The sequence below is a fragment of the Diceros bicornis genome, chromosome 4 (genome assembly GCF_020826845.1).
Source record: "Diceros bicornis minor isolate mBicDic1 chromosome 4, mDicBic1.mat.cur, whole genome shotgun sequence".
In the NCBI taxonomy this organism is placed as follows: Eukaryota; Metazoa; Chordata; class Mammalia; order Perissodactyla; family Rhinocerotidae; genus Diceros; species Diceros bicornis.
In genome coordinates, this window is record NC_080743.1 from 90,428,752 (window position 1) to 91,005,467 (window position 576,716).

A 576,716-nucleotide genomic window follows, 5' to 3' on the forward strand; every position below is an offset into this window, starting at 1 on the left:
TCTTTCTAGTTGTTTTATGTTGGAGGGTAAATTTGGTCCATGCTACTCCATATTGGTCAGGAGTGGAAGTCCTTTGGGTTCCTTTTGTTCGGTTGTAAGCTGGAGTTTACTCTCAAGCAATCTTCTTTTCAGAATTTGTAGAGTATTAAATTGTGTTCCCTAGAAGCAGAGCCTGAGGTGGGAGTTCTTAGGAAAGTGATTTAATGAGTGTTGCTCTTAGGAGAAGGGGAGTGAAGGAAGCAGGATAGGGCAGGGGAAGAAAACTAGGCAAGGATGAGGTCTCGACTGGAGACTAATCTCAGTTTAGTCCTTTGGGGAGCCCAGCAGCGCCAACTACACTGTAATCCTCCAGAGAAGAAGACAGCTGTGAGCCATTAGCAGCCAACACTCAGCAGCTGGGTGCCCTGGCTGGGTAAAAGGAATCGGGGTTAGGCACCATCAGTATCTACTACAGGAGGTAAGCATTTCAAGTACTTTTGTGTATAAAAATATCTTTGTTTTGCCCTCACACTTGACTGATAATTTGACTGGTTTTAAAATTTTAGGCTCAAAATAGTTTTCCCCAAGAACTTTGAAGGCATTTTTTCTATTAGCATTTAGTATTGCTCGTAATATATCTGTCTTAGCTTGGGCTGCCATAACAAATTTCTGTAGACTGGGTGGCTTAAACAGCAAACGTTTATTTCTTGCAGTCCTGAAGGCTGGGAAGTCCAAGATCAAGACACTGGCAGATTTGGTGTCTGGTAAGAGCCTGCTTCCTGGTTTGTAGAGAGCTGCCTTGTTATTGCACCAGGTCCATTTTTGCCCACCACCCAGAAAGCCAAACAGCAAGATGACGAGATTGCAGCAGAGAGAGAGGGTTTAATAATCACAAGGCAGCCAAGTGAGGAAACGAGAGAATGAATCTCAAATCCGCTTCCTTGAAAACAGGGACTCAGGGATATTTATGGGGTATGGGCAAGGTGGTCTGAAATGATTGGAGGTGAGGAAAGATGAGGTAATTGATGATCCATGCAATCGTAGTCAGGCTTCATGCCCCTTCCTAGGACGCCTGTTCACAGAATGGCGGTGTTAGAATGCCAAGGGTGGAGTTTTAACCTCTTGACGTCAAAAGGTCTCTTATTGGACATATGTCTGCGTGGGCCCAGTTGATGGGTTGGTGGTCTCAACCAGCCTTAAGTGGACAAGGGGTTCCAATTCCTGAAAAAAATAGCTTGAACACCTATTATCATGGTGACCAGGCTCCAGGGAGATGTTATCCATAGGAACCTAGGGGGAGTCAGATAGCATATTGCCTAAACAGCACAGTTAACAATGGGTAAGTTTATCACGCAAATTTAAGTTCTTGTCTTCTGTTCCGATAGGTTTCTAACTAAGGCCATTCCCCTCTTCTTCTTGGTACAGGGAAGAAGATACCTTTACGAATGGAGATTTCCTTTACAAATGTAAATGTCTCTTACAAACGGTAACCAGAACTAAAAATGAGCTTAGCAAGGACTCTCCCAGATATCCGGAGATGTCTGTGGTAATGGCCTGTTCTGGGACAGGCCTCCCATCCCAAACTCTTTTGGTCAGTTAGTGAGGGTGGGGGTCAAAGTGTCTTTCAGGCAGAGACATATTTTGAGATGGCCAATTCTGATCCCCCATAGTTCCTAGCTGCTTAATCATCAATGGCTGTTTGCTAGTTTCAGTCTTCTCCTTGCATCCTCATATGGCAGAGAGCAGAGAAAGAGAGGCAGCAAGCTCTTGTGTCTCTTCTTATAAGAATACTAATCCCATTTTTATGAGGGCTCCACCCTCATGACCTAATTGCCTCCCAAAGGTCCACCTCCTAATACCATCACATGAGGGGTTAGGATTTCAACATATAAATCTGGCAAGGGGGAGCACAGAAGCATTCAGTCTATAACAACATCCAATGCTAATCTGATTCTCATTATTTTTAAGTAGTAGTTATCTTCCTCTATATTGGGAATAATTTAGTATTTTCTTTTTTATCCCTGATGATTTGAAATTTCACTGGCAAAATATTTTTTCATATTTTTGCTTGGAACTTGTTGGGTAGTCTGATTTTACCATCAAGTTTTTACTCTGGTCTGGAAATTTTTCTTCTAACATTTCTTTCTCTATTGTTTCCCTTCAATCATCCTGAATCTATTCCTCAAACCTTTGAAAATGTGTTTCATTTCCATGCATTTTTTAAAATTAATAGACTTCATTATTTAGAGCAGTTTTAGGTTTACAGAACTATTGAGCAGAGAGTACATAGAACTTCTGTTTCCCTTTCCCACCAAGTTTCCCCTATTATTAACACAATGCATTAGTGTGGTACATTTGTTAAAATTGATGAATGGAATATTGATACATTATTATTAACTAAAGCCTATAGTTTACATTAGGGCTCAATCTTAGGGTTGTACATTTTTATGAGCTTCGATATAGGTATAATGTCATGTATCTACCATTACAGTATCATTCAGAATAGTTTCACTGCTCTAAAGATCCCCTGTGCTTCATCTATTTATCCCTCCTTCCCTCTTCCCTGAATCCCTGGCAATCACTGATATGTTTACTGTCCCCGTATTTTGCCTTTTCCAAAATTTCATATAGTTGGAATGATACAGTATATAAACTTTTCATACTGGCTTCTTTCACTTAGCTGTTATGCTATCCTTTTAGGGTGCATGAATGTGGGAGCAAGCATATAAGCTGGGCACTCCCATAAATGCCAAAGGAAGGAGAGTTTCATTCGAGTAGTAATATTCTTTACAATATTTCGGTACTGGGTGAAGGTTGAATTTCCATCTTCCTTGCGCTCTCCATTACTCCCAAGTCCATTATGCAAGTGCAGTGTTATCTCAGGCTTTGTCCAGCTTTTCTCTCTTCATATTCTCTACCCACATTAGGAGCCCTACTTATCTAGATTATTCACTTTCTTCAGAGAGGTCTTCCGTCTTTAGCCTAGGGCAAATACTATTACTGCAAGTCTTCTTAGGCATAGCTGAATGTGGAAGGGCTTAATCACAGAGGCCTTAGTTTTCATCTGATAAATGCATCCTTTCCCTACTGGAGGTGGGTCAGCATGCATCACCGTTGGCATGTATATACTATTATATATATACTAGCATACTAATATATATACTATTATATATATCTAGCATACCAATACATTATATATATACACTTTATATTGTTATTATTAAATAGTACATATATTAGTCTATGACTATCTTCTATATGCAGTATACACATACATGTTTATATAGATACAAATATACATATATGTGTATATTTGAGAAACTCCCACACTTTTCTTGTTCACTGCTGGTCTTCTATTATGTTTGGATTTATTCTTTTAAAGATATTATTTATTTACTTTTCAAGGTATTTTCAGAAAGAGAAGAGGTAAATATGTGATCTCAGTCTGCCATCTTGAACCAGAAATCACAAGGAGTTTTTCATTTCTGTCATGAGTTCTAGTTCTGGATTCATGTACAGAGTAGAATAGGAGGGATAAATGACATGCTGGCTCAACAAACCAGAATTTCAAAGTTCCCCAGATATTTTTGTCTCATTACTCAGGTGAAAGAACTTCTTGCAATATAAAAATACATTAAGTGTAAAAAAAAAATAATGGGAAGAAAATTTCCACCAAGGAAGGAGGACCATTGTTTTCCCATAATATACAAAGAAATGCTCAGTAATGATGTCCAGAGATGGGTACCTAAATTTAGCTGTCAATATAAATCTATACTGATGTTATTAAATTACTCAACATTTAATAAGTGTACTGAATGAAGGGCAACTGGTCCACCTTAATGTCAGAGGATGAGATGATTCATACAAGAAAAGGAACACATTTTCTCAGTATTTTGTTTCTCTAAAAAGACCATCCAAAGGCATCAATTTATTAAGTGGTTCTTTGGAAGAAGCAAACTCTTATCTGTGTGGATAGGCCAGGAAGTATTTCATATCACCTAATAACCAACTAGTATTCATTGAGCAATATGTACTCTATAACTGCACAGGTAGGCAGATAAAGTCCCGTCAAAGATTTCCATGCCCTAATCCCTGGAACCTGTCAATATGTTAATGTTACAAGGCAAAAGCGATTTTGCAGATGGAATTTGCTGACTTTATTTTATTTTATTGTGAGGAAAATCAGCCCTCAGCTAACATCTGCCAATCCTCCTCTTTTTGATGAGGAAGACTGGCTCTGGGCTAACATCTGTGCCCATCTTCCTGTACTTTATATGGGACGCCGCCACAGCATGGCTTGACAAGTGGTGCGTCGGTGCACGCCTGGGATCCGAACCTGGCCGCCAGCAGCGGAGTGTGCACACTTAACTGCTACGCCACTGGGTCGGCCCCAGCTGACTTTAAAATGGGGAGATTACCCTGGATTATTTGAGTGGGTCTCATGTAATCATATAGGCCCTTAAAAAGTAGAGGAGGAAGGTAGAAGAGTCAGTCAGAGAGATGCAGTGTGGAGTTGACCACTGTTGCTGGTGATGGATGGAAGGGGCCTTGAGCCAAGGAATGTAAGTGGCATCTAGAAGCTGAGAATAGCCCTGAGCTGACAGCCAGTAAGGAAATAGGAATATCGGTCCTATGACCACATGGAATTCAATTCTGCCAACAAGCTGAGTGAGCCTGGGGGCAGATTATCCTCCAGAGCCTCCAGAAAGTAAAGCAGCCCTGCTGACACCTTGATTTCAGTCGTGTGAGACTCAGGCAGAGAAACCAGTGAGCCTAAGTTCTGTTGTTTTAAGCTGCTAAATTTGTGTTTATTTGTTATGGCAACAGTAGAAGAGTAATACACTGCAATGGAAACTGCAGTGGATACCAATTCTGAATTAGATTTTCGGCATGGAATTCAGCTTGTAATTTCTTCAGAGGTATTATCAACATCGGTTATATCTTGGTACAAACCAAGCGTTTGAGAGTGATGTGGTATCGTCCAGCTTTATTTGTGACTTTGGTTTAACTGACTCAATATTTGCTCTTGTCAGCTGAACTAGTGTCAAACAGAGATCACCCAGATCAGCAGCCCTCATTTGTTGAATGTAGGGTGGCGTGCCAGGATTTCAGCCAGCAACCTCACTGCTTTGACCTAATTTTTCCAATCTGTAGATGAAATAATACCAGTTTCTACTATCTCACAATAAATTAATAAGTGCAAATGCAGTTGATGAACAGGTTTAATGGTAGATGCCCAGGGCTCTGTGTGGGAGGACTCAATGGGGTGAGAAAAGAAATACCTGCTGTATCTGAGTAAAACAAATTAAGAATATAAGAATTACCATACGTCTCAGAGAATAAGAGGAAACGTATTGTCAGAAGGAATACTTATTTTACTTGACATCATCTTCAAAGGTTAAGAATAGGTTCCCAAACTAACTTCTCTTCCAACCTGATAAATATCTAAATATAATGATTATATCCAAATACTATTCATCTTTCATTCTAGGTGGTTTACTAAAGTTCACAATTTAGTGCTGCTTTAGCATTCCCAGTTTCTTATAGAATTCAGTGGGTGACACGAGTGGGTATTAGAGGAGATATCATAGTATGATTTGCCAGCAATTACATCTGAATACCCAGGGTACTAGGCAGAAAGGACTATCACTCACAACCTAAGAAGGAGTCTTGATGCAAATTACAGTGTACTGTGTTGGGGCCCACGACGGGCCGCCCCAAAATATCCCACAATGGCATGTTGATTATTTTGAATTAAAGTTGCTTCAGAAGCAAAAAGGGCATACTGAACCTCCTGTCTCTGTTCCCCCTGAAAGCAGGAAATACATCTCCCATGTGAAAGGTGCCCTCCCTGCATCCTTATCACCAGATTAAGGGAATTCAGGGCCAAGAAGCCTGCATAAACAAACCTTGCTAATTTACTACCTCAAGCCTAAACTCTGCTTAAATTCCTCACAAATTACGTACTCCAAACCTGTTTCTTTGTGCTGTCATTCCTCGTAAATTTGTTTTTTTGTGTAAAAGACATATATACACGCCTGCTTTGTTCACTCGCTGAGAATCATTTCCATAATTCTCCCACGCACATGTAACTAAATTGGGTTTTTCTCCTGTTAATCTGGTCTTGTGTCAATTTTATTTTTAATCTAGCCATAACACAAGAAGAGTATAAAGGGGATTTCCCCCTGTCTGACAACTGTTTTAAACATTTCTTGATTCTAGTTATAAACACTTTCCCAGATCACTTAATTATGCCACATTACATGTATGCGTGGTCAAATCCACGGAAAAAAGACTTGCAATATTATCTGCTTCAGTTTCCATGTGAGGTGTGTTTTTTTCTTCTTTTGCTCTTTAATATTACCTGGTCTCCACCTCATGATGACATCAATTGTTCTGTTTTTGCAGAATTCATTACACCTCATTTTGTTTTGGTTTATGATCTTCAACTGGATCTAAATCTATTCATATATTCATAAAATATGTACACATTCACCATATATAAAACAAGTAAATGTTGGTTTTTCCCAATCTTGGGCTTTTTTTTTCCTTTAAGCTGACTAACCCTATTCAGTAACTTGCATTCACATTCATATAGCTCCACCTATAATCTTTCATTGTTATAATACTTCTGATTGGCCTAGGCCATATTTTACAACTACCTAGACTAAAATTGCCAGCAGTAGCTTGCAAAAATGCTTTAATACAGGAAATTAACTTCTTTTATTTATTTTTATATGCATTTTTTTTTTTTGCTGAGGAAGATTCTCCCTGAGCTAACATCTGTTGCCAATCTTCCTCTTTTTCTACATGAGCCGCTGGCACAGCATGGCCACTGACAGACTAGTAGAATAGGTCTGTGCCCAGGAACCGAACCTGGGCTGCTGAAGCAGAGCATGCTGAACTTAACCACTAGGTCACTGGGGCCGGCCCTAACTTATTTTAATACGATGACTGACTTACCATGGTATTAGTGCTATTAGTTTACCTTCTCTAAAAAATGGTTGTAATTTCATACAGGAAGACTTGGAGTGGAATAAAAGCTAATGATGCAATTCTAGCAATGACAACAGTGTGACAGACCTTGGCCTTTTCAGAAAAGAGATTGTCCTCAAATGATAACTCTAAGAAAACGTAGTTCTCCATAGGTAACTGTCTGCCTCTGGTTTTAATGTATAACTTGGAGCTTTTCATTTTCCCGGTAGACTATGGATTATTTTCTGCTAGATGCATTATGATGCTACTGGGTTACAGAAACTTTTCTATTTCTTTTCTGTCCCTTCACATTGACAATTTTTTTTTACTTTTTTCTTCTCAATTTAGCTTGTTAATACCATGTTTATTTCACATCTCTTTTTTTTTTAACAGGGCAACCACATTAAATTCAAAGAAAATTGAACAGGAAGCTATTATTCACTCAGAGATTTGGTTAGACAGCAAACAGGGCTAACAGGTAGCAAACCTTTCAGGTGAGTCAGGCAGATAAAGCTTTTTTGGCAGGATCTTTTTGGGAGATGGGTTACCAAAGTGCAAGGCTAGTTGGAGATGAAAGCCAGCAGCCTTATTTCCCTAAAATATTATATTTGGACAAGGCAACTTAGAAATATGTCTGGGAAATCCAATCCTCTTGCTAATTCCATTCTATCTTAACTCCATTAGATTTTACTTCAGTAGCAGTGTTTTGTAGGACTTTGGATTTTTTCTTGTCATTTTTGTCATTCACAGGATTAATATATTTAACAACATGATGAATTCTTTTAATTATTAGGGCTTAGTTTTTATTTTACATTTACTTTCATTTTCATTAATGTTTTCTTCTCTTCTATTTGCTACTTCTCCTGAGTTGTCTGACTTCCTTTGTGCGTATTTTGCCATGCTTCCTCTTTTCTCTTCTGCTTTCCCAGAAAATCTTGCCAGTAGAAACTAATAAGTCTAGTTGTCATCTATCATCGTTCACAAGTGCCCCTTTACCCCTTTTGCCCCACCCCCACCACTCTGGTTACCACCAATCCCTTCTCTGTATCTATGTGTTTCTAAGCTCAGGGTTCCTCTCCTCTAGGGCAATCTATGCCTCTGGTCCACATGGCCCTGTGGGAATTGGGGCTCAGTGAACTGGCCCATGAAAATGCTGATACTCTACCCACTGCTATTGCTATGAATAATCAAGTCCTTTGTTTCTGGGGGAAAAAAAAAAAGAGATAAAAATTATGTACTTTCAGAGTAGTCTTTACACATTTATCTGGTATAAAAGGGAAATTCCATCATTATCACATACCCTTAGCTTCCTTTTGTGAGTTTAGATTTCACTGAAGACAGGTTCCAAAGAGGTAATACCAGGCACTGATTTTTGATTAGGAGACTTAGCTGGGGTCCTATCACTTTCTGTCTCCTGAATAAGCTACCTGGAAGGAAGAGACTATTTTACACATTTCTCTTACACGCCCTACAATATCAATCACAGGGTTTCTCAAGGGTTCGTCACCTGCATCAGATTTGCCTGGGTGCTGGTAAGAATGCATATTCATAGGCCCTACCCCAGGCCTATAGAGTCAGAATCTCTGAAGGAAGAGCTCAGGAGCCTGCAGTTTTATTTCTCTCATGTGTTGAACCTTCTCCTGTGCCATAGCCTGAATTTTCAATCACCGCCGGGATATACTTACTTGAATGTATTTTCACCCCACACTCGCTCGACACATCCAAAACTAAACATCTGCTGGCCATCTCCAATTCTGTCATCACGCTATTATTCCTGGAGGTATCTTTGCAGTCATTCTTCTTTGTGTTCATCATTTTTACTTAACTTATTAGCCTTTCTGCTAAGCATGTGGAAAGACAGTGATGAACAAGACAGATATGGGTCATGCCCTCAAGGATTGTAAAGATTCTTTTACCAAGAGTAGTTTAATCCTCCTATTTCAAATACCAGCACGGTCACCCATGGTGGACAGGTTTCAGTGGAGTTTCCAGACTAGACAGAATAGTAAGGAGGACGTGGCCATCCACTTCCGAAAAAATTGGCTATGAAAACTCTGTGAATAGCAGTGGAGCGTTGTCTGATATAGCACTGGAAAGTGAGAGGATGGCGCAAAAAGACCAGGCAGGGTTCTGCTCTGCTAGGCACAGGGTCACTAGGAGTTGGAATCCACTTGACAGTAACACCAACAAAACTTAATCCTATAGATTCTTTTGCATTTTTCTCAGAATACTCCCTTACTTTCCTTGTCAGCACCCTAATCTAGAATCTCATCACTTATGCTTGGACTGCTATAATTTTTTCCTAATTAGTCTCTTTGCTTCTAATCTCCCACCTCTTCTGAAAGATTAATCTGCTGAAAACTTAATCTTCAAAACAACACTTTGAATATATTTTACCTCCTTATAATGCCTTCATTGTTTCCAATTGCTTATAGGCTATTTTCTAAAGTGGATTCAAGGCGCTTTACAATCTGGCCCCCAAATGAGTTTTTACTGAATAAACTCTTTTACCTTATCAATTATAGAAATCTGAACCTCATGTAAGCATTTTTTCTTACTTATTTTCTGGGCTCATGACTTTAATTACACTTTCTGTTTGACCAAGCTATACTTTTCAGTTAAGGCCTTCCTTTTTCCCCCACCAACATGGCTGGCCCTTAGCACTTGTTCTTGCTTCAGTTCCTATGGTGAGTCTCTGCTCTCATTGAGCATTTAGCATGTGCTCTAACATTACTTATCTTTTTATGTACTTTTCTAATTCTTCAATTATTTCATAAGCTTCTTGAAGTAAGAGCAACGTTTTTTATACTTCTTCATCTCTTCCTTGCCTAGTCCAGGCCTACGTGTAGCAAATGTTCAATAAATATTCATTTATTTACGCATTTTTTCATCAAAAAATTATTGAATGCCCACTGAGAACTAATATTGTTCTTTCTTTCACGGAGCTTACAGTTTAGTTGGAAAGACAGACATTAAGCAAATAATTAAAATAAAAATGAGATCAACTGCTTTATTCAGTTATTAGTCAAGAAATATTCAATAAGGACCTATCATAGGTCAGGTATTGTGTTACATGCTGGGAATACAAAGCTGAAGCTGACAGGCTAGTGGAGGAGAATCATATATACATCACTAAAACACAATGTTTTAAGTGCAAACAAAATATCCTAGGAGCACAAATGAGAGTGCAACTATCTCTGCCAAGGACTCAGTAGGGCTTCACATTTCAGTATGGCCTTGAAAGTGAATTTAAACAAGGAGTTGGATAATGTAATATTTATACAAAGAGGGTGGTTCTTGGAAATCTGATAAGCCCATTTCTATATCATTATTTTGAGCAGAAACCTGAGCTGGAAATATGAGGGTGAGCAGTTACGGCAGAGTTGAGGATGATGGCAGCCATGACAGTTCACTGCTCAGGTGAATGGCTAGGTCTTGTTGCTGGGTCTTCATCTAGGTCCTTCCCCAGCCCTGGCCCCTCAGCATGGATGGACCTTCCTAGGGAAAGGCCCTAATTGCCCCTGTAGTCTTCAATACCCGGGACAGAATTAAATCTGGCATCTCTCCCTCTAAGAATCATGGAAATGATAGAGTTGGAAAGGATACTGAAAATCACCCAATTCAGTTGTTTCTAATTTACATCCCCCAGAATCTCAAAATGGTAAATGAAAATCTGTAATCAACTTTCAATATTCCGAAAAGCCTACCAGAAATTGCACATTTTCTGGTGGTATTTACTGCCAAGTTTCCTTGTTTTGTGGTAGTATTATATCAGATCCAAATTAAACCGAGGTTCTGACGGAGCTGTGTTCTGATTAAGCATAACTTGTTTTCCCATTATTGTTATACTTAATTTGGTACAATGTCTGCAATTAACAAAGAACAACACTGACTTCATCTTAATTTACTCCTCACAATAACATGGAATGTCTTAAAAACACCAGAGCCTGAGTCCTTGACTCTCAGCCCAGCGCTCTTTTCAACTTCTGGGAGTTCCTGGGTTCTTTCCGAGTGTCCCAGTTTACAGAGCCTTCAATTCCGGATTCGGAAGCACCTGTCCTGCCGTCTCCACTGGGACACGCTGCCCATCTGTGTCGACACCGACCGCTCCCTCCTCACGTTCCGGAATGCGGCTCGCCCTCACGCATGCGTAGTACGACGACTCCGCGCCGGCGCCGCTCCTCTCCGCCTGGAGGGGGACACTGGGTAACCCGCGAGGGTAGGCGCCCAGGGCGCGCGTGCGCAGTCGCTTTTTGAGCGCTCCCCGTCTCCGCTCCCTCCCCCAAACCACTCCGCCACCTCTGCCATTCATTCCATCCTCCGCAGCCCTTTCACCCATTACGACGGCCTGCCCTCCGGTACGTCACGAACGAAAACAGGTCTCGACGAGGGCGGCTGTCGTTGCCAGGCCGCCGCGGCCGCTGAGGGCGCGCCGTTCGCGTCCGAGCGCCGCCCGGGCCGCGTCTAAAGTTGTATCCCCCGCCGCTCCCGCCCCTTCCGCCGCTCGCGCGCGCGCGCGCGCGGCCGGCCCACGGCGCGCCCGGGTTGGCTGCGGCAGCGGCCGCGGGGCCTCGAGAGCGGTAGTGGTTTCTACTCCGCTTTATTAGTTTCCTCCGCCCCCTCCCGTCGGACGCTGTTGTGTGGTTGCCTTAAAAAAATCAACTTTATTGTTCCTCAGCCCCACCTCCCGGCGCGGCGCGCGTCCTCAGGATGCACTGAGGCTGTGGGAGGGGAGGCGGCGGCGGGTCGCGGTCGCGGTCCCTCTCCTCCGAGCGCCCGGCCGGAGGGGAGGGAGTCACGATGTCCGGGAGCCGCCAGGCCGGGTCGGGCTCCGCCGGGACCAGCCCTGGCTCTTCGGCGGCCTCCTCAGTGACTTCCGCCTCCTCGTCCTTATCCTCTTCGCCGTCGCCCCCGTCCGTGGCGGCTTCGGCGGCGGCGCTGGGGTCCGGCGGGGCTGCCCAGGCCGCGGGCTCCGGCGGCCTCGGGGGCCCGGCGCGGCCTGTGTTGGTGGCGGCCGCCGTGTCGGGCAGCGGCGGCGGGAGCGGCGGCGGGGCGGTGTCCGCCGGCCTGTCCCGGCTCAGCTGCGCGGCCAGGCCCAGCGCCGGAGTCGGAGGGAGCAGCTCCAGCCTGGGCAGCGGCAGCAGGAAGCGACCTCTGCTCGCCCCCCTCTGCAACGGGCTCATCAACTCCTACGAGGACAAAAGCAACGACTTCGTCTGGTGGGTTGGAGGCCCCGCCCTCTCTCTTGCTAAATTCTGAGTTTCTGCTGGTTGGGCTGGTGGGGTCCGGCGTGAGGGGGGTCTGTTGGGTGCCTTGGCGGCGTCTGCAGAGGGATTCGAGCGTTTGCAGAGACATTCAGACGGGTGGTTGGTGGAGTGGGATGGGGGCATGTTAGAGTCCCGAGGCAGGGTCGGAGTACCAAAGAGGTAAGTGCTAGTGAGGAGGGAGTGAAGGGACTTTAGGAAATAATAAATAAGGGAGGCGAGATGGAAGGTCAAATAAATGTGCGTACAAGAAGAAAGTTGGGCAAGGAGATTGGGCCTTGAATTTCCTGGCTGTCTGGAAATTAGGCACCTGTCAGTCCGGATTGTTGAAGTGAATTAAACTTGTAAAGGGAGAGGATTAAGCTTCCTGGGATGCTGAGGGATGGAGTTGTTGGTCAGAATTTGCTTATTTAACGTATGGTAGCTGGGGCTCTAAACGGGTATGAATGTTCTAAGGAGTAGTAGTATTTAATGTAAGTATCCATCGTGTTTGTATATAAATATCTCCTCCCACTTCAAAGGGTGGGCCACTTTTAAATCTGCTGTTGAGGCTACTGTAGTCAAGAAAATCTGTTCACAAAATTTCCACTTCTCAAGTGAATGTCTTGAAAGAGGGAACCACGTTTGTTAAATATCATCCATGTGTCAGATGTAACTACTACGTTTGTGTAACGCATTGGAGTATACTGGAACCTCTGATTTGAGAAAATAGGTGTTAGACATTTTGTCATCATAGTTGGCATCTTGGATGATGCACACTAGTATTCAGTTATGATGTTTGGCATAGAGGGGTTATCCATATTAAGTGAAAGATGCAGTTGATTGTCTTGCTGAGAGTGTTTTGGGATTTTCATTGTGTTTTGTATCCAAAATCCAATCCAAGTGGTAGGCTTATGAGAAATGAATTGCTTTTAGCTGAGTGAGAACTGGTAGGGTTTTGTGCTTTTCCTCTGGAGGAAATTGTTGATAGTCTTAGAATATTAGTGATGTAGGAAGTTGGCTTGCACTGTCATTATAGGGGAAGTTGATTCACTTCAGGGTTGAAGATGATCTGAGTTGGTGTCCTTAAATATGATAGGGCTGGAAGTTGGAGCTATAGGAAAGTTATTGATTAGACAAGAGTTTATAGTTCTTGCAGTAAAAATGTCTTTATTCATATTTTTGTTTTTGTCTTAAATTATTTTGGATTCAAAATTAATTCATTTTTTTACTGAAACTGGGTTGTAATTGTAATTAGATTGTTGTTTATAAATAATTTGAGCAGCTTATGGTTGGGTCTGAGAGGGTTTGTGCCCATATTCAGGAGAGAGTACCTTATGACAAAGTAGAAGCTAATGGAACAAAGTGAGGGTTTGCAGAATTTGTCTTTTTAGCCACCATTGCATTTCAATTTTCAGTAGGCTAAAAGAAAATAAACATGCTGATATCCATATATGTACACTAAAATAATGTAAAGGATGTGAGACATAAGGGAATCAGTCATTCATTCAACAGATATTTATTTGGTGCTCAGTTTGCCGGGCACCATATGAGTTTCATTGTGCTTACTATAGGCCATTTTATAGGGAATTGGAGAGGGATGTGGAAGTGTAAGCAGCTGGCACTGATTTTTTTTTTCCTTTGGGGATGAGATTATTAAAATTTTTATTAGTTTGTCACCTAATTTTTAAAAATTTCAATCTTGTTTATGAGTCCTAATCATGTTGTTTAGATTATTCTGTTTTCTTTTGTATTCTAATGTGGAAGTGTCCAGTGAGAGTCTTTTGTTAAAAATTCTGAATATTTCACTTTTCTAAGAATCTCCTTAGTCCATTGTTTCTTTCTCTGGCGAGGTTGAATATTCAGAAGAATTCATTAATAGAAATCAATTTTCCTGATTCTCAAGCTAGATTTGATTTGGCCAAGCTTTGGAGGTAGGAAGATATGGATTAGGCAAGGCCCAAGGAATCCTTTTCATTTCTAGTTGGCTCTAGGTTGTTGATCTGGTCTTGTATGCTTCAAGGTCAAAAGATGAACCCATCCAGATTACTCTGCTTTTACATGTAAATGAGGCTAAAGTTTGAATAATGCTGATAATGTCTTATTCATCACATTTTAAAGGTATGTTTATACTTCACATTTCATTTTATCCTTAGAGCAATTCTGTGAAGTATATAGAACTTCCAAATTTTTTGTGTGTGTGTGTGAGGATGATCAGCCCTGAGCTAACATCTGCCAATCCTCCTCTTTTTGCTGAGGAAGACTGGCCCTGAGCTAACATCCACGCCCATCTTCCTTCACTTTATATGGGACACTGCCACAGCATGGCCTGACAAGGGGAGCACTGGTGCATGCCCGGGACCCGAACCCAGGCCACCAGCTGCGGAGCGCGCGCACTTAACTGCTACACCATGGGGCCGGCCCCAGAACTTCCAATTTTAATATAATAATAATATAATTGTATTTCCATTGAGGTACAAAGAAGTTAAGTAATTTTCAGATTGGATGGCTAAGGGGCAAAGTGAGCACTCAGATCTCCAATTCTCAACTTCGTGCTTTCTTTGTATGTAATTAGGAAATTTCAGATCTGTAAGTTTGAGTACATATATTTAGCCTAGTGGTTCTTAAATGTGGTAGATTTGAGGGGAACAGCTGTTTCTAAATTATATGAGATATGTTTTTATTCCTAACCGCTCCCTCCTCCTGCCTGCCTGCCCGCCCGCCCGTATTCCCAAGAGGACATATCCGAATTGGAGACTGGAATGGGCAGTGTAGTTTGGCAGAGCTCTCCTGGTAATAATGACATGTCCTCTTCCCCTCTTTGAGAACAGTTGATTTCAAGTCACATGCCTAATTTTCAGTAACACACTTTAGCCTCTCTTGACTTATATCATATTTGAAAGTAAGTTTATATTTAATTGCAGAATTAACATTTTAGGGATTTGTAGTTTTCACTTTAATATTTCTTTCATACAAAGGGTTGAAAGTATTATCAAGTTGCAGATAATGCTAATGGTTTTATAGATGGAGAGTCTGTAGATCAGGAGAGAGTAGTATTTAGCTTAAAGTTGGATAAATCTTTGACATTCAAAGGATGTCTTTGTTACTTTGATTTTTCAGATTTTTCTGACATGATCCATTTAACTAAACTATGAATCTGGCCTGTATTTGGAAGATGACTTCTTTCTTTTATTCTACCACGTTACTGCTGCCTCTGCATTAACTTTTCCAAGTGCCTGAAATGACCTTTTCTACCTCTGCAAGTCCCAGTTATCCTCCAAGTTGCAGCAGAAATAAGTATTTTCAAGTAGATGGTAAATCCCGTGTGGGAAGGTTAACTCTAATCATCTGCCTGATAAAAAGTAGGTAGGATCTACATTACACAGATCTACCATTTAATAAATATGTGACTGCCTCTCTTGTGTCTAACTATTAATAATAGATTCTCTATCCTGAAAGAGTTCATGATTTAATGTGAAGAAGAACTTTTAATCACATAATTGTAGTATCATATCCCAGCATCATTGCTTCTCTTAGTACCGTGGCAGATGTTAAATACTCTTCTGAATTCAGATGTTGTCTCCCAGTCCTCAGCATAGCACTCTAGGCAGCCATTACCTGTTAATCACATTTAGCACTAAAGATGAAACCTGTTGACCATTCTTGCTACTATAACTGTTTTTCAAACTATTAAAAAGTGAAATAAAATAGGAGATATCATAGAACCTGTCGTGATAAAGATAAGTTTGTTTGATGAAACTTTTGGTTACATTTTTATGTACAATGTATGTGCAATGTGTGTCTTACTAGGTCTCAGGGTGAAAAATTTTTGAAAGTCACTGAATTATGGGATGTATTTTCTCCTGTGATAGGAAAGTAAGTGGAAAATTTGTGGCCTTTTTATTTACACCATTTTGAGCTTGTAAATAGGACTAAATGTAATTTAAAGAGCTGTTACAACATATTCAGCTACTGAAATAAACTTTAGAGTTCGTTAACATTATTATTATTATAGTCTTATCAATCAAGAACTTCCCTGAATCTGCAAAACTGAAACTTGATGATTCTTTTGTTTTATAATACATGTGCCATTTGTATGACAATGATGATGAAAGGTTCTCTGCAGAAGATGCTGTCAAATCATAGTGGTTCGTTACGGTCCTTCTGACTGTCATGTGGTGGGTCATCAGCATCATCATCAGCAGAAGACTTAGGTCTTCTGCTTGAGAAAAACCATTTCTCAAATGGTTGAGAAATGAAAGAGATGATTACGAAGCAGGCTATGAAAGACTGCTTGAATTCCGAACTATAAATTGACAGGGAGGTACTTGTGCAGTAGTAGTTCATTACTAAAGAATGTGTGGATTAGTGGCCACCTTTTCCTTTTACAAACCTTTTCTAATAATAAGCCAGCATTATTTAGTTGATCATATTCCATCTAAGAATTGTTATTGATTGAAGTAACTTACAGCCTTTAACTTTGTTGCTCACTTTTCCTGCTTGCATACATGTGTTGTTCTTGATGGTGATTTCTGTTTTAAATAATTATTTTGGCCTTCAACCCTTTTCCTCAAAGCTTCTGTAGCTTGGGAGGAAAGGCTTTGACAGTGGAATTAGTCGGTCTTCTCCTTCCTGTTAAAATTTGTATTAAACAAAATAAAATGCTTCTTAAATTGTTGATTTGTTTTACATGTGGTGTCTTGTCATCTTTGCCCTCCACCTGGTTTGTTCTTTGCTCTCTGTCGGTCTTCATGTATGTATGTATCATGTTCTATTTGTATAGGTTTCTACCATCTCAAATAATATTTTCATTGAGAGTAACATGTTTTCTCTTCGTATCCTTATATATGTTAATTGTCCTTTTATTTTTCATAATTAAGTTTCATGAGCTGATTTTGTCTTTTTCTATATAGGTGGTCTGGTTTCTGTTCATTATATTTCTGGTATTACCTTTAGAAATCCACCCTTCTCTCTTGCTAGTCTGTGTGGTTGGGGGTGGATATTCTGCTTCCCTACATTCAGAGTTGGAGCACATGACACTAGGCCCAGGTAATCTAGTGCATTGGAATTCTCTGGCCTCAATATTAGTTGAAAGATCAGCATTTGGCTCAAATAGAGATAATGAGACAAAGTGGGTTTAGTAAAAATTTTGTTGTTGGTGCTGTTGAGTCGATTCCGACTCCTAGTGACCCTGCGTACAGCAGAGTGGAACCCTGTCCCATCTCACCTTCTGGTGCTGTATTAGACAGTGCTTTGCTGATATTCATAGGGTTTTCATGGCCAATTTTTTCAGAAGTGGGTGGCCAGGTCCTTCTTGCTAGTCTTTCTTAGTCTGGATGCTCCACTGAAACCTGCCCACCATAGGTGACACTACTGGTATTTGAAATACCGATGGCATAGCTTTCAGCATCACAGCAACGCCACCACAGGGTGACAATCAACAGACTGGGGAGTGTGGTTCCCTGATTGGGAAACGAACCCCTGCTGCAGCGGTGAGAGCGCCGAATCTTAACCGCTAGACCACCAGGGCTAGCTTTAGTAAAAATTATAGATAATTACTTGGGGGGCTTTTTTAGATACTTGAAACTCAAAGTTCATAAATGCCAAGTTCACTCTAATGTGAAGATTGAATATGGTGTATTAACAGTTGGTTCGACACACATACTCATAATAATAATACGTGCTCCAATATAAGCTGTTATTTTTGCCAGGCATTATTCTAAGGGTTTAGCATTACTTATTCAATTTTTACAACAACTTTGTTTGATACAGATACTTTTATAATTACCATTTTATAGATGAGGAAATGAGGGTCAAAGAGGTCATCTAACTTGTCTCAGCTCATACACTTTATAATGGTACTATTGGTATTTATATCCAGAGATTTTGAATCAGAGTTCAAGTTCTTAACCATTGTATTACCTTGCCTTTATTCAGAGGCTGGAGGTTTTATTTAAAATCAGCTTTATTAAGAAATACTTTGTATACAATAGAAGTTACCAGTTTTTTTTTTTTTTTTTTTTGTGAGGAAGATCAGCCCTGAGTTAACATCCATGCCAATCCTCCTCTTTTTTTGCTGAGGAAGATTGGCCCTGGGCTAACATCCGTGCCCATCTTCCTCTACTTTATATGGGACGCCGCCACAGCATGGTTTGACAAGTGGTGCATCAGTCCTCACCTGGGATCCGGACCTGCGAACTGTGTGCTGCCAAAGCGGAGCATGCGAACTTCATCGCTGTGCCACCGGGCCGGCCTCCAGAAGTTATCAGTTTTAAGTGTATAGTTGAGTGAGTTTTGACAAATGAATACAGCTGTAATCATCACCCTAATCAAGATATAGAATATTTCCATCACCTTAGAAAGTTCACTTGGGGCAACACTGCACTCTATCTTCTACCCTCACCTCTGACACCTGGCAACCTGTAATCTGTTTTCTGTGACTATAGTTTTGCCTTTTCTAGGATATTGTATTAATAGAGTCATTCAGTATGTAGTCTTTTGTGTCTGACTTCTTTCACTTGGCATAATGTTTTTGAGATTCAATAATGTTGAACGTTGAATGTATCACTAACTTTTTCTTTTAATCACTGAGTAGTATTCCGTTATGGATATAACGTGATTTGTTTATATATTCGTTGGTTAAAGATACTTGAGTTTCTTTGTTTCTAGTTTTTGGCAGTTGTGAAGAAAGCTGTTATAAACATTCACATTCAGGTTTCTGTGTGGACAGGTCTTCACATCTTCGGTAAATATCTAGGATTGTATTGCTGGATTATTGTATGCCAAGTATATGTTTAACTTTATAAGAAACTGCAAAACTGTCTTTGAAAAGTGGCTTAATCATTTTGTATTTCTACCAGTGATGTATAAGAGTTCCAGTTCCACATCCTTGACAGCACTGGGTGTTTTTAGTCTTTCAAATTTTAGTCATTGTAGTGGATGTGTAGTAGTATCTCATTGTCATAATTTGCATTACCGTAATGACTGCTGATATTGGGCATATTTTTGTGTGTTTATTTTCCATTTGCATATCTTTTTTTTTTTTTGGGAGGAAGATTAGCCCTGAGATAACATCCAATGCCAGTCCTCCTGTTTTTGCTGAGGAAGATAGGCCCTGGGCTGACATCTGTGCCCATCTTCCTCTACTTTGTGTGTGGGACGCCTGCCATAGTGTGGCTTGACAAGCATTGCGTTGTTGCATGCCCGAGATCTGAACCTGGGAACCCCTGGGCCACTGAAGCGGAGCTTGCGCGCTTAACTGCTACGCCACTGGGCCAGCCCCTTGCATATCTTTTATTAAGTGTCTCTTCTGTCTGTTTGCCCATCTTTCTCTTAAGCTTTTTGTCTTGAGTTGTAAGGATTTTTTATATATTCTAGATACAAGTCTTCGGTCAGTTCTATGTATTGTGATATTTTCTCCAAATCTGTTGCTTACATTTTTATTTTCTTAACAGTGTCTTTTGAAGTGCAAAATTTTAATGTTAGGTTGAGTGTATAGATTGTTTCTTTTTTATTTTTTTTTGGTGAGGAAGGGTAGCCCTGAGCTAACTTCTGTTGCCAGTCTTCCTCTTTTTGCTGAGGAAGATTGTCCCTGAGCTAACATCTGTGCCCATCTTCCTCTATTTTTGTATGTGGGACAGTGCCACAGCATGGCTTGAGGAGCAGTATGTAGATCCACGCCCAGGATCCGAACCCGTGAACCCTGGACCACCGAAGTGGAGTGTGTGAACTCAACCACTACGCCACCCGGCTGGCCCCTCAATTGTTTTTTTTTATGGTTTATGACTTTTATGTTCTTTCTAAGAAATTGTTGTCTAACGTGAAGTCACAAAAGGTTTTCTTGTGTATTTTCTTCTAGAAGCTTTATAGTTTTCTTGTGGTTAGGTATATGATCATTTCATGTTAGTTTTTATGTACTGCATGTGGTAAGGGTTAGAGATTTTCCCTTCCACTACAGATGTCCGGTTATTGTAGCACCCATTTGTTGAAAGACCATCTTTGTTCATTGAATTTTCTTGGACCTTTCTCAAAAATTAGTTAACCATTTATATATGGGTTTATTTCTGGAGTCTTTGTTCTGTTCCATTGATCTGTATGTTTATCCTTATGCCAATACCACACTGTCTTGATTACTGTATCATTATAGTAAGTCTTGAAATGAGATAGTGTAATTCTGTTTCTCTATTTCAAAGTCGTTTTGGTTATTTAGGTCCTTTGCATTTCCACATAGATTTTAGAATTAGCTTAGCAGTTTCTTCTAAAAAGCATACTGAGGTTGTAATTTGGGTTACTTTGAATCTATGATTCAATTTGGGAAGATTTGACATCTTAACAATATTGACTGAACCATGAACATAGTCTATTTCTCCAATTATTTAGGTCTTTAATTTCTCTTAGCAGTGTTTTATAGTTTTCAGTGCTTGGATCTTGCACATATTTTGTTAAACTTACCTCTAAGTATTTCATGTTTTTGATGCTGTTGTAAATGTTATTTTAATTTCAAATTGTTGCTAATATATAGAAATGAAATTTATTTTTATATATTAACCTTTGTATTCTGTGAATTGTTAAATTCACTTTTTGGTTCTGTTAGTTTTTTGGTAGAACCTATGGGACTTTCTGAGAAGATAATCATGTCATCTGCAAATCAAGACAGTTTTACTTCTTTCTTTCCAATTTGTATGCCCTATTTACTAATATTTTTAAAGTGATTTTTTGTATTTTTGTTCATGAGTGATACTGGTCTATGGTTTTCTTGTAATGTATATATATTTGGTTTTGGTATCAGGGTGTCTTAGTTTGCTAGAGCTGCCATAACATAATAACAGACGGGGTGGCTTAAACAACAAAATTTATTTTCTCACAGTTGTAGAGGCTAGAAGTCCAAGATAAAGGTGTTACCAGGTTTGGAATCTTCTGAGGCCTCTCTCCTTGGCTTGAGATGGCCACCTTCTTAATTTGTCTTCACATGGTCATCCCTTGGTCTGTGTGTGTCTGTGTCCTAATCTTTTCTTATAAGGACACCAGTCATGTTGGATTAGGGCCCACGTGTATGACCTCATTTTACCTTAATTACCTCTTTAAGGCCCAATCTGTAAAGACAGTTACATTCTGAGGTACTGGGTGTTAGGATTTCAACATATGAATTTGAGGGAGGACACAATTCAACCAGTCACACTGGATAATGCTGGACTTCTAAAAGGAGATGAGAAATGTTACCTCTTCTGTTTTCTGATAGTTTGTACAGAATTGGTATGTTTCTTAAGTGTTGGGTTGAATTTACCAGTGAAGCCATAGTTTTTGTGGGAAGGTTTTTATTTACTACTTCAGTTTCTTTAATAGATAAAGGGGGCCGGCCTTGTGGCCTAGTGGTTAAGTTTGGTGTGCTCCACTTCAGTGGCCCAGGTTTGGTTCCCGGGCATGGACCTACACCACTGATCAGCAGCTATGCTGTGGTGGCGACCCACATACAAAATAGAGAAAGATTGGCACAGATGTTAGCTCAGGGCGAATCTTCCTCAGGGGGAAAAGAAAAAGATAGAGGGCTATTCGGGTTCTTTGTTTCTTGAATGAACTTTGGTGGTTTGTCTGCTAAGGGATTTATCCATTTCACCCAAGTTATTGAACTTACTGGCATAAAGTTCATAATATTTCCTTATGCTTTTAATGTTTATAGGATTTGAAGGGATGTCCCTTCTTTCATTCCTGGTCCTGGTAATTTGTTTTCTTTTTCTTTGAACAGTTTAAAGGATTATCAGTTTTATTAATCTTTTAAAATAACTGGCTTTGGTATTAGTGATTTTCTATATAGATTGTTTTTTATTTCACTGTTTTCTGGTTTTATTTTTATTGTTTCTTCTACTTTGAGTTTCATCTTTCTTTGGTTTCCGAATATGGAAGCTTAGATTATTGATTTTTGGCCTTCTTTTCTAAGAAAAACATTTAATCCTGTCATTTTCCCATTCTAATCCCTGCATTAGTTGTATCCTTAATTTTCATCCAGTTCAAAATACTTTGTCATTTTCGTTGTGATTTCTTTTTTTTTTTTTTTTGTGAGGAGGACCAGCCCTGAGCTAACATCTGATGCCAATCCTCCTCTTTTTTGCTGAGGGAAGACTGGCCCTGGGCTAACATCTGTGCCCATCTTCCTCTACTTTATATGGGACGCTGCCGCAGCATGGCTTAACAAGCGGTGCGTCAGTGCGCGCCCGAGATCCGACCGGTGAACGCGGGCAGCCGCAGGGGAGCACGCGTGCACCTAACCGCTTGCGCCGCCGGGCCGGCCCGTCATTGTGATTTCTTTATTCGAACCATGTGTCATTTAGAAATACTTTGTTTAATTTCTAAATGAGACTTTTCTGGGTATCATTCTGTTAATTGATTTCTAATGTAATTCAGCTTTGTTCAGAGAATATGATTTGTATGAATTTAATTCATTTAAATTTATTGAGACTGGTTTCATGGTCCACTGTAAGCTTTATCATGGTTAATGTTCCATATGTGCTTGAAAAAAATGAGTATTCTGCTGTGTGTAGGCTGGTCTATTCTGTAAATCTCAAATAGTCAAGTTGGTTGATGTGTTAAGTTCTCTATACCCCTGTTGATTTTCTGTATACTTGTTCTATCAATTATGGAAAGAGGAGTGTTAAAATCTTTAACCATTCCAACTGTAATTGTGGATTTGGCTATGTCTCCTTTTAATTCTGTCAGCCTTTGCTTCATGTATTTTGAACCTATGTTAGTAGGCCACACACATTTAGAGTTGGTGAATTGATCCCCTTATCATTTTGAAACGTCCCTCTTCATTCCTGGTAGTATTTGTTGTTCTGAAATCTATTTAGTCTGATGTTAATATAGCCTCTCCAGCTTTCTTTTCGTAGTGTTTCCATGGCATTTTTTTTGTCCTTCACTACTTCCATGTTCGTTTTAATATTTAAAGTAGGTTTCTTGTAGATAGCATATGGTTGAGTCTTCCTTTTTTTTTTTTAAAGATTTTATTTATTTGTTTATTTTCCCCCCAAAGCCCCAGTAGATAGTTGTGTGTCATAGCTGCACATCCTTCTAGTTGCTGTATGTGGGTTGCGGCCTCAGCATGGCCGGAGAAGCGGTGCGTTGGTGCGCGCCCAGGATCCGAACCCGGGCCGCCAGCAGCGGAGCGCGCTCACTTAACCGCTAAGCCACGAGGCTGGCCCCCAAGTCTTCCTTTTTTATTTAATGTGACAATTTGCCTTTTAGTTGGATTGGTCAGACTGTTTATGTTTTAACATAATTATGATGTGCTTGGTTTTATGTGTGTATCTTGCTGTTTGTTTTCTATTTGTCCCCTCAATTCCTTTTTTCTCTTTTTTCCTGCCTTCTTTTGGATTAGTTGGGTATTTTTAAGATTTTCATTTTATTTCCACTGTTGACCTAGTAGTGATAGTTGCGTGTAGGGGGTGTGTGTGTGTGTTTAGGGGGGGCGTGGGGTGCTTGCTCTAGAGTTTACAATACTCATTTTTAACTTTTCACTCTCTACCTTCAAATAATATTACACCATTTCATAAACAATGTAAGATTTTTCAGTAGTATGTTTCCATTCTGTAGGATTCATTCTGTTATTCCCTCATGGCCTGAAATGTAAGTTCTCTATTCCTTTTTTTTTTTAAAAAAAGAGGTAAAATTCACCATTGTAACCATGTAAAGTGTACAATTCACTGGTTTTTACTACATTCACGGTGCTGTGCAATTATCACAACTAATTCCAGAACGTTTTCATCACACCAAAATGAAACCCTATACCTGTTAAGCAGTCGCTCTCCTTTTCTTCTTCCTTTGGCAACCGCTAATTTGCTTTCTGTCTCTATGAATTTGCCTGTTCTGGACATTTCATGTAAATGGAATCATACAATATGTGATCTTTTGTGTCTAGCTTTTTTCACTTAGCATAATGTTTCTGAGGTTCATCCATGTTGTAGTGTGTATCACTTTTTATGGCTGAATAATATTCCATTATAGCTCTAGACCACATTTCTTTTATCCATTTATCAGTTGATGGACATTTGGGTTTGTTTCCACTTTTTATTTATCGTGAATAATGTTTCTGTGGACATTAGTGTAGAACTTTTCTTGGAACGTAATATTTTCCAGGCTCTGTGCTATTTACCTAGGGGTGTAATTGTTAAAATCATTTGGTAATTCTGTGTTAAACATTTCAAGGAACTGCCAAACTGTTTTCCACAGAGGCTGCATCATTTTCCATTCCCACCAGCAATGTGCAAGGATTTCAGTTTCTCCAGATCCTCACCAATACGTATTATTTTTCTTTTCTTTCTTTCTTTTTTTGATTATAGCCAGTAGTGGGGTAAAGTGGTATCTCATTGTGGTTTTGATTATAGCCAGTAGTGGGGTAAAGTGGTATCTCATTGTGGTTTTGATTTGTATTCCCCTGTTGACTAGTGATGTTGAGCATCTTTTTTATGGGCTTATTGGTCATTCTTTTATTACTTTTTAAGGTCGTGTTTAGATCTTCAATAATTAACTTGGGTCAGTCAACAGTATATTTCTTGGTATCCAAAGTAAAGTGCAGAGAAAAGTTGTCCAGATTTTCACCGTTTGGTTGAATGCATTTTTTGTAGAGGTATATGTTAGATATTGTATTTGGATTTTCAGTTCAAGAATAGAAGACTAATTTAATTGGATTATATTTTAAATTCAGTACTGTCTTTATAGAATAAGTCTTAACTACTAAAACAACTTTTTAAAAAGTTACTTTAAAAAATCCAAATAGGGATACAAGGGACACATTTTCCATGCAGTTTGGGGATTTCTTTCACCACTGGATAGTGGGATGGGGATATTGTCTAATGGAACATATTGGATATGGTACCTACCCTGCCCATATTTCCTTACAATAGAAATTTCTGTTTATGTAGCCCCTCCTATGTAGGCACCTATGTTTTTCTTCTGTGCAAACTTGATACTTTCCACAAATGATTGGCCTGTGATGGGTGCCCTTCCGACATGTGACTAAAATGTAGCAATTACATCTTGTTTGAATTGACTTGAAAGGATATTTGGGCCAATCATATTTTCTGTCTTAGGCATTTGAAATAAGAAAAAGAAATACCTGCATTGGCCTATTGTAATTAAAGTTCTTGATGTAGTGATGGTGCTGGAAGGGCTGTATATTGCAAGCTGATATCCTTGAAAAGCAGAAAAAGAAGGTGTTAAGTCACATTAATGGTAGAGCACTAGTGAAGATCTGTGTTCCATATTCCTGTGCTGAGATCTCTAGATCCACCTTGAATCCAACACTCTAGATCCTATGAGGCCTGGTCCTGGTGTTTGCTATGATGTAATTCTCCTGAGTGCTCTACCTGTCTTACAACTACACAAGCCCAGTTAAAGTTCTTCTCCAACTTGAAGCCTTTGGTGGTGTTTAGAACTGATGCTCTATTTGAGTAGGAGCCTTGGGAATGTGTGAATGGAATAAGGTGCAGGAAGAGCTTGAGAGTGTATTGGGGTGATTTTCATGCTTAGAGGAATCAGTAGTGGTGACACTTCTTGGCTATATTTGGTCCCCTGATCCAATCTATCTTTTTTCTGTGGATACCAGAGATTGGCTTCCCTGCTTATCTTTTCATGCATGTTAGTTGTTGTATTAATAATCACGGTGCCCTTTCTTTTCTAGCCCATTGTCGTCTCATCCTTTTTAAAGCTCTGCCCCTAAAGCTAGCACATAGCTACTTTGAATCCCCAGCTTTTTGAAAGATTTCATTATTAAGTTATAGAGTCTAAAAAGTTTGCCTTTTCTTCCTTTTCTTCCTTATCTTTCCTGTCCTTACTCATAGAACCTGTGACATAAGATAGTGTTAAACGTGGGTGCTAATGGAGATAGGTTAGGTTTTATTCTTTATAAAATACCAAATAAATTTAATCTCTACTTTTGAAAAAAGGGAGATTTAAGATTTTTTAGGGCTTTTTATCATATCAAATGAAACTAGGAAGGAGTAAGATGATGGGACAGAGGCTGGAACCTAACTGCTGCCTGTGAGGATGGGTTCTGGGGATCTAGTGTTATCAGCGTAGGTGTGGAAAAGGATTTGAGGTTTATTTTTTCCTTTTTACTCATATCCTTGTCTTTCAGTCCTGAGTGTACTTGGGGCCAGTTGAGAATGGAGGATGGCTTGAGAGGGTCATATTGCAACTGGTGTAAGGGGAAGGAGGAAGCTAGAGAAATGTCAAGTTTTAGACGTTTTGAGAGGAAGGAAGAAACGTTTCTGTACTGTCTTTTGCTGGGTGTCTTTCATTCTTGAAAGATGTATATAAATTTCAGCATATTCAAAATAATTTTTTCCACAGTTTTCTTATATGTTGATAGTGATTTTAATTTTCATAGTCACAGTGATGCATATTATTTGTTTCCTTTATCTTCTGAGATGTTAGCCTGAGGCAAAGGGCACTGGACTTGGAATTAAAAGCCCTGAGATTTAACTTTGGGCAAATAAATGATTGACTCGGAGTCTGTTTCTTCATTTGTAAATTGAGATATAGCAATAGTCCGTTAGTAGGATTGTTAGGTTTAGATTATATAATACATGTACAAAGGCATTGTAAATTATAAAATTACTGAAAAGAATCAGGTGGTATTTGCTAGGGTTTGGCATTTGGTACCAAAAAAGAAAGTGGTTCTTTCGTCCTGTTTAGGTAAGATGTAACCACTGCTTGTTTTCCTAAATGACTCTAGATTGTGCCTGGCTCTGATTATCTTGGTAATGTTACGTTTTTTAGTATTTAACCTCTGAAGGATTGAATGCTTGGTTAGTTAGAACCAGTACTGCTATGAGACAGTTGACACGTTTTGTGGAAGCAGAATGGAGTTAGTGTCAGTACCAAAATATACATGTGGGTCCGGCCCCGTGGCGTAGCGATTAAATGCACACGCTCCGCTGCTGGTGGCCCAGGTTCGGATCCTGGGCGCGCACCGAGGCACCCCTTGTCAGGCCATGCTGTGGCGGTGTCCCACATAAAGTGGAGGAAGATGGGCGCGGATGTTAGCCCAGGGCCAGTCTTCCTCAGCAAAAAGAGGAGGATTGGCTTGGATGTTAGCTTAGGGCTGATCTTCCTTACAAAAACCAAAACCAAAGCCAAAACCAAAATATACATGGATTGAACAATGTATTTATTGTTTTATTAGATCTGAGATTATACTTTGTATCATTTAATAAGTTTGGATGCTGCTTTTGAAGCAGGTAATGCATACAGAAGTTAGGGAGATTACAAATAGAGGTCTGATTAAAAATGTAACCTGAGAGTCAAACTGATTGTGATGTGACCTTTACTTAACTGCGATGATGTGCCTTATAAAGACAAAATAATAAAATTTTAAAAATAATTTTCTGTGTCTGTTTTGCAGTCTTGGTTTTTAAATGCAGTTAAATGACATAGATAACCTTTTGGCAAGCTTAAGGTTGTGCAGTATAATATCTGCCCTTAGTTTTGGCAGTTGGTATGGAAATGTCTTCTTTACAAGATTCAGTTAAAGAACATTATTTTAATAAAACAATGACAAGAGGCAGAAGTTCAAAATAATCACTACTAATAATGTTTTGAATAGTACTGGTGTGGTCAGCTTTGTAATATATTTAAAGTTCTTTGGTGGGGGTTGCAAAATCAGATGCCTACAATGGCCATCTTATTTTCTCTTAAATCATCATCCTTTATGTTTATTCACTCTTGTGTTTTCTTTTTCTTTTATTTCAAATTCTTTCCTGAGTTCTTTCACCTCTCTTTTAAAATAATTCTTTCTTCCTAAAACCTGCTTTCTGAGGTTTTCTAATTGAGAATTTTCTTTTTTCAGTGCTTTTGTTGTTTTATTTTTTCAGTCCATCTTAAAATATTATATTATGATTTCTATTTGTTTTGTTGCTCTTTTCCTGTCCTCATTGTTTCCAGGGACAATATTGTGCTTCTTATTCAAACATGAACTTTTTCTGCTGCTAATGTTTTAGAATGGTTAAATATATATTTTATATTTATGTTCATTGTTACCCTTTGTAGAGCTCTTTTTTTCTTTGTGTAGAGTTTCTGTCTGGCTTCATATTCCTTCTGCTAGCAGAACTTACATTAATACAGCTTGTAGTGAAGTTCAATGTGCAATGAACTCTCTGTTTATGTTTGTTTGAAAATGACATTATTTTGCCTTCGTTTTTGAAAGATATTTTACTGGGTATAAAATTCTGAGTTTAGGAGCCAGCCCGGTGGCACAGCAGTTAGGTTCATGGGTTCTGCTTCTGTGGCCTGGGGTTTGCCGATTCTGATACTGGACGTGGACCTACTCATCGTTCATCAAGCCATGCTGGGGCGGTGTCCCACACAGAAGGACTAGAAGGACCTACAACTAGGATATACAACTGTGTACTGGGACTTTGGGAAGAAAAAAGAAAAAAAGAGGAAGATTGGCAAAGTTTTTCCTTTCAGTATTTTAAAGATGTCACTCCATTGGCCTTTAGCTGTCATAGTTTCTGATGAAAAGTCTGATAATTCTTATGTTTGTTCCTCCATATGTCATGTGTCTGTTTTCTATGACTGCCTGCAAGATTTTATCTTTGGTTTTAGCAGTTTAAATGCAATGTATGTGTCAGGGTGTTTTTTAAAATTCTGCTTAGGGTTTTCTGAGCTTCTTGGATCTGTAGTATTCTGTCTTTTGTTTAAAAAACTTCAGCCACTATCTCTTCACATATTTCTTTTGATCCATTCTCTCTGTCTTCTTCTATGACTTCAATTACACATGTGTTAGACCATTTGATATTGTCCCACAGCCCTTGGGTGCTCTGTTTTCTTTTTCTCTTTGTGTTTTAATTTGGATAGTGTCTGTTGACCTATCTTCAAATTTGCTGCTTCTTTTCTTAATTTGTGTTTCATGTATTGATGAGCTCATGGAAATAGTCCTTTGTTGCTGATGTTGTGTTTTTTAAATTTCTAGCAATTACATTTTGCTTTCTCTAGAGTTCCAATTGATTCTTTGTATATCTTGCATTTTCCTCCTTATATTCATGTTTTCCTTAAAATCGTTGAGCATATTTGTGATACATGTTTTGAAGTCCTTTTCTTTTAATTCCATTATCTGTCTCTTTGTTTCCGTTGACTGATTTTTCTCCTATTTATGGGTTACATTTTTCTGCTATTTTATTTGTTTAGTAATTTTTTTATTGGATAGTAGGCATTGTAAACTTTCCGTTTTTGAGTGCTGGATTTTGTTTTTTTGTTTGTAGTGTGTTGGAATTTGTTCTGGCAGGAAGTTAAGTTACTTGCAAATCAGTTTGATCCTTTTGAGGATTTAAAAAAAAAATTTAACTTAAAATTTATTTTGAGGGTGGGTTATGCGGAGCCATTTTCCTGGAACTGGTTTAGGTTGACTATTAATGACTCTTCTGGGGTCTCTATTGAATGCCCTGCATATAGCTCCCTCACCATTTTTTAACTGATCTTATGGAATTTTACCCTGAATAAGTATGACTACTATTCAGCAACAGACTTGAAGAGAACCCTGTGTAGATTTCTAGAATTATTTCTCCTTGTAGCTCTTTCTTCTCTGGTGTCCTTCCCTGTAAATTATTTCCCCTTTATCCTTCCTGAACTCAGTGACATTGTGGTGCTATGCTTGTATTCTCCCTCCTTGGGCCTGTGAAGCTTTCTCTGAAGGCAGAAACCTGGGTCTGTGATAGTGTTCACCTCATTTGTTTCACTTCCCTCGAAGGTCTCAGTACTGTGCTGCCTAGTTTCCAGTGTCTGAAAGCAATTGTTTATTGTATTTTCCCCCCCAGTTTTCTAAGTGTATATAGTAAGAGGGTGTAAGTCTGTTTGCAGTTAAATTTTGACCTCAAGTGCAGAGTCAGCTAATCATGTTTCACATTGTCCATTGGCCTATCCAAGGCTCCTCTCTTGCTATGTTTACTTTGTCATATTTCTTTGATTCTAAGTTGAACTTTTTTTTCTTCCTTTTTCTTTGACATATCTGAAAATTGGGTTATGTATTATAGATGATAGAATTTTTAAAAATTCCTTTTGGCTAGATGGCAGTTGGATGTAGCTGTTCATACAGATGTTTGAACATAGAAAACGCCTGCCTCAAAACTGAATATAAAGCCAGCCCTGATGGCCTAGTGGTTAAAGTTCAGTGCACTCCGCTTTGGTGCCCCGGGTTCGATTCCCAGGTGCGGAACCACACCACTCATCTGTCAGTAGTCATGCTGTAGTGATGGCTCACATAGAAGAACTAGAAGGACTTACAACTGGGATATACAACTATATACTGGGGCTTTGAGGAGGAAAAAAAAAAAAAGAGGATGATTGGCAACAGATGTTAGCTCAGGGCGAATCTTTCCCAGCAAAAAAAACCCTCCAAAACTTGAATATAGGCTTCAGCAGATTGGAAGAAGTTCTCTGAGACAGTTGGGAATTACTGTTTTATTTCCTATGAGCTAAATTGTTTGTATGAGAGAGTTAGGAGTGGAGGAGATTCTGGGATGTGGTGAATTAGACATGTTGAGCAACATTCCTAAAGCTAGAGTCGCATGTAGGTTAGCTGGCTAAATGTAAACCTGGCTTAAGATTCCAGTACCAATAGCTTTTAGTTCTATTATTGATTCTTTTAGTAAATGCTACCTCACCAAAGTAATGGACAATATTGTGTGGAAAAATCTGGATGTTAGTGACATAGTCAAAAAGTGATTCAGAAAAGTTAGACACTGAAGAATGAGAATTTGTAGGAAAACTCTAATTTTATTTATTTATATGTATATGTTTATTTTTTTTCACAAGAGTCATATATGATAAAACTTGTTTAAATCTAAAAGAGCTTTTTAGAGAAGCATAAAATAAAATTCCTAACTCATAAGAAAGTATTATCATAGTTTAATTAGCAGAATTGTTTCCTTTTTAGGAAACAATAATACCAAAATACCAAAATTTACCAAAATAATAGTAAATCTTCTTATTGATGACGTTTTTCAGATGTTATTTAATAAGGGATTGTATTCCTCCTCCAACTTTATTTCTTATTCTCCTGACTTCTTCTCATGGTTTTCTATTCTCTTGTGATTTATATGTCTTTGAATGTATGTATCCTTGTGAAATATATATTTTTTGCATGTTTTAAATTTATATAAATTGCATTGTGCCATAGATCTCATTTTCATTTCTGTTTTCACTTGATAAAACATCTAGTCACGTTGCTCCATATACCTTTCGTTCATTCCTTCTGACTGTTACATGACGTTTTATAGTATATATCCAAGGACAGTTTACTTCTTCATTCTTGTGATTATGAGCATTAAGGCTGCCTCTGGTTCCCTGCTGTCACAAAAGGGATCTGGCTTGTTGCAAGTATCCTCATACATATTCCCTGTTGACATATGTGGATGTTTTTCTTGGCTATACACACACACAAACACTCATATGCATGTACACAGCCACATATGTATACATAAATACATAAGTATATGTACATTTACGTATATATACACACATATGTATACTTAGGAATATGTCGATGTATCTAGCTATACCTGTTTACGTAGAATCTCAAGAGCAAGATTACTGGGTCATAAGTATATGAATACTCAGTGTACGTTGTTTGCTAGAATATCCCTGCATGAATATCCTTGTTTCTCCATATCCTCCCTAACATACTTGGTATTCCAATTTTCTAATAATTTAATGGGGATAAAGTGTTATTTTATTATTTTAATGTGCATTTTTTCATTACTCATGATTTGGAACATGCATGTACTTGAAAGGCAGTGTGTTTTCTCCTTCTGTGAATTAAAATTCACATTCTTTTCCATTTTTTCCTATTTGATTTTCTATCTTGCATGTTGATTTACAAGAATTGATTGTGTTATGGTGGTGCAGGAGGCATGAACAGTCCTGGGGGGCTTTAATCCATATGTAATTTCTTCCCCCTTTTTGATGATGCCACTATGTCAGGGGTCCATAAAAAGTTTTGGGGATTTGTAAACATTTTTGGGGGTTGTATAAAATTTCAGATATCTATATAATGTTTGACCTGGCTGCCAATTTGTATACTTGCTATGCCTGTACTCGTGGTTAGCTCTTCTAGCTCATCTTCGTTGAATGCTATTGATTGGCAGAATGGAAGGGGTTTTAAATGAATTGTTTACAGTTTTTCCCAAAACTTGGTCTGGGTATGTTCTTGTCCTTAAAAATTAGGAAGAGTTAGTGGTGTTTTCTTAGGATCTCCTCTATATTTCTATATTTCCTTTGATAATTCATCCCTTTTTTGGGAAGGATAGTGGTCATGAGTCCTTATCTTCCTTTTTCTATTCTACCTTTTTCTAATAGGAATTCCTTGAAGTTTTTAGCCTGGGTGGATACCACTCTTCCCAAGTTTCAGTCACTGATACAGTTTTTTTCATATTCTCTTTTTGTGTGTTCTGCCATTTATTGATTATTGTATTCCAGGAATTGTAGTGAGTATTTCATACATATTTTGTTAATCAGTACAGTGATTCTATGATATTTATATCATCTCAATTATACAAATGAGGAAACAGGATTAGAGAGATTAAACTACTTGCCCAAAGTCAGAAAGTTGTAGGTGGCATGGCGAGGATTAATTTCAGTTGAATTCTGTTTTTGCTGAAACTCTTGACTTTTACTGTGGTTAAAAAGCTAGGTTTTGGTGAAAACAAGGGAGATTTTCTTCTCTTTAACTTGTGTGTTACTCAGAAGCCATTCCTTAAAAGCTGGTGGTTTAAACTGATCTAATGGTAATTGTTAGGTATTGCATGCAACTTTTAGTATTAGCGAAACATATTGTATGACATATATTGTAGTCCTGCTCTTTTTTTTCCCTTTTTAAAAAGTAAACTAATGGGTGATAGAGCTCTATGTGAAATAAATTTATTGTCAGTTTGTCCAGTTTTCGGACCAAAATCCTTGATTCATTTTTCTCTCATATGCAACATCTAATCCATAGCAAACCAAAGCTCTACCTTCAAATTATATCTACAATCCGATCCGTTATCCCCAACCCCACTGCTACCACCCTAGTTTAATCCAGCACCATTTCTCACCTGGATTATTATAATAGCTTCTATTTTTACATTTTTTTGTTCCCTTTTAGTTGCTTCATTTAGTCTCCTTTCAACATATAGGATAGAATGACCTGGTTCATTATTTTGTCAAATCATGTCACTCCTTTGTTGCAAATTCTCCAATGAATGCCTGTTTTATTCACTGTAAAAGCCAAAGTCCTTAACATGATTTAAGAGAATTCTTTGATTATCTCTCTGGCCTTATCTTCTACTGTTTTCCCACTTGCTTATTCTACTCTATATTGACCACCTTGCTAATCTTTGAACATGGCAGGTATACTCCTACCTCAGGACATTTGCACTTGCTCTTACTGTTGAGTTGCTGTTCCCCCAGATTTCCATGTAGATCATTCCCCTGCTAGCTTGAAATAGTTACTCAAATGTCGACTTCTCATTGAGGCTTCTCTGATTACCCTGTCTAACCCAACCCAACACTTCCTATCCCCGTTCCCTGCTTAATTTTTTTCCTTATCGTTTATCACTATCTAACCTTACTATATAAGGTCTTTCTTATTTATCTTGTGTTGTCTATCTTTTTCACTAGATTGTAGAAGCATGAAGGGATTTTTGTTTGTTTTATTCACTTCTGTGTCCTTAGTATTTAGAACAGTGTCTGATATGTAGTCAGTACCTAATATATAATTTGTTGAATGTATGAATGTTTAAAAAATTTTAAAATTTTCTGAGAGAGTATTGATACATATTCACGGTTGATTCATTCTGGGTGCTAGAGCCAGTCCTAAAGTGTCCATTGGTGGCACTGTTGGAAGTCTGGACTGAGAGATCAGTGTTTAGACATTTTGCATCTTCTAAGCTTCATTTAATGCAGCATAAAACAGAGGTGTGATGGTGTTGGTACTAAACTTATAAACATATTTACTTTGGAAACAGAAAAATATTTTTCCCAAATCTTAAAAATGCTTTATTAGAGGTACTGTTTAAAAGGTTGGTGTGTTAATAAAGGACCTTCTGAGAAAGAAAATTGTGATATTTGCTGTTGTTCATTTAACAATTGAGTTTTAGAAATTAATCAGTATTGGGACTACAGAGTTTCATCCAAGGAGAAGTTTTTGTAAATGGAAATAATGTATGAAGTAATTAAGATAGTGTGGTATCGGCGAAAGAATAGACAGGTTAATATTGCGGAGAGAGCCCAGAAATAGACCCACATAAATATAGTCAACTGATCTTTGACAAAGGAGCAAAGGCAATACAATGGAGAAAAGATAATCTTTTCAACAAATTGTGCTGGAACAAGTGGGCACTCACGTGCAAAAAAATGAATCTAGACACAGACCTTATACCATTCACCAAAATTAACTCAAAATGTATCAAAGACCTAAATGTAAAAGGCAAAACTATGAAACTCCTGGAAGATAACATAGATGAGTTTGGTAATGACTTTTTAGAAATTTACTCAATATATATCATTTAGAAATTTACTCAATATGTATCACAGACCTAAATGTAAAATGTGAAACTCCTGGAAGATAATAACATAGGGGAAATCTAGGTAACCTTGAGTTTGGTGATGACTTTTTAGGTATAACACCAAAGGCACGATCTATGAAAGGATCAATAAACAACTTCTTTAAAATTAAAAATTTCTGCTCTTCAAGAGACACTGTGAAGAGAATAAGATAAGCCACAGACTGGGAGAAAATATTTGCAAAAGACATATCTCATAAAGGACTTTTATCTAAAATATGCAAAGAACTCTTAAAACTCAACAATAAGAAAACAACCCAATTAAAAAAATGGACCAAAGACCTCAACAGATACCTTACCAGAGGAGGTATACAGATAGCAAATAAGCATATGAAAAAGATGCTCCATATCATATGTCATCAGGGAAATGCACATCAAAACAATGAGACATCACTATACACCTATTAGAATGGCTAAAATCCAGAGCACTGGCGACACCAGATTCCGAGGAGGATGTGGAGCAACAAGAACTCTCATTCTTTGTTGGTGAGAATGAAAAATGGTACAGCCACTTTGGAAGACAGTTTGGTGGTTTCTATCAAAATTAAACATACTCTTACCATATCAAATTGCACTCCTTGGTATTTACACAAAGGAGTTGAAAACTTATGTCCACACAAAAACCTGCACGTAGATGTTTGTAGCAGCTTTATTCATACTTGCCAAATCTTGGGAGCAACCAAGATGTGCTTCAGTAGGTGAATGGGTAAATAAATTGTGGTACATCTAGACAATGGAATATAATTCAGCACTAAAAAGAAATGAGCTGTCAAGCCGTGAAAAGACATGGAGGAACCTTAAATGCATATTACTAAGTGGAAGAAGCCAATATGAAAAGGTTATATACTCTATGATCCCAACTGTATGACATTCTGGAAAAGACAAGAACTATGGAGACCAAAAAAGATCAGTGGTTGTGGATAAAGGGAGAGAGGTGAATAGGCAGAGCACAGAGGATTTTTAGGGCAGTGAAAATAATCTGTGATATTATAATGGCAGATATATGTCATTATACTTTTGTCTAAACCCATAGAATGTACAACACGAACAGTGAACCCTAGGGTAAACTACGGACTTTGAGTGATCATGATGTGTCAATATAGGTTCTTCCTTGGTTAAAAAAAGTGCACCATTCTGGTGAGTGATGTTGATAATGGAGGAAGCTGTGCATGTTTGGGGGCAGGGGATATATGGGAAATCTCTGTACCTTCCTCTCGATTTTGTTGTAAACCTAAAACTGCTCTAAGAAAATAAAGTCTTTAAAAAGGGAGGTGGGGGCTTGATAAATGTTGCTCTGCTCTGGGTTTTGAGCCTTAAGATATCTGCCTGAGCACCCAGTGACCAACTGTGCCTGTGAAATAAAATCTGTCCATCCCAGATTTGCTCTTCAGCATCCTTCAGCCACAAACTGGGATCACCGAGCAGCCTGCACAGCTCATCCACGTGCTCTCAGGAGGGACCCCGAGCCCTGCTTCCTTAACTCCATCAAGCAGGAGCAAGATGGACTTGGTGTCAAAAGAAAAGTTACTGAATCCCCACATTTAGGAGACTTTTTGTTCTTCTCAGTGTAGCAAAGGGAAAGGTGACAAAACCCACGCAGTCTAAGCCAACACACTATATGTGGTGAAACTCTGAGCTTGTGTGACTTTGAGATTTTATAACTTTTTTATAACCTCACATTGTTTTTTTTTTTTTTTTTTTTTTTTTGACTGAGGAAGATTCGCCCTAACATCTGTGCCAGTCTTCCTCTGTTTTGTATATTGGTCACCACCACAGCATGGCTGCCAGCAAGTGGTATATAACCTTATATTCTAAGATAGTATTTATGCCCAGGAAATTTTTCTTGAAGGAGTGGGTGAATTTTCATTTACAGTTTAAGTGTCATGTATCACCAGTAAGGATTCAATTTGTATGCCAGTAACAGAAAACTTGGTAAGTACTGGCTTAAGCAAGTGAGGATTTACTTTTCTCATGTAATGTGAAGTCCAAGATAGGCAGTCCATGGCTGATGCAGCCGTTCAAGGATGTCATCAAGGAACCAGTGTCCTGTTTTCCTAGCGTATGGTTTTTGTTTTCATGGTCACAAGATGGCTGTTATACCTCTGGAGACTTCATCAGAGTTTTTGGAAGGAAAAAGAGGGAAAGATAAAAGGAAATCTCTTTTTACAAAGCTTTGCCTTTTCCTGGTAGAGAGTGCCCTTTTCGTTGTCCAGAACTCTTGTCATAGTTGGTATGACTTGGTATTTAACTTACAGTATCTGGAAGTAGTATAGAGTTGTGGTTAAGAACATGGACCTGAGTTTGAAAATTGGCTGTGTTACTTCCTAGCTGTGTGACTTTAACATCTCTGTGCTTCAATTTCCTCAACTATAGAATGGGTCTAGTAATCGGTACTACCAACACTGTGTTGTTGAAGAGGTTGAGTGAGTTAATATATGTCATTGTTTTAATGGATATAGTTTGTGCTATTTTAAGTATTAGCTGTTATTACCGTCTTCATTACCTAAAAGAGTTATTGAAATTGGAATTGAAAGTTTATCACACGGGAATTAATTTTCTTTGAGATAGGAAATAAAAGAGATCATTTAGATTAGCAGATCTGGGTAGGTGCTTTTGAGTACAGGGATGGTTGAAGAAGATGGTAGAACTTTCTTAGGGTCTCTCCAGATTGCCTTGCACTATTAAAAATTATGGGTGTGTTAAAGTATTGGGGCCATTTTAATTTACCCATTTAGTTCATCTTAGAGCTTGATGGCCCTTAGGGCTATCTCGAACAGATTGTTGTTTTACCAGCAATCCTTTAAAGTTCATTCAATTCAATATAAATTTCATCTCTTATTGATAGACTGTTTGAAGACTTAGCTATATATTGAAATATAATTTCGTTGGTATTGTTACTGGCCTTTTCCAATTTGTAATCTCTCAAAAAAAAGTATCAATTTTTTTCTATTTTCTTTTTAGCCCTATCTGCTTTGATATGATTGAGGAAGCGTACATGACGAAATGTGGCCACAGCTTTTGGTAAGATGATTTTATTTAGTGAAATTGTCTTTTGGTGATTTTTAACTTGTGTGTAAATGTAGCTAGTAGGAAGTTATGTTTTTTAAACTAATTTTGGTCATCTTGTAATCATATTATTTCTTTGACTGATATATCTTTACAGGTTCGACAGCTCAAGGCAGTAAGCATATAGTCGGTGCTTATTTCTGTGAAATACTTAGATTTACCATAGGCCTTACAGATGGATTTTAAAATTTCCTGGTTTATTAATTGTTAAAGAGCTTTGACTGCTATTTTAGAAAATTGGGGGGTGGGGGCTGGGTAATCAGGACCAAGCATGAAGCACCTGTGAAGCACCATTAACTCACTTTTGGGGATAGGTGTGAGGCCCAGTAAAGCAGGCTAGAAAGTCAGTGGAAAAGGATATAGAGGATTTAAAAGTGCTGTGTTCTCTTCTTCAACGCTTTGCTCGGTGTTATCTTTAGGTTATATGTCATGTTAATCTGTGTATTTTAAAAAGTTTTTAGTTGTGGTAAAATACACATAGCGTAAAGTTAACCATCTTAACCATTTTTAATTTGGGTAATGTTAAGTATGTTCACATTGTTGTGCAGTCAATCTCCAGAACTTTTTCATTTTACAAAACTGAAAGTCTTATATCCGTTAAACGACAGCTCCGTATTTCCTCCACCCCGAAGTCAGCCATCGTTCTACTTGCTGTTTCTGTGAATTTGACTGTTCTAGATAACCTCAAATAAGTGGGATCAAACAGTATTTGTCTTTTTGTGACTGGCTTATTTCACTTAGCATAATGTCCTCCCGATTCATCCACATTGTAGCATGTGTCAAAATTTCCTTCCTTTTTAAGGCTGAATAATATTCCATTGCATGTATATATTTTATCCATTCATCTGTTGATAGACACTTGTGTTGCTTTTACCTCTTAACTGTTGTTAATAATGCTGCTTTGAACATTGGTGTGTAAATATCTGCTTGAGACCCTGCTTTCAGTTCGTTTGGCTATATACCCGGAAGTGGAATTGCTGGATCAAATGGTAATTCTATGTTTAATTTTTTGAGGAGTTGAGAAATCGCCATGCTGTTTTCCACAGTGGCTATACCATTTTACATTCCCACCAACAGTGCACAAGAGTTCCAATTTTTCCACACCCTCGCCAACACTTATTTTCTGTTTTATTTTTAATGGTAGCCACTCTAATGGGTATGTAATCTGTGTACATTTAATTCCTTTTGTTTGTTCATTTATTTATTTTTTGATTGGGGATAGTATATTCTACTTGCAATCAGTCATCTCCGTAAATTATTTACACTGTTGGTATATTATTTTAGCCTTAGTATTTCTGTTGTGTTCTAATAGTCCTTATATTCTAATTCATGTTGAAGTAATACCCATAATTTTATACTGAAGTTGAATAGTTGAAAATGACATCTGGTAGGTTGATATCCATTAGTTAGGAAGAGTACTGGGTGTTATCACCAGTCTGTAAATCCTTTAGTTTGATCTGGAGTGTGATGCTTCATTGATAGGTGTACCCAATCTGCCAGTCATTTGAAAAGAAGTTTAGAATAAAAATAGCTTTCTTAGCTTGCATTGTTTATGTTCTTGATTAAAATAAAAGTTATTAAAGTCATAAGAGCAATGTATATACTCTTGGCCTCAAAAACGACTTTTCTTGTACAGAAAGATGTAGTGTGAAATGTAAATGTCTTCCTTCCCCTAGCCCTTCTTGTCCACCTCCTCAAAGGTTATGACTGGTAAGGAATGATAGGGTAACCTATCCTTCCTACTCCTTCATCTCCTTTTCTTTCACAGATTTGAAGGTGTTGGAATGTGAAACATAAAGTGAGGTTTTAATTTTTCCTCACTGCCTCCAATTTATATATTCTAACTTCTCTATTCACTGTGGCATTTAAAAAAAAGGTGCTGAAGAATCTGCTGAATCAGTTGAATAATCTTGCTTCACTATATTATGAAGTGTCATAAATTACTGATTGACTTTATAACTAGACAGGCCTGGCCTTTTCAATGAGTCCTATAATCTTAATGGTATGTCTTTAGGTCATTGTTGGAAAGCTCCATTGATTTCTTAAATACTTTTTTTTTCTTCAAATAAAAATAGTTTAAGCTTAGATCCTTGTTACAATTCCAGTTATTCTGTTACACCCTGATGTGAATGTGTTTTAAAATCCATACCAGAGAGCAGGTTTTGGTAGGATAGGGACTATAACGTTGGCAGGAGCTAATAAACCTGGAGGCTGGCAGTCCCATTGTCAGGCTTGCTAGTTGTTTAAAGCGAAAGCTCATAATTATTTACTCTATCCTACCGTGAGGACTGTGGAATTTCAGTCGTTAACAAAATAGCCTATTGAATCAACTCTTTGCTAACTTGCATCCTGGCTGATAATCTGGAGCCAAGCAATATACCACTTCAAGGCTCTATCCAAATTATTAACACTAAATCAAATTGGATCACATCAACTATTTATCCCTTGTCCCACTTATAAATGGTAAGTCTTTTCTAGTAACAAGTTGGAGACAATATAGCAGGAACTACTTTCAATTTATTTGTTCCCATTTGACAGTGAACCTACTATTAGCTGTAGTCTAACTGAAACTCAATGATGTAATAAAAAATCTAGCTTCTATATGATATAGAGATAAGGTTTGCTCTTTTCTTTTTGCCCCTTGGCTGCCTCCAGCTTGTCCCCTGCATCTTGCTTCTCAGACCTCATGTTTACCAAGCCCTGATTTATTATCTTGCTTTATTACAAATTAATTAGCATTAACAGAGTCCCTCAGCGTTGTTGTCTCCCAGCATATCTGTGATCAGCCTGGGTGTCAGCTTGCCTTTTGGGACTTTTGACTAAATCCATCATCATGCACCTTGCTATTAGTCTTTATACCTGCTTATTATAGATGACCACTGGTACTGATTTATCTTGCTATTCTTACTATAGTCCCTTCTTTTTTGAGAATTTTCTGATTATTTAAGTTTTCTATATGTATACACTCATCCTTGTTTACACAGACATAAGAAGATATTTATATTTTGTAGGTATACTTAGAAGAAACAGAGCAACCATATACATCTATAGAGAAATATTCATTTTTTCTTATCAGATATACACTTAATAGAGGACACAGGCACCCATTTATGTCAGCACACTGTGGTACTCAGTAATTTTTTACAAAGTTGCAGTGTGATTAGCTATTGAAAACTTCTGAGGCAGATGCAAGATATATATCCCTCTTATCTCTTTATGCCCGTCTATTTTGATCACTAGTATAAGCGCATATCCTTCTTTTGGAATCCAAAGCATTGTGTCTGGGCAGGTGATGGTCAAGTAGGTTAGATGAATGAGAATGAATTAGAGTTAATGTGGTAAGAAATGTTGGGATTTTCTAGCAGCATTTTATATGACCCAGAGGGCAGCAAAAGTATGTTTCTCTTTTGGTTGTATATATTTTTTCATGCATTCAACATTTATTGAGTTCTAACTTTTTAACAAAATATTGTGCTAGACATTGAGGGTACAGAGATGAGTTAAACAAATCCCTGCTTTTAATGAGCAAACAGAAGAGGGGCTGACAGACAAGATAGTTACTGTTTTTCAAACTAGGGCAGGTCCACCTTGGGGTGGTAGTGAGATAGTAGATGCTGTAAGATAAACTTGATGCATCTTGTTGTCACTTTAATTTTACACAGTGGTGTGTAATTTGATGCATTTTAATTTTATAGTATAGATGGATATTATCTAGTGCATTGCAGAAAGTCACTTGAACTTTTGTTCCTGAGGACAGTTCCTTCTGGCTGTGTCCCAGACTTTTTTTTTCTTCTGGGTATTGAGGTAGTAAGCCTGCTGACAAAGGATATGATTAGGATGCTGAAGAAAGGAGAGGAGGATGTTCTACTGGATTCTGGGATAATTTCTTATATATTGACCGACTTTTTCTCTGGCTGAACAACTTAGCTTGTTCTTATTTTCATATTATTTGCTCATTTTCTAATTACTGTTTCTTTACAAAAGTCATTTGCTAAAATCCAGAATGTCCTTCTGCTTGTCTGTCAGCTTCTGTCTCCCATCTTTAATAACCTTTCCAGGTTCTCTCCTTCATCACTTGCTTTATTTGAACTTGCAGATTTTTTCAATGGTTAAATCTTGTCGTGTGGAAATATTTTCTGGTAATAAGTCATTTCCTTTTTTCCTAAGCAGACTATAAATGTTTCCATGTTGGGGCACTTTATCTATTGTATTTGTATATCTACTTTATGCTTCTCCCTTGCAATAAAAATGAAAACAAAAATATTTATTATGTTATTTCCTACATTGAAATTTTCATGTAGGAAATTTCCTGTTAGGTATGGAGCCTATCTTGTGGTAATATGGTGGTCCTAGCCTTGTCATAGTTGTAGGAGGTGATGATATGGTTTCTGGAACACTGTGCAAGTCATTTGCTCAGTATATATTTGAGTACCTATTATGTGCCAGGCATTTATTCTCATCTTTAGGCTGCTGTGCTGTGCCAAAGACCACTGCTACATTGGTTCACTGTAATGTCCTCTTTTTTTTTTTTTGGTGAGGGGTTGAGGAAGATTAGCCCTGAGCTAACATCTGTTGCCAGTCCTCCTCTTTTTGCTGAAGAAGATTGGCCCTGGGCTCACATCCATGCCCATCTTCCTCTACTTTATATGTGGGATGCCTGCCACAGCATGGCTTGATAAGCAGTCTATAGGTCTGTGCCTGGGGTCCGAACCTGTGAATCCTGGGCCGCCGAAGTGGAGCACGTGAACTTAACCACTGTGCCACTGGGCCTGCCCTAATAATGTCCTCCTTTTTGCTTATCTTGAATAGTAACAAATGTGAGATGAGAAAGTAGTTGATAACCATAACAGAGAAACTTGATGGATGTAGGTTTTGTTTTGATAAAGTGGAGGGAAGTAGGTAGATATAAAAATCAGCTTTAGTTTATAAAGATAAAGTAAATTTGTTATAATTTGGAGACAGAATGAAAGAGGCGCTGTCTTTTTAGAAATCATCTTTATAAATCACCCTTGTAGTTTCTTAGAAATATTTTTTTTTTCTGATTGTTAGGAGCAATACACGTGTACTATAGAAACTTATAGGCGTGTACAAAGAAAAAGTTTCCCATGATTATACGGCTCAGAGACATATACTGTTAACATTATGGTAAATGTCTTTTTTGGTTTATTTTAAATGTACACATACGTGACTTTTTAAAGCAGAAATGGTATTATACTGTATCCACTGTGTTAGAGATTGTCATTTTTATTCAGTAATATTGTAGTGATTTTTTTTGTAATGCCAATTTGATATTTCTCTGTTTTAGTTGAACAATGTTTTAAAAGTTTTTTATTATAATACATAATTGTAAAAAATCAGAGATTACAGAAATATATAATATAAGAAAGGAAAAATTTCTTGTAATCATATTTCTCCAGCTATAGCTATTAATAGTTACTAGATTATTTTTCATGGCATATTACAATATGATTTTTATTGGCTGTATACATTGCATTGGATTGATGTTTATTTAGTCAATTTCCTAGTGTTTTGGTTGCTTCTCATTTATTTTGTTATTTACAGATAACCTTGAATTGAACACCTCTCTACATATATGTCTCTGCTTATTTCCTTAGGATAAATTCCCAGAAGTGACTACATAAAAGGGGATGCACAGTCTTAAGTTTTTCTGTACCACTTGCCTTCTAGAAAAGTTGTGGCAGTTACATTTCCTGTAGCAGCACATGAGATTGTTCATATTCACATGTACTCCTTGACTTGGAGAGTATTTTCTTTATTTTTCCATTCTGATTGGTAAAAACTAGTATATAATTTTAAATCAGTTTTTCCTCTTAGTGAAAGTGATGATTTTCTGATGCTTTATTGACTAATTTTTGTCTTGTTGATTTTTCTCTTTTTCTCTTATTTTCTTTTTTTATTTGAGTGAACTCTTTGTATTAAGGATATCAGCACTCCAAGAACATGAATAGTCTGTTTGCTTAACTAAATCATAGGCGTTTGCTTTTCTTGGTGGTATTATGTACTATTTAAATTGCATAAACTTAGTACATTTTTAAAAATTTTATGTTGAGTAGACTTGCTATTCTAGTTTAAAATGCCGTATGTATCTTCTTTATGATGTAAAAATATTAAGCTGAAATAAATTTGATAACTGTTAGATTACTTATGTTGAAAGTGAGAAATAGAAGACTGATAGGTGTTATTTTTTGACCAGCTTATTGATTTATCACGGATTTAATCAAACCTATTTTATTTTTTCTCTGCTAATAGCTACAAGTGTATTCATCAGAGTTTGGAGGATAATAATAGATGTCCCAAGTGTAACTATGTTGTGGATAATATTGACCATCTGTATCCTAATTTCTTGGGTGAGTCTTTGGAATGATTTTTTATTTTTTTTAAATATTCTGTCCCCAAAAGTGTGTGCTATCACTAATTTTTTCAGAAAACACAGGTTAGAGGTAAGCAGATCTCTTTCTCCTCCTCACCAGGGTGCTTTCCTTAATCTTCCCTGGGTTGTGACATAGATCCCATACCTTATGTTGTTAGTATCATATCATTATTTTTAAGGTGCATAAAAAAAAGTTGACTGACACAACTCGTAGATTCTTACGTAGATGGCTGGATAGAATGTGAGGTTGAAGGAGAATGCCAGAGGTCCAGAATACCTGTCTCTTTATACAGTGTTGTACATTCCTGCTATTTCTGCTTCTGGGCAGAAGTGAGAAACAACGGAGGAAAGGGTTAATGGAGAGGAAGAAGGGGGACAAAAGCCTTGGGTATGAGGATTCTTGGATAGGGGAGGAGAGTCTGTGACCTGGGGATACTATCGAAACAGGAACTAAGGAAGGAAGACATGGATATAGAACTACTGAGAGAGGAATGGTAACTGGAGAAGAGAGACACAAATAGGGAAATTTTAAGGTAAATGGTAAATGGTTGGAAAGAATATGTAGTCAGAGACCAATTGTGAATATCTAAAATTCTACCTGTTAAAAAGCCTCAGATATGGTGGGAAATCTTTAGTCTGATTTTTCAGGAATGAAGATTAATTTTCCAAAGATTAATTTTCAGATATGGGTAGGTATGAAGTAGGACACTGTTGGGTATGTATATCAAAAAAGTTAATTCTTCCTTCTGAAGAGTAACATACTCAGAGTTAGGGTGTGATGTCTAATTGTATATTAGATTCTGACCTGCCAGTGCTTTGGTTGCAGTTTGATTTTGCTTAGCTGTAGCTCATATGGTGGTTTATAATAAATCCTGAATTGGAACCTTTTGAGCTTTCCTTTTTACCTCTGCTCTAAAATTACATTGGCTGCAATCCTTGTTTTCTCTTTCACTCTTCACTACAATCCAGTATCTTTTCATGAAGGGAAATTACTGGATGATTACAAGGCAGAAAGGGACCCTGAAGGAAACATTTTGAAGATTTTCTGTTGGAATACTAAGTTCTTCTAGGTAGATAAAATCTTACAGCAAACTTGGAGAAGGAACTTAGGAAAAGAAGAAATACTGAGTGATATAATAGTCTGCAGAACTGGACTTCATGGGCTAAGTTAGGTAAAAGGGAAACCAAAGTCCTGCAAAGAAGAATCCTTTGTCAGTAATTGTCTGTGAACTTGCAAACATGGATTGATTGATGCTGCTTTATGGCCTCTGGAATCACTTTTCTATCAGTTGTTGTAACGTTGGGAAACTGCTTCTTCTTTTGGAATAAATACAGAAAGAAATCTAATGTTCTGAAGATTTTGGTATTTCAAAATTTTCAGGCAATATTCCTTAATGAGTCCATAAGTTAGAAATTCCATTATATGAATTTCTAAATAGTGAGAGAGAGAGCACTATATACTAGTATGGAAGGAATGTAAGAATGTAGTACTGTTTAAGTTGGAAAGTGATTTCATATATTGTATATTCTCAAATATATGTATGCAGTGAATAGTGAAATCACAATTTACTGATTTTCTGAGCTAGAAGTTATCTTGGCGATGATCTTGTCTTTAACCTTCTCTTTTCATGGATAAAAAATTTAGGTTTTGGGTAATTGGAATGTAAGTATTTTATGCTAATATTTGAAGTCTTTTAATTATAATGCAGCTTCCAATGTGATTATATATGTCAGCCATGGAAATAACATTTCCTCCTGATGTATCTGTTTTCTGTTTTTCTGCCCGTCACACCTTCCAGTCTTTGCCTTTGTACAGTGATGGTCAAATCCTTAGGTTCCTACACTAGGAAGATAGAGATTATGTCTCCAGTGCACTCAGGATGCCACTGAGATCTCTTGCCGAAAGTGGAGCACCACTTGTTTTTTCCTATGCTGAAAAAAACTCTTCAAAGTTGTTTCCATTGCTTTGGCTTGAGATTACATGATTTGTATAGTGCCTGCAGTTCTTGGTTGGGTTAAGAAGACCTTGAGCCTTTTAATGTAATTTCAGATTTCCTCTTGAGCATGGGAAAGTGAGTATATGCTATATGATTCTGAAGTATTCTAGGTAAACTTGCACCTTTTTTATTGATAGGTTAGGACTCTTCACTTTTAATGCTGTACATTTATCTGAGTCATGGATAGAGGACTGGGCTACACATTTTCTATAGCAGTGGTCTTCAAACCTTTTTGCTTGGGTGACCCATATAAAAATTCTGAAAAATGATGTACTTCCTCACACATTGATGCCACATTTTAAATTAGCATCCAGAATTTTTCCTTGTAAGTTTAAGTGGTTGTAAAGGATGTAATTTTAGGAGTATTGTAAATATGGTTATTTAAAAATAAAACTTTTGGGCCGGCCCCGTGGCTTAGCGGTTAAGTGTGTGTGCTCCACTACTGGCAGCCCAGGTTCGGATCCCGGGCACACACCGACACACCGCTTCTTGAGGCCGTGTCCCACATACAGCAACTAGATGGATGTGCAACTATGAGATACAACTATCTACTGGGGCTTTGGGGAAAAAAAAAGGAGGAGGATTGGCAATAGATGTTAGCTCAGAGCCAGTCTTCCTCAGCAAAAAGAGGAGGATTAGCATGGATGTTAGCTCAGGGCTGATCTTCCTCAAAAAAAATAAAATAAAATAAAAAAAAATAAAACTTTTATCTCTTTAAAATGAATTCATTGGAATCTAAATATCATAGTGATTTGATACTTATTGATTTGAAAATGGACATTTTTCATTAAGGAGAAATTTCATTCATCCCTTTTCTCTTTGAACTTCTAAATAAATTACGTCACCCACATAATTTTATCCTTATATGATTTATTTACATGCTTCAAATTCTTTTTGATCTATCTGTAATACTTTTCTGTAACAGAAATGTATGTAATGACAGACTTAGAAGTTTCTTTTGAGTGTAATTTTCTGTTAAGTATTTAAAAATTGTTAAATATTTTTTCTGGGTTCTTGCAATTATTGGTAGTATGCAATTGATCAAACAAATATTTATAAACTTTATAAAGTATTAGACATAAAAATTTAGAAAATGTGCTGCTTAATATTGGATGATGCCCTTCTCAATTAGTTCCATTGCCATTGATTGTTATTACTAGGATAAGGATTCAGTTTCATTTGTCTTCTTTTTATTTATTTATTTACTTAGGATCATTACAGATTTTTAAATTGAGATATAGTTGACTTATAACCTTGTGTAAGTTTGATTTTATCTTTTTCTTTTTAAAAGTGTAAGTCTTGAGAAACTTTGCTTACATAAATAAGTTGATTGGGATTTAAGGAATTTTGCAACTGAGTCACTCAGTTCTTCGACCTCCTTCTGAATTATGTGCTTAAAAAAAAAGCACTTACTGATTTGTTGTTAAAAAAAAAAAAAAAAAAAAATCTGGGGCCGGCCCGGTGGCGCAAGCGGTTAAGTGCGCGCGCTCCGCTGCGGCGGCCCGGGGTTCGCTGGTTCGGATCCCGGGCGCGCACCGACGCACTGCTTGGTAAGCCATGCTGTGGCGGCGTCCCATATAAAGTGGAGGAGGATGGGCACAGATGTTAGCCCAGGGCCGTCTTCCTCAGCAAAAAAAAAAAAAAAAAAAAGGAGGAGGATTGGCGGATGTTAGCTCAGGGCTGATCTCCTCACAAAAAAAAAAAAAAAAAAAAAAAAAAAATAATGCCCTATTAGTTAACAAGTCAAATATTTTCTTCAGTTTTAATGAAAGCAAAGAGTTGGAAGCCATGCACTCAAAAAGGATTTGGTTTTACAGTCATTAGAGTTATACACTGTTTTGTCAAGACAGATATTTTGATTTTTCCTTTTCTGCCCAAGAACTACACTACATTCCCTTCTTCTGACTGCCCTTTCCTCATCTCTTCCTCTACCTTCTATGGCATTCTTTTTCATTCCACCCTCCCCCACCAGTGGCACACACTCACTCTTCTCCTTTCCATTCTCCTTGGTCTTGAGAGCTGTCTTTCTCTTGCTCCTGATCCCGGAAGGCTCAGATAGGGTGAGGGGGTGTGTCCCCCGCCCCTGCCTTCTGCAGTTGCTCTCCTCCACTCCTGCCAAGCCTTGCTCTCTGGCTCTCCCTGTCCCTTTATGTTGTGAGATCTCTCTCTAGCTGCCTCTGTTTCTCTCTAGCAGTCTCTTTTCTAGGTTTCTTTGTCTATTTATAAAATTTGTAAATTGAATTTTCTTATCTCCCTAGTGAATGATGCTCTTACTCTTTAATGTAAAGGACAACATGCATGCAGAGTTTAAAATCTCTGTTTAAAAAAATAGTAGCTAATGCACATAACATCCTTACTACCCCCAGGCACTGTTGTGTTTGATGTATGTTAACTCGTTTAATTTTCAGCCCTATGAAATAGGTGCTCTTGTTGTCATCCTCATTCCTCAGGTGAGGATACTAAGGCACAGAGAAGTTGAGTAATTTGCGTAACGTTATATAGCCAGTAAGTGACGGAATTGGGATTAGGTCCTAAGTAGTCTAGCTCAAGATCATGTGCTTTTACTCTACTGTCCTGCCTCTGAAAAGACAGTTACTAGAATGGAATCTTTAGCGGTAGAAATGCATTGTTTATTCTTAGCACTATGGCTGTTATCAGGATCTAGAGAAGTATAATTATGGATATGGAATGTCTTTCAGGTTCAGTGGTATATGAGACTTCTCAGTAAAATGCAATGTGGTATACATATATAAGATATTACAATTATTTGTCACAATTTTTCTGTAGGTGGTTAATTCTGTAACTGAAACATTAGACTCTTATTCACATACTCCTCTTTATTCCCTCTACATTATTTCAAGCTCTTTTCCTTTATCTTCTGGATTATAATAACTTTGCTTGTGAGATACGTACCAGGCTTTTCAGAATCAGGCTCCATTTCCAGCCTTAGTTCTTAGCCCCTGTTAATCATTAACAAAATCACTGACCTTGTATTTCAGCCATATTGATTTTAAATCATCTTATCTCTTGCTGTTTCATGCCTTTACCCCCCAACCCCCACACACACCCTTATCTGAATTCTTTTCCACTTCTCTTTCTGTTTAGTGAATCTGTGTGCCTGTTATGGCAATTCTCATGTCACCTTCTATGTGAAGCCTGCTCCTTAACATTTTGATTGCTCTTTGTCTTATCTTTTTTGTAAATCTATTTCAATGATATTATCGTCACATCATATTATTACTACATCATATATATTTGTCTTCCTGCTCTGAGTTGCTTGAGTCTTTCTTAGACTGAGTCTTATCTTTGAAGCTTGGATCCCTAGTGTGGGCTTGGTACGTCTCTGGTTTGTTTGAAAATGTTTATAGTTGGATTGTGATATATAGTGGAAAATATTAAATAGTTGGGTTTGTATCCTAAGTCTGTCTTGTATTATATGTCACCGTAACTTCCTTATGCTCTAATATTCCTTCATCTCTAAAGTGGGGAGAATAATCCATAGGATAATGTCTATAAATTAAAGTGCCTACCTAGCCTACTGCTAGTTTCCCTTTTCTTTATCAGTTGTTTTTTTTGGTATCATTTGGCTGTTAAAGACAGAGAAATCCAGTTAAAAATGGCTTCAGTAGGGGCCGGCCCAGTGGGGTAGTGGTTAAGTTTGCATGCTCCGCTTCTGGTGGCCCGGGGTTCACAGGTCCAGATCCCAGGTGTGGACCTTCGTGCTGTTTATCAAACCGTGATGTGGCAGGCGTCCCACATAAAGTAGAGGAAGATGGGCACAGGTGTTAGCCCAGGGCCAATCTTCCTCAGCAAAAAAGAGGAGGATTGGCAACAGGTGTAAGCTCAGGGCTAATCTTCCTCACACACAAAAAATGGCTTAAACATTAAGGAAAATGTATTGATTCACACAAAAAGAATTTCTAGAACTAGTTAATTCAATGGTTCAGTGATAGTATTAAGTTCTTTCCATCTTTCTGGTCCTCCATCCTCAGCATATGCTTTGGTCCTTTGGCTAGCTCCCCTCAAGATTGCAAAATGGCTCTAATCAGTTCCAGATATCATCCCTTAATGAAGGCATGGAAAGAATTTGTTTTCCTCCTGTCCTTCTCTTTCTGAAAGACAGTATACCCTCATTGGTCAAAACTAGGTCACATACTTAACCCCACGTCAATCACTGGCAAGGGTATGAATGACTAGATTGGCTTTGGTTAGTTAAGAATCGTACTGTGGGGCTGCAGAGGGATCTAGCCTCTCTGAAAGTATGTGGCAAAATGACACTTGGAAAAAAAATCATGTTACCATTAAAAATAGAAAAAGAGTAGGATGGTTTTTGGATAGGTAACTGACGGTGTCTGCCATGATATTTATAGAAAAGTCACAAAAAAAAAAGAACAACAAATAAAAATCTTTAGTGCCTACTTCATAGAATCTACTAGTTACCATGTAAAGCATGGGACAGGCTTACACAGTGAAGAATTGTCTCTCTCCAGGTGCCAATAGTGTCCTCATTGAGACATGTAAGAGAAAGTACAGACTCTGAAGAATTCTCCTCCTGTAGTAATAGTAGTAGTAATAATAGCAGTCGTAGTAGTAATAACTGTGGCATAATTGTTTCTAATTTGAAATAAAATAAAAACCTAGCATTTTCTGCTTAGCATCTTTTAATTTGGGGGCTTTTTAAAGTTAAAGTAGTATCCATCTAAACAGAACAGTTAAATGATACATTTAACCAAAATACGAATTATATGTGCTTGTTGTTTTGTTTCTGTTTTCAGTGAATGAGCTCATTCTCAAACAGAAGCAAAGATTTGAGGAAAAGAGGTTCAAATTGGACCACTCAGTGAGTAGCACCGTATGTTTCAACTCTTATTACTTTTTTTAATAAATTTCAATTTGTTGTTTTTATTGGTTTAATGTTAGATATTAAAGGTTAGTATATTATTCATTTTTTAAAGGAGATTTGTTTACAATTGTTCTATTCAATAAAGAACTTTCTTAACTGCGTTGTCTAAAATTTACTCTAGTGATCATCTTTTGAAAGGTCTGGTGGGATCATATTGAGTCAGAGTTGGCTTGTAATACATGACATTTGAAGGATTATATGGCAGGATGAAACTATGGGTGGTAATTTGGAGAAACTATTGCAAGATTCTCAGTTTCTAAGAGGATTAGCCCCAAATTATTGATGCAAATGAGCTTAAATTAATACCTTAATTTATAATAATAAATAAGTTAATAAATAATAATAAATAATAAATTAATAAATCCAGGCATTTATTTTGTAGGGAATTATACCTTCTGAGATGCTGACTTAACATTTTTCTTTCATATCTGTTATCTAAATTCATTTAAGGGAGAAATAGTGTTTAAATTATAATTACAAGGCAGTGGGGAGCTACTAGCTGGGAAGGAGCAGATTAGAACATTGTAGTATATTTTTGATATCTATGTAATAAACATATTGGAAAATAGCAGTTAAACGTTTGTTTTAGACACTCTAAAACAATCTTTTTAGGAAGTTGTATTTCTTTTCTTCATTTTTAGAATGGCCACAGGTGGCAAATATTTCAGGATTTGTTGGGAACTGACCAAGATAACCTTGATTTGGCCAACGTCAACCTCATGTTGGAGTTACTAGTGCAGAAGAAGAAACAACTGGAAGCAGTAAGTGGCAGCTGCACTTTAAAAAATTTTGTTTTAAATGTTGCTGTTTGTTGCATTGAAAAAGATCTAGAAATGTTTAAAAATAATAGGGTAGTGTCACTCAATCCATCCAGTTTTATTCAGCAAGAAACATCTGCAAGGTATCACTTCTAACAGATTCCCCTTTTCCAAGTAAAAGAAAGGATAAATTCCTTATAATATAACTTAGTTGCAATGGCCAGTTTGTATTAACAAAAGCTGAGTCTTAAGAAAGATCATGAGAGGGGCCGGCCCAGTGGCACAAGTGGTTAAGTGCACGTGCTCCGCTGCAGCGGCCTGGGGTTCGCCGGTTTGGATCCCGGGCGTGCACCGACACACCGCTTGTCAAGCCATGCTGTGGCGGCGTCCCATATAAAGGAGAGGAAGGTGGGCATGGATGTTAGCCCAGGGCCAGTCTTCCTCAGCAAAAAAAAAAAAAAGGAGGATTGGCAGATGTTAGCTTAGGGCCGATCTTCCTCGCAAAAAAAAAAAACATGAGAAAGTACAGTTTCATTTTAATAGGGAACAATTATATTGGTCATTTTTCTTCTAATGAATATTTTCCTTGCCAAATCTTCCCTCTTCACATATGAAATCTGGAGGAGAAAATAGAGATTATTTTTATCTACATAAAATCTTTCCAGCAGGTGTCCGTTGGCAGCAGCAGTAGTCTGTGTCTTAACTAAGGGCATTTAGAAAGATGGGAACTGGAACTAAATATATCCTTTTTCATGTAATGAAATTATAATTAAATGTAAATAAATGTAAAATTGCATTTATTTCATGTAAATAAATGTAAAAAATGTAAAATGTGAATTTGTATTAATCAAGAATATGAATTCATTATAAGCAATACACACCTAGTGTAAGCAAATACGCACTCTGACCTAGCTTAACAAAAGGAGTATTTATTGACAGGATAAGGGAGTGAGTGGCTCACATATATAAAAAGAAAGAGCTTAACAACCAAATATTGGGAAGATTGGAACCATGGCTTCCCTGGAGACGATAAGGAAATAAGATCAGGCACTTGAATGTTGTTGGGAATCTTTCTTTTGTGCTTCTTGTGTCAGTTTCTTTGGGACCAGTCTGATTTTCTTTTTGCAGATTTTTATCACTTGGTGGATAATGTGCTCACTTGCACTTCCTCATTTATGTTTATGTCTTTTGATAAAAGAAGAAAAGGAGCTTTGTTTTCCAACTTTAGTTTATAAAATTCTGTCGCTGGATTCTGATTAACATAGCTTAGACCTGGATCTCATCTAATAAAATGGGAATCTTTTAGTAGGAGAGAGGAGTAGCTGAGGGTGAGCTGACCAGAATGAGTCTCTCATGCTATATCTTTTTGTGAGGCAGAGTTTGTGGGAAATTCTCCTTTGTTTTTTTGGGGAAGGGCTTTATTCTTTTATTTATTATTTTCTTTCAGTTTTATGGAGATGTAATTGACATACAGCACTGTACACATTTAAGGTGTACAGCATAATGACTTGACATACATATATTGTGAAATAATTACTGCAGCAAGTTTAGTTAACATCTATTATCTCATATAGATGAAAGAAAAAAAATGTTTTTTCCTTGTGATGAGAACTTTTAGGATTTATCCTTTTAGCAACTTGTAAATATATCATCCATAGTGTTAACTATAGTCATCATATTGTACATTACGTCCTCAGTACTTATTTATATTATAACTGGAAGTTTGTACCCTTTGACCACCTTCATCCAGTTCCCCCACCCTCTGCTTCTAGTATCCACAAATCTGATCTCTTTTTCTGTGAGTTTGGTGTGTGTTATTTATTTTTTTTAAGATTTCGTATGTTAAGTGAGATCATACAGCACTTGTCTTTCTTTGACTTATTTCACTTAGCATAATGCCCTCAAGGTCCATCCGTGTTGTCACAAATGGCAGGATTTCCTTCCTTTTTATGGCTGAATAGTATTCCATTGTGTATATATACCACATCTTTATCCATTTATTCATTGAGAGACACTTAGATTGCTTCTTTGTTTTGAATGTTGTAAATAGTGCTGCATTGAACAGGGGAGTCCAGCTGTCTCTTCAGCATAGTGGTTTAGTTTCCTTTGGATATGGATATATACCCAGAAATGAGATTGCTGGATCATATGGTAGTTCTATTTTTAATTTTTTGAGGAGCCTTCATATTGTTTTCCACAGTGGCTGTACCAATTTACATTCCTACCAAGAGTACACAAAGGTTCCCTTTTCTCCACATCCCCACCAGCATTTATTATCTCTTGTCTTTTTGATAATAGCCATTCTAACAGGTGTGAGGTGCTATCTCATTGTAGTTTTGATTTGCATTTCCTTAATGATTTGTGATGTTGAGCACCTTTTCATGTACCTTTTGGCCATCTGAATGTCTTCTATGGAAAAATGTCTATACAGGTCCTTTGCCCATTTTTTAATTGGATTTTTTTTTTTTTTTTTTTTTTTGCTATTGAGTTATATGAGTTCTTTATATTTTTGGATATTAACCCCTTATCAGATATATGATCTGCACATGTTTTCTCCCATTCTCTAGGTTGCCTTTTCATTTTGTTGATGGTTGCCTTTGTTGTGCAGAGCTTTTTAGTTTGATGTAATCCCACTTGTTTATTTTTGATTTTGTTCCTTATGCTTTAGGTGTCATATCCCAAAAATCGTTGCCAAAACTCTCCTATGGTTTTAAACACAGTTTTTTATTAGCATCTACTATGTGCTAGGTGTTATGTTAAGGGCTGTGTAAAAGACAGACAGGATTCTGCTTTGTGTGTGTGTTGGGGATGGAGTGGGGAGATAAACTAAAGCAATTAAGTAAATATTTTCACACAGTGATAAATGATATAAAGAGACTTCTCTCTGATAGATTGAACATATGCAGTTACCTTGCTCCCTTAAAGCTATGAAAGTGAGAGTAAAGGGATTTTAAGAAGGCAAAAGAATGGGACAAGAGACAATGGCAGCAATATTTTGTAAGCTATAAAGCAGATGGATGAAAAGTAATAGATTAGGAGATCTGAGAAAGCTGAATACTGAACCAGTAGTGGGGGAATAGCCAAGAACCAACCCTGTTTATATTGTGGAACAAAGGCCTTGGAATTGAGAACGTTAGGTACCTCATATAATAAAGGCTGAAAACAGGATGACTGATTGAGAGTCAGGTTAAGAAGCGATTGGAATCCCTGATCCTTTCCTATACAACGCACAGCAAATGAGTCTCCTTTTTCTACCTTAGGACACTAGAATCTTTTCCCCGCATGTTGGTGGTAAAAGAGGTTCTTTGGACTATTGCACAACAGGCACACTTCAACATGGGGGTACCATACTGAAGATAGATAAGCTTACATATTGAAGGTGAGAGCTGTTAACTTTCTTCCCACCTTTGGATGTGCCAACATTAATTTCTGCTTGCTTTTTGTCTTAGAATTAAAGAAATATAGGTCTCTTAGTTTTAGACCACAGATCCTTTTCTATTTTTTGAAGAGGGAGCCAGTTCAGAACCAAAGTTCCTGTCATAGGTTTTATAGCTTTCTTTCATTATCGTTTTCCTGTTTTACTTTGCATTATTATTTAAGTTGAATATTTCTGACATACAGAAAAGTACAGAAAATGAGACTCTTGACATACCACATCTCAGTTTTAATAAATATTAAGTTTTCCATATATGTCTTAGACCTGAATTTTGAGAATTAAATTTTTTTTTTATACTTAAAGCCCTCTCATCTCATTCTGTTCTCCCAGAGTGACCGCTATATGAAATTGGCAAGGATCCTTCTCGAGTCTGTTTATGCTTTTCTTCATATATTTGTATCTACAACTGTGTAAAGTATTGTTTGTATAATGTAGTTTACATAAAGAGTTTCATACTGTAGTTATCCTTTTGACATACACCCCTTTGTTTACTTTTTGAGGTTCATGTTGATAAATGTATATCTGGTTTATTTATTTTAACTTCTCTATATTAATCCATTGCATAAATATATCTAATTCCTCTATTGATGGACGTTTGGGTTCTTCTCAGTTCTTAGCTGTTAGTGTCAATACTGCATTTAATATTGTTATACATGTCTCCTTGTGCTCATATTTAGACACTTAGTAATTTAAGGAGTGGAATTGCTGTTCATAGGGTGTGTATGCACATTTAACCTTATTAAATATTGCCAAATTGCTCTTCTGTGGGTTTGTACCATGTCAGTACTTGCTATTTTCTCTTTTTTAGTTTCTGCCAATCTGGTAGTTGTCAGATGCTTGTGTGTGTTTGTGTGTGTGTGTGTGTGTATGTTTTTTGCATTTCTGTATTTATTAGTGAAGTTGAGAATTTCATTTGTTTGGCTGTCTTGGTTTCTTATTTGGTAAATTATGTATCCATATCCTAAACCCGTTTTCCTACTGGATTTATTTATTTATTTATTTTTGTGAGGAAGATCAGCCCTGAGCTAACATCCATGCTAATCCTCCTCTTTTTGCTGAGGAAGACCGGCTCTGAGCTAACATCTATTGCCAATCCTCCTCCTTTTTTTTCTTTTTCCCCAAAGCCCCAGTAGATAGTTGTATGTCATAGTTGCACATCCTTCTAGTTGCTGTATGTGGGACACGGCCTCAGCATGGCTGGAGAAGCGGTGTGTCGGTGCGCACCCGGGATCCGAACCCAGGCCGCCAGCAGCGGAGCGCGTGCACTTAACCGCTATGCCACGGGGCCGGCCCTCCTACTGGATTATTTGTCTTTTTTCTTACTGATTGGTAAGAAGTTTGTGTGTATCTGTGGATGTTTATTTTGGATATTGCTACTTTGCCAAATATATACTTTGGTATTTGAATTCTAGTTGAATCGCATTGTGGTTAGACAACATGATTTATATGATTTTGGATTGAATATTTTTCATGATTCCATTTTATTTGCCTTATTTAGGGCTTACCACATAACGTTTTGTTTTGTTCTTTAGTGGTTTCTTTTGGATTTTTAATATGATTGTTATTACATTGTACCTCCAAGTAATATTATCCTACTTCATCTATATTATAAGAACCTTACAACAATATACTTCCATTTCCTGTCTCCCAGCCTTTGTACTGTTTTTTGTCACATATTTTACTTCTAAATATCTTATTAATCCCATAATAAATGGTTACTAATTTTGGTTTAAACAGTACGTTATGTTTTATGGAGATTTTTAAAAAGTCTTATATTTACCATTTCTGGTGCACTTCATTGTTTTGTTTTCCATTTATTCTTCCATTCATTCTTTTGAATTCCATCTGTAATTTTCCTTCTGCCTGAAGTACAAACTTTGTCATTTCTTTAGTGCAGATCTGTTGGTGATGAATTTTCAGCTTCTATGCCTGATAAAGTCTTTTTTTTGCCCTCGTGTTTGAAAGGTACTTCTAAAATTACTTTTTGCCCCCAGTATTTTTTTTTTTTTAAAGATTTTATTTATTTATTTATTTTCCCCCAAAGCCCCAGTAGATAGTTGTGTGTCATAGTTGCACATCCTTCTAGTTGCTGTATGTGGGAGGTGGCCTCAGCATGGTCGGAGAAGCGGTGCGTTGGTGCGCGCCCGGGATCCGAACCCAGGCCGCCAGTAGCGGAGCGCGCGCACTTAACCACTAAGCCACGGGGCCGGCCCTGCCCCCAGTATTTTAAAGATGTTGCTCCATTGTCTCCTGTCTTGCATTGTTTCAGATGAGAAGTCTGTTGTCATTCTTATCTCTTGTCCTTGGGATGAAATGTATTTCTCCCAGCTTAAAATGTTCTTTTTATATTTTTAAGGATTTTGATTTTGATGTGCCTTGCTATAGTCCTTCCCCTCCCCCACCTTATTTCTTGTTCTTAGGGTTCTTTGAGATTCTTTGATCTGTGGATTTGTAGTTTCCATCAGATTTGGAAATTTTTTAGTTATTAATTCTTCAAATATTTTTCTGTCCGCTCTTTCACTTTGGGAACTCCAGTTACACATTTGTTAGGCTGGTTGAAGTTATTCCACAGCTCACTGATAAACATCTTTATTCATTTATGTTTTATCTTTTTTCCCTGTTGACTTCATTTTGGATAGTTTCTGTTTCTGTTTTCATGTTCACTAATCTTTTCTATCTTCCATGTCTCTCCTTAACATGCTTATACTTTCCTCTAACTTCTAGAACATGTATGTAGTTATAATAACTCTTCATTGTTTTTGTTTACTAATTGTATTATTTGTGTCATTTCTCTATATATTTTTATTGATTGATTTTTTTCCCACTTATTATGGGATATATTTTCTTTCTTATTTGCGTGCTTATTAATTTTTTGATTGGATGCCAGAGATTGTAAATTTTCCCTTATTTAGTGCTCGGTATGTTTGTATTCTTTTACACATTCTTGAGCTTTGTTCTGGAGAATTAAGTTACTTGGAAATAGTTTGGTTCTTTTGAGGCTTGTCTAAGCTTTTTTAGGTGGAACTAGAGCAGGTTTTTGGAACTAGAGGAGGTGAAACTAGAGCAGGTTTTTGGAACTAGAGCTAATTTTGCCCCACTGCTGAGGCAATACCTTTTTGAGTATTCTACCTGAAGCCTGTGTATTTCAAAGTTTTTCTACTCTGGCTCCTGGGAAAATGTAATACTTCTGGTCTTTTGTCTAAAAGCCATTGTTTCGCATAACTGGCCTGTTATTTTGTTGTTTAAGGTAGGAGTGTGGATTCTTTCTTTCTCACTGCATTTTAGCGAGACATAAGTTCAATTTTTATGCTTTTGGTCCTTTGAAATTTATTGTAATTTTCATTATGGTTCCGTATATGGTCTATATTGTTGAATGCTTGCTTGCATTTGAAAACTGTGTGTTTTTTGTTGTGGTGCTTTATAAATGTTGATTATTGTAGAGTTTGTTGTTATTATTCACATCTTTTTTTTCCTGCTTGCTCTACCAGTTACTGATGGGGGTATGTTAAAAATATGGTTTTGAGTGTCTATTTTTCATTGTTTTCTGTGATGTTTGCTTCATGTATTTTGAAGCTCATTATTAGGTGCATACATGTTTAGGATTGTTATGTCTTCTGGATGAATCATCCCCTTTATCATAATGAATTATATATGTTTATCACTAGAAAGATTCCTTGCTCTGAAGTCTGCTTTTATATTTTCTGTTGTTAATATAGCCTCAGTAGCTTACTTATGATTAGGGTTTCTATTGTATATCTTCCTTCATCCTTTTACTTTCGTTCTTTCGTTGTCCTTATGTTTTAAAAATGTGTCTGTTAACAGTATGTAGTTGGGTTTTTTTAAAAACACAATCTAATAAGCTCATTTAATTCAAATGCCTAAGTGCATTTAAGTGTAATATAATTGTTGATATAGTCAGATTTGAGATCTACCACCTTGGTATTTGTTTCCTATTTTTCCATGTGTTCTTTCTTCCTTTTTCCTCATTTCTTGCCTTTTTTAGAAATCATTGAGTTTTCAGGATTCCATTTTAGTATTCCATTTTGTCATCTCTATTTTTTACATAATTCTTCTTATTGTATTTCTAGTGGTTTCTCTAAAGATTACAAACTGCCTCTTTTACTTTTCATAGTCAACCTTGAGTTTGTAGTATGCCATTTAAAGGGATCTGAACCTGGGCCGCCAGCAGCGGAGCACATGCCCTTAACCACTACGCCATGGAGCCGGCCCAGTTAATAGTGTTTTGAAGATATGATGCGAAAATAAAAAAACATTTTTATACTCAAATATTTACCCTTTCAGATATCTTCATTTTTTCTTGGAGATCTGCGTTTCCATCTAGCTCATTTCTCTTTTGTCTGTATAACTGTTTTTACTATTTCTTGTAGCACTGATAGTTTTGTTCTATGTAGAAGTCTAGTTTTTTTTCTTTTAACAGTTTAAATATATATTTTCACTGTCTTTTTGCTTCTTTATTTCTGATGAAATTAGCAGTCATTCTTACTGTTCTTCCCCTAAAGATAGTATATCTCTCTTCTCTTTAGCAGCTTTTAAGGTATTCTTTTTGACATTGGTTTTCAGTAGTTTGACTCTGATATTCTTTGGTTTCATTTTTAAAATATTTATCCTGCTTGAGTTTCACAGAACAAAATGATCTAGGCTTTGAACATTGGGAACTATTAATTCAGCGCTGTGCTCTCTCTCCTAGTCGTGTTATAATGTTTCATATTATCCCACATATTTCTGATGCTCTGTTCTTATTTTTCACTTTTTTCTCTGTGTGAATCAGTTTAAACAATTTATAATGAACTGTCTTTGAGTTCATTATTCCTTCTTTTGCTCTGTCCCGTCTGCTTCTCATACCATCCAATGTTTTTTATTTTTTTACTTTAGACTTTGTACTTCATTTCTAGGATTTACATTTTGTTCTTTCAGTTTCTTTTCTGTAATTCTCCATTTTTTTCACTTGTTTTATCCACTTTTCCTCCTCTATGTAACACTTTATAGTAATGTTTTAAAGTTCTTTTTACTCATTCCAGCATGTGAATCATCTGTGAATTTCATTCTTTTGCTTGTTTTTTCTCTTCATTTTTCTACTCCTTTGCATGTCTTTAATTTTTTTAATTGCATCTTAGACATTCTGTATTCAAGAGTGGTATAGAGACTAAAGTAGTTAATTCTTTCTGAAAGGTCTTGCCTTTTCCTTTGTCATGAGCAAGGATAAGAGACTGATCTCTTTTGTCTAGTCAGGAATTTTGCTGAGTTGGAGCTCAATTGTTGCTTGAGTTAGTTTCAGTTCATTGACTTTAAAGAATAGTATTTTTTTTTAGTTTATCTGTATTTTTATTGTTACTGTGGGGGCAGCCTTTTACATTTTAATATGAAGAGGATTGGTCACTAATTTTTTTTAACTTAAATATTGTACTATGAAAGTGTTGTCTCTATGATACCAGTTCTTCCAAATTTTAGTTACTCATTCTATGAACTATAATGTCACTTTTTGTAAATATTCCTCATGTGCTTTGAAGCACATGTTTTCTGAAATTGTTTCAGGGGTTCACTTATGTTCTTTTCATTTAATTTGTTAATTAGATGTTTACATCTTCCATTTAAAAATTTTCTATTAAAAAATTTCAAAATAAAAACTTATCCAGTGTAGAGAGAGGTATATTAATTTACTAATATGATCATGAATTTTAAAATCTTCTTTCTAGTACTGTCAATTTTCTGGTTCATAGCCTACATCATGTTCAATGCAAAGAATTGGCAACTACCTGACTTATAAAAAAGATTTGTTATCTAGTCTTTATTTAGAGTAATTCCCTTTTAAACCAGCAGTACAGTCTTGCATTGCTTAATGATGGGAAGATGTTCTGCGAAATGTGTTGTTAGGCCATTTTGTTGTTGTGTGAACATCCTAGAGTGTACTTGTACAAACCTAGATGATATAGCCTACTACACACCTAGGCTATATGATACTAATCTTAGGGGCCCCCCATCATATGTGTGATCTCTCATTGACTGAAATGTTGTTATGTGGCACATGATTGTATTTTATATTGCCTTATTTTGTTGTTCCAGAGACTTGCATACCCCAGGGCCATTTATTAAGGTAAATTTCTAGATGGGTCAAAGATATGCCCCTTCTTCCCCTCCTTTTTAAACCTCTTTAAAGAATGAAAAGAGAAATTTTGAAAGAAGATGTTGGAATTGAGAACTGGAGTGATGTCTGGTGAGCAGATCAATTTTAGAAAAGATAAATATTGAAGATGGAGGATTTGGGAATTCCCTTAAAACTCTGTGTCCATATATTCTTTGGAAGATCTACATGCATTCTCAGGTGTATTGGTACCCTAGTTTGAAGGCTTTGGTAGTCGGTCATACTACCAGAAGTACATATCCTTTAGAATTATTTTGACAGTAGATTTAAGGAAAAGAATATAGAGAAAAATTATCACCTAAATGACATTTTCTTAAGATCTAGCAAAATGACTCTTGTTTGTGAAATGTTACCTGCTTATTTTATAGATAGGGAATCTGAAGCCAAGTCGGGGAAGCACTCATAGAGTTCTACACGGTTTTTAGGTTAGAAAATCTGGGTTAGAATGTAGAATCCTAGAACTCCTTCACTTCCTGTCACACCTGGAAAGTCTTCCCTCCCCTCCCCTCTCCCTCTCTTGCTTTTCCTTCTCCTTTTTCTCCTTAAAAAAAAAATCCAAGTAATGAATACTCCTAATTTACAAAATCAAACAATATTACAAGGTTTCTAGCAAAAATCAGTAGTCCTCAGTTCCATTACTCCCTACCCCTTATATCAGCTCCTTAGGAGCAATCTTTTCAACTTTTAATTGTTTTTATTTACTTCTATATTTCTAGATAACATGCCTATTTTGTTCTCTTTGGAAAGTCTTATGGAAGGAAATACTTATTTCCTCAAAATGCCAGTTGCCGTCCTGTTGAGAAACTACTATAGAGTTAACTGTACTTGGGAAGATGAACTCATGGCAACTAAACTCCTAAGGGCCAGGTTATTCATTTTTAGTGAAGTATATAAAGCTCAGCTAGACCAGCTGTTTTTGTAGGTCTGACCAGTGCATTTTCACCCTGTTGGAAAGTTATCTAGAATGCCAAATATCAGAAGGATACTAAACCATGGAATTGAACAAGAAGACTTAATTATACAGTTCATGTGTTTAGTTCTATTGGACTCAGATCAAGCAGTTGATTGATGATTTTCATAATAGGAGCAATCTTATCTTTAGTATAAAAAATTAATTGCACAAAAGAATAGGAAAATATAGAAAACCAATGTTTTGTAAATATTTGGAGCATATTCCATTTTAGATGACCGACATGCTCTCTTTTGAGATAATTGACTGAACCAGATGGGGCAGATGTGACAAAACTTGCAATATTGCAAAAAGCACTGAGAGTGGAGAATAAGATTCTAAATATGTTTCTTTTTTTTCCCCCTAAATATGTTTCTTTTCTCTCTTTTTCTTACTCCAGTTTCCTCATCTAGAAATGAGATAATTGGGATAAATGATCTTATACCTTTTATGGATGCTTTGACAATTGTAAGAAATGTTTAGAGAATTAACTTCTTGGACTTCTATTTTTAGTAGTGGGTTAAATGACTTTAGGGGATTACTTTCATGTCCAATTTCTGAGACTGTTGTAACAGAACTTTATATGGCTAGACATTATTTTGATATAATTGGCTGTACTCTTCCCATTTTTAACCATTCTCTTTTTTACTCCTCCACTTTTTATTTTATATAATTTTCTTTCATATTTACATATGAAATTATAGTTTCATAAATTTGCCGTTTCTCTCCTTTCTTGAAGTTATTCCTTTAAAGAATATTAAATTGCAAAAGAAGGTGCTATTTGCTGAATTCCTCGTGTACTTAGTTGGTCCCAGTTTTGCTTTGAACTTGTGGCTTTGGGAGGCTTTTCCTCTTCCTTTCTATAAATCAGTTGCATTCTCACCCTATTTACATGTCCTAGTTAATAGACTGAAATGAAGTATTCAGACTTACTGTTTTGAAGATAGCTTGCACAATTCCTTTGCAAATGAACTATGTTATTTATTAACAGTCTTGGCTGTGTATATTCCTTTTTATATAAATATGTGGTCTTTGCTCTCTAGCCAAATAATCTGTAGACAGTTATAGATAATTAATGTGAAGAAGTCCCAAGAAAGATGCAGACGATCCTGGGATACTTTGTCATCATTGTTGGGATTCAGAGCCCCTGTGAATTTGTTCTGTGTGATAGTTTAACTTAAGTGTGTCTAAGGTCCAATCCAGTTTGTTATGCAATAAACAATTTCACTTTTAAATGTTTGTGATACTGTGTTTTACAAATTTATTCAGTTGTGAAACATTAATTCAATTGTGTTTGTTAATTGGAATATCCTGCTGTGATTGTCAGTTCATATTTGTCTTCCCTTGTCTTTATTTGTCTTGACTTAAACATTTCTTTGATCTGTTTTGCCTCTTATCCTTTAAAATGCGAAGATTCCCTTCTTCTCCCCAAAGGGGAGACTCCAGGAGTGGGTGTGAGGTGGCCATACTTTTTGGAGTATGTGTAATATCTTAGTGATTCCTCAGATGTTGGCAGGCTTATTCTTGCCGTCTGGGGACTTGTTAAACATATAGATTCCTGGAATCTTTTCTAGAGTAACAGAATCAGATAAAATCTGTCTGAGTGTCATTTTAACAAATGCCTCAGATAATTCTGTTGCATAGCCAGGTAAATGAAAATTTTATTAATCTTTCTTGTTTATTTATTTTTGTTTGCTTTGGAAGTGCTCCACTGGGCTTTTTTAATTCTTCTTTTCAAATATATATTAAAAAAATAGAATTATATTTATTCATAAGCTATCTCTTATTCCATTTTTAGCTTTTGGTATTTTTTTTACATATATTTATCAGATTCATCTGGAATTTCTTGGTTCTTTTTGTAAATTTTAACAGTAAAAGATATATATTTATAATTTTATTTTTTGATACCCAGAAAATGTCAAGCTTACATTATCATTTATCTCTTACATCATTGTTTCAGTTACAAATTTGGGTTATTTACCTCTTCCTGCACTTGATTATATTAAAATTTTGGTTTTTGAATGTTTGATTTGACTGAAATCTTCTATAGAAATACATTAATTCTCACATCTGTGTGAGTAAGTAATAACTAGAAATAGTAAATCTGACTTCTGAAAAGTATGGATTTCTTCCCATTTATTATGCTTCTTACTCCCCTGCAAATGAAATTCTTATAGGGAAAGTGATTTTAGTGTCTAGAAACTATATTGGTTTCACTGTGATTTTTGTCTTGATGTCTTATTAGTTTGACTGAAGAAGAAAAGTCTAGGACAGGTAACAGAATTGCCATTTCCCATAAATAGTTTTTTCCAGCATGGTAGATGAGGAATGTAATTTAAAACACCTGTTTCTTAAAATTTGTTTTATTTTGTTAATTTTGGGGAAAATGCCTTTTAAAAATGCCAATTAGTGAACGGGAAAACTGATTAAATAGAAGTATAGACTAACTTAAATGGATGCATAAAGTTGCTTCAAACTGGTTATACTGTGGTATTAAAGAAAACTTTGAACTCATAGTTATATTTTTAAAAGAACAATTATAATTTTCTATTATAGGAATCACATGCAGCCCAACTACAGATCCTTATGGAATTCCTCAAGGTTGCAAGAAGAAATAAGAGAGAGGTATATTATTTTGTGTGTTTTACGTAATGTTTCATTTACTATTGTTGACTATTCCCGTTTTCCCTCCATTTTTGTAAAGGCATTTCAGTCTAAAAAATTTATTTAAACATTTAAAAAGCATTTGAGTTTTCAGGAGTTTTTCTTAAGCTTTGTTATTTTAACTTCTTTTACCTTTACAACTGTATACTTTAAAGATCCCTTTTTGGAGATGTGCTGAAAAGTTTTGTATAAGATTGAATACAATGACTTACCTCAAAGCTATAAAGAATAGAAAATAGGATTATCAAATGACAGCCTACCCTTTGCCCTAAATTTTAGGAAAATTTACGTAATAAAGCCTTAACTATAGAGGGTTACAACTTTTCTTATGATAAAAATGCATGCTGGGGAAAAACAAGTGAAAACATAGCTACCTCTTTAGAATTTGGAAAGTGTAAGTCATGCAGGATAGCTAAAAGATAATTTTTTGGTAATATTTTATTACCAGAGTGTTCTAATTTAACATTTATAAAATTCATCCGTCATTTCACACTTGTACAAAATATGGGAAAATCAAAGGCAAAATTCTGTGCTCTGGGTAGCATGCTAAAATAACTTTGAAAACTGTTTTATATTTAAATTCCTAACTGTCTCAAATCTCTTATATTTTTACTTTGAGTTGTCTAATTAGGATATTTTTCACTTATCAAAAAAATACATATAACCATCTATTATGTGCTAGGTTCTATCTTTATTATTTTTAAAAAAAAAAGATGAGAGTTTTTATTTGATGAAGTACTTTAAGTGCATTGCCAGAACCTTACATTATCTTAGTTTTATATTTCCCCTTTTTCTTATTGTTCATGATATCTATTTTTAACTTTTTCTTGCTTCATTCAGGTTAGATTTTTCTGTATTATGCTAGTGTTGATAGTTAAGTATTCTTTTTTTTATTAGTAGTATTTTTTTTTTTGTGAGGAAGATCAGCCCTGAGCTAACATCTGCCAGTCCTTCTCTTTTTGCTGAGGAAGGTTGGCTCTGGGCTAGCATCCATGCCCATCTTCCTCTACTTTATACGGGACGCTGCCACAGCATGGCTTGACAAGCGGTATGTCGGTGCGTGCCCAGGATCCAAACCCTGGGCTGCCGCAGCGGAGCGCACGCACTTAACTGCTGTGCCACTGGGCTGGCCCCAGATAGTTAAATATTCTTTACGTGGTTTAATGACTGTATTTTTCTTATCCTTAACTTTTGCTGAGTTAGCAGTTTTGATTTTAATGTCTATTAAAAACATTATCTTCATCATAAATTTAAGACTTATTTGTTCATTTTTGGGGGTGGGTACTTCTTAAGCATCAATATGCATGGGAATCACCTGAGGGTCTTGTTAGACTCCGAGTCTGACTAAGGGGGTATGTGTTGGAGCCTGATAATCTACATTTCTAGCAAGCTCCAGGTGATGTTGCTCTTGGTCCTTGGAGCACGCTTTGAGTAGCAAAGTTGAAAATTTTATAATGTATGGAAATAAAATTATTAATTCAGTATGTACACTCAACATTTTTTGCTATAGAAAATTCTTTGGAAAAGTGATAATTTTTCATATTCCATATATACCCTCCCACCTTTTAAAGCAGAATGTGTAATTGTTTCTCAGTAGTTTTACATGTTTCTTTCTGCTTTAGACTTTGAACTCATTGAGAGTGAGATTCAAGACATAGGAAATTACTTAATAATGAACGAATAAAGGCATCAACTGAGTGAACAGTCTGAACATGAGGATATCTGGGGGTTAAATGTAATGGCTGGTCATTATCTGTGTCCTGAATTATTTAAGGTTTTCATTAGCACCTGAGGTTTTTTGGTGCTTCTCTAGGGGTCTGTTAATGCCTGCAACAAATTGTTAGATTTGAAATTGTCTCAGGTAATAAGGATGCAGCATATAACTGTAAAAAACAAAACAAAACAAAACACCAAACTGTGAAGGTTCTGAGATTTTTACCCTATTAGCAAGCTAACAAGTTAGCCTGCTATAGTTTCGTAGATGCTGGCAGAAGACATGAGACTCCTGGGTTGGAGATAAAGGACTTTTATTACTCACAGCACATCTAGCAGCATCATCTTCATATTTGCATCACTTCTGACGCCCCTGACGCCCAGGGGCTGTGTAGAGATGGGCCCATGTGGATTCTGCACGTGCCATAGATGTATGTTACAACTATGGAACCCTGAGCTTAGGAAACCCCAGTCTTTTAAAGGGGTCTGCTAGCAAGCCTGTCCAGTCTTTGCCCTGCAGGGAGACACTATTATATTGATCAGAAAACAAATCTGTCCTTTGTCCTGGAGGAAGTCAATATTTCTGTCTTGCCAGGATGTTCGCTATACAAACATCCTTGAAAAGATAATTTGAAACAAAAACTATCACAAGATGTGCAGAAATGAGAGTGATCAGTGGAGAACTGTTTCCCAACGATAGCCCTTTCTTGTGATCCTAATTTGTCCTTTCTCTGATGTGGTGGCGCGTCGCCTTCAGTAATACCTTCTATGTTGTTGCCTTTGATCTCATAGCTCTTAGGATCAGTATTTCTATATTTTTGTTATTAAACATAGGGGTTCATTGTGCTGTAGAATTTTTCAGCTTGACTTTAGTGGGAATCTAATATGATTCTTGTCAATGATTGATTTTTTTTTTCCCCATTAGACCATATTTTTTTTATGGTGGACAGTTTATCCAAGAAACCTGCTAGTTCCAAGTACTTGGATATTGGTGCCTCTTCTGTGTGCTAATTATATTGTTATTAATACATTTTGGTTTTCTTGTTTTTAGTGTATCCTTGATTGAGTGATTTTGAGTATTTCAGGTTTAATTACATAAGGGACTTGGAGGAGCTAGGTTAATAAAGTTTTGAAAATTTGGAGCTAAGTTAACAGATTTTTAAAAATTTACTTATTGCTTTGATTAAATTTCGTAAATTTCTCCATGATTAGAGTTGGGTATGGTAGTGATTTGTAATCATAATAAACTTTAGTCTAGAAAATATGATTGACTAATATCTCATGATTTAGTGCAGACAGAATGGAGTGGTTATATTTCCTTCTTGCATATGTTATAAAGTATATTTGCATATTTAATCCTCAAAATGAATATAATTGTTAAAGGTGCTTATCTCCTGTAGTCTAATTTATACTTGAACTTATCCAAGCAAAATACAGACTGGCCAGGAGGCAAACTATTACTTTTGAATTTATTTTCCTACGGTTAACAGTCAGACTTTGAAAATTAACTTTGTGATTTCATACTTAACTTTTAATTGGGGTTATGATGAGTCTTGGTTTAGACATTGATATATACCAATCCAAGAAGTTAAATCTGCTTTTCAGATTTAATATACTACTTATTTACTCCAGTGTCACATCTCACTAGTAATTTGGGGCTATTAGAATCCTACATTTAATTTTCATTTTTGACTTGTTTTTCCTTCTGACTCTCTTTTGAATATTAAGGACAGGAGTGTGCAAGGCACACAGTAAATATTTGCAGTAGTCATTTATTTCTGTGTAACAAGTTTCCTCAAATTTAATGGCTTAAAACATCAAGCATTTAATATTTTGGGCTAGGAATAGTGGTGCAGCACAACTGAGTGCCTTGGCTCAGGGTGTCTCACCTAGCTACAATCGAGGTGTTAGGGCAGCAGTTATCTCCAGGTTTGACTTGGATAGGAACCCTTCCAAGTTCACATGCTGGCTGTTGGAAAGGGATACCAATTTCTTGCCTCATGGGCTTCTCTATAGGATAGCTTACTACAGTGCAGCTGGCTTCCTCAGAGGGAGCAAGTGAGAAAGTAAGAGAGGGTTTTTTTTTTTTTATTTTTGTTTGTTGCAGTAACATTGATTTACAACATTGTAAAAATTTCAGGTGTACATCACTACACCTCCACTTCTGCACAGATTACATCATGTTCACCACCAAAACACCAACTAAAACCCATCACCACACACATGTACCGAACCATTCCCTTCACACACACCCCCCCCCCCCCCCCCCCCCGGCAACCACCAATCCAATCTCTGTCCCTATGTGTTTGTTTATTGTTGTTATTATCTACTACTTAATGAAGGAAATCATACGGTATTTGACCTTGTCCCTCTGACTTATTTCACTTTGCATTATACCCTCAATGTCCATCCATGTTGTCACAAATGGCTGGATTTCATCGTTTCTTATGGCTGAGTAGTATTGCATTGTGTATATATACCACAGCTTCTTTATCCATTCGTCCCTTGATGGGCACTTAGGTTGCTTCCAAGTCTTGGCTATTGTGAATAACGCTGCAATGAACACAGGGGTGCATGTACCTTTACAAATTGGTGTTTTCAAGTTCTTTGGATAAATACCCAACAGTGGAATAGCTGGATCATATGGTAGTTCTAACCTTGATTTTTTGAGGAATCTCCATACAGTTTTCCATAGTGGCTGCACCAGTTTGCACTCCCACCAGCAGTGTATGAGAGTACCCTTCTCTTCACATCCTCTAAGAGAGAGTTTTGAAGACAGCAGTGACATACCTTTTATAACTTAATTTTGGAAGTGACATCCCAACACGTGTGCTGCTTTTGTTTGTTAGAAGCAAATCGTTAGGTCCAGCCTACACAAAGAGAGGGAATCACACAAGGGTGTGGATACTAAGAGATGAGGACCTTTGGATGCTATCTTAAAGCCTGCCTACCACAGCACTTAATAAATATATGTATTTAATAAACATGTTATTTTTTCTTCATGGTCAGATTGAACAAAAGGGCTTTGGATTCCATGTAAAAGCCAGTCTTATCTGTGGAAATTTGTCCTGGCATTTGAACAATTACTTTGTGTTTCATTTGGTTTAATTTTAAAATATACTTCTGGACATTTGTAGTACCTGTTTAATTTACTCTAATAGGACAGTTTTGATGAGTCTTGGTTTCCTTTGGGATTTTAATGAATTGAATTTTGTAATGTTTTTATATGAAATAAAAGACAGAAAACTCCATTAAACAAATTTACAGTTTAAAGAATCATAGTAGAGTGGCCATCCATGTAACTAGCATCCTGATTCAATTGCTAGGACCTGCGCAGCTTCCTGCTGACCCTTTCCAGATTATAGCCTTCTCTCTTGCCTTTTAGGTAGTCAGTATTCTGATATTATGGTAATCACCTCCTTATTTTTCTTTATTGTTTTAATGCCTAAGTATTTATAAGTCTCTCTTTTTTTGAACTTATATAAATGCACTTACTTATATAAATGTGGTGTTTTGTTCTTGTCTTCTTTGGCTGTGGTAAGATTCATCCATATTGTTGTATATGGCTGTAGTGGATTCATTATTGTCGTTGTATAGTATTCTATTAAATGAATATACCCCATTTTTGTTGTTGATGGACTTTAGAGTTGTTTTCAGTTTTGGGCTGTTTCCGAAGAATGCTACTAGCTTATATATGTATCCAGATGTATATTTGCATATATTTATGTTTAGTATGTATGTAGAAGTGGAATTGATGAGTCATAGGATATATATATCTTCAAATTTAATAGATAATGCCAAACTGTTTTCCTAAGCAGTTGTATTAGTTACTCTTCCTACAGGCATTCTGTGAGTGAGTGTTTTTATTGCACTGAATTCTTGCTGGTACTTGGTATCAATAGACTTTTTCCCATTTAGCTAATCTTGGGGTATGTATTGCTCTTTCTTTGTGGTTTTAATTTACACTTCTGTGATGACTAATGAGGTTGAGCACCTGGTACTGTGTTAATTGGTCATTTGGATTTTTTTATGTATGTGTGAAGTACTTGCTTAAGGGTTTTTGCACTTTTTCTGGTTAGTTGATTTTCTTAATGGTTTGTTGTTTATGTAATATAGATAAAAATTCTTTGTTCAGTCCCTCTCTCTCTCTCTCTCAAAAATATTTTTGCCTTCTAATTGGGTGGCTGCTTTCATTATCTTGATATTATCTGATGAACAGAAGTTCCTATCTTTAATAGAATCAAATTTATTAGTTTTTCATGTTATAATTAGCACCTTTTGTGTCAAGTAAAGAATTCCCCACCAGACGTCATGAAGACATTTTGCTGTATTATCTACCTCAAGCTTTATTCTTTTATCTTTCACATTTAGGTGTATAATCTACTTAGTAATTCATTATTGTGTATAATGTGAGGGATAGGGAACTTTTCATATAGATATCCAGTTGTCCAAGCATCCTTAATTTAAATGTCCGTCCTTTCCCCATTGCTCTGAAGTACCACCATTGTCATCTATCATGTGAGCATATGTGTGTGGGTTTGTTTCTTAGGCTCTCTTTTCTGTTCTACTGGTCTATTTGTCTGTCTTTTTGGCAATACCACATTGTATTAAATACTCGAACTTTAAAGTACGTTACTGTTCTTCTTTAGGAAAGTCTCAGCTATTCATGGCTTTTTGTATTTCTATATAAATTTTAGAACCGGCTGGTACATTTCTATGGTAACCCTGCTGTGATTTTTATTGGGATTACTTTGACTCTATAGATCAATTTGGGAGACTATCTTTACAATATTGAGTCTTCTAACCCATGAACATGGTATTTCTCTCTCTATATATTTAGGTTCTTAAGGATGTTCTTCAAAATTTTGATATTTTTTAGGGTATTATTCTTATACATCTTTTTTTTAGATTTGTTCTTAAGTCTTCAATCATTTTTTATGCTATTGTAAATGATGTCTATGTCTTTAATTTCAGTTTCTTACTGTTTGTTGCTGGTATAGAGAAATAAAGTTGATTTTTACATATACATTTCTTTTGTATCCAGCAACCTTGTTAAACTCTCATTAATTCTAATAATTTGTTTGTAGATTTTTTTCTGTGTACACATCATCATCTGCAAATAATAACAGTTTAGTTTCTTTCTTTATGATCCTTATATCTTGTATTTATTTTTCTTGTCTTACTCTGCTGGCTAGGACATCCGGTACAATGATGAATAGAAGTGGTGATAGCGGGGCATCCTAGTCTTGGTGCTGATCTCAAAGTGAAAGCTTTCGACGTGTCACCATTAGGTATGATGTTTTTTGTAGGTTCTTTGTAGGTACTTTTTATCATTCAAGGAAGTAAATTTCTATTCTCAGATTTTCCTAAGAGGATTTCTTTTTCTTTAATCATGAGTGGGGGTTGAGTAGTCTCCAAAATTTTTGTGTATCTGAGGTGATATGAATTTTTTCATTGTGTTAATGTGAATAATTACATTTGTTTAACAATAGTCAATCAACTTTGCACTTAGGGTGACCAGCTGTCCTGATTTGCCCAGGAATATCCTAGTCTTTTCACCGGATGTTCTGCATTCTAGGAAACTCCACCAGGACGGTTGTCTGCCCTACTTGCATCCCTTATGTAAACCAAACTTGGTCATGATGTATATCCTCTTCTATATTGTTTGCTTTGCTGATATTTTGTTCAGGTTTTTTGCATCTATATTCATTAGTGAGACTGTCCTATAATTTTTTTCCTTATCCTAATCTTGTTCAGTTTTGCTATAAAGATTGTTTTATCAAATGAGTTGGGGAATGTACCCTCTTTTTCACTTTTCTAGAAGCATTTGTGTAGTCTAGGAAGGATATCTTTGCTGAATGTTTAAAGATCTTGCTGGAGAAGCTACCTGTACCTGTTGTTTGTTTGCAGAACGTTTTAAACTCTTGATTCAGTCACTTCAACAGTTATATGCTTATTCAGGTTTTTGTTTTAGATACCACTTTTGATATGTTATACTTTTTCTAGGCATTGTCTGTTTCATCTAAATTTTCAAATTTAATTGTGTGTAAGATTGTCTTGAATATTAAATTTTTAATGCCCCAAGAGTTTTTAGTGCTATCTTTTTATTCCTGACTCTACTTATTGGTGCTGTGCCTTTTTCTCTTTTTTTTCTTGATCAGATCAATTCTTGCCAGGGATGTATCAATTTTATGAGTCTTAACTAAGAACCAACTTGTGGCTTTGTTTATGTTCTCTATTTTATTTTTTTTTCTATTTTAATATTTTATGCTCTTTATAATTTCTGTCCTTCAACTTTCTTTGGTTTTATTTTGTTCCTTTTGTAATTTGTTAACTTGGATGTACATATTATTATGCAGACTGTTTTTTCTAATATAGGCATTTAAGGCCATAATTTTTCCTTTAGGTACATCTACTGATTTTGGTACAGTATTTTGTTTGTTATTCCTTAGTTCCAAATAGTTTCTAATTTTCATTATAGTTTTTCTGAGGCCTGTGGGTTATTTAGAAGTAACGGTTGGACATGGGAATTTTCTTGTTGTCTTTTTGTTATGGATTTCTGTTATAGTTGCATTATTATCAGAAAATACTTTGTGTCTTATTCTTTTGAATGTGATATTGGCACTATCACCTGGTAGTTGGTTAAATTTTGAAGTACTCGTGCTTGAAAAAAATGTGTTTTCTGTAATTGCATGGTTCAGTGTAAAGTTTGTTAAATGTATGGTGAGAATTTTCTGCATCTTTAGTGAGTCTTTGTTTTCTTGTTATATCAATTATTGAATCATTATATTTGAAGTGAATTTCTTATAGACAGAGGTTTTTTAGTCACTCTGCCAGACTCAGTCTAATAATTGTGTATTTAGACCATTTACATTTGATGCCAATGTTATGGCTTAAGTTTGACATTTATTATTTGTTTTATGTTGTTATACATGTATAACTTATCACAGTCTACTGGTGTTGCTATCTATTTACATTTGCTTTTAAATAAGCCATCTTGATATGCCCTCTGTAGTCTCATTTTTATTTTTGGACTTACTTGTTCTGTGTTTTCTTCTCAACTTAAAAAACGTTACTGTGGGAAGGCTGAATGAAGCCTTATAATCAAGCCTGCCATTACAGGAACTAGGTATCAAGTATGTGTATGTTTGTGGGGTGGTGCTATGGATGGTAAGACCTTAGTTTGCACTTCATATGGCTAAATTTGCTTTGCTTTTGGTATTAAGTCTCTTAGAGTTTGTGTGTGTGTATATATTATGTGTGTGTATTGTATATATATGAGGCTTTGTTTTTTTAGAGCAGTTTTAGGTTCACATCAAAATTGAGAGGAAGGTACAGAGGTTTCCCTTATGCCCCCTGCCCTCACTTGTGCAAAGCCTCCGCCATTATCAACATCCCTCACCAGAGGGTACACTTGTTACAGTTCATGAATCTACAGTGATGCATCATAATCACCCAAAGTCCATAGTTTACTTTAGGATTCACTCTTGGTTTTGTACATTCTATGGATTTGGAGAAATGTATAATGACGTGTATCCATCATTATAGTATCATACAGAGTATTTTCACTCCCCTAAAATTCCTCTGTGCTCCACCTATTCATCCCTTACCCTACTCCTAACCCCTGGCAACCACTGATTTTTACTGTCTCCATGGTTTTGCCTTTTCCAAAATGTCATAGAGTTGGAATCATACAGTATATATAGCCTTTCGGCTTGGCTTTTTTCAGTTAGTAATATGCATTTAAGCTTTCTCTATGTCTTTTCATGGCTTGAAAGCTCATTTCTCTTAGCACTGAATAATATTCCATTGTCTGGATTTACCACTGTTTATTTATCCATTCACCTACCAAAGGACATCTTGGTTGCTTCCAAGTGTTAGCAGTTATGAATAAAGCTGCTATAAACATGTTTTTGTGTGGCCATAAGTTTTCAGCTCCTTTGGGTAAAGACCAAGGAGTGTGATTAGTGGATCGTATGGTAAGAATGTGTTTGATTTTTCAAGAAACTGCCAAACTGTTTTCCAAAGTGGCAGTACCATTTTTCACTCCCACCAGCAATGAATGAGAGTTCCTGTTGCTCTACATCCGGGTCAGTATTTGGCGTTGTCGGTGTTCTGGATTTTGGACACTCTAATAGATGTACACTGGTGTATCTCATTGTTGTTCTTTTATATATTAAATTTTGCTACTCTTTTTTAGCCAGCTTTTTTCTGAAAGTATACTAGTATTCTTTTGTTCAGTTTTGAATATGTCAGATGATTGAAGTAGTCTTGGCAGCTATAATTTATTCTAATTATATTAACTTCTAAAAAACAAAATTCAAATACTGAGTTTAAGACTTGAGCATATTTTTATCAAATCATCAGTGAAGGTTAAATAAATGAGTACTGGTGATGCCTACCTGCACCAAAGGTAATGTCAATAAGATGGGACTCTATTTTTGAATTCTTTTACATTTTAGTCTTAAGGGATTCTGAGACTTTTCTTCACTTTTTGAATTTAAATGTTTCTTTAAATTTTCTTTGAGTTTTGGCACAGTGTGCTGTGTTAAGAGAGTGCTTGCTATTGATGGCTTAGGACTGTGCTCTCAAGTAGCATTTCTCCATCTTATATATTTATTATTATTTTTAGTAGTCCCCAAACTCATGATGGTGTTAAGACAGATTTGATCCAGGGGTTTGTCTGTTATCATTACCAATTTGTGATCAATTCTCCTTTAGATAATGGCAGTTCATCTTTGTGGACTTTCTTCGTATATCTCCAAAACATTCTTGAACTCTGATTCCTGCTTATATTCTAGATTCTGCCTCTCTGGGTTATGAAACATGTTTGCAGAGTGAATTTAGCCCAATTCTTCTTTCCACTTCTTTTAAATGGTTGTCTTTTGTGTTCTATCTCCTAGTGCTATAATGTCTTACATTGATGCCTGAAGGGAAAATACTTGTTTCCTTTATTCCTCACTCTAATTTCCATACTTCTGGCCACCAAATGTGTGTGATTTTCCCATACCAAACAATTCTCCAGTTCTCTGTGGACACCAACTGAATGTCCTACAATTCAATTCTGACACTGTCTACCTGGAGTTAACCCCAGATCCCACCAGTTAAGAGCTTGGTACCACAAGACTGAGATGCCACTTCAGATGCTAATTGCAAGTCTAGATTGTCACCTGTGTTCTGACCTACTGGCTATAAATCAGAGGTTCCCATGACTCCCTTCTCGATAATTGGCTAGAATGGCTCACAGAACTCAGGAAAGCAGTTTACTTACTAGATTACCAGTTTATTATAGAAACATACAACTCAGAAACAGCCAGATGGAAGAGATACATAGGGAAAGGTATGTGGGAAGGGGCTGAGAGCTTCCATGTCCTCTCTAGGCATGCCACCCTATCAGCATCTCCACATATTCACTAACCCAGAAGCCATTCAAACCCCTTAATTTAGGGTTTTTTATGGAGGCTTCATTACATAGGTGTGATTGATTGGCCATTGATGATTGAATTCAATCTCCAGCCGTTCGACCTTCCCTGGACATTGGAGATGAGGCTGGAAGTTCCAACCCTCTAATCACGTGGTTGGTTTCTTTGGCAACCAGCCCTCATCTGGAGGCTCTACAGGAACCACCGGTCATGTCGTTAACATGCAGAAAGGAATTTTGTATGTTATCATACAGAGAGGAAGATTGTCCCTGAACTAACATCTGTGCCAATTTTCCTCTATTTTGTTTGTGGGACACTGCCACAGCATAGCTTGATGAGTGGTGTATAGGTCCACGCCTGGGATCTGAATCTGCAAACCCTGGGCCACCGAAGCAGAGTGTGCAAATTTAACCACTACACCACTGGGCCGGCCCCTTTAAATATATTTCTTTAATGTAGTCATACTAAAGATCCCTCAGCATTTGCTTAAATAAAGATTTCAAGAGTGGAGCATTTTAAGTAATTAAATGAAAAAGATTAAGGGAGACCATGGTATGCTTTGCTGAATTAGGGGTTAAGATCACTGGAGTTGAAAATGTCTCTGAACCAGAAGACAAACGGTTTCAGTGATGGTGGGAAATAATTGGGATGTTTATCAATGGCTAAGATCAGTACAGTGATTTGGCTGCTTGGATTGAGCCAGACCAGAGTGGTTTTTGTATGAGAGCGGAAGACTAATTATTAGAAATGGCCATGGAATGCAGTAGACATGGTGAGTTCCTACCTAGTACTGAGAAACATGGGGCCTGAGAGAATTCTGACCAGATTTTATTTGAAAGAGTTCCAAGATAGACTGTATCTTTGAGGGAGAGCAAGGTTTCGGTTAAAGTTAGGAGTATTGTGAAAAATGTTAGGGTGGAGGAAAGTACCCGCACTCCCGGTTTCTATGATAGAATGCTGTCCCCTTCTTGATAGTTAATGCAGGGCTGCTGCATCTTCCTTTGCCCATCTCTTAAACATTGGTGTTCCCTACCATCCAGGTTTTGTTCTCATCTCTTCTGACTATACTGGTTAACATTGGGTGATTTCATTCATTGTCATAGTTTCAGATTTGTTATTTCCCTTTCTCATAGCTTTTATGGATTTGTATGTATTATTATTTACCCTGCTTATTCCATCTTTCTCCCCTGTCTTCCGCCTGGCAAAATTCTATTAGTCCTTCAAGGCTCAGCCTTTCATTTGATTTCAGATCTAATTTCAGTTATCCAGCTGCCTCTACCCTCCTGCCAAGTTTTCCATCTAGGTTAGGAGCAATCTGTGTTCCCTAAATTCTGTGTGCATACCATCACCATAATGCTTACTATTTTAACTATTGGTTTTCTTGTTTGCCATCTCCCCTAAACTGAGTTCCTTGAGGGCAAAGGCTGTAGTTTTCTAAATCCTGTTCTTCTCAGTATTTAGCAAAATACTTAGGATTGATAAATATTTGAATTAATAAGTTATTAATTATATTATCTACTTTGTATATATTCCCAGAGAAGAGAAGGTGCTAATGTTAATAAACCTTAAAAGTCTGTTTACTCTTACCAGTCATTAAAGAAATGACAGTTAAATAATAAGGTAGTGCTTTCAAGAAGTAGTATAGCATAGTGGTTAACAGCATGAATTCTAGAGCAAGAAGGCTGCTTTGATTTGAACTCCACTTCCGCCACTCACATGATGAATGATCTTTGGCAAGTCCTTTGATCTTTCTGTGTTTCATTTTCCTAATATGTAATTGTACCTATTTCATGTCTGACAATAAGTATTACATAAGTATTCATTATTATTGTTTTACATTTTAAAAATTGGTTCAATATATCTGGGTTAGAGTAAGACAGCATCATATATATACTGGTGATAGAAATTTAACTTTGTATAGTGTTTCTGGAAAGCAGTTTTATTTTATATAATGAACATTTTCTACTCTTTGTGTCTTTTGATCAAATAATTTCATTTTTAATAATCTCTTAATAAAATTTGAAATGCAGACTCATATGTTCCAGAATTATTTCTAATAGTTTACAAACAACTGAAGTCTCTAGTGAGAGGGGAATGGTTAAATATATTCAATAATATATTCAATAATATATTTAACCATTCTAATTTAACCATTTTAATTAACAATTAAAATATTCGCGTTTTAATGGCACGGAAAAAGGTTATGATGCAATAGGTATCAAAGACAAAACATTCTCTTAAATATGTTTTAAAAAATGCTTAAGAAGGAAATGTTAAGATACTAACTTGTGATTGCTGTTGGGTGGTGGGATTTACCCTCTTGGTGATTAATTTTTATTTTTAAAATGGGATCAACAACTGACATGCTGGTATTAATTGCTGACAATTAAATGAGATAATTTGAAAGACAAGTTCTTTGGATGTCTTGTATTTTTATTGTCACATTGTAATTCATTGTGCATCTTTCATATTTTTATTATGAAGTCATCCTTGTTGTATTAAAGAAGTAAAACGTTGTGTTTTCTTAAATATTGTCTCTACATTATATTTTAACATAGGCTCTTCCAGCTCTTTTTGCGTGTGGGTTTTGCTATTAGTGCCCAGTTTCCTAGAAGTCATTTTCCAAATATAAAGTTATTTTATGATTGTAGTGATGCCAGTGTGGTTTGGTTTAGGCTTTCTTTTTTCTCTTTTATCTACAGCAACTGGAACAGATCCAGAAGGAGCTAAGTGTTTTGGAAGAGGATATTAAAAGAGTGGAAGTAAGATATCAAGAATTTCTCACATCTCTAGCAATTTTTCAATTTCGTTAAATTGTCACTTTTCCTTTAAATTGCTGCATTAAATTTATGAGATTGATCTTTGTTATTTAGAAAGTGACAGATGTTACTTTGATTTTAATTGAGAGTACATTTTTGTAGACAAAACTTCCTGAACACTTTCTTAACGATAAAGTGTATTCTAAATTTGTTTTCACAGTGTTTTATTGCCATAATTATTCTTGGGTAGCTTGAAAAAAAATCATTCAGTTTTCTTGGTTTGCCATCATATTAGCTTAAATCAACTCCCACAAAACCCTCAATTATTACTATTAAAGTAATATGTCACAATTTTGTTCTTTTATTAAGTAATTTTTTACATATCTACTGTGCATTCCTAGGTGCTAAGGTTAATTTAAAAAGAGATATGAGAATACATTACCAATTATCTAGGAATTTATAATATAGTATAGTCTACTTACAGAAATCTATTGGAGGATCTTTGAGAGGCTCATAGGCTGTTATGATGTGAGGTTATTGTCTTCAGGTATATTTAAATTTAGTGTTTGTTTTTAGTTATTCACATGTTATAATTTTCTTTTGCTGGTAACATAGAACATATTAAATGATCCTGAGTTTAACATTTAGTGGAAGTTCAGTATCCCATGTGGCATTCCTAACTCATTACTACTATATTTATGTCCCTTGCTTGGCTGTATGATTCAACTAAGCTTGGATTAGTCAAATTAATTCTGCTTGATTATGTATCTTTAGTGGCAGTTTAAAATTTGCTGTTTTTTCATTAATTAAAATGTAGAACATAAAAAAGAGGCCAGGTTGTTAGTATGATTCAGAGGCGTAATTTATGCAGTAAAAGTTGATTAGGAGGCCTTTTTCTCTAGGTTAATGATCAAAAGTTAGAATTTAAGTCATTATTAAATAAAGCTAATATTTGAATCAAGAGGAATGTTACCTTTCTTAATATTTGCAGAGGATATTTTTTTTTTTTTTTTTTTTTTTTTTTTTTGTGAGGAGATCAGCCCTGAGCTAACATCCGCCAATCCTCCTCTTTTTTTGCTGAGGAAGACGGCCCTGGGCTAACATCGGTGCCTATCTTCCTCCACTTTATATGGGACGCCGCCACAGCATGGCTTACCAAGCAGTGCGTCGGTGCGCGCCCGGGATCCGAACCAGCGAACCCCGGGCCGCCGCAGCGGAGCGCGCGCACTTAACCGCTTGCGCCACCGGGCCGGCCCCTGCAGAGGATATTTTTAAAGCAGAGACTGACATCTTCTGTTCTTCTGTGCTTTAGAGAATTGAACCTAATGATTCAGTTACCATACTGTCATATTTATCTTATTTATTCACAGGTTCTTACCTGGATTAATGATGAGCTAGTTTACTGTTCTCATAGTGTACTATACATATTATTTAAAATATTTACATTTGTCTTTTTCTGTGTTGGTGGCTTCATTAGAGATGAATAATATTTATTAAAGAGTTTCTAGTTCTTTAAGATTGTGTTCCATAGAAAAGCCTTATCTCTTAACTTTTTAGATATCCTTGCTTTTATACTCTGGTGAGGAAGCCTTGAGAAATTTGGATATTGAGACAAAAAGGGTTTGATAAAAATCTGGGAATGGAAAGGAATATAATATCATAGCTCTTCTTGACTTACACATCTTCTGTTTGGAGTATCTCCTATAACTCAAATAATTGTGTTTTCAGGAAATGAGTGGCTTATACTCTCCTGTCAGTGAGGATAGCACAGTGCCTCAATTTGAAGCTCCTTCTCCATCACACAGGTACAAAGCTCCAAACTTGTAATTGCTTAGGATTTATATTAGAAAGTACACATATGGTACTCGTCCTTGGGAGCCTCTTCCATGTAATGTACAAAACCTCTGAGAAATTACTTTTGGTCATGATCTAGAAATGAGATTCAGATGGCCCATCTGTTTTCTTAGTGCTTTGAATTTTCATGCCAGGAACAGTCACTGAGTAGAATATTGTAATATTATGAATTCACTGTTGGATTAAAAGTTTGGTGGATTTCTTGAAATAATGATAGCTTAAATGTCTTGTGAATTAAAATCAGATGACATTAAAAATCTATAATTTGAGAATATGAAATGATAATATTGGGGAAAAATTTGATCAAGTAAAACCTTGGGCTTTTCCCATAATTTGTTAAGTTTTTTTGGGCAGATTACTTTCCACAGATTTAAAATGAAGGCATTAGATAGATCTGTTAGTTTAGATCTCCCTGGTGTCTTCTGATGACTCCCTGTTATTAGTTTAGTTGTCTTCCCTTCTAAATGCTGTTAGAGCAAGGATTATATTGTCTTGCTCATGACTGTTTCCTTAGGTTTTGGAGTAGTAGTAGTGGTGACTGGCCTCATTCAGTATTTGTGAAATAGAGTGAATGTCTGTGGTTTCTTCTAAAGTTCTATTTGATGAACTATGTACTACCTAAAATTTGAATTTGAACTTTTTTGCTTGAATTCATCAAAGTAAGAGCAGTTTTACATGTTTTAATTTGCTAATCCATTTAGGATAATGGTCCAGTGGAAACTTTTCAGACAAATAGTTTTAGGATAACATGGATTAACAGGCAGTCTAATGCCGGTACTAAAGATTACAGTATCTTTCAGTGTCAGTTCAGGAAAGCAACTGTGGGTCTAGTTTGGTACGATATGTGGGGAAAGGAGCACAGGGGATGTTCTAGTTAAAAAGCATTCTTGAGATGTTTCATATTTTTCCCATTAACCATTTTATGGAGAATTCTTATGAGTTCTAGTTGATTCTGGGGTCACTTTAGCTGTGTAATTCAGCTTGTTTTCCTCCATATTTTCGTTAACACACTTGGGAGTGACTCAGTCTGTGGGTTATTGTTATCTCTAAGCTAGTTTTACTTCTGATATACATGGGATCTTTGTCACCGGAATATTATGTGAGTGCATGCAGGCAAGCAAAAGTTGTCATATCACAAGATATTTACTAATAAACTGACAATTCCCCTTGTCATATCCCTCTCTGTTTAATAGTAACATTTCTTTCTCTCTATTGTGTCCAAGTCTTTGTTATTCATTCTCTCACTGATGGCTGTTATTAACATGTGACAATATAGTCATTATATTCATTTAACTGGCTCTATTTGTTGAATGCCTCTGATGTTCTAGGCACTGTTCTAGGTGTTGAATCTAGCTGGCAAAGTCCCTGCCCTTGTGGAGCTTACCTTTTGGGGGGGTGTATATGTGGAGGTTGAGGGAGATACTAAATAAGCAAATATATAATGTAGTAGTAGTACATAACATGTAAGTAGTACCTTAGGAAGAAAAATTAGGCATACTAGGGGTTTGCAAGAAGATTCTATTTTAGTTTGGATAGGCAGGCTTCTCCAAGGAGGTGACATTTAAGCTGACATATGAATGAAGTGAAGTGTAAATATGACAGAAAGTCATGGGAGAGTTTTGAGCATGGTCTGATTGAGATTTTAAAATGTTTTCTGGGGTTCCCATGTGGAGGACAGAGAAGAGACTGTCTGTGTTCTTCCAAACCCCCTGCTGTTGAAGCTGGGAGGAAAATTGGGAAGCATTGCAACAGTCCAGAAGAGAGGAGATGATGGCTTGGGTTAGGATTTTATTGGTGGAAGAGACGAGAAGTGGTTGTATTGTAAAATAAAGTAGCAGATCTTGTAAAAGATATAGGATTTCATGAAGTCTATGAAAATGTTGTTGGAAAATTACTAAAATCATTTGTAAAGCTGTCGTCAAATGAGTTTCTGGCAGTTAGATTGGTTAACAGTTGAAGGGAAAATAGGCAAACTTGATATTTTCTTCAAAAGAGTGTTTTGATATTTTCTTAAAAGAAGTAATTTGAATATCACTCAAGGTTTGAGAGATACACTTGGGAAAAATGATGTAGCCCTTAAATACTCTTGGAAAATGACCCTTAAGATTAAGATGTGAAATTAAAGATGCTGGGAAGAATGTTATGTTATACTACCAGTGTTTGATTTTTCTTTGTTTTTAAGAAATAGCATGTGGTTACGATTATAATAACTTTTCCTCCCCATAATTATTAGCTTTGTTATTTAAATGCGAGACAGGTTTTTTTTTTTTTTGGTGAAGAAGATCAGTCCTGTGCTAACATCTGCCACGCTCCTCTTTTTTTTGCTGAGGAACACTGGTCCTGGGCTAACATCCGTGCCCCTCTTCCTCCACTTTATATGGGATGCTGCCACAGCATGGCTTGCCAAGTGGTGCGCGCCCGGGATCCGAACTGGCGAACCCAGGGCCGCTGCAGTGGAACCCACGCACTTAACCGCTTGCACCCTGGGCCAGCCCCATGCGAGACAGTTTTTATTTTTATTCCTTACTGTAACATTTTGATCTCTCTTTTAAACAAGTTTACTTCACAAAGGCTTTTTGTAGACTCATGCATTTTTTTCCTATAATGAGGACCTTCTTTATATGTCAGGTCATAGAATCTGTTACATAGGTTCTGGGTTTATGATTAGATTATGTATTTAAATAAAAAGAAAAACAAAAGACAAATGATGATATTCTTGCCCCTCCCCCCCCATTCTGTCTTCCATCTACTATGCTAAGCTGTAATTATCATATCTTGTCTGTTCTCTTCCTGCTGCCTTGTTTAGACCCGTCAGTATCACATGGAGTCTGGCAGTGGTCTTTTAACTATCCTCCTATACTGTGTTGCCAGAAATCTGATTGTGTTTCTTTCCTGCTTAAAATCTTTCTGTTGGCTTTTCATTGCTTGTAAATTGGTTTAGATCTCCCTTTTTTGCATGGCCTTCCATAATCACCTGTACCCTGTCTACTATTTTTGTGCTTTAGAATTGAATTTGACTCCCAAAACAGGATGTTAGGGTACCTTTGCTTAAACTGTTCCTTTTGCCTGGGAACTTCTTCTGGATTCATCTCTTAAGTAGCTGCTCTCCAAGGTTAGATGATTACAAACATATCTTAAGAAACTCTGCTACGCCTGCATCGAGGACTTTTGAACATAAATTATGTTTTGCTGTATTTTAATGAAGCTTATCTGTGGGAGAAGTAGTTACACCAGTTGATTGTTTTATTGTTGGGAGTACAAGGGTTACTTGCCTTAACTCTGGCTCTGTACCTTGCACAGGAGTTGATCCCATAGGTGATGGAGGATGTTAAAGAATCTTACGGAATTTTAAACATAAACTAAAACAAAAAGAAACACAAACACAGAAAACGAACTTCCTTGGCAATAATATAGAGGGTACTTGCATATGTCTGTAATTTGTCATTGAATTGATAGGTAATAGAAATGTAGCAAGTTATGAAAACCTTTTTTGAAATAATACAATTTCCTTTATTTAGAATATTTGAAGGATTTATTCTTCAGTCAGTCAGTTTTTGGAGTGTATCGGACATGTAGAAAACACTATTTTAGGCGCTGGGGATACAGTTGTGAATATGACAGACCCTAGAGTCCTGCTGTCATGGCTACATAGCCTTAGAATGGAAAATAAGTTATGCTGGTGAATTAATTATTCTGCTTAAAATATGGTGTAAATAGACTTTTTGCTTCTGAGAATTAAAATCATGAAAATACGTTTAACTCTAAAATTTTAGTAATTATATTTGATTAGTAGGCATTTCAGGATTTTTAAAAAACACCTTTGGATTCTTGTTACAAACTGTAATTGTCTCTGCTTGATGAAGATGTTAACAGTCTATTCCAATTCTGAAGTCTGAGATGTGGATAGGCCAGATTTCAGTGTGCTTGAGTATCAACCAAGACTTTTGTTTGAAACGCAAATTTTTGAACCCTATCACCAAATCCGATCGTGAGGGTCTGAGGTGGTCTAGAGATTCAGATGCATACCTGGGGGATCATACTTGAAAAATATGTAAACACTGGTTTGGTAGATAGTGAATATGTTTGTGATAGTGAATATGTCTGTATTACTGACATGTCTTGAAATAAATCTCTACATCAGATATGCTTATTTTCTTTTTCATAAAAGAAAGCTCAAATATTCAGCACTAGAGTTTTATAACTGTCTTTAGCTTATTTCATGTTTTGGTGAGAATGGGGTAAAATTTCTGTTTATTTTACTCTCTACTCTGTAAAGTTACATATCTTTCTGTAATGTCTTAAAAACACCTCAAATCAAGTTCCTGGGCTGGGGAGAGCCAGAAAAGTTAAAAATAAAATTAAGTCTCTAGGAAGAAAGCAAATTATTGGTATTTAGCAGCCATTCCCTATTGATTCCATTCATATTCTGTGATTAGATTCTCTTGCTTGTGGCTTTTTGCTCTTTCAGGTTAGAGTCATACGGAAACTTTTCAGCCCTTTGATTATTATAGGTGTACCTTGATTCCGGGAAGTCAGGGATGGGAGAGACTGGGAAAACCAAAGCTATGTACACATGGTAGCCCTGGCCGGGATATGAGGGTAACTGAGTATGAGCGTAAAACTTCATGTGCTGTTAACCATTTTCCATTTCTGCTACTTACTGTCTCTCCTCTACCTAAGTCCCAGCATATTTTCCCCATTCTCCAGACCCTCTACCTTTGAATCTCTTGTTGTTGTTTTTGGAATGCTTCCTCTACTTTCTTTGCTTTTAAAGCCTTTTTCTGAGGTTATTTCAGATAACTGGGTTTTTATAACACTAAGATTTGTAGCAGCTATATCATCTGATAATTAAAAACTTCTTCTCTGTGAATTATAACTGAATTGTAATCTATTCCCAGTTATTGGAAAGTGGTAGTAGAATATAAAATAGTAAGAAAGAAACACCTAATGAACTGGGACTTGCGCTAGTTTTGTTGGAAGCAGATGAGTCTTGTCAGTCTTATTCTTCTCAGCTTATTCTTTTCTGTTTTTGAAATTCTGCCAAGCAAGTTATTTACTTCCAAAGGCAGTAAAGCACTAGATTCAGACCTGTTCCATCTTTCAGAAATTTTCCATCATATTGGCTTTATACATCTGCCAACAGTAAGTTTCTCCCTGAGGAAACTTGTGTTACAAAGAAAACTTTAAAATGAGTTGCCCTTTTGCTTTTTTTTTTTTTAACTTTACTAATATTATGGAATTACAGACATTTTAAAAGGCAGTATATATATTAGGTTCATACAGTCCCCTTATGCACTTTATAGCTACAACCCTTTCTAACCATGTACAATAAAAAGGGGACGAAAGGGTGTTGGTGAACGTTTTCTCTGGAGTTATGAAATACTCTGATATCTTCTGTTCTTTGAAGAATAAATTGAATCTCTGTCTTTTTTTAGATACCATAGATACATTCTCTGGAGCCTAATATTTTTATTATTGGACTAACCCTGCATTCCTCAAGTACGTTCAAGCTTGTGTGATGTATAGGTTCCCATAACTTTTTTGGAAATCTTTGGAGTCAGAAGTGTTTTAGAATGTGGTGTTGTATCTGCCCCCCACCTAACCCCTCCCCCATTTTAGAAAGGTAATACAGTATGTATGCCTTGTGTTATGTAATACTGATGGAGGAGTAACAGTTCCACATAATCAAGCACATTAATATTTCAGCATTGAAACATGAATGCTCACAGATAGTGAGATAAATGGTATCAAATTTGTTCAGATCAGGTTTTTCCTTCAAATAAGTTATAAGGCATTTGATTTTCAGAGTTTTGGATTTTAGGAATTGAGGTCTTACGTAATCTTTTTGAGCCCACTATTTTTAAAAGCAAACTATATATTGCTAAAAAGGTCATTGTAATCACCAATGTTTGTTTATACAAATTTTGTTGTATAAAATTTGTTGTGAAATATCTCATTGAAATTCTTTCAAATATAAGACGAGTAGTAGCACTGCTTATTTCTAAAGAGTCCTAAACAGACAGTGTATAAGAAAAGATGCCATGTTAATTTTCAATTGGATCTTGCATCAAAATCAGGAAATTATTATTGTTCTAGAAGAGAACTGTATTTATTTACAAAAGTTGTAACTGTCAGAGTAACACAGCATCTGTACATTAGGTACTATTTTGTAATTTACACATATTATCTCATGTAATCCTCAGGACAAATGCTATGTACTAGGTTTTTTTATCCTCTTCACTTTACAGATGAGGAAATTGAGTCAGAGAGATGCAGTAATTTGCCCAGCATCACACAGTTAGTGGTGTAACCAGGCATCCTTATCTAACACAGGCATCCTTACTCTAGAGCCTGTTAGGAGGTGAAAGGGTTTTGGAAATCATCACAGAGTTGAGAATAAAACATTGAAAAGAAGATAAATAGAAGCTTTCAGTTCAAAAATGACAGGGCAGTAATTCTTGAAGAAGAGAAAACATATGTTGCTTTGGCAGTCTTACGTGAGGATTCTGGAATTATACTTCCTGGGTTTAAATTTCAACTCCACAACTTACTAGCACTTTGACCTTAGGCAAGTTTATTAACTTCTGTACATCTCAGTTTTCTCATTTATAAAATAAGGATAATAATTCCTGTCTTGACTGGTAAAATGTGATAATACTTTTAAAGAAATGAGAATAATGCCTGGCACATAGTAAGCACTTAATAGACGTTGGCTTCTGCTGTTATTGTTAGTAGATAGATGGTCACGTTGATTTTGGATGATTTGTGTGAATAGTTGTGTCAAGTGTTAAAGGTTATGTGGAAGTAGAAAAGAAAAAATGAACACGAAGACTGATTTCTAGTATCTCTTGAGGTGTTGGCAAATTGGGACCACAAGAATTTTGGTTCCTTAGTAAATGGGATTTACTGTTAATTTGATATTCAATGCTTCAGTTTTTGTATAAAGGAAACAATAATACAATACACTCTGATGTAGCAGAGAAAAAGCTCTATGTTAAGTAATGGATAGAAAAGCATTATTTTGAGAGAAGCAGGCAATTTAGCTCTGATCTGTTTGTAATACTAGGGATTATTGCCTTGGTGGAAAGGCAATATAATAGTGACAAACTTTGCTGTTTTAAAAAGGTAAAACCGTGTTTGGTTTTAATCATTATTAAAATTTATGTCAGATTATTTTCAGGTTACATGTTGCTTAGGGTGTTTTGTTTTGGGGAACTGGTTCGATAATTTTATGTAGAATTCTGAAGAGAGGAACAGGGTTTGGCTGCTGTAGCCCCATATAGTTGATTAAATGTAGAAGTTTATTTCTTCTGTCTTAAGTTTATACTAGTAAAAAAACAAATCAGTGATAGCAGTTAGTATAATTTCATGTGTGTATACAGAGCATTTTTTTTTTTTTGGTCCATTCAATTCCCTTATTTATTTAAAAAAACCTCATATTTATTTTATGTTAAGCCTTAAATGATCTCAATATACTTTATTTTGCTCATAGCTTAAAAAATTCTCTGTAATTTAACTAGCTAATGTTGTATCTATTTATAATTTAAATATGAATAATCCTTTTTCAAATAAAAGCCCAATCTAAAACTAGTCACCTATTATTTTTACCAAGAATGAACCACTGTTTTCTCTTAGCTACCTGTTTATTATAGATACAGCTTATATGCACAATTGACTTAACTCTGTCTGTTAATTACAACGTATATCTTTGCTTATGAAAGCAAATAATTTAAGTGAGAGTAGTTGTATGACATCTAGTTGCTTAACTGTGAATTTCCTTTGTAACTCGAGTTAACAGCTGCATAGTTGATTTATGTTTTGAGCTAAGCTTCTCATTGTCACCAGCAAGAACATTAGGAATTTTTTTTTATCATCTTATTTTCCCTATCTTGATTAAAGTGTATTTTTCCTAACTCAGTTTTAGTTACTACCCTGAAATTTTCTTCTTGCCCTGGCTATTCTTTGATGTCTTTATTAAATTTTTATAACTTTATTGACATTTATTTGAAATACTCGATGATTCTCTTTCATATTTATAGGTTGCTGTTTTTTCACTTTTCTCCTTAAATTATGTCTATGGAATGGGTTGGACTAATCTAGGATTTCCCCAGTCTTCAATTAGAGAACATGATGTGCTTAGCATGGTAGTTCAGTGTAGACTCTGGAACCTGACTGCATGGGTTTGAATCCTAACTCTGCTATTTGCTAACTTTGTTACCTTGGGCTGGATATATAATCTCTCAGTGTCTGAGTTTCCTCACTTGAGAAATGGGAATGATAATAGTATCTACCTTAGAGTTATGAAGTTTAAATTATTTAAGCCAGTGCCTAGTGCATAGTAAATGCTCAGTAAGTGGTATTACTATTGTTGTTGTTACCATGTGGTGATTGTGGCTAAGTCAGAGTTAAGAAGTAGTAAAGCACCGGAATCAAGAGGACCCAGCCCAGCCAGTGCTTCGTAATATTCTCTTCTAATCATGTTACTTTACACACACACCTAAAAAACAGAATTAAAGGAGTTTATTTTTCCAGTTTCTTTTGTTGCAGTCCTGTTGCATTAACAAATTTTTCTTAGTAAGATTAAGATCTGATATAAAATAAATTTCAGACTTTGCAGTAATTATTAATAAAATACCATTTAAAACCTGTAATTTCAATATCTTTGACAAATTGATGAGTTTCTTTTTTTTTTTTTTTGTGAGGAAGATTAGCCCTGAGCTAACATCAGTTGCCAATCCTCCTCTTTTTGCTGAGCAAGATTGGCCCTGGGCTGACATCCGTGCCCATCTTCCTCTGCTTTATATGTGGGACACCTGCCACAGCACAGCTTAGATAAGTGGTGCATAGGTCTGTGCCTGGGGTCCGAACCTGTGGACCCCGGGCCACTGAAGCTGGACACGTGCACTTAACCAGTATGCCACAGGGCCACCTCCCATGGGCATTTTTTTTTAAGATATATTTGAAATGTAGTGTTATCTCACTATACATACTGATATATATATCAATATAATTCTTCAGGCTTACAGTCAAATCTGAATTCTAACACCATGAAAAATCATGTCTAGAAATTGCTCTGTTCTGTTGACCTCTACATGTGCAGCTATGTAATTTTATTAATATTGATACAAATGCCAGGGGATTGGATTTCATTAGTAAAAGGAACAGAGATTTTGAATACATGGCATCTTCTCCTTTTTAGCCCTCTTAGTCCCTGGGTAGAGTATACTGAAAATAGCGTGTGATCTTGTCGTCCCGGGCATGACTTTGTGCAGGGAAGTGAGCATTGGTTATATTTCATCAAAAGAAACCCATTACGAGATTGTGTTAATTCTTTAATTTGTAGTGTAAATGCTTTGAAGGCTCTTTTTTGTATAATTGAGTCTTAGTATAGGAACAGTTAAGAACACAATGAATTGAGATCTGATAATATGTGCTGCTTTTTTCTTTTAAGACTACTATGAGAACAGTTCCATCTGATTTATTGTATTTTTGAAAACGTGAGGTTGTATGTTATTGGCTAATTTTATTCATAGAGGGTAAAATTTATTGAATGTTTACCATGTTTTGGCATTGCACTGAGAGCTTAACACATTGATTTAAATCTCATACCTCCCTGAAGTGTCTTTCTCATTTAATGGATGGAAAAACTAGATTAATAAGATTAATAACTTGCCCAGGGTCATTTAGCTGCTAAGGGATGAAATTTAAATCCACTCTATGCTCTTAAGAGTGCCTCTCATGTTATAACCTTTGAGGTTATTTGAGTACTAAAATAAAGAATGATTTTGTATATTTATGTAGAGAGAACCATTTTAATCTGTACCCTCTCTTGCTTAAATTTCATTAGGGTAGACAAGAATATAAACATTTTTATAGTAGAAATAGAGAAGAAGAATTAGAAAATGTAAATAATTGTCAGTTTTTCATGGTTGATGTATATGTTATGCCGTTTTCAGGTGTTAATAGTCTTCATAGGCTAATTTATTTTGTCTAAAGATGGGAAGGAGATAGGGATGATGAAGTAATAAGATAGAAATGGTAAGATAGAACTAATAGGAAGGAAAAGATAGCCTGGACTTCTAGAGGTTTTTCTGGGGTTAGATGGGAGAATGCACAGAGGATTTAACCAAATAAAACAAACCAATGCAGAATGCAGATTATGTTTGACCAGGGCAGAGAAAACTAGTATATAGGTTTTGGATTGTGAAAGAAAGATTATTGGTATTTTGTCATTTGTTCCATTCCTTTGACAGTTTTCTTTCATATGAGATGATTATCATAACATTTTGGAGCTGGAAGGAACTCTAAATAATCTGGAAATAGCTAGTCCTCACTCATCTCACTTTCCAGAGAAGGAAAATGAGTGATTATAAGGCACTTGTCCAAGGGCACATAGCTCTTTAGTGGCAGAGCAGGATGTGTTAATCATAGCTTTTGAATGCCTGCTTGTGTTCTTTTCCCAATACTCTAAGTTCTCTTTTCCTTAAATAGATTTTCAAACAACTTATTAAACTATCTGAAAATGAAATTGAAGCAGATCCATCTATATGTACAACTGTCTTGTGATTATTCTCTCTTGACATTCTTTCATGGTGTGAATGTTTAAAGTGGTGGGGTGAAGGGGTAAATTGTTTAAATATTTGACGATTTGTTTATGAGTTATGCATTTATTTGATGTCTGATGAAATGTAGACACTGAAATCACATTTTTCTCTGTTCATTTTGCAGTAGTATTATTGATTCCACAGAATACAGCCAACCTCCAGGTTTCAGTGGCAGTTCTCAGGTAAATGATATATTTAACAGTATGTTTTATTGGTACCATGAATATAATCACCAGAGCTGTAAAGTCATAGATTAGTTTACTGGAATGTCTTGTTGTAATGACAGCTCTTTTGAATGCTGTGGCGTTGATTAGGGCTTCAATAGCTCTGATGATCAGCTATTTATTTGCTCATTAATGATGAGTTAAAATTTTTTGTTTAATATACTGGTAACATCAGACTTTAAGAGGAATGTAAGAGGAAATTATGAAAAATCAGGGAATTGTTTCTGTCAGGGATAAAAAAGTTATAAGCTATTGATGAATTACCCATCATTATGTTGAAATGCTAAGCTTTTTTTGTGGAAAGTAAACTATAGGCTTGCGTAAAATAGACTCTGGCTTCACATCTCTTCTAATTAATTTTATGATTATTTTGACTTTTACTCTCTTTATCTGTGACTTGGAGATGCTGATATTTGTCAAATCTAATTTTGATGCTGGACATTTTTTTTAACTTTTTATGTTGAAATAATTTCAAACTTAGAGAAAACTTACAAGAATGATAAAAAGAATCCTTTGTATCCTTTATCCAGATTGTCAGATGTTAACATTTGATTACATTTGCTTTATCATTCTCATTCTGTCTCTCTTTTACGTATATACACATAAAATTTTTTCTCTGGATTGTTTGAGTAAGGTATAGACATAATGTTCCTTTACCTCTAAATAGTTCAGTGTATATTTCCTTAAAAACAAGGTTATTGTCTTATGTAATAATATAATTTTAAAATTCAAAAAGTTAACATTGATACAGTGCTGTTATCTAATCCCTATATCTTATTCAGATTTTACAAATTGTCCTAATATTTTATAATAAAAGAAAAAAAATGAGGCATTTTTAGTTCATGTTCATTTGTATATTCACTTTATGTGATAGTGCAGTTATTTTTATCAAAGTGAAAAGAAAATTCTTTTGGATCATACAGCTTTTGTTTGTGTTTTTCTTTTCCTGCTACTTAGATGACTGCCTCTATTACTTTTATGGTTAGTTTGAGTAACTACTCTGCACTTCCTCTGTTATCTTCATATGCGTGCATGTATTTGGCCTATTCTTTTTTTATAGTAAGTTCATAGATTGGTTTGTGACTATTTCTGAACAGCCATGAAAACTTCAGATTCGGGTGTTTTTATAAGACATAATGGGATGTATCAGGAGAAATTTTAAAGCATTAAATTAAAACATACCTTAAGAACTTGAGAGGGAAAAGCAGTCTCTGAATCTGGAAACAGGCCTGGCATTCACAACTAGGCCTTGATGTTCTCCTTTTGAACATAATCTCACAGAATGTAAACATCAGACATGGCCACTCTGTGACTGTGATGAAGTGAAGCAGTAAACAAGATCACTTCATAGACTTGTCTAAGTGCATACAAAAATAAAGTCACTGTGCAAGCCACAAAAAATACCAAACCCACCTCTTTGCTGGCTAGTACGAACAATTGCTGCTTCTTTACTAATTACAACTTTAGTTTTACTATGATCTCTGTCCTTGTAGGTGAGATTTTTTAAGATACTCAGTCACAGAATTATCTCTGATTCTTGACAGTATCCAATCCAGAGCAAAGCCTTATTTCGTTGAACCCTCTCCCAAATCACTTAACCTGAGCCTAAATCCTGTAAATTGTTTCTAACTTCTCTTACTGAGACACCTCTTTCTTACCCATAGTGTGCTATATTCTTCCTTGCAATGAGCAATAAATAAAACGTGTTCAACTACAGGTGTGTTTCTATTGGTCTTTGGCTGGAGGGCATTGGCAAACTCTACATAGAGGAACAAGAAAAGGTTTTCTGTTATTGCCATTTATATAACATTGATTTGGAATTTCTAGCAAATTCCATGAGCTAGAAAGAATAGACGTTGAATCTAGTTGAAAAAGAAAAGCAATCAGAATAGTGTTTTTTTTTTTTAAATTTTTAGAGCAGCACATACTATTATCATATAATAAAGGAGACTTTGGGTTTGAGATAGTACTCTGAGCCAGTGTGTTAATATCTCTTCAACCTCCACCCACAAGAAATCCCATTGACATATTGCTATCCTCACACTGAAAACCTAAAAGAATTTATAGAAGATAAAAAAATACTTAGAAGGCTGCCTAACATGTGAGTCACTGTATGCAGAATAAAAGCATGCCTAAGGGTTAAATAGTCTGTGGTCTTCCAGAAGACTCTAGCCTTAGCATCTGCTGAAGGGCAGGGAGGTTGTCGAGGAGGAAATCCTATTAGTGTTTATTGGATAGAGCTGATATGACAGATTGCACTGAAGGCCTTACCCTTCATTTCTAGCTGTACTCTTTAGAAGAGAGAGACCTAAAACAAATTGACACAAAAAGGATTGAAAATAGAGGAATAGTTGAGGATAAGCCCAGCAAATATATGAATCCTAAAGAATATAGCAAAAACTAAAACTGCAACAAACACAAACAGCAACAACAAGAAAAGTGCAAGCAAAAATAGAACTCAAAGAAAAAAGCATAAAAGACAGATACAGTTTTTTATATAAACAAAAGGTATAGTCCCCTCAAAGAAGTAATAATTTGTGTGACATTATATAAAGCATTGGAATTTATATAAAGCAGTAACTGTTAGAAGTTTTAGAAAATTGATTAAAACTTAAACGTGGTGGGAGATTTTAAAGTATAGCTCAAGTAATTAAAGCAGTGTTAATAGTGGTAACATAACATTTATTTTGTACTTACTATTCATGGACACTGCTCAAAGTATTTTACATATATTAACTACTTTAATTCTCAGAACTCGTCTCACTTTATACTTTGCGTCAAAGGATACACATTATTGATAGTAGTCTTGGAGCATTTAGAAAAATGGATTGATTCTAAAACAGGATAAATTGTACCATCTACATTCTCTGCATCAGAACCCTGAATAAATAAATATTTAGACAGAGACAGATGAACAGATGGTAATGTGGAAGAGTCAAGACTCCTCAGAATACCTTTGTATCAGAGTAGTTCCAGATGCTGCTCTAGACAATTCAAAAAGTAATGCTAGTGAAAATATTACATATCAAAATTTATGAAATGTCAGAATTGTCCTTAAAAATTTATATCATTAAATGGATTTATTTTTAGATAAGAATGAAAATAAATGAACTAGGCATTCAGCTCAAGAAGCTGGGAAAAACTTAAGATGGTAAATGTAGAGAGACAAAATAAGAGCCCATATAAAATGTTTCAGTATACAGTTGAAATTGGCTATCATAATATGGAGTAGATTAACATAATTTAGACATGCCGATGCATACTAATAAAAATGACAGTCTTAATGAAATGTATAATTTTCAAGAAAAATAAAATATATTAAAATAGGTTAAAGCAGTTGTAGAACAATTTGAATAGACCAATAATCGTAACTTAATTTAATGTGATTCCAAGAAAAAATCTCAAGAATATTTTTTAAGGGTGTGCAGAGAAGTGTGACCAACTGACTTTAAAGCTCATTGGTAGAGGGAATGATTCAGAGGAATAAAAATATGACAAAATTTTAAACCCAAACTGAGAAAGGTATAGTAAGTGTAATAGGTAAACAGTTTAATTGCCTCAAAATAAAAAATTTTTATATCAATTTCATCTTTTTGATTAAAGCTCCAAATGGGGTAAAATGAAATGAATGAAGAACATTTAAAAAAAGGTGAGGGCCGGCCCTGGGGCTTAGCGGTTAAGTGCTCGCGCTCTGCTGCTGGCAGCCCGGGTTCAATCCCGGGCGCGCACTGACGCACCGCTTGTCCGGCCATGCTGAGGCCGCGTCCCACATACAGCAACTAGAAGGATGTGCATCTATGACATACAACTATCTACTGGGGCTTTGGGGGAAAATAAATAAATAAATAAATAAAATTATTAAAAAAAAAAAAAAAGTGAAAATTCAAATGGCCAGCTCACATATGCAATAATACTCAACTTCCCAAATAGTAAAAGCAAAATATGAAGTACTATAAGATACGTCACCAAATAGATACGGCTAAAGAGGTTTCAAAATGGGAAATACTCTTACTTGTGTGAGTGTGCCTTTGCCTGTACGTGTTGAGAGCGGTTGGAGGAGTGAGCAGGAGGGAAATGGAGGAGGAGAGAGAGAGTTGGTAGTCTTCCAGGAAGATATTTGGTAATATATACATATGACAATTGCTAAAAATGTGTGGTTTTGTTGTTAAACACATAGGAATTTATTATAAGAAATGATTCGAAGTAATATGTGAAGATTATATACCAGTGTTATTTATATAAGCAAAAATTCTGGAAAAATAAATATGCCCAATCAGAATAGCTATAGAAACTACAGTATACAGCTATAGGTTGTATTATTTCACTACTCTTAAAAAATAATGTTTATAGTTGAAATTGAATTGAAAAAATGTTAACAATATACTGTAAGTGAAGCCAGAAACAATTATTTTATACCTCTGAATTTTTATAATTGCCTATTGATTTTGCTTTAGAATTTTTGTATAACCTTAGTACAAGTAGCAAAATCAGAAAATTAATACTAATGTAATATTATTATCTGAGATAACTCATTTAAATTTTAGCAGTTTTGCCGCTAATATTCTTTTATAGCAAAATAAAAAAAAATTCCTTTTTGGGTACTAAGCCAAAATCACTTGTTGCATTTAGTTGTCATGTTTCTTTAATCTCCTCTAAACTGTTATGTGTCCTCAGTCTTGCATAACATTGACATTTTTGAAGAGTATAAACTATTTATTTTGTAGAATGTCCCTCAGTTTGAGTTTGTGTGATGTTTCCTTCTGACTAGATTCAGATTATCCTTTTTTTCAGGAATACTACAGAAGTGATGTTATGTCCTTCTTTGTTAGTTACATCTGGACTCATATGGTATCTGTTTGCTCAATACTGGTGATATTAACTCTGATCACTTAAGATGATGCCTGCCAGATTTCTCCATTGTCAAGTTACTATTTTCTCCCTTTTGAGCATCTGTTAATAAATCTTACTTGAAATAATTATTAAGATGGTCGTTGCTCAGATGGTAATTTTTTAATTTCTTATTTGTTCCACATTTATTAGTTAGCATTTCTACTGTAAGGAAGATCTTTCCCTCCTCTTTGTTTGTTTATATTGTTAGGGAATCATGGATTCTTAATTTATTCTGTCAATCATTTTGAAAGTCAAATCGTTTCATATTTGACTAGTTGGAACTCCTTCAAGCTGATTTCCTTGTTCTTTTGATATGTGCTATCATTCTTTAAGGACCTTCTTACATTCTTAGACAACAAGATATTCAAGCATCACCTTGTACTTACCTTGCCTCAGTCCTGGAATCAGCCATTTACCCAAGAAGCCCTGTTTTCTTTTGATGGAGAATAGTATTTAAAAACCAAGATTTGGGTTTTAAGTATGTGCTCATTGTTCCTAGAGGATCATTGCTTGTAGGCCTTTTTAGTGGACAGAGCTAGGAAATATCTGTATGTGTATATATATAATATTATAATACATATACACAGACATATATATGCATTAATTATATATCAGTCACCTTAAGTGTTTGATTAATGCAAGGACTCACAGGAATCAAGCAGTTGATACTTCTGGAACAGCTTGATTATAGGAATGGATACAGTACAGCCAAGCAGAAGAAAGATACTCATTGAAAGGGGTATGGAGATTTCAGGAACAGTTTTCTTTGTCCTTCCACCACCAAATCACACAGGAATTGCTTTGTCCTCAGGTTTAGAACCACTACTGGCTTGCATCTCAAACACCTCAGTAATAGGAAATCCGAAGTTGACTTGTGGTCGGGATCTCTTATTTTAAGCTAGTCACATATGCAGTGCATTCCAGTTATGTGACCAGCCTTTACAGGCTCCACTGTAACCAGGTACAAATTATAAATTCAATTATTATTACTAAACAATACAGACACACTGATACATTCTGCTTCAAAATAACTTGCTGACCCGTGGTTACAGAATATCATTTATCTTTAGTTAATACATTCCATAATGTAGGCAGGAGTCAGTAGCTCTGGGGATAACCCTGTGGGCAATCTAGACTAGCCAAGATTAGTCGATGCTGTTCAGTATATAATACATAATATTTATATAATCATGTATATATAACATGTCTATATATATTTCTGTATCTATCATAAAAGCTGTGAGTTCATACTGATGATCTCCAATTATAGCTCACCATTTCAGAGTTCATTCTAGCTTTTCACTTTTCCGTATTTGTAATTTTCTTTTCTGACAGAAACCTAGCTCTCATTATCAAAATACATTTTACTTACTGTCCTAGTCTTAGAATATATATATGTCAAGTAGTATGGGAATTGCTAACAGAACAAATCTACTAAGTAGAGGTGAGTGTTTATTTAAAATTCTTTTTATATTTAGCCTGAGAGAATATGTAGTGAAAATATAATGTGTTCAAAGGTTGCTTGGATTTGATTGATAATTTTCCATTAGTATTAGTTGTGATATATCTTTGAAATACAGTTAAGTTCATTTGCTTCTGTTTGTGTTCCACCACCCATCCCCATCCTTATTACATGCATCCTTTTTTTTGAATATATGAAATATTAACCTGATTCTAAAGGTCAGAGCTATACAAAAAGTCATATTCAATAAATACCACCCCACCAGCCCTTCAACCAACTCCTATACCCCCATCATTTTCCACCATATTCCTACTTACCCCTGGAGGTAACCAGTTTCATTGGTTCAGGTTTATAGATATACATGCATATTAGCTTATTTTTCCTTTCTTATATAAAGGGTGGCTTTTTAGTGATTCTCTTCTGCACTTTGCTTTTTTTTTTAATTTAACAATTTATCATGAAAACAAATCCATAGAGAAGTTCATAGAAATCCTCCTCATTATTTTTTACAGCTGCCTAGAAGTCTTTTATGTGGCTGTGCCACAATTTATTTAATCAATTGGTTATATAAAGGCAGTTAGGTAGTTTCTTTTATTTTGAAATTACAAACAGTGCTCCAGTGATTAACTTTTACATATGTATTTTCATTGTAAATTCCTAACAGTGGTATTGGTGAGTCAAAGGTATAGATGAACGATGGATGGATGGATGGATGGACGGACACACAGACAGACAGACGTCGATATTGCCAATTCCTCTCCCTTTCCCAAGGGTTGTACCAGTTGGGGTTTTCATCAGCAATGTATGAATGTGCCTGTTTTCCTAGAGCCTTTCTCATAGTCTCTCTAACAGAATGAGTTGCACTTAAAAATTTTTTGCCAATCTGTTAGGTGAGAAAAGTATCTCAGAATGGTTTTGTGTTTCTGTAATTATGAGTGAGGTTGAACATCTTTTCATATGATTACTGGTATTTAGTATACTTATTAGTGAGAGTTATATATGCATGTTTCTGGCCTTTTTTTTTTTGTGAGGAAGATCAGCCCTGAGCTAACATCCGTGCCAATCCTCCTCTTTTTGCTGAGGAAAACTGGCCCTGGGCTAACATCTGTGCCCATCTTCCTCCACTTTATATGGGATGCCGCCACAGCATGGCTTGACAGGCAGTGCATCGTGCACGCCTGGGATCCGAACCCGAGCTGCCAGCAGCGGAGCAGCGGAGCGTGTGCACTTAACCACTACACCACGGGGTCGGCCCCCTGGCTTATTTTTTGCTATGAGGTTTTTGATCTGTTTTGTTCAATTTTTAAAACTTTTCTGTATGTTAGGAATATTAGCCCTTTGTCTATGATCCATGTTGCCTATATTTTTTCCAGTTTTTTTTTAATTGTTCAAAAGTTATTTATTTTTATTTTAAGTTATCAGTCTTTTATTACATCTGGGTTTTAAGTCTCAGTTCAAATGTCTGCCTATAACAAGGATGTACAGAAATTTACCCATGCTTTCTTAAAACACTTGTCTTACTTCATTTTTTACCTTTACATTTATATTCTCTTTGAAGTTTGTTGTTGTGTATGTTTTGAAGTGTGGATCTGATTTTATCTTTATCCAAATGGCTAGTCAGTTGTCCCAGTCCTCCTTTAAAAAGTCTATCTTTGTGTATTTTGAGATGTCGCCTTTCTCATATCAAAAATTCTGTATATATGTGAATTTATTTCTGGGCTTTCTCTTCTGTCTGCTGATGTGTTTCTCTCTTCTCTATCACTTTTTATTTATAGAGGCTGTATGGTATGTTTTAATGTCTGATAAGGCTCATTCCCCCCACCCCCCAATTTTTCTTTTTCAGTGTTTTGCAGAATATCCCTTCTTGTCCGTTTTTTCACATGAACTTTAGTATCAACTTATCTAGCTCTGTAAAAAAGCTTCTTGGTGTTTTTATTGGAACTGCCTTTAACTTATAAATTCCTGTGGGGGAATTGATATATTTACAATATTGAGTTGAGTCTAGGTTTTGCTCATTTCTTCATAAGTTTAATCCTCAATATCTTTTAGAGTTGTAAAATTAATAAACTTTTTTATTCTGAGACAATTGTAGATTCACATACAGTTGTAAGAAATAATACAGAGAGCGCCCATGTACCTTTTACCCAGTTACCCCAAATGGTAACATTAACGATATTGAGCTTTCCAGTCTGTGAATATGGTATATCTTTCCATTTATTTTGCTCTTTTAAAAACTTTTCTTGGCAGTATTTATAGTTTTTAATATAAAGGTCTTACATGCCTTTTATTAAATTAATTTCTAATTCTTTTTTGATGCTATGATTGATACAGTTTTTGTTTCATTTTCTATTTGTTTGTTACAAATAGATAAACAATTGATTTTTGTATATTAGCCTTGTTTCTTGTTAGCTTGCTAAATTTACTTACTAATTCTAGTAGTTTTGTAGATTTCTCAGGAATTTCAATGTAAAAATCATGTGATCTGCAAATAAACATTTTAACCTATTTTTTTCTAATCTTTATGTGTCCTCTTCTCCTTGCCACCCCTTTTCTCCTCTTCTCCACCTTACTCCCCTTCTTCTCCTCCCCTCTCCTCCTCTCCTTGCTTCCTCTCCCCTTTCCTGCTTAGCCTTCAGCTAATAAGATGTTAGCCCTACGTTTTGGTAGATGCCCTTTATCAGGTTGAGGAAGTTTCCTTCTATTCCTAATTTGTTGAGAATTTTTAACATGAATAGGTGTTGAATTGTGTCAGATGCTTTTTCTACGTCTCTTGAAATTATTATATAGCTATTCTCCTTTATTCTGCCCATTTGGTGAATTGCGTTGATTAATTTTCTAATAAGAAAACAACCTTACGTTCTTGGACTAAACTCCATTTGATCATGATGAGTTGTTCTTTTTATATATTGTTGGATTTGATTTGCTAATATTTTGTTGTGGGTGTTAGTGTACATGAAGGCTCTTGTTCCTGCCTCCTCCTACCCCTTCCCCCAATGTGTTTGTTGGGTTTGGGTATTAGGGTTAGGCTGGCCTCATAAGACAAGTTGGGAAGTGTTTTCTATTTTCTGAGTTTCTGTAAGATTGATGTTATTTTTTCCTTGAATATTTGGTAGAATTCCCAAGTAAGACTAGCTGGGCCTGGAGTTTTCTTTGTGGGAAAGCATTATAGAATGAATTCATTTTCTTTATTAGATAGACAGATATTCACATTCTCAATTTCAACTATTGGCAAATTTGGTAAGTTTTCTTTTTCAAGGAATTTGTGTCATTTTTGTTATGAAATTAGTTATATAAAGTTTGTTCATAATGTTTTCTTATTTTCCTTTTAATGTCTGTAGGATCTGTAGTACATTTCCTCTTCCACTCCTGATATTGATTGATTTATTTCTCTTTTTCTTCCTCATTCCAAGGGTTTATCAATTTTTTTCTCTTTTTAATAAATTTGCTTTGAATTTTTTTTGTTTATTTTACATTTTGTTTTCCCTTTTTTATTATTTCTTTTTACTTAGGTATATGTAGCATATATTTTTCTTTCTTTAGCTAGAACCTTAGGTTATTTATTTCAGATCTTTTCTAATATAAGCACTTAAAGCTATAATGTTCCCCTCTAAGCACTCCTTTAGTTGCAGCCGGTGAATTTTGGAGATTGTTTTTTCATCCTCCTTGAATTAAAAATATTATCTAAGTTTTCATATTATTTATTTCTTCTTTGACTCATGGATTCTTTATAAATGTGTTTTATGATTTCCAAATATTTGGGTTTATCCCAGATATCTTACTGATTTCTAATTAAGTTGAGCTGTGGTCAGAAAACATACATTTCAATCTTGGTAAATTGATTGAAGTTTTAATTGCATATGGTTTGTCTTTGTGAACATACTATATACATTGAAAAATAATGTTTAATTTTCAATTGGTTTATTGTTACATATATATATATGAATTAGGTCAGAGTGGTAGGTAGTTTGTTCATCATCTATATACTCTAGTGCTATTAATTTCTGACAGGACATTAAAATTTATAATTGCTGAAGTATCTTTTTCTTTAATTTTATTACCTTTACTTCATGCATTTTAAAGCTCTGTTCTTAAACTTATATACATTTATAGTTGTTTTGTGTTGTTGATAAGAGAAACTTTTATCAAGTGACCATCTTTATCTTTGAGAATATTCTTTGTCTTAAAGTCTATTCTAATATTAATATAGCCACTCTAGCCTTCTTACTTTATTTGTATAGTATATCTTTTTTCATCCTTTTAACTTTTAGTTTAATTGTGGTTTACACTTAAAGTGTATTTCTTATAGTCATTGTATATTATTTTTAAAAATCCAATCTGATAATCTCTGCCTTTTAATTGTAATGTTTAGTTCATGGACACTTAGTGTAATTATTGACATATTTGTACTTGTCTGTCACTTGATTATTTCTTTCCTGGTCTGTCTCTTTTGTTTCTTTGTTCCCATGATCTTATTTGCCTTCTTTTGTATTATTTGAATGTTTTTTTCCCCCAAAGGTCTTTGTTTTGCTCAAAGATCTTTAATAATTAATGTGCTCAAATTCCTTTGCATATACATCTCTGTACTTTAGTGTCTTTTTTTTTTCTTTCAAGTGGGAAGATTTTTTAATTTATTTATTTTATTGATGTTTTAATAGTTTTTAACATTGTGAAATTTTGGGTTGTACATTTTAGTTTGTCCATCACCATATATAAGTCTCCCTTCACCCCTTGTGCCCACCCCCCACCCCCATTGCCCCTGGTAACCACAATACAATTTTCTCTGTCCATGTGTTGGTTTATATTCCACATATGAGTGAGATCATACAGTGTTTGTCTTTCTCTTTCTGGCTTACTTCACTTAACATAATACCCTCCAGGCCCACCCATGTTGTTGCAAATGGGACGATTTTGTCTTTTTTATGGCTGAGTAGTATTCCATTGTATATATATATACCACATTTTCTTGATCCACTCGTCAGTCGAGGGACGTTTGGGTTGCTTCGACTTCTTGCCTACAGTGAATAATGCTGCAATGAGCAGAGGGGTGCATAAGCCTCTTTGGATTGTTGATATCGGTTCATTGGATAGATTCCCAGTAGTGGGATAGCTGGATCATAGGGCATCTCTATTTTTAATTCTTTGAGGAATCTCCATACCGTTTTCCATAGAGGCTGCACCAGTTTGCATTCCTACCAGCTGTGTATGAGGGTTCCTGTTTCTCCACATCCTCTCCAACATGTGTTGTTTTTTGTCTTGGTCATTATAGCCATTCTGACTGGCGTGAGGTGATATCTTAGTGTTGTTTTGATTTGCATATCCCTGATGATTAGTGATGTTGAACATCTTTTCATGTGCCTATTGGCCATCTGTATATCTTCTTTGGAGAAGTGTCTGTTCATTTCCTCTGCCCATTTTTTGATCGGTTTGTTTGTTTTTTTGTTGTTCAGTTGTGTGAGTTCTTTATATATTATGGAGATCAACCCCTTGTCAGATGTATGTTTTGCAAATATTCTCTCCCAGCTGGTGGGTTGTCTGTTCATGTTGGTTCTGGTTTCCCTTGTCTTGTAGAAGCTCTTTAATCTGATAAAGTCCCACTTGTTTATTTTTTCTTTAGTTTCCCTAGTCTGGGTAGGCATGTCATCTGAAAAGATTCCTTTATGACCAATGTCAAATAGTGTGTTGCCTATATTTTCTTCTATGAGTTTTATAGTTTCAGGTCTCACCTTCAGGTCTTTGATCCATTTTGAGTTAATTTTTGTGAATGGCGATAGCAGATGGTCCACTTTCATTCTTTTGCATGTGGCTGTCTAGTTTTCCCAACACCATTTATTGAAGAGACTTTCCTTTCTCCGTTGTATGTTCTTAGCTCCTTTGTCGAAAATTAGCTGTCCGTATATATGTGGTTTTATTTCTGAGCTTTCAATTCTGTTCCATTGATCTGTGTGTCTGTTTTTGTACCAGTACCATGCTGTTTTGATTACTATTGCTTTGTAGTATGTTGTGAAGTCAGGGGTTGTGATGCCTCCTGCTTTGTTCTTTTTTCTTAGCATTGCTTTAGCTATTTGGGGTCTTTTGTTGCCCCATATGAATTTTAGTATTCTTTTTTCTATTTCCGTGAAGAATGTCATTGGGATTCTGATTGGGATTGCATTGAATCTGTAGATTGCTTTAGGTAATATAGACATTTTAACTATGTTTATTCTTCCAATCCATGTGCATGGGATGTCTTTCCATTTCTTTATGTCATCATTGATTTCACTCAATAATGTCTTGTAGTTTTCATTGTATAAGTCTTTCACCTCCTTGGTAAGATTTATTCCTATATTCTTTTTGATGCAGTTGTAAATGGTATTATCTTTTTGAGCTGTCTTTCTTTTAGTTCGTTATTAACATACAGAAATGCAACTGATTTTTGTAGATTGATTTTGTACCCTGTGACTTTGCTGTAGTTGATTTTTTCTAATAGTTTTCCAACGGATTCTTTAGGGTTTTCTATATATAAAATCATGTCATCTGCAAATAGAGAGAGTTTCACTTCTTCATTACCTATTTGGATTCCTTTTATTCCTTTTTCTTGCCTAATTGCTCTGGCCAAAACCTCCAGTACTATGTTGAATAGGAGTGGTGAGAGTGGGCAGCCCTGCCATGTTCCTGTTCTCAGAGGAATGGCTTTCAGTCTTTCCCCGTTGAGTATGATGTTGGCGGTGGGTTTGTCATAAATAGCCTTTATTATGTTGAGGTACTTTCCTTCTATTCCCATTTGTTGAGAGTTTTTATCATAAATTGATGTTGTATCTTGTCGAATGCCTTTTTTGCGTTTATTGAGATGACCACGTGGTTTTTATTCTTTGTTTTGTTGATGTGGTGTATCACATTGATTGATTTACGGATGTTGAACCATCCCTGTGTCCCTGGTGTAAATCCCACTTGATCATGGTGTATGATCTTTTTAATGCATGGCTGTATTCGGTTTGCCAATATTTTGTTGAGGATTTTTGCATCTATGTTCATCAGCGATATTGGCCTGTAATTTTCCTTCTTTGTGTTGTCTTTGTCTGGCTTTGGTATCAGGGTGATGTTGGCCTCGTAGAATGAGTTAGGAAGTTTTCCATCTTCCCCTATTTTCTGGAATAGTTTGAGAAGGATGGGTATTAAATCTTCTTTGAATGTTTGAGAAAATTCACTGGAGAAGCCATCTGGTCTTGGACTTTTATTTTTTGGGAGGTTTTTGATTACTGTTTCAATCTCTTTACTTGTGGTTGGTCTATTCAGATTCTCCATTTCTTCTTGCTTCAGTTTTCGGAGGTTGTATGAGTCTAAGAATTCATCCATTTCTTCTAGATTGTCCAATTTGTTGGCATATAATTTCTCATAGTATTCTCTTATAATCCTCTGTATTTCCGTGGTATCCATTGTAATTTCTCCTCTTTCATTTCTAATTTTATTTACTTGAGACTTTTCTCTTTTTTTCTTAGTAAGTCTGGCTAAGGGTTTGTCAATTTTGTTTATCTTCTCAAAGAACCAACTCTTTGTTTCATTAATCCTTTCCACTGTTTTTTGGTCTCAATTTCATTTATTTCTGCTCTGATTTTTAGTATTTCTCTCCTTCTTCTGACTTGGCGCTTTGTTTGTTCTTCTTTTTCTAGTTCTGTTAGGTGTAATTTGAGGTTGCTTATTTGGGCTTTTTCTCGTTTGTTAAGGTGGGCTTGTATCGCTATGAGTTTCCCTCTCAAGACTGCTTTTGCTGCATCCCATATGGTTTGGTATAGCATATTTTCATTTTCGTTTGTTTCCAGATAGTTTTTGATTTCTCCTTTAATTTCATCAATGATCCATTGGTTGTTTAGTAGCATGTTGTTTAATCTCCACATTTTTGTCACTCTCCCAGTTTTTTTTCATGGTTGATTTCCAGTTTCATAGCATTATGGTCTGAAAAGATGCTTGTTATGATTTCAGTCTTCTTAAATTTATTGAGGCTTGCTTTGTTTCCCAACATATGGTCTATCCTTGAGAATGTTCCATGCACGCTTGAGAAGAATGTGTAGTCAGCTGGTTTTGGATGGAGTGCTCTGTGTATGTCTACTAGGTCCATCTCGTCCAGTTTTTCATTTAAGTCTACTATTTCTTTATTGACTTGTTGTCTAGATGATCTATCCATTGATGTAAGTAGGGTATTAAGATCCCCTACTATTACTGTGTTGTTGTTAATGTCTCCTTTTAGGTTTGTTAATAGTTGCTTTAGGTACATTGGTGCTCCTATGTTGGGTGCATATATATTTATAAGTGATATGTCTTCTTGGTGGAGTGTCCCTTTTATCATTATATATTTCCCTTCTTTGTCTCTCTTATCCTGTTTTATCTTGAATTCTACTTTGTCTAATATGAGTGTGGCAACACCTGCTTTCTTTTATTTGCCATTAGCTTGGAGTATTGTCTTCCATCCTTTCGCTCTGAGCCTGTGCTTGTCTTTAGAGCTGAGATGTGTTTCCTGGAGGCAGCATATTGTTGGGTCTTACTTTTTAATCCATCCTGCCACTCTGTATCTTTTGATTGTAGTGTTCAATCCATTTACATTTAGGGTAATTATATGAGGGCTTAATGTTGCTGTTTTGTCACTTATTTTCCGGTTCTTTTGCATTTCTTTTGTTTCTTGTCCCATTTGTTTCAGACTGCCAATTCAGTTTGGTTGTTCTGTCTTATGACTCTTCTAGTTTTCTCTTTGTTTATCATATGTGATTTTGTTTTGATTATTTGTTTAGTGGTTACCTTGAGGTTTGTGTAAAAAGTCTTGTGTATGAGATATTCCATTATCTGATGGCCTCCTATTTCCTTATACTAAGTCAATTCAATCACTTTCCTCTTCCCCTTCTAAGTTGTTCTTGTTATACCTTATTCTATCTTGTGTTGTAGGTGTGTGTTTACAGTGATGAGGTTAAATTGATTTTTGGTGAATTCCCTCCTTTGATCTTTGATTTTGGTATTTAAGTGGTTGCTGACCTATTCCGGTAAAGATCTACTATTTTTCTGAGTTTGTCTACCTGTTTTTCTCCTTGCTCCAAGCTTTGTATTCCCTTTCTCTTTTTCTGAGGCCTGAGGGCCTTCTTGAGTATTTCTTGTGGTGGGGGTCTCGTGGCCATGAACTCCCTTAGCTTTTGTTTATCTGGGAAAGTTACTATTTCTCCATCATATTTGAAGGATATTTTTGCTGGATAGAGTATTCTTTGCTGAAAGTTTTTGTCTTTCAGTATTTTGAATATATCATTCCAGTCTCTCCCAGCCTGTAAAGTTTCTGTTGAGAAATCCGCTGAGAGCCTGATGGGAGTTCCTTTGTACGTTATTTTTTGTTTTTGTCTCGCTGCCCTTAATATTGTTGCTTTGTCATTGACTTTGGCCAGCCTTACCACTAGATGTCGTGGGGTGGGCCTTTGCCTGTTGATGTATTAGGTGATCTATTGGCTTCGCTTCCTGGTGTTTCCTGCTCCTTTCCCAGATTTGGGAAGTTCTCAGCTATTATTTCCTTGAATAGGCTCTCTGTTCCTCTTTCCTTCTCTTCTCCCTCAGGAATACCTATAATTATTATATTACATTTCCTAATAGAGTCAGGTATTTCTGAGACTTTCTTCATTTCTTTTTAGTCTTAGTTCTCTCTCCTCTTCCATCTGAAGCATATCTGCATTCCTATCCTCTATAATGCTAATTCTTTCCTCCATATTGTCAGCTCTGTTCTTTAAAGGTTCCAGATTCTCCTTTATCTCCTCTATTGTGTTCTTCATCTCCATTAGAACTGATTGGTTTTTCTTTATGATTTCAATCTCTTTTGTGAAGAAACTCCTAATCTCATTGAATTGTTTGTCTGTGTTGTCTCATATTTCGTTGTTTTTTTTTGATAGCTACTTTGAAATCTCTGTCATTTAGGTTATGGATTTCTCTGTCTTCAGGGTTGGTTTCTGGGTGCTTGTCATTTTCCTTCTGGTCTGGTGATTTCATGTACCTTTGCATTGTGGTTCCTGTATTGGCTTTGTTTTTCCTCATCCTGGAAATATCTGGTTGCAATTTCCACCCACTGCCACTGTGTGGGGGTAAAGGGCTGTGTAATCTGAGGCCCCTGTGCTGTGCCCCGGCTGTTCACTGCAATCCGCCGGTCCCTTGGTCTGGTCTAGTTGGCTGAGCTGCAGGGTCTGGCTTGCGGGGGGGTGTGGCGGGGGCTCTCTCTTTTGCCTGCTGGGTCCCTGGAGTGGGGGGCTTCTCGTTAGCCCCTTGTTATCCGCTCTCCTGGGGTGCTCAGATGTTGATGGTAGCCGGTAGCAGTTCTGAGTCCTCTGTGTGGGAGTTTCCCACTGGCTGAGAGAGCTGGAAGAGCTACGGTTTCCCCGCAGAGGACCACCCCTCCCCCCTCTCTGGGAGCCACATGGACCGGGATTGCTGATCTGATGGGGAGGGTGAGGAGTTCTCCTTACCTCTCCTCACTTCCTCCAGGGGCCCAGCACGTTCCACTCTCAGGTGTGCGGCAGCGTGGATCTTTCTGATCTTGCTTTTCGCTGTCTATGATTCTGTTGTTGGTCTGTGACTGTTCCTTTTGTTGTATCTTATTGGGGGTGAGTGTGTGGGAAAGCTCACTCTGCCATGACGCTGACATCACTCCTATTTGAATATGTTTTATGATTAAATTTTAATTTATCTATTGGCTTTTTAGCTCTACTCTTTGCAGTATTTTTTAAGCTATTCTGTTGGTTACAATTTATATCCTTAACTTGTCCTAGCCTACTTAGAGTTAATTTGCATCACTTCATGTAAAATGTGGAATCCCTGTGGTTTATAGGTCCCCTTATCTTCCTACCCCTTGCATCCTTTATGCTTCAATTGTTATATGTATTATATCTGCATAAAATATAAACCCTAGAAGGTAATATAATATTTAATTTAATCAATCACATGTGTTTCATTTGTTTCTTCTTGAACATTCATATTTTCCTGTAGTGTCCTATGAGGGAGTCAGCTAATTTAGCTTATCAGTTAAACAATCACACAAGTACTTTTCCTTGAGACTACATTCTACTTTGGTATGCAAGTAAATTGCTTTATGCATACTTCCCATTTCATAACAGAATAGTTAAAAGGTGTGTACACAGGGGTCATTTCATAACAAAATTGTAAAAAGGTGTATATACAAGTGTCAATATTTAATAAAACTGATGATTTTAATGGCTTTATTGAGTATCTTTAATCATGAGAAATAGAAAATTTGTACAGACTGATTACTAGTAAGGAGATTGAATCAGTAATCCAAAACCTCCCAAAAAACAGAAGTTCAGGACCAGGAGGTTCACTGGTGAATTCTACCAAACATTTAAAGAACAATTAGTACTAATCCTTCTCAAACCAAGAGTACCAACTGTTCCAAAAAATAAAAGAGGAGGGAGCACCATTCTAAACTCATTTTATGAGGCCATTATTACCCTGATACCGAAACCAGACAAGGACACCAGAAGAAAAAAAAATTATAGGCCCATATCTCTGATGAACATAGATGCAAAACTCCTCGACAAAATTTTATCAAACTGAATTCAACAGTACATTAAAAGGGTCATGCACCATGATCAAGTGGGATTTATTCCAGAGAATCAAGAATGATTCAACATTTGCAAATCAATCAATGTGATATATACCATATTAACAAAATGAAGGATAAGAATCATATGATCATCTCAATAGATGCAGAAAAAGCATTTGACAAAATTCAACATCCATTATGATAAAAATTTTCAATGAAGTATGTATAGAGGGAATGTACCTCAACATAATAAAGGCCATATGTGACAAGCCCACAGCTAACATTATAGTCAATGGTGAAAAGCTGAAAGCTTTTCCTCTAAGATAAGGAACAAGACAAGGATGCCTACTCTCTCCACTTTTATTCAACATATTGTTGGAAGTCCTAGCCAGAGCAGATAGGCAAGAAAAAGAAATAAAAGGCATCCAGATTGGAAAGGAAGAAGTAAAATGACTATTTGCAAACCACATGATGTTATATACAGAAAGCCCTAATGAGTCCACCAAAAAACCATTAGAACTAATAAATTCAGTAAATTTGCAGGATACAAAATAAAACATACAAAAATCTGTTACATTTCTATACACCAATAATAAGTATCAGAGAAATTAAGAAAACAATCTCATTTACAGTTGGAACAAAAAGAATAAAATACCTAGGAATAAATTTAATCAAGAAGGTGAAAGATGTACACTGAAAACTATGACATTGTTGAAAGAAATTGAAGAAGACACAAATAAATGGAAAGATCTTCTGTGCTCCTGCATTTGAAGAATTAATATTGTTAAAATGTCCATGCTGCTCAAGGCAATCTACAGATTCAGTGCAATCTTACCAAAATTCCAATGGTATTTCTCACAGAAATAGAACAAACAATCCTAAAATTTGTATGGAACCACAAAAGACCCCAAATAGCCAAAGGAGCAATCTTGAGAAAGTAGAACAAAGCTGGAGGCATCATGCTTCCTGATTTCAACTATATGACAAAGTGATAGTAATCAAAACAGTATGGTATTGGCATAAAAACAGACACATAGATCAGTGGAACAGAATAGATAGTCCAGATATAAACCCACACATGTATATTGTCAGTTAAAGAAGAGCCAAGAATGTACGGTGGGGAAAGGATAGTCTGTTCAATAAGTAGTGTTGAGAAAACTGGACAGCCACATGCAAAAACATGAAAATGGACCACTATCTTATACCATACAGAAAAATTAACTCTAGATGGGTTAGAGACTTGAACTGAAGACCTGAAACCTTAAAACTCCTAGAAGGAAATAGAGGTAGTAAGCTCCTTGTCATCTGTCTTGGCGGTGACTTTTTGAATTTGACACTGAAAGCAAAGGCAACAAAAGCAAAAATAAACAAGTGGGACTACATCAAACTAAAAAGCTTCTGCATAGCAAAGAATACCATCAACAAAATGAAAAGGCAACCTACCAAATGGGAGAAAATTTTTGCAAATCATGTATCTGATAAGGGGTTGATATCCAAACTGTATAAAGAACTCATGTAACTCAATAACAAAACAAAAAAAAAAGTTCAATTAAAAAATGAGCAGAGGATCTGAATAGACATTTTTACAAAGAAGACATACAGGTGGCCTACAGGTACATGAATAGATGCTCAACATTACTAACTAATCATCAGGGAAATACAAATCAAAACCACAGTGAGATATCACCTCACACCTGTTAGAATGGCTATTATCAAAAAAACAAGAGATAACAAGTGTTCACAAGGATGTGGAGGAAAGGGAACCCTTGTGCACTGTTGGTGGGAATGTAAATTGGTATGGCCACTATGGAAAATAGTATGTAGGTTCCTCAGAAAATTTAAAATAGAACTATATGATCCAGCACTTCCACTTCTGAGTATTTATCCAAAGCAAACGAAAACACTAACTCAAAAAGATGTATGCACCCAGCATTATTTACAATAGCCAAGATAGGGAAGCAACCTAAGTGTCCATCAGTGGAAGACTGGATAAAAAAACTGTGAGATACACACACACACACACACACACACACACACACACAGACACACACACACGAATCTTAGTAAGCCATAAAAAAAGGGAAATCCTGGCATTTGCGACAACGTGGATGGACCTTGAAGTCATTATGCTAAATGAAATAAGTTGGAGAGAGAGAGACAAATACCATAAGATCTCACTTATGTGGAATTAAAAAAATAAACCAACTCATAGATACAGAGAACAGATTGGTGGTTGCCAGAGGTATGGTGAGGTGGGCAAAATGGATGCAGGGGTCACAAGGTACTGTCATAAAATAAGTCATGGAGATGTAATGTACAGCATGGTGCCTGTAGTTAATAATACTTTATTGCACATATGAAAATTACTAAGAGAGTAGATCTTAAAGGTCTCATCACAAGAAAAATTTATAACTATGTATGGTGACAGATGTTAACTTGGGTTATTTTGGTCCTCATTTAGCAGTATATACAAAGATTGAACCATTATGTTGTATATCTGAAACTAATGTTATATGTCAATTACACTTTAATTTAAAAAAAAGTAAAAAAAAAAAAGTGAACAAAAGAGTTATCCTTGAGGGAAACTGACATAAAATGTATGTTATGTATTTTTTTATTGATGTTATGAGTAATGGTGAAGAAGATAATGTTTACCAATGGTGTTGGTGCCATTGCCTTGATTTGTGATGAGGCCAGCAATTTTATACTGATGTTTGCTTTTGCATCACAAGTACATACATAAACACATTGAAAACAGCATATAATGTCTTACTGTACTTATGAATATAGGTTTGACCTTGCAGATATCCTGAGGGGGTCTCTGAGGGCCCCCTCAAGGGGCCTCAGGGGGCCTCAAGACCACACTTTGAGGACTATGCTTTGAGAACCACTGTTCTAAATTATGTAGCTTTCTCCTTTTAAGCCATTCTTTAAATCTGTTGGTTTGAAAGTATATGTGTGTGTGTTTAGCAGTTAATTTGTTTTATTATTTTCCACTTGGTCCTTGATCTTATATACCTACTGTGTAAATAATAATTAGGTTTTCATTCTGCATTGTTTCACTTATAAAATCAGTTTGTGAGGAAGTGGTATTTTATTTATATGTTGAAAAATTTGCAAATTTCGGTTAACCATTCAGAACACTTTCAGCTTCGTTTACGGTAGGGATCTCTTAGTGGAATTGATGAGGAACTTTGCTATGGTAACAATTATTTCTTTCATTGTGCAAACATTGATTTCATTCATCTTTTAAAGATCTCACTGCTTTTGTATTCTTGCCTATTAGTTTATATTAAGTATGTGAAATGGAATATTCAGTTTTGAGTGCTTCTTTTCTATTTTCAATTTAATTCCATTCATTGGGAATCAGATTTTTGTTAAATTTATAAAGATTTTTCGTAATTTACAGGCTGACACTAAGTCATCTTTCTGTATAATCATCAAGTTTAATTTGCTCACTTATAGTTGTGCCTATGAACTTTTTAGTGTTATGTGAGAAGTGTTTAACTTTCTCAATGACCAAATAAGATATTTATGTGCTTCTGTTTTTGCTGTGGTGAAATTTAATTATCTTTGAGTTTGGTAAATGTAGCCATTTTTCTTTAGAACTTATCTAGATAAACACAATGGATGAACATCTCCTTTTGATTTCTAACCATATTTATATCCTACTTCCAGGTTATAGAGCTTATCCTGAGTTTATGTTCAATTTGATGATTGGCCTTGTGTATTATCTGCAACTAGTTTGTATTCTCAAAAAATTTATCCCCTCAGTGTTAACATATTTCTATTCATTTATATTAATGTTATTTGTGAATTTAATAGACATATATGACAATGAGCCAAATGATGCATATTTACAAACAGTTATGAAGCAACCTATTTTTGGATGAATTAAAAAGGAATTGCACTGGAATCCAAAGCTATAAAAACTGGAATCCAAATCAAATGGTGTTTTTGACTACTTCTCATTTGTTTTATATGTCATATTCCTGATTTTTGTTATTGTAATCATTCTCATGTTTCAGACTATGAAGTCTTTTATGTTTTTCCATTGAGCAGATCACCTTTTTAAAAATCTAGATTCTTCCCCTTAGAATTTATAAAAAAATATGTTGGTACATAAAAAGGAACATTGTATGAATATGTAAGTTAGAAGCATAATTATAATAAAAGAAACTTATGAACCCAACTCCTATGTTAATTACTAGAACATTAACCATACTGTTCAAGTTACCCACGTGCTCCTAACAAATTCCATCACCCTGCCTCATGTCCAGAGGTAATCACTTTTCTGATATTTGTGTTTATCAGTGTATTGACTTTTTAAAATATTTTTACTGTACATATATGTACCCCTATATTATTTGGTTTGGCTATATTTGGACTTGATAAAAATGGTATCATAGTATATAGTTTTCTGAGACTTGTTTTTTCAAAGATTCATTCCTGATGTTTATGGCTGTAGTTGATTCATCCTCACTAATGTTTAAAATATTTTGTTTTGTTAGTATACCTCAAGTTATCAATTGTCCAGTCTGTATACATTTGATGTATTTCTAGGGTTTTTGTTTTTGCTATTAAGGGCATCTTGGTACGTGTCTCCTGATGCACAGGTGCAAGAGTTTCCCTAGATTGTGTGCCTGGGAGAGGAAGTGAAGGTCCTTTGGTATACATATCAATGCTTTTTGTATTTTGAGATAATATCAAATTGTTTTCTAAAGTCTTTTTATTAATTTAAAACTCCCACCATAGGAGTATATGCATTCTAGTTTCTCCACATCCTTGTCAATAATTATTACTGTTGAACTTCTAAATAGTTGCCACTTTAGTGGGTAGTAAAAAGAATTTAGTTGTGGTTTTAATTTACATCTTCCTATCACTATAAGGCCAGCATCTTTTCTTATGTTTATTGGCCATTCATATTTTATCTTTCCTGAAATGGCATTCCGTGTCTTTTCCCATTTTTTGTATGAATTGTTTTTCTTATTTTACTAATAGGAGCTTTTTTTAAAAAAAGTATACTCAGGATACTAATGATTTATTCATTATATGTTACAAAAATATCTCACAGTTTGTGTCTTCTTACCTTTTTAATGATGGATTTTGGGCAACAGAAGTTCTTAACTTCTGTGTCATGGAGTTTATAACTTATAATTAGTGCTTTTTGTGTTTCATTTAAGAAATCCTACCCTATTGAGATCATAAACATATTCAGTGATATAGTACATGGCCAATTTTTGTAAATGTTCTGTGTATGCTTAAGAAGAATGTATGTTTCTAATTGGTTGTAGTATTCCATATGTATTTATTAAATTAAGCTTTTGCATTTGGCTATATCTATAGTAGTATTACTGGCATAGTCTCTCAGTTGAATTGAGGAGGTTAATCTCCAGCTATGTTGGTGAATTCGTTAATTTCTCTAGGAATTGTTGCTTTATATATTTTTGAGGCTGTTATTTTGTACATACTGGATATGCAATTATTGAATTGAAATTTTTCTGTTATGCAGTGGCTATTTGCATCCCCATTAATGTTTTTCTTTTTTTTTTTTTTTTTTTTTTGTGAGGAGATCAGCCCTGTGCTAACATCCGCCAATCCTCCTCTTTTTTTGCTGAGGAAGACGGCCCTGGGCTAACATCTGTGCCCATCTTCCTCCACTTTATATGGGACGCCGCCACAGCATGGCTTGCCAAGCAGTGCGTTGGTGCGCGCCCGGGATCCGAACCAGCGAACCCCGGGCTGCCGCAGCGGAGCGCGCTCACTTAACCGCTTGCGCCACCGGGCCGGCCCCAGCCCATTAATGTTTTTCATATTGAGTCTGTTTTTGCCTCCTTTGGTTATATTTGCCTAATTTAAATAATATATTTAAATTAAATTATTAAATAATAATTTAAAAAATTAAATTATTAAATAATATATTTAAAAATATATTATTTTTCACGTTATTACCTCAGCAGATTTTCGGTTTCTTTATGTTTTAGGCGTTTCTTTGGTGGATAGCATATAGTTATATTCTTACAAATCCATTGTATCACTAATTAAATTAGTGAATGTTTCCATTTACATTTGTTATGATTACTGGTATAGTTTCACTTTTTTTTTACTCCTTAATATGCTTGCTATTTGCCTCATGTTTTGAATTTTTTTTTATATTTTTACCCCCTCCTCTCACCCCTCTACTAGATTAAATGTTACCTATTCTATTACTGTTCTTTCAGTGGTTATCCTTGAAATTTATCCATACTTAACATTTAAACAGAGACTAAACTCAATCACTATCTCAGTTACCTTCCTGAACAACATGAGGACTCCAGAATTACACTTTCTTCACTCTCTTCTGACTTATATGCTATTATCTGGTGTGTTTATTCTATGTTCATGTCTGTTTTCTGTTCTGGAAAATGGTCAACATCAACTCTTCAAATATTTCTTCTTTGGTCTGTTACTCTTTTCTGGGTATCTGAGTGGCCGTATTTTAAATGTTACTATTATTTCTTTTATGATCTCTCATATTCTCTTTCAAATTTTCTGTCGTCTTGACTTTTATCCTTCATTCTTAGTAATCTCTTCAGATTTATCTTCCAGTTTGCAAATTCTCTTTTCAGTCTCCAAATCTCAGTGGTACTTCTTTTGTAGGTATTTGTCCCCAAATAACTATTGTCCTCTTTCTCTTTCCCCTCCTTTGCACTGTTATATTTTCTTCAACGTCAGCTCTCTGAGTTCAGTTTCCTCTTTGGTTGTTAATCTGTTATGACTTTGGAAATTGTCTTACTTTCTTGTGATCCAAGCACTGCTTTAAAATACTGTTATCTACCATCTGGTTTTAGCAGGGGTTCACTTTAGAGTGTTTTGTTCATGGTAGTACTTTAATACATTTGTAATTGTGGTATAGTTATTGGTGAACCTGTGTCATTGAAGATCTCACTGTGTCTTATCTCTGTATCTGTTTTTGTGCCTCAAGCATAATAGATAACCATTTGTGGGAGAATTGTCTTATCTTTTCAGTTAACATAGTGTAGGTAATATTATATATTTAGGATCACAGACTTGTTTTTTATAGGATTTATATACCAGTATATTTCAGGTTTGCTGTCTTAGTCTGTATATATCTGATTTAGTTATTCTAATCTAATGTATATATCAAACAATTTAACATATATATTACTGCTCCTTAATCTAATGTTAACTTAAATACCTATTCTGTACAATCAAGCACTATTCCTGTTATTCAAAGGGTACAAGGCTGCAATATAGTGATGATGAAAAAGCAATTAAATTTTCTCTTTTTTTTGTTAAATTGAAGCTTTTATTTTCCTTTTTGAGGAAGACTAGCCTGCCAATCTTCCTCTTTTTTTTCTTTTTACTCCCCAGAGCCCCCAGTACATAGTTGTATGTCCTAGTTGTAGGTCCTTCTAGTTCTTCTATGTGGGGTGCCACCTCAATATGGCTTGATGAGCGGTGAGTAGGTTGGCGCCCAGGATCCGAACTGGTGAACCCCGGGCGGCCGAAGTGTTCCGCTGCGCCACTGGGCCAGCCCCACATTTAGTTTTCTTTTGATAATTGTTTTCTAACAATGTCTGCATATTAAAATTCTCAAAATTCCAAATTTTAGAATGGCAGTTATAATGGATTCTATCTTCATTTAATTTGGAGAGTTGAAAGAAACTTTTCATTTTATTCTTGTAAAATTGACCTGTTTTCACTTTAAAATAGAAATTGGAAAATATGATCTAAGAACTAAGGGTTTTTGCCATTTGTAATTATTTTAATGTGATGAACTTTTGAAATTAAATATGCAAGCTTTTGGATATTCTGTGCAGAAAAAGAGTATGGTTTATTCTGAGTTATGAGTGTCTTTTCTTTTTATCACCTTAGGCGAAGAAACAGCCTTGGTATAACAGCACATTAGCATCAAGACGAAAACGACTCACTGCTCATTTTGAAGACTTAGAGCAATGTTACTTTTCTACAAGGATGTCTCGTATCTCAGGTATATATTCAGGACTTCTTAAAATATCTGAAATTCATCTTTCAGATCCATTTCTAGCTTCTTAGGCTGGATTTATGGAAAGTGCTATTCATAAAGCAAAAGCATGTATTTTCGACATAGTCTACCAGAACATTGTGGAGGTTTTTAGAGATCTTGGAGGACATTACTTTCCCAAAGCTATTTTTGTTCTTGTTCTGTATTTGGAAATTTTTAATCTTTATATAGTGAGCTATATAAAGTTAAAAAAAAATGAGCCATGAATATGTAGCTAGCAAAGATAAGTTCCATTCAGTTGCCTCCAATTACTCAACATTTATTAAGTTCTAAGCACTGTTCTTTTTGCTACGAATAAAAAGGTGAAAGAACCAGTTCTTATTGCCAAGGAGTATTGTAAATTTAGTGGGGAAAAGCAACAGATAAATAATTCTGTGTGATATTATATGTTATATAAATATGCAAAGTTATGGGAATAGAGAAGAATATGCACTAAGAAAGCTGGGAGTGAAAAAGTCAGGCCAAGTTGAAAATGGGGAAATGTAAGGGAATGATCACTGTAGAGATTTCAGAGGAGTTGTATTTAATCAAGGGTAGTATTAATTAACTAAAAAAGGTAAGTAGAAACATGTTCAAAGTAGAGAAAATAACTTATGCAAAGACATCAACGTGATAGCATAGAATATTGTTAATTGCGGTAGAAAAGTAACATAGTTCTGCTGCTCTTTGTTAGCTCTCTGATCTTTAGCCTTTCTTACTGTCTTGGCTCACCAATGAAGTGGGGACGTTAATACCAACCCTGCAGGGTTTTTTTAAGGTATATAGGTGATGGATATAAAATACAATGCTTGGTATAAGTTGGGTGCTCAATTAATGGATGTCATTATTAGTATACCTCCTCAAAATGAGGACCACCAAGGAAAACAATGTCTGATATTTTATTAGTTGTTAAAAATTTGGCCTTGGTTTTCACTTTAATAGGCATGTTTGTATTATAGTCTACACATTGCTTAGATCCTCTGGACAAATTTGCCTCAGGAATGGTGGTAGAGGAAAAAAATATATATTAGATTTACATAGCATTTTTCCTATGAAGACTAGGAGGAAACCAAGCTTTGTTTATAAGTGTGTTTGAAATTAACAGTCAACAGTTTTTACACAGGTAGAAGGCTTTCATTTTATTGTCTGGGAATGGAATCTTTTTTTTTTTAATGGTTTTATTTATTTATGTTTTTCCCCCCAAAGCCCCAGTAGATAGTTGTATGTCATAGCTGCACGTCCTTCTAGTTGCTGTATGTGGTGGGACGCGTCCTCAGCATGGCCAGAGAAGCGGTGCGTTGGTGCGCGCCCGGGATCCGAACCCCGGGCCGCCAGCAGCGGAGTGCGCGCACTTAACCGCTAAACCATGGGGCCGGCCCCTGGGAATGGAATCTTTTATTGAGCCTGTGTAATACTCTGTAAACTGCCATAGGAAGCTGTTAAATTGAAAGTGTCTGAGGCCTACATTCTGACTGACAGAGGGTTCATGTTAACTCTTTCAGATGTTGTTTGTTGGTATGATGTTGAAATACAACCACAGGCAAGTGGCAGACATTAAAAAAAACGAGATGAGAAAGAGAGATTGGAGAAGGCTATTGTTATTAATAATTTTTAAGTAACTAGTAGTGTAGGCATGCTGTGGGATAGTAAAGGTAATCACAAACCAATTTAATTTATTTTTGGGCTATAGCTTTACAGGAAGGTAGAATAATAAGTTAAAACCAGGAGGAAGATTAGATTTTAATTTTTGTGGGCATGGCTGTATTGTGCTTAATACATGTTGTTCTTAGTTGTTAGGAATCTCAAGTTTATCTTATCAAATTTGCCCATTGTCTACACATCATGTTGCTGAATGTGAAGTTCCTCCCAGTATTCTTGATTGTAAAGAGGAAATTTTACCTTCTCTGTAATGGGGTACCTAAGAGTTTGGTTGTCCTTTTGTAAATTTTCAAATGAGAATCCACCCCCATCCTCACCTCTTATTTTCAACTATGAAAATGAGAGATGAAGATTAAGAAATTAATGCCTTGGACTCTCAATTGTAATTGAAAGAGAAGGTAAATTGTAAAACATTAGAAGAGAGAAGAAACATTGAATACCAGCCAAGCAGACAAAATCCTACTTTTTCATAACCAGATCAGTGAAATCTAATTCCTATACTTTCAGATACTAAAATAACTCTTTTTAGTGTTTTCTTTATAACTTCTGTTGCAAGTAGGTGTTAATGAGTATGAAGGCCAGAAGTTCAGCTACCCTAGAAAAGGATTATGATCTTCAACAGAATACACATTCTTGAATGCTTGTGAATTTTATGTGCTTAGGAATTGATGTCAAAATGTGGAAAAATAGATTAACATTAAAATAATTTTTAAATGAATATCTAAAGTTACTGTCTTTCCAGTATTTATTGCATTAAATAGCTCATAGTAATAAGATTATGTATAAAAAGAATCAACTAACTGTTACATTCAAATCACTTTGTAGTACAGTTGTTGTTTTTGCAATAACCCATGTTTTATTTATAATTTGTTGAATTTCCTGAGAATAATTTTTGTGGAGCAGGAGCTTTATCTCAATAACATTATGATATTGCATGCTAATTAGGTTTGTTCCTTTTGCTGGTTTTGGAATGAAAATACTACAAAATTAGACCCTTTTATAATATAGGTTGTTAGATGAATTTGCTAAGTTAGTATTTAAATCTTAAAAATGTAAAATATAAGGGACAGAAACTTACTTAGTTTCCTTAAATAATTGTTTGTTTTTCTTTGTAATATTTGTTAGAGGAATTTCTTCATGTCACCACTTATCTTTAAGGTAACCTAATATCTCCAGATAAAATAAATTCTTTACTATGCATTATATAGTATAGTAACTCTTTTGACTTAATGATTCTTATATCTTGATTTCATTATGCCTGCTGTTATTTTCAGAGGACATTTAAGAAGAGAAATTATGAAAATTTACCTTGAAAAAGTTGTGTGTGTCTATGGGTATGAGCTTAGAATAAGGAAGAAGGTATGATAACACTAGAACAGGCTTATTTCAAATTTCAGTCTCGGAAGCTAACTAAAGTAATTGTGTGATTTAATTCTTTGGAAGGGAAAATACAAGTCCAAACTTTAAGCAGTTTTGAAAAAAGAATTATTTTTTAATTTATTTTTTCACTGTAGGCCTGTTTCTAGTTTGGAGAATAGATTAACTGTATTCTCAGGTACTTCATAAACTTATTTTGTGATTTAAATTCTACATAATTTAGTTATGAATAGTTTACTGAAATAGCCTTTTCTTTGAATATTTGTACAGTATTCTTTTTTTTAAATAATTTTTTATTTATTTATTTTTCCCCCCAAAGCCCCAGTAGATAGTTCTATGTTATAGCTGCACATCCTTCTAGTTGCTGTATGTGGGACACAGCCTCAGCATGGCCGGAGAAGTGGTGCCTCGGTGCGTGCCCGGGGTCCGAACCCGGGCCGCCAGCAGTGGAGTGCGCGCACTTAACTGCTAAGCTATGGGGCCGGCCCCGTACAGTATTCTGTTGGATGGAATTATTGTTTTCCATATTCCACCAAGACATCTGAGTGAAATTATTTTGTTTGTTTTTGAGAATTAATAATTCATACATTGCAATTTTCTATTCCCTTCCCGTAATTGGATTTGAAACACTTCAAAGTATTATGTGAACAAATGTTTCACTTTCTTCTTACTTAAAAACCAATTTTTTAAAATGTAAATTATGTTATTATAGATTGTGTTTTCACAGTAAAGAAACATGGGCATGACAACGTATCAAACATGGGCATGACAATGTATCCCGATAAACATGTACCTTCAAACTAATAGATAACTCTGTCCAGTATATATACTCCTCTCTCCACCCTTTCTCCATTGAGAAGGGATTCTTGTTTTAATAAATGATTTAACTTCTCCTGATCAGAGGTACTTTTTTTCTTTTTCCAAAGAATTATTCCTTAAAAAAGAGAGTTCAGTGTGTTCTTATTGGTGTTGAAAGAGACAGTATCTTTCAAAGAACCACTAAGAAATTTTCATTAAAGCTAAAAGATCAGCTAATTAATTTGTGTATACTAGTCTTCTCTAAATACTTTTTAAGAATTGTTGTTTGTATTTAGAATATAATTTTTAATCTGTGGATATTGCTCTTTGGCTTTTGTTGTAGTTCAATTTGTTTATTTTGTTTTCTTCATGTAGATGACAGTCGAACTGCAAGCCAATTGGATGAATTTCAGGAATGCTTGTCTAAGTTTACTCGATATAATTCAGTACGACCTTTGGCTACATTGTCATATGCTAGTGATCTCTATAATGGTTCCAGCATAGTCTCTAGGTAAGTATTGAGCAGCACTCTTTATTATTTTCTTTTGCAAGAGTATCTAGAGTTTAATTGAATTTGAGAAGCTGTTATAGTGTTAAACTTAAGAGCCTGTGTTCTGAAGTCAGTTTACTTGCCAATTTTTAGTTCTGTGCTCTAGGCAAGTTTCTCAATCTCTTCAGTCCTCAATTTCTTCATCTCTAAAATGGAATGATTAATAGTATCCACCTCATAGAGTACAGTTTGTTTTCTTGTAACATCTTTGTCTGGTTTTGATGACAGGATTTCATATGTGACATGCCTCATAAGTGCTCCCTCCTCTTCAGTTTTCTGGAAGAGTTTGTAAAGAATTGGTATTATTTCTTCCTTACGTATTTTGTAGAATTCTCCAGTTAAGCAATCTTGGCCTTGAGTTTTCTTTGAGGGAAGATTTTTCAAGATAAATTCAATTTTTAAAAGAGAAGTAGGGCTGATCACATTATCCATTTCTTCTTGATTGAACATTATTTTTAGTTTGTGTCTTTCAAGAAATTTGTCCATTTTTATCTAGGTTGTTGAATTTTTTGGCATACAAGTGTTCATAATATTCCTTTCTTATCCTATTAATATCTTTAGATTCTATAATGATGTTTCCTTTCTCATCCTTGATATTAGAGATTTGTTTTCCTTTATTTTTTTTCCTTAATAGTGTGCTTAGAAGTTTATCAACAATATTTATCTTCTCAAAGAGTCAGGTCTTAGTTTATTGATACTGTATATCTTTTTGTTCTTTGTTTCATTGATTTCTACTCTTAACTTTATTATTTCCTTTTGTTAGGTTTAATTTGCTCTTATCTCTGTAGTTTCTTAAGATAGAAACTGAAGTGATTGAGTTGAAACCTTTCTTCTTCTCTTTCAATTAATATAGAAAATTTGTGCTATAAATTTCCCTCCAAGCACTGCGTTAGCTGCATCCCACAATTTTGATGTGGTATCTTTTCTTTTTTCCAAATGTTTTTTATTGTGGTAAAATATATATAACATAAAATTTACCATCTTAATAAGTGTGCTGTTCAGTAATATTAAATACATTCATAGTATTGTGCAGTTGTCACCACTATCCATCTCCTTAATACTTGACATCTTGTAAAACTGAAGCTCAGTGCCCCTTAAACAACTCCTCATTTCCGCCTCCCTCCAGTCCTGGCAACCACCATTCTACTTTCTGTCTCTATGATTTAGACTACTCTAAGTATCTCATATAAGTGGAACTATACATTATTTGCCTTTTTGAACTGGCTTATTTCACTTAGCTTAATGTTGTCAGTGTTCATCCATGTGTTATAGCATATATCAGAATTTCCTTTCTTTTTTTTTTTTTTTTTTTTTTTTTTTTTTTTTTTTTGTGAGGAGATCAGCCCTGAGCTAACATCCGCCAATCCTCCTCTTTTTTTGCTGAGGAAGACGGCCCTGGGCTAACATCCGTGCCCATCTTCCTCCACTTTATATGGGACGCCGCCACAGCATGGCTTACCAAGCAGTGCGTCGGTGCGCGCCCGGGATCCGAACCAGCAAACCCCGGGCCGCCGCAGCGGAGCGCGCGCACTTAACCGCTTGCGCCACCGGGCCGGCCCCCAGAATTTCCTTTCTTTTTAAGGCTGAATAACATTCCGTTGTATGTACATACCACATTTTGCTTGTCTGTTTGTCCCTTGATGGATGCTTGGGTTGCTTCCATGTTTTGTTTTGTTTTTTAATTAGTTTTTTTATTGAGGTGACATTGGTTTATAACATTATAAAAATTTCAGGTGTACATCATTGTCTTTTGACTTGTGTATAGACTGCATCACATTTACCACCAAAAGTCTAGTTGCCATCAATCACCATACAAATGTGCCCTGGTACTTCTATGGCCCTCTCCCCTTCCCCTTCCCCTCTGCTAACCACTAGTCTGTTCTCTGTATCTATGTGTTGTTTGTTTATCTTCCACATATGAGTGAAATCAAATGGTATTTGGCTTTCTCCATCTGACTTATTTTGCTTAGCAGATACCCTCAGGGTCCATCCGTGTTGTCGCAAATGGCAAGATTTCATCTTTTTTTATGGCTGAGTAGTATTCGATTGCGTATATATACCACATCTTCTTTATCCATTTATGTGTTGATGGGCCCTTAGGGTGTTTCCAAGTCTTGGCTATTATGAACAGTGCTGCAATGAACATAGGGGTGCATATGTCTTTTTGAGTTAGTATTTTCGTGCTTTTTGGATAAATAGCCAAAAGTAGAATAGCTGGATCATATGGTAGTTCTATTTTTAGTTTTTTGAGAACTCTTCATACTGTTTTCCATAGTGACTGCACCAGTTTACATTCCCACCAGCAGTGTATGAGGGTTGCCTTTTCTCCACATCCTCTCTAACACTTATTATTTCTTGTCATTCTAATAATAGCCATTCTGACAGGTGTGAGGTGATATCTCATTGTGATTTTGATTTGCATTTCTCTAATAATAGTGATGTTGAACATCTTGTGCCTGTTGGTCATCTATATATCTTCTTTGGAAAAATGTCTGTTCAGATGTTTGTTTTTTTTGTTGTTGAGTTGTATGAGTTCTTTATATATCTTGGATATTAACCTCTTGTTGGATATGTGATTTGCAAGTATATTCTCTCAATTGGTAGGGTTTTTTTGTTTTGTTTTGTTGATGGTTTCCTTTGCTATGCAGGAGATTTTTAGTTTGATGTAGTCCCATTTGTTTATTTTTTATTTGTTTGTTTCCCTTGCCTGGGGAGACATGGAATTCAAAAAGATACTGCTCAGACCCATGTCAAAAAGTGTATTGCCTGTGTTTTCTTCTAGGAATTTTATGGTTTTAGGTGTTACATTCAAGGCTTTAATCCATTTTGAGTTAATTTTTGTATATGGCTTAAGATAATGGTCTAGTTTCCTTCTTTTGTGTGTGGCTGGCCAGTTTTTCCAACACCACTTATTGAAGAGACTTTCCTTTCTCCATTGTATGTTTTTGGCTCCTTTGTCGAAAATTAGCTGTGCATAGAGGTGTGGTTTTACTTCTGGGCTCTCAATTCTGTTCCATTGATCTTTTGTTCATTTATGTCTTCTTTAATTTCTTTCAGCAATGTTTTGTCTGTTTTTCTGCCAATACCATGCTGTTTTGATTACTATAGCTTTGTAGTATATTTTGAAATCAGGGAGTGTGATACCTCCAGCTTTGTTTTTTTCCCTCAGGATTGCTTTGGCTATTTGGGGTCTTTTGTTGTTCCATGTTTTAGCTATTGTGAATAACGCTGCTATGAGCAAGGATGTAAAAATATCTCTTCGAGACCTTGCTTTCAATTCTTTTGAGTATATACCTGGAAATGGAGTTGCTCAATCATATAGTAATTGTTTTTTAAATTTTTTGAGGAGTCGCCATACTGTTTTCCACATTGGCTATACCATTTTACATTCCCGCTAACAGTGCACAAGGGTTCTGGTTTCTCCACATCCTTTCAAGCAATTGTTATTTTCCGGGTTTTTTTGATAGTAGCCATCCTAATGGGTGTGAGGTGTTATCTCTTAGATTTGATTTACATTTCCCTAATGATTAGTGATGTTGGGCATGTTTTCATGTGCTTATTGGCCATTTGTACATCTTCTTTGGAGAAAGGTCTATTTAAGTTCTTGCCCATTTTTGAATTGAGTTTTTTTGTCGTTGAGTTCCAGGAGTTCTCTGTATGTTCTGGATATTAATCCCTTATCAGATTTGTAAATATTTTCTCATTCTGTGGGTTGCCTTTTTACTCTGTTGATATTGTCTATTGATGCACAAAATTAAAAATTTTCATGAAGTCTAATTTGTCTATTTTTTCTTTTGTTTGGTATCATATCCAAGAAATAAATGCCAAATCCAAAGTCATGAAAAGAATTTTATAGTTTTAGGTTTTATATTTAGATTTTGATCCATTTTGAATTAATTTTTGGGGTATATGGTTTTAGGTAAGAGTCTACCTTCATTCTTTTGTATGTGGATATCCAGTTTTCCCAGCATCACTTTGTTGAATAAACTGTCCTATCACCATTGAATGGTCTTGACAGTCTTGTCAAAAATCATTTGACCATATATACAAGGGTTTATTTCTGGGATCTGTCTTTTATTCTCTTGGTCTGTATGTCTGTTTTTATGCCACTACCGCACTATTTTGACTACTGCAGCTTTATAGTTAGTTTTGAAATCAGGAAGTGTGAGTCCTTGATCTCTGTTCTTCTTTTTCAAGGTTGTTTTAGCTATTTCAGGTCCCTTGAAATTCTATGTGAATTTTAGGATAGGTTTTTCTATTTCTACAAAAAATATCATTGGGATTTTGATAGGAATTGCATTGAATCTGTAGGTCACTTTGAGTGGTATTGACATTTTAACAATATTCAGTCTTCTAGTCCATGAACATGGGATATGTTTCATTTATTTATGTTGTCGTTAATTTCTTTCAGCAATGTTTTGTAATTTTCATTGTGCAAGTCTCTCACCTCTTTGGTTAAGTTAATTTCTAAATATTTCTTTGATGCTGCTGTAAATGGAATTGTTTTCATAATTTTCTTTTCAGATAGTTTGTTGTTATTGTATGGAAAATATGGTATCTTTTCTTATTCATTCAGCTCAAGAACTTTTTTGTGTGTGTGTGAGGAAGATTGGCCTTGAGCTAACATCTGTTGCCAGTCTTCCTCTATTTTGTATATGGGATGCTGCCACAGCATGGCTTGATGAGTGGTGGGTATGTCAACACCTGGGATCCAAACCCATGAACCCTGGGCTGCCAAAGCTGAGCGCTCGAACTTAACCGCTCTGCGACCGGGCTGGCCCCTTAAGAACTTTTTAATTTCAATTTTTTTTTTTTTTGACCTGTGGATTACTGAGACACATCTTATTAGTTTTCAAATATTGGGGTTTTCTAGTTGTCTTTCTATTATTAATTTATATTATTTTTATCTTTATTGTTTTTCGTTTGTTTTTGGTGAGGAAGATTGGCCCTGAGCTGAAATCCACTGCCAAACTTCCTCTTTTTGCTTGAGGATGATTGGCCCTCAGCTAACATCTGTGCCAGTCTTCCTCTATTTTGTATGTGAGGCACTGCCACAGCATGGCTTGATGAGTGGTGTGTAGGTCCACTCCCAGGATTCGAACCCGCAAACCCCAGGCCGCCAAAGCAGAGCACGCGAACTTAATTAACCATTATGCCACCGGGCCAGCCCCTCTTTATCGTTTTGATGACCATTCTTTAAAATTTTTTAATAAAAATTTCTAATATACATAAAAATAGAGAGAATGGAATAATAATCCCTCATACAACCACCAGATTTTGCTATACTTGGTTCATTTATACTTTTCATTCTTACTTCCTTTGTTTAAGTATTTTGAAGCAAATCCCAGATGCTCTGTCCTTTTACCCCTACAGCCTTAAGAATCTCCATGTCTTAAAATACGGACATCGTAAAACCACGGGTCGATGTCACATCTAACACAATTAGCGGTAATCCCTTGGTATCATCAAATTACTCGTCCATGTTCAAATTTCTTAGATAGAATAAAGAAACCTTAAAAGGATGTTTTTGATGCAGATCAGAAATTTGGCAAGTTTTAACTCGTCCAATATTACTAAAACTACGTATGCTTTTCTGTTTGCGTGACTAAGATTTTCGTTTGTGTATATGAATATTGATCTTGAAATTTAAGCAATTAGCTAAAGAGGCTATTGCGGTAAACCTTTTATTGTGTTCTAGCTGGTTGTTTAACTCAGTAACAAATAAGACAAAAACCATACGTTATTTTTTTATATGTTGGCAATGTGAGCTTTCCTTTTCATGCACTGGAGTGATTAAAATTTGAAAATGTAGAAGATTGTGGGGTTCATTTAACTAATTAATTAAATGAGTAATTTATTTAACAAAAATTCATTAACCACCTACTGTGGGCTAGGCTAAGAGTATAACCATGAACAGGCCAAATATGATGCTTAGATTCAGGAAAACTCCCAGGCTTATTTCAATGCCTTTATAGAAGAAATATAAGAAAATTTTTTGAAACAATTTAGTCTGGAGCAACAGTGTAACACTGTTACTTAAGAAAGCTCTTAAATTAGTTAAGAATTTAAGAATTGTAGCTTGAATGAAGTGGCAAAAATAACTCCGGAAGTTTATTTATAATATCGACGTGATATATATACATTTACCTATAATTATGTGGCTCTACCCAACTAAAATATAATGCAGATTAGAACTTGCTTGTAATATTGATTAATGTCCCTGAGCTTTGTGAATTCATCCTGTATTGTATTTCCTTCTCCATTAAAAAATGAACGAAAAACAAAATAAAAATTTCCTTCTTAACATCATATTACAAAAGCAGCATATCTAGTTAGAAAATGTGGGAGTGGTTATACATTTCTAGGCATTCAAAGAAGAGTAAGAACAATTCATTTTCATTATTTCTGAAAGCCACTTGAGCTTGATTTAATATAATCCTGTTTTTTTTAAAATGCTAATAAACTTTGATCATAGAAAGACATTTATCTCAAAGTGCTGTGCATCCTGAGGGAGAAGTTTACTGTCATAGGAAGACTTAAACGAGATTCCAATTTGGGAATAATCAGTATTATTGAAAGTGAGATTAGTTATATTAAAATATTTCAATTAAAGTAAAAATTTTAAAAGTTACCTTGAGTTGTTTCATCTTGGCTGTTGTCATCCATTCTTTTTTCTTATTTACATTGAATTAACATTTCTGAAAGAAAAACTTCCAATTTGCAAAGTTTATTAGGCAGGACCAATGAAGACTAGTAGGTAACAACAAAGGAAAATGGTATCCAAAGAATTGAAGGGACTTGGAAACTTTCACAGCCCTGGTGAGTTTTTGCTTTTCTTAGTTTCTCACATTCTAACACATCATTGATAATAATTCATTTTAAAGCCTTTTAATTCTTCTCAAAATCGGAAATTTAATGAATTTCTTTTGGGAAGAGAGATAGAGATTTAGAGATGACAAATAATGTTGAATTTGATGTATCATTTCATTATATTGTAGAAGAAATTATTCTTATTGTAAAATTGCATGAAATACATCCAGTGTTCGTCAGTTATTGCAATGAGAATCTCACTGAGAGAAAAAGGTGAACTAGAAACTTTGCTTTAAAAATTTTTCTTCCCTTGCTTATGGATCATTTTTGGTTATTTAATACCATACTCATAAGTCCACAAGGTGGCAGCGTTTGTTTACTTTGACAATATCTATTAGGCAGTAGACAAGATATGGAAATGAGTGAGTTATAGTGAAGTTCATTCTGATGAATACGACGAGATCCTAAGTTAACAGTGGCAAGATAGAGAGCTCTTCTTACACATAGCAATAATGTCACATTTTGCATTTTTTCTTAAATGTGGTATTCAGTGGCCACCAGAGAGGAATAGTTTGAAACTGCATGGTTTAAACTTATTAAATATGTTTCTTTTCTTGAATTCTTGGTTTGATTTTTACATACCTAGATTGTTATTGTTAAAATTGTTATACACTCCATCTGTAGTTTAGAGATTATTTTAACATTTTTGCTTATGTTTTCTCAAATTTTTGAAATAGAATTACATCAGGCATTAGTAAATTCATAAGAAGAAAATGGTTATGTATTGTGGCATTCATTGCTGCTAGATTAGTCACTACACCGGTATGTAGTGTTTGATCACTTTATTCAGACACCATGGTAAGTATTTTACATGACGTTGTATTTCACTAACTCATTTAATCTTGATATCAATCCTATGGAGTAAGGCATAACTAAGGCGTTAATCCCATTCTACAGATGAGGAATTGAGGTAGAGAGAAATTTTCTAACTTGTCCGAGATCAACACAATGCCAGTAAATGACAGAACTAAGATGTGAACTAAGACGTTTTGGCTCCTGAGTTCTGCTGATCTGTTGTCTCTTCAGTATCTGTTAAAACCTTGGGAAAAGTTTCAGAAAATACTTGACTTTTGAGACACCGAAAATAATAAAAAGGATGAATTCTTTTGAGTTTCTAATACTTTGTATCTCTGTTACTATCTTGTTTAACTTGGCCTTAATAATGAACATTTTTTGAGTTTTAATTTAATATAGATATTATGTTCAGATGCCACTTCTTGCCATAGTTGAAACTATTCAAATTAAACATCTTTTTTTTTTGTAGTAGCCACTTATGAGGATTATTTTTACTAAACTTCAATTTATAATGACAGTGCTGATCCAGATTTAGAGTAATTTTTGATACATTTTTTATTAATGTTCAGAATGCTGTGAGTTTTTAATTTATACTTAAAAACAGACCCCCAGGAGGGGCCGGCCCCGTGGCGCGCTCCGCTGCGGCGGCCCGGGGTACGCCGGATCAGATCCCAGGCGCGCACCGACGCACCGCTTGGCAAGCCATGCTGTGGCGGCGTCCCATATAAAGTGGAGGAAGATGGGCACGGATGTTAGCCCATGGCCGGTCTTCCTTGGCAAAAAGAGGAGGATTGGCAGATGTTAGCTCAGGGCCGATCTTCCTCACAAACACACACAAAAAACAAACAGATCTCCAGGAAATTATTGACTTGTGTTCTAAGGAATAAGTATGATTTTTAGGATTGCTAACGTATTTTCTCTGTTTGTCAGAAGATGTCTCTGTTATTGGCTTAACTGTTATTGGGCCATCTGTGGTTGGTGGGAAATGTGAGCAGTGAGAGTGCAGAGGAAAGGCTTTCCTTTCAGAATTTTGCCCTGGACTAATCTTTTAAAGCAGTAAATTTAAAAACTGTGTTCTAGGTTTGAATTTTCATCAAAAAAGGGGTCTTATCTGTCTAATTTCCTGCTGCATCCCCATGTCTGGCACATGGTAGTTGCTCAGTAGTAGATATTTGTTGAATGAATGCATGAATGAATGGAAAACTCTTTTGCCTGCTCTGGGAGAGTCTCCAGCAATTAGGGCTCTAGCAGTTGTCCATCTTAACCAGCTTTTACATATTTGCTTACTGATAAGTATTCCTTTGAAGATAGTATCCCTAGGCTAAAAAAGAAGTTTGTAAATCACCAATGGCACGAGACAGAAAAATAAATTAATGCTAACAACTTAAAATAGAGAAGTCCGAGATTGTCAGCATGTGTTGATGAGTTTCCTACTTCTGTGACAATTCAAGATACAGGTTAAAGATGAAATAACAGTCTAAGCTTAAGCTTCAGAAGTTTCTATATCCTCCCCATCCCCCATAGCCTCTACCCTAAAATTTTCCTGTTCTCATCTCAATTCCTCCTGTTTTTCCTCTTTATTTTTCTTTGCCCGTGCTTAGGCTGAGGCTTGTCAGTATTACAGAGTGAAACCATAAACTCAAATCATTTTATGCTTATTACTACAAAGAAAGCAATAATTAGGTTTAGGATTTGAGATTTTAGTAGACTTATAGAGCTTTGTCAGAACATAAAATAGATGCCTACAACAAAAGTTTAGAATTAGAATGTTGCCTTTTATTTATGGTAAAATTATTTGTCTGGAAAAGAGTAGAGTTTGTTAACCTAATGACTCTCTTCAAATAATCAAAGCAGAAGAGGAATTAGAATGGTTCTGTTTGCTATCCAAGAGATAAAAGTAGAACTCATGGCTGGAACCCACATTTTAAGGTTAATATAAGGAAGATCTTTGTAGCCATCAATGTGCAGAAGTGGAATAGGCTTCATCAGAGGCAGTTGCCATATGCTCTTATGACTTTTTAAAAGTAAGCTTTAGTTTTTTTACCTGGAAGATCTTTCTGCAATTCTGAGATCACTTTATATTCACCGGTGTTTGTCTAGAATATTTATTTTTGTTTTAATTTTTTTAATTGTACCTATTTGTACCAAATACTATAAATGCTGAGAGTACAAATAAGAGTGATATACAGATTAGTAGAGAGACAAACCTGTAAGCCAATAGATAGAATAAAGTATTGTAAGTGCCATAAAAGTATCTACTGGGTACAGTATAGAGAATGGATTTGAGAGAAGCCAGAGTGGAAGTAGGGAGAGCCAATATATAGGTGGTTCGTGACATTGTCCTGGAAGTACATGATGATGGCCTGTGATCTGTACTTGGGTGAGGTCAGTGGGGCTTGAGCGAAGGAGTATTTAAGAAATATTTAGGGACTAGGGTAGACAAAACTTGATGATTGATGGATGTTGTCTTTAAGGGAGAGGAAGATAACTTGCAGGTTTTTGGCTTGAGTAGCTGGGCAGAAAAATATGGGTGTCATTTACAGAGATAGGGATACTGGAAGAAGAGCAGGTTTAAAGGCAAGGAGGCACATGGGAGATAACCAATTAGAGATATTGCATAGGCTCTCTGGATGTACAGAGAAGAGGTCTGTGAATTTGGAAATTTGTACAGTTGATAATTGACACCATGGTTTTAGATTCATACAGCTTTAGCATTTAAAGGTCAGGTAGATGAGGGGGACCCAATAAAGCAGACTGAGAAGGTTCTTAGATGAGAATGAAAACTAGGAGAGTATATTGCCATGCAAACCAATGAGGAAAGGGGAGATAATCTGCAGGGTTAGATCGTGGGCAGGATTGGATCAAAGCAAAGTGAGACTTTTTGTCTTGATTAGAAGGGAGGATACTTCCTCTTGGGTAATAGGAGAGAAAGAGAAGAGAACGGGTTCAAAGGCAGGCACGTTTGTAGATTCAGTGACAGAGAGATAAAGGAGTTTTTCTCTAAGAGCTTATGCTTTTTCCATGTCATCTCAGAGTGATGGGGAGAAAGCATGGGTGGCGTTTATGTCTGACTTTAAAAGAAAGAGATATTAGGGGCTGGCCCGGTGGCGTACTGGTTAAGTGCGCACTCTCTTCTTCGGGGCCTGGGGTTCTCAGGTTCAGATCCCAGGCGTGGACCTTCGCACCACTCATCAAGCCGTGCTGTGGCAGATGTCCCACATATAAAGTAGAGGAAGATGGGCACGGCTGTTAGCCCAGGGCTAATCTTCCTCAGCAAAAAAAGAGGAGGATGGGCAACAGATGTTAGCCCAGGGCTAATCTTCCTCACCAAAAAAAAAAAGAAAATGAACAAGAAAGCGATTCTAGATGATTGATCAGATTTATAGACCATGAGATTTAAATTGAATACTGAAGGAAATAGGAGAGGGCTGAGAAAGAGGCAAAAAGTGATAGACTCAGCTGTATGGAAGTCAAGAATGAAGGGTTGTGGGAGTAGTGGGCAAGCAAGGGAGAGTGCTTTGGAGATTGTCAGAGAGGCATTTGCATCTTTGGCAGAGAATACTTTTTCATCTTTGTACTTGTAGCACTGGGTAGTTTACCTGATACCTGATGGTTACTCCTGTTTGTTGACTCATTTAGAGAATAAAATGCAAGGTAGAAAATAAATAAATGCTTGTGGGGATCCGATAAAATGCTGAGGGAGTTGAGTAAAGAGGGAGTTCACTTTAGGCTATGACTTTCAGGATCCTGGAGGTATTTGAAATGGTTAAGTTTTTTCTTCTGAATTTCTATAGATTATTCTTTCTGTACTTGATTTTTAAGATAGGAAATGGCATTAATATACTTTCTTCGTTATGTCCAAAACCATGTCTTTTGTAATTTCTTGCAGAAGTTTGTGGTGGAAGTAGTAATTGTTGTTAAAGGCTGGGCTGTCATTGTACTTGCTTAAGTTTAAGCAGAAGATAGAGCTTATTTTGCACCTTTTTGGGATAAAATATGTGGGGGTACACAAATATTTGACAAAGAGAACTTCAGTGTACCCTCATTTGCCCTATGTGTGATAATTTGCCTATATATTGCTTCCATCAGACGTTTTCAGACATTTAAAACTTCTTAGGTAAGACAGGACGTTATTCTAAGAGCAGCTGTTCACATGTACCGTTTCCTTTTTTCCCCTTTATCTGACCTCATTTCTCTATCTACTGTTCACAGTAGAGAGTTTCATATTATGCTAACACTTCACATGTACAGAATTTAACCTGTGGCAATCTCATCTGACTGAAACATAGTCAGTAACCAAGGCTTAAATGGAAAATAAAAAGGCTTTAGAACAAAATAAATGCCATTAAATTAATGTCTAAAGTTCCTATATTAGCAGATTGCCAGCTTCTTGGATTGTATCAGGCCTTATTGACTTATTTCTTACATAACTCCTATAATCTTAGTTATCTGATTTGTGTCTCTTCAGATTATAAAGGAAAGAGTCTACAATAGATAGGTTCAGTGACAGCAGCCAGAAATGATAGCTTCTAGCTTGACGAAGGGGAAGAAATGATGAAACTGAACTGCAAATAGGAGCTAAAGAGTAAAGCAGTTTGGATCCATTTAGTATGAGGTCAAGTGGTTTGACATATCTTAGTAGACCCTGAGATCATTGAGACGTAATAAGAATGTGGTAACTAATGTACTTAGGGCTGTTCATGTTACTATGCTCATTGTGTTCCTATAAAGGTAGTGAAGAATGTGTTACATTTGACAGATTACTCTCAGAGGGATCAAAAGTTGGTTCCAAAATTAACTTAACTAATATTTATTGAGTACTTACTGTGGCTTAGAGCAATAGACAGGTATGTCCGGAAGATGCTATTGTATCTATTATCCTTCAAAAATAATTTTAAAATATACATAGTGTCATTGGTGTAAATGTAATATGAAAAATATACATATTTCTTTATAGTTACTTTAAAATTTTTGGAAATTGTAAGTTTCACACTTTGCATTGGTTTTATTTATATAAAAGGAAATGTTGTAAATGAGAACAATACTGGCTTTTTGCTTAGTACAGGAGTCAGCAAACTATGGCTCATGGGGGTCGTGTTTGGCCCATCACCTGTTTCTGAATGGCTCATGAGGTAAGAATGGTTTCTGTATTTTTAATGGATTGAAAAAATTGAAAGCAGAATTATAACATATGATGTATAATAACATGACTTATAATAATGACCTGAAAATTATATGAAATTCAAATTTCAGTGTCCATAAATAAAGTTGCATTGGAATGCAGTCATGCTCATTCCTTGACATTTTGTCCATGGTTGGTTTTATGCTACAATAGCAGAGTTGAGTAGTATTTCAGTAGAGAACTGCACAGCTTCTCTGGCCCTTTTATAGAACAAATTTGCTGATTCCTGACCTAGTAGATTTGTTTAGGCTTTAAGGGTATACTACTATACTTGATTAAAGTTCTATCATAGTTTTGGACATCAGTGTATCTATGAAAGAAAATAGCTTGTGTTGAATTTTCTGATCTCCTTGTGATGATTGGCTATTTTACATGCTTCATCATTACTTAACACAAATAACCTATCACTTGGCCTATCATATGGTAAGCACTCCATCATTGGTTGAATGATAAAAGATTTAGTCCTTACATAACAAAGTCTGGTTTGTTCACCACAAAGTCTCCTATTTGCGTGTTTTTAAAAATTCTCGAGTGGAGCTGAAAAATGCCTTGAAATAAGACAAAAGCTTGCACTGTGATTAGGAGATTTCACTGTATCATACTAATCTTGAAAGAGGGATGCTTTTCTACCACCAATGATGTTTAATTCTTTAATTTTAATTCTCTTCCCTTTTCCTCTCCCATATTAATAGGTGATTTTGTTGACAGCATCTAAAGTTATAAAACTTTATTCTTTGATCTGTGCTTGAGAGATTTTGATTTGTGGGTATGTTATTTACATAATTTAAGTTTAATAAATGTAGGCTCACAAACTGGATAGTTTTAAATCACCTTTTTGAGGTACAATTTACATAAAATAAAGCGTAAAGTTTTGATTTTGGCAATTGTATAAACCACAATCAAAATAGAGAATATTTCCAAAAATTTTATTTCCTGCCATTTTGCAGTTAATTCCACCTCTTCCTCCAAACTTCTATCCCAGGCCACTAGTTATCTGCTTTCTGTCACATAGAATAGTTTCGTCATTCTGGGTTTTCTTATAGGTGGAACCATACAGTGTGTACTCTTTTTGTGTCTAGCTTCTTTAGCTCAGCATGTTTCTGAGATTCATTCATGTTGTCACTTGGATCAGTAGTTAATTATTTAGTAGTATTCCATTTTGTGACTGTTCCACAATTTGTTTATCTATTCATGTGTTAATGGACATTTCAGTTGTTTCCAGTTTTTTACTATTATGAATAATGCTGCTATGAATATTCACACACAAGTCATTTTATATATTCATCTTCATATTTATTTCTCTTGGCTAAATACCTGGGACTGAAATTGCTGGGTTGTAGGATTAGTTTGTGCTTAACATTTTAAGCAACTGCCCAACTGTTTTCCAAAGTGATTGGGTTGTTTTAACATTCCAGTCAGCAGTGTAAGAGAGTTCCAATTGTCACAAATCCTCAATAACTCTTGGTGTTGTCAGTCTCTTTATTATGGGTATGTGGTGATATTTCCTTGTTGTTTTACTATGCATTTCCGTTATAACTAATGGTGTTTGATGTGCTTATTGGCTATTTGTATGTCTTTTATGAAGCATCTATTCAAAACTTTTGCCTATTATGAAAAAATCAGGTCTTACTATCATTGAATAGTGAGAATTTTTTTTATGTATTCTGGATACAAGTCCTTTGTCAAATATATGTATTGATAGTATTTTCTCCCTGTGTGTGCCTTTTTATTAAAAGTGTCTTTCAAATAACACAAGTACTTAATTTTGATGAATTCTAATTTGCCAATTTTTTTTAAATTATTTAAGCTGTTTCTGTCTATAGAAATATTTGCCTGGTCCAAGTTGTGAAGATTTTCCTTCTTTGTTTTCTTCTATAATTTTAATAGTTTTAGCTTTTACATTTAAGTCTATAATCCATTTCAAGTTAATTTTTGTCTAGATTGTGAAGTGAAGGTTGGGTTCACTTTTTCCCCCCAGTATGGATATCCACTTGTTCCAAGTTATCATTTGTTTAAAAAGATGAACTTTTCCCATTGACTTTTTTGTTTAATTCAATTGAGCTTATACGTATGAATCTACTTCTTGAATCTGCTTCTTTACTATAAGTCCTCCAACTTCATTGTTCTTTTTCAATGTTGTTTCAGCTATTGTAAGTCATTTGCATTTCTGTAAAAATTTTAGAACAAGAGCTCTTTTTTCTTTTCCCGCTGTGATGGTTTGAAAGGATTTATCTAGTTCAAGTCACATTTTCTCTTATAGATTTTTTTTTTAGTGGTTTTGTCTGCTTGTTCCTATAGCAAACATGAGATGGATTTCTGATTTGTTAAGTCTATGTGACTGATATTTTGGGGACACGCTTTTATATATTTATGATGAAATTTTTCCTAGACTATAAATTTTCACTCCAGGTTAGTCCTCTGCAGCATGGAATAGTTTCATTATATGAGAGTACTGTTGTTTTCGGATGAAGCCTCACAGCAGTGACATTAATGATTTAATATTGTAATTTAATTGGTTGTTTTGTAAATACTACCAGAGGATACAGAACTAAAAAATTAGATGTATTTTCTACTTCAATTTCAAAAGTAAAGAATTGAAACTTTTGCCAGCCTGTGGATCTCCCACTTTTACTAAATACTAACACATTCCAAAGAGCACAAAATGTCATTGCAGTCTGGGGACAAAATATATTTTGTTTTTCAACTCTTGTTTTTTTCTCTAGTGGATGTTTTCATTCAACCTTTTTATTAATCTTTTACTTCAAAAGTTATTTTCAGTTGGCCAAAGTTCTCTAATAAACACCATCTATCCATAAGATACCATTATACTGTGCATAGAATAGGTGTTTTAGGACAGATGAAGACTCTACAACTAAATTAATTTAAATAAGTATAAATTATAACTTACCTTGCTATAAACTTAAATGAGACATATTTGATAATCAATATGTTGATCTTAAAGGGCCTCGAGACACATCTTTAATTTTAAATGCTTTGAGGAGAAAGACATTTTATCACAGTGGTAAACACTTGACATATACAAAAGTGTTTCAGAATATAGTTTGTCAGTAGTTTATTTGTTCTAGCTATTCAGTAATAGCCAGAGGGAACAGAAAAATAAAATCTTTCTAAATAGTTGTTTTAAAGCAAGATCTTGTGGCTTTATGGAATTAAAAACAAAACAAACCAGCTAATAAAAATAATCAAGCAAAAATATACATAGACTTTAAATGTGGCTTTATTTTAGTGCCTGTGGAATAAAAGCAAGTGTATCCATTAATTCAAGACAGTCAGTAAATTAAGACATGCAAGTCAATTCTAACCCATTGCCTAATTTTGTACAGCCCACAAGATAAGGATAGTTTTTACATTTTTAAAATGTTGAAAAAATATAAAGAATAATTTTTGTGACGTGAAAATTATATGAAATTCAAATTTCAAGGTCCATAAATAAAATTTTATTGGAACATTGACAGTGTTCTGAAACAAAATTAATAGATATTGCAACTTCCCTATGCACACATTAAAAAAAATTATAGTGCCCTAACTCTAATATAAAGGAGAAATAAAAGGAAAATAATTTAAAATAAGATACACATTTTAATATGTAAATACTTTGGATATGACTGCATTAGACAGTATAATGGAGGAGTCAGATGCTTGAACCTACTTATAATTAATAAGTTTGGAATGTTCAGTAAATGTTAGAAATGCAAAGCTAGTTTGTCTTTATATGTATAATGGAATTCATTTCTATGCTCAGATAATTATTTATAGTTTTTTCATTTGCACAAAGATGAGAGGTATAAATATCTTTGAAATAAATTCTAAGACAATCAATATAATCAATAGGATTGGAAGAGGGAAGAGGGAGGGCAAAATAACTTTGTCCTTTGTTCAGAGAAGAGACTTAAGAGAGACATTGAATCTTTTATTTCTTTCTATAGTAATTCATAAAGTCATAAAAATAGCCACTAGACTGAAATACTACAATTCTGATTTATGAGAATAACGTACAGAAAACAGAAAGAAATCAGATGGTCAAAAGACATTTTTTTAATTAAAAATGCAGTTAAAACAATACGTACCCAAAATAAAAAGATATAAAAGCAAACATATGATTGATAAATGTCAATAGACTAAACCTCCCATCAAAAGGGAAATATTGTCATATTAGATCACAATATAAAGCATAAATCTGTACTGTATATAAGAGTTCCTAAAATTTGGATGTGAATGGTGAAAGGTTTAATTCAGACTAGAAATCATTAAATCTAAATCTCTTTTCTCTCTCTCTCTTTTACACACACACACACACACGTGCACGCACACACGACACTTCATAATGATCAAGATTCAGTCCATGATGAAGTTTAAGTAATTGAGGAAAGAGTTATGTTCAATTATCGTTAGGGTTTTGCCAAGGAGGTTAAGAAATAAGAGAATTAAAAATGATAAAGGAGTGCAGAGTTGTCCATGAGGGAGCCCTAATTATTGACAATGTAATTTATGATGAGTAAAGAAGAAAGTGAATACATAAGGGGGTAGAGGGACAGTGGTGATAAGATCAGTGAATTTGTAGGTCCCCGTGGGCTTGAAGACTTGAAGGACTTTTGGAGACAGCGTGTCAGCTGGCAAAAAATAGAGGTGGTTGAGAGAAAGCAATATGTCAGAAAGTGAAATTGAGATTATGGAGAGAATGAAGTCATTGGTAATGAAAAAGTCTAGGGTATGATCGTGGTTGTGTGAAGTGGAAGTGAGCAGAATAAAAGATCTTTGGAGAAGAGAAAGTCAAGAAACTGATAGACCAGGGTATTAGAATAATCATCTATGTGATTATTGAAATAATCACAGATTTGGAGAGAGTGATAGCTGAAAGTTGAAATTTCCAAGAACTCATGGGTTGCTAGAAGGAGTAACAAGGAGCAGTATTGAGTGGTGTAAGTTACAGGAGATTGATTTTGAGCTGGGAAGTTTTAGGGAGGGGTTGAGTTGGAGTGGAAGTGGCTGAAAGAAGCTATGTATAGGAAGGAAGACACTGACTTCATCTCCAGGCCTACTTGAACATGGAATATGAGAGGACTTCAGGGGAAACAACATTTTCAGGGAAAAGCTGGATTTCAGTTAGATTAAGAAGGTAAACAGGCTGTTTAGAGAAGAAACTTAGAGATTATTAGTGGCGTTATCTGGATGGAGAGAGGTTTAGCTTTACTTAACTATGTTAAAATGCACATGATTTTTGACCTAGCACTTCATATTCTAGGTAAATTTAAGGATATCTTTGCGTATGTGGAAAATGATACCCATAGAAAGGTATTTATTGTATTGCAGCATTGTTTAACAGTGAAAGACTAGACAGTGAATGTTCTTCATTAGTAGACTGGTTAAATAATTTATGATACATCCATATGTTGAAATTCTGTACAACCTCTGGGAAAAAATAAGGTAGTCCTAATATGTATTAATAAGAAATGCTTGTCAAGATACTGTTAGGTGGGGACGAGGGGAACCAAGGTGCAAATCATTATGTATGATATGATCTCATGTGTTTAATTAAAAAAAAAGAATATGAATACATATATGCTTGTTTATGCATAGGGTAACTCTAATAGGATGCAAAAACTGAAATTATTTGTTGCTTCTAGGGAGGGCAGTTGGGTGCTTATTTGGCAAGTCTGGGAGAGAGACTTGCTTTTCTCTGTACACTTTTTGAACCATTGCCTATATACATATTTTTAAAAATAAAATAAGTTGTTTTTTGTTTTTTTTTGTGTGTGAGGAAGATTAGCCCTGAGCTAACATCCAATGCCAATCCTTCTCTCTCTTTTTCTTTTGCTGAGGAAGATTGTCCCTGGGGTAACGTCCGTGCCTATCTTCTTCTGCTTTATATGGGACACCGCCACAGCATGGCTTGACAAGTGGTGCGTCGGTGTGTGCCTGGGGTCTGAACCTGTGAACCCTGGGCCGCGAAAGTGGAGTGTGCAAACTTAACCACTACACCACCGGGCTGGTCCCTAAAATAAATTTTAAGCATAAGATTCAAGCCAGGTTGTGAAGGGTCTTTGGTAATAGTTGGAATTTGGATTTTACGTGGTAGTAAATGAGGAGAATGATGTGAACAGAGCTGTGGTTTTGGAAATTTGCCCTCATTTAGTCCTTCAGATGGATTAGAAAAGAGGAAAGTCGGGAGTGGCAGACTTGGTAAGGACGCTATTGCAGTAGCCCAGATTAGCATTAATACAGGCCTAATTCATAGTTCTGTGAATTTCTCAAATGTTGTGTTCTGGTTTTTTAACATCCTGGTTTTCCATCAGCTAGGTCCTTGTTTGGCCAATAACAGGATATTTGATGACTGAGAAATTATCTATTTTCTTCCAGTAGGCCTCAGTAGTCATTGAATCCTGAATTTCTGTAGCATATTTTGTTCTTATTATTTGGCGTTTGCTTATATTGTGTATAATCTTTCCCACTAATTATAAACCCTGTGAGGCTACCTTACTCTCTTCCTGTCTCCCTATGTTTAACTTATTGCACAGGTTAAATTATTATATGTTATTACTACCATGTATATAATATAGTATGTATCATTATTCTATGTTATTGTTCTTATTTGCCTTTCTATGTGTTCTTTGCAGACCAGATCTTTTGTTCTCTTTAAAATGGGAGTTTTTTCTGTTTTGTTTTTTGTGTGTGTGTGTGTGTGTGTGTGTGTGTGTGAGGAAGACTGGCCCTGAGCTAACCTCTGTCAATCTTCCTCTTTTTGCTTGGGAAGATCAGCTGTGAGCTAACATCTGTGCCCATCTTCCTCCACTTTGCATATGGGACGGCGCCATAGCAGGGCTTGATGAGTGGTGCTTTGGTCCGCACCCGGGATCTGAACGTGTGAACCCTGGGCGGAAGAAGTGGTGCGTGCGAACTTACTCACTACGCCACCGGGCTGGCGCAAAATGGGAGTTTTGCGTAGTGATTGAGAGCATAGACTCTGGAACCAGACTGCTTGAATTTGAATTACGTAGTAAACCTTGGGTAAATTACTTAACATCAGTATACCTCAGTTTCCTTATCTATACAATGGAGATTTGAAGATTAAATATATTTTATGTAAAGTCCTTAAAACAGTACTGGATACATAGTAAGTATGTATGTTATGGAAATTTTAGCGGTTATTATTGACTGATTTGGGAGAAAGTCAGTTGAATAATGTAGGGGAAGAGGGAGAATTCTTCCTCCCTTTCCCTTAAGGTTCTTATGGCTGGTCAAATAATTAGAAAGGCAGGTTAGCAGGAGAAAATAAAACAAAGTTTAATAACGTGTATACATGGGAGAAACCCAAGAAAACTCGCCACAAGGCCAAAATTACCCCCTTAAATATCATCTCAACTAAAGATAAAGGAGGATGTTGTGGGTAGTGGTTTGGGACTTCAGAGGGGGGGAGGGCAATTCACATGGAGATGGGAAAGCAAATGTTTGTTAGACAGCTGTTTACTGCGCCACCTATAGAGAATGTGGCCCCGGAGACAGAATTTTGATAAGATGGGCTTGTTGGTGCCTTTCTTATCACACCTATTTTACACTATACTATAGTTATCTCATGGTATTAGCTCCTTCCTAGATCAAACCTTCTATCTTAAATTCTTTTAGGCAATTTAGGGGAGGGCCAAATGTTCTTCCTGAGTCTTCTGAGCCCTTGTTGTCTTCAGCTCGAACTAATCCGCATAGAGTGGCGCATCTTGGGGCGGCCTGCCCTGAACCCCGTCAATAAGATCAATTCTTATTTACTTTACCTGAGTTTGTATTCTTTAAAGATCTGCCCATTTCTTTTCATTAAAATGGCCGATTTCTGAACTCTTGAAATTATAGTAGCCTCTGTCTCTTGAGGCACACTGTCATCGTAATGAATTAGACCTTTAACAACTGTGTTCACGTTACATTTTCTCTTGATAAATTGGATTCTAGTGTTCAGGGATATTAATCCACCATGTTTGTTAATACCTGCTTTATAATTGCAAAAAATATTACAGACAGTGGGAACACTGACAGAATTCCCTTCTTGGGATATTGATGTCTTTGCAATGCTTTGTGCCACATTGTACTAGAGGTATGCATTAATCAGCTGTCCTGTGTGGTCTGTTGCCTTGAAGCTTAATCACTTGACTGATGGCCCTTTTGACAAAGAATACAGCCAGTTTCCTACAGCTGAATTATGTTTTACAACTGTTTAAATCACTTTTTTAAAACAACTGAAACATTCCAAGTATGAAATAAAAATGCAGTTTATTTCCATGTTTAAAATAATTTGATTAATATTATTTTTCAAAGAAAATATTTTTGTGTACTTTGAAATTTAAAAAGTTCTATGAAACTGAATTTATCATTGAAATGAACTTTCATAACCACTTGTTTTAAGAATTACTGGTGACAGTGGATAGCAGAAATGAATTTTGTAGAAGAAGCAAGACTTATTACAGTTCTTTTTTGAATTTAATTGCATAAGTAGGTGTGTTTCAATTAATTTATTTACCTTTTATTTTTGTTCCAACCTAACTAGTCACTGTTTATCATTTTTGATTATGCTATCAGATTTTGTAATTAAAGCAGCTGAAATATTGTATTGTGAAAGAAGAGGCCATCCATTTTGGATTAGCTCTGAAAAGCTCTCTGTACTGGAAACTACCTTGTTCATTTGGGTTATTCCATGATCTGTTTCTAGAGTCTAATTATGTTTATGTCTGGGAACAGATATTAACTCTGTCAGAGATTGGGAACAAATGATTCATTGTTTGAAAGTACCTACATCCTGAGTCTTAGTGATGTAGAAGTTGCGTTTTTACAAAAAAGACAGCTGGGGGCCAGCTGGGTGGCACAAGCGGTTAAGTGCACAGGCTCCACTGCGGCGGCCCGGGGTTCACCGGTTCGGATCCCGGGTGCGCACCGACGCACCGCTTGTCAGCCCATGCTGTGGCGGCGTCCCATATAAAGTAGAGGAAGATGGGCATGGATGTTAGCCCAGGGCCAGTTTTCCTCAGCAAAAAAAAAAAGGAGGATTGGCAGATGTTAGCTCAGGGCTGATCTTCCTCACAAAAAAAAAAAAAGGCAGCTGTTTATCTTCCTTTCCCTTTTAACCAAAATTTACTAGAAATAATATTATTTTTTATGCTTTTTGGTCAGTATTTCTATTATTACTTCTTCTTGTTAAACTATAAAGAACCTCAATATTCTAGAATATTAAAAAAAGAATATTGTACAAGTGCTTGATATCTCATTATATTAAGAACAAAACATAACCAGGATGTAAGAAAATAATAGTAGTGAAGTCAAAACAAAAAGTTAATCTTTTAGTATGAGAGTTCAGAATGAGCTAATGTAGCTAAATAATTACTTTTGTTGAAAAAAGAGAGCTATCTTGAATAACAGGGTAGCAACAGAAGAAATAATAGACGTATTTGCTTATCATCAAATCATTCTTTTGACAGATAGCATTTTTATTTATATGTCAGTTTTCTCCCTGCAGTGTCTTTGGACTATTATTTTAATAAGTTAGTGTTTAAACTTCTTTTTTTATATTAAAAACTAATAGTTTGGAAATGATATATTAACTTTTACTAGTACAACATTGGAAGGCTGTTGATTTATTGGCCGTGAATGTTTGTAGGTGGAGGAGGGGTATTTAGGGATAATATAACTGGTTGTCCCTTGAAGTCACAGACCAAAACCTCCTAAGGATAGGATTTCAGTTCTGATAACTCTGTCCTTTGCCAGACACAGTAATATTTCTCCTTCAATGGCAAGAGGCTGTGGGTATAAATTGAGTCAAGATAGATGAACAGTTGCTATTGATATAGTTATGCTGTATTAGAATCTACATGGCAGATGAGAGTAGCTGAGACAGCAGTTCAAGTGAAGTTGTTGTACAAATGATCTGTTGCATACATAGTGATATTTTATTGGAGGGAACATTTGCTGAATTGTGCTATAGTCAATGACATTTAATGAAATTCCTTTAAAAATTTTATGAAATTAATAAAGAATTTAAAGCTATAATGAAAAGTGAGCATCTCGACGTGTGTTTTTATGGGAAATATTCCTATTGTGTACTTATTTTCTTTATTCATCATCATCAGCTCAGCAGGCTTCTTACTAAATTATTAACTAATCATTAACTGTTCTGTATAAGGATATCACAGGTAATCTGTGAAGAAAAGTATGTGATGCAGTATTTGTATGCATTTAATGAATGCTTAAAATATGCAGTGTACTATCATATCATTTTAGCCACTTACAATCTAGCTAACTTTGGGCAAATTACTTCACCTCTAATCCTTGATTTTCTCATGTGTAAAATATGATAAAAATAATACCTATTTTAGAGAATTATTATGAGAATTAAATGGGTTAATACATGCAGGGGTTATAGTTAGTGAGTGGTCAGTGAATGTTAACTGTTACTATTACTGTGTAATTAATTGTAGATCATTGAGAATTCTTATGTTTTCTCTAGCCTTATGGCTAAGCTTCTACAAAGGATGCTTAATGGATTAAGAAATAATGTATGTGATGATTCATTTCAGTCTTAATTCCATTAGGTCACTTTATCTCTTGCTGATTATATAACAACTTTGTTGAGGCTCCAGGTTAGCTTTTATAAAGGTGAATAAGGTGTTGTGCTTTGCTTTGAAGTAGCTTGTTTTGAACATCTATAAAAAGTCAGTAAGAGGGATGGATTCCCTAAGTAACTCTAAAAAAAGGGAAATTTTTAGTTTTTCTCTTATTTGTGGTATAAGGAGTCTGTATTGGGGGTTCTTAAGTCAGAACATATTTGATTGGGAGATTAGAAATGGATTTGGGAAAACATGATGGTAATTTAATGATTCCATTTTTATGTTATTTTATCTCTTTGTCATCACCCCTTCCTTAATTGCTTCAGTAATTCAGCTTGTATTCTAATTTATTTATTAAAATAACATTAAATACTGTGAAATTCTATCATCCTCACAAAATGGTAGGAAGGGAAATCATTAGAATTTTTGAAAAGATAATTGGTAATTCTCTTTTGACGTATTTTTAATATACCAAACCATTAAATCTTTCTTCCCTACTTTTACAGTATAACTTATTAGCCTTCACAATTGGGTAAGTTGTAATACGGTACTAAAGCTGAGTTGAAAAACATGTCACGTTTCTAGGAACAAAAGAACCATCTATAAGCAGAATTGTGTAGCTAGGCGCATTTCACTACCACTTGTAATTTGATGTGTGTTGATAATGACTTAATCTGAGCATAGATAGGGCCTAGTACAATTTGAAGCATTTCAGGTAGCTCTCTTACCCTCATAGACAGAATCATTTTAGAAACAGAAAAAATAAAATTCTGAAATGTTATCATTGTAAACATCACAAGGATAGGTTAATAGTCTTACTGACCAAGTATATACTTTTTTCCTTAGTATTGAATTTGACCGGGATTGTGATTATTTTGCAATTGCTGGGGTTACAAAGAAGATTAAAGTCTATGAATATGGCACAGTCATTCAAGATGCGGTGGATATTCATTACCCTGAAAATGAAATGACCTGCAATTCCAAAATCAGGTACTTAACATTATTTTCTTGGCATAATGCAGTGTAGTATATAACAATTAGTATCTATAATTTGTATGAGTTTGTTATTTTACATTTCCATGAGACTCCTTACTCATTCATGGTGAACACTATAATTGCTAAATGTATCCTATAAGAGAGGATACATCAGAATATCTTTCTTATAGATACTGATTGCTTTTCCCCTATGTGGGTTAGTAGTTATTGTTTTTCTATTTGCCAAATGAAAATCTTCTTTCTTTCACTTAATCAGATAAAGATCTTTGTTGTAGATAGCCTTTCATGGGCTGTTGAATAAAGGATTACTGTAGCCTATGAGAAGTGTCTGAAAGTCAAGAAGTTTTCCCCTAGCATGCACATGTCTCTAAATATTATAATTGTTTATAGTTTTAAGAATTTTTTTCACAAGAATGTTCTGCTTTTCATTGAGAGCATAATATTTAAGTTCATGTATTAGGGGTTAGAGTTCATAATGAGTGCTTTTCAAACCTGGAATAATGTTAAAAATGCAGGCCTGGACCCTACTTCTAATCTGCCCCCCCAAAATCTCAGAGGAATCCTTGAATCTACATCATTTAAATAAGTTCCTAAGCTATTCTCATGGGTACTGACCTAAAAGGGAATGGTATAAGGAAATCATCTAATAATAAATTTATTTAGAACTTGGAACATTCTCCAAGCAGTCATCCTTGTACCTTTTTTATCTAGATGAATGACATATATAGTATGTGTGTGCATATGCTCATTTTAATAATGTTAATAATATAGCAAGTATTACGGTCTTTATATAATGTTATAGCCTTCCTTTGTTTCCTAATTCATCCATAAAAATGGTAGATTGATAATGTGTAACCCTGCTCGTTCATCAGTGACACTCATCGTTGAGAATCTGTTACAGTTTTTGTCATAAGTGGAAAGAATGCAACATTAGTATGACATAAGTTGATGGAATTCTTATGTGGCAGAGATTGTCCTAAGAGCTTTGCCTTTAGCAGACCTGTGAGATAGTTACTGTTATGGCCTCATTTTATACACAAGGAAGCTGACACACAGAAAGGTTAATTAACTTGCTTAGTATTACACAGTTAGTCTCTGGAGGAGCCAGGACTCAAACAGAGGTAGTTTGGTTCCAGAGTCTGTGATCTTAACCTTTTCATGCTGCTCATTTATAAAATGGAGACCATAATAGTAATACCTGTTTCATGGGATTGTACTTTAAATAAATACGTGTAGGGGCCGGCCCCATGGTGTAGCGGTTAAGTGCGTGTGCTCCGCTGCTGGCAGCCCTGGTTCAGATCCTGGGTGCGTACCGACTCACTGCTTGTCAGGCCATGCTGTGGCGGTGTCCCGTATAAAAAGTGAGGAAGATGGCCACGAATGTTAGCTCAGGGCCAGTCTTCCTCAGCAAAAGGAGGAGGATTGGCATGGATGTTAGCTCAGGGCTGATCTTCCTCACTAAATAAATAAATAAATAAACAAACAAACAAACTCAACACAACACTCCACACAATACTTGGCCCATATCAAGAATTCAGAGTAAACATTACTGTAAGGAAAATGTGGATTAGAGAGTTTACCTTTTCTGTCTTGATATATGTAAAAATATGGCAATACTTGATGGTACTTTGGAATAAACAGAGGAAGCTATTCAAGGCTGGAAGCTATGGGCTTGGGAGTGAAACCAATTTGGAGCATACCAATTGTGAAAGTCAACTAAATTACCCAAAGCCACAGCTAGTAGGTGGCACATCTGGAATTTGAACTCAGGTTTGTCTAAATCCAAAATTTAGCTCTTAACTGTCCTATATAATTTCTCCCAGAAAGTCTATTAAGTATATTTAAACGTGCAAATGAACTCTTCCAATCCCTGAAATTTAGTATGAATGCAACTAGTAGAGAGCAAAAGACTTTATTGTGTTCATAAGCTTGTAAGTCATCTAGGTTAATTGCTTTCTAAGGGGGTTCTTCCTTAATATTCATTAGCTTTACTTATATGATGATTCGAATATGTGTCGCACCACAAGCACACAGTTTTAGATGTTGCATTCTCAATTTTGGAGCACTTGAGAATAGCTGAAACCATAAATGTTAAATCTTTAATTCTAACTGTTAAATGCTTTTAATTGAAATTTCAGTCATAAGCTTATATTAGTTAAGATTTTTTTTAATGTAAATACAGAAACCTAATTCAGATTAGTTTGTTGGCTTATATGATTTGACATAACTGGATCCAGGGGCCTAAACAATCTGATGAGGTCTCTGTCGTTCTGCCCTGGCATGCTTTGTGCCCCCTTGGCCTCTATTATTCTTCACTCATGGACATGCTCTCTTCATGTATCAAAGATGGCCAGTGGCAGCTTTAGGTTCATATCTATTTTCCAGCTAGTGATCAGAGTGTAAAGTGGTAAGGGTTGTTACTTGGTAGTTTCAATAGAAAAATCTGGGAATTATTTGGTACGTTTCTTCCCAGATGTGTTGTGGGCAGAATAATGATTGTGAACTCATTAGACCATTTAAAAAGGGTTCTAATCTTTCTGAACACATCCAAATTCTTTGTAGTTATTGTTATTTATTTTTACGTAAAGTAAGTCTTAACTATATTTTTGTCTTTCAGCTGTATCAGTTGGAGTAGTTACCATAAGAACCTGTTAGCCAGCAGTGATTATGAAGGCACCGTCATCCTATGGGATGGATTCACAGGACAGAGGTCAAAGGTCTATCAGGTAAATAGGGATACTAGTTATTTGTTTTAAGAATCACATTTTTACTTTTTTTTCTTAGTAATTGTAGAGCTTCATGTGCTTTATAATTACAAATTTAAAGTCACTAGCGTTTATTTATACCTACGTAATACCAAATAATGCTTTTCTGAAGCATCTCCTCAGACTTTTGCATTTGTAGCATGTATCAAATGAATTTCCAAAAGCCATAATTTTAGTAAATGTATATATTAAAAGTTTGGGAAATACTTTGCATCTCATTTGCTTTCATAGCCTGTTCTCTCTCCCTTCCACCATAGCAATAAATTGGTATCAAGTTGGTTTTTTTTTTTTTGCTTTATTTATTTTAAGATCTATGTTCTGTCTGAGAATACTTTGTCTTTCTTCTACATCCAGGAGCATGAGAAGAGGTGTTGGAGTGTTGACTTTAATCTCATGGATCCTAAACTCTTGGCTTCGGGTTCTGATGATGCAAAAGGTACTATTTGAACCCCCCCCCGCCCACAACCTTAATTACTTTTACTGGCAGAGATGCAGATATTTATTGAAATTCATAGCAATCTTTTGTGATTATTGATTATTCCAAATATAATCTAAGCACAAAAATCTATGTCTCTTTTGGAGTGAAAGAAAAATGAATGTAGTGCATCTTCATTATAATACTGTTTTCTGGATTCATGCCACATGGTGACATTTTTATAACCAATTCTATTATATGTACCATCAAGTGAACTTTTTTTTTTTGCTGGAATATTTAGACATCTCAGTATTCTGAATTATGTTAAATTTCCAGTGTATACTAAAAATTTTAAAGTTTATCCTATTTCAGGGAAAAAAATTCTACATCTCTTTCTGCCAATTTAATTCACCTCTCCTTTTTTTTGTTGTATATCCATCTTTATTATTCATTCTTTTCTGTTGTTCTTACTGTCCTGTTTTAGCCTTGGTTCTTCTCACTGTTAGATTTATAAAAAAAAGAAAGTGAAAATGTGGTTCTTAAAACAAATAACTAATATCCTTATTTGCCTGATAGACCTTTGTCCTCTGTCCTGTGAATCCATCCCATAGGATGGAGGTGCCTTCATAATTGCTGCTGGCTAACAGGTTCTTATGGTAACTACTCCAACTGATACAGCTGAAAAAAGGATTTCTTTTATCTTAGAGTTAGCCTTAATTTCTTTGCCCTTTCCTTCTTTTCTACGTGTAACTTCCAGACTAGTGGTTAGATAGGCAAGGATAGCTCTGTTGTTGAAAACTTTATTTCACAATGATAGAGCATGCCCTATTCTGTAAAGGGAAATGAACATGACTGGACTGCCCACCAGAAAGTTTTGGATCAAAAATAAGCAAGTTTTTTACCCACAGTATATATAGATTAGAATACCTACCTTCTCAATTATTTTAAGAAATTATCCTTAAATTTCTAAATTATTTAGAGCATCATGTTACAATTGATATTTTTATGTTTGAATACAGAGTTTTACTAATTAATGTTAAACATCCTTTTTCATAATAATATACTGGGGATATCCTTTACTGAGTTGAATACTTGTGTTTTTGTACTGAAGATTAACATTTGTTAAAAGGTGTTAACTGGTCAGAGTCTTCATCAGGAAAATAGAAGACATTCTAAGCCATTTAAGTAGAAGAGATTTTTAAAAAATTATTTATTCATTTTAAATTGTATTAAAATACACATAACATAAAATTAACCATTTTTAAATGTACTTTTCAGTGACATTAAGTACATTCACATTGTTGTGCAACCATCGCCACCATCAATCCATAGAACGTTTTTCATATGGAAAAACTGAAACTCTGTACCCAATAAACAATAACTCTCCAATTCCCTTCCACCCAGCCCCTGGCAGTCGCCTTTCTACTTGTGTCTCTTTGAAATTGACTACTCTTAACTACCTCATGAGTGGAATCATGCAGTATTTGTCCTTTTGTGACTGGCTTATTTCACTTAGCATTATGTCTTCAAGGTTTATCCATATTATAGCATGTGTCAGAATTGCCTTCTTTTATAAGGCTGAATAATAATCTGTTGTATGACTATATCACATTTTGTTTATCTATTTATTTGTTGGTAGACAGACACTTGTGTTGCTTCCACATTTTGGCTATTGTGAGTAATGCTGCTATGAACGTGAGTGAACAATATCTCTTTATATCGCTGATTTCATTTCTTCTGGGTATATGATCAGAAACAGAATTGCTGGATCATATGGTACTTACGTGTTTAATTTTTTTTGAGGAACCAACATTTTGTTTCCCATAGCAGCTGCACCATTTACATTCCTACCAGCAGTGAACAACTATTCCTATTTCTCTATATCCTTGACAACACCCTTCTTTTCTTTTCTTTATTTATTAAATAATAACAATCTTAGTGTGTGTGAAGTGGTATCTTATTGTGGCTTTGCTTTGCATTTCCCTAATGATAGTACTGTTGAGCATCTTTTTGTGTGCTTATTGACCATTTGTATATCTTCTTTGGAGAAATGTTTATTCAAGTCCTATGCCGTTTTTTTAATTGTATTGTTTGGTTTTTTGTTTTTGAATTGTAGGAGTTCTCTATATATTCTGGATATTAAGCCCTTATTGGATATTTGATTTGTGGATAGTGTGCTTTGATGCGTAAAATTTTTTCATGTTGAGTCCAAATTGTCTATTTTTTCTTTTGTTTTCTGTTCCTTTGGTGTCATATCTGAGAAGTCATTGCCAAATCCAGTGTAATGAAGCTTTTGCTCTGTGTTTTCTTCTAAGAGTTTTACAGTTTTAGCTCCTGCAATTGTGTGTTTGATCCATTTTGAGTTAACAGTGTAAAGGGAAGGGTCTGATTTCATTCTTTTACACATGGATACCCAGTTTTCTAATACTATGTGTTGCAAAGATCATCCTTTCCCCATGAAAGGTCTTGGCACCTTTGTCAAAAATCATTTGATCATATATGTGAGGGTTTATTCTGGACTCTGTTCTCCTCTGTTGCTCTGTATGTCTGTCTTTATGCCATTACCATGCTGTTTTGATTATTGTAGCTTTTTTTTGAAATCAGGAAATGTGAGTCCTCCATCTTTTTTCTTCTTCTTCCAAGATTGTTTTGTCTGTTTGAGATCTCTTGAGCTTCCATATGAATTTTAGGATGAATTTTACTCTGTTTCTGTGAAAAACTTCATTGGGATTTTGATAGGGACTGCATTGAGGCTCATCAATTTAATTGATCTTCTGGAAGAACCACCTTTTGATTTCATTGATTTCTCTATTGATTTCCTGATTTTAGTTTATTGATTTTTTTGCTCTAATTTGTACTATTTCTTTTCTTTTGGTTACTTTGGATTTAATTTGCTCTTCTTTTTCTAGTTTCCTAAATTGGAAGGTTAGATTATTGATTTTACATCTTTTTACTTTGCTAATATATGCATTCAGTGCTATAAATTTTCCTCTAAGTGCTGCATCTCACAAATATTTTAAGTTGTATTTTCATTTTCATTTAGTTCAAAATATTTTTAAATTTCTCTTGAAATTTCTTATTTGAATAGAAATAAGAGTTTTTAAAGGTATTATTTAGAAGTGTGTTGTTTAATCTCCAAATATTTTGGAATTTTCCAGCTATCTGTTTGTTATTGATTTCTAGTTTAACTCCGTTGTGGTCTGTGAGATACGTTGTATGATTTCTATTCTTTTGTACTTGTTAAGGTATGTTTTAGGGCCAAGACTGTGGTCTGCCTTGATAAATGTTCCATGTGAGTTTGAGAAGAATGTGTATTCACCTGTTGTTGGATAAAGTAGTCTGTAGATATCAATTACATCGAGTTGATTGATGGTTCTTTGAATTCAACTATGTTCTGACTGATTTTCTGCCTGCTGAATCTGTCCATTTCTGTAGAGGGGTGTGTATTTTTTAGACTCCACTTTGATCTATGTGTGTCTTCTATTACTATACCAAATTGTCTTGATTTGTAGCTTTATAGTAAGTCTTGAAATCAAGTAGTATGAGTTCTTCATCTTGTTCTTGAAAATGGTTTTAGCTCTTTACTTCCTCTGCTTTTTCATATACATTTTAGAATCAAGTTGCCGGTACCTACAGAAAATCCTGCTGGAATTTTGGTTGAGATAGTATTAAATCTATAGATCAATTTGGGGAGAATTGATATCTTAATATATTGAGACTTCCATTTCATAAACATGGTTTATCCATATTTAGGCCTTTTTTGATTTCTTTTATCATAGTTTTAAGCATAGAGATCTTGCACATTTTTACAACTAAATCGTTTATATTTTTGGTGCTATTGAAAATGGTACTTAAAACATATTAGTATCCCTTCATTTTTTTTACTAGTTTATATAAAAAATTTATTTTTAAATATAAATCTTGTTTCAGCAAGCTTGCTAAAGCCACTCTTTACTTTTAAGAGATTATATTTGGAAATTCCTTTGGGCCAATCGTGTCAGCAAACAGAGACATTAATACTTTTTTGTTTCTAATGTATGTGCCTTTCATTTCTTTTTCTTGCTTTATTGCACTTGCAAGAACTTCCAGAACGATGGTGTATGGGAGTGGTGACATGAACATCTTGCCTTGTTCCTCATCTTAATGAGGAAAGCTCGTAGACTTTCACCATTAATATGATGTTAGATTTAGGTTTTTATTGAGTGTGTTTTATCAAGTTAAGGAAATTTTCTTCTACCTATTTTGTTGAGAATTTTTATCATGAATGGATGTTAAATTTTGTAATGTTTTTTCTGTATCTATTGAGATGATCACATTGTTTTTCTTCTTTTGTTTGTTAATATCATGAACTATAATGATCTATTTTCAAATCTTGAAGTAACCTTACATTCCCCGAATAAACCTCATCTTGGTCATGATGTATTATCTCTTTTTGGTATTGGTAGATTTAATTTGCTGATTTTTTTTTGAGGATTGTGTTCATGAGGGGTATTGGCCTTTGTTTTTCTATTCTTGAAATGTCTTCTTGTGTCTTTCATATCAGGATAATGCTGGCTTCATAAAATGATTTTCCTCTTCTATGTTTTTTTTTTTTTCAGGGGGTGTGGAGGTGGAGGGAAGTGATTGTTTAGAATTGTTATTATTTTGTTCTTAAGTGTGTTGTAGAATTTGTCATTGAAACTTTCTGGGCCTGGAGTTTTTTTTTGTTTGAAGTTTTTAACTAAGAATTTAATTATTTTAGTAGATTTAAAACTATTCAATACATCTATTTCTTCTTGAGTGAGCTTTGGTAGTTTGTGTCTTTCAGGAATTGATATTTTGTGTGTTCTCATTTATTATTTATTTAGGTCAGTGTGACATTAGGGTTATCAGTCTTATTGGTTTTTTTAAATATGTAACTTAATGAAATAAGTTTTCTATTTTTAGTTTATTGATGTTTGTTCATTAATTTTTTCTTCTTATTTTGGGTTTAATTTCCTCCTTTTTTTCTAGTTTGTTAAGGTTGAAGTTTATGTCATTGATTTGAGCCTTTTATCTTTTCTAGTATAAATATTTTCTGTTATATGTTTCCTTTAGCATTATTTTACTTGATACCACAAATTTTAATATAATGTATTTCATTTTTTATTCAATTTAAAACTACATCTAATTTCTCTTGTGATTTTCTTGTTCAGCTAAGAATTATTTAAAGATGTGTTTCAACATTTCCCAACTTTCCTTAAAATTTTCAGAAATCTTTCTGTTATTGATTTATAGCTTAATCCTTTTATAGAGAACATGTTTTATATAATATTAATTCTTTTAAATTTGTTATGATTTATTTTATGGTCCAGAATATGATGTCTACCTTGGTAAATATTCCAAGTGCATTGAAAAGAATCTGTATTCTATTGTTTGGTTGAGTGTTCTAAACAAGTGTCAATTAGATCAAGCTTGTTGATAGTCCTTTTCTTGTTTTCTGTGTCTATGCTGATTTTTTTTTGGTCTCCTTGTTGAGTGTTGAAAGAGTGTTGAAATGTGATTTTATTTCTCCTTTCAGTTTTTGGGGGGAAGGTTGTGTTGCTCGTTTATTTTGAAGCTCTATTGTTAGGGTCATAAACATTTAGAATTGGTATGTTTTCTTGGTGAATTGACCCTTTTATCAATACATAATGTCACTCTTCATCCATATTAATATTCTTTCTTATGAACTGCTTTGTTAGATATCTTCAAAGCAATAATCTCTTTGTCGTCTTCCCTGGGATTCCAATTACATGAATGTTAGACCTTTTCATTTGTCTCCTAGGTCCCTGAGACTCTCTGTCCTTTTCTTGTCAATATTTTTTCTCTTCTTCAGATTAAGTAATTTGTATTGTTCTGTCTTCTAGTTCACTGACTCTTTTATCTGTCCATTAGGTTTGCTGTTGCTTCAATCCAGTGAATCTTTTATGTAAATTACTATATTTTTTTTCCTAAAATTTCCATTTGGTCCTTTTTTTATAGTTTTTATATCTCTGCTGAGTACTTCTGTCCTTCCATTAGTTTCTAATGTGTTTACAGGTACCCCATGGAGCATAGTTACAATAGTTGCTTTAAAATCTGTTTCATAATTCCAGTATCTAGATTTTAGGATTGGTCTCTGTTGATTGTGTCTTTCTTTGAAAATTCTTCACATTGTCCTGGATTTTATGTTGACTAATTTTGAGGCTGTATCTTAGGCATTCTGGATATTTTTTGTAAGACTCAGAGTCCTTTTCACATTTTCTGGAGAATGTTTTCCGTTTTGTTTTTTTAAGCAGGCGATCAATTGGTTTAGATTTCGACTGTAAGTTCTATCTTGCCTTCTGTGGGTGATAGTTCCATTGTCAGGTCAATTTTCAAAGCCTTTGCTGTGCTATATCGATTTTTTCAGTGCATATGCCAGTCAGAGGTTAATCAGGAAATTGGGTGATCTTTTCAAATGTAGTACAAAGCACAAAGCCTTTGCTATGCTACTTTGTGTCCACATTATACACACCAGAGCTCAGAACTGACTGCAAGGCTTATGCCTGTTCATACACAGACTTATGGGATCTCCTTCTCCAGTGCTTTCTTTTCCAGGTTTCTCCCACACTTTTTGTCTCCTAGAGTCCTTTTTTTACCAAGGCTGGGGTTTCTCTACAGATGAGTTACTCCTTTTTATGATTATAGAGATGGAGTTTCTCTCGGAGTATTAGCTTCCCATACTGCTGTAGCTCTGTGACTGAGGCCGACCCATGGGAAAAAGTTGAGGGAGAAAAAGGATAAAACGAAAAAAGTGAAGATTACTCCCAACCCTCTGGCTTACAGGGACCCTTTTTATCAGTCTTACGTCCGGAAACACAAGAGATTTTTCTGTTTTGGCTGGTCAAGATGCTGACTTTAGCTTACCATGGGAGGAACTAAATGGTATTCTTACCCTCATATTTGTCACTTCTTTTAAGTTTTGAATTTCTCTCCAAAATGACTGTTTTTTCTTACTTTTCAGGTTTCTTAGAGAGTTGCTTTTTGTTTTTTTCATATTGTCTAGAGTAAACTCGTGGTGAGAGAGGTTGGCTGTAGTGGGCTTACTCTGTTTTGGTTGGTACTAAAGTCTCAAACGCATTTAAGGCCCTCTCAAAAGTGTTATTTAGTGTTACTTAAATGTATTTGTCACTCCTTGACTGATGATTTTATTTATAAAATATTGCCTTTGTGATAATTGTATAGTAAGAATATTTTAAATTGCTTTTAATGTATTTTACACAAATATATTAAACATTTTATGTATTTTGTATTTAATACATTTTTAATGGAGTCATTTATTAATGGAAGTTATTTCTTCATTGCAAAGTTAAAAACTTGAGTTCTTATAAATGATATTTTTCCTAATCATGCTGTGTATTTTAAAAATAGTTTACTTCCAAATATATATGCACATATTTGCATGTTAAAAAACCATTGATATGTAGCAAGATAATTAGAAAAGAATTTCATGAGGTATTGTATAAGTTCTTTTGGAGAAAAACATTTTCCTTTTTAAATACATAACCTAAGAATTGTTTGCAATAAATAATCTTGCTTTTGAATTAGAATAAGCATATTCTTTAAAGGTTTTTTCCTCCAAATATGAGTAGGCTTTAAGACAGCAGAAATTACAGGTTCTTTCTTATTCATTCCAACTTTTCGTAGTTGCATAAGTTAATGTAAGAGTGAAGAATTTGAAATCTTGGTAAATTTTAAAATTAATTTTAGTTAACTCATACTGAATGAAATGCTTCCACTTCTTTTTCTTCAGAGGACTTAAAAATGAACTGCAACATGGTAAAGAAATAGCGTTATGATAGCAGTTATTTTTCCTATAATTTATAATTTTAGGCAGTTACTTTTTTATAAGTTATAACTTTACTAAGTGTAATATCTCCTGGATCTAAGTGAAATTAAAAGGCTTATGTTGGCCAGCATCCCAGATGGCACCCCGTGATCTTTGTCTCCTGGTATTCCCACTCTTGTGTAGTTCCTCTTCCTTCCCATTGCTCTAGTCTGCATGACTGGTAGAATACTACAGAAATGAAGGTATGTCACTGCTGAAATTAGGTTATACAAAACACCACAGCCTCAATCTTCATCATTCTCTTTCCAATCACTTGGTTTGGGAGATACTAGCTGTATTGTCACAAGCCCAGATAGTGGAGAACTGAATCCTCATGCCAAGAATGGTGTGGAGTGGGCTTTGACGTGGATCATCCAGCTCAGCTTAACTGAGTGAGACCTCTGAGCTTTCAGACTCTGAGCCAGAAGCACCCAGCTAATCTGCTTGGAGATTTCTGACCCTCAGAGACGATGTGACATAGTAAATTTTCTTGTTTTAAGTTGTTAAGCTTTGGGACAATTTGCTGTGCAACAATAACTAACTAATACAACAAGGCCTGTTTTCTCTATTTAATCAAGTTGAAAAGGAAACTTATGTTTGGTAATCAGTATTGTCAAAGTGCGCATCTTTGTGTTTAATCTTTTATACTTCTTATAGATTTATAAAATAGTGCAGATGTCCCTCAGGTTTATGGTGGTTTTTGGTGAAACAGTGCTATCCCTTTTTACTCATTCTGTTTTCGGTAAGATCTAGACAGTAGTTCCGAAGTGGGTGCAGCAGTATGAGATATCAATCCTACTCATACTTGCACGTCCTCACTAAAGACCGGTTTTTTCTTACTGTGTCAAACTCCTGTGCCTGTTTCCTTTTTCTTTTACAGTGAATTCTTTCTTAGGAAGCTTTGGTGCAAATAGACATGTGGGCCCTGTCTGAAAAGCTCAGAAACATATAAATCCTGCACATTGGATTTGATGCTGTTGTTATTATAGATATGCAATGTGTTCTGTTTTTGGAAAAATGCTTTTGAACAAAAGGACTTAGGGACTGTTTAAGCCAAATTCTATAGGTTAGTAGATGATAAACTTCACCCATCCTCTAGGGTAGTTGGATTGTTAAAAATCTAGTATTTTTTAATGGCTCTTAAGATTCAGGTGATATTTCAAAAAAATCTTTTCTTTAGCTGTTAACATTAAAGAAATCAAACTTGTAATAAAATACTTAGTTTTAGGTAACATTCATTTCCTAAAGCCAGCTAGATAGTATTCAGAACAAGTTTGTTTTTATTTTTAGCCTCATACGTTGCGACCTGATTTTCTTAGCAGTCACTATTTTTTTTGATTTTTTTACTGAGTGTCAAAAGAGACTATATATAAATAAGTGCAATGTATTTTGTTTGATTTAATTGTTTTAGCTCTTCACCTTGAGGATTGTATTTTCTTTTAAATTCATTTTTACTTTTTCTTATAAAAGAGAAATTTCAACAATAAATGTTGAAATTATAATTTTTGAAGTTAAATGAATTTCTTACCCTTTTAAGGAGAAAGTAAACAGTAGGCGTGTTCTTATTGATTTATGTACCATCTCCTTATTTTGAGGACTGTCCCCTTTATTTTTCTTCCAACACTTTTATTGATTTCTTCTACACTTTCTCCAAAAGATTGTACTATTTTACCTTTTTTTTGGTGAGGAAGATTGTCCCTGAGCTAACATCTGTGCCAGTTTTCCTCCACCTTGTATATGGGACGCCTCCACAGCATGGCTTGTTGAGCGGTGCGTAGGTCTGTGCCCGAGATCTGAACCTGCGAGCCCTGGGCCGCCGAAGCAGAGTGCACGAACCCAACCGCTATGCCACTGGGCTTGCCCCTATACTATTTCACCTTTAGATCGATGATGCCATCTTAAGATATTGAGTTGATTTTTATTGATTTTAATGTTATCACATCTGTTGTATTAGTTTCCTAGGGCTGCCCTAGCAGTGTACCCCAAACTGGTTGGCTTTCACAATAGAAATTTATTCTCTCACAGTACTGGAGGCTAGAAGCCCAGAGTCAAGGTGTTGGCAGGGCCATGAACCCTCTCAAGGCCCTGGAGAAGAATCCTTCCTAGCTTCTGGTGGTTACTAGCAGTTCTTGCTATGCCTTGACTTCTAACCACATCCAATTTCTGCCTCTCTTGACACATGGCCTTCTTCACTCTGTGCCTCTATATTCAAGTCTCCCTCTGCCTATATCAGTCATTGGATTTAAGGCCTATCCTAGTCCAGTATGACCTCATCTTAACTTGATTACATCTGCAAAGACCCTATTTCCAAATAAGGTGACATTCACTTACCTGGTGTTAGGATTTCAACATATCTTTTTGGAGAAGACTGTTTAATAAACAGTACCTTAATAAAGTATATTATATTCTTTATGCATTTTCTTTTTCTATGCTGTATATATTCACTGTATCTTCATAGTATTTTAAACCTTATTCTTACAGCTCATACAGTTATATTGAATTCTAATATCTTATGTATTGAAAATTACAATCGTGGTTACTGTTGTGGTTTTTAAAAAAATGTTAACAATTACTTCATTGAGAAAATTACTGTGAAATAGAAAAAGACCTGACTCACTTCTAATTTAACTGTCATTATGTTAGTTTGGTTCATTTTTATGCTTACTGATACTGAATTGTCATAAAACACTGATATATAACCCTTGTTTGTAAAGGTTCTTAGGACTAGTAGTAGGGTTATGGGAATAGTAGGTGCTCCATAAATATTTATCGTAGATTAACTTTGGCTTGCTAGGCTGCTAGAGTACAGTTCTACCACTTGATATTCAAATCTATAAAGGCTCTGTTTGACATGCAGACTTTAATTACAGCTAGTCATCTCATCTCAGAATTGTATATGTTAATTGCCTGAACAATTGTATATTGATTTAAACAACACATGACTTTTATTGGAAAAGAACATGAAACAAATCAAATATTGCTATTTAAAACTCTTATTCTTTTATTTTAATAATGAGTGTCTTATTTTTCTCTGGGAAGGCTAATAGATTCATCAGATTGTAAATAACAACTTTGTTTAATGATTAACTTTTATTCAGAGATTCCACATATTTAAAGAAATTCTCTATTCTTATGAAATCCCATTCATAGAAGGTGAATTATCCCCTTCACACAGAGAAAGTCTGTATTCTTATGAAATAGCGTTTCGTGGAAGTGGTAGTTGTTTGAACCATTTTCATTCCCTGTTTACAGATTGCTGTTTTAATATTCCTAAAAAGATTCTAAAATTTTTGAATCTATACCTCCATCCCTGATGTTGGGTTTCAACCCCAAATGCACATTAGAATCACCCAGAGAGCTTTTAGAAAACAACAGTACCTGGACCCCATCTGAGTATTGTCCTGCGTGGCACATTGGGACTGATGGAAAGATGGATAGGAAGATTTTTGTTGTTATTATTGTTAATGTTCATTATTAATTCTAACGTGCAACCAGAATTGTAGCGTATATCCTGCAAGTCCATTTTGTGTGTATATTCTAGTGTCCACTGAAACATTTTTGTTTAAATATGATATGGTTGCTCTGGTACCTTACAAGAGAACAGCTCACCCTTCTACTTCTGTTTTCAGATCTGACCTGCTCTGATCACTCAGCTTTCCACTCCCTAATCATTACAGATCTCAGTATATACCACTAGAACAGACTGAATAGCAAATATTAAAACAAATTTTTAAAGTTTAGCTAAACAATTCTGTAATCTATTACTTCAGCCATACTTAAATCATATAACTAAGTTCCTACATAAAGTTTTAATATCATAGCATTCTTAATTGAAAGATAAAATAAGAACTGCTCCTAGGTATTTTAAATATTTATATTCTGATCTATATCATACAAATGAAAGTGTGTGTGTGTTTCTCAAAAGTGTCATGCGTTAGAAGATAAATCATATAGTCACCCTACTCCTACACACACACACACACACACACAGACACACACACAATTTAAGGAGTACTAAAACAAATACACATGTATCTCCAGGTTGCTTTTTTTACCCGTTTTTTTATGCCTTAGTTATAGGATCATGTTACCTCTCAGTATACATTGATTGTCTGTGTTGTTTTCTAACTTTGAAACTAAACTCTCTTGGTTTCAATACACTGTTCTATTCTTCACTTGTTCAGTTTAAACATTTTTGATCCTAGTAAAACAAAATGCTGTAGCAGCTGTAGCAATAAGCAAACTTTCTAGTTTACAGAAACATTTGCTAATGTATTGTTTATTTCTTTTCGTTTTTATTGTCCTTTACTCTTAGTGAAGCTGTGGTCTACCAACTTAGACAACTCAGTGGCAAGCATTGAGGCGAAGGCTAATGTGTGCTGTGTTAAATTCAGCCCCTCTTCCAGATACCATTTGGCTTTCGGCTGTGCAGGTAAGAAATGAAAGCGGATTTATCTTTTGATGTTGGTTAAGTATCATGGTTAGGATAGAAGAGCGTTTTAAAATGAGTAACTTTCTTTGTAGGTTTAAATTTTGTTTTCATTGTTAGACTCTAAATTAGAGTTACGCAGTACACCATCATTATTCATTTATTGCTGTGCCTTAATTTCAGTATTCTTAACCCGTGTTTAATACATAGAGATGAGTTTGTTGTGTTTTTTTGTTGTTGTTCCTCTAAGTATTTGCATGCACAAACTAATGTTTACTTACTCACAAACTTAGGTCATAATGACATTTAAACAATTAAACTGTAGTGTATAGACACTACAAGTGTAGTATAGACACAGGAATCCTTTTTTTTTTTTTTAAAGGAAACCTAATAATTTCTTCAGCAATTATTTATTGAGTGCCTGCTATTCACAAAGCATCCATCTAGGGGCAGTGAATAAGACAGATAAAGTCTTGTATCATGGAGTGTATTTCTAGAGTGACCAAATGTCTGGGTTTGCCTAGGTGGTCCTAGTTTATACTTGTTGTGGTGTTATAATTACTATTAGTGCCTTCTTCATTTCTCAGAAGTGCTATGGGTTGAAAGATAAATCATAGGATTGCCTTACTCTTAGTTCCTTTGTCTTCTGTATCTGTTTTCCCCCCTTGAATATTTACTAAAACAGTAAACACCTGTAATTTAACTTCTGCATTATAAAATCTCTTTGATTCTTTTTTTATTGATAATCTCAGATTTTTTTTAAAAAAAGATAAGCTAGCACTGTATCATGAGGACAATATCACCTTTTAAATAGGAAAAGCACAATTTATTTATTTATTTTGTGAGGAAGCTCGGCCCTGAGCTAACATCTGCCAATCCTCCTCTTTTTGCTGAGGAATACTGGCCCTGGGCTAACATCCATGCCCATCTTCCTCCACTTTATATGGGACGCCGCCACAGCATGGCTTGCCAAGCAGTGCATTGGTGCGTGCCCGGCTAACATCCATGCCCATCTTCCTCCACTTTATATGGGACGCCGCCACAGCATGGCTTGCCAAGCAGTGCATTGGTGCGTGCCCGGGATCCGAACCGGCGAACCCTGGACTGCCGCAGCGGAGCACACGCACTTAACCACTTGCGCCACCGGGCCAGCCCGGAAAAGCACAATTTAAATCTTAATTTGTCATTACAGCTTTTCCTTATTTCAACTTATTATTTATTTCACTTAGATACTGACATAATTTCATAGTTAAATTTGAGGAGAGTATAGACTAACATGTATATGTGGGTAGAATTCTCTTTTTATTAGCATATAGAATTTTTTTTTCATGATTAAGTGCTATTCTTTTCCATTTGAACTGCCTACTCCCTTATTTAAATCCCTATTTTGTCACTGACTAGAAATGTGACCTCGTGCAAGTTGAATAACTTCTCAAGTTTCTTATCTTTAAAATAGAGATAGACCTTTGGGACTCTTATGAGGATTATGAAAGAAAGATGCTATGTGTAAAACTCTTATAATATTGTATTCAATATTGTTTAGTTATTTTCATTATTAATATTTTATCATGTATTTAATTATAATAGTTTATTTAGTTTTAATGTTCTATTTTATAAACACACTCACTAACCATTGGCCATCATTTATGAATAGGACTTATTATCAATATTTAATATGTACAAATGTCAGATATAAGCATCTTCAAAATTCCTCCTTCCTGGAAAAGGGAAACCTACTTAAAAAATGTGTCAGCTCTCTGGCAGATAGTTTTGCCCCCACTGTTTTAAATTTTCATATATTTTTTAGTTAATTTTTGCACTTACTTTTCCATGTAACCTTTAATATTTATAGTTTTCCAATTCTAGAAAAATTCTTTCGGGATTCTCATCTGAATTCCATTATAGGTATTTGTTAATTTTGGAGCCAATGACATTATTAAGGTAGTATGTCTTCCCACACAGTTACATGGTTTATCGTTCTTTTTGTTTGGATTATTTTCTATCTTTTAGTGAGATTTTATAGTTTACTTCATTTGGGTTCTAGGCCTTTCTGGTTAAGTTTTTTCTATATATAATTTTTGTTACTATCTTAAAGAAGTTTTTTCCTTCCTTATTTTAGGTACTATTTGCTAAGAGTAGATAAAAACTGTTGATATTTGGATATTTGTATTATATCTAGGCACGTTATACATTTTTCTTATTAAATCTAGTAGCTTTTTAGTAGAGTCCTTTGGGTTATTTATTTATACTTGATAATAGCCAAAAGTGATGGTTGTATTTTTTCTTTTCCAGTGATTTATTTCATTCTCTTCTTACAAGGCAGTTACTTCCCCCATCTATTTCATTTAGTTGAATGAGCTTTAGAGTTTTGCTGTTTAGGATATCTACTTTTGGAAAGTAGTCTTTATTAAATTCACATCATTTATTTTGCTATTTCTTAGGAGCAACTTCCGTGTTTTATCAAGTGCCTTTTCAGCATCAATTGATATATGGTGTAATTTGTTGACATAATGAATTATGCTTATACAACTTCTGATATTGACTTATATTTGTGTTTCTAGAATAAACCTTGCTTGAGTATAATGTAGAATTCTTTTGATAAATTGCTACATTTCATTGCTGGTATTTTTACATCTGTATTCATAAATTGGTCTGTAATTTTCTCTGTCTCTTTTTAACCATTTTTAACATCAGTTTTATAATTTTCAGTATATGAGTCTTAAACTTCTCTAGTTAAATTTATTCCTAAGTATTTTATTACTTTTAGTTCTATTGTGAATGGAATTTTCTTAATTTTATTTTTGCATGGTTTCTTCCTAGTGTACAGAAATACAATCAATTTTTGTATATTGATCCTTTCATCCTTCAATCTTGCTACTCGTATATTTTTTTCTCACAGTTTTATTGTGGATTTCTTGAGATTTTCTACTTTTTTGGGGATCATATCATCTGTGAATTAAAACAATTTTGTTTCTTCCTTTATGACATTAATGCGTTTTTGCTTTATTGCGTGAGCTAAAAGGTCATGTACAATGTTGAATGGAAGTGGCAGAAGGGACTTCCTTATTTTAGACGGAAAGCATTCAGTCCTGCACAGTTAAGTGTCATGTTACCTGTGAGTTTTTTGTAGATATCCTTTATCAGGTTAAGTTTTATTCTGTTCCTAGTTTGCTAAAAGTATGTATTATGAGTGAGTGTTGGATTTTGCCACATCCTTTTTCTGCCTCTATTGAGATGATCTTCTGGTTTATGTCCTTTATTGTAATAAAATGGGATATGTCATTGGTTGTTTTGTTTTGTTTTTAATGTTAAACTAACCTTCCATTCCTGGGAAAAATATCTCTTGACCATTGTATAAAATCCTTTTTATATGTTGCTAGATTCAGTTTGCTAATATTTTAAGGGTTTTTGTGGATATTTGTCTGTATCTTTCTTTTCTTAATTGTGTTTTTGTGTGTGTGTGTGAGGAATATTTGCCCTGAGCTAACATCTGTTGCCAATCTTCCTCTTTTTGGTGAGGAAGATTGTCACTGAGCTAACATCTGTGCCCATCTTCCTCTATTTTTTATGTGGGATGCCGCCACAGCGTGGCTTGATGAACAGTGCATAGGTCTGCGTCCAGGATCTGAACCTGCGAACCCTGGGCTGCCGAAGTGGAGCGCACAAACTTAACTGCTACGGCACTGCTCTGGCCCCTTAATGGTGTTGTTTTTTGGCTTTGATAGCAAAACTATTGGCGCAGAATGAATTGGGAAGTGTTTCTTCCTTTGTTTACTGAATGAGTTTCTAAAGGATTATTATTTCTTCTTTAATTATTTGATAGAATTTATCAGTGAAACCATCTGGACTTGGACTTTTCTTTGTGGGAAGATTTTAGATTCCTAATTCAATTTCTTCTTATATGTCTATTAGGATTTTCTATGTCTGCTTGAAGTCTGTTTTGGTAGTTAATTGTTTTCTAGGAATTTGTCAACTTAATTTGCTTATTTGTTGGCAAAAAGTTGCTCATAACATTCTCTTACAATCTTTTTAATTTCTTCAGTGTCCGTAGTAACGTCCTTCTTTCATTCCTGACTGGTCATTTGTGTTTGTCTTCTTGGTCAATCTACTTAAATATTTGTCAGTTTTGTCAAGGTATGGGTGGGTGGGTGGGTGTGTGTGTATGTGTGTAGGGGGTATGTGTGGGTGGGAGGTGCTTCAGGCCAGAACACCACATATTCCCACTGTTCTTACCCAAACTTATTTGTTGGAAGGATTGGAGATCTGTAGACTGGGCTTCCTGGAATGACTGTTAGTTCACCATAAATGTATTTATAGGCCAAGACAGTTGTTATTTCTTTCTCATCCATTGGAACCATTGAAATCATGAACTGTTGAGATTACGAACATGGTGCCAACGAACTGGCCTGGTGGCATAGTGGTTAAGTTTGCGTGTTCGGCTTCGGCGGCCCGAGGTTCGCAGGTTCAGATCCTGGGTGCGGACCTATGCACCGCTCATCAAGCCATCCTGAGGTGGGCGTCCCACGTGTAACGTAGAGGAAGATGGGCACAGATGTTAGCCCAGGGCCAATCTTCCTCAGCAAAAAGAGGAGGATTGGCAACAGACGTTAGCTCAGGGCTAATCTTCCTCACACACACACAGAACACACACACACAAAAAAACAAAAAAGAACATACCATTGCTGTAATCAAGGGATCAGAAATCTTTGACCATAACTGCCACAAACTAGAGACTGGAGACTGGAACACAACCACAGAGAACCTCCCCATCTTTACAATGGTGCTTGCAACAGATATATCCAAAGAAGAATGACCACAAAATCTGTACCTTTCAAGTCTTACATAAGTGCATCCCATTGGTGGAGTCTAATTCACATCTAGAAGCATAACTGCAAGGGGATTTGGGCAATATAGTTTTTAACTTTCCATCTTCCGTAGGCTGTAAATACTTGAAGGTAGTGGAAATGGATGCTGAGTATCATTGGCCCTATCCAGCACAATGCAGTTTGATATGAGTTAAGAACTTACTTTTCCTGGCTTTGAAATAGGGGTTGGTATTAGGGCAAGACATTAATCAAGCCAGTAGTCCATGCTTTATTCACTACTTTTAATTGTACCTTTTACTGACTGAAACATGCCTTTAATCATAAGAAAAAGTTTTAGTACTAGAAAACAATGACTGATGTTGAATCGTCTTAATTTAGAATTGAAACATTTCTTAGAATGTAGATGATTATCTAAATGTTTCTCTTTAAACTGTAAAACATCACTCTCTGTTTAGCTGTAATGTTTATTTTACCACTGAGAGCAGTAGAGTCATATTCATGAGGTTGCTTATTAAATATCATTTGTGATGATGAATTTGACATTAGGAATGGGCTATACGTTTTTAAACATTGCTTTTGGAGTTATTAGAAATAGATCATTACTATGTGAGCTATCCACCAATTACAGTTTGACTCCCTGTTGGAAGAGCACTGTGGATCCTATGTAGGTAGTGATGCATCATGCTCATTCCAAGCTTCCCTGCCTACCCTCATTTCGATTTTATGTCTCCATTTGGTACAATGAATTCATTGCTCTCTTGGTGCTTTTACTTCGTTATTTTGCTCTTTCACCTTTCACCATAGTATAAAAAGATGTCTAGTTTTTGTTACTGCAGTTTATAGCATAAAAAGTTTCTTGAGGTGGACCAAAAATTTACAAGCATTTCTTTTAAAATATCAAATCCTAAGTCATGGTCCCCCTGAAAATAGCAGACTAGGAATTTAAAAATACCTTTTTGAGGTTAATATTGAGAAAAAGGCTTTACATTTTATTTTAAACTATTTAAAATCTATTCTTAAGCCCTGAGATTACCTGAAGCATGCTTTTACCAGAAGAGAGGATGATATTTTTAACATACGAGTAAAGGTGTTGTTTATTAATTGTCTGTTACTTGATTACTACATACATTTTCTTATTGAGTAGAAAAATAGTTTTTCTCTAGTATGTCTTCTTTAAAGCCAATTTGAGAGAGCATTGTAAGACTGAAATAAATAGAACTCCAGCAATCTGTGGCTTTAATAGAATATTAGAGTTGCTTGCATGCTAACTTGAAGCATCTTGCAGTTTTTAAAACTGTAATTATAACAACAGATATGAAATATAGGAAGTCTTAAGGTATTCTCTTTAAAATAATAATAGTTTTTTTCCCAGAAATTAGTGATATAAATCAAAGGTAAAATTAGTATTATTCTGATTCAGAAATAGCATTTATGCTAATAACATAGTCAGTGGGAAGGAATGCTGTTCCTAGAACAAACAAACAGGAATTGTGGAATATTCTATTTAACCATGTTATCCATAAACATTTTTAGTTTTGGTTACTGTAAACCCTTTGCTCCTCTCAGTAAACTAAACAGTTCACACACATAAACACACACCATTTGTTTTCCCATTTTCAATACTTTCCAGTTTTGTGATTTGGCATTATGATAACTTTTAGTCTTCACAAGGAAAAAAATAAGCTTTTTTGGTTGTTTTGGTTGATTAATTTATTTTTAAATATCAATGTTACTTCTCTTACTCTAAAATTTTCAGTGACTTCTCATTGCTTAGAGAATAAATATAGATTGCTTTGCTTTCTGTTCTAGGCCCTCCATGATCAGCTTCAGTATTCCTTATGCTTGACTCATTTTGTTTACTCTCTGAAAATTTTCACTCAGAAGAGTTTTTGTAAAGCTTCTTCTTGCATAAAGATTTCTTGATTCTCAGTAAAGTTGTCGGAGGCTACCTTATGTTGGCATCTTCCATCTTCAAAAATTTGTTTAATTATTTAAACATTGTTTATATTTAATTATACAAATATTCAAGATTATCCTCATTCTCAACTTTGATATGTTATACAGATAAAGCTTAAGTTCCCCTTGATCAAACATTATTAAACTACCTCCTCAGAGGTACTACTGTTAATAGTTTTACTGGTATCTTTCCATAGATAGCATTTCTTGAGGAAGAGGCCAACAAGTATTTTTCTTTATTTAGAACAATACTTTTTCTTTTCTTTATTCAGGATGGATTCTAAAAGATGAACATCTATACTATATAAAACACACAATTTTAGAATACCTTTAGATTTCTGACGTCAGTTTATAGAGTGCCTGCTACTCCCCTCTGCCTCTCTCACATCACAATAACCAAAATATAATTAATTTCTTTCAACGTAAGAACCTGGTGTTTAGTTTAGGCGCTATGAAACCTAATTTAATTCATTTTATAGAGTTAACATGGAGAAACTTGAGTATGGTAGATATGTAAGTGCTCAGGGTATCTTATTATATTTTCGCATCTTATTTAAGTATTGGGAAGTATTTTAGGTGTGTTAGGTTCATAAACCTGCCTTGTCTTTTATTTTGTACAGCAGTTGCCAGTGGGGATGATCTTTTCCTTCACATTTAAATTAAATGTGTGAATATTTATTTAATAAATCTTGATTAATGTCATAGCATTCATGAACATGTGTTTTACTTATCTATACTACATAGATAACAGGGGAAAAAATGAATATTAAAGACATTACATTTTCAAGTTTCCAAGTAATTTGAGTGAACTCAAATGGAAGTGGCATGCATAAAGCCAGTATTCAAGAAACAAATTATTGTATTACTTTGTCATAAATAAAATCTACTTTTGAGAGTGCTAGAATCTAAAAAGAACTTTGAAGCACCTACTAAATCTTTTGGCTATTTATGTCTGACTTGTCTTCCAGCCTGTAAGTAGCACTTGAGGTAGATCTTTTAAAAATGGACTTCACAGGAAATTTTATATTTACATTAAATGCAGAGGTATTTTAAAGTCAGACATCTATTATTCAGCCGTTACTAATATAATAGACATGATCATCATTCAGTTTTTGAAACTAATATTGAATCATCACTGTGAACACTTGGGAAGTATGAAATACATGATACGATTTCTAGAGAAACCGTTAAAATAACAGAACCAAAGTACAAAATCCAAACTATTATTGGAGTGGGAGGGAAGGAGTAGAATATTTGGCTAACCCAAAAGAAAGCAAGAAAGGAAAGGGGAAAAAAGCATAGAAAATTTGGGATAATTAAAAAATAGAAAATAAGGGGCCGGCCCGGTGGCGCAAGCGGTTAAGTGCGCGCGCTCCGCTGCGGCGGCCCGGGGATCGCTGGTTCGGATCCCGGGCGCGCACCGACGCACTGCTTGGTAAGCCATGCTGTGGCGGCGTCCCATATAAAGTGGAGGAAGATGGGCACCGATGTTAGCCCAGGGCCGTCTTCCTCAGCAAAAAAAAGAGGAGGATTGGCGGATGTTAGCTCAGGGCTGATCTCCTCACAAAAAAAAAAAAAAAAAAAAAAAAAAAATAGAAAATAAGCCCATAGAAATTCAAATAAGCCGATAGAAATTCAAATATTATCTAAAGTGGAAATGGCTTAATTTCTCTAGGTAAAAGATTAGGGTTAACAGACTAGTTAAAATGTTCAAAATGCAATAATATACTCTGCAAGAGACACATTTAAAACAAGAATAAGGAAATGTAAATGAAAACAGTTTTATTTTGGCACAAGAGTAGATAGACTGGTGGAACAGAACCAGAAACAGACTCACAAATGTATAGATATTTGATACCTGACAACGATTATATTGCATAGGAGTTTGGAAAATATGGAATTTTCCTATTCGGACAATTGGTATGGGAAAATGACCTTGTAACTTTACCTCACGCAATACGCAAAATCAATTCCAAGTGACCAAACCACCTAAATGCAAACAGCAAAACTATAAAGTATTTAGAAGATAGTGTAAGAGAGAGTATCTTCATGATCTTGTGGTAGGGAAGGCTTTAAGATACAAAAAGTATAAACCATAAATGAAAGGTGGATATATTTGGCTACAATAAAATTAAAAACTTTTGTTCATCAAATAATACCTGAAGAAGTAATTTTTTTTAAAAGTTGTTAATTGGAGGAAGATATTTAGAACATATATAAGTGACAAAATTAAATTAGTATCCAGATTACATGGAGAACTCTTTCAGACAAATAAGAAAATGATAAATGTATCTTACAGTCTTGCTACTCAAAGTGTAGTCTGCACAGCAGTAATATCACCTAGGAGCTTATGAGAAATGCAAATTCTAAAACCCTGATGAAGACCTACTGCATCAGAATTTCTGAAGGTGGACTCCAGGAACCTGTTTTTTAACAGGCTCCCCAGGTGATTCTTATGTACTCTAAAGTTTGAGAAGCCTTGCCCTAGAGAAACACATATTTAAATAATGTATATAGTGGCATTGTTTACACATTCATACTGTGGAACGTATTCAGCAGTGAAAGTGAATGAACTACAGCTCCATGAATCCCTGTTGGATGAGTAACAGGTATAAATGTTGAATGAAAGAAAGTCACAGAAGAATGGTACAGTACAATTCTATTTATATGCATGCAGAACAAACTATTGTTTAGGAATATATACATTGACTGTGGGAATGTATGGTCAAACCATAAAGAAAAGAAAGGGAATAATTATTATAACTTCAAGTGTAGTGGTTACCTCTCAGATGGAGAAAAAGAAAATACAATATACAGGAGGCTCTTTAGGTATAAGCTTATTGTGTTTGTAAGCAGCATAGTAGTTACAAGGAGGCTGAAACTATTCACATACATTTTATAGACTCTTCTGTATGCAGGCTGTTTTTCCAAGTCTGAAAGAAAGTTTTTTTAAAAGATGGAAAAAATGTAAACTAATTTAAACGCTAAAAACTTAGCATATAGACGTGCACAGAGAATATCATTAAACAAACTTTCATTTTCTTCGTAGCTTTTGAGATATTACCATGGAAACTTTTTAAAGTTGACTGATGTTTTGGCAGTTATAAGGGGAAATGGTTTAAGTGAACAGACATGGTAGTCTCGAGACTTTCTTTATAAAGATTGAGACTTCATCAAAACTATTTATTTTTGTTGTTTCCATTTTCAGTAGGTCGCTGAAGTTTCAAGTCAGCTGTGTCATTTATGTTCCTTTTCCTAAGCACCTATGGCTGGGATGAGTTATGTTTAAAGGCTTTATTAGAATAAGCCCAATGCCAGAGTAAAGCAAGATTGTCATTGTTTATTCAAATATGCACTCAGTAGGAGAAGGTTTTTACCTCCTGATATATGTGATTTACTGAAAGCATTCCAGAAAATGTTTTTTTCCTCGGGGAGGTTTTAAAAAATTGAGTTCTAAGTGTGGCTTACTGTTGTAGATTATTGTAAATCTGTCAAATGAAATACTTTAAATATTTTTGAAAAACCCATGTTAGAAAATTGAAGTCATTTTTCTGAATTTAAACATTTATTTGGTGTTTTCACATTCTGTTTACGAGGTTAGATTTTTTTTTTTAGTATGCTAAACACAGTAGAGTGATGAAGCATGTAACTTGTAGATTATTTCTTTAGTGAGAAAATTAAAATGAAGATATTGAGAAGAGGCTACATTTAAAAGGATTGCTGCAGAAAATATAAAATTTAGCCACTAGTGTCTGAGTTACAGATATCCATAAGACAGAGACTGTAGTTAAAATATTATCTTAAAGGGCTTAATAGAATTAAATCAAATGTGACTATATTTTTTTCCTCAGAGATCCTAGTTTAAGATAGAATATATGTAGATTGCCATGTCAGTATTACAAAGTAAGAGCTTGAAAGCCTATCTAAGCCAGCTTTCTTTCCTTTTAGTGATTATCTGTCTTTTTGTGACCTTCTAATGTATAAATGCAATGTTTACGCCTGTTAATATTTTGAGTCACTTTTTCCTCTGTTAGTGGTTCTGAATGAATCTTAAGCTGTATAAACCACATTTTAGACTCTACTAATTTTACTTTAACAGCAGAGCCAATTTAATTGGTTTCTATGAATCAATATTAAGCTATTGTAAGATGCTGAAAGATTTGTTTTAGATTTTAATATTTATAGTAAATTGCGTTAATGGTCTCAGTTCTTTACCCTTCCCTATATCTGTGCGCTTGACCATGAAACAGTGCATTCCTGTTGTGGGAAACAGCCACACCCTTTGACTCTGGGCTTGGCAATATGATTTGCTTTGGCCCGAGTGCTGTTAGGTGTGACATTGACCAGAAGTTTGAAATGTGCTTGCACACTTGGGCTTGCTTGCCCTTGCCCCTCTGCCATCACCATGAGGAGAACATGCTCAAGCTAGCTGCTGGTCCCAGGGGGAGGAAGAAAGACACTTGGAGCAGCACCTACTTGCCCCAGCCAAATCATTCAACTCCCAGACACAGAAACAAGCTCTATTAAAATCAGTCAACCCTAAGCTGTTCCTCAGATCAGTGAGAATAAATGAAGGGGTTAAGCCACTAAATTTTGGAATAGTTTGTTACATAGCAGTTTTGTGGCAATGGCTGATTAATTCACTGTTCTGTGAAATTTTATGATATTGAATGAATAAAGGCCATTTTTCTATGTTATTATCAAGGCTCTGATTAATTATCTTCTGTTTATAAAAAATCATCCCATATAGAATAACAGTGTACTTACAGCCAATATATCACCTTCACTGATTTCCACTTGTTTGAAAGCACAGAAAAAAATCTACATAAAATTACTCTACTACCTTTATGCACATGCCTTAAAAAATCTTCACATGTAGAAAGACAAACTTAAATACTTGATGTATAATCTAAAGCAAAGGTCTTCAAACTAGAGTAGGAAAACCTTGATGGAAAACTAGAAGTATTCAAAGTGTGTGTAGAAACTTATACATTTAAGAAAATCCATTGTTAGGGGCTGGCCTAAGCCACAAAAAAAAAAAAAAATAAAGAAAATCAATTGTTAGATCCTCAGATTTCATATGTAAGTTGATATGCCTGACAGTGAAACTTGAGGTGTCACGCCAGTTCTCCTTTTCCACTTCAGTTTTTTTTTTTCTTGGTTAAGGGGAGTAGCCCTAAGGTAGCATCTGTTGCCAGTCGTCCTCTTTTTGCTGAGGAAGATTTGGCCTTAAGCTAACATCTGTGCCCATCTTCCTCTGTTTTTTTTAATACGTGGGATGCCACCACAGCGTGGCTTGATGAGTGGTGTGTAGGTCCGCGCCCGCAATACAAACCTGCGAACCCTGGGCTGCCGAAATGGAGTGCACGAACTTAACCACTACGCCAACGGGCCAGCCCCTCCACTTCAACTTTTACAATAACTTTTCTCCTGTTTTACAAAAGAAAACTTCTTTCTCATCATCATAAATCTTAGTATGCCACGTTATTCCAGGTTGTGCAAACCTTAGGATTATCAAACAAAGGGATGATGCTGAAAGTTGTTACTAGAGTAACTTCTTATCGTTCTTTGTCCTGTAGATATTTCTATTGAGTGAAACATGGCATTAGAAAAAGTATATTTTTTACCATGTTATAGTGCTTTTACTTTAGATATTTGCTGAGTGAAACAGTGGAAGTGGGTGAAGTTTTTTCTTTAAAGGACTTCTTCCTTCTTCTGAGTATTATCAAAAAATGTATGCATTGTTCCTTTTTTTCAAGTCCCACGGGAGCAAAGCAAAGAGCCCATTAGCACCAAATATTAAACGTGGATCTTCTTAACGCAGTTGGGGAATAAACCTTACACCCTATTCATTTATCTATCATAGAATCAGAATTGAGAAATGAGGTGTTTAGAAAGGATGCATATTAACACTTATATTTGAATTGAAAAAGATAATCTGACATTAAATCTAGTCCTTTGTATATAAATTGATGAGCTAACTCTGCATTGTGAAGGTTTTGATAAAAATATATCTAAAACATGAAATAATAGAAAAGCAAAAAGTAAAATAGTTCCTCCAAAATACTTTGTTCACTAAATTATATTAAAATTACAATATTTCTGTTTTTTGCAATCTTTTTGAGAATATGTTAATACGAGTATAATTAATACTGGTCCGTCGTCCTTTATCTACAATTTGAAAATCCAGAAAGCCCTGAAAACCAGAAATTCATTGCTCATTTGATGACATGATCAGATCTAGAGCAGAGCTACTTATCTGTATATATCCCATTTAGTATAATTGTTCATACGTTTTCCAACAGAAATGTTAATATTTTTGATTACAGGGTGCTGACACAAACTTTATTGGGAATGTTGCATAATATGAAGCATATTTCCTTTCAAAATCTGAAAAATTCAGAATTATGAAACACATCTGTCCCCAAGTGCTTGGGATAAGGAATTGTGGTCCTGTGATTTGATTTGATGTTGGCAAAACCATTTTAGTGCTTTGCAAAAATTGTGACTTTAAATTACTTTTAATTACTAGGTAACAAGGTAGATTGGTTCCACTTCTTTGCATTCAGTAAAACTGAAGGATGGTCTAATCAAGATGTCAGATCATTGAAAATATTTTTTGATAATAGCTTACTATGTGATTTTTGGCATAAACTTGGGATTTAAAAAAATTGAGTGACATTACTACGAGAAAATTTTCCATTTCTATGACTATATTTATATAAATATAGAAATGAACAATAGGAATAGAATTAATGCTGACCAATAAGAATGGAATTCTAAGAGTGTGTAATAATTCATTTGTAGTTACCAGAATGAAGTTGGGACAAAGGGCAGAGGGAGAGGGGATGCTACAACCATCTTATGAAGACAGACATTTTCAGTAAAATATTACTTTTGTTAAATAATTATCAAAATTTGTTGTATTTTTTACTCAGTTGTATACTACTAATAATTTTAATGGTAACACAAATAGAAAAAATGTCTTAGAATTAGAATGTTTTGGTCACAGAAAATGAAATTATTGTTTGTATGTATATTTTTTTTTCAGAAAAGAGAGAATGCTAAATAAGACAGTATAAAAAGACAGCATGAAATCAGTTGGATAAATTTTATTTGTGAGAGTAATGAAGATACAAATTTAAGGAAAACGTTATGTAAAGCTTTCCATTATTGAAGAACAGCTTGTTCGTATATATATTTTTTAATGGATGATGTTGAACATCAGATCACTATGGTGTTTAGGTTTCATTAGATACACTTAATTCATATTTTAAAATGTCACTATTTAAATATGTTACGAATGACAGATCTTGCAATATATTATGAAAATTTTAGGGCATTGATTTAAAATTTATAGAGTTTTTCAGTATTCTTTTAGGCAAAAAATTAGAAGCCTATGAATCTACCTGGTCAGTTAATTTGGGGGCAGATGAAGGTGAATAGTTGTAGGTGGTGGAGAGTCAATGAGTGGCTATTACTAGTCGAAAAGTAGGTGCTAAATGCTTTAATTGATGGATTAGTCTCTAAATGAATTATTGAGTATGTTAAATGAAAAAATACTTCTAATTGTAAAGAAATATGTATTTTTATGACATAAATGAAGTAGTTTCAGTAAGATGTGAAATTTTTTCATAAATTCATACATGAATCTGAAAACCTGGACTCTACTATTATAGAGCCATTTGTGGTTATAGAGAGAAGTTCAGAATCTCAGAAACTTCTTTCTTTCATGGGCACGTGCTCACTCACGTTCTCTCTCTTTCTCTCTCTCTCTATCAACTCCCCTTCCTTCCTTCCTTTCCTTTCTCTTCTCTGCCTCCCTTTCATTTTCTTTCCTTCTTCTTCTTCCTTTTCCTCCTCCATCTTTCCTTTTTCCCTTCTACCCTTTCTCCTTTCTCTTTCTCACTCCTGCACTCTTCCTTCCCTCCCTCCTTCCTTACCTCTCTCCTTCCTTTCTTCTCTCAGTCTCCCTCTTCTTCCTTCTCCCTCCCCTTCTTCCTCTTCCTTTTTCTCTAGTCCTACCTGCCACTCTGCCCTTATCAGTGGTTCTCAAACCCGTGTTTGGACCTCTTCCCCACAGTCCTACACATACATTTCCTGATTTCTTTTCCTTACCACCAGTTCAGTCTTCAGTTCTTATCAACTCTCCCTGGACAGTTCTTCCGTCATACCAGAAAAATTGAGTAAACCCCTTTTTCTGATTATTAATCAAATAAAGATACATGAGATTTTGCTGACAAAATATTAAGTTATTCTATCAGCTTAGAATTGACTATCTTGTATTTGTTCTTTTCCCCCATCATTTTATCAGACTTTTATTTCTAACTGGGTATGTAGTGATACTGATATCAAAGAGACAGCCAACTGATTGTGAGACTAAGGTTGCCTATATATATTAAAACTTTCTGGCTAGAATACTTAAAAGATGCTGCTACAAAGTGAACAACGAAAGATTGAGCTGTTACTATTATAGACTGGTGTGGATGAGAAGGAGCAGTGCACCGGGCAGAATCAATGTAGTTTTCTTGTAAGTATGCAAGAATTTAGAATGTGTGCTCTGTAGATGTGATAAGAAAATATTGTCAGAAGATCTGCACATTGGGAGTTCTACTTCTGCTCAGTATATAGAAAGCCACCAGAAAATGTTACTCCCATCTTAAAAACAGAAAAAGCTGTATGAGCTACAAAATTATAACTTTTCTTGACCCGCCAGAGAGCTGAGGTCACAAGGCATGGGAACTGAATTCCAAGGAAAGACAAGCCCTTACAAGGAAAGATGAGACACGTGAACTATTTCACCATTTGCAGACCACAAGAAGAAGTAGCCATCACAGAAGCTGGTAAGAAGAAATGAGTTAAAATTTAAATGCATTCTTAAAGGCCAAGTGTGGGCTGGCATATCAGTGTAGAATAACTGGAAACCTGAAACACAAGGGGAGTGCACACGTACTCATAAACTCTTCTCCATGGCCCTCTGCTGGCTGCTCACAAGAATGAATGGGGCAGGGCAATAGAGTAGCCTGCGTCAATAGCATGCAGGAGCTCACAGAGTGATCAGTTCCTGCTGAAAGACCAGCACAAAACATCACCCTTTTCTCTGGACCTCCTCTCTTACGGAGCAGAGCTTTAAGCTATTGGGAGAGGGGTGAGAAAACTTCTTGGGCCCAGGATCCTGCATCAGTACAAAGCAGAGATCTACTACGACTGACAGAGTGGCCTGGAACTCTCTCTTGCCTGAGACCTGCCCCAGAGGCTATATAGAGTTTGGCTGCCATGATAGTGAAGGATTGAAATGCTAAAAAGGCCCCATACTGGAAGCTCAGGCATATGGGGCCTGCCTAAGACTTATGATGGACCAGAAGAACTGAGAACCCATGCTCCAAGCAGAATCCTAGCACCAAAAGGAAAGTAAGCGAGGGCCCTCTACCTCTGTGGGAAGAACAGTAGCATGGAGAAAAACCCTCTCTCAGGCTCAGACATGCAAGAATTGCTAAAAGGTAAGGGTAGAACAGGAATACTGAGAAAAATTTCTCTGCCCTATAACACTAAGCGTGAGGCGCTGACAGCTCATTGCTGGAAAAATTTGAAGCCTGTGGTGTTTTTAATGGTGAACTTAACAACCAAAACCAAAATGCAGCTTGACGACTGACTAGATTGATTGATCCCCTCACACTAATGGCCTGACAGAAAAAGAGGTATGGGCATTTCCAGGCAAGAATACCATGTACCTCAATGTCTACTATTCTATTCATGATCTCTTACATTTAATAAAAAAGTATGTGACATACAAATAAGAGTAAGAATCCCATTGCCAAGACTCAAAGGGATCGGTATATTTGTAGATGACCCAGATGTTGTTTTTAAAAAACTGAATATGTGTTAGAGGATCTAGTGAGAAAGATAGACAACATGCTTGAAAAGATGAAGAATTTCAGCTGAGAGATGGAAAATATTTTGAAAAAGTAAAATGGAAATACTAGAAATACACATCTTGATATCAAAAATGAAGAATTCTTGATGTACCCATCAGCAGATTAAATACAAACTAAGAAAAAACTAAGTGAACTTGAAGGTTGGTCAATAGAAATTATCCAAAATGAAACACAAAGAAGAGAGTGGGAGGGAGAAAAAGAACACAGTAGCCAAGAGTTATTGCACAGTATCAAACAATTAAACACACTTGGAATTGGAGTTGTAGAAGGAGAGAAAAAGACAGAAGAAATATTTGAAGAGATAAAGACCAAGAATGTTCCAAAAATGATGAAAGACAATAAACCACAGATACCAGAAGCTCATAGAATTTCACACAGGATAAAAACAAAAACAGGCCAGAAATACCTAGCTATATCATTGTCAAAATACTGAAAACAAAGGTAAATCTTGAAGGCAGTCAGAGTGAAAGAAACATTATGTACAGTGAAAGATAAAATTTATAACAGGCTTCTCGTCATAAACTATACAAGCCAAAAATCAAGAGAGCCACCATATAGTTAAAGTGGGGAAAAAAAAAATTTAACCCAAAATTCTATATCCAGCCAAAAAACCTTTTATGAAAGAAGACAAAGATTTTTTTCAGACAACCAAAAGCTGGATTTTTGTTAACTCAGAAACTGTGATGCATATAAAATGTTAACCCTACTTGCATGGATAGGTGGCCAGAGGGGTGGACAGATGGTTGGGTAGATGATGGATAAATGGATACAGAAAGATGGATCTATACTAGATCTAAATTGCAGAAAATAAAAACTAAACCACCCTCTTGATTTTATGTAACTCTAGAATACTGGATTCTGAATAAAAGCATGTTAGAAGATACATGAAAGGGGAGTGTCAGTATTAGGAACCCCTCTCTCTTCCCCCAGGACAAGAATAACTATGCTAAAAATATTTATAGGTTCCTGTTCTAGGTGGAACATGAATTTGGAAATGTAGGTACAGGCTAAATAATGAAGGGCTTTTATATGTCATAGTAAGAAAAGTTGGTTTGTCTAATGAATATAATTGCATTAAAATATTAAGTCTTTGTTCTAGTAGCTTTTAGCAAAATGTAAGGACCAAATCTGTCCAGTAAAAGAAAAAAAAATTATTTTTTCTTACGAACTATTATTGAGATAATAGAATTCATTATGGCTTTTTAAAAAATAGCATAAAAGAAGGTCATTAAATAGACCAAGCCCCAAATCTGCGTTATCTTTTGCGTGTAAATTCCCCATTTTAGATTAGTTTTTCAGTCATATTCTTGTGTGGAGTCTACCTAATATATTACTACTGAATACTCTTAATATTTCTGGAACACTGGTTAAAATATAGATCTGTACCCTGGGTTGGATGAAAGTGCCCCTGGAAATGGAGGGACAGTTGTGAAATAACCAGAAAATTAGTTACTTGACATGAGTTGGGGGTTAATCAGTCTTTTATTTTGAAACTTGCTTCAAATGGTTACACCAATAAAAGTAATTAGATACTCAAAAGGACGTTCTGGTTCTGACAGTATGATCAACTAGATAAACTGAAAATCCTCTGTCAGCAAACATTTTATTTTAGATAAACATTGTTTTATTTTATTTATTTTTTTGCTGAGTAAGATTTGCCCTGAGCTAACATCTGTGCCAATCTTCCTCCATTTTGTATGTGGGTTGCCCCCACAGCAAGGCCACCGATGAGTGGTGTAGGTCCGCGCCCGGGATCTGAACCCGGGTGCCGAAGTGGAGAGCGCCAAACTTAACCGCTAGGCTATGGGGCTGGCCCCAGCTAAACATTATTTTAGACAAAATATATAACATTATTATTATTTTAAGTTTTATTTATTTATTTTTTCCCCCAAAGCCCCAGTAGATAGTTGCATGCCGTACTGCACATCCTTCTAGTTGCTGTATGTGGGACGCGGCCTCAGCATGGCCAGACAAGCGGTGCGTCGGTGTGCGCTGGGGATCCAAACCCTGGGCTGCCAGCAGTGGAGCACCTGCGCCTAACCACTAAGCCATAGGGCCGGCCCAACATATTATTTTAGATGCATATCTTATAAAGCATTGAAATTACAAAGGATCAGAAACAAGTGGAATATAGAAACCAGAGAAGTAAACATGTGAGCTGAAGTTGTGTTGCCTCATTAATGGTGGTGATAGAAAGTTGCTGGCCTCAGTAATCCAGGGACCTAGATATTGAGTTGTTAGTGGGAAGGGGGAAAGGTGGTGTGGACTAGAAAACGTCTACCTAGGGTGCTGTAATTGTCTGCCTGTCTGCCCATCTACATGGGGAGATTTCCAGAAACTCTCTTAACCTGGGCTCTGAGTGGTGGATAGGAATTGTCCTCCTGAGAATTCTAACCACTGCCTGCTTCTTCCCACCATAGGATGCTTCTTCCCACCTCCCCCACCACAGAGAAATAAACAAAAGAAGAAAATTAAATCAAGAATTGAATAAAATATGAGGAAAGAAATCTTGTGAGCAAAGAAATTCTTAAATGTAGGTAAATCTTAGCTGGCATTGACTGTATAAAGCAACAACAATAAAATGGAAAAATAAGACTAATTTGGAGGTTTTAAAAAAGATAGAAATAAAAATCTGGACAATAAAAATGTAACCCAGGTTTTGGAGGAGTATTGATGAAATGGGAAGCAATCTAGGTTTTTATGTTGCCTGTATAACAATATTAATTAACTTAGTCCTAAAAGTCATATGTGCATTCTAAAATTTTAAGCATAATCATTAAAGAATAGAAATAGAATCTCTACTGTACTTCCAAATCTGCAGTAGGAAGGAAAACTCAATCTATAGAAGGCAAGAAAGGAGGAAATGAAGAGCCATAGAAAAAGCAGAGTAAATAGCAAAAAATAAGATGATGAGAATAAACCCAAATATCTCACTGATCTGAGTATAGTAAATTGAAACAGATTAAATTTGCTGGTTCAAAGACAAAATCTCTCTGACTGGATTATTTTATCAAAAATTTAAAAATTATCAGCGAAATGCTATATAAAAGACCTAAATTTGAAGGGCACAATAAGATTGAATAAAGGGATGAAAGAAAATATATTATGAAATAAGAGAACTGATGAAGCTATATTTAATGAGAACAATTAGACTTTTAAGGTTAAAAAAAATAGGGTTAAGAAAGGTCCCAATGAAGGGATAAAAAGAATAACTTAGAATGAAGACATATGTTCCAAACTACATGTATGTAATAATATAGCCTCAAAATAAATAAAGGTGATGGATTCTAGGAGGAATTCAAATTTCACAGTCCAAGGAGATTTTATACACCTTTCTTTGATAGGAAAGCCGAAATTACAGGGTACTGGAAATTTGAACAACACAGTTAACAAGTACACATATAGAAGACAAAATCTGTCAACTAGAAACATTCATATTCTTTTCAATCACACATAGGTTATGTAAAATTATTTTTTTATGCTGTTCTTTTTTCAAGAAAGTCAAGCATCGATTTTTATCCTTGTTTATCAGACTTGATTCCAAATGTTTTGCCAGTTTCCCAAAATAAATTTGTCTTTGAAGCTGTTTGAAGAAAGCATCACTGCTGTGAAAAGGTTCCTTTTAGGCTTTTTTGGTTCTTTCCTACCACCGTTAATTTAGACAACCATTTTCCAGGTTTTTGAAATAAATCAGTAGATTTATTTACAACCTTTACATGCCTTACATGGGTTTTTAAAATTTCATTTAATGCCTTTCTAGTAATGAAAAATAAATTTTAAGTATCTCTAATGTTCATTAGTCATTACTTAGCATTATTGGCATTGACTCCTTCAAGCAGCAGTGTGTGAAGAGAGATTGAAGTAAAGCAGGTCAGTAAGGTTTGAAGCAAATTAATTCTCACAAAATACATGTTTGCTTTGTTCGCATACTTTTACAGCTGCTTAGTTTGACTTTGTAAACTTAGCAACTAGGCTATGGTGATGAAATAATTTTGTACTACGTTTTGAGTGTGTATTTCAGTGCTTTTATTTCTATCTAGTCTGGGAATGCTAATTTTTATATTTCTAAAAGCCACTAAGATTTGGATGACATTGCCTCTAGACTTTGATTTATGATGTTTGAACAATTTTATAAAATGACAATTCTAGGGCCGGTCTGGTGGCGCAAGTGGTTAAGTGCGCGTGCTCCGCTGCGGCAGCCTGGGGTTCACAGGTTTGGATCCCAGGCGCGCACGGACACACTACTCGTCAAGCGATGCTGTGGCGGTGTCCCATATAAAGTAGAGGAATGGGCCCGGATGTTAGCCCCGGGCCAGTCTTCCTCAGCAAAATAAAAAAGGAGGATTGGCATCGGATGTTAGCTCAAGGCTAATCTTCCTCAAAATCAAAAAAAGACAGTTCTAGTTTGTTTTAATATCACCTACTAAGTAGAAGAGGAAAATAGACCTTTAAATTTCCCTGGTAATCAGCACACATTTTATTATGTAGAAACTGACTCCTGAGTAGGCCAACTGTGAGATCAGGAATTTTTGCCCACAGCTTGTGCTTATTTAATATTTTATAAGCCACTGTGAATATTTTAGATAGTGTGGTTTATGTTTGTCTCTAATCTTTTTTATAGTAATATGATAATAACTATATTTATTCCACAAGTAATTTGTTGTGTATACTTTCAGATAAATTCAAACAACAAACACAAATTTTAAAACCTTTTTTCTACATTTGATACATATTTTTCTGCATTTCCCAGTGATAAAGTTTACAGTGACATCGTTGTTTAGCCACTAATGTCTATGTATAGAACATTGTACTGGGTCCTATTAGTGAGCATGAAGATTTAAACAATATTTTCCCTGTTACCAGTCTAGTTTGAAAGATAGCACTAGAGAAACTCTTTTAGGGCAACAGATTTTCTTCTGTCAGAGGTAATTGTCAAGAAATCATGAATGTATATATACAGATAGATGTTATTGGAAACAAATAGGTGTTATCGATATTTTGAATTGGAATTTTTTTCATATTTGGTGGTAGTAGTGATTTGTAAAAGTTTTTATTTGCCCATGAGCTTTGGAATTCAGCATCAAAACTTCATTAATATACTTTCTCTGCAAAAAAAGATAAATATGGAAAAAATAAAAATTTTTCATAGTGATCGGTACAGTTAAGTCTTTTGAAATTCTATTTCTTTAGACTCCTCAAGCAATGCCAGGTGGAAAGAAAGGCCAGGTGGATAGGGAAGCAAGAGGCTTAGTAAAAAGGGCTCCTGCTGCTCTTGGGCTGTAACTGGAGCAGCGCTACTTGAATGTGTTTTATATTGTGGGGTCCCAAATAAGTTAGGCGAGGGAGGACTTTGTTACACATTCTTCTGGATTTTCTTAACTGAGATTTTCTTTTTAATTTTGGGAAAATATATATAACTGAGATTTTTATCTTTTTTTTAAGACTTTATGTTTTGAGAGCAGTTTTAGGTTCACAGCAATATTGAGAGGAAAATGCAGACATTTCCCATATGCCTCCTGCCCCTACGCATGTATAGCCTCCCTTATTATCAACATCCCCCTCCAGAATGGTACTTTTGTTAAAATTGATGAACCTGCATTGACACGTCATAATCACCTGAAGTCCATAATTTGCCCTAAGGTTCACTCTTGGTGTTGTCTATTTGATGGATTTGAACAAATGTATAAAGACATGTATCCATCATTATAGTATCATAGAGTATTTTCACTGCCCTAAAAATCTTCTGTGCTCTACCTTTGAGAACCTGATAAAGCTCCTGGAAATAAATCTGACAAAATTGTAGAGGACTCTTATGACTGGGTCCCCCTGGAGTTTTTAACTCTCAGAGTTGTCCACATTGAGCCTCCAGCAATTCATCAGTTACAGTTCAGATTTTTCTGTCTGGATACTACTTCCCATGACAATTTCCCCTCATGAGTCTCTGCTCTGATAAGCTCTGACTCCCTGTATTTGCCTGTCAGTCTCTCCAATCTTTGGGACAGAGGTTTGACCTGGGCCCTTACCTCTCATATGGATCCCAGAAGAGTTGTTGACTTTTTAGTCTGTTCACCTTTTAGTTGTTGTTAGGATGGAGTGTTGCCTTCGAGGCTCCTTACATGTAGAACTGGAAACTGTTTTCATTTATTTCTAACTGCTGCTGATTTGATGATTGCTGCTTAATCTCATGTACAGATAAGTAATTGCAACATCTCTGACACTAGAGGAGTATCACAATTGCTTTTATGTCTTTTGCAGATTGGTAAGGATTAGAGGAGTGATTCATAAAGTAAAAAGTATCTTATAGTAAGCTAAAGTTAATAAGACTTTCTAAGGTTTTGTTTAGGCTGGAACCCAGGGCTGATTGTATACAGACAGTAAAAATAAGCAATGGTAATTTCTGATTCTTTTTTAAATGATGATCGAAGATCTAACAACCAAATTTAGAGCAGGTGTTAAAAGGAAATACAAAGTATTTTATAGGCATTTGTGTTATGTAACTTATACTTGCTTAATCTTTCTGTTTCCAAAGGTAAGCTTTCTTTCAGATCTCTAAGATGGTGTATTAGGATATCATCAAAGGCTTAAAGGAAGTAAAAAAAATGATACAATTATTGTTTTTAAAATTAATAATGATAGCTATATGAGGTAAATATCAGTAACCAGTGGATTTGTGTGTTTTTAAATACTCAGAAGTTATTTGCCCTGCCTAAGGAAAACTTTCTAAGGATTTCTCCAACTTCCTTTCTCACCTCAACCCCGTCATAGTGATATCCAAAAGCTAGGACGTTAAGAAATTTTATAAGCTCTCAAGCATCTTGGAAGCCTGAAAATAGAATTCAGAATTTCTGAGATTCAGTTTGATCTCTGATTGGCCATATTGTATATGGATTGAGACTGCTTCTTTGTCTTCTCGTTTTTTAGAACGCAGAATCGCTGTGTCACAAACTGTATTTAAAAACTTTGACTTATCAGTTATAGTTGTTTTATTCTACTTTAATAAAGGTAACAAACTCTTCATTAAACATTAAGTTCAATAAGATATTCCTACATCTGTTTCAAACAAATTATTTTCACCCTATCATTTTAGCATATCAACAATGATTACCTTATTAATGGTGAAACTGTGTTTGTTTGTTTGTTTGTTTGTTTTTTTAGTATCCCTACAGGAAGATTATTCATTGTACTGGAAATGTTTCTGTATTGCCATTCCTCTTAATGGTTGTGTTAAGTAGCATAGTTTGGCTAACAGGATGAAAGAAACGGATTCTCTTTACATTGACGAGGCTGTGAGGGCATTTAACTAAGCAGTCAAATTTTGCTTCATCCTTAGAACAAACATTATATGCCTCCTGATGTGATGCAGGAGGAAGGACCATCAACTTTATAGTATCCTTGTCAAAAATATTTAATATGAATATAATAACGAGAAAATATTCAGACATATTCAGACGTGCAGAACATTCTGCAAAACAACTATTCTACATGCTTCAAAAATAACTGTATTATGAAAGTTATATATAAAACAATAAGGAGACATGGAAACAAAATACAGTGAGTGACCCTCGAGCAAAACTAAATAAATAAATAGCTACTCAGGATATTTTTTAAATAATTGGGATATTTGAATATAGAATGCATATTAAATTATATTATTGTGCCAATATTAATTTCTGGAGTATGACATAATGGTATTGTGGAGAGTCTTGTGTTTAGAAGGTAGTTGCTGACATTTTTATGGGTAAACTATACTGATGTTTGAAACTTACTTACAAATGGTTCAGGGGGAAAAAAGAGTGAGTATATTTGTTCATAAATGGTAAAATGTTTACAGTTAGTCTAGATTGAAAGGTACAAAGGTGTTCATTGTTACTGTTCTTTCAACTTTTCTGCAGATTTGAAATTTTTCAAAGTAGAAGGGGAAAAGAGAAGAAATGGAAATGGTATCATGTACTAAATCCTCAAATTATTAAGAATATTAAAAAAAATTATGGTGACACTTCAGAAAGAGTTTCCATTTATTTATTTATTTATTTATTTTGGAGGAGATCAGCCCTGAGCTAACATCCACGCCAATTCTTCTCTTTTTGCTGAGGAAGACTGGCCCTGGGCTAACATCTGTGCCTATCTTCTTCCACTTTATATGGGACGCCGCCACAGCATGGCCTGAAAAGCGGTGCATCGGTGCGTGCCCAGGATGGAACCCAGGCTGCCCGCAGCGGAATGCGCACCGTTAACCGCTACGCCATGGGGCCGGCCCCAGACTTTCCATTTATAGTGGAAAATTATTGGTTAGGGTCCTGCAAACCCTGGGCCGCCGAAGCAGAGTGCATACACTTAACGGCTGTGCCACCGGGCCGGCTCCTGTAAAATATTTTTGTAGTGCACAATGACATAATTTAACCTTTACTTATATCCCTACATCTTTTACATATTACATTCCCCCTCCCCCTTTTTTTTGGTGAGGAATATTAGCCCTGAGCTAACATCTGTGGCCAATCCTCCTCTCTTTTTGCTGAGGAAGATTGGCCCTGGGCTAACATCCATGCCCATCTTCCTCTACTTTTTATGTGGGATGCCTGTCACAGCATGGCTTGATAAGCAGTGCGTAGGTCTGTGCCTGGGATCCGTACCTGTGAACCCTAGGCCATCAAAGCGGAATGTGCCAACTTTACTACTACACCACAGAGCCGGCCCCCACTTTTGTTTTTTTATTAGCCTGAGAATAAGGTAGTATGTTATTATACTGTACTATACTATTTTTATACTATCAAATTATTTTCAGCTTATAAAATAACTTGGGAAGAGTTATTTTATGCAAATGTTTTTCAATTGTGAATTATTACTACAAAAAAGAAGTTTAATCTTTGTAACTGATAAATTTAACATGACCACAGCAGTTGAAGCAGGATAATTTTTTTTTTTTTTTTGGTGAGGAAGATCGGCCCTGAGCTAACATCTGCCAGTCTCCTCTTTTTGCTGAGGAAGACTGGCCCTGGGCTAACATCCATGCCCATCTTCCTCCACTTTATATGAGACGCCTGCCACAGCATGGCCTGACAAGTGGTGCATCAGTGCGCGCCTGGGATCCCAACCAGTGAACCCCGGGCTGCCGCAGTGTAGCACGTGCGCTTAACCGCTTGCACCGCCAGGCCGGCCCCAGGATAATTTTTTTCCATTTATACCTCTGCGATATAGGCTGAATGCTGTCATTTGAGCTGATCACTTAATGCAATTATAATAATAAAAATGAAATATGGGAATACTTTTTCATATAAGCAACAAAAATGCTAACACGTTTATAAAAATGAACCAACTCTGTGATATGGCAGCCTTGCAAACCAGCTGCCTTGTAGTCACCACTGTGAAAAAACCGGTTTTGGGGTTTCTCAGAAAGTCCCATTTCCAGATCATTGTCGCTATTCGACCTGACTTACAGCTCACTGGAGAAAGCTCCATTCACAGGATGTTGTTTCTGTGTGATCTGACTCAGAGTCTCCGTGGGAAAATACGTGTACCGAGGATATTGTTGAAAACAATCAGATGCAGTATCACAACTGTCTAAGGTTATGATACCAGTTGGGGCAAACAAGAGCCCCAAAAATTTGAAAGGAAGATCTTGGCAACAAAACAACCACAGGGGCTATCAAAAAGCTCTCAGGTGTTCCTGGGATGTAGAATGCTTTGTGGATGTCCAGGCCAGTGTGCCTATCCAGGAAAAACTGGAGAGGGCTCCAGTTGCTTACCTCTAGCTGACCTTGAGCCTCCATTAGCGAGAAGTGAAGGCAAAGGCAGACTTATAAGTTGTGTGTAATAAGTTAATAATTATATAATATATAATAAGTCTACCTTATAAATAAGGCAGATTTATAAGAGTGTGCCCTAACACACACAGATCCCTTGGCAATGGGTAGAAGACATACTGGCTCAAAGCATTTAACGAAATCTTGTGACTACTAAGTGATACTAACCCAGGAGCAACCTTCACTCAGCTAGGTTAAAAAATAAAAACAAAAATTAAAAAACACTGATCAGGGGCCAGCCCCATGGCTTAGCGGTTAAGTGTGCACGCTCCGCTACTGGCGGCCCGGGGTCAGATCCTGGGCGCACACCGACGCACCACTTGTCCGGCCATGCTGAAGCGGCATCCCACTACAGCAACTAGAAGGATGTGCAACTATGACATACAACTATCTACTTGGGCCTTGTGGAGAAAAAGGGAAAAAAAGGGGGAGGATTGGCAATAGATGTTAGCTCAGGGCCGGTCATTCTCAGCAAAAAGAGGAGGATTGACATGGATGTTAGGTCAGGGCTGATCTTCCTCACACACACACACACACACACACACACACAAAAAAAAATAAAACACTGATCAGACACTTCAGTAGTTTCATACAGCAAGGATTACAGACTCGACAGAATTAGTTCTGGAAAAGTCACTAAACAAATAAATAGCAACACCACCGCCAACAACCAAAAGCCCAGCCACAACAAACCAGGGAGAGGGAGACAGGAACTGATTCTGGAGTTACTACATTATATTATCTAAAATATCTAGTTTTTCACAAAAAAATTATGAGATACACAAAGAAGCAGGAAAAATTCAGTCAGTAGAAACTATCACTGATGTTGGGCTTATTAGAGACTTCAGTGATGTTTTCATTTCAGTCATACTTTCTAACTCCAGAATTTCTATTTTTTTTCCTTATGTCTTTTTTTTTAATACTCTCTATTTGGTGAGGCATATTTGTCATATTTTTCTTTAATTCCTTAATTGTGGTTTCATTCATTGAATATAATAGCTCATGCACAAATTTTAGCTGGCAGAAGAATCAGTGAACTTGGAGATAGGTCAGTAATGATTATCCAGTCTAAGTAATAGAAAGAAAAATGAATAGAGCCTCAAAAACCCTGTGAGACTCCATGAAGCATACCAACATATACAGACACCCAGAAGATAAAGGGGAGAGAGAAAGGGATAGAAAAATATTTGAAGAAATATATGGCCAAAGTCTTCCCAAATTGGATGAAAAACATCAATTTACACATCTAAGAAGCTTAATGAATTCAAAGTAGGATAAACTCAGAGATGCATGCCTAAACACATCATGTTTATACTATTTAAAGTCAAAGGCAGGGAGAGAATCTTGGAAAACAGCAAGAGAAAAGCAACTCGGTACATAAAAGGGATCCTCAATAAAATCAGCAACTTCTCATTAGAAACCATGAAAACTAGAAGGCGGTGAGGTGTGTTTAAAGTGCTGAAAGGAAGATTGTCAAGAAAGATTTTTATATCTAGCAAAATTATCCATCAAAAATGAAGAGGAAATTAAGACATTCTCTAATAAACATAAACTGAGCAAGTTCTTTTCTAGCAGACCTGCCCTACAAGAAATACTAAAGGCAGTCCTTCAGGCTAAAAAGAAAGGATACTAGGATAGTAATGCAAATCCACACAAAGTAATAAAGAACACTGGGTAAAGATAATAATATTGGTATAATAAAAGATAGTTTAAATATATTTTTTTCTAATAACTCTAAGTGATTTAAAAGACAACTGAGTAAAAAAGGAATTATAAAAATGTGTTTGTGGGCTTATAATATAAAAAGATGTACAAGGGATAGAGTGAGAAGAGGAGGAAAAGAGCTATATTAGAGCAAAATTTCTGTATAGTATTAAAATTAATTTAGTGATAGTCTGAAGTAGATTATTTTAAATTCCCATGCTAATTATAATCCCCAGGAAAAATACTATGGAAATAACTTGTAAAAATATATAGTAAAAAAACAGCAAGAAAGGAACTAAAGTATTACCCTAGAGAATATCTACTTAATACAAAAAAGGCAGAGAGGAGTATAAAAACAAAAAAGATGTAACAAAAGCAAATAGCACTGTTGCAGGTGTAAATCCTATCATATAAATAAATATATTAAATGTATTTAATTAAATGTAATTAAATATTAAAGATGCACTTTAGATTCAAAGACACAGGTTGAAAGTAAAAGGATGGAAAGAGATATACCACGTGAATATTAACCAAGAAAAAGCTGGAATGACTATATTTAAATCAAACAAAATAGACTTTAAGTAAAAATTGGTACTACAAACAAAGAAAGGCATTGTATAATTATAAAAAGGTCAATTCAGCAGCAAGATAGAATGATTATAACAAATAGTGTGAAATGTATTGTGAAATACATGAAACTATTATAGAATTGAAGGGGGAAATAGACAATTTAAAAAAGTAGTTGGAGACTTCAGAACTCTACTCTCAATAGATAGAACAACTAGAAAGAAAATCAACAAGGATATAGAAGACTTGGATAACATTATCAACTTGACCTAACAGACATTTATAGCTCACTCTACCCAACAATAGCAAAAACACATTCAAGCACACATGGAACATTCTCTAGGATGGACCATATATTAGGTCATGTAACAAGTCTTAACAAATTTAAAAGACTAGAAATTATAAAAATAATTTTCTGCGGTCCAGCCTGGTGGCGTAGTAGTTAAGTTCATGCGCTCTGCTTCAGCGGCCCATGGTTTGCAGGATCAGATCCCAGGCACAGACCTACGCACTGCTTACCAAGCCGTGCTGTGGCAGACGTCCCACATATTAAAAAAGAGTAGAGGAAGATGGGCACTGAGGTTAGCCCAGGGCCAATCTTCCTCAACAAAAAGAGGAGGATTGGCAATGGATGTTAGCTCAGGGCTAATCTTCCTCACACACACACACAAGTCATTTTCTCTGACTAAAATGGAATTAAATTAGAAAGCAGCAACAATACTTAATTTGGGAAATCCACAAATATTTGGAAATACAGCACATTTCTAAAGAACCCTTCCATCAAAGAAGAAATTACAAGAGAAATTAGTATTTTGAAGTGAGTGAAAATGAAAACACATATTGAAATCTGTGCTAGCAGCTGAAACAATGCTTCTAAGAAATGTATAGTTTTAAGTACTTATATTAAAAAAGAAGAAAGATCTCAATAATCTAAGCTTTCAACATAAAAATCTAGAAAAAGAATAACAAACTAAAGATAAGCAGAAGGAAGGAAATAATAGTGATTAGAGTGGAAATAGCAAACAGAAAAATGATAGAGAAAATCAGTAAAACCAAAAGTTGTTTCTTTGAAAAGATCAACAAAATTGGCAAATCTTTACTTAGACTAACCAAGAAAAAAGAAGACACAGATCACTAAAATTAACAATTAAAGAGGGCACATTACCACTGACCTTTCAGATATTAAAAGAGTAATAGGGGAACACTGTGAGCAACTGTATGCCAACTTATTCAGTAATGTAGATGAAGTGAAAAATGCCTAGAAAATACAAATTACCAAAACTGACTCAGAAGAAATAGAAAATTTGAATAGACCTATGAAAAGTAAAGAAATTGAGTTAGTAACTAATAATCTTCCTACAAAGAAAAGCTGAGACCCAGATGGCTTCACGGGTGAATTTTATCAAGTGTTGAAAGAAAAAATAATATGCTTCACACATTCTTCCCTGAAGGATTTCTAAAACCAAAGCCAAAGATAGCTCATAAATAGAAAAACACAGACCAGTATTCCTCAAGAATATAGATGCAAGTGTTCTCAACAAAATATTAGGAAACCAAATCCAATGGCATATTTAAAAGATTATACACTGTGACAGTGTGGGATTTATCCCAGGAGTGCCAGATTTGTTTAACATCCAAAAATCAATTAATGTAATGTACCACATTAATAGAATAAAGGACTAAACCCCCACAGTTGTCTCAATAAATATAGAAAAGGCATTTGATAAAATTCTACACCCATTGATGATAAAAACTCTTAAACAAAGAGCAGGAAACTTCCTCAACCTGACAAAGCGTTTATATGAAAAACTAGCAGTGAGCATCCTGCTTAATAGTGAAAGAGTGAAGGCTTTTACCTTGCAATTAGGAACAAGACAAGGATGTTCCCTTTGCTCCTTCAATTCAGCATGGTACTGGAGATTCTAGCCAATGTAGCTAGGGAAGAGACGGAAATAAAAGATATCCAGATTTGAAAGGAAACATTAAACTATTTGCAGATAACATCATCCCATATGTATAAAAGTTTAAGGAATCTTAAAAGATAAAAGTATTAGAACTAATAAAATGTTCAGCAGGGCCACAGAATAAAACATCAATATAAAAAAATCAATTGCCTTTCTATACATGAACAATCCCAAAATAAAAATTCTGTTCAGAGTAGCATCAAAAAGAATAAAATACTTAAAGGAATAAATTTAATAAAATAAGTACAAGACTGGTACACTGAACATTACAAAAGTTTGCTGAGGGAAATTAAAGAAGATGTAAATAAATGAAGAGACATTTTGTGTTCATAGATTGGCCGACTCAATATTGTTAAGATGGTAATTCTCCTGAAATTGATCTAGAGATTCAACTCCATTCCTGTAAAAATTCCAGCAGGCTTTTTTGCGGGAAATGATAAGCTGATCCTAAAATCTATGTGGAAATGCAAAAAAACAGGATTTTTCAAAACAATTTTGAAAAAGAAAAAAGTTGGAGGACTTCCTCTTCCCAATTTCAAAATTATAAAGCCACAGTTATCAAGACATTGTTGTACTGGCAGAAGGGTAGACATATGTAGATCAATTGATTAGAATTAATAATCTAGAAGTAAATTCTTATTTTTAGTCTATTCATTTTCGACAAAGTTGCCAAAGCAGCTTTTTTCCTTTCATTAAGAAAAAAGTAGTCTGTTCTCAAATGATGCTGGGACAACTGGATGCATATCCATCTAAATGCAAAAAGATGAACTAGACTTTTTCCTTCACACCATACACGAAAGTTAACTTAAAATTTATCTCAGACTTAAATGTAAGAAATCAAACTTTTAGGAAAAAAAGTAGGAGAAAAATCTTGGATTAAGATTAAAAGATGTTGCATTAGTCAAAGTTTTCTTATTTACAATGCGAAAAGTGTGGTGTGTGAAAGAAAAAGAAGATAAATTGGACCTTATCAAAATTCAGAACTTTTCTGCTTCAAAATACACTGTTAAGAAAATAAAAAGACAAGCAACAGAATGGTTGAAGATATTTGTAAAACACACATCTTTATCAGATCTGTATCCAAAATTTTCAAAGAACTCAGTAAAGGAACTGGAACCATCATGTATTGCTGGTGGGAATGTAAAATGGTGCAGTCAACAGTTGTCAGTTACTTTAAAAGTTAAGCGTGAAATTACTACATGACATAATAATTACACTTCTCAAGTATAAGGTAAGGTATCTACCTGAGACCTGAATACATGTCCACACAGACTTGAATGTGATTGTTCATAGCAACATTACTCATCATAATCAAAAAGTAGAAACAAATATCCATCAACTGATGAGTGGTTAGACAAAATGGGATATATCCATACAATGGGTACTATTCAGTGATAAAAAGGAGTGTACTGCTGACACATGTTAAAACATGGATGAACTTCAAAAACATGCAAAGCATAAGAAGCCATACGTAGAAGCCATGTATTGTCTGATTCCGTTTATATTAAGTGTTCAGAAAAGGCAAATTTATAGAGATAGATATAGTGGTTGCCTAGGACATTGGGTGTAAATGGGCATGAGATATCTTTTTAGGATGAGGAAAATATTCTAAAATTGATTTATGGTGATGGTTGCACCACTGGGTAGATTTAGTAAAACTCATTGAATTGTATACTTACGGTGAATTGCTTTTATTATATGTAGGATGTGTCTCAAGAAACTGTTTTTTAAAAAGCAAATGTGGGAAATAAAATTATATAGGATCATGTTTAGCCAGAAGCCCAAAGTGTTTGTATTACCTTTTTTATAAAGCTATCAGAATGTAAGGATACATTTTTAAAATTTCCAGTTAACTCTGAACCCGGAATACTCTGTTTCTAGAGCCAGGATCACAGGGAATATCAGTGGAGGTCCTTTTCAGACTCACATTGGCATATGTGTATACTTTCTTATGCAATTTTGTTTTCCTGGATTGAAAACAGAACACCCATTGTATCTTCCTTATCTTTGAAAATGAGTCATAGCCCTTAGTTTTCTGGCTGTTATAGGTTTGACATTGTGAAACATTTGATGAAAAACACCAGAACCAGTTAAAATTAACTTTGCTTTTCATTTCTTCATTTACCACATTTTTCTCTGTTTGTTTGTTTTGTTTTATTTTAGATCACTGTGTCCACTACTATGATCTTCGTAACACTAAACAGCCAATCATGGTATTCAAAGGACACCGAAAAGCAGTCTCTTATGCAAAGTTTGTGAGTGGTGAGGAAATTGTCTCTGCGTGAGTATTACTCTCTTCAGAGGTTGAGCTTAACACAGATCTCTGTTATCATCATTTACCAGTTTGTAACGTCACCATGGATATATATAAAGAGTAATTCTGTGGTGTATGCGCTGTTTCTTAAATAGTAAATTTTTTTTTGCTCAGGAAGATTTGCTCTGAGCTAACATCTGTTGCCAATCTTCCACTTTTTGTACCTGAGCCACCACCACAGCCTGGCCACTGACAGATGAGTGGTGTAGGTCCGCACCCAGGAACCAAACCCAGGCCACCAAAGTGCAGCACGCCAAACTTAAACACTAGGCCACTGGGGCTGGCCCAAATAGTAGATTTTTATAACTTGTCTAATTAAAATACATGTATATTCTGGTCAGTATTGCTCACTTTTGTATGTTGTTTATGAATAAAATCCTGATGATACTAGTTTTTAATGTAGCTCCCTTAAATATTTGAACTTCAGATTGGATTTCAGCCACTGCTTCTCCTTAAGAAGAGAGAAACAACATAGTTGATGCAATATAAGAGTAGTGTTTTATTTATTAAAGTCTACTAATATGTTATTGTGTATTTATCTGCATTGCAGTATAGTAGTAGTATTTTTGACTTTAAGTAATATTTGGTTGACTTTTTATGATTCCATGTTACTTGATCTCCCTGTGATTTCATGGTGAATTTTTAAATATGTTTTGAAGAGAACGTTCTAAGTGTGGCTGCTTATACCCAACAAATGTCCTTTGAGAAGCCTTCTGAACTAGAGAATCATAATATAGGCTTTTAGTTTTTTATTTTGTTTGAAGGTAACACGATGTCAACAAGGTAATAAGATGTCAACCAGGTAATAAGTCTCAATTGCCAAAATATTGTTGACAAAGCTCTTCTACTAACAGAGGCAGTCCCTTCTTTCTGTTACCCATGTCGTGGTTCTCTTTATTTTATATTACCCTAGTAAATACTCATTCTTAATTTTTCTCTTTTTCATATCTATTATTTCTTCTCAAGTTTAATGATACATTATTTTCTTCTTTTCACTTAGTTTCTAATCTCTCTTAGGAGTTTATTAATGCCAGTGCCTTGAACTTGGTATCTCTCACCACATCCATACTTGTTGCTCTAGATAAGAATTTGGTAATTTGCATTGGTTTAGCAAGGTAATTTGAAGTGAGTTACAAAAAAAGGAAATAAAGAAGGTGGGAACTGAGCTTTCCAGGGGAAGGTAGTATAGGTAATTAATTCACAAATCTAAATTAAGTGGTAACCAGTCAAAAAGTATTCTATCTTTAGGAGTTAAAATGACCAGTAAATAATTAAAATTTTATTCAGATTCAAATATGGATGATGGATTATATGGCAAAAATATTTTCTTCAATTTCAGATTTATAAATGTTGAATCAATTACTTTGATTTCAACTAGTTGTAGTATACTTAATTGTATAAATTGGAAATCTTAGTTGACCTGATTAATGTGGATATGCTGTTTGTATTCTCACCAGTCTTTTTTCCTTCTTAGTTTTTATAAATCAAGATGATTTTTCTCTTGGACATATTTGGAGTTTTGAAGTATTTAGAATCCACAAGTATTTTTGGAAATACTAACAAGTAATATTAAAATGTACACATATTGCTACAACCTCTGAATTCTTGACCAATAAAAAATATATATACATATGAAAGGATAGTCAATGCATCATTGTTGAGCAAGAAACAAATTTAAAACAACCTAAAAGTCTAAGAGTAGATGTTATGTTGAAAAAATGATGAGAAGCAATAGAGAAGTATTTAAAGAGTTTAGAGTTTGACCTCTGAAATAAGACAGTTTCACTCTTAGCTCTGCTATTTACTAGCTGTGGTACCTTGAAAATGTCCTTAACCTTCTAAATTTCAATTTCCTCATCTCTAAAATGGAGCTGATAATAGTATTTATCTTATGTTGTGAATCTTTAAATAACATAATGTATGTAAACATTTAGCATAGTGCCCTATTCTGTGAATGTTACAGTAAGAGAAAGGATGATTTATTGTGTAGTCATTAATAAAGATATGTAGAAACATCTTTATTTTACAGAAAAAAGGTAAAACAAATTGTTGAATGAGGGAGAAGCAATTTACAAAATAATATGTATGGTATGATTCGATTTTTTGTAATAAAATGTCAGAAAAAAACAAAACATGGTGTTTTATTCAAGTCCTAAGACTGTCTGTATGATAGGATTACCAGTGATTTTTATATTCAGTTATTTTTTTGGTAAATAACTGCAGTTGCATATTATTTCAGTAAGATAAACTACTTTATATAGACCATTTAATCATTCATAGTACTCCACCCCTTTAGGTACCACTAAGCTATGAAAATAGTTTATATTCGTTATACTAATACAGTTCACCAGTTGAAAAGTAAATCAAATCAAGTGGAACACTTGTATCCCTGAAATTAAGCACCACTCCCAATAGAGCTCTTTTGTTGTTTGATGGTAGTGATATTAATGTTTATTAAGCACTTCCTACATGCCCAGGTACTGTTGAAAGCATTTTAAAAGAATTAATTTAATTTTCACAATATCTTATAGGATTCATCTAATTCTATAAGGTAGGAATCATTATTTTTCACATTTAACAGATGAAAAAACTGAGACTAGAGAGGTTGTATAACTTTCCCAAGGTCAAAAGTAAATTAATGGCATGTTGAGCATTCTAACCCACACAATCTGGCTCCAGAGTCTGCATTCTTAACCTGCAAACTGGATTACCTCTAATTAGTAGTGATAAGTTTCATGCCACAAAATCTTAACTGCATTCTAACTTTTTGTGTTTGCCTCAGCTCAACAGACAGCCAGCTAAAGCTGTGGAATGTAGGGAAACCATACTGTCTACGGTCCTTCAAGGGTCATATCAATGAAAAAAACTTTGTAGGCCTCGCTTCCAATGGGGATTATATAGCTTGTGGTAAGTGAAACCATCGTTTCCTGGAACTTTTTAGCAGGTATCTGTCACTGAAATTGCTTTCAATGGAAGTAGAGTACATACCAAGTCAGGAAATGGTTTGTACACTCGGAAGGTAGCATATAGACTCAATGCCTCAGCACTTTGAATTTTGCTTGGGTTGTACTGGAAGAAGCATTAGTCTTTCCCTCCTTTACTGGGTACAAGCCCTGACAACATGGAATAACATGATTTTTAAATATGTTTTGTAGTTTTTCTCCCTTTTAACGTAATTTCTATAGATATTATGTAGAAGACAAAATATTAATTTCTGCTAATATCCTAATTTTTGGGACATTTGTCTTCTTAAGCTTGATATTCATTTTCCCCTATATAGTGTTCTCTTCATTAAGCAGTCTGTTTGGGTAGTCTTGATCTATTATTCTAGGACTTTTATTGTTGATAATTTATACAAATTTAAATCAGAAGTAGAAAGATCAAATTTGGTAGTGTTCAAATGCTCTAATATATCTAATGCCTGAATATATGAACTTTCATCAGTACTTTGAAATGACTTGGTCTTTAGTCAGTAAAGTTGACTCTCTACACCTGTACATGAACCTAAACCCTGCCAAAGCGAATCTCTCTCGTAATTATCCTGCTTTGATAGACTGCTCAAAAATATAGGTTTTTAGACCACTCATCTACTAGAGTAATGCCTTTATTGGGGAATGGGAAATAAGTTTTGTAGGTTATTAAAATTTTCCCTTGTACGTGCTATAACTTTCTTTTTCCTCTTTAGATAGAAATCTTTCTAAATATAAGATTCATGATATAATAACAAATTTCTGGTTCTTCTCTAGACATCTGCTATAAATGATTTTTATATAATAATTTCAGCCTTAGAATTATCAATACTATTATATCATTTAACAATGATTATTTCTTTAGATAAGTAATGTATAGCTTTTTTCTGTGAATCCTTTTCTCATATGATTCCCAAAAATTCTGTGCTTTGGTCTTTCAAATTTAACCATAAAAGATGATTGCTTTTTCAGCTTGAACATTGGATGATAATTACCTTATGAATGTGATTTCAATTCTGAGTTATCTCATTCTAAAAAACTTGTTTTTTCTTTACTTTTTTTTTTCAGGAAGTGAGAACAACTCTCTTTACCTGTACTATAAAGGACTTTCTAAGACTTTGCTAACTTTTAAGTTTGATACGGTCAAAAGCGTTCTGGATAAAGACCGAAAAGAAGATGATACAAATGAATTTGTTAGTGCTGTGTGCTGGAGGGCACTGCCAGATGGGGTAAGTTTTCATATCAGCTTTTTCACTTTGGTGTCTCATATAATGCTTTATGTTTATATATACAGGTGAGTTTTTTTAAGTTTAAAATATAAATTGATATGTGTTTTCTTTTTTTCTTAGTATTGCATCACCAAAGGAAACAGGCATTTTAGGTAGTAATTGAAATGTCATGAATGAAACTGTTGTGCTGACATGATGTCCCTGCTGTATACCTAAAGCATCTTATGCATACCTCTGTTACACCATTATCACATTGTATCTTTATATTTTTCCTTTAAGATTAGAAATTTCTCCAGAATACCCACTGTGTCTCATTTTCCTTAATGATCACATTTATGCTCAATAAACGTTCAGCTGAACCTGGTATTGTATTAAGAAGAAAAAAATTTGATGTAGGTAAAAGAGAGTGGCCTATATGGACACCTAATTAAATACTATTTCAGGGCAGAATTGGTCTCTACAAAATATATTTATACAAGAATATTTAAACATTTAATTTTTTAAAAAGAAAGTTGCACTTCTAGGTTGCAAAAGAAGTTTCCTCAAAATTGTCACTTATTCATACATTTTAAAGTACAATATTTCTCATAAGTTATGAAGAAATAATTGTTTTATTATCTTGATTTTTGTAAACATTAGTCATTCATTAATGTCATTTTTTAAAAAAATAGTTTTTTAGGTGCTAACTTTCAGTTAGTTTAATTTTTGATACAAAAATGTCTTACTTGATGGCTACTTTAAGATATCTGAGTTCTGGGTACAGTTTCACTTTAATTAGATATATTCCACTGCTATCTTGTTTAAAGTTCTGTTACCCAACTTCTGGTTTGGGGAATGAGAGACTAGGTGATTTGGACCAACCCTTCCTCTAAGTAGAACTAGAAAAATTGAACCAAGGGTATATATTTGAAAAAATAAAACCAAAAACCTGTTTGAAGGCATTGGAAAGTAAACAAGATAGAAAAGAATTACCAGCCTAGGAATGTGAGGCTGGCTTTTGAGTATACTTTTCCCCTGGGAGCATTTGCCAGTTTTGGTGGAATGGCTAAGAGCACTTGTGATAGCCTCACAGGGGCATGGGAATTGGAACCTAGTGCTCGCCACTGTGGGGGTGAACTCACTGTGGTTTAGGTTCCCAAAGTGCTATAGTCTAGAGTACACCAGTAGAAGATAAGCCCTCATGCAACTCAACTTCAAATCATATCAGCCCTGAAATTAAATTGAGGTAATCCTGGATTGCTGGTGTCCACAGGATGCAAAATTAAATCCTCTCTGAAAGAAAATATTTTTTAAAAGATCATCTAAGGACTTCATTTATTTTTTCAAAATTGTAAATACAATAACTAGGGCACAATAAAAAATACAAGGAAAAACAATATATAGGAAAAGGCAAGTCAGCATGAATAAATCTAGCATAAGCAATGGACAATAGAAACAAATTCACAGCAGCTCTAGATATTGGAGTTATCAGACCTAGCTTGAAAATAACCATGCTGGCAAATGAAAGACAAGATCAGAAGTTTCAACTGTGAACTAAAAACTATTTTAAAGATGAAAATCCTAGAACTGAAAAAATATAATTACCAAAATTAAGAACTCAGTGGATTCATTGAATGGAAGATAAGACACAGTTGAAAAGAGAATTATTGAACTTGTAGGTATGTTAGAAGAAAATATACAGAAGGAAGCATGGAGAGACAAAAATGATGGAAAAAATATGGAAAAGAGATAGAAGATGAATTAAGAAAGTTAAACATATTCAATAGGAGACCTAAAAGGAGAGAAGAGAAATAATGCAGCTGAAGCAAATATTAGAAATGATTATTGTTGAGAATTTTACCAAATTGATGAAAGACATCAAGGCAGAGATTCAATAAGCCACTGTACCCCAGAGAATAAATGACTTGAAATCTACAATGTGAGTAAAGATTTAATATCAGACCTGGACCCTGAACAGACCTAGACCTGCCTGAAAATCTGACCTTGTGTCTCCCTTCTCGTAGTACCATTTTGTGGAAATATACTAAGTTAAGACAAATACAGAATATTATGTGCTAGGAGCTAGTTATCTCTTAAATTTACTATGAAACCACATCTGTGGTATTGCATCTGGACTGAGAGAACTGTGAGTTGGCATGGTGGCCTTAAATTAATGCAAAGTGAGCAATATATGACTGGCAGAAAACCAAGGCATATCTCTGTATTGAGGTGAACCACATGCACCTTAACTGTCCTTGGCAGCTGTGCATACTCTTTGTGTAGGCTGGGGAAAGATCCAAGAAACTATGTGTGTGAATAGTTGCTTGGCCTCTTGGTGAGTTTGAAGATGCTGTGCATGCTGAATTTCCTATCCTATATTCTTCTATAAAGCTAACAGTGCTAGATTAAAGCTAATTGTGTCTGATCCTGTGACCCCTGCTGATGGTGGGACAGTCTCACCTTGACACATCATAGTAAAACTGCTGAAAATAAAATACAAAGAGGTATTCTTAAAAGAAGACAGAGAAAAAGTATTGTCTTCAGAGGACCAGCAATTAGACTGACAGCCAACTTCTCAGTGAAGCAACGGAAACCAGAAGATAGTGGGACCACATCTTCAGTGTGTGAAGGAAAATACCTGCCAATCTAAAATTCTATAACAGTGAAAATCTCTCAAGACAAAGGTAAAATAAAGACATTTTTAGATAAATAAATCTGGATAATTTGCCACCAGCAGAACTACATTAAAGAAAACCTTAAAGTATATTCTTAAGGCAGAAGGAAGAGATGCACAAGATGAAGATGAAGATCAGAGATGCAGAAAGGAATGGAAAGCAATAGACATGGTAAATATGCAGTAAATCTAAATGCTTATTGATTATATAAAGTAATGATGCCGTGTTGGATTTAATAAACACATAGAATTAAGTACTTGACAATAATAGTGTAAGTCAGAATGATAAATGTAATTAAAATGTCCTTAAGTCCTTGCCTTGTCAAGGAAGGAGGTAAAAGAACTAATTAATACTAGACCGAAAAGGATGCATATTGTAGTTGATAGGATAACCTCTATAGTAGGTTCTTATAGTGTGCTACCTAGACCAGCAACATCAGCATTACCTGGGAACTTGCTTTATTTCATAATAATAAGATTAAAATAAAAGTTCTATAACTTACTTCATTACCATTCCAGATTTATTTTAAATATGACTCTTATAAAACTGTCACTTTGATTAGCCATGAAAAATAACTTTATTTCCTTACTTTAGATGATGCATAAGGTGTGAGACTCCTTTGTTCATTTATTCAACAAATATTTATTATGTGCAGTCACAGTTCTAGATACTGGAGATAGACTGTGAACCAACTGTAAAAAAAAAATCCTGACCCTCTTAGGAGTCTTAAATTTTATGTGCCAGAGAAGACAAAAAACAAAATAAATAAATTAGTTATTAGAAGGTGACGAGTGCTTTGGAGAAAAAGCAGTAAAGTGGGATAGGGAATGTTGGAGTAGGGAGTTATCGTTTTCAATTGGTAGTGACAAGATACCTACCTGAGTAGCTAAATTAGAGCACAGACTAGAAGGAGATGAAGAGTAGTTTTAATCTAATCCATGTTTAAATGTAGGAGAAGAGTAGTCCGGGTGGAGTAAACAGTTCAGAGGCCTAGAAGTAAGAATGTGATTAGTGTTCAAGGAATAGAAAGAAGGCCAGTGCTGCTGCACTACAGTGAGCTGAGTGGAGAGTAGTAAATGATTTCAGAGCAGTGAAGAAGAGCCACGTCTGTAGAGCATTGTTTACCATTGTTAGGACTTCGGCTTTTATTGGGAGTGAGTTGGGAGCCATTGTAAGATTTTGAGCAAAGTAGTGATATAATCTGACTTAAATTTTGAAAAAATCAGTTTGGCTGTTTTATAGAGAACAGACTATAATGTGTCAGGAGTGAAAGCAGTGAAGCTGTTGCAATAATCCAGGTAAGATAAAATAGTGGTATACCAGGGAGAAGTAGTCAGATCCTGTTCACATTTTGAAAGTAGAACCAATAGAATTGCCAATAGATTGCATGCGGAGAGTGAAAGACAAAAGTCTAGGATGACACCAAGGTCTTTTCCCCAAGCAACTTGAAGAGTGGAGTTGCCATTAATTAAGATGAAGACTACCAGAGAAACTGTCTTAGGGGAGAAGACCAAGAGTCGACTTTTAGACTGGCTAAATTTGAGAGTTACTACAATTGCTAAGTGGATATGTCATTTGGAATTCACAGGAGACTTATGAACTGGTAAAGTTTGAGATGTTATTTGCCATCTATGTGGACATGCTGAGTGTGGCGTTCACAGCAGATTGTGGGACCAGAGATACAAATTTGGTAGCTGTTGGCATATGATATTTAAGCCAAGAAGCTGGATAGAATCTCTCCAAGGGAGTGTAATTAGAGGTTAGAAGTAATATGAGTACTTGACTTGAGGGCACTTCATTGTTCAGTGATTGAGGCAGTGAGGAGGAATCAACAAAAAGACTGAGAAGGACTGGTTATCAATAGTAGGAAAACTGGTGCCCGGGAAGCCAAGTGAAGAAAGTTTTTCAAGGGGGAGGAATTGATCAGCTTTGTCAAATGCTATTAATACAAGTAAGATGAGCAAAAAAATGAAAGGAGTGGTAGAGGAAAGCTTGATGGGAGTGGTTTTAAGAAAGAAAGGGAAGGGAGAAGTTGGAGATAGTGAAGTACAGAGAACTGTTTTGGGGAGTAATAAAATAGTACCATGTTTAATCTCATCAAGATTACTTTGGTAAGATATGAAATCAGTAGCTTTCTCTAGAAAGGCCAAATATTTCATTGTTTTTCTATGCTTTATTTCTATCCCATCTAATTTTAGTCACAAGAAAGAGATCAGTTTAAGGACACTTACAAAATAGTTGAACTTTGAAAGTTTTTTAGTTTTTGGACTAATGTAAGTGGTATATCAATCTAGTCTATGAATTAATGGAAAACAAAACTATTCAATTAATAATATTAATTATTAGAATTATCAAAAATTGCATATGCTTTTATGTTATTTATGGCAGTGATTTAGTCATCAAGGGAATGAGAAATTAGGAATGCGTGTTAGAGGGAGAGACACAAATACAAATGGATATATTCTATTAGGACAGCATCTCAATCTTATAAAAATTTAGGGTATTTTCATGCAGATTAAATTTTTGTCTAGCCTTGTTTTTTCTTACGACCTAGATACATATATTTCCTTTTGGCCACTTCTGGCTCAAAATGAACCAGTAATCTCAAGCCCTGTTTTGAACAATCAGCCAAGATCTTATATAATTTCTACCTTTTTATTTCTACCATCCTATATGTAAACTGGAAAGAATGTTATACACCGCCCTTTTTTAAGATGTTGGTCAATTTCATTGTAGCACTTAATGCATCCATCCTCCTACTTTATGTCACAGTGCTGTGGAAGCTCACAGCGTGCTGCTCTCCCACCTTCACATTTGCCATGTGGTCTACTTTTGCGTTAAGGCTTACAATTTTTACTTTAATTTACTCCTGTTCAAGACAGAATATTTCTAACATTGTTTCTTTTAATCTGAGAGATAGTACTTTGTCCTTTGTCTGTTTCTTCCAAATAATTTCCCTGTGTCTGAAAGCACTTTTATTCGGTCACCTTAGAGTTTCCTGACAGATTCTTCTGTCCATTGTTCCTCAGCTTTGTCTTGCAAAGGTAGTCACTCTAGCATTTCTACCACTACAATGCCACAACCTCTTGTACTGGTATTTAATTTTCAAAGGAGTTTTAAGATGTTTCATTTGAACTCTAGTGAAAATACCTTTTTTTTTAGAAGAATTTTTTTATTGCAACTTAGGTTCTTTCTAGAATATTTAGAAATAGTAATGGCTATTCTATACTAATGAAGAATGCAGAATTCTTCATTTTATATTTTGGTTTTAGTTTATTATTTTAATTCATTCGAAGACATTTTAATTAAAGAAGCTTCAGTAGTTTAGAGTTATGGGCATAAGAGTGTTGTAGTATTGCCAGATTGTTAGAACTGTTCCCCCCGAGACTAAATCTTATCCCCCCGAGACTAAATCTTATTTTTTGCATTGCCTGTTTCAGTATTAACTTTCATGACTTTTTTTTTTTGTGAGGAGATCAGCCCTGTGCTAACATCTGTGAATCTTCTTCTTCTTTTTTTTTTTTTTTGCTGAGGAAGATGGACCCTGGGCTAACATCCGTGCCCATCTTCCTCCACTTTATATGGGATGCCGCCACAGCGTGCCTTGCCAAGCAGTGTGTCGGTGCACGCCTGGGATCCGAACCAGCGAACCCCGGGCCGCCGCAGCAGAGCATGCGCGCTTAATCCCTTGCACTACCGGGCCGGCCCCCATGATTTTTAAAAAATATAAATTTGTGAGAAATAACTACTTGGAATACCACATATCACTTTACTTTTATTTAGGCTTTGGAATTTAATGTCCGTGTTGGTTATTTTTTAAATATAAACGAAGACAACTTGATCATATGTTTAACTTGCTGTCATGAGAGAAATTTACTATCCATTTATTTGAAGAAGCAGTTGTAAATTCTAAAACTGTGTACTTGAATGTATTGTGTTGATATGGAATTGCACATCCAGATACATTCCATTTGAACGATTTTACAGTCTTTGAAATGAATGTGGTTTGCTTTATTTCCATACATAGCACTCAACTCTATACTTTTGAATATAGAGAATGGTGTGCTAGTAGGCTGCAATTTCAATTCATTTTCTGACTCTACTTCTTTGAAAAATACCCCATAATTTATTTGGCCTCTTGTGTCCAGATGTGGTCAACTTTTGCTATCTGATACTTATTAGAAACAGCCACTGTCTGGATCAATAAAGTCCATACGTAATCAACAATCCATGTCAGTTCTAGTTTCAACCTTTCTAAAATATTGTATTTACTCACACCATTTCCAGCAGGTTTGAAATAGCAGGTATACCTAAAAGGCAGTAGTGATATGGTCTGGATAATTCATTAACTAAATAATTATCCTTCAACTAGTTTAGAGTTGATTCAAAGAAGATTTTTTGCAGCTTTATATTAAGAGAATGTGGACTCAGTGAATCTCCTTGGCAACACTTCATTAGAGAATAATGTCATTTTGGAACATTATCTCTTAGTTGTTTTTCAGTGTTTTTCTTTTTTAGTAATTGTCAAAGAAACAATTAGGAATGAATGCATGTATATTTTAGAGAATTTAGAGAAAAAAATACAAAGAAGAAAATGTCTGTTATCATTTTTCCCAGAAACAACCAATATTAATATTCAATGTAATTAATCTTCATGTAATTTTTCTACTCATAGGTACTTTTTTTTCAATAAAATTGAATATTTTATATATTACTATGTATTCTTTACCTTTTGCCTTTATCATGAACAGTTTCCAGGTCTAAATTTATTTTGAAAAGAATTTCAATGTCTTTTTCAATCCCTAATCTAAGGACTTACCATAACTAGTGTACCATTGATTGTTTTGTTGAGAATATTTATGTTTACTTTTTACTACTATGTAACTTTTTACTACTATGAATAGTGCTTCTTGAATATTTTTGTAGTAAATCTTTGAATTTCTAATTAGTTCTTTAGAAGAGAACCTTAGAGATTTATCCATTTAAAGAAAATGAATAGCTTTAAGGCTTTTGATTAAAACTGATAGATTGCCTTACAGAAAAGTTTATTTTCATTTGCTCTTGCACCAGGCAAGTCCAGGGCTTTCAGTTTCACCATGCCCTCAAACTATGGAATATCATGCCAATATCTTTGTCGATTTGAAAATATCATATTAGTAAAATAAAAGTGATCATTTTTTATCAGTTGTTTCCATAAACAATTTTCTAAAATGTTAACGTTTGATAATCTTAGAAATTGTATACTTATATACTGAGAATTATATTTTTTAAAAGGAATTCTTGCTTGAAAGAGAAATACCATGCAACTGAGATACTGTCTGATAATCATAGTTCTCTGGCAATTTGGTGTTAGTAATTCAAATCTATTCCGCTATCTCCCACACTTCACATCCACCTTGAAAGTAATGCTACAAACCTAAGGTAAATTTTGGACAATATTCTTTATTTCTGTCATATCTTCTTTTATTATCACTGCTTTATTCAGAGACTGGAGTCAGGTGAAGGAGATTATATATGTTCTGTATCTGTGGATCCTTCTGTGGCATGACTCTTATCTGAAACTATTGGAATGAAATATGAACTGATTAAAGAATGCAGATAACTATTTCTGTTCTTAAGTGATCAAGTCTGTGTAAAGAGATATCATATTTTTGTTGGAGACAGATCCTGAGTCCATAGTAACTCCCACTGAGGCTTCAGGTACCCTCATCATTGTTTTGTCGTCTCTCAACTACATCATACATAGTTATCTAGTCTTGAGTCACCAATTCAAATGTATATCTTATGGTAAAAGGCAATACTTGTAAAGGACACTTAAGACTCCCTTAGCTCTTCAAAAGTGACCAAAAGAATATATACTCTATCCTCAGAAAAAGCATTGGTTATTAAGGGTGGATATTTTCTCCTGTGGCTTGAAACTCCAGGAAGCATATTAAAAGTTTCTGTAGCTTTAGAGTGAAGAATGTCAAGATAATGATTTCCTGATTTCCCTCCCTTAAAACCAAGTCCAGCAAAACTTGGCTTGGGAACCCATCAACTATGTTATCACTCTTAATATAAAAAGTTATAACCATCTTAGGTGAGAGTGTCTTTTTCAGTCATATAATGAAATATGTTCTTTCTATTCTTATTTCTAATGAATAAAACTTTATATAATGAATTGCTTATTCTAAAATGTTTAACAAAATCTTTGTGGTCTTAAGCAGATCTTCTTTTCTTTACCCAAATCGATTCTTATCTGTTAAAAATATTTGCTGAATGAATTAATATACTGCCTTGTACTGCTATTTGTGTTTATGTCTCATATCTCTTTCTGACCTGCAAACTCCTTGAAAAAAGGAGGGAAAAAAGTACCTATATGATCTTCATATATTGAGTAAGAGCACAGACTATGTGGCCAGGCTACCTAGGTTCAAGTCAGATTTCCCACTTACCAGCTCTGTGAGCTTGCTCAAGTTCCTTAACTTTACTGTGCTTCCGTTTCCTCATCTGTGAAGTGCTGATGATAATAGTAACCTACCTCTTAGGGTTATTATAAAGTTAAAATAAGTGACTATATATAAAGGGTTAAGAATAGTTTTTGGCAAATAGAGCTATATAAATGTTTTCTATTAGCATCATTCGTTTTTTAATTACCCTTAGCACTAAGCAAAATGTTTTCACATAATGTGTATTTAATATATAATTTTTTAATGAATGATACAACCTTTCAAACTTGGGTGTTATCTTGTTTTTTGCATAATTAATTAAATAGTAATTTTTGAAACCAAAGGAATGCTGGAGTAGAGGTGAGAGATACTTCTAATATCTAATAGATGTACTTAAAACTCAGTGGTACTATCAAGACTACATTAATTTAAGAAAACTAGTTTTCCTGACATGAGCATTCATGGGTACCTATATGATTATTTCATAATTACCATTTGCTCCTTGGGATATAACCCCCATGCTTTTGCCTATTTTCAAAAGCAACAAAAATGTTAAAATACATGCAGCTGTAGGGAAATTGGTATTTATTATTTGCTTAATATTGTTGTTGGAAGAGATTTATAGCCTGTTCCTCCTTCCCTTTCTCCATTGCATTAGCACTATCTCACAATTCAGTCTTCTCAAAAAGACTTATCTATTTTTCCAGTTTATATATGTTTTTATCTAAGAAATAGACATCTTTCTCAGACTTAGTAAACACTGGGTATAAAGCATCAGATTGTACTAAACTAGGGAAGTTAAAGCACATATGAAAACCCCGTCTGCTTCTGTGAAAGTGCAGAAAACATCCGTAATAAAATGTCTTTATACCAATGATTGTCAAACCGGACTGATCATCAAAATCACCTTGGGATCTTTCCAAAAAAAATAACAAACAGTTCTATTCTTAGACTCATTAATCCATATTTTGGGGGAAGAAGGGAGAAAGGTAGAGAGTTGTATTTTGAAAAGTTTCCCAGGTCTCCTTGGAAAATTCTGTGAACAATCAAGTTTGGGAACAGATGATTCAGTTACCACTGGAAAGAGATTTGTTACACATAGTAACCAAGAGGCATAAATGTTTCTCGAGCATCTGCTAAAAGGGAATAATTGTAATTATGAATACCTACCATCTGTTAGATTTTGCTACTCCCTTACCCACCTCAGGAAGAAACACAAACAAAAAATAATAATATGTTGTCTTTTTTCTTTAATTATAAAAAGTTATCTTTGATATATGTTAACTTTCCACACTTACAAGCTATTTCTCATCCTCAATTCTTCAGTGAACACTGAGAGGACGACATAGGACCTTCTTTTTCTTTTCTTCTCTCCTTCCTTCATTTCTGTTTCTCTTTTTCCTTTTATCTTTCCTTTCCTTTCTTCTTTCCTCTAGCTGGATGGTTTATAACACTTTAGAAAATTTTCCTGACTGGAAGAGGGCCAGTCTGAATGAACTCTTGTCTGTCTTGTATGTGGAAGGAAAGAAGACTCTGAGCGTGAACCCTGACTTCCAGGAAGACTGTGGCTCCCATCTCCTCCTAAGTGCCCCACTCTTCCCTTAGTATCCAGACTAGAGTGGGGTGGGGAAGTAGAAAAGAGAGGAGACAAGAAGGTGGTGCAATACTGAAGCAAACCTGTGATTTATTCTCTAAGTAAATTGCATTAAGTATAAATATTCCTTAACCTTAATGTCCACTACTGTATGGACAGCCTCTGTGAAAACATTTGTTGCATTAGATATTTTATGGTGAGTATTGTAATGATATCAACAAAATATGATTCAGTGGGTCTGCTAATGGACATTTAAAGTATTTTATTATTGTCATTTTTATATGTACTGTAATGGAATTTGGCCTATATTAGAATGGCTTTTATAATTTTTTCTCATTAAATACTTTTTTAAAAATAGTGTCTGTCCTTCTGAAGTTGCTAATTTTGAAGCGTAGAATTGACACAAATCTTTAAGCTACTTGGTTGTTTTTTCGTTTTGCCTTTTTTAAGGGAAAAAAATAATATGAGGATGCATTCTGAATTATGCCATTAACTTCTAAATAATTTTAATTATTACCTTACCATGCTTCAATTTGTCTAAAATATTTTGAGATGGGAAAGGATTTCACTTTGGTTTCTAAATGTTTATCTTTTGATAGTTCCTACCAAATTTCCATAATAGTAGTAGAAAGAGACTGAATATTGAATATCATTTCCTTAACTTAAAGTTTATAACTTAAAAGTTTATTTCCTTAACTTAAAGTTTCCTTAACTTCAAGTTACTTGAATTGGTTTCATAGGCTGAAGTGTATGGAAAAACATGTTTGGAAAAACATGATTATTCTTTTCTAATTGAATAAAAATATATTTAAAAATTACTTAAAGCAGAATTAACCAAGAACAACAGCTGTTTAAGAGAAAAGTGTTTCCTCCTAATTCAGACTTGCCTCCTATCTGGGGAAAAGAAATATATTTTTGTGTTTTACTTCCAGAGTCCCACATTAATCCCCGTTGTTCTCATGACACTTGCCTATATTGATGTGATCGTATGGGGGTTTGTGTCTTTCATATCTCTTCCTCCATTGTTTCTTAAATCCCGTTATATGCAGCATTTTTCTGAATAAAGCTATCAGAAATTGGCATTGACTATTCTCAGGATGTAGAAAAGTTATTGCTGCTGAACATAGGAATAATTAGATTAAAGAAAAGTCAATCTATTGTAATTGCTGTAAAGAAGCTATTTAATTTTGAACCTGTTTAGTCTTTTTTTTTTACTGTAGATAAGATTAACTTGGATGAAAATATGGATTCTTTGTTTGAACTGTGATAGCCAACCAAAAGATGAAGATGAAGGCAGAAAAATCTAAATCATTTGGTTTAAATGACTAAGTGTTTACATATTGGTGAGAATTAAATAGGCAGTCTTGCTTGTATTTGTCTTCAAGATCTTTGACTCAAATGAAATTCGGAAACTTTGGGGATAGATTGTAAATCTGCCTTCAAGATTCAATTCCTTTTTGTTAATTTGCTGTTTTAAATCTAATTATCTCGAGTTGAGGCTTGGTGAATCACCAAGCATAATTTTTTGTGAGGTGCTTTTCAGAGAATGGGAGAGAAAAATAGTTAGTAATTGGCTTTGTTTTTAGTGTGTTTTTATTTCTTACAACATTCCAAACATTGGTTTATTTTAAGAAACCCAAGAGTTTATCTTTGTATTTTAAAAAATTGCTAAGAATTATTATGTATCTCAAAAAAAGTCATAATGGATCCCACAGTAGAGTTATCAACTAACGTATAAGAAATGAAATATTTCATTTCATGCCGGACTATCTAAATACCTTTGTCTAGTTTGAAATACATAACTGAATAGATTTAATCCTTATTTTTAGCAGCCAAGGATAATTTAAGTTTCCCAAGTCATACTCACATGCTCTTTCTTATTGTTTTTTACTAACTAACCAAATCTGTAATTCACATGATAATCCTTTATGTTTGTACTAATGGAAGACTGTAGTGGTTCAGATTAATCCAAGGTGTGCACTAACAAGAATGGATAATTGGTGTAGAGACTTATTTGGGTATTTACTTTTAAAAACAAGTTTTATCTTATATTCTGAGAAGAATAAAAGGAGGTTTCTGCCTCTCCCAATTAGTAAGTTAGCCTTGCAACTTCAAAGTTCAGTAGGAGTCCCTGTCTATAAGGTATATTTTCATTTCCTTGAAGTTTTCTGTTTTGTAAAGGGTTAAAGATCTTTTCATTCTAAACCTTTTACATTTTGCAAGATTTTTAAGATCTGACAACGTGTTTCCCTTTACTAATGGAAAGGATGAATTGATAGCAAAACAAATTCTAGGATCCCTTGTGGGGAACTCACTGGTCTTATTGGTAGGGAAAGCCTGGTAACCCAGTAGGAAAAAAATTCTCCGTCAGAGTATTCACCATTTTTTAAAAAAAGTTTTCAGTCATCCAATAATTAAAGAGAATAAAGAAAACCACTTAATTTTGACCAGTGTGTGATTGTTCTCTATACATTAAGTGCATGCTTTTACTTACTTCTCTTTTTCCCTTTCATTCTGTCCTTTCCAAATCATTATTTTAGGGCTGTGGAGAAAAAGATCACTTCTTGAGGGTAAAAACTGGGGTCTTTTTTTGTTTGTTTGGTTTTTGACTTCTGGTTTTTTGTTAGTCTTTGTTTAAATGTCCTATTAACTCGAAACTCACCCATTTGATGTAACTAATGTGGGGGAAAAGTTTTGTTTTATTTTTTGGTAATATTAGTAAAATGTTTGAAGGTATATTTTTTCTATCGAATAAGATTTATCAAAAACATGTTACTTTTAAGCTTTTGTATATCTGTGTTTTTTAAGTATAGGGATTTGCATCAACCTGAGTTATTAAGGGTGAAACGATTGGCTCTGAATAGGTGGGAATAAACCCTGAGGAAGAGATTTTCCCACCAGGTCTAGGTGCCATGTTTCTTACTAAGTGATAAGTGGCAGTTACTTTCTTAAATGAGCATGAGGTTTTGGGTCTTTGCATGAACATTTGCATTTGAATTATTAGGCAGGTTCCTCTTATTATGCTTGCTAAAATATACAGCTTGCATATCAGAAGAGTCAAAGCAAATTAAAATAACTACACGCTTCCTGCTCAGTCTGTCCTAACGTATAAAGTAATGCCTGACCAAGTAGAAACTTACGATCTTAGCATTTGGATCCTCTAAATCCAGTTATATCTTATTCAGGAGACCTAATGACCTTTTTTATCCCTTTGTCATCTGTGCTTCAGAGAGTTATATTTTTCTCCCCTAATAAAGAACTTTTAGAAAATAGAGAACAGGGAAAATTGACCTGTAATTCTACCACCTGAACAGAACTACAGTTAATGTTTTGGTGTTTTCCCTTCCAGTCTTCAGCTGATATTTTTAAAATAGTTTTACAGTATAGATATATTTTGTATCTAGCTTTTTACATCCAGCACTACATGTAAGCATTTTCTCACCTTACATCATAGTAGTAGTGGAAAGCATTTATATATAATCAATTACTATTTGTCTGTTATTATTAAACATTTAGGCTGCCTCTAATTTTTTCTCCCTTCTAAGTTTGTAATATTTTGGGGCCTATTGTTTTTTCCCTTTTATCTTGCAATATTATATTTGTAATACAAAAATCCCATAACTGGGGGTAAAAACTGGATTAAAACATTCAGATTTTTAGCTTTTGATATCTATTATTATTTTGATTTCCAAAAAAAGACAAATTTTTTTTTTTTTTTTGTGAGGAAGATCAGCCCTGAGCTAACATCCGTGCTAATCCTCCTCCTTTTTGCTGAGGAAGACTGGCTCTGAGCTAACATCTATTGCCAATCCTCCTCCTTTTTTCCCCCAAAGCCCCAGTAGATAGTTGTGTCTCATAGTTGCACATCCTAGTTGCTGTATGTGGGACGCGGCATCAGCATGACTGGAGAAGCGGTGCGTTGGTGCACGTCCAGGATCTGAACCCGGGCCGCCAGCAGTGGAGTGCGTGCACTTAACCGCTAAGCCATGGGGCCGGCCCAAAAGACAAATTTTTTTTTTTTTTTTAAACTTTGTTTGTTTATTTTTCCCCCCAAAGCCCCAGTAGATAGTTGTATGTCATAGCTGCACATCCTTCCAGTTGCTGTATGTGGGACTCGGCCTCAGCATGGCTGGAGAAGCGGTGCATCAGTGCGCGCCCGGGATCCGAACTCAGGCCGCCAGCAGTGGAGCGTGTGCACTTAACCGCTAAGTCACGGGGCCGGCCCAAAAGACAAATTTTTAAACTTCAGTTTCTCTTAACCATACCAGCACTGGTTGTTGGGGAGGGGGAGATGAGGGTGAGATAAAGAGAGAGATATATATATATGGGTATATATTTATATTTTTATGTAGCTCAGACTTTGAGATCTGATCTCTGGGTATAAACCTTGGTTCTGTCACTTTCTGTGACACCTTGGGAAAATTCCTTATCCTCTCTGTGTCTGCTTACTCATTTTTGAAGTGGATTAATACTAGTATTTAAATACCTCAAAGTGTTGTTTTGAAATAGATGAGATTAGGTATATGAAACAATTGCACATAGTAAGTTTTCAATAAATAGTAGTTACTACTAGTAATAAATTAATGTGTAAAATCAGGAAATTAACATTTGAGCATCAATTCTTTCTTCGTATCTTACTTAGTATTTTGTGTAAGCTATCCAAATCTATTCCATGTATTTCTAGGCAGAAGGAACAGCATGTGCAAAAGCTTGTTTGGAGGCTGCTAGGATATGACAAGACTAGTGGGAGATGAAGCGGGGAATGGTAGATTAGGAAGAGTGATTTTTAAGGATCATTCTAGACTATGTTAAGAAACTTGAACCTTATCTGTGCAAAAAGAAAAGACTTTAAGAAGAGTGATTTACCTCAACTTTTAATTCATGGTTTTAGTTTAATTTTAAAAAAGAAAAAAACAAAGATACTGCTAGCAGAAGGGCATACAATTGGCTAGAGTAGAAAGATACTAGTGACAGGGTTTTACTTTGGTCCAAGAATTTAGGAGATATGTTTGAGGTTAAATTGGCAGGATCCATTGTTTCATTAGAGGGATGATGACTCTAGGTTTATAGCAATTAATTAGCTTTTTTCATTTTAGGTATGTCACTTAACATGTCTGAGTTTCATTTCCCTCTTTAATTTGAAGGAATTTTATCCTAGATTTCTGTTGCCCAGTGGCCATTTGTAAGACCAACTATGCTTATAGTAAGACCATATTGTTTATATGTAGGTCAACTAACAAATCAAACCTTGTTTTGCCCCATGCATAACAAACTCGCCAAAACATGGACTGTCTGAGAAACTCTTTGCTTTGCATTATTTCTCTCTTGATTGAGCTCCTAAACTCACTTAAAAATGGAATAACTGCCCCCAATTCTAGTATGTCCCTCAACCCCAAGGAAAGAACTCCTCTGCCAGTTGGGCGTAACCCACCTCAGAATAGAAACTTGCTTCATGTTGAGAAGATAGGGCAAAAAGTTTCCTAAAGACAACTTTCTAAGAAAAATTGAATTTTCTTTGACTATTTTTAGAAATCCTTATTGAGCAAATTGCAACACCTTCCAAGGACTATAGCTCTAACATGAATATTTTACAAATAACAGTGGTAAGAAAATAATTTGTTTTTAAAAATCTCTTTAAAATGTTTTGAACTTCTTTTGTTCACATATTCTTTACTGATTCACTCTTAATGTAATGTTTCTGTTACTGTAATTACTGCATTATTTTTTACATTAACTTTGGCAACTTCACATTGTCAGTTAATGTTTGGATAGATTCTTACTGCCACAGGTCAGTAGAAAGTTATTGTATTTGAGTTTATATTGCATCTTAGTAACATCTGCTTCTGTCCTGTTCCTCTAATGAAGAGCTTCTATTCTAATCACTTAATATTTTAAAGGATTATTATGAGATGAAAAAATAATAGAATGATCCTTTTTTCCTTTCTAACATTGTTCTGAAGTTTTGATTGTACAGTTTAACCTAAGTGTAAAATGAAAGCATTGATGCAGAAACATTCACATTTTCTAACTATATAACTGTAGTCTTTAAGTATTTGCATGAGTTAGCACCCTTCTCACTGCTCTGTTAATACTGAAATACTAAGGGATGGTATAGAATAGAATGCGTGGTAATTCTAACACTTCAGACTAGTGCTGAGTTAGTTGATGTGATTGACTAGTTTTCCAGAACTAAGCCCTTTTTTAAAAGCTCCTTATTAAATCAAGTGTGTATATTAGTTAGAATAGCAGTTACCACATCTTTATGATCCTTTGGGGCGCTTTAATTCCTCTAGTACAAAATTCTTAACTTAGGATTCATGAAACTTGCCCCCCAAGGGTCTCCAGGGCATTCTTTCACCCACTAAAAGCATACGAAAAAGTTGTTCATGTCCACATGATTATTTTTGTAGAAAGGCAGTTTATTGCTTTTGTTAGGTTCTTACAAGGGATCAAAACATTAATGATTAAAAATCAGTGCTAAAAAATGTGATCTTGCAAGTTGACTTGATACAGCTATGAATTAAATTGTGCTAGCAATACCAGTTACTAAAAATTATAATTTAGTTTTCTGCCCTCACTTTGAAGTTTGCATTAATTTTTATATAGCTTGGCAGACTGAAAATGAAACAAAGAAAAGGTCACAGAATAATTGTATAGAAGCTCTTTATTTTAATCCTTTCATTCTTTTCCTCTACCTCTTCCAGTCTAGATTTGTGTTATCTGTTATGTTATGAGAGAGAGAGAATGTGTGTATGGATGTGTGTGTGTGTCTGTGTAACCTTAAACAAATCACTTTGCCTCTGTTTATTTGTTTCCTCATCTTTTATAAAAGGAATTAACACCAGATTTACTGCCTCACAAGGTTGTTGTAAAACTCAAATGAGATTTTTGGCTGTGAACAAACATTAGATCCCATATAACATCACGTTAAGGCAGGATACATCTGTCACATATAGAACAGACCAGTTCTAGTGAAGAATTTCACATGAATTTGTTAATACATAGTTAAGAAAAAAGTGACTCCATAAAAATTGCTAATAATCTACACGTAGTCTCACAAATAAAAAGCAAGAACAGGTAAATAAGGTCATAAAACATCTTTTTCCTTGTCTAAGAATATTAAATCTGTTTATGAAAAGAAGTTTCATTTGGGCTTACATATCTCAGCTATATTTAAAGGTATATTTTATGGGGTTATGCCAAGAGTTATTAATATAACTTTGAATAAATATAAAAACATGTCTAAATCTTAACATGAGCTTTATAGAGAGAATTATTTAGAGTAAAATATCCCTAATTTGAAGTAAAAGGAGTGCATCCATAATTTGTGTGCTGTTTCACAGTTTGTTGATAATCAGTATGCCTCGTGATAGATTCTGAGAATACTTATAGGGAATGTAAAAAAGAACGTGAATAAAATTTCCATGTTATATAGGTAAAGAGTAACCAAAAAGGATGTTGAACTATTTAATTATATATTTGCTACTCTTATTTTTATATTTGCTATTTTTATAAATAGAAAATTATTGTAGTGCAAATAATTGTCTTACTAACTGCTCTGCATTGTCACATGAGTTTTTTTGCTGTAATAATCTTGAAAACAAACGATCTTTACTTGGGAAACTTAACAACTTGAGTTGTTAAGAAAATACAGTAATGATACATTTTGCATGAGCAGTTATATAATACATGTTATTTTTCAGTAAGATTCTTTTTTCTGTTTTAGTGTGTAAGATTCCATTTTTGTCCCTCTCAAAACAAGTAGGAAAACATAGTTTTACTTCACTGTTTGTTAATTGGGTATTTTTACCTCATTGGAAAAGCTACATATAAAAATAAAAAAATCTTCATTCTAAAGTTTTTAAAAATTCCAAATTTTAAAATTTGGAAGACATATTTAATATGTAGACTGTAAGTTAATAACTGGCACAATATTTTCTAGTATCTAGTGTTTTCTACCTCCTGTATTCCTAAAGTGATTCAGATGTAGTATTTCAGATGATGCTTTTTTCTCGTTTATTTGTGTAAGTATACCTTAGTTCGGACCTGAGACTTCAAGATTTTTTCCAGCAAAGATATCGCCTGAATAAATTATTCCATCTGACAGGAATTCTAGGCAATAAGTTTTGTGTTTTTCTTTTTAAATATTACCGGTGGCAATTTACTTGAATAAACGGATTACAGTTTGAATTTGAGGTCCTGGAAGTAAGAGATTATTCATTTGACCTGCTAGTTCTTCTTCCCCACTCTATCACTGTTGCATTTATGTATGATATTTTTGTTTGAAGTTTCATTTCGAACAATAGTCATACTTTATAAAGTAGCCATGATTAACCAGTATAAATTTAAACTCACATTTTTAAGGAAGTAGAACTGTTTCTGTTTTTCCCTCTAAACATGCATATATCTATGTATATATGTATGTACAGATTCATAGTTTTTTCAAAAATCATATGAATCCATTCATTGAAAGCAGGGGTATTCAAATTATGTCACCAAAGCACATAATTTCTTACCACATAACTATTTCCTCCTCCATTCTTTTTCTTTTTGAAAACATTTTGAGATATTCTGGAGTATCAACATGTCAGGAAAAAGAGTGATAGATAATTCCTATTCGCTCTAGCTTTGTTTGTTGTGACTTCGAGAGGAAAATCAACATCAGCAACTGTGCAGGAGGAGCTTTTAATGGTCATTAGTCCAGCATTTGAAATGGAATGTTAACGAACAAAGAGTATGTGACAAACTTTGTGTTTTTTATGCATTCCCCTGCCTATTGCCACCACTCCTAAAAAGTATATTTAAAAGGAACATATACTTAAAACTTAAACTGGCTCTGTAATTTTTAATTTTCATCCACTTCATAATATTTTTAAAATTTCCCTTGACATTTTCTTTTTTTTTTTTTTTGTGAGGAAGATCAGCCCTGAGCGAACATCCATGCTAATCCTCCTCTTTTTGCTGAGGAAGACTGGCCCTGAGCTAACATCCATTGCCAATCCTCCTCCTTTTTCTTTTCCCCAAAGCCTCAGTAGATAGTTGTATGTCATAGTTGCACATACTTCTAGTTGCTGTATGTGTGGCGCAGCCTCAGCATGGCCAGAGAAGCGGTGTGTTGGTGCGCGCCCGGGATCTGAACCCGAGCCACCGGTAGCGGAGCGCACGCACTTAACTGCCAAGCTACGGGGCCGGCCCTCTCTTGACATTTTCTGTTTGACCTTTGGATTATTTAGAAGTGTGTTGTTTAATATCCAAATTTGGGGATTCTTCAGATATCTTCATTTTATTGATTTCTAATTTAATTTTTTTGTGGTCTGAGAAATATATTGTATGGTGTCTATTCTTTTAAGTTTAAAGTTAGTTTCATGGCTCTAGGTATGGTCTGTCTTGGTGAATGTTCCATGTGCACTTGAGAAGCATCTGTATTATGCTCTTGTTCCATAGACTGTTATGTAAATGTCAATTAGGTCAATTTAGTTGATAGTGTTTTGCACTTTTTGTGTGTTCTTGCTAATTTTCTGTCTAGTTCTATCAAGTTTTGAGTGGGGATATTGAAATCTCCAACATTAATTGTTTGGTTCTCTATTTCTCCTTTCAATCCTGTCAGTTTTTGCTTTATGTGTTTTTGTGCTCTGTTGCATATATAATTTTTATAGCTTCCTGATGTCTGTTGACTCTTTCATCATTGTGAAATGTTCCTTTTTGTCTATTATAATATTTTTGGTCATAAGGTCTATTTTGTCAGATGTGTGGCCATTCCAGCTTTCTTATGGTTACTGTTTGTATGGTATATTGTCTTTGTGCCTTTCAATTTCAACCTCTTTATGTTTTTGAATGCAAGGTGTATCTCTAATAATGGGCATATGTTTGAATGTTTTTTTATTGATTTTTACAATCTTTGCCTTTTGATTGGAGTGTTTAGACCATTTGCTTTTAATGTAAATATTGATCTGGTTTTATTAACATTTGCCATTTTTACCTTTGTTTTCTAAATGTTTCCTGTCTTTTTGTTTCTCTGTTCATATTTGAGTGCTTTGTTGTATACTTTTCAATGTGCCTTTTTTATGTCATTGTTGATATTTTTTTTTTTTACTATTTGTTTTTAATTTTTTTAGCGGTTGCTCTAGGAATTACAGTTTGCATCTTAACTTATCATAGTTTACTTCAGATTAATACTAATACAATCCCAGTAAAATATAGAAACTCTGATCCAATATAGCTACCTTTCCTTCTGCCATTTTTGTGCTGTAATTGTCGTATATATGACATCTATTAACCACCCTTTCTGATTTTCTCCCTGCTTCTTCCATCAGTTATTGAGAGGACTATTGAAGTCTCTACCTCTAATTGTGAATTTTCTATTTCTCCTCTTAGATCTATCAGTTTTTGCAAAAATGTTTCAGTGTACTATCATTAGGTGCATACATTTAGGATTGCCTTGTCTTCTTGGAGGGAAATAACCCCTTTATCATAAGGTAAAGTCCCTCTTTATCTCTGAAAATATTCCTTGTTCTTAAGTCTACTTTCTCTGAAATTAATATAGCTAGCAGCTTTCTTTTGGTTAGTATTTGCATGATACAACTTTCTCCATCCTTTTACTTTTAATTATCTATATGTTTATCTTAGAAGTGGATTTCTTTTAGATAGGTGTAGTTTCGGTCTTGCTCTATTACCCAATTGTGGATCTCTGCCTTTTAACTAATGTATGATTATTGTGTCTTTTTGTTTTTGTTTTTTGAGGAAGATCGGCCCTGAGCTAACATCTGCCAATCCTCCTCATTTTTTGCTGAGGAAGACTGGCCTTGAGCTAACATCCGTGCCCATCTTCCTCCACTTTATATGGGACGCCGGCACAGCATGGCTTGCCAAGCACTGCGTCAGTGTGCACCCGGGATCCAAACCAGTGAACCGTGGGCCGCCGCAGTGGAGTGCATGCACTTAACTGCTTGTGCCACCAGGCCAGCTCTGATTATTGGTATGTTTTGATTAAAATCTATCATTTTCCTGCCTCCTACTTATTTTTTTCATTTCTTTCTTTTTTTCCACCTTTTCTTCCTTCTCTGGATTTAATTGAACATTCTTTTTGATTCCTTTTTATAACCTCTATGGATTTATTAATTATACCTTTCTTTAAAATTTCTTTTGGGGGCCGGCCCGGTGGCGCAAGCGGTTAAGTGCGCGCGCTCCGCTGCGGTGGCCCGGGGTTCGCTGGTTCGGATCCCGGGCGCGCACCGACGCACTGCTTGGCAAGCCATGCTGTGGCGGCGTCCCATATAAAGTGGAGGAAGATGGGCACAGATGTTAGCCCAGGGCCGTCTTCCTCAGCAAAAAAAAAAAAAAAAAGAGGAGGATTGGCGGATGTTAGCACAGGGCTGATCTCCTCACAAAAAAAAAAAAAAAAAAAATTTCTTTTGGTGGTTGTCCTGAAGTTTACAATATACCTTTTAAAATAACCTCAGTCTATCTTCAAATAATATTATACTACTTCAAACGTATAAGAACCTTATAACACTATATTTCCAGTTACTTCATGTTATCCTTTGTGCTATTGTTTTCATGTATTTGACTTTTACACATGCTGTAAACACAATACAATGTTACTATTTTTTGATAGTATCGTTTAATACAATTAAAAATAAGAAAACGTGAATGTTATTTTACCTTAATTTATTTCCGATGCTCATCATTTATTTGTATAAGTCCAGATTTCTGACCTGCATCATATTCCTTCTACATAAAGAACTTTATTTCTTGCAGAGTAAATCTTGTGACAGTGAATTCCCCTCAGTTTTTGTTTGTCTGAGAAAATCTTTATTTATCTTTCAATTTTGAAAGATATTTTCATTGAGTAGTGAACTCTGGATTGACAGCTTTTTTTTTTCTTTCTGCTTTTTAAAGATGTTGCACTATTGTCTTCTTGCTTACATGGTTTCTCATGAGAAATCTGCTGTAATTCCTATCTTTATTCCTCTGTAGGTAATGTGTCCTTTTTTTCCTCTGGCTCCCTTCAAAATTTTCTCTTTGTCTTTGATTTTCAAGTTTGTTTATGATATGTTGAAGTATAGGTTTTAATGGTGCTTGTGCTTGGATATGGGTTTGATCTCTGTCATTAATTTTAGAAAATTCTTGGTCATTATTTCTTCAAATATTTCATCTGCCTCATTCTCACTTCTAGAATTCTGATTATTATGTATATGTTAGCCTACTTGATATTGTCCCATGGCTCTTGGTTAATCTATCTTGTTCTGTTTTGTTTTCCTTTTTTCACTCTTACTTCTCTTTGGATAATTTCTGTTGTCCTGTCTTCAGGTTCACTTATTCTTCCCTCAGCTCTGTCAAGTCTGCTGATCATATTGTTAAAGGCGTTGTTTACTCTGTTAATATGGTTGTGATTTCTAGCATTTCTATTAGATTCCTTCTCATAGTTTAAATCGTTTTGCTAAAATTACTTATCTGGTAGTATATTTTTTCTGCCTTTTTCATTAGACTCTTAACGCATTAATCATAGTTATTTTATTTCAAATAGTTGCAACATCTGTGTCATACCTGAGCCTGGTTTGGTGATAGCTTTGACTTCTCAGACTGTTTTTTTCCTTGAGTGCCTGTAATTTTTGGTTGAAAGCCAAACATATTGTATGGAACAGTTGATACTGAGGTAAATATTTTTTATGTTTCAAGATGAGCATGCTTTTCATTCTTCCAGACTTTCACTGTGGGGGTTGTGTTAATTTAGTCATGATTTATGTTGTTTTGAATTTTGTTGTTGCTATGATTATCTTCAGTATGCCACTAGTTTCCATTTTTTTCTAGTAATACTTTGTGTTTAGAGTGTTGGCTAAGAACATTGAGAAAATTCCTCTGACAAAGGAATTTTCACAATGTGTTCTCTCTGTTGGGTTTTCAGTATTCCCTTTGCACTGTTTCCCAGAAGGAATCTGTATCTTGCAGCAATCCTTCCTATATTGCTTTGGGTTTTTTTCTCAGTGCTTGTTTATGTGGTAGGGGTAGTTATGGGAGGGGGAATGTTCTCTGATGTTCTGATTAATCCTCAGTCTGAGTCAGGTACTGTGAACCTAGGTCTTGGGGGTGTGTACTTCACAGTTATTTCTGCCCTTCTTCCAAATGTAATGCTGGGCCCAGCCTGTGGTGCTTCTGCTCCACCAACAGTAAAGCTTTTTTATTTCCTGTTCCTCTCCCCCAGCTGTAGTAGGTTTGCACCAGTGCCCTCAGGCTATAATATTTCTGCCCCTCCCTTTCCTCTACAGACTAATCCTTTTGTTCTGTAGGAGACATAGTGGATGTGCATCTGGGTGATGTTTAGGGAGTGGTTGCTGTTTCCTTCCTCCAGCTAGCACCACATGAGAAGTTTTCTCAAGATTCTCTCCAATTTTTCTTGATGGGGTTTATGGAGGAAAAGTTTGCAAAAGGCTGCTCCTTCCATACCCTCAGTGTTTACGGCTGTCGGGACCTCACACTCTTGTGCTGGCCTTCCTGTAGCATTTTGTTAAACTTCAGCTTAATCTTTCTACTGGCTTATCCAGCTGTTTCTGTGTCAGGTAAGCAAATACTCTGGTGTTGTTTCTCACTGCAGGCGCCAGTTTCTCCTGATTTTAAGTTGTTTTACTGGTGACTCAGTTCTTTAATAGGCTCAAGAAATGTCATCAATTTACAGTTGTCCAGCTTTTTTCTTATTGTAAGCATAGGAGCATTGCTCTTTCCAGCTTTTTCCTTCTATAAGCTCAGCTTTCTAGTTCTTAACACTCATATTACTTCTACAGATATGAATATAAGGGGTTTTTAATAATCACTTTTAATTATCTTAGACTTATTTTTTGCTGTTTAAATTTGTGTATTGTCAGCATATTTCAGAACTGTATTAATAGTAAATAATATTTTATTTCTTATAATATTTTCGGGATGATTACCTTTTTCAAAATATGGCTTATAATATGTATCCATCTGTAACCACCCCCCCATACGACTAGATTGAGAGTGTAATCGTTCAATCTAGTGACAAAAGTAATCTCAATTGCAAAAGATAATCCAGTCTCTGAATTGGTAGTAACAATGAAATCGTCTACTTGAAATTTGTTTTCTAATGAAAGTCTTAATACAAATTTAGCCAGGGGCAAGAATTTTAAAAATGTGGGGCAAATATTTAGGCTATCCAGAAGTTTTGATGTGACATGATCTTAACCATTAAGAAATGTTTAATTATTTAGGCTCAAATAAGGAATGTTTCTATAAAAATTTGCCAGACTATCTTACATGCAGTTGACAGGTGTCAAGATACATTTATGCCAATTCGGTATTCTACTTATGAACTAAGGGGACTACTATAGAAATTCAAACAATATACACTATTGCTATGATTTTTTATAATATTTATTATAACATGGAAAATGTTAATTTTTTTAAATTTTATTAAACACAGTCCTATTCTTTGGCATTCTGTAAATTTAAAATCAAATTTATTTAAGTACAAAGTTTTGACTATTAAAGCCTGTAAAGACTCCATTAAAGGATGCTTACAAATGTAAAATCAAGTTTGGTATGTATCTAAGCATAAATCCGATCATTTTCTTTTTAATATATCTTGAATCCATCATTTATTTCTACCCCTGCTACTCTGCCACTCACTGCTAATTCAGGTTTTCATCATTCCCTGCCATTACTTCTTAATAGTCCTAGGCTCATTTACCAGCACTGTTAAAATCCTTCAGGAGTGTCTCAGTGGTTACAGAATAAAATCTAAGCTTCTTTATGTGATATTTAACCTCCCTCCCCCTTTGTTAGACTACCACCTACCTCTGCAGCCTGATCACCTCCCACTTGCATAGGCACATTTTACACTCTAGCAACATTGAACTACTTATAGATCCTCAAACACCCCATGATGGTTTTTGTTGTTGTTTTACCTTTGTGCCTTTGACCTTGCTGCATGCTGTGCCCAGATATCCTTTCATGCACTTCTGTTTGTTACATATTGTAATGCCATTAGACTCGAGGCCCTTTAAGTACAATGCTGAGTTTTGTAGCTACAAAAATAGCAGAGTATTCATTGACTAGATTACTACCCTTAGATTGTTCTAGGCTTACGTTTTGCCCTTCATAGAAATGATGTATATATCTGATGGGGGTATCCTTCATACATTTGAATACGTCTGGTGACAGGGAGCTCCTGCTTCACAAGGAAGCCCATTATATTTTTCCATAACTCTAAATCTTACAAAGGTGTCCTGTAAGAACAGCTCTCATTTCTTCTTCCTGTCACCTCATAAACAGTAAATATTAAAAAATATGTAATGTTCACAAACTTATGGCTCCACATACTGTAAAAGTCAACATTTTCTGAATTAATTTTCATTGTGTTAACCCACTCTTTACCTCAGTTTTATTTTATCCTTTGGGGGTATAATGTGACTTGAAAATGTAGGCAAAGAGTTCAAAACTGCATTCTTTGAAGTTGTGCTGATTTCATGTATTTTACTTTGTTATGTACTAGTTTAAAATATGAGAATGGGAGGATGAAAGTAAAGAGAAGAATAGGACATTTACTAGTAAATGTAAACTACACTAGTACAGTAACAACCCAGTTCTCAGCTTCCCATTCTATTTTACTTATTTTAAATTCTCATACATTTCCATTTGTGAAGTTAACTTTTGTACTAAATTTCTGTGAGTCACTTGTATAATTCAGATTCCAGCACTAAATTTAATATCTTTTTTAACTAAGTAAATTTATATAGATTTGTAAAAGCATTACAAATAAGCTTTACATGTATAATCATTCTCACTAAACTCAAAAGCTTTCTTAGGTTAAAAACTCTTATTTATCTTGGTATTGTCTTGGCCTTGCATGGGATCTGGTAAATAGGCACACAGTAATTTTTTTAAAAAAATAAACAAATCTTTCCTCTCCACTTCCCTCTCACCAGCCCCCTGACCAAAAGCAGGAAAATGCAGATTTCTCGTTTCTCCGAGTTCAACATTTATAGACAGTTTCCAATAACTATACTAGTGTTTTTCAAAGTATGGTCTACTGATCACCTACTTCGGAATTACTAATTCCTTGGGATATGTATTAAAAATGCAAATTTCTAAACCCCAGACTTATTAAGTTAGAGTTCTGAAGGTGGGACCCAGGAACCAACATTTGTTGTTGTTGTTGTTTCTTTATGGTATGCAGAGTTCTTTTTTTTCATTTTATTAAATAGCCTAGGATTACATGAGAGAAGCAAAGATCCTCTCCCTGTTGTATCCAGTCTTGATCCCACCTGTGAAAATTTGTAGAGATCCGATAGTGTTTCCATCTAGGAAGGAAAAAAAAGTGTTTCCAGCGATAGCCACTACAGACCTGTTCTTCCTTGCATAGGAGTAGTTAGGTACTATCTCAAGCCCTTCCAAGAGCCACATAAGGAGGCTCTCCAAGGTCCTTTTGAAAGTTGGTCACTTTGGAAGATGTTGTGAAGACCAACTCCAAGGGAAACATTGGGTAATAGGCTGGAGTTCTTGTTGATCTCCTCAATGGCAAAAATAAAGGCTAGAACATTCTTGTAGTGCTTATAGTAAATCAGGATCTTAAAGCTGGAGTCAAAGATCTGTCTCCCAAAAGGCGTCCTGATGTTTAATCAGCCAAATTTGACCAAATGTTTACCAATTTATTATAAAGGATACAACTCAGGAACAACCAAATGGAAAAGATGCATAGGGAAAGATGCTGGTGGGGATGGTGGAGTGTGGGGCTTCCACGCCCTCTCTGGGCAAGCCACCTTCCCATCACTTTGATGTGTTCACCAACCCGGAAGCTCCAGAACCTCCATTTTTAACACAATGCCCGTGGGATTCATATGTAATAAAGTACTATAAAATATCAGTTTTTGAGCTTTTTTTCCTATTTGTTTTACAAGTATTTGTTGAATTAACAGAATAAATTTTATCTAATTAAAGTTTCAAAGACCCTAAATGACCACAGAAAGAAGTGAGGTTAATTTAAATCAGACAGTGAGCTCTTTGGGAATTTATTCTGTACCACCAAAAGAAATTTATTATGAAATGCTATTCCTTTGATTTTTCCTTTCAATCTTTGACATATTAACATCCTTTTTTACTTTTGGTTTTATCGTTCTTCTAAGTCATTTAAGCCTAAAACTCCCAAATCGTTATTGTTGCATGTCTTTTTTATGTTCCTTCTAATTATTCATCAAACAATAATAATAGTTTTTTTGTAATATCTCCTATATTTGTCTCTTTTCATTCATTCGTGCTTTTCATCTCCTCATTCTTGTTCCTCCTCCCACCCCCACCTCCCCATAGATTACTTCCAACACCTTTATATCCCCTTCAGTCTACCTTTGTACACTGCTACCAAATGTCCTTAATCTTTACACCGAGGAATTCAGATAGGGTCTAACATTGCTTATTACCTTTAATTGACCCTAGGTCATTCAGAAAAGTTTCTTTCAAACTCAATATTTACGTCACTCCAACTTGTATATTTGGCCATCATTAAAAATTAGGGGAAAATTTGATAAATATATTACCTGAACTTGTCAATTATTTTATCTATTTCACTTCAAATAACTTTATCTAATTTAAAAATTGTATTTTATTTTCACTAGTAAATATGATCCTTAAGAAAATCCAATTCCAATTATAGAAAAAAATACAATAGGAGAAATGATTCAAAAGTAGCTCAGATTTCAAATTTTGTAGTAGTTAATTAGGAAATCAGCCTTTAGAATAAGTAGAGTAATCATAGATGTGATTTTTAAAGGTCACTCTTCTCTCTCACTCCTTTGATTATTCCTCTTTCCTCATGTGTTGATCTTAGGTGATAGTTGCCTACGTTCAAGATTTTCAAGAATCTGGCATAATGCTACTCGTCCAACCTTATTTCTATTTTCTGACACAAAACATCTGCTAAGAAAGTTTCTTCATTGTCCTGTACTATTCCTATTCTTAACTCTGAACTTGTCCTCATGTTTGTTCCTCTGTATCTTATCCTCTCTCTCCAACTTGTCTGAATCCTCTCATCCTTTCCCAGCCCAATCCCTACTTTTCTATTCCGCTCTTAACCATTTTATCTCCTTGGTTTCTGGTTTCTCACAGCTACTGATGCACCTGTAGAAAGCACTCTACCAGCTGCCATTCAAGTATATTGTTCTCTATTTGTACTTCATTAGTGTTGTCCCAGTTATATTCCTTGCTTTACTTTGAGAGCAGAAAATATCAACAGCAGCTGCCGTAATAAGAGCTACCTAGTATTCTAGGAAAGAGTTAGAGATAAGATAAAATTTAAGTCTACTTAACCTCCAGAGCCTACTTTATGTTTTTAATCTACTTTATAAGATCATAACTATGGTGACTAGAATGATATAATAGTACAGTCATACTTGAGAACTACCTTTTACTTGTAAAGAAATTTAGGTTATAGTATTTTGATAAGAATAACTGCCACTTATTTGGTGCCTATGACATGCCAATTCCTTTTGGTTAGATACTTTACTGTGTTTTCTTTGAGTCTTCATAAAAATTCTGTGAAGTACCTAAGATTATCTGTTTTATAGTTGAAGAAATTGAATCTCTGAGAGGGTTAAGCAGTACTATGGCAGAACCAAAATGCAGGTCCAGGTCTTCATGTCATAAATTCAGTGTTGTTTCTGCTGTGTTTCATGGTATCCCTAAAATGGTGCATAACTCCTGAAACAGCTTTGCCAGAATATTCTGGAGGAATTTTGCAAATAGTACCTTTAGAAACGCACAGTTCCATGCTCAGAAGTTCTCCTCAGTATTAATCAGCAATACAGAATCATTTTTCCTTGTCAGAGATGTCATTGCAAGCACACTGTTCTCAAGCTTTCTTCAGGCAAGTATCGATGGTCTAGAGGTGTTGACATGTGATGGAAGTTGTAGGTGTCTGGAGATAATATTTGAGTGCTGTGTAGCAAGGATAATTAAGTTGATTATGGCTGCTTGGTAAGAAGGGAGAAAGCTTTGGAAAGCATTGGGAATGTATGTGATATTTTTGAGCATCTCAATCCTCCTTCCCTTGTACATGTACATAACACCTTTTCTCTCTAAGATCACTTTGACTTTGTATGCTAAATGTGCCTTTTTAATGGTTCTTTTTCTATTATCTGAATCTTTTGTTTTTTTTTCCTACAGCTTATTTGAATGCATTAAAGTGTATTTAAGTGAGAATTTGATGCAGTCAGGAAGTTGGTATAGAAAAGACTGGATAAGAAAAGGCTTCTTAATAATGAGGCACACCAAAAATGGAACCTGCAGGAACCAACCATGTGGACAAATGAAAAAAATGTCTTTTGTCTACAAATTGCAGTGATCCTACATAAAGATGGAGGTCTCTGTCTGGCTTAGGACAGCTGGCTAAGTCTGATCGTTCCCCTCCATACAACCTGTAAAACCAGCACTCCAAGTATTGCTTCCCTTGCCATTTTGTTTAATATCTCTGCTGATTAAGTGTACTGGATTATTAATAGACAAGCAAGTGAAGTTACTTCTGCTTCCATCTTAACTGGTTTTTGAGGTTTCTCATGGTTTTTGAAAATAGGTTATTGTTTGTTTGATTAAGAGACCTACAGCCAGGAATTGAAATGAATACAGAAATATTATTTTTGTGACGGGCTACATTAACTTAACTAATCCAGGGCTGTTAGTAAAGGTCGATCCATATATTCAGATTCACATCTGGGCGAGGCATGTGATAAGCTTACTAGATCAGTATGCTGCAAACCAGCAATTGGTGTATTGTGTCAGTCTTCACAAGTTGGTTCGTGGCTTTGCTATTCCATAGCTGTGGCTTTGAACAAGTTAAGTCTCTTTAAGACCATGTTTTTTATTTGTAAACTGAGGATAAAAATAGTATTTTCCTCAATAGATTCCTGTGTGGATTAAGTGGAATAATTTGTATAAAGTCCTTACCACAGAAACTGGCCTATAGTGCTCAACAAATGGTTATGTGATAATGATAGAAGTTTGTTTTTTTTTACTATCTATGTAAGATAGTAAAATGAGACAGGGAGACAATAGTAAAATGAGAATCTTAGATCACAAAGTTCGTTCATTGTCTGTCTTGCAAACACAGTTCAAATAACAAATTCATTCAGCCTTTGATCCGATATAGAATGCAGGGAAAGCTAATCATAACATTTTAGTTTAAAGAGTAGGACCTCTTATTGATAGGTTGTGGTTTTGTATTCATTCTTTCTTAGACATATTTACATATGTTTTTACCAAGTCAGTTCTGAAAAACCACACGCTAAAAGAAAGATCAGGGACAAAAGCTGTTGGGCTTACAAATGGCATTTATTTAAAACCTTTAAAGATCATCTGGGACGGTGGGGGCTGGCCCGGTGGTGCAAGCGGTTAAGTGCGTGTGCTCTGCTGCAGCGACCCAGGGTTCGCCAGTTCGGATCCCGGGTGTGCACCAACGCACCACTTGTCAAGCCATGCTGTGGCGGCATCCCATATGAAGTGGAGGAAGATGGGCACGGATGTTAGCCCAGGGCCAGTCTTCCTCAGCAAAAAGAGGAGGATTGGCAGATGTTAGCTCAGGGCCCATCTTCCTCACAAAAAAATAAAATAAAATAAGATCATCTTGGGACCAGTGTTTGAATATCTTTATATGGGCTTTCACATACTGCTCATGTACAGCAAAGCTTTATGTGTATATTCAAGTAAATGAAAACTCTGGTCAGATTGGGGGACTCTCCTGATGAATCAAATCCAGACAAAAATGAAATGCTTGTTACTCCGAGATCCAAAAACAATAGAAACTTGATCAAAGAGAAGATCTGCTATAAAGTAGTTTTAATAAAAGAAGGAGTCTGCATGTCAGGAAAGCCACTATGGCTGAATAAGATGAAGCAACGAAATGTCAGCACTTCAATTGAGTATTTTCTCTCTTTTGTATTTAAATCAGAGGATACCATGGGGAAGTATAAAAAGGCTTTGGGATGGTTTGAAGGAAATAAAAAGGAGTGAAGAAATTGGACAATTGAATAGTATCACTTAAGAGAGCATTGATGGAAGAAGAACTGTTAAGAATCGCTGCATATTGTTTGCATCTCGTCTCAAGGGAGTGGAAGAGGATGTTCATAAGGCAGCTGTAGATCATGCATAAACAGAAAAGCTGAAAGGGCAAATGCACTTGAAAGTGTTCTGAGGCTGCAGCATCCTGGGTGAAAATCAGATTTGACTGTTCACAGAGTCTGTGAACTCCTACATAAGGAGAAAAGCCATTGTGATTTTCAGGATGCATTTTGAATACAAATATTACCACCCTTCCACCTTACCCCCAAAGAGAGAAAAAATGAGGCAAAAGCCCTACTTTTATGTTTATAATCTTGGTATGAAAAAAGCTTACTTGTGGTCTTTTATTTGCAGTGACACTGCAGTCCTCCCTCCAAATTAACACTCTTTTCTGGCAATGAGAAAACAAGATACCTTTGTTCATAAAAAAGAGAATGCCGAATAAGACAAGAGGCTCTATGGAGAGAATATTAAGGAATAACAGCTATAATGTAGATTGTGAGTTGTTCTTGTTTGAAGCCTGGTTACCTAAAATTTTTATATAGTTCTTCCTTTATATTTATTTAAGGAAGAATATTAAATTCAGCCATCTTCCTCACTGTTCTATGTCCTCTAGGGGGTTGTATTTGCAAATACTGTGTGTTGTACATAGTGACTTACCATTTTCATTGTATCAAGTGCTTGTCTAAAGAGGTTAAATGGATGTATAGTTTTAACTTAGTGGACACTTTAAGAAGAAAAGTAAGTGCTTGTAGGACAAACTGATGAAGACAGAGCACTTAGATTAATTTTTACTAGCCATCTCAGCTGCAGCTCTTGCTTTTAAAAGGCAAATGTGAATACTATTTCAGTGTGCTTTACATTTGCCATATCACTAATAGTGTTGTACTACTTGAAAGGGAGACTCAATCTTAAAGATCATATGTCTAGGCCTCCCCCTCCCCTCCCCCCCCGCCCCCAATAAAATTTTCAAGGAATTTAGTGCTTTGAAACATCTAAGGGGTGGGAGGAGGCATGTCATTTATAGCTTCTGTCTTGGGTAGTATTCTGATTAAGAGTACGAGAGTCAGGTTGCCAGGTTTGCTTCTTGTTGCCACTAAATATTAGCTCTGAGGCTTTGGGCAAATTACTAACTTTTCTGTGCCTCAATTTCTTCTTCTATGAAATCGGAATAATAATATCTTCCCCATAATGTGGAATAAAATTAGAAAATATATGGAAAGTATTGAGATAGGTGGGAAACTCAAGGTAAATGATCAATCAATAAATAATAAATGTCGCTGTCATTGTCTTCTATGTTTTATACACTAATCCACATAGCTGGACAACTGTACTTGTTTTTAATTCATCAGATGTTAATTTTGCAATATACAAAATAGATTCTCTGCATTTAGGTGGTTTACAACCTAGAAAACATGAGCATTCATGAACATATAGCTATGGTCTAAGCCTGAATGAAAGCAATCCTTATAAGAGAATTACCCCTGAAAGTATTGACCCTAGAGGGAAGAGATTACTACTAATTGGGAGAATTATGGAAGGCTTTATAAAGATATTGGCTTTTGTGCTGGGCTTCATAAAGAGTTTCAGAAGGCTTAAGACAGAGGGAAAGGAGATGCCTGGATAGAAGACCATAAACCAGCATCTGTTTGGTACCAACCAGGCATTATATACTAAGTGCTATCTTAATTCAAACTCACCACCATAAATCTTTTAAAGTATGTGCTCTTGACCTCTGTTTACAAGTGAAATTGAGGCTCAGAGAGGTTAACTGATTTACCCAAGATTACACAAGTAAATACGGAGTAGTAGAGATGGAATTTGAATCCAGGTCTGTCTAGCTCTAAAACCCACACTCTTTTGCTACACTGCCTTCAGGCTGGAGAACAGTGTAAACAAAGTTGTAGATGCCGGAGAACAGTGTAAACAAAGCTGTAGATGCGGGAAACTGCAATAGATGTTTAGGAAACTTCTAAGAGAATAGTGTAAATAAGAAGGTGGGGTAGGAACTCTCTTGGGGAATGAGGCTGGAGAGGTACCGCATTATATAGTCTTGAATGCCATGCCAAAAAAAGAAGTGTGGGCTTTCTTCTGTAGGCATTAGTAAGCTCCTAAAGCCTTCTGTACGGAGGGATGAGACTATCACATGAGAATATTTTCACAGCAGTGTGGAGAGTACATTGTAATGAGAGGCCATTGGAAGGAGAGTCCAGTTAGGTAGGTTATTAAATAATCAGTATTTTTTCTGTGTTCAGTTTCCTTTTAAAAATGTTAAAGTTGGCCTCACATATTACAAATATGTTTAAAGGTGTTTCAATAGAATCATTCCAAAAAAAACAACTTTTGAACTATGTTTGAGGATACAATTATCGCCCACCTACTAGCATACAACTTAAATTTTTTTTTGCTTTTTTCAGGAATTTCACTTGCTTAACTTAATACATGTCAATTGAAGAGTTTTGTTAGGGCATAGGATTAAAGAAGATGACTCACGGTGCTTGAGGGGTGGGGATGAGGGGGTGAGACATCACTGAGGGAATAGAACACCAGTAGAAAAATTAATCCTATCTTTTCCTTGCCACTGACTCCTTGTTATCCATAAATAAAATCCTTACTTTGGTATGGAAGAATTAGTTTACATGTTTGCCCCAACCTGTTCTCCTCTCATCAACTAATATACAAGCTGATTCACAATTTCTCATCATCCCAAAACACCATTTTTTTCCAAACTCATTGCATTTGCATGATGTGTCCCTTTGCCTAAAATATCCTCCATCTTTTCTCTTGAAGAATTTCAACTGTTACTCTTCCATGTTCCATTTGTGGCCTTGTCTAGGAAACCTTTCTTATCTCTCCCAGGTAGAGGATCACCTCCCTTCTTGCTTCCTCAGTTGCCCCTTTGAACTCTATAATATGTTTCTTATAATAATATAGTAGTTTTCTAATTAAAAGTCTATTTCCCCTGCTAGTCTATAATCTCAAGATCAGACATCATATCTTATTCATCTTCAGAACTCCAGTACCCAACACAGTGTCTGGCATGTAATATCTACCCTAATGATGATAAATGGATGGATAATGATAAATGAATAAAATGGCATGAAATTAATAAACTTTATGCTGAATCCACTGTTGTATCATGAAAGTGCTATGATAATAGATATTTATTCTCTCTGTGGAAGTAATTTGGAGAGCTCTCTGTCACCTTGGAGATCAGGGAAAGATTTTTCCAGAATCTTCTGTCGAAGCCAAGTTCTAAAGGCTGAGTTAGCTCCAGGGATTTGTGCAAAGCCCTTTATGCTACAGATTTGACTGTTAGGTAGAGTTGCTTTTGATGTCACCAATACCATTTAATTCCCAAATCTAGTAACCTGTTATTACTAAACAATTTTTTCATCTTGTCATGATTTTTGACAGGTTTGGCTACTTCCTCTTTCTTAAACTCTTCTTTTAGCCTCAGCTAGAATTGACTTTCCCTCCCTTAAAACCGATCACTTATAAGATGCATATTATATGCCACATACCTATGTATGTGTCTTGTTTGATCATAACAACAACTCTATTAGCTCAGTTTTCTTCCCTTTGTTTCCCACCTCCCTTCCCTTCCCATTAGCTCTATTAGTTCAGTTTTATGTTACAGTTGAGGAGACTGAGATTCAGAGAGGTTAAGTAACTTGTCCATGATGACATAGTTTGGAAGTTTTAGAGCTTTGAACTCAAGTGTCTCTGACTCCAGTGACTGTGTTTATTCCACTCTGCCACTCTATCTATATAGCATATTTTGTTAATTTGATTTTAGGGATACAGGTTGTCTTATATAGTCAGGCCCATTTTATCCTGAAGGCCAATTACTCACATGTCCAGGAAAACAGAAGTGAACTCTCTGGAGTTGCTTTTTCTGTAAGACAAGCCTAGAGCATCTCTTAGGTGATCAAGGGGCTTAGAATTGAAAATAAAAATATGGCTTGTCACTGTAACAAGGATGAGATCACAGTTGGAAGTAGGGTTGTTTGTTACTTGAAACTCAAGATAAGGAGAAAATAGAATCAGCAGCTAGAAAACTCATGATTCTTGACATCTTGGGAAAGCCCAGAAGGTGTACTTGGTCTACCATACAACTGACGTTCACAGTAATGAAGCTAGTTTACCTGGAAAGATTTCACATGTGATCATAGTCATTGCTTCAGGGACTCAGAACAGTGGGGTGAGAGATACTCACTTTTCCCGTATTCTTTTGTACTGTTTAAATTTTTACGTGTGGATATTATGTATTCATAAGCCAGTAATTTTTTTTATTGAGATCATAATAGTTTATAACATTGTGAAATTTCAGTTGTACATTATTATTTGTCAGTCACCATATACATGTGCCCCTTTGCCCCTTATGCCCACCCTCCAGCCCCCTTCCCCTCTGGTAACCCCTAATCTGTTTTTTTTGTCCGTGTGTTTGTTTATCTTCCATATATGAATGAAATCATGCAGTGTTTGTTTTTCTCTGTCTGGCGTACTTCGCTTAACATAATACCCTCAGGGTCCATCCATGTTGTTGCAAATGGGACAATTTTGTCTTTTTTTGTGGCTGAGTAGTATTCCATTCTGTATATACACCACATCTTCTTTGTCCATTCATCAGTTGTTGGGAAATTGGGTTGCTTCCACATCTTGGCTGTTGTGAATAATGCTGCAGTGAACATAGGGATGCATAAGTCTCTTTGAATTGTCAATTTCAGGTTTTTTTGGATAAATTCCCAGTGGTGGGATAGCTGGGTCATATGGTATTTCTATTTTTAATTTTTTGAGAAATCTCCATACTGTTTTCCATAGTAGCCACACCAGTTTGCATTCCCACCAGCAGTTTATGAGGGTTCCCTTTTCTCCACATGCTTCCCAACATTTGTTTTTCGTCTTGGTAATTATAGCCATTCTAACAGGTGTAAGGTGATATCTCATTGTAGTTTTGATTTGCATTTCCCTAATGATTAGTGATGTTGAACATCTTTCCAGGTGCCTGTTGGCCATCTGTGTATCTTTGGAAAAATGTCTGTTCATATCCTCTGCCTAGTTTTTAACTGGGTTTTTTTGTTGTTGAGTTGCATGAGTTCTTTATATATTTTGGAGATTAACCCCTTGTCGGTTATATGATTTGCAGATATTTTCTCCCAGTTGGTGGGTTGTCTTTTTGTTTTGTTCATAGTTTCCTTTTCCTTACAGAAGCTTTTTAGTCTGATGTAGTCCCATTTGTTTATTTTTTCTTTTGTTTCCCTTGTCTGAGTATACGTGTATTTGAAAAGATGCTGCTAAGACTGATGTCAAACAGTGTACTGCCTATATTTTCTTCTAGAAATTTTATGGGTTCACATCTTACCTTCAAGTCTTTAATCCATTTTGAGTTAATTTTTGTGTATGGCGAAAGATAAGTGTTTGCTTTCATTCTTTTGCATTTGGCTGCCCAGTTTTCCCAACACAATTTATTGAAGAGACTTTCCTTTCTCCATTGTATGTTCTTAGCCCCTTTGTCTAATATTAGCTGTCCATAGATGTGTGGTTTTATTTCTGGACTTTCAGTTCTGTTCCATTGATCTGTGTGCCTGTTTTTATACCAGCACCCATGCTGTTTTGATTACTATAGCTTTATAGTATATTTTGAAGCCAGGAATTGTGATACCTGCAGCTTTGTTCTTTTTTCTCAGGATTGCTTTAGCTATACGGGGTCTTTTATTTCCCCATATGAATTTTAGGATTCTTTGTTCTATTTCCAAGAAGAAAGTCATTGGGATTCTGATTGGAATTTCATTGAATCTGTAGATTGCTTTAGGTAGTATGGACATTTTAACTATGTTTATGCTTCCAATCCATGTGCGTGGATTATCATTCCATTTCTTTATGTCATCATCAATTTCTTTCAGTAATGTCTTATAGTTTTCAGTGTTAGGTCTTTCACCTCCTTGGTTAAATTTATTCCTAGATATTTTATTCTTTTTGTTGTGATTGTAAATGGAATTGTATTCTTGAGTTCTCTTCCTGTTAGTTTGTTATTAGAGTATAGAAATGCAACTGATTTTTGTAAGCTGATTTTGTACCCTGCAACTTTGCCATAGTTATTATTTCTAATAGTTTTCTGATGGATTCCTTAGGGTTTTCTATATATAAAATCATGTCGTCTGCAAACAGCAAGAATTTCACTTGTTCCTTGCCAAATCCGATACTTTTTATTTCTTTTTCTTGCCTAATTGATCTGGCTGAAACCTCCAGTAATATGTTGAATAAGAATGGTGAGAATGGACACCTTTGTCTTGTTCCTGTTCTCAGAGAGATGACTTTCAGTTTTTCCCTGTTGAGTATGATATTGGCTGTGGATTTGTCATATATGGCCTTTATTATGTTGAGGTACTTATATACCCATTTTATTGAGAGTTTTTCTCATAAATGGATGTGGGACCTTGTCAGATGCTTTCTCTGCATCTATTATTGAGATGATCATGTGGTTTCTTTTCCTCATTTTGTTATGTGATGTATCACATTGATTGATTTGTGGATGTTGAACAACCATCCTTGAGTCCCTAGTATAAATCCCACTTGATCATGGTGTATGATCCTTTCAATATATTGCTGTATTTGGTTTGCCAATATTTTGTTGAGGATTTTTGCATCTATGTTCATCAGCAATATTGGCCTGTAATTTTCCCTTCTTGTGTTGTCCTTTTCTGGCTTTGGGATCAGGGTGATGTTGGCCTCATAGAATGTGTGAGGAAGTGTTCCATCTTCTTCAATTTTTTGGAATAGTTTGAGAAGGATAGGTATTAAATCTTCTTTGAATGTTTGGTAGAATTCTCCACAGAAGGCATCTGGTCCTGGACTTTTATTTTTTGGGAGATTTTTGATTATTGTTTCAATCTCTTTACTCGCGATTGGTCTATTCAGATTCTGTGTTTCTCATTGATTCAGTTTTCGGAGGTTGCGTGAGTCTAAGAATTTATCCTTTTCCTCTAGATTGTCCAATTTGTTGGCGTCTAGTTTTTCATAGTATTCTCTTATAATCCTTTGTATGTCTGTGGTATCTGTTGTAATTTTTCCTCTTTCATTTCTAATTTTATTTATTTGAGACTTCTTTTTTTTTTCCTAGTGAGTCTGGCTAAGGGTTTATCAATGTTGTTTATCTTCTCAAAGAATCAGCTCTTAGTTTCACTGAACCTTTCTATTGTTTTTCTGGTTTAAATTTCATTTATTTCTGCTCTAATTTTTGTTATTTCCCTCCTTCTACTGACTTTGGGCTTTGTTCTTTTTCTAGTTCTTTTAGGTGTAGTTTAAGATGGCTTATTTGACGTTTTCTTGTTTGTTAATGTAGGCCTGTATTGCTATGAATTTCTCTCTTTTGCTGCATCTCATGAGTTGATATGGTGTATTTTCATTTTCATTTGTCTCCAGATTTTTTTTGATTTCTCCTTTAATTTCTTCAGTGATCCATTGGTTGTTTGGTAGCATGTTGTTTAGTCTCCACATATTTGTCACCTTCCCAGGTTTTTTCTTGTGGTTGATTTCTAGTTTCATAGCATTATGGTCAGAAAAGATACTTGATATGATTTCAGTCATCTTGAATTTATTGAGGCTTGCCTTGTTTCCCCAACATATGGTCTATCTGGTAAGTCTGTCTGGTCTAGTTTTTCATTTAATTCCACTATTTCCTTGTTGACTTTCTGTGTGGATGATCTATCCATTGATGTAAGTGGGGTGTTGAGTTCCCCTACTACTATTGTGTTGCTGTTAATTTCTCCCTTTAGATCTGTTAATAGTTGCTTTATGTACTTTGGTGCTCCTGTATTGGGTGCATATATAAGTGTTATGTACTCTTCGCAGAGTGTCCCTTTTATCATTACATGCTGTCCCTCTTTATCTCTCATTGCTCTCTTTGTCTTGGAGTCTACTTTGTCTGATATAAATGTGGCAACACCTGCTTTCTTTTGTTTGCCATTAGCTTGGAGTATCATCTTCCATTCCTTCACTCTGAGCCTGTGTTTCTCTTTAGAGCTGAGATGTGTTTCCTGGATGCAGCATATTGTTGGATCTTGTTTTTTAAATCCATTCAGCCATTCTTTGTCTTTTAACTGGAGAATTCAATCCATTTACATTTAGAGTGATTATTGATAGATGAGGACTTAATACTGCCATTTTATCAGTTGTTTTCCAGTTGTTCTGTATTTCTGTTGGTTCTTTTCCCGTGTATTTTTGACTGCCAGTTCAGTTTAGTGGCTCTCTGTGGTGTTTTTCTTGGTTTTCTCTTTATTTGTCATTTGTGTCTCTGTTCTGATTTTTTGTTTAGTGCTTACTGCGAGGTTTGTATAAAAGATCTCGTAGATGAAATAGTTCATTTTCTGATAGCCTCTTATTTCCTTAGTCAAAGTAGGTTCCATCCCTTTCCTCTTCCCTGTCTAAGTTATTGTTGTCACAACTTATTCCGTTTTGTATTGTGAGTTTGTGGTTAACATGAAGTGATTATAGTTATTTTTGATGTTTTCTTTCCTTTTATCTTTAATGTTATAATAAAGTGTTTGCTAACTTGTTCTGATAGAGAGCTGCAATTTTCTAATTTTGTCTGCCTGTTTATCTCCTTGCTTAAAGCTTTTGTAAACTCTTTCTCTTTTTTTTCAGGTATGAGGACCTTCTTGATCATTTCTTGTAGCAGGGGTCTTGTGGCAGTGAACTCCCTCAGCTTTTATTTATCTGGGAAAGTTTTTATTTCTCCATCATATCTGAAGGATGTTTTCAGTGGATAGAGTATTCTTGGCTGAAAGTTTTTGTCTTTCAAATTTTGAGTATTTCATTCCATTCTCTCCTAGCCTGTAAGGTTTCTGCTGAGAGATCTGCTGAAAGCCTGATAGGGCTTCCTTTGTAAATTATTTTCTTCTGCCTTGCTGCCCTTAACATTTTTTTCTTTGTCATTGACTTTTGCCAGTTTTACTAATATATGTCTTGGAGAAGGTCTTGTTACATTGATGTAATTAGGAGTTCTGTTAGTTTCGTTTACTTGTATTTCCAGTTCCTTCCCCAGGTTTGGGAAGTTCTCAGCTATTATTTGTTTGAACAAGCTCTCTGCTCCTTTCTCCCTCTCTTCTCCCTGTGGAATACCTATAATCCTTATGTTGCATTTCCTAATTGAGTTGGATATTTCTCGGAGGATTTCTTCATTTCTTTTTAGTCTTCATTGTCTCACCTCCATCATTTGAAGCGTTTCTATATTTCTGTCCTCTAAATTGCTAATTCTGCCCTCCAGAATTCAGCTCTGTTATTTAAGGACTCCAGACTTTTCTCTATCTCATTCATTGTGTTTTTCATCTCCAACATTTTTGATTGGTTTTTTTTTTTATAGTTTCAATCTCTTTTGTGAAGAATTCCCTCTGTTTATTAATTTTGTTCTTGATTTCATTGGACTTTTCTTTCTGAGTTTTTCTTGTAATGTGTTTAGTTTTTTTATGATAGCTATTTTGAATTCTCTGTCATTAGATTGTAAATTTCTGTGCCTTCAGGATTGATTTCTGGGTACTTGTCACTTTCCTTCCGCTCTGGAGTGTTAATACACCTCTTCATTGTACTTGCTGGGGTAGGCTTGTGCCGTTGCATGATGGCAGTATCTGGTCGTAGATTCCACCTGCTGCCACTGGGGGAGGAGGGCAGGAGCTGTGTATTCTGAGCCTGCTGCAATCCCTTGAAGCTGTGCCTGTCCTTTGGAAGCTATACTGACCAGGGCCCATCTGCGTTTGCCTGCTGGCTGCTGCTGCTTTACACATGTATGCATACAGGTGGTCTGGTGAGGGTCCCGTGCTCTGGCAGACTGGCCGAGCTAGTGTGCCAGGTCAGGAGGCTGGAGGGGGGGCTTTCTTTTGCATACATGTTCCTGGGCACTCCCACTCCGCATTCACTGTCTGCACTCCTGGGCTGCTCAGCTTCGTGAAGATGCCCCCCTGATTGCTTAGCCTCCTTAGTGTGGAACGTTACCATGGGCTGGGAGGCAACTCTGAGAGCCAAGGTGTTCCCGTGGAGGGCTGCCCTTTCCCCCGTCTCCTCTCAGAGTCATTTGCCATCCACCACACGTGGTTGAATGCCCTAGATTGCTGCCATTTGGGGAGAGAGAGGAGATTTCCCCTTACCTCCTTTCACTGCCTCCCAGGGGGTACAATACCTCCACCTTCAGACATATGGCTGCATGGAGCTCTCAGACGTCTGTTGTGGTGAGTGAATGTCCTCTATTGGTTTATGAAAGTCCTTTTCATTGTATCTGAGGAGGGAGAGACTAAGGGAAGAGCTCACTCCACCATGATGCTAATAATTTTTTTTAAGAGAGAAAGAAAAGTGTCACAACAATCCCTAAGGAATGGTGCATTATTGTTCCCATTTTTTAATCCAACAATCTTGCTACACTCTGTTATTAATTTTTATTATCAGTTTCTACGTTCTTTGGATTTTATGTACACAATAATATGATCCACAAACAATGAAAGTTTAATCTCTACCTTTCCAATTTTTATATCTTTATATCTTTTATTTATTTTGCCTTATTCAGATGGCCAGGACCTCTAGTATAATGTTGAATAGAAGTGATAATCTGTCATCTTTATCTTGTTACCTCTAAAGGGAAAACTTTCGATTGTCACCATTATGTATGATGTCTGCTGTAGGACTTTTATAGATACCCTTATGAGGAAGTTTCTTTCAATTTTCAGCTTGCTAAAAGTTCTTATGATAAATGAATGCTGAAGTATGTTCTTGCTTTTGTATCTATTGAAGATAATGTAATATTTCTCTTTTAAATATTGATGTTATAACATTTTTTTTCTAATGTTAAATCAACCTTACATCATTCGAATAAGTCCAACTTGGTCAAGATGTATTATCATTATATATTGTTATAATTGACTCTTTTTTTTTTTTTTTAGGATTTTTTAATCTAGTTTTCCAAAGAACATTGGCCTTTAATCTTCCTTTCTTGCATTGTCCTTGTCATGTTTTGATTTCATAATTATAATAGCTTCATAAAACAAGTTAAGGCATGCTCCTTTCTTTTCTTTTCTGTGGAAAAATTTGTATGAGATTGGAATTACTCCTTTCTTGAATGTTTGATTGAACTTGTAGGTAAAGACATGTAAGCCTAAGGTAGAAAAAATTTTTGACAGTTGATTCATTTTTTTTAATGCCTATAGGATGATTCATGTTTTCTATGTCTTCTTGATCAATTTTGCTAAGTTTTTTATACGAATTTTTCCACTTGGTTTAAATATTCAAATTTATTAACATAAAATCTTTATTTCCTTTTTTTTCCATAAAATTATTCATTATTCTTATTCTGAGAGAAGAAGTCAGTTGAACACAAGCTTAACATTTGGAATAAGAAACTAAATAAGGAAAGGGATATATTCTGATTTTGTTTAATAGCTATATATTACTTGTGGTTAAAAAAATGTTTATCATCATGAGTACCAAGGCTTACACATAAAACCATCCTTATTTTATGGGAGTCTCTGGTCTATGAGCATGGTATGTCTGTCAGTTTATTTAGGTATTCTTTAATATCCATCAGTGTTGTTTTATAATGTTCAGTGTGCAGATATTACATACATTTTAGGTTTATCTCTAAGTGGTTCATGTTTTTGATGCTATTATTATTGATATTTTCACAAAATTCCATTTGCTAATTATTCCTTGCTAGTTTATAGAAATATATTGATTTTGGTATAATGACTTTATATCTGACAACCTGCTAGGTCAGTTTATTATGTTCTAGCAACTTTTTTTAAGATTTGTTAAGATTTTCTGTGTAGGCAATCATGTCATTTACAAATAAAGACAATTCTGCTTTTCATTTCTGATCTGTATGCTTTTTCTTTCTTTTCCTTGACTATTGCACTCGGTAGGACTTCTAATAACAGTCTGAAATAGAAGTGATGAAAGCAAGTAGCCTCCCCTTGCTCCTATTCTGAGAGAGAAAGAGTTCAACATTTCACCATTAAGTATCATGTTGGCTGGAAGTTTTTCATAGGTATTCCTTATCACCTTGAGGAAATTTCTTTCTGTTCTTAGTTTGCTGAGAGTTTTTATTAAGAATAGGTATTGAATTTTGTCAGTTGCATGATTTTTCTCTTCTGTTAACATGGTGAATTATATTCATTAATTTTTTTTTTCTAGTGTTAAACCAACTAGGATATCTGGATAAATTCCATTTGGGAATGATGCATTATTGTTTTTATGTATGGCTGAATTCTGTTTACTAGTATTTTGTTGAGTTTTGACGTCTGTTTATGAAGGCAATTGGTCTGTACTTTTTTTAATAATGTCTTTCTCTGGCTTTGTTTGACTCATAAACTGCATTTGGAAGTGTTCTTTCTCTATTTCCTGACTTTTTCTTCTGTCATATTTGGAAATTTGCATCTTTCATAGAATTTATTCATTACCTGTCAATTTTATTGGCATAAAGTTGTTTATATTTATTCTCTGACTATCCTCTTAATATCTGTAGGATGTCTAGTGATACCCCTTCACTCATTCCTGATATTGTTAATTTACATTTTCTTTCTGTTTTTGTGGAGATATACCAACTTTATTTCAAGAACTAGTTTCGTTTTAATAATTTTTATCTGTTTTTTTATTTTATTGATTTCTGCTCTTTGTTACTACGATGTTTATACTTATGTTGTGTGTAATTTGCTTTTTCCTAGCTTCTTAAGCTGCAAGTTATTACATATTGATGTTACACCTTTTTGCTTTGCTAATATAAACAGAGATATAATTTTCTATCTAAACACTGTTATAGCTGCATTACACAAATTTTTTTTTTTTAATTTTATGTATTTATGTTTTGCCCAAAGCCCCAGTAGATAGTTGTATGTCATAGCTGCACATCCTTCTAGTTGCTGTATGTGGGACGCGCCCTCAGCATGGCCGGAGAAGCGGTGCATCGGTCCGCTCCCGGGATCCGAACCCGGGCCGCTGGCAGCGGAGCGCGTCGCACTTAACCGCTAAGCCACGGGGTGGGCCCCTGCATTACATAAATTTTAATATGTTGTTTTTTCAATATCTTTTAGTTCAATATAGTTTCTCATTTCCCTGTGAGTTCTTATTTGAGCCCTGGGTTATTTAAGAGTGTGTTTTTCAATTTCCAAATATTTGGGGATTTTTCCAGATTTCTTTTTGTTATTGTTTTCTACTTTATTTCTATTTGGTCAGAAAACGTACTTGTATAATTTCAGTGTTTTAAATTTATTGAGATTTGTTTACTGGTTTGGCACATGCTCTGTCTTGGTGAATAGTTCACACGCACTTGAAAAGAATGCATATTTTTGCCCTTTAAGTAAGATGTTACATAAATATTAATTTGCTCAATTTGTTTTTGATAGTATTATTCAAGTATTTTATATCTTTATTGATTTTCTGTCTACTTATTCTTTGAATTATTGCCAGAAGAATGTTGAAATCTCCAAACACATATGTGGACTTATCTGTTCCATTCAGTTCTGTCAGGTTTTGCTTTGTATATTTTGAAGCTCTGTTTTAGATATATATGCATTTAGGATTTTTTAAAAAATAAATTGACCCTTTTTATAAAATGTCCCTCTTTATCCCTGGTCATATTCCTTGTCCTGAAGTCTACTTTTTCTATATTAGTAGAGCCATCCCAGCTTTCTTAAGATTAATGTTTGCATGATATATTTTCTCCTACTGTTACTTTATATCTTTATTATTATTTTTTTTAATTTAAAGTGTGTTTCTTATGGACAGCATAGAGTTGGTCTTGCTCTTTTATGAAGTCTTTTAATCTCTGCCTTTTAATTATAGTATTTAGACCATTTACATTTACTCATCAATATAGTTGGGTATTTGCCTGTCATCTTGCTGTTTGTCCTATCTGTTCCCATGTTCCTCATTCTCTTCCTTTTTTTTTATTATTTTTAGAATTCATTTTAATCTCCTTTACTAGCTTATTAGCTGTACTATTTCTTTTACTTTTTTAGTGTTTTCTCTAAAGTTTGTAGTGTTCATGTTTAACTTACCACAGTCTGTCTTCAGATTACACTACTTTGTGTATTGTGGAAGAACCTTACAACAATAGACTTCTGTTTTCCCCTTTTATCCTGTGTACTTTTGCTATCATATATGTTACTTCTATGTTATAATAACCATAATGCATCATTATTAATTTTTGCTTTAAATAGACAGTTATTAAGAAAATTGAAAAACAAGAAAGCAAATATCTTTTATATTTACGCACATATCAATCATTTCCAGCACTCTTCATCCTTTTGTTTAGATCTCAGTTTTCATGTGGTATAAGAACTTCCTTTAACAATTTCTTACAGCACAGATCTGCTGCTGTTTATCTGAAAATATCTTTATTTTTGAATATTTCTAGATTGAGTTTTCTTCTTTCATCATCTTAAAGATATTGTCTTATTTGCTTGCATTGCTTCTGATGCCAAATGGTAGTCTTGTTCCTCTATACGTAATGTGTCTTTTTTTGTCTGGCAGGTTCAAGATTTTCTCTTTCTTACTCATTTTTTGCAGTTTATAATGTGTCTTGATGTGGTGGTGTGTTTTTTTCTGCTTGGATATTAAGCTTCTTAGATTTGTGGTTTTATAGTTTTCACATTTGGAAAAATTTTAGCCTTATATCTTCATATAATTTTTCTGCCGCTTCTCCATTTGGGATTCCAATTACAAATTTATTAAATTGCATGTTGTCTTGTTGGTCACTAACATGCTCATCTTTTTTTTTTTTGTTTCTTCCCAGCTTTTTTCCCCTCTGCTCCAATTTGAATTCTTTTTTCCTGTATTGGCAAATTTGTTGATGTTTAATTTATTGGTGTCTCATCTCTTGTTATGCCCATCCAGTGAATTTTTCACTTCAGATACTGTACTTTTCATGTGGAAAAATTCCATATAATTACGTTTTCCATTTCTTTTCTTATTAAGTTTGTTGTTTCCTGTAAATACTTGAATATAATTATACCTACTTTGAAAGTCCTCATTTGCTACTTCCATTGTCTCTGGCATTTCTGGATCTGTTTCTATTCATTAATTTTTTTTTTCTTTGTTCTAAGTCATGCTTTTTGCCTCTTGAATGCTGTACAGTGTAAATGTTTCGTTGTTGAATGTCTGGATTTTGTTGGATTTTTTTGAGTATTGAAGGTTGTTTTGGCAAAAAGTTAAGTTTTTGGAGATAAACTTGATTCTTTTGACTCTTGTTTTTAAACTTTATCAAGGTGACTCCAAAGTAGCAGTCAGCATTTTCTTAAAGGACCATATTGCAAATATTTTAGGCTTTGTAGGCCATATTGTCTCTGTTGCAGCTCTTCAACTCTGCTACTGTAGTGCAAGAGCAGCCATAGACAACATGTAAACAAATGCCTGTGGCTACGTTCCAGTAAAACTGAAATATAAAATATAAGCAGTGGGCTGGGTTTGGTCCCTAGGCTGTAGTTTGCCCATCCCTGGTCTAGAGAAGCATTTACTTAAGGCTAGTTTAGCTCTACTAATAAAGCATGACCCTTCTGGGGACTCTGCTGAATGCCTTGAATGTTCAGTGGGGTCCCTTGACTCTGGCTGGTCAAAATTCAAACATTTCCTAACACTGCGTGACCTCTGGCATTTGATAATGTTATAGATTCTCAATAGTTGTACTTTCCCTGTTTATTGTTATTTTCCTGGCCTGTATAGTTTCACCTTATGCATGTGCAGTTTATCATTCTGACATACAATCAAGAGGGACCCCTATGCAGATTCCTGGAGCTCCACTTATGTAGCTTTCTCCTCTGTGGTGCTTTGCCCTACAAATTCCAGCTGCCCTACAGATACCCTGAACTTACATCTCTGTCTCCTCAACTTAGTGAGTCTGCTATGGTCTGCTTAGATTCTTCTGTGCTCTATTTAGATTCTCCTTCTTGCTGTGGGGTCCAGAAATTGCCTCCAAGCAGAAAGCCAGGGTGATTATAGGACTCACTTCATTTGTTTCCCTTCGCCTAGGGATCACAGTTCTGCACTGCCTGTTGTCCAATGTTGTCTTATATATTTTGTTTGGTTTTCTAGTTGTTTATAGTAGGAGAGCAAATCCATCCCATTTATTTATTTATTTATTTTAATTTCAATAATATTTTATTTCATCCAATGTGTCCAAAATATTATCATTTCAACATGTAATACATATAAAAAATTACTAATGAGATATTTTACTTTTATTTATACAAAGTCTTTGGCCATTCCATTTATTATGTCATAGCTAGAACTGGAAGTTTGTTTTTTTAAGTATTTGTATCTATAGTAAAATTAATTCTCAATTGAAATTAATTATGTCTATCTCTAGGAATAAATCCTCCAATTGCAAACTAAGTGAATAATTGTTATTTCTCAACTTGCTCAGGATTTTAATGTATTAGCTATACTGGCACTTTTACAGGAAAGCTGGCAAAGAGAAAACTGTTCCAGTGGGTGCTAATTTTGTTTCAGTATAAGTTAGTATCATCACTGGCTTTATAAGCAAGTTGGTGTATGTTTGTGTATGTATCATCTATTTTTATAAAAGACTTTCTCCATTGTGTTTTCTTAATCTCTTTATATTAAGAAGAAAATAATAGATACATTATTATCTAAACCTTGAGGAGAATTTTGCAGCAAAACTGCCAGTTTCCAAGAAAGAGGGAGAAAATAATGGGAATTACTGGCTGGCATTTTTATTTTATTTATACTGGCTGGCACTTTTATTTTATTTAGCAAGTGAAAACAACCCACTGAGCCAGAACTTATTTACGTTAGGGCTCTGGCAGACTACAGCTACAGCTAAGAATTACCAGTCATTCAAAATGCAAACAAGAATCACTCAAAACCTGTAGTAATAATCTTATACTTATCACTTCCATACGTCTATGCTGAAGTAAAATACCTGGTTTTTCTGCTGCATGCAGAAATTAATTTATCTTAAGCCAATATCTGGCTATCTGAATGACAATTTAATCCTAAATCTCTTTTTTATAAGTTCATGGTCTTTGGAGGGAGGAGTATACTGAGATGTGAGGGTATTATTTTTATTTCATTGTTTGTTAGTTTGAATAGTTTTTGAGTGTTTCTAAGAATTCTTAGGACATTCTATCATCTGTGTGTTAGTCCCAAAAGACAATTCCAGCTGAACAGTCATTTCCTGTGTTGGCTTATTTGTAAATAAGATTTTTGTGTGTCTCCACAGGAAAAGATGTATAGAGTTAACCTTCCGGTAACATCTAATATGGCGTCATCTGTTAATGCCACAATAGTCCTGAGGTTATAAAATGACATTGGATATGTATCAGGTGTCTTCCTTCTTGGGTTTTGGATAGTTATCAGGTGTCTTCCTTCTTAGGTTTAGTGTAGTAACTACACAGACTTCAAAACCCTCTTATGTAGTGATCTAACTAGATTAGATTCTCTTATTTATATTGGGCCTAATCTTTGTTACTATATGATAATATACCACACTTTCTCAAGCTTTCCTTCTACCAAACGTTACAATTTTCAATTATGTAATACCTGATCTCTCTAACAGGCAGAAGTGGATTCCCCCTGCTCCAGTGTGAGTCCTCATCTCTACCATGTTTCTCTGCCTTCCTCCTTTGTATTAAAAGGTGACTAGAACCAAAATGGCAGAAAGAGAGAGGTTTGGGCTCTACATTTTTCATCATCCTGACATTGTGTTCTTGTAGCAGAGGGAGCAGTTCTTGGTGATTGCAGCATCTAGATGGCAGTAGCTTTCTTAGAGTCTGGAGTCTTTCCTCAAACAGAAACTAGATTGATCATTGCTATTTGTAGCTTCATTTCTGGATGGTGTTCACAGAAGAATCATTTCTGGGTTCTCTGGTGGCAATTATGATATCATACAGGTTGTTTAAAGTTCTTGCTAGAAAGACATCCATATTATGCCACGCAGTGCCTCTTTCTGTTGTTTTCTGAAGGAGGCATAGAGATTCTGCCTCTTGACCAGCTGAGTGAGTTATTATCCTAAGGATACCCAAAACTCACTCCGTCCGCCTTCTGAACTCAGGTCACTAAAAGAGTAGATAAATCTCTAAGTTATCTTCCTGCTTTGTCATCCCAACCACCCCTCCCAATGTGGAAGCATTAATTTTATGCACATTCAGTCCCAGAAGTAGCCCATAATTCCTCAAAGTGGATATTGAAACTAATTGTACTAGTGAATACTATATTAGCTGTGTTAGTATTTTCAAGAATACATGTGCTGATTTAAAGGAAAATCTCAGCTAGGAAAAGATCAGTGTAGGGGAGGAAAAAGTTTCCTTAACCCTCTTGGGGTCCCTGGCTAAGTCTGAAAATTAAACTGACAGAGACAAATTAACAGGAGAAAAGCATACAAATTTATTTAATAAAAGTTTTATGTGACATGGGAGCCTTTAAGGAAATGAAGACCCAAAGAAACAGACCTGTGTATTTTTTTTTTTTTTTTTTTTTTGTGAGGAGATCAGCCCTGTGCTAACATCTGCCAATCCTCCTGTTTTTGCTGAGGAAGACTGGCCCTGGGCTAACATCCGTGCCCATCTCCCTCCACTTTATATGGGATGCCACCACAGCATGGCTTGCCAAGCGGTGCGTCGGTGCCCGCCCGGGATCCGAACCGGCGAACCCCAGGCCGCCGCAGTGGAGCGTGGGCACTTAACTGCTTGCGCCACTGGGCCGGCCCCAGACCTGTGTATTTTATGCTAGGTTTGATGAAGGGTGGACAGTCATGTAGAAATGTGGTAGGTTAAGGAGTATGAGGTACTTGTAAACTGGGGGAGACTTAGCAAGGCCTGTTTGTTCAGATTCTTCTTGGCGTCCCTTTGTCTTTGGCGATGAGGATCCTCCTTTACTCTGGGTATAGGGAGGGGCACCTCTCACACGAGGGTTTTATAACCTGATTCAGGGGAGAACGGCAAGAAGGATGGGAGGTCACAGTGACCTTCCTGCTTCTGCCGTTTTCTCAAACTCCTTCAGCTTAAAATACTCAGTATGCCAAGGTGCCATATTTTGGGATTGTGTCCTGAACCCCATCATCAGCCATTCTTGTGCACACCCCCAGAAAAAACATTTATTCCTTTATTCCTTCTTGATAAAATTATGTCCGTTGATGCTTTATCACCACTGACTACATCCAAGGAATATTCTGATCCAAAAAATTGGGGGGATAATAGAAAAAATTATTTATTTCCTCTTAGACAAGTAGCAACAAAATGAGTGTTTTCCAGAAGTAACTTGACCAGGAATCAAAGGGAAAGCTAAAAAATAGAAATGTATAAGTTTGCAGAGCACAGATTTTTTTATATCAAAGAAACAAGTTTAACTCACTTTGGCTGAAGTCCCTTTCCAAGCATACAGATTAAGAGTTTTCTTCATCGCTTTGTCATGAAGCCTGTAGGATGGATATTTGGGCAGATCCTGTTCTTCATTAATGTTGACTGCTTCATCTGTTTCTCATAGCTATTATTTGGTCTTGGTCTTTCCATTAGCCGTGTGGCCCTATGGCAGTTTTGAGTCTGTTTACCTCCTTTTAGCTGCCTACTCGGAAAAGCAAAAAGACTTCTAGTATACTTCCAAGTTCCATAGCCCTATTGGACTCTCTGTTTCCAACAGGAGGCATGTCCCAACTCTTCCTACCTAATGAGATTCTCTCTGGGAAACTCAGTCTTGTCCTTTCCTTTTCCCACCCTTCCTACTTTCCAGAAAAATAGTTTTTTCCTAAGGCTTAGAATATAAAAAAATACATTACCATGTACATACTATTTCAAGTAATCATGAAGTTTATTAAAAATGCATATATGGAGTAATAGAATAATTAAAAAGAAAGATAGCTTCCTTGTGCAAGATGAATATTCACATTTTTTTGTTTTCTTAATACCAAGTAGCTATCCATAGAGATTTATGCCAAAGATGTTGGCAGCATTTACATCAATTACTCGTGTTTTATGGGAGAAAGTGAATGAAGGGGGAGTTTTCTGTGGAAAGAATTATGCACTTTGCTTTTCTCAAGTTATTTTTATTTATATTTTATTTCAGTCTTTATTTCTCTTGGCTTTCCTTCTAGTGGCAATCTATTCTCTTTTATTTTTCTTTACATTTAAAAGTTTTCTACTCCGCTTCCAACTTTATTGTTTTGTTAAAACTTAATCCTCAAAATATGGAATTTTCTGTTTAAAATTAATAGTTAAAAACATGTTAAAGTTGGTTCTTCACTTTATATTCTATTGGTCTCTTAGAGTAAAGTGAAAAAAGAAGGACAAAAGGAAATAATTCTCTTGTACTGCCCTCCAGGAAATCCTTCTCTATACTTTAAAAGTTCTTGTTCTTTTCTAGGAGTCCAATGTGCTGATTGCTGCTAACAGTCAGGGTACAATTAAGGTAAGCTATTTTATACATCTCCATTTTAAACTCAGATCCATTTTTAGACTATAACCGACTCTAACTATAACATAGAAATATAGAGTTGTACTGAGCCTTAGAGATCATTCTGAATCATGGGTGTCTGTCTGCTTGGAAATGGCTTTGATTGAAGGGGAAAAGAATAGGTAGCTTGCAACTATGGAGAAAATGGTAGTGGTTGTTAGAGGTTATGTGAATGCTGAATGGATTGATAGGTGGCCAGAGTGAAAATCAGATGAAGACTATTAAGCATTCACTGTGGGCCAAGCATTGTTTAGCTTCTCTTATGCCAGTGCAGCTACCCCACAGGGCATTCAGTGGACAAGGTCCAAGATGTGGCAGGAGATGCTGAGACTTCAACAGATTTAAAAATATCTCACTCTTCTTTTACTCTTCTCTTCCTCATTTCTCTCTTCCTTCTCTTCCCTGACGAGTAGGTTTTTCCACAGTTGCCAAGGGTAGAAAAGGTATTTTAGTGATCAGTTGAAAATTATTGATCATGTGCTCGTGCCATTAGTGTAATTTGAAAACTTAAATGTCTGTTGGCACACGGTCTCAGTCACAAATTCATACGTAGTTTTCCATATACTTTTTTTTGTGGTTAGGAGCTCCCAAGAGAGTAGAAATTTTATTTAATTTGTAACGTTGGATATTTATCACTTGGGCACGATATGTATTGGATAAATAAATCCAGAGCTAAGCAGTGAACTTTTTAAACGAAACACCACTTTGGAGGAGGTTTTTAGTACATGGGTTTGATTAGCACTTATTCTGTGGGTATGAGTTCTTTCCACACATTCTCTGCTGATATAGAAATATCAGGAGGTTTTTGTTGTTGGTTTTTTTATATGTATCTTTTTTCCCCTGCCGCTTAGCATCAATTTTGCCATGGCTTCCGGCCGCTCATCCTGAGTGGAGAATGACCCAGCAACCAAGGGAGCAAATCAAAGCCTAATACATTGTCCTGCGGAGATGAAATAAGCAAACTCAAAGCAGAACTGCATTGTTAGCTGGTCAAACTCATTTACATGGTGTACTCTTTTATATGCAGCTAGTTTCTCTATTTGGAAAGCCTCATTAGAGAGCCATGGACAACTTAAATGAAAACCAGGCTTTTGAACTGATCAATATCTGGAAGACTCAAGCAATATCGTAGAAGGTCTTGGAATCTCTGTTTTAAGTGGCTCTCTACAGTCTCTAAAGTCTCTATCTTATTCTGATGGCAAGGCATATATTGAGAAAGCTGCATCTTATTCTTCAACAAGTTTGGCCTTTGTGGCAATTGGAATTGCTAACATATTTGCAGAAGCTCAAAGCTACATATGTACTTATAGAATCTCATTGACAAATCAAAGATTTTTCTCAACAGCATTGACCTCTTACGTTAAGTATCCTTTTTGCCAAATATAAAGACAAAAAGCATTATGGAAACACAGGTATAAGTCATGCCTTAGCAGAGCAGGAGGGGAGAAGTTGCTCCTTTAATTCTTTGCCACCTACAATTGCAGTTTCCATGTAACATAATCCTTTTTGACAGTGTCTCATAATTGTCCGCATGTTCTATGTCCTTTCTTAGCCATTTCTTCTACTCTTTTATAACTGATCGTTGCTTCTTATTTATAGCTTTAGCAATATCACAACTTTCTTGTGGGACAAGATACTGCTTTAATAACTAACAAAATATCTTGACACCAGATGATTGACTAGAAAATGAATCAATCAATAGGAAAAGGCAAGATTTCAGGTCCTGTATACCTTGATCACTATAAACTATTTACAAATGGAAGAAATAAATAGATTAAAATCCTAAATAGTGATACTTAAAATTTTCTTAAGAATGTGGAAAGATAACATATAACTAAAAAATGTTATATCCATGCTATGCATCAGCCAGTTCATTTATCCATATGTTTTATGTAGTTGACCTTGAAGGCTCCCTAGTTAACTGTGGAAATAACTAATCTGAAAGAGTTGGTGCAACTGTTGAATTGAAAGTAAGAAAGGATTAACGTCTAATCCCTTCAAATTCTTTGGCATTTTAGCAGTTGAGAAAAGTTTTCTTGATTTGGTTCTCCATTTACAATATACTAAAGATTCATTAAACGCTTTCTATGTTTTACAACTATTTTATTGAACTGACCCTTTTTTTCCCCCCCATTAGGTGCTGGAGTTGGTATAAAGAGTTTACTCAAGTTAAATTGTACTTGATCCTGCTGAAATACATCTGCAGTTGACAATGAGAGAAGACAGAAACTGTCATGTGCTGTTTCTCCCCAAAGTCATCATGGGTTTTGGATTTGTTTTGAGTATTTTTTTCTTTTCCTTTTTTTCTCCTTTATGACCTTTGGGACATTGGGAATGCCCAGTGAACTCTCCACCATCAATGTAACTCTATGGACTTTGCTGCTGTTGGTGGTGTGGTTATCTAATTTTTGTGATAGGGAAACAAATTCTTTTGAATAAAAATAAATAACAAAAAATAATAAAAGTTTATTGAGCCGCAGTTGATCTGGGAAAGTTTTGTCAAATGTGGTGAGAGATAATTTTTTTAAGAAGTGGCACACATGAAGTATAGAATAATGTACCAACGAATAATTTGTAAGGTTCATACTTCTCGATGCCTTTGAATTGTGTATCAACATAAAAAAATATAAATTATATGGATTTCTGCCAGCGAATTTAGTGTTTACCAAGTTAATAACTTTACCTTATGAATCCATTTCTTCATTCTCTGACCAGATTTATATCATCAGCAAGTGCCATACTCCTCAATCCCTCTGGATCTGGCCAAGAATCTAAAATTTTGACCTGTTGAGACCAGTTCAAACAAAAAGGCCATGTCAGTCTGTGATGGCTATCTCTGTCTTTGCCTTTGAAATGTCATATATGTGTATCATAAGCCCTAAATGCAAACAAACCAACTTATTTTGTAAAATCATAGCTATCAGATAGTCATATTCATTGGTATCATCCTGGGCTGAACAGTGAGTTAGAGCAGGAGTCAGCAAACTTTTCTGTAGAAGGCCAGATAGTAAATATTTTAGGCTTTGCAGGTCATATGGTCTCTGCCACAACCACTCAACTCTGCCATTGTAGCAGGAGAGCAGCCAGAGGCGATGTGTCAACAAATGTGCGTACCTGTGAAACAGGCGGAGGGTTGGCTTGACCCACAGATCATGGTTTGCCAGCCCCTGACTTAGAGGAAAAGAATTTGAAGCTCTATTACATGAATTTCCAAGCCATGTAATCTCGTAGACTGCCTAGTTAATTTTATAAGTTGTTTTCAATTTGTAAAAGGAGAGAAGTTAGTAGTTAGAGTAGCAGGTAAAGCAAAAGTAATGTGAAACTTTCTGTTTGAGCTGCTTTAAAAGTCTGGACACTTTTTACAAAAAGATATAAACAGAATTATACTCCACACATATTTTATAAAAACAGACACTTGGAGAAACTTGGTATGAATAAGTAGGTGAATGATAAGGGTAATCAGAATATCTCACTGTATCCTTCTACTCAAAATTATTGAAACCTACTACAGGTCCACATTTCATTATCTGAAACCCTTGGGCCAAATGCATTTTGGAATTTACAACTTCTTGAATTTTCGATTAGTAATAGAGTACATAGTATACTATATATTATGTAACACTCTCCAACAGAGTGTGGAACAATATTATCAGACACATTAATATTTCTGTAGCAAAATGTATGAAGGTTCATACTATATGGGATTAATAAAGGCTAAAAATAGTATTGTATCAGTTCAGGTCAGTTTTTACCACCAAATGAGTTTGCCTCAAACTTATGTGAAATTTTTCAGTTTTCAGAGCTTCAAGATAATTATATCTTACTAACCTCTGGGAGTTAAGATCCTGATAAACTTTTGGACTCAATTCTGAGAGGAAGGGTCACAATCATTCAAAAGTTACATCTGTCATCAACCAGAACAATATTGGCCTTCATTTCTGAGATTAATTTATGACCTTTTGCAAAATGTAGCAAGATTATTCAAATGCAGATTCTTCACTTAAAAAACTTCACTTAGGCAGATGTGTACAGAAAATCATCAAAATAGGAAGCAGAGAGTTGATGCCTCTTTGAATGAATTTAAACAGAAGTGGATTATTATGGTTTTTAATTTGGTGTGACTTGTTTTATTTCAAGGTGTCAATATTGTTAGGGTCATGTTTGGAAGGATGCAATAAAGTACCTTTAGTTGTCAAAGGGACACGATTTTTTAATAAATTTTTATTTTAAGAAGGCAGTACTTTATTTAAATTTGTATTTTAACTCTTTTTCTTATAAATAGTGAAACCATTTTTAAATTTGAGTTAATCTTTGTGGGATGTCAGCATCAAACTAATAGTACTATTTTTTGGAAAAATAATAATTAAATAAAACTTAAAGATAATGTACTTCTAACTCAAGAAGAATATGGGTTTTTATGTTTCAATCTAATCTTTATTTTAGTGGATTTGTAGGGGTTTCTTAGACAAAGTTGACTTTGTTCTCAGGCACACAACTCATGCATAAGAAACATTAAGGATTAAAGAACTTTGTAAAGTTCTTGTAAGAAGATTGAGCTACTAGACATCAAAAAACTTATGGGACCGAGCCACACTCAGAAAGATGAGCATGGCTGGACCATTGGTATGCAAGGAAGAGACGAGTATGGGATGAGTTTGAAGAGAGAGAGGAGTCCACTAGATATGTGGAGCCTTCTAGGGCATGGTTGAGAATTTGAATTTTGCTATAAAAGCAGTTAAAAGGAAGGGTTAAATGCAATGGGATGATCTCATTTATGGTGAATGGATAGATGAGGGCAAGAGTGCAATTAGGAAGCTGATAGTCAAGAGTTAATGGTGCCTTGGACTAGGGTGGTAGCATGATCCAACCTAAAAGCCTGTTTCAGCTTTAATAGAGTTTACTACATTCTTAATTCCAAATCTTAGAAGATTCTTGATTAATTTTTAAAGTCATTTGACAACAAAGAATACAACTCAGCAGAGGTATTTCTTCAGTGGTTATGCAAGTCTCCACCAGCAGTAAGTCACTAGGGAACCTCATGGCCAAAATGTCCGTGTGCTATTTTGGGGACACCACTTCTCTAAGCTAAAGTGAACTAGAAGCTACTTGCCTTGGTTCTAATATAAAGGCAACTGGTCATTGCCCTTAATGTAATTATGCAAATATAACTGGGATTAATAATCAGGAGAAGTCTATTTACTTCATAATGAGACATTAGGAAGTGTTAACTTGGATCCTGAGTCTGTTGTGTTACATGACTGACATTAACACTTAAAATAGTAGCACCTTGTAGTTCCTCCCAGAGCAGTTAGTTACCAACTCTTATGTGGCTTCTGGTTGATGTGTTAAGTACTCCTGGAATCTTGGACTGAAGAGAAAACCATAGTGATCATTCTAGAAATATTTGTTGAGCTCCTCCTTTGTGCAAGGGAGGCACTATATGCTACATACTAGGGATATAAAATAAATAAGATATGATCCCTACTCTCAGCTTATTGTCTAGTGGGAGAGACAGATAAGAATACAGTGTATAAGTACCGTAGTAGATGTAAATTTTAGATATGCATAGAAAAAACATACAACCTAGAGTGGTAGGAGAGTGAGTGTGAGGGCTGCGAGTAGAGGCAGTTAAGAGGAATTTTTGTCCTGGAGGAGGTAACATCTCAGCTGAATCCTGAAAAGCAGGTAGGAGTTAAGCTATAAGAGGCAAAGGAACGCTCCAGACGAAGGGAAGCAAAGAAAAAAACATGAGTAGCTCCTAGTGGCCAAAGTTGAAACAATTTGAGCAACAAAATAAACTAGTATTGGATTATAGATTATAACCCAAAATATAAAATAAATATCTGTGAGTCCATACTGATATAAATAAATGGAGAGAAGAGATAAGTTTCCCATGCAGAATTCCAAATTATGTAGGTACTCCACCCTCAAGGAGATGGACCATAATTCCCCACTTCTCAAGTATGAGCTATGCATAGTGACTTCCTTCCAAAGAGTACAGTATGGAAAGAGAAAAAAAGAGTAACTTTACAGTGGAGAAAACTGACAAACTCTACCTTAGCCAAGCATCAGGGTCAACATCAAAAGTTACAACTCATGTTGATAGTATGTATTCGTTTTTTTTAATCTTGTTTTGTGAGGAAGATTAGCCCTGAGCTAACATCTGTTGCCAATCCTCCTCTTTTTCCTGAGGAAGATTGGCCCTGAGCTAACAGCTGTGCCCATCTCTGTGTATTTTTTTTTTTAAAGATTTTATTTATTTATTTATTTTCCCCCCAAAGCCCCAGTAGATTGTTGTATGTCATAGTTGCACATCCTTCTAGTTGCTGTATGTGGGACGCGGCCTCAGCATGGCCGGAGAAGCAGTGCGTCGGTGCGCGCCCAGGATCTGAACCCGGGCTGCCAGCAGCGGAGCGCGCACACTTAACCACTAAGCCACGGGGCCGGCCCTCTGTGTATTTTATACGTGGGACACCTGCCACAGCATGGCTTGATGAGTGGTGCATAGGTCCGTGCCCAGGATCTGAACCTGCGAACCCCTGGCCACCGAAGCGGAACGTGCAAACTTAACCACTACGCCACTGATAGTATGTACTCTTGATATGATGTAGTGAAAATGGCACTTTAACTGTGGTCTTCCTCCCAAAAATTCATAACCCCAGACTAAATGAGAAAAATGTCAGATAAATCCCTATTGAGGGACATCCTACTGAAGACCTGACCAGCACTCATAACTGTCAGGGACATCAAAACAGGGAAAGTGAGAAACTGTCACAGGCATGAGGAGGCTAAAGAGACATGACTAAATGTGATGTGATATCCTAGATGGGATCCTGAAACAGAAAAGGACGTGACATAAAAACTCAGGAAATCTGAATAAAGTATGGACTTCAGTTGATATTAACGTATCAGTGTTGATTCATCAATTGTAACAAATGTACCATACTATGTAAGACATTAATAATAGAGGAAACTGAGTGTAGGATATATAGGAAATCTTGCATTCTTTGCAGCTTTTCGGTAAATCAAAAAAAATCTCTTCTAAAATTAGAAGTTTATCAAAAATAAAAAGGTACAGGGATAAATCCAGTATATACAAAACAAAGTGCAAGACAGTAGTGTGAGTGGAAGCTGGAGAAGTACAGACAATAAAAAACAATAACCTGTTCCCGCTATTGCTTTTAAAAAAGTAGAGAGAAACATATGGAGTTAAGAGGAGATGTAAGTTACAGTCTCAACTTGGTCACTAAGAAATTGTATAGTTTTGCAAAAAATAGTAAACCTCTGTACTCCATATTTATCTCCACGTTTTACCTACTGAGAATGATAGTCTCATCTCTGTTAATAAATAAGATTATACTCTACAAAGGCCATAGTCGTTACTGTGATTCAGTCACTCAGTTATCTGAGTGCCTGCAGTTATTGGTTTCTTCTTTTTACCTGAGATCCTTACAGCTTCTCAATATGAGAATCAGGAAATCTTTCCATTTGTATATGGCTTCAGTTTGTTCTCACTTCTCTAGGAGTCATTTGTCCTTGATCGGTTTTAGTTGCAAACTCTCTGGTGCCTAAGTTCTGAAGGAGATCGGTTCGAACTGGGTAGGGATGCTCATGAATTCTCAGTTAAAGTTCCAAAGATGGTAACAGTCCAGGTTAACCAATTATTGTGTAAAGTGTTTGCAATCTCTCTGAAGATGATTTTATGGGTTTTCCTATATGCCCTGTTTTTACCCTACTGTCGGTGCTAATCTGTGACCAGAGGTTTAGGAGCCTTTTGGAAGAACCACATAAAAAAATAATCAGGGATTTTAGGAGAAAGAACCTAAGCAAACAGAAGTAATTGTATACTCAAAATGTGAAGATTCACCTTTAGTTTTATACACCTGAAAGAATGTTTTATCCCAGAAACTTTTTTGTGAGTGATCTTCAGTGGAATAGCAGCCTAATAATAACTGAGTTCACTCCCATGGTTGGTATCCTCAGCTAGTGGTCTGTAACGGATATGGGCTGTTGCTCAAAAGGGATGAATAAGGTCATATAGCCACTTGCATATGGTGACTCTGTTCATTCAACAAAAATTTGAATGCCTATTATGAGGTAGTCTTTTCTAGGCGAGGGGTCAGCAGACTTTCTGTAAAGGGCCGGAGAGTAAATATTTGAGACATTTTGAGCCATACGGTCTCTGTCTCAACCACTTAACTCTGCCATTGTAGCGTGTGAAAGCAGCCCTAGACAAAATGTAAACAAATGAGTGTGGCTAGGTGCCAGTGAAACCTTATGAGGACACTGAAATTTGTCGTGTGTCACAATATTTTTTTAAATTATTTTTGAAGCATTTAAAAATGCAAAAACCATTCGTTGCTCACAGCCATACAAAAAAAAATCCACGAGCTGGATTTGGCTTGCTGACCTCTGTTCTAGGTGTTCACCGTACAGCCGTGACAGGAAAAAAAGGAAAACCGTGACAAATCCAGTCTCTCCTGAGCTTGCATTACAGTGGATAAAAGTCTTGGTGCAGCGATCGTGTTCTCTGTCCGTCGTGGTGTGTCTCTAGCCCAGGAACCTGAGAGGCAGTTTTGGAGGGCACACCTCATGACTAAAAGCTTTTTTTTGTTGAGTTGCGTAGGAGTGCACACAAGCAGTGTTGATGTACCTTGGTATGTGCATTTTCAGAGAGCCAGGGGACACTCTTTTCTGTTAAAGCTCAGTAAACAGTAAGACATTTTACACATTTTACTGTTTGAATAGAATGAATGAAGATCTCAGAAAGACCTGAGAGGATTGGGGTTGAGATTATTTTCACTGAATACTCTGAAAAGTTTGTGCTTAAGGTAGCCTGTTGAGTGTGGGAGAGCAGAGGATATTCTGCTGGGCTGGTTCCCCTTTCTTTCCTTTCTGGTTTTTTCATCCTGAGCTATTGAAATTTCCTTTCTGAGTATGAAAGAAGCTTCTCAAGCTCGTAGCACTTACATGGAGACTTGGAGCCCAACTGATGTTTTCTTGGAATGATTGAATCTCTTATAAGTATTTATACATATTTTATGGCTCATGTTTGAACTGTGGCTAATTTTGAGGGGTTAAAATTTTTTTTTTTTTTTTTTTTTTTACTTTTTATTTGCCAAGAATTTATTGGAGTCCATAAAACAAATTTCTGTGGCTGGGGAAATTGTACCCTTTCTGTTTGTTGTTGTTGTTGTTGTTGTTGTTTTTAATATTTTATTGTGTAGAAATTTTTATTATTTCTATTTTTTTTAATTGATGTTTTAATGGTTTTTAACATTGTGAAATTTTGGGTTGTGCATTTTTGTTTGTCCATCACCATATATATGACTCCCTTCACAAGGGGTTAAATTTTGAAAGACGCAACAAAATTGCTTTTTTTCCAAATTAACCACTGTTAAAAGCCGGCCCAGTTAATAAGCATGTTATATATTTTCAATATTCTTCATGTTTAAAGACCAAACTCTGGTCAGTGTTTTATTTATACTATAAGAACGACTCCTCACTCCCACTTCCCAAATTCTGTTTGGCCAATCCCAAGAGAGACTTCTTATGAGCTCTGTGGTTCCCTTGGGAAAGGCAGCCTTCTATTCTGAGAACTGGGGTGTGGTGTTCCTGAGTTATTGAATTGCACAGCTTTGTGGTACAGTTTCAGTAATATGTCTTCTCTGGAAAGGCCTCCAGCACTCTTGGAAATTAAAAAGCACTCCATGAATACAGGGCAGTATTAGCATATGCATATTAAAATTTCAGTCACTCTTCAGTTTTTTCCATTACGACATGGAATGAAGTATAAAGTATAAAAGTTGCAAACAATACCAGCAAAAGGATGGAAGGTTGAAAGGTTAGATTAGCTGTTCTGGGAGTTTCAGTGGGTCCATAAAATGGCTTTATTCCTTGTGCTCTCTGAACATGACATCTGCCTGTGAGCTGACCTGCCAAGGCCACCATCACAGCTGTCATGAAAAGCTAGCTTATGAAAATGCCCGAAGTGAAATCTCTGAAATGTCCATCTTCAAAGCCCGTGCACCATGCGTTGTCTCCCTAGGGAATGGTCAGTGTAGGATTTAGGTGGCTGTGGGCTGAAAACCTGCATCACCTCCACTGGGTCTTCTCAGTCTTATTCCTCTACAGGCAATAAGAGTGGAGAAGGGAGGGGGAATTGTGACTGCAGGCAAGAGAAAAGATTGGTAATCAGGGAAAACAATCATCCCTAGAGCCATAAGCGGGGGCCAAAGATGTTTTCCCAGGGTTTCATTCCCCAGAAAGTGTCTTCATCGCTTGGCATCTACCCACCCTCTGGTTGTCTGATTGCGTTGTAACAAATCTTCATGCCAGAAGAGGAATGTCTCTTTCTCCCCTTCCCCACCTCTCCTTGGATGTGAGGGTCAGCAGTCTGGTGAAGCCATTTAACTGTGCATTCTTGTTTCTCCATTATCTGAGACTCTGCAGGGAGCCTTGACATTAGTTCACCTCTCCTCTGGGTGGAGGGATGGGGAAGTACAGCCATTTTGGACAGAAATCTAGCCCTCATGCCCTCAGTCTCAGTACGTTTCAGTAAGGAATCCCCTTCTTTTTTCCTCTCAGAGTCAAAAGACCAGTCCCTAACTCTCCAAAGCTACTAGTGAATTAAATACCCTACTCAATGTGGTAATTCCTCATATAGCACCATGAGAGGCAGTCTTATAGCTTCTGCTTAAATACTTTTAGAATTTAAGAGAGTTCACTGGTTCCTGAGACATTCCTGGCTGGATGGTTCTAATTGTTAGGCAGTTTTTTCCTGGTTTCAGATAGTTTTTGAGCTGAATTCTATCCCAATGGAATACTCTTTCCCCACCACCACTAGGCCTAGTTCTTACTGCTAGGCATTATGGAAGATACAAATAGTACAGGGCATGATCCCTTCATGGAGCTTTAGGCAGATAAGATAAACACATGAAAACAATTTGTATATAATATAGTAATCCTGTGAATAAGCAATATGTTTTTTTAAATGAAAACATTCAGAAAGGTTAAATTAATTACTGCATATGTTATAATGAAAAGATTGTTAAAAGGGCAGATTAGAGTGTTAAGTGGGTTTTCTAGAGGATGTAGGATTTAAGTGGCATTTTAGAATACTGAATCATATGTCTAGTTCACTTCCACTAACCAAAGAGATGCTAAATGACACAGCTGAGAGTTAGCTTCAAGGAAGACAATGTTTGCATATCTTGACTCTGTTAAGACAGGAAGGAATCTTCTAGGTCTGAGGATAAATTAATTATTATATTATTTATCTGCTAATTTATAGCAGGAAGGACTTCAAATAGGCAAAAGAAAACTCTGAACCTATCAGGTTGCTAAAACACTGAAAGATGCTTCCATTAGAAATGGGTGACGTCTCTATCCTGGGAGACCATCAGAGGCTATCAGACAACTGTTGGTCCTGAGTGATTTAGACACTCAGCTGCCGGAAGGCAGGGCCTAGGAGGACTCATCCCTACAGATCCCTTTCAGATCTGAGAATCTGATCTTAATTTATTGATTCAGAGGGAGAGAAAAAGAGATGGAATATTTTCCTGCCTACTGTAAGGGCAAACACAAATTAAAAATAAGAGGCTTAATTCTTCTGTTGAAAATAAGGCAAAAGACTTCTTTCTCTGTCTGCCTTTTCTTGCAGAATTTCTTTTGTCTTTTTCAAATATGTATAAATCTTCGTAACGGTAAATAAGCCTCTTGCCAGCCTCACAACTCAGTAATGCAAGAATTAAAGGTAACTTCTCTTTCCCAGAAACCTCCACCTTTCTCTGCTGTCCCAATCCCTCTGCTCCTCTTGCCTCACTTTACCCTGCCTGCCTCAGACTGTCTCCTGGGGAGGCGTAAAGGATGATCTTTTAGATGGTGGTTCCTTTCCTTGGGGGGTTTCCCTGAGAAAGACGTAACTTCCTAGCTGACAGTGTGTTGCCTGCCCTGTTTGAGGATGCAGAATTGTGTGCCTGCTGGCCCAGCCCTGAGTCCCCTTCAGGTCCTAGACCAGATTCCACCTCCAAGAGTTCCTTTTTGTGCACATACCACATAGCTGGGAAGGCAGAAACGGTCAAAATAAATGATCAAGATCACGGGACGATGAGAACTGTGTCCCCATATGAAGGCAGCAGGATGGAGGGCAGTTGCACTAGTTACTTGGAAAAAGACAAAAAAAGAGTTAGGCTGATAAATAGGAATATGGGAAAAGAAACCAGGGGGCCATATAATCTTACCTTTTTCCTATCACAATGCGAAGAAAACCAGACCTTCCTACTTGGATCTCTAGCAAAGCTGATGCTGCTCAGAAGCTACCCAGACCCCTTGAGCACAAAGGAAATATTAAGAGCTTATGTGCCCTTCTCCCCTGCTGATATCATTAATTTAAAGGCCTTTTCTTGGTACCCCAAGAAGGAGATCCACGAAAGTTTGCAGAAATGCTCCACAGCGTGTTTTCAGTTTGCAGCTCCACACATGGGGATGTGCACTGGATGCTGCAGGGAACTCTGCAACCAGCAGATTTCGCTTGTTTGATGGAGCAAGTTCATCGTGGACCGGGAGATGGGGCACCGTGGCCAAGAGAAGTTGGCTATCCACCACTCCCTACAACCACGAAGAATTAAATGCATTAGAGACCCATCAAGAGGGGCTGCTAAGGGCAGGACTTGAAGCCTTTCCGATAAAGGTGAGCTGGGAGAAGTTGCGGCAGTGTATGCAGAAGACAGGTGAGTCCTCCATTGATTTCCATCAGCAGTTCGTTGAGGCTTTCTTAACTTTTACTGCCATGGACCCGGGGACAGATCTAAGTCACACTCTAGTCTCAACAACCTTTGTCTCGACTCTCTTGCTGACTCTCCAAACCCAAGCAGGATGGCAAGGACAGACTATTGCTCAAACCCTAGCAGCAGCTACTCAGTTTGGGGATAATCTAGAAAAAGACAAAAAGAAAAGAAGAGATTGAAGACTGCTATGTTGGCTGCTTACTTAGAACCCTTACTAAAGGGAATAATCCCTACTCTGGCCAATCTATGAAGATAGCAAAGGAAGAGGATTGAAAACTATGTCGTTGCAAAATGCCAGGGAATTGGTAGGAGACTGTAGAGGGACACTGGAGCACATGGAGATCACAGAGAGAGGCGAGTCAGGAAGGCCTAGCAGGACAAAACTCCTAGCTAGAAATGCGTGGCAAATGGCTCAAACGAGCAGAATGAGGGAACTTCACAGAGGGGAGGGTAAACCATACATGTCAATAACTTTCACTCAGGTTCATCTGTCCTTGCCTTTTCTGGTGGATATTGGTGCCACTTTCTCTGCAGTTTCCTCGGAAATTTCCTGCTTTCTACCTGACAACAATAGTACAAGTTGTTGGTGTTTCCAGTCGGCCCTCTTGTTCCGTTTCCTCTGGTGCCATACACATCGGTGCTCTTACTGAGGAGCACGCGTGCTTACTTTCTCCTAGTTTTCTGTAAACCTATAGGGGCAGAGACCTGCTGTGCAAACTAAAGGCTACGATATTCTGTACTCTGGATGGCGTGTTCATGGAGCTCCCTGAAAAAAGGCACCTGAATTGGTTATTTTGTGCCTTCTGGAAGAAAAGGGGATGACAGAGAGCAGTGGTCTTGCACCATGCTGGAAAAGCACCCAAACTGAAATGAATCGATGCATTGCTGTGAGCCCTAGGGGTTAACGGGATTGGTTTAATTCGAGATCTAGAACCAATAAAAATAGCTTAAAAGAAAGATAAGCCATGGCCATGTGTAAACGATATCCTTTGTTGAGAGCTCAATGAAAAGGAATAAAGCCAGTTATAAAAGAATTAGAAAATGAGGGATAATTAAAAAGGGACATTCACTCTGTAATATTTCTAAACGTCCAGTAAAAAAGGAATGTAAATTTGATGATGTTGGTCAACCACTATATAGATTTGTAAAAGATCTTAGAGAAATAGCTACATTTGTTGTCCCATTGACCCCTGTAGTCTCTAACCCTGCAACTATTCTGACTTTGATACCGTCATCTGCAAAGTGTTTCTCTGTGGTAGGTCTATGTTCTGCTTTTGTTTTTCTGACCTTCTAGTGGACAAGTCTAAATTTTTGTTTTGTTTGTTTTTACTTATGAAGGAGCTCAATATTTGTGGCAAAAAATTCCTCAAGGGTTTCAATACTCCCCTACTATCTTCTCTAGTCATTTATAAGAAAACTTAGAAAAATTTGTCCCACAGAGGGATCTGTGATCATACAACATGTAGATGATTTGCTGGTAGCCTCAGAAACTAAAGAGCAATGCAAGACGGATAACTTTGGCTTCATTGCAGGTCCTTGTTTCACAGGGTTGTGAGTCCTCATTAGACAATTGCAACACTGCCAAGCTGAAGTAAATATTTAGGGCATCTGTTGTCAGCTGAAGGCCATAAAGTATTACAATCTGGGAGTCCGCCAAATTTGCATGTAAAACAGCCTACTTAAAAAAAAACAACTTAGACAATTTGGGGGACTAGTAGAGTATTGTAGACGACGGATCCCAGATTTTGCCAAGCGTACACAACCTCTGACAGAGCAATTGCATGGTAACTCTCCAGACCTTCTAGTCTGGTCCTTAGAATCTGAAGAGGCTTCTGAACAACTGAAACTGACTATATCCTCTCTCCCAGCTTTGGGGATTCCAGATTTTGAAAAACATTTCTACTTGTTTGGTCATGAAAATAAAGATGCTGCTAGTGGAGTATTAACTCAAAAATTGGGACCAGACGGTAGACCCATCGCCTATTTCTCGGTTCTTGTAGATGCTCTAGTGCTGTGAACGCCTGGATGCCTCTGAGCAGTGGCAGCAGCAGCCGCAGCAGCCACCATTCTTTGAAAAGACCCAAGCTCTTACCTTGGGTCACCTGGCTTGTTTGCATGTCCCATCTGCCATGACAGCAATCTTACATGTGCATAAAACCCAGCATTTGTCAGTGTGCCGTCAAACTAACTATGAAGAAGCATTATTCAGTCCTAATATTGTGCTTGGAAGGTGCAGTCTCCTAGACCCTGCTACCCTCTTACAAGATTCTGATCAAATAGGTGATCTTGATTGTACAATAGTAATAGAAGAAGATACTAGGCCTCGACCTGGTTTATGAGACATCCCAGTTCAAAATGCAGATTTGATCACAACTGCTGATGAGTCGTGTAACCGGAATACAAATTGCCAGCTTAAGGCTTCCTATGCTGTAGTGACTTCTCAGGAAATTTTGGAGACTTACGTTCTGTCTGGAGTTAAATTGGCACAAGCAGCTGAGTTCATAGTTACTAGCGCTGCAATTCTTGATTCTGGACTTAAAGTGAATATATATACTGATAGTAAATATGTGTTTGGTGTCTGTCATGCAACAGATCAAAATTTTTAAAAATTAGAGGACTTCTGACATCAATGAGAGTTAAAAGAAAAAAATCTCATGTCAAATTGATAGCTGGTTTGTTAGGGGCTTTACAACTGCCTGCTCAGATGTCAGTAGTTCATTTTGCTGACAGAGCGGCAAACGCTGCTGTTAAAACATGGCAGAGTCCAAACTGAAAAGCTCCACTTTTAATACAACAAGAAATGTTTGTTCATTTTCAAAACCATGCTTTGTAGAAGAAAACGAACAAAAGGATTATAAAAGGGATTAAGAGAAATTTGACTGGACTATGGGAATTACCTACCAATCCTAGTTCCTATACCACAGTCCCTCTTTGCTCAGTTGGTGGTGGTGCGTCATCAGAAAAACCGCCAGAATAAAAGAGGGGGTTTTTTTGAGGAGGATTGGCCCTGAACTAACATCTATTGCCAATCTTCCTCCTTTTTTTTGTTTTCCTTTTTTCTCCCTAAAGCCCCAGTAGATAGTTGTATGTCACAGTTGTACATCCTTCTGGTTGCTCTATATGGGACGCCGCCTCAGAGTGGCTTGATGAGCAGTGAGTAGGTCCGCACCCAGGATCCGAACTAGTGAACCCGTGGCTGCCGAAGCAGAACGCGCCAACTTAACCACTACGCCACTGGGCCGGCCCCTAAAAGAGGGGTTTTAAATGCTCTAAACTCTTACTACACCTACCAAAAAGGTTAAATTATTCAAAACATATTAAAAAGAGATGTGCTGTTTGTCAACAGAATTCTTTACAGGCCACTCCCAAGGTAAGCGCAGAAATTCTCCCTTACCTGCTTTGCCAGGAACCTGGTGGCAGTTGGATTTCATAGAATTAATGCCTGTGGAAGGTAAGAGATTTGTCGATTTACGGTGTGCGTGATGTCTGGATGAGCTGCAGCCTTTCCCTCTTCAAAAGCTGATGGCCAGGGCTCTCTTACTATGCTGAACCAGAGGAAGTTACTTTGTTTCTACTGCTGTCCAGGAATTATGCACATGTTTGCAGATTCCTGTGAGCCCCCGTCCTCTGGACAAGGAGAACGAATGAATCAAACTCTAAAGCAAAACAAACAGAAGCTCCTTGAATAAGATTCAGCATCTACTGGTTAAAATTGGCCTAGAGTGTTATCACTAGCCTTGTTAAAAATCAGAGTGGCCCCTGCAAGCAAGTATGGAACATCTCCTTTTGAACTTACATTTGTCAGGCCCATGAATTTGGGTCTGAGGCCATGTCCTGTGTCCAATTTAACGGAATCCTCTCGTAATTATGTTCAGTACTTAAAAGGACTTGTGTCTTCCCCAGAAACCCTGAGGCCTAAAGTCATAAAGATCTGGAAGGAACTGCCAGAGGAAGTCAGCCACCTCATCAACCTGGAGACTTTATCTACATAAAGGTGTTCCGGAAGAAAGACAGCTGTCACTGAGTCGGAGGGACCCTTTCTGCTACTCACCAGCCATAAGGCTCTCAAAGTGAAAGACAACTCAGCTGGATTCCTGCTTCCTGTGTGAAGCCAGCACTACAGGAGGACTGGACTGAGGTTCCCCCAAAGGACCTAAAACTTAACTTTTCCAGAGTATCCAACTGGTATTGACCTCAACTGAAAAGAAATATTCTAGAAAATGTATTACTATTCTCATAGGATGCCTGGTTGTCCTACTCACAGCCGTGGTTATTACACATGTACTTCGAAAGTAAAGTTTACTAGAAAACAAACAATGTTGTTTGTTACACTGATCTTTCTTTCTGCACCCCAGTAATGGTCCCCACAACCACATATTTCTGGTGAACTCTAAATTGGGTTCTCAGTATGGACGTGCTCTGGACTTGAGTCCACTAGTCTGATTAGTAACAGAGTACACATGGTGTGTAGTGATCTTTGATAATAACAAAGTAAAAGTAATTAATATGCGGGGCCGGCCCAGTGGCGTAGTGGTTAAGTTTGCGAGCTTTGTTTTGGTGGCCCAGGGTTCGCCGGTTCGGATCCCAGGCGCAGACAGACGCACTGCTGATCAAGCCGTGCTGTGGCAGGAGTCACACATATAAAATAGAGGGAGACGGGCACAGCTGTTAGCTCAGGGCCAATTTTCCTCAGCAAAAAGAGGAGGATTGGCAACAGATGTTAGCTCAGGGCTGATCTTCCTCACCAAAAAAAAAAAAGGTAATTAATATGCACCCACATGCTCAAGCTCTAAATTTGGCATAAAAAAATGTTAACTGATTGGAAAGATGATGTAGAAAAGAAAAACATCTAATTAATAGACAGACAAATAGAAGCTGCAAAAGACTGATCTAATGTCACTAGGTTAACACTGGGATTCAGGTTCTTTCTAGTCCCAGTGTGGATGGATAAACAAAGGCGAATGCCTGTCCTATTTAAAGATGAGTCCCCCAAAGCACATACTATACTGAATTTTTAAATTCATGTTATGTGAAATTGTAATTCTGGTAACTGCTTTATTTACATTTTACCATAGACTTGCTGGATATTTAGGTGGCTGCAAGTTGCCCAGAGAAAGGTAGAAACCACAATGGAAATAATTAGGAGATTGTGATGTCATTATTTTATTAGTAACACAGGGAGGAAATTGTAAGGACAAATACAAATTAAAAATGAGGCTTAATTCTCCATGTTGAGAATAAGGGGAAAAATACCTCCCCTTTTCTTCCAGAATTTCTTTCTCTGTCCTTCTCAAATTTGTATAAATCTTTATCATGGCTAAATAAGCCTCTTGCCGGTCTCTTAATTCAGGAATGTTTCCTCTAGGACCTGGGAGCCATTTTTTTAAAACTCCAACATCCAAGGAGTGAGCTCCCCCGTCTCCACTTCCTGTGGAGGGTAAGGGCCTACCTTCCGTGGGGATCTTGCTCCAAGTAACACTTCCGCCAACACAAGTGGCCTCCCCAGTTACCAGATAAAGTTAGGAGGAACGCTGTGTGACACGGGTGTTGTCAAGTCCTCTTACTTGAGGGCTAGTGACTGACCGTCTTGGGCACACGGATGTAGCGGGCTGTGTCTGCTTGGCTGGATGAGGGGACAGTCCTCTCTGTCTCTGCAGTCTGTTGCTGGGTTGCCTGTGATGCACATCACGTTCTGGTTTAAAGCTTATTCGGTAATAGAAGTGTTTTCTTTCTTCACTACCTCTGTGGAGAGGATTTCTGGGTTGGGAGAAGATCTTTTTAATTATATAATATTATTATATTAATTATAATTATATTTCCCCAACATTCCCTAAAAGCATCAGCAAATATGCCTCCTGTGGTATCACTGTATTCTTACGTATTCTTATAGAAAAAGTATGAATTACACTGCAAACAGCCCTATGATGGTGTGGCCAAAGGTGATTACTCCAACCTCTCTGTGCTTTAATAGCCAGTCACCCCCACGCACCCCCCACCACCACCCAGCCAACAGATGACTTCAAGTTCCTCACCCAGCTTTAAGGAGAGTCCTGGGTGGTTGTTTTCTCTCTCTCTTTTTGTATACAGTCATGCTTTGCTTAACAATGGGGATACATTTTGAAAATTGTGTCATTGTGTGAACATCACAGAATGTCCTTACACAAACCTAGATGATATAGCCTACTACACGCCTAGGCTGTATGGTACTAATCTGATGGGACCACAGTCGTATATGCGGTCATCGTTGACCTTAACGTCATCATGTGGCACATGACTGTACTCAGATTGTGTTAGCGTTCAGCAGAAGAGACGGGTCCAGCTCCTTCTGCCAACCTTAGGTGTGAGGCACTTTATCTTTCCTGTGGCAAGACTGGGTCCCCCAAAGTCCCTGGAGTCCAAAGTCTTGATTGATAGCCGTCTCCCTCCGCCTCCTCTGAGAGAGACTGAGCCCCAATTTCCTTTGCCTTTTGCCAAGTTGAGTTTCCACAGAACGGTGATGGCTCCCCCTGAAATACAACTCTGTGGTATTTCCCCTTCCTTCTCTCTTTTAGGGACTTTTCTTCAGAGGATCAGGCTAAGGACTTTCGGAGGAAAGGGACATGCCTTTTTGTCATCCCCTCCCTGATGGATCTTTGCCCCATCCCTCCCAGCTTGTTCAAAGATACTTGCTTTCTTAGCTTGATTTTCAAAGTCCTCCTATAAAGGGCAAGCCCTACCTTTCTGCCCGATTCCACTCCTGCCCCTCGCCCTGACATCTGAGCTTCTAGCACCCAGCAGTGGCAGGTAACGGGCACCCAGATATTTGTTGAAGAAATAAACAGATTCTAGCCTCTGTATTTCCCACCCTAGAACATCCCTGAGTCTCCCACTGCAAAGCGTCTCACAAGCTAAGCCCTCTGCCAGGAATGCCCTTTCACCGTGGAAAACTTCCACGATTGCAGAGCACACTCTCTGTGCCCCTGCCTCTACCCCTGCCGCCCTGGCCCCACCTCCGCCATGGAAATCAGCCTCTGCCACCTACATCCACAGCTCTCTGTGGTGTGCGCCTGCCTGGATCTGTCTGTGGTTTATGTATGCACACGGATCCCCAGCACACTGGAAGCGTCACCAAGGCTCCATCTGCAGCTGATTCGTGTTTAAATCTCTGGCCGCCTGTGCTTAGCAGGTGAGGGGTAAATGTTTGAATTGAGGTAGCGTATCCTTTCCTTTCTGCAACAGAGCATTCGAGCCCCACCACTCCCAGCCCTCACCATCTCCCCACACAGCTCTCTCCTCTGACCCTGCAGCAGCCTGTGCAGGAGCTGCCCTTCAGAGGGAAAATGAGAGATTATGACAGTGTCAGAGTGCCGAGGCACATAAATATTTACAGACTGCGTTTATTTATAGACCAGAGGAGTGTGGCAGCTCTACTTCGGTCCCTTGGCTTCAGCCACGTGGTAGAGGCAGCCAAGGCAGCCCTCCCTCTTCCCGGCTCCCAAGAGGACCAGGGGGCTCTCGACAAGCCGCGGCCTGCGTGCTGACGGTTCTGGGCCCTGAGTCTCGGGCACCTGAGATGCTTGTGAGGCTGTCGGGTGTCTCTGGAGCCTGGGGTTCACCTGGAGGGAGGAGGCTGGTGCGTGTTACCTTACCCAGCCCGTCACCAAGTCCTAGCCACGACTACATTGAAATCCACTCCATCCGTGAGAATGGACTGTTCTGCCCACGGGCTCCTTATTAGAGGTGGGGTCTTGCAGCTTAAAGAACAGACAACTGCTTTGCAAAGCCGCTTCTTTTCCTCCTTTTCATGCATTCTGGAACCCAGAGGGGTTGACAGGAAGTGGGCGGTAAAGGACAGATGGGCCCCACACTTACGCTTCAGACAGAGAAGCAGGCCTTGCGTTTGCATAATGATACTTCTTGAGCTTTCCAATGTGGCAAGCACCGTGCTGAGTACTTTACATGCATTATTTAACTCTCAAAAAAGAAAAACCCCTGATAAAATGGGTGTGTTCCATGCGTGAGGCCCAACCGAGTGTCACAGTGTGCGATGGGGTTGTGTGCAATTGTCCATACACATGTTGCGCTACAATTTAAAAAGCCCTGTGAAGTACATGCTGGCATCTCTATGTTAAAGAAACCAAGTCAGTTTGAACCCTGAGTCCAGATTCTTAACCATTACGCACTAGGAAGCCTCCTTCTATTTCCCGTGGGTTTTGACTCTCAGACGCCCCTGGACGGTTGTTAGTCCAGTCTCACGGATGTAGAAACTGGAGCTCAGTGAGGTTCGTGTAATCTTACCTCAAGCAGAGACACCAGGACGTGGTGAAGCCAGGACGCAGATTCTGATGGAAGGCCAGACTCTTGTCGAAGTCAGGGCGTCTTCGCGGCGGGGAGCCTGGGGCCGCCTGTGGCCCACAGTCAGATTTTCCTGGCAGTGTTTGAACATGTGTTGAATTTGAGTGTCTTGAGTGGGCTGGTTTTCACTGAGTCCTCCAGCTACTGCCTGTAGTGTGACCCCGGCTCCCCCTCGTTCCTCTTCGTAACCTCCCTGCTCCCCGCAAGGTGTATTTGGGCTGCCTTCTCACTGTTAATAATTCTTTCACTTTGGGAGTGTCATCAAAGTTGTTAAGCAACTGCCGAAGTGGCTCGTCAGAGCTCTTTCTCTGTGAACCTCACGTATCATCGGCCGCGGGGCCTCCATCAGCCTGGGTACCTGCCGGTGGCACCCGCCCGCCCCGGGGGCCTGGAGGGTCTCTGTGGCCTGGAGGCGTGGCTCAGCAGCTGCCTCCTGGGAAATCAGCCTCCCTGGGCTGGAGCCCAGCTGCCCGCTCCAGGAAGTTTAAGGCCAGACCCGATAGGAATGGGCCTGGAAGACCAAGCCAGTTGAGCACATTGTAGAAAGAACAAAGCCCAGCCTCGGAAAGACAAGCGCTGGCTAAACTTGAGTGGTTCTTGACGGCCCATGTCTGTCATTCTGGGCGCTTTATTGGTGGATAGAATTCCTGGGCCACTGACGACTTGATCTGTGCAGAAGGGATGTCAGCGTCCCCCAAGTCACCCCTCTACTCAAGTCTAGCTCAGTGAGCTCAAGTCTGTTGGACCGGCAGCTCCCGTGCCTACCTGCCTGAGTAATTTGAAGACAGAGACCTGTGTGAATCCCTCACTCTAGCAAACACAGCAGGACCCTCCAGCTTCCTCTTTCGAGAGCCCACGTTCAGAAACTCCCAGGCTGCACTAGGGATGAACCAGGGATTATGAGTCACTTTATGGCTAGACACCTATTTTTTTTAACAAAGGAGTTCATTCTTTGGTTTCTCTGAACTGCAAACTTCCCTAGGAATACCCTGAAACTTCACATAATTAGCTCCCTATCAGAGGTACTGAGGAGGTAAAGTGAGAGGCGATGACCTTGCCCTTTATCTGGGAGTCACTGACACTTGAAAACTAAACAAAAAGAAGGCAAAGCATCTCTGGAACTTCAGTGTAGTTCAATGGGGAAAAATGTGTTTCACAATAATGTAGTGTGCATAACAAGCTTTAAGGGCAGTGCCTGTTGTGCAAGATGAGGGACCAGGCAGAACACACAGGTATTTAATCAACCTTGTTGGTGGATTGCCTGTTCCTGCCACAGGGCCTTTGCACTGGCTGCTCCTGCTGCCTAGAAATTCTACCAGATACCTACGTGGGTACTGCCTCACTGCCTTCAGGTCATTGCTCCCACTTTTCCTTCTCAGAGAGGCCTGCCCTGACCATCATATATAAGAGCCCCTGACACACTCTCTCCCCTCTACCTTGCTTCATCTTCCTCCAGGGTTAGTGTCCCTGCATGGTTAGTGCACTCATGCACACACACACACACACACACACACACTCAACACTTTTTCTTGTCAATGTGTTGTCTGACTCCCAACATTGGAACGTAAGCTTCGCAAGGGCAGGGACTGTGTCTCCTTTGCTCACTGCTGTATCCTCAGGACCTAGAACAGGACCACGTCTTTAGTAGGTGTTCTGTAAAATGTGTTCAATAAACAGTCGCTTCCAAGGTCGGTTTTTCCTATCGGAGCCCTATGTGTCCTTCCTCACAGGTTCCTGCGTGCTCCAGCGAAGGTTTGCTCTGTCCCCATCTGGTTTGCCAGCATTATCCTCTTTATCTCACATCCTCCTGGGAAGGCAGAGTTGCTGCCAGTTTCCGCAAAGAGAAAGATGGAAGGTGTGGGTTTCTGATTCCACCCCAGGCTGGAAGGGACCGGAACTGATAACCCCAGCCCTCCAGCCTTCTTTTCCACTAAACCTCACACTTGCAGGGGAGCGCTGCCTGTGGGCAGGCAGCCTCTTTATCATTCTGTTTTGTTTTCCTCCCCAGCACCTACTGTTGTACTTGGCACATAGCCGGTGCTCAAAACGGCTTTGTGAGTGAGAACATGGTCCTCTCATACCACACACCAAGAGGGTGTTCCAGCCAGACCTGGACGCTGCAGCCACACCACTCCCCCTCCTCCACGACACTGCCGGCTCCTCCCTCCTGTGGTGCACGTCAGCAGCTTCAGGAGGTTTCCTTCGCCATTCCCCCAGAGGAACTGCTTGCCCCCCAACACATGCACAGAAACACGCACACACACGCGCGCTCTCTTTTCTGAGTTTCTTCCAGGGCATCTTTCACCAACTGAAATGATGGAATAAGATCTTCACGATCAGCTAGTCCATTTTACAGATGGAACCTGGGCGGGTTAATGTGCGTGTGCCCCCAGATAACAGCTAGTTACCTGCGGGCGAGCACAAGGAGAAAACCTGCCTGCCAGGAGGGTCTCCTTCCTCCACACCCTGAGACCCCCTCGCTGGCCCCTCTTGGCTTCCTGGAAGGGGAGAAGCTCCTGGGTGGGGCCGGGGCAGCGTGAGGCGCAGTCTCCTCTCTCCGCAGCCTCCTTCCAGCTCAAAGGCTCAGGACTCCTGTGGCTGCAGGGAAAGGAGGGCCAGTCAGCACTCAGGACCTGTCCGGGCTCACGCTCTCGCATGCGGTCAGTCCTTTTGGCTGCAGCTTCCCCGCTCATTAGCTTTTTTTGTTTTTGTTTTTTTTCAGTGGGAGGAGGATTTCTGAGTCTGAGTTGGAAGAGGGAGAGTCCGACTGGCCTCTCTGTCCACGTTAGGGCCGCCAAACAAACAGTGATTTGGTTACCCTCGGGCCCACGGCCCAGCCCTGGTTCAGCACCTGTCGCGGGGGTGAGGATGAGGATAAAGATGGGCAGTCAGCGGCACGGGACTGCCCAGCAGCCCTTCCACAGGGACTCGTTGTGTCTTCTTCTCCTTCTTCCTATAGAAATGGCAGGGAAGGATTCCAGCTCAGATCTGCCCACTCCCTCCGGGTCGTGGGCCCACACACTTTCTCCTGCCCCCACGCCCGCCCTCCTCCCTCCACTCCCTGCCCTAGATTTCAGGGGAAGGGGCTCTGAGAGCATGTCCACCAACTCCCAGGGTAGGGCCTGTTTTAGGGACTTCAAAACAGAGAAAGAGACATCTAAAAGCAACCCAAAGCACTTCCAGCTCAGATGATTAATATCCACTTAGGCCTGCCTAAATTTGCAACCCCCAGAGTGTCAGGGAGCAGCATAGTTTAAAAGCACTGGACTCAGGCTCATCATTAGGGCCATCACATCCAGGAATGCACGACCGCCTTAGAGAACCATCAGTGTCTTGTGAGTCTGGTTAGGAGCGGAGAAGCAAAGCCGGGAGAGCCCTACCCTGCTCCGGATTCCCTCGCGAGGCTCCAGGCTGCCCCCCCCCCGGCCCTCTCTCCCGGGCCCCGCGCAGGCCCGTGAGAGGGCACCTGGAGCCCCCTGGCTTGTCCTCCCAACAGTTCCTGAGCTCGGCTCTTTTGATCTCCACCCCCACCCCAGATTGCCCACGGCCTCACATTGAAGGGCACTGGGCCTTCTCCCTGGACAAAGCCCGGGACACGCAACTGCAACTGTTCCGTCACACACACACACACACACACACCCCACTAAGGAAACGGCAACGCACCAGAGTAAGAGTGTCGCAGGTGACCTTACTATGCAGACTGGCCAGAGTGGGCTCTAACTTCTCTGAAAGCAAGTGTGTGTATGTCTGGAATAGTTCATAATTTTAAAAACATCATTGCTAACTTGGGTTCTTAAACTGCTTTTAGTAGCTGCTCATTTGTGACACATCTCACAAACCTGACACCTCACGATTTGGTTGAGAACGATGCCGTCAAGGATGTCTGTGCCCCGAGGACAGGCAAGCTACAGCAGGGCTGCATGAGACTGCTGAGCCCTGACGCTCACACGCCAGGTGCTGGCGACAAAGACAGTGAACGCAGCGCCTGCCCTGGGGGAGGCTCCGCGCAAGGTGGGGTTCAGTGGGCGTGTCTCCCACCCCCACCATATGTAATTCAAGTTAAGTGACCCTACACCATGCAATAATGAGGAGCAAAAACATACTTCTCTGCTGAAAATCAAGTCGCCTCTTGGCGCTCTGGCTTTCCTGGATGCACGTCTTATCTTTTTGTTGGGTAATCCAGGGCTGGTCTAGACTGTGGGTTCCCTGAGGGCAAGACTGGGGTTGCAACGTTCCGTGCGTCTTCCATCTCCTCTCTGCCGGGACCTGACGGGTACTGTGTGCTCCCTGCATCTCTGTGGAACAGAGGTCCTGGGTGGTTGGAATTGATGCTGGAAGGGAAATGAGCTGAGAAACTCCCTTCCCATCAGAAGTCAATTTGTTCTCATCTCTGGAAGTGCTGGGAGTACCTGAGGAAGCGGGCAGTTACAGGCTTGCTCCCGGCCGTAATGCACTGCTCAGTGGCACGTGTGCTGGACACCTCGTCTAGGGGTGACATGGCTGGGCTCACCGCTGGGCACGGCTACAGTTCAGTTTGAGGTGGGACCAGGTTCAATGTCTTTGCCCACACACCTGTTTTCCTACTATTTGTGGCTTCCTATCTTTGTGTCTTGAAGGCTTTTGGCCCCTTTATGTCTCCTCCTAAGGGGGCAGCCCCTTAAGTTCTTGTTAACTTACACTTTAGATACCAATAACCGCAGCCAGGGTTAGCAGAAATAAAAGTAAGCACAGAATAGTATGATAAATAATGTGAGTTGGCTGACCCAAACCCCATTCCCAACCTGTTTCCTACAAACGCCCTTTCCAGTAGGGTGGCCGTGAAACTCAGTTCTAGCTAATGAGACACAGGTGGAACTCTGCTGTGAGGTTCCTGATCCTTTCTCCATTCTTCCTGTTGTGAGTAAGAATTTGATGGTTGGTGCTTCAGCAGCCATCTTGCAATCATGAGGGAATGATCAAAAGAACCTCAGGGACATTAGCCCTGACTACACAGAGCCACCAAATTAGTACCAGCAGCAATTATCCACCTCCAGACTTATTGTTAAGTGAGAAAATTAAATCCTTATTTTGCTTCTATAATATGTTTTTCATTATTTTCAGCCAAAAGCACTATTGACAAATATACAACTGGAAAGTAGGAGGAGAAGGACTCCCATAGCCATGCCTGCCTACAGGGACCAATAATAGCTGTGCCAAAGTAGTTTCTGGGTTCAGATCTGCTGAAGAAAGGGCAGGGTCATGAGTGACTCAGATCCCTACTGTGATACATGGTTTCCAGACCATCTTGGTGACCTGGGTGCCTGGGACCCAGTTGGTGCCCAAGACGTCCTGCTCGTGAAGCACTGCTGGGGGCTCACGGTCCGGTCCTGAGCAGTGCTGGATCTCACAAGAATGTGTCATTACTTTGTCTTCTTGAGCTTCTTGAAGGGAGAGATGTAGACCACAGCAAAAATTCTTAAAAATCTTCTTTTTCTCTCATAACAGCTTCCCTCACACACTGTGGTTTTTTTTCTCATGCCCAGATCTCTCGGAGGGGCTGAGGGAGGTGGGTGGAGAGTCTACATTTACCCCTAAATGTGACTGTCATCTCTGCCCCCGTAGATCCTCCTTCTCTGTGCCCCCTGGGGCCAGGCAGGGCCAGCCTTTCTCAGTGGGCGGGGGAGGAATCCGCCGCGTGGCAAAGCCAGAGATCCCTCTGTGGTGTCAGGAGATGGGGCAGCCCGGAACACGCCTCCACTAATGACGCATGAGAAGGCAGGGGAGAGAAGAGGGGGAGGCAGGCGTGGACTCTGCTCCCCACCGACCGTCGTGCTCCCTTGAGCGGGTCGCCTCCACCCTGCGGCCTGTTTCCTCATCCCTAAGACCAGGCGTTGGGCCTGGCTCATGTCTAAGGGCCCTTCCGGATTTTTCAGGGTCTGGATTTGTCTCCGGAGCGGGGGGGGGGGGGTGTCCCTCCAACTTGATCTCTTTTTTCTTTTTAATTCTCCAAGGAATTCCAAAGTCCTAAGCGGAATGTGTCTTTGAGAAGCGTGAGGCCGTCAGTTCTGGAAACAGCGTTGAGAAGAAGGCAGAGCTGGGCTTTGACCCCAGGTTGTCGGGTCCCAAGAGCTGGGCTGGCTCCCCTGCGCTCTGCCCACGGCCAGTGCCGGGGACCGAGGGCCCAGGTGCCAGCTCCTCTCCCGCCTCGTTCTGGGCCCTTCCCCGTGTGTTGGTATGTGAGGGGAGGGAGGGAAGTTGGGGGAAGCATCCACAGTCACTTTTCGTCCTGTGCACAGCTCTCGGGGCAGGTTGGGAAAGTGGAGGAGACAGTGCAGCGCTGGCTTTGCTGTTGGCCTGCGCGGAGCCAAGTCCTGGCCCCTCCATTCACTGTGTGCCTTAGGGCAAGTTCCTTAAGTTCTCTGTGCCGCCTCGGTCCTCATCTATAAAATGAGGGCATGCCTATCTCATGGCATTCTTGAGGAATATGACATGGAGAACCACGTGGAGCTGCCGGGCACACAGTAAGCCTCTCTCAGTGCGAGCTGCAAAGGGTTGGATTGTCAGGGGATTGCAATTCTCCATGTTTTCCAAGGTCCTGGCTTCACTTTTCCAGCAGCTCCTCTGGAGAGAAGGAGAAGGCTGTATTTGCCGCAGGCTCCGCGGGCCGGCAGGGGTGGGAAGTGGTGTAGCAAACACGGGTGAGGTGGGCTGTGTATCTGACAGGCCAGAGATAAGAAATCTCTTTTGAAAAACAAAGCAGCCACATTTTTAAGGCCTGCCACACAAGCCCTTTTCCTCTAAAAAGAAAATACCCCCTAAAAAAGCGTTTTAGAAATGCCATGGGGGGGCCAGCCCCGTGGCTTAGCGGTTAAGTGCGCGCGCTCCACTACTGACAGCCGGGGTTCGGATCCCGGGCCCGCACCAACGCACCGCTTCTCCGGCCATGCTGGGGCCGCGTCCCACATACAGCAACTAGAAGGATGTGCAGCTATGACATACAACTATCTACTGGGGCTTTGGGGAGAGAAAAAAAAAAAAAGGAGGAGTATTGGCAATAGATGTTAGCTCAGAGCCGGTCTTCCTGAGCAAAAAGAGGAGGGTTAGCATGGATATTAGCTCAGGGCTGATCTTCCTCACAAAAAAAATAATAATAATAAGAAGAAATGCCATGGGGGGGCCCTGGGGGCCTTGTTTAAATAACCAGTTTATGTGGTTACAGTATCTACTCCAACTTGTCAGAATTCCCATAAGACAATTTAGGAGGGAAATAGTAGGCGGGAGGATGGTGGAGGGGGTCCTGGGAAGCCCAGCTGTTCTCTCTGTGACAGCTGGGAGGGAGGCGACCTCTGGCCTGGCCCCGAGGTCAGCAGTGCCTGGGGCAGGGTGGGGTCTGTTAGTTCATTCACTCATTTATTCATTCATTCATTTGTTCCATAGTCATTAGGTGCTTACTAGGTGCCAGCCGGGGGACAAGACAGACCAGATCTGACCCTCAAAGAACTCACACTCTCCTGAGAGGAAACGCTAAATAAATGAACAGATGCCGCAACCCTCCTTCATAGATGCTCTAGGGACTAATACGGTGATGTGGGGGTAAATAGCGGGGGAGCTCGAGCCACTTAAGATGGCTGAGGAGGCGTTTCTCTGAGGTGGCGCCTGGAGGAACAGAGCTGAAAGAGAGAAGCGGCCAGCCCTGGGGAGATCCGGGGAAGAGCTTTCCAGGCAGAGGGAATGGCAGGTGCCGAGGCCGGGAGGCGGGGGGAGCCCTGGGGGGCTGCTGCAGAGACCACGGCAGACAGAGGTGAACGGCCCCCAGAGCGGGACACGGCAGCTTGCAGAGGACAGAGAGAAGGCAGGGCCTGGGGGTCGGGGGAGAGCCTGCAGAGTAAACAGGGGACAAGGCGGGGGGGAACCCCCTGAGTCACTTCAGTCAAGTTCAGCAAACATTTTGGGGCATTGACCACGGGCCGTGTTCTGAGCTAGATGAGCATAACATGACTGTGTTCAGTCTCTCCTGTTCCACACAATGACTATTCAAGCCCTCACCTCTGTCCACAAGCTTCTGCCTGAGTCACCCCAGCTCACCCCATTGTCACCCACTGGGGGATTATTCTATCACAAAGGGGACAGAAGTCGGAGGTTGGGACTCATAACCGCATCTGCTCACATTCCCCCTCCACCGTCCTCCCTTTAGGGTGGGGAGGGTGGAGTGTCCCCTCCTCCAGACCACAGCACATCCCTCACCCATGCCGGGAGCACCCTCTGCCCCTCAGGGACCCGGCTCCATGCTGTTGGTCACTCTCCCTCCTCCCTCCTGCGTCCTCAGCCTCTCCCTCTGTGGGGGTCCTTGCCCTCTGTATCTAATGATCCTCAAACGTCCCTCACCCAGAAAAGCAAAGACAATAACCCAATCACCTCACTTTCATCTCTGCTCTATTTCTCTTCTCCGTTTTGAAAATGTTGCCTCCTTCCTCCCTCCAGCTGGGAAGCCCCGAGCAGCAGTGGACAGCGTGACCACATCCAGCAGGTCCCTTACAGGCTGGCCTGCCCAGCCTCTCAGCTTCTGGAAAGCTCTTCCTGACCCTGACACCCCTGCCCGCCCCCGCCTGCCTCCTCTCTGTATCCAGCCCTCCTATTAGAATGCATCGTAGTGGATGAAACTAGTTTCTTTCATTGTCTCTGCCACCCGGCCCTGCCACCACTCGCTGGTCAGTTCCACGATGGGGACACGTATCTTAGTCCCTAGCACTGTTCCTGGCCCATAGTAAGCGCTCAAAAAACATTGTTAGATGAATTGATGGAAGACATGCTCTCTGCTTTAGGGGCCTGCCTTTTATTGGAGAGACAAACTTTAAACACGTCGTTACAAACACGACGTGTCAAGTGTCAGACGTGGTGCGGATGTCACACAGGAGCCCACGCGGAGCGCAGAGAGGGAGTCCCGGTGCAGGCGCTGATGTATCAGGGGGGGACAGCCCCGTGTCCGTGTGAAGCCGCCTGCTGGTGGCAGCGCACCAGGCTTTCCGGGGACAGACAGTGCCGGCAGCTGGTTGATGCTGTGTCAGTACTTTGAATGCAAATGCGTCTGCGTTTGTGAGAATAAATACACAATTCAGCAGCTCTATATGACACGAGAGAGGGAGCCGGCCTGATGGCACAGCCCGTCTGGCGCCTCCAGCACTAACAAGTGCGCTGTGCTGTCTTCCCTTCAGTGGACGTCCAAGACCCATTTTCATCAAAAATAAAGCCCGTGTCACAGGCTGGAGTTGCCCTCACGCCCCCGATCTCCCTGGCTTTGCCCTTCTCAGCTGTGTGGTCTTAATTCTCGGGCCCTCATCTGTAGAGTGAGGGTAGTCACAGCCTTTCTGTTCAGGGGTTGTTGTGAGCAATACATGAATTAATACGGGTAACAGTTCACCACTAAGGACAGTGCCCAGCCCATAGAAAGACCTGGAAAGCACCAGGTGTTGGCTGTGCTTGTGCTCTCACTGTCTCTGCGATCTGGAGCATTTGCTGTCCTCTCTGAGCAGTGCCCACCTGCGTACATGTGCAAACACTCTCGATGGGATTTGGAGAACGCAGGCTGGTGGCTCCCCGGGGGCCGTGGATGAGGGCTGGGGGCCCCCGGGAGCTGAGGCTGCCAGATGTAGCAAATGAGAATACAGGGCACTCAGTGAAATTTTATTTTCAGATAAATGGCAACTAATTTTTTAGTATACGTATGTCCTGTGCAATATTTAGGACATATTGACACTAAAAAAAAATTGTAATATTTGGGACATATTTATGCTAAAAAGTGTATGACACCGAAAAAGCAACAGGAGCCGTGATGTAAAACCCAAGGCCCCCCGCCAGAGTCTCTGAGTCTGGCCTCTCTGGCCTCAGGCCTCGGCCAGGACTCCTCACTGCGTCTCCTCTGTGCCCAGCCGTCCCTGGCACAGAGCGGACGCTCAGAAGAAAATATTGACTGGCTGACTGACTGACTGAGGTTACAGTGGGCCTGAGGCCTGGGGGGTGTGACTTGAGGGGCCTTGGGGGGCTCCACTCCTCATCATCTCTAGCTCACGTTTCCCTGGAGGTCTGCAGACTTTCCCACCAGAGAGCCAGACCCCCGAGGCTACCTGTCCCCAGGAGACTCCTTCAAAGTGGAGTGGCCCTGGAGAGCACCCTGTACTCGGACACGGAGCCACCCTCGGCCGTCACACGTCTGCAGGTCCGAGAGCCTCGCAGGGTGTGGTTAGGCAGGGTGCCACAGGGGCCCCGGCTCCTGGATGTGAATCCCAGCTTCACTCCCTGAAATAGACGTTCTTCTCCCTGTATTTTTCCTATCTCCCTTTTCAGCCTGGCAGCCTCAGAAGTTGCTCAAAGCAACTGTTCTGCGTGCCTTGGCGCAGACTAGACACGTGACCAGCCCGTGCCATATGCCACTGAGGGTGCCAAGAGAAGGGAGAGCCAGGGGTTCCCTCAGAATGGACTGGGGCAGAAGGAGGAGCTGGGAACTATTTGGTGAAAGCAAATGGGGAAGATGGCAAGAGCTTAGAGGAGCTTTCTGGCTTCTTCCTGAAGGTTCCTGGGCCCTAAGAGCGATGTGGGCATGGAGGAAGCATGGGGGCAGGAAAATGGGTGTCTCAGTAGTAAACAGTGTAGACAGATCAACAATGACTATGTCTGTTGAGTGCTCTGTGCCTGTCACCATTCTTTTACCCGGGCCGCCAGCAGTGGAGCGCACGCACTTAACCGCTAAGCCACGGGGCCGCCCCCGTCACCGTCCTACATGCCTCACAAGTATTGATTCATTGCGTCCTGGCAGCAGCTTCTTCTGTTTCCCCCCAGGAAGCTGAGGGGTGGGCCATTTAACTTAGGAGGCCTAGAAGGTCTTTGAAGCCTCAGCTTGTGTAAGATCCTGGGTGAGAAGAGAGGCTGCTATAGTGACCGAGGGTAACTTTATTCAAGCTGCAGGAGATGGAGACTCAAACTTGAATTTGAGTCAATTTAAGAAAAAGAAAATGTGACATTCTGTTCGTCAACTGAAATTCACACTCCATGTCACATTCATCACGGATACCCGTTCTTCTGCCTCCACTTTGCCCGGCCTGACCTGGCCCGGCAGGTGCGAGGAGGGAGAATTCTCCAGCATCAGGACTGCTTCTTCCACCCTCCCAGGGGAGTGGCTGGGAGGGGTTTCTTCCTGACTCAACCCTCATCGTCCATCAGAGCATCTCTGGGGGGTGGGGGGCTGAGGTTGGGAGAGGGGGTCAGCTCCTTTATATGCCATCACCAAGTTCAAGCCCGCCCCAAAGCTGCGCCTCCCCAGCAGGGCTCTGAGCACAGCGTCTCCAAGGCCACTAGGGGCAACGTCAGCCCGCGGTTCCCACAGCCAGCCTCTGCTGCCACCGAGAATCCCCGAGGAGCTTCTCAAAACATACAGACTCCCTATAAATGCTGGAGCTTCTCGCTCAGTGGGTCTGGGGCCGAGTTCCCCCAAATGACTCTGATGACAAGTAGTTTTGGGAGCCACTGATCCGGGGCCACTTTCCACCAGTTCAGGCTTCCTCCCTGGCCCTCCGCAGTCCCAGCACCCTGACCACGGGTCATCCAGCCTCGGCTTGGACACTCCCCACATCAGGGAGCTCACTGCTTCGCAGGCTTGTGCTGTCGGGCGTTCTGAGTCCTCAGAAGTTCTTTCCTACCCAGAGCCAAAGGTTGGCCTTGCACGGCCACCTCTGACCCGCAGCCCCCTCCAGGGCCGGGCTGCACTCGCCTTCCCAGCACCTCTTCTGCCAGCCTTCACCTTCAAGGACCATTGTGGGTCACCACCTCCCGCACAGACTCCCAGACTCCCCCAGGTGCCTGCTCACTGCACCCATTTGTCGACAGCCCCGTAAAATACACACGCAGCCGAACCTGAGCCTCGCCCTCAGGAAGGTCTGGTTAGGAGAAGAGCCCACCCTCTCCCATGCGAACGCTTCCTTCCAGTGAGGCATATTTAGGTCTAAAAGCTAATAAAACAAAAGAACAAGTCAACGCAGAATAGCCCTAGCCACACTCTCACACTAGCCCAATTCTACAATTGCTTGGCTTTTTAAAAAATTTTATTGCCTTAAGGTTTTCATTCAGTTGCAACTAGAGGATGGGTATTACCATTTCCATAAAGCAGCATCTTCCTGCATCTCTGCACAGTCTTCCTAATCATCTTCGTAATGACCACACAGCGTGGTGTCCTGTGGCTGGGTTCAAATCCCCCTCTTCCACCAGCGCATGGGGCGCCCCTGGCAGGCCACTGCCCCTCCCCGTTAGCTGATCACGTTCCCGTGTGCAGGGCCCTATGTCTGTTCTCGTTTCATCCTCCAGCTCCAGTGCTCTTGGCCACACTGAGTCCCTGTCTCTTGGGGCAGCGATAGGATGTCCCCCTTTGTGACACTGTCCATGGGGGCCCCAAGAACAGCTATTTTAGATGTTACCTCTGTGATCGCCCTTTGCCAATAGCCACCACCATTCATGGAGATGGGCTACCACGGGCCAGCCCTCGGCTGGGCATCTGGCAAACACTATCCCGGGCAATGGTCAAGGCAATCCATGAGATAGCCAAACGCAGCTCCACGTTACAGACGAGAAAAGTGAGGTTCGGAGGGGTTCAGCAAGTTATCCAAGATCACACAGCCATTACAAGACAGAGCAGGGATTGAATCTCAGGTCTGCATAACTTCTAAGCCTGTGCTTATGCCACTATCCTACATTTCAGGCAACGTGATCTGGCTCACTGTGTATTTGAGCCCTTGGGAAAACGAGCTTCAATACAAGCAAGTTGCAGCAAACCTTGCTGATTTTGTCCTTCTCCACTGCAGGCTTAGAGACATGCTTTTTCTCTCTTGTGATGGGTGAAAGACATGTCTTCTCAACCCACTGTGCAGATTGGGCAACTGAGGCACAGACAAAGGAGGACTGGAACTCAGATGGCACAGTGCCAGAGAGCAATGGAAGGCCACCGTGAGAATGGGGTCATCAGAGGGGGATGCCCATGGGGGGGGTGCCCGTCTGCAGTTCAGCTCCTCTGAGCGCCTGGCTCCACGGTCAAACCATCCCACCCCTGCACCTTCCTCAGGAATGCCCTTTGGCAGGCTGTGTGCCTCCCTCCCTGCAGGCCCAGCTCACACGGCCCTCCTGCCCGGCCTCTCCTGACCATGCCTGCCTGAGGCAATCACGCGCTCCTCTGAACTCCTCTGCAATTATAATTTCAATAATTCATTTGGCAATTAATCATATCTTGCCTTGTGACATCTCTTCTATTCTGCATTGAGCTGTTATTTAGAAGTGCAATTGTTTAACTTCCCATGAGCGGCATATGCTGCCTCGCTAATCTAGTGGGGGTTTTGTTGTTTATTTCCTGGCAGTCAATCAAACCAGGAGAAGCTTGAGGCCCACAGTGCGGGGTGGGGGCAGGGTGGAGGGTGAGCCGGGATCCTCGCTGAGGAGGCAGTGGGAGCAGAGTCAGGGGTCCTTCTGACAGCAGCTTCTCGGAGAGTTAGACAGCCCGTCACACTCCTCAGCCTCCTTCCCTCCCGATTCCCCAGTTACGAAACAGCTCTGGATACAAACAGTCTCAGGAATTTTCCATGCATTTGTACAGTCTCTCTGACTGCATCACACTTCCTCTGGGCAGGACCATTCATTCTATTTCACTGAGGCTGCTTAACGTGATGTGGCAAACTCTGAAACTGGAGAGAGAAGTCCCGCATTGGTCTTGGCTCTGCCACGTCCTGGCTGTAAGCCTGGGGAAGTCATTTTACTTCTCAACCTCAGTCTCTTCATCTCTAAAATGGGATAAAAATGCCCATCTCATGAAATTATTAGGAGAATCATGAAACAGACGCAGTAGCACTCTGTGTATTCTGAGCACCTTACAGACATCAACCCGTTTAATCTTCACAATCACTCTTAGGAAGTAGATTCTTTTATTATTTCCATTTTACACAAGGAGATTTGGGGGTGAAGAGTGGAAGAAGCGTGGAGGGGGTGCTCTGGGGAACACAGGGAAAGCCCACCAAGAATAACGGTGAAGGAGTTGTCATGTGTGGGGGTGTCTGGGTGCGGGTGAGGCAGAGAAGGCTGGAAGGAGAGGTGGAGGGGAGCAGGGACTGGGTGGGGGGTGGTGTCTGAGTGCCCCCGGGAGTTCCCAGGCTCCAGGTCTGATAGGGGAGTGTGGTAGCGGGGAATGTTGCAGGCTTAAATGAACTCCAAGATCAATGAATTTCTTCAGATGATCTTGCCCAGCAGAGGAAGAACCTGAGTTAGGTCACATGGTTTTGGGGAGAGTGGAAATGAAGAAAAGGGGGCCAGGGAGGGTTTTTTCCATGCCCGTCCCTGTCTGAATCCAGGATCCTCCTGAAGCCAGGGACTAGAGGGGCCACTGTAATATAACTCAAGCCCAGGGAGGAGGCCTCACCCTTTCAGCATAATCAGGGTGGGAGTTGCAGGAGGAAGAAGGTAATCTTTTGCCTGCAAAAGCTCTCATTGTTCTTAGATGCTCTGCCGCACCAGGACCAGCTTGCCATCCACTTTCCCCTCTCAGCTCTTCCCTTGGGATTGGAGCAGCCCCGTTTTCCCTTCCTCAATGCAGCAACCGAGTCAGAGAGACAGGGACCATGTGCCAGGTGCTGGACAGAAGCAGACGGGCTCTTAGAAGAGGAAAAGAAGGGGTTAAAAGGAGGGCCAGGGCCTGGGGGAGGCTCTCTCCTGACAAGGGAAATGGCCAGTGGGATGCCAAGGATTCAGGACCAACTAGAACTCGGAACAACTGAGGGACCAGGAAAGCTATTTCTGACCCCAACACCATCAGGGGCCAGTATGGCAGCCACTAGCTGCACTATGGCTATTGAGCACTGAAGTGCAACTTTTCCTAACTGAGAGGTGCTGTAAGTGTAAAATACACAAATTTCAAAGACTCGGTAAAAAAAAAAAAAGAGGATGAAAAATATCTCACTGCTAATTTTTTATATTATATGTTGAGATAATATTTAGGATATCTTGAACTAAATAAAATATATTATTAAAATGACTTTCACTTGTTTCTTTTAATTATATTCCTTTTTACTAGAAAATCCATATGTGGCTCAGGTGATATTTTTGTTGGGCAGCGCTGCTCAGACCCTGTGGCCCTGGAGGGTTGACTGGCTGAGGGGAGTGTCCTTGACCTGCGGGGAGAGAGCAGCGGCAGGGAGGGGGAGGCGGGAAGCAGGGCAGAAACAAAGGAAATGGGTCTGAGAAAGACAATTCTGGTTCTCCAGTCCATCTGGACGGCCATCTACAGAACCCCAAGCACTATTCTAGAAGCTACGGGGTTAAAGAGATGGGAAAACACAGCCACTCATCTTCTTGGGGCTTACAGTCCAAGAAGTGGGTGGTGGGGGCTGAGGCCGAGGCATCTTAAGTGAGCATCTGCCAGAAAGTCAAAAACAACATCCAGCCTGGGGGCCCTCGCTGATTCAGAAGCGTTTTAGCTGAAAGGCAGCATCTGGAGAAAGCCAGGACGCTGGAGTCAGGAGAGAAGAGAAGGGACCAGCATTTAGAGCCTCTTGTCTCGTTCAATCCTCAGAAGAAAACAAGGTTTGATACTATTGTCCCCAATCCTGGATGAGGAAAACTGAGGCTTAGACAGCTAAAGTAAGCTGCCCAAGGTGAGGAGTCACCACCTCCCGGGAGATGAGTTCTTCTGCTACCGGCTGTGTGATCTGAGGAAACTTGCTGAACTCTCCTGGGCCTGTCTCCACCTAACACAAAGGCTACTGTGAAGACTAGAGGAGAGGACGAGGGGGAAATGCTTTATAAGCAGAAACTGCAATGCCTCCGTGTCCAGCTCATAGTGGGTGCTCGACCTCTACCATGTGTGTCCATTCCCGGTGTGTGTCCTGGCCCGGACCTCTCCCTCCGTGCCATCTCCACGTGGGTGTCTAACAGGCGTCTTAAACTTAATATATCATCTTAAACTTGATGCGCTCAGAGTTAAACTCCTAATGTTCCACTCCAAACCTGTTCCACCTTCTAGTTGCTAGGGCCGAATCCATAGAAATATCGTTGACTCTTCTTTTTTTTTTTTGCACCGCCGTATCCCAGCCACCAGCAAATCCTATTGGCTCTTACCTTCAAAATACGTCCAGAATCCCAATGCCGGCAGCTCTTCTGGAGGTTCCTGGTGTAGCTTCTGGACTAGTCTCCCTGCTCCCACCCTTGCCTCCTTACATCAACACCCCACTCAGCAGATGTGTTTCAATCTCAAACACACGTCAGATCATGTGCCTCCTTGAAAACTTCAGTGGCCCCACTGCACTCAGAGTGACAGCCAGGCATTTAGAGCCCGTAGGCCCACGGGGTCTGGCCGCTCGTCACCTGGTCACCTCGTCAACCTCATCTCCCACAGCTCACTCTCTCACTCAGCTTCAGGCACTCTGGCCTCCCTCCATTCCCCAAACACAGCAGGCACAGCCTGCCTCGGGCCTTTGCACTCGCCGGTCTCTTTCTGGATCGTTCTCTCCCCGATTCCTACATGGCCTGAGCTTTCTCCTCCTTCAAGCCATATTTGAACTTCCACCATCCCCCCGCCCCAGGATTCCCTATCCTCTCCTTTCAGTTTCTTCAGATCGCGTAACGCTTCTAATATATTATGTAACTTATTTATTCCTCCTTTTCCAACTCCTCCCCACCCCATAGTGCTTAAGAATTATGCCTGGGTTCTTCCTGTCACATCCCTGATTTTTAGAACAGTATCTGGCATGTAGCAGGCTTTTGGGAAGCGCATGATGAATGAATGAGAGTGAGTGGTTGACTGATCCACAGCAAACACGCTGGGAGGTGGGTGAGGGCACTGCAGACCGCAATGCAAACCCAGCTCGCTGCTACTAAAACCCGGAGGCCTTTCCAGCTCATTCTTTATCATAAAGACACATGTCTCCTTTCCAGCACAATCAGTCCAAAGTCAGTAAAACCGAGGCCCTCTCTTGCTCTCTGTAAAGGCCGCATTGCTTTGGGCAAATGCCTCAAGGCCAGGTCCCCCTCGGGGCAGGATGGGTTTGCTCCCTGGGTTGAGGCTGAAGAGTTGGGAGACCAGGGATGTTTTCCTGTTTCAGTTGGAGCACAGAACAGAGATGGCGGCCCCTCTGGCAGGGGCAGCTGAGCTGCGAGGTCTGAATGGCAGGGCTCCGGAGACGGTGGCTCGGGGGGGGAAGCCAAGGGCAGTTGCAAAGCAGGCCTCACAGGACAGCTCACGGGGGCAGGTGTGGGAAGGTGGGACAGAAGGACATGGAGATGTCTCCCCTAGACAGGTAAGGCAGCAATACACTGGGACCATCTGTGCTATTGTTAGCCATTCTAAGTAGAGCCAGAATCCCAGAGCAAAGAAAACAGCCCTTCAAAGAGAGAGAGAGAGGGAAAGAGAAGAAAACACAAACACAGCAGCCAGCAACCTGCTCTCACACACACACACACACACACACATACACACATACCATCTAATCATACCAACATATTCCAAACAGGTTCCAGAGCTGTCCTTGGGAGAGAGGTTTGAAATGTATACACATCCCTGAAATGTTAACTGTCAGATCTCCCAGGAAATGGCTCCGCTTGAACAGACTTTCCTGGACCTTCATTTCACGAATGTTGAAAACAGAATTTTTATAAGACAAAGCCAAACAGAACTGGTGACGATGGTCTTGAGGGCCCTTTCCTATTTCTTCTTCCTCGGGGCCCGCCCGCAGCCTCATCCCCACACCGGCTGCAGTTCTCTCCCTCCGCAGACATCATGGCTATTCTGGAAACTCAGAGGGCGTTCTTTTCATTACATGATGTCAGGAGTCTGAGGAGGGGAAGACGATGGTGGGAACAGGCCCGACCTCAGGTGCAGTGGAGAATACACAAGCACAGAGCTGAAGAGCGGCAGTGGGGAGTCCTGGTTCCTCCAGGGCTGTGAGCTTGTCCTGTAACCATTGGGGGCCTCAGTCTACTTGTCTGTGTTATGGGAGCAACAGCACTCACTGCACAGGGCTATGGTGAGGACCTGAGGACATGATGGATGCAAACAGGTGGTGAGTCGTCAGGGCCCAGAGAAAGGCTTTGCTTTGAGGACTCTGCTTCCTGAGCTTGGGAGCGACCCCAGAAGGCTTTCCTGCCAGCATCTTGTGCCTGGGCCATAGTCCCATAGGATCACTGCTAGTCTCTTCTTTAAAATTTCTGTTTCCTTCAACTTCTTGATTGAAAAAACAAAGAGGTGGGCTGGACACAGGTAAAGAAAAGGAGCGGAGAGGAATGAGATGAAGGAGTTTGAGGCAGTTGGCAGGGAGGGAAGGGACCAGAACAAACGTGTGTTATGAGGTTCCTCTGGGTCAGACTCTGAGGGCGATGCTTTACGAAATCTCACCCAACCCTCCCAACCTCCCTGCCAGGAGGTGGATACCCTCACCCCATACTCCAGTGAGGAAAGCCGAGGCTCAGAGTTGAAACAATTTGCCCAGAATCACGGAGCTTGGATTCAATTCAGATCTGTGTCTTCTTGGCCCTGCTCCCACATCCTGAACTGGAAGGTCGTCCACACACTTGGACTCTAGCCCCTCCTCTCCGCTGATTGCTGTGTGACCTCAGGCATGTCACCTCATGTCTCTGAGCTTTCTTCCCTGCACCTGTAAAACGGGAGGTGTGGACGAAAGGACCCCAATTGTAAGGCTTTATTATGGGGTTGATTGTGGCCATCCCTGAAGGAAGGTTATGACTCCCGCCCCACTGAGGCAGGCTTGCCTGTGTGACTTGCCTTCGCCAGTGACGTGTGAGGGGAAGTGATGTGTGCCAGGTCTGAGCAGAAGCCTGAAGAGCCATTTCACGTCCCACCACTGCATCCTCCTCAGCCAGATGGGCTGCTCTCTGTCAGCCCTGGTCCTGGAGGAAGAGGGCGTGGAGCAGACCCGCCGTGGACATGAGTGTGAGCAAGACGGAAGCCCTGGCCGTTGGAAGTTACCTGAACTCCTGTTGATCTTCCAGAACAGGGTGTCCAAAGGATGTGGGGCAGACAGAGAGCACTGGGGGTGGTGAGGGGCGCTACCATCCCAGGAACAACGGAGCAACGTGGCCGGGGGAACAAAGTCAGCACATCACCTAAGAGTAAGGAAAGAGACGAGAGATGGTACTTATGAGGATGTTGCAGGATGTTTCTTTTGTTTCAACAGGAAACAATATTTTTAGGGCAGGAGAGACTCTTTCAGCCTGTTTAGGACAGTCCTCTCATTTGACAGTGAGGCAGCCAGGGATCTGAGAGGTTAGTGACTGGTCCGAGGCCACACTGTAGGCAAGTGGCAGTGGGGGGCCTGGGGCCCAGGCCTGATGGACGCGCTTGCTGGTTGCACCTTTTCATTTCCCGTTAGCCATGAACAGTAAAATATTTTCCAGAGAAAAGGGCAAGTTATTTGACTTGAAGGATAGCAAGGAAGGTGGGAGCTGGGGGTTGGGTGCCCCCAGCCCACTGGGAAAGGAAGTCGTGGGAGACAGTTTAGGGAGAAAGGTAACCAGCTCCGGCCTGCACAGGAGCCTAAGGAGTTAATGGCAGTGCAGGCTCCCTGGGAGGAGAAAGGAGAGGATGGATGAATGCAGCTCAGCTACCTGGAGTTGAGGGCCTGAGATTACCCACTTACCATATTTTACCTCACACAGATCCTATGACACAATGGGAAGATTCCCGCTTGTTCTGTGAGTCATTTGAGGCTCAGGAATTTAAACAATTTGCCAAGATCTCACAGCTCATAAGTGGCAGAGCTGGGATTGGAACCCCTGTCAGTAAGATTCTGACGATCTTGCTAACTGAAGACGGTCAAGAGAGGGTGCGAGCTGAGAGAGCAGGAGGAAATGGTTACTCACGCCCACGCCACGTAGGCCCTTACAGCCCGACTCAGAATGGCTGTCAGAGCTTCAGCCAGCGGCTTCCGGCAGGGGCCCCTGGAGATCACTGGAAGGGCTCAAGCCCACGCCCAGACCAGCCTGGCTTCCCTTTGTCACGTTACTTGTGTGGCGTGGCCAGTCTCCCCAGCAGTGCCCCCGCCTCCCTTGCAGCAGCCAAGGAATGAGTCAAGGTTGCCAGCGTGTTCTTGGCTGTGTGGAAACATCCATAAGGATCCCTGCAGCCCCTGGGCCCACTGCTCGTGACAGCCCCAGCCTACAGATCCACAGCACAGGAGATTTAGGGGGAGGTCCCAGGGAGGGCTGACAGAACCTGGCTTTGGCCCAAATGCACGTTTGCGGCTGGACATTTCCTTCCAACTAATAAACAAACAATCATTATTTTTCTCCGGCTAAATGGAAGCCGGCCTCGGAGTGCTCAGCAAGAGAACAATAATAGCGAGTTATCGACAGACAGGGAGCGCTTAATAGGCCACAGACCGATGAGGATCAGAGATGGATGAGGGCTGCGCTATCGATTCTCGGAGCCCCATCTGGCCTTCCCGGAGGGTCTCCCCCTCTCTATTTTCTCTCCCAGGCAACGCTCCAACAGCTCCCCAAGCGATTAGCTGGACTGTGGGGAGGGCTGTGCCCATCCCCCCAAATCCCTAGGGGAGAAGCATATTTGTAATTGTGAGAAACAGGAGAGACTCTCAGAGGTACATGACTTCAGGTGCAAATCCTGGATACACAAGTCCTGCTTCTACTTTCCTTCTACAGCAGTGCAGAAATAGCACATTTTTCAAGATAGAAATCTACAACCACAGACATAGTGTCTCCCACCGTTTCATCCCTTAGTAGCCAGAGCCAAATAGTCTGAAGGAAATGCCCTCTTGTCTGGCTGAGCCCAGGGTCCTTGGAGGGCCCTGTTACTGGGAGTTGGGGCAGAAAGAGGGAGGTGACAACTGCCCACCCCAGTCTGCGCTGCGTGGTCAGAGCACGGAATGACAAAGCAAGAGGGAACCGGGGAGGGCCAGCCAGCGGGTCTAGGTCCACAGGGCCCTGGAAGTTCAGCCACACCCCTAAAATTGTGGGCAAAATCTGGGATGTGTGGTCCACAGTGTTAATGAGATTGTCAAAGGGGTCAATGCAAGCTAAGTGCCAGGATCTTGGCCACCGCGCTTGGCTTTACTGATGTGGGGCGGCAGCCGCTGTTGGTGCTTATCCACACAGCCGAGAGAAGAGGCCTTCGAGCTTCGCCTGCCCCCACCCTTCTTGGGCCTCCAGTGCCCAGTGAGCAGCTGCACACTGTTTCCTGAACACAGGAGCACCTCGTGCTCAGCCAAGGAAGCCAGCAGGGACCCCGTTCCACTGGCCTGCCAGGCCACGACCTCCCAGCCCTCCTTGGGGGCTGATTGGCCCTGCAAGAGTAACTCTTGTGTGCCCACAGGACTCTCATCTAGAGAGCCACCAGGACCCCACTGTGGGTGGTCTAGGCCCCACTCCCGCTGTGGACAGGCAGGGCCTCTGCAGGGTGAGCCTGTGACCTGCAGGCAGTGCTCCTGGATGATGAAAAGTCCAGTGGCTCTGATGAGGCTGAGGAGCAATTAGCTTCCACTCAGGCCTCCTTAAAGGAATCACCAGCCAGATTTCATTATGGCCTTCTGGAGTCTTCGGAAGTGAATCACCAGGATGATTAGGGTGCTGGAAATGGTCCTGGTTGGGGGGAGATGGAGGAGATGGAATTAACTTGAAGAGCTTTTAGCACCACAGTCAAAGGAAAAGTCCCGGAGCCCATGTGATGAGCTGGCGCAGCAGCCCCATCAGGAGCGGGTCTCCAGTGGAGACGGGGATGCTGGCAAAGGACCAAGGGGCTGTCCCGCTACCCCGCAGGAGGGGAAGGGAGAAGACCATGCGGTGGTCTCGCAAGCCCTGTGGCCCTGGCTCAGCCCCGCACCTAAGGTGATAGAAAGGAGTCTGCAGCTGCAGCAGAAGTTGCTGTTTCCCAAGGACCCCTGTAAGGAGGGTCAAAGCCTCCTCAAGACTCAGGACATCTCACCGGCAGCAGTGCCCCATATGGCAGCAGCCTCCGGTGGCTTCACTTCACCCAAGTTTGAGGGAGATCGGGAGGACGTGAGTGGGCATCGCACAAGCTCTGGGAGACTTCCCAGGGCCTCCAGGATACGCCTAGGGAAGACTCTTCGAGAGCAAGGCTCTGGAGATGCTGCAGTCACAGGAGGAGCCCCAGCCAGCAAACCCTAGACCAACGCAGGGAATGTGGCTCCAGGCTTGAGGGGCCTGGGAACCCCAGGAAGCATGTCACATCAGGGTCCTCCCTCTGTGTCACACCTGAAAAGCAAAGGAGACCCAACGGCTCTTCCAGGGACGCAGAAATTAATGAAGTGCTCTCAAGTCTCGTGCTAGACAAGTCCATTGACTGATCACTTGCTCTCTTCAGGCTGTGCTTCAGTCCCAGCCACTGATGGTTGTTAATAAGTTATAAATGTGGCTGAATTCCCAACTCTGAGGGTCCGCGCCTGGGAACCCAGCCACAGACAACACTTACATTCGTAGACTCTTGTGAACTAGCCCAGCAGGTCTTCCTGCCCCACCCAGTGTCCTTCCTTGTGGTTCTTTGCCCGAATCCTTGCCCCATCTCCTTGTCTTGTCCAAGTTGCACATGGAGTATGCTCTACTCCCAAGGGGTGTTCTCGCCAGACTCCCGCCTACCAACCTCTTACCCAGACCTGAGATCTGGTATATGGTTCCAGAAACTGACAAAGAGGCCCAGTGTCCGGTCACGGCTTCACAGTCCTTCTCAATGGCCAGTGCCTGCCCCAGACTCTTGCCCTGATTCCTAGACTCCACCTGGACGCTCGGCCATGACCTGATCTGATATGCACCTGGCCTTCCCGGCACGGGAGCTGTAGACAGCACTGGCACCCCGGGGACAGCTACAGCTGCACCAGGCACCAAGAGAAATGCAAACGGAACATTTAAGCTTTGGGGACCAAAGTACAAATAAAAGGACAATTAGCACATGTCTAATTGCTCTTTCCTGCTGTGAACAACACACGAAAACACAAAGTGCCCGTGTCACCCACACAAGCCACACTCCGCACTAGAAACAGGAACCGCGAGTGAGCAGAGCTCCCAGACCTTCGTCAGTCACGTCGGGAAAACTGGAAAGAGCTGTGCCCAGCTCTCACCCATGCAGCACGCCCGGGCAGGGCTCTGTCTGCGGTTATTGTCGTAGCTAAGATTTATATCTATCTTGTAAGTATCTTTAAATCCTTGGTCTCCTGTGAGGCCTAAAGCCAAGAATTGACATTTCTTCAGTGTAAATAGGAAATATTACAGAATGAGTTGAGGTCGGTTTTTTAAAAAATTGCTTTCTTGACTTTTAACCCTGCGTCTTGCTGACTATTTAATTCTACTCGCAGTTGCGCAGGAACAAGCCTATGATTTCTTCAATGTGACACCGAGGTTTCAAAACAAGCCATCCACCTCTCCAAATAGTGGCTCCGGTCTGCTGGTGCCAAGTCACAAAATGAACCAAAGTGACTAGAGGGAGGGAGGATGGGTCTCAAGGGCGGATCACGTGGCTGTGGGCTCGTGCAGTGGCCCCAACCTGTAAACGAATCCCCTCTGTAACTCTCCAGTCAGCGGGTGCTGGGCACTCGGAAGGCCTTTCCCAGGAAACTGAGTTAGAGAGGGGACCTGGGTCCCGGGATAGGTCCCAGGCACACACTAAACCCCTGATGTCTTCAAGAGTTCTGTGCAACTGCTTATCACCCTTTAGTGGACAGTTGTTCTGTGCCATTTTATTGATTGATTGATTGATTTTTTTGTGAGGAAGATCAGCCCTGAGCTAACATCCATGCCAATCTTCCTCTTTCTGCGGAGGAAGACTGGCCCTGAGCTAACATCCGTGCCCATCTTCCTCTACTTTATGTGGGACTCCCCCACAGCATGGCCAGAGAAGTGGCGTGTTGGTGCACACCTAGGATCCGAACCCGGGCCGCCAGCAGCAGAGCGCACACACTTAACCGCTAAGCCACGGGGCCGGCCCCTCTGTACCATTTTAGAAACATCGTCTCTTCTGATGCTCCCAGCTATGTGGGCTGGTCTCACAGCCCCCAGTAGCAAGGTGACACTGAGGCATCGGGAGGCTCGGTGTTTTGCTGAGGCCACATAGCTCTACAGCCACCTGTGACTATAGTCCTGGAAGTTTTACCTGGAGAACAAGGCCCAAGTACTCCATCACACGCTGGTTTTCACGTCTGTGGTGCGGAGCTTGGATCCGAGGGTGTGGGGATTGAGGATAGGGAGGGTGTGTGTGCGTGTGCGTGTGTGTGTGTGTGTGTGTGTGTGTGTGTAGCAGGGTTGGGGGCTCTATGGTGAGGAGCGGGATGAGAGGAGAAGGAAACAAGGGAATGGGGTGGAGAGGAAGAGAAGGGAGGACGTTTACCTTGCTCTTCTCCTTCTATCTCCCTTCAGTCCCAATTTTCCTCTCCTGGTCCCAATCCTTCCTCTTGCCTCTTCTCTCCCTTTCCCCCTCACCTCCTCTCCATCTGTCAGCTGCTGTCCCTGCCTTGGGCCAACTCCAGGGTGATGGGGAGGAGCAGGGAGAGGAGGGCCCCCCAGGAATAGCCTGACGGCAGCTGGAATAGCACAAAGACACATCCTCCTTTGCCGGCTCACGGGGGAGGAAACCACCCAGAATGTGCTGGGAACAGGGGCTCCCTTCTTCAAAGAGGGCCACTCCTGGGGTGGCCGGCTTCTAGAAACTCACAGTGAACCTTTTAGGCTGATGAATCGGATAAAGTGTGCTGCGCGTGCGTGCACGTGTGTGTGTGCATAGGGGGCACAATTAGCTTCATCACAGACAAGCTCACGGAGCTTACCTTATGTGTAGAGCCGCCCTGGGGCATTTGCAACATCATTCAAAGGGTAGACGTGCCATTTCTGCACCGATGTGCAGAGATACTGCACCAGGGGAGAGGCACTGGTGGACAAGAGCTGAGGAACCACATCAACTTCTTTGCTTTCCTGAGGATTATCCCCTTTGCTCTTCAGGCTCCCTTTCCCCAGTCACTAAGGTGTTGGAGTTTCTGTTCCTCCCTGAAGGAGATAAGACTGCCCCGGATTGCCTGCTTCCTTCTGTGCCAGTTTGGTCGACTCTGAGCTGCCCCAAGGCAGGCCTGGGTCTGTCTCCAGCATTGTGCACCGCCCGGCGTGGAGCAGGAGCTCAGGAAACAGTGAAGGAGGAAGGAACCTCCACCCCTCCCAGCACGGCTTTGCCTTGCACCCCCCTTATTCCCTGCCCCCGCCTTCTCTCCCCCAGGCTCGGGGACGGTGGTTTCATTCTCTGTCCTAGGCTTCCTCCTCCCTGCTCCCGGGCTCCACGGTGGACTTGTGAAGTGTAGTGCGTGTGGCCTGTGGGGACGCAGCGGGAGATGGACGCCTCGTGGCCCTCCTCCACGCTGGTGCTGCTTAGGGCTAGGGGCCTGTGTGCTTCCAGGGCTCTGAGAGGAGGGGCTGTTTCTGGATCAGAGGAGAGAGCTGCTGAGGCCGGCTGGGAGGGTATTTATAGAGCCAAACTTGGAGAGCAGGGATGCTCATGTCCCTGGAACCTTCCCTCATTTCAGAGTTTCTAAAGATAGAGCAGTGTGGCATCTGGTAGTAGACGAGGTACACTAATTCCTTATATATCCACCAAGAATTTTCTCCCAATAAATGCTGACCAGTTTTCTCAGTGCTGCTTCTCCCCTCCCTCCCCCCGCCCCCGCCCCCACTCTGTCCTGCTGCCAATCTCGTCATTGGTGGGTGAGAGTCCACTGCCAGGGAAACTGAGGCAGCGAGCAGTTGAGCAACTGGCAGGGTGACGCTTGTCATTTGCGAGCACTGTGGCATTGAATCCCTGCACCATCTCTGTGAAGTAGATGTTCTGACGCCCATTTTACAGACGAAGATACTAAGGCTCTACGAGTTGCCTACAATTACTCTAAATTGGTAGAGTTATGATGCTACTCACCCAGCTCAGTCTAGGACACTGGGCAGGAAGGTAAGAGAACAGGGGCACTTGTCTCCCAATTTCAGACGTGCCTTTAGCATCATCATCCCCGCAGCTAGTGGGCACTAGGCTGGATGTGGTGACTGCTCTTCTCTCTCATCTCTTGCTCTGAAATGAGAACAGTTTCTGCAAACCAGGCCTGGTTGGGCACAGCTTCTAGGGGGTGAGAGATCCTCCTCCTACCCCAAAGGTGGGACCCCTCCCCGGTACCTTATGACGTGCCCCCATCCCACTACCTGTCCAGCGTCCTTGACAAAATGAGGACATGAAATGAATGGAGGGATACTTGTCAAGCACCTACTGTGTGTTAGACACCATCTTTGTCTCATGAGAAGACACGCTGTTCTATCTGCTCCCACCCTCCTGGTAACCCCGTGATGTAAGTGTTTTGTCTCCTGTTCGTAGACAAGGAAATTAGGGCTCGGGGAGGTCAGGTAACCCGCTCAGTGTCCCACAGATGGTCAGAGGCCCAGCCGAGACGCCCACCTCTGAACGTCTGCCCCGGGGAGCGCCTATTGACTTCCTGGCTCCCGCAGCATCTGGGTGCAGCGATCAAATCCAGCAGCCGCCTGCTCAGTCTGGTGTTTTGCCGCTTCTCCATCGACTGCTCCACATCTGTCAGCGTGGCCTGTGCAGTGGGTAATGGGATTTGATGGCTAAGGTGACCCCTGCTCAGCCAGGCCACAGCCCACGCATCCCTATCCTGAGCACGTGCTGCCTTCCAGCTCAGGCTTGGGGGACATCAAACTCCTCAGTGTTTGAACGTGGAGCTGAGTGGCCAGGGCTGCTGAGTGGGCCTGGGGAGCTCCTTTCGAGGCCTTGACCACCCGACCTCCGCGTGCCGTCTCGACACTTCTCCCGGGAAGGCAGGAGCAAGAGGCCAGAGCGGCAGGACCACCCACGCGAAAGGGACTTGTAGTCTGCAGCCACCTGGCAGAGAACGTTCCAATCTGTCCTTTTTGATGGCTTAAATGCCACTCATCCTTAAGGGCCTGTCTGAGGCCCCGTCCTTATGGAAAACTCCTCATTTCTCTTTCTCTACCTACCAGAGCACGTGTTATGTGCTCTACATATTCTGGAATTAAAAAGTCAATGAACTTCAGAGAACATAGTCCAATCTCCTGGCCAACCCTGGGATTCCTTCCCGTCGTCCCTACGGGGTCCGTCCTCTGCTTGGCTCTCTTCCTTTCAGGGCAGCCCGTTCCTTCATGTGACAGTGCTAACATTCGAACATCGTTCCTCTCTGTGAGCAGAAATATGCTTCTGGTGGCCGGGGCTGAGACCTGAGACTTGGCCCATGGGCAGCCTCCAGGTGTTTGGCGAGAACTCTCAGGGCCCCTCCAGGTCTTGTCTTCCCCAAACAAGACCGGGATAACCTCAACAAAACCCAAGAAGTGTGTTTCCTGGAGGCTGTGCCTTTAGAGGACAGTACCAAATGGGGCCATTTGCCGTTGCATTGGGGCGCATCTATTCAAAATATTTATTTGTTTTTTTTGTGAGGAAGATCAGCCCTGAGCTAACATCCATGCTAATCCTCCTCTTTTTTTTTGCTAAGGAAGACCGGCTCTGAGCTAACATCTATTGCCAATCCCTCTCCTTTTTTTTCCCCAAAGCCCCACTAGATAGTCGTATGTCATAGTTGCACAACCTTCTAGTTGCTGTATGTGGGATGCGGAGAAGCGGTGCGTCGGTGCGCGCCTGGGATCCGAACCCGGGCCGCCAGTAGTGGAGCGCACGCGCTTAACTGCTAAGCCACGTGGCCGGCCCTATTCAAAATATTTAAATGACATCATTTTAGCAGCAACTCAGAGAACACTAGGATGGTCTCCATTAGCACTGAAAAAATTACCAAGTCTCATTAAAAGCAAAATCAAGCTTAGGAATATACCAATTAACCAACCATAGTTTTAAAAACCCTTTTCTTGCTAACATTACATCTGCCAGGCTGGAGGCTTGGTACCAGAGGGCAGGGCCTGCGCAGGTTTGCATGGACCTGTTCCCCAGCTCAGACCACAATCTAAATGAAGACCCCACAAAGCCACTCAAAGGTCAGGCAGGATCGGTGGGAGACATGCACCTTAGCCTTCCCGGGGGAAGGTGGTGGGAGAGAAATGAGACAGGGGCACGTGGGAGTGGAGGAGAGAAGGACCATGGAGGCCCGCTGCGGGCTGCCCGCTTCCATGTGAGTACTACAGTGAGTTCTCACCGCCACACGGAGAGGGGTCATCACCACCCCACGTTGTGAATGGGGGCCTGAGGCACAAGATACAGTGGGTCTGATTACTCCAAATTCACGCTCCTTCCTTCCACTAGGACACTCGCTTCTTCATTCTCTTTTTGTGTCATGTGTGGACATCTCAGGTCCCCAGGAGATGGTGTGGTGCCCAAGGCCCAGACCATGCTTTTTACCCCGCACACCCTCGCCCCCACCCACAGCAGGGGGGGTGGAGCAGAGGCACTCAGGAAAATGTGCTGAAGTGAACAGACCTCATCTGTCCCAGCACTGTGTGATCCCCTGGGAGATCGAGGGAAAAGCAAGGAGAAAGCAAGGATCGAGGTCTTTAGCCACCCTGCTGCTCTGTGGCTACAGAAACCCGCCACTCCCCCAGCTGCCCAGTGCCTCCAGAGCTGGAGAAAATGTCCCTGTCCCCCTCCCCTCCCTGGTCTGTCTTTTCAATTTAACAAAGGAAGGGTAACACCCGCCCCCACCCACTCCTCAAGGATGTTGAGAGGAGGCCTTTTAAAGAAAGGTGCTGGGTCTGGTGGCATCACTCCTCTTCTTGTTAAGAGTCATAATAATAGTCTTAGAAGCCACAGATTTTCCTGGGGCCCCACTGTCGCTCAGAAGGAGTCCTTCACCTCGCCCTGCCCTGGGGCCTCCACTCTCTACACAAGCCTGCGCTCTCTGCCTGCGGACAGGAGTCGAAATGTTCAGGAGCTCTCGCTGGAGCATTGCAGGATCGTGATCAAACTTCACGTTAGGAAGCAGACTCGACAGTCGGCTCCACCGTCCTGCGTGTGGAGTTTCTTTTCTTGTCGCCTTTCTCAACTGTCCCCCCCGGCCCACCTTGGTCATGTGTTTGCTGTGATTCAGAGAACGAGCAGGTGGCGGCAGAGAGCCCAGCGATTTTGTACCTGTCCCAGTGCATGGAGCAGCCAGGGGAAGATCCTGTCACTCTGCTGTCCCCATAGTCCCAATGAAGCAAGAGCCAGGGGTTGCCAGAGAAGCGGGGCCCCGACTCTGGCAAGTTAGAACTGAAGGAGGACAGAGGAGGGCCGGAGGGCAGGAGCTGTGAGAACCTACGAGTTTGGGGCGGTGGGGCCCAAGCTTGAGTATAAGCCACAGTGGATTGGGCTGCTTGATACAAATACAGATTTCTTGGCCTCATGCTGGAGATGCTGCCAACACAGAAGCTAACACTGCACTGCTCACCGCGCCAAGAATGTTCTAAGAGCTGCAGAGATGCTAACCCACTTACAGTCCCTGGAGCAAGTACTCCTCTCTCCCTTGTCCAGACGAAGAGGCTGAGGGATACAGAGGTACCGTGACCTTCAAGGGGCAGAGCCAGGATTTGCAGAGTCCCAGCCCTTTCCTGTTACTGGTTCGGGAGGTCTGTGAAGGGCCCTGGAAACTGCCTTTTTTAACAAGGGCGGCAATCTGGAGAGCACACTTGGAAAGTCTGAGCTCCGAGGCCAGGTTGCCCACCACAGCCCTCCTGACGGACCAGTGAGGCGTCTGTTTAGTGATTTCACGGCCTCTGGAAAATTCCCCCAGGGCCCATCCCCCCAGGATCCTATCTGCCCAGTGACACAGCAGAGGGTGCAGAGAGGGGCCGGTACAGGAGGGCTAAATTGTGTCAGTCTGATGAGCATCTCCCACACCCCACACCACGGAGGACCATCCTCTTTGTCCTCGTCAGCAGACTTCTGCTGAACCACTGAGAGCCTGAATCTGCTAGGCCCTGGGGACAGAGGAAGGAAGAAGACTGGGTCCTGGCATTTACATGGGGGTGTCAGGGAATGATCTGTAAATTACACCAACTCAAGGCCTTCGTCAGCATAAACTCTTGGTTCTTTTTACCTTTCTCGCCTCATAGCCTCAGATTCCTGGATTCCTGCTCTCTATGTTAATCTAGGTTTCCCCAGATGTCAGTCATTTGCATACCCTCTTCGAGGAATTTTATCAGAGCTGAGCACCACTGCACAATTATTTACTTAATATTTTTTAAATTGACTCACACTCTTTTACTTAAAATTACTTTTTCAAAAGGAGATCTTTTGTGCTAATTATATATATTTCCTAGTACCCAGTACAGTGATTCCCAAGCTCAGGATCCAGCCAGGGTGAAATCTCGTCACTCAACTGTCCCCACAGCCCCAGTGGAACAAGGACAGGGATCACTAAGGGCGGGGTTCCAACTGCAGGAGGTTAGAACTGAAGGAGGAGAGAGAGAGGAAGGTCCTTATACCAGCGAGATTCTGCTCAGTATATGCTCCATGCTTTGGGAAACACTGTGTGGGCCACACTCTCCAGCCATGGTTTGTGGAACAATCTATGCTGTTCTACTCCTTTGAGTCTGCACACGCTGCGTTCCTTGGAGACCTTTGCCCTTGTCTGCCTGAAGAACTTCCACTCTTCCTCAGAATTTTGCTCACTTGTGGCCTCCTGGAAATACCATCCTGGCCCCCAGACAGAGCTGTTCTGTCCTTCTGCCCCAGAGCACTTTGTACATGTGTTCATGTTCCTTTAGGAAAGCAGGAACTGGACAGAGAGAGTGGTGGTCATCTCTGCATCCTCGTGCCTAGCAGAATTGTTTTGTTTTTTTTTCTTTTTAATTTCAGAATGGTTACTATGTGCCAGGGTCCCTGCTAAGAGCTTTATGCATATGACTTCACTTAATCCTTGCAACAATCTTTATTCTCATTTTACAAATGAGGAAACTGAGGCCTACAGAGTTTAAAGTTGCCCAACATTGTACAGAAAGTACAGAGTGAGGATTCAAGCCCAGGTCTGTAGGGTTTCAGGGCCTACGCAGCTAAATGCTACCCCATCCAGCAATGATCACTGGAGGAGTGGTCAAATGTTTGGTGAATGAGTAAATGGTTCAGAAGAATGAACGAGTGAGTGAGTGACAGACACAGAATGGTGTTCTCTGGCGCTGTGCGTGCCCAACCCGAAGGCCCGGCCACAGGCTGGCGCTGATCTGCTGGGTGGGAGCTAATCATAGGGACATGTTAAGAATGGAGAAAAGCACGGTCTGGTTTTAGGACACTAAGAAAAGGCCCCGAGTTTGTGATCCAGTGGAAACGAGAGGGAGGTAACCCCGGAAGGTGGTATTGCTCATGGACATTCCAGCCTTGGCTCTGGAGGGTGAGCTTCCTGAGAGCAGGGCCTGTGACCTCGCTTTCTAACTCACTCCTGGAAAAAAGTGGTGCTTAGTCCATTCATTAAATCTCAGGTCGTTCATTTTATTCATTTATTTGTTCATTCCTGGTCTGCCAGTCCTTGGCTTCAATCTGCTGCCGGCACTCAGCCAGCCTCCTCTCAGTGAGAAACTCGGGAAACACGTGGGGCCCTGGCAGCAAGGGGTAGGGGGTGGGGATGACAACGACAATGACGACTTCTCTCCTCTGGGCCTCGGTTCCCTCTCTATAAAACCCCGCCGTTAGACCCCGTTCTTGGAGGGCCTTCCAGCTATGACATTCTCAAGCCTAAGATCCAGCGAGGGGTGGGGTGTGCCAACCTAGCTCTCTGGGACACCATGGCTGGCCTTCCGGAACAGGGCTGGGGCCATTAAAACCCTGTCTTCGTGCCACTGCCTCCGGCAGGTGACTCCTACCACAGCTGGGGGAGCGAGCCGCTTCTTCTGCACAGACAGCAGCCATTGGAAATTATTCAGGAATAACAAACAGGCCAGAAACATTTGCATAAGGAATCACGCAGAACAATACATGTTATTTAAACTATCTCTGGTTGGTAACAGAAGCAAAAAAGCAGCGAGATAAATCTGCAATGCAAATCAGCCTCATTTGGAGCCGAGCCTGGGCTTGTTTTGGGGGCGGGGGCGCTGCAAGAGATGGGGAGAAGAGAAAGCATCATTGTCTCCATCCCCCCAACTCCACGCTCTCCGCCTGCCTTTCTCTTGCTCGTGTACATTTTCTCATTTCTCTCCTTCCCTCCCTTCTTTAGAGATTAATGGAAACAATTTGTCTTCTAATGTGACTACAGCTTATGAATTCTTTGTCTCACTCTAATCCTTTAAATTATCCACATAATAAAATATGTATCCAGTGATTTCAGGTCATAATTTGATCTTCTAGGCAAAGTGGGGAGGGGTAGGTGAGCTGAAGCGAGCCCTTCTCCTAGTTTGTTACTCTCCCTTTGTCTTCATTTGTCATCCTTTTTTTGGCTTAATGATCTTCCTCTTGCTTCCTCTCCGCTCTCTGCCCCCCGCACCTCCTTAAGATGCCTGGGGTCCCGGCACGAGAAGGGGCATTGCAGACCCGGGGGACAGCCCCCAGGCCTGCGAGAGACGGGCGCTCTCCTCCTGGCTTCCTGACCTCGGCAGAAGGTGGCCTCCCTCTGAAGAGCAGTGGGCAGATTCCCAACTCCCCACGACAGCCAGTCTTAGAGAACTGGGCTTTGACTGCCTAAGGTCCAAAGGGGCCTCTAAACCCCAGGGCTCCCCAGTCCATGGGTCTTAAGGGGGTGACAATTCAACATTCACTGGTCTGGGTTTTGCCCCTCATCTACATAACATCAAGTGACAGGTCCCTGAGAAACATATGGCCAGTTCTTCTGGGGAGCGCCTGGCAAACTCACCATCAGTTCGCCGGGATGCTGGTGTTGGCCACCCTCAAAGCCATTTAAGGGGGCCCTCCCCACTGTCCATCCTGAGACAGGTGCCCCTGGAACTGCAAACCCCAGTGGGCCATGCACACAGCCCACCCTCCTCAAAGCCCCACAGTGTTCCGAGTGGAAGTTGGGAAGGCGCCTCCTAGGGCCATGAATCTCGTGGCCTGTCCATGGGTGATGAGCCAAGGGATGGGCTGACCACGGGCCTGGAGGGGGGAGCCTTTTATGATTTGCACTAAAGCATCGTAAGGACAGGTTTAGCCCTGCCCCCATCACCATTCTAGTTTGCACATTGAGTCCTAGCCCCCAGAGTGGCCTTGCCTGTGGCCCAGTGATTCAAGGCATCCAGTGGATGCTCGCTTAGGCTTCACACTCAGGGCACATACCCTTGTCCACCAAGCAGGCAGTGTTAGGGATGAAGACGGGCCCCAGCGTGCGAGCCTCTTCCTCAGCCTCCTTTAGAAAGCATCTCAACCAACACCCCTGTCTACACCCATCCCACCATTAACGTAAACCCCTCATGTCACAGTAAAAATAATCGCCCGGCTTCATGCTCGGTGGAGCCTGTGAAATGAGAGGCTGGCTGCTCCACCCGGTCTGGGAGGCCCAGGGAGCCTGGCGCCTCCCTGGGGAAGATTGTCTGAGGGAAGTGGGGGAGACAGACCTGGTGTTCTCAAGGGCAGTCTGGGAGGCGTCTGAGCGGAGGAGTGGCGGGCTGAGAGAAGCGGGCTGCAGGAGACCCCTGGGGCGGCAACAGGGAGTCTGTGGACAGACCAGGCAGGGGACACCTGGGAGGTGACTGGGTAACAGCCAGGTGTCAGGTGAGACCGGGGCTAACCGAGTCGGGCCCTCACTGTCTTATCCACAGAAGCCAGAAAACAGGGAGTCTTGATGGGACTCATTTGGAGGCAAAGCCTGCCCTGAACTGAGGCTGTTTGTAGTCTTTTATTTATCTCCACTTGGCGTGAACATTCATGGCTCTCCCTGCAGAAGTCTTCATGTGCCTGATTGCAGGGCGTCGGCCCAGACCTTGCTGGGCTGGGGGAGGAGGGTGATTCTGAAACTTTCCGAATTCCGAAACACATCAGGCCCCGGGGGTTTGGGATGAGGGTGTGGGCCGATGGTGTATGTGTGCACGAGGGGTGGCGCTGGGCACAGAAGCGGGAGGACAGATGCGCCAGACATCTGAAGGAGGCCCGACTGGGTCAGCGAATGAAGGAGAGGCTGGAGCGGATGAGGGGGCATGAGGGTGCGGGGTGGTGGGGGGGGAGGCGGAGGGAGCTCAGTTGAATGACCCGAGAGTGGGACGGGAGCTCCTTTTCCTGTTTCCAGGAATGGTGGTGAGTTTCAAGTTAGACACTGTCTATCAGAATGTGTCTTCAGAAGGGGCTGCCCGAGTGCAGTGTCTCCCCTGAGACAAGAGGCTCAGACTGTAGAAGAAGAGGTTCAGGTCAGGCACGCCAGGAAGCTCTGCTGGGGTCCCGATTGGTGAACCACAAACGGCTCAGAGGGGCAGGTTCGTGTCTGGGGCGCCTGGTCGCTGCAGGCTTCTTCTTGCCTTCCCTAGTGTGACAGGGCTGCTCCTGCAAGGGGCTGCGAGGAATACACCTCAGTAGGGCAGGGCAGATGAGGCCCCAGTCCCTTTGCTTAGGATTCTCTGCACGACGTCTGGGTGGGCCCAGGGCCTGAGGTTCAGTGGACCCCACTTCGGAAAACAGGGCTTCAGGCAATGCTCTCTCCAGAACCAGGATTAAATCCTCCCCAGGAGCCCTCTCTGCCCCCCATCCTACCCTCTTGCTCTCTAGGCGGAGTTTTCTCATCTTGTGGTCCCGGGAAACACCTAGCTAAAGTGGACTCTGAGGCAGGGAAGCCAGAAGCGACAAGAAGCCAGGTCCCATGGTTGTGACACCCCAGGGCCCGGCACCCTCACCGGTGATGGGAACTCCTCAGGGGACTGTTCTTGCCTCCGCTTCCCCGAGGCATAGACAGCGCCTTGCCGTGTGGTGTAAATGCTTTTTTTTCCAAAGAACAACAGAGCTGGGCTGATCCTAGAGAACATTCAGTCCACCCCCTTCACTTTACAGGGGGAGAAACCGAGGCAGAGTGAGGGAAAGCGGCTCTGGGCCCGTCGTCCGGGTTCCTTCTCCCTCCTGAACCCTGTACCACGGCTGCTCACCAGCCCCCGCCCCAGACCCTGCCCCCCTCATTCCAGGCTAAGATAACTCTCCTTCCTGAGGACTTATACGTTTACAATATTTGGAGACTGTTGTCATGTCACTCTGTGGTTGTTGCTTAGCCCAGCAATCCAGTGATGGATACTTCAAGACTTTGTTTTGGTCTGAGACAGCCTTCCCTGCCTCCCCTCGCCTGGCCTCCCATCCTGCGGTTGCCCTGGTGGTCTCAGTCCTCCTCGATTCAGGAGCCTAGGGGTGCTGGGGGGCCTCTGGAGATGTGGGGGAGAGGTTCTCGGGGGAGCTGGGCACAGGAAGAGCCTCTTGCCCCCTCTGAGCAGGACTGGAGCCCACGCTCTCCACACCCCCAGCCTGGACACTGAATGCGGGCAGCCAGGTGTTCCCGGAGGCCCTTCACGTCAGAGAGGAAGCTGGCCTCTGGATCCAGACTAAAGGCAGTGGAGTCCAGCTCCTGAGTGATCCTGGGCCAGTCAGTCAATGTCTGAGCCTCAGTTTCCTCATCTGTAAAATGGGATAACAATCACCACCTTAAAGGAAGGTCAAGACCAGGACCTCTGTGGTTACCCCGACCTTGTTTGCTGATGGTACTTCTGACCCCCAAAGCAGGACAGGCCTGACAAGGCAATTTAGGGGGACAATGGGGTAATTATTTGAAATTGGATATTCCATGAAAAATCCAGAATGCACAGTTTAGTTGTTATTTCCATTGGTGACAATAGATATTTAATCATAATTATTAACTAATAAATGTAATTGCCATTTATTCAGCATGTTTTAGTTTATTTTAGTTTACATACTACATTTTCACTTAATTCCCACAATTATTAAGGGAGGTTTTATTATTATTATTGAAATTCTCATTTTATAGATGAGAAAGCTGAGCTCAGAAAGGTTGTGACTTTACCAAGGTAATCTAGTAAACAGAACCAAGACTAAACCACCAAGACTTGTCTTCTAGACTAGTTAAGGCTTGTCCATATTCTAAAACCAGGAGGATAAATTATTTCCTTAACTACCAAACCCACTCCCTTGTAAAGACTGTATGCCTTCTGGAATTAGAATTAGAATAAATAAATAAATTGTAGTATATTCATACAATGGAATACTATATATCAGTACAAATAAGCCAGAGCTACGTATATCAACATGAAGAAGATTGAGGGAACATATGTTGAGAGAGAAGGGAGTTGCAGAAGAACATACACAGTGTTTAAAAGAAGTGAACAGTACCATATTTTTAAAATAACAGTATGTACTTACCATACAACTCAGCAAGTGCAATCTTAGCCATTCACATTGGAAGAATGAAAATTTATGTTCACACAAAAGCTTCTACATAAATGTTCACAGCAGGTTTATTTTAAATAGCCCCAAAGTGGAAATAACCCAAATGTCCTTCAGCGGGTGAGTGGTCAAACACACGCTGGTACGTCCATACAACGGACTACTGCTCGCAACAACAGGAACAAACTATTGACAGATGCAACAACTTGGATGGATTTCAACAGCAATCTGTTTAGTGAAAAAAAGCCAATCTTAAATGGTTACATATTATATAATTCCATTTATATAACTAGAAATGGCAAAATAATAGAAACAGAGAACAGATTAGTGTTGCCAGGGGCTCTGGGGGGGAAGGGAGAGGAAGGTGGCTTTGGCTATAAAAGGGTCCTGTGATAGAACTGTTCTGTACGTGACTGTGGTGGTGGTCCCACCATCTTCACATCAGGTAAACCTGCATGGAACTAAATGCACACACATATGCACACACGCATGCGTGCATGAACACACACGAATGCGTGGAAGATGGGTGAAAGTGGAATAAAGTCAGTCGGTCGTATCAATGTCAGTTTTCAGGTTGTGACATTGCACTATGGTTTTGCAAGATGTTACCACTGGAGGAAGTAAGCACTGGAGGAAACCAGGTGAAGAGTATACAGATGCTCTCTCTATTGTTTCTTGCCATGCATGTGAAGTTACAAGTATCTCAAGATAAAAAGTTTAAAAAAATAGTGTGAATTATAGAGACACGGAGGAATAGTAAAGACCCAGTTCAGAATGAGGTAACAACTGGGAAGCGAGGGGTAGGAGGAGAGAGAATGGGATTGGCTTCACTGGTAGTTTTCACCACATTCAATATTTCCTTTTTTAAATTGGGTGGTGGATACGTGGTTGCTTATAATATTATTTGGTATTTCTTTTGGTAAGTCTGAATTATTCCATAATTAAAGTAATAATCAAAAAACCTGCCCTCTGTTTTAAGAAGGAGAACTGAAGCAGAGGAAAAAGGATTCACATCCGGTTGGGGGTCTGTATCATCTTGTGTCCCGTGTAAAGCCTTTTTGAGTGAAAAGCTGCCATCTTTTGCTATTTGGCAGACCATATTTGAAGCAGCCCTGGAGTTCTGTGACATTAAGACGGTGGATCTGCACATCCCAGCCCTGTCGACCGCTGGCATCGTCGCAGCAACTGGATAAGCCTCTTACAACCAGGTGATGTTATTTTAAGCAGCATGAAGCAAGGCCGCCTGCGCTATCTGGCCAGTTTAGGGCTCTAGGAACCTCCCTCGGTCTCCCCAGGGGAAGCAGGGACGAGGGGCGGCAAAGAAGGGTTAAGACAGGAGGAGGGGCTGGAGGGCAGGGTGCTGGCTCGGCCGGGCTTGTTGGCAATCGGTGAGGACCAGCCGAGCAGAGCCCAGGGGGCAGTGGAGTGTTTCCTGGGAGCCCTGGGATTGGAGCATCAAGGTTTTGTTTGGAAATTGCAAGGATTTGGTGTCTGTCAAGTGTCCTTAGTGCACTGAGAACTGGGCTGGCCTTGAGAGCAGGCTGTGTCCTTGCCTGCAGGCTCTCCCGAGAAATGACCGGGATTGAGACTCAACACTTGAATCAGAATAGCCGCCGCAGCAGCCTCTGAGGGTCTGGCTTCCAGCTCTGCTGAGAGTGAAATGCCCCATCAGCCCCCAGCCTCCTTCTTCCACCTGGCAGCCTCTGTAGCCCCACCAGTCCCCCGAGAACCAGGCCGGAGAGCCCAGGCTCAGGGCCAGGGCTGGCAGCACACTTTGTCTCAAAAATCAGCCACTGGCCCTAAAAAATGATAAGAGACTTCAGATTTAGCTAAACCTTGAGAGTGGGTGGGAAGGAAACAGACTATCCTCAGTTTTGCCCACACTGCCTTCCTGGCTGGTGACACCTCTTAGGCTCTTCACCAATGGGGTGATTTAAGGCTGGGGAAAGAGCAAGTGAAAGGAAGGTCAGCTGAGAGTCAAAGTCAGAAGGGATGTCCTGAGTGGTTTGTGTCTGCTCTGAGTAAGGGGCAGGCCCTCAGCAGACCTACCATGTCTGGTGGTGCAGGACGTGCACTGCCCAAATCCAGGAAGCGCCATGCACAGCATGTCTATGGGAATGGTGTCTCCCGGAGTGGGGCAGTGCACAAGCTGCATGGCTGTCTGTGAGGGGACCTGGGTGGGGCCCAGTGCAGTACTATGTCACTAACATCTATTTAGCAGCTGCCCTGCATCAGGCATCGTGTGAAGGGTTTTACGTCTGTGATTTGACCCTCACAGCAATTGGGCAAGTGGGGGTTTTGCCCACTGCTGTAGACGCACCAAGGACGATGCCAGTGTTCGCTTCCCACGTAAAGGGCTCTGTTTTCCATCGACTTCAAGTGCAAGTATCTGACAGCTTTAGAAGTGCGTGTGCAGCCTGTCTTAGGTGGTGTCTTGTAGGCGTCCATGTGCGCACGTGTATCAGGGAGATTCATCCTGAGTGTTGGTTATGAGAGGCCTGAGTCCTCACTCTTTCTAGGCCCACAATTCCCTCCCAGCCTATCTTTCTCTGGACCTGAGTTTCCTGTCCCCTTCCCCTGCCCCAAAGGGCTGTGAAGTGGGGAGGCCACGTCTGAGATGACCCCAGTGTTTCTGGACTCGGGTGAGAAGCGCACAGCAGGCGCTGTCTTGGCGGCTTTCCGCACGCTCGTCCACACCCAGGGAGGGAAATCCTTCAGCTGCCCTCGCGTTGGCCCGTCTCCGGCAGAGGCTCCGTGAGCTAACCCGTGGGGTCCACGGGCCGTGTCTGCTGGCCCAGCCCCTGCCTGCCCGCACTGTCAGGTCCGCCGGGGGGCTCTCCTCAGAGACCCCGGCGCAGAGGGAGGCAGGATGAATCTCTAGCCACAGGTGAGGCGACTAGGGCTCAGAGAGGTTGAGCAACTTGCCCAAGAACATCTAACTAGTACAAGGCAGAGACCAGGCCAAAACTGGGTCTGACTCAATCTAAACCCTTTAGGACATGTTGCTTCCCTCCGAAGCCTGCTGGTGGCTCTTATCCCCGAGCTGCAAAGACAGAGGAGCCGGCCCTCGCTGTGTGTGATAACCCCTGGTCCTGGAGCCACCATCTTAGGACATAGGACCCCTCCTTGGGCCGTTACCTGCCTCCACCCGCCCTCCCCCCGTGCTCTGCTTCAGGGAGGGGCCCCTGCAGGAATGTGTGGCCGACATCTGTTAAGCTGCTGTCCTGCAGCAGGCGCTGTGTGAGGGGATCTGCATGTGAGATTTAATCCTCACGGTGTTTCTGCAGGTAGGGATTTTGCCCACTGGACAGACGAGCAGGAAGATGCTGAGTGTTTGCTTCCCCCACGAAGAGCCCACCGAGACCCGTGCTGACCCAGCGTGTCTGAGCACTGGAAAGATGGCTGAGACAGGGAGCGGGTGCGTCTATCATCTGTCAGCTGCAGCTCAAGAAAGTCACAGCACCTTCAAAGTCTACTGCAGCAGCCCTGCCTCTATGGTCCTGGAAAATCATAAAAGCCCACGAGAAACCTTCTAGATGCCCTCAAACCAGCGGATCCTGCACTAGTTAGAGGTGCCAGGCAGTGGGGGAGCCACAGAGGAAAGAGGAGGTCCCTTCTGCAGAGCAGGGCCCTGGGCTGCCACTGTATTCTCACGCTGTGGATCGAGGTACCCCAAGTGCTGTGCTCTGAGGCGCCATTTGGGAAGCAGGAAGTGATCACAGCGTCCAGGGTGTCTTGGCGAGCAGGCCATAGCACAGGTATGCAGCCTACATGACTCCCAATTGGTCCAGCTGATGGCCCTCTGGAGACCTCGGGGTCTATTCTCTAGAGCAGCGGGGCTCCCTCTCAGGTTCTCAAGGACCTCCCTCCCAGGTCCTTCCTGCCTACACTCAGAATGCTCACATTCTCCTTCCTGGAGGCTCTCAGCTTCCTCTGGTTCTAGCAGCAGCTCTTCTTTAGCACCTCTGTCCCCACAAACTGACACCTGTCCCCTCTCTTCCCATCTCCTCGGTGAGCCATATCCAAGCTTGAGGCTGGTTCCTCTCGGTCCCACGCCCACCTTGTCTTGGATTCCGGACATCCAGGATGTCTGTTTCCATCGCTCTGTTTCCAGTGGGTTGACTCCTCTCTCATGTGCACGGTGCTTCCCACACCCACAGGGCAGCGGCCGCTCCCCGTCACAGGTGGTTCTCCCAAAGAGGTCAAACCAGTTAGCTGTCTGATCCCCTGTCTGCTCCCTGTGAGCTGGGAGGGGCAGGGAGGAAGCGAACAGGAAAGATTTCTATTTCATAGCGTTGCTTGCCGAAGCATTAGTCAGTTGTTTGACTCCAGATAACACGGTAATTAATAATGTAATAAGATGCAATTTATAGGCACTCATGCCTGAAGGCTCTGGTCCCAAGGCCCTTGGTAAAAGGCAAAATTAAAAGCATCTATAATCTCAAAGAGAACAGCATGACCACAGAGCACCAAGGCTGAGGATAACTGGGGGCCAACAGTGCTCCACCCTCAGGGGCAGCAGCTCAGGCTCTCAGCTCCCAGGAGAATCTCCACCCCCTCCGCCACCCCAGCAGGGTGGGAAGTGGGGCATCTCCACTTGCCGGGCAGCCTCTCCTGGATGCATGACAGACCTCCTAAGAAAAGCCTTGCATTCTTTCTCTCTCCATTGGAAGGGGCAGCACAGGAAAGGCACAGATGGGCATCGGTTGGAATCTTAGCTCTATCGTTTAATGACTACTGACCTTGAGTGCCTCCCTGTGCCTCAGTTTCCACTTTACAGGATTGCTGGGAGGGTGAGTGAGAACAGCTGCAGAGCCCTTTGGAGTTGACCAAGTGCGTATTTGCATGCAATTTTTCCTGTAATTCTTTAACAACTTGCTGAGGTTTTAGGGCAGAGACTACCTGCCCGGTATCTATTCTCATCTGCCTCCTTTCTAACAGACTCCTCCTTTTACTCCAGGTAGCAATGTGCAAAGCTAAAAGACATTTCTCAGCCTTCCTTACAGCTAGGGATGGTCAATGAGATGTAAGCAAATGTTAGGGGGTGGGAGGGAGTCCCAGGAAAATTCTTTAAGGGGGATGCCCTTTTGCCCATCTCTTCTTCCTCCTAATTTCTGCCTAGAATTCAAATGTGATGGTTGGTGCTCTGACAGCCATCTTGGACTATGAGGTGAACTTGAAGTTGGAAGCCATATGCCAAGAATTGTGAAATAGTAAGCTAGAAAGAGCCTGGAGTCTCCAATGACTATGGAACTGCCGTAGCAGCTTGGAACAGCCCACCTCGAGAGTTTCTTTGCATGAGAGGATGATAAACCTCTATCTTGTTTAAGCCAGTGCAATCCAACTTATACTGGAATGTATGATTATCCTGTCTTTCAAAGGGGGAAACTGCAGCTAAGCAGTTAGTGTAACTTGCCCAAAGCCACCCTTTTGGTCAAAGGGGCTGTAGTCACATCCCTGAGAGAGAGAGCACCGCCTTCCCACATTCCCAAACTGCTCTTCGGTTTGCACACATCTGTAGCCATTCAGAATCCTAAGATGTTCTTTTGCCCGAAGATCAAAGCTTCTTGTTGCAGGTTGAAGCTGCCTTTTCCTGAGCGCTCTTTTCATCTCTCTGCCTTTCCTTTCTGTTTCTCTCTCCTCTTCACCCTTGGTCTTCTGCTGTTCCGTGCCTCCCAGAGCCATTTCACCCCAGCGGGAGAATACTGTCTGGCAACCCTGAGCCTTGCACTAAGCGTGTGAGGGAGAGGACAGTGGCGGCCCCTGCTTTCACATGTCCCTGGGAGAACCGACGCAAAGCCATGCCGTCCCTGGAGCTCCCTCTTGGATCTCACGCCCTCGCTCCCCAGCGTCGCCAGGCGGGGGAGGACCTGTCCCAGCTCCTGTCCCTCAACTCCTGTCCAGTCATCCACTGGAATGAATAAGAGTGGACAGGTCTGCGTGAACTTCTTGGAAGTCCGTGAGAGGTCGGCCGTGGGATGGCAGGTGTGGCCTGTCACAGGAGGGTGAGCTGGGGTCAGTCAGGCCCCTGGCCCTTCGTGGTGGACAGAGGAGTAGACTTCTCATGTCCTGGGAAGATGCATGATTTAAGAAGCAAACACTGTTTCCATAATGCCTCTCAAAGGGAAGCTTGAAATGGTGTGGCTTTTGCCATCCTCTGATCCATCCACTGGATTAAAAAAACTAGAATGTGGATCTTTGGTTTGGCGTGTGAATTCAAGAGAGTTAAGCCAGACAGGGGCAACTTAAGAGTGGAGTTGGCCATCTACACCATGTGAGGGGCAATTCCCATTCCTGGACCTGGCTGGTGATTTAACTCCCATGTGGGCAGGGAGCAGGTGGTGGAGGTGTCCTTAAGAACTGGGGACTCAGAATGTAATAAAGATTTTTTCCATGTATACAAAGTATTCTGAAGGGAGGAAAGAGGTCTATATTGAGCTTTTCACTCCTCACTCAACCCAAAAGCAGAGGAACCTGGGAAAATGCTTTTCTGTCCCAGACAATCAAGGCAGAGAATAATAATAGGCAACACTTAACACACCACCTTCTGTGCCAGGGACTGGCGTGTTTCACCTTTATTAACACATTTAATCTTTACGATGACTGTCTGTAGGAGGTACTAGTATTATACCCCTTTTACAAAAGAGAACACTGAGAAACAGAGTAGTTAGTAAGTTGTTCAAGGTCACAGAGCTGGAGAGCAGTGGAGACCCTCGCCTGGGCAGTCTGTGTTCTCAGTCACCTCAGGTTCTGCTTCTCAAAAGACGCTGGACTTGGGGCTTTCTGGGAAAGCATGGAGGCAGAATCAGTTGGGTTCAGTCCCCAGCTCTGCCACTTAACAGACTGGTTTCATCATTAAGATAATTAGGACCTTAAAATCTGCTTCATATGAGGAATATATGTGAAATGCCCAGCCCCACTTAGGCCAAGATAATTCATTACTTTTGAATATGGTCTCATTTTTTTTCCAAATGTGTTCATTGCCCCTTCTCTGTGTTCATTTGAACCTCATAATCTGCAGTGGAAGAGCCATGTCAGGTACAATTATACTCAGTTTACATATGAGAAAAAGGAGGCCTAGCAATATTTCCTGAACTCCTCCCAGAACATTCTACCATGTCTCCTTGTTGCCTTTTAAATATCAAATCTTTTAAAAGATTCAAAGAGTACAGAAGAATCTAGAGCAGCTTTCCCACACTCTTTCTTGGCTGTTATATTTTAGTACGTATCCTTCCAGTCTTTCTTCTAAGCACAGAGCACACTCATGTATGATTTTTAAGGCGCATACCTGTGACGATGCCGTATTCGTGGCGTGCCCTGTGTGCTTCCCAATGTCACTCTCTAGAGGACTGCTCTACTTTGTTTCAACGGCTCCAAGACATTCTACAGTATAGACGTATCATTATTTGTCTCCTCTCCTATTGTTAGGCATTCAGGTTAGTCTCAATTTTTTTATGATTATAGTGAACCCTGCAATGATTATTCTTGTTCATATACTTCAGTGCACCTGTTCAATGGTTTTCATAGAATGGATTTCTAGAAGTGTGGCCATGGGTCTCATAGTATATATATTCAAAAATTTTAAGTACTACCAAGTTGTAATCCAAACAAGTTTTGGAAACAAGTTCACCAACAGGGTGCAAGAGTAGCCATTCTCTACTCTCTGGCCAATGCTGGGTATTTTCAATTTTCTAAATTTTTATTTCTCTAGTGGGTGAAAAATAACATGCTATTGTTTTGAATTCAATTTGCCTGATGACAAGCTTGAGTATCTTTTAAATATATTTACTAGCCATTTGTATTTCTCCTACAAAATCTCATTTGTATCCTTTCCCTCTTCTTCCATTGGGTTTTAGTGTTTCTCTATTGATGTACAGTAACTCTTTCTATTCTAGATATTGATTTTTTTCCTATTGCATATATTGCAAGCATTTTCCCTCTGGTCTTTATCTCTTTTCTTTTAACTTTGTGATGTCTTTTGATGTATAGATGTTTTAAATTTCTATGTAAGTATCGCCTCTCTTAATTTTTCAAATTATGAAATGTCTCAAACTCATAGACAAATATACAGAATAATATAAAATCTATATACTCACCACCAGCTTCTATAAAACCTTAACATTTTGCCACACACATATTCCCATCATCTTGTAACTTTTATTCACTGTTTTTGTTTTACCCTTTTAAAAAACAAAAAATAATATTTATTTTTTCCAGCAAACTGCAATTACATTTACTGACATGTCTGGTATATTTCTGTGCTCACAGAAGAGCCCTCTGGCTCTACTTTATTTCTAAATGAAGTACATCCTTGATAGGGCTTTTAGTGAGAGGCTGTGAATATTAAATTCTTTCAGTATTTTTTATAGCTAAAATCTCTGTATTTCACTCGCACTCTTGAATAATAGCTGTGGCAGTGACTCTAGCTGCCCGGCCCACATCCCTGTCCTCCTCCTCCCTTAGAAACAGAACTGCAGCACTGATTTTATTTAGGGCAGCTGTGTGCTCAGCAGAACGACCACATTTTCCAGACTCGCATAGCCGTGAGTGGCCAGGGAGATGTAAGCAGAAGACGCTGAGTTGGGGGGGAATCTCCCTAAAGGGGGCTGACTTAGCTGAGAGGAGCACGCTTCACCCTTGTCCTTCCCTGTGGGACACAGGAGCCTTCAGGAGACAATGAGGAGAGAAGCCACAAGTGAAGAAAGCAGAGTGGAAGCAAGGGGAGGGGGACTCGGGTTTTGTGATTTCCCATCCCGCTCCTGGGCTGCCACTTCCTTACCCCTTTGCTGTGAGACAACGACACTTTACGGTCATGTGCCGCGTGATGACGTTCCGGTCAGTGACGGACCCCCTATACCACGGTGGTCCCAGAAGATGAGTACCATACAGCCTAGGTGTGTAGGAGGCTATATGTCGGGGTTTGTGTACGGACACTCTATGTTCCCACAACGACGAGATCGTCCAACTATGCATCTCTCAGAATGTGTCCCCATTGTTAAGCGATGCACGACTATATTTGATTTGTTTATGCCTTTGTTGTTAGATCTTTGATGCTAACTGCAAAATTAAATTCTAGGTTGATATTTATTTTTCTTTCACCCTTTGAGAGTGATGTTTTATTGTCGTTGGCATCTGTTATTGTGGATTAGAGGTCTGCCGTGAGTCTAACTGTTCTGTCTTCTTATCTGGTAATTTTCAAGATTTCGCTGTAATCGTTGTTATTCCTTAATGTGTCTGTGAGTGGTTTTATTTTTATTTATCTTGCTAGATACTTAGAATGCATTTTACACTTAGTGACTCATGTCTTTATTAAATTTTGGAAAGATTTCAGCAATTATCTCTTCAAATATTGATTTTCTGCCATTCCTTTCGTTCTCTCTTTTTCTGGAGTTAGATGAATGTTAAATCCTCTCTCTCTCATTTGTTCCTTCTTGTGTCTTAAGTGCATTACATATATCGCATATGGGTTTGCTTGTGTGTGTGAGGGGTTCTGGGTGAATTCCTCGGTCCCATCTTCCAGGTTATGAAACCTTTCTTTAACAGAGTCCTGAGTTTTATTTTCCTTTACTTTCTAGGATTTCTAATAGGTTCTCTTCCTTATCTTACTATCCTTATTTTATTGCTATCTAGTTTTGTTTAATAATTTCTATTTTTTTCAATATGAAAGTTATGGCTTGACTGTTGTCTAAGAACATACTAAAGATACTATACTTAAAAGTCTTTGTCTAACTGTTGTATAAAGTTAATTTCATCTAAAAAGTTCTCATCACAAGAGAAAAAAATTTGTAACTATATGTGGTAATGGATGTTAACTAGACTTATTGTAGTAATCATTTATATATATACATATTGAATCATTATATGGCACACCTGAAACTAATATAATGTTATATATCAATTATAGCTCAATTAAAAACAATTTTCTACAAAAGAAAAATAAAAGCCCACAGCTAATTATCAAAATACTATTGGAAAAATATGGATAGAAGGATAGTTGCTAAATATATACATCCACTTCTGCTTAAAACCATTTACAGCTCTTTACTGCACATAGAATAAAATTATAAAGCTAAGGAAGGGTTGCATGAACTGGCCACTGGTTACTGCACAACCTCATATTTCACTGATATCTTCTTCATTCCAGCCATACCGGTCCATATTTAGTTTCTTAAACACAACAAGACCTTTCCTACCTCAGGGCCTTTGCACATACTGCCCTCTTTTTTGTAATGCTCTTTGCCCAGTGTTTGATAAGACTGCTTTTGTTTTGTCCTTCATGTCTCAACTAAAAAGACACCAAAATGTGAGCATAGTAGAATTTCATATAATTTATTTATATTTCCTTCTTTTTTTTTTTTTTGGTTTGAATTCTTAAAATCTTTAAATCTTTAAATTTTTGAGATATTTACTTCATATACATTATGTTTTCAAGAGGAAGCAAGACACAATAAGTTATTTTACTCTTTAGTATGCTTGAAATGCGTTTGGTGAGAAATAAAATATTGATATTACATTGCCCCCAAAATAATTAGACAGCTGTCTCAATGTCATTTATTGAAAAAAATAGAATTAGTTTCATCTAGAGTAAATTTGTGTTGCAACTGCTTTGCTGGCCTGTCTGTATTAGCTTTCAATTTCTTTATGTATGTGGGAATTTTGGTAAGGCTTATTTTGCATGGGAAGTTTTTGTGTGTTGTTTTTTCTCTCCCTCTTCCTTGCCCTGACCCCTCTCTGTCCAGCTGTCTGGTGGTTGCCATTACCTGACCAGCATTGCCAGAAGACATAGAGGATACCCCAATGTGAATTTCAGCTAAACAACAAATAATTTTTTAGTGTATGTCTCAAACATTGAATGAAATGTAATTATACTATAAAATTATTTATTATTTAGCTGAAATTCAAATCTAAATGGGAATTCTTCATTTTTATTTGCTAAATCTGGCAACCTTATACCTGACCCTCTACACTCCCACTCAGAACCAGACCTTATTATGGGGATGTGGGTTACCACTCCATACGATATTTAGGTTATCAACAAAAACAAAACAAAATAAAACAAATCAAAAATAAAGCAAAACAAAAATCTGCCTTTTTAGGTCACAGAGAAAAAGCTTGCTATCTGAAAAATGAGAATTTCCTTATCTGGGACTGGATCTTCTGTACTGCTTGCAAAGGGTGAAAGACCAATGCTCGAAGCTTAGCCCTTCCTCAGCTCTCCTGCAGCCTCAGAACAGCACCTTCTCTCTGATGTGGACGTGCTCATCATTTGTAAGGCCACCCAGGCAATAGAGCATTGATGTGTCTTGTACACAGGTCAAGATGGTCAGATGTTGTGCAATTGTGATTTACAAAAGAAAGAGGCAGTTCCTGTCCCCAAAGAGTTTATAATCTATTTTGAAGTCAGAACAAGTGCAAGAAAAAAGATGAAAGGAAATTTTCAAAGTAGAACCAAGAGTCAGTGCCAGCCAATTAGACTGAGGCTGATCCTGAGGAAAGCAGTGAATTGAGGTGGTGTTCCAGAAAAGGAAACCAGCATTTACTGAGCATCTACTATAAGCCCCTTAGATGATCTCACTTAATTCTCATTACAGTTTTACGAGGCAGGATTGATCATCCCGATTTTATAGAGGAGGAAACTGAGGCTCAGAATGATTAAATGTCTTTCCCTATGTCACAAACAGGTCTTCTACCCCCTCACTTTTTTCACAAAACTGTGGGTCAGTGTGGGTTAATTAGCACTGCACAATGTTGGGATGGGAGGTCAAATAATAGTGGTTACATTTTAAGACCTTAAGATGCAAAGTTAGAAAAACGCCATGGCCGTCTTATTCAACAAGGATTACCCTGCACCGTTTCCCACGTTTTTCCTGTTCTTTCCTAGGGACAGACCTTGGATGGATCAAAAGATATTGACCAAGGTCTTAGCAGAAAAGGAAAGGAGTTCAGAACTATGGCTATTGAGTTTCTGTTAGTCTGTTTAGGCGTTGATACCCTGACTTCTTTGAGCCCCAGACTAACTCTGGAGGGCTTAGGGTGATTTGAATCACCACGCTAAATGCTGTTAGGAAATAAACTGTGGCTGGGTTTTGATGAATTCCCTTGGAAAGTGAGTTAGTATGCTCTGAGAGAGCTGGGTGCTATCAAGTTTTATATCCCAAGTTGGGAATGACTGTGTTTCCTCAGAGTGGCAAAGACACCAGGAACTTATTTCTGTCTTCTCGAATATGTGGCAATGATGTTTATGGCATCACGTGCCATCAACCTGTATGTAGTCACAGTCCTTTTCCAGTGCCTTCTCAGCGTCTTCCATAAATTTGTGGGGCACAAGACAGGGGGAATATTTGCCACAAGTTATGCTTGCAGGCTGCCTGCAAGCACGATGGAAATATCACTTGTGCTGCCAGTGTAGAAAATGACAATATTTATGTGATGTTACCTGAGCACTGAATTGGGGGAAATGGTTAATTGCATTGGAAGCAAGTTGGGAAACCTAACAACGGAGTTTGTGGGCCTGAACTAAAAGTATAAGAGAAATTGGAGAGGCGGAAGAATGTGCTCCCAAGAGCCTGCCCCTCCTTCCAAAAAGCCTTGAGAAAAGCAATAGAGAGAAGTGAGCAAGGAGCGCAGACTTTAAATTACCCACCCCACTGCTTCCCAGTGTGAGCAAGTCTGATCAGGAGATGTGGCTGAATCTAATCATCCCTTCAAAGCAGAACGTTATGTCTGTGTTTACTTTATAATTTCCCATTTCCACGTATTCATTCTCCTGTGCATGCATTTATTCAGTAAGTATTTATTAAGTGCCTACTGTGTACCAGGCAGGGTACGGAGGCCTGGGATACAAAGATGGGTGAACACTAATACGGTTCCCATCCTGATGGAGCTGATAGTTCAGAGGGAGAGGCAGATATTAATCAGTCAAAACCACAGTGATAGTCCTACCAACGAGAGTTCACAGTACTCTGAAGATCTATTCTATGTGGCAGATGCCATTCTAGGAGCTGAGGATATGGCAGTAAATAGGGTAAAGTCCTGCCCTCATGAAGCTCCTGTCCCAGCACAAGAGACAAAACACAAATAAACATATAACTTCAAAATAAACGCATAATGTAATTTTGGGTATTAATAAGTGCTATGATAAAAATAAAGCAGGATAAGTGGTTAGTGTGCAACTTGGTGGCCACTTTAGGTAGGAATGTGCAGAAGGGCCCTTCTGGAGGGATGACTCTTGAGCAGGGAACTGGAAGAACTGAGAGAGGATCCTGCAGAGATCTGGGGAAGATCGGTCCAGGCTGAGAGAACAGCATGCGCAAAGGTCCTGAGGCTGGAAGGACCTTGGCTGTGTGTGGAAACAGACCGTAGGTGGGCAACAGTGGCAGGAGTGAGGTCAGCAGGAGGTTATCGCAGGAGCTCAGTGGGGAGATGAGGGGGCTTGGACCAGGTTGTTGGGGATGGAGGAGGTGAGATGCTGTGGGCTTTGAAATTTCCTCCATCATAGAGGATGATTCCACCTGGACAGGGAGGTCAGGGCAGACCTTCCTGGGGAAGTAACACTTGCACTGAGGTCTGAAGGCTGAGTAGATGTAACTAGGTGAAGAGGGAAGGACAGAATATTCCAGCATATAAATGAGCTGGCCCTGTGGGGAAGCAAGTCAAGTTTGAGGCACTGAAAGGAGATCTGTGGGCCTAGGCAAAAATGAGGAGGGAGGTGAAGCTGGGGAGTACAAACTCTGAGGGGCCCTGTGAGCCATGTGGAGGACCTCGGGCTGCTTTCTAAGTGCTGTGAGGGGTCATGAGGAGTTTTTAGCAGGAGTGACCCAGTCAGACATGCGTCTTGGGAGAGCTTCCAAATGCAGAGTGGAGGAGGCTCCGTTTTCCTATCGACATTCGCCCTTCGAGGGAGGGTCTCCTCTCCCCATTCTACAGACAAGGAAACTGAGTCTCAGGCAGTTGACGTCACTTGGCCAGTACACAGCGACAGCTGACTCTGAGTCTGGAGCCAGAGCCCCTTGTCCCTGTCACTCTGACTGCACTCTCCCCTTCTCTCCCCCATACACCCACACCCTTGACTAGAGCACTCAGTAGTGACCAACGCAATCATGGTTGTTTCGACCTGTTCCTTCTCAGACAGGGGGTGGGGGTGGGGGTGGGGTGGGGGTCACCATGTCTCCCTTTCCATCTTTCCAGGATTTTGACTTCTTTCTCCGGGTTGGAAAATTCCAAGGATGCAGGTGTGATCCTCATTTTCCTACTCCAATTAACATTTTTGAATTAAGCATTGTCTTTTCATGGAGTGCTGGAGGGGCAACACGTTGCTACTAACATTCGTGTATTCCCGCCAACACCTTCCGTCCCTCCTTCCCTCCCTCTCTCCCTCAGGCTTCTACTGGACTCCATCTATGCACCAGGCACACCCAGTGGACAGGAATGATCCTTGACCATCCGGAGAAGAAGATATGCAAACCAGCTGTCACAGATGCAATTGATGATGGTGTGTGAAGAAGTCGGCCAGAGCTTTCCCCTTGCTGGAGACCCAGGGGCAGTAAGGAGTGTGGAGGGAGGCAGGGATCGGGCCGTGGAAGGACCAAAGGATGCAGAAAGAGCTTCCCGAAGACACTTGCAGCTTCGCCGCAATCCAATCCGGCAGGAGACAGAGTGGAAAAGTCCTCTGTTAACAAACATTCTTGGTCCTTCCAGTCCTCACGGATCCTGATAAGGAAGATGTGGGTTGATGGAGTATGAAATTTTCAGCAGCTGTGGAGGGAGAGGCCCAGAAATGGGGGCTAGTGCTGTCTGGGCCCACCAAGGGAGAGAGACCCCGCGACCAGCAGACGCTCGGGGGGCTCCCAGTCTTTCCCGCGCCTCCTCTGCTCCCCCGCCCTGCCCGGCGCGAAGGTCAGTTGATGCTATGGGGCCGGGGGCTGCTTGGGTGTTACTGTTTCGGGTGGCTGCGCGTTGTGCTTATTTATTGCCTGATTTATTTTGCTAGTTAAACTCAGGTTTATTGACAGGACTCAGCCTGCCCCTGGGCTCTTACACCCGCCGACCGCAGTGCATGGAGAAATAATTAGTTGCTGAGATGTCGGGAACAGATGTCGAACCGACATCTTCCCCTTACTAGTGTCAAATTCAGCACTTTTCTGGCCTCCCAATAAATTCCCAGCCGCTTGTTGCCTTCCCCCCGCCGCCGCCTACCTGGTGGGGCTTTCCTCTCTCATCAGAGCAGAGCCAACCCCTCCGCGTTGTCCTCGGCCGGAATGTGCCCCCTTTCAGTTCTTTGCTTATTTCTTCCTTTTTGATGGACATGGGAGGAGGGGAGTGGCTTGGGTAGGCTCTGCTTGGTCCCTCCTAAGAAAAGCTCTGGCCCCCACTGGTTCTCAGAGACCTGGGGCCCCCAGCCTCAGGCAGGGGCAGGCCATTAACTGCTTTATATCAGGGCAATGACCTTTGTCTCCTTGGGGAGTCCTGAGGCTTTTTTGTGGAAGCCATCAAAGTAGCGTGCACTTTCAAAAGCCATGCTCAGTTCTGGACAGTAGACAACTTCTGTGTTCGGAACCTACTGGAAAAGGCGGGGTGGGTGTTGGGGGTATGTGGGTTATGACACTAGGTGGGGCTGGGGAGGTTACGGAGAACACTTCAGAATACAGAGTGTGCTGGCATTGTGCTTTAGGGAAGCTGTCAGGCCGGGCTGACATAGGGGACACCATCAGGGCTGGCAGGAAAGTCGTTTATTCATTCACTCAGCTAATGCTCTTTTATGTGCCAGGCGTGGTGCTAGGTCCCGGGGATGCTGGGATGAGCTGCACCTGGTCCCTGCTCCCGAAGAGTCTACAGCTGGCTGGCTGGGGAGTCTGGCAGGTCATCCTAAGGAGGCTGGCCTCTATCACGAAGGTGCTGGGGAGCCTCTGAACCATTTTAAGCAGGCGAGTGACGTGATCCAATTCGAGTTCTAGAAAGATCACTCTGGAGGCTGAGTGGAAGACGGATTGGGAATGGGACACTGAAGACACCAGGGACCTCATTAAAAAACTCTTGTTAGGGGCCGGCCCGGTGGCGCAAGCGGTTAAGTGCGCGCGCTCCGCTGCGGCGGCCCGGGGTTCGCTGGTCCGGATCCCGGGCGCGCACCGACGCACTGCTTGGTAAGCCATGCTGTGGCGGCGTCCCATATAAAGTGGAGGAAGATAGGCACCGATGTTAGCCCAGGGCCGTCTTCCTCAGCAAAAAAAAGAGGAGGATTGGCGGATGTTAGCTCAGGGCTGATCTCCTCACAAAAAAAAAAAACAAAACAAAACAAAAAAACTCTTGTTATCATCTGGCTGAGAAATGACTAGAGTCCAGCAGAGGCTGAGGCAGTAGGTATGGAGGGAAAAGGTGTTTTGGAGATACAGTCAGTAGGATTTAGGGATTGGGGTTTAAATGGGTTTAAACTGATTGTCTTACAGCCTAGAGAAAGTTAGAGGATCTATTTCAGGTCATGCAGCCTGTAAGAGGTGGCAGAACCAAGAGGTGACTTCAACTCCCAGACTTCCTCCAGAGGATTCTGTTCCTCACTTACAAGTGGCTGCCTCTCCCTCCAGATGAAGACCCTGAAGTTGCCCCACGTTACCTAATCTCTGAGAACCTCAGGACTGGAAGGTGGTCTCATCAACGATTTACATAATTACCAACCCTGTCTATAGTCTTGCCACCAAAGATGTGTCCAGGCACTGGACACAGAGAACTCACCACCTCCTGGGGCTGCCCACCCCGTCCTTGGGGGACTCCTTCCCAGAACTATACCCAAATCAGTTTCAATAGATTCTGCCCATTGTTAGTTCTTCTCTGGGAGGTCACAAAAACACAACACAACACAACACACATCAGATTGGAAAGCTCCTGGTGGAGAGTGACTTCTCATCCCAGGAGGAAAATCTCCTTGGGAGAGGGATATGAGCTCAGATGTCTGTCAAGCATCAAACACCGGGGCTTGGGCAGGGTGGGTGGGTCCTGCTTCTCACAGCAGTCAGCTGGCTGAGCCTCTCGCATCACTAGGTGAGGGCACTATAAATCTGGGCTGTGCAGGCAGCACACTGATAATGTTTCACTCTCCAAACCCTGGATTTCTGGATGCTACACCCAGTGTCTCCCACCTCCTGCTCCCTGTGATGTGCAAAAGATCCACCAGGACCTTGTCTGTTCCATTAAGCACCTGCTCATCCCGCCTACACGTGGATGGGGAGTGAGTCCGGGTGAGATCTGAGAGCTGCAACGTGGTCCTATTCACTAAAACTCTGCAACCAACCTAATTACTTGATTTATTGGCTCAGATACAAATGGCAGCTAGGCTCCATTTCTAACTTTTAATTGGCTGTAAAGTCGTGTGAGATCGTGACCTCTTACTAAACTCTTCCCATTAAGCTTTCGTGTTTACATAGCACGGTAAATTTGGCTCATCAGTCCTCCAGAAACATCCCCAATTTCTGCCTCTTTCTGTGAAGCCAATTATCTTCCTGTTTGTCTTGCAGGTTTATTTGAAGCCTGAGACTTCCTGAACTGCAGACCCAGGGTGTGTGAATCTGCTCTTTCTTCCTCCCCCTGCCCAACCTGGAGATGCTCCGGGCTCCCCTGCGCCCCATCTCCTCACTGTTGGAACCATCCTCTGGTTTCCTCTTTTTCAAGCATCTCTCTTGGTTAATTAACCCTTCTCCTGGGGTTACCTAAAACTTACCGCTTGAACCTCTCCTTGGCCAGGCACATTTTAACATTGTTCAAAGGACCCTGGCCCTCCCCACCTAAAGTAACTCAAATTTATTAATACAAGTTTTGCAGCAGAAACAAATAAGTAAAGCTATAAAAGCCCAAGAAAAACATGAATAGTGACAGAAATGAAAAAAACATGCACCCAAGCCAGGGTTCAGGAAATAGAGAAAATAGGCCTGGAAAAAAGTGAAAGAAAATTTAAGGGTTAATAATAATAATAATAATAAACACAAATAGGTTGAGACTATAGTTGCATAATAGATATCATGTAAAAAATTGAATATTGTTACAAATGAAAAAAAAATACTAGAATCGACTCAGGAACAACAAATGAGAGAGATGTAAGATGAGTTGGAAAGTTAAACAAAAACATAGAAGGATTAAGTAAATAGATAATTGTAATGCGTAAAAATAACTAGACTAACCAAGTAGGAAAGTTACTCTATGGAAAATAGCAGGAAAGCTTAACAAATACAAAAATAGTAAATAAAGACATAATAGTAGAGAGTTTCTCAGAGCTTTTTTATAAAAAGCTAAAAGACAAAGAATTTAATCTCTGTAGAGTCCCTTTCAGGATTAATTACCAGAGAAAGATAGTCAGAAAATACCACAGTAAAGCTTTAAAGACAAAGAAAGGCTATAGCAAGTAAATAGAAGAGAAATAAATACAAAGTAGCTGGGATCTTGCAACCTAAACAATAGAAGCAGGGGGGATGAGGGTAAAGTGTAGAAGATTCTTAAATACAATGTTGCATATCTGTTCTCCTAGACTCCAATAAGGAGGAGGAAAAACTACCCCTGAGAGACAGGGAGAGTACAGTCAATAACAGTATTCTCCAAGTTATCCTACAGACTTGATCCTATTGACAGTGAAAATACTCCATAGAATCAAAGTTATTGTAAATTACGATACAAAAGAATGAAAATAATTTGGAAAGCTTGGTCTGTTCCTTCCTCCCGTAAACATTTTACGAGCCTTCACTGTGTGCCAGGTACGGGGCTGGTTGCTAGAAATGCTCTCTCTGGTGTCTTTTGTTTCATAGTGACAATGATTAAGATGCTATAGTATTGGCTTAAAAACAGAATATAGGTCATTGGGAGATAATGGAGATTCCAGAAATAGACTCTAAAGAAGAAATAGTTAAAAAAAAAATGTGACAAGTAAGGTAAAAGGAACCACAGGGAAACAAATAATTGTATGTTCTGCTGGGATCACTAGAAGCATGGCAGAGAAAAATCCAGATCCATAACTTACACAGATAGCATCGTATGTGTAGGTGGAGTAAGGATACAAATTAAAACAAATTATAAGAAGAAGATAGAATCTTGTCCTTACTCAACTGTGGAGGAGAGCTGATTACTTCCTTCTTGAATCATAACATTTTCAGTAATAAGGGTGACAGGTTAAGATCCACATAGATTCAAAACTTCATGAAAAACAACAAGACTCAGATATAAACAAAATTAATGGGAAATACGTATCATGGATATGATGGAGAAAAGTTTTAATTGAAAATATACAAAGAGGGGCCAGCCCCGTGGCATAGCGGTTAAGTGTGTGCGCTCTGTTGCTGGTGGCCTGGGGTTCGGATCCCAGATGTGCACTGAGGCACCGCTTGTCAGGTCATGCTGTGGTGGCGTCCCATATAAAGTGGAGGAAGATGGGCACAGATATTAGCCCAAGGCCAGTCTTCCTTGGCAAAAAGAGGAGGATTAGCATGGACGTTATCTCAGTGCTGATCTTCCTCACACACACAGAAAAAAGAAAATATACAAAGAGCCTACACACATCTGCAAGGGATGAAACCATGTGTCTATTGAACCTGTGGCTGGAGAATGTAAACAAATATCAATGCAATAGTAAAGTTAGCAAGGAAGATAATCCATCTCATATGTAATTAACTAAAAAAAAAGAAAAGAAAGATAAAGTAACTATGAGCTCCCACTTCATATGTATTAGCAAAAACAAGCTAAAATAATAAAACCCAATGCTGGTGCAGCTGTCTGCAGACAGTTCTCTCCCATCACCACTGTCAATGTTAATATTCTGGAGGACAGACCGTGAATAAATAACCCATACATGAGTACATACTTTGAGCCAGTGTTACTCCTTCTGGGAGAGTCAAGAAAAGTATTGCCTATAGATTAAAATCTATTTTTATACAGGTGTTTATGGAGCATTGCTTATAGTAGTGAAGATCAAAATACTCACAAATTGGAGAGAGGTTAAGTAACCAGAACCTTATCAGTTCAAAGGAATATTATAAAACCGTTGGCCACAAATTAAAAGTTTTTCAGATACATGGAAAAAGTATATACAAAAATTTTAAGAGAAAAGCACAAAATGTAAGCTCCACATTAGAAATTACATATATTTATGGAAAATTATAGAAGACACTCTATGAAGTGGTGATGGCTGTGATGATAAAAAAAAAAGTGAGCTTTCGTTGACCCTTTACTATTTCGCCATGCTCTGGGCCATGTCTTTTACGAAGATTGTTTCATTTAATCTCCCCAACAACATATGCAGTAGGTGTGATCACCAGAGACAACTGATGCTTGCAAAGGTAAGTAACTTGTCCAAGGCCACAGAGCTAGTAAACTGTGAAGGTGGGATTCGAACTCCAGAGTTCAAGCTAACACACTGCCTAATCAACCCATTAGTTCTTGAGACCCGCATTCTACATGTTCTGCAAATATTTTCTTACAGCAGCCCCCCGTTGACTTGTTTTGGGGAGCTGTGGGGAGGCCCCTGCAGAAGGTGCTGGCCGTGGCCCCACCTGGCGTGAGGGGTTGGGGGAATGTCTCAGCTAAAGGCACAGAGGGTCTTCATCATGGGGCAGCTGGCTCTCCTAACTCCCCCTCACCGGCCTGCCCTCCCCCCCTCCATATTACCGCCAAGACCCCCAGCCCATGACCCTGGAGTGTTACGTGGTGTTGACCTTCCTGTGACCGCCTTTTCCAGCCAGGCCACTTCTGGAAGATCGGGCTCCACGTCACGCCCTCCTAACTCCCTTCTCTCTCACATGCCTCCTCTTTCCTGATGAATATTTAGCACCGACCTTCCTTAAAATGATTGTAAAGCATTATTCTATAATCAAGCTCTCTGTCTGAGCCAGACGTCTCCTGGGAGGGCCTTTGCCCCCTGCCTCGCCTCCCGCACACTTGCATCACATTCCAACAGGCAGAGCAGAAGCAGTTTTGAGCACTCACGTGTGGTTTCCCCGCTGGAAAGTTGCGTGTGAGGTCGGGCGGCAAAGGAGGCCTGAGCTGAGCCGGAGACCTCCGGGAGGCCCGGCAGCAGCCCCGGTGGCTGGGAGGCCGCCACGCGAGGCGGGGAAGACTGGATCATTAAGCGGTTCAGGCTAAAGCAGAGGTTGGGAAGCTAAGGCCCGACCCCTGTTTTTATACAACCTGCTAGCTAAGAATGTTTTTTACATTTTTAAATGGTTGAAAAAAAAGCAAAAAGAATATTTTTCCTGTGACGTGAAAATTATATGAAATTCAAATTTCAGTATCCATAAATAAAGCTGAATTGGAACACGGCCACACCCGTTTTGTGCCGGTTTGAATAGTTACGACAGAGACCGTATGGCCATCAGAGCCTAGAATGTTTGCTATCTGGCCCTTCACAGAAAATGTGCCAATCCCTTGTCGAAAGGAATGTCTGTTTTCCTTGAAGGCTGCCCCTGCGCCCCGACCAGCCAGCTCAGTGCCCGCCTTTCAGAGCAGAAGGAGCCCGAGGCTACTGGGAATTAATTGTGCCCCAGTTCTAAGCTCTCGGGTCTGGGGCTCAATCGAAATTACTCCTGCTCTCTCTCTCTTTGACCTTCCACAAAAGACGTCCCATGCCCGTAACCATGGAGTTATACATGGTGTTTATTTTCCTGTGACCTCCTTTTCCATTCTCGGACCATGGCAGGAGTCCCTGCAGAGGAAAAATAATATTTGTGACCACAGAGCCACATACTTACCCATGGCTCAGAGAGGGGGCTAAGGGTAGATGGAGAGGTGAAAGCTGTCTTCGAAGGGCTTAGATGTTGTGCCCCCTGTAGAAGCAGAAAGATTCTAGCATGTTCCCAGCACTAGAGATATGTACTTGGCCCAATGGGAGTTGAGTCCTAACCATGAGGACACAGCAAGCCCGCTTTCTTCATCAGGAATGTTTCTAGGTCCACCCATTGGCCTCAACACACTAGAGGTTCATTTTCTTTTTCTTTTAATCTTCTGTCTCCCAACCTTTTCCTTAGAACTCTCAAGAAGGGGTTTTCACTTAAAAAAAAAAAAAGAAAGAAAGAAAGAAAAGAAATTAGTCCCTGTTCTCAGCCCAGAGAGTTTATTTTGCAAAGTTGTCTCAGCAAGAGAATAGAGAAGTACTATGACTCATTGTAATAAGGTAGATATTGTGACAAGAAAGATGTTAACATCTTAATGAAAACCCTGAGGGGAAATTTGCATAAAGCAATCTCTTTGTTGCTTAAAAAGAGCCACTGATGCCTTATTAAAAAAAAATCAAAACCCAATTTTCTTAAATATTCAGTCTGGGAATGATTTGGAGCATTTTCCTTATCTCCTGGGTGTTTTTTTTCCTTGACAGAATCACAGATAGTTAGAGTGAAGAGGCTCCAGTGTTCTGTCAGCCCACCTTCCTTGAAGACCCTGTGGTGGGCGCACTGGCTTATTCCTTCTGGAGCCCCACGCTGTCCGATGTCCGGGAAGAACCGGAGTTGAGAAACATGGAACTCTGAAAAGACAGCAGGAAATCCCTTTGCTGAAGTCTCCCTCTATTCCTAACTCGTCCATTCCTTCAACTCCATTAAAAACAAACAAACAAACTCAACTGGATGTTGAGTCTCCTGAAATTTATTTTGAATTTTGAAATTTCTGACACATTGTTGCTTGAACACCCCCAGTGACAGGGAGCTCACCGCCTCTTGAGGCAGAATATGCTACATTGGGCTGGAATCTAGCTCGCACTAACCTCCCCCCTCGTCCTGGCCCTTCCTTAGGGATTAATTTACAACCTAATTCCTCTTCTTTGTGGCAGCTCTTCACATGGTTGTAGACAATCATTGTATATCTTTTTAGGGTCCTACAATAGCTGAGTTTTCTTTTTCCCCCAACCACATAGTAACATTAAAAAGTTCCACTGAGCCACATCCCTCCGACTGGTTTCTGGTGGCATCACAACGTCAGTAGATCTTCCACAGGGGAATATGTCCTTCCCTGGAAGCCAAGTGGTTCTCTCTTTTTATACAGATGCTCCTTCAAAAGGAAAGACTGAGGGAAAAGCAGAAGGCAGATCTGTATCCTTCCTAGGGTTTGAGGCAAGTCGCCCCAGGGCAAAAGGCTTCAGCTGCAATGGCATTGGTTGCTCTTTAAAAGAAGAGCTGAATTTACGTTGTGCACCCCACCAGGAGGTATGGCAAGTTCTTGGGGGGCTGGACTCTACAGCTCCAGCTGGTGTCAGGCACAATGGGAAGTTGGGGAAGATGCTTGTATGCTCCTGGGTATAGGATACCCAGGAAGGGGACTTTGCTGAATGCCAGGTGATGAGGAGAGTAGAGCATCCTTGTTAGGGGACAGGGACATTTGATCAGTGGGAGCTCACTGGATAGAAGGAGGAGGAGGAAGAGGGTCCTAAACAAACCAAGTCAAGGTTACTGGCCTTGCTCAAGGTCAGGAGGTAGCTCAGAAGGGAGTGGGTGAGCAGAGGTTTCCTCCCTCATTCATTCACCTGGCCACATCCTCCCTCCCCAGTCCAAGGAAGTCTATTTGCCAGTTCCACAGATCCAGAACGTGTTCTTTAGCAGAGCGCCAGCAGCACCGATGGCAGCCTGACCGCGCGCGGGCACCAGAATCATCGCTGCATTGCCTGCCTCTCCACACTGCTCCAGCTCTGTGTCCTGGCCCACGGCTGCAATCACTACTCTGCAGAGATTCTAGCGGGGACAAGAAACAAACAAAAACAAACAACCAGCCCTTCAGTGGCCCAGTTTCCAAGGTAGGACATCTATATATAGCCCTTCCAGAGCAGGTCAGCTCCAGGGCGAGAGCCCTGCTCTGGGGCAGTTGGACGCCCATGCTGAGCTGGACCACAGAGGAGAGGTGATCTCTCAGTGGAATAGTCTGGGCTCCATTTTATTTCAAACCAACAGCCAGTCTCAATGTGACTTTATAGATGAGGAAAAAAAATCCTGCAAAAATGATCTCTGTTTTTCTCCTATTTCATGGCCCCACTTGGTTCACTATCTCGTGAGGAGAGTACGAGTGTGGCGGGCAGAACTGGACCTGTCCACTCCCCTTTCTTTCTTCCTCCTGTTTACTAAGGAGCATCCAGGGGCATGCAGAGCGCTGACAAATCCACTTTGACTACTGTGGCTCTAGTGCCCACAGGGGTGGCTAGACCTGGAAGGACCTTAGTGGTCATTTACTCAACCGTCATGTGCTTTCAAATGAGAAAAACAAGACTCTGAGGGGTCGAGAGCAGAGCCTCTCAGATGTTAAGAGAGACCTGGGCTACTTCAATTTTTTGTGTATTAAAATAGAAGCAGCAATTAAAAATGAGAGTTATAAAAATTGTGGAATATCTTAAATGTTTATATTTTATAAATTAGAACTCTTTATAGGAAAAAATGCAATGCCATATATTTTAATAGACAAAAAAATCTAGAAAAATATTAATTCACAGTCATCCTGCACTGCATGAGTTTGTATAGTCGCAAACTCAAGTTTAAAGTTGAATGATGAATGTCGTCTTCCTTCAGGCCCCTGGGTGTATCTTTAGGACGGTCTGAGTAACTTTATTTGGAGAGAAGGTCAAAAGCCTAATTTGAGGCCATGGTGATGAAAAGGCCAACTGGCTGCCCTGCCCTCTTTATCTCTTCTGAGCTTTTCCAGAAACAGCTGTGTGATCTTGACCACTCATGTTTTTATCAGTGTAGAGGACCTAACTTTGTGTTTTTGGCTTTCTTTGATTTACTATCTTACTAAAAGTCTGCCTGTTTAAAATACATAAAAATCAAAACTTTTATTTCATGCTGGAGCAAATTTAGGGACAGAGCAAATCAGCAAAAATCCTGATCATAACAACCGACTGGTGTTGTGGTAGCCACCTCCAAGATGGTTGCCAATGATCCTTGCCTCCTACATACCCTCCTACATTGAATAGGGCTGGCCTTGCAACCAATAGGATACTGTGGAAATGAGGGAGTGTGACTTCCAAGACTGCATCAGCAAAGACATTGTGGCTTCCGCCTTGTTCACTCCTGGACCCCTCACTCTGGCTAAAGCCAGTAACTGTGTCCTGAGGACACTCAAGTAGCTCATGGAGAGGCCCAAATGGGGAGGAACTGAGGCCTCCTACCAACAACTAGCACCACATGAGTGCGCCATCTTGAAAGTGGATCCTCCAGCCCTAGTCAAGCCTTCAGATGACTGCAGCTCCAGCCAACAGCTTGACAGCAACCCCCCAAGACACCCTGAGCCAGAACCACCCAGCTAATCACTCCCAGATTCCTGACATTCAGAAACTGTGCATGATAATAAATGTTTACTGTTGTTGTAAGTTGCTAAGTTCGGGAGTAATTTGTTATGTAGCAATAAATGACTAATATCATCACTTTACATAACATATATAATAAATGACTAACTGGGGTCATGTTATTCATCACCTTCTCATTGCCTGGTTTGGTATCTGAAATTCTTGCACTTGAGGGTCATTCTTTTCTGGGCATCAATTTTCAGGAGTATCATCTTAAAAGGCAGAGACCTCTATATGTGTTTTTATCTTAACCCTTAAACTTCAATGAGCTAACCCTTGAATGGACATCAGTTCGTAGCCAGCTGAGAGGAGGGTACACCCTGGGAGATAGGACTCGTGGGTAAGAGATGGGAACAAACTTTTGCTGTTGATTAGAAAATAACTGAGCATAGACTCAAAGTCAGAGAACTCAGCTTGAGTTCTTCATCTGCAAGCTGTGTGATCATGGGCAAGCTGTGGAACCTCATGAGCCTTAGCTTCCTCATCTGTACAATGGGAATAATACAAGTATCTAATTCACAGGTCCCCCCAAACCCCCAGGAGGATAAGCAATAATAAGACATACAAAAACATCTCATAAGTCAGAAAGATTTACACAAAACTTAGCTTATTTAAGTACAATCTCTAAACAAAAATGCAGCTGCCTGAGATGGGAATAGGTGGGCTCTTCCCATTCGTTGAGTGCCTTTTCTGTGCCATGAGTTATTAGGAGTGGGGACACACAGATGAATAAACTAAGTTTCCTGTCCTCGCGGGGTTCACGGTATTTGGAGTGATAAATAAGAAAACAAGCAATTACTATAGAGTGTAAAAAGTGCCAAGCTTTTCATTTCTTTATCAAGCATTTATTGAATGCCTTTCCCACAGTCAGTGTGCTGGATACTATTGACACATAAGCAATGATTAGGAAGCCCACTGAGAAGGCTGTCAGGAGGAGGTATCGCTGAGCTCAGTCATAAAATTTGAAGAGGAGAACGTCCATGATGTTTAAGAGCAAGGGTACTGCAGGCAGAGTGCCTCAAGGCCTGGAGGTGAGCACCAGCATGGAAACATGGTGCCACTTCCCCATCTCAGCACCTCACGTAAAGTCAATATCACTGAGAGAAACCATCCCTGAAAGATGACTGGAGAGTTTGAGGGGCCCAGCTGACCTAGAACCCTGTTTAACCAGTTTACACCAGGTCAACAGTGTGCCTGAAGCCTGAATGGGAGTGCCTGTCAATTTCCAATTCCCCATCAGTGTTATCTCAGCCCCAGTCCTGGTTCTGCATGGTTATGGGCCCTTCTGCATTGTGAGTGACTTAGAGAATACCAACTAACTTAAATATTAGCCCAACTCATAATTAGGTTAATTAAGCTAATAATTAGGAGGATGAATTTATTGTGCAAGAAGTTATCTGGGGTATGCCAAGGCCAATTAAAATTAAAATTAAAATTAACTGCCGTTTGGTGTTCCCTGTATCCCTGACCTCGCTGTTGGCTCAGACCATCCATCCTTGACTGCCCATTAAGGAATCCCCTTTTCCTTCATGCTCATGTCTGCTGCTCAGAGCTTACAGCTGCAGAGATGAAGTGGAGAGAGCAAGTGTCCTTTGGGGTCACAAGCCCATTATCTGATGCAGAGAAATGTCTCGTTGCTTTCAAATGAGCAAAGCAAAAGATCAGCTGATTTCATTTCTTCATCAAGATGGATGATTTCCAAGTGTTGAAACTGAACTAGACACTTAAACTCATTTCCTTTCAAGGCCTGGCCCTGGCAGCCTCTCCTTCCTCGGCTGCTGTACCCAGCCCTTGGCGACAAGCGAGATGAGCTCAGTGCGCACGGGCATTTAATTTGATTTCCAGGATAATGTATCCCCCAGAGGTGCAGGATCCCCTAAGGAGATAAGCTAGGCTTGTTATTCACTGGGTAGAGTTATCCAGACACCTCTGCGTATGAGATGGAGAGGAACCAAGTCACATAAATGGGTTCTAGGAGTCTGACTTCTTTGCCCAGAAAGACACTTGTTTGAGGGATTGCTCCTCTGGGTGAGGAGCCTGAGGATTTTGCGTCCCTCCTGCTTGTCTTTTACATGAGGCCTCTTCCAACTATTGTGTCCTGGCCAACCTGCTGTGCTCTAAGTCATTTCTACTTAGGACAATAAAAGGAACATGAATCTTCCTGCTGATGGGGAAGAAAGGATGTCAGCTTCCCTCTTTGGGTTGGTCCTTGTTGTAAGCTGCCTTTGGGCCTTGCTGAGCTCAGCCCCATTCGGGGTCTCTGTCCTGGGCTCAGATCAGCTGTCTCACTCTCTCTGTCTTTGTCCAAGTTCCCAGGGACTCAGCTTTCCACCACCAGCCATCTGCCCCTGTAGTTCTCCCTCCATGAGGTTCATTGTGAAGGCCAGTGCTGCCATCTCAGTTTCCTCCCTCCTTTCTGCTCCCAGAATGACAAGTACTCAGGCCCCCTTTGCCTTAAGTCATTTGCTACAAATTCTGAGCTTGGCGCTCAGTTGTCATTCCTGAGTGTGTCACTCAACAAACCCTTGGATGTTGGGCTCTCTCACTGCTAAACAATTCATTCACAATCAGCAGCCTCATGGCATATGTGGTTGAGATTTGTGCCTCTGCAAAATTACACGTCTCCACATGTCCCAGATCTTTGGGGCTGCTGGTAAATGGTGAAGGTGATAATGTTAGCTTCTTGGATGCCAAGGGTCTACTGAATCAGAGAGTCATTGGGCCACAAAGTGTAAATAGGAAATAAGGATTTAGTTGGGAATGGCTACCATTATTGTCTGTCTGTGCAAAGGATAATTAGCATGAACAGATACCAGTCCTAGGAACTTTCCCGAGTCTATCATCTGCCCTAGTAGCAATGCTTCAGCCTTCTTGGGCCACCAGCAGTGCTTCAAGCCCCCTTGTTTCTGTATCCAAATTCTCCATTACACTGCACTGCCTGGGGCGCACCGTTGTCAGGTGGCTGTTAGTTTTACGGTGATTTTGAATGTGGATCTGGTGTTCCTTACCTGGGAGAACTAATCAATCAACGGTTTATAGGAAGAAAAAAGGAAATGTTAAATATCAACTGAGAGAGTTTTGTCTGGACACTGAAGACGTAAGATCAAATACAGGGAGATCAGGCAAAAGGCTGTCGTAAACCATGGGAGAGACAGGAAGTGCTTGAGATAGGGCTGTGGTGGTGGGGTTGGAGAGGAGGAGATGGTGAGGAAAGGCGCTTAGTAAGTCAAGTCACCAGAACTTGGTGACTAATAAGCTGGAAGAGGTCATTGAAGGAGATTTCAAAGTGTCTGGCTGAGGCAATTGAGTAAAGGGTGGTATATTTTTAGATATAGGGGATGTAAGAAAGATGAAGCTGTGGTGGGGAAGTTTTAAGAAGTTTGTAGATGTGGTAGGACTGGAAGTTAAAGCAATTCTAATTAACGGTTTTTAAATTTTTGCATGTAAATTTTATCTGGTCGATTTATCTCATTAATAAACACAGTTTTGGATATGTTTGAGTACCCTTGTCTGCACTTGAGAATTAGAAATATGTACTGGGAATAACATTTGGGAGTCATCCATGAGTACAGGAAGTTAAAGGCACGAGTCTGGACAAGATCACCTAGAAAGAGTATGAGGCCTGAAAAGAGGAGCAGAAAGAAGACTGAGGAAGGGGTCCTGGGGGAGGAGAGTGAGCAACTGAAAGGGAGCAGTAAGGAAAAAATAAGAAGAACTAGAAGGGAATGCTGTCTTGGAAGACAAGGGAAGGGAAGTGTTAAGGAGCCAGTGGCTGAGACTATTAAATGATGGAAGAAAAATTAAGTCAGGTCAAGTGAGAAAATATCCATCACATTCAATGCTTAGGAAATTTGGGAGCTCATCAAAGCATTTTCAGGAAACAGCAAGAAGAAAAGTAAAAATACATTACGTTGGCTGAGAATAGTCAAGAAAGTCTCAGATAACAAAAATAAATCTTTTCAATAAATGATGCTGGACCAATTGGATATCCATATAAAAACTAATTTTGGACTCCCCATGGACCAATTTCAAAAATCAATCACAGATAGATGGTAGATAAAACAATAAAGCTTTTTGAAGACAATGTAGAATAATACCTTCGTGATCTTGATGTGGGCAAATATTTCTTAAAAAGGGCACAAAACCCACTAAACATAAAAGAAAAAAAGATAAATTGAACTACATTAAATTAACTACATTAATAGAGCCTCAATTTATCAAAAGACATTATTAACAGAGTGAAAAGGCAAGCCACAGAGTGAAGCAAAATATTTATAATACTTATATCAAATAAAGAACTCATATCTAGTAAACATAAAGAACTCCTATATATCAATAAGAAAAAGACAAGAAGCCCAATAAAAAAATGAGCAAATATCTTGAAAAAGCACTCTCCCAAAGATGATATCCAAATGGCTCAGTAAACATGAACAGGCGCTTAACATTAATCAGTCATCGGGGAACTTCACATTGAAACCACAATGAGCTATCACTATACACAAACGAAAATGGCTAAGATTAAACACGCTGATAATACCAAGTGTTGGCAAGGATGCGGAGGAGCTGAAGCTGCCTTACACTGCTGGTGGAAGGATATATTAATACAGCCATTTTGGAAAACTACAGCATATTCTAAGTTGAGCAGGGAAAGAGGTAAAATTGAATCTGGATACAAATAAATATGTAGTTATGGTGGGGACTGGAAATTAAAGTGTTCTGATTAATGATCTTTAGTTTTTGCATATAAGTTTTATCTGGCCAATTTATTGGACTTCTTTTTTACTAGCTCTAAAAGTTTTTCAGTTAACTCCTTTGGATTTTCTAGATAAAGAATCACATTATCTAGAGATAATTAAAATTTAATATTAGATTAGTCCATGTTTATACTCTTAAATCTTTTTCTTGTCTTACTGCATTGGCAATGATGTAAGGATAATATTGAATAGGAGCATTATTAATGAGCATCTTATAATGTTCCTAACTTGAGTAAGAAAGCTTCAAATGTTTCACCTTTAAGTATGATGTTTGTTGTAGATTTCTGGTAGATGTACTTCAAGTAACAAAAAAGTTTACTTACATTTTCACTTCTGTAAGAGTATTTTATACTAAAAATGGATGTGGAATTTTATTAATGCCTTTTACCATCTATTGAAATAACATGGAGGGTTTCTTTTTATTAATGCAATAATTTGCATTACTAGATTTCCAGTTTTAGCCATCTCTGTGTTTTCAAAATAAACCCAACATAGTTTTAATGAGCATGGTGTATGGGTATGGTGGATTAAATATTTTATCATTTTATTTCACTAAAATTCTATCAAAAGGCATGTTGATATATAGTTTAAGATTCCTCCTTTTTATGCTACCCACATCCAACTTTAGTATCATAATTATACCTGCTTTATGAAGTGAATTGGAAAGCATCACATCTCTTCAAAGCCCTTGAAGAGTCAAAATAACAGAGAAACTTTTTGTCTTTGAAGACTTTATAGAATTCATCTTTAAAACTGACTGTAGTGCCTTTTTTGGAGGGGAGATTTTTTTTTTTTAATTGTTTTTTCTATTTTGCCCATGGCTATTGATCTAATCTGGACTTATATTCTTTTAAAAAAAATTTTAGTAGTTTATATATTTTCCTAGAAAATAATCCTTTTTTTTTTTTTTTTTTTTTTTTTTTTTTTTTTTTGTGAGGAGATCAGCCCTGAGCTAACATCCGCCAATCCTCCTCTTTTCTTGCTGAGGAAGATGGCCCTGGGCTAACATCTGTGCCTATCTTCCTCCACTTTATATGGGACGCCGCCACAGCATGGCTTACCAAGCAGTGCGTCGGTGCGCGCCCGGGATCCGAACCAGCGAACCCCGGGCCGCCGCAGCGGAGCGCGCGCACTTAACCGCTTGTGCCACCGGGCCGGCCCCGAAAATAATCCTTTTGATCTAGACTTTCAAATTTAGTGGTAAATGTTGGACATAATACACTTTTTTTTTTTTCTTGCTGAGGAAGATCGTCCCGAGCTAACATCTGTTGCCAATCTTACTCTTTTTTCTCTTGAGGAAGATTAGCCCTAAGCTAACATCTGTGCCAGTCTTCCTCTATTTTGTGTGTGGGATGTTGCCACAGCATGGCTGACGAGTGGTGTAGGTCTGCGTCCAGGATCCGAACCTGTGAACCTGGTCCCCTGAAGTGGAACATGCCAAACTTAACCACTACACCACGGGGCCAGCCCCCGTAACACACTTTTATAACCTTTTATCCTCATTATGTTTTCTTTTCTTTCTTGACAATATATATCAAAAAGCTGTGTTTCTTTTTAAGGAACCAAAATTTATTAGGTATATTTTAAATAATTCCTTGTTTTTCAATTATCTTTATTAATTCCTTGCCTCTATTAAAAAATTATTTTGCTGTTTTTGAGCTTCTAGCTCCCTCATATATTATTTAACTTGAATTAGATTTTTCGTTTGACTTTTAGCCTTAGCTCAGCATATTATATTAAATTTTCTATTCCTTTCTTTTATTAATTCAGGTAAAATGTACATATAGTGAAATAAAAAGATCTTTAGGGTACAATTTGCTAAGTTTTGATAAATGCCTACAGTCATGTGAGATATAGAACTTTTCCCTCCTCACATCTTCCACTTAATTCCCACCCTACCCTTCACAACTGTTATTCTGATTTCTATTGCCTTACAATAACATTCCCTGTTCTTGAACTTCATATAAATAGCCAACCAAGCAAATGTTTGACGTTCCTTGATTAGGACTCAGTCCTACTCATTCTGAAACTTATTCTCTGTGGTTCACAGCTCTTCCCTCTGGGCTCTTGGTTCCACTTTCTGAGTCAGCCTTCCTTTTTCATGAAAGGTCACGTGTTTGCAGCTGAATAGTTTTCTTAGCCTTTTTCCTGTCAGTAGAATTTTAAGGGTCCAAAGACCTCTTTTTATTTTGTATTTTCTCTCTTTTACATCCAAGCTGGCAGTGTTTTTGTTGATATAATTCCCTTGAAGGCTTTGTGGATCTCCTGGGAATCTTACTGAGAGCAACTCCATTGGACAAAAGCTACACCCACAAATCTCTTTGAGATAAATCCTTCTCTACCTTGGGATTTTGCTGAGAGACAACACCCGTAAACTTCTTAGAAGTCCTATTGTTTGCTTCAGAGGATTTGTTAGGCAGATTCTTGAAATTTTTAAAGAGTCTTTTTTTTTTTTTTTTAAATGTAACCGTGTACTGAGGTATCACATTTCATGTTTATGAGGTTTTAACAAACAATGTTACAGCCAGACCTCAGCTTATCTTTAGAAGATGTTTTCCTGGTAGTGCCCTGGACTTGATCTTTGCTCAGAAGCCATTTATTAATTTTAGCATCCTTTGCTCTCTAAAGAGGCAGAGAATTTTCAAAGCCATAAACTCTTAGTCCCCCCTTTAGAATATCTTTCTCCTCTTACATTTCCTATAAATACTGTAAGCATTTTGCCTGGAAATACCTCCACCTAGATCACCCAGTTTGTTGGGTATATTTTTTATTTTCCACATTACTGCAAGTGACAGTATTGCTAAACTTTCTGTCACTACATAACAAAGATCCCCTTTCCTCCAATTTCCCATACTCAATGAACCATATGGAACTGCCATGTTTACAGGTAAAAAATGGTTGAATGTTGGACAATTTCATATAGTTCCACGTAATAGAAACCCCATTTCGGTTAGTTTTGTGAGCAGGAGGAATTACTGACAGTTGGCTTCTGTTTAGCCATTCTCAACCTTGCCTGCACACTGGACTCACCTCAGGGAGCTTTTAAAAATTGCAGTGCACAGGCTGCCCCTCAGAGCAATCAGATCTGACACTCAGGGCTCACCAGTTTCAAAAGCTACACAGATGATTCCAGTGTGTGGCTATGCTTGAGAACCATGGATTTAGGGTATGTGTGTAGCTTATTTGCTGGGATGAGACTATCCAAATGTCACTGTGGCATTAAGTTATCTGGGACAGTACTCTCATTCTCCAGTCCTAATACTGACTTGAAAGTTAAAACTGTAATGCTAGAACTCCCATTTTAGAGAGGAGTATTTAAAATTTGACTGAGGTAAACACTGGAAATTAGAACAGCTGTTCCATTACCCTGTGATTAATTAATTTCCCTTACTTTATCCTCTGATGCCTATGATTTTAAGGGTCCTCTGGTGGACCAATGGAAAATTCATTTTTTTAGAGCTTTTCTTTTTCACCTGTTGGATTCATGACTTCCTTAGTTGTGTAGGTTTTGTTGTCAATCTTTCCCCTCTTACCTTTCAGAAAATCCTTTCCATGCGACTACTAGTTGGATCCTCTCTTGACTTTCCAGTGCTGCTGTGGGTTTGTTTTTATATTTCTTTCATCATTTCTGTGATTAACGAAGAGAGTCAATGTTATGTGTTCATGCAGTTAACACTTATTAGCACTTGCTAGGTACCAATTCCTTTTCTAAGAGCCCTCCATCTACCAAATCATTAACCTCATTTGTGAGGATAGCGTCATTACTTGCATTCTCAGGGTTCTCCAGAGAAACAGAACCAATGGAGAAAAGATTTATTATAAAGAATTGGCTCACGTGGTTATGGAGGCTGACAAGTCCCCAGATCTGCAGTTGGCAAGCTGGAGACTCAGCAGAGCTGATGGTGTAGTTCTAGTCCAAGTCTAAAGGCCTGAGAACCAGGAGAGCTGATAATGTAAGTTCCAGTGTGAAAGCCAACATGCTTGAGACCCAGGAAGAGCCAGTATTTAAGTTTGAGTCCAAAGGTGGAAAAAAGCAATGTCCCAGTTCAAAGGCAGTGAGGCAGGAGGAATCCTCTCTTGCTCAGAGGAAGGGTCAGCCTTTTTGTTCTACTCAGGCCTTCAACTGATTGGATGAGGCCCACCCACATTAGGGAGGGCAATCTGCTTTACTCAGTCTGTGAATTGAAATGTTAAGCTCATCCAAAATCACCCTCACAGAAACACCCAAAATAATGTTTGACCAAGTAGCTGGGCACCCCATGGCCCAGTCAAGTGGACACATAAAATTCACCATCACATTTTTATCTTATTTTATAGATGAGGAAAGCAAGACACAAGAGAAGTTAATTAACTCAACCCAAGCTCATGCAGCTACTGAGTGATGGAGCCGGGATTCAAACCCAGGTAGCCTGGCTCAAGAGTACACATTCTTAACCACCACACAGATTACCTCTCTAACCACAGTGCCCTGTTTTATGTACATTTTGAGGAAGGCTGGGGTAGAGTAGAGAACTTGTGAGCATGTTGAATGTTTGGAAAACTGCTTATCAGTAGGGAGAAGAGCAAGTCCGTCAGGGATCAGGGAAAAGATTGCCCCCCACGCTGAGAGCACAGGTGAGGCTGGAGGGCCGGGATTAGCGGTGCAACTCAGCTTTCCAAATCAGAGCTCTCAGGGCTGACCATATTTCTGGAATGGGGTGGGACACAGTCTCCCTAGCTGCTCTCATCTGTGTGGTCCCTTAATTTAGACCTACAGACCTCTTTTGCTTTAAGGGTTCTATTGCTAATACTTAAGAAAGAGCAAGAACAAAGGGGTTGGAGGTATTAAAAAAAACAAATTTGTGGGAATTAAAAAGGTCTGGAACCTCACAGCATTCTTATAGGAGATTAGCCTGTTTCTGACTCTTTTCCTGTGTCAGTAAGTGGAAGCTCTGATAGCTCCCTGCTCTCTCTTACAATTTAGGAGGGTGGGACTCATCAAAACTTCCCTCTCCCTCAGTCCGTTGGCTTCTTTAATCAGCAATTTAAAAATGTCAGCAGTGTGATTTTTTTTCCAGACAAAATTTTACTCAGTATCTCAATACATAAAACACATAAAAGCAGCATTTGGTAAGTATAAATTTATAGAATAAATTCAAACTTGTACCTTTTTCTGATTATTGCAAAACCAATCAAAGAGAATACTGAGTCTATTTTGATGAACACAAAAATTGGAAATCATGATTGTGGCGGACATTTGCAATCTTATGCAAGTCTCAATATCCAATTTATTTCTGTAATCTGTTTTGGATATACAATGTCAAGAAAATCCTGATTCAAACGGATAAGTAGCTTACCATGCAATCGCAAGATTCTCTTCCATCAAACTGATCCGAAAGCATTAAAGAGGATTTGTAGGACTTCTTTGCTTCAAAGTTGAATCACCAACAATATCTAACAACTAGCTCACTGCCTTATGATAAATATAAAAGCCAATCAATAAACACCCCACACTTACAATAAATGCTAAGCCTGTCAATTTTATGACAGTAACATAATGAAAAGTATTCTGATTTTACCTATCACATATTAACTATAGCTCAGTACAGGCTGAATAAATGTGCCTGAATCTTGTTCACAGCTGTATAAAAGTGCCTAGAGAAGAGCCTACCACCTAGTAGGCATAAAATAAATGTTTGTTGAATGAATGAATGAACACACCAGGCTTGCCTGGTATCTTATTAAGTATTGAATTATATTTACATTTTTATTTCTATTTGTGCATGTCTGATTTTAAAAAAGATCAGCACAGATCTACAAACTTCATAATCAACGACTCATTTCTAAGACTTTCAAATATATCCCCAGATCTGGCAGTAGATGTTTTCTCCAAGGTCTGCATGAGAACAAGCTAATGAGGCAGAATGAAGTTAATCCATTTGTGGTTATCTTCAATATCAAAGTTAGCGCAGAGCTTGTTTGAAATTGTGTTGAGTCTTATTACAGTTTAAAAAATTATATTAGAAATTTGAGTCAAAACATTTGTGGAACCCAAAACATGTCATGGAACTCAGGGTACCCTGGGGTTCCAAGGAGCACAGTTGGAACACACTTCTGAAGGTTATGGAGGTCTCTTCCTGCACGAAGCATGCAGCTCTGAAGGCAGCGAGGGCACGCAAAAAGCCTTCATGAGGAACCGTTCAAGTGTCCCCCATTGGTCTGAAGAAGTCGCCCTTAGCTTACCTAAACCATAATAATTTGATGATTGATTTTTTTTTACCTCTCTCCATGTACCAGACACCATTCTAAGAACTTTATGTTTATTCACTCATTTAGTTCTTAAAACAACCCTATTTAACAGGTATTATCATTATTATTCCCATTTTACAGTTGAAAGAGCTAAGGGTGAGAAGGTGCACGGCTGGGCAAAGGCAGAGCAGGAACTTGCCGTGTGAACTAACTCCACAGCCTGCCCGTGGAACCACCACTCAACACTGATGGATGATGGGGCTCCCTGAGGGCAACTTGTTGGGCTTAAGAGTAGACATTGGCAGCCTCACATTCACTTTTCTGTTTATTTCCTTATTTTGACTTCAACAATAATAATAATGACCTCAACAATAATGATAATGACAAGAACTCACTTAAGTATATTGGTCCAAATGACATTGGTAAATTCAAGGCTGTGTTTGCTATTTCAGGACAATCAGATCTCAAAATTGATCAAAACAACCAGCATGTCAGTCTCAAATGCCAGTTCTAATGAAATGTTATTTAAAAGTTCTCTAAAGTTATCTTATTTACTTGAGGAAAAGATTTATATTACAGATTCTATTTAATGCAGATAAATTAAATACAGATTAAACGCACTATTGTGGGAGAGTAGATGCGATGACTCTCTTCTTACAATTGCTTTGGTTTAAAGTATTTGGAAACCTTTGTTCACACAGAGTGGCTTGAAACAATTTGGCCTTCTGGTGGCGCAAGGGTAAACATGAGCGTGGAATCCCACAATGTCGCTTAAAAGATGACTCCAGCATGTCAATCTATTATTTTTTAAGGTTATGATTAAAACAGAAATACAAAATTAAAATGAAATCATTAGAGATTTGGGGGAATACTGAGAACATATCCAGGGACAGCCGCACACCTAGACATCCCAGGATCCTAGTTTGAGAAGCACCATGTCACAGCGGTTCCTTGCATCTCAGCTTTCCGCGTGGTGGAGTGACCCCACTCCATGGAAAGAGAAGAGAAAAAGCTTCTGTAACTACACGCCATTTCTCAGCTTCCTTTACTGGGAGGGAGCCACACCGAGGTTCACCCTTGGATAAAGAGGCAGGGAGGAGTGGGGAATGAGTCAGACAGGAGCTGAAGGCTGGCGGCCTCAAGACGCTCCACTGGCCCATCCGCTAGACCCAAATGTCAAAGAAGGCCTTTAGCTCTGCAGCTGAGTAGGCAAGATGGGTGTCTTCACTCACCACCCCCAAATCAAAGAACAGATGGGTTTTTTTTTTTTTTGATGTTTTAATAGTTTTTAACATTGTCAAATTTTGGGTTGTACATTTTTGTTTGTCCATCACCATATGTATGTCTCCCTTCACCCCTTGTGCCCACCCCCCACCCCCATTGCCCCTGGTAACCACAATATAGTTTTCTCTGTCCATGAGTTGGTTTATATTCCACATATGTGTGAGATCATACAGTGTTTGTCTTTCTCCTTTTGGCTTACTTCACTTAACATAATACCCTCCAGGCCCATCCATGTTGTTGCAAATGGGACGATTTTGTCTTTTTTATTGCTGAGTAGTGAACAGATGGGTTTTTGACTTGAAGAGGCAGTGGAGAGGCATCTGAACTTGATTATATTTATTTTGTTTTTTTAATTACCGTTTTTCTTAACTGAGCTGGAAGTGGTACTTGTGTTTGATGACCTGGGAGGTCCTAATTAATGTGCACTCAGCACCGCACCCTCTTCTGTGGCATCTCTGATTAAAGTTTGCTATTATTCATGCCACCCTCAGCCCCGTGGCTTACACCTGAGCAGTAAGCTCGGCTTCCCCAGCTTACAGTGAGGTGTGTTACCCTGGAGGCCCTTTACCCAGAACTGAGCCAGTACTCAGGGAAAAGCCCAAGTACTCAGCTCCCTTCTACCACTTCCAAACCCCAGCAGGCTGCTACTTGCCACTGCAGTCCTGTCACTGGGTGGGTCCACAGATTCCTTGGTTTCGGGATTGCACTCTCCATGCCTCGCCCGCCTCTGGTCTGGCTTCTGGCCTCTGCTATCTTGCTCAGTCTCAGCTTTGACAGGTACCTTCAACTTCAGATCCTCCTGCCTCTGGCAAAAAACACCGCAGCTGCCACTTTGTGATTTCCTAAGGTACATCTTCGGTGTCTTTGGTCATGCTATCTCTCTACTGGAATATTCTTTCCCCCCTTCTTTCTATCTGACAAACACAGCTCCAAGAAGCTTATTTAATATTTCCCCTTCCCACTCCAAGGCTGAGGCCTCTTTCTAGCCCATGTTTTCATAATGCCATATTCTGTTATAATCATCTTTTTAGATATCTGTCTCTCCCACTCAACTCTGAGCTGCTTTTCATCCTCAAGATCCAGCACAGCAGCTGGCATGTAGTCACAAGTACCTAATATATTTTTGTTGGACAAATAGGTGAATGAATGAATGAATGAATAAAAAGCTGTCTTGGCCTAGGAGACCCCACCTTCCTGGCCATATCTAGCTCTTTCAAACTAGCCAAGGAGAATCCAACCCTATTCTGGTCTATTTGATCATCTTCTCTTTATCAACACCCAGGACCGTTACACAGGCTTGCTCTCAATAGGAAATATCCTGAATCTATTCATCTTCACTCTCCTATAACTAAAGGTATTTGAATAATGATGATGCTGCTGATGAAAATAACTACTACAATAACAATCCCATCCATTTGTACAGCTTTTGACATTTCAGATAGTTTTAATGTGACTTATGTTATTTAATGCTATAGGTTTTTAAAATGCCTATTTAATTTAAATAAGTGGGAATTTGTTATTCTATCTTCACGGAGGAGGAATCATTTGAGGTCCAGGGAGGTTAAAGTAAGTGACCTGGCTCATACTGGAACCTATGTTTTGTGATTTCTTATTTTGGCTTTATTTCAATGGAATCATACCAAGTTGTCAAATCAAAGTCATGTTCTTAGCTTTCTGTCACTTAATGTAAATTAGTTACTTGGATCATTTCTGTGAGAGTGACTCTCAACTTTTTCAAATATAAAGATCACTTTTTGTTGCTTAAAAAAATCTTTATAATGGAAAATTTTGCACAAAACAAAGAAGTAGAGAGAAAAAATAATGAATACTTGTGTATTCATCACTCAGCTTACTAACATTTGCCAAGCTGGTTTCATCTATCTATCTGTCCTCCTGCCATTTCTTAACTTAATTAAAACACTAAAACCATTATCTCAACTAGCAATATTAACAAAAATTCTGTAATATAATCTAGTGCCCAGATGTTGTCCAAATTTCCCCACTTACCTCAACAATTTGCTTTTCTGTTTGTTTCAGGCTCCAATCAAGATCCATACATTGCATTTGGTTGATATCTCTTTAAACCTGTAACAGTTCTCTCACTTATTTTTTTTATTATGCCATGTATTTGTTGGAAAAACCAGATAATTTCTCTAGTAGAATTTACCACATTTTGGATTTGGCTGATTTCATCCTTCTGGTGTCATTTGATATGTTCTTCAATCCTTCATTTCCCAGAAACACTTTTTAAACATAAAACCTTTTATAGATTTCCTTCTCCCTGTCTTAGTCAGCTCAGACTCCTATAACAAAATACCATAGACTAAGTGGTTTGAACAACAGACATTTATTTTCTCACAGTTCTGGAGGCTGGATGTCCAAGATCAGAGTGACAACATGGTTGGGTTCTGGTGATAGCTCTCTTCCTGGATTTCAGATGTCTGCCTTCTCACTGGGTGCTCACATGGCCTTTCCTCAGTGTATGTACATGGAGAGAGAGATCACTCCCTTCTTTGTCTTATAAGGGCACAAATTCGATCAAGGGGGTTCCAATCCCATAAACTAATCTAAACCTAATTAACCCCCAAAGACCCCACCTCAAAATCCCATCACATTGGTGGTTAGGGCTTCAACATATAAATTTTAGGACACAAACATTCATCCATAACATCCCCTAAGTCCCACCAATAATCCACACACAATAGTGGCTGCTTTTTTTGCATGTTCACTGAGAAAATTAAGAATGACAAAAAGCCACTGTGAATTCAATAATGCTATAATCCAAAATTGAATATTATTATTGACCATAGTATTACATATATTTTAATGAAGTCCAGCTTATCAATTCTTTCTTCCATGAATTATGCCTTTGGGGTTGTATCTAAAAGTTATCACCAAACCCAAGGTCATGTAGATTTCCTCCTATGTTTTCTTCCAAGAGTTTTATAGTTTTGTCTATTACATTTAGGTCTTTGATACATTTTGAGTTAATTTTTTGTGAGGACTGTAAGGTCTGTGTCTAGATTCATTTTTTTTGCACGTAGGTGTCCAGTTGTTCCAATATGATTTGTTGAGAAGACTATCTTTTCTCCACTGTATTGCCTTTGCTCCTTTGTCAAAGATCAGTTGACTATATTTATGTGGGTCTATTTCTGGACTCTCTATTCTGTTCCACTGATCTGTCTATTCTTTCACCAATACCACACTGGCTTGATTACCGTAGCTTTATAATAAGTCTTTTAAGTTGGGTAGTGTCAGTCTTCCAACTTTGTTCTTCTCCTTCAATATTGTGTTGGCTATTCTGGGTCTTTGCCTTTCCAATAAACTTTAGAATCATTTTCTTGATATCCCCAAAATAACTTGCTGGGATTTGGATTGCAATTGCACTGAATCTATAGATCAAGTTGGGAAGAACTGACATATTGACAATATGAGTCTTCCTACCCAGGAACATGGAATATCTCTCCATTTGCTTAGTTTTTTTCATTTCATTCATCAGAGTTTTGTTGTTTTCCTCGTATAGGTTTTACACAGATTTTGTTAGATTTATATCTAAACATTTCATGGTTTTGGTTGCTAATGTAAATGGTATCGTGTTTTTAATTTCAAATTCCACTTGTTCATTATTGCTATTTAGGAAAGCAATTGACATTTGTACACTAATCTTGTATCCTTCAACCTTGCTATAATAACTTACTAGTTTCAGTAGTTTTTTTGCCAGTTTTTTTGGATTTTCTACACGGATAATCCTGTCATCTGCGAACAAAGACAGTTTTCTTTATTCTTTCCTAATTTGTATATCTTTTATTTCCTTTTCTTGTCTTATTGCATCAGCTAGGACTTCCAGTATGATGTTGGAAAGCAGTAGTGACAGGGGACATTCTTGTGTGTTCTTGATCTCAGTGGGAAAGCTTCAAGTTTTCTTTTACCATTAAGTATGATGTTAGCTGTAGGATTTTTGTAGACATTTATCAGTTTGAGGAAGTTCCCATCTATTTCTAGTTTACTAAGAGTTTTTTAAATCATGAATTTGTGTTGGGTTTTGTCAAATTCTTTTTCTGCATTTATGGATACGGTTATGTGACTTTTCTTCTTTGGCCTATTGATGTGATGGATTATGTCAATTGATTTTTGAATGTTGAGCCAGGCTTGCATACCTGGGATAAATCCCAGGATAAATCCCACTTGGTTGTGGTGTATAATTCTTTCTATACATTGTTGGATTTGATTTCCTCATGATTTATTGAGAATTTTTACATCTATGTACATGAGAGATATTTGTCTGTAGTTTTCTTTTTGTAATGTCTGTCTGGTGTTAGTATTAGTGTGATGCTGGCCTCATAGAATGAGTTAGAAAGTATTTCCTCTTCTTCTGTCTTCTGAAAGAGATTGCAGAGAATTGGTATAATTTCTTCTTTAAGTGTTAGCAAAATTCACCAGTGAACCCGTCTGGATCTGGTGCTTTCTGTTTTGGAAGGTTATTATTTATTGATTCAATTTTTAAAATAGATATATAGCCCTATTCAGATTGTCTGTTTCTTCTTGTGTGCGTTTTGACATCTTACTTTTTTGAGAATTTTTTCCATTTCATCTAGGTTATCAAATTTGTGGGCATAGAGTTGTTTATATTATAGTATTCCTTGACTTCCCATTAATGTCCGTAGAATCTGTAGTGATGTCTCCTCTTTCATTTCTGATATTAGTAATTTGTGTTCTCTCTTGTTTTTTTCTTAGTCAGCCTGGTTAGAGACTTATTGATTTTATTAATCTTTTCAAAAGCCCAGCTTTTTGTTTCATTGATTTTTTTTTATTTCCTATTTTCAATTTCATTGATTTTTGCTCTAATTTTTAATATTTCTTTTCCTCTGCTTTCTTTGAATTTTTCTTTTTTTCTTGTTTCCTAAGGTAGAAGCTTAGATTACTGATTTCAGATCTTTCTTCTTTTCTAATATATGCATTCAATGCTATACGTTTCTCTCCAAAACTGTGTTTGCTACATCCCACAAATTTTGATAAGTTGTGTTTTTGTTTTCACTTAGTTCAAAATATTTTTAAGATTCTCTTGAGATTTCTTATTTAACTTATGTATTATTTATAAGTGTGTTGTTTAATCTCCAAGTATTTGGGGGTTTTCCAGCTATCTTTCTGTCACTGAGTTCTAGTTTAATTCCATTGTGGTCTGAGAGCAGACATTGTATGATTTCTAGTCTTTTAAATTTGTTAAGGTGTGTTTTATGGCCCTGAATGTGGTCTATTTTGGTGAATATTCCATGTGAGTTTGAGAAGAATGTGTATTCTTCTGTTGTTGTATGAAGTAGTTTACAGATTTCTATTATATCCAGTTGATTTATGGTATTGTTGAGTTTAACTATATCCTTCCTGATTTTATGCCTACTGGATCTGTCCATTTCCAATAGAGGGGTGTTGAAGTCTCCAACTATAATAATGGATTCCTATTTTTCCTTGCAGTTCTATCAGTTTTTGCCTCATATATTTTGATGCTCTGTTGTTAGGCTTATACACATTAAGAATTGCTATGTCTTCTTGGAGAATTGATCCCTTTATCATTATGTAATGCCCCTCTTTATCCCTGATAACTTTCCTTGCTGTGAATTCTGCTGTCTGAAATTAATATAGCTACACCCATTTTGTTATGATTAGTATTAGCATGATGTATCTTTTTTTATCTATTTACTTTTAATCTATATGTGTTTTTATGTTTAAAGTGGGTTTCTTGTAGACAACATGTAGGTGGGTCTTGTTTTTTGATCCACTCTGACAATCTCTGTTTTTCAATTGATGCATTTATACCATTCATATTCAAAGTGATTATTAATATAGTTACCATATTGGTTACTGTTTTCTATTTGTTGTCCTTGTGTTTCTTTTTTCCCCCCTATTTTTGTCTTCCACTCTTTATCTGTCTTCTGTGGTTTTAACTGAACATTTTACATGATTTCATTTTCTCTCCTCTCTTAGCATATCAGTTATACTTGTTTTGTTTTACTTTTTTTAGTGATTGCCGTAGTGTTTGCAATATACCCTCCACTTTCCACAGCCTACCTTCAAATAATGCTATACTGCTCCACAGGTAGTGCGAGTACCTTATAATAACAAAATAATCCTAATTCCTCCCTTTTGTTCCTTGTATCATTACTGTCATTCACTTTGCTTATACATAAGTATACATTATATAATACGTTGTTGCTATTATTATTATTAATTTTTTTAAATTTTTTGTTTATTGCAGTAACATTGGTTTATAACATTGTAAAAATTTCAGGTGTACATCATTGTACTTCTATTTTTGCATAGATTACATCATGTTCACCACCAAAATACTAATTACAACCCATCACCACACACGTACCGAATTATCCCTTTCACCCTCCTCCCTCCCCCCTTCCCCTCTGGTAACGACCAATCCAATCTCGGTCCCTATGTGTTTGTTTATTGTTGTTATTATCTACTATTTAATGAAGGAAATCATACGGTATTTGACCTTCTCCCTCTGACTTATTTCACTTTGCATTATACCCTCAATGTCCATCCATGTTGTCACAAATGGCTGGATTTCATCGTTTCTTATGGCTGAGTAGTATTCCATTGTGTATATATACCACATCTTCTTTATCCATTCGTCCCTTGATGGGCACTTAGGTTGCTTCCAAGTCTTGGCTATTGTGAATAACGCTGCAATGAACACAGGGGTGCATGTACCTTTACAAATTGGTGTTTTCAAGTTCTTTGGATAAATACCCAACAGTGGAATAGCTGGATCATATGGTAGTTCTATCCTTGATTTTTTGAGGAATCTCCATACTGTTTTCCATAGTGGCTGCACCAGTTTGCACTCCCACCAGCGGTGTATGAGAGTTCCCTTCTCTCCACATCCTCTCCAACATATGTTATTTCCTGTCTTGTTAATTATAGCCATTCTGACGGGCGTGAGGTGATATCTCATTGTAGTTTTGATTTGCATTTCCCTGATAGTTAGTGATTTTGAACATCTTTTCATGTGTCTGTTGGCCATCTGTATATCTTCTTTGGAGAAATGTCTTTGCAGGACTTTTGCCCATTTTTTAATTGGGTTGGTAGTTTTTTTGTTGGTGGGATGCATGAGTTCTTTACATATTTTGGAGATTAAGCCCTTATCAGAAGTATGGTTTGCAAATATTTTCTCCCAATTGTTAGGTTGTCTTTTCGTTTTGTTGATGGTTTCTTTTGCTGTGCAGAAGCTTTTTAGTTTGATGTAGTCCCATTTGTTTATTTTTTCTATTGTTTCTCTTGCCCGGTCAGACATGGTGTTTGAAAAGATGTTGCTAAGACCAATGTCGAAGAGCATACTGCCTATGTTTTCTTCTAGAAGTTTCAGTTTTAGGTCTTACATTCAAGTCTTTAATCCATTTGGAGTTAATTTTTGTGTATGGTGTAATGTAAGGGTCTACTTTCATTTTTTTGCATATGGCTATCCAGTTTTCCCAACACCATTTGTTGAAGAGACTTTCTTTTCCCCATTGTATGTTCTTGGCTCCTTTATCAAAGATTAGCTGTCCATAGATGTGTGGGTTTATTTCTGGGCTTTTGATTCTATTCCATTGATCTGTGTGTCTGTTTTTGTGCCAGTACCATGCTGTTTTGGTTACTATAGCTTTGTAGTATATTTTGAAATCAGGGAGTGTGATACCTCCAGCTTTGTTCTTTTTTCTCAGGATTCTTTTAGCTATTCGGGGTCTTTTGTTGTTCCATATAAATTTTAGGATTCTTTGTTCTATTTCTGTGAAAAATGTTGTTGGAGCTTTGATAGGGATTGCATTGAATCTATAGATGGCTTTAGGAAGTATGGACATCTTAACTATGTTAATTCTTCCAATCCAAGAGCATGGAATATCTTTCCATTTCTTTGTGTCTTCTTCGATTTCTTTCAGAAATGTTTTCTAGTTTTCGGTGTACAGATCTTTCACCTCTTTGGTTAAGTTTATTCCTAGGTATTTTATTCTTTTTGTTGCAATTGTAAATGGGATGGTATTCTTAATTTCTCTTTCTGAAATGCAACTGTTTTTTGTATGTTGATTTTGTATCCTGCAACTTTACCATATTCGTTTATTACTTCTAAAAGTTTTCTGGTGGATTCTGTAGGGTTTTCTATATATAAAATCATGTCATCTGCAAATAGTGACAGTTTCACTTCTTCCTTTCCAATTTGGATCCCTTTTATTTCTTTCTCTTGCCTGATTGCTCTGGCTAGGACTTCCAGTACTATGTTAAATAGGAGTGGTGACAGTGGGCATCCTTGTCTGGTTCCTGTTCTTAGAGGGATAGCTTCCAGTTTTTCACCATTGAGGATGATATTAGCTGTGGGTTTGTCATATATGGTCTTTATTATGTTGAGGTACTTTCCTTCTATACCCATTTTATTCAGAGTTTTTATCATAAATGGATGCTGTATCTTGTCAAATGCTTTCTCTGCATCTATTGAGATGATCATGTGATTTTTATTCTTCATTTTATTAATGTGGTGTATTATGTTGATTGATTTGTGAATGTTAAACCATCCCTGCATCCCTGGAATAAATCCCACTTGATCATGGTGTATAATCTTTTTAACGTATTGTTGTATATGATTTGCTAGTATTTTGTTGAGGATTTTTGCATCGATGTTCATCAGTGATATTGGCCTGTAATTTTCTTTTTTTGTGTTGTCCTTGTCTGGTTTTGGTATCAGGGTAATGTCGGCTTCGTAGAATGAGTTAGGGAGCTTCCCCCCTCCTCAATTTTTTGGAAGAGTTTGAGAAGGATAGGTATTAAGTCTTCCTTGAATGTTTGGTAGAATTCACCAGGGAAGTCGTCTGGTCCTGGACTTTTATTTTGGGGGAGGTTTGTGATTACTGTTTTGATCTCCTTACTGGTGATTGGTCTAGCTATTATTATTTTGAACAAAGTGTTTTCTGTTAGATAAATTAAGAATAAGAAAAATAAAAGCTTTTATTTTACCTTCACCTTTCCTTCTTTTATGCTCTTCCTTTCTTTATGTAGGTCTGCATTTCTGGCCTATATCATTTTCCTTCTTTCTGAAAAATTTTTTTTAACGGTTCTTACAAGGCAAGTCTACCGGCAACAAATCCCCCCAATTTTTGTTAGTATTATGTATATTTGAAAAAGAACAGTGCACAAACATACAAGACATGTTCCTTATTCAGACAGTATCTGTAGTACAGAAGAAGCCAAGGGTCCCTGGAATCGTTTAATGCCCCTACCCCCACCTCCACCAGAGGCCACGAGCCTCAGAACAGGTTGGTAACCACCACTGTAAAGTGGTAATTACTGATAATAACTTGATATGTTGTTCCTCTTAGAGGTGTTTGCATTTAACAGGAGAAAATGCTTAGGAAGGCCTTTGGTTTGGGTCCATTCAGTAGGGCTGGTGGGATTCTTGGGATTTTCTGGCTGCTTTTTCTCAACAATGGATTTACACACTTAGCCTAGGGTGAGAGTTAGGAGGAGGCCACTTGAGTGGTGCTTCCAAACAGGTGTGTCTGGGATATTATTTCCTTCAGGCCATGGAGCAACTGGAGCCCTTGGGCCTGTTGTCTATGGCCTAGAACAACCTCTAAGAGTGCCCTAAATGCCATCCCCGTTAGCCTAGTGAGCTATGTCAATATTGCCAGTTTATCTCTGCACCTTGTCTTTAAAAGGATTGGGTGCACTGAGGAAAAGCTGTGCCTGAGAAGGGGTTTTTGGTGCTCTGGATTTTCCTGGAGGACAGCCTGGAGGGTCTGACAGAGGAGGCTGTAATGGAATTCACGTCTTCTTGGTTCAGCCAGGGTTGTTGTCCTTGTGTATGAAGAGGTAGGCTTTTGGATGACTTGCCAAGTTTTCTCGGAAACTTGAGGATGCAGGTTGAAAGGTTTTATTGGAAGGATGTTGCAGATATATAGGGTGCTATTCATTAGAATACACACTGTCCCAAAGCGGTAACAGAGGGAGTAATTTTCTGAGCTCTTCAGTTGAGCGATGGGTAGGCTCACAGTTTAGTTGCCGAGATGCACTAATCTAGAACTTGGTAAGTACTGGCCCAATTGCTGTCCCTCTTCTATCTTGTTTATCCACAGTTCCTAGACACTGCCCTTCAGATTCATCATGAGGAATTTCGCAAGAGTCACAGGAGCACCTCAGAACCATGGTGCTACGGGGCACAATTTGGGGCCTGCAGAAGAGGGTGGGGAGATGACAGGAAATGTCGTAGGCTTTGGTAGCACAAGAGTTTGAATAATCTAAGTGAAGCTGTTCTAAAGATCACAGATGTTTAAAGGAACTCTAGAGAGAATCTCCATAACCTCCCTGAATTTAGCACCAATAATAGGAAGAAAGCCTGTAGGTATTTTACCACAGCCTTGCTGATCAATCAATTGATCTATTTATCTGTCTATGTGTGTACACGTGTGTGTGAATGCTGCCTTTTGCAATGCTTACCAGAAGAAATGTAAATTCTAGAAATGGACTATAGAAAAGACTTATTTTTGCAAAACAGCTTGGGACCAAGGTCATTCGATAAAAGAGTTTTGGCTTTTCTTTTTTAATGGAAATTAGCAATTTATCTTAAGAAAGCTATTGAAAGGCTGGTTCATTTATTTGCATAATGATAAAATGTGCCAGCATTTCTCCTCTTTGCTATTATCAATGAATAGGGACACACAAAACCTCAGTAAAAAGACATAAAAGACGCCCAAGTATCTTTTGGATCTCCCTTAGGAGCCAGTCAGCTTCACCAAATGAAACTGGCACTTCTGTAAAAACATATTTCTATAAAAATCTCATGTAACCAATAAATTCTGTTTAAATGTATGCTAGGCAATGTACTATTTCCTTCTTCTTGTGTGTCATCTGCTTATTATGTTATCTGAACACACAGAAACACGTTCCTCTCTTCTTCTAATATCTGTGTTTAACTACTGCACAAATAGATTAACATTGACACAGGAAATGGAAGCAGCTCCTACTAACTTATTGGGTGTGGGGATTGAGAAAAAGGAGAAACCCACAACAATTCTCTGGTTCTGGCCTTAGTGTCTGGACTAGCCATTGACTGACAGGAGAAACGCCCAAAGCTCAGCTGTCTTTTAACGTTAAATGCTTTCAGAACAGAGCAAAATCTCTATGATTGGTTTTAAGATCTGATACCAGCTTGAGCTAAAAGAATTTGTTAAATATTTTCTAAAGCCCAGACATAATAGAAAGAGCCGGCCTCCAATAAAAACCCCAAACATCAAAGCTCAGGTGAGCTTTTCTGATGGGCAACACTTCACACATGCTGTCACACATCATTGCTGGGAGGATTAAATGTGCTCCGATGTGACTCCACTGGGAGAGGACACCTGGGAACTTGTGCCTGGTTTCCGCTGGACTTCGCCTCACGTGCCTGTCCCCTTTGCTGATTTTAATCTGTATCTTTTTGATGTAATAAGGATGAGTCCGTATGGTAACTCATTGAGCTTGAGGGTGGTCTTGGGTATCCCTGACATGGAATCTCAGAGGCTAAAGCTTGGATGGAAAAGGCAGATTGGAATAAACTGAGAGTGTCCTGAAAGACCCTGAATTGCATAGGAAAGCAGGAGGGTTTACAATAGCCATAGATACTGGACAAGTTCTTGTGGAGTGTATCCTCCAAGTTTATCATGAGAAAATAGATTGGACTCTAATTTGGTCCTGTAGACAAAGAAAGGGTGAGTCTGTTGAAGACTCCAGGAAGAGACTCTTCAAATCCTTTAGGTAGCGTAAAGGAGTAGATCCTGATACAGATGTGACCTTGGCTCCCACCTCATGTCTGTGAACGACCTTGAGCCAGAAATAGGAAATTTGATATGTAAGCGAAGACTGGAAAGGGAACTAGATCCATTGCCAGATATCTAAAATGTTGCCAAACACTTTCAAAGAGCTTTAGGACAAAAGCAGAATAAGGCTAACGGCTTACAAATAAATCAGCTAGATATTCTCACCCTAGTCAATCAAATCTGATAAAGGATCCTTGTATTTTACACACTTGTAGATATTATAAGCCAAAAGGACATGAGACAAACTATTGTCTAATGCTAGCTAAGAAACTGCAGGAAAAAATAATCAGGTGGGAGAGGGGCAAGGGCCCCAAGCTTCAGGTTGCCTTTGCACATCTCCAAAAGAATTCCATATTACTCTCTACAATGGTTTTGAATATGACCATTGCTTGTTTCTTCTCAGGATGTATATACTCTTTTCCTTGTGAGAGTTATGGTTCTGAAGGCAATGAAAAAAATTGCTTGATTTTGTTCCCAACCTTGGGAATTCCAATCTGTCTCTCTGGTAATAGGAACATCCGCTTTACTGGGAAGTCATTAAAGAGTTTTGTAAAGCCTTTTCACCTACCCAGAAACTTTACTAACCACGTCACCCCCAACCTTTGGAAAATTGAAAAATACAGATGGAATTCCAAACTAAAATTAACAAGACTCTCAGACCTCTGGAACATCTAGGGCCTCAGGTCTTACTACTGGTTTTAATGACAACGAAATCAACTCTTGGGATTTATAAACTCTCCCTTTATAAGTAAGTAAAAAGCTGACCCATGTGCCTAGAAATATCACTTCTTATCCTACACTCTGCTCTGTTTCATGTAAATATATCCAAGTATGCAAGAAACTCATGTAACACATCCAATATTATCATCAGTAGATACGGGCAGCCTTTCCTCAACATCCTTTTAAACACGCATGACCTAAACTCTGAAAACATGGTTTTCTGGAAGAGACATCAGAGGCAGACAGACTTCAAACTCCAATAAAAATAACCTTATTAGGTACTGTCAAGAAATAACTAGCACAGGAGTAAAACTCCAAGGGGTTGACCTTTAGATTTATGTCTCTCAAATAAAGAGACACAAGCCATTCTCAGATCACTGGAAGACTGTCCCCCTGGAAGCTTTAAGCTGAAGATTCTGACAATCTTTGGAAAGGAGGAGACAGCTTCTACCCAATACCTGGATCAATAGAGTAAATCGTTCCAGCAAAGTTCCACCCAAGACCTACAAAACAAAATCCAGATTATCATGCTTTAATTTGCGTTTCTTGCTCTTTGTTTTCCTAGCTAATTGTTCTTTCCTCTCTGCTAGTTTAAAATCTGCTCACATACACTTGTGAACCCTTAACTATGACACCCCTAAGGCCCTGTCTTAACACTGCTCTGTGCATTCCTAGTCACTCTGTAAGAGTCCAATATCTGGCTGTGATTTGCTCATGATTTGGCTAAAGTATACAATAAAACCAACTATCAGCTTTATACTCATTTTTCTTTGGTTGCCACCCATCTTCCTTCAGCACCAGCCCTTTGTAATGAATCAGTTGGTTTCCTCAATCATTTGGTAACTTTTTAGATGGCAACCACTAACAGAAGCCAAAGAGCCAAAAATGTACTATCACATCACACCTTAGAAGGAAACTTCCTATTTCCACAGAAACAACACCTGGGAACCTTTTATAGGAACTGGTCTGTGTAACTGAGTGTTTCCAGAAACAGACCTTGGAAAGGACTTGGAAACATATGGGCCATGTGACTGTGAACACCTGGGGAGAGCTGCCTTCCTTTTGTAGACATTATCTGAAAGGCTCACTGCTTAAGCCCAACTTCATGCTCTTTTGTTTCAGATCGACCTCATGATCTCTCTTCTATAATCTCACCAGCCGGTGCCAAACCACTCTTGCCGAGTATCGCCAAAACCGGATTTAACAACTTCATAGGGACACTGTGGCTGATTACTGATCATTGGGAGGCTCCCAATAACTAGGATTAGATTTGTGGCCCAAAAGCCTACAATTCACAAGCCAGATGGGGATTTGTTATCTTGAAAAACCGACTCCTGCCTTCAAATAGTCTCTGACAGCACCCAGAATTTGTTTTGGCCCACCCATTTCCCCGCTTGGAAGGAGAGAGTGTCAGATAACTTGAAAAGCTGAGCCTTGATTTGGTACCACAAATCTTAATCATTAAGGAGAATTCTGAACTATTTTCTTCTTCTTCAAGCCTCTTTATTTTATGTCTGAAATAAAGGCCCAAAAAGTCTGGAAATTCCTATAATACTTTACGGCTCACCCATTGCCAGGGGAGCTAGATGATGCTACTAAGGGCGGAGAAGTCGTGACTCGAGACGTTGATAAGATCAGGCAGCTGGTGATTCACAACAGAGCAGCCCCGGATATTGGCCTTTCAAGGTGGAACATGTGCTATCTTAGGGGGAGAATGTTGTACTTAAATTTTACAGATCTGGAAAACCAGCATAGAAATTAGAAAAGTCGGTAATTTAACTAATATCTCCATATGTGGTTCTATAAGCTGTTCCCGTTGGAATGGGATCTTTTCTCTTGGACATAGTTGGCTCTTAGCTTTGAAGTGGATTACAAACTCTGATCATCATCTCTTTCTTTTTATTAGTTATACTGCAGCACTCAAATACTGCTGTGCACTTCCTGTTTCATCTAAAGACCCAACAAATGATCAGCCAGCAAAGAGCAGTGTATCAGTTTTCTATCACTGCCATAACAAATTACCATTAACTCAGTGGACTAGAACAGCACAACTTTATCAGGTCACAGTCGTGTAGGTCAGAAGTCTAGGCTGGTTTAACTGTTTCTCCTGCTCAATTTTCAAAAGGCCAAAATCAAGGTGTTGGTGGACTGGGAGGCTGGATTGGGAGGCTCTCGGAAGATTTTGCTTCCAGGCACATTTAAGTTGTTGCCAAAATCCAGTGCCTTGCAGCTATAAACCAGAGGGTCCCATTTCCCTGCTGGCTGTCAGCTGGGGACTACCCTTAGCTGCCATAGGCCTCCCTTTGGTCCTTGCACACAGGCGCCTACATTTCAGAGCCAGCAACAGCATGTCAAATCCTTCTTGCACTTGGAATCTTTCTACTTTTCCTTCTGCCGCATCTCTTCTGCTTCCAGCTGGAGAACTGGGCCCACCAGATACTCCAAGATAATCTTCCTATTTCAATATTAGTAACCTTAATTACATTTGCAAAGTTCCCTTTGCCATGTAATATAACATTTTCACAGGTTCCAAGGATTAGGGTGTGGATATCTTTGAAGGCTGTTGTTCTGCTCACCCCAAATGGGAAAATCTGATGCTTATACAGGTAGAAACAACTACAGTCAGAACTTGATACCTGATCATGACGCCTCAAATGTCAGCGCAGATCTGGGTCTGTCATAACCCTAGAAGTTAATGGTGTATTCTCCAGCTCAGGTTGGAGAATGGCCACAAGGGAGGACTAAGAATTGAGACACATGTGACAATGCAGTCTCACTGTTTGCAAACCAAATTATGCAGGCAGACAGTTTTCTCATATGCACCAACAACTCTTTTATCAGAATAATGATTTGGTATCTAAATAAACAGTTTGCTTATCAAACAAGATCATGCATCTCAAGATTCACATCAAGGCCCTCTCTTTGCTGTGTCCACTAAGTTTAAACTCTTATGACAGCAACTTTGCCTAATTCCATCGAGGTGCTTCCCCTAAAAGACCCACCTTAAACTCTTTGAGGCCAGACTCCCAAGTGCTATAAATACTCTTCCTTAACTTCCCCCTTTTCAACGCTGCTAAGATGCTGACAATATGGTATTCTCCTTTCTGCAGTAAGTCTAATAAACTCAGTTTGGCTTGTGCCACAGGTTTACCTGATGGCTTCTGGGGGGCAGTTGAACCTCCCTGCAGGCAGCTCCTCTCTTCCCGGTTCCTGGGAAGCAGAAGTGGAGTGGGGAGGGGGACACAGCAGAGACTCATCCAAGGTCCAGCCAGTATTGGCAGGTTTAGCTCGTGCAGTTGATGAGACGGAACTCCTGAGGGGCCACGTCTGCATAGTCGTTAAAGCTCTGCCATCCTGTGAGGGCTCTGCACAAACTCTCAGAATCCATCTTATCAGCACAGCCCCACTTGCTCTAGCCCAGGGCAAGCCTTCAGTTGTCTGAGGGGAACAGTGTTGTGTAACTGTGTCATCCAGGCCTGGGGGTGCTGCTCAAGCCTGTCTTCCGCTACCCAGCTGGGTGGGTCCGAGGGAGAAGAATGAGGAAACAGTCCTGTCCCTCACCCTTTACGCCAGGACAGCACCCAGTTTCAGGGGATTGGAAGGGGCTTGTTCACTGCGCTGTGACAGCTTGAAAGGTGGAGATCCTTAGTGTTCCCAAATTCACTGCCACAGGGAAATATAGGCAGGAGGTCAGGGAGTGAGGCAGAGGGTCTTAGGACAAGGCCTGAGAACTTTCTAGAAGTCTGGAGTAAGGGGATAACATTGACAGATGGAACTCAGAACTTGCCTTCACCTCTGAGGACTCAGGGCTCCAGGTTCCTTTCCAGAAGGTTCAGATCTTGGGAGCTGGAGAAGATGGGTGTGAAGGTGAGCGGGGCGGGGATAGTTAGAAGCTTGACTTCTGTTCATGGACTCATGACTACTCCCTAGAAAAGAGGAATCTTTCATTTCCCTGGTGGCCCGTCACTGAGGAAACCCATCTCCCCCATCTTTCATTACAGCGAGATTCTGGCCCCTTGGTTTCAGGGGTCACAGGCAGCTGCCCCGCTCGCTGAGACTGAGGTGGGATGCCCTGTGGTCTCTGTTCTCCGGGGCCTATTCTGAGTGGGAGGAACTGACACGACATCCATGCCGTAGCTGTTGTGGAGACGGCCTGTTGGATAGCATTGTCTCTGCACACTCCCTTTGTTACTCCTCCATTCCAGAATAAATAGCCTAGAAAGCAGGAAGGAAGAAGGCAAAGGAAATAAGAGTTCAGACTGAAGCTTCAGGGCTGTTACAGGCTAAATTGTATTCTCCCCAAATTCATCTATTGAAGTTCTAACTCCCAGTACCTCAGAATGTGACCGTATTTGGAGATTGGGTCTTTAAGTAGGTAATTAAGGTAAAATGAAGTGGTAGGAGTGGGCCCTAATCCAGTGACTGGTGTACTGATAAGAAAAGAAAATTTGGACACAGACACACACAGAGAGAAAAGCATGTGGAGGCTCAGAGGGAGGATGGCCTTCTGCAAGCTGAGGAGAGAGGCCTCGGGAGAAACCAATCCTGCTGACACCTTCATCCCAGACTTCCAGCTTCCAGACTGTGAGACAATAAATTGCTGTTGTGTAAGCCCCCCAGTCTATGGTACTTTGTTATGGCAGCCCGAGCAGACTAACACAAGGGCTTGAGGCTGTGGGTACCTGGCGGGGTTGGAAGAAGTGAGGGTCATCATCCAACTATCAAGTATGCTCTATTTGGGGCCTTTTCTTCTACTATTGTGACTTTTCTTCCTCCCTTTCTCACTCTCTCCTGTCCTCTTTATTACCTTATTAAAGTGTTTCTACTTTCAGATTTAAGTATACAACAGTTTTGACACAGAGATTCAGAGAACTGACGTAATCTTTATGAGTCAGATTAAATGCAAAAAAAAAAAAGAAGGAAAGAAAGAAAAAAAAGGAAGAAAGAAACAATGAGAGAAAGAAAGAAAGGGAAAAGGCCAAATATCACCTAATATTAAACTTAAAACATAACATAAAACTTCCCTTTGACTATTACCATGGGCCCTGGCAGGTCAAAGCGGGACAGGGAGAATAGATATTTAGAATAGCAGAGTTGTAACAATTTCTAAGTGTTGACAAAACTGGAGGAAATCTTAAATCCATCAGATCTAACGTTCTCACTTTTGAACTGTTGATAGGATTCCCCTCGGGTGGTTGGCAGGGAGTTTTCCTTCTCATCTAGCTTGCTTGGCAGAGCATTGGTAGGTGACGGTGCTCCGTCAGGCCAAGAGAGTAGAGATGCTCCAGCCAATCACGGCATTGCTATACTCCACTGGGCCCCCCCTTTTTTCTAGCACCTTCCTCCATCACTAATGTGCTCTTGTATCTGAGGAGGGTATGGAAAGGGATCAGAGGATTTGGGTTCACCCAAGTACCAGGCTCCCACTTTGCTATTTCCTCACCAGCTGGGGGCAGGAAAACAAGATGGCACATTCAATGGGGGCCCAGCATTCCTTCAGTTGACCCTGGTGGAGACCAACGATGCCACCTTTGAGGACCCTTCTCCTGGAACAGTAGCGAAATCTGAACCATCCCTAACCAGGGCAGAGTAGCTGTGGAATGCTTATTTGAGGTCAATCTTCACGTCTTCCAGGTCTCCGCTCAGTGTCGCCTCTCTAAGCCCACAGTGACTATATCATACAGAAGACCAACTCCCTCTCCACTTCCAGGGACGCCCTTTCACCCTACCTGGCTTTATTCACTTGACATTTTATGCATGCGGTGTTTATTTTGTTCTTTATTTTTGCAAGGACTAGGTGGTTCCTCCACTGGAAGGTGAGTTCCATGAGGGCAGAGTCTTTGTTTTATTTACTGCCATATTCCTGCTATGTACCTGGGACATAGTTGTCAGACATATTTCCTGAATGAATGAACTAACAAAACCTAAACATTTATTCAGGTTATTATTTCGGCTAACCTTACAGACCGGTAACCTAAGGGAGTATGAAGCCCTGAAAAACCACACTGTGGAAGTCCATCTCCACCTCCCCCACTGTAGGGTGGAAAAAGTTTTCCTCAACCCTCTTAGGGTCCCTGGCTGGGTCTGAAAATTAAACTGGCAAAGACAGACTAACAGGAGAAAAGTATATGCATTTTATTGAATTTTTCCATGCACACAGGAGCCTTCACAAGAGAATGAAACCCAAAGAAGAAACCAGGAAAGGAAGCTTTTATACTTTTTAGATAAGGAAACAATAAATGTGTGAAGAATTGACAGGACAGAGGGGTTTGGGCTACGAGTTGTCAGTGGTGAAGAAGTAACTAGGAAGATAAGAGTTAGTTTAACAAGGTTTATTTGTACAGATTTTCCAGCCCCAAATTCCCTGTCTCTGGTGAAAAGAATGTCTTCCTTCTTCCTGGTACATGGAGGGTACATTTCTCTTGGGAGTTTTATGACTGTTTCAGGGAAGAAGGGTTGGGGTGGGAGCTCAGAGTGACCTTCCTGCTTCTGCTGTTCTCTCACACTCCTTCGGTTTAAGATATTTGATGTACCAAGGTGCCATATGTTGAGGCAGTGTGTCCTGAACCCCACCACCACTCTGTACATCTTTGTGCAGGGGAAATCAGGTTGATTTAATAGCAATAATAATCTATGCTGGTTTATTTAAAAAATCTGAGGAGAATTTTTTTAAATAGTGGATCTACATCCTTTTTCATTGTCTGCTCCTTGAGTCTCGGCTGTAGCTTTTCCACTGTCTTGAGAGAATTTACCAAGTCATAGGACTAACAAAAGGCAGCACCAAGATTGCGTCCCTACCTGCCATTGGTCATGATCTTTCTGCTACTTCTCAGGATCCCAGCAGTGTGGAAGATCCCACAGTGTGGAGGATCCCACAGTGTGGAGGATCCCAGCAGTATGGAGGATCCCAGAAGTGTGGAGGATCCCAGCAGTGTGGAAGATCCCACAGTGTGGAGGATCCCACCGTGTGGAGGATCCCAGCAGTATGGAGGATCCCAGCAGTATGGAGGATCCCAGAAGTGTGGAGGATCCCAGCAGTGTGGAAGATCCCACAGTGTGGAGGATCCCACCGTGTGGAGGATCCCAGAAGTGAGGAGGACCCCAGCAGTGTGGAGGATCCCACAGAGTCGAGGACCCCAGCAGTGTGGAGGACCCCAACATGCTGCAACTTCATCCCTGCCCCAGTCCTGCCCCTGGGGGACCCAGGGGCCTGGAAAAAGCATCATTCCATTCTTTATTTATTTACTACAGAGTATTTTCTGAACCTCTACTTCAAACGTAGCTTTTCCAAGATGGTTTATCTTTAAAATGTGGAAAATAATTCCTACCATACAGAGTTTTAAAGATAAAACAAGATAATATACATGGCAGTATCTTGGAAGTGCCAGGAACCAATGTCTGACATTTTAATTGTCACAATATATTCAGAAAACCCAAGAGAATGGAGGGTGTGGATAAGAGACTTAGGACTTAGACTTCACCCACTAGTGTTTAGTGTTCATCCACTAAACAATAAACTCAAGTGGAGCTCAGAGGAAGGAAGGGTAAGTGCAACCCAAACAGGCGTGCAGGGGATGTCAATTTCCTTTCCCTCAGTGTAGGGAATGGGCAAAGAAGAGCTCATGAAGACTAGGCTTGAGCCAGGCTTGGAAAGCAGGGTAGGACTTAGAAGGGCAGGGAGGAAGAAAGGAGACCTTCCTGAGCGTGGAACAGCATGGTTAGTGTGCTTAGGGGAGAGCGAGGAGCATAGCTGTCCTGGGGCAGATAGACTCACTTTGAGAACGAGAGATCAGTGAGGAGAAATAGGGTGGGGCCTGTGGTGGAAGGCTCTGCATTGCAGGTGAAGGAGTTTGGTCCTCAGGTGATGGTAACAGAGAGCCCTTGAAGTTTGGGGGTGGAGGGGTGACACCACCCAGTGCTGTTTGAACAATCTGGCCATGGAGCTTAAGACGGAATTGAAGGAGAGAGAGGTTAAGTGTTAGGATCCCAGCTGCACAGTCCAGGAGTGAGGGGATGAGACCTAGATGACCTTAGTAGATCCCTTTGGGATGGAAAGAGAAGCAAGAAGAGACAGGATGAGGAAGGAATGGGAGGACTTAGGAGCTAACTCAGCCAGGAAGAGGGACCGAGACGTAACGCCAAAGGATTTCAAATCCGAGTGACTGGGTGAGTGGTGGTTCATTAATAGAAACAGGGATGTGGCCCTGATTTTGGAGGGAAAATAATAAAATCACAAACTGGCCATTTTGAGTTTAATTTAATATTGGAACATCCAAGCGGAAAGGTCCCATAGGCAGTGGGAAGTGAAACGCTCAGGAGAAAGATCAACCCTGAAAATAGAGAGTTGGGCAGTATTCACAGGGAAGGTGACGGATTTGCAAGAATAAACAAGCTTTCTAAGTGTGAAAGTCTGAATGCCACCGCCGCTTTTTAAAAAATATTTCCAAGGGCAAGGTTTTAAGAATTATTTCGTATACCAGGTCATTTATAGACAAGGTCAAAATAAAGGCCAAAAGAAACTCCAGGCCCTCTGAAAGTTACCAGACTCCCCTCACCACATCTTCTGGCCTGGAAAATGCGCCCCTGTGCAGGGCGCAGCTGACAAGAGCCAGCCCGCCAGGGGAGCGTTCAGGCTTCCCAGCAAATGTGAGGCTAATTCTGTGCCTCCAGGTTTATGTAAACAAGCATTCTCCCAAGAGATCAGAGAGGTGGGAGGGAGGGGGAGGCCAGCCTCTTAATTTGGGGTAGAGGAAGGAGAAGCGTATCAGAATCAACGGAGGTGGGGGCTTTTAAAAACAACACGTATGCCCCCAAGATTTTAATCCACCCCTCCTTCTAGTGAGACTCGCTCCCATGGTGAGCTATTGGTACTGAACGGGCGGTGGGGGTGGGGTGGCGCTGTCTGATGAGCGGGGAGGATAAAGATCGACAACCGCTGGAGGCCTGAAGGCTGAGCAGAGTGACTGGGAAGCAAGAGGAAGGCAATCAAAGGATTTAGATCAGGAAGATCAGAGAGGGGCTCAGGGACCCAGAGGGAGGCTGAAGGGTAGGGGGTTCACAAAGGAAGACATGGCCAAAAGTGTTGATGCCTGGAGAGCAGGACAGAGCGAGGCTGTGTCAGGATGTAAAAAACCTTTGGATTGACTGCCCCGCTGTGGTTATGCAACTGCCTAAGAATTCACTCTTTTGAGAATAAGATGCATTATAAATAATTTATTTTAGGAATTGGTTATGCAAGAGTCAGTCCTAAAGAGAGTTAAAGCATTTCACTGAAAAGTGGTTAGGTAGTTTAATGACAATGTGTAGCCTTGTCCTCAATGAGCAGGAAAAAAATCAATGGGACAAAAATGAACTATTTTCCATTCATTGATTTTGTTGCCCTTCAGAGTCACATCCACTCACTGTTACTTTTTACACTTTTTGGGCTCCTCATGGGGAGTCCTGTCAACACTGAGGGCACCTCAGAGACACGAAGGGCCAGAACTTCTCCCCAGAGGAGGTTCCAACGGGTCCCTAGGCAAATGAGTGTGTGGCCCACAGGCCACCTTTCTGCATTTCTGAGGAGAAAGAGGCACTCTGGAGGGACCACTGGCTCCTGCACCATCCCTGACTCTGCTGCTCGTTCTGTCTCATTATCTCCCCAAGCCTCAGCTGTGCGTGTTTCTCTCCCACTCCCAGGCACTGTGTGACCCTGGGTCACCACAGGTCCATGCTCCCTGCTTTCAGCCGGGTCCTCACTGTACTACTTGGCAATCCTTCCTCTTTTGCATATTATCTCCCTTCACAAGGTTACAATGGCCGTTCCAAATTTTTCTCATTCTCCTTAACCTCCAGGTCTATTCTATTTCTGGGAGACTTGGGCAAATCAAGACCTTGTGTGAACTCCTTCACCTTCCTTCCTCTTTTCTTATGCATCTCCTCTCCATGTTTCAGAGGGCTCAGAGACCCCAGCATACTGATTGCAAAAATGGCCTCAAGTCTTTCTTTCCTGTATCTGTGCCCCTTGCAATGTGACTTTGCCCTTCCTCCAGTCAAGAGGTGGAATCGCCCCTGCTCTGCTTGAATTGGGGATGGCCTTGTGACTCGTTTAGACCAAGAGCAGGCAACAGAAATGATGGTGTGCCAGTTGGAGATCAGGCCTCAAGAACTTTTACGGGCTTCTGCTATCTCTCTTGGAACTCTTCCATTACCATGAGCATAAGTCCAGGCTAGCCTGCTGGAAGATGGGAGACCTGAGAGGAGACCTGAGGTGCTCCAGCAGAGCCAATCCATCAGCTGACTGCAGATGCATGAGCCGACCTAGCTGATATCAGTCAAGCCTGGTCCAGAAAACAGAACTGAACAGCCTACACATAGACCCGTGATACAAATTAAATGTAATGTTTTAAGTCACCCAGTTTTGAGGTGATTTGTTATGCAGCAATAGCTAACTGATACAAAGAATCTTTTCCTTTCTGGAGCTAATCTGCTCCCAGTCACCAACTTTTCCGTCTCTGGAGAGTCCTGGCTCCCTCCCTTCTCCCTTTTCTAAAAGCGATTCCCCCACAGCCTCCCTCCTCTGCACATGCCTCCAGGGGACAATACACCACCCTGCACAACTTCTGCATTCCTTCCTTTCTTCTTTCTACTGCTGCATTCGGTGAGGCAGGGGTGATTTCTTCTGTCAGGTTCTCCCTTTGACCTCCAGCAGGTTGACCTCCATCCTCTCCTAAGGATGTCTCTCAAAATGGGCCCCCAAGGACCATTGACTAGGCCACTTTCTCTCCAGAGGATCCATCAAGGTCACTTTTAGAGTTAGGGATTGATGGCCTCTCTGCAGCCATTGATGCTGCTTGTCACACCCCGATGGCCTCTGCTGCACCACCTTGTCTCCTTTGTCCTCCTTTAGCTACGCCTTCTTCTTCTCTGACCATCCTGTTCCTTCCACTTCTGTACCTTAACCTGCAGACATCTCCAGTTTTCCATCACATGCTTCCCTCTTGCTCCTTAATTTACTTTGAACAAATGACTCACAAACACAATCTCAAGCCCTGGCCTTAAATCCCATCATATAATTTTAAAGTTCTAATTAGACACTCTCACTTGGCTGGCTGGCTGTTCCCTCAGACTCAGCATTTCTGAAGACCCTCTTGCCGTCTCCTTTAAAACACACCCCCCTTCATTATTTCCACCATGTTCACCATCATTTTGTCTATCAGCCAAGCTTGAAGTCTTGGGTTTCTCCTTTACTCTAGGCCCCATATCTAAACCTCTGTGGAGAAGCCCTCAGTTTTGTTTTTTCCACCATCAGCACGGCCAACTCTCCCATTCAGGTGGTTATGATTTCTTGTCTGACTATCACAGAAGCCACCCAACACCTCTCCCTACATCTAGTTCTTCACCAGCACCTCACCCTGATGTTCCAGCCAGACATCTTCCTAGAACATCTCTTTCATCATGTCAGTCCTCGGCTCCAAAACCTTCCATGGCTCCTATTTTTCTTTCTCCACTTGATTTGACAGGACTCTTCCTCGGAGAGCTGTTTAGAACTAGGCTATCGGAGTCCCCCCACTTGGGAGGGGGTACAGGAAGATGTAAGTTTCACCAGCTCCTCCTTTATACGAGGTCAGGTTCTGAAGCTTTCTTCCCATTGGACTATCCCTGGAAGCCGAATCTCACAATGAAAGTCTCAGTCATGATCTCTGAGCTACAGACCCCTGCCCTCCCTGTGACGTCCTTCTCTGATAAGGAGGCTCCCTACACCCAGGGAACCCCGTCTGGACTCTCGTCTAACTTCTGGCTTTCCCTGTAATCTGTCTGGACAATAGGTCCATCTTCCCAGCCCTTATGGTCTACATCTGATTTCCTCCGGCCGCCACTGCACACCCCGTGGAATTGCAATGCCTCCCTCAAGACTGCCCTCCTTCCTGGGAGGTGTAAATTCTCACGGCTGCGTTGTCTGAATGCCGCCTCTGTGGAATGAGCTCATTTTATGGATCATCACATTGTGCCAGGGCATCAGCTGCTTCTCTCTGCCCCACATTGACCCAGCTGGGAAAAGTGTCTATTTTCTTTGATTCATGATCTTTGAGTCTAAAGCAGACTTTGATGTCACTTTGGAAGGGGGATGTGAGGGTGATTATTTACATTGCAGCAATCCACATCTTCAAATTAAACAGTAGATATTTCTACTCTGGAAAGCTTGTTGGCCATCTGCCCCCGAGGCTGTTTTGAAAGCGTCTTCGCCTCTATCTAGCACCATCTTCACCCCTCTCTCCAGGCTGGGCCCCTGGACCTTGAACTCTTCTTGCTCTGTTTATGCAGAGCCAGATAGAAGGTGCTACAGAAGGAAGGCCCACACTTGGTTTATTCATATCCATCACACGCTTAGCAAAACTGAGAGCTTTCATTTAACCAGACACACCCTCCTTGGAAAGCTGCCGTGGTTTAACCATCCCCCTCTGTCCTCTCCCCACCATGCAGCAGTTCCTTCCGAGGTTTGAGGCATACTCTGCTCCTTCCGGCCCTTTCCTGCTAACCCCATTCCTCATCATTCCAGCCTGGCTGCTGCTATGGCCCTGAGAATCATCTGCTGCCTGGATTCCGCGCTGCTGCCAATTGTGAGAATGTTCTGGAAGTTCAAAAGTTCTATGTACACCTGGAAATATGGCCTCCTGAACCTGTTCCTGCTCTTGGGCCTGCATCTTGCTGGTAGAGGGGAACATGCCTCCCCATGCTCAGGCATAGTTCACCCAGATTAATTCACTGTAGGGTGATAGCAAACTGTCTCCCTGCCTCTGGCGCCTAACATGCTGTGTCCCTGGCAATGGGCTTGGAACAGGAGCTCTCACCTCTGTGTCCTGGGCAGTGATTTTCCCTGAAAGATGCAGCGGCTTATGCTCTTTGGGGTCCTGGGAACTTAGTGGACTGGCTTCTTTCAGAGTGTTCCTATGGCATAAGCCGATGTGTTTGTCTTGGATTTAATCCTAGCCATTTACTTGGATGAGCTCATTTAAAAAATGGCCGCCACCTTTCGGAAGGCACACAGCAGAAGCTATACCATACATTGAGGACGCTGTAATAGTGGCAGAGTGTGAGCCAGTGGGGTCTGTGGTGTCTTCCCCGCTTAAAACGACTCCAGATCCTTGGCCTTAAAATGAGCATTTCTGGCTGCTTAAATTTAGAAATTAGTGGTAGTTTTGCAAAGTGGGGGCTCACAAATTGCACAGTGGAGCATGAGCTGTGAGTCTAACCTACAAGCTGCAGGCAGATTTCAGCCTCTGCACAGAGCTGGGAGCCGCTGATGGGGGCTCCAAGCCCCTCCTCCCTCTTCCTTGGCCCATGACTGCTTGTGGGGAGGCCTAATAGACAAGGGGTCATGGACACAGCTAGCTTGTTCATGCTTCCCCACTATGAAAAGGGTGGAGGCCCTCCTTCTCCCAGTACCTTAACATGTGGCTCTCTATTGTGTGATGTGTTTACCTTCTAGAGACTTGATGCTCATTCATGGATCTAAGAAAGGATTGTCAGTGGGGTGAGAAGGAGACAGGCGCTGAGATTTTTCTCTGTCTCTTCAAAGACAGCCACTTATACAATGAAGTGATGAGAAGTGGTCTCTGAAAACAGGGACTTTACAATCTAGTTGAGGTAATGAGATATCACAGCCAAAACATTCCTGTGTATGAGTCACTCATTCAATAAAATATTGCAGCAGACATTTGGACACACAAAGCTCAAGGAGAAACAAGCTCTGCACTCAAGGAATTCATGTGTGGTTGGGGGACCTGGGTATGTGAGGGGACCATTACCATCCAATGTGGTAAGTGTGATGAACACACCCACCATGCCTTGGTTGGAGTCTCTAGGGAGAGTTCATAGGAGCAGGGAAGTTTTAGTTTAATTTTTAAGGATGAAAGGAGTTTTTCTCACAGAGAAGGTGGTTCTAGCAACAGAAGCAGCATGTGCAAAATTGTGGAAGCATGTTGACTAGCAGTAGCTTCTGATGAAACATGTGGAGAAAATGAGACTGAAAAACACCATGTAAAGGATTGGCACTTATTGTAGGCAAAGAGCAAGGATTGAAGGATTTAGGCTGAAAAAAAACAAAGTCAGATTTGTATTTTAGAAAGAAAATTGAGGAAAGGGTGGAGAGAATGAGCTGGTGAGGGAGGGGTGAGATTAAGGTTAGAGACCAGAATGGAGTTAATTATAATCATCTGGATGAGAAGTGACAAAGGAATGAAGGGGACAGATGGGAAAGATGTCCATGAAATCAAGTCCACAGGGCTTGTTGACTCCCTGGAAGTTGTGGTAAGAGAGGGGGCAGTGATCTGGGGCTCCAGTTTGGATGGCTGGATGGCCTGAGCAAAGGCTTGGGGGAGAGAGAGCCTGGTGCATTGGAGAAGAGCACTGGGAACGTAGAAGAGAGTTCCACGGGGCTGGTGCACACGGTAAGAGGGAAAGTAGTTGGAGGTGAGGCTGCAGAGAGAATGGGGGGCAGATCTTGGAGGGTTTTACATGCTTGACTAAGAAGCGTGACATTCATTCTGCAGGCCCCAAGTGCCACTGACGGGTTTTCAGTAGGAGCAAAATGTGAATGCATTTGTATTTCTGAATTATCACTAAGTTTATAGGTGATGGTGGACAGGACTGCCCTGGAAGGGGTACAGTTTGAAGAAGAGGGTCAAAGACTGAATCTTGTGAAATATTCTCGTCTAAGATATAATGTGGGGGACTTGGGAGAGAGAAACAATGAAAAAACTATTGAAATTCTAAAGTGGGTGGTTCTGAAAAGGAGAGAGGAACATGGGCTGGGTAGGCAGCAAGACCCTATGAGTAGATGGGACTTGAAGCATGGAGGGATATAAATACAACAGGCATATTGGAGGCAGGGAGGGCTGGGGTAAAGGTATTTAACTGAGTGATTTGATTGGCCTCTTTCTCTGTGAAAGAGGATACAGGAAACCTTAGAACCAGCCATCCAGGTGGGCTGCTTTACCCACAAGACGATGGGAGGGGCTTAAGCACAGTGATGCCCTGGGGGCACTGGTTGGGGTAGAACTTTGAGTCTTCCCCAGGGGACTTGTGTGTCTTTCAGATGAGGCCCCACCCAGCCCCCAGGACCAACCCAGACTTTCTGTGCTAACTTCTCTTCCTGGGAAGACTTTGAAATACAGCAAAGAAAGACCAATGGAGAGACCAAGGAAAGCTTCTCTTAAACAGAGAAATGACTGAGCCTGGGGCAGTGTTGGGGATGCGGGAAGGGCCAGGACCCTTGTTAGCCAGGTCTCTAGGCTCGTGCTGCTCCTGGCTGTGTGTGCTGTGGCCTCATTTGCTCTTGTTGTCTTTGTGACCTAACTCTGAGTCAGCCAGTGGGCCACTGCAGCTCCCCCGACTTCACTGCACAACAGAGAATGATGTGATGGGCTATGCTTATTTTTAATGGCTCTTTAAAATTCTCGTCCCATGCCAGCACTTACACAGCTATTTCTGCCCAATCAGTAGGTCCAAGCTGTGAGCTGGATCCATGTGTAAGGGAGCCATCCTGCTTGCTGGCTTTTTACACGGATGTGGACCTCTCTATGCCCCATGCCTGCCCGTCCTGGTACCTGCCTCCCTTTACCTCAGGAGCAACTCAATGCAGCACACATTTACCAAGAACCCACTGTGTGCCGTGGGCTGGTGCTAAAAACGTGCACCCTATTCTTTGGCTGTCTTTTAAGAAGTTAGAGTCAGGGCTGGGAATGAAGAAACACAGCTGTTAGAAGCACTGCCTGTCAGGCCCACCAGACTCTCCCCTCATTGTCACAGCCTGAAACACTCACAGAGCAGGTTTTGTGGGTGCCTGGGCATGACTTTTAGCTGAAAAACAATGCGTATGCACATAGCATGCACACAACACATATATGCTACGTACTCTTTCGTTTTGTATCAACTGAGGTGAATAAAACTGGAAAGAAATTCTATTGTTCAATTAATGATGGAGGGAGTCACCACTGGTATGATGTCCAATTAGGTTATCACATGACCTGGTGGTCGCCTTGGAAAGCAGACGCCTTGGTCTTTGGAGGCAGCAAGATCACGATTAAAATCCCAGCTTTATCAACTACTGGTTGGGACAAGGCGGCGTTAATAATCTTGCCAAGCGAGTATTTACTGGCTGCTGACTGCATATGAGCCCTGTACACAAGTCATTGCGTTCAACCCCCACAACAGCCAAGCAGGTAGACAGCAGAGCGCCGGCCTCACTGGGCGGTGATGGGGTTAAAGTGGTGCTGCTGAGAGCACCAACAGGACATCTGCAAACCCACCGTACACACGGCCGGTCTTTGCACACCAGAGCGGGACACGGGACAGGTAACCTTCGGTGGGGGATACAGGATGAGCTGCAGGAGGGCTGTGGCTGGAGCCTGGGGTGCTGGGGTCAGCTCCAGGACCCCAGCTGAGGAATGAGGTGGGAATGGGAGAGGAGGAGGAGGGGGAGGAAGTGGAGAAGAGGAAGGCTGTGTTCAAATGGGCTCTGAGGAGGCACTCGAGGCGTGTTTTGCCTACATCGTAAGTTTATCCAGCTTAGTGCCCTGCTGGATGGTGGCCTGGTGTATTGGTCTGCTCAGGCTGCCACAGCAAAATACCACTGGCTGGGGGTTTAAACAACAGACATTTCTTGCTTCACAGTGTGAAGGCCAGAAGTCCAAGATCAAGGTGCAGGCAGAGTTGGTTTCTGGTGAGACCTCTCTTCCTGGCTGCAAACAGCTGCCCACTCACGGTGTCCTCCTGTGGCCTTTCCTCTGTGCGCATGTGGAGAGAGAGCGCTCTGGTGTCTCCTCTTATGAGGACATTAGTCCTATCGGATCAGCACCCCACCCTTATGCCCTCATTTAACCTTAATTACCTTCTTAAAGGTCTTTTCTTCAAATACAGTCACATTTGGGGTTAGGGCTTCAACATATAAGTTTTGGGGGACACAAAAATTCAGTCCATAACACCTGGTGGTGTCAGGGACAGATCAGCTATCAGCATCCACACATGCTTTGCCTCTTCTGCATAAAATACGTGTTAAGAGCAGGTATTCTGAGGCCAGCCTGCTGGGTTTGTATCCCAGTTCCACCACTTGCTTTCTGGGCAAGTTTCTTAACCTCTTTGTGCCTCAGTTTCCTCATCAGTGAAATGGGGATAGTAATATCAGCCTCATAGACGAATTGTGTGGATTACATGAAATAAAGCATACAAAGCTATGAGTGAGGAGCTGGGCCCACAGGGAGCACTCTGTAAATGTCAACAAACCCAAACCAGGGAGGGGGTCATGACTGACTCAAATCTTTTCTGACTGAGTATTCACCCGCCTGTGAAGCTGCCTGGCCCCATTTTAGATTGCGTGCGTGTGTGTGAGTGTGTGTGTGTGTGTGTGTGTGTGTGTGTGTGTTGGGGGGGTGTGGATTAATTTAAAGACACAAACTCTTCCCTCAATAACCTACAGTTTTCTTAAGGCAATTTATATCCAGGAAACTATTAAAGAGCAACAAGAATTTCATTCAGCATCTGAGGCAGTTCCCCTGATGTCATATTCAAGGGCTTTCTCACTCTGCAAGGCCAGGCCTGCTTGCATTTCCCCAGGAAGGAAACTCAAGGGTCCACTTACAGTTACAGGTGAAGAAATCTTGGGTGAACCCCCACCAGGATCCTGTGACTCAAATCTTCCCTTGCAGGAGGTTTCTGAGTGGAGAGTTTCTTTTTCTACCCTGTTGTTTTGGCCTTGACTTTTGCTTGTAGCTGCATAAAAATAATTCATTTCTGTTCTAAAATCTTTGCAGGGAAGATGTCCCATGTCCCTTCCTAACTTGCTTTCTTATTAGGGCCCCAGAGCAGGGCTACCTTGTGTTCATGGTCTATTAAAATCTTCCTAGTGCACCTGGTCATTTACTTTTCCCAGGAGTTAAAACGTGAGTGGCCGAGCACCCTGGGCAACTGTGCATCTTGAATCTTGCCCCCCCCTTCCTTCCACAGCCTACGCACTCAGGGAGCTTATTCCCCATTAGGTTTATCTCTAATTAATTAATTATTTGAGCATTTGTTAAACATCTTTAATGTGCCAGGCATTGTGCTAAAAGGCAAGAATACAGAGATAAATACAGAATCTCAGGGGGAGACAGACAAGGCAACAGGTACAGAGGAGAATGGCAGGTCCCATAACGGGGGCTATGGGAAACCGTGTGCGAGGAGGGAGCATCTAGGTGAGGCAGAGTGGACAAGGAAGCCTTCCTGGTAGAGCTGATGCTTGAGCTGAGTTTTAAAGGATGAGCAGTAGTTTGATAGCCACGGAAAGAAGTAATGGCAGAAGTAATTGTAAATATGAAAGTTTGGAAGCACAGAAGGTAAGCGTGGCTGAAGTCAAGAGCATGCAGCGGGAGGAAGAGGGGACGAGGCTGGGGAGACGGGCCAAGACCAGCTTTTGATTACTCAGGATAGAGATGACGTTGTTCTTATTTACAGACGAGACAACTGAGAGGGTACCTCTGGTCACAGAGTTAGGTCATGGCAGAGCTGGATGGAGGCCCGGGGACTCGAGCATAAACCAGGAGCTAGAAGGAGGAGACAACGGGAATGCATTTCCATATTTTTCTTGATGGCCTTTCTTCCCTCCTCACTTGACTTCGGGAAATTACCCCTTTGTTTTCTTCTGAGGACTTACTACATTTCCTCTGTAAACTCTGCTCCTGGGAACATATAAACCAGACTTTTCTCCTCTATCTTATCTTAGGTGCTGCAACTGAAGGCACTAAATATTTTGGTGCATTTAGTCCTGTTGTTGTGCTCTGGCTCAGCACCTATCCTCTGGATAAGATGTAAAATTAAGGTCCTAACTGTAGTTCTGTGCTAAGATTTCCCCCAGATGCTATTCTTAAGGGCAAATGAGTGCTTTGAACTTTGAGCAACATTCCTAAATGCCTCGTATGTTCCAGGAGCTGGCTGAGTTGGGGTACAGAAAGGAGCAAGGTTCATTTGCTTCCCTCGGTGAGTTTATAGAGAGACCCACAGCGGAGACCGCCTCCCAGACACGCTGAATCAGATGGCCGTGGGTGGGGGTGGGTTGTGGAGGTAGCTGTGGACCCTGTATTTCTAACAGGCACGCTGGGTGATTTCTCTGCTTCCTGAAGTTTGAGAACCACTGCTCAAATGGCTAGGGAGGAATGGTCACTCAGTTCTAACAACTTTCCATGTAAGAAGTACACTTATGTTCTTCATTTGAGATGACAAATATTTAAGCTCCAAAATAATCCCCAAATATAAAAACAGTGCTAGTTATTACTTAATGTTTACTGGGCCCTGGCTATTGAATGACACCCTCTACTCTCCATCTCAGTTAAGTGTCCCAACAATTTCATGACATCTGTATTATTACTCCAAGTCAACTGCCACATCTCCTTCCTGCCCCAAGGCCTCCTGGGAGGAGGAGCCATCAGCCTAGCAGTTGCCTGTGTGAGAGAGAAACAGCAGCAGGCTTGGTGTGTGGCAGCAGCGGGCTGGAAAGCAAATGGCCAGGGCAGCCATGGAGAGGGCATCCAACGAGTCCCCCTGCCCTCCCAGCCCTGCTGTTGCCTTCCCTGTTTCCGCGTTTACATTCCACCTTGTAATTAAGCAATCAGCTTTTCTCAGTGATTATTCACTGTCTCAGCTGGCAAAAGTCACTCCATCTTTGGCTTGATGCTTTCTAGTCAAAATGTCACCCAGTGCATGTGCTAATCACCCAGAACCCCCGCTGCCCTGCTTGGCGTACTCACTTTGGAACCAGGTCAAGCGTCTTGCCCTCAGTTGCAGCTGCCCCACCCCGCCTGGCCAGGATGACTGTCCCTGAAGTGTCTCCACAGGACAGCAGGTGTTTTAGATTTTGTCCAAATCTGCCCATGCGCTTTGGATTGGGGGTGGGGAGGCTGCCTCTCATTCACACGATGGGAAAGGCACTGTGAGCCCCCGAACGTGGAATCACGCCCACTTGGGAGGAGTTTGCAGGTAGGGATCCCACTGGCCCGTCCTTGAAGGACTTGCTCTGGCGCCAGACAAAGCAATGGAGAATGTATGGCGCCAAGCGAGGGCACCCCAGCGCCTGGGAAGAGCCTTAATCAGACCCGTCCACCCTTGACATTTATGTGGCGGCTGAACCAACAGTCGGCAAGCTCACAGCTGAAGTTTCTCACCTGCTTACTAAATAACTGCAAGGTGGAGGGTTTTTAAAAAATATACGCTAAAGGTTTACAGTGCAAAAATTTTATGGCTGCAAAAGCCACTCTGTCTTCTCGGTTCTCTTTTCTCCCTCCTCTCCCTTATCTTCCATTTTATCCTTCTCTTTGCCACTGCAGTTAGCTTCCATCTCCCAGTTTTCTCTCCCTTCCTCCCCCTTTTAATCATACTTTGACAATCTTTCAATCCTCATGTAATCGGGGCAGGAACTCAATTTGATTTCGTGTCGTTCACATAAGACGGTGTGCTCTGGTGAAAGAAAAGCGTTAGGAACTGCTGAGGTATCTTAGGACTCACTGCCCGGGCTTTTGTAAGCTCCTTCAGGGCACAATTTATTTCTTATTACTCTTTATATCTTCTTCCTCCCCTCCCCTGTTCCTAGTATTTCAGACACGTGCAGTTAATTAACAAAAGGGTGGTTGCAGAATTAAAATAGAGCTCAGGTTTCGTGTTACTTGGAACCAGCATTTGTCATCTCCAAAGGGAAGTGATCAGACTGCCTCCAGGTCACTCGCAGGGCCCTTGTTACATCTGAGGTTTGCTGGCTGATGAGTGAAGAGGATGGTGATGAGCAGGTGATACCTTTCCTGTTCTATGCAGGAGGCCTCTCTGCGGCTCCTGAGCAGATCCTATAGCCTGGAGGCATCTTCTGTGGGATCTCTGATCCACCTTCAGCAAACTCCTCTCCCACACACCAATCTGATCCTGTCCCTGTTGACAGAAGAGGAAGAGGAAGAGGGAGTGGGGAGGGCAAGATGGAGTGTGGTACAGGGGGTACAAATGCGCCAGAGTGCCTCTTAGAAGAGGACGTGGTACATGAGGTCAAAGAGAAAAGCCCAGAAATCCACCCATTCAGTTAATGTTTATTGAGCATCTACTATTTGCCAGGCATAGTGGCCATTGCTGGGAACACAATGGGGCAAAAACAATCATGGTGCTGGCTGTCAGGAATGCCTCTTCTAATTTAGAGTGGAGTTGCTCAATCTTTAATGTGCACACAGATGATCTGGGGATCTTGTTGCAATCAGGATTCTGATTCAGTAGGTCTGGGTGGGGCCTGAGATTCTGCATCCCTAACAAGCTCTGAAGTGGTGCTTATGCCGTCGGTCCATGGACAACATGTTGAAACCAAAGATCAAGAGAAGGTGAGCCTTGAAGGGGCTGAAAATCCTGGAGGGAGGAGGAATACCCCAACTGAGTCAGCACCTGAACTGGACAGGAGAAGAGTATAGAACAAAAGGAGCGGCAGGGATTTGAGGAATCAAGGAAGCAGTAAACGGAAATGGAGGGAAAAGACAGAGACTGGTAGAGAATGGAAAACAGAGAAGGAGATTGGCTGTAGGAGCAGGCCAAGAGGGGGAGCATATGACTCTGGAGATGAGGGTTCAAGGCCGAATGCTGCTCTTCCTCAGAAATAGGCTCACCAGGAAAGCCAGGCCAGGAGGAACAAGGCCATCAGCTGAAGCCAGAGGAACTGGGAGGACTGGAGTGGGAAGGCCCTCTGAATTTGGGGCTACCATATTAGAAGAAGAAAGCGAGAAACAGAAGATGAGCAAGTCAATAATACATAGCTAACATGCACCAAGAGTAGGGGAGAGCCAACACGGCTTAGCGAAAAGTACCAATTATAGAGAGAAACGATGTGCTCTTCTATTGTCAAGGAGATCCTGTAACTCTAAGTAGGTAAACAAAGGCAAACTAGGGCTTCAGAGACCTCCTTAAGTGAAGAGAAGAAAACCATTTGTAGTCAGCCTGATAATTTATGGATACTGTGTAAATGGTCCTTTCAAGGTGGCTAAGGGTACTTGAAAACAGTTGTTCCTTCTATGACTGAAATATTCTCCCTGCAGTTTAAAGTCATGAGTTAGTGATATGTGAATGAATGAGACTCTTGAGTCTGCATCTCCATCACTATCATCTCTCCTAAGAGTGGGGGTGGTTGAGCCAATAATGGTCCCAGGGAATGGGCGGACCAGAGATGGTTCTGTATGAATCTTCCTTCCCCTCCTCACCTCTTCTCCTGCCTCAGCATTCAGTGGGCCCTGCCAGAGAATAAGTGTGATGAGATGCGGGGTCCTGTGTCTGACTCTCAATAATCAGAAGAATCTATGCCACCAAGCATGGGGTCAGTGGCTCAGAGGCTCTGTTGGCTGAACTCTGTTGCTATTGAGAAAGTGCATCACTGAGGTGGGGAAAAGAAAGATCCCATCTGTTTGTGTCTGCGCCCGACCAGCCCTGTCTTCCTAGAGCCGTTGGTTCTTTCTCTCCCTCGCCTCATCGGTGGATTTTCTGTGGGTGTCTTGCTCTCATCAGCAAATGGCACAGTTGTCACTAGAGGAGGAACAGCAGGCAGGAAGGGAAAAGGCCAGGGGTTTACTGTGTCGGCAGTGAGGTACATGGCCACTTTCGTGGCTCCTGAAACAGGCCTCCCATAGAGGAGAAAGCAGGTGGGCCAGCTTTCCTCCATTCCCTAAAAGAGAGAGCTCAAGTGTGATGGAGACAGGTTGGATGTGAGGGAGGGATTCCACAAAAGCACAAATTTGGGGGACTGTAGTGGACCATGAGGCCATCCCAGGGGTCTAGAAAGGCATGAGGGCATTTCATTTCTCTTGAGATGTTGGAGAGTGACCCCACGTAGAGACCACTTGAAGTTACTTCACTCCTTTAGAGGCTGGGTTTCTCCTACCCGTGTCATTTGGGGACGGCCAGGGAACCTTCACCAGCTGCAGGACTGATGGAGTCCATGCTCCCCATGACAGCTTGCCCAAGTCAGGCCTTGACCTCCTCGGTGTGGGGACACATTCCCTGTAGGGCCCATAGTAGTAGGGCACCTGGTCCTGGGCACAGTCCTGATGTACCTTTTGCTCCATCTGCTAAGGAGGGGTCACAGGTTCTGGGGGTGGTCTCTCTGGGTCAGGTGCCAGATAGCCACTGAGGATGATCCCTTTTAGTCACTGCTAGTGACTCCAGTCCTTCTCCTAAGGGACCTGGGGTAGGAATCAACCAACAAGTGCAGGATTCCCTATGCCTGTGAGATCAGGCTCTGAGTTAGTAATTGTGGGCGCCACAGAGGAGCATGCGCCCTCATTCTTATGTGAGCACCTCGAGGGCTATTCAGGAACACACCTGAGAAGGCCAAGCATACTCAGGACTAGATGAAATGCGCCCTGTCAAAGACCACGAGCCCCACGCAAGCGTGAGATGCTGTCAGCAGGTGAGCACCGAAGGAGGAGCCTCTTCTGGCAGGAAGGGTGCAGATGATCGTTGGCATCTAGGTACTTCACGTGCGTAAACGAGCTGTTGGTTTGGGGCCTCCAAGCCTCTTGAAATCTAGATGAAACTGGTTTGACTTGGACCTCAATTCCACAGATTATTAAAGTTAACGCCTTCTCCAAGATTATGATGGATCTCTGAAGCAGTGGATGGGTGGACTTTTGGCAAAGTGAAATCTATGTTGGCCTTACTTTCTTGGCCTCCTGGATTCCGCCTTTCTTGGAGGACATCTCTGTCCCTCTCCACACTGACCCCAATGTGAAACTCAGATCTTTTTAAAGCCCTTCCTCTCCAACCTAAAAAAGTCCCTCTCACTAAGTCCTGTGCTTTCGGTAGATGGTACCGCAGACCTTGGAGAGCACCATCAGGCAGGATGGACCTCTGCCATCTCTGGGCCCTCTTTTTCTCCCTTGTTCTCACTCCTGGTCTCTGAGGGCTCCAATCCCCTCTTTCACTCCTCAGAGTAGCCGCCCCTCCTCACAGCCTGGTGCCATTTGATTTCCAGGACGTGGGGAGAGGGGCCTCGTTCTATCGTAAGCTCTCATCTGAGTACACTCCCAACAGAGACGGCTCTCTTCTGAAGACAAGCCTGGCTACCAGCTATACAGTCATACAGACTTCTCCACTTTGCTACTGTATATTGGATGGACTTTGGGGATCATCCTCTTGTCACAAATAAGGAAACTGAGACTCAGTTAGGTGAGATAAGAAGTGACAGCGTTGTACCAGGCAGTGGAAACACCACAAGTTAGGGGAGAGGCAGAATTAGTTTGAATCCCAACTCCGCACTTTGCTAGTTGTATGATCTCAGATAGATTACTTAATCTTTTCAAGCCTCAGTTTCCTCCTCTGTAATTCCCACCTAGCCATCTTATTGGGAAGAGTAACTAAGACAAAACGTGAGAATGTCGAGTGCAATGTCTGGTGTAGAAAAGGCGCTAGTCCATGGTGGCTTTGGCCCAGGATTACAGACTGGGGGTGGCAGGCCGTGTCTCTTGATGGCCAGGGAACTGTCTGACTGTGGCACCCCACTGTGTCAGTCAGGGTCAACCACACAAACAGACCTGTAGGAGATAGGTATTGAGTCCTTTATTGCAAGGAATTGGCTTATGCGACTGTTGGGGCTGGCCAGGCAAGCCTGAAATCCATAGGCCAGGCTGTCAGGAAGGGCAGGCTGGAACCCTCAGACATGGTTGGAGCTGCTGTCCACAGGTGGAATTTCTTTTTCACGAAAAAAGCCCCAGCTCTGCCATTAAGGCCTTTCAACTGATTGAGTCAGGCCCACCCAGAGCATTGAGAATAACCTCCCTTACTTAAAGTCAACTGATTATGGAATTCAATCACACTTACAAAACATCTTTGCAACAACACCTAGGTTAGTGAATAACTGGAGACTGTCACCCAGCCGAGTGTGACACATAAAGCTGACCATCTTGCCCACTAAACCGTGAGCTCCCTGCTGGCAGGGGTGGTGATTCCATCTCTGTATTCACAGGCCTGGCATCAAGCTGCCACAAGGCAGGGACTCAATCCCTGTTTGTCGAATGAATGTGTCAGTGGAGGTCAGATTATAGAGTCCCTAGAGGGTCCTTCTAAATAGGCCGAGTTTTATCCTAAAGGCAATGGGGAGCCATTGCAGGATCTTGAGCAGGAGTGGAAGGGATGTAGCTACTGCCTTCTCTGTTGAAGCCCTGTGCCAGCAGGTAGCTCCTGTCTGAGAAAGGGAGGAATGGAGTCTGATGCCCGCATCTCTCATGGGGGGATTGCTCTTGCTCCGGAGACGTTTCTCTTGAGTTCTGTCTAAAGGGTAGAGACTCCCTGGGGAATGTGTTCCAGACAGGCCGCTAAATTTAGTCCTCTGCCTTTTTACAAAAGCAAAACCAAACCATGATATTTTACCCTAAAATTATGCCCAGGCTTTTGAGGAGAGTGAGTCCCCATGTGGCTGAGGCAGAGGGGTCCCTCTCAAATGTGACCCTGAGCGCCCCCTTCTTGTGGCTACTACTCTGGGGAGGGAGTGGTTAGATCACTCCCACTGGTGGCCGGATGGTGACTTGGACCAGGCAGCCGGTGGGCTCGCAGGCTCCACGTGCAGAGAGGAAGCGAGAGCAGATGCCGGCCCGACTGGATTCCCTGCCCTCGAGTCTGCTCTCCCAGAGGAATTAGCCATGCTACAGCAGACAGGAAGGAACGGCTTTTCACATCTTGATCAGAAAACAAAGAACAAGAGATCTGATTTACTGCTTTGCATCCGAGCCCCTGCACAGTCTCAGAGCCTCAGGAAATCCCTGGCTGTACCGGAGACCCAGCGATGCTATCGGCAGAGCCGGGTCTTGCATGCGCTTGCTGATCTTCCAGACAAAGAGAGCTCACTGGCTCAGGATGGAGCCAGATCTAAGGGCCACCAGCAGCTCTGAACATGGATAAAAGTATTTATTTCTTCTTTCAACGCTCTGATGGGTGAATTGTCTCATATCCCCTCCCCTTACGTAAAGACCTCATTTTTGCTTTTGAAAAGACTTAATATTACTTTTAATCATATCATTATTATAATTCTTAATGCGATTTAGCAGGGTTTTCCTGCTGCTTCCAGGATGCCTTGAGGATCTCTGAAGATTCCCCATTGGGTCTAGAGACCCATAGAATGGAGCCTCACACGTGCTCCAACACGTGATCATATTGAACCTGAGGACCAGGAGGACCCTGAGAGGCTAGTCATTTCACCCCGTGGTCCTGGGCTGCCCCAGACTAAGTGAGTTCAGTTCCAGCCAGTTTAACCAATATTTACTAACCCCCTCCCATGCCATTCCCTCTGCATAAAAAGATGAGTTGGATGTGGTTCGCTGTCCTCAAGGAACACCACTAAGTTGGGGAGACTGATACAGACCATGATGATATGGAATAGTCCAGGCAACGCAAAAGAGGTGCCCACGGTGCTAATGAGACTGGAGGAGGGCACTGAACCCACTGTGGCTGGGATAGGCTCCTAGAGGTGGAAACACCTGGACTGAGTCCTGAAGGATGAGTAAGAGTGTCCAGGTGAAGACGAGGATGAAGTGGAGGAGAGGAGGGCATTCAAAGTAGAAGGAATAAAATATGCGAAGTCACAGAACTGAAAACAGCATGAGATGGGACAGAAAACAGAGACCACACTAGTGTTGCTGGAAGGCGAAAGTGTGAGGCCACAGGGCAAGCATCTTGGTGTTTATCTGGGGAAGGGAGTGGCTCCGTCAGATGTGGTTTTACAGATACCTCCATCTGCTCCTGAAAGCAAGACCAGAGAAAGTTAGGACTAACCCTGCCGTTTGGGTGAAAGATAATGTGTTCTTGACTTTGGAGAAGAGAGGACAGATTAAAGAAACATTTGAAAGAAATCATCAGGCCTTGAGGATTTGGATACCATTTCCTTAAACATTTTGAAACAGCACAGCTGGATATTGTAATTCTTTCTCCCATCTGGCCTAACTCCTCTCCGATGCAGGGTAGGCTTACTCCCTGGCACAGCCATTGCTTCTTCACACCGAGAACCACCTCTTCACACTTTCAGGGGAACCTAGAGCTAAGACCCTCAGAGGCAGCCTCCATCTTGCTCTGTTGGATCTGATGCTTGTCTCTGATTCACTGTAACTCAAATAGAATGTGCAAGTGTAGTTGGTGTGGGAAACCCCGGCTTAGGGCCTCTGAGGGCCTGGACTCCTCTCCAGGCCTCTCATCCAGCTTCGCTTCTTAGCAGAGGCCTTTGCAGTCTCAGATGAGCATGCTTACAGGCTCCCCCAGAGTCGAGAGGGAGCAGTATTCAGTCAGATGATTCATAGTCTAAATTGGGGTGCAGAAGCCCCTGTTAGCACCTGTCTGCCAAAGTCCCCAAGTGTGATGCAGGTTGAAGTCTTATCCTTGGTGGCATCTGTTTGCTCATCTGTCAGGGGAGCTAATAATACTCTTACTGCATGATCCTCTCTGGAATCTGGTGGATCACGATGTGCCTGGGAAGGCTTGTGCCCAGGTAGGGCGAGCCACTTGACACGGGCTGCTGGGGCAACGGGCAGGGTTTGACCACTTTCCGTCCCATCCCCTGAGGACACCCTCCCTGCCCCTCTCACGCTTGGGGAACTCGAGCTGAAGGCGGGGATGTGCAAGTAAAGCACCTGGACCCTCCTGGATGCTGCTCATCTCCAGACAAGGGAAAGAGGGAGGAATCTGCTTTCACTTCTCTGCCTATTTCCAGCCCTGAGAAAGACCACAGCCTTTGGAGCTCACCTTCCCTCCACCTGGAAGGTGGCTCACCCTTGCCCTCAGGAAGAGGTGGAGGGCTGCTTGCTTAAAGAGCTGGTCCGATCATGTGCTAATCGAAGCCCTGGGCGAGTAGCTGCTCATCTTCCCGGGAGGCGAACACTGAGACATAAAGGTAAAGCTTTATGGAGGCAGCGGAGCTCTAAGCACGCAGCCCTGAGGTACTTAATGCAGCTCCTCACAGCCGAACAATAAGGAAATGGAGCTTCTGAGACTTTCCCGAGAAATCTAAAGCTCCTTTTAAATAGCAAGGAAACATTGGGGAGGGGATTTCTCGGATGCTATGTTTCCTTCGAGGGTGTTGAGCCTCACTTCCGAGGCACCCACCTGCCCTCTGCACCCAGAGTTGGAGATCCTCTTTGTGGGGAGCCTCGAATTGGTCTTTAAACCCAGATCCTCAGCTTTCCTCTGCACTCGTGGAGATGAAGGAAGAGCAGTTTGAGCAAGGACAAAGAATGTTGAGGAAGCATCATCAAATACAACTTCCTTATTCCAATAGATTGTATTTATTCTGCAATTGTATCGCATTCTGTAATACAGAACGCAATAACACGAGCTTTAGGTTTTTCATTATGCTTTCACATTCTCTCGATCCTCAAGGAGCCCCTTGGTAGGTGGGGCAGATATTTTGGTTCTATTCCCATTTTAAAGATGAAGAAACTGAGTCAGAAAATGGCAAACTTTGTGGAAAGAGAGTTGGAGTGGGGATGAGGAGACACGGGTTCCAGTCATTAACATGGCTAGACTTGCCCAGTCTCAGACCCCTCATCTGTAAAGTGAACAACCAGTTGGGTAGATCAGCAGCTTTCTGACTGGAATTCCTGGGACGATGTGTGCCTCTGGGCCCACCAAGAGGGTGAAGCATGAGCCAGGAAGCCAGAACCTAAGAATTTCTATGCCTACTTCAATCAGAGCACCCCACTTTTATCTGTTATATATTGGGATTCCACACGGAACTTCATTTGAAGACAGGATTTCTCAGTTTGAAAAGTTTGAAAACCACTGGACTAAATAGTGTCTAAGGTCCCTTCCACTTCTAAATTCTATGACTCTCTTGAGTCAGGTCTCCTCAGCCGTGATCTGATGCCCGTTCTACCCGTTCTCCTGGACAGGGGGGTGACGGAGGAGCAAGACAGGGTGGGCTGTCCGCCTCAGACTGGTTGTCTTCACTTTGATCAGAAGCATCTCCCCAATGGAGATGGAGGGAGGACTGGGGTTTTTTCACCTCAGCATCTCCAGCACCTATCACATTGTAGGCAGTCACTAATGAGTGGGGGACCGCTCCACTCCATGTGGGAAAACTTTTAGAAGAACCTGCTCTCCAAAACACTCACTTGACTAGACCCCTGGCCTCTGGAGGGGAGAGGACAGTGCAGTACGCTGTGGCTGAGGGGAAGAGTGCCACTATGGCGCTGTCTTTAAGCTCCAAGATTCATAAGTTAACACTAAATGGCTACTAGCCAATGGGTGGGGTTCCATTTGGGACAGATTTCTGCTAGTAAAGGGAGGTATGAATAGTGCAGTGGGGGGTCGAAACATCTGTTCATCCCGCGGTTCTCTGGCTTTGGAATCTTTAAATTGTTTAATTGTTTGCCACTTGCTTTCTTCTCATTTGAAAATAAAGGGAGCTATGACAAAGGTGAGATCTCCTAGATTTCTTTCGTTATTGGCCAAAAGGGTTGGGAGAGAGTATTAGGTGATTTCCAAGGATATCTCTTTACTTCCCGTGCAGCTGTTCAGTCTTTCTTTCCACTACAAAGCAAGGTGGTGATATTTAGATTCCAGAGGTAACCCTCTGGCACCATGGAAAGAAGGATCAGTGGAGTGGGTGTGGGAAGCAGAAGTGAAGACATCAGCTTGGGCTCCACTTATGACACTGGACGTCTGAGTGCTCACTGGACGCCATCACTACCACCCGCTGCCGCCACAGTGCAATGAAAACGACCTCCAAATGCTCTCTCTGTCTTTTGTTGCATCTTTTGTGTCTTTTGTTCAAGACTCAAAGTCCTGATAGAAAATATGTGATTGGCTGAGTCCATAAGTGATTGGATTAAGTCACATGGTTGGTCCCTGGCTGTACAAGTAGTAGAAGAAATTTCTGGCTCCTTGGCTTCCGTAGTGGAAGGTGGCCAATGAAAAGGAGAACCAAAAATTATCCTCTGTCAAGATTTCATGAAATAAGGAAAAGGTAAATCCACACAAGTAATTTGGGACATGTAGCAGAAACTACTAGCTAATTAACAAAATTCTTTCCTCTTCTTTCTGGGCACAGAGTTGGACTGTGTTTCCCAGCCTCTTTTGCAGTTGGGTGTGGCCATGTGACTGAGTTCTAACCAATGACTATGAGGGGAAGTGATGTCTTTCCCCATGCATCACCTCCATGCATGCTCCCATGCATGCTCTCCCAAGCTCCTTTCCCCTTTGGCTGGCTGCAGTGGAGATGATCACCTGGTGAGATCCTGAGAGCCACATGTTGAAGATGGCAGATTCACAAGATGGAAGGAGGTTAGGTCTCTGAATTACCTCCTGGGGGAGAGGTGTCTGTCTGGGCTGTTAGGTGGAAAAGAAAAATGTTCATTATGTTAAGTCATTGAAGTTTTGAGATTTATCTGTTATAGCTAGCAGGACCTTGAGTGAATATTGGGTGCTATTAGGAAGAGAAATGGAAGCTAGACAGTAAAACAATTTACACATCTCCATTTCAAAGAGAGGTGAGGTCAATAGGGGCGATTGGGATCAGACTGTAGAGGGCCTTGAAGGCCTAGATATCCAACAAGAAGCATAAGAAGTCGGATCTTCTTTGGTCATCACAACATCAACTGGTAGGTCAGTAGTGCTTTCTGGATTTTAGGTAGTCTCCTGCAGAAGAGTTGAGACAGCTTTATCAACCCACCAAGAGCTGCTTTTCTTAGGCAGGTGAGAATATCAGCAATTCATCCATTTGGCTTGGCAACTTGGGGATGACCTAGCAAGGGTGAAAGGGGCTACTGGCCAGGCTGTCAAGATGATGTTTTGGAATGTGCCAGTTCCTCAATGTCCTCATGGGCCTGGGCATCCTTAGGCCCCTTGTCTTTGCTTTACCACAATACAGATTATTTTCCCTTCTTTGGTCACAGTTCTAGAAAGAGCACTAGACCGAAGTCAGGGAAACTAGGCTCTAAGTCCCTACTCTGCCACAAGTGGTGGTATGGCCTTAGGAAGTTTTCTCATTTCTTTGGGCTGTAAAATGAAGGTGCTTGACTAGTTGTTTGCTTGGTGATTTTTTTCTTCCCACTCTATCATTCTGCCAAGAGGGATTCCTAAACATGATGCGGATCTCTTGGCCCTAGGGAGGTAAATTAACAAGCACCCTGGCTCTGTGCAATACCTTCTGGGGGCCATTGATCCTGTGCTTCCTGGTAACTCAGTTCACCAAACCTGCCAATTGGCAGCATTACTGAGGCCCGCCCGGTGCACAGCACCGTGAGGAGTTACAGAAGAGGAAGGCAATTCTGTCTTAGAAGAGCTTGAATTGGATGTGAGTCTCTCGACTTCCAATTGTAGCTTAGTGGGGTAGGGAATGGACTGGTATTTATGGGTATGCCAAGTTTTTGGAAGGGGAATAGTGATGCAAATAAATTCCATATGGGCACTGAAACCTAGCCTTGTGGGTGCTAATCAAGTGTGCAGGTGGCTGGCTTTTTGCCTGCTGAGTCTCTGTGCTCCGAGGACCTCTTTAACTTCAAGTGGGCCTGTGTTTTCATGAAGGAGCTTGGATGGGCTCGAAGCTCAGCTGCCAACTTAGGATGGGGATGGAAACTGAGGAGGATCCTGAGAGCTCTCCTCCTCTAATGGCATTCGCCTTCCCAGGTTGTTTGCCCTGCTGTGGAGTAGGGTGGTACCGCCCCTCGCAACGGGCTTTCGCAGCTGACAAGGGGCTGAGATTGTCCTGGGAGGCCTGGCCTGGGGCTGTGCCAGCGTGGCGCAAAGAAACTGCTGTTATCTTGAGTCTCTGCCCTCCATGTCTTCCCCCTCCAGCCTGCACCCGTTTGTTCTTTGGGGGCTTCTCTGCTCATCCTTGTCTGGTGTTTGCCTCTCAGGCACTACTGAGGCATCTCTTCCAGCCTCCTTGTCAGTCTTAGGGTTACTCTGTCACAGGAGACTTTGCTCTGGGATCAAAGGCCCAGTGTTAGGAATGTGTGAAGCTTGGTCAGACAGGAAGCAGCTCCAAGTCTCGGCTTTAAAACAGCTTCCCGTTTTCAGAAGTATCACAAGCATTTGGGTGTTTGTGTGGATGTGTGCACATGTTAGGGGTGGGGGGCAGTGGCAGGGTGGAGAAGTAAAGATTGGGGAAGCGTATTAGTTTCCTAGGGCTGCTGTGATAAAGTACCACAAACTGGCTGGTTTAAAACAGTAGAAATCTATTGTTTCACAGTTCTGGAGGCTGTAAATCCAAAGTCAAGGGGTCAGCAGGGCATGCTCTTTCTCTGAAGGCTGCATGGGAGGGTCCTTCCTTGCCTCTTCCTAGCTTCTGGTGGTTGCCAGCAATCCTTGCGTCACTCCAATCTCTGCCTCCATCATCACATGGTATTCTCCCTGTGTGTCTCTGTGCCCAAATTTCCCTCCTCTTATAAGGATGCTAGTCATTAGATTAGAGGCCACCCTAATCCTGTATGATCTCACCTTAACTTGATTACATCTGTAAAGACCCTACTTCCAAATAAGTTCACATGAATAAGTAGCAGGGGTTAGGATTTGAACATATATTTTTTGAGGACACAATGCAACCAATGTCAGGAAGGTACCTACTAAAGCAGGATTCTCACCAGTTAAAACCTTTGAATGAGGTGGAACTTAACTCATTGATCTTTTATTTCACACATGCATTAACAATGTCCAATTTCCCAGTGCCATCTCTTCATATCCCATTCTTCAAGGAGTCATTCAAAATGAATAAAGAACAAGAAAAGTGAGAGATGAAGCTACTTTCCTGTTTTCTTCTGACGCAAATTCTTTTGTTTTTATGAAATTTTAATTAATTAATTTTTTATAATCTTATTTATGTATTTTTTCCCCAAAGCCCCAGTAGATAGTTGTATGTCATAGTTGCACATCCTTCTAGTTGCTGTATGTGGGACGTGGCCTCAGCATGGCCAGAGAAGCGGTGCGTTGGTGCACGCCCATGATCCGAACCCGGGCCGCCAGCAGCGGAGCGTGTGTACTTAATTGCTAAGCCACGGGGCCGGCCCTGAAGCAAATTCTTGTGAGTAAAAACTGAGAGGTGAGTGGCTGGCCTTTCTATATGTCCACTTTTCATTCACTGATGTTCCATGAGTTACTATTGGTCATTAAATCCACTCAAGAAGAATCCAGTCCCTAAAGACAGGAGCCATGCCTTAAACTTTCTGCATCTCTCGAACACAGAATCTAGTGCTAAATGCACATAGAATGAGTTCTTCATGTTTGTGAAAGGAAAGATTTATTTCCAGTTCTTTCCACTCCTGTCCTCATTGTGCCTATGCAGTCATTCTTTCTGCCCCGAGTGAAGGATGAGGGTCCCAGCGTCTTCAAACCAGATCCATGGCCTTTCTGTGCATGGCCCCTGAGTCAAGTGGGGCTGTGGGAGGGGATAGTTTGAGTTTGGTCCCATTATTAATATTATGCTGCACTCCTATAGCTCTTCATATCTTCACCGAGACCTTTGTCACGTCATGCTTAGTCCTTCAGATCAGGAGGCATCAGTCCTCAGGGAGTTCCAAGCAAAGACAGCCTGGGAGATCTCTGCATTTCACCCAAGCCAAAGGGCCTGCTGTGGCCTTAAGATCGTAAACGGAGGTGGAGTGGGCACTTATAAGATATTGGCGCCTCCTTATTAAAAAAAAAAAAAGGTAAATAAATAGAACTTGCTAACACCAGTTGTGTTCAGCCTTTGGGATTGGTTTTGGCAAAGCCAGCAGGCTACCTGCCTCATAACCTTTATCTCATCCCACACGATTTGGCCATTTCTGATTATATCAAGGCCCAGATTCTTGCTCTTAGCCAACTGCCCAAAGCAAGGACTGCAGCTGTAGTCAACACGTTCCGAGTTCCCAGAAAAGCCAAATGCGGAAGAGAAAATGATGCCGCAGGGATTCTTTCTTGCCCATTGCTTAGTCTTTGTTAGATGTGTGGCTGACTCCATCCCGTTTGCTCTTAGGCCCTGCCATTATGCCTTATTTTCATACCCAGAAAATACATTCTAGGCAAAAACTAAGTTTTAATGGACATGTTAGGATTTATAGCCTCAGTTTTTTCCGAGTTTCTCTCGTATTCAGGCCGGTTGGGATGTCTGGTGAAACAAAGCTCTGAGAGACCTGCGGCAGGAAGATGGGGGACTAACCCTGAGTGGAGGGAGAAGGCAGGCACCTGCACTTGATCCCGGGACAGGGAGCTGTCCCCAGAGTGGGCGGGCCATTTGAAAAACAGCCACGGTCTTTCACTTAGATTGCCTTCATCAGCTCCCGTGGACTCATGCCCAAACCTCAGGGTGAGGAGGCTGCCAAACAGGCATTGTAAATACCCAGAGAGTTATTTCTAGATCCTCCCGGACAGAGGCACTGAGGGCCCAGCCTGACAGCAGCCTTGGGCTGGTGTTGGTTGATTTGGCAGCAGCTTTGCTCCCAAGGGTTGGAGGTTTGGGCAGTGGTGACATCTCTGTAGGAAGCAGCGCTGGTGACAACGGTGGTGGCCCTGGTACTGTGGGTTGGCCGTGGCAGCCCTGCCCCCCGGGGTTAGTGATGCAGCTGAGGTGTTGGCCCAGAGTTGGCACTAGCCCTTTTAGCTTTCTGATGCCAACATTGACAGAAGTGTCATCTGGGGAACTTAGGGGACAGCAGCAGTCACGTGGTGACAGAAGTGGGCATCAGTGGTACTGCTGCCGTTTGGGGGCAACTAGAGACACCACTAGAGTGAGCCCAATTTGAAACTGAGGGAAGCAGCACAGGTACGTAGAGCCAAGGTGTTTTCTCGGAATCCATGAGACACCGCCAGGTGACGCCTGGATGGAGCATAAAAGGAACCAGAAATCCACAGAATGGAAGGGTGTAGAGGGGCAAGAATCCGGTTTTATGCCTGTGGTCACTGTGTTACCCATGAAGGCTGGTGGGAACATGTGTCACGCTGTAAAGCTGGAGTCTTCCAATATGCAGCTTGAGTAGACGGAGACGTGTTTCAATCAAACCACTTGCCAGGGATCTCAAATAGAGACGCCATTTTTAAAAAGGGAGACATTCCTGAAAATGTAGAGAAGGTGCTAGACACGTACTGTTATTGAGAGGACAGGAGACGTGGACTCTTGAAAAGATAACGTGCTAGAAGACGGGCTGAGCATGTCGCGTCCACGCTGCGGGCCCCGCTGGTGGCCTCATCAGAACTTCAGGGGAATTGTTTTCTCTCTATCCCAAGCCCTTGCTCTTCTCTTCACAAATTCCTTTCTTTTCACTTTCCAAGGCCAAAGGAGTATTGTTACGATTTGTTCCCACAACTCAATTTAGTTTCCTTCCGTTCAATTCAACAAATATTTCTTGAATGAGGCAGTCCTGAGCCTGGGATGGAGAGAACACACACATGAGCCAGACACTGTTCTTGCTCCCAGCAGGGTTAGAATGTCTATGGGGGTGGACGTGGAATAAGATGCACGCGCCCATGTCGACCCAACACACACACACCTTTCAAGGGTCATCTCCCTCTCAAATATATCGGAAAAGAGAAGGAGTAAATGAGGAAGTTGCTACTGCTCTTCTCAGCATCCCTCAAGGAGGCTTAAAAAGGACAGCTCTCTCTCCCCACCATAGAGGGAGGGCTGGGAGGCAGGCTGCACTTACTGTTGGTTCTTTCCCTTTCTCCTCACAGTGTAACTCAAGGCTGTGTGTGGTTTACCGAAAGGCTAAGGTAATCAGATGATGTTGGGGGTTGAACCAAAAAGATGCGTTCAAGGCCTAACCCTCGCTACCTGTGAGTGTGACCTATTTGGAAATAGGATCCAAATGTAATCAAGTCATCCAGTCAAGGTGGAGTGGCCCCTAATCCAATGACTAACATCCTTATAAGAAGAGGGAAATTTGGACACAGACAGGCAGACAAAGAGAGACCACAGAGGCAGACGTTGACTTGCAGCAGCTGCCGAGTCAAGGCATACCAAGGAGTGCCCGCGACCTCCGGCAGCTAGGAAGAGGCGAGGGGTGAGTCTCCCCTACGGGTTCCAGGGAGCATGGCCCTGCTGACACCTAGATTTTGGACTTATGGCTTCCAGAGCTGTGAGACGATAAATTTCTGTCATTCTAAGCCACCCAGTTTGTTATGGCAGCCCTAGGAAACGAAAACAGATGGAATCAGCTCATAGAATGGGAAAACTGAAAGCTGTAGCTAAGCACCATTTTTCCTCTAGTTGAGGGAAGAAAATCACCCAAGGAGCTTAATCTTCATTGAAATCCCATCATTGACACCCCTCAGCCCCACTCTCCCTCTCTTGTCCTCAGGACTGTGTCTTTGTGAATGTCTCTCCTTGTTTATTTTTCTTTTGGTGGCTCTCCACACATCCAAATGTAGCCCACAGGGACCTATCTTTTCCCGGGATTTGTTACCTCCCCCCAGCAGTTCATTACTTCACGCTTGATTTATTCACGGTAGAGTGACATCCAGGTTGAGAGCCTTCAGCGTCATGAGACCACGCCTCTCCAGAGTGGGGATGGTAGCTTGGACGGACGTGTGTACTCCGCGTGTGGCACCTTTGGGCTGGCCCCCCACTGTCCACTGCAGACCACTTTATACTTCCCAGTTGCCCATGGGTCACACACACACACACACAATCAGTAATGCTCAGAGCCCCCACATTCTCTCAACTAAGGTGGCAAGCTCTTGGCTTGGGATTCTGACTGAATTACATATGCAGTGCTATCTCTTAACTTGTCTGAAGCCCTGCGCCTCTTACCATGTGAGCAATTCATAAAACAAAAAATAGTAAGTGACAGATTTGGAATATGAGCTCTTTGGAGTAGAAGACACTTTAAAAACCTGCCAGGGTTTTAGTCTATATTCAGGTTGCATATTTCTTCCGCTCCGCAAACCTATGAACTGAGCAGATGCCTGGGGTCGAGCATGGTTGAGAAAAGGGTGATCTTATTATTGGACTCGAGTGACCTGGGAATGGAGAGAAATGAAAAATAATTTTTTTCATTTTTTTAAACCGTCATTTCTGTTTCCATCTCGTCCTCAGGGATGGTGCCACACTCACGTCACCGATCACAGGATACCAAGACCCTGCAGCATGCCTTGCCCCGCACTACTTCTGCCCAGAACTGGAGAAGCAGAGGATGGCATCACCGTCCTGAAGGCCGGGCAGATCCCTGCCGGCTGGTCTGCTGTGGCAAGCTGGCACCCCGACCACGCTGTGCTAAGGCAGCGAACGCCGTTCCCACCCCCATCCCGCAGCCCAGCTCTGTTCAAACATCTCATTTTCTCTCCTGGGCCTCTTGCAAATCCTCTGTTTATCCTGCTCTGTCTCTCTCCCACCTGTTGACTGGCGTGTTCTTTCCGTCCTGGATTTTTCACTCCACCGCCCACCCCTTCCCTTGCCTGTGCACACTGTCTACTCAGTTGCTCTTGATACCAGATAATTTGGTTTTTGATTGTAGGGCATTAGATGGATTTAAAGATGTCAGTTCATTGCTTTCTAGATTACAGTCAAACCCTCTTAATATCACTGTGCTGCTCAGCCTGCGGAAGCCTGGCCTCTGCCACTTCCCCGCTCGCCCTCTAGAGGCGCCCTTGGCCCAGCCTGACCACTGCCTCACCGTGGCCCCCCGGGCAGGACACCCAGAGTGCCTGCTGCTCTGTGCTCACCTACACTTAGCGCCTCCTAAGAAGCTGCCGCCCGCTGAGGGTTGGCCCTGATGTCCAGCTTTCTCAAGCTGAATTTTCTTTCCTCTTGTTATTAAGCTTAAGATGAGAAACCCTGGATGACCCAGGAAAAGAACATAAGGTTCATGGAACCTCTTTTGGGCTTTCCAGCTCCCTTTTGGAATAAAGTGCATGTGCGTGGGCCGGGTGGGAGGCGTGGGCGGTGGGGCCGAGGTGAGGGAAGGCAAGTTCTGCTTATGATTCCATGGTTCAGCAGCAGGGAGCTGTGGACGGATTCCAAGAATGGTAAGCCCAGAACAAAATATTGCTATTCGAATATGGTTTTGTTTTGAGCTTTGTTTTAACCTCTCTGTGCGTCAGTATTTTCGTCTATGAAATGGGGATAATAGTGCCTAACTTATAAGGCTGTTATGAAGAATGAATGAGAATATATATTTATATATAATATATATTAAGTATATATACTATACTTTCTTTGGCCTTTCTCCATGTATATATATGAACAACAGTATCTGGTACCTGGTAAATGCTAAATAAATGTTCTTTATTATCCTAACTATGACTATATAGGAACCACAGCCCTAGAGACATAAGTCCTCAGGCTTCATAACTTCTTGCTGTGTGAATACAGTCAATTATTTGATACTATATTAATATCATTGATTATTTATATTAAGCTTATATTTTTATCATATTGTTATTTATTATCAGGTAGGTATTATCTTTGAGCCTACACAATCTCGTTGGGAATTGGGGTGGAAAATTGTTGCTCTGCGTCCTTCATAGGGGTCACGTGAGACGTAAGGGGCTGTGCAGTGCAAAGCAAGCAGGGTAGCAGTGCTCCCAGACAGGTATGTGGTGGACAAACATCCAGCTGCGTGGATGCTGCCCTTTCCCACCATCAGGCCTCCCGTCACCCCTGCACCCCTCTGTCCTTATCCTGTGGTACTGGCATCAGCCCTCTCCCAGTACCCATCAGTGCTAGGTGTCTACTAGTACGAGTGAGCTCCTGAGATCACACTAGTACTTTCCTATGGAAAGTGGCATCAGCACTTTTTCACTAGTTGTGTCACTTTGGGTAAGTCGTCTTACTGCTCTCTAATTGGTGAAGTTGAGCCAGATGACATGGGGGCTCTGCCAGCTCTCACATTCTGTGAATCTAAGGTTCCAAGAAACACAAACAGGTTCAAAGGACAGACGCCAAGTCTGGCTTTCTCGAGTTTGGGGATCAGTCTTCAATAGTGACTCTGAGGCCATAATCCAGGATGAAGCCCGTTGGCTGCACAAGCAGATGCACACAGACACCAGGGACAGCATGTCATTCCGAGGGCTGGATCACCAAGCCTGGTGGACAGCAAGAGCCCTTGCCGTGCAGTGAGCCACAATGACAACAAATGGCAACTACTCATTCATAGGTTAATAGGTCACTAACAGGGATATGTGCGGGACTCAGGAAGAAATGACCCTTCTGTCCATAAAACATGGTGACTTCAAAATCTGGCTGGTGGGGTCATGAGGACACACTGTTAGATTTCCCTGAAAGGTCCCTTGGCCAAGGAGAGGACACTGGATGTGACTGGCTGTGTCAGAGTGGGTGTGTTTCTTTCCTTCTGTGGACCTCGGCACCCTCACCTGTCAAATGGAACAGACGGTGGTTGGAGAAGATCAGTCTTGAGATCACCCTCAAGAGTCTTGAGGCTCTTTCTGGCTCTGACATTCACAAGTTCATTACTTTCTTCCTTCTGGATACCTCTGGCTAGCAGCCCAGACTAAAGCTGGTCTCCGTGTAGGATCCTTTTACCTACCTCCCTACAGGGCCTTCTCATTCATCTTCGTTCTCTGGTGCAAGATAAATGCATGCTCTCAGCTACTTAGGAAACTCTTTTCCTCCATTTTTCTTCTTAAGCATTTAAATAAATGAAATCTAGTATGTAAAGTGCTTACCACAATGCCTGGCTCATAATAATGTATTCATATATATGTATACATATTCTCCTGATATATGTCTTCCTCTAACTGTTTCCTCTAGCCTAAATATCTATGTCGTTTAAAATACTTTTTATTTTTTAAAACTCAGAGTCACTTAGCTTGTTCTTTGCAATAAAAAGGTTTTCTTTCGAAAGCAGCTCAAACGTTCAAGTTCACAGCATGGTGGGCCCCACTCACTTCAAGATGCTCAGCACCATATCAGATTCTGACAAAGGCAAGGCCCTGTCTTCAGATCTGACAAAGGCCCCAGGAGCGTGTTTCCTGGAGATGCAACCCCGGCTCATTTCAGATGGAAAGTGTGAAGTTGGGATGCTGATACAAGAAGGGATGGCTTGCTTATGAGGCCAAAGAAACTCAAAATCTGACTTTGAGCTGTTGAGTTAACACTTTCCAACAGTGCTATTCCAAGTGAAAAAATACAGCTCCATCTTAGAGGCGGCTTGAGCTGGCTTCTCTGATCTGGGCTACTCTCAAATTTGCAAAAAAAAAAAAAACCCAAAAAACAAAAACGTGATCTGGATCCCCGCTCACCCGCGTTAACAGTGAGGAAAGCAGGAGGACTTTGCAGAGGATTTCTGAGGCTCTTTCCTCCCCGGATGCCCAGACCCTCCCCTGCAGCCTCACACTCGGTCCTCAGAACACACTCTTAGGGGTGCAGAGCCCAGAGTAGAGGTTATTGTTCTCATTTTTTGGAAGAGGAAATGGAAACTCAAGAGGCTATAAATGGATGATGAAGGGGAAGGTGCCTGGCTTTGGGGAGAGGGCAGGTACCTGTCTGGACCAAGATTAGAACCTGTGCCCTGTGAGCTGCTGTGCGTGGCTTACAAAAGTCTCACGGACTGACTCCTGGACAGGGGTAGGAGGACTGCGAAATAAACTTGCCTAGACCCAACAACCCCGACCCCCTCCTTCAGAAGCCCCACAGGGAGGGCATTGCCTTTGTACTTGTCCTAACTGTGCAAGCTTTTCTACTTATTAATGGAAGGATATAGAAAATACCGTGGCAGAGCAAACCCGGAGCTTCCCTCCGACAGCTGAAATAGGAGAGGTGGGGAGCCGAGAGGGCCAGTTGTCTCCCACGACACAATAGTGGGGCCATCCACCTCCTCCAGACCTAAGTCCTGGAATCTTATCAAACGCCGGCCACCCAGAGAGAGGAAGTCAAAGAAAGGAGGGTAGGGGAGAAGGTGGGAGAAGATTGGAATAATAGCATTGAGAATAGGCTGCAAGGGGCTTGCTTCTTAAGGAAAGAAGAGGACAAAAGCCGAAAAAAGGAGGGCTGTAAAAACAGAAGAGAGGAGAAGGAGAATGACTCTTTGCTTAAGAGCGATAGATGAAAAAGATGAGGAGAGGTATGGGGAGTGAATATTAAAGGCCTTATAGAAAAACATAAAGCCAAAGTGCCAATGGGTGCCGGTGATGCCTTTCTGAAAACTGGAAAAATGTTCCTTTGGCCACTCTGGTGCCTCTGGCAAAATTTGTTCCATATTGTGGCACTTGAGCTAAACTAGTGGCCGACCCTTGCTTTAAAGGGTAATAAATTCTAAGGTTGATCCAGATTGCTATTGCCAGCAGGGACTCGGAGAGACAGACGCCAGTGGCTGAGGGATTAGCAGAAGTCCCAGCGTGCCAGCCTCAGGGAGGGTAAGGGAAGGAGGAAGCAAGGAAGAAGAGAAAGGGTGAGGAGGTGGGAGAGCAGATAAAGGGCCAGTTAGTGCAGTCTTTCCTTCCTCCATTTGTTCATTCGCCAAGGATTTAATGAGCTTCCTCTGCATGTCAATCACTGTTCTGGGCGCCATTATCTCAGTTAATCTTCACTATAACCCTGTAGTGTAAATATTATTTCTTCTATTTTACAGATGAAAAAACAGGAGCTCAGAGTACGTTTCTTAAGGAAGAAAAGAGAAGGTTTAAATTCTGCTCTGCCTGACTCAAAACCTTACTGCTTGCGATAAAACATGCTACGAGGGAGCTAAAAATGACTGGGATATAAAATATGCTCTCAAGTGGCAATATTTATTGAACATGTTTACAAGAACCAGGTGCTGTTCTAGGCTTTGGGGGTACAACTCAGGCAGAGGCCCTGCCCTCCTGGGGGTAGTAGATGCAGTGCGGGATCGGACAATAAACAGACAGGAAGATGGACTATAAAATGCCAGCTGGCATTAGGGTATGAAGAAAAGTCATGCTAGGAAGGGGCAGGGGAAGGTGGTGACACCATTAGCCATTGGAGAGGGGTTGTCAAGAAAGCCCTGTCTGAGGGGCGGCATGTGAGCAGGGAGGGAGTAAGATCAGGTGTGTGCAGACAGACGAGACAGGTACTCAACAAACAGCTGTTGAGTTTCTACCGTGTTTTCAACACTGCTCTTGAAACTTTCATACATTATTTCAGTTGATCAATACAACACCATGGAGAGGGAGCTGTCATTATGCCACCCCACCCCTCTTTTCTTTTTTTTTTGGTGAGGAGACTGGCCTTGAGCTAACATCCTTTGCCAACCTTCCTCTTTTTGTTGAGAAAAATTAGCCCTGAGCTAACATCGGTGCCCATCTTCCTCCATTTTGTATGTGGGATGCCGCCACAGCATGGCTTGATGAGCGGTGCATAGGTCCGCACCCAGGATCTGAACCTACAAGCCCCGGGCAGCCAAAGTGGAGTGTGGGAACTTAACCACTACACCACTGGGCTAGCCTCTGCCATCCCCCCCCCCACCCCCTTTTTCATGAGGGAGTTGAGATGTGGAGAGACAAGTGACCAGCCAGAGGCCGCACATCTTATAAGTAGTTTAGCAGAGGTTTAAACCCAGGTCTGTCTGACCCCAGGTCCAGGCTCTTAGCTCCTTCAGATCATAGAGGCCTCTTGAGGCAGAATCGACAGAGTCACAGAGTCCCATCAGCGTTCAGCCAAGCAGAAGCCAAGGGGCAGGTGCTAAACCCAGGAAGGATATTTCATAAAACCAGGACCAAGCAAAGCTAAGAGCAAGGGGGATGTTATTAAAATGGGTGTATTCAGAAATGTTTGCAGAAATTATAGCTAGTATGGATGAAGCACTCACTGTGGAGCAGGTGCTGTTCTGGTACTTTCTATGAATTAACTCACACAACCTTTACAGCCACCATATGATGAAGGCACAGTTATTATCCCCAGTGTACACATGCGAAAACCAAAGAGAAAGGTACCTTTACCCAGTTGACAGTGTGAGTGCCAGGATTCAATCACAGGCAGGTGGGCGTGGGAACGGCTTCACTCTTACTCTCTGTTAACTGCAGTGACGGTAGGGGCCCAGGAGAGGGAGGTGAGAGCCGGGCCATCAGAGGTGGGAAGCTTTCAGCCACTGCAAAGTCAGGCTAAGAAATCGAGGAGGCAGAGGATCACAGAACGGTGACAAGAAGCCAGAATGGACCCCAGCCCCTCCACCCTTTTATGCTGCTGATGAGGAACTTAGGATGCAATATAGCAGGGCCACAGCAGCTGGAGGAGGGAGGAGGCCTGGTCTCTTAGACTAGAGCTCTCCTGCAGGGGAGAGGGCTCAGGGAGGAAGAGGGAGCAAGGATTTTAAATTTCGGATATGGCCAGCACAAAAGAAGCTGACACCTAAAAAAAGGCCTCCATCCATTTTCTTACTCAGAGACGAAAGGAAATGAATACGGGGGCTCCAAGAACAAATGAGAGTAAGAAGTTTGTGAGGAAGGAAATCCATGTCTGGGACAGCCAGGGAGGGAAAGAGTGGGGGACATGGGGTAGTTGTGATCCCAGACTGTCCGACCATAGCAGTTCTGGAACTCCCAGGAAAGGCACCTACCCCGGTTCCCACACTTGCCCTTGTCTATCCGGAAGGGGAAAGGGGCCGGGTCTCTCCCATCTAATCCTCTGCTGCACTGAAGGGAGACATCTGCTCTGCTCTTGCTAATTTAGTGTGGGAAACCTGGCTGGCTCTTGGGTGTAGATAACGATTCCGCTGGCTGGCAGGCAGGCTGGGGAGCCAGAGGCCCAGCCACATCTCTTCCTAGCTGGCATTCCATCATGCAGCGGCCCTCCCTCCCCTGGCAGGCTGCAGCTGGCCAGGCACCCTATATGCAAAAGGCAGTGGGCAGAAGGAAGGGCAGGGTTCTCGCCTCACACAGGCTCAGGGCTGCAGCCTCCCGGAATAGGAGGACTCTGATCAGAGCCTTCTGAGCCAGCTCTGCCCAGACAGGAGCCAAGGGAGTGGGAGGTGTCTGGAGGAGGGGTTCCAGGCTGGCTATGCTGGGGGTCTGGGGGGGTGGGGGAAGAGCAGATTTGTCAGGAATGGACATGGTCCCTAGGATGGCCTCCTCACCAGGTGGGCACTCCACAAGCAGGGCAGCGGAGCCCTCTGATGCCAGTAGTAACAGGTCCTGGGTGCAGCGTCTCTCCACCTGGAAAAACACAGGTAACCACACGGGCTTCAGAACAAATGCATGCTCTGGGGCAGGCCCACCACATGCCTCCCATGTTCCACCGTCTTCTACACGGATGCAGCAATGGCTGCTTATCATTCCACTGGGCCTTCTCTTTGTACTCCCTAAGGAAAGAACGACCTCAGGACCTGTCCTCAGTAGAATGATGAAGAAGAAAATGTCATCTTTCTTCCTTGCACCCTAATGGCATCTTCACTCACCCTAACTCCTGCTCCTGCTCCCATGCCCCAAGCACCTACCTGTTCTTAGGTTCCTGGTTAAGCGCTCCTCACCCCAGCTGAAGGCATTCCCTCAAGAAGAATTTGAATTTTTCCAGGAACCTTAGAAGATTCAAACATTAAGCCAGCTTGACAAAAACCCAACACAAATTAGCTTAAGCAAAAGGAGAATTTATCAGCTCACCTGACTGGGAGGTTTGGGGCTGGCTGGATCTAGGGACTCAAACAACATTGCTCAGGCTCCCTTTTTCCTCATCTTTGGCTCTGTTTTCTGCTGGGTGTTGGTGTCATTGTTTTTATCTGTGGATGGGATTCTTCCATAAGGCCAGGGAAGATGGCTATGGTCAACTCCAGGCTTACATGGTGCCTGCTTGGCAACCCCGTTAGGAAGAGAACTTTTCTTTCTTCATTTCTAAGAAAGATTCTGATTGGCCCTGCTTGGGACATGTGCACAGCCCTGAACCCACCACTGTGTCTAGAGGAACAGGGAACTTGGGTTGGCCTAGGTCAAGTGTCCAGGTTAGTGCTTGGGGTGGGGATGGGCAAGTTCTGGTTCCAGAAAAAGAGGAAGGATGGGGGAGACGTATTCGACAGGTGTGGTAATAACTACCACCATCCAGCACAGTGGTGTTTGCTGTCTTGTGGCAGCAGATTAGGACAGGGATTTGGGGCAGGTGTCTCTTCCTACACGTTGCACTAATATACAGGCAGATCCTGGCTCTTCAGTGGGTTGACCATGCTTAGAACTATCCAACCGTCAACCTTCTTCTCCAGCTCAGGCAAGCCCCCACTTACGGGGCAAAGCTCTTCTTCTAGGCTCCTTCTACCCATCAGTGCTCTACAACCTTCTTGGGGCCACTTCCTCATACTCCCTCCCCCAACCAATGCCCGCCTGGAAATCCAGCCTTCCTGTCTGTGAGGCAGTCAGCGGCCTCTCCAGGACTCTTCCCAGGCATCACCCCCATTGTGCAATGAGGTTGCCAAGGCCTGCTGAGTCAGGCTGGGGCTGAGCCCGTGCCTGGCCCAGGCTTTAGGAGGACAGGGCCTCTGTATCTCCTTGTGAGGGTCAGCTTTTGAGCTACATTTTCTTGTAGTCATCTTTAAGAATTCTTCCCTCCACCTCCCAGAAAATAAGCCCCAAATCTTGAACTAGTTCTATATAAGCAAATCTCTCAGCCATTAGGTCAACACAATCCCACAAGTCGTTTACTCCAACCATCCAGCTAGTGCTTAACTCTCCCTACACTGTCCTAAGAAGTGGCTGTCCTTCCCGAGTTAGACCACTTTTAGGAAGTCCTCATTATCCGGGAAATCTGAGTGTTGGCAACTTCTGCCCTCTTCTCTCCCTTTTCTCCATGGACCCTGGGAGCAACGTCTAGCTCCAGACCCTCACTTTAGAGGCAGCTTCCCCAAGGCACCTTCTTCAGGGTGGCCTGAATATTTGACTCCTGATTTTGTGTATGATAGGCGCTGGGAAGGCATGCACTCTGGCCATTGTGGAGGCTCCCCTAGTCCATACATGGCCAGGGCTGTGGCGTGGGGTGGGGACAGGGCTCCAGGGGAGACTAGGAGACACTACACACACTCTTGTCCTCCCTCCTCCAATGCGGAGACTCTCTGAGAGTGCTAAGCTGCTCCATTGCTTTCGGGGAGCTGTTTATTTCCAAGGTTGCTGTGCCTAACACTCCTGGGCCCCCTACCTACAGAGTGTCACTCCTGGGCCCCCTACCTACGGAATGTCACTCCTGGGCCCTCTACCTACACAATGTTACTCCTGGGCGCTCTACCTACAGAATGTGGCAGTGACTGGTCTGTTTTAATTAGGTGTGGAGGTGCACAGCTCATAGATGGGCTCTTCTGTCCAGTAGGGGGTAGAGTCACCTTAGGACTGCATGGGGTGCCCAACCTCCTTACCTTTGCTATGGGTAAAAGATTTGGATCAAGAAAGATAAAAGAGGAAAATTGTCTCCCAAATAGTGTCTCTAACCTGGAAGAACCTTTGTTCTTTTCACTCAACTCTCCCCTTCAACCTAACAGACTTAGTTAGACCCTCAGAATCTCTCTCTTTCTCTCTCGCCACCCCCCCGCCCCCAACTTCCTCTGTTTCCTGGGCCCAGCCCTGGAGTGGAAGTGAGCAGAGCCCTACAGTGCACTGCTAGATGTTTCCTGAAGGCAAACTGTGTCCCAGTACTCAATGAGTTTACATCCTTATAGGAAGAAAGGGCAATAATTTATAACTCTATAAAACCACGGTCAGGAAACACAGAATTTGGGAAAGGACAGAAGGCAGGGTCAGAAATTGTGTAGGAGGGAAGGGTTGGGAAATGGGAAGGCTTGCTCAGGAAGAGTTACCTGGATAAAATGGGCTTTGCAGTGGTGATAAATAATCTAGATCTTGCCCACTGCTCCTCCTCCCTCTCTCCTCCTTGGCCAGAACCCTGAGGCCATCACGTGTCTTATCCAGTATTTACACCAAACTTCCTTCCCTTCTATGCTCTTTGAGGCAGGGGTATATGTTGGCCTAGGTTAGCCTGGGAAATGAGGGCTCCCATGGCTACTCTGGACTTGCCAAGTCTCATAGAATTCTAGGTTCCCTTCCTTTTTCTGTCAAAAAGCCACAAATGTACCTTCTGAGTCCCAGTGTCCAGACCTTAGATTCTGGAAGGGTGGATCCCAGAGGCCTTCTGGATGCTGACTATGGTGTAGATTCTCCTTGGGAAATTACATCAGGGTGGTTGACCACATTGTGGCAGTTGATTTTCTGGAGACAGCTGAGTGCCTGCGTTGATGCTCAGTTTGATCCAGCAGCATGAATGGAGAGCTAATGCCAATATGGAGGAGGGCTCGGGGGCTGGAGTGCCAGGTGAAAAATAGAAACCAGGCGCCAGTGATGACCAGCTCCAAAGGGGGATTGTGACAGAGGGGTCTTGGCTCTGAGAGTAGATCAGAAGCTAAGGAACCAACAACTGACCTCTGGCCCAATATCATCTTCAACTAACACGTTATTTAGGTTGTTGTTATGAGCCAATACATAAGTATTTTGTGCATATCTACTGGATACCAAGTACTTTAGCCACAAGTTAAATAAAAAATAAAAAATTCGTTCCAGGGGCCGGCCTGGTCGCATAGTGGTTAAGTTCACACCCTCTGCTTTGGCGGACCGGGGTTCGCAGGTTCGGAAACCCGGGCGCAGACCGACACACTGCTTGTCAAGCTGTGCTGTGGTGGCATCCCGTATAAAGTAGAGGAAGGTGGGCACAGATGTTAGCCCAGGGCCAATCTTCCTCAGGAAAAAGAGGAGGATTGGCATCGCATGTTAGCTCAGGGCCAATGTTCCTCACACACACACAAAATTTGTTCCAGAAATCAAGGAAATAGAATTGAGATTCTGTCCTTAGTCATCTTGGTTTTCTCTCCCATTGATGGTCTCCATCCAGCAATTATCATGTCCGTGTAAATGGCTCCAGATCTATATCACTAACCCCAGATCTCCAATCTGAGCTCCAGAGACATACTCTAACCATTGCCTAGACATCTTATTATGATACATATTTACATCCTCCCCAAACCTGACCTGCCCCAAACCAAATTTATCCATCAATTTCACTTCCCCTCCACCCCTCCCAAACCTGTCCATTTCCCAAAGTTTGACATCTTTCTGCCTCTAATGATCTTTTACTCTCCTCTCCCTATGTCCCACTATCCTTCAAGACAAATCAGATCTCATGTTTTCTATGTATGAAATGCCTGGATGCAATGGAGCACAGCATAGTTTGGCTTGGCTCTGTCTCCTGAGCCCACATTTTTTAAGGTCCAGATGAAAAGCCACTTCCCATGTATAGTCTCCCCTAATCCCTCCCAGGCAGAAGGAGCTCTTCCTCTCTGGGCCCCCGTAGCATGTAATCTGCACCTCTCTTAGCCCTTTCTGCATTCCTCCCCCCTTTCAAATGTGAGTCTCTGATGTCTTTGTACCTCTGAAATGTTCCTACTTCCCAATACATTTAGTAATACCACAACCACCAGAAACAATTCTGCCGTCATGAATTTCTCCTTTTTTTGGTACTGACTAGAGCCTTTTTGTGGCTGTCTCCTCTCATAGTAATGGATCATACTTCCAGCTGCCTTGTAGATACCACCACAGGACTCAGTGACTGTATGCCTTTTATTTGAAATGCCCTCTAAATCATGTGATCACCTCCAAATGAAGAGAGGAGACATACAATGTGGTGTTTCATAAAGAGGATGACTTCAGAGTCAAATAGATGTGCATTTAATTTAGGTTCTACACTTAATAGACACGTGACCTTGATCAAGCCACTTAACTTTCTGAGCCTCAGTTTCTCCACTTGTAAATAGAAGGGTAATGCTTACCTTGAAAGTTCACACTATGCTCTCTCTCACGTCCAAGTTTGCACATGCTGTGCCTTCTCCTTAACTCTCTCCCACTCTTTGCTGAGATAACTTCTCATTCCTCAGGCCTCAACTTAGATGCCAACTCCTCAGGAATTCCCCTAGCCCTCAAGGATCAGGTTAGTTGTCTTCTATGTGCTCATTTATTACATTGCATCTGCCTATGTCTCAGCACTCACCTCCTGAACTGTAATGGGCTTTCTTGTCCCCCCTCCTTGAGAAACTGGACACTCCATGAGGACAGAGGTCATGATTTGTTAGCTATCACATCCCATCTTTGTTCTGCTCCATTCATTTTTGATCCAAAGAAAGTCAGACAAAGTGAGCCATATCAGGCAAGGAATTCATAATTATGAAATTCTGAAGAAATTGTCAACAGCTCACTGAGTGCTTATTAGCTGAGTGTATCACAACAGTTCAGTTCATCAAATTGCCGGCTCCATCCTGGCACAGCATTAGGCACGAGGCAACCATCTGCTTTTGGTACAGAAATCTAATGATATGTCTTCTGAACTGATGTTAAAGCCCAATAGTTTCCAACTTCATGAGATTTACAGACAGTTTTGTATATGTGAAACTACCCAAATCACCAAGAGAATTAGTTTTCTTAGAGGATTCTCATCAGTAATAGCAATTTCCACAGTTTGTTTGACACCCATAGTTGTAATTAATTTATTTTAAAAACTCAGCCACATATAAATTTATTATAACAATCTAAGCACTTCATCATAAACAAAAATAATGACGCCCATGGTGCTATCTTCTTGTTTATATCAGATGCTGTCACTTCTGAAGCATATATTTATTGTATACGGTACACATTAATAATGTAAGCTCTAAGGTCAGCTGACCTGTGTTGTAGCCCCATCCCTGCTATTCACTAGCTGTGTGATCTTGGGCAAGTTTTCTGGTCCCCTCTGTGCCTCAGTTTCCCGGTCTATAAAATGGCAATAGTAGCATCTGCATTGTAGGGTTATTGTGTGGATTAAGTGAGCTAATATTTTTTAAGGGCTTATAACAATGCCTGCTATATACTCTATAAAGGCTAGCAATTATTATTTGCTAAGGGTGAATCAAGCATAAGAAAGGTGTTTGGATATGATTACCTTTAAATTCCCTGCCAACTCTGCGGTTCTAAGTCCCTATATCATTCAAATCCCTCAGCATTTCTATTCAGTAGGGAGGGGGCAGCATTATCCACATTTTACAAACAGTGAAATTGAGCCATAAAGAAGAGCAATGTCAGTAAGCAAGTGGCAGTCTGAAACTAGAACTCAACTTGTAGATGGAAGTACTAGGACCCTTTCCAGGAGGCTGTGCTACTATACATTTAAAAAGAGTGTATGGCATACCTTAGGAGCCTGTAAGCAATGACCCTTTGATGGCCCTTCTCTGCTGCAGTTCTCCATGGATGCTCAACGAGGTCACTTCTTTCTCTGTCTCTGAGATGATCTCAGACCACGGCTTCCCAGATATTTTTCTTACCAGCTTTCAAAAAAGCCATATTAGAGTGTTAGATGGGGTGCTGGCTAGATACTCTCTTCTTGGTTCCTTATATCCCCTGCATCTTTAAGCACACAATTCCAGAGTTGTCATGGGTATAGGCATAGCTAACTGGGCTACAGACCCTGACTCTTTGGAGGATGTCTACCTTAAACCACTTGGGAATCCCACAACTGATCTTCCAAAACATTCCCTCCCGGACCACTCCCCCCATCCCATTGCATCCTTTACTTCTGCTATCATTGGCAAAGGATCCTCTCCCTCTTCCTCCACCTCCCTCTCTCTTCCTATCTGAGTTGGCCAGAGGGAAGACCCTGGCTGTACAGGACCCTGTCTGTGCAGAAGCAGTCCCCAAGAGTTCGTGGGTATGGGGAACGTTCCTATCTCTGAATCTGCACTGTTCAAGAGGACTCAGGATGCTTTTCTTTTCTGTCCACTAGGGGGCTGCTTGTAGGGGGATGGAAAAAACAGAGGCTTAAAAAAAATATCATGCTGCTGAAATTTCAGCAAGAGGGGAAAAGAGAGAGCGCGTGAGAGAGAGAGACAGCAAAGCAGCCCCAGGCTTCCTCGTCTCTTTCACGTCAGAGGCAGGAACCGACTGTGCTAAGGCTGTTGGCTCAACACGCAGAGACGGAGAAAGGCGCAGACACAGAGAGTGACAGAAGAGGGGTCCTCCCTGACCCAAGGAATTACCACTAGTGGAGTAACGCCACCTGACTTTTTGATCTTATTTTGGTTGCCTCCTCTTTCTCCTTGCACTCTAGCCCTGACAGCTTGGGTTTCATTTCTTTCGTGGAGCCTCCTCTCTTCCTCCCAGGAAAGGACGAAGGGAAGAAAAGAGAGAGGTGGGTTCTCTAGGTGAGTGCATCAGCTGGCTCCAGCCTGAACAGACAAGAATTCTCTTTGCAGGAAGCTCCTCTCGCTCCCCTGCCGCCCACCCCCAGCCTGGGTAAGTCCAGCGCACTTGCTCCTTCGATTTCCTCGCTTGCGTGATTTCAGCACCACGGAGAGCTATGAGATGCAATTTGGTTCGTGTGTGTCTCTGTGTGTTCCCGCAAGGCGTTTGGCACTAAGGTTACATCTGTCTCTCTGCTGCCAGTCGAGCCGGGCTCTGCGTAGGAAAAAGAAAGGTGCAAAACTATGTCTACCGAATTAAAGGGGGATGTGGACTCTGGCTTTGTGTGCGTGTGTGTGCGTGTGTGTGTGTGTGTGTGCGCGCGCGCGTGCTGTTGCATAAGACAGGTGAGGTCTGAGCTAAATTGCCAGTGGGTTTCTGCGTGTTTCCATGTAGGGCTGTTCTTTTTCTATGTAGATAAGAGGGAGGATTTGGGGAATTAGTCATGCACCTTCTTTAACTCTTTCCCAACAAGCCATCCATGGAGCGAAAGTGTTGCAAGGGAAGTCTGGGGGTTGGGAGTGGAGGTAGAGTTAAAAGTTATGCTCCTCTGAGAGAGCTCTGGAGGAGGTGATTTTTAAAATGTCAACTTCCCCAGGATTGTCTGGGTTCTTGCTGTGGGGAGAGCCCAATCTGACCTTTTACTTTCTCTCCTCGTGTGAATCTGGGGCAAGAGGGCAGGTGCAACAGGTGAACACCGGGCTGGGTGCTTTAGGGGCTGAGGTATCCCTGACTTCATGGTGGTAGGAAAGTGTCAGTGTCTGAGCTTTGCAGAGGTTGGCCCATGTGGATTATCCTATATTTACAAGGAGGCAGGAAGTGCCCTCTGCTTTTCTGTCATCCTTGACTAGGTATGGTTGGAAAGAGGACAAAATCTGTTCTGCCTTGTTTTCTGACAGTGAAAGACAGGTCAGGAGAAAGGTCTGTCTCCATACTTCTGGGGAAGCAGAAATGAATCTAGACTGGTCCTGACTCAGGAAGGCTCGAAGTAGTGCTACGTCCTCCAGCACTGAGAGGCTCCGCAAATGGGCTCGTCATTACTTTAGACTTCATTGCTATGACTTTTTGCAAGATACTCCTCTGTCTCCTCTGCTTCTTGCCTCTCTGAAATATGTTCAATAATTCCCTGAATCTGCCTAGGTTCTGCCTTGGAGACACTATCTACCTGCAACCGCCTTCAGTCCTGCCCACACTTTCTTGGGTGGGGCCATTCAACAAGTGGTGTTGGGGACTTCCTTCAATCTCCAAGTCTCCATGGAGCCTGCATCTCAGGGGGGGATTTTAAAGAGATGTGTCTTCTTGTAAGAGCAAACCTTGCCTTGATTGGCCCCTAACTATTTAAGGTTCTGGTCACTTCCTTCACGTATGTTGAGACAGGAGAGAGTGGGGGTGGGGAGGTTCACTCCTTCCAACCACCGATGAACTCTAGAGTGGTGACTCTCTGTCTTGCTTTTAATTCAGCATCCTGGGCCCCTCCTCCCAGCTGAACTAAATACTCTCTGCCTCTGGTTGGGGAGCCTTCTGGATGAGAGACATTGTCCTGAGTGAAATGGCACCACTGTCCTTTTTTTGAAAACATGCTTACCATTGGCTCCAGAAACTTCAGCATCTCCGTAGAATGTCAAGAAGTAGAAAGCAGTGAGAAAAAGAGTGAAGTCAGAGGTTGTAATGCTAGGGGAAAAAAGATTGAAATAGACAAAGCATTGCATCAGAAACCAACACTGACTCATTCATATTTCAACTCTCCCAACTTCTCCCATTCTTGAAGTCTCCCAGTTTGAACAAGAGAGTGGATGGATTTCTGCATGAAATTTAAGACTGAAGGCTTAAAAAAAATTCATGATCTTCCAGCGGACCCTATCCAAAGCCACTGTTTGTTACTGAAGTCACCATACTTAGTGGTCATTATCTCAATAACACCCTTAAATTCTCTCTGAAAGAAGTGTTCAGTGCCATTATTGGGCCCATTTAATAAATGCAGAGAGGTGGGCATTTAAAGTGCTAGGCCAGAGGGTAGGAAAAGTGGAAATAGAACTTCTGGTCTCCTAATATCTCATCACCTATGAAATGCAGAGATGCTGATGTGCAGCAGAGCAGGGATGGATTGCTCCCCAGTGGACAGATTTGCAACCAAACCCTTTTAGTGAACTCAGTGTGGAAGCAGTGGCTTCTCCCTTGTGAAAATGAGAATCAGCCAAGAGTATCAAGGGGTTGCTGGCCTTAGGTTCTCAGCCAAGAAGATGGCCAGTAGCCAGATGAAGAGCTCTCTAGGCTTACTGTGAAGAGAGAACCCCAGGCTGGTGGCCTTTAGGCTGAACTGATGTCACACACCTAATTGCCACACTCACCTTGCCCCAGAAATCCCAGTTGAAGGCACCCTTATGGGGCACATTGCCAAGGATGTCTTGGCTTTAGGTGTTTGATGACTTTTCTCTCCTGTAAGTCTTCTCCAGGAGCACCTCCATCGAGTCCTCTGAGGCTCAGAATGTGGGGAGGATGATTAAGGAACAGGAGAGTTGGACTCTGAGTACCCACAGAAACTCCTAGGAGAGGAGTGGGAGACTGGACACAAGCCCACCCTACATCCAAAACCTCCATTTCCCCGGCAGCCCTAGCCTTCATGTCTGGCCAGCATTTTGGAGAGAAACCACCGTGTTCTCATATCCAGCCCTCATTCACTGTGCAGGGGTGACTCTGATGGGCTGCCTTTGAGACCTGGGGAGATGAGAAATGTGGGGGAAGGTGGAGGTAAGGAGAAGGTTGGCATGTTGCCCTATTCCCCACAGCCACCAATTGCCATCTTTTACCTGACGAATGCCACTGTTACTTAAAAAAAAAAATTCAGGTATAGTTTGCATATAAAAACATGTGCTGATCTTAAGTATTCAGATTAGTAGATTTTGACAATTGTGTATACCCATTTGACCACTATCCCAAATAAGATGTACAAAAGTTCCCTTGTGCTTCTTTCTAATTAATCTTTCCCTCCCCCAACCCCATCACCTTCAGACTTCTATCACCATGGCTTCCACCGCTACATTTTGCAGTGGAAATTTATTGCTTAATGTGTTACTTAATAGATGTGTCATGTAGAACCTAGACTTTTAAGAGAACATTTCAGAGGTCTGAGGCTACTGCTACAGGGTGGGTGGCAGAGAGGGTGGGGGAAGGGTGCATTCGTCATCCGAGTTTATGGTCATGATGTTGGAAAGTCACATGATTATTTCAAGTGTGTGTGTGTATGTGGAAGCCACAATCGAGTCCAAATAGGAGCTATGGAAGTCCCTGCAGGCCCCTACCTCTGAGCTGACCTGAGTTATTTGATGGTACAGTGCATGCAGATGATGTTGAAATTGCTATTAAAAACTTGGAAGTCAGCATTCAGGTGGCTGGGTATGAGTCATCCCATGTGGGCTCAAGGAGGGTGAGGTGAGGAAAGGACAACCGTGTGAGCTTACTAGGGAAAGAGAGGAGAGTTCACTGGGACAGTCCTTATGCCATGAAATTCAGGTCTGTCCAAAAAGATTGTGGCTGAAGACTTGCTGTTTCTCCTTATTCAAGAGTGGCTTTACAACCAGAAGACACTTTGCAGAGACTCATGTACCATCATACTATCATGGCTCCAGCCAGGGATGTCTCCATTCATCCTGCTCCCATCCCTGGTTGTAGGCCAGGGTATGGAGTCTCTTCTATTTTACCATGAAGAAGCAGTGGAGTTATCAGAATGTTTTGATGACCTTGGTAAATATATAGATAGTTGGCATATATATATATATATACACATACATATATATAATATATACACATAAACACACACACACATGCACAACACACACATACATACATATATAACCAGTCCTGACACCTTGCTTGTCCAATTCTCTCTCACTCTGTATCTGTAGATGCTCTATGTTCAGGGAATGCTGGATAGAGGTGAGGCATTTTGTGCACAATTCGAGCATGAGGTCCTCAACTAAAAAATCAGAGTTTCTAGCAGATCAACCAGTAAATCAGAGTCTTGAGTAGAACTCAAAATTTGTCTAAGTAGGTCATAGAGCTGTTTACATGTTTGGTGGGAAAACATGTCCTCTGCCTCCCTCCACTCGGAGATTTTCCTTCCCAGTCCTGGACCACCTTCTTCTCAGGCTCTGCCCCTTTCTGGGATTGCCTGCCTCAGAGAATGCACCCAGCCAGCTCATTTATGGGAAGGCTCCTTCCTAAGTCAGCTCTCCCAGCTGGGATTCCACAGAGTGAAGTGCACGTTGCTAAGCCACTGGATTATGGTAGGTTAGAGGAAAGCCAGAGGGAGGATTCCCTAACGTCTAGGCAGAAGTTTTTGCAGAAATACAAAATTTGAATAATCTCCACAAAGCCAATTCCAGTAGATGATTTGGAAGAAGGGCAGAGAAACACCTTTGCCTTGTCTTAACTATAGGCTGTGCTAATAAATATCAGATGAGATTCTCTGCCTAACTGGAGTTTCATCTTAAGAACAAGTTCAGTGGGAAGGGGAAATTGGAATAGAGGTGTTTAAAAGCTATTTTCCAACTGTATATCAGTGTCACTACATCTTTACCTTGGAACACGACTTTGGACTAGAACTTTATTTATACATTTAGAACTTGATTAATACATAGCAAGTAACCAACATGTCTGCTGGCAAAGGGAATTTAAGCAGCCTTGCCCTCTTCTCTCTCCCTCCTTTGTTTTCTTGTGATAAAGTATACATAACATAAAATTTACCATCGTAACCATTTTTTAAGTGTACACTTTGGTGGTATTAAATACATTTACATTGTTGTGCAACCATCATCACCATTCATCTCCAGAACATTTGCACCTTCCCAAGCTGAAACTCTGTACTCATTAAACAATAACTCTCCATTCCCCCTCCTGCAGCCCCTGGCAACCACCATTTTACTTTCCATCTCCATGAATATGACTACCCCTGGTACCTCATATACGTGGAATCGTTCCATATTTGTCCTCTGACTGGCTCATTTCACTTAGCATAAAGTCTTCAAGGTGCATCCATGTTGCAGCATGTGTCAGATTCCATTCCTTTCTAAGGTTGAATAATATTTCATTGTATGTGTGTACCACATTTTGTTTATCCATTCATCCATTGATGGACATTTGGATTTTTCCCCTTCCCCTCCTTTAATTCTCGCCAATTCCCTCTGCTTTACTCTCCAACCAAGTGGGAAAAGGAGATTCTGGTGACTGGAGTGGAAATTCTTCTGCTTCCCTATGAAGACCAAGCAGGTGGCTTCATGGAGGCAAATTGAGGAGGATAAGTGGGGTTGGTGCACTCCCCCCAACCAAATGAGTTGAGCCTGTTTCCTATACTCTGGCCCTCATTGTTAGCTGTACAACAGATGCAGTTCAAGTAGACTGGGATGCTAAACTTTCCTCTATTCCTCCCTGAAGTGCCCCAATCTTACCCAAGAGAGGTACCAGGGGACAGGGAGAGGCCAGCTCTCATCCTTGGTGGCCATGTCTCCGGGTCCCTCCCAGCTTACTTATTACAAGGTGAGACTCCATAATGAGAGGAGTTCTGGGGTCAGGGATCAATGAGCCAACAGACTCAGTACAGTTTCTGAAGGATTCTAGCCATGATCTCCTAGGGACCCCTGTCCTTAGAGCAGGCACTGCCGAGCTCACCCCCACTGCCTCCTGTAATAACTAATATGTGATGCTCTGGCTGTAGATGACTCAATAAAAGGTTATTAGCAGGACCCAGGAGGAATTCATGATTCTTTTAATCTGGACTAGTCCTCATCATACCGCATGGTGTAAAAGAGGAAAGAGCTTAGAACATTGATCCTAAGACAGTATCAACCCAGAATGGCTAATGTCTGACAACAGCTCAGCAACATCTCCGGCCTGGAATTTGGTCTTTGATCCTAATGCAACTAAGAATTCACATTCCTGGGCCCTGGCAGGTTGGATCTTTCTATTGCTTAATGATAATGCCAGCCAACATTGACTGAGTGCTTGCTGTGATGGCCAAGTGCTTGGCACCGGGAATGCCCTTAATAAATGTTTGCTGTTATTACTATTAATAATCACTTTAAATACTTTATTTCATCTAGTAGCTAAAACACTAAGACATACGCTATTATGCCCATTTTATAGATGAGGAAACTGAGGCATAGTGATTGAAGTGACTTGTTCCACTTTTTACAGCTGAGATGTGATAGAGCAGGGACCCAAACCCAGGTTCGAAGCCTGCACCGGAACTGCTCTTACACTGCTCTCATCATTCGTTTGGCAATTCGTGATGGCTCCATCGTGATTGCTCTTAAGCACCTTTAGAGGAGTTTTACCTCTTGCATTATTGCTAATCTTACATGTGAAAATCCAGGTGCCTCTCCACCTAGATTAACTGTTCTATGAGGGCTGGGAGAGCCCCGCACAGGGCAGCACATAGTAGGCGAAATAAAAACGGTCACATTTGCTGCTGGCTCAGCTCAACCTAAGTACAGGAGTTCCCACACTCGTTTCCGTTGTGCAATAATAATAATAATAGCTATTATTTATGGAGTGTTCACGACGTGCCAGGCACTATAGCAGGCGGTGCAATACAGCATCTCACTTGCTTCTCACTACAATGGGCAGCCGCTCTCATTTGTTGGCGATGGCTGTGTGGAAGGCGCTCTGCTAGGTGTTGTCCATACCGCCTCTTATTCCATCCACACAACGACCTGGGAGGAAGGTTGGCAAGGGAAACTCTCTCCAGCCAAATGAGAAAGGAGGACCCTGGTCCTGGCACAGCTTGAGTTGAAATAGTCACCTTCCCCAGTGAAGACCACAGAGAACACACAGATGAGGGAAACAAAGCTCCTGAACTCAGAGAGGCTAAATAACTTCCCTGAGGACCCACAGCTAGCAGGTGGCAGGGCTGGTTTTGAACCCCGTCAGTTTGAAACAGAGCCCAAGCTCTGTCATTCCTCTCTGCTGCTTCTGTTCCAGCGATACCCTTTCCCACCCTGGGCCACAGGAGCAGTGAGAAGCAAGACCTGGGAGTTTATTACTAGGAAATTCCACTGTGTCCTGACCTTGTGCCCTTGGGCCATAGTTTACCTGTCTTAGTCTGAGGTTCCCCATCAGGGCCTCTCCACCGCCCTCCCCACCCCAAAAAAGCCTGTAGAGATCCTCATGTCTTCTTTAAAGTGTTCTTATGAGAGTTAAATGGCACGCAAGTGCAAGTGGCTAGGACAGCGCCTGGCAGAGCAAGAGCGACTGTGCCACCTGCTATTTCCTGTGTCCCAGGGGCTGGGGGCGGCCTGGGGTACTTGGCGTTTTAACAAGCTGACAATTATCTGGGCTGACCTGGATTTTATATTCTCCTCAAGTGCGAATGGGCCGGGCTGGCCGTTGTTTTACATCACCTTGGTTTTAAGAGCATGTGTTAGCTATTTTTTCTTCCCCTCCTTTAGCACCAAGAGCCCAGCAGGCTGATATTTAAAAATATCTGCAAGATGCCTCTTGCCAATTAAGTACCTGGAGACTGTACTGGACTGACATTAATCTGAGCCTTAAGAAGACACTGCGTTTTGAGCCGCATTCCGTGCTCAGCTGGAGACGAGGAACCTTTGGATTCCAAGTTCTCTTGCCTTCCCCTCCCTCCAGATTCTTCTGGTCTTCTGAGTTTTATTTATGAAACATTTTCTCTTCCTTTATAATTATGTTTCCCATAAGAAGAACATCTAACAGCCACTTCCTGGCTGGGCTAGAGTAATTGTTTGAATTTTTTGACAGTGTGCAATTTCAAGGGCTTGAGTTGATATAGATTACCTTGAATTTGTCTCAGCAAGCGCATCAGGAGAGAAGCTGCCTCGTGTAGGGTGGTAAACCCCATAGCCACCAAACGCCTGCCTCTGTGTGGATGGTCTGTTTATCTAAACGGATTTCTGTAAAACAGATACCCATAAAGCAGGTTTGCCAGCCTGTCCTGCCATCTCCTACGAGCTTGTCAGTACCAAGGTCGGCAGCGGGGCCTGGGCCGAGGGACAGGTGTAGAGAGCTCAGCTGACAGCCCCGTGCCCCTCCCGCCCCTCCCGACAGCGGTGAGCCAGGGGTGAGAGGGCACATGCAGACAGGGAGAGGACAGCACCAGGGCCAGGAGCCCACCAGCAGAAGGGACAAGGCCCTGAATACCAGATGAGAGCCCTGCAAATGGTTATGTGGGAAAGGGCAGAGGCCTTGCAGTCTAGAACAGGGCTGGCTCCTTGCGGTGACCCAGTCTGTGCCTCAGGGAGAGGGAACTTACAAACCCAGCTGTAAAGCCTCCCGTTCAAAGCCGTATATATTTATAGAGATATAAATGAAGTTTAATGCTGGTGAAATTCACTATAAAAGCAAAAGACTTCGTCTGTTTCTAGACGTCAGGTGCAGATCGGTTCAGGTCTTCCTGCCTTTCTCCAGCTGGGAGCCACCCGCGTGCACGCTCCCACAGGCTCCCACGCGGCCCAGCGGCAGCTCTGGAGCAGCCGGCGGGGGCGGGAGAGCCAGAAGGTCTTCTGAGCATCTGCAAGCGAGACCCCCAGCAACAATGTGTTCCCCAATCCACGAGGGCTGTTTAAAAGCAGTGATGAAAAAGAGAAGAAGGAAAAAGCAACTGCCAAAATCAAGTGGCTTCAAACAGTCAGGAGTCTGGCTTTAAATAAAGCAATTTGAGGAAGGTTGGCTTTTCATCTGCCTTGGAATCCGCCGGGTTTCGGCTCCTCATAGCTCCAGATGGAATCCGGCAATGAGACTGCAGGGCAGTGCTGACCGGCCCCACGCCCAGCGTGCCTCTCCCTGCCTGCCTTGCATCCCCTTACCGCCTATGCTGGGCTGGCAGAAATGCTTGGGGAAACCCCACCAAACAAGGGTTTGAATCCTGGCGTGCCACTGACTGGCTGTGTGGCCTTGGAGAAGCCATGTGACTTCTCTGAGCCTCAATTTCCTTGCCTGTGAAATAGGATATTAAATAGTTTTTACCTCTCCGAATTGCAATGTGGGTTAAACGAGATGTCACTTTCTGCATGAAGGCTCATAAGCAAATCATGTCAAGGACGTGGGTTTCATTCCTGGGTCGCCCTCCATCCAAGAGAGGGGCCAAGTGGGATATCCTGGAGGAGAGGAAAGGGTGCTGTTGATTTGGACCCTGATATGTACTGAGCGGGAGGGCAGGGACCACTCTCTGTCAATCTCCTATTAAAATGGGCTGAGGCACGGTGCAAGAGTTATTAAAATGCAAAGTAAGAGTGCCATACCCTCCTCCCCACCCCTGCCCCTTTTTTCATTTGTATTTTATCAGCTTAATTTGGTGAGAACGAAAAGCTCAGGCAGTCATCCTTGGAGACTGGCAGGGAAAGGGAATAAAGCCACCTGAGAGGGCCTGTGGTGGCTTCCCTGGCAGCATCCTCCCTCCGACCCCACAGGGGTCCCTCCTGGGCCCCCGAAGCACCTCTTCTCTGTGGCTGGAGAACAGAAGATGGCGAACAGTATGGAGCTCTCTCTCTGCACATGCACCCTTCTATTGCTTCCATGTTTCCCGGCGGAGTCCCATGGGCCTCTGGCAACCACATTTGATGGATGGGCCAGGGGACCCACCTGACATCCCCCAGCTCTGCCATTGTGGGAGATCTGGAGGGAGACCGGCTCCCGCTCCTTGAAACATTTTGCCCTTTTCTGGCAAACTTTTCAAGTTCTGTAGGTCAAATGTTACTGAAGGGACTATTCGCCAATGGCAAAAGGCTGCTAGAAAGTATGTGAAATAGGTTTTTCATTTCTGAAGTTTTGTTTCAGAGTTAGTCAGCAACTGGCCTGACCAGGCCCTGCCAGTGAGGAGGGAGGAGCTGTGGGGAGTGGTTACCCGAGCCCTGCTTCCAGGATGTTTAGGATCTCCTGGGTTCAAAAATCACTAGCTGGATCCAAAATAGCTCCTTGTCTATATTAGCATAATATAGTAGCATAATATTTTGTCTGTCTATATAATAGTCTATAGTAGCATAATAATTGCTAAAACTTACGTGATAAAAACGATTGCCTGTAATCTAAGTGCTCCACACACAGAAACTTACTGGATCTATATACAATCACCTCTGAGTGAGGTCCTATTATTATCCCCATTTTACAGATGGAAAAACTAAGGCACAGAGAGATTACTTAATTTGCCTGGAGACACACAGTAAATTGCAGAGTCAGATTTGAACCCAGGAACTCTGTGCACTTAATGACCATGCTGTCCTGAGCATCACTCAGAAACCGCCCAGGTTCCCCATTGCCAGAGAGAGACGCAGAAACTGCAGAATCCTAGTCCTCACAAGCTTGGTTGGAATTACAAAAGTCAGTTTAAAAATCAGACCAGAACAGTCCCTATTTCTCCCAGGGACTCAGGGCTATCACTTCTTTCACTCCCCACCCCCACTTTGAGGAGTCATTCTGTTTTTTTTTTAACAAAGCCTCATCTAACTCCTTCAGGATGGGAAAAGAATCCAGCTCCAGAGCAGGTGAGTTCTCTTCAATGCATTTTCCTTCATCAGATCTCACAAGGTGGTGTCAATTCTCATCTATCCACAAAAGCCTCATTCGCTTCGTGGTTTATCCACTTTGGGGATTATCTGGGCCACAGTTGTAACTACCCATTCACTTGTGGGCCACTTCTTTTAACTCTGATCTGCCGTCGCACAAAATGCAATTCCCGTAATGGATTCTCCAATGATTGGTCCAGCTGCGGGGAGTGCGGTGGGCAGATGCAGCAAAGCCCCGTTTGTTTCTGTTAAGGTTTCTTGTTCAGCTGTGTGGATGTAAAATGAACACCAACAGCAGTGGACCACCGGAAGATCGCAGGGGAGGCAGGGAGTGCTGGCGGGGGGCATAGAGCAGGTCAGGGTAGCCCAGGCATATCCCTGCTCTGCAGTCAGAGATGGAGATGGTGGCAGAAAATCAGCCAAAGGAGCAGGTGGGCCGCGCAGTACTTAAAGCTCCCCCCACAATGTGCCAGACGCAGTGGCAGACTGAGCCAAGAGCCAGGCTCATGCCAGAATAGAAGCACTGGGGACAGGGGAGGCCTGGGCACCCTAATGCATGTTTGGTTAGTGGCTAGTGTTTAGTTCTTGCACCGGGGCTGAGGGGGGATCTTCTGGGGGGAGTGCACATCCCAGCTCTGGGTGAGGTGATTCAGGACTGAGAATCCACCCCAAGCTCGGACCAACCTCCTGCAGGCAGGAGGACACGGAGCGAGGGAGAAAGAACATCAGTTTTGAAGGCAAGGGACCTGAGCTCGGGGCTTGGCTCTGTCTAGCTCTGCCCCCTTGGTGAAGTGACTCAACCTCTCTGAGCCTCTATCACCTCGACTCTAACATGAAGATCATAATACCTCTCAGGAATTTTGTGAAAATTGAATAAGGTAACATCTATAGGGCTCCTGGCAATTAATAGGTATTCAATAAATGTTGATTCCTTTTCCCCAATAGCGATAATAATTTCTTGCATTTTTGTTGTGCTTCATAATTTTCATAGCACAATTACATATATCACATTTGATCTGCACAAGCATTTGTGAAGGTAAGCAAAACGACTCTTATTAATTACTCCCATTTCAGAGATGGAGGAATTATTATAGAGCTTCAGGGGCTTGTCCAAGATAGCACAGGTGGCAAGTGACAAAACTGAGATCACAATTCTTGCAGCTTTGGGTTTAATCATTTACAGCCCTCTTTGTTGTGCTGTAATTGGGCTGGTAACTGAAATCACAGAGATCAAGAGGACCCGCTTCCCAGATGCCCAGAAGATAGAATCAGCTCCCGTGGCCTCTGTAGCATCTCTGGGTCTGGGCAGGGCCTGGGGTGTCCTTCAGAGGCTTTGGCACCAGGCTCTCCAGTCCTTTCATTTCTACAATGTGTCCTCAGACAGCTCCCGCAGTAGATTAGTGCCGAATGCTACGGCAGCCAAGTGCCCTGTGGGCCAGATAGTCTTGGCTCTCCTGCCTCCCCAGCCAGCCATCTTGGGGACCTAAATCACTTGTCACAGCCACTACACAGGGACCAGCTCCCACCGCATTCAACCACTAGCAAAGGAACGTGAAGCCTGTGTCCAGCAGGCCAGTAGCCTGAAATGTTACCTTCGCAGGGAAGCCTCTCCTAATAATCTTATCTAAAATAGCTCTCCTTGACAGCAACAGTAAAGGCAACAAAAGCAAAAATAAACAAGTGGGACTACAACAATCTAAAAAGCTTTTGCACAGCAAAGGATACCATCAACAAAATGAAAAAGCAACCTATGGAATGGGAGAGAATATTTGCAAACCGTGTACCCAATAAGGGGTTAATATCTAAAATATACAAAGATCTCATACAACTCAATAGCAAAGACACCGAATAACCCAATGGGCAAAGGACCTAAGTAGACATTTTGCCAAAGAGGACATACAAATGGCCAACAGGTATATGAAAAAGTGCTCAATATTACTAACCATCAGGGAAATGCAAATCAAAACCACAATGAGACATCACCTCACACCTGTTAAAATGGCTATTATCAAGAAGACAAGAGATAAGTGCTGATGAGGATGTGCAGAAAAGGGAGCCCTTGTACACTGTTGGTGGGAATGTAAACTGGTGCAGCTACTATGGAAAACAGTATGGATATTCCTCAAGGAATTAAAAACAGAACTCTCATACGGTCCAGACATCCTACTTCTGGTTATATATCTGAAGGAAATGAAATCACTATATTGAAGAGATATCTGCACTCCCATGTTCATAAAAGTGTTATTCACAATAGCCAAGTTATGGAAACAACCTAAGTATCCATCGATGGATGAGTGGATAAAGAAGATGTAGTATATATATGTATGTATAGACAATGGAATATTATTCAGCCTTAAAAAAGAAGGAAATCCTATCATTTGCAACAACATGGATGAACCTGGAGGGCATTATGCTACGTGAAATAAGTCAGACAGAGAAAGACAAATATCGTATGATATCACTTATATATGAAATCTTAAAAAAAATGTTGAGGGACCGGCCCTGTGGCTTAGCGGTTGGGTGCGTGCGCTCCACTACTGGCGGCCTGGGTTTGTATCCTGAGCGCACACCGACGCACCGCTTCTCCGGCCATGCTGAGGCTGCGTCCCACATACAGCAACTAGAAGGATGTGCAACTATGACATACAACTATCTACTGGGGCTTTGGGGGGGGGAAAAAGGAGGAGGATTGGCAATACATGTTAGCTCAGAGCCGGTCTTCCTCAGCAAAAAGAGGAAGATTGGCACGGATGTTAGCTCAGGGCTGATCTTCCTCACAAAAAAATAAAAAAATGTCAAACTCATAGAAACAGAGTGGAAAAGTGCTTGCCAGGGGCTAGGGGCTGGGAGAAATAGGGAGAGGAAAAAAAATATAATAAAAAAATAAAATGAAATAGCTCTCCTTTCACTCTCCCACTTTATTTTTATCATATTTATTACCAGCCAACATAATATATATTTATTTGATTAATTCCTTATTATCTATCTCCTCTCAATACAATGTAAACTCCCTGAGAATAAGGACTTCATCTGTCTTATTCACAGTTGCATTCCTAGCTTGGAACACTGTGTTGAGTAAATATTGGTTAAGTGAATGAACTAATGGGTCTTCATCCAGTATTCTCTACTTCAACAAGCTGCTACTAAAGACCTACTTTGAGCCAGGCGTTGTGTTTATGGCTGGAAGTGGAGTTGAATGAGACATGGCTCCCTGTCTTTGAGGATCTCCCAGTCTGGCTGGCGTAGAGGGGAAGGCACAAAGATAGATATCTACCTCACAGCATAACGAAGTGCTGACAACTAGGAACAAGCTGTGTGTGTGTGGGGGGAGGTGGGGGGATAGGGTGGGGTGACTCACACTATTTGGGGTATCCCATTAAGCTCCACAGAGGATATGACATGTGGGCTGTGTGTTAAGTGTGCATAGGCCTTTGTCAACCAGAGAAGAGAAAAGGCACACTCCAGGTAGAAGGAACAGCATATGCAAAGGCTCAGAGTCAGAAAAGTGCATGCTGGAAAGTAACTGAGAAATGTGCCATAGCTGGAACACAGGATCATTGGGTCATGGTGGTGGGGTGGGGAGAATCCCGGGAGATGATACTGAAGAAGGAAATTGGAATTTGGGCCTTCGTCTCGGGATACCCCTGGGGAGAATTACTAACTGTGTGGGTGCTTTAGGTATGGAATCTGAAGCTATATAGCAGCATGCAAGCTTCTTGCCTCTTTCATCAGAGAATTAAAGGCACAGTATAACCAAATTTATTCACCATTGAGATAGTCTTTTATTTTAACCACATCTTTTACTGCGAGATCTCCACGCCAGGGAGTGATGGGGGGGACTTGGAGGTGGGTGGATGGGACCCGCAGAAACTCTGGATCCCTCATCTCTGGGGGACGTTGGGGGACGCTGTTCTGCTCTCATTTTAAAAACATGGGGCCAGTTCTCTGCCACACTGCTTTCTCTACTCCCTCCCGTAAAAATGACACGGCTCTGATTGGTAGCACAGAGGTTAATGGCGAGATTGTTTAGTGAGAATGAGGGATAAAGAACCAAAAAAAAAGAGAAGCCCTGAGACCAGAAGCCGTGAATGCTCATTCTGTTTCCTTTAACTGTGGCTTGTTTAAGAAAATTGTCTCTTCTGTTTCTTCAACTCCTTTTCCTCTGGAAAGAGGATGCGGCTGGGAGGCTCCCATGCCAGGGCTCCCGTCTGGGAAAGTGCTTCCCTATTGATTTGTGTGTCAGCAATTCAAATGGGGGTATTTATACTGCGGCTGAGCACCTAATAAAAATTTAAATTATCATTTAAAAAAATGGAAAGGAGTAACAACTGTTCAAGGAACAACCTCCTAAGGAGAGTGAAGAAAACAGCCACTGGCACAATTCTAGGGCCTCAGGAAGGGAGCTGGAAGACGAGGATCATGAAATCAGCAAGATGTGCCTCCGGCCCCTGCATTTCTCCTGTTACATGCCTCTCCCTCCCATCCAAACACCTCTCCCAGGCTCTACAGCTCCGACCTCAGGTGCTGGCTTCACCACTCCTTAGCTGTGGGGCTTGGGCAAATGACAGACGTTTCTCTCTGAGCCGTCCTGTTGCATAAATGGGAGGAAACAAGAGCATCTCAGACGATACTGCACATGCAAAGCTCTTGGAGCAGAGCCTAGCTCATAGTAGGTGCTCAACAAAGGTTTAGTTCCTAAGGCCCTTTCCCTTGCAGGATCCCCTCTTCAGGTTCTTCTCTCCAGCCTACTAAAATCTGATTGCAGCCAGCTGCTGTCTTACTTGAAAGGCTCTGAGCCACTAAATCACTCCTATGTATAAATGATTGATAATGAATTAATAGGTTAGGTGGTGGCACTTATGAAATGCAGAAGGAGAGAAATGAAGGGAGCTTTAATAGCAGAATGTCAGAGACCAGTGACAGGGCTCTGTAGAGATATTTTGGGTGATGGGGCTTCTGAAATGTCCCTTAAATTATGCCTATTAGGAAACCACCTCTGGTCACCTGTAAGGACAGGTGATACACAGGTCAGGAAAGCTGATCAGGAAAGCAGGGCATGGGTCTCTCAAACTGTAGTGACAGCATCAGAGGGCGCACCCACTGCCGTGACCATACCCTTGCCCTTGACAGTGCCATTAACTGCACCTTCTCCAAAGTCCTGATCTCAAGCTTGCTGACTCTGGCCACTCCCCTTTTTCTTCTGCTCTAGAGCTCCAACGCCAGTGTGCTCCAACTCCTACGACCTCACAATTGCATTGCCGCCTCCAAGCCCCTGACTCTGCCTTTTTCACTAACCACTGACTCACTTTACCAGGCTTAGAGTCTATCCTCCATCTTTTTTTTTTTTTGAGGAAGATTAGCCCTAAGCTAACATCTGTTGAAAATCTTCCTCTTTTTGCTGAGGAAGCTTGGCCCAGGGCTAACATCCGTGCCCATCTTCGTCTACATTATATGGGATGCCGCCACAGCATGACTTGATAAGTGGACGGATGGGTCCTCGCCAGCGATCGGAACCCACGAACTCGTGACCACCAATGTGGAGCGCGTGCACTTAATCGCTATGCCGCTGGGCCAGCCCCTCTATCCTCCATCTTTACCATTAATCCCTTGCAAAAACCTCTCTGGACTTCCTGTCCTATACTCAGCTGGAAAACTCTAACCTGGTTAAACCCAACTACTGGCCATGTTTACATCTGAACAACTACGCTTTGCCAGAAAAGAATAGATAGTTGTGCAGACTGTTGTCGCTTTACAATTATGACTGTACATCTCAAGTGGATGCTGGAAACAGTCTGGCAATTCTAACCTGGAAAACTGGAAAACTCTAACCTGGTTAAACCCAACTACTGGCCATGTTTACATCTGAACAACTACGCTTTGCCAGAAAAGAATAGATAGTTGTGCAGACTGTTGTCGCTTTACAATTATGACTGTACATCTCAAGTGGATGCTGGAAACAGTCTGGCAATTCCACGACACTTCCCTCATCTGTTTACTTTTCCACTCTCCAAAATGACAATTTTACATTTCCTTTCTCCAAAGACTGCCTACTGTCCCTTTTTAATATCTCCCAGCTGATGACCTTACCTGGTACATTACAGACAGGCGCTCCCTCATCTTCCTGCCACTGACTCCACACCTCTTGCTGTCACTGTGCCTGTCCTCTCAGTCTTCCCTCCTTAGTCATGGGGGCCATGCCTCTGCTCCTCACAAAGGTCAACCCTCCTCTTGTGTTGTGACCTCATCAGCTCACACTTCCTAAGGACTTTGTTCCTGCAATGATACCACTCTTCTCTTGTATCTTCAATTTCCCCCTCACTACCTCTATATTCTATATATTCTATAAGTAAATAAATGTGCTTTGATGTCTCCCACCTTAAAAAACATGAAAGTCTCTCCTGATTCCACTCTCCTTCCAGTTTCCACTCTATTTCTCAGCTGTCAGCAAAACTTATTGAAAGTGTTGCTGTCCCCAGTTCTCACTTCCATTCTCTCTTCACCCAGTTGGGCTTCCAAACTCACCACTCCACAGAGACAGCTCAAGGGCACCAGTGGCCTCAAGCTGCCAGATCTCAAGGTCTTTTCTCTGTTACTTTCATACTTGACCTCTCAGCATCATTGGGCAATTATTCCTTTCCTTAAACCACTATCTTCCCTAAGCTTTGGTGACATGCACGTCTTAGGTTTTCCTTCCATCTCAAGGGCGACTGCTTTGCTGGTTTCTCTTTCTGTACTTGATCTCTAAAAGTGAGAGGGCTCCAGGATTCAGCCATGGATCTCTTTCTCTCCTCTAGCTTCACTTTCACCACAGGTGACCACATACTACTTGTACACCAATGGCTACCAAACCCATGACTTTAGCTCTGATGTCTTTCTGGAACCCAGCTTAGAGAACTCAACAGTCTACCTAGTATCTCCACTTTGATATTCAGTAAAGTCCTCCAACTTAATGTGTCCAAAGAGAATTCTTGATTCTTGATTGAAGTCCAAAACTTGTTCCCCTTCTAGTCTTTATCTTCTCGGTAAAAGGTATTACTTCTACCTAGTTGCTCAAGTAAAAAAAATCTAGGTCATTATTATTTCTCTTTTTACTTACTCACCTCTCCATATTCAGTCCATCAGCAAGTGCTGCTGACTCTACCTCTAAGGCACTTTTCAAATCCTTCCTCTATTGCTAATGCCCCAGCTCTCACTTGGACCACTGCAAAAGCCCCAACTCTGGTTTCTGATTGCACGTTTTTTGAATTGGCTCCCTTGGAACCAATCTTCACTGAAGCTAAAATGATCTATTGAAAATTTAAATCAGATTTTGTTCATTCTTTTCTTAAAATTCTCCAATGACTTCTCTCACACTTAAAATACAATTCAAATATCTTATTCTGATCAGCAAAATCCTACATATCTCTTTGACTTCCATTTTATGTCTCTCTCTACTATTCACTCTGTTCCACTCATATTGGTTTATCAAAAATGCCAATCTCAGCACTGCAGGACTTTTGCAACATCCGTTCTCTAGGATTTGGAGAAATCTTAGGAAGCATATAATTCAACTCTTTTATTTTGTGGACAAGGAGACTGAGAGAAGGAAAGTCTCATAGCAAATCAGTGGTAAAGCCAGACCAGGTCTCTTGATTGCCAGCACAGTGCTCTTTCCACTAGAGCATGCTGGGTGATTGCTGCCCTCTGAATGCTTCATCAGTGTCTCATCTTGTGAGTTGCAGAGACCTTCACCTTGGTAGAAACATAGACCTGGGGTTTGGCTCAGTCTTGGTTGTGATTTTAAGCAAGTTAACCTTGTTGGCCCTAAGCACTATTGGGAAAATTGTAGTCCTTGAATGTTACTACGGAGAGATTTGGGACTTTTAATAAAGATCTCATGGATCCAAAATTTCTGGGCAATATATGACTCCCTGGAAAAAGAGTCACCATTTTTTGACCCCACATGGACTCTTTTGTAGACAACAAGGTCACGCTGTCATTCAAGTTCCCTTGTCATTCCTTAAGCAAGTCCCTTATCATAGCTTGGTCCCTTTCTCTGGAGTCATCCACAAGCATTCTGTAGAGAGGATCTTCATTTCAGTCTAGCGTAGATCTGTGGCCTCTTCACGCCCTTGTTTTCATTTGGCTGTCACTCCTTACATGCCACATTGGGGCTCATTCAAGCTGATTTCCCCAGTCCTGCCCTCTTCCACCTCTCTGTTGACTTGCCTGTAATCAAGAGTTATTTGTATATCAGATTTACCTCACTGAAATATAGCATCACTTTGAAGGACTTCGTATCATGCTATCATATAAATTATTTTGGAAAAAATAAGAATATTTTAAAAGTACCCAGCCTTTGTTATAATTTGTGATCACATTTTTCTTTCTGCCTCTGACTCTTATATTCTATATCATTGGCCTGACTTTGTGTTTTAAAAGTCTACACCTCAAACGCAGATCTTGCCTAGACATTTGCTGACCCACTATCAACAAAAAGGGTGTTTGCTCAGTCACAGAGCATATTCTGCTTTTTATGTGTACTTTCTCCAACCACAGACAGGGAGGGGAGAACGTCCTTCCTTGTGCAAACTGTCTAAACAACACCATCTACCTCTTATTTGACTACATGTACTTTAGGAGATGGGGGGATATTTGGGGAGTAATCTTGCTTTCATGGTGAGGTTCAGACCCAAACCACAGAATACCTCTCCAATCATATTTTAAACTTAAAAAATATTAAATAACAACAATCTGGACTCCATCTTACACCCCCAAATATTCCACCAGTTATATTGCTGCTTTCATTTCTTGGCCTTCTCTACTCCTATGTATGTAATGTTGAGTGGGTGCCCATATCATCTGTCTGAGTAAAGATTAATTGGCTTGTGTTGGTTTGGCCATTTATTGCTTATCTGGATAATCTTTGAGATGTTCTTGAAGACTGATGTTTTAGCATACCCAATGGCACTAGTAACTTTATATCTTCTTCCTTCATATTTGCTATCATTTAAATAATCTTTCTATTTTCATTTACTTGCCCATTCTATGCGAGAAGTGCTGGAATCCTCAGGGTGGCTCCCAAACACTCTAAGCTTTTTGTCCTCATTGCATTTTTTATGTACTTGGCACCTCAGAAGCTTTCTCCCATCACTTCACTTCCACTTCCACGACACACTCTGGAATGCAGAAACAAACACGTTGAAGGGTCCTCAGGTAAGAGACGCCAAAGACCCAGGAACTGTCCTAGGTTCTGAATATCCAGCAGTGACGGAAGACTTCTGAGCTCATGAAACATACAGTCTAGGGGAGACATGCAACAAATCCATTGCCAAGTTCTGTTGACTTTACCCCCTCAACATCTCTTACATCTGTCCATTTATCTCCATCTCTAACCTGCCAGCACTTTATTCAAACTATCATCATCTTTCTCTTCTGTGATTAAAATGAGCCCTTCACTATCCTCCCCACATCCTCTCTTGCCTTCTTTTAATCCATTCTCTACACTTTGTATATCTGATCAACACATATAGCTGATCATGTCACTCCCTGCTTAAGACCTTCAAGCACTTCCCATTGATCTTAGGACATAAACAAAAACCCTTAGCAAGGCTCTGCAAGGTCCAGCTCCTGCTTCTCTCTAGCTTTGCTCCTCCTCACTCTCTGGGCTTTAGCCACACTGGACTGCTTTCAGTGGCCCCCAAACTCCCTAGCCTCTGTTCTGTGCTGTGCTCTTCTCTCTTTGCCTCCTTCCCCTCCCCTCCATCCCATCTCTCCACACCTTCCTTCCTCTGCCTAACTTGTCTTCATCTGCAAATCTCAATTCAGATGTCCCTTCCCCCAGGGAGCCATCCCTGGATCCCCAGATGAGGCAAGGTGCCCCTGTTACATGCTCTTATGGAACTTTGTAAGTTTCTGTTTATCATTTAAAATGTTTTAGTTGTGAAATATAACATATACACAGAAGCGTACATAAAACTTACACATCAAATTTAATCAATAATAATTATTCAAATTTAATCAATAGTAGTTGTAACCAGCCTTGAGGTCAAGCAATAGAACATCGTTAGGACATCAAGGACACCGTCGTACATCTTTTCCTGATCACAAACCACTCCCTCTACCAGAGATAACTGCTTTCCTGACTTCATGATCATAATGTCCTTACTTTTAGCAGGTTTAGAATTTATCAGCTTAGCGATATATATATTTGTAGCTTATATATCTAATATCAATTTTATCAAATTTGATCAAAATATTCAAAGTAAAAATATCAAATTTCATATAAACATATAAAATTATCAGTTTAGAAATATGTACATATATGCACACACACATATATAATAATATATACATAAGATTATTTAATTAATACCCAGTTTCCCAGTAGTTGGTAAGCTCCCAAAGGGCAGGGATGGTGTCTATCTGGCTCACTGTGTATGCCTAGCGTCTTGCCCAGCCCCTGGGGCACAGGAAGTCCTCAATAGACATTTGGAGACTAAATGAATGGAGATGACACTCAGGTGTACTCTAGATAAGAGCTGAGCTACTGTGAGGGTCCTTATGAGGCTACAAATTGGGGAGTTAGGACATCTACAGCACATGAGGAACATGTTCAAAAGCATCTGCCACTTTCTTTCCAGAAACTTTAAATAAATAAGAAAGTTGATTGAGCAAGCTCTATGAGGAAATAATGTCTGTCTGTCTATTTGCATCTATTTATTTATGTAACTACCCATTTATATATCTATCTATCCAACCATGTAATATTATACAACACACACCTATTAAAATATACTATAAAAATAGAGCATCATAGATGAACAGGGCAGAAAAATGATAACTGTCTCATAAGCTGGCATAAGTATTGGCCTCCATTCCTGACCTACAGGAATAAACTCTGTCCCTGACAGCAACGCAGACCAGAAGATGGTGAGAAATAAAATAAACTGTGTCTCAGGGGTTTGATTCATGAGGGAGAAGAACTGGCAGGATCATGGAAACACATGAATTATTCACAGTTCAAACCAGGTAAGAGGAAAGAGGAGGAGGGAATGATCAGAAAACACACATCAAGAAAATGAAGCTCTCCATGGCCAGCGAGAGGCCCGGGAGGGTGGCAGTGGGAGCAGCCTAACATGAGGGCTGAAACCAGGAGTGTCAGAAGGAGGAGAATCAACTTGTCCCTCAGGCAGGTGAGCTAAGAAGACCTGGTGGGAGTGAGGGTGGCTCTATTGTCCCGGGGTGGGTGAATTGAAGGAGCGTCCCTACCTCTGAAAGCCAGGGAGCAGCAGCCTGGCACTCATGATTGAGTGAAAAATAAATCCTGGTGCCAGGTTCACTGCTGCCCTGTGATTGCAAAGGAGGGGAAAGGCATATCCGACTGGGGAGGCAGCCTGGTAGGCAGAGCGGGGGAGTAGGGGCTAGTGGGCTGAGAGTGGGGTAGAGAGGGGTCAGGAGGTTAGAGGGGTGCCACCCTCTGGAAGCACTGCTCTGTTCTCCAGTTGCGTGTGAGTGTGTGAGGAGTCAGGGAGAAAAGACGAAGCTTGTTCCTCAACATAAAAGAGAGATTTAGGGTTGTGCTGAAGCAAGAGGGGGCCCATCGGGAGTAAGAGACCTGGAGGGGAAGGTGAAGCTGGATGTCAGGAGCCTGGTAATTGCAGGAGTGGAAGGAGCGAGAAGCCAAGGTACCTTCAGGAATAGGAGGACAGCTCAATTGCTTCAAGTGCGAGTCAGATGAGAGGCAGCCAGGTGGTGTGTGGGCGGCGCCATCTGGTTTAAAGGCCTGGATGGGACGGGCACAGCCAGTGTGCGTTTGGTTCTCCACTAAGAGCACAGCTCGCCATGTCCACAGGTATCTATGGAGCACTTACTCTGTGCCAGGCTGGGCACACAGAAGTAGGTCTGCTCTCAAGGAGCTGACATTCTAACTCAAGGAGACAGATAGTAAACATGTAAACAAATAACCAAATAAGATTATTTTAGATACCAAAAAGTGCTATGAAATCAGGTAACGTATTAGAGACTACCTCGGCATGCTGGGAGGTGGAGGGGGCTGCTTTAGCGAGGGTGGTCAGGGAAGGTGACGTTTGAGTTTCGCCCGGAAAGATGAGCAGGAGCCAGCCTTGTGCGTGTCTGGGGGAAGCATGAAGCCAGGAGTTCAGAACGTAGCTGAGCAATGAAGACAAATGCAACCAAGAAGACAACTCACAATCCAGGGCATGTGCCTCACGGAGACTCAGTTTCCTTAATCTGTAAAACGAGAGGGTTGGCCCAGCTGATTGCTCCTGCTAAATCTCAGGAATTCTTCAAGGAAAAGGTGGGACTTGACCTGGATCTTGAAGAAAGATCCTCAAAGCACTAGTGTGATCATTTAAACCAGCACTAAAACCTTTGATGAGAGCAAAACAGGAATATCTGCTTCCCCCCCTGACTAAGGCATGGTCCTCCTTCCTCCACCAGGCAGGAAACCTTTGTCCTAAAAGGTAGCCTGTGTTCTAACTCCGCTGCTCCTGGAAGCTTTGTTGAAACTAAAATCCATTACTTCCTGTTCCCGTTGCAAAATACTTTTATTTGGCTACTTAACTCATTGTGCCTTTTAAAATAGTTAACAAAGCTACAAACCTATTTATACATCTACTTCCTCTACTTATTTGTAGATTCCTTGTTCATGTCTGAGCCCCGAGCTCAGTGCCAGGCTTGGAGAAGGTGTCTCTGTGAAGGTTGAAAGACTGAATGAATTGCAGATAGGGAGGTGGATTAGTCCGTTGGGCTGCCATGACAAAATACCACAGACTGAGTGGCTTAACCAACAGGAATTTATGTCTCACAGTTTTGTAGGCTGGACATCCAGCATCAAGGTGCCAGCTGATTCAATTCCTGGTGGGGACTCTCTTCCTGGCTAGTAGATGGCCACCTCCTTGCTGTGTCCTCACATGGTAGAGAGAGAACCTACTCTGGTCTCTCTTTCTCTTATAAGGACACTAATCCTGTCAGATCAGGGCCCCACCCTTAGAATCATTTAACCCTAATTAATTCTATAAAGCCCTATCTCCAAATACAGTCACAATGGGGTTAGGGCTTCAACAATATGAATTTTGGGAAGACACAATTCACTCCCTAACAGTAGGTGAGGATGTGAGTGAATGAGAAAGCTCTAGAAACAGTTTGTCTCCCTGTTTGGGCAGAAACATGTTGCTCAAGGGGTAGTCCTGGAAAGAGGGCAGAGAAGTCACCTGCCAGGCACCAGCCTCCACGTGAACTGCTCCTCCTTGCAGTGTTTTTTCCCTCTGACCCTGTGGAAATGAGAAAATTTGGGAGGAAAACACACTTGGCCCCATCAGGGTCCACCATGGGGTAAGTAAGAGAATCTGATGCTTGTCTGAGCACTGGCTTTGACAGTGAGGAGGGTGTTGGGAGAGCGGGAGGGAAGAGACACAGTGGAGAAATAAAGGAGCAATTGGTCCGTCTCCCAGCGAGGCCTCTGGGGCCAGTCATCCCGTCACAGCTTTTCTACGGAGGAATGCTGGGGCTTGGGTGTCTTTGCTGCAAGCCTGTAGTCCTTCCAGGGGAGCAGCCAGGGGCCACGCAAGAACAGCAAAATTAATGAATCCTTTTTTGAATGCTTTCTTTGTCCCAGGACTATTCTAAGTGCTTTACATGTATTAACTGATTACGTCCTCATATTGGTTGCCTCATTTCGATGGGAAAACTAAAGGAGATGAAGTAACTTGCTGACATCCTCACCACTGGTAATGACAGTTGCGAACCCCAGGTTTGAACTTTGTAGGCAAGACCATAACCACTGTGCCATGCTGCTGAGGGATCGTGGCATCTGCGGTTGTGTGCACCTTCCAATGGGAGGGCTGCGGATGGGGGCTGAGGACCTCTGCTAAGCAACGGTAGCCTAGTCTTTTTAGATCATGCCCTGACTCCCCTGACACTGCCCTGTCTGGAGCCCAGGAGGTGGGCTGCAGCGTGGACAGAGCTGCCACCTCTTCTGACCCTTGCAGGCGCAGGCAGGTGGGCTGCTGCCTGCCCCCCATCCTCTCCTTTTGGGCTTTTCCTCACCCAGGTTTCTGTAGGGTGGGGACCAGACAGAAAGAGGGACATGGGACCAGAGGAGAATGGAGAGAGAGACACAGGAAGAGAGAGGACAGAGAAATGAGGCCACAGAGAGACCTGGGTGGCCACAAGTGACAAACAGCTACATACTCATGTGACCTCCTTGTCTGCAATTGGGCAGGTGCAGGCATCGAGAGGAGGGGAAAGTAAATGTCCCTGATAGCAGAATTTGGAGGGGCCCTTGGCCAGGAATAGTCCTCTTGCCCAGCACCCTAAGATGGTGTTGGAGACGGAAACATGGACTCTTATAGGAGTGATGTCTGCATCCTGAAGAAGCACTGATGGACTCAGGCGACCTGAATTCTAGATCCACCTTGGCCATGAACAACCCATGTAATCTTGGACAAATCATAACCACCCTGGGCTTTGTTTAAATGAAGCGGCCATGTGACGGATCTCCAAGGCCCTTCCATCCTTACAAGGTTCTGGGTTTGTCTGGCCCCGTGGGGCACTGGAGTCTCAGTTTACCAGTTTATTCTGGATAGGATGAGAGTGTTAACAGATCCATCAAGGACAGAAGAAAAGTATCCATGACTTTGCAAGGTCCCAGGCCATCTCAGCTTAGTAAACTGCCCAGACTTTAAAAGCTGCCCTGAGTGACCAGCGCTGTGGGTTCTGCCCTCTCCACCGCTTGCTTTGCCTAACTGTGACCTTGGCCACCTCACCCGCCTCCAGTTCCTCCGCTTCAAGGGGGCAATGGCAGTCCTTTCTGCCTGCCTTCCTCTCCTGGGTTTTATGAGATGAATAGGATAATGTTTTCTAATTACTTAGTGCTCCTCGGAGCACAAGTGCTGTGAGTCAGGATAAAGGACTCTTCTAATCTGGTTGCTTTCAGAAATTATTCATCCAGAAACATAAATGAGCATTTAAATGAGTGTGGAGGCTGGGGAAGGCAGGCCAGAGAAGGACACGACAAAGGGGTGGGGGTGGGGGCCGGGGTAGAGCACTGGGGGGTGGCTTGGCAGACGCCTTCTACTCTGTATGATATTTTGTTTGACCTACGACCTCATGCTCCTCGAGCTTCTGCTTTCTTTGCTCTCTTTGCTCTAGAATTCCCCCAGACTCTTGCAAAATACATATTATTAACTCATTAGTTGGCTGTCCCAGAAGAGACCAGATGCTGTGCACCGACAGTAGGAGCCTTTGGTACTTAGTGGACAGAACCCTCATGTATTACAGAGAGATGTAGTCCAGGATCTCCAGGCCTGGGCCTTGTCCCCGGAGTGCCGGCTCTGAGAATGTTCGCTGGGGAAGCTGGCCTTCTTGATTATACCGGTAGCCATGAGAGGGCAGCACAATTTATTAGCTCTGTGTGTGTGTGTGCACCTGCTCACCCATGAGGCCAGCCTGTATGAAGATAGTGGCTGTGACATCCATGCTTGTGGCTTTGACACCTGACGAAAAGGACATGGTTTAAATGTCACAGCAAGGGCCTGTGACAAGAGTAGTTAGGAAAGCAGATGTCTCTGTGCTTGACTACACCATAGGAGGTGCTGGGCCTGTGACCCTAGGTGCCACACTTTAGTGGCTTGATTTCCTAATTTGGAATTATTTTTAGGAGAAAAAAAGTCTGTGATAAAAATCCTAATGTATTCATTCCTTTAGTCGACATCCACTTGTTAAGTAGTTAATTGGTTCAAGCCACTGTTAAGCAACATAAAGGGCAAAAATTGTTAGACTAATAATAATTATTATTAGCACTTCCGTGAAATAGATAGGAATCATGATTCCCACTTTGCAGAACAGGAAACTGAGATTTTAAGTAACCTATCCAAAGTTTCGTAGCTAAAGTTTTATTCCTGAAGTGTCAGAATGCAAACTTAGCTCCTCTGGCTCCAAGTTAGACATTCCAAAGGAATGGTTTTGGTCTTTCAAAGAGGTGACAATTAGATTAAGGGGCTATGACAAGACCGTAGACCTCAGTACAAGGAAGAGCAGGGTGTGTACCATGAGTGATGTGTGAGTAATTGCCACAGGAGTTCTGGGAGGGGATCTGGAAAGGTTCCATAGAGGAGGTGAATTTGGACTGGCCCTGGAAGGATGGGGAGCATTTCCCTGTTGGAGAGAGAAATTGAGGTCACCCTAGGCAGAAGGAGGGGTGGAGGCCCAATTACAGAGGAGGGAGTGACAGAGGGTGGTTGCACATAGCAAACAGGCAAGCTTGGCTGGAACAGTGGTCCTCAACCCTGCCTAGGTATTAGAATCATCTGAGTAGCGTTTCAAATTACCAACACCTAGACCCCACATCCAGCTACTCTGGTTTAATTGGTCTTAGTCATTAGTCTCATCACCGGTGTTTTATAAAATCTCCCTGTGTGATTCTGTTTTGCAGCTTGGATTGAGACCCACTGGCACTGGGGAAGGACTCGGGGCCGGGGGGTGGGGTGGATCCAAACTAAGGCTATCACATGCACCCAGGCTCAGCACAAACAGGGTCTGAATAAAGGTGGTGATAATGTGAAAAGAAAGGGAGAGATGGACCAGAATTCTTTGAAAGGCAGTGCCTCTGGGCTAATGGTCCACAGGAACGTACGAGTCATGATGACTAAGGTTTGAGCTTGGACGCCATTCACAAGAATGAGAGCTACAGGATGGAAAACAACAAGGTTGGGGGTGGGGAATGTGGGAGGAGGATGATTTTGCTTTTAGACATCTTGAGTTGAAGGGTAATAATTATTGGGCCATCAGACAGGATTGCCCAGCAAGAGTCATGTAAGTGTAGAGCTTGGGTGAAGAACCAGGAATAGAGAATCTTGGGAATTTAACCTCCGCAAAAATGGTGGTTTAGGTTGAGGGAGTGCGTGAGCTTGGAGAGAAAGAGAGAGAGAAGAGCAGAGGGCTCAGGTGGGAACGCCTACATTTGGGAGGCAGAAGGACAAAGAGAAGCTTAGAAACAATTCCTAAGTGCAGAATTATTCCATTTGCATTAGCCAGTGTCTGGGTGGGGTAGGTGATCGGCAACGGAGTCGTTTTTCACGGGCCTGGCTGCCTGCTACTGGGAAATTGATCAGCTGAGTCAATAGCTCCGTGCTCAGACTCGAAGCCCTGGCTGATGTGTGTGCAGGAAGTCAGGAAGATGCAGTCCAGCTTCCCCTCACCAGAAACCCAGCATGCTCAGGCGTCTGGCGGAGGAACCAAGCTCATTTTGCCACCATCCTTGCCCTCTAAGTCCCAGTAGCATGAAGGAGGAATCAATTCCAGAGCCACACAGGTTATGAACTCACCCATCACAAAGAAGTCCTTTATTCTGAGCTGTCCCAAAGATGAATTCCTGTTTTCCTGGGGGAGACAACTCCATCCGCCCTCGCTGTCTTAAAGGGATCTCACGAGAGCATTTCTTGTGACATCCCAGTGTCACCCTATGGGACCAACTTAGACCCTGAGAGGAACTCGGAGGATTTCCCTGAGATCCCTCCTTTGAGGCTCCCAAGGTGAATGAACCCTAGCAGCAGAGCTGAGGAGGGCAACGATCAGAAGCACACCAGCTTTAGGGGGCTTGGGGCACAGGAACAGGACCGGGAGTCTCGGCAAATGGCCAGTCTTCATCACAGAGGACAGTGGAGAAAAGATTCCCAAGTGGACAAGCAACTCTCAGATCCTCGGTTAACCTGACTTTGGGAAGAGCTGAGGACGTGGAAAGAAGAGAATGAAGATGCCGTGGAGGGAGAAAGAACATTTTAGCATCTATGGGCCCCTCGTAACCTAAAGAGAGTTTGGGAAGCCTTTGTGGGTGGCATGAAGACTGATGGGCCATGGAATGGGTGCCAAGAACACTGTCCCACCTCCCCACCAGCACCAACGAAGTAACACACACCAGCATGTATTTTAAGGCAGTGCTTCTCGTCCTTTAATGTGAGCGTCTTGTTATGTACAGAATCTAATTCAGTACATCCGTGTTAGGGCTTGAACTTCTATGTGTCTTAACAGTTTCCCAGGGTGTGCTGAAGCCACTGGTCTGCGGACTACAATTTGAGTAGCAAGGTTTTGGAGGTAGTTGACTGAATGAAAGCCAGGGGGAGAGCTGAAGGGTTGGCTTTTTCCCCAACCCTTGCCCACATCAGTTCCGCCCTGGGATCGCTTTTGGGACTGCCTCCCGCAATGCTGACCAGGGAAAGGGACCCGGGAAGAGAGGTGGCAGGAAGATGAGCAGGGGGTCTCAGAAGGCTCCTTCCAGGCTGAGTTACAGACTTTGGCTTCTCGTCATCTTGCACATTACCCAGTGCCTGGCTGTCTCAGTTTATTGGCTTCTGAGGCTCCTGGCTCAGGCAGAGTAATTACAGTTGAGGCCCTGATGAATTGGACGCCAGTAATTAAAGTGCCTATTGATTTTCTACTTAGGAGTTCCCTGTAGCTGGAAACAAAAATGGGGAGGGGAGAGAGAGAAACGACCTGGGCAAGGCACCATGAAACAGGGGATTGTTCAGTGTGCATTAGCTGGGCCCGGCAGTCACTGAGGAGAGGCTGTGGGGTAATCATTTATCACTGGCCCATCTCTCTAGAATTCGAGAATTGATCAGCTAGTCAATATGCTTCTGGGGCGTAGTGCCAGTGGAGTTAGGGGAAGGAGGACTGTCTTCTGCAAAGAGTTCATCCTTAGATCTCCAACCATGAATCTGTCTTGTTTTGCTGCTTCATTAGGCTTATTTTAATTGTGAATTGAAGCAATCACCTCGTTTATATCATCTGCCTTCATTGGGCAACAATGGGCTTTCTGTCACCAGATATTTGGTTTTTGGTGGCTTCTGAGGCCAGACACTGGAAAGTGGGGGCTTGGGAGAGGGGCATGATGGGGAGGAGAAGGTTGAAAAGAATGGGCTTGGGAGAAGGGCATGATGGGGAGGAGAAGGTTGGAGAAGGAGAAGGGCTGAGGGCAAGTAGAGGGAGCTGGGAAGAGAATGAATACAGAGGGTTCTGGAGGCTGGCCAGGGCTGAAGGGTGGGAGGAGAGTCAAAGAGAGAAGGCAAAGTCATCGGAGAGAACAAACTGTACAAGCGGAGGGTGGGGCCGAATCCAGAATCCAGAGAGAAAATGGAAGCAACAGGGAGAAAAGAAGCAAAGAGAGGAGGGAGAAAGAAAGGCCCAGAGGTCGATGCGAGCGCGAGAGAGGCAAGTGAGACAGGAAGAGGGTTTTTGGTGGAAACATAAAGTGCATTTAAGTCTTTATGTAAAGATTGCTACAGTTATTTTGGTGCATTTAACTCTTAATTCATCTTCCTTTCACTGAGCTAATGTGAAGTGTGAAAGAAAAGCTAATGAGAGGAAGGCCTAACTGGTAATTTTATTTTAGTCAGCTCCGGGAGCTCTCTCTTCCTTCTCTCATGCTGGGTCACTTGATCAGAGAAGATTCTTTTGTTTCTCAGAGAAATGTTGCCCTTCGCCTGAGCCGTTTCCTCTCACCCTGCACTGGTGCAGCTGGTCTGGCTTCCTAATGATGATGAAGTTAGATTAGGATCTGGGTTTTGATAATGATTGAAGCTGGGCAAAGAGAAGCCTTTTAGCATAAAGCGTGTTGGAACACAATCGCCCATTATCCCAGTCAGGGCAGACAATGGGGCTGGTGGGGAGGAGTGAGTTGTGGAGAAGTAAGTGGGCTGCTACTTGTTATAAGTTGGATTTAAAAAAAAATTCTATAGAAATACTGAATGAATTTATTCAGCTTATTCAATCTAACTGCACACTGTGCCCGCATCTGAAAAAAATCTTCTGCAAGTGTGCCCAGTAAATGGCAAAAAGCGGGGTGGGGGCGAGAGCGTTGTTTATCGTGTTAGGTAGCTGCTGTGTGTAGATGGTTGTGCAGCGCGCTGCACACAGGAAAACCAAGGCCTGCCCTCACAAAGCTTACAGGGCTACAGGGCTTGATTCTTGTGTGTGACCACATTTATTTGGCTCAAATCTTAATGGCTCCCTAGGCTGCAGAGCAAAGTTAAGCCCTAAGCTTCACAGGAAAGACCTTCCCTGGTTGATCCTAGCCTATCCCCACTTCACCCATCCCTACTTTTTCATGTGCCCTTTTGCACCAGCCTGCCAGGTCCCGACCATTCTCTTGTGTTCCCCACCTCAGCTAGTGGCACCACCCTTCACCCAGTTCCCCTAGCCAGAAGTCCATAGACATCATGGAATTTTCCCTTATGCACCCAATTCAGTGGGTCACCAAGCCTTGTCATGATACGTGGTCACTCTTGGACCCTGTTCCCTCCTTCCCATCTCTGCAACCCCAGCTTGAGTTCAGTCCCTCATCACCTCTTCCTTGGACTCTCAGGCCTCCTCGCTGGTCTCATACCATCCTGTTCTATCTTCTGTGCTACCCTCAAAGCAATTTATCCAAGATGAACACCTGACAATGGTATTCTCAATTTTTTAATGGCTCCTCACTGCCTGCAGAATGGAGTTCTTTCCAGCTGTGTGAGCTTGGGCAAGAGATATGAGTTCTCTAAGCCTAAGATTCCTCACCTGTAAGATGGGGATCATAATGGTTGCTTCACAGGGTCCTTGTGAGCAGGAAATGAGGTAACGTGAGTAATGTGAGCACAAGCCTGGCATATAGAAGTTACCAGTAGCGGGGAGGATGAGGTGGTGGTGATGGTAAGAGGAGGAGGAGTGGTTTTTATTGTCATTATGGCAGAGGAAAGTCTTTATGATCTGGACCCAAATTTATACCTACAGCTCTGACTTTTCTCCTTGAACTCCAGATTTATATATGTGTGTGTGTGCGTGTGCGTGTGTGTGCACGCATGTATAATTGGTCACAGCTTTTTTCACTTGGGTGTCTAATGGGCATCACAAATTTAACACGTTCAAAACTGAACTCTTTATATTGTACTTCTCATACATGCTCTACCCTCAGTTTTTTCCAACTCAGTAAGTGACAATTCCTTCCTTCCGGTAGCTCAGAGCAAAACCCTTGCCTGCTCTATTTCTCTCATCCTCCGTATTCAGCCCCTGTGTAAATCCTGTTGTCTGTGTCTTCAGAATCTCTCCAGAATCCAACCTCTCTCACTACTTCTAGTGCTCGGACCCTGGTCCCAGCCACTATCTTCTGCCTGGATTACTGCAGTGGCCTCCTCCCCAGCCTTCCTGCTGCTGTCACACCCTTTATGGTGTATTCTCTTCACAGTGGCCAGAGGGCTGCTTTTGCTATGGAAGCTAAAGCACTCCCCTCCCCCCAACCTTCCAGTGGGGCCATTTCAAGGCAATCCTCCATCTGATCCTCCATCCCTGGAACTCTCTAATTTCATCTCCTACTGCCCTGGCCCTCGCTCACTCTGCTCAGCCAAACTAGCCTCATTCCTGTTCTCAAACGTGTCAGGCAAGCTCCTGCCTAGGCTTTTGCACCGGCCGTTCTTCCCTCTGCCTGAAACACTCTTTCTCCAGAGATCCACATGTCTCCCTCTCTCATCTTCTTCAAGTCTGGCTCAAATGACACCTTCTTCATAACCCCTGCCCTGGTGGCCTTGTATAAAATTGCACCCCTCATCGCTCCCAATCTCCCTTACTTGGTTCTCTTTTCCACACAGCACTTAGCACCTTCTAACATAGTATATAATCTACTTATTTATTATTTTTATTGTCTTTCTCCTTCCTATACAGTGTAAGTTCCATGAAAGTATTGACTTTTGTCTAATTTGTCCACTGTTTTATTCAGCATATAGCATGGTGCCTAGCAGGTAGTAGACACTCAACAAATCTTGTTGAATGAGGCTTTTGCCCTTCATACCACCCTCCAACACCTGTATTGTATCCCAAGGAGCTCTCTTTTGTGCACACTGGAACCTTGGTTTGTATCTATTTCTCTGCTAGAATGCAAATTCCATTTGCCCTCCAGAGCTGGCTCACAGTACTGGATAAATATTTAATGTATAAATGTATAAATATTTTTGATACATTGGCTGTAAGTAACTTGTACAATTAAAGATTCAAATAGACTTTTCTTTCATAAAGTGCCTTCAAAATGGACTAAGTTTCCATTTGTCTGAAATGGTTGCTGGCAGCTGAAATACTTCCCTCTTAAGGGCCAAAGTGTGCCCCCCATTTCCTCCCCACCAAGTCCACAGCTCATTTGTCTGTTGGCATCACAGCAACAGATCTTGAGGCCTGGGGGAACCAACATCAGGAGGTAGACATCTGTCTCTGAGCACTGGGGCATGTCCTTTTACTCAATGCAGTGAATCCCTTCATCATCCCCCCATAGGATGTAAGAGATGGAGACATGGAGGGGAGAAGGTTAAATGACTTACGCAAGGTCACATAAATGACTTACGCAAGGTCACATACATCAGCCTCGATGGAGAGCAGCATGAATAGAAGGCAGCAGCAAAGCTCTCTGTCGTCCAAGGCCATCTCGTGGAAGGCCTGGAGTCCCAGGGTGCAGTGATGACGCTTTATTTGGCAGGGAACGGGGAAACACTGAAGGCTTTTGAAGAGGAAAGTAACACGACAGGAGTCAAAGCTTTAGAAAAATAAGTTTGGCAATGATAAGGAAGGTAAATAGATAGGAGAGAGTCTGTGACCAGACTATTGAGGTAGTCTTTCAGAAGTGGTTAGGGCCTGAACTTGGAGAGCAGGACTGCAAAGAGGGGCAGACTGAGGGACCTGCAATAGCCAAACGATCATTTATAGGGCCAGGCAACAGACAGGTCTTAGGAGGGCTGTCTGGAGGGCTCTGTACCAAGGCCTCTTCATTTGTCACTCTTCCAGGGTGATCTCAGCCATTCCCATGACTTCAGTCATAGGGCCACAACTCCCAGATGTGTAACTCCAGCCCCGATCTCTCCTTGATCCACGAACATTTCCTAAGCGTCTCCTGGGGAGACCTCACCAAGACCTCACGCTCAGCATGTGCAGGACTGAACTCACCATCTCCACCCCTTCCACCCCCAGGTTCAGGAAAGGCTTCACTATCCAGCCAGGAACTAGGAGTCATCCTCGGTCCCTCCCTCCCCATTTCCACTCACTCACCAAGTCCTCCGGTCACGCTTTATATACCTATGGAATCTATCCACTTCTTTCTCTCTCCTGCCACTACTCCAGGCCTGGCAACCATTCTCTTCTTTCCAGGCGATTGCAGTAGCCTCCTACATGATCTTCCAGTGAGTGCTCTTGCCATCCTCCAATCCTTTCACGCTAATGGAGTTTTATTTATTTTTAACATAGTCTGAGTGATCTTTGAATAATGCAAACCTAGTCATACTTTTTTCCTACTAAAATGCACCAATAGCTTCCCATTGTCCTTAGAATAATCTGCTACATCCTTAATGTGGCTTCAAAGACCTAACACTGCAATCTCAACCCACATCTCTCTCTTCCTTACTTTGTATTAGAGTGAGTTGCAGAGATGTTGGTGTCACCTGAAAACCATTGAGCTCTCTGAAAGTGGGGATCATGTCTGAACACCAAGCAGAGTACCTGGCACATGGGAGGTGTGTTAGTCAGGATTCTCCAGAGAAACAGAACCAATAGGATATATATAGAGAGAGAGAGAGTCAGAGACAGAGAGACGGAGAGAAAAGAGAGACAGAGAGAGATTTATTGTAGGAATAGGCTCATGTGATTATGGATGCTGAGAAGTCCCATGATCTGCTGTCTGCAACCTGGAAAACCAGTAAAGTTGGTCGTGTAATTCAGTCCAATTTCAAGGGCTTGAGAACCAGGGGAGCCAATGATGTAAGTCCCAGTCCTAGTCTGAAGGCCCGAGAACCAGAAGTACCATGTCCGAGGGCAGGAGAAGATGGATGTCCCAGCTGAAGCAAGAGAACAAATTCACCCCTCCTCCACCTTTTTGTTCTGTTCAGGCCCTCAGTGGATTAGACGATACCCACTTGCACTGGTAAGGGTGGATCTTCTTTACTCAGTCTACTAATACAAATGCTAATCTCTACCGGAAACATCCTCTCAGACACACCCGGAAATGATGTTTTACTAGCCATCTGGGTATCCCTCAGCCCAGTCAAGTTGACATCTAAAATTATCCATCACAGGAGGTGCTAAAGGTATCACTGAAGGAAGCAGTGGGGCATTTAGTAGGAGCAAACACTACAAAGAGGTCCAGAAGATAAGGGCTGAGTAAAAGCCATTGGAATTGACGTGGGAACAGAACCCAAGTCTATGGACCACAGCACAGTGTCTAGGAGACATCACTGAGCCAGGGAGACCTTACTCCCTTGGCATGTTAGGGGAATGAGCATTCTGGCTAACTAACGTGTTTGCTTTGGGTGAAGATCCAAGTAAATTTTGTTTTCAACCCTTACTGGCAAAATTATTTCTTCTGCAACAAATGTGTTTATTTTCCTGCCTTTAGAAACTGTACTAATTACAGAAACCCAACTAGTTAATAAATGAAGGATTTTCTGGAGTTTTAGGGTCATTTGGACTTTCGTCTTCAACGTTTGAAGCAAAGGTGGAGGATGCATCCTCTATGGCATTTTGAATAAATTCATGATTTCTCCTTGGGGAATGTGTGTGGTGGTGAGGGAGGGAGTCCCATTTGGATTTACAAAGAAGCTGCATGGCATTGGGCAAGTCCTTCGTCTTCTCCACAGTGAGTTCAGACTTGCCACACCAACATCACGGAGTTGTCACGAGGATGGCATGAGATAACATGCCTGAAAGACCCCGCAGCCCCCTGCCTGGCATGTGGTAGATGCTCACTTCCTGTTCCACGGCTAGGAACCCAAAATTATGGGAAATAGCACAGTGATAGAATATACCCTTGCAAGGTACAGACATCAATGAGGGGAATTCAGTTTTCTTTCTTCTTAAAAACCACTGATTTACATTTTACTCCTAAAAATTAAGAGCACAACAAAAATAGTTAATTAAAGTTGTTAGTTAACCCAGGTTTTACTTTTCATCATTTCTCTCTTCATAATTACAGCAGAGAAGTGTTGTGGTTTGGAGAAAGGGAGGAAGCTCTAGGGCAAGATCATTACCCATCCCTCCTGACACCAGGAGGGTGCAGGGAAGGCGTGTCCAGGAGAGCCTGTCCTTCCAGTGGGAGCTGAAGAGAGAAAGGAAGGAGATGGACCCGCCTGCAGACCAATGCAGCTCTCACCAGGAGCCCCGGGCAGGGGCCTGTGGTGCAGCTCTGCCTGAAGTGGGCTTTCGCATCGCTGACTCGTGGTAAAGGGAAAATAACGTTATGCTATGCTAATGCTTTCCCAGCATTGCTGCATTCACCAAGATGGAAAATTATACCTGGGTTTAAAAAAATAAAAAAAAAAAAAATGCAGCGCTCTTTGTACCTGTTCTTAGTCATTAAAAATGTGTTTCTGAAGTGCTAAATTTATAGTTAATTGCACAGTTAATTCATTATGTAGCACGGTTTTTTTCTTTATAAAACTCCAACAAATTAAAGTCTTAGAGATATCACAAAAGGAATGACTTAATTTAGTAAATAATTTTAACTTAAGTAATTATTTACTGAAAGAGAGAGTTTGTTGATTGCCTCAGGAGACTGCTTGCTTTTGGCCTCATAATAAAACTTCCGTGTAATTCTTGATCACTTACTTACACCAGCAACATTTTATTCACTTTGAACAAGTTGGGTTTTACAAAGAGGTTATAAAATATCTGTGAAGCAACCCCAGTAGCACCTCTTGGTCTTCTTCAGGGCTGTGAACAGCAGGGTGGGAGTGGTTCCAATTGTGTCTCCCTTGGAAGGCGAGGCACCCAACTCTCCCGTGTCTCAGCGTTTCCTTATAAATTAGGATATTGTTCCAAACCATGGTATAGACAAACTCATCCCCTATTTTTTCATTTTGTTCTTGTTTGCCACATACTTCAAGATGTCATGCACGTAGTAGGTACTCAAATAAGTCAGATAAATGAAAATACATAGCAATACCAGCAGCAGCATTTTAAAAAATATACGTCTGTCAAATACAGAGTAGGAATCATTAGCATTCAGAGGGTTTTTTTGTGTGTGTGTGAGGAAGATCAGCCCTGAGCTAACATCCATGCCAATCCTCCTCTTTTTGCTGAGCTTGAAGACTGGCCCTGGGCTAACATCTATGCCCATCTTCCTCCACTTTATACGGAATGCGGCCTCAGCATGGCCTGACAAGTAGTGCATCAGTGTGCCCCCGGGATCCGAACCTGGGCCGCCAGCAGCGGAGCGCACGCACTTAACCGCTTTGCCATGGGGCTGGCCCCAGAGGGTTTTTTTTAAAAAGGCAAAATAATTAAAGGATTTTGGAAATAGAAGAAAAGTGGCTAAATGAACCAATGATTTTCAACTTGTTTGGTATTGTGACCTGGAATTTTGATAGTGTTCCTACAGTGCTCTAGGGCATATGTTTATTTTTAAAATTAATGTGAGCTAGAAGAGTGTTCTAAGAATTTTGTGTATGCTGGAAATACCCTGAAGTATCAGAAAAGTCACATTTAGGGATCATTGCTCCCATTTTTAAGCATCTCCAAGCCTCAGATGACAGGCTAGGAGCAATACTAGTGAGGCCAAGCCAACAGGGACTCCTCACTGCTCAGGTTTGCTTCTGAACAGTGCGGGGAGGACAGAATGACAATGGGGACTTCATCTCTGGAATAGACAACCTTCTAACCCCGAGAGGCAGATGGCCAAAAAAGGATCTTGAGGATTAATCTTTGAAAACAGCCCAGTTTTATCTGGAAAGGCTTCTTGGGGGTGATTATCCATTCTCTTGACTTATTTGAAGGGCTGTTTAGGCAGAAGAGGGGTTAAAATTGACCTGTGTGGCCCCAGGGTGCTAGAATCTGGAGCAGTGAGTGGAAGAGTCATAGAGAATGAGATTTCCATCCAGGGCAAGGAAGAAGTTTCCAATAGACCAGAAAATGGTGTGTTCTCATGCTAACAGGTTCAAACAAGGACTTATACTCACAGTGATGCTGAGGAAGAGCTAAGCCAGATGTGGTGGGGTGATGGTGAGGTGGTTGGGGGTGGGGGTTGCTAGAGTAGCCCTCTGGTCCTCACCATACCCTTTGAGATGTCTTACCCCATCTTTTCCCCCTTACCTGGATACTCTCAGTTTGCTCATGTCCTTCTTAGTGGATGTGCCCAGTGCTGAACACGGTACTCCACACTCAGGGTGGAGTGTCGAGCAGGGCAATGACATCTTTTGATTTGGCCTTCATATTTTATTAATATAGCCTAGACCGTATCAAGTCCTCCTTTTCACTCAGGGCTGAAATACAGTAGTCTCTCCTTATCCTCGGTTTCACTTTCCAAGGTTTCAGTCACCTGCCGTCAACCGCAGTCCGGAAGCAGATGATCCTCCTTCTGACGTATGGTCAGGTCAATAGTAGCCTAACGCTCCGTCACGATGCCTACGTCATTCACCTTACTTCATCTCATCACATAGGCATTATATCATCTCACATCATCACAAGAAGAAGGGTGGGTACAGTACAGTAAGATACCTTGAGAGAGAGAGAGAGAGACCACATTCACATAACTTTTATTAAATTATATTGTTATAATTGTATTTTATTGTTAGTTATTGTTGTTAATCTCTTACAGTGCCTAATTTACAAATTAAACTTCATAGGTATGTACGTATAGGAAAAAACAGTGTTATAGGGTTTGGTACTATCACTGGGGGTCTTCGAACACATCCCCCACATATAAGGGGGGACTACTTTATGCCATTTAGATGTTTGATACTGAATTTAAAGTCAGCCAGATCCCTGCGATTTCCTTAGCTGAACTGCTACCAAAATAGATTTCCAATATGCTGACCTTATAGAATGGATTTTTTAAAATCAGAACCTTATACTGTTACATTTTATCTCATTAGTTTCAAACTATGACGTTATTGGCTTGGGAGCGGGGGAGTGGGTAATTTTGAACGGTGATTCTATCCTCTGAGGCAATAAATGCTCCTCCCTTTGGGTCTTCTCTGGCATTGTAAGCATGTCTCCCACATTTTCGTCCAAGTTAGGACAGGCTTTGGACAAATCTTGGGAAATATCTCTTGGGACTCCCTCTAGGTAAAACAGTCATAGGTTAAAGAGGTGGAGAAGACCGTAGTGGATGTCTAATTCAACTTTTTTATTTTATAGATGAAGAAACCTAGATTTACAAAATTAATAATCTTGGGGCAATATTGTTTGGTCAGTTACAAGTCAATCTATATTTATTAATATCTTGACCATATTTTTCCACTTTGTCCTTGAAACATTATGAAAAATTTTGCTGATCCTTCGGCCAAGCACACACACACGCGCGCACACACACACACACACCCATTGGTTTGTTATCTATGTTTGTCTTATGTTGGCTTGAATGGATCAACTTTTTCTTTCCAAAGCCTCACAAGCCATCTCTTTCTCCTAGGATTTAGACCAGTCTTCAGTGTACAGAATGCTTTTACATTCAATTGCATAAATCTAGAAAACAACGTAGCTTCTAGATCAAAGTGGCTCACTAGTTGCTTTTAAAAAATTTGTGGCAAAAAACAAAACTAAGCCATCAACCTAAAATTCAATTCAGAATATGTTGTAAACTTTGTTCTAGAATTTGGGAACTGACAAGAGCTGAGTTTGAGGCTTTATTCTGCCTCCCCAAATTTCCCAAAGCCAATATGTCCTTCCCTGGACAGTCTTTCTCTCTCCTAGAGAGTGGCCTTGGTATTAGGCTGTCCTGGGCAATGGGTGGCAGAAACCATGAAACTTGGGAGTTAGTGACGATGGGAGGTGGCTAAATCTGTAGACTGGGGTGGACCTTGTTGGTCTCAAGCACTGGACGATCAGCTTCTGAGACTGTCCTGCCCTCAGTCCAGCTGGAGGAGGCTCTGGACTCTTGCTCCAGCCCCACCCCCATTACGCTTTTTGCATTTTTGTTTTCACTTTGTTGAGGAAACAAAATGCCCTCCAGTCCCGTCACCTTCCTCCCGTGCCTGGATACACTGCACAGGAACCTAAAGGAAATCATCCAAAAAAAGAAGGGAGCTGTGGATAAGCCTCTGTGGGTGTCTGTGAAGGCACACATCGTCTGAATGACAGGTTTGCATGTAAACAGCAGCAACTCATGAAAATAGTTTTTAATCTACTTGAAAGGCATATTCTGAGAAGGAAATCAAGCTCCCTCCAGGTGCGTGGAAGCTCTTTGAAAGAGGAGCTGCTGCAGTGAAAATACAAGACATTTTGCGACTCTGCTTTTTATGACCCTTTCTTTTCTTCCCTCTGCACCACCTCCTCCACCCCTCCCCATCTGTGAACTTCTCTCTGGAGGGCTTTTGACTGGAGAGAGGGAACAGGGAGTTAGGGGAATTACGTTGCTCTCTTTCTCGGCAGATCAAGGCCAAGTTCCATCAACTGGGCACTGCTTGGCTTTCCACTGAATGTCTATCTAATCCTGTTTCCCATCTATTTTCAAGACCTTCCTACTCTAGGCAGACCAGGATCCCATTGCCTCTCCTTCCCAAACCTCTGTCCTGCTGACCAACTCTCCCCGACCCAAATCCCGTGCTCCTTCAAGGGCTCCATGTCACACTCTATGGCACAGACTAATCCCTTGACTAGAGTCATCCTGTTGTTTTATGTTATAGTATAAAGGATTTTTAAATTGAATTTAAATTTTTACTGTGATAAAATAGACATAACATAAAATTTACTATTTTAACCATACAGTTCTGTGACACTAGGTACATTCCCGTTGTTGTGCAATCATCGCCACTATCCATCTCTAGAACGTTTTTATCGTTCCAGACTGAAACTCTGTACCCATTAAACAATAACTCCTTATTCCTCTTTCCCTAAATTTTAATTATATAAACAATAGAAGAATGCATTGTAAAAATAAAATAATACAAATAAGGTACAGTCCTCTTTGACTATCACACCCAATACCAATCCCTTCCTTAGATTTAATGACTGCACTTACCTATATATATAAATATATAAAATAAGGTTTTGTATGTAGCTTTTAAACAAATGATACATACATAACTATCATATATCATATCAAATATCATATAAATGATATTTACAATGATATCATGTCATTGTACTGGTACTTGCTATTTTCACTCAGCCATATGTCTTGAATATCTTTCCACACCAGTAGCTAGAAATCTATTTCATTGTTTTTAAGTGCTACATAGTATAGTTATACCATAATTAGCCATTCCCCTATTTAATAGTTTCCAGATATGCATACCTTTAATTTTAATAGAAGCCACTGGATTACCTTCCAAAGTGGCTGTACTAATTTGTACTCCAACCAACAGTATATGCAAGTATCTGCTTCCCCACAGTCCTCAACACTTGATGCCAATAATAGATAAATTTATCAAGCGGTTACTTTCTGCCAGGCACAGTTCTGAATGCTTTATGTGTAGGAAATCATTTAACGCTCACAAGAACACATCAAGGTAGATATTCATATTATTACCCTTTTATAGGCCCAGAGAAGTTACGAATCTCGTACTGAGGCACACACACATCGGCAAGTGGTGGAACCAGGAGTTGGCCCTGGTAGCCTGACTTCAGAGCCCATGCCCTCACCCACTCTGCCATTTTACCTGCCTGCTGCCCATCCGACGGGTAGACATGGTGTCTCCTGGTGCTTTAATTTGCATTTCCCTGATTGCTAGTTAGAGGGAGCATCTTTGCATAGGTTTACTGGCCACCTGTATTTTCTGTTTTTGTGTATTGCCTATTCATATCTTTTGCTCTTTTTTCTATTAGGTGGTTTACTGATCTGTAGTTTAAGAAATGGTTCTGCAGCTCTCAAGCCACCATCTGAGAGGCGTCACTCTTACTTGACCCCTTGTCAACCACATCCATCCCCTTCCAGGGTATCCTGCCTTGGCACATAGCATAGGGTGGGAGATTATGGGGAACAAGTTCGTGGTATCTCCTCTATATCATCCCAATAATAAAGACCTTATCCTAAAAAAAAAAAAAAAAAAAAAAAAAAAGAAATGGTTCTGACTTCTTTGGTGAAGGATCATTATTTATACCTTAATTAAAATGATCAGTACAGCCAAGTGTTAACTGAGTCTAGACCCTACCCCAGCTATGAAAGGTGGGATATATGAAATTCAAACATTCTTGTAGACACTCAAGTAATTTTCATACAAACCCGAACATTCATTCATTCATTCCTTGAATATATTTTTTAATTGAATGACACCTCTAAGTGAAACACTGTGCAAAGGAACATCACAGATCACAGAAGGGTTAGTAGAGATCTTATTCAAAACAAAGAGCTATTAACCCTTATAGTAAATTGATCTATAATAAGTACATTACTAATTGTTTTCACCTGCTTTTGCCAACAGCCCTTTACTGAAAATATGTAGACTATCAATGAAGCAACGTAAGAATCTGCCAATGTAAATATTTTTAAAGTTTATTATCAGTCTTCCAGAGAGGAAATTATTCTCAGAGAATATTTTAGTCCTCTCTCCCTCCTTTCTTTCTTTTTTTCTTTCATTCTCTCCTTCCTTTATTTAAAAATTTTCCCTGGAACATCAAAATATGATGCTCCGTACAGAGCAGATGTTAAGAATTATGGACAGATATTTTGGATTACCATATTTGAGCAGGAAACTGTCTGTGATAGCAAACTGAAAACTTTAGGAATAACTGTGCTTTTTAAATGAAAGCAAATCCAAAGGATTTTACGTGTTTCGAGCACATTTTCATCCTGAGCAGAAAGAAGAAATCTACATCCTCATTTGGTATTGATCCAGAACAGCCCTGAAATGCAGGGCACTTCATGGCTCCAGATGTTTCTCTCTGTGTATTGGGCAGGCGCATCCAACTCAAACTCGAACCCTTGGGGAACTGTGGTGCAGACCTGCCGTTGAGATGGAAACGCTTTCTTCCTTGAGGCTGTTTTTCCGTAACCACTCTGCACACACACACACGCACCTGCTGTGCCTCGAGGTAGGATTGTTGGGAGTGCATTTCTGACCCTTTACCTCATTTCAGCAGGGGATAACCAGACCCTGTCCACTCTTCATGCTGTTTCCTGCCCCTCATCTGCCGAGAGGCTGGATCCAGGCCACCTGGTCTCTTGCCAAGGATGCCTTTCTTCCTGTCTGTGCGTCTGGAGGAAGGAAGGTGCTCATGGATCCAAAAATCAATTTTTCTAGGGACTTGCATTCTTTACATTACAAAGAATGCCGGCTGAGTGACAACCCAGAGGCGGCATGTCAGTCTAAGAATAGCTTGGGGCACTGTACAGGTGGCTCCGTGGGTGGGGGAGCTGAGGACAGAGTCTGTGGTGCTCCTTTATTTACTTGCTTCTTCTCGCCAAGTGCACGCTCGTGACCTGCAGTGTGGGGTCCCAGTGTGTGACCACTTAGCACACATGGAAGACGCAACGGCCACAAAGTGTGCCTTGGAGTCACCCTCAGAGTATCTTCCTTTGAAAAATATCCCTGGAAAATGGATGACTTGACTTGCCATTTATAGAAGATGAAATAATTAAGGGACAAGACTGTTTAATCAGTGGGTCAGTAAATAAAATTGATTTAGCATCCATTGTGTTACAGAGAGCTCTCTGTACTCCACTATAAATTGACTGCCAAGTATCTGTTCTGGAATCCCTAATCTGGCTAGTGAAGTTACAGTCTAGGAGTTGGGCGGCGTGGCTGAGGTTCTCTGGATCGGTCCTTCTTATATTTTAATTTGTATGGGAATCGCCTGGAGACCGACCTGTGAAAGTGCAGATTGTCACGCAGTAGGTCTGAGAGAGGCCTGATCTGTGTATTTCTAATAAGCTCCCTGGTGAGCCCCACACTGCCGGTCCTCCACCAGCCCACTGGGTTGTTGACAGCCCGTGCACTCACCCAGTGCTGGCATTTCTTAACTGGAAGCACTTGAAAAAATATTGGACTGTCTGTCACTCTAGCTGGGCTCTGGCTCTGCCACTCATTAGCGGGTAACCCTGAGAAAACCGCCTGCAGAATCTTTGCTCCAAACTTCATTATTACTCCAACTCTAACCTCATCCCTAATCTCTCAACACTCCACTTCTTGTGGGTGCATCCAGTGGGGCCTATGCTGGCCAGCTGGGGGCTGCAGAGGTAGGACTTCTTCAACTAAGACTTTCCTCCAAAAGGCCCCACTACTGGAAGGAGTGATTTTATGTTTTGTTTTGTTTTTTCTTTTGATTTTAGGAGAAACAGTTTTGAGAGGTATGCCTTGGGCCTTATTCAATCCAGGCTGAGAAGAAGTGGTGGGTAGTGTAAGTGGATCTGTGAGGCCCATTTTGATGGTGAAGAGAGGAGAGTGGCAGGGGAGTTGTGAGAGAAGGAGATGAGGCAAGAGCACAGTGGGAGGGGAGGAAAGAGGAAAAAGATGGCGAAAGAAACCGCGAATGCAGAAAGTGATAGATTGTGCTAGGTGAGGAGTGCAGTAACTGCAGCATGAGCCAATGTTTTGGCAGCAGGCATAAAAGTACAGGGATAGACTTGAGAGATATTGCACAGATGACATGCCAGGAGCTATCGAGGGCCGTGGAGTGAAAGAAATTGCAGAGGAGAAGAAAAATCAAAGGTGCATTTTATGGTGAAGGTGCAAACTGCCACGGGCTGAGGGTGGCGTTTATTTTGGTGGGAGGCCTGAGAGATCAGGCTGAGGAAGGAGGACAAAGCCTTTGAGATCAAGTTTTCTGACAGCAGAGTTTTCAGGTATCAACGAGCGGGAAATATGGGACAGAGGACTAGGCAGGACATGAAGAATGCTGGATGGATAGAGGAAAATAGCCCTTTAGTGGAGAAGTGGAGCCTGCTGGTGTCAGCAGAGGAGCCATAAATGAGATCAAAGGAGGCCCTGATTCCGGCTCCGCGATCTGCTTGCCCTAATGCTCTCTAAGCCCAGCTTTTGCAAGCCCAACGCCCATGCCCATTTTCATGGTGGCAGCTGGACACGGGCTTGGCAGGCAGCATGCGCAGTGCAGCCTCCCTCAGGGCACAGAAACTTCTCTGAAGTTGAGTCCATGTGGAGAGCACCACCGTGTGCACAGGAAATCGGGCAGCTACACTTTGCCCATGTGCTTCTCTTGTGAAGGTCGCAGCAACCTGGTCTTAAGCAAAGTGCTGAAAGCTACAGGATAGTGAGTTTAAAAGCTGTGCCCTCACTCCTGAGCTTGGTCCTGCAGCTGGAGTAGTGTGGTGTCCACGAGAATGTGCCTCATAGAACCCCAGTAGCGGAGAGTGGAATGGCCAAGGGCCCCAGCTGATACACTCTGAAGTCCATTGCTGCATTAGCTCGAGCCAGGTTTCTGTGGCTGGTCCCAGCCAACGACTAGTTTGTCGAGGATGCTAAGGCAGACCCGTTCCTGGGGGACAGGGTCTCTGACAGATGCCTTCAGCTAGAGGACTGCCCAACAGCCTTGCCAACCTTTAAACCTTTGTTAGATTGCATGGCTTTCTAGATGCTTCCACCCAGCCTACCCTCTGTTCTTTGCTTCGAGTCCGGCTTGCATGGTGATCAGACAGCTCTCCCAGCCTTACCCAGTTCCCTGACCATTCCCTCTCTCACGGACATTTCCCTTAATAAAATTCTTGTGTGTTTAATCCTGTGACCTCTGCTTCTCAGAGGACCCAGGCTAACACAACTGGGAACCAACAAAGGTAGAGGGAATGAGCCAGATTTGTATCAGTTAGTGATATAAACATCAGAAAGGGAAAGAATTCTTGGAAAAACACACAAGCAGGAGAGAAGGAGGTGAGCCCAAGATACGGGAGATGTCAGGGAAGCTGATTCAGGGAGTCACCCACTCCCATACTCACTCCCTTGAACCTGTTACTGCCGATTTCTGCCCCCTCTGTAATCTCCATTTTAAGCCTTTCAGTCTCTGACCACCACCTCCTGACTTTCCAGCTCACTCCCTCTAGCATCCCCCAAAAGCACAGTCCGTTGATCCTGCCTGCCAACTGGTCACCGTCCTCATCCCTCTGGCCTGGCTACCCTCCTTATCCTGCTTTGAGCCCATCGACCTTCGTTGTCATCTCTCCTGTGCATAAACTCAATTCCCTCGCCCATCTCGTCCTCCAGGATACTGGCTGGCTAATCCCCAACCTTGGTTAAATCCAACTCTTCACCTACTCCACATTTGTACAAAGTCAGCTTAAAATGGCTAGGGAAAAAAACGCCCCCAAACTAGCCACGATGTCTTTAAATTTATGGCCACTAATCTCAAGTTAGCTCTCAGCTCTGCTAGGCGCTCCTCCTGTGTTTTCCTAGTCGTTCACCCTCCTTCTCTCCTACATGACTATTTCTCACCTTCTCTCTCTTTGCAAACCTCTCCTCTCCCTCTTTGCTATCATCTGATACTCCTCCCTTCAGAGTCTCTCCCTCTCAGTAATGGCAACTCCATTCTTCCCGTTACTCAGGCTAAAACCGTGAAGTCATCCTTAATTCCTTTCTTTGTCTCACGTTCTACATCCAAGCCATTAGCAAACCCTGTTGGCTCCGCCTTCTAGATATCTCTAAAATCTAACCACTTCTCGTGACTTCCCAGTCTCCATCAGCTTGCACCTGATTGAGGCGGCGGCTCCTGTGGGTCTTCCTGCTCTGATCCTTCCTCCTCGCCCCTAGTCTATTCTCGACACAGCAGCCAGAGTGATCACTTTAGATCACATCGCTCTTCTGCTGACAACTGTCCGATAACTTTCCAGCTCACTTAGAGCAAAACTCAAAGCCATTAGCACAGAAGGCCCTCTTTTGTGTCTCCTCCCTGTCGCCGACCTTGTCTCTTGCTGCCGCCCACCCTTCTCTTTCCACTCCAGCCTCACCTGTCGCACCTCCTTGCCCATTCCACTCCAGCAACACTCCTCTCTGTTCCTCAAGCACACTGGACTTCAGCATGTCCGCACTTACTGTTCCCTCTGCCTAAAACCCTCCTCCCCCAAGGCTGATCCCTCAGTTCCTTCAGGTCTGCTCTGAAGCCTCACCTTTTCCATGAGGCCTCCCTGACCACCCAATACAGAAGGGCCAGCCCCCCTTCCCACCCCAGCACTCCCTGCCTCTATGCCCCGCTTGGTCTCTTCTCCTGACTTAGCACTTATCACCAACCGACACAGGACATCTCTGCTTGTTTGTTATCCATCTTCCTTAACTAGAATGTTAGCTCCACCAGAGCAGTCTCACTGCTTCACACAGCAGGTGCTCAATGAATAGTCATGGAATTAATAAATTAATGCAAGTTGAAAGAGGTAATGGGATCTAGCTGATGGGAGAAATACAACAGGGAGAGATTTAGACCACAGAGGAATATTCTCTGGGAGAATGTTTCGATGGGGAAAAGCAAGTAACATGGAGGTAGAGTGTCAGAGAGCTCATCACGGTGGAAAGGCGGGGCTGACTCCAAAGTCAGGATTCCTTCCACGAACATGACACTGTCTCTCTGAGCCTCAGTCCCCTTATCTGCAAAATGAAGGTGGGAGTCACCTACCTCCCCAGGGGATTGTTAGGCTGAAATGAGATAGTGCTGGCACAAGGCCTGACATGTGGTGGGTGCTCGCAGGGATCAGCAGGGCCAAGTCCCCGTCCCACCCAAGCGGGACTGAGGCTGAATATCAGCCACCATCTGCTGTTTGCAAGATTAATTCAATCATGGAAAACCATCTCAGGGGAGGAGAAGAGTCCCTTGGGTGGAGACAGTCTCAGGATTTGAAACCACTGTGGTGGAGAAGGAGAGGAGGGGCTGGGGTAGGGGGCAGGCACACTCAGCCTGCTGGGGCTGGGCTGGGCTCTTCCCTGCTCTGTCTATAGCTAGAGGAAGGAGCAACCTTAAGGGGAAACAAGTGGTGATGTATTTCTGCATTCAGAACACTGACATTGCTCCAGAAAGAAATGAGAGGAGATTATGCAGGAAGGGAATTGAGTCTGTCAGGAGCTTCAAGAAAGAAAGAAAAAAAAGATGTAGAAAGGAGCTGTTTGTTGCTCTTTGTTCAGGTTTTTATCTCAAGAGTCTGTTCATAAAAATGTTCTCTCCTGCCCAGCCTCTTTCACCCCTGCCTGGATGCTCCCCTCACCCCCTGCCCTGCTCTTGTTTGAGTTAGGGCTTTTTCCTTGATTAAATAATGAATAAAAGCTCTTCCCAAGTCTGGTCTTCCTGGTGCTAGGAAGAAATTACAGATATATGTACATACATATACATGCAAAACAGCCAGGGATACAGAGGCTCAAGATAAACAGGTTTCTGGTTGTTTTTTCTCCTTTAAAGAAATGTCATTCATAAACTACACTTCAAACAACACAAATTCAAACTAGGGCAAGCCAGCCTACGTGCAACTAAATAGTTTAATAAAGCTCTTGGTTTCCAAGCATCTATTTTTATTTAAAATCATGATATTTATCTTAAAAAATGGGTTGGGGCTTTCCCCTCAAAGGACACCATATCTGCCAGGTACTGAGCTACCCATGTTATTGTCTATACCAGGAAGGATTGTCCAATTCATAACCAAAGTTTCTCTTTGGATTCTTTTCTCAAGGCTCATCAATTAAGGCAAAACTCTTTGCAGTGAATCATCTGTGCAGCTGATATATCTTTAGTCTGGAATAACCGGCCTTGTGCACTCCTCTCCCATGTTCCAGCTCTTTAGTCACGTCCTGCAGCTGTAAAAAGGAGGAACAGCAGTCATGCCAGCTGCCCCACACCACTCCCATGTACCCGTGGAGGATTTACCCTTTCGTCGGTTCCAGATTCAGAGGAGAATCCCTTTCCTCTCCTCACTCATAAACAGTGACATACATAGTGAAATTAAGATACTAAAAGAAGGCAAAATAATTTTGAATGGCATAAAATGAATGAACAAACAATGTACAGATTTTTGAGGCCTAGTTAACTCATGTTTAGCTATAGGTTGGTTAACAGTGTTTGTAGGTTCACAGATGATTCTGTTAAGTAGGAGAATCAACAGAAACACAATTATAACATGTAGGACTTGTTCCTCTGCAGATGCTGGCTAACCTCTCTCCCTCCATCCATCCATGCATCCATGCATCCATCCATCCAACAATTTTTTATTGGCTGACTAAATTGTGTAGGTACTGGGGACATGGAAGTGAGCAGAAACAGCTCAGTCTCTGGCCTCACGGAGCTTGTAGTCTAGTAGGGAAGACAGACTTCAATTCAATAACCACCCTAATGAACAAATAATAATAAACTGAGGAAAGCATGCTGAAGGAAAAGAACATGCTTTAATGAGAGCATATTACTAGACTAGAGGTCAGAAAAGAGTTCCCTGAGAAATTGATGCTTGCAACGTGATTGAAAGGATGAGTAGAACTCAAACAAGGAAGAATGTAGGGGTGCATTCTGGAAGAGGGACTTGGGGAACATGGGGAATTTGGGGCCTGGCAAGAAAGCCAGCAGGGCTGGAGCTCAGAGTGTAAGTGTGGGTGGTAAGAAGCAAGCCTAGAAGAGGAGTTTGAGTCAAGCTGTGCAAGCTATCTACTGCTGCATAACAAGTTGCCCCAAACTTAGCAGCTTAAAACAACAAAGATTTATCATCCCACAGCTTCTGTGGGTCAGGAACTCAGGAGCAGCTTAGCTGAGTGGTTCTGGCTCAGGTTTCTCAGGAAGTCACAGTCAAGACGTTGGCAAGAGCTGCAGCTGGGCCTACAGGATCTGCTGACAAGATAGCATACTTCCACAGCTGTGGGCAGGAGGCCTCAGTCCTCACCATGCCGACCTCTCCATGAGCTCCTTGAGAGTCCTCGTGACGTGGCAGCTGGCTCCCCCAGCACAATGATCAAGAGAAAGAGAGCAAGAAGGAAGCCATTAATGCCTTTTTAAGTCCTAATCGGGGAAGTCACACACTGTCACTTCCACCACATTCTATTTGCTAGCGGCGAGCCACTATGTATAACCCACACTCCAGGGGAGGAGAATTAGGCTCCACCTTTTGAAGGGAGGAGTATCAAAATATTGTCGACTTTTTTTTTTTTTTGATGAGGAAGATTGGCCCTGAGCTAACATTTGTTGCCAATCTTCCTTTTTTTGCTTGAGGAAGACTTGCCCTTAGCTAAGGTCCAAGCCAATCCTACTCTATTCTGTACGTGGGACACCGCCCTAGCGTGGCTTAACAAGTGCTATGTAGGTCTGCACCGAGGATCCGAACACGCGAACCCCGGGCCACAGAAGCAGAGTGTGCAAACTTAACCACTACACCACTGGGCCGACCCCATGGACATATTTTGAAGCCACCACACAGGCCATGGAGGCCTTTGTAGCCTGGTTAAGATGCACTCATCTGCTAGGGCTGCCGTAACAAAGCACCACAGACTGTGTGGCTTAAACAATCGAAATTTATTTCCTCACAGTTTTGGAGTCTGTAAGTTCAAGATCAAAGTGTTGGCAGGGTTTGCTTCTCCTGAGGCCTCTCCTTGGCTTACAGATGGCCATCTTCCCCATGAGTCGTCACACGGTCTTCCCTCTGCCTGTCCGTGTCCAAAGTTCCTCTTCTTATAAGGACACTAGTCATATTGGATAGGGACCCACCCTAATGACCTCATTTTAACTGAATTACCTCTTTAAAGACCAAACACCTCTTTAAAGTCCCATTCTGAGGTATATTTGTGGGGTACAACTTCAACATATGAATTTTGGGGGGACATAATTCAGCCCATAGTATAAGGATGTTGGTAGTTATTCTTAGAGCAACAGGCAACTATTGAAGAAAATTTAAGTGGGGTTAGCACTAATGGATTTACATTTAGAAATCTCTCAGGTCGTAATGTGGGCATCTGACGAGAGAGGGAGCCAAGTGAAGGTTGACTGGAAATTTTAAAGCAGTCCAAGTGAGAAGGGATAGGTGTTGGGATTAAGGTGGTGGCAATAGAGACAAAGGGAGGTTGAGAGATTCAAGAGACATTTAGGAGGCAAAGTTGTTAGGACTGTGGTTAGATTGAATATGAGAGTGAGAACAAGGAGAGTCAACGACGATGCTTGAATTTCCAGCTTACACCCCTGGATGGTGGTAAAGCTATTGCTGAGATAAAGAGTGAGGGAGGTGGTGGGGGAAGATTATGAGTTTGTTCTGGTTGTGTGGTGTTGAGGAACCTGGTAGTGAACCAAGTAGATATACTTGAGATGTTGTGGAGTACTCAGTTCTAAGACTCAGAGAAATCTGACTGCAAATATAAGTAAGTCTGTGAGTCATCAGCAAAGAGATGACCTCTAAAGAGAGGACATGGGTGAGATTGGACAGGGCTCAAGTATGAGTGAGAAGAGAGAGGGGCCTAGGGCTGAGCCTCAAAGAACTCTGGTGCATACACACTGGATTTTTAAGCCTTATGCCTCTAATTTTCACATACACTGAATTTGAAAGTATGGCTTAGCTATGTCTTTGCAGAACTTGATATAATACATATGAGAAGAAGTGAAGGGCAAGAGAGCAGTCCAGACGCATGTCAGATGGTCCATGATCTCACTATACAAGAATGTTTCTGCCCTTCTCCCTAGTGTGGACACGTGGAAGGACGGTGGCTTTTCCATCTCATGCATGGATGCGTGTGTGCTGGACGTGAGATGAAACCAAAGCATTCTCAGGCCTTGTGTATGGCAAATTTTAGAACAGTCCCCTGTGGGACACAGGTATGGACACAGTGTTTGCCTCATCCTCCATCTCTCCTTCTGGACTAGAAATGAACCAGGAGAGGGAGGTACTGTGGGTGATGGGTAGAGATGGGTCTCCTGGGAGACGTAGGCACGAGAGGAAAGGAAATTAATCATAACTGGAATGAGAATTTCCTCTTTTCTCCCTGTGTGGGGCCAACTCTCCTTGGATAACCATATTTCTCACAAGCGTTACAGAGGAGGATCTGTGGAAAAGGGACTCCAGCGTAAACAGATCATCTCAGAAGAGGATTTCTGTCAGGGGACAGAATTTGTGCTCCCAAACTAGGATGACTAATTCAATGTCACACATGTGATTGAGCACCTTCTCTGTGTCCAATATGTGTGTAGAGCAAGTTATGGTAGGAGGAGAGTACTTGAGGGAATAAGAGAGAAATGAGAAGTGTGGCAACTCTGGCCTGAGATTCCTGATGAGATAATAGGGAACAAACCGAGGTTGTCCATGATAATGTAGTATTCAGGGTGGCGCATACTTTGGGAAAGATAGACTCTTTTAAAGACTTTGCTCTCATTACCTCTAATATCCCACACATTCTACTATTTCTCATGGTCGTAGCTTATTGTCTGAGTCTCATCACTTGAACATAAGCTTCACAAATACAGGGGTCTGGGTCTGTTTTGTTCAATGACGTATTGCAAGCATCTAGAGTGGTGCCTGCACGTAATAGATGTCCGGTAAATATTTGTTGAATGAAGGAATGAACAGTCTTCAGAATCCCGTGAAGCAGGACTGCTGTGGGTCTCCCTGCACGTGGTGACGGCTCTCCAGGGCCTCACCTGTGCACAGAGCCATGTGTAATAAGAAATCTTTCTTAACCTATTTGTCTGCATTCATTGGAGGAAAGTAGGGTCTATCTTGGGGGCTTGTGAAATTCATGACACTTCCTCTCATGTCTCCCATTGTCCCTTTTATGAGATCTTCCTTTCCCTTCCCCCATCGATGACCCCATTCAGGGCAGAATCTTATCTGGCCATGTCCACACTGCTTACACCTGCTTACCCCTTGGTGTGACTCACTACTCTCCACTGCGCTCCCTCAACTGAGCTCTTGGAAATGAGCCCACTTGTGTATAGTTGCAAAATTAAAAGCTTTATTTTTCAAGTCTACAAATGTCATACACTAAGCAGATGGGAAGATTGGCAAAGGGAACTTGGAACACCCTTAGATTACACCGGCCATTGCTAGGGCAGGTTCCGTGTACAGATGAACCTGGTCCATTTCAGGAGGATGTGACAAGAGCCCAGTCAGAACGGATACCACAGTCAGGCTCACTTCTCGGATGGCCCCTGCTCCTCCTCTCTGCAGGATCAGCCAGGGCCCTGTCTAGCTGCACAAGATCATGTTCCAAGCATTGCCAGTGGCAGGAGCTGGAATGTCCCACCCCGGCCCATGCCCCTTCCTCCAGGCTCTCCTTGACATCCCTGCTCTTGTATGCCTGTGCCCTGAGGTTAATTGGCATCTAAGATCACTTTTTCTCTCCTAGCCCTTTTTCTGATACCCAGAGACACACTTATCTCCCTTCGTTGTTATTTTCACTTCTGGTAATAACATTTTTAACTGTGAAGTATGTCACGGGAACCCAACTACTTTGCCAACGCGAAGTGCAAAATTGAACCTAATTAGGAATGAAAATTAATTATATATGAAATAATTTCTGAGGGACTATAGAGATGAATATGGGAAGCCCACTCAGAGGAGGTAAGAGTTGGATGAGGTTTTGAGAAAGGATTCGGAGCAGTTTGGGGTGGCGAGGGATGGCCGGGTATCATACAGTGTGTTAGCAGCTGGTGAGAGAATGACCCTGGAGAAGAGGTTTGTGTTGGGAATAGAGCAAAACAGGAAACCCAATTTCTCTCCACAGAGCTTCAGCCTGCCTATCAGCTAAGCTAGCAGGTTTCCCCTGATCTGAGCACTGAAACCGACAAAGAGATTAACAAACCAAGTTCGGGGCAGAAGAGGACAGGACCTCCTAGAGAACTCAGTCAGGCCCTGTTTGAGGCTCAGAAGCTGATTTATAGGGCACAGAAAGAAGGAACTGGCATTGCTTATTCAACGAGGGATAGGAGACCAGTAATTTCACTTTAAGTAGCCTCTCTGTGCCTCAGTTGTCTCTTCTATACAATGGGGAGAATGACAATAGCTCTCCTAGGCTTGTTGCGAGAATTAAATAAGTTAGTTAACACATACGAAACTCTTAAAACTGTGCGGGCACCCGATAGGCTCTTTATGGTGCTGCTGCTGCTTCTATTATTATTGTTGTTGTTATTATTATTGTTTTGAAACCCTTTAATCTCTTTGCTTCCTGGACATCACCTTCTCTGGGTTTTCTTCCTACCCTGCTGGCCTCTCCTCAGCCTTCTCGTCCTCTGCTCTACCTCTGAAGGTTAGGGTGCGGCAGGGAGAGAACTGGTCCCCTTCCTCGTCTGTAGCTATACACTCTCTGTGGGGATATCCAACTACTTATACGAATGTTTAATTAACATCTGGAGCTTCAAATGGCCCAGACAGAACTCTTGACTTCTTACCCCAAATCTCCCAGCCAATCCTCACCCAGCCCTCCCCATTTCGACAAATGGCACCGTGATTCGCCACACTGCTCAGTTCCAAAACCTGGAGACTTTCTTGATTCTTCTCTCTCCCTTATACCTCATACTCAATCCATCCGTTCATCTGATTGCCCCCTTCCTAACCACATCTAGCATATGCTGGCTTCTCTCGTTCCTTCAGGGACTCCGCCCCTCCCTAAGTTTCCATCACAGTAGCCTCCTGACTAAGGCTCTCTGCTTCTCCTTCCTTCCACTCAACACTCCTCCATGCAAAGCCACAGGGAACGTTAAATAATTATATCGCATCAAGTCCAGAGACCTCTCATCACAATGAAAATTAAATACAAATGGCTTCCTCGGGCATACAAGCCAGGAGGATCCAACTCTGCCTGCCTCTCCCACCTCCTCTCCCACCTCTCACCTGCCCCCCGTCCTTTCAACCACACTGGTCTTCCCTCCTTCCCTCAACCCCGCCCAGCTCATTCCCGCCCTGGGACTACTAGCTGTGCCTCCTGAGGGTCAGGTGGCAGGCTCCTTCGTGCTGTTCGTGACTCAGTATGAATGTCACCTCCTCAAGAGGACTGCCCGGTCACTCCATCTAAAAGGAGCCACCCGGTCACTCACTTTCACATCAGCCTATTTTAAGTCTCTGCACACACTTATCACCAGGCAATATTTTCTTGTTGATGTGTTTGTTTATTGTCCTACGATGTCCAGACACTGGAACAGAGACCTTGTCTGTCTTAGTCACTTCAATATCCTCTGCCCATAACGGTGTCTGGCACACAGTAGGTAGTCAATAGATATTTATTACATTTATTGCATTTAAAAAACACAAGGCAGTATAACTGAGTAAAAGTACATAGTGTTTGGGCCCAGACATAAGCTGAAACTCTGGTTCTTCCTGCATGACCTTGTTACCCTGCCTGTAACCCTGGTTACAGCTGTGTGACCTTGAGCTTACTTCTCAACTACTCTGGGCCTTGATTTATTCATCTGGTAAACAGCAAAACCACTTATCTTGCTGAATTTCAAGATGATTCCGTGAGATAACGAATGCATATAAAACAGCATGCCTTGACGGTTATGGATCCCCACAAATATTACCTATTTTTATTAATGTTGAACCTCTGGGTGGCAATGGAAACTGAGGCCTCAGGTAATGGAGAGAAGAGCTCAGGGAGAGAGAAGCCCTCTGCCCCTAGACTGAACAGAAGCAGAGTGGGGGGCAGAAAACCCAGCCTAAGGCCTTCCCTCTCCCCACTGGCCGGCTAACCTGTCGTCATGCTGCTGTGGGCAGTGCTGTTAAAACATACATAAATATTGGCGTGTTCTAATGGGACTGGATCGAGGCTGATAAAGGCAATGAGAGACAAGGTTATTGATGTCTGTCTGAGGGCCTCCATGGGACCCAAGCCAGGGCTGTAACAAGGATCCAGAAGTTGCATCCAGCCAATTGATTCTCTATCACCCCAGGAAGACACGCATTCAGGGGTGCTGGCAGTCTGGCGAGCGAGAGCCCGCTTTGATGGGAGCATGCAAATGGTCCCGCTCCCAGTGTGCTTTCCCTCCCTGGCAGCCTGAGGGCCTCCAATCAAAGAGGCATTTGGCACCTTGGACTTGTATTGATGAAAACAAGGGAAGAAAAACCAAGGGAGGCACAGATCTTTGGCCATGCTGCCTGGTGTCCCTGTGGAAACAGGAGCTCTTGGTGACGTGATTTGATAGAGAGGAGGGAAATGGAGAGGCACTGTGGTCGCTCTGGGTGGCCAAGCGGCTGAAGAGCCTGGTGGAGGGTAAAGGGCCCCAGGCGGGAGCCAGGAGAAGTCCAGAGGAGCTGTCGACCTGGCTCAGACCTCTGGTCCTCTCTGTGCTTCAGCTTGCTATTGGCAAGGTCCCAGATGTGTTGCCACAGAGACATGGGGCTGTGAGGCCCATAGGGGGCCCAGAACTGTACTGATTTGTGTGCCGGCTCTGTTCCCACTAGACGATGAGCCCCTTGAGGTCAGCAACTGTGTCCCATTCATCTCTGGATCCCCAGAGCCCAGCACCGTGCCAAGCACTCGGAGGTCACGCGGTGATGTTTGCTGAGTGAATGCATGGACTTGGGCAGCACCGTCTCTGGCTCCCATCACAGAAGATGCAGCCCTGGCCTTGTAGCATGGAAACAACTCTCTCTGAGAGGGACAGATGGTGAGAATGCCAGTGACTCAGGCTGACTCAGCCCGTGGGTGGGGAGTTACTGGGAAAAACTCGTAGAAACCAAGGGACTGGTCCCCATCCTACTCTGACTTTACGAAACAACGATGAACCCGCCCTCACTGCCTCTGGATTCTGGAATTCAGCCAGCATTAAGCATTGCTTGTGGGGAAGGCCAGGCTCCCAGGCCCTCCCAATGGTGCTGCCATTTCCTCCCCCTCTAATTGGTCCCACCTCCCTCTACTCAGCAAAACCAAACGAAATTTGGGTCTACAAAAAGCAAAGGCATTTTGGGTCTCCAACAGACCCACTCCTTCTCTTACTCACTCATTGATTCATAATGCACCCATTTAGCATCTGCTGTGCTCCGGGCCCCGAGATTTCCTGGGCAGTCACACAAAGGGGAACAGCAAGCCTCATCACGGTTATTTAGAAATCTCACAACCTCTTTTCCTCCAGGCCACTTCTCAAAGGCGGGCTGATTCTGAAGTGCTCATTCTCCAAGCCTGCGACTCCAGCAGAAAGCACACGAGCCACAGGTGTGGCCACAGTCCAACTGGGGCGAGGGCTCCTCCCTGCGCCAGCATGGAATGCCCTGGAACCCCAGCACACAGCAGAGCTGAGAGCTCATTTGGCACAAAGCATCCATGGCCTAGTTACTGAAATATCAAAAGGTGCTCATCGGAAGTTAGTCTCCTCTCGGAGGTGCCTGTTCTACCATCGTGCAAAGGGTAGGAGCTGGGGGACGGGAGTGCTCAGCCCTCTGGCCCATCTAGTTTAATTTATAACTTATGTCACAGCGGCAATTAGTATGTATTGTTTACATTCCTTCTTAACACTTTCCCCAAATCCCTGGGTATTTGAGATGGCTGGTGTCTTCACGCCCCACTTGTTGGAAGATTTGAGCTTGTTCTGAGGGAGGGGTGTGAGGGGGGACTGACAGGAGAAGACGGAGAGGGCCAGGGAGTCTTTAGCCTGAGCCATATGGGCTGCATCTTGCTTGAAGCATGGGATCCTGACAGCAGCATCTGCCTCTCATTGTCTGTGGCTCATGTTTTCTCAGTGCAGGGGAGCAAGGGACCTGATCATGAATTTAGTCCCCACTATTGTCTTCCAAAAAGGAAGGAAGGGGCATGGGAGATATGCCTGGGGATGAGGAATCTCAGCACATTACAGCTTTCATTCATTTGAGGGTTAACCACAAAAGGTCTAGAGATGGGGGAAGAAGCGAGCTGGAGGTTGCCTGGGAGAAAGAAAGGAAAAGAAAAGAAAAGAAGGGAACGAACATGTTGCTTTATTTTGAGTGCTATGTTCTTTCTATTATAGCATGCTTCCTTCCCGTGGGTGTAGAGTTGACAGGACTAATGTAGACTGAGCTTTTACAAAAATAAGTGTTTGTAACAAAACCATATGGAGGGATGAAGGCAGGGTAGGGAGGACAGAGTAAGCAGAGGGGTTCTTGAAGGACTCAGAGGGTACCACAGGGGCTGTGAGAGATAAGAAAAGTCTGCAGTGGAGAGGAGAGAGGGACTGGGGCAGCCTGAGCACCCCGAGATCTCTCCACCCACTCAGGGAAAAGAATCAAGAGTCCTGGTGGTAGGTGAAGGGAGTGAGTTCTACAAACTAAGATTGGTTAGGAACTCTCTGTGTCTGTATACAGTCTTTTATTTATTTATTTATTTATTTTGCTGAGGAAGATTTGCCCTGAGCTAACATTGCTTGCCAATCTTTCTCTTTTTTTTGCCTGAGGAAGGTTCACCCTGAGCTAACATCTGTGCCAGTCTTCCTCTATTTTGTATGTGGGTTGCTATCACAGCATGGCCGCTGATGAGTGGTGTAGGTCTGTGCCCAGGAACTGAACCTAGGCCGCCTAAGTGAAGTGCGCCAAACTTAACCACTAGGCCACGGGGCTAGCCCCAAAGTACACAGTCTTTTAAATTAATGATTGGTATAAGTGTTGGTAGTGTTTTCTATGACACTTCTTAATGACTATGGGGTAAGAGTGTTGCTTGTCTTATATTTTAGCTATCCCAGGTATATTAGGAAAACAGGAGAAATAAGCAATAGTCCATGAAAATAATTCACCAAAGGAGTCCATGAAAATTTAGGTGGATAGAAAAATCAACTTCTGAGGTTTTTCTTTCTATGGAAAAATAGTGTGTGAGTGTGTGTGTGTGTGTATGTATGTATGTGCGCAATCAAAATTCAGATCCACTTGCACATCTGGTGGTAGCAAGTTTCTTGCAAAAGGGACCATACCGCTGATAATCATATTGGCAAACAGTGAATATTTTTTAAAGCCATTTCTCTCATTTCTTCATGTCCAAATGAAATCTCTGAGCAACACATATGAACCACAGTGTCAGGAGGAATAAAGAAATAAGATAGTTAATAGAAAAGACATGAGATTTGTTTGCGTAAAAAGGAATAGAAGGCACATATTTGCTATTTCTTGATGAATTAATTATGGAATTTTGCAGAAGGAGATGGTTTCATAGGGAGGAGTCAACTGCTGCTTGGACGTACTTGACCTGACAATGCCTTCAGTCCCAGGGCGTGGGCTCTGAGTGCTTTTTTTCCTTTAGAGGTCACAAATCAAACCAAGCCAGCTACACTCCATTATCCTGACCCCTTCACACCCAAGGATACCCATTTGAGAGAATATTGGCCAGAATTCAAGGTCATGGGTAGAATGGAACTCATGGGCCCAAAAGAGGTCAAACTTACGAACTTAACCTTCTTCTCACAGTTCCCTAGCCAGTGGAATTAACTAGGCAGAGATTGCTGGGAAAGTGGCCATTAGTGTGACCTGCACATCGGTGTTCAATAAGTATTGTTCAAATAGATGAATGAACTGTTAGCTGAAGAAACAAGTCACAGTGGAGAAAGGTCATAGGTCAGTTATTGGATTTGTGATTTATGCATAAGAAGATGACTGGTGAAGTTTCAAGTCCTTGCCTTGACTACCTAGGAAAATGCATGCTCGAAGTAAATTGAAGAGCAGTTGCTAAGGGGCAGAAAGGAATGAGAAGTCCTCAGAAGCGATTCAGAGAGAAAAAAGTGAAGAAAATGCAAGCAAAGAGAGGACCCCAGAATTCCAGGGAAGAGGGATATCCAGAAGTGTGGCATCTTGGGGAGTCGAAGGAGAATGAAGATTCAGATCTAACATAACTTAGAGAGGAAGAACCAGGACTGCTTGACAACAAAGGAAAATAGGGAAAAGCCAGCAAGGGAGGGTCTAAAGTCTGAAATTCACAGAACTTTAACTGATTTGGGATTTCCCAAAGTTCTGAGGAATACCAGCGTGTGGTGTTAAGATGTGTTACATCAAAAAAAGGGCTTCTGTGGTCAGAACAGTTTGGGAAACATTGGGTCAGACCATGATGTAGAGAGCTCTTTCCACAGACCTCAGAGCCTTTAATAGGATCATGAATCCTGTCAACCTCCATAAGGAAGATACAGTGCGGGCATTTTCCAAACCAAGTTGACGATAAACAGTTTTTCATGGAGCATTTGACAGAGTGGCTATTCGAAGAACATACTTCAGGAAATGTTGAATATGCCTCCTTCACATTGGGCCTCTTCGAGCCATGGCAGTGTGGCGTGCCAGGAAAAGTGGTACAAAGGGAATGGAAATTCTAACCCTCGCCCTGCCACCTGTGTGACTTTGGACATGCTGTACCACCTCTCTGGGCTTCAGTGTCCTCATATGTCCAATGACGATGAGCTACATGATACTGAAGTCTTATCCTGTCTTAGGCTTTATCATTCTACTTGACTCCCTTTGGATATTTGGAACCATGTTCTTATTATGGAATGGATGGGTGAAATCCATTTACCACTTTATTGATTGTCTCCCTCACTAAACTGTAAGTTGTGGGAGGGCAGGGTCTGCACTGTCGTAACCATAGCACCTAACACAGTAGAAGCTCAATACATTTTGTTGAGTGAATGAATGTGTGGCTTCATATTTGATAAGCCATCATGTCATGCCTGCCAGAAAAGGAGATGGAGTGCTAACATACGGGACCTTCAGGCTTCCTGCAGCGGCTGAGTCAGTCTGACATAATGTCCAGCACAGAGGTACCATGTGGACATTCTTCCAGACAGTGCTGTCCAGGCATTGGCGTACATAAGGTTCCAGAGTCCAACAGAGGCTGGAGGCAGGCTCCAGAAAGAGTTAAGGTCTCCACCTCCAGGAGCAGGGTGGCTCCTTCCCCACCACGGGGACTGGCTCCACAATCACTCTCCTGTCAGCGCAGGCGCGCAAAGCTCACAAATTGCCTTCTCACAGGACTGCAGCTGCCTGAACGCAGAGCTGACTGCTTCATTGTCGCCTTCTGCAGACTTGGTGGCTGGCAGCGACAGTCTATTTTCTCTCACTAAGTTAATCACTGCTGGAAGCTGATCTCCCGGGGTTTTCCCCAAGCCCACGCCAGCGTGCTCTCACGTGCGCTCCCCTTTCCTCGGGCGCCGCTCTCCTCAGGCTGTCCTCCTCTTGCCCCTTCCTCCCCTCCCGCTGTGGTGCCTCTTTGCCTCTCAGCTCTTGTATCTGCCCTCCCACTGCAGGTATTTGGGCTGAGGTGGGAGACAGCCAGACAGGTGCCCGCGTGGAAACCACACAGGTCTCCGCATGAATGTTCAGAAAGTGGGGAGCAACTGCCTGCCTCGTGCTGGACAGAAAAGGCAGCTCAGAAGTTCCACCTGCCAGCTCACCGTTGGCCAATTTAGGTGTTTTCCGGGTGTTTTCTGGAGAAGGGTAGTGGCAGTAGAATCACTCCTTGAGGAAAATTGTTCCATTGAAAGCTGCTCTGACTTTGAGATTGTAGGCTTGGTCACATCCAGACTAAATTTGATCAGTATTGGTGACACATTACTGCTTATAAGGAGCTGGGTATTTACCTGATTTTTCTAGGACAAGGTTGTATTATCTTTCTTGATTTTACCTCTGTGGGGTCCTTAGAGAATAAGCTGTGTGTGTGCGCTCGTGTGCGTGTGTGTATGATTAGTAAGGAGAGAAGGGCCTGGAAGCTTGTCCTATAGCAGACCTTCTGGTATAGGCTGAATGTTTGTGTCCTCTCAAAACTCCTATGCTAAATCCTAACGCTCAATGTGATGGTATTTGGAGGTGAGGCCTTAGAGAGGTGATTAGGTCTTAAAGGTGGAGCCCTCATGACTGGGATAAGTGCCCTTATGAAAGGGACCCCAGAGAGCTCCCTTGCCCCTTCCACCATGTGAGGACACAGTGAGAAGATGGCTGTCCGTGAAGCAGGAAGCAGGTCCTCACCAGACATTGAATCTGCCAGTGCCTTGACACTAGACTTCCCAGCCTCCAGGACTGTGAGAAATAAATTTCTGCTGATTATAAGCCACCTTGTCTAGAGTATTCTGTTATAGCAGCCTGAATGGACTAGGACACCTATTTTGGGATCCTTTGAGCACTGTATGAAGTCACTCAAGTACACAGACAGAGGAAGGGGAAGCAGAATCAGTTGTCACAGGCCTGTAGACTCCTGCCCACTTGGTGCCAACCCTTTGCCCCTAAACTCATCCATTGTCTCTGGGAGCAGTAGATTGAGTACTTTGAGTCTTGTTGCAAACAGAGGAATCGTGCCACTACTATTCTGTGGGCTTTCCCTATGGCTCCAGCTACACATGGAGTGCTCCCTGGAGCAGGAAGACCTTAAACTTTTGAACAATTAGCGGGAGGAAGCCACTTCATTCCATCCCCCACATACAGTGTGTGTGGGGTCTCCAGGGGTGAAGGGCACAGGGCTCCTGCACCCTTTCTGTTACCATAAGAGTGGGAGAGGCGTTTCCTGGCACGCCCCTTTCCTGCTACCCCGGAAGTCCAAGTAGCCCATGGGGGGAGTGGGTGGTGAGGAGAACTGACGGCCATCTCTGAGCAGGCACCTTTCGGAAGGATGTTGCTCTCTGCCAGAGTTCTGGGATCACATCTGATTCATAAGGACAGTCTCAGCTGAGCCCATCATTCCGTGCTATGGGGGTAAAAGATGGCAAGAGGGGATGGGGGGCAGGTACTGCCTTCCAGTGAAACTGAATTTAAAGTAGAATCTGAAATGAAAGGAAATCCATGCTCCTTAAACCCCGTGGTAGATTTAGACAGGAGAAAACATGGAGGCTGTGGAGCCACCGTGGGTGTAAGCATTCCTCACCTCTCTGAGCCCATGTCTTTGTCTAGAACATGGGAATTCTAATCCCCACTCCATAGGGCCGCCTTGAGGATTTAGGGGCTTATGGCTATAAGCACCTGAGCCCTGGGGAGGCTCGAAGTAAGTGATGGCTATGATTATAATATTCATAACCACAAACGAGCACGGGCAATAATTAATACGTTTTAACTTTTTCAACATGTCCTTATGTTTGTTGCTCCAAGCTCAGTTCTAGCACCAAGGGCCTGGTTTAGCAAACTGGGGATTTAAGATCCTGGATTCCTGCATTTTTCTCGGGATTAAAACCATCCTTGTGCTGTTGGGGGTCTCACCTGATTCAGGAACCATCTCTGGTGACAAAACGCCCTTCAGTGAGCAGCACCTACTAAGTGCAAGGACTGTGCTCAGGTTTGCTGGGACTCTTGCATTAGTAGTAGCTCTGGTCAGAGGGAGTGGATGGAGAAGTGTCTGTCCACAGCTCACTACCCTTGACCCACCCTGAGATCATGAGAGCCAGCCTCAGGTGTGGGAGGAAGGGCTGCAACAGAACAAGCTTCCAGGCCCTTCCCTCCTTTCTCCTTAGGTCTCTGCCTCAATCCCTCTCCTGCCCCGCCTCTTCTCCCAGAAACAGTAGTTCAAGTGTGGGATTCTGCCTGAGTGACCTTTCTGCATCTGGCTTACAGAGTGTGGCATCTTTCCCACAGATGTGCAAGTGGATACCTTAGCTCCAGAGGAAGTCATTTCTTAAGTTTCCCATCACTTTAGGAGGGAAACACCCTGTCCCCTGGATGGCAGGAGTGAGGAGCATGCTGTGTGAGAGACGACATATATAATCTAACTCCCCTTCCTGGGCTTTCTGAAGGATCAGCGGGGCAAGCGGCAGAATTTCCTCCCAGATGGTGTTTCAACTGTCTTCTTCTGCACCTCTCCCCTCCCGCTCCCTCTGTGCATGCGCAGTTTGCCTTGAAAGCCAGCTCCCCCCTTGGCTCTCCTTGGCTTCAGGCTCCTCTAGGTCCCGCTGGAACCCCCAGCAAGTCAGCCCCCTCGTCGCCTCTCCAGTGTTTATTTTGCCACCGGCCTGGGTCTCCTTTCTCCTCTTCCTTGGCTCAGGCTTCCTCACTCATCCTGCTGCCCTGGTCCGTTTCGGGGAGCTCCTCTTTCCTCCTCAGCCCCATTGCTCACATCAACAAGTGTGTCGACCCAGAATAATAAATTTGTAAATAAAAGGTGGGTTCACCCTTGGCCTTGCCTCCCCCTGCCCCCCGCTCCTGCCCCCTTTTGTTTGTGTGCACCCACATTCTGTCCACACCTGCAGCCCCCCAAAGGTCTTCCTATGTGCCAGCACTGTTCTAAGTGCTTACATTCTATCTACAAAACCCTTCAGTCTCCATGACAGCCCATGAGGCAGTACTAATATTATCCCCATTTGCACAGAGGGGAAACTGAGGTCAAATTGTTTCTGTAACTTGCCAGAGGTCACACCACCAGAAATTGGTAGCACCAGGATTCAGACCCAGAAAGTCTTGCTTCTGGGTCCGTGCTCTTAACTACCACCTGAAGTCGTTTCTTTACACGAGGACGCATACAAGACAGACAGGGCTGCTCTTTTGTTTTGAGACACATGTTGGTATTTAGTCCTCACACTCAGACCCCACGTGTGCACAGCATCCCTTCATCCCTCCCTGCCCTCTCTCTGTGCCAGCCCCCTCCGCTGTCCCTCGCTGCGTCTCACTTCTGCCTCAGCACGCTCTTGGACTCCTTGCGGCGCCATTTCTGTCCCTCTTGCATTTCCACAGCCCCAGCGCTGCGCCTCAAGCTGTCTGCCTTCGCGTTTTTCTCCTCCTCATTTCCCCCATCTTTCTCTCCCCTGCCTTGGCGTGGATTTTTCAGCTGTTATTCTGCCAGCATCTCTTCTCTATGTCTCTGTCAATATCTCCTTCTCTCACTGCCCCTTTCCCGTCTCAACACCCTCCCGCCTTCTCGCACCCTCTCTGCCACGCTTCTCTTTTGTCTCTCTCTCTTGTTCATTTAGTGGCCCCATTTATTACAGCAGGGTGCAACCAAGAGCGTCTCTGTCTGTGTCTCTGCCTCCCTGCTCCACCCCCTCTGCCTTCTCTGAGACTCTCAGCTGTAGATGGGAACCACATTCAATCCAAGCCCTGTTCCTCGCCAAAGAATAACAATGAACCCAGGAACCACGGAGGCACAAGACAGAACATCTCTGTATTTCAAGAGACATCCCGGTCTCTTGGGACAAAATGACTTCTCTTGGTTTATTTATAAACTCTGAGCTGGGGGGATGCCCTGCATACAGACAGAGCAGCTGGCTGGTGATTGCATTCAGTTGGGGGCCCACGTGGTTCCCGGCTAGCACCTCCTTCCAAAGCCAAGACCAAGTTGTGTTGAGGTGGAGGCTACACAAGCATGAGGTGACTCTGTCCTCCCTCGGTGCCTCAGGCAGACAGAAGCGCAGTAGTGGAGGACCATGGATTTCACAGAGGCCAGTGACCCTAGACGTCATGTCCCTTGTACTCATATTGCCCACGCAGGTAAAACACTGAAACCAGAGTGAAGAAATAACTCGAGTCGGAAGCAGAATCCAGGCCCTCTTCTTCCCTCTGCAGAGTGCTCTGCTCCTCCATACTGCCTTCTCTACTGGGCTGTGATCGCACAGATCCCACGGCCACCTGGTCCTCACTGTGGCCGATGCATGGATGGCTATGAGGGGGACTCACTCACAGTTGCTCTCCACCTTCCTCTTCCAAGAAACCTGATTCTTCCATCCTCCCTGCGATCCCTCCTTGCCTCAGTACCCCTCATGCAGTCTAGTCTTTAGTCTATGCCTCGTTGACCATGGTCTGTGACATCACCTTCTTGGCTGGGGGACAGCACCTCATGATAGAATGAGCAGGTAACTGGGCATTTGGCCTACCCAACTGAACTGTAGGCATTTTGATGACGGGTCATGTCTCTCTCAGTGTTGTGTCTCCCTCTTCTCTAGCAGCTGGTCTAGCATCGAGCACCCAGTGTGTGCTCAGTAAATGTGATTGATGGTCCCGTGGGCCTGCACCTGGCTGGACACGTGGAGACCTCTCCCCAGTGCCCCAGCTGTGTGCTCAGGCAGCCTGTCCCATGGTGCAGGAGGATGCATGATGTCTGCCACTTTAGAGAGGCAGAGCCAGCCTCAATAGTGTGGCTGTTCCCAGACACCAGCAATGGAGGCTGGGCCAGCCAAGTGAGACTGCAAAAAGCCCTACTTTATTTTATCCTGATCCCTAAGGGTAAACTTTATCAACAGCAAAATATACAGAATTAGCTGAAAAAGTTCTCTTTTCTTGAGCCCCCCTGCAAGTCAGAAGCTGCTTCTTGGGAACTGTTCGGCTCACTTCTGGTAGCAGAACGGTGCCCACCTCACTCGGGGATTCCCTGGGAGCATGGACAGACACGGCTGCAGGGAGAGGGGAGGAACCCAGTCCCTCTAGAAACAGGCGGGCAGCATAGCCAGCCGCCCCAACTGACCACAGCTTCCATCCGTACTCTGGTGGTATGGATGGTCTTGCCTGAGCGGTGTCTCCTAGTCTCTCTGCCTTCCCAGAAGGGCCAGGCCACTGCCTCTGCCGAGCCCTTTGGTTTAGGCTTCTCTTGTTTATTTAATCGTCATGGCCACTTTTGCCCCTGGATGCTGTCTTTGAGATCTCCCTTTGCCCAACGTCCTGCAGTTGCAAGGTAGCCCACCACTCCTGGGCGCTCCTTCCAGAACTGTCTCTGGGTCGGGAGAGGAACACAGGGCATGAGGAAGCAGACAAGAGATGGGGGCAAGCAGAGAAGCAGGATCGTCTCAACACTGTGTCCATCAGAGCGGACGCCTCTCTGTGACCTGAGGAGCAGCAGGAAGGCAGCCAAGCTTGCAGACTGGTCCATGTGGCTGGGAGGGAGAGAGATAGGGGGATGCTTTTCAAAACTGACCATGCGTAAGAATGACCTGGGGCATGTAAAAAAAATACAGATGCCAGGGCCCCACCTTGGAGGTTTTATTTTTATTTATTTATTTTTAATTTTTTGTTTATTGCAGTAACATTGGTTTATAACATTGTAAAAATTTCAGGTGTACATCATTGTACTTCTATTTCTGCATAGATTACATCATGTTCACCACCAAAATACTAATTACAACCCATCACCACACACATGTGCCGAATTATCCCTTTCACCCTCCTCCCTCCCCCCTTCCCCTCTGGTAACCACCAATCCACTCTCGGTCCCTATGTGTTTGTTTATTGTTGTTATTATCTACTACTTAATGAAGGAAATCATACGGTATTTGACCTTCTCCCTCTGACTTATTTCACTTTGCATTATACCCTCAATGTCCATCCATGTTGTCACAAATGGCTGGATTTCGTCGTTTCTTATGGCTGAGTAGTATTCCATTGTGTATATATACCACAGCTTCTTTATCCATTCGTCCCTTGATGGGCACTTAGGTTGCTTCCAAGTCTTGGCTATTGTGAATAACGCTGCAATGAACACAGGGGTGCATGTACCTTTGCAAATTGGTGTTTTCAAGTTCTTTGGATAAATACCCAGCAGTGGAATAGCTGGATCATATGGTAGTTCTATCGTTGATTTTTTGAGGACTCTCCATACTGTTTTCCATAGTGGCTGCACCAGTTTGCACTCCCACCAGCAGTGTATGAGAGTTCCCTTTTCTCCACATCCTCTCCAACACATATTGTTTCCTGTCTTGTTAATTATAGCCATTCTGACGGGCATGAGGTGATATCTCATTGTAGTTTTGATTTGCATTTCCCTGATAGTTAGTGATTTTGAACATCTTTTCATGTGTCTGTTGGCCATCTGTATATCTTCTTTGGAGAAATGTCTGTTCAGGTCTTTTGCCCATTTTTTAATTGGGTTGGTAGTTTTTTTGTTGTTGAGATGCATGAGTTCTTTATATATTTTGGAGATTAAGCCCTTATCAGATGTATGGTTTGCAAATATCTTCTCCCAATTGTTAGGTTGTCTTTTCGTTTTGTTGATGGTTTCCTTTGCTGTGCAGAAGCCTTTTTAGTTTGATGTAGTCCCATTTGTTTATTTTTTCTATTGTTTCTCTTGCCCGGTCAGATGTGGTGTTTGAAAAGATGTTGCTAAGACCGATGTGGAAGAGCAAACTGCCTATGTTTTCTTCTAGAAGTTTCATAGTTTCAGGTCTTACATTCAAGTCTTTGGAGTTAATTTTTGTGCATGGTGTAAGGTAAGGGTCTACTTTCATTTTTTTGCATGTGGCTATCCAGTTTTCCCAACCCCATTTGTTGAAGAGACTTTCTTTTCCCCATTGTGTGTTCTTGGCTCCTTTGTCAAAGATTAGCTGTCCATAGACGTGTGGGTTTATTTCTGGGCTTTCGATTCTATTCCATTGATCTGTGTGTCTGTTTTTGTGCCAGTACCACGCTGTTTTGGTTACTATAGCTTTGTAGTATATTTTGAAATCAGGGAGTGTGATACCTCCAGCTTTGTTCTTTTTTCTCAGGATTCCTTTAGCTATTCGGGGTCTTTTGTTGTTCCATATAAATTTTAGGATTCTTTGTTCTATTTCTGTGAAAAATGTTGTTGGAACTTTGATAGGGATTGCATTGAATCTATAGATGGCTTTAGGAAGTATGGACATCTTAACTATGTTAATTCTTCCAATCCAAGAGCATGGAATATCTTTCCATTTCTTTGTGTCTTCTTCGATTTCTTTCAGAAATGTTTTCTAGTTTTTGGTGTACAGATCTTTCACCTCTTTGGTTAAGTTTATTCCTAGGTATTTTATTCTTTTTGTTGCAATTGTAAATGGGATGGTATTCTTAATTTCTCTTTCTGCTACTTCGTTGTTAGTGTACAGAAATGCAACTGATTTTTGTATGTTGATTTTGTATCCTGCAACTTTACCATATTCGTTTATTACTTCTAAAAGTTTTCTGGTGGATTCTTTAGGGTTTTCTATATATAAAATCATGTCATCTGCAAATAGTGACAGTTTCACTTCTTCCTTTCCAATTTGGATCCCTTTTATTTCTTTCTCTTGCCTGATTGCTCTGGCTAGAACTTCCAATACTATGTTAAATAGGAGTGGTGACAGTGGGCATCCTTGTCTGGTTCCTGTTCTTAGAGGGATAGCTTTCAGTTTTTCACCATTGAGGATGATATTAGCTGACCCACCTTGGAGATTTTAACTCAGTAGCTGTGGGGTGGGGCAAGGGAATCTGTATGTTTAAAATGTCCCTCTGTCCCCCCACCCCCAAGCAGGTGTCTGGGAGGCACAGAATTATTCATTTCTACCCCAGCCCACCTCCCCAGGGGGGCCATCACTCATCCTCCCTCATCTCCACTTCCCTCCTCCTTAGTACTGCCCTTTCTAGGATGGCCGAGGTAAGAAAGAGGCGATTGTGCCTACCAGGCTGGGGTTGGGGAAATAATTGAAAGAATCGTCATGATCTCTACCAATCACAGGTGCCACGAGCTAACTCTTGAATCTTATAATTGATGCCCATTAGGAATAGCTTTTTCTTTATGATCTTCTAGAAAAGAATGAACATTTGAAGGTGCCTAATGCATTTCTCTGTGGGAAAGCATTCATTCCTGCTGGCACTTACTCCTAGCCCTCTGGCTTCTTCCCTCCTCTTTCTCTGTCATTCTTGATCTTCCTTATTCTACTTAATAAAAAATACCTTTCATTTCTGTAGCCCTGTACAGCTTTCAAACCTCTTCCCTATGTATTATTTCTTCCCAACAAGAATCTAGCGAGGCGTGCAGAGATTTTTAATTCCCAGTTAGTAGATGAAGTTCAAGTGTTCAATGACTGGGCTAAGGTCACTTAGCGCTAAGTGGTAAATAGGAGCTCTGTTCTCCTCACCCAAGCGAGGCTCTGCCTACTGCAGGGCTCCGCCTCCTCCAGGCCCTCTCCTCCAACTCCTTCCCCTCCCTGCTGCCTTGGCTTTTCCTCTCCGTTAAAGTTGTCAGACAAACGATTGTTCAGAGGTTTGCTGCTGCAGCAAAGGCCTGGGACAAGTTGGACGGGCCTGGCCCGGGGTGGCCCAGAGTGGGGAGGGAGTGAGGTGCTCGGACATGCTGTCCTGCAAGGGCATGAGCTTCCCCTCCTGCTGCTGCTGCTGCGAGAGAGAGAGAGAGAGAGAGAGAGAGAGACAGAGACAGAGACAGAGACAGAGACAGAGACAGAGACAGAGAAACCACAGTTACAAAGAGGGCCACTATGTCCACCGCCCAGGAGCAGAAACATGAAGAGGCAATGGAGGGAAATCAAAGAAAGGCGCCTAGAGGCCAAAGGTCAGGTAGAAAAAGACAGGAGAGAGCCTCCTGGAATGTCCTGGGGCCACATGTCTGACACACTCTCTCAGCACGGTGTTCCAGCTCTGCATGCCCTCTGGGGAGGAGGAGTCAGGGCAGCTACGTCCCTGCCCACAAGTCAGCACTTCTTTCTGGGTCTCCCCTCCTGCCTCTCTTTGCTGTTGAGAACAGCACAATGTGAGGAGTTGGAAACCACTGCCCGGGGAACACCTGCCTGACCCCGACCCTGTCTCTGCTACTCATTACCTGAGTGGCCTCAGTCTCCTCACCTGTAAAATGGGGCCAGTGGTGGCCTCCTCCTAGTGCCGTGGTGGCTTTAAAAGAGATCACGTGTAGAGGAGCTGGCACTTATCTGAGATCTGGGTCCTCACTGGGGCCCCACCTGTAACTAGCTCTGTGTGCAGGAAAGTTCAAGGTTCTTTGTAATGTGATTATTTAACAGCTCTATACATGTGAGAGCTCCTAAGAATGGCAAACATCCATCCAAATGTAAGAAATGATTAATATATACTAGGAGTAGACAAGTGAAGAAGGAAGGGAAATACAGCATCCTTCCACTTCTTGGCTGCTTTTCCTCCTTTTCAGCTTTTTTGTTTGTTGCTGATGCATCCTCTGACCTTTCCAGCTGTGATTCTCATCACCGGTCTTGTTCTAGTCTTATCAGGGGACCTATCCTTGTCTCAGTCCCACAGATAGTGGCCCTGCCAGCTGTCCTAGCCCCTGCACACAGCTGGGTCTGCGTGGCCCGTCCCTGTTTGCAGTCCTGGCGCTCACTGGGTTAGTTATGAGCTACCCTGGCTTCTCCCTCAGTGGTCAGTTGATTTCCATGAGGCCTCCAGGCTGCTGGAGCTGAGTTTTGAGGGTGAGGTGCGCATCTTGTCCTCCAGGAGCTGACGGTCAAGAGGTCCAGGGCATGGCTTTCCCTCTCCAGAGACAATCCCGTCTACTGCTTCCCAGGTTTTCTGTGGGAATTGACACAGACACGTGGTGGCTGAGCCCTGGGTGAGAGTCGAGTACCTCAGAACTGCTAAATCACAGCTTTGTTGCCCTATCTTATCACCTGCCATTAAAGATCAGAAGATGAAAGCCTCACTTGGTGAAGCTCAGCGTAGTACCCGCCACTGTACTGCAACAGGGGGAAACTCAAAATAGTTCTCCTTCCCGCAGTTTCGGCGCCACCATGTGTATCCCGGATTAATATTCCCCCACAGCACCCCCTTTGAACATTAACCCTGACACTGAGCCTTCCCCTTCACATCCACCCACAATCAGGTGTGATGTCAGTGGCACCCAGGGCACCTGTCATTCCCCAGAGTCTACGCCACTCACCCAAGAACCCAGCCCAGTGTCCTCCCACAGACTCCTCTCCCTACTCCCCTGCGGGGAGCCACCTGCCAGAGTGGAAGCAACAGCTGTCTAACAGCTATGGCCCCATCCTATCAGGGAAGCAGGCGCTCAGACCTCAGGGGGTCGGTGGGATGTTCCTGTTCAGATAGCAACAAGGCCCAGCAAGAACCGAGCCTCTACTGCAGACAGGAGGGTGCCCACGTGTGTTCATGTTCCCCTGGGTGTTCGAGGATGCGCCGCATTTGCATATCGGCGCGGTTGGTTTCATCTGTGTGTGTGTGTCTTCTGTGCATGTGAGTGCATTTCTGCTGTGTAGACCCATGGCGATACCTGTGTGCTCATGTGGACAGCATGCACATGGGAACATGTATACACTGTACATTCACATGATACGGTTGTGTGTGAGTCACGTGTGGGGTTGAGGGGAGTTTTGAATGCAATATTTGTGTTCAGACTGCTATCTGCGTGGTGCTGGGGGTCCAGGAAGTGTGAAGGGGCCGACCAGCTCTGAGATGGCAGTGCCAAGCTGTGCTACTCTCTGTGAGGTGCGTCCAGTAAGGAGGCTTGTGACATTCAGCAGTTATCTATACAGCTTTAGAGGATCCACACAGCCCCGTTCGCTCAGGCATTGCTAACAAGCTGGTGACAAGCCGATGGGCACAACGGGACCGAGCAAGAAACCGAAGAGAGGTTCTTGCCTGCCTGGCTGCTCTGCGACTCACCAATATTCTGCTTCTCCCTGCAAACTTGATGCAATCTCCCTGCCTTATGAGTCTGGAATCCTCTCATCCTGAAGAAAAAACAAGCTCAATAGTCATTTTCCAACTCCAACCACCCCTATCTCCCAAATCCTGCTCCCCCTCTCAAGCCTTCCCTTCTTTCTCTCTTTCTGAGCTCCCACTGAATTAGATTAGTCACATTCTTAATTAACTGTTCTAGTAAGAGCTCTATTAGGTATTAAATGATTGTCACAATCCAATTAAACAATCCATCACAGTAGGACAGGTTCTCCAAGGCCCAGCAGATTGAGGCTGGGGGTCCTAGTGCTCTCCTCTCTGCTAGGGGATGGGTCAGAGAAGCAGGGCCCAGGAGGCCAGAGAGGCAGGCGGGCTCAGAAGGCAGGGACAGCTGGGGGAGGGGCTCTCAGGGAGGCCACCTGGTCTGGTGCAAGGACATTACAGTCTGAGCATCCCTACCGCCTGGAGAATTCAAACCATCATAGGGTGAGCAGCCGTCCCAGGTTGCCCAGGACTGTCTTACAGGGGGTGGTTGGTCACTTAACCTACAGCGTCACAGCTTCCTCTAGCCCCATAGGGCAATGGGGCAAGGCCACTGTTGTGCGTGTGTGTGTGTGTGTGTGTGTGTGTGTTTGCATGCATGGGCACACATATAGGGGTTGGGATGTGCTGGGATGAGACGGGCAAGATTGATGGCTTAAGCCTGGTGGGAAGCTTTTTGACTCAAGTATAAAGAATGAAATTGGATGGATTTGGGCTGTGGTTTCCAGGGGTCTAGCTGTAGGCCAGAGCTGCCATTCAGAACTGTCTTTCTATTCCATTTTAAAGATACTTGCTCAGGAGGCGAGCTATCTCTGGTAAAGGGAAAAGAAATGAGCATTCATCCCTAGATCTCAGCCTTTCTTCCTGCAGTTTTCGGCTCTATCTCCTTTTCCTTTAACCTTTTCCAGGTGTGAGCCCTCCCTCTCTACCTTCTTCCTGGCTGGGCTGGACACATGCAGGTCTCCCTGCCCCCTGACAGTTGAATGGACGGTTGGTTTTAGAATTCCCAGTTCCCTGCACAGCACACCATCTCTACCACTTCCTCTTGGCCCCCATGAGGGAGAGGAAAGGAAGCACACAGCATTATTAGTCCCCAGTGCTGGGGCCCAGAGAGATAGTGAAAGGGGAAATTTGAGCATCGGTGCCTGGCCAGTGTGCGGCCCCAGCAAATGTGGCATGTGCCCCTAGCGCCTCCCAGCCTTGATCATATGTCATGCTTGGGCCTTTCAAATCTCCTAATGTGTTTTTTGAGATTCTTGTTTCTTGGGGGCATCTCTTGTGGCTCTGTTAACCAGTAATAACTATACAATTATTGCTTCTTCTTATGATTGGCATGCCAAAAATATCTTTTCACTCTTAATTCTTTCTAAATCTACCCTCCCATACCAGCAGATCTTGAAATCCAACCTTCCAAGAAGGCTGTCTGGATTTATGTGGCCGAGGGGAAGTGTTTACTCACTCAATTGTGAGGTCCTGTGGGGCAGGAAGCGTGACTCACTCGTCTGCACACCCTCAGCACTGTGCCGTGTGCTGAGGTTCACGGGAGGCACTTAAAAGCATTTATTGACTGACTAAGTGAACGAGCTCACATTCTAGACTTCCTTTCTTATTCTTCCAGGGCCCCAGATATGTTTGCCCTTTTGCTTCCGCATGAAGCAAAAATCTAGCTATTGACATGGCACCTACGCACTCTCCTGAATGCTTGCCAGTTCTCTATCAGAATCATCTCATCTGTCTTAGTTTATAAATCCCCAAAGGGCAAGCCCCCTGTCTGTTTAATTGGCTCCCCACAAGACTTGGAACTGCGCTAATTCTCCGGACAAATGAACGTCCTTGGTGGTCCTGCATTCTTTCACTTCCTCTGTAACCACCCATCCAGCACTTACTCCTGGGCCAGGGCCAGCTCAGGCTTGAGGAGGATAGGAAAGAAATGTCATGTGCTGCCTTTCCCTCTGGGAGCTTGCAATCTGGTTGAGGAGACAAGACGTTCAGAGGAAATAGTGAAGTAGCAAATCAAGGTAGATTTTAATTAAGGGCCCCTCGTAAATGATGCAGACACACACGCTTTAGGAATTCAGAGACAGGTGAGTGCCCTGTGGTTCCAATGGCCAGAGCCTGAGCGGGACTCGGAAGATGGGAGGCCCTGGGGCAGTGCTGTACAGGGCATTGTTTCCAGGCGGAGGGAAGAGCCCAAGATACACAGACTTAGAATCAGAAGTAGATGCGTTGATTGAGGGCAAAGAGTGGAGACTAGCCTAGTGGGAAGGAGCATTTCAGAATTGAAAGGGGAATATGAATAGAAGCTGATGACAATGATAAATCAGACCCACACCCCACATCCTACAGGATGCACCTGCTTCCTTCTTCTTCACAAACCTTGAACTAGCTGGGAGCCCAGGATCATGTAGCACAGAGAGAGGTTTGGAAGATTCTCAGGTGGTGCCAGCAAAGGAGTTGTGGGGTGTCTTCTGACCTGATTAGAATTCACCTCTCTGAATTCGCGGGGTTTGGACCTGGGCACAGGCTGGCCTCACTGAGAGGGCATGCAGAAACTGCCTTTGGAGGGGGCGGGACGGGCTGTCAGCCAATGGATGTTAAACGACAAAGACAGTGTATCCTCCCTCAGGGAGAAGAGCAACACTTAGGATTGTCCCACCTTCTGCTCAATGCACTAAGAAAATGAAGCCAAGTGACTGAAGTCAGCACATCTCTTTTCCTACTGCAGCACCAGTTTCTGGATTGTCCCAACTCGTAGGCCACAGTCAGGGTGGCTGTTGAATAAGGATGCCAGACCCATGAGAAGCTCCTTCCCATCCATGTCGGCCACAGGTAAACAAGGCAGGGAATGGGAATCAGCAGAGCAGGTGGGCAGGGCAGGCAACGAGCGCTTGTTGAATGTGTGCTTGACACTTTACCTGAGTTATTCCGTTGAGTCTTCACAATAGGTCTGCAGAAACGTTTTATTATCTCCATTTTACTAGTGAGGCAATTGAAGCTGTAAGACAAGTAACTTGCCCAAGGTCACTGTTTATGGAGCAGAAGTCTGAATCTATCCGTCCATCTCTTTATTCAAATATTTGTTGAGGGTCCACTAGGAGCCATCCACTGTGCTGGGCCACTGTGCTGACGCCCATTAGTGGAGGATCAGTATCCCCGTCACACACGCAAATGTACAGCTCTCAGGCTTCTTTGGATAAAGGGAGCACATGACAGAGTCAACAGATCTGGCCAGGGCTGCCCCGAGGACTTATTTGGCTGCTAGCACCATGTAAGTTTCTGGGCCTAGTAGGATCAGGACCTAGAGGTGGGTCATGCTTCGCCCCCTTGTAGGGCTACCAGATTTAGCAAATGAAAACACAGGACACCCAGTTACATTTGAAGTTCAGATAAATAAGGAATAAATTTTTTTTTTTTTTTTTTTTTTTTTTTTTTTTTGTGAGGAGATCAGCCCTGAGCTAACATCCGCCAATCCTCCTATTTTTTTTGCTGAGGAAGACGGCCCTGGGCTAACATCGGTGCCTATCCTCCTCCACTTTATATGGGACGCCGCCACAGCATGGCTTACCAAGCAGTGCGTCGGTGCGCGCCCGGGATCCGAACCAGCGAACCCCGGGCCGCCGCAGCGGAGCGCGCGCACTTAACCACTTGCGCCACCGGGCCGGCCCAGGAATAAATTTTTTTTAGGATAAGTATATCCTATGCAGTCTTTGGGATACACTTATACAAAAAAAAAATTTGTTGTTTGCCTGAGATTTAAATTTAACTGGGTGTCCTGTATTCTATCTGGCAACCTTACCCCCTTGCCCTGTCCTGCCACAATGCTGAGTGAAGGACAACCCTCAGGGTCCTGGCAGGGTACTAAATAGCCTCTTCCACCTCAGAAGGAGTCAAGGTGGTCCCCACTCCCTCACCCTTGGATGGTCGGTGTTCTCAGCACGGCCAGCTCTTGCATGAGACAGTGAATCTGCCCAGCTGTGCAGTGTCCGCTCCTGGGTGGGATCTGCTCCTGCTTCTCATGGCTCCTGAGAACTGAGCGTGGGGGGAGCTCAGTGGCCACCTCCACCTGGATGGCCACAGACCCCCAAACAGCAAACTCAACATGTCCAAAACTGACCCACCATCTTTTCCTCCAACCTGCACTTCTCGCCTTGTTTCTTCTATTGGTGACTGGGCTCCCCCAAGCCGCAAACTTTGGCTTTTCTTTCCTTCTGGAACCCCCCAGATATTCAGTGACCACAGGCTGTCTTCTTCCCCCTTCACGTCTCTCTGCCTTGTCCTCCTCTCTTCGTCTCTAGGTCATAGCCCAAGTGTCAGCCATCATCATGCCTCACCTGAATTATATGAAGAGCTTTTAATCTCTCTCCTACTAATCCAGCTCTCATGGGGAGCTCGCAGGGTGATTTTTCCAAGATGTAAATCTGATTCTACACTTGCTCATATTCAGATTGTCTCTGGCTCCTTAGCTCAGCATACCAGCCTGTGATGATTTCCCCCCACACCTCTTTCGACCTGTTGCACCCCTCTCCCACCTACATCCCTCTCTCTCTCCATCTGAAACCATTGCACTTTCCAGAACACGTCATGCTCTTTCCTAACTTTGTCTTTTAAAATTCAGCTTAATTGTCATCTCCTCCAGGAAGCCTTCCCTGGCTCAGAGGTTATGGAGATGTTCACCCTGGGCATGCTCACCTAACCACTTATCATGCTGTTGTATTTGACTTTGTGTTCCTGTGGGGAGCACGGTGTCTACACATAGTAGGTGCTCAGTAAATGGTAGCTGAATAAGTAATTACAAGATTGAAAACTTATTTACTGATCAACTCTGAGTTCACAAAATGCCAACCTAGGCTAAAACCACTTCCTTTTCCCTTTGGTGTTTGGATGCAACCCCCTCTCCCTCTTTTTTCACTCCCTTCTGTGAGAGGAGGCAGGACCAGCAGCCCCCCAGATTTCTCACCCCAGGCCTCATGTCCTGGACCGGAGACTCTCAGACCCTGAATGGCTAGATCCTAATGTTATTGAAATCCCCAAATGGGCTTTGACAGCTCTCAGGGGTTAATGAAGTAACCCGTCTTGTGCCCCCGGAGACAGGCAATATTGCTGGAGCAGAGGTTGCAGTATAAATTAAATGAATTTCATGACATCAGTCTGGTGCCTATGCAGATATTTTCCCACACTCCAAAAACTCAGAGTGGCCTGTGACTGCTGGCTGACTGTGCCCTGGAGAGAGGAGAGGATGAAGGAGGAGGTGGGGCTGTGGGCCAGGCTGGAAGGACCAGGAGGCATGGCACGGTGGGAGCCACATGATGGCACGCAGTGCAGGAGGAACAAGGGCCCGATCCTGCCCCTGAGATTCTCCCTCCATGAGCGCTGGAAGCCAGATGCCAGCAGAGGCCCTGCCCCTAAAGCGGAGATGCTCAGGTGCAAGAAAGGGGAGAGGCAAAGGGGTCGTTCTTTTCTGAGAACATAAAGCCAATGATGCAGATTGCTGCGTTCTGAGGGAACCAGCCCTCCTCTTTTCTTGCCCACCACCCAAGCCCCCTCCCCACAGCCGGCTCGCAGACTCCACATCAAAGATCTTACAGGTTGTTTCTCGACTCTCACAGGTTGTGTGCGCCCTCTGAGAACCCCGGCTCAGCTGTGGTGGGGAATATTAACACTCTTGAAGAGCATTTTTTTGAAAACTTAACTGGGGTTTCTACAAGAAAAAAAGCAACTGGGGACTTACATGCCCTATGACTGGAGCACCTATAGTTTTACTAAAAAAATGATGAACTGTTCTATCCCTGAACTACAGTGCAGTGTGCTCTGTGGAGAGGTGGGAAGGGGGCCACAAAGTGACCCTACCGTGTTGACCACCGCATGGCTGCCCCGTTTCACGTGGGTGATGGAGCGTGGATTCGGAGGGCAACCGGGAACAGGATTAAACAAGTTTGGAGTCTTTATTCATTTGTTTATTCACCAACCACATTGAGTGCCAGGCACTGTGCTTGGCAACAGACCTTCCCAGAGAATGTTTCCTGCTCTCAATTACAGAGAAGGGAGTTCCTGCAGAAGTGATAATTATAATGGGGCCTGCATTTTATCTTTCAAGTGCTTTACTGTCATTATCTCTGTAGCACTCACAGCCCCTAGTGAGATAACTAGTCATCACTTACTGCTGCCTGCTGGGAAAATGTGGGGAAACTGAGGTAGAAGCTGATGTGCTGACTTCAGACTAAGGGGGAGGGCCATGTAGCTGCTGAGCAAAGCTCCTGGGAGGGGCTGGCTCCCTGCACAGGTCTCACTCAGCCCTGGGAGCCACCTCCGTTGCAGAGGCCCAACACCTGGGGACTGAACAAATGGATCTGCCCTCCCAGGGAGGCTGTGCACACTGGGCCAAGGAGGCGGGGGCAGTGGAAAGACTGCCGGCTTTGGTGTAAACACATCTGAGTTCCGGCTCCCACCCTACCTCTTGCCGTCTGTGTGAGCTTGTGTAAGTCACTCGCTTCTTTCAGCCTCAGTTGTTCACTTTTTTTAAAAGGTTTTCTTTGTTTTATAATTTTATTTATTTTTTCCCCCAAAACCCCAGTAGATAGTTGTATGTCATAGTTGCACATCCTTCTAGTTGCTGTATGTGGGACGCGGCCTCAGCATGGCTGGAGAAGCAGTGCATCGGTGTGTGCCTGGGATCCGAACCCCGGGCTGCCAGCAGCGGGGCGCACGCACTTAACTGCTAAGCCACGGCACCGGCCCAAGGGAGGTAATGCCGCTTTCTTTGTAGAGCTGTTGAGATCATTAGAGGGAATGTGTGTAATGTTTGCAAGGTGCCAGTCATGGTAGGTGTTCAATAAATGCAATTATTATGCTTATTACAGCTGTCCAGTGCTGGTCCCTGACTCTTTTTGAGATGCCAGGTGGCAGCATCTGTGACTGCCAGCAAGGGTTGCTTGTCCCCTTGGCCCAGTCCTGGGGTGGTCGAGTCAGTCCACCAGGGCGGATTGCATCCCAGTTCCCAGGGGATGGGTCTCAGGACAGCCATGGTCGGGTGAAAGCAGCCTCCCTGCTGTGGGGATGCCACACTGCATGCAGGGGTGGTGCAGGGACGCAGCAGTCAGCAGGAAGCAGACACTGGGGCTGATGGTGATACGAGACATCTCTCCTTAAACAATTAACCTGAAAGTCTCCTGATCACTCAAACTGAGGTCCAGCAAAGGGTGGGGGTTCCCCCTTCCTCCTGTTGGCTTCTCATTCTCACTTCTTTTCTCTGGAAAAAGATGCTTTACATGTTAATTTCACTTATACAAACTTCTTGGGTGGACGGTACAAACAAGAGATGCCCCTAGCCCCCATTCCTATGAAGGAGGACCTTGAATCTACTCCCATTAAGGCTGGTTGAAAGGTATGGATTAGACCAGTGTTTTTCGAATGTGAATAGTAAGCATATGAATTACCTGTGGATGTTGTTAAAAATGCAGCTTCTGGGTTCAGTAGGTCTGGGGTAGGGCCTGAGAATCTGCATTTCTAACAAGCTCCCTGGCGGTGCTGATGATACAGAGCCATGGCCACACTTGGAGTAGCCAGGGATGGGTGATTGGGTCTTCTTGGCTGACCTTCTGCTGACTGGGGCTCTCTCCCCAGGTTTCTCCAATTTGTCCTTCCATTCTTACCAGGTCTGGTGGCCAGACCCCTTTGCAACATACAAGAAAGGCGTGTCTGATCTGGAGAGTGCGAGCGGGAGAGTAGAGGCAACTGGGGGGCAGGGACAGTCAGGCAGGTGTCAGGGGAGGGAAGGAGGACCTGGAGCTCTCCGTGCTGGAGCTTCTCACATGTCATCTGTTCCAAGCAGTTTCTCCAACAACACCTTTCTTCTCTCTTTGCCTTATGTCCCAGTTTGGGTCAGGTTTGCCTCCTCAGTGCTTCTATATTCCAATCACCTGTTTACTTGTATGTCTCACCAGCTAGACTGAAATGCCCTCAAAGAAGGACCTTATTCAACTTTGTCTTCCCAGCACAGGGCTTAATGCTCAGCACATCGTAGATGTTAAGAAATGTTTGGGAATGAATGATGGATGACTCATTCACATACAAGCTGGAGGGGTTTCACTTCCTGGCTCTTTATTCACTCGTAGTCCATGAATGTTTATAAAGTATTAGGTGTGGGCTGGGGTATAAAAAGAAGGCTAAGGCAATGTCATTGCTGTCGTGAGGCTTCCAGCTTGTGGGGAGACTCACTGTCCGTAATGAACTGTCACACAGAGCAGACTGTGCTCAGTGTTGTTTGGTGGGGCTCTTGGCTTGGGAGAGCACAGAGGATGGAGAGACACGATCTGGCTTGAGGAGTGGAGGAAGATGTCATGGAGGACGTGGTGTATTGTCCAGGCCTTGAAGGATGGGCAGGTTTTCAAATGGTAAAGCAGGCTGGGGAACATCATTCAGGAAGAAGAAATAGTGTGGTGAAAAGCATGAAGCTGGGAAAGTTTTAATTCACAAGCCAGGCTCTGTAGCATCTAGAAAGGGCTTCCAAAGGTGGGAGAACTGAATATTGTTAGGCGTACACTCAGGCACAGCCAGCCAAACCCTCCTCCTGCCGGGAGCAAGGAATCAGGCTTTATTAACGACGTACTTGACAGCAGGCACTGATTTCCCTTTTCCCCAGCAACATTAGATTAGGAACACCAGGCAACTAGCCATGAGGAACTCTCTGGAGCCGTCAGGCCCTGAGAGGAGGATGGAGGGGAGCAAGGAGGATAAATGGCTTCACTCTGTGGGGCCTGGAGCCTCTTTCAGGGACCTGAGGATGGCCTAAGTTTCATCTACCTTCACCTTCACTAACCAAGCTCACTCAGGTACGTTATCTTTGGGCCATCCCTGGGAGTTTTATCCTTCCTGTTATAGTTTCCTGTTTTTGATATTTTGGGGCATGCAACCTGTCAACCCCACATCCCAGCCTTTTGCTTTTTGGAGGTTTATGCCAATCACATTGACGAAATTGCATTCTGGATGCAATAAACAGAGGATGCAGGCTTAGTCTAGCCTGAATCTTCCATTGGTTGTTCATCGAAATGTTGACACCCTTTCCATGTCCTGTGCTCAGTGGAGTAGACACCTTGTTTGGGAAGAGTTCACACAATTCTAGGGAGCGTTGGTAATTGTAGAAAATAGAAGTTTCACAAAGGCTCCGGATGGTCTAAGAAATTCTGAAATCCTTGGTTTCTTCAGAATAGCCTACCACAGGTCAAAGAAGTTCTGCCCTGACACCTCACCTCCCTCTCTCCCTATTTCCCTGTCTCAGAGGGGCTCAAGTCAGCTGTCAAACAGTCTACTCCTCCTGCTCAGTCCTTCCTTCCTTCCATCCCCGACACTCCAACCCATGATGTCACACCTGGGTCAGAGAGACCCCACCGGTCTCCTCCTGCCCCTTTCTGATGGGAATTAACCCCAGCCGGGACAGAAGACCAGGTCAGCCTCTTCTCCCAGGGCCTACGCGGCCACCCCACGTGTGCAGGAAGTCTAAGTCCAGGGTTGCCTAGAGGCAGGCTGGCTGCAGCTGGTCAAGGAGAAAAACAGTTCAAAGAATTAACTATTCAACAGATAGCTATTGAGGGTTAGGAAGGACCACCCAGGCCACGCAGTCCAACCTCCTTCCTAACTCAGGAGTGACCGCATCTCCAGTCTCACGTCTGCTCACACACTGCCCATGTGGCCCACTACCTTCCCTAGAAGCCCATCCTTGGACAGTTCTAAATACTGATGAGTTTGCCTTCATTTTGAACAGGAGTCCATCTCCATGTAGACACCCCTCCCACACACACCAAATCGATTTATCCTCTGGGATCCCACAGAAGAGTGCAATCCCTCTCTCCAGGTGTCCCCTCAATTATTTAATATGGATGCCCTTGGACTCTGAGTCTTCAGTTCCCCAGACTGAAAGTATTTTGTTCTTTCAGCTGGCCCCCAGAAGTCATAGTTCCCAATTCTCTGCCAGCCTGGGCGTTCTCTCCCAAACATACTTTTTGTCTCCCCTGCCATTTAAAGGGTGGGATCCAGGCTTGAGATCCACAATTCAACACAGAATAGTGTAGAACTGTCACCTCCTTTCTTCTAGTCACTATATGGTAATCATCCAATCTAGAGCCCATTCAAGCTTTCCTCTGTCTAAAGTTGTTATATATGTATTTTGCCATCACATTACATCATCGGTTCATAGTGAACTTACAGTCAATGAAAACCCTATGTCTTTTCCGTATGTGCTGCTGACAAGCCATTTTTCCTTCATCCTCTACTTGAACAGTTTGCTTCATCTTTCTTGTATGGCTAGTAAGTTAGCAGTCTAGAGCAGCCCTCTGCCTGTCCATGTACTATAAGAGGCTTCTTTAGCAGATTTTTCTTCCCCTTGCTCCTCAAGTAGAGTTTTCTCTTCTTCTTCATTCTCCTCTTGGAACAAACCCTGGCTATGAACCGGTGTGACTGGCACTAGTCTCACTAACAATCCTCTGAGAGGGAAAGGAGAGGGCAATGCCCTGAGGGAGGGACCAGAGCCCCAGTTGGGCAGATCCCTGCTAGGGTGGCTGCTTGTGGAGCTGAAGGAGGCCTCTCTGGCTCTTGGAATCTAATATCTCGTTGACAGTAAGGTAAGCAGCATGGAGCCTAGTGACTTCAAAAAATAATAGTATCTGTCATTTTTTGAGCACTTACCATGGGCCAGGTACTATGCTAATCGCTTTTCATAAACTATATCATTTAATCTTCTTAACAAATCAGCGAAATAGTAATTTAAACCCACTTCACAGATGAGAAAAGTGAGGTTTGAAGATATTGCTGGTCCAACTGGGATTTGAGCACAGTTCTGTCTGAAACCAAACCTCAAATCTTACTGATTGTACTCGGTGTTCACTCTGTGACCGTGGCCTCTATTCCAAGCAGCTGAACAAGGTGAGACCCCAATGGGTACAAGCACTCTGCGGGAACACCATCACAGGCTTCTTGGCGCTCCTGCTCCTCCCCTCCTACACTCAGACTGTGGCAAGTTTGTAGGACTAATGGAATAAATCCTTCCTTGGATCCAGAGGACAGGTAACAGATACCCTCCAACCCCATTCTGTTCCATATCATAGTGATAGAAATAAGAATCCCCATCTCTGCCTGCCTCATAGGTTTGCATGAGACTTATAATCAAATCAAGTCACACACTATTGACCCCCTACCAGATGATAAGCACCAAGCCAGACCCTGAGCCAGTTATGGAAGAAGCGTCAGGCCTGGTCTGGGCCAGGCATGAGCCCTAGTTGGGGAACAAGATCTACACACAAGAAACAGCAAGAGAAAGAGATAAGACAATAAATGATCAGGAAACAAATTGTGAGAGGTGGATGCTCAGTGCAGTAAGAATTAGTTCACCAGGTTTTGTGAAATGGGTGGGACTCATCGTGGGTCCTGATGGGTGCTTGGTTTAAAGATATGAGGGCTGGAGCAATTACACGGAGATCCTATAGGAGGAAGGAAAGAAGGCACATAGAAGAGGGCTTTGAGACTCTGAGAGAGCTATGCGGGAAGCTCAAGTGTGTTAGGAAATGTTATATATCATCATGGTTATTCTTGCCCTAATCTGGATCTCTAACAACTACCCTCATGTCCATGAGTCTGAATCCATCTTCTCACCCTGCTCACCTGTAGTTTTGGGTTCTAACCTCCATGCTCCAACCCCGGTCTCTTCCTCCTAGAACGTGCAGAGAACAAGTCTCAGGAGACCACGTTCTTCAGGACATTCACCTTTAGGGTTGAGTGGTTTCAGCAGCGGGGGATGGATGCAGGAATGTCTCCCTATGGGCTTGTCAAAGAGTGGTTTTGTCAGGTCCTTAATTTATACACAGTGAGAGCATCCCCTCAAGGCCAGAGAGCTGCTGTGGAGAAAATGCTGCTGCCGCAGGTGCAGCATGTTGTGGGGACCAGGCTGGCGGGGCGCAGAGAGACAGGCGGGAGAGGAGAGTGGTGGGCAGAGAGGCCCAGAGAGGAGAGAGGTGCTTGGAGCGAAGAGGAGAAGGGAGGAGAAGGGGAAGGAAGGAGGGAAAAAGAAGAGGCAGATGTAGAGGGGGAGGAACTAGAGAGGGAAAAAAATAAAGTCAAAGGAAAGAGAGGTCCAGTAGTGGGAGGGGAGGGAGACACGGGCAGCATGGCAGTTACCTTAATCTCTTCCAAGTTTTCCTCATTGATTATGGATTTGCAGCAAAATCCTTTGCTATGGAAAGACATTTGCTTTACTCCTACTCTGCTGTCAAACAGAGGGAGGCCTCTCCCTGGGTGGGGCTGGCTGTGCAGTGCCAAGCAGGATGAGAAGAAGGTCTTGGAACCCTTCTCCGGTCTCAAAACTGTTTCGTCAGTGAAGTCTCCTGAAATAAAGTGCCCCTCCAATGCTCGGGCTCCTGTTTCATTATCTATTACACCAATATTTAGTAGCTTAAAACAGGGACTATTTTATCATTTCTCATGAGTCCTAGGGTCAGGAATTCAGACAGGGACAGCAAGAATGGCTCATCTCTGTTCCACATGATGTCCACTGGGGCTGGAATGCCCGAGATGCTTCTTCATTCACATGCCTAGCGCCTTCCTGAGGATGGATCTGCTAGGTTATGTGTTGGGACCTCCATTCCCACTGTTGACTCCTTCCCTGGTTCTCCTCCATGAAGTCTGGTGGATAGCAGGAACTCAGGAAATACATGTTGGAGGAATGAATGAATATGTGACTAAAGAATGCAACGAAAAAACACCGGTTATCTGAGGTACCACCCAAATCCAAGGACTCTGAGCACTGTGAAAACGTTGACACATGTCCTGGCTGAGTTCTCCCGGCCAGCCTCTGACTGGACGTGAAGAGAAGTGGCCCAGTGATTTTTGGGCAAGCTGTGGAGTGAGGGACATCAATGCCATTCCTGGGGGCATGCCCCTCACACCCAGGGCCCTGCACCATCTGGAGTATCCTCCTCTGTCTCTAAGGCCCCACCTCTGGTTCTGTTTCTTCTAGAAGCCTCCACTCGCTGAGTCAGCAGAGGAGGGAGTGAACTTCCTTCCACTTCTGGGAACTCACTGTAGTTTTAGCACTCCACTGTTTGTCCATTTACCTTCTTCACTTGCTCCTTTCTCCTGTAATCCAACAGGAGCTCCATGAACCCAAGGAGCTATGTCCTCTGGATGCTTTCTCACCCGCTTCTAACTCCCTCCCTGGTGTGTATGATAATACTGGGCATTTTTTGAGATTTCCATAAATATTGAATGAACAGAAACTTGGCATTGTGGAAAGTCTATACCTTTTAAAGGGCTTTCATAACCATCCTCACTTGATCCTCCTTGACCCAAGTCTGGGAGGTATATAGGGCATTTTACTGATAGAAAGACTGAGGCACACAGAAAGGTGAAAGGATTTGCTTAAGGTCACATGACTGGTCAATGACATTAAGGAGATCAATCCTTGTTAAAATTCTCTCTAGGCTGGTTGGGTGGTTGACTTTCCCACAGGACCCAGTGTGATCCAAGTCCCCTGGGACTGCCCCTGGAGCTGTTCCCAGTTCACGGTGCTGCCCAGGTCACTGCAGGAGCTGATTAAACGCCTTGTGACCAAATGGCAGTTATTGATTTGTTTCACTGTGTCCCAATCCTGCCTTACTCCCGTAGTCGGTCAGGAGGTCTGACTCACGTCTCATGTAGCCCTACACCAGAGCTTCCTCATTTTAAAGGTGTGGAAACTGGAGAGGAGACAAGACTGGTTCAGTCGTTCAGGTTGTTAGAATCAGTGTCAGGAGGAGGATCCAGGTCTCCTGTACACACTATGCATCTGGGTCAGGAGTCGCCAATATTCTAGCATACTCTTCTAGTAAGAAGGGACCCCAGATCCACCTCCAAAACTTATATTAAAAAAAATTGAGTAGTGATGAAGAAGAAAAAAAAAATGCCACCACAAGACCCTGTGTATGAGTCCAGGTTATTTTTTTTCTAGCAAAACCTCCTACCCACCACCTCCTGGAGTTTTTACCCAGTTGCCTGAACCTTCGGCATGTGGTTTTGTGGGCTTTAGTCTGTGTGTGGCATCATGGAATCCCTTCCCCATGAGCCATCCTTTAGGCTTTATAGGCATCAGCTCCTTCGGCCCTCAGAGTGATTGCTGTGAGAGAGGCAGGGCAGGGGCCACTGTTCCCACGTGATGGATGGGAGACAGAAGAAGCAAGGCTAGACAAAGTCAGAAGCCTCCTGATTCTCAACTGGCCTTCCTGGTCTCTTATGAAGGGATCATTCTGAGGGTGAAGAAAGGAGTGTTTGGTGAGTCTATATGAACAAGCAACAATGCAGTGGGCCTGAGGGACCCACTGACAGCCTGCCTTGTCACCTGAGTTCCCCACCCAGGAGAGAGTCTCTTCCCAGTTCTCCCCATCTTCATTGGCATGCAGAGTCTCTAAAGTGTTTTGCTCCTGACTGATATGCTCATCTTTGGCAGAGACCTTGGCCTTGCCCACCATCTACAGTGAGTAGAGAAGGGTCTGTTGCAGTAGGGTTCTGATCCACTATTCCATCCCCTGCCCCCAAACCCTTCCAATCACCTGGATGAGCCACAGCCCCAGGCTACTGGGGAAGCCACGTTCCTTTGCCAGCCTGGCTCACCCAGTAAGGGTGATTGACCTCAGACTCACAGCTCTGCCCAGCTGAGGCCGAGCCGTTGGGTGGGACTTCTGATGTGCTGGGACTTCTGGGGCACCCGTGAAAGTGGAGTGGAGGATGGCAGAGGCAGAGATGGCTTCCACTCCCATCCCCTTTTCTCCCCCCTCCCAACCTGGCAAGCATGGCTTAGGTTGAGAATCCCTCACTGAACATCTGCCAGCTTCCTCTGGTCCAGCTCAGCTGGTGGTGCCTGGAAAATCTATGTGCCAGCACCCAGCCCAGCACCTCACGCATAGTCAGCACTTTAGACCTGTTGGTGTTCTTCCCTCTCTTCCTCCAATCTGGTCCATTTCCTGAAATGGGCTCCAGGGATTGGCAGGAGAATGAAGGAGAAATTCTAGTCTCCTAGTATCGATTTTGGAGAAAAGAGAATTTCCTATTTTCGTGAGCCTCTGCTTTCAAGGAATCAATGGAAATGTGTTTATCAGAAAGTCTGCCTGGCCCCGGCAGGGTTTGAGTGATACAAACCACTGGAGGAGGAGGTGAAGAGGAATTGCCAGATCCTGGGCACTTGAGAATGTTGTCTTTATTTGATAGGAGGTTTCTTCAAGCTGTTCAGCACCTCCCCGCACAAACGTCCTGTTCTCGGCTGGTCTTTGCAGCTGGGGATTCAGCGGCTGTGCCACCAGTGGGGTGGACAAGTGTGGGGTTTTACTTTGTCCTCAGCGCAGGTCACTCTGGACCCTCCCGGCATTCTGCACAGAGCACGAGGCACTGACTCACCTGTCTGCAGGGCTGGTCTCCTCGCTAGAAGTCTGAGCTCCAAACCCTCTCGTCCTTTCATGGACTCAGGGACGATGGTGGAGGGAACGGACTCTGGTGAACCTGCTTAACTGCTGCATGCCTCGGTTCTTTTCCCTGCAAGGGCAGAGGGAAGCAGTGTCTCCTTGCGGCACTGGCCTTGCCCTGACCCCATGACAGCTGAGAGCCTGGGCCTGGAGGGGCAGAGACAGGCTGCGGCAAGCTGAGTCCACTACCCGAGGGGCTGCTGGCCTGACAGTTGGGGAGTGAGAGTGCAGCAGCCTTGGCTCCAAACCCTGAGGTGCCGGGGTATTGGCTGAGAGCCAGGGCCCTGGAGCTGGGGACCTCTGCCCCTGAGGGCTTGTCATGTGACACAGTCATAGAATGTCTGCGATCTGCATGATGGTGTGGCATCCAAGGGGAGGCAGCTGATTTGCTGTTGCTTCTGCTTCTCTCCATCCCCTCATTAACCTGGGGTCATCTGGTAAAGAACGTTCCAGCCCTCTGCTTCTGAGAACCAGCCACTAAAGGGCATTCTCTTCTCCTCCTCTTAACAGCTCTATCTCTTCCCTCTCCATCTTTTCTTCTTCCTTCTCCGCATCTCCTTCCCTCCTATATCTTCCTCTTTCTCACCTCCTTCCTCAATGTCCTGTCTCTCTGTCTCACTCCTGCACTCAATGTGCACAGCCTCCTACGAGAAGCATACAATAAACACACATACATTCTCACTTATGATCATGTTAATAACATTCACATCCTTTTACACACAACCACATGCATGCACCACACACACAACTTCAAACTCACAAACAGTCATGTGTCCCCTCACTCACAAATGTCCCCATGCCCTCAGAGTCATGATCTCACCTCTGCCAGCTGACTTGACCAACAGCTCTGCTCCGATGAGCTGTCACACTATGGGACCAGTCACATCTCCTCCAGTGGTACTCCCATCCCAGCCTGGGCTAAGTGGGACAGGAGGGAGTGCAGGCAGTGGAGAGAGTCAATTCAAAGCCCATCCAGGCATATGCCTGAACAGAGCACCTCGGTAAACATGGGACCCCCAAACAGTGACTCTGATTTCAGGACTAAACCGTAACCAGGAGCTGGGTTCTTGGGTGGGTGAGTTAATGGAGTTGGGAGTTTTACTGAGAGGTCACTGGTTCAGACCCAGCTCCAGTCAACAGGAACTGAAAAATATTTTTATCTGACAGCTGATGGCCTCCATTAGCTGGCCAAGGGTCTCCTGCCTGCCCCACCATGCAGGCAAGGTCATTGTTGGTCTGTGTGGCGCCTTGGGGTTGGCACATGGCTGGCATAGAGCTTGGTGAACTGGTGGAGGCTGGGGCCAAATCCAAAAAAGATACACACACACCCTGCAACCCTCCTCCTCCCCTGCCCCGTGAGGACTGCTTTTTAAAAGGTGTCCTGTCTGAGCCTCATGGCTTGGTGCTTTAGTGTGATTCTACCTCTTTCTCTGGGAGGTCACTGTCCTGCACAAGACACATGGCTTGGTGAGCAGAGCACTGGCTGGATTCCAGCCCCCTTGAGCCCTGGTGCGTGAGCACAAACGGCATACCCATACACGCAGCCTTGAATAAGCACCCCCATACCCTCTCCCCACTCGGCCCCAGTCGGCCTCCTCGTTGTCATTGCTTTTTCATGACAGCTCAGAACCAAAGGGTGACAAACCTCTCCCAGACCTCTCTGTTCCTTTCCCCTCACAGGCACGGGCATTGGTGAGGTGTCATGCCCGAGCTGTCCATACTCAAGATGACCAGAACAATTCACTCATTTAAGGTCACAGCTGGCTCTTTGCTAACAGTGGTGGGAGAAGCAGCAACAATAGCACTCATTATAAGAGTTAAATTGCAAATAATCCTTCACAGTTTCCAAACTGTGTGCTTTGGCACACATGTCCCATCCTCCTTGAGAGGAACTGTGATAATGAAGATTCCCGCTGCCCTCATTGGCTCGTTCTACTTTGAGGGGCAGCCCAGTGTGGTGGCAAGAGAACAGAGCTAAGAATCAGGCCGACCTGGGTTTGAATCCCAGCTCTTGCCTATTTCGACCTATGTGACAGTTTTATAGCCTCTCTTAGCCTCAGTTTATTTGCAAAATGGGGATACTACCACCTGCCTTACAGGCTAATTGGGAAAATTAAATGGAATATTTTTTTCATCTTGGAGTTGGACATAGAGAGAATTAATAAGAAAAGTTATGGAGCTCAAATAAGGAATTAACTTTCTGGAAGGAACAGAGATACAACAGGGAGGGTCTAGAAGAGACTGAATTGTGCTTCTGATTTACTTCATGGAACATTTGTGGGACACTTGTTGCTCATAGGGTACTGTGCTAGGCAGGGGCTGTAACTGGGCAAGCCACCATCCCTGCCCTGCAAAGTCTTAGAAACCACAGTTCCAATGCACCATAACCCTAAGTCAGTTGTTGGTGTCAAAACAGAGGCATAAGACCAAAGGAGGAAGAGACCACACCTGCTTAGTGGAAGAAGAACAGTCTGTTGGAAGTGGTGGAAGAGATTTATTGAGATAAATCTGAAAAGGGATTGACAGGTGGAGGCTGGGTGGGAGGAAGGAGGTTGTGTTCCAAGAAGAGGGAAGAACTTAAGACACAGGCACCAAATGTGGAGGAGTGAAATAGTCCACTTCTGCCTGACCTTGGCATGTCATGGTCCTCAATACAGTGACCTGGAAACTGTGTGGTCCCCATAGAGAGACTGGATGGGAGAAAGCATAGTTACCTCTCAAGTCAGTGTCAAAGGAGAGCATTCTGACCTAGTTTATATAGACCACTCAATCTCTTTTTCTCCAAGATAGAAGAGGGTTCACCTTTTTCTGCTCTCATGCATTCTTTATAGTATATGTGGCAAATACCACTTCTGGACACTTTCCAAATGTCTAGGACTTTCTGCAGCTAAAACCAGCATCTTGCTCTTGAAGAGTCCCATTATAAAAAATCTTTTACATGTATACATCAAAGGGGAATTGGGGGCCTCAGGGCCATGAAAGGCAATAAGCAAGAAGAATTTGGGGAAATTCACAGAAATATTCTAAAATGGTTAGGGAAGGCACAAAAGGAATATATAGATGTATTTGGGGCATTAAACCATTGTGCTTTAAGATAACACTCAAATCTCCCAGGGAAGAATCACACCCCTCAAGCAGTATTTCCCATACTAGAGTAAAGAAGAAAATATTCTCTTGCAGAGAAAAATATTCTCAAGGACTCTAATGTTAAATTATTTTTATTATAAAGGCACTCAAATTTATGTAAACATAAAGCTATGTAAACATAAAGCTAATTCCTAATGTTTAGAAATCTTACATAATTATAAAACAGAAGTAAATTCATAAATTAAAACAAAAACTCACATTCAAATTAATCACATCAATTTAATGGAATATGCTGTTGTTTCACTCAGAATAAATCTCTGCTTACAAAGTGAATACCAAGTCTGACTTCTGAGTAATACAGTGCCAATTCCTTTGACTTTAAGATATCTGTATATGTTGTATAATAACCCAGTGTTTCCACCACTTGTCTTTTTTTCTGTAAACCCAAGATACAGAGAGCTGAACTAATTTCACCCCTTAAATCATGGCAAACTATGCCAATTTGTCAGTACAGGATCCCTTTCTTGAATTATACCATTTTCTTCTCCTTCATTCCTCCTGCCTTCCCAGTCCCCTCCCGTTCCCAAAAGCACCCACTTGAATGTGTGTGATATGCGTCCTTGGACATCTGGGGTTTTTTGTTTGTTTGTTTGTAGAATATATAGTGTTGTTTTGTGGTTTGGCTTTAATTTATGTGAATGATGTTGAACAATATGCTTCATTATGTTTCTTACTTTTTTCATTTACTGCCACATTTTTATGAACTACCCACGTTGCTGAGTGAAACTCTAAACTTTGCTTCTACCTGTGCATACAGTGCCGTGCTGTGCACTGGCTACGTTTTCATCAGCTAGTTCCCTGAGGCAAACACCTAGATTGCCTCCAATTTCCAGCTGCCACATAAAGCTGAGGCAAATCTCCTCATCCACTCGTGTGAAAGTTTCTCCAGAGTGTATCTCCAGAAATGGCCTGGTGGTTATGAAATACTTGTGCGTGGATAATTTCAATAAGATTTTCCTCCAGACTCTCTGTGCCAGTTGATGCTTCCAGGAGGAGAACATTTCTCTCCTTCTTACTTCCTTGCCAATCCTTATTAGTGTCTGACTTGAACACGTTTGCCAACTTGATAGGTGTAAATTATTATCTCATTGTTTTAATTGGCATTTTTTCCAATTAATAGTGAGTTGACCGTCTCTTCAAATGTTTGTTAGCCAGGTTGCTTTCCCCTACTGTGAATTTTCTACCCACAACTTTTGCCCACTTTTCTATTGGGTTTCCTTTCTTGTTCACTTGCAGGATTCCTTTATATCATAGATATTAATTTCTTATTGGTTTTATACTTTGAAACATCACCTCCAGGTTTGTGACCTATCTGTGAATTCTGTCTACGTGGCCCCATTGAATAGAAATCTTTAATTTTGATGTAGTTAAATCTATTCATTTTTTACTTTGTTGTTTGTGCTTCTTAAGTCTTAAAGTGTTTTCCCAACTCAAAGTGAAATATATTCTCATATTTTTTTAATCTATTAGCTTAAAGGTGTGAGGTTTGCTCTGGTTTTTTAGTATATAGCCTTTTAGGTTAATAAAGTTCTATTCTTAGGTTTTTTTGTTTTTGTTTTTGTTTTTTGTTTGCGAGGAGGACTAGCCCTGAGCTAACATCCGACGCCAATCCTCCCCTTTTTTTCTTGAGGAAGATTGGCCCTGGGCTAACAACCATGCCCATCTTCCTCTACTTTGTATGGGATGCCGCCACAGCATGGCTTAACAAGCCGTGCGTTGGTGCGCGCCAGGGATCTGAACCTGTGAGCCCTGGGCCGCCAAAGCGGAGTGCGCGCACTTAACCGCTGCGCTACCCGGCCAGCACCTATTCTTAGTTTTTTGAAGGTTATTTTTAAATCATATATAGTTTTGTATTTAATTAAATGCTTTTTCTGGTATATTAAAATAGTAATATAACCACTATATGAATATAGTGATTAAGAATAAACTTCTTTTTTTTTTTTAAATTTTTTGTTTATTGCAGTAACATTGGTTTATAACATTGTATAAATTTCAGGTGTGCATCATTATACTTCTATTTCTGCATAGATTACATCATGTTCACCACCCAAATACTAATTACAACCCATCAACACACAAGAATAAACTTCTGATGTTAAACTACCATTTCTTTTCTGGGATAAATCTTACTTGATTATCATCTTTTAAATGTTTCAATTCACTATTGTATTCAGTTAGTTAATATTTTATCTAGCTTTTTTGTTAATATTTTATCTAGCTTTTTTGTTTCTATGTGCATAAGTGAAATGAACCTATAATTTTTGTTCTTACATAGTCCGTATCCAGTTCTAGGCTCACAGTAGCCTCATGAAATGAATTGAGCATCTTTCTTTTTCTGTTTTCTGGAACAACTGGTGTAATGTAGAGATTATTTATTGCTTGAACATTTACCAGAATACCACCAGACCTGGGATTCTTTGGAAGTTGTTCATTGTTTTTTTCAATATCTGTAATAAATATTGCATTTTAGATATTTTAAGGTTTATCCATTTTTTGTAGTTTTTTCAATTTTATTGGAACACAACTAGTCATAATATTCTTATATTATTATTATTTTTTTTTGCTGATGAAGTTTGGCCCTGAGCTAACGCCCGTCACCAATCTTCCTCTTTTCGCTTGATGAAGATTCGCCCTGAGCTAACATCTGTGCCAATCTTCCTCTCTTTTGTATGTGGGTCACTGCCACAGCATGGCCGCTGACGAGTGGTTTAGGTCTGCACCCAGGAACTGAATCCCGGGTAGCCAAAGTGGAGCACATGGAACTTAACCACTAGGCCACCAGGCCGGCCCCTCTTATGTTATTTTTAAAACTCTCTGTTGTGCCTGAATTTCCCTACTTTAAATTATTCATTCATTCATTCATTTGACTTAGGGTAAAAAGCCTCTATGTTCCTCTCTGGGTTCGACCTTCTGCATTTGCTGCCCATTCCTTCTCTCCCCTCAAGGTTACCCTCTCCCTCTGAGAACAAGCCGAATCCTCTGCCTGGGTGAATCTCTTTTCCAACAACTCTGCTTCCAAGAGCCTAGCCCTGGGCTTTGTGGATGTGGTGCTGGAAGAGGAGCTAGTAATGCAGTCGGGGAGGGGTAGTGATGAGGTGGGGGAGGGGTAGTGATGCGGTGGGGGAGGGGTAGTTGCTGTGTCATCTCCTCAGTTAGTTTCTCATGAGCTTGTGTCAATTAAGCCAGCCCTACTTGTTGCCAAGATTATTGTAAACAATAATGCAAACACAGGCATTGGAGTCACATCAAAGTAATTGATTACACGGTGGCCAACTCCATAATCCAGATTATTCTATTAACTACTTTTTAAAGATCCATATCAAAATGAAAGCACAAAATGAAAGGACAAAAAAGCACCCTAGGGAATTTAGAAATTCCCTAGAGTTCTGTTGATCCCAGTTTGAGACGTACTGTTTTGAAGGATTTCTACTTGCCTGTATGCTTTGCTCTATTTATTTTTATTATTAATCCTTTACAATCTTAACACATATTAACATGAGGAAATCATAATATTTTACAGCTTAAACAAAATGAGGAAATATTATACAGGCAGAGAAAATGACATTTACAAAGATATGAAGGCAGGAGAGGGCAGAGGGTGAACATGAGGTACACCGAGTAGAGGTTTCTAGAACACATGTACCGGAAGAGTGGGCAGTGAAGGTAGAAAAACAGAGCTATGAATGAATGAAGGGCTACGGAGAACAGAGGAGGATGAGGCTCCAAGAATGTCACTGAGTGCCAGTTAGGAGCGGTTTCAGGACAGGGGTGGGGAAGGAGGTCCGTCTACTGTGGAATTGAGGGCTGGGTTGTGGAGAAGAGACACCAGGGGTGGAAAGCTCGCCTCTGGGTGGTCATTCTTGTATTGAGCCCATTCTACGTGCTGGGCTCTGTGATAAGTGCTGTGGCTGCCTCCGGGTACAAGAAAGATGAAGTCTGCCCTCGTGGAGTTTATGGCCTAATGGTGGGGATGGACATCGCAAAAGCAAGCAGTACTGTGACAGAATAATTTCTGATCATGGGAAATAAAGACGGAGTACTGAGAAGGAAGTAAGCAGAGTGGTGTGGTGAAAAGTAACTGCACGCAGAAGTCCTTTAAATAGGGGGTCAAGGGAGTGTTTTGGGAGGTGACTATAAGCTGAACTCTGAAGGCAGAGAAGGAAAGCTTGGGAAAGAGCTTTTAAGCCAGAAGGAACAGCAAGAAAAAGCTGTGAGATGCAGAAGTGATGGGCACACTCAAGGGAAGGGGAGGAGTCTAGAGCAGCTGGAGAGAAGTGAGTGCAGGGGAGGGCAGGTGGGGCCCGACTACGGTGGGGGGCTCAGATTCCTCCTGGTGTGGCGGGGTGCCCTAGGAGGGCTTCTGTCCAGGAGGCAAAGAGCCTGGCCTAAGCTTGCTTTACAATCCCTCTGGCTCCTGGGAGGGATCTAGATTACAGAGTAAGAGTGGAAGATGCTGAGGTGCCCCAGGCATGAGGTGAGGGGAGAGGAGCAGGCACGGTGGGGAGGTCTTCTGGAGGCAGAGCTGACGAGGATGTCACACGTGGGACTTGGACAGGGCCTGAAGGAAGAGGAGAAACCAAGGATGGCTCCTGAGGTTTTGGGCAGAGTGACACATTTACAGAGATGGGAAGACTAAGGGTGGACCAAGCTGGAGTACAGATAGGCAGAAGAGCCCAGCTAGTGGAAGAGAGGAGAAAGGTGACTCTCCAGAAGGAGAAGATTGTTTTACCATGGGAGAAGACTGAGTTTGCTTGCAACAGAAGGAAAAAGGGCCACTGGACAGGGAAAATGAAACAGGCAAGTGTGCGAAGGGGCAGCTGATGGGTGAGGAGAGGATGGTGTGTGGACTGAGGAGTGAGCTGTCAGAGAGAGGGACGCTCCCCTCCCAGCCATGGAGAAATGGTGAAAACTAGAATTGTGCCGTCTCAGTCTTCTTTGGATGCCTAGGCATCTGCTGCCATGTGATGGTGGAGTGAGATGTTGATGTGACGGCAAGGTTGCCCCTTTAAGTTATTTGAAACCGACTGAGTAACCTGAGGCTGTGTTCCCGTGGTTAACTTACATCCTGTTTTGCTGCTATCACACAGGTCCTTCTCATTCAGGCAAAGCAGCTCATTTTTTTTAAAGTGGAGCTTTATAGTCATTAAACATTTATTGAGTGCGTACTATAGACCAAAAATCTCTGAAGGTTTGAGGGTATACAAACATAGCCAAGGCGTTGTTCCGGGTCTCAAGGAACTCACAGTCTAGTTAGGAAGGTGACAGCGAAACCAGAACATAAAACCTGGCAGAACAAAATGAGTGCTAGGAAGGAATTACAAGCATCAGCCAGCAGGAGAGGAAGTAAAATATAACTCTGATGGGCCGAGGGCGCCGTGGATCAGAGCTGGCTTTGTGGAGAAGAGAACTTGGCCGGAATTTTGCCTCCAGGTGAAGGAGGGGGAGGGCGTTCTAGAAGGGGGAATGAGGTGAACAAAAGCAGACTACTCATGCCGCCTGCACTGCACACACTTGGGGAGGGTCATCTGCCAGAGATGGAAGTAGAAAAGGCTGGAAGACCAGGGGTTTAGCCTTAGAGAAGAGACCACGCCAATGAGCATGGAAGCCAAGGGACTGATGCTGCACCCTCTCTTGGGGGCTACCTGGGCCTCTCCTTCCTGACCCACACCCTGGAGTCACACAGCTCCAGGTAAAGGGGGCCCCCCGGCCAACAACACCTGAGCACGGCAGGAGCTCATGTCTGCCTAGAACTCGGGGCTTTCCACAGTACAGCGGGGACCGCAGTTAGACGACTTTCATTACTGTTACCATCGTAATTGGCATTTCACACACTGCCTGTTATCTCCTTCTGGTGTTTAGCAGCTTGGAAATGTTCTGCCTGTGATTTTTTTCATCTAAGCAGAACCATCTACTCTCGCTTCTCCTCCTCCCTATACTTTGCTTCTTTCTCCTAAAAAAGAGCTCGAGACCATGAACTTTTTTTTAGCACAAAATAGTGACAAACGTATTTTTGAATATTATAACAAAGAAAGGCATTATGTGGCTGAAAAAAAGGCTCTTAAAGAATGAAATAAAACCCCACATGCCTAAATTTGAAATCTGCCCCTCCCCCAAGAAAATACACTTGAGCGATTTTTGTGTGTGTGGTGAACAATCCTACTTGTTCATAGGTTAGGAAGAGCTTTAAAGAAAACACAATGCTCCCTTTTTTTGCATATGCCAAACATTTTCACCCAGGGCAAAATCAGTTGCTATTTTAAATAAATTGATTTTTCTGGAGGATGCTGTAAAAATATTATTGCAGGCAGAGCCAGCCTGGGGCAAAACAGTGTGAACTGAGCAAAGCTTGTCTTTGGTGCTTTCCTGATATCTCTTCTCTGTTCAGGGGCTGATCTCCGCCGGCACCCGTCCCATCCTGCCTCCTTAGGGCTTAGATTCTGATGAAGAGAACTGGGAGCCAGGAAAGTAGAGTCACCTCTGGCTCAGGCAGGAACCAGATGTAAATGGGTGAAGCAGGCATGGCAGAAGACACTAGGGAGCAGTGGGGACTGGGGCAGAGAAGAGAAAGCCTGCTGTGACTAAAGGGCGAGGGCTAGTCTGCTCCAGCTGATTGTTTCCATAGGTAGTACAAGCCTGATGTTGCTAGAACTTCTAATTTTTTATGAGTACAGAAAAATTTGAATTTTATGTGAAAATTTCATATTTTAAAGCATTCTTCAGGCCACACAAACACATCTGCAGGCCTAATTTGGCCTGCAGACAATAAGCTTGTGATCTCTGGGCCAGGTTGTGTCTATGAGCCTTCTGGTTCTATTGGCAGTTGGTAGAGGATTCAGGTTCTACTGTCTCTATTGAGTATTTTAAAACTGCGACCTCTTAAAGATAGGAAGCCCAAAGAATGCGTCTCTAATGGTGGGGCTTGAAGCTTCATGATGGGCCATTGGGAAAGTTATTTACAGCAACAATCTACCTGGCTCTGCGCCTGCTCCCCCAGCAGATTATGCCATCCAGGCAGCTTGGGTGCCCTGCCCACACATAAGGCTGGCATTATTTTTGTGGTCTCTGTCCATTAAAAAATGACCCAGTCAGTGCAGTCAAATCCACAGGCAAAGTTGGCCTTATGTCCGGGGTAACATTTTAACAGAATAATGACCTGAGTCAGACAGGAGTCCCTTTAGTGGCCGTGGGGCAGGGTGTTTGTAGAGACCTGAGTTATGAGGGCAGGAGAAAACTGCAGTGTCAGTCTTTGGTCATATAATTGTACACAACTACCTCCTTGCCCCACACACATTCACCCTTTAATATACTACCAAAAACTCACTTGCTCGCCTTGGCTCCCAGGAATTAGGAAAAATTTGGCCCTGTCCAAAGTCCTTCTCGTGGCCCTTAGCCCAGGTGAGAATAGTAGTCAGGTCCACAACTTTCATACAAAATGTCAGCTTTGTCATCTCTGCAAGTCTGATATCTACAGCAGATGACTTTTCATTCAATATTCTAGTATTTGCCAGTGTTCAGTACCAAAGTGACTGCTTTTTAGTTCCAGACAAAAGCTTAGTTTAAATAACTGATAAATTTTAAGTTAGACCAAAGTATATGCCAATCATTTATTGCTTAATGTTTATTGAGTTCTCTCCCTGACTCTTGTTGGGATGTTCAGAAAGCTATATTCCTGGACCATATTAACGTTGTTCCCTGCAGGAATATCTTCACTGAGTCCTGTTGGTTATCATGCCCATGACTTTTATGGAAGGCCATTTTAAGAATCAGCCAAATGAAGGACATTTCCACATTTTCTCTACAAACTGTTGTGGAAGATACTGTCTATTATGTTGTTCAATGTTCCTGATACGATGATCCACATTAGAAATTCCTCTTAGAATTCAATATCAGGAAAATGTTTGCTTCTCTTGGCATAATAGAATGCCTCCTCTCAAGCGATCATGAAGATTCTGGATCTCATAATGCTCCCTTTCCTTTTTTGCCTTGGCTGCCGGAAATCTTAAAGCCTGCCTTCATGTTGGTGGAAGTAACCGTATATTTCCAAACTGGAAGCATAATTATCTTTCTGTTTTATTTTATTGGTGTTGACTTGTTTTTATTTTAATTGTTTTCTGCATATATACGTGTGTTATTATATGTTTATTAAAATAGTTTTGGAAGTAAGCAGTGCATAAATTATACGTAAATTTCATGATAATTTAAAAACATAATATGTTATATCATTTTATTATTGTTTCAAATTGCTTTATTTGTGTCTCTTTAATCTTCACTGCTGGAATTGTAATTAAAAAAAACATCTTTCAATTGTACTTAACACAGAGTTTTACACCCAGTTAGCACTCAATAAATACTTGCTAATTTGTTCACTTCACCATTGACTAATGGCTCATTCCCAAGACACTGAAAGAAGGAAAAAAAGCTTAAATCATGTAAAGAATGAAAGTTTATTCATAAATATGAAGTGAGAGAATAGACAGTTTTCACATACTCTTTCCCTCCTCTGTAAATGAATAGGGCATCTGACAGGGAAAGTAGAAGTATGACTTACTCGGTGATTCCTGGATTCCAGTAGGAATTCCTAATGTGCAAGGACACTGCAAGACCAGAAAATGGCTTCTACTTGTTTAAAGATTTCCTATATTTAGCAAACATGCATTGAGTGTTTACCATTTGCTTGATACCACACCAGGTGGGGCAAGACAGAGATGATGTGGAGTAGTCTAGTCCCAGAGGTTGGAGAGCAAAGCAGACAGACCTCAGGGCCACAATTCACAAAATGGCCCCAGGACCTTGCCATTAGGGTTATTTCTTTCTTGGAGTTGCCCAGCTTTGTGGAACTGGATGAGGGGTGCAGAGGAATGATGAAATGAGGAATCAACCCATGGTCTACTTCATAATGTGTGTCATTCCATGGCTCAGTCTCTCTTTGTCTTCCAATTGTTGGACCAGCAAGTCCAACACCACCATGTTCTTGACCCTTCTGCCCACAGCCATGATCTGGCTGGGCTGAGGTGTGGGATACAGCTCACTCAGGGATAGAGAAATGCATACTTGTTTGCAGCGGAGGTTTACAATAAGGTGGTACTGATTAGATCCACAATAAACTATGACCAGCTACCTCAAAGCTAAACATCTGCCTCACCAAGGGAGAAATGGCATTTTGTTGGGCAATGTGTCTGTTTACAAAAATTGGTTACTGACCCTGTAGGGTAACATGACTACTCAGTTGCTAACACACCCCTCCAATTTGTGGTAACAATCTCTTATAGCATGTATACTATTAACTCACTAAGCAATATATATCTCTGTACTTTGACTTTTTTTAGTAATAATATTCTTGGGAAAATAGCAAATGATGGTCACAATTTATTTCAAAGGGTGTTTAGTAATTTAGCACACATCTGTGAAATGTTACTTAATCCTGAGTGGTCTGTGTGCATAATTATGTTTCAATTTGCACATGATTGCTGACTCTCATATCACTTAAACAATCAGGATGCATCAAATGACTGGCTGTGTCTTATAACATTTTCTTTTCCCTTTTGGAACTATTGGAAAGAGACCATCGCATCCCACAGCCATCTGCCACATTGCATGAATATTGAATAGATATTATGAGTATTGAATTTGGCAGCACTTTTGTGGTCATATTTCTATGTATTTTTCATTGCCCACTGAAAAGAAAATGAAAAGAAGGAGGGAAATGATTAAAAAGTTCTCTGGGCTCTGCAAAACTGCCCTTGCATTTCTAGATCCCTCTCTTACCAACATTTGTTTTGTTTTCCTCTCCTGTAATAATAACAACAGTATCTTACCTTTGCATTGTACACATATTTTAAAAGCATTGTCCAATAAAATCCCGTGTTTGGTCTTTACCTTGACTCTGTGAGATAGGTGAGCAGGCCTTGTCAAACATCCATTGTACACATGAGAAAACTGAGGCACAGAGAATTGGTGACTTGTGGTGACTAAATAGCATTATTACTCAGCAATAGCTTAGAGGCCAAGAACTCCTGATACCTTCCTCCAAACACTTCCCACCCAATAGCACTGCCTTCTAACTGGAGGCTGATGTAGGGGGAGATAATTTCTATCACAGCTTAGAGCATATCTCCAGGAGTGGTTATGGAATTGGATGTAAAGGGCTAACATCTATATAAAGAGAAGCCCACTTACAGGTGAAGGGCCAGGAATTTCTGGGACCCCCTTACTGCATCATCACCCATCAGAAATGGGAGAAACATCTTAGACTCCTTTCTTTCACTCCTCACCCAATAGACTACGAAGTTCTGTTCCTGTTTCCTCTAGGGATTCTCAAACCCATCTCTTTCTCCTGTTTTCAATTGTCATTGCCCTATTTCAGTCCTCCATCCTTTCTCATGGACCACTGCAACATCCTAGCTAGTCTCCAAGTCTTCACTCTTCCCCTACCCCGCCCTGGCTGCCAACCCCAATCCTTCCTTTATGGTACTTCAAAAGTAATATAGAATGAAAATATGGTCATGTCCACTCAGTGACTCCTTGTTGTTCACAGAAAAAGTTCAAGCTCCTTTCATGCATGATTTGGCCTCTAGGTGCTTCTCCAGATGAATGTCCTGCAATTCCCTGCCCCTAATCTCAAGTTTCAGTAATACACAATTTTCTTGCCGTTTCATGATTCCTTTCTTTTGCATATGCTGTTCCCTAGGTTTGCAACACTATCTCCCTCCAGAAGTCACTTCACAAACACACATATACCACATATATGTGCATGTGTACAATACCCGTATACTTTTCCTACACTTTGGCTATCTCTTGGGGATTAGGGCCAGCGGTGATGGAAGTGTTCTTTAAGACTTAATTCAGAGACTTCCTCCTGTGGGTTACTGCTTCTGATCCCTCTGGGCTGGGTTAGAAACCCCTTCACTTTGCTGCCAGAGTATCCTTAAGAGTTGACATGGCCGTGAGTAGGGATTATCAAGTCTACCTCTCTGTCTCCTCTGATTATGACCTCCTTGATAGCAGTGACAGGGTTCTATTAATCTTCATAGTATTAGCTTAACAGTACCTAACACATAGTAGGTTCTCGATAAACGTCTATTGAATTGAACTGAAGTGAATTGGGCATGAAACTTCTATTTTCTTCCTGTAGTGATAGACTCCAGCACCTTGGATAGCTCATTTCTTTAACCTGTGCTATGAGGCTTTCCTGGTCAATAATTTACTAACACACCTTCCCCCTTTGTTTAATACAAAAGATTCTCAGCACAGTTCCAGTCTCAGCACAGTTCCAGAGCCTAGAGCAAGCCAATTTGTAACCTAGCTTCACGAACAAATGGCTACATTAGTAAAAAGTAGTTTTTTATTCCAGAGCCAGACATGGTGAAGATTTTTTTTTAATCCTAGCTGAAAGACAAAAATATATAAGGAGGGTAACTGTTCTGCTGAGCATCCTCCTTCTCCTACCCAGGGGGTAAAAACTCCTTGCCCATAAGTCATTCCACTCCATTGTACCCTTTCCACAGTGAGTGATGGAGGATGCTGTTGAGTATATTAATCCTTATATTACTGTGTCCTACCTTTGAGAACACTTAGGAGAACTTATTTGGTGTTGTCATCTGGAAACTTCATCTGGACAACTCATTTATTTTTATTCTATGGACAATGCAAACCATAAAATTCATTGTTTTTCTGTCTTGAATTTGCTGCTAGGAAGCTTGAAATCAAACTTGTGGCTGGCCTTTTGCTAGTATGTAAGACATCAAAGCATGAATTTTGTGTATTAACCTCACTTCCGGATGCATCTTTTCCCCACTTTATTTTCCTTTGACAAATTTTCCCAAATTTTATGTATTTTATTTTGATCTATAGTATGTCTCTTTGTCAGCTACTTTGGATTCTTTTGTTATCAAGTGTATGGATAAATAAAGGTATCACTAAATAAATAGATATCATAATAATTAAAGTGAGAACACGTAATTTAGAAAACAGCACAATGTGGAAGTTCTACACCAAACTAGGTTGTCATCATCTTTTCAGCTGCTCCTGGACCAGTTATATGATCTCATGCAAAGCACCTCTACCTGGTAGGGCAAGGAATTGCATGTTTAATACTGTGAGAGCTAATTAGCTTATTTTTTGCTCTGGGTGTTTTTGGTAATTTCAACCCATTATTCTACTTACAAATATATGTATATATCTCATTGGTTATAACATACTGTTGATTAGGGGGAATAGGTGAAACAATATCAAGCACTGGACCTTTAAAGGATGGCTCAGGACATTATCTTGCAAAGGAGAGAACATATACACAATTTGAGGTCCCCTGTGCACCCAGGGGAAATCAAAGGGGATGGCAGATGATAGTAGGCCCTTCCAAATAGTTAAAAAAGACCACTAAATATAGGGCCTTAATAAAGTCTTTTGAGGAAGGCAGGGCAGAGTAAGCTTTTAAAAGGAGGATTCTCAATTAGATGGACAGGTAAGCTTTGACTCAAACATCTGCTCAAAATCTTGGTGGCATTGGTGCTGGGGGTAATTGTGCCAATGAAGTCCCCCTAAATTCTCTCTCCCAGGCAGCTAAGTACTTGAGGAGCTCATTGCCCTTAGAGCCCACAGTGAGAATTCCAGAAGGGTGTGCTCAGAGTTTCCCTGGAACACAAAGGCCATATTTAGGAAAGGGAAGAAGGAAGTTTGAGGACCAAGGACTCTTGTTTGTTGGCCCCAAACCTTTACCTGAGTCTTATCTGAGTAAAAGGCATACCGAGCTAAAATTCAGGCTCTCCCTTTAAAGAAAATGTTTATCTCTGGAAGTACCTAGTTACCCATATCACCTTCCAAATATGCAAGAAGTTTTATTTCATTGATTTTATTTATTCATTCTCTCTCTCTCCATATATATATATAGAGAGAGAGAGAGAGTGAATACTACCTACAAGGCACTGTTCTTGCTACTGGGGATATAGCAGTAAAGTAAACTGAAAAATTCCTTGTGCTCACTGAGCTCACATTCTTGTGGGGTCATCAAGTTCTGTGGAGAAAAATCAGCAAGGTGAGGGAAATAGGGAGTTAAATTAAATAGTTACGGACAACTTCTCTGGTAGAGGACATTTGAACAAAGACAAAAATGAAGTGAGGAAGGGAATAATTGGAATAGCTATGAAAACAGCATTTCTGGCTAAAGGAATAGCAAGTTTAAAATTCCCAAGGTGGGAGTGAATCTGGAGGCCAGTGTGGCTGGTGTGGAGTAAGCCTGGGATCCGGAGTGAGGTTGGAAAGTTAGCTGGGACAAGATCATAAAAAGTCTTTTAGGTCATGATGAAGTCCCTGTCTTTTACTTTGTGTGAGCTGGAAAGCCAGTATAGCAGTGACATGATATGACTTGGGATGTAAAAGCATTGCTCTGACTGCCACGTAGAGAATAGACTGTAATGAGGCAAGGGTGGATACAGGGACATCAGTCTCCATGAGAGATGCTGGTGGCCTAGGCCAGAGTATGTGCAGGGGAGGTGCAGGAGTGACCAGGTTCTGCATATATTTTGAAGACAAAGTTGGTAGAATTTGCTGATGGATTAGATGTAGGTGTTGAGAGAAAGAGAGGAGTGAAGAAGAAAATATTTCATTTAATAAAACTCTGTGTTCTCGTGGAAAACGTAAGAGTGAAAAAGATGAGCAAAATAAGGAGAATGAATCCTTCTGTTTGGGAAAGCAATATTCAGGATGCAAACAAGTAGGGATTATGGCCTAATTTAGTCCTATGGGGGAGTAATTTGTTGAATAATGGACTTGGCTACTAGTTGTTTGTTAGAGTCTTCCCATGAATCAATCAAGGGAGGCATCTTGCTAAAACGTGGAAGATGGTTCGGCGACTTTCTAATCTCACCTGGAGGGTTTTGGCACCCTACCTTTCCCTTCCCTCAACATTCCAGTGTGTGGCCCTTTGTGACCTGCAACCCACTAGTTCAATACTAGTTTTGTCTCTTCCCCTAGCTCTGGGGCTGAGGTCCACTGGCAGCATTTTGCTGGGTGGTACTTTTGTGCTAAGACCTAGCCTGAGGCCAAATGCACAAGACCCTATTCACTGTGAAGCTGTCTGAAGGAGAGTTGGTCTCACTGGGGTTTGTAGTCCTAACACAAGAATGAAAGAGAGCCCAGTATTTCCCCAGGAAGGAGGTTGGACATTCTCTGGAAGTCCTTGAGGAGTGTCTCTGCCCAAGAGTGTCACAATTGGTTATTTTTAAAGACTGAGAGTCTTCATGTAATTCATTCTCCTGTCCAGTTGAACAAGAGCAGAATTGTGAAACATCTCTTCCAGTAGGACTCTGCATAAAGGGAAGTTTGTTCTCGCTGTATCTACACCATCATGAGACCTCAGTATCAGGGACTTAGGGACAATTACTAGAAGGCCTGCACTCCCTGAATGAGTTATGCTTCCACAGAAGAGCAATTAGATGCTCATATGCAGCCTGACAAGTAATGGAGGAACCCTGGAAATCCATGAGTTTCTCCTAAGGTTCACTGGAGAAGGGGGTGGGGAGAAGGATCTTTTCACCTCTGAGGAATAATGCTCACTTCCCCCTTATTATATTCAGCATCTCCTCTGCAGAGCAGTGTCTGATGGTGATTGTGAGGCCACATGTACAGATAAGAACCCTGAGCAAAGAGATCTAATCCACAGTCACAGCTGAGACAAGTTTTAGACAAGGAAAAGGAGTCCAGATGACATTAGATTTGACACTTCCCCCTTAGTGGAAGGTTTCTTTTTGCAGCCGCACAGAAGTTCATCCAACACTTAATTATCCAGGCACTGGTTAGTTGATACCTGGCTCATTCTGGCCCCTAAAGATGAACCTATCATGAAAATGTAAATGTGTTACCTCTCACTCATTGTCACCCAGGCATGATTAATCAGGCTGTGGATTACCCTGCCTTGTCTATCTTTTTTCTTTTGCTACTCTCCATCTTTGGATGATTTTATAAATCAGTCCTATCTCCCTCCACCATAGGGTGGGTATCAGTAGAAAGAAGAGGTACAGCTCAATGTAGTCTACGTATTTGTGAGTTAGGAGAAAAGATCTGGTATGGAAGAAACTAAATGGCTTACAAATGATATTGGATTCTCTTTAAGTTTTAATTATCCATGTTATCTCTGCTTTCGTTATCATGGATCCCTGAACATCGGCAGTAACAGTTGCACAGTTGACAACTGCACCATCTAATCACAATGTCTGCTCTGTGATCATATTCCAGTGCACTACTTATCAGGGACCCTTAGATCTCAGAATGCTCGAGAGCAACAGAAATAAACAGAAGGCAAGCCCAGAGCGCTGTCTTGAATGTCCCAGCCATCTTTCATCATCACTTACTTTCTTTTTTTTTTCCCTTTTTCTCCCCAAAGCCCCAGAAGACAGTTGTATGTCATAGTTGCACATGCTTCTAGTTGTTGTATGTGGGATGCCGCCTCTGCATGGCTGGACAAGCGGTGCATCGGTGCGCGCCGGGATCCGACCCTCGGCCGCCAGTAGGGGAGCGTGCGCACTTAACCGCTAAGCCACGGGGCTGGCCCCATCACTTACTTTCTTGAACAACAGACTCGTAAGAACTAAATCTATTTTTTCTTATGAATTTTCAGAGTCAAATCTGTAAGATCCATGATGGAAATGCATTATCATTCTCTTCATTATTGTTATAAATTGAGTTGGTTTTAAGTCATACCCAATGCATGTTAGTCATGGAGGTTTCAAAAGGAACTCATTATTGAGCAGTCTTGCCATCTCATGATCACTTTTTCTGGCCTCCGGCCTGAGGCATCAGGTAAAGACCTGACATGGGACCTACCCCATGAAAGCCTGGGTTTGTCGGGGCTGATGAGGCTCAAAGTCCAAACAGAAAGGTCATCTCGGTGAAGAGTCGCACAGCAGAGAGCATTGTGGTTCCAGGGGCAGGATGCGGGGCTCCAGCAAAGACTCTGCACAAAGGAGTTTTGAAAATCAGGCAGAAGACAATACAATCATTATCTAGGAATCCTATCCATGGGTGTCTGGTCCTGACCCTCAAATTTGGGAGCAGAGGCAGATCTCTAGTCCTAGAAGACGAACAAGGAACGGCAAGAGAATTAGACTATTAGCAAAGAATCAAACTGGCATGCAGTTCTGGGACCCTGGGCCTGGGAAACAGGGTACGGGGCTCTCAGGGATGGCATCTGACTCAGCTGTCACTGGGAGAGCTTAAAAGTGCTTATCAGTGTAAAGTTCTTAGAACAGTGCCTAGAACACAACAAGCCATCTTTAAATGTTAGATATTATTGTTCTTCTGTGACTATCCCAGGAACGCATTCCTGATTCTGACAATAGAGGAGGAAGTGGTTAATACTGAGCACTTGGATCTCAGTTCAGCAAAGTGACGGATGCTAATCCAACTGTGGTGGATGAGACTATTGAGATGCTGCCTTCCGTGTCTCTAGATTGATCTGGAAATTGGAGGAAGTATGATCCATCAGGTGGAGGGAACAGAGGGTCCAGGGATGGAGGCCTGAACAGAAAGGAAATGAGGAGTGGGGTTGGCACCCATGGTGTGGCCTGAGAGTCGCCTAAATATGTGACCCCCAGGCAGTAACACGTCATAAACAGCTCTCAAAAACTGAGCGTGCCTGATTTCTGTATGGGGAAACATAAATCCCCTTGGGTTGAAATTGATTTTAAGTATTTCTAAAATGAACACTCAGAGATCCAAATGTGGATAATGCTAACTCTCTTCTCAGTAATCTATAGGCCTCTATGGACTGTAATAATCCAAGACAAATAAGATCTATTATTTGATTGAGGGTCTTCTGCAGCCGGGGTGAGCACAGCATCGTACAGGAGTGTGGACAATGGGATGATTGCTGAGGACTTCTGTAATTAATTCAGTCTCTATAGAGTTAATTCCATCCGAAGCACACACTACCAATGCCAGCTGTATCTGTGCAACTGGACTTAGGGGAGTTTTTATTAAAAATTCTTAAATCAGTTCAATACAAGAGAATTATCTCCTGGCCACTCCATATCTCCTGCCAAGTACTTGATAAAATGTGTTCTACAAATGTAGATATGGAGTCATGATAAGAAAACTCACTCTTGCTGCATATTGGAATTATCTGGTTGATGTTGCAGGCAAACGTTAAAACCAGGACAAATCCCCACTGGAGAATTTCCAACTGCTGGAGATCATCCATCGCCCTGGGGCCAAGTTTGAAGGGAGAAATGAGAGACCATTCAGTTTACCCACAAGTCGGTGAACATATTCAAGATGGAACTGTCCAGGCCACTCAGAGTTGAACAACTTCCAGATATGTTGGATCTAGTCAAGGCTTCTAAGTCAGGGCTGACCTCTGGGTCAGTCTTGGGACATGCAAGGATTGGCTTCTTGCGGGATGACCCTCTCACAGACCTTTAAGTTCAGGGTGTGTGAAGATGCAGCAGACCTCTTGTTTTCTGGGGATGCGTCTTGTTAACTGTCTAAGGAAGCAGCAGTCCTGTCCCTGGTGCCCATGGCCAGCCTCACCAGCACCTACGAAGGGGCAGAGGAGGGGCTGAGTGAGGAGCCGTGACAATGGTAAGAGGCAGCGACAGTAGGGTATTGACGTGGGAGCACTGCCATTGAGAGAATGAGGAGGGCTGGGGCAACCTAGAAAAGCCATAGCAACTCTTTTTTGAGTTCTTTTTGGGAGGGTGTTGGTAAAAGTAGTACAGTATAAAATTATAACTTGCCATAAAAAAGCAGTGGTTTATCACAAAAAGAGCATCAGATGAGAAGGGGAAAGTTGGGACTGACTTCCAGTGCTGTAGGAGTTATATGAGCATAAGCAAGTCGTTTTCCACGTCTGGGCTTCGGTTTCTGCACCTGTACCTCAGGATGGTGCAGACAGGGAGGACTAGGGGACATGTTAGGACATTTCCAACTCTACTATTTCAAGTCCATGTCCCCTGCCCCAATATATTAAGTCCCACCCAACACCTGCATCTCACTCCACTGAACACTAGATTTCCTCTCTGATACAGTCCACTCTCCACACACACTTGGGCTATTGAGATAAAACACTTGCCTGAGATGGGCAGACCATCATCTAAGCCAAGAAAACAAAATGCAAAAGAAGATGAAGGCCCATCAGCAGAACAGATGGCTCTGCACACAAGGCAGAGAGACTCACAGGTGAGGCAGAGGGCAGGGCTGATGGAGAAAAGGGATAAGAGGTGTCGGGCGGCTGGCTGGATGGAATGGAGGAAGGAGGCACCGCGGTGTCAAGCGGAGCAAGCATATCATCAGTGTCGGCATCGTCTTATACAGACAGACAGACATTCAGGGGATTTTTTTTTTTTAATTTTTTGTTTATTGCAGTAACATTGGTTTATAACATTGCAAAAATTTCAGGTGTACATCATTGTACTTCTATTTCTGCATGGACTACATCATGTTCACCACCAAAATACTAATTACAACCCATCACCACACACATGTACCGAATTATCCCTTTCACCCTCCTCCCTCCCCCCTTCCCCTCTGGTAACCACCAATCCAATCTCTGTCCCTATGTGTTTGTTTATTGTTGTTATTATCTACTACTTAATGAAGGAAATCATACGGTATTTGGCCTTCTCCCTCTGACTTATTTCACTTTGCATTATACCCTCAATGTCCATCCATGTTGTCACAAATGGCTGGATTTCTTCGTTTCTTAAGGCTGAGTAGTATTCCATTGTGTATATATACCACAGCTTCTTTATCCATTCGTCCCTCGATGGGCACTTAGGTTGCTTCCAAGTCTTGGCTATCGTGAATAAGGCTGCAATGAACACAGGGGTGCATGTACCTTTGCAAATCGGTGTTTTCAAGTTCTTTGGATAAATACCCAACAGTGGAATAGCTGGATCATATGGTAGTTCTATCGTTGATTTTTTGAGGAATCTCCATACTGTTTTCCATAGTGGCTGCACCAGTTTGCACTCCCACCAGCAGTGTATGAGAGTTCCCTTCTCTCCACATCCTCTCCAACACATGTTGTTTCGTGTCTTGTTAATTATAGCCATTCTGACGGGCGTGAGGTGATATCTCATTGTAGTTTTGATTTGCATTTCCCTGATAGTTAGTGATTTTGAACATCTTTTCATGTGTCTGTTGGCCATCTGTATATCTTCTTTGGAGAAATGTCTGTTCAGGTCTTTTGCCCATTTTTTAATTGGGTTGGTAGTTTTTTTGTTGTTGAGATGCATGAGTTCTTTATATATTTCATTCAGGGGATTTGAAACACAGGGGCATGCAGCTCTGCCCTCCCCCACAAATTCCTCCCTGCCCCCAATTCAAACTGCAAGCGATTTTCAAAGTCAAAGTAGGGAACCAACAATCACTGAGTGTACCATGGGCCGTTCACTGTGTCAAGAGGTTTACATATATTAGCTTATTTCATCTGCACAGTGGCTTCATGGGTTGGCCTTATTTCTATTATTGTTGTTGTTCCAGTTCTATGAATGAAAAAACAGTTCAGAAGGTCCATTTAGCTAGTAGCTGCCAGTGTTGGGCTGAACTGGGTTTGGCTGACTCTCGCTCCCACGTCCTTTTCACTGCCCCGTGCTGCAGCCAGAGCCACTTCTGGTCTATGGCACATTAGTTTTGGTGCATTTCTCTAATAGTCTTGCTCTTCTTTTCTGCTCCTCCTCAATTCCGAGACCAAAGTCCCAGCAGCTTGGAGCGTAAGAAGGCCTTTGCTTCACTCTTTTCTCTTCTTTTCTCTGCCTCCCTCGCCTCCTTTTCTGCCCAAAAGTTCCATTTATAATATGGAATGTACTAAGAGGCCATCCATTCACCACATCCCTAATTTTTATGGCATTTGTGATTAAATCGACTCAGAGGCTGTGGGAAGCTTTCATAATCAAATAATTTGAGTAACAGAATATTTAATTAATTGTAATTAAATATACCATCTTGAAAGCCATTTCTATTTTAATTTTAGCACAAGCTGGATTGTACAAAACATGGTTTTTCTTTGCCGCCAAAAAGTCTTGTCTCTTTCTTTCCTCCTTTTCCACCATCCCTCCAGCCCTCGAAACTTTACTTCCTTCTTTCCTTGTATTTGGAGGCATAGGCAATTGAAGGGTGCCAGCCACACCTTAGTGCTGTGTGCTGGGCGTAGTGGAAACACAAAAAGAACTTAAGACAAAGTCTTGGCCTACAAAACGCACATGGTCTAATTGAGAACACAGTCCATCAACAGGTTATAATGTGAATCATACACAGAGCCCCACAGATGACAATTATATGCCCAGTACACTGAGGATGGAGGTGGGTTTGAGCAAGGCCTTGAGATATGTGTAGTGTTTGCATCAATAGAGAGAAACAGGACCAAGTTCCTAGGAAGAGCAGGTTTGGGATCTACACAAGGCAATGTGTTTTTCTTTTTTCTTTGTATCTCTTTTCTCTTTATCCTCTTCTTCATGTATTCACTCAACAAAGATGTTTGATCACCTATAGATGCCAGGCAGGGGCCACAAAAATATCTGTTCTGGACCCAAGGAAACTCCCTGCCATGCTCTGTGCCCTCCCATTCAAGCTTGGTGAGGACAGCAGAGCCACGCCCCAGTCTCCAGGTGTATTGGGCAGGCCCAGCGCCTCAGAGCTCAGCTGCTGTCATGGTGAGCTGACTATGTTGACTGCCGGCCATGATAGTCCTGGTTGTGTCCTCACCTGACCCAGGCAGGACCCTGCCTAAAGGAATAGGGCTTAGATCACAATGTATGGGGGACACAAGAGAGGAAACCCACCGAGTGGGTCCCCGGCCTTTTTGTCATTCCCTCCACTCAGCCTCCCCCTGGGGCTCTGATGGTCCAGGACACTGGGAGCCTCCCTGAGGCACCTGGAATGCTAGGACTTGACATCATATCTTGCCTGGCATGAGACCATCTCAAAGCTGGACTTTTAATCTGCTCTGGGGAGTCTATATTTTCTGACTTCCATAGCTTTTGCCCTCTTAAATCGTCCCATCAGGAGAAATTTTGATATCACTCTAAAAGGGGACCTGAGATTGGTGGTTATTCATTTGTTTGTGTTTCGTTCATTCATTTGTTCATAAAACATGTGTCAAGCAGCTTCTGTGTGTCAGGTACTGTGCTAGGCTTTGTGGGACATAAATGAATACAGGATTCTGTTCTCAAAACCCTTATGGACAAATGGAGTTTACCAGACATGAAAAATTACAATTCAAGGAAAGCTAAATTTCACAATCCAGGAAGATGGGAGATATGTCTAACTTAGTTTGGGGAGTCGAGCCAAGTCTTGAGATGAGTAATAAATTATTGTAAAGCAAAGAAGGGGAGGTGGGCATTCTAGATAGAGGGATCAGCTTGTGCAAAGCCCTGGAGACAGGTGCTTGGGGAATAGTGTTAGTTTCTTCCCCATAAGGAGTTATATGGCCAAGAACTATACCCAAGACTATTTGTCCCTCTGAGGGAAACAGTCATCATAACTTCATATGGGAAGGAATTGTGGTACAGTGAGAAGTCTAAATTTAGTATTGGAAGTTCTGGATTTGCATCGAGGACACCAGATGCTCTGGGTTTGAATTATAGCTTTGCCATGTACCATCTGTATGGTCACGGTAGGTCACAAATTTCCCACCTCATTTTCTCATCTGTCCAACAGGCACAATTAGACCTTGCAGAGCTGTTCTCAGGACCAGATGAGATAAGGCACACAGCACTAAAAAGGCATTTAATAGAGGTTAATGTTCATATTACTTTTATTTTTAATGGCAAAACTTTTTGTAAACTATTAGGTGCTTTACAAATATAAAGAATTACATAGTCTCTGCAAGATCTAGCAAAATGTCACCCCTAAATTTGTGGTTACCAGCGTTTTTAGATCTCAGATAATTTTGTTGTTTAGTCTCATCTAACCCTACAGACCCTATTTTCCAAGTGAAATCAAATAATCTGATGTTGAAATAAGAGTTCGCATTAGAGCAAGGATGACATCAACGATCAGGCACTAAGAGCCTGGATGTCCCTCTTTTTCAGTCCATGTGGATGGACACCTGGTAGAGTCCTCAGTTCTTCACAGGGAACCGGTGAGCCTCGGGAACTGAGAAACCAGCTCTGCTCACACCATCTCTAATGATCAGATTTGCTAAGCCCTTTTGCCAAACCTGCTTTTGCTTTGTTGTTAAAGCTGCTTTTTGGGCCGGCCCCGTGGCTTAGCGGTTAAGTGCGTGCGCTCCGCTGCTGGCGGCCCGGGTTCGGATCCCGGGCGCGCACCGATGCACCGCTTCTCCGGCCACGCTGAGGCCACGTCCCACGTGCAGCGACTGGAGGGATGTGCAACTATGACATACAACAATCTGCTGGGGCTTTGGGGGGAAAAATAAATAAATAAAATTAAAAAAAAAAAAGCTGCTTTTCTTTTGTTTGCAAAGTTTATCGTGTGGAGAGTCTCTATTGATAATAGAGCTGTGTGAGGATGCTCACCACAACGCCCTCTCTTCAGGAGCGCTGTTTGAGCTTGGAGGATGCTGCCCTTGGAGGTCCAAGCCAAGGCGCTTGGATCCCTTGGGGCACTTCGATGTTATTTACCTCATCCCACCCCTGGGATGGTCACAATTGTGTTAGTGAGGATCGCATATCGATATCGTTAGCAATGATGGGTGGTAATGGCCATATGTGCCTGCTGGTTTTTCTAAATAGTTTTAAACATGATTTTAAATTTTCATTTTTAATCAAAAAGCATTCTATACTTTTTATAATATGTAAAACAGTGTATAGACGTATAAAGAAAGAGCTACTATCCTTCTGACCCCTCTAAGTCCACTCAACCTAGATGACCAATGTTTGCCGTTTGGTGCACGTATTCTTCCACGGCTTTCTCAACATTCACACACACACACACACACATGCACATTTTCCTGTTTGTTTGATTTGTCAAATGTAATCATTCTCTACACATTACCTTATAATTTGCTGCCAATCTGTAGACCTATAGATGTTGTCATAGACTTAATATACACACATATATATTTTTGTAATAAAGATTCATAATGAGGGGTTGTTGATCAGACCTGTGCAATTTTAATTTCAACAGGACATTACAGGTCCTGTTCCACAAAGATTGCAGCATCCACATTTGAGAATACCCGTTGCCCCACATCCTTCCCAGTCCTCCATAGTATCAGTCTTTTTAATTTTCGCAAATCAGAAGAACTTGAATTCATGAAATTAATATCCTTACTCTCATCCCTTCCCTCCAGAGTAGCCAGATGACCATTGTCTGGGTGCCCATAGGTCACACAGAGGGCCGGGCCCTGCCCTGGCTCTCTGGTTTGATGAGAATTCAGCCCATTACTCACAAGCTGCTCAAAACCTTTGTGTTGCCAGCAGAGCTCAGCTGAGTTCCCAGGTAGAGTTAAGAGCACAAGTAAATTTAGTGTGAAATAGCCCTGACAGCTCTAAAATGTTGTGTTTTATTCATTAAAAGGGGGCCTAACAGTGAAGCTAAATACTGTGGTAGGAAGGGGATTCTCTACACACCCGAGGAGGTATATTGGAAACAGAATTCCAATTGTTGTAGGATTGTTGTAGGACTAGCAGTGAAGTATACACAGCACCTAACCCCACACCTGCTACACCGTGAACACTTCATAAATTGTGATGCCTGTTGTTATTATTATCAAATAACAAAAGCAACACAATTTTTTTCAACTTGTGATTTGCGACTGATAGACACTTCCTCAATAAACTATGATTTCAGGAAAGTTTCTATTAAAAAGCTTTACTGATTTGCAGTTTCTAGGGATAGGACAAGAGTCCCTCTTTTCTGCATGCCTGGACAAAAGGCTCTCCTCCATGAAGCAGAATGGGACCTTGCTACTCGTCAGATCTGTCCTCGGAGTCCAGATAACCTTTCACTCCTGATTTGTTTTGAGCCATGGAGTCCCTAGAGTCTTCTAGCTGAAAGCCCCTTGTTCCAAGACTTGGGCAGGCAGTCCAGCAGCTATGGCAAGGATGCTTCCAGGCCCTGGAGAACTCGGTGTATCTGGGCTGCCTGGGGAATGACCTTTAGGCAGAGATCGTTTCAGGAAGTCCCTCCCCAGGACTTAGCATGTATCTGAAGTTCATCCCAAAGAGCTGATAGTAACTTATTTACACAGTGAGGAACCCTGTGCTCAACTATTGCCACTTTTATTGTCTATATACATATTATTCATGTATTTCTATTCACGTCCCCTACTAATGATTGCACCTGCCCTACTTTAGCTCTTAGGACCATGCAAGAATAAAGGAGTGCTTTCAGCACTCCAAGGCTATTTTTTACCAATCAGCTGGCTCTTGCCTCTAACTCTATTTCCAACCTGTAAATTTCTTGGCTTCCACATCTCAACTTTGGCCTTTTGACCGTGGTGTTGACTTAGGTCTCTCACTGCTGACCTGAGGTTTTGCCAGGCCCTCAGGCCCTTGCAGCCACTTGCAGCCCCCTAGCTCCACCCATCTGATACTCAGTGCCTGACTCCGGCCTCCTGACTGCAAGGCCTTAGCTAGGCCAGTCCCACCTGCTCCCACCCTCTCTCACCTCCATCTCTCAACAGCAAGGAAAATTCTTCTCAGTGATTGAATGCATTGGCCATTTCACTACATTTTAGTCTCTGCAGTCCTTCCCCCATATTTCTGCATTTCCTGTGCCCATAGGCTGTCTGCCAGGAATCCTTTACAGCGCACCATCTCGGCCGAAATTCCTGCCTGCTCCTGGAAGCCCAGGATGAGGGCAGTGAGCCTGGCATCCTTTGCAGTAGTTAGAAATTTTAAAACAACCCTGTTTCTCCTGGGAACCTATAATAGAAACATCTTAGCCTGGATCTGTAGGACCTTTCCAGTGCCTCGGTCCTGCTGACTATGTGTTAAAGCAAAGGGGTGACGAGATCAGTTGCTGCAGATGGAGAAAAGGTGAATCCCAGAGCCCCTGAGCACAGCAGACAGCTGGGGCCGGATGTGCCTGCCGCGGGAGCTCGCGGGCACTAGCGGAAATCCAATCTGATCCACTCCAACTGGGCTATTACACTCCGGCCCTGATAGGATCACACTCTCAGAGCACAGGGTAAAATTAAATTTGAGTGAAAATGAGATTTCTTTTGTTTTCTACAGAGTCCCGTGGATAAGCGTTCTCCATGACTTGACCTTGATTGTCGCAAGAAGCCCCCTTGCAGGCCCAGAGGGATCTGATAGACAAATTGAATGAATTGGTGGTTCCCTTGCTTTCCTGCTTGGCACTACCACTTGGGACAACGGGCTACACTTCCCATCTCCCTCCAGGCCAGCCAGCACTGGGCAAAATTGCTAAGAACTATAGAGGAAGTTTGTCCCCAATCCCTCTCCATCCCTTCTCTGCAACTCCTCCTCCCTTGTCAATCCCTGATCTTCAGCTACTGAATGGCAGCTGCAAGCTCCAAACCTGGTGTTGTTGGATTCCCAAGGGGAAGGGGAGGGAAATCCCAACTCACCAGGTCTCGGGATGACGCGGGCCCACAGACACAGAAGACCGAACTTGATGCAAACGCAAGAGGTTTATTGAGCGGAGCTCCGGGTCGACTCGTGTCCCTCGCAGGAGACAGAGGGGTCGATCCCGAGCCTTAGGGGGCAAGTTCTTTTATAGGATTTGGGAGCATAAAGCGGGAAAAGGTTGGCGCGGTTTTACATGATTGGTTAATTCAAAACATTCAGACAGTTACATTTTATGGCGCGAATTGCTACGGCGCGAAACAGCTATCAAGGTGCACACACATGTCCCCACCTGGCCCCCCTCCACCCCGACCCTCCCAAACTTATCCCTCTGTAGCACTCCCTTGTTCTCAATTTTCTCTGAACAGTTTAGGGTGAGTCTTCCGCGAACAGAGTCAGTTGGGATCGATAGACTCTATTCATAGAAGACTCGCCCCAACTGCCCCTTAAGGTGTTAACATATTAAATTTTTAACATAATTTACATCCTTCATTCCCCACTTCTTCTTTTGTCCCTAGTTCTAATCTTAGAACTTAGTTTTCGGTGTCTACTATTAGTGGCTCATGGCGTGGGAGAGCTTGGTAATGGCGTTGGAGCATCATAGCATGCACTGCATTGACTCTTTTTCTTATGAAAGTAGTAATTCTATTGAAAACACACGGTCCAAAAACCAAAAGTAGACAAAGAATCAGCAAGGGTCCTGCTAGGGAGGATAGTAAGGTCGTCATCCAGGGGGACTTAGTGAACCAGGATTCAAACCAGCTTTGTTGCGCCTCCCTGCTTTGCTGCCTCATGTCTAATCTTTTCTTTAATTTTTGCATTGAGTCTCGGACTACCCCTGTGTGATCTGCATAGAAACAGCAGTCTTCTTTAAGAGCTGCACAAAGCCCTCCCTCCCTTAAAAACAACAGATCTAATCCCCTTCTATTCTGGAGCACTACTTCAGACAGGGAGGTGAGGGACTCTTCTAGCTTAGAGATAGACTGCTCTAAAGTCCTGAGGTCTTCATCTATAGCATTGCTCAGGGCAGTTAATCCCCTTTCTCCTGTGACTAAGGCCGTAGTGCCAGTCCCTACGCCCGCGGCAACTCCCAGTCCCAGGAGTACAGCCAGGGTGAGGGATACTGGTTCTCTTTTCCATAATCTGGATCTCTGGTCAAATTCATCCTCGAAACTATTGGCAGTATGATAATAAATTCTAGGCACCAACTGCACAAGCACGCAAAAATCTTGTGACGAATTGAATACACTAGTTGAGATGCAGGGGGTTAGGCCCGTGGTGCAGGCCCACCACCTATTGGGTCCTGGTACCAAAAAATGACCAGGAGTAGTCGGAAGGCTGACTTCAATCTTATTACATAGAGCCTGGTAGCCTGGGGGAATTTTTCCTAAGCATAGTCCTGAACCGGTCCCCGACACATCCGTTAGGGTTAGCCGCCCTTCTTTGCCCCAAAGACAAGTCGTGTGGTCTGGGGTGTTATTATAGACCCCCATGGTGGCAATTCCTTCATAATAAGGGGGACTGACCGCTAGGCATAGCCAGCATGATTCAGTCATTTCAGGGTTGGAATCATTCAAGGCGTAGTAAGCTCCCCATACTAAGTTAAACAGTCTGTGCCATCTTTGCTCAGTAGGTACTGCGGGAGGTGGTGTAGATGGTGGTCGCAGAGCAGATCTGGTGACCATATCTACGGCCCCATTTAGGGTTATGGATTTTACCTGGGGGGGTTTGGGGCTATTTAACCCTATCGGTCTGCTGGCGGGGGATTTTTGGGGCAGAGGGGACCTCTGATCGGCTAGGATCCCGTTTGGCCCTATTGGTCTGCTGGCGGGGGGTTCTATTTTTAATCTAATAGAGAAGGTCAGGCCATCATCGTACCGTTCTTTGTACAATCTTATTCCCCATGAATGACCATTCCCGATCCAGGTTTTAATTGTTTTTCCCTTCCCTGTGAACTGAATGGTTAAGGGGTGGCACCAGGTATTGCATTCTGAGCCCCGACTCATCTGGTGGCTATAATTTGCTCTAACCCTGATTAAATCCCAAGAAGAGGAGGGTTCCCAATAAGTAGTCCCACTGGTTTCACATCCCCAGTTTTTACAGTAGAAGTCTTCTTTGCCCCCGCACCAGGAGTCAATTGAACGAGGTCTGTGGTGACCGGGGCACACGTAAAAGGGGTATGCCTTTAGTTTACCCTTGCGAGGGGGGGAGTGGCATCCTCCGGCTTGTTTTGCCCCCCCTCGTCGACCCATGAAATCCCAGTCGGGGGTTCCTATAGCCAGTTTACAAAGGTCAGGGTGTAAGTCTGGCCACCATGTCCAAGGGGAAGCAGTTTTTTGGATTGACCAGGTTATATCTCCTACCTGGGAGACGACTTGCCACGTGAGCAGTTGAGGAGCGTGGGGATTAGGATTGGACGACCTGCTTGCCGTTCCCATGACGCAAACGCAGCTTAAGAGGGTTATCAGTCTTTTCCACCTTCCAAAGATCTGCTGCATTCTGGGGTGCCTTCTTTACGTGTGTAGCGTGAACCCAAGAAGTTATACCGTCCACTTTAACTGCTGTAGGCGTAGTGAGGAGCACCACGTAGGGCCCTTTCCAGCGTGGCTCTAATGACCCCGTCCGATGTCGTCTCACAAGGACAGAGTCCCCAACCTGGAACTGGTGCGGTATGAGCAGGTCACCAGGCTGGTAGGCTTCCTTTAGTTGGCTCCAGATGTCGCGCCTGACAGCTTCGAGTGCTTTCAAGCGGGCTAACAAGGGTATAGAGGGTATAATGTCAGGGTCATGTATCCCTATTTGTGCCAAAGGGGAGGGGTCCCATAGAGGATTTCAAAGGGTGTAAGTTTTAAGGGTCCCTGTGGGGTGTTCCGGACGCGGAACAGGGCAAAGGGCAGGAGGGCTGTCCAGTCACTACCGCCGGTCTCCATAGACAATTTAGTTAGGGTCTCTTTAATTGTTCTATTCATCCTCTCTACCTGGCCTGATCTCTGGGGTCTATAAGCACAATGTAATTTCCAATTGACCCCCAGTTGACTGGCCAGTCCCTGACTTACCTGGGCAACGAATGCAGGACCGTTGTCAGATCCAATTACCTTTGGGATCCCGAATCTCGGGAGGATTTCTTCCAATATCTTCTTGGCTACTACAGAGGCAGTCTCTTTTCGGGTGGGGAAAGCCTCTACCCATCCCGAGAAGGTATCTACAAATACTAGAAGATATTTATTTCCATACCGGGCCGGTTTGATTTCAGTAAAGTCTATCTCCCAAAAGGTTCCGGGCCTATCTCCCCGGAGTCTATGTCCAGTGCGGTATTTGGTAACTGCAGCATTTGTGAGAGCGCAAGCTCTACAATCCTTATAAATTTCCTCAGCCGCCTTTCTCAAATCTGGTACCTGGTACGGGGAGGCCTCAATAATTTTAATTAGTTTCTGAGGGCTCAAGTGGGTTAGCCGGTGTAGATGTGATAGATATTCTCGCCCTTCTGCAACGGAAGGGACTTTCTCTTCTTTAGTTAGTTCCCCACCGGAGGCAGCTTTGCTGACCTTAGCTCCCTGGAGAGTCAGGACCATAGGTCCTAGTGCCGCCCGCTTGGCTTCCAAATCTGCTAAGCGGTTCCCTTGAGCTATGGGGTCGGTGCCTTTCTGATGACCTGGGCAATGGATGATTGCCACCTTTTTAGGCAAATGTATAGCCTCTAGGAGGCCCAGAATCTCTTTTTTATTTTTGATATCTTTTCCGGCCGAGGTAAGCAGCCCTCTTTGTTTATAAATAGCCCCATGAACATGGGCAGTAGCAAAGGCATACCTGCTGTCCGTGTATATATTCACAGTCTTATTTTCAGCTAACCTTAACGCCTGTGTCAGGGCGATAAGCTCAGCCTTTTGTGCAGAAGTCCCTTCCGGCAAGCGGCTTGCCCACAGAGTCTTTTTCCCGTCTACCACAGCCGCCCCAGCCATCCTCTTACCTTCTGCCATGAAGCTGCTGCCGTCAGTGTACCAATTAGGGGCTCCAGCCCATGGCTCATCTGGCAGATCTGGTCGGGTCCCCGTTTCTGATGCCAAGATGTCGCCGCATTGGTGAACAGGTATTTCATCATCTGCTTCGGGCAGTAGTGTGGCCGGGTTTAAGATGGCCGGTGGGGCGAAGGTAATTCTCTCAGTTAGGAGCAGACTTTGGTAGTGAGTCATCCGGGCGTTAGTCATCCATCGATCTGGAGGCTGTCTGATAATGCTTTCTAAGGCATGGGGGGCTACTACGGTTATCTGTTGGCCCAGAGTTAACTTATCTGCATCTTTTACCAGCTGGGCAGTGGCGGCGATTGCCCTTAAGCAGGAGGGCCATCCACTGGCTACCGGATCCAGTTTTTTTGATAGATATGCGACTGGGCGCTTCCAGGGCCCAAGGGCTTGAGTTAGGACTCCCCGGGCGATTCCCTTTCTTTCATCTACATACAAGGTGAAGGGCTTGGTCAAATCTGGTAGGGCCAACGCGGGTGCCTCTAATAATGCCCGTTTTAGAGTCTCAAAAGCCTTCTGGTGCTCTAGAGTCCAGACAAAGTTCCCACTTTCCTTAGTCAATGGGTACAGTGGAGCAGCCAGGGTAGCAAACCCTGGGATCCACAATCGGCAGAAGCCGGCTGTCCCCAGGAATTCCCTTACCTGGCGAGCGGAGGTTGGGGCCGGGATCTGAGTCACAGTCTTTTTCCGTGCGTCGGTTAACCACCTTTGGCCATCCTTTAGTGTGTAGCCTAAGTAGACTACTTTCTCCTGGCACAATTGTGCCTTCTTCTTTGACGCCCGGTACCCCAACTCACCCAACTCGGCCAGGAGGCGCTTGGTTCCTTCCTCACAGTCTCCCGGGGTTTCCGCCGCCAACAGTAGATCATCTACATACTGTAAAAGAGTCACTTGAGGGTTTTTAACCCTATAGTCAGTCAAATCCCTGTGGAGGGCCTCATCGAACAGGGTGGGGGAGTTTTTAAACCCTTGAGGCAGTCTTGTCCAAGTCAGTTGTCCAGCGATCCCCATATCAGGGTCGCGCCACTCGAAAGCAAAAAGTAATTGGCTTTTTGGGTGAAGCCGTAGACAGAAGAATGCATCTTTCAGGTCCAAGACGGTGTACCATTTCCGTGATGGGAGGAGGGAGCTGAGTAGGTTATATGGGTTTGGCACGGTAGGGTGTAAATCCTGCACTCTCTTATTTACTTCTCTCAAATCCTGGACCGGCCTATAATCATTAGTTCCAGGCTTTTTTACAGGCAGGAGAGGGGTGTTCCAAGGAGACCGGCAAGGAACTAGGATTCCTTGTTGAAGCAGCCTCTGGATATGGGGACGAATTCCTTCTCTGGCCTCTTTGCTTATTGGGTACTGGCGCACCCTTATTGGGAGGGCTCCGGCCTTAAGATCTATCACGACTGGGGGAATTCTCGTAGCCGTCCCTAGTCCCCCGGTTTCAGCCCATGCCGTTGGAAATTCGATCAGCCACTTATCGGTATTGAGCCGAGCTCTAGGCTTAGGCTGCTGATGGAGCCGATATTCTTCCTCTAGCTCCAGGGCCAATATCATGGTGGTAGGTGCGGACCAGGATACTGTAGGCCGAGGTTGAGCAAAATCTATTTGGGCTTTTAGCTTGGTTAAGAGGTCTCGACCTAGCAATGGTGTCGGGCATTCAGGAATCACTAGGAAGGAGTGGGACACCTTTCCTTTCCCCAAGTCCACTGTCCGAGAGGTGGTCCACGAGTACTGTTTCTGCCCAGTGGCTCCGACAACCAAAGATTTTTTTGTTTTTAACTTCCCCAAAGGCTGCTTCAATACTGAGTATTCAGCCCCAGTGTCAATCAGAAAACTCATAGGGGTCCCCTCAACAGTTAGGGTTACCCTAGGCTCGGGGAGGGGGCCCGAGCCCCGTCCCCGCTATTCTTCGTCCTCTCCCAAGGACAACACCTTGGGTGTGGCCCTTTTCTTGGGACATTCTCTTGCCCAGTGTCCTCTCTCCTTACAATAGGCACATTGGTCCTTGTCCAAGGGCTGTCGTCTGCGCGAGCCTGGTCGTGGGGCGTTGCCCAGGTTCCCTGACTGCCTATGATCTGGCCCTGTCGCCTTTATCACTGCGGCCAGTATTTTGGTCAGTTTCTTCTCTTGTCTCCTATCTCTCTTATCTTCCCTCTCTTCAGCCTCCCTTCTCTCTCTCTCTCGCTTTTCCTCCTCACTCTCTCTTTTATGATACACCTTTTCAGCCTCCTTTACCACGTCCCGCAAGTCGTAGTCCTGCAGCCCCTCTAGCCTTTGTAATCTCCTTTTTATATCTGGGGCAGACTGTCCAATAAAGGCCATAATGACAGAGGCCTTTTGCCCTTCCGAGGATGGGTCGAAGGGCGTATACCTGCGGTAAGCCTCCATCAATCGTTCTAGGAAAACGGAGGGAGGTTCAGTGGGCCCCTGCTGGATCTCTCTTACCTTAGCCAAATTGGTGGGCCGCCTTGTGGCCCCTCGGAGACCCGCCACTAGAGCCCGGCGATAAACGGACAGCGCCTCCCTACCTTCAGCCGTGTTATAGTCCCAATTGGGCCGGTTGTGCGGAAACCCTTCTTCCGCTTCCGCTATCGTTGCCGGCTGCCCGTTGGTGCCTCGGATATTCTTTCTTGCTTCCTGTGTGATTCTTTCTCTCTCCTCCGTGGTGAAGAGTGCCTGTAAGAGCTGTTGACAGTCATCCCAAGTGGGCTGATGGGAAAACATTAGGGACTCTATCAGGGCGGTTAATCCGGCGGGGTTTTCTGAAAAGGGGGGATGGTTATTTTTCCAGTTATACAGGTCTGAGGAAGAGAAAGGCCAGTACTGGAGGGGTGACAGCTGGTTGGGCCCCGCAGGGGCTCCATACTCTCTTAGCGGGAGCGCCACCGTGGTATCAGGCCCGTCCGGAGTGGCTCCGCGGCGGCTTCGGGTTCCAGCGGAGGGACCCGAGCCAGTCGCCCTCCGTCCTGATTGCGATCCTGGAGCGGGGGAGGGGTAAGGGGGAGGCGAGAAAGGGGGCCATTCGGGAGGAGGCTCAATCTCAGGGTAGACCCCGGGGGGGGCCGAAGGGGTCTCCGACTCCGCTGTTCGAGTTGATTTCGATTTTTGCCGTGTCTCCGCATCCTGCAGCGCCAGGACTCGGGGGCTTAGTTTTTCTGCTTTTACCCATGGCTTAACCCACGGGAGTGGGTTCTGCACCAGATCCTGCCACACTGTAATATATGGTCGTTGGTCAGGATGGGACCCCGGTCTCTCCTGGAAAACAATAGCCCTCACCGCGAGGATAACAGTTAGATTAAACGTCCCCTCAGGGGGCCAACCCACATTGAGGGAGGGCCACTCAGAGGTGCAAAAAGTCTGCCAACGCCCTTTTTTTATTTCTACCGCCAATTCGTGCGCTCTCGCTCTCACTTCAGTCCAGTGGTCTAAGGTCAAAGAGAGGGGGGTCGTCATAGTCTGTCCCATCCCGTCAAATGAGGTCCACGTAACGAACAAAAACAGAACAATGAACATCAAAAACACAGCAAGACAAAAACAACTTTGCCCGGTTGGTGTCTGTACAAGCCAACCGAAGGCGGTTTCAGACGGGAGGGGTTTTCGTGTCCTCCCTGGGAAAAAGAGTGCCGTTTCTTTTTCTACCTGAAAGGGGGTAGTCAGGCTTTCCTGAGTCCCCTTGTCCCTTGGGGCGTCCCCCAGGGTTGCAGCCTGCAGTTCCCAGCACGTCTGCCACTGCAGCCGCTCGGTCCTCACGGGTCGAAGCGGCGGCTGCCCGATACTGAAAACAATAAAACAATACTTTGCGGCGCCGCACACACTCACACACTCAGTCACTCAGGCCTACCTCCAAGGGGTCTTCGGAGTCTGGGGTTACCGCGTGGATCCCGGACGAGCCCCCAAATGTTGGATTCCCAAGGGGAAGGGGAGGGAAATCCCAACTCACCAGGTCTCGGGATGACGCGGGCCCACAGACACAGAAGACCGAACTTGATGCAAACGCAAGAGGTTTATTGAGCGGAGCTCCGGGTCGACTCGTGTCCCTCGCAGGAGACAGAGGGGTCGATCCCGAGCCTTAGGGGGCAAGTTCTTTTATAGGATTTGGGAGCATAAAGCGGGAAAAGGTTGGCGCGGTTTTACATGATTGGTTAATTCAAAACATTCAGACAGTTACATTTTATGGCGCGAATTGCTACGGCGCGAAACAGCTATCAAGGTGCACACACATGTCCCCACCTGGCCCCCCTCCACCCCGACCCTCCCAAACTTATCCCTCTGTAGCACTCCCTTGTTCTCAATTTTCTCTGAACAGTTTAGGGTGAGTCTTCCGCGAACAGAGTCAGTTGGGATCGATAGACTCTATTCATAGAAGACTCGCCCCAACTGCCCCTTAAGGTGTTAACATATTAAATTTTTAACATAATTTACATCCTTCAGTGTCCCTGGGTTTCACTAGCTCTCAGCTAAAACTGACCCAATCAGCTCATCTGAACTAAAATGTTAACAGTGGCACAAAAGATGGTTAACTCTTTACCTCTTCCTTGTAAATCCTTTTAAGTGGCCATCAAGCAAAGGAACATCTAAGCGGCAGATTTCAGAGATCCTCACAGGCTCTAGGAACCTGTGGAGAGGTGTCCCCCCCGACAAATCACAACACTTGGGCCCACTCCCTTGAGGAGAAAGATGAGCCTTGAAAACATGCTTTCCTTGCTGGCTTATGGCAGCATTTCTGAGTGTGGGCCATAGTCACACTGTGTCAGAGTCCCTGGGGATACTGCTAAAGGGCATATTTTCAGTCCCCAGCCCAGAATTACTAAGTCAGAACCTCTGCCATGGCTTCCAACGAAATAGCCTTTTTAATCTGCTTTCCACGAGACTCTAAGCCACAATTTGAGAGCCATGCACTGTAGACTGGGAGGCATTTCTCGCAGTGGTCCGGGCTCCTTCAGACCATAACATATCTGATGGGTTGTCTCTAGAGTGACAGAGACGGCTGTCTCCACTGGCCCTTACAGACCTCCCATCACTCCCAGTGGTTACTATGGAAAGGGCCAGGGGCTTCTTAGAAATCTGTAGCTTCCACTCAGCCCATCCTCTCGGGCTATCTCCAACAGGAAAAGTTGAGTCTTTCTAAGAACATATCTAGACATGTAAAAACGTTAGGAGGGCCTCAGGTTAATTTGAATATAAGACTGATTGTATTTATAGATGGACAATGATGATGATAATTATAATCACAACCATTACCTGCTGAAGGCTGATCAAATTCTAGGCCAGGTGCAGACTATTTATAGTTATAATTTCATTTAATCCTCACGATGTTCTTACATGGTGAGTATTATTATGTTCTTTTTATGGATGAGGACATTGTGGCTCAGTGACTGGCACAGTAGTAGAATTTGAACCCAGCTCTGTCTGAATGTAATAACTCCTTCCAGGTATATGCAGATTTATGGAGCCAAAGCCCTTTCCCATGTGCTATTCTGTGTTTTACACCAACCCCGTGAGGCAGACAGAGCAAGTTTTACAGATGGGAAAGCTGGGGATGGGAGGAATTAATCATTCCAGGCCAGGCACTGGTAAGAAACCCAGTTGGGATTTGAACTCGGCATTTGACTCTCAATCCAGAGCTTTTTCTTTCATGATCCTCTGCTCTGTCCTCCTGCCTCACACATCTCAAATTGTACCCAAGAGGCAGCAATTCTATTGCCTTAGATTAACAACTGTGTGAGTTTCCTAGGGCTGTCATAACAAATTACCACACACTTTGTGTCTTAAAACAACAGAATTTTATTTGCTCACAGTTCTGGAGGCCAGAAGTCCAAAATCAAGGTGTCGGCAAGGCCACCGCTCCCTCTGAAGGCTCTAGGGGAGAATCCTTCCTTGCCTCTTCCGGCTTCTGGTGGCTCCAGGTGTGCTTCACCTTGTGGCTGAATAACTCCAATCTTTGCCTGTGTCTTCCCTTGGCCTTCTCTTCCTCTGTGCCTATGTCTTCTCCTCTTGTGTCTCTTATAAGGACACTTGTCATTGGATTTAGAGTCCACCAGGATAATCCAGGATGATCTCATCTCAAGATCCTTAACTAATTACATCTGCAAAGACCCTTTTTCTAAATAAAGTCATGTTCACAGGCTTCAGGGGTTAGGACATGGACATGTTTTTGGGGGGCCACCATTCGATCCACTACAAGTTACTAGTATTTTAAGACATACATCTTCCAGGAAGTGTAAATATACTAAGCTGTTTAGAAAGTATATACAGTTCTTCACTTCAATTTATCTCCCAGTTGTTTCTTTCCCAAGTACCAAGTGAGGGCTGCCATGGGGAGTGAATTTTAAGGTGGATTAGGAACAGGGAAGGATTCTTTTGGAGCAAAGGAGTCTTAAAGTTAGAGCAACATGAAAGGTTAGAGCCTAACTAGAAGGCAGAGAAGAGAGGAGGCCATCTAGAAAGGCAGAAAGGGAGCTGGAGGTGGGTAGAATGGTTCTGCAGCCACTGGTTCACAGCCATGGCTTGCCTGGGTGGGATTTGGGGGGGCTTCCACACAGCCATAGGTATTGAAGTCTATTTCTGGATTAGGGGAGGATAGAAGGGAGAGAAGACAAATATCACCATCTTGTCCTTGTGTCCGTTTGAGATCACTTCAGCCTGTAGGGAGATGTATGAGGATCCAGGGTAGGGGGAGATGGGCTAGAAGCACCAGATGCCCATGCCAACCACAGAACCAGGCTCTCTGCAGAGAGTGGAGCAGTCAGCTGAGAGCTGTCACCTTCTCTGGTACCCACTCTGGTGTGGGGGATGCAGGTTGTGGGGAGCCCTTTAATAGCAGCAGGAACATTCTCTGTGGGGAGATCAAGATTGGGGCTCCCTTGGGGAGCCTCCAGTCAGAGTTGCTCCCACTTCCTACAGCAACTGCGGAGCACACAGAGGCACCGAGGCCTCTGGGAATTCCCTACACCTGGGATCTCTCAAGGAGTGGGGTGGACTGCAGGCCAAGAAAACTTTTTTCCCCAGATCTTGCTGACAGACCCAGTCCTGGAGAGCACTCGCCACCCCACCCTAGAGCTGCCCCCCGCTGCTCCCTCCCTCAGCATGTACACATTCCTACACATTCCCTTTGATGGGCCCACCTCCAATTCTGATACACCTCTCACGCCTGTGATATTCTGTTTTCCTGACGCTTGGGAAGGGATGTTTTACAGACAGAATGGGCAGAAAACTCACCCTGTTATTTTCCACAGTTGTGGGTTGAGAAGGAAAAAAAAAAAACATCAAAAAGGATTCCCTGGGCTGATGTGGGAATCACAGAAACCAAGTTTGTGGCTATTGGAGGCTCCTGGGAGCTTTCCCAGGTGATAGAGGTCTCTTCTTCCTCAAAGTTCTTAAGCTGCTAAGGATGGTTAACTCCTTGGTGTCAGAGCAGCAATGCCCCTGGTCAAGCTGAGGATGAGACCCCAGAGGTGCCCCTGAGATCCCCCCATCTAACTGTTCCCCGGAAAGCTGGGGGCGGCCAGGAGACAGGAAGTGTCATCTGCAGGCTGGTCTCCCCTTCAGACTAAAGAAGGGACGCACAGTGTAATTGTGAAGTAGAACACAAGTTTCTTCGGAACTCCATTTCCTTAGTACTTTTCTCCATGTGCCTCTTGGTGGTTCCTCACGCCCCACCCCAGGAGCCTACTGCTCCCTTTAGTTCCATGAGTTTCCTGTGGCTGCAGTAACAAAGATCCGGCCCCTCACTTCCCCTGGCTGCACTCCTCTTTACGTAGTTCTCCTAAACAGGAATGAGGGCTGGGGATGCCACACGCCCCGGCTGGGTCCCGCGCCTGCAAACGCCGGATTCACTGCTACAAAGGAGCATTCGATAGGGAAATGAGAGCAGGTAAGGCTTTTCCGCCCAACGTGCTCCTCCTGGATTCAGTCTCAAGACTCATTTATTCTCTAAATATTTATTTAGTGTTCAAAGTGCTGCACTAGGTATGTAAGACACAGAAATGTATAATAACAATAATACTTAACATTTACCTAAAACATACTATGTACAAAGCACTATGCTTAGTGCTTTACGTGGATTATCTTAGTCAGTGCTCTTGACAACCCCGTGGACTGGATAACATTACTACCCCTATTTCGCAGAGAAGGAATCCAAGCCTAAAGAGGCTGAATAACTTCCCCAAAGTGTTTCAACCAGGCAGCTGTGGAGCTGGGATTTGAACCAGGGTAGACTCAATCCAGGACCATACCCTGAACCTCTGGGTAATACAAGTCTGTGCCTTCAAGGTGCTTACAATCTAGCAGGAAAGACAGGACAGACATAACTCAGAGCTTAGAGTTTCTGAATGCTCAGAGAATGGGTCAGGCGGACGGGCTCTCGGAGCAGGGAGCAAGGACAGAGGAGCACAAGGACAGAGGTTTTGAAGGAGGTCAAATTTGAGCTGGACATTGAAGAGTAAGTAGTTAGTAATATTAACAAGAACTTATCAAGCACTTGCCACGTATCAAATGTTGTGCCAATGCTTTCTGCAACAACCCTATGAAGGAGGACTAATATTAGTCCATTTAATAGGTTAGGAAATTGAAGGCAGAGAAAGTTGAGTATAACTTGGATAGCTGCATCTGGGAGTGGGGGCAATGGCCAGAGGGAGAAAGCATCTCTGAATGCGCAGAGCTGGAAACCTCAGGGGCTAGTTTGAGGACAGTAAGTAGCTAAATTTTGTGGGGGTGTCAGATCCATGAAGGACAGTGAGGAAGGTCAGATGGGGCCAGATCGTGGCCAGCAGGGAATTCAAGCTAATGGTTTGGACTTAATTCAGTGGGCAGCAAGGAGACATTAGAAGATTTTAATCAAGGTTAATCTGGCAACCGGATTCTGGCTAAAGCGAGGGCAGATGTAGACAGGGAGTGGAGCAAGGGGCCTGTTACAGTAAATCACGTCCATCATTTGGTCAACAATATATATTGAGTTGCTGCAATGTGCCAGAATAGAGTGGCCGGAAGGAAGAGCTCTCTGCCCTCCTACAGAGGACAATGGCATTGAAGGGCTGAATCAAGGCTGAGCAATGACAGAAGGAAGAGGGGAGGATGGTAATAGTATTTCACATTTAGAATCAGCAGGACACAGCAACTGAGACGTTCAGACTGCTCTTAGCAGTTGGAAAATGAAACATGCCTGTGGGTTAGGGGCCAACCCACCTGGAAGGTAAGTATGAGACTAAAAATAACAACACAACTTATAAAGCAAGTTGGAGTTTAGAAGAGAATTTTTTTTTTCTTATTTTTGCTCTCACACAAATTCATTTGAGGTTGAGCTTCCATGAAAGGGCATTTTATACACCTGCCAACCCCAGCGAGGGGGCTCTGTGCTGTGGCTGCGGGAGCACTGGACACCAGAGGCCAGCCGCATGCGTAGCGTGACCTGGGTGACTCAGTTTCATGAGCACATCCTGGGTCCTTAGTCTTTGAACCACCTCCTCACCACGGCTCTGCTGATTGTTCAGGTTTGGCTCCTGCAGCCCCTCTGCTTCTCTCTTCTCTCCGTCTTGCTGCCAGCCTTTGGGCTGTGTTTCTGCTTGTTAGCAGCCCTGCTGGAGGCAGGGAGAAGGGATAGGAAAGGCTCCAGAGTTCAGACTAGTTTTTTTGGCTCATTGTTATCTGCTCCAGTGAAAGCCAGGTTGGAGGACGGGGGTGAGTGGGGTGAGGTTACTGGGTCAAATTTTTCCCATCATTACTCCAATCTGGGTATTATATATTTTCCACCCAGTTCCCTCTGCCCATCCCAATTCTATCATGCTTTGAGAGCCCAGGTCACACTCGGTGGAGGCTCTATAACTATAGGGTTGGTGATGAAGCTGAGAACAATCCTTCTAGTTGGAAGTCCACTCTCATTGCTCTGAGCTCCCCAGGCTCTTTGTATACACTACTTACTACTTTCTTGCAAGCCAGGGAGAAGGGCTATATGCCAGAACTTATCTCTGGGGCCCTGAAATCATTTTTTGGTTTTCCCTGCCCATATAGCCAAAGGGAGAGTTGTTGGCAAAGATGACTCTGTCTATGTAAAATTGCCCATTGTAACAATTACATAGGACTTTACTTTCCATTAATTCCCCCCTTTCATTTAATTGGTGAGGTAGATTTTATTATTCCCATTTTATAGGTGGGTAAGCTTCAGTTCAATGATTTATGCAAGAGACTGGGCTACTGTGGTAAAAACGAGTTGGAGTGAATTTTTCTTATTCCAAAGCCTCCGTTGTTTCCGTTCCAACATGCAACCTCCGTGTTTGCACTGTTTTAGTGGTGATTGGCTTTGTTTACTACATTTTTTCTCAAGGGGAAGAACAGGGACATGGATTTGATTACCACCAATTCCCTAAGCGTCACAAACTTTGGTACTCTTCCTGGTTCAGCCCTAGCTAGTGTTGGGTTTTGAGAGCAAGTCTCACAACATCTCTGGGGCTCTACTTGTCATCTGTAAGATGGTGGGTTTGGATTGGATAATTTCCCAAGACTCTTCAGGTTCTAGATTCTATGCTTCCGTGGCTAGTATTGGTTCATTCCTTTTTTAGGTCCAAAGCCAGCATAAAGGACACTTGTTTTCTCCCCAACTAGGCCAGCATTTGATAGACTGATGAACCCGCTTGGCTTTGTTCTACCCAATACATCAGGTGGTTATCTGTGTGACTTTTACGGTCTCCTGAAACCAAAATGTCTGCAGTGAAATGGCTTGATGAGGTACTTGCTTCTCTGGGCAAAGTCCTGGGAGGTCATTCCTGGGCTAGGACTCTGCACAAAGTTTTGTGTGCTGCAAGCTGATAACAGCTCTATAAATATTAGGTACTCCCTTTGGCCCTTTGGCCAGCAATGGACAATGGGTTCAAGAGCAGTGGCTGCCAGCAGGGATGCTGTCATGGTCGAGTATTGTGTGTGTTTTCCATTAGGAAGCTGGACACCCTGAGATGGCCCAGGAGGGACGTAGAGGAGTAGACCATGATGGAGGAGGGGCTGAAGGGAATGGGCCCTCAGTCACTAACAGAGACCCTCCCAGTGTCCCACCACAGCAGGGTCTCTTATCACGGAGGCCACTTCTCCCTAGGTGCAGGAGAAGTTGCCCTTCCAGCCTAACCCAGCTGGTCAACAAGGCTGGCGAGGCACAGCTGCGCACTAATGAACAGCCACATGGAGACCCAAATAGGCACGTCAGTGCCCAACCAAATCCTCAGCCCTCTAAAATGAATCACAACCTGTGTGCCAGGCGGACCTGGGCAGAAGGGGTTTGATGAATGGCATTGCCCAAGGGGAGCCTCAAATAGTCTTTGCAGCCAGGTCAGCCATCCCCCCAGGCAATATGTTCCTGGAGGTGACAGGCAGGTTTGAGCTTCTCAGTAGATTACAAAGCAAGTGTGTGCAGGCCAACCAGGTGGGAGGTCCCCACTTCCTCTGTGAGCAATGACACTGTGGCTTTCTGAAGAGTTCTCCTGAGGTGGAGCTCCTGGGCTTGAGAAGGGCATCTGCGCAGGGTGGGCAAAAGAGAACCAATGGTTTCCTCTTAGCCAGCTGGGAGGGAGACTCCAGGCGTGAAACAGAGCTGCAGTTTAACAGCATGGAACAAAAGCAGCTAAGCGGCTGCCAATCCACATCCAGTTGAGTCCCAGAACTGTAGTAAAAACAAAGGGGAGAGAGAGAAAATAACCAGCGCTCCTGGTTGATTTGTGGCATCTGCATTGACTCTGCATTTGTGTTCGAGGTTTCTCTGAAGAGGTGGGCTCTAACAATATCACTTTCAGTCTCAAGGCCAGAGATATAATAGCCTGCTGTTACTCCTTAATTACATGGTAACTACTATGCCATTACTTTCTAACTCCGGTCTAATTGCAACTCACTTCTGGTTAGTGGGCAATAAGCATTCGCAAACAAGGTCTGAGATCTATTTCCATAAAGTTTACTGGCAGCCCAAGAGAAGGAATGCAAACACACAAATTGGGTGACTGCAGGGAGCCTGCCCCCATAATTACCATAAGCACCATTGGTTGAGCTTGAATGACCCTCCTGATTAAGGAACAAGTGTGACTGGGGGGTGTGGAGGGGGGCGGTACCTGAATCCTACGTAGACACCATGCAGAAAGTTGAGGTTTGGAGCCCCGAGTCTTGAGTTCAGGTTCTAACTCTTTTATTTATGGCTCTGTGATCTTGGCCAAGCACTAAACTTTTCTGGGTATCAACTTCCTAATCTAAAATGGGTAAAATAAATTAAAAAATACCTTGTAAAGGTAAAGATTAAAAATGATCATATTTGTGAAAAAGCTCTGTGAAATAAAAAAGGTTGTGTGGTTGTTAACTATTACTATTATTTCTGGGGTGAGGAACATCCTTGGATGGTCAAAGAGTGTGAAACCGTTATTTCGAAGCCTTCAGCCAGTGCTTCTCAGACTTTAACGTGCATACAAACCTCCTGAGGATCTTAGATTCTGATTCAGTGGGTCTGGGTGGCACTGAGATTCTGCATATCTAACAAGTCTCAGGTGATGCTGATGTTGCTGGTCTGCAGACCACACTGTGAGTCGAATGCTTTACGCCGTCCTGACTCAAGGAGCCAGCTGTGGACTGTGACAGGAGGTAGGGCTGAATGATTGCATGGTCCCTGACGGCAGCCAGCACCTGCATAGACTCCGCTCCTGGTGCAGACAGCAGCGTTGTCTGGAAGGACTAACGCAGTGAGGACCCCAGGCACCCACACCTGACCGAGGGTCAGGTCCTGTGTAAGGTCCCTGTGTCTAAAAGGGTAAATCTTCCTGGGAGAGGACACCAGGAAGGTTCTGAGGAAAAGATGGTTTTGTTTGATAATCGGCAATGTTCCTAAATCAGAAAACTCTCAGCAGAGAAGACAGCGGGGTGATCCCAGACAGGGGTTCCAGATGGACTGCTCCACCCTCAGAATCTGACCACAGAAGGGGCTCAGTTACTATTTGGTGGAAGGAAGGAGAGAAAGAAAGAAAGAAGAATGGAAGGAAGGAAGGAAAGAGGAGGGAGGGCGGGAGGGAAGGAGAAAGAGAATTAATATATTTTGGGATGGTGGGAAGAACAGACATTGCCTACTTCACACTTTTGTTCATGCCTGGCACTGAAAAGAATCCCAGAATCATGAATGGTTGAAGCTGGAAGGCATCTTTGAAGGCATCTTTTTCAACCTCTCATTTCAGTCCAGAAAGCTGAGACTAAGTGGCTTTCCTGCAGTCACGTAGGGAGTTGGTGGTAAAGCTGGGACTAGATCCCAGTTTTCCCAGTTCTCAACCCTGTCTTATTTCCCATGCTCCTCATAACAAATAAGTGAAACTTGTTTCCGGAAATGTCCTTACATGCCAAGCACCCAGAAAGAGTGGATGCTGGGCAGCTGGAGCCCAGCTGGGGCCACCACGGACTGCACCCCTCCTTGACTCCTTGCTGAATCTCTTGGTTCCCTCAGCTCTGATTTTTTATTTCTGAGAGAAGGCACTGTGTTTCTTCTGTCCCCCTCCCACAACAGGGAGAAGCCAGGCTACCCCAGAACCCCAAACCCTCAAAGTTCAGATTCAGAGTAGTGCCCCCTTTCCCACGCCTGGACCCCACAGCACACCTAGTACCACCTGCCAGCATCCGGGAGGTGTGGGCCCTTGGGGAGGGATAAAGGACAGTGCCACTTTCTCAAGGAGACATCTGGATGTCCCCAAAGTGCTACAGTACATCTTGGGCAATGCAGCCATGCCAGGCAGGTGGGGGCCCACAGGCGGGGCCAGGAGAAGGAATGCTTTGGCAGAGAACGCCAGGTCATGGTCAGAGCGAAGGGCAAAGTGACCTGATAAAATCTTACCTCTCAGAGAACGCTTCTGAACAGAACCCTTAGAATCCAGAAATGCCTTTCAGGGTGGCCTGGGGAGAGGTAACTGGCCTGGAAGCCGATTTGGCCTCTGGCTCACCTCCTGGCAGGCTCCTTGTCCCAAGTGGGAAGACTCAGGAGCCCCGTGGTAGAGCAGAGCATATCCACGTGCCATTCTTCAAGTCATTTTTTAAAATAACCTTAATCTACAACCTATAATATGTACATTAGGTAAGCAAATTGAATATAAACCGATAGTACAACATTACTTTTGAAACTCCTAGCAGTGAGCATGGAAAGTCATTAAATATCCTTTTAGCAAAGACGCTGGTGAGATTCCTAAGTACTATGTAGAATAAAGTCTAAATATACACGAATGTGGGGTATTTTAGAAGCCTAATTGAAGGGTACATGCTCTGTTCATGATACAGACTGTAAATAAGAGTGTTTAAACTTTCAGATTTGTTTCTTATCTCTGTTTAGTACCACTAAACATGTCATTGTTGGGAAGGTCAACTCTATCTTCATGCTCCTCTCTATACACCAACTTCATTGTCACCTCCTCATGCAGGAAGACCCTGAAGTTCAGACAGGTCGGGAGGCTGCCCAGTGTGGCTCAGGAAGACAGGGCTGTCCTGCCTGGAACTCACACACCTCTGAGTTTATAGCAACAGCGCAGACCTTGCTGTGGACCTCAGAGCCAGACCCCTCTAGGCATGAATTCCTGCTGGCATTAGTGGGCAGGACTTGGTGTCCTAAAAGGAGCTGTCTCCAGGCCTTCAGACTCAGTCTGACCCTCCCGTCTCAGGCTCACGGTTACAATCAGATCTTCTGAGTACGGGGCAGTGCCTGTCTAGTCACCTGCCCAGGCCTGAAGCCCAGGCTTGGTGCTCGTATCCCTTAGGTGGAAGCTCATAGAACAAAGTTAAGGGAGGAATCACATTCCCAGAATCTCCTCCCCTCTTCAGTCGGGAGACAGACCAGATGAAAACAGAACTTGGCTGTGGTCCATTTAGGCTCTGGGTCGCACCAGCCTCATCCAAAGACGAAAGGTTCACAATCCTGTTAGCAGCACTCTCAGCCCTCATTGGCCCTGCTGCCCTTTCTTTATCTCCACGGATGTAACTGAGCCATTTCCCTTCTTTCCTCCTTCCTCTCCTTCAACCTCAGGAAGGAGGCTGTTTTCATGGGCTTCTTACCAGCTGCTGGTTGGGCGGTGGGTCCGCTGATGAGTCCAGATGGTCCCGCAGCAGCTACCCTCCAGGTTGTCCGCTAAAGCAAGCAGCCCTATGGCTCTTTTTTTCTCAACATTTCTGCTTGTTGTCCCATTGTTCCCTTTACAATGCACACATCACCTGCAACTGTGCAAGAGAACCTGAGCGCTGAGTATCTCTGTGTGCTCACGCACAGTCAGGACAAGGGAGGGGATGAGATGGGATTTAACCTGAGGAACCTCCCATGACAAGGTCCTCCTTCCAAGAGGCAGAAAATACCAAGGAGATTTGGAGCGGGTCTTGACAGGGGGAGGCCTGGAGGACACACGGTTACCAAGGGAGCTGCCCTAGGTCTTTGCCCAAAGCGAGTGCCAATCATGTGTGCTAGAAAGAGTCAGGATTTGGGGCTCTGGGGGAAGAGAACATTGGGAGAGTGTCTTTAAGTGCTCCAACTTTTTAAACTAATCTGAGATGATAATAATGTGATGATGATGATCAATCCCAGAAAGGAGTGAAGAAATAATCAAGAAAGAAAGTCATAAATAAAAAAGATTCCCAGGAGGTAGTAAGAAACCCCTACCAAGAAGATGGTGAGAGAGAGAACATAGCTGGGGGAGAAAGAGAGAGAAAGCCTGCTTCCTCCAGCCTGGGTGCTGGCTCGCTCACAGCCTGATGTCAACATCAGCTCAGCTTTGCTGCCATCTCGGGCTCACTCCCCACCATAGCTGGGCCTCATATTCTTTCTCCACCCTCCCCTCCCTACCATATTCCAATCTGACAACAATAGGATTTTGATACAGTATACTTAGCTCTTTGGTGAGACAAATTACAAAACGAACACATATGCAAGATGTAGTGGCTAACACCTATTGAGTGCCTGCTATGTATCTCATCTCTAATAATAACAGAAATCATGCAAGGTAAATACTACTGCCCCCAATTTGCAGATGAGGAAACTGAGGCTTAAATAGGTTAAGCAACTTGCCCAAGACCACACAGCTAATAAACGACAGAGCTAGGATTTGACTGGGTTCATGTTTCTCCAGAGCACATGCTTTCTCCTGATATCATAAAATCTCTCTGATGGAGGTGGTGGGGATTTAAATTGTGACACTCCCTGGGCAGAGATAGTCGTGTTCATCTTTATAGGAGGCATTTAATAAGGATTTGATATAGACTGACTATGCAGAAGGCCTGATTCGGATCCACTCTCCCTTGGCTTTGCTGACAGTTTTCTCCAAGAAGGGAGAGACAGTAGCTTAATAAGATGAGAGAGCACTGGTTTGACTTGAAGTTCCTAAGTGGAGGTCAGAGGGCCACCTGGCCAGGAGGTGGTAATAGGACTATAGTAACAACACACTTATGGCTGCAACGGGGCAGAGAAATAGGACCTTTAGCCTCAGAGGACAGAGGAGCAGACAGGCTACAGAGCGGGGGACCAATGGTGACAATGAGATCAGCTGGATGACTGAGGTCTGGGAGGAACTAGGCAGGGTGTGCTGACAGACCAGCTCTGGGGTGGAGTTGGAGGGGGAGGGGATATATGTGCTGATTTGTAGGATTTGCCTCTTTCCATGGTGTAAATGCTCCCACCATGGCCAATTTCAAGCTACCAATGTGATGTCAACTGGATCACAAAATTCCCCCAAATTTGGCCACTGGCTTTTACCACTGGAACCAGGAATGTAATACGGCAAGGACTTAGACCCTGAGCAGCAAAATAGGATGTACTTACAGAGACTCAGAGGTCTAGAGAGAATTCCAGGAAGTTGAAGGATCATGCCCTTACATGATGGTGCTTCATGACTAGAGCATACTCTAGAAAGATAATAGTAGCTTAAACAATGCCCAGAGGAGAGGCCCTACAAAGTCTCTCCCGGCAACCTTTTCACTGGTTCCCAACTCTCATAAACATACAGCTCTAGGTATCTGAACTTAATACCTCCGGTCACAAATTATTGATTCATCCATTTGTTTATCAAATATTCTTTAGACTTTCAAAGTGCCAGGCACTGTGTTGGACTCACAAATTCTCAGTCCCTCTTGACTATACACATCATGAGGGAAAGGGTCATGTTCACACCCCAGCACAAAGCACAGTCCCAGGCACACGAAAGACATTTGTATATTTGTTGAGTAAATGATTGGAATCAAGCTCATTAATGGAAAAAATATTTTAAAGAAAAACAACTTATCTTCAGCGAATTAGGAAGAGTTTATATTCCCACACTATCTGATTCTCATCTCTTTCTCAGCCTTTCTCACATCTCATAAGTGGTTTGAGATTTTCAAGACATCACAGAAAGATTAAGGTACAAAGATTAATTTATTTGTAAAACAGCTCCATTATTTTATATGTTAAGAAAGCTAGGCTTTTTTCTCCTAACTGTATAAACATCTGTCAATGCTAGCCGTCAAGTGCTCAGCGGGACAGAAAATCCGAGTATTTAGCACTGCCTGTGGGCCCAGCCTTTGAATAACATAGCAGAGGCCTGATCCCTTCGCTGATGCCTGTCCCTACAGGGCATTTCTGAAAGAGAAGGCCATTGCCCACAACCTGGCTTTGCTCTGAAACTAGGTGAAGTTCCTATAAAACTCACCAGGGATGCGAAGACAGGACCGTGAAAGAGACTCAGGTCTCCTGAGCAAAACTATAGGGGCCATTCAGAGCCTTGAGGGCCACCTTTTAGCCCAAGGCAGTGCATGAGAAACTGGGGGGTGGGGTGAGGCCCCAACGGTGAGCCCCACCCACCCATATCTCTGAAGCTCAGTTGGGGGAGACAGAGGGGAGGTGCTCTCAGAGACTGTGGAAAGACAAGGGTAGATGGTAAGGGGACCCAGGCCAGAACTCCCACTACCTCCTACCAAACCCAATTTGTGGGCTGCTTCTCCAAAATCAAGATTGGGTAAGTTTATCAAGCTCCTTCCTGGGAAGGACTCTGTGGCTGGTGCCTAACAGATGAAGAACAGTATTATCCAGTCTGTGACCTCTAAGGAATGAATCGTCTACAGGGCCCTGAGGAAGGTTGGATATTAGATATAAAACATGAAGCATTTCAGTTGTTACTTGTTTGCTCTTTGTCATCCGCCCATTGATTTAAACTCAATATACAGCCCTTTATTATTTTTTCCTATCTCTGTTACAGGATTAATCGTGTTGTGCTATATTACTTTATATGTCTGTCTCCCCTGCTCTCTGCGAGCTTCTCAGTGGCAGGGACTGTGCATCTGTATTTTCAGGGCCTGGAACAACCCTCAAGACATGGGCAGTGCTCTGTACATGCTTGTGTAGCTAGTGAACCAAGTAATTCATTTGCTAATGGGTCAGGAGGAGGAGAAAGAAAGAGAGGGAGATCAAGAGCAGAAGGGGAGGAAATGGAGACCAGGATAGGTGCTTGAAGGGCAAAAAATGCATCTTAGAGAGAGGGCCTGGGCGGACATATTCCCCACCAAAGTGACGAAATAAAGAACAATGCCCAGACGACCACAAGGCCGGGCATCAAAAGCTACGCTGCTTTCTTCCCAAATGAAGGACCAGGTTAAGTCACTCTGCCACTTCTTAAGGTTAAAAAAAGAAATGTATCAGTGAAGAACCAAGCGAAGGGCAAGGAGGAGAGGATTTTCAACAGAAACATCAAAGGGTGACCTTTACAGGAGAACCCGGGCGAGCGCATCTGGACCGCCAGGTTTCCAGGCCAACCGGAGCGTTAAGCAGCCCTGGTGACAAAGTGATGTAATATCCCCACAGAAAGGGAAGCTCCACGGAGGCGCCCGACACGTGGCGGGCGCTCAGGAATCCTGTCCTTTCTCCTCCCTCTCTCCTTTCCTGCCTTACTTAGAGGGAGTCGATGGTGGCATCTCCTCCGGGGCACTCAGAGAAGCTGGAGGGGATGGTCTACGAGGTATGACAAGTTTAAAAAATCCGAACTTCGTAAATAAGGACTTTCTTAGAAAGCATTATTCAAGGGAGGGAAGAAGGACTGTTGCAACAGGGAGACTCCTGCAACTATAGATCTGCAAATAGCCCTAGAGCAGGCAAAAAGGGGTTATCGTTCACGGGGAGGAGTAAACAAGGCAGGAAAGAGCTAGGGATGGGGAAGTGGGAGGAAAGGGTAGCGTGATGGGGCAGCTGAGCAGAGGATGACCCTGAGCCCAGCTTATTCTCAGGAGGGGCTGTTATGGAGTTGTATGCTGACCCAAGTTCACAGGTGACAGGGAAGAAAAGAAGCTTCACCAAAATTTGGTTAACAAGCATTTTGTTCCAATTGATTGGTGGGGAGTAGCAGTTCAGCTAATCATTTATGAGGCAGAGAATGTGAATTTAGAGGTCTATGTCTTGCCTTGTCACAGGTAAACCAGGGGGGCATCCATGAGTCTCGTCTCAGTCATCTGGAGAAGGGCGGTTCTTCCGGGAACAGAAAAGGGTGGGGCATTTCTTACCTTCATGGTTCTCCAGGATCACAGGGCTCAGGTGAAATCAGCACTGCCAGGTGTGGGAACCTTCTCTACACTGATCCCCATCTGCAGAGACCAGTGCTGCTCTGGTCTCACAGACATGCTTTTCCTAAGGTTGTTATACTGTTTGTCTGGAACCAAGGTTCTGCTTAGGTTCAAAGTTGTTTAGGTCCCAATCTTCGGCCTATCTTTCTTTGACTTGGCTGCATTTAATTAGTGTTGTATATGGATCCCAGTTCCAATATGTAGATGATGCTGGCATTATGTTCTCGTCAGCAAGACCATCCCTGTCATGCGACAATCCTTCAAGCTCTCTCAGTTGAATGACTTTTTATAAGATCATTTAAATTCCTTTTGCTTTATCTCTGTCCACATCAAAGAAACCTTCTGATTATGATTTGGCTTCTCATGTGGTTTGACTACAGGGAGAGAATGCACCAATCATGCAGCATTTAGTGCTCTGGTTGTATGACAATTACATCTCATTGTAGCTTAATCATTTGGTCTTCTGACATTTACCTCTGTCTCACATGCATCTCAGTTAACACAGGTCGGCCCTCAGGGCCTAGTGTCACTTGGCTAGTGACAGAAGCCATCTCTGTGCCTGCAAATTAAAAGCTAAGTCCAAGAGCATGGGGACATCTGCAAGGTATCCCCCAAGGATGATTCCTTAGATGACACCACTATGTCTAGTTACCATTTTCTAAAACCCTCAAGTCTCTTCAACCAAAGACTTGCAAAGGTCTATCCACCAAATCACTCCAACCTCAGCAGCCACTGAAAAGGGAAAGGAAACATGGACCCTATTCCCAGTGTTTAATTTTTTTTCCTTCTTTTTATTGATTTATTGCCTTTTATCCTCATTCCCAACTCCCACTCTGTTACCCTATAAGCAGCGATTCTAATGTGTTATTGGTGTATGTATATGTTCTTACAAGCGATGTGTATTATCAATTCATGTTTTGTATTTCTGTAAGTCAAATTGGGTTACAGGTATCATTCAAGTTTTTACTTTCTCTACTTCACACTATGTTTGAAAGCTCCATCTGTGTTATTATACGTACATTCGGTCTAAGGTTTCTTCCTGCTGCAAGGTGCTCCATGATGTGTGTGTACCGTGTCTGACTTATCCATTCCTCAGGATAGAAACTCAGAGAACCACCACTACACTGCCCAGCAAACAGTGCTGTCAGGAGGGCCTAGCACATGCCTCTCTGTGAACCTATGGGAGGGTTTGCTGGATCCCAAGTTGTGTGTACTCCATTTGACTGAGGACAGTCAAATTGCTCTCTAGATTGGCTGCACCAAACTACACTCCTGCCTGCAGGGCATGAGAGTCTCCATAGCCCACATCCCTGCCAACACTTGGTGTCATCTAGCTTTCTAATTTTTGCCACTCCCATAGTTTAAAGTGGTGTCTCATTATTTTATTTTGCACATTTCTGATTACTGATGTGTTTGAGCAGCTCTTCTTATGCTTATTATGCTTTGGAGTTTCGTCTTTTTTAATTTCCTAGTCTTATGCTTTGCCCATTCTATTGTTAGATTTTCTGCCTTTTTGTTGTTGATTTACAGAAGCTCCTTATGTAGTCTATATATCAGTCCTTTGTCCACTTCAGGCATTACAAATATTTCTTCCCAATATCATCTGTCAATTTCATCCACGTTGTTCATAAATCCTCAATTTTCAATCAAATTCAATTTTTTTTATCTTATGCTTTATGCTTTTGAAGTTTTGTTTAAGAAGTCTTCCCCTACTCCAAGGTCACAAAGTTAGTCTCTTACATTTCTTCTATTAACCTTCTGCTAATCATTGCATTTAGTTCTCTAATCTCTCCATGTTCTACTTTGTGTGTGATATTCATTTAAAGAAATCTAGTTGTGTTTTTCTCCAGAAAGCTATCTGCAACAAATGTATAAGTCAAATAAATTCATGAAATCTGCTAGTTTCTCAACACTATCTCCTAAGCAATCTATCCTCTCCCCGTTGATTTGTAGTGCCACCTTTATCACATATTAAATTTCCATAGCAATGTGTACTATCAGAAAGTTTACTGATTAGATTCACTTGTTAGAGAATGATAAGACTTCAGAAGATTTCTTGAAAATAGAAACAACAAAGGCCTCCTAAGCCCTGTAGTACTTCCAGGGTAAGCTGCAGTCTAAGGAAAGACTGTGCAGACAGCAAAGCTCTTTGGTGCTTCCTAGTAAGGCACGGTGGCCTCAGGTCTGAGAGCCTCTGTTGTCCTTTCTCTTGCTGTAGAACTAACCAGGCTCAGCAGCAGCCCGTATTAGTTAATTGGCTGCAGTGTGTTTGAAACTTGCATAATTCCTTGAAGTATACCACCTCGCTCACCTTGGAAAACCTCATGAAGTAGTTAGCATCATCTCAGTTTTACAGATGAGAAAATGGGGATGCGGAGAGGGTGGATAAACTTACAGCAGTCTCCCCAGCAGATGAGGTGCAGAGCTCTGTCTGAACTTAGGTGTGCTCAGCTCCACTACTGATGACCCTTCCTGTTGTGACCTCTGTTACACTGCTCTTCACATCCACTGTGATTCTTGCAGACAGTGTTCACTGAGTTCTGACCACTGTAAGACATTGTGTGTGGTGCCAAGGCATTCATCAGACGAGGATCCTGTCCTTAAAGGGAGCCTCCAGTCTGGTCTGGAAGATAAGATGTAGCCACCACAAGGACAATATAGGTTAGAAAAGGAGAGGCGCCTTCGAGGACTTTGAGGAGGACCTGGAGTTCTGTAGTCGCTCAGAATTGAGAGAAATGTTTTCAGTCTTTCCCTTTTTCCGAGAAGTACCCATCCCGTTAGACTTTCATGTATGTCGTAGTCAGGAATTTGAATGTTGACTATTGGGTTGCATAAATGCTTAGCAAAACTGTCGTGCCAGAGGGCCCTTCTAGGCTTTTAGGATTTAAAGGAGATAGCCTCCATCTTGCGTGAAGTGTCTCTCTCACTGGAGCCATTTGTAAGTTTGGCATTTGACCTGCAGTCTCAAGCCCACTCAGTCTCAACAATTCTCCACCGCTGGCTAAAGGAGAGTTTACACGAAGGCCAGATATACTGAAGCTATTGAAAGAAACCAGAAGAAAAAAGATAGGTATATATTTCATTAACGGATAAAACTCTACTAACTTTTAGATTTGAAAGGTGTCATAGGTTGGGTTCCCCAGAGGCAGACCCCAGGACAAAGATTCATGGGACAGTGGCTCAGGAGAACCTAGGATGAGAGGGAGGGAGGCAGGGCAGGGAAGGGAAAGAAGCCAAGCAAAGGTGCTCTTCCAGGCAGAGTCCCAGTGATCCTGCAGGGGAGCTCTGGAGTATGTAGGACATCCCTGAGTTTGTTCAAATTTGAGAAAATGCTGCTGGAGCTTTCATGCTCTCGCATGCATCAGGCATTGGCTGTGGGCCGGAGGGAGATGAGGTGGTAGAAGGGAAGCTCCCAGGCAGCTCCAGTGGTCCAAGGGCTGACTTCAGAAGAGTCCAGGCACAGAGAAGTAAAGGCTCACAGAAGCTGGGGGAGAGGCGGGGCCTGGGCATCAATGGTGCCACCGTGAACAACGGTAAGCCAAGCTCAGGATTTCTGCCATTCGTAGAGATCCTAGGAGTCCCCTTCAGTTTACAGGTGAGAAAGCTGGGGCACAGAGGGGTTAAAGCATTTGCCCAAAGTCATGTAAACTAATTTATGACAGAATTTGAATTTCGGGCTCCTAAATTCAAGTCCAGGTCTCTCTCAACTACATCTCACTGTCTCACTACCCTGCGAGGACCATGGCCCTTAGAGCTTGGAGGAACACTGTGCTAACGTGGTAGATCATATCCTTCGTTTCATGGACATCATTCTCTGCCCAGGTCTGGCTTCTTTTAGACCCAGCATCCATCCGTGCAGGCCCCAGCTGCCCCACGGAGCCCTGCTTGGCAGCCCAGTAGAAAACAGACTTATTCCCTTGACAGAGGACCAGGCAGTCATCTGGAAGACTTATCTGGGTAGTTAAGGAAACCTTGGTGCCTGAAGAAGGCACTCAGAAGATGACAGGTCTGAATAGTCTGACAAATTTTTATTGCCCCAAAATCTCCAGTCCTGTAAGTCATGAAATAAATCTCAGCCCACATCAAATAAATTATTGTCTGTTTAAGAACGAAAGTGGATGAAGCGAAGAACGCACCGTCTGCTGCTGCCTCTCCTTTCCCTCAGCTCAATATCGGGGATTTTTCCATGCAGACCTTTGCCTAACCCTTCCTACCCCTGATGGAGAGCTGGGCCAAACAGCAGAGAGCAATCAAGGGGTTAAGACTGAGGAATTGTGAGGACAACCAGACAGGGAGGAAAGAAACTCTGAAAGAAGAGAAAGCTGCCATGCTTGCTGGGTGGGTAGACGAAGTGACCAGCAATTCCTTACAGCGCTAAAGATTTATCAGCAAAAGCAAAAAAAAAAAAAAAATCAATTGGCCAGATAATCTTAGAAGAAGGAAAGAGAAAAGGTAATGCAATTGACCAAGGGGATGGGGACAGAAATTTTCAGAAGGAAGTAGTGATGTCTTCTCTGGTCTCCCTTGGCAAAACTTGTGCTTCCTTTGTCCTCGCATTTATCAGACTGAATGATAATTATCCATTTTCTTATCTGTTTCCCTGCCACAATGCCATGTTCCGGTGACAAGGACTCTGTCTTTTTCAGCCTTGATGTATGGCAGGCCTAGCACAATGTCTAGGACAAAGCAGATGCTTATTACATGTTTGTTGAATGACTAAGAAAATAAATGAATGAACTGGCACTTTTTTAATGGCCAGTATTGACCAAAGCACAGTGCTAGACACTTGACCTCCTTGAGTCATATAAATCTCTCAATAATGAGATAGATATTATCATTGTCATTTTGCAGATAAGAAAACTGAAATTCAGAGAGGTTAAATCACTTTCCTGAGGCCAGACAGCTAATAAATGGAAGAGCTGGGATTCAAAGCAAGGTCTATCTGACTCTAAAGTCTATGATTTTTGTTGGATTTACTATTTATGTATAGACAATTCTTTATGATGCGAGGTCTGGCTGCCCGACCAGAAAATGAGCTATTATATTCCCTCCCTGGGCTGCTGCCATATTGTCATCCCACCCTTTGCCTACACTTCCTCCATTTGGTACATTGCAGTAAGTAAAAAGATGAAATCCACGCCTACCCATTAATTATACCTTGTCAGGCTCTTCCCTCTGGGTGTTCCATTTGTGTATGGTTTCTCCTCCCCTCTAGGCTGGAAACTCCGGCCGCATTTTGTACATCTCTGGCCATTCCTCCCTCAGACACTTATAGGTATGATTTGGGTCATAGGCGGTCACCTTACCTTGGTTGGCATCACAGCAAAAGGTGACAGAATGAGGGGGCCAGGGACTCAGGGGGCTGTGGCCCATAAATGAGAGGTGCACAGGAACTGCCTTTGAAAGCCCCACCAAAAACAGACTCAATCCATCAGTTGTACACAAAACAGAATGGTTCTTGAAGGGAAAATGGGACTTAAAGGGAGAGGAGGAGAGAGGATGGAATAAACATAGGTTTTCGAAAAACTGGAGCACAGCGGAGTCAGCCAGTCTCTCTATAACTCCCTCTGCTTCTCTCTGGGCAGCCAGATAGCATCGGGCCTGGAAGAGTTTTTTTCACTACTGCCCTCCTTCCTCCTGTGATCTTGGGCGACCTTTCTCAGCCTGAGACTTCCCAACTATGAAAGGAGTGTTGAGGCCAGTCCACTTCTCTAGCCCAGAGCTGGAACCCCAGGCCTGGCCTTTGATGTAACTGTTACCTCACAGGGCTGTTCAGGCACTGGGAGAGGAGGGAGCTCCTGTGAGGATCAAGAAGTGCTGAATTAAGCTTATTATTAGCACTGCACCTGAACCTTGGCCTGCTGAAGGGCCATCCATCTCGGCCAGGCTGAAGGGATGGCGAGTGATTAATGCAGCTGGCTAGTGGGCTGGCCCGCCTCTGCCTGTCTCCTCCTCCGGATGCTATTTGAAGAATTCATTAGGAGAGGGCAGCAGGGAAGGGAGAGAGCTGCCGCTGTCCCATCTCTCTGCCCCTAACCCCCTCCAGTTTGGCTTCTTCAACCAAGATGATCAAAGTTGATCAGGATCCGATAGGTCCTCATGGTGGGAGCGAGAGATTATCAGCACAGGTGTACCACTCCCAAACCACATAGCAAGGTTAAAAGCTTTTGAATGCTCCTTTAATCTATTCACTTGAAAATAAAATAATGAAAATCAAAGGGGGCTTGGTCCTCTGTGCTGACCCTGCTGGAATCTTCTCTGGCTGTCCCCTGATGGAGTCTGCAGTCTAGCCACACAGACACTGGAATAGACAACCTCAGTGCTGTGCGGTGAGTGCAGGACACAGCGTGCAGTGGGAGGCTCGCCCCACCTCATCCAGGCCTCCTGGACGGGGTGAAGACATGCTGGGTTGGTTAGAGGGTTCCCCACACCTCACCACTCACAGATGCTAAGTCCAGAGTGGTCCACCCATACTGCCAAGTAGCCAGTACCCCCTGACTTAACCCCTGAGATGTGGGCTACGTGAGCAATGGCTATTACTTGTCATTTGAATCACTCTTCATCACCCCTGTGATTTTTTCACTCTTCGAACGAGTTCTTCGAAGCATCATTTTTAGCTTTCTGTAAAAATCTAACACTTCTTGCCTCTACTGGTGTCAATTTAATAATTGCTACAGTGACTGCTGAGAAGTGGGAGGAATTATCAACCCTCTCTTGACTAGAAAAATTCTTTATTAATGATTAGGCCATCTTGCAAGTTTTTATAAATTCTTGCTGACCCCTTATTATTTCCTTTGGGAGCGGGAGTGACGGAGTTTGAAGCAAACTCATTTTATTGATTTCTCAGGTTGGGTAACTTGACACCAACACCAAGGCAGGAGCCCAGTTATCTCGATGCTTTATGTACAGGAAGCAGGAAAGACTAGGAAAAAGGTCTCTGTCACTGGAGGAAGAAGAGTTATACTTCAGTGCCAGGTCTACAGCACACAGCTGGTGGATCTTGGGTAAATCACTTTTGTTACCTACCGCACTAAAATAGACAAACAGCACACATTTACTGACACCAACTTCTACTACCGCATTATTTCTTGTCCCCTCAGAACTAGTGCACGTAATTTTCACCATTTCTTTATTTCATTATTTGTGTATTTATTTATTTCTCCCTCATTCCAGGAAGGATGTGAAAAAGCTTACAAAAGGGAAAAATAAAAAGGAGAAAGAGGTGGAATAAAAATATATGACAGGGAAAATTAGTATCCTAAAATATGTGTTGTAAGGTTCTATCTATTTATCAGAAATAGGCCGTATGCTCGTCACAGAGCTTTCTAGTGGCCTAATGAAATCAGGTAAACTGAAGGGGGAAAACATCCCGATCATTCTGGAAGAAACAAAGAATTTTTCCTGCTTCTGAGAACTAATAGAGATTTCCCTCTTGGATCCTAATAAAAGAGCATTGGGAGATGTCCAGTTGACATCTTCAAGAACAGCTTCACAACAGAGAAGATGCTAGTAATTTCTTCAGGCTGTTACTTATATTATCCCTCAATGCAAGAGGAGGACACAGGCTTAGCAGGGAATTCAGTAAAAGATTCCCTATAGGTCAGGAATCAAAACACTATGCTCCAAGCATGCATCTCTCTTCTGTAGCCTTGACCTGTTGATAAACTTAGACCAGCTATGATTATTTGTAATTTATTATTAAATAAATAATTTATTTATTATATTATTGTTCTCAAAGCATAGCCCTGGTCCTGCAGCATCAGTATCACCTGGGAACTTGTTAAAAATGCAAATTTTTGAGCTCCCCCCAGGCCTACTGAATCAGAAAGTCTGGGGATGTGGCCAAGGAACCTAGGTTTTTTGTTTTTTTTTTTTTTGCAGAAGATTGGCCCTCAGCTAACATCTGTGCCAATTACCCCCTATTTTGTATGTGGGACACTGCCACAGCATGGCTTGATGAGCCATGTGTAGGTCCAAACTCGCGAACCTTAGGCCACCGAAACAGAGCTTGCCAACTTAACCACTATGCCACCAGGCCAGCCCCCAGGGAATCTAGGTTTTAACAAGCCCTGAAGAACTTTGAGCACCAGTGACACAGAGAGGAATGAGTAGATTGACATCCTTCCGACAAGTATAGGAACACTATCTTTTGTCTCCAATCCTTTGATTAGTGTTGGGACAGTAGGTAGTTTGAGGATATATTTTTTTGACAAGTGTCTGGAGAGCAAATACTTATGTTATCAATTAAAAGCAGATCCATAAACTTTCACAACCACTCAGAGGATGTCTGGTTGACGTTTTCCCTCTTCTGCATGCTGTCTCTCTAGAGGTTGCCTGACCTCCCTTCTCTGTACAGAAGGCACCTGGGCAGGCCAGCAGAGGGGCCAGGGTTTCCTCCAATGATGCCTCTATTACCCCGTGTGCACTTCTTCCTGGCTTCTTTTAAACTATTCTTGTGTATTTTGCATGTATATTTGTTCTTCCTTCTCAATCATCCCTCCCAGCTCTGAAATTCTAGATTATTCCATTAGATAGGAATAGAATGAAAAAGAGCCCTAAAGCTGAAAGGGACTATAGAAGTAATGAAATACAACCTCCTCATTTTACAGATCATAAGGGAGTCAAGAGCAGGAACAATTTCCCTTTGTGTATTTCTGAGCTCAATGTCTGGCACATAACAGGTTCTTGGTGACACTTAGTTGAATATACTTGTTGACTGTACGTAGTGTTTCCTAATCTTCACATGCTGTATAGCATCGTCTTCCCACCAAGACGCGGCAAGTATTATTATCAAGATTTTCTGACCAAGAAACTAAAGTTTGAGCAGTAGATGTTTACCAAAGTTTCACAGCATCTAATATTACAAATCCAGATGGGAACCCAGGCCTCTTAACTTTTGGCCCTCTTACCTTTCCCCTCGGCCAAGAGACACCCCCATTGGGCCTGGAAGAGTGCTAGTTACACACCAGGCCTCCCTCCAAAGATATATAATATGTATCAAATTGAATGGCTCACTTCTGTGTAAATGGTGGCTGTGGTCAACTTCAGTCAAGTCAAGGAGACAAAGGCAAGGGCCTCGGCTTTTTCAGACTCAAGACAGCCTCCATTCACTGCACCTCTGAGTGAGGACTGGTGATGTGACCTTACCAAAGCTCCACTCGCGGCAGAGCAAATTCAGGGAGTGCTGGTTTTTACCAGACTCCTCTCAGAGGTGTAGCTACTGGACTCTCAAAATCAGCCAAACCCAAACTGGAGATAAGGGAAATAAAAGCATTTCCACACTTCCATGTTTCTACATTTGTAGAACTATTTCTGCACACATATAAATATGGGTAAATGTGTAGAGACTGCATGTCACTTCTAATAGAGGCAAAGTGATTTGATCTCCTCAGCAGAATTAATCTAAACAAAAGCTTGGTAAGTAGCAGAGACAAGACAACAAAATGTCAGATTGAGGATATGCAAGAAAGTGTTTCCCTCAAGACCACAAACACAGATTCAGGGGTCTCTTTGTTGCGTAAGTTTTTAATCTAGTACTTGTATCTGAGTAAAATGTCTTGGTCTCCCCCACTTTTTTCTTTGGGTTCAGGTTAGCATTTTCTGTGACCTTCCCAAAGGTCACAAGGTTGCTGACAGTCCATAGGGTGCCTTTGTGAAAATTAAGAAAAGGTGCTCCTTCCTCCAGATAGACTTAGCCCCAACTAGAGAGTATGGCTTAGAAAGTGGAGCATAGACTGAATTTCAACTCCTACTCACCTGTCAGGTGGCCATTCTTGTGCAGGGCACAACCAACTCAACTGTACATGGCAGCCCTGCCTTTACGTGCAAGCCCTGTGTGTACTACGGCTGTGGGGCCATCCAATCCAATAAGGTCTACATCTGAGTGTGCAGCTCACATATGGGCATAAATAGAAGCCTTGCTTTCTGCGAAGCCAAATCACCTTTAAATCAAATAGGTATTGGCAGCCAAGAATGACATACGAGATTGTGTTTGCTGAACTGTCCCACATACAGTGGAAGATATTTCTTCCAATCCTCTTATTTTATAAGACATCTCATTAGGCAAGTCCGGATTCATACTAATAATACTAATGATCCTACTAGTAATAGCTAACACATATTTAAGGCTTACTATATGCCAGGCATTAGTCTTAATACCACATGTATGAACTCATGCAAAACTCATAACACCTGTCTAAGGGAGTTACATTATTATCCCCCCATACAGATGCAAGAAACACGGAAAAGTTAAGGAACATGGTCAAGGTCACAGCTAATAAGTGCTAGAGGTGGTATTCCAACCTGAGCCCAGCTCCAGAATCTCCTCAAGTGCTAGGATACCTAGGTATAAAATGCTGGAAACATAAGTGATGCCAGGACCGGTAGGCATGTAGCCAAATGGAAGTCTGCACAAGAGATTCTCTTACGTCATCTGGCCCACCCCTCCACCCTCCTCAAGAACCATCCTGGGCCCCCAGCCTGGGTCAACTTCTCCAGGCTAAGGGGTGCCTCCTTGCTGAGTTGTACCATCCCCTTGCCATGAATCCAAATCTCCCTTGCTTTCTGGAAAGTGCATTTTCTGGTGTCAAGTAGGACAGAAAACAGTTGTGAGAACTGCACGTGGTGGCGGGGAGCCCGCCAACCCGGACTTAGAGGAAGCCTGCGCTGTTTGCAGACCCGGACCAGGCTTCCCCACCACGATCCCACCCTGGCCCCTGCGAGGAGCCGCAGGCCTCACACCTGGGCCCCCCTCGCCTGCACTTGCTCCCGCCCGCACACAGGTGGGCAGGGCCGGTTACCCCTAAGGCACGACACTCGCACAGCCGAGCGCGGGCTGAGACCCCATTAACCCCACCCGCCCCCTCCACCGCACTTGTGAATTACAGACCCCCGAGTCTTCACAAGTCGCTGCAACGCTCTAATGGGTGCTTCCGTTGTTGCCAAGACAGCTCCACCCGGCTCTCTAAGTACCTAAGGTGAAAACATAAGGGGCATGTTTGTGTCGGTGGGTCACTGTGCGGTCGGGCGGTCTTGGCGTTGCTGTGACGGTCCTGGCCAAGACTAGGCACACCCCAGAGCGCCCGAAAGGGAAGCTCAATGACCCTGGGGGGGCGCGAGTTGGCCAAGTGGAGACTCTTCCTGCCGCCGCAGTGGCAAGGGCTGGCCGGGGCAGCTTCTCCTCCTGCTCGGTGACCGCCAGGCACTTTATTATCTTTTTGGGGGGCTGCAGCCTGCCTTGCAGGGTTCCCTCCGGGTAAAGGAAAGTGTACCGTGGTGCAGTCTGGAGACCACTGCTCCGGTCCTGCTGCTTCACTTACCAGCCTGTGGCCTTGGGGAAGTCCACCAGCTCCTCTAGAAACGGAGGCACCTGAGTGCAGAATGCCTTAGGCATAAGGGTGCCTCTGCTCCCTGCACAACACTTCCCTGTGCTGGATGTGTGCCCTCAAGGAGCTTACACTTCATTAGAGCATTCCAGAAAATGTGAAAACTTGAAGATCTTGAGATGTGTGGGAGGGACAGAGTGATTCACATATGCCTCTGAGTGGTTGGTTGCCCGGATTAATGGGGTCTTATTCAGGCCTTGGCTGTTTGACTGTCTTCCCTGAGGGAGAAGGGCACACCTACAACGCTTTACCAGAATCTCTGGACCAAGGTCACAGGGGACGCATATTCTGTCCTTATGTGACTGACCTAGAAACTAAATGCAGTGCATACTTCTCTTAAAATGTATCTTTATTCATTTTGGCCTGTAGTTTTAGACTCTCATAATCTCTTAAAAGTTCAATTCTAACAGTCACCGTGCCCTGTTTCATCTCTGCCTCCCATTTGTATAGAATATGCACATTTAATAAACATATATTCTATGCTCATGCCCAAGGCCTTGAGGGTATAGAAAACATGCTCACTAAAAACCACAACTGTGTTTCATTAGCATGAATTCATACAGTGCTTAATATAACCTTTATTTGTGTCCCATGAAAAATAGCAACATTAATTCCAGTGAGTTGATTTGTTTTTATTTTTTCAGTGGTATAACTAATGATGTACTCTTGACCAAGTCATTTAACCTGTTTGGCATTTAGTTTTGACAAATGCTCTATAAATAATAATTAGAAAGAAGTGAAATAAGGAATAGAACTAAATGAGGTCTACAGTTAAATCACCAGTAAGAAAACACCGGACATTTGCAGGCTGACTGTTACATCCCGAGAGATGTTCCTAACTTTGGTCTCTAGAGACTGTTACTTTTGTTCTTAATGACAAGTCCTGTTCACGCAAAGCAAGAATGTCGTATACTGCCTTATATTTGTCTCACCATCCTCAGTACACAACATTGTGCCCATGTGCGGCAGGCCCGCAAGAATTATTTGCTGATGGTAAAGGTGAGGTCCAGAAGCGATGACCAAAGATTATCTGGTTCCTTGAGAACTCCTTAAGAAGTTGGATATAAATACCCTAGTAGGCCCAACGGCCTGTTCAACTTTTACTAACCTTTCTATCGGTTCTCTAGGGAGGACACAGAATGAAGATGAGAATTCTGAGCCTAGAGGAATAATGTTACTGCAGAAGAGTCAGTAGTTTCCATTCTTATTAAAATTCATTATTCCCGCACTGTCATCTACTTTCCTTTGGGGCCAGGCCGGTTGCTCTGGAGGTCTTTGTATCATTGCTAATTTACATGACTCGTCCAGTTAACTAGCCCCTTTGCCATATGCACACTTCCGATACACCCGTCAGCAAGATTTTTACCTCAGTATCCCAAACAAACAGGGCTCTTCCCCACCTAAAACATCCCACGTATAGATCTTCCACTAGCACATTTGAAAATAGGCCCCAATGTCTCAAATGTAAAGGAAAATCTCTGGGAATTCAGCTCTTGTGTACAATTTGAACGTCAGCACAGGCAAGTGCAGCTGGATGTCTTGAGACTAAAGTGGCATTCATGCATTCAGTGATAGTCCCTGAATGACTCCTCTGTCCACAGTGTTCCAACACAGTTTCCAGATGGGAGGCCCAGACGTGGTTTCCCTTTGTGTGAGCCTCTGGAAGCCGTACAAGGACGTGTGGGGGACAAAGTCACTCCTGACCTCCCCTAGGAAACACTGTCCCTCACATGAGGCTCCGTCCGCCTTCTGTAGACCAGAGCACTGTTTCCAGCCTGGTGGGGATTTGGCCTGGCATGATGGGCAGCTCATCTCACTCCTGCCCCGCCCACCCTAGGGGACCTTGTACCTCAGGGATAATCTCTCTTGTCATTACCTGCCTCACAGGGAGGTTGAGAGGATTTAATGAGATAATGTTTGTAAAGCTTTTTGAGCTCCTCAGAAGAATGAATGGTGCTATATAAATGCAAAACATCATTATTATAGTGATCATAGAAGCATTCGCTCTAGTTAAAGGCAAGAGGGAGGAACCCCTATTCCATTATAATCTCCTATTTCTGAGAGCTGATAACACTCTGAAATATGCGTCCCATTTCCAACTGAAATTCTCCACCTTTATAATCCGCTCAGAGGTGAAATGTTTGGGGAAAATTTTAGAAATTTCTCTTTAGTCTCTTCTGAGAAGGAAGAACATTAAATAAGCACACTGCCTGCTTACAAAAGAGCTGTTTTGACCAAAATCATTCAAAAAGGCTGAGCTTTATGACTTCAGATTTAGCTGGTCTTTAGAACCCACTGAGATAAATGGAGCAGTGTTAAATCTGAAGGGGGAAAATTGGTTTGGCAAGGTTCTAATGTTTGAAGCCACCATTCAAAGGGTGCTGAACAGAGGCTGATTTTTCCATATAACAAAATTGTTTCTTTCTAGAGAAATTATTCCAATGATTTTTCCCACACTGGAAAATGAGGGTTGTTATTTTGATAATAATTCATCCTTCCAATTTAGAAAGATTATTGATTTTCAGAAGACTCTCAAAGTCCTTTTTCTTATGTAGAATCAGTCCCTGAGTAGCAGAAGAGACCACTCTAGCACTCCCTGTACCTATCCACTGTGTAGGTATACATTGTAGGTATCTCCAAATGAAATGATTCTGGGCCAGGCAGGCAACAGAAGGGAGGGAAGTAGGCCAGGCTTCATGACATCTGGCGGGTGGCTTCTGGAGAGGAGGAAAAACTTTTTCCTTCTACCCTCCTAGGTTCTTGGCTGAGGCCCTGCAAATTAGAGGGACAAAAGACAAATTAACAACAGAAAAACAACGACTTTATTAAGACATACATTGCGCATACACATGGGAGGACTCAGTGATGAGTAACTCAAAGGGGTGGTTAGAACTTGAGGCTTACATAGCATCTTAAAGAAGAGCAGTAATTTTGTAGAGAAGCGATAAGACAAAAGGGGGTTAGGCTTCTAGGGGCAGCAGACTGTGGGAAGGTAAATATATGAGGGAAACTCTGGAAGATAAGGGTTAGTTGGTAAGCTGTGTTTGTGTAGCCTCTTTCTTGGTGCCTTCTAGTCTCTGATGATGAGTCTTTGGTGATAAGGTTGTTCTCTCCCTCGTATGGGAAGTAGGGGCCGGGCAGGGAACACCTTCACAAGGGGAGTTTATATTCTGCTTTCAGGCAGATGGGGGAAGGCAGAGAGTTCATCCTGTGTCTGCTTTTTCTCAGTTGCATTCAGCTCAAAATAATGCTTATGTCAGAGTGGCATATTTTGGTTCTGCATGTTCTGATCCCCTTAATGTCCATATTGGGGAGTGGTAGGAAGTGGAGGGGTCACGGCAGGAACTGAAGGACCTTCCAGAAGGACCCGTCACTCCTCAGTTCCAGCTACTTCTTGCAGTGCAGAAACACAGTTCCGGGGTTTCTTCTAGTTTTTCAAGGGAAGCCAAAAATCAATAATTCTGTGTACCATCTCCCAATTTTAAATGTTATTCACAATTTTTTTTTTTTAAACACTGTGTAGCCAAACCAAACATCTGGCCTGTGGGATATTCTTTTCAACCTTGCATTTAAACTAATGTGAATTTTCCAAAGAAACTATAGTGGAGGGAAAAAAAATGGATTTTTCTTTATAAGACCCATAGAGTCTTATGAAAACAGAAGAATCGTAGCATCCTGACAGCTTCCCCTCCTCCATCTTGGTGTTCCCCTTCCTCCATCACAACTTGCTTAACTTCTCTCTCCATGCCTCAGCCTCCTTGTTTACAAAATCAGTATAATAAGAGCACCTACCTCACAGGGATGTTGTGAATCGTAGAAGAGAGAATATACATAAAATGCTAGGACACTGGCTCTCGATGAGCACTCAGTAAACCCCGTCCTTCCTTATTGCTGGTTCATCTGTTAACTAGCCAGACCAGGGCCTGGGAATCAAGTCCACTGCCCTTCTCTTCTGTAACAAACACTGTCTCCACTGCTTAATTCTCCTCAGTCCAATTCAATCTGATAATTTTGTGGGCGCACTCCAGATTTAAAACAAAGAAGATGGGACAGACTTTTGAAAGCTGGCACTCCTGAGAGTGGAGGATGGGAAATAGTTGCAAAGCCAACTGAGTCCATGTAGAGTATCCTGATATTATCCCCATAGTCAGCTTCAAAAAGGAACTGGAGAAGTTCAGCTTCTCCAGCCGTCAATTTCCAAAATGTAAGCTTTGATGCTAAACTCTTGCTGAGTGGGAAGTATGGGATAGAGGAGAAAGCTCTGAAATGGGGCTTAATCTGAGTTTCAGTTTAGATATATGCTTGGGCGTGTGAAAGACTCCTCTTGTATTTGTTTTCGCATCTCATTTATAAAATGAAGGAGTTGGTCTAGATAAGCACCAAGCCCTGTTCAGCCTTAGTTTTTTGGTTTTTTTTTGGTGAGGAAGATTGGCCTTGAACTAACATCCGTGCTAATCATCCTCTAGTTTGTATGTGGGTTGCTGCCACAGCATGGCTTGATGAGCAGTGTAGGTCCATGCCCAGGATTCGAACTCGTGAACCCTGGGCCGCTGAAGCAGAGCATGCCAACTTCACCACTATGCCACTAGGCTAGCCCCAGCCTTAGTTTTTTTTTAAGCAGGTAATAAAACAAAATCTCTGCCCTAATGTAGTTGACATTTTTCTTTAATTTTCTGAGTCTATGTTTTCTCTTTGTATCTTCGTCCACATGACACATTCCCTACCAATGCTAAGGCAATCCAAAGAGCTATTGTTGATCATAATTCCTATCCTAAAAGAGTTCGTATCTCACTTAGAAAAATAGTATTATAGGGGCCAGCCCAGTGGCACAGTGGTTAAATTCGCGTGCTCTGCTTCGGCGGCCTGGGGTTCACAGGTTCTTATCCCAGGCACAGACTGACGCACCACTTGTCAAGCCATGCTGTGGGGCACCTCACATAAAGTAGAGGAAGATGGGCACAGATGTTAGCCCAGGGCCGATCTTCCTCAGCAACAAGAGGAGGAGTGGCAACGGATATTAGCTCAGAGCTGATCTTCCTCACAAAAGACAAACAAACAAACAAACGAAAAAGAAATCATATTATAGACCTGAAGCAGATAGTAATACAAGATAATATATGATTAAGTATAAGAACAAGAGATACAAAGAAATGCTTTAGGAGGTAGAAAGGGAAGCATAAATTAGAGTCATAAGGGAAAGATTGAATAATGGGTGGATTTCCAATCGCCAGGAAAAGAGAAGAGAGGGGGAGGGCATTCCAGGAGGAAGTAAGAACAGGAGCAAAAGCTAAGAGCTGGGAAGAGCATTTAAAAATGTCTAGGAAGTCTTTGTGTTTTCTCTATTCTGATTGATATAAATTCAGAGGAGTGAAAAAAAAAAAAAGGTCAAAGAGGCCTAATTCCTACAGGCCCCAGGAGAACATTTCCAATCCCCACCAGGAAGATTATGGAGTTGGTACACTCAGCTTTTCCGTTTCTTTAGAAAGTCTGCCATGGGGCCCAAGGAACTTGGAGAAGATAAAAAAATATTCACATCAAGAAACAGGAATCTCTTAAGAGATGCTAAAGTGACAGAGAGAGACATGAGGAAACAGAGATCCCACTCACGCTGGACTCTCCCCAGATCTACCAAGTGGCTTCATGGATGAATAGTTACTACGGAAATGAAGTCTAATAAAAGAAATCAACACCGCTGCCAGCGCCGAGTTGTGGAGTCATGAACATGAAATACTCTGCCTATGCTTCATCTGTTTGGGAGGACACTTGGTGCTGTGAGGGGAACTCAGGGAATGTGTCTCTATCACAGGGAAGACAAGTGACGTTGGGCCCGACTTACCATGCAGAAGATGCCCACGCTCATCTCCTCTGCACAGACAAAGGAACAGAGGACAGAGGCCAATGAGGACCCTGGGCTTGCCATGGACAGGATTGTGAGGGACAGGCTCTTTTGAAATGTAATTTTATTGACTTCCGTTCAACCAGTAAAGGAAGCTCACAATAGGATGATAAGAGAATTGAGAGCCAACCAAACAATACTAGTTCCTGAAACTTGCAACTCCTAAAACTTGGGCTGAGAGGGGTGCTGGGTTTCTTTCATTAAACTCTATTTTCATAGGAATTATTTGCCCATAAAGCCACTTGGCAGCTCTCAGGAGGGCCTGACAGAAGAGGGGTCTCTATTTTCTCACTGCTTTTGGAGGTGCCAACTATTAGCTTGGATTGGGTCAGACGGGTGTCTCTACACGCTCTTTGACTTTTCTCTTTCTCCATTAACTGGCTCAGTGTGAGGCTTGGTTTACAAGGACAGTGTGAAGAGTGTGAGGGGCTCGGTTGGAGGGTGGAGGACTGACGAGCTCTCCCATAAGCTCCATCAGCACCCTCCATCCAACTCTTGCAAATAAGGTCACTAAGTAAAAGTAGAGCGCTTTCTCTGCAAATACTTCAAGCTTCAAGATGAGCACCCTAGACCTGCTGCCTTCCAATCAGATTGCTACCCTTAATTCCCTCCTATAGAGAAATTCTGCCGCTCTTGATACTCTTTAGAAAAGATTCAACACGTGGTGTCCAAGGAGAACCCCCAGTTGGAGAGGTATGATGGATAAACACTTCCTTTCTGCCGTGGCCAAGGACAACACATATATATCTTCCAGCACCATCTGTAGGTAGATACACACTAAACAGCAGTCAGAAGCTCCCAGAAGAAGGAACACTCCCCCTTGAAGAATTGTTTGTTTGGCCTTTACTGAGGAGCAGACAGGAAAGGAGGAGAAGGAGAGGCTTTAGAATCACTGCCCAGCCTGAAACTAACAGGAATTTTTTGTTTTTCCAATCGAGAAGACTAACCAGTGAGGGAAAAGGGGGCTGCGCCCTCCTCAGGCTCCAGCCCCAAGCTGTGACCTTGAGGGAGTCACTTAACCCCAGTGAACTTCAATTGCCTCATCTGTAACACACATGATGCTCTGCACTGAATGATGGTTAATAGCAAAGTGAAACAGTGATGTAAAGGGCAGACGTGATTGACCCTCAGGAAGTGCTGCCCAGATGAGTGATGGGGAGAGAGAGTGAGCACAAAAACCACCTCCTACAGCACCGGCAGGAAAAGTGAGAGAGCCATCAGCTCCTCCAGCCATGCGTCCCTCAGCCAGGTTCCCACAGTCGGGGCACCATTAATAATCACGTGGACAGCAGACACGCACTGGCACTGCCCCCAGACAACCCGAGATAGGGGAGCTCCTTAGCTATCTATCACTGTGAACCAGGGAAGGGAAATACTGGCTGCCTGAGTCAGACTGGGAGGTACGCTGAGCCCTGGAGGAGGATCCCACCGAAGGGGGCGTTGGGAACTGAGGTGGCCAAGAGCACCTCTGTAGGCTGGAACTTTATCTGGTGTGTGGAGATGCCTTGTCCACGCCCAAGGGAAGGCACTTTTGGAGGGACCAGAGGCCTCACCCTGCTCCAGCCTTGTTCCTGAGAGCATCGTCCTGGCAGAAGCTAGAAAAGCCCCCAAGGAGACATGCTGTCTCTTACTTTCTTGCTCCTCTTTTCTTTTCCCAGGAGACAGAGGCCTTGTGCTTCTGAGTTTCCACTCTCAACCAAATCTCAGGGCTGATGATGGACACTGCACTGTTCTAGGCACTGACGAACATGAGGGGAAGTATAAGTAAAAAGCCTCTGCCTTCAAGTTGCCAACAACTGGGGCTGGGTTTGGGGTTGGAGATGAGGGGACTTGCGGACATGAATGACGAGGGAATTTGACATAGCTGTTTATATAGTATATTCATGCACTACCCCCAATGGTACGTGCTTACAGGCTATCATACGGACGTCAGAGAAGGGAGCCCTCATGAGCCCTGAAGGTGTTGTTGGGGCACCCTGGAGAAGGGGAGACTTCCACAGAACCTGGCCACGCGGTGAGACCTGGGGAGGTGGAGAAGGCAGGCGGGGAGGGCCCCCAGGCAGAGCAAAGGCCAAGAGGCCAGCCCAGCTCCAGGGACTTCCACGTAAGTTGGCCAGGAGACAATCTAGATTCATCTCCCTCTTTCCCTACTCAGTATCTGCCTTGTTCACTCAAACGCAGCTCTCCTTTGTATACTTCAATTAGTTGAGGAGAAAAGAAAAAACAGAAGAAAAATATTTCCCTACGTAGTTTCCCTTCTGTCACACTACCATATTTTCTATTTTTGTTTTGCATTAAAAAAAAAAAACAAGGAAAGAACAGCCTTCTTGCATAGTCTCCTCTTAGTAGATGACATTTACTCCTGGCCTTGGAGAACACTGAGGGACTTTATGCCACTGTGGCATGGGGGATCTGAGGCAGGGTGTGTTCTCTTTGTCTTCCCTGGGCTGGGCCGCACAGGGCTGGCCAGGAAGAGGCCAGCATCCTGATTACTGGTTCCAGTTTGCCTCTAAGGGTGGTTCTGGACTTCGGTTTTTAAATCTGAAAAAGAGAAGGCTTTAGATTAGATAAGCTTTAATATCATTCCCAACATTCAGGGTCAATGACTCCATGATACCATTCATTCATTCATCATTCATTCATTCATGATTCAACAAATGTTTTCTGAGCACCAGTTGCATGCCACGCTCTGGAACTACAAGGATGAACAAGTCCGAGTTCTTTCACACGCTCTGGGAAAGACAGCCAGTGAAAGACACTGCTGCAGCTGCCGAAAGGAAGCAGCTCTGGGAAGCCAAGCAGAGAGGCAGCAGCCACAGTTTGTCAAGGGAGCAGCAGCCAGGGGTCAGTGCACAGCCACACAGTGACCGGAGCATGACGGGGACTCTGTGGGCAGGCGGTCTGAACCAGTATGTCTGCCAGAAAGCAGCACGGCCCCAGCAGGTTTCAGGGCAGGGTCCCCAGCTATGTGTGTGGGAGAGCTACACGTGAGCTTGAGCTACTAAGGTTACCAGGGCAGGCTTCAGACCTTGGAAATAACATGAGAGTCCAGTTACCATTTCCGGGGTACAGCCTGCGGGAGGCACAGGGCTCCAGGCAGTTGGCAGAAGCTCGACAATTGGAACTGAAGCACAAAAGGGCAGCTCAGTGGGCAGGGACAATGTGGTACCCCCCTCATGTTTGGATTAGAGCAGCTTCAAACCCTCCTTCCTCAATTGGACCTGGGTCTTAGAGACTAAGAGTAGGGCTCAGTCTACACATGGAGAACAAATGCTGCCATCTGGGCTGGAGAAGAGCTGCAGAGAGTGGGGGCCAGGGAGGACCTAGGAAGAGAGGTGTAATAGCAAATGGGATAATAATGTGGCAATAGTAATAATAACCACTAGAGCTAATAAGGCTTGAGCACTTATAACGGGCTGAGAACTTGACAAGGATTTTACATGAATTCTCCCTTATAAATCTTACAATAACTCTATAGCTAGATATGATTATCCCTATTTTGCAAGTGAGGAAACTGAGCCTTCAAGAGGTTGAATAACTTGCCGTGACCCAGTCAGGATCACCTATGTTTTCTGCTGCAGTAACAAAAATCTCCCAAATCTCAGTAGCTTAAAACAACACAATTTTATTTCTCATTCATGTGGAAGGCAGGTTAGCAGGGTCTCTGCTTATCCTGGTCACTTCGACTCCCAGGCTTAATCAAAACTGACACATGCTCCCTCAACTGCTATGGAAGGGGGAAGGGACTGTGGTCAGTTTTGCACTAGCTTTTAAAGCCCCCACTTCCACATTACTTTTGCTCATACCCATGGCTGAAGCAAGTGACATTGCTACACCTGACTCCAAAGGGGACAGGCAAATACAATTTTACCATGTGCCCAGTTAGAGAATGAGGGTATTTACCAACAGCCCTACTATTGGCCACCCAATAGATGGAGAAAACAAGTTTAAACCCATGTTGGCTGACTCCAGAGCCAGTGTTCTATCCTCACACCATTCTGAAAGAGAAAGTCAGCCAGCTGAGGAGGTCTCTTGCCCCCTTCATGCCCTCCCCACATGGTCCTTGCAGAGCCTCTTCCCTTCCCTTCCCAGGCTGTGGCTTAGGAGACAGGCATCGGGTGATTGATGGCTCCCAGCAATAGTCAGGGAGAGATTATTTAACAGCATGTGCTGAAGGAGCCATGGCTGGGAGCCTGCTCATAATAGCAATTGAAGCGCTCGTTTCTGCTGGGCTTGGAGCGCCAGGGTCTCGAGCGTTTATTAATCCCACGGCAGTCCTGGGAGGGGTTCATTCCTGCTGTTATTTATACCTTTTGCTGTGCTCATCCAGCAAGGAGAGTCAGCTGAGATTATGTTCCAGGGACACAGAGCCCTGGCTGCCTTCCAAGCTAGGGCTGAGGAGGGTTCTTCCTTCTCTGTCAGCTCTTAGGCTGCATTCACAAAGATGAGTGAATGGAGGCTGTTCACTCAAGGAGATACAGACATGTTCATCACATCGGAGAGGAGGTGGCCAGGAGGATGTGAAATCTTGGGACTTTGCTATCTCCCTTAGTGCTAGACTTAAGGGCTACCTTCTCCGTGATCTCCCCTCCCCAGTCCAGAGTGACTGTGCCTTCCTCGGAACCACTGTCCTCTTGCAGTCTGTCCCTGCATCCCTTGTTAGTCACCTGGTTTTATTGCTTCTTTTTCTGTATGACATCTCTGTCTGTTGTAATTAAAGTGAGTTCCTCGGAGCACAGATTATGATTAATGCTTTGTGGGGACACTTGGAGCAGCGAGCAAGGTATTCAATCAGTGTTTGCAGCCCCCAGCTCCTGCCTACCTGTCCAAGCTCACCTTCTGCCATTCCCTCCTGTTTTCATTTTGCACTCCTGCCAGTTGGAATGAACCACTCATCTTGCCATTGCACCCCTCTTGGCCTGAGCACACGCTTCCCTTCAGCCTGGAATGCCCTTCCCCTCCTTGATGCCAACTACCCATCTCAACAAAGTGGATCCCTCCCTCCTTTGTGCCAACACTGTCCCTTGCACATATTTCTATTACAGAAATAATTATATTTCAATTACTTATTTACCCGTCTGTCTTTCCTACTAGCCTGAGAACTCCTTGAGAATAGAGACGTCTTATTTATTTTTTTGTATCCTTCTGCCTTTACCAATGCCTGGACAGGACCAAGACTAGCGGGAGGGGAATGAGGCACTTGCCTGGGGCACAAAACTTAAGAGTGTGCCAAAAAACTCAGTAATCAAAATAAATAATATTTAATGCAATATTTTAAAAAATCAAAAAGTTAATGAAAAAGAATCTGAGATGAACAAAATATCAAAATTTTAAATAAAGATGGTATCGATAACAGTGTCATGCCAAGTCATACAGGAGCTGGGGGCAGGAGGAAAAATCAGAGAAACTGATTCTGTCTTTATTTAAAATTTTGATTTTTGTTCATCTCAGATTTTTAGCATAAGTTTTACACTAATGTTTATTTTTAAAAACATTGCCTAGAATGTGATAGGTGCTCTATAAACATCTGTTGAATGAGTGAGTCAGTGAGTAAGTATTGAGTGAGTATATGAGTGAATGGCTAGAAAAACTTTGCAGGTTGAATCTCCAATTGTCCCAAGTTTTGGTATTTACTTTTAGAATTATGCATGTGTCCTTACCAACTCCTTTTTCATTTTATCATCTGTCTTTTGGTGCAAGCTCTCTAAACTCTTTCCCAAGTTTAGAGAAACTTGGGAAACTCAAGTCAGTTGAATGTGCTTTTCTCAGTTGGTTGGAGCACCTTCTGATGGGGCCAAGATTTGAGATCCCATCTGTGTGGGCCAGTTGCTTGGTTTGGATGCAAAGACAAAGTACCACCCTTCCCCTCCCCAACCCTACTGGTCACTATGCAAATAGAAGGCCTTGGTCACTGGGGACACTGAGAAAGAAACCAGCTATTAGAGAAAATCCATCTCCACCACAAGCAACACAGAATGGGCAGCCCAAGGGAAAAGGTTGACATTTTTGGATGAAATGAGATCTTGGGTCTTTAATACATCAGTGTTGTCACAGATAAATGCCCAAGATCTGGCTATACAGCCATGTCTGGAGCCACTCTTGTCCCCAGTTAAAGGCATTAGTGTGGGCTAGCGGGAAAGGCACTGGGCCCAGGAATAAAGAGCTTGGATTTGGATCCAGCTCTGCTTTTACTAGCTGTGTGACCTTGACCAAGTTACTTAGCCATTCTGAGCTCCAGTTTATTCATATGTAAAAATAGAGGGTTGATCTACAAAATCATGGTTTTCAAACCCAGTAATATAAAACCATAAGACTATGAGCAGGTCTCGCAGGAGCCACTGATGGAATCATTAGGGAGATGGAGATATCCACTCTGTTTCATCAGGAAGAGCCCCATATTTATCATTTATTAAATTCCCATGTGGAATTTGTTTTTTTAAAAGATTTTTTAAAAGATTTTTTAAAAAAGGTTTTTTTTTTTTTAAAAAGGGGGTGGGGGCCGGCCCCGTGGTTTAGAGGTTAAGTGCGCGCACTCCGCTGCTGGTGGACCAGGTTCGGATCCCGGGCGCGCACCGAGGCACCGCTTCTCCGGCCATGCTGAGGCCGAGTCCCACATACAGCAACTAGAAGGATGTGCAGCTATGACATACAACTATCTACTGGGGCTTTGGGGTGAAAAAAATAAAATAAATAAAATCTTTAAAAAAAAAAAAGGGGGAGCTGGCCCGGTGGCGCAGGCGGTTAGGTGCGCGCGCTCCGCTGCGGCGGCCTGGGGTTCGCTGGTTCGGATCCCAGGCGCGCACCGACGCACTGCTTGGCAAGCCATGCTGTGGCGGCGTCCCATGTAGAGTGGAGGAAGATGGGCACGGATGTTAGCCCAGGGCCGTCTTCCTCAGCCAAAAAAGAGGAGGATTGGCAGATGTTAGCACAGGGCTTATCTCCTCACAAAAAAAAAAAAAAAAAATAAGGGGGTGGGATTCCAGTGTTTTAAAAAATTGACATAAAACTCCGGTCTAGATGAGTTCAATAAACCCACCAGAGCTATACTATGTGGTCTTTTGGCTACAAATTCCAGTAGTGCCAAATTTGTTTCAGCTGTGTCTGTGTGTTCACTTAAGCCAATGAATTAGGAGGGTCCAAGGTGTAGAGATACACAGAGAATGATGGACTGAATTTTTTCATCACTTTACAAACATCTTTGTCCCAAGAAATCACTAAAAATTAATTACTCTGCTATCACCACAAAGTGTTGATAGAGACCATTAAGAACTAGTCCAACTGGGTTTTCAAAGTGTGAATCTCTTCCTCTCCATCCCTATCAAATGGTCATGTAATGTCTTCTTGAATTCCTCCAGTGACTGTGAACTCACCACCTTTGGTCATATCTGACTTGAATCCCTGATTCATAGAGCTTGACTCTTTAGACCACGTAAGACAAGCTTATTTCCTGTTCACAGAATAACTCTTCAAATAACTGAAGAGAGTGACCATTGGCTCCTCGCCATCTTCTATTGGTCAAGCTAATCGCCCCCACCGTTGAGCTCTTCTCTTTATGGCCTAGATTTAACTCCCTTCACCATACAAGTGGTCATCATCATTTGTTTTTCCTCTCTCTTTTTTTTTTTTTGTGAGGAAGATCAGCCCTGAGCTAGCATCCATGCTAATCCTCCTTTTTTTGCTGAGGAGGACCGGCCCTGAGCTAACATCTATTGCCAATCCTCCTCCTTTTTTTCCCCCAAAGCCCCAGTAGATAGTTGTATGTCACAGCTGCACATCCTTCCAGTTGCTGTATGTGGGATACGGCCTCAGCATGGCCGGAGAAGCGGTGCATCGGTGCGCGCCCGGGATCTGAACCCTGGCCAGCAGTAGCGGAGTGCGTGCACTTAACCGCTAAGCCACGGGGCCGGCCCCTGTTTTTCCTCTCTTAATGGAGATGCACCAGAATGGAATGCACCATCCTGCACAGGCTGATCAGAACAGAACAGAGCAGAACAGTTTTCTTTTTCTAGTCCAGTGCTTTTCAACCCCTGTGCACATTAGAATCACCCGGGCAACTTTTGAAAAAATATTGTTTTCCAGGCTCCACCTCTGAACAATTAAATCAGAAATTCTGGGGGTGGGGGCTAGGTTCTGACACACAAAAAAAGAAAAAGTCCAAGCACTTCTTTTGTGTGGCTGGAATTAAGAAACACCGCCTTTGACACTAGGTACAGAAGTCCTTGATTCTTGCTCTGGTTGGCCAGTGGTCTCTTGGAGTGGGCTCCACAGCTTGGTTGGGAGGCAAATTTGAGGGAAGAAGGGGAGAGAACTGTTGTTTGAGTATCTTTCACACACAAGTACTGAATTAGGTCCTTAGGTACATTATTCCATTTCATCTTCATCTGTGAGTCAGGTGTTTTTGCCCCAGTTTTACAAAGCAGAAAACTGAAACTCAATGAGATTCAGCAATTCACTCAAGGTCACTCAGCGTGACAAGCAGCAGAAGTGGGATTCCAACTCAGAACCGTTTGAGCCCAAAGCCCACCTCCCTTTTGTCATGCTACTTTGCTTCCCTTAATTCAATTAATTTAACAATTATTTATGACAAATCAGGACCTACCATATGCTAGATATCTTCTAGGCCAGCAACTGTTGTGAGCTGGAGTTTTAGTGGTATCTGTGCTAGGACACAGAGCATTTTCTTTTTTCCTTCAATGATTTGTTTATGGGTATGTTTTCTTGAAGGAAAAATCATGTCGATGTAATGCAGGCTTTGTAGAGAAATAAGTCTTTGGTATTTGGTTGTAAAATAAATGTCAGAATAAAATGTTTGAGAAAATAAAGAGCTGTATATGAAATCACTTCCCACAGAGCTGTAGAATACTGATGGACTGCTGTTGGTGTTTCATTATTTAAGACAAATTTGGTACAGAAGGAAGGAGCTGTTGTATCCCGGCGGCTGTTGATCCCCAAGCTATGGTCGCCTTGCCAGGAATGACTGTGGAGCGGCTTCACATTGTCTTAGCCACAAGGTTTATCACATCCTTTAAAGACCATCCCAATCAGCTGAGTGACATGACCAGCAACCAGTGGCTCTGTGACTCTTCTCACCAAAGCCTCTGGAACATACTCAAATAAAGATATTGGGCCATTTGTGGGGCTACTTATAGGCTGAACATACCAGCCAGGGAGGAATAACAAGGTAAGAATAAGGAAAGTGGTGCAGATGAGAGAAGGAGAAGGTGAAACAAAAGTGAAATGGAGAACAGAGAAGTAACAAGACAGTGAAAGTGGTGTACGGAGCACCAACAACTCCGGATGGGATTCCCCTGGCCATAAATGCCCTCCTACTCAGCATCCAACTCTTTCTCAGGCTGAAATCAACCTGTTCTTTAGATGATAGCCTAGAAAGCCTCTCTTCCTTGGGGGCTCCCCTGATCACCTAAGACTGGGTCACTATCCCTCCCATGTTCTACCAGTCCTATACTCACCTCATCATAGGACACAATACTGTACTGACATTGACTCTTTACTTAGCAGTCTACTCCTTTGGTCCTCAGACCAATGCCTCTTAACTACGTCCTCCAGGTGAGTGACAGGTGTGCCCATCTTTTGCACACCTCAGCTCTTAGGGCATCCCTGCTGCTGGAGCCCTGAGCAGCCTATCATGTTTAGCCTGTATGTGGCAAAACTAGTCTTTGTGTGCCACGGTATAGAAAATGTTAGGAAACACTGTTCTAGATTGCTTCATTAATGAAAAGAAGGGAGAGGGAGTTACGAAGGGAGGGGGAGGTAGGGAAGGAGGGAGGTAGGGAAAGTGGGAGGGAGGAAGGAAGGGAGAAACAGAGGGAAGGAGGGAGGGAAGAGATACAGGCACCTGGTGGGAATGGGTTTTCAGTAACTGGAGATATTCAAGAACCACCATTTACCAGATTGTTCTGCAAGCAGTTCCTGTCTAGGTAGGAGGTTATAATACATGACATTTAAAGTTTCTCCTGTCTTTTCAGCCAGACCAACCTGGTGAGAAGGGCATGGGCTTTGGAAAAAGACGTAAGTTTGAATCCCAGCTCTGAAACATGATCTATAGGATCTCGCTCAAGTTATTTAACTTCTCTATGCCTCAGCTTTCTCATCCATAAAATGGGAATTATAATGTTTTATTTTTAGGCTATTATGAGAATTCATGAGATAAGTTTTTGTAATACTCTTGGCGCATAGTAGACCCAACAGTTT

General features: G+C 41.6%; 1 protein-coding gene and 1 non-coding gene across 4 annotated transcripts; both read left to right on the forward strand.

The window, feature by feature from the left end:
* The first annotated feature begins 11,529 nt into the window (after positions 1-11,529).
* COP1 (COP1 E3 ubiquitin ligase) lies at positions 11,530-253,815 on the forward strand. Of its 3 annotated transcripts, none has more exons than XM_058540004.1 (20): positions 11,530-12,173; positions 37,745-37,804; positions 44,120-44,217; positions 51,013-51,077; positions 51,782-51,901; positions 65,000-65,068; positions 78,945-79,004; positions 80,730-80,806; positions 91,584-91,641; positions 117,465-117,579; positions 121,822-121,957; positions 146,288-146,431; positions 149,055-149,163; positions 149,557-149,638; positions 161,782-161,898; positions 194,811-194,928; positions 197,744-197,868; positions 198,999-199,159; positions 251,242-251,286; positions 253,469-253,815. In XM_058540004.1, exons 1-20 carry the CDS (start codon positions 11,755-11,757, stop codon positions 253,484-253,486), a joined length of 2,196 nt encoding a protein of 731 aa, XP_058395987.1. In that variant the 5' UTR covers positions 11,530-11,754; the 3' UTR covers positions 253,487-253,815. The 3 variants fall into 3 exon arrangements, with proteins under 3 accessions (XP_058395987.1, XP_058395988.1, XP_058395986.1); XM_058540003.1 differs by having other exon boundaries at positions 11,531-12,173; positions 51,013-51,089; XM_058540005.1 differs by lacking the exon at positions 65,000-65,068 and having other exon boundaries at positions 51,013-51,089.
* On the forward strand, positions 229,112-229,253 carry LOC131405090 (small Cajal body-specific RNA 3). The gene has a single exon (XR_009219950.1). It is a non-coding gene; the product is annotated as a small Cajal body-specific RNA 3 (non-coding RNA).
* Positions 253,816-576,716: the final 322,901 nt, after the last annotated feature.

Coding starts and splice junctions, on each gene's coding strand:
- COP1 (XM_058540003.1), top strand. CDS start 11,755: ATGTCCGGGAGCCGCCAGGCCGGGTCGGGCTCCGCCGGGACCAGCCCT. Junction 79,005..80,729: donor AGGATATTAAAAGAGTGGAA/GTAAGATATCAA, acceptor TTGTGTTTTCAG/GAAATGAGTGGCTTATACTC. Junction 149,164..149,556: donor AGAGGTCAAAGGTCTATCAG/GTAAATAGGGAT, acceptor TTCTACATCCAG/GAGCATGAGAAGAGGTGTTG.